Below are 576,716 nucleotides of genomic sequence, written 5' to 3' on the forward strand. Positions count from 1 at the left end.
ATTTGATTGCCAATGCTTCTCTCTCTATTTAGAAGTATCTGGTCTCTGGTGGCATGAGGGCTTTGCTAGTGAACACCATTGGTGGCCATTGTTCTGGCTCCACATTTTGTGTGAGGATCACTCCCAGGCATATGGAGCTGGCATCAACCAGTAGTTCCGTCTGTCTCTTAATTGAAATAGGCCATAGTCGTTTTGCTCAGTAAGGCTTCTTTCACCTTTGGAAATGCATCCTCCTCTTTCTGGCTCCACTGCCAGGGAGCATCCACTTTTGTCAGATAACGTGAAGGCTCAGCAATAGTCGCTAGTTTTGAGATGAACCGATCAAAATCGGTGGCCATGCCCATGAAGATTCAGACTTCAGACCCGTTTTTAGTGCTGGGGCTTGCTTGATGGCATGCAACTTGCGAGGATCAATTTGGACTCCGTCTCTGTTGAAGACATAGCCAAAGAACATAATGGAATTTTGAAAGAAGGAGCACTTCTCCCGGTGGAGAGTGACATTGTGCTCTGACAGTCTCTCCAGGGCTGTTCGGTGGTGTCCATGGTGCTACATGCAGTTTCAGTGTGGATAAGGATGTCATTACTCACAATCATGACCCTTGAAGGCCTGACAGTGTCTCTCTGATAGCATCTTGGAAGACTTCCGCTGTGGACGAGATTAAGAAATTCAGCCTCTTATATCTGCAAAACCCCAGATGCATTGAGAAGGTGATGATGTAGCAGCAGCTAGTGGTATCCTGCATTGAGATCCAGCTTAGAGAACCACTTTGACCCCTCCAGGATCCGCAATGATGTTATCCATTGTCGGAGTGATATGCCGCTCCCATTTAATAGCTTGGTTTGGAAGTTGCTCATAAATGCAGAGCTGTATCTTGCCTGGCTGCTTTGGTTTTTCAGCGACGACCCTCGGGCCCGGGCCAATGAATAGGTGGAATCTGGTGCGCACCCAGGATAGGACCTGCACTCAGCCATCACACTGCGCAGCTGGCCCTCCCAAAATGCAGATGTCCCTTTCTTGAGTAATGTTTGTACATATTGATGTGAAAAGGGCCCACAGTTCCGCGTGTTGTCCTCTGGAGCTCAGCTGCACGCTAAAAGACTAACAAGGGACAATTTATATGGAGGAAATGGGTGCACACCCTGATTGTGGATATTTATAAGTGAAACACATGTCTCCTACGCACTCTTCTTCCACCCCCTTTCTAATGCGCATGTATCCTGAGTGAATCCTATTTGAAAAAAATGCAAGCGAATCAGACCCATGATTCACCATACACTTCAACGCCCCCTTACCCTGCTCTCATAGCTAGGTTTTTAATGCCCGAACCTGGATCTGATTGTCTGGAGTCCAGCTAGTAGCTGAATTCTGTCATTTCCGTTGGGTTAACAAACGATAACTGCTGCTATTGTTACCAAGACAGGCTGTTTTGACTAAAACTTCTTAGAAGTTAGGCCCGGGACAGCCTGTTGACGGCATCCATGTTTGTGTTTACAAAAAGACAAGGGAACCCAGAAGGTATGCCATAGGGACCATGGGCAGTATCATATTATACAGGACAGTGGTCCCTATTTGTGGGCAGAATAATATACAGAAACAATAATCATACACCTGATAAGTATTATGTCTTTTGTCCAGCCGGACAAGAAATGAATTTTTTGCGTTCTAGTTGATTAAGCACGATGCGAGAACAAGTAATAACAAGTGGGCACCGCCATGACCCACAACATTCAAGACAGAACAACGAAAAGAATGCCAAAAGGGCAAAGCAAAAATCTGTCTGTGAACTTGTAGTCAGTGTTACAGACTCAAATTCTTATGAACACACACTTGCATTTTACAATATTACATTATCATATTGCATATGGGGTTTTATGGTCGATGACGTTTCAATGCCTTTTTTACATGTGGGTCATCATCATCAGGACAAGAAATGTCATCATTGTTGTCTTATGCATCGATTTTTTACACTATGCCTTTTATCGCATTACTATACATACAAGGTTTACATGTGAGGAAAGGGGAAGGAAGAACAAGAGATATATATGAATTGAGGCATGTTTTAAAAACTTTGAGAGTCAAGTGAAGTGGTAGAAACGGCGAGTGAAGAAGTATTTGTTTTAAATTGCAAGTGAGGGTAAAGTCGAGTCGATTAAAAACGGCGCGGAGTGCCCGTGAGGTCAAGGAGAACAATGATACATATGAAGTTTGGCAAGTGATTTCCATACTCTGAGAGACAAGTGAAGTGATGCACACGGCGAATGAAAGAGTGTTTGTTTAAAATTCCACTGAAAAGACGGCGCAAAGTGAACAAATATATACATCATCATGCAGGAATTGCTACTGGGGGCAGGCGATCAATACAAATAGACCTACGTGCATGAATTCTTGCGGACTCATCAGTTCTTAAAAATGTGGCTGGATGAGCTTTCTGGAGAGGAAAAATAATTATATTTTAAAAGATGCCGTGGGCGCACAGGGTGGCCGTGGCCAGGAGTGAGAAGTGTTAGGCATAAGTATATTTACCAATCGAGCCGCGTCCAGAGCAAATAGTGTCTGGATCCATTTGAGTACGAGCGTAATAGCTCAATCTAAAAAAAGGGGGGTGAGGTGGAGGTAGATTAGCAGGCTCCGAGGCAGCGTTCGGGGTCGATCACTAAAAAATTATAAGAGAGGGGAGGGTAACTTACTTTAAAAGCCGGAGGCGCTGTGGCAATTGCGGCAGTCAGATTGGTTAATGACAACGTGCCGCTGGAGCAGTGTATCAAGCCACGCGGGCTACGGACAGCGAGGAAGGACTGTGCTACATTCACAATATTTTTGAACTACTTGTGATACCTATTACTTTTTGGCCATGTTTCACATGAAATTGGGTTGAGAGATGCTCATTGTTGCCACTATGTTAATAAAGTGTTCTTTTTGAAGGTGCTTGCCCACAAAAGCAGACCTCCCAATAGTGCAGCATGTGTAATTGCACCAGGGATGGAGGTGTGAGGGGGACAATACATCACCGTTCCGGCTTCTTTTTTTTTAGCAGAACTGTGGGAGGGGTGTCAATTTTTTTTCTTTCCTTTATGGCTATGAACCCCTTGCTATGTATCATTAAATGCCTCTGATGGGACTATTATCTCTGTTGCCATGATGGTGCTACCCAATCAGACTCATGTTGTTCCAAGGTGGTCTATTGCATACAACCTAGGCAGGGTGATGAAGGTATTGCACCAGATTAACTCAGACTTTCTGGCAGTAACAGTCCTGGTAGACACTGAGAAGGTATTTTTATATGTGTTGAGTCACCTTTTCTTTTCTCAATCCCACAACGTAAGGCGTTTGAGCAATACTTAATATCTCTTAAATCCCTTTTGAATTGTGTTCGTAAATGTGATATTATCTTGCTCCAATAAAAGAGTGTACTAAGCAATCAGAGAAATGTGTTCTTCATGTTTAGGTTCTATAATGCACTGTAAAATAACCTTGGCACAAAGACGCATTCCTGTTAATCGTCATTCTGACTTTGCTGCCTTTCATTAAGATATTTAGGTCCTAATTTATAGATTAGCGGATAGGATACTGTGACAGCAATCCAGTCTGCTGTATTACAAGTGCCATAGGCTATAATGAGCTATAACACACTTGACAAGATATCTGTCATGTTTGTGATGGAGTATTCCACCCGGCAAGCTCTAATTCAGGCTTACTAATGGGCCATTACGATTTAGTAGCATTATCCTGTCATACTGTAGCTACTTTAGCTAACCCACATAAAATAAGTATTAGGTTACAAAAGACACTGTTAAAACCATAAACACAAGAAGGACCTCACACCTCAAATCTCACTCATTGAGCATGATTGTCACGGTTTTGAGTGCAATCTGGGGCCATCAGTTTGTTATCAAAATATAAACTTGTGGTCCGAAGATTTCGAATATAATTTTTGTAGACTCCAGAAACGTTCCCAAACTGTACAGCAAATGGATTATTTGGAAATATTGGGGAATTGTAATTTCCCCCACTGACTTACATTAGAGTGGAGAAAGTTCTATGTGGGAGAAAGCCAACAGCACAAAAAGTATAATTTGAAGGTTAAAAAACATTAGCTTCTCCCCTCAATCGGAATAGTTGGCATGTATAGAGTTTTGAAAATGTAAAATGATATGCCTTTCTTCACAAGAGTGTAAAATTGCAGATCTACAAAATACATTAAAAAAGATTGTACACAATTTAACACCAATACAGGACAAAACAGTAGCTATTTAATGAACAGAATAGATCTGCCTATTGCACTTACCTGTTGTCAAAGTCAGGAAATAAATGTTGTGCTTTGTTTTTTTCTTATTGTTTCTAATATGAACGCTGCTTTAGGAAACAAGAACCCTTTCTCGTGTTCCTTATGTTTTCTTCATTTAAAAAAATATTATATTGTATTTAGTCCTGCATACAAATGGACACGAATAGACTCCTCCCAACACTAAGATCAGATGGCATCCTGCTGGCACGGATTTTGCCCTCAAAATGGGTTACAGCCCCTTCCCGCCCCCTGCAAAAAAAAATGATTGGAATCCAGCCCTTAACTTTGTTCCCATAATCCAGCGCTAATGAAACCAGTCGCACGTGCAGTAGCCCGGCCTCAGCCATCAGAAAAAATATGTCAGCTTTTTGGTCCCGCCTTGTAAGCACGGGCCATATGTTGGGAAGGGGGGAGCGGAGGCAGGTAGCCTGCTGGGAGCCAGGCCCACCAAAGTGAGAGCAGGTGCAGACTTTCCATGGCTGTAATAAGCACAAGCTCATTAGATGTCACGGATGAGCCCGGGCCCTAGGTTTTCCAGTTTGCTCAGCTCTTGCTCCACCAAGGGTCTCAGATGGACAGGGGCACACCTGTGCGGAAGAGCATCTGGCTTCACAGTTTTGTGTATCTTCACTGGAGTGGCCTTCAGATGCAGAGGCTTTGGAGCAATTTGGGGAACTCATTTCAGTTTGTCTGCTTGGATAGATACATACACATATGCATGCACATACTACACATACAGATCTAGGCTAGGTATATTTAAGCAAATTACTTAGGGTGCACATTTTAGGAAATATGCAAGTGCTAATGTTGTTATCTGAACTGCTTATGTTTATCTTATTAGCACTATCATAGACATTTATCTACTATTCACTATATTGGTACTTGCAATCTCTTGTGTATGCTTCTATCGCCTGATTGTTTCAGCAAATATGTTTTACACAAGACTGATGCTGGAGTCGGGTTTTGATGGTCTCCTCATATTTATCAAGACGTTTTTTGATGTCTTCCCGCCCTTTATTTATCACCTCCTGTTGTTCCATGGCATTTAATTCGAGGTTAAGCTTCTCAATCTGGGACATAAGTTCGACTCTATCGATTTCGGCGTATTTGATTAGGATGCATACCATGCCCATGGATGCATCAAGGTTATGTTGTGCCCACACCTTCAGCAAGAGGGGATTGGGGTTTTCAAATGATGGTGCTATTAATACTCATAAGCCACGAGGCACCCTTTTAGCTTCCTTGTATTTTTCAAGACTTTTTTGTTCCCACCATTTAGTGAGCTCCGTCCGGAGCAGTTTTTCAAGTTTCTTCAATTTCGACTTAACATCGTCACCTTCAGTGGTTTTCTCCTTAGATTTCCCCCCAAGGGTAGCGACCGCCGGTAAATTTAAAAAAAGAGCATCTGCTGCTTGCTCTCTATCTCTGAAAATGTCAGCTGCCATCGCCATCTTAATTGCGGAAAGTTTGTAGAAATTAGCACAAGTTCAAGAGTTTTTCCACCTGTCTTGTTCACCACGTATTGGAAAAATGAACAAATGAACAAATATCTCCTTAAATCTCGTAAGACCCACGTGTGACCCAAGGGTAGCAACAAACTTCAAACGGCTCACCTTAGAACGCTGCCAGCGTATATATATATCACTGAAAAAACCATAGGTTTCAGGCCTTATATAGTTAGGAATTAGCTTTAAAAAAAACTTTGAAATTCACTCAAATAAAGTTTTAGGGGTGTTAAAGCTTTCTGGACATTTCACTCATACAAAACCATTGAAATTGCTCCAATATATATAACTATATTTCGCGCATCCGCAATGCACTGCTGATGATGTCACATATTAGATCATTCATGACATGGTCAGTGACATCACTGATAACATCTCAAATGACATCACTGATGACATCATCCAGTGAATTTGGTTTGCTTCTTTATTTAAATATGCATTATATATATAGCAATTTGCATTGAAGAATGAGTGGATATATATAAATAAATATTTTGATGGAGGATTTAGTAGCAATGTAATTGACTGTTTACTTGACCAATTTATAGTGTCTCACTAAATATAGTGGATAGGGACTAAACTGTGCGAATATCTGTATCACTTTCTCAGTTGTTGTGTAAACTGGTTCTCCAGTTGCTTACTAGCTATGTGAAAGTCTATATTAGTTATTGATTAGATAACTGAGTATTTGTATGGGAGAGTGAAAGTGTGTGTGGTTCGTTGGGGGGTGTGTGACTGTCCAAAGATGTGTGAATAGTTGATTCAGTAGATATATGAAGTTAAAATTACATGTTATAACAGTTTGGGCGAGTGAATCTCTTTAAGGGTGTGGTGATGAGCAAATATATTTCTCAATGGTACATGTCCAACAAACTGGAAAAATAAAAGGCAGTGTATGGGTCAGTTGTTGTATATAAATAAGTATCCATAAGACTCAATGGTTGTGTGAGTGACTGTATGGATAACTATATACTTGTAATAATGATTTTATAATTCACTAAGTATGACTTACTATCTAAAGGAATAGATGACGTGGTGTTTGTATAAGTGTGTAGCTAAGTAAATATGTAAGTATGATCCATTGTTTGCCTAAGTGAGTAGGATGACTTCATATGTGAATAAGATGTGTGCTGCTGTGTAATGTTGATAAAGGTGTATAAGTATTTTTGATAGTGTTCTATTGTTCATTGACAGCATGTATGAGTGAATCTACAGGTAAGTGATTAGATGTGTGCATACATCTATGAATCACTGAGTGGGTTTTTAGATACTTGTATTGCTGTGACAAAGGATTCAAATATGATACTCTGTATTTTATATTGGGTGATGAAAGATTTTACTAGTGTATGAAAAGGTGTATGTGATTGTCACGTGGATGATGTCATCAGTGATGTCATCAGTGATGTCATTTGAGATGTCATCAGGGATGTCACTGACCATGTCATGAATGATCTAATATGTGACATCATCAGCAGTGCATTGTGGGTGCGCAAAATATAGTTAGTCCAACTAACTATATAGGAGCAATTTTAATGGTTTTGTATGAGTGAAATGTCCAGCAAACTATAACACCCCTAACACTTTTTTTGAGTGAATTTCAAAGGTTTTTTAAAGCTAATTCCTAACTATATAAGGCCTAAAACCTATGGTTTTTTCAGTGAATTTCAAAGGTTTTTTGAATGCTAATTCCTAACTATATAAGGCCTGAAACCTATTGTTTTTTAAGTGAATTTGCAAGGTTTTTTAAAGGCTAATTCCTAACTACATAAGGCCTGAAACCTATGTTTTTTAAGTGAATTTGCAAGGTTTTTTAAATGCTAATTCCTAACTATATAAGGCCTGAAATCTATGTTTTTTTCAGTGAATTTGCAAGGTTTTTTAAATGCTAATTCCTAACTATATCAGGCGTAAACCTATATTTTTTTTCAATAAATTTCAAAGGTTTTGTAAATGCTAATTCTGTTAGCGGATAACGTTTATATATGTTATTATCCTTCTGGGACCACCTGAGCAGCCATCTTGTTTCTCAGGAGAAGTGAGGCACAAGAGAGCACAAAACAAGAGTGGAAAACGCGGAAAGGGGGGCAGGGTAGAGACCCTCTGACCCCCTAGCCCTTCTCAGGTTGTCCCAGAAGGACCCCCAAGGGCAAAATTATTATTATTTTTTTTTATAAAATCGCGTAAGGCCTGAAACCTATGGTTTTTAAAGTGAATTTGCAAGGTTTTTTAAATGCTACTTCCTAACTATATAAGGCCTGAAACCTATGGTTTTTTAAGTGAATTTGCAAGGTTTTTTAAATGCTAATTCCTAACTATATATGGCCTGTAACCTATTTTTTTTTCAAAAAATTCAAAGGTTTTGTAAATGCAAATTCTATTAGCGAATAACGTTTTTATATGTTAATATCCTTCTGGTACCACCTGAGCAGCCATCTCATTTCTCAGTAGAACTGAGGCACAAGAGAGCCCAAAACAAGAGTGGAAAACGCAAAAAGGGGTCAGGGTAGAGACCCCCTGACCCCCTAGCCCTTCTCAGGTTTTTTTTTAATGAAATCGCAGGGTGCGCGCACGGTAGGCGTACGTACACGTACCTGTACGCGTACCGTGCACGCACCCCGTGATTTTTTTTTTGCCATTGGGGGTCCTTCTGGGACCCCCTGAGAAGGGCTAGAGGGTTGGGGGCTTTCTACCCTGCCCCCTTTTCGTGTTTTCCACTCTTGTTTTGGGCTCTCTTGTGCCTCAGTTCACCTGAGTAACAAGATGGTGGCCAACTCTTCCTGGTTTAGACAGTTTGGAATGTTGACAGTCAACTGCCAGCCAATCAGGATCGCGCTTGCGCACGTAAGGGTACGCGCACGTACGCTTACGGTACGTGTACGGTGTGCGGACCCGTAAGCTCATATAGATATATATGTGTTTTTGAACCTAATTTTCATCAAAACCACTGGAGCAATTTTCACCAAACATAGCAAAGGCACATCTGCGTACCAGTCCCTACAATTTTGCCAAGTTTGGCGTAATTCCCTACAGCGGTTCGGGCTGTAGACTTGTCCGACCGTCCTATGGAAATGAACATAGGGAAAACACGTTTTGGGACCCCGCTTTTTTCTCAGCCCCCACTTCACGAATCCCCCCGAAACTTTCAGGGAAGGAGCGGAGATCAGCGAGACTATTTTAAGGAAAATTACAGGCAGATCCCTCAATCGGTGCCAAAGTTATTCCCAATAGAATGTTCGGATTTCCTATGGTAGCCAATCCTAACTATATATACCTACTGGCTATCGCCAGTAGGTAATATATATATATATATTCACTGAAAAAAACATAGGTTTTACACACGTTATAGTTGGGAAGTAGCATTTGAAAAACCTATGAAATTCACTGAAAAAACCATAGGTTTGACACCAGTTATAGTTAGCTGGAAATTTTACTGACATAAAACCAATGAAATTCCACGTTATAGTTAGTTGGACTCACTATAACTTGCGCGTGTAATGCACTGCTGATGACATTACATATTACATCACTCATGACATGGTCAGTGACATCACTTATGACACCATCCAGTGAATGTGTGTCTTTCTAAAAAATAAATATGTTTTATATATGTATATGTAAAGATCGAGGAAAGAATAAATGTTTAAATTATTGTCTTAATGAATGTTTTTTTCAAAAAGAAATGATTGGATAACTGGCTTATTAAGTGTACCTTAGTGAATACATATATTAGCGAGTAATGTTTAAATATTTAAATATATGTATCAGTGTTTCATTTTGTGAATAACTGGCTGCATGGGTTGATGAGTACCTACATGTGTAGGTATTTGGGTTCTTAGATGTTTTTTTAGTATCAGTATGAGTGTTTCTATGGTTTCATGGGGTATTACTAATCACATAGATGCATGAATGACTAACTCTCTCTTTGTATGTGTTTAGAAGACACCATATGTGCAGGACTGTATGGGTGGTTGAGTGTGTATAGTTTTATATGCAAATAAATGGATGTTCAATAGTTTATTTGCATGTGTGAGTATGTGTGTGAGTAACTTTTGGATGATTGTCGGTGTGTAACAGGATGTATAGGTGTATCACTACATATGATGAGTGAGTGTATGTATGAGTGACTATATAGAACTGTTGGTGAATGAGAGAATGTGTATATAGATGGTGGAATTACTGAATTGGTTGTTGTAACTGGTATGGGTATGTCCATTTTTTTTAAAATGTTAATTTCTATTTTCCAATATGTGTTGTAAGGGTTACATTACACTTAAAGGAGGTCTGTCATCAGTGATGTCATAAGTGATGTCACTGACCATGTCATGAGTGATGTAATATGTAATGTCATCAGCAGTGCATTACACGCGCAAGTTATAGTGAGTCCAACTAACTATAACGTGGAATTTCATTGGTTTTATGTCAGTAAAATTTCCAGCTAACTATAACTGGTGTCAAACCTATGGTTTTTTCAGTGAATTTCATAGGTTTTTCAAATGCTACTTCCTAACTATAACGTGTGTAAAACCTATGGTTTTTTCAGTGAATTTCATAGTTTTTTGGAATGCTAGTTCCTAAGTATGTAATCACGTTCGTAACTACATAGTGTCACCGCCTACACGTCCTGAGAAGCGCATGTAAAGTCACGTGACTTGAAAACAAAACTTCCAATTGGTTATTAGTAGTTTCTGTTCTGGAATATACACGAAGCACTCCAGCCACTTTCCTCACAATCTTTTCTACTCTCAAGAGACAACAACGTCGAGCATCTTCCGGAAGTCTTTGCTGAAATGGCTTCCCTACCAGATTCATCTTCCGAATCTGAAGGAAATGAGCGACCACCGTTAAGAAGAAAAAAGGAATCTTTCATTTGGCAATTTTTCACTTATCCTGAAGATCAAAAGAAAGTGAATGCGCCAAAAGTAACCTGCACGATATGCAATTCGGAGCTCTCAAGGGGAAATCCAAATAAAAAATATTCCTTTTCTGCACACACCATGCAGCGGCATGTTAAACAAAGGCATCCTGAGCATTATGCAAAAGCATCGACAAGAGCCCTGGCCACGCTATTACCATCAGAGGTGGCCAGCACATCTTCTGGTGGACGACCTGTATCTCCATCGAGTGCTGAGATGGACTTGAGACCATATCTTGCGAAGGTGCATATGAAATGCAACGAGTGTGGAGAAATTCTTTTGTATGGAGAGCAGAGCCTCGTTCTTATTAAACTGAAAATTGAAAGTCACAAATGCCCCAAGAAAAGATAAATTTCTTCACTTCATTTTCAAACTATTACATACTGAAAAATGTAGTAGCAACTTTAAGAAATCGAAAGCATTATAACACTTCTTTCCCCAAAAAAAAGAAAAAAAAAAAAAAGTTCTTTTCAGAACTAACTCTTTCCACCAAAACATGCTCGAAGAGCATATTATAAGATGTTTTTTCGCCGCTTTATTTTAGTGCGAGACCGGGTGCGCGCACCCTTCTATCGCGTACAGGACCTGACACTCCCAAGTGAAGTCATGTGATTTCTAAACAACACTTCTAATTGGTTCTTGGTAGTTTCTATTCTGCAATTTACACGCAGCACTCCACCCACTACCATCACTTTCTTTTCTACTCTCAAGAGACAACAACGTCGAACATCTTCCCGAAGACTTCGGTACAATGGCTACCGTTCCGCATTCATCTTCCGAATCTGATGAAAATGAGCGACCACTTTTCACAAGAAAAACGGAGGCCACGCTATTACCATCAGAAGTAACCAGCACATCTTCCGGTGGACGACCTGTATCTCCATCGAGTGCTGAGATGGACTTGAGACCATATCTGGCGAACGTGCACATGAAATGCACGAACTGTGGAGAACTTCTTGTATACGGAGAGCAAAGCTTTACTCTAATTAAACAAATAATTGAGAGTCATAAATGCTCCAAGAAAAGTTAAATTTCTTCACTTTATTTGGATAGTATGACATACTGAAAAATGTCGTCGCAACTTTAAGAAATAAAAAGCATCATAACACTTGTTTCCAAAAAAAAAAAAAGTTCTTTTCAGAACTAACTCTTTGTACCAAAACAAGCTTGAAGAGCATATTAGCTGATATTTTCTCGCCGCTTTCTTAGAGTGCGCGACCGGGTGCGCGCACCCACCTATCGTGTCGAGACACGCATGTGCAGTCATGTGACTTTAAAACAACACTTCCAATTGGTTCTTACTAGTTTCTATTCTGCAATTTACACGGAACACTCCACCCACTTCCCTAGAAAACCAGTTTATCATAAATCTTTTAAAGCCTCCTCTTATGAAATATTCGACATCAATCACATAGCAGAGTACTAAATAGCACTATATACACTCCGTCCCTTAATTATAAGAGACTTATTGCTATGTAAAATCAACTTTTGCTCTCCAAGATAATGTAAAATGCTGAGCCTATTACATAATTGTATTACACATATATGTTACTAGTCTCCTTCGAGTACTAACACCGTAGAAAATACCACCAATAGCGGTGATATTTTTTACACCGAGAACGGGCGATTTCTATCGCTTGCAGCCCTTACAATTATAAAGTTTTATTTCCTAAGTCTCTGATCGCCAACTGTGCAACGTAAATCCCCTGTGTGTCGCAATAAGGTCCATAAACAAAAACTACAGAACCAGCATTATAAACATACACAAAACAACAAAACGACAAGAGCCACCATGCTAATATATATCCTTAATATAATAAACCTCTGAGAATAAATACATATTTCCGTGGCAGCCCATAACACAAATGTGGCGTCCTCTGACTCTGCTCCATTACCAAACACCGTAACTCCCCGCCCCCCTCACTTTTCACTAAACTCCGCACTCCACCCCAGCCAAACCCCCTATTACAAACCCCCAACCTACCCTCCCTGCCCAAACCCACCATGAACCTCAAACCGCCCCTAGAAAACTTATAAGACACATGATTACTAAAACTCAAAGAATACGCAACAGGCACATAATGTAAATAGTACATAAAGACACATATTTTTTCCAAAATACTATTTAAAAACATGTTCTATTTTTAATAAATCTATCATGCATCTGACCCTCTAGAAGTACTTTCAAAACGTGAACTATAAACCTCTACTTTTCATTTTCAAACCATACACTTTCTTCTGACCCTCTAGAACTGCTTTCAAAACATGAACTATAAACCTCTACTTTTCATTTTCAAACCATACACTTTCAATTACATTATTTTTTTTCCACAATTCATGTAATGTTACAAACCTTTTCTAAAATACACCAGTCCGTATCATTTATAAGGATTTATTTTCAGTCTTCATCAGTGACACTTTCTTCACATACAATAGAAATCACTATAACTTTTTAAACGACAATGCTAACGCGGTAAAAATAACCCTTCATTTACTTTCCTTTAAGAATGCACACTATGTACCCCACGCATGCGTTTCTTAATCTTTGTATTTGGCAGCGAATACCGACCTTGAATCGGAAGACATGAACAAGAGCGCCATTGTCACATTTAAAACTGAACGTTGCATCTGCTCACACACATATCTTTCACTAAGCTAACATTCACAGAAAACAGCATTGATGTAAAAAAAATTGCCCTTGCTTTACAACTCCCTCAAATCACTCCCTTATTTTTTAACGCATCCTCCAGTTCAAAAAAAGCTACTTTTTTAATAACGACTAAGCAATATATAAGTGACTAGACTCCTAGAAAATGTATCAAGACATTCTGCTCCTGTCCACTGCATAGCCGGCGACCTAATTCTGTGGAGTTGCTATACAACCAGCGGTGCTGCGCCGTTTCCTGTACCATCTTGGGAAATTCAAAATGAATGTCCCTCCTGCCTTCGCAAACGAGCTGGGCCACTTAGAACTATTTCGCCAGAGGATGCTTGACTACTACGGCATCTTACCACTCTCGACTTTGAATACTTCATATCGATTATCATTTCGATATTCGCATTTCACCTGTGTGCAGCCTGTATTTCATTGCCTGAGCTGTGATTTCACGTGGGCCCTGGATTTATGTCTCTGCAATTTGGTACCTCCTGAACCAAATTACAATCACCTCATGAATCCGTTACTTGATCATGAACAGCTTTGTTACAACGGAGGGTTTATGGCCTTTGCAGCGATACAAGGAGTTCTGGGTCATTGGAATATATTCGCAGCGGCGCAAGATTTCCTAACAGAGAGCTACATCGAAATCCCACCGAGCTGCCCAATGATGGTAAAAGACACTCCAATAATGACAGATCATGAATGCTCCTTTCATCTTCTCAATTGGATGGCTGACATGTTTTCAGAGGATAACAATGATTTCATGTTAGAGGCACTTGCTGCATACTTTGCCTACACAATGGACACTTAACTCTTTCCTAACAGCGAGCTACATCGAAAACCCACCGAGCTCCCTCTGATGGTAAAAGACGCTCCGATTATAACAGATCATCAGTACTGCTTTACTCTTTTCCATTGGATAGCTGACATACTTTCCGGAGGGTTTATGGCCTTTGCGGCGATACAAGGAGTTCTGGGTCATTGGAATATATTCGCAGCGGCGCAAGATTTCCTAACAGAGAGCTACATCGAAAACCCACTGAGCTGCCCTATCATGGTAAAAGACGCTCCAATAATGACAGATCATGAATGCTCCTTTCATCTTCTAAATTGGATGGCTGACATGTTTTCAAATAATAAAACTGATTTCCTGTTACAAGCAGAAGCTACCTATTTTCCCTAAACAATGCTTCAATAACTCTCAAACAAGCCATTGACGTCCTCATTTCCTTTTGGTTTTCTGTATTCTTCACGTTCTTTTCCATATTTTCTTTTGAAGAACAGACCTATTTGCTTTACTAACAGTGGACATTATAATTTCGTGTTGTTTGACAGCTGATTCATAAACTAATGATGTATAACCACTTGCATTTTCATATATCGTTCCCAAACTGAAAGGCCAGAGACCTTCTTCCATTTATTAAAATATAATATACTTCCTTATAAGAGTGTACAATGTTTTTTTCCAACTATATTCATTTTTCTTCAACTATAGCGTTTGTATTCCATGTACTACTGACAATACCAATTACTGTGTTTTTTGCAATTTCTGTACTCATATTACATAATGATTTGCCTTTAAAACAGTACATTTCTAAATAAACATTTCAAATATTCACGGTTTCTCTTTTAATCCATAATCTCAACTGAAATGATTTCATATTGAAAAACTATTCATGGATTCCACATAACCTTAACTGTAGTCACTGAGGACCTTATTTATGAAGACCTTCCGCCGCCGGTGCCTCATTTCTTAAAATGGGAAAAAAAGTAACGCACCGGTGGCGCAAGGCCTTCATAAATAAAGTCCTGAATGTTTTCTTTTCTCGACCTCACTTACTGATACTAGAACCTGCAAACCAATTACGGCCCGTGAACTCTTTCTTAGTAGGTCGCGCACCGTAAAGACAGTTATACCACTGTTAACATTTTTTTTTACTGTTACTAAGCACCGACACAGTTCCGCTTCACTCAGAGTTAATCACTGCTCCCACGCTTCTACAGGCCAGACGCTATGTCGTATTTCTCTCCTTATCACCCTTTCATCTCCACAATAACAAACAGTTGTCCGCCAGCCACCAGAGAACAGACTCAGATGCAAAGGCACCAAAGAGTGAACCCATCACCAACTGCCATCTCCGGCTGTTTCCATGGTTACACCTCATTCTGCACCTTCCTGAAGGCACAGGTCAAAAGTTCATGTCTCAACGTTCTACAACAAACTAAGAACACTATTTTCCCTCCAGAAACACCTGCCAATCCACAACTCTGTTACATGTCTTGTTTTTTCACACCCAATAGTACTTTTCGTTTAACATAAACATTGATCTGTTCACTCTCCACTTGTTACAATCAACCAATCATTTTTATTTTTTTAACCACACCCAGCCTCTTCCTTTTTCTTTATTTAAAATTTCAACTTCTAACTACCATTCCACTTCCAGAACCGATCGGAGGACGACAACAAATCCCTTGAAAATGAAGGTCTGGCTAATAGGACACAGTTATATTCACTGGAGTGAAAAATATGCAGTAAGCAGACGAATTTCCAACCTCAGCTTACCAAATGTACACATAACATGGATTTCCAAAAGAGGATTGAAATGTCACCAATTGATTCCATTGGTGAAAACTTTTATGCATCTCCCAGAACCAGACCTTATAATTGTGCACTGTGGTGGGAACGATCTAGGCACAATCACTGGGGTAGGTCTGGAAATGCTTCTAAAAGACACCTTTCGACAATTGATGACACTTTTTCCTCGATCTGCCTTGGTATATTCCAATATATGCCAAAGACAGAAATGGAATTGGTCCAATCACCATTGTGCACAATTTGAGAAAGCAAGGAGACATGTAAATAAATCTCTTTCTGCGTTCCTCAGAGATTATAGCATGGGTTCTATTTACCACAACAACTTGCGCTACCACATGCAAGACGTCTATAGGAGAGACGGTGTTCATTTCACAAATGAGGGAAACAGAATCTTCCTCTGCAACATCAGGCTCTGCATCGGTACTTACTTATAAATGCAGAAAACACTCAATTAACACAAGGGCTCTTTTCAGCGCCACCTTATATCAAAGCACTCAAACTTCTGATTTACCTCCTTTTCCACACTCTTGTAAATAGGTGTGCGCGACCGAGTGCGCGCACCCCGAATTTTTTTTCCGGGGAAACATTATATCTTTTTGCGTTTAAGGGCCTTACTGCACACCCCGAGAAAACCTACGCAGGAAGACAATCTCTACCTTCTCCCCTTTCCATGTTTCAACGCTTTGAAATGAACAATATATTTACTCGCAGTGACAAAATGGCGGACAAAACTTCCTGATTTCCTTCGAATCGAACGTTAACAGACGTCCCGCAGCAAAATTCCGCTCGCGCGCGCAGCCGCTTGGGTGCGCGCACGTGTGCGCGCCTATAGATATATAATTGACTTTAACTTTAATTTTCTCAACAACTACTGAACGGATTTACACCATTCCAAAAAAAGCGTAATCTGCGAACAAGACTCTACAGTTTTGGCAAATTTCTTATAAATTCATTCACCCGTTCGAACTGTAGCCGAGTCTAAAGGTCCTATGGAAAATAACATTGAGAAAACACGTTTTGGGACCCCCCTTATATCTCAGCCCCCACTTGACCAATCCCCCCCAAACTTTCAGGGAAGGAGTGCAGCGAACCTAGCCATCTTCTTTGAGAAATTCGCAAAGACTCATCCACCAGGGCCAAAGTTATTCTAAATAGAATGTTGAGGATTTCCTATGGAAAACAATCCTAACTATAACTACCTACTGGCGACCGCCAGTAGGTAATATATACATATATATACATATATATATATATATATATATATATATATATATATATATATATATATATATATATATAACGGCTCCAATTTCCTCTAAGATACCCAGCCGGGTTCGAAGAAAAACAGCACTCTTGGATTTATTGCAGCATTCAGCAAAGGAATTTATTACAGAACAAACGCGTTTCGGGAATGAGATCCCTTCGTCGGTGTTCACATCGGAGAACGCTGCGCGGCACCATTATCTGTGTTTGTTAGAAGCATTGAAACAAACAATGGACTTCAACGGTCATTCAATTTAACGCGCCATCTTTGAGTATGTTACACTTTACAATTTGTCATTAGAAAGTTTCAGAATAGGCTGTTACACCATCAATTAATGCCGTGTATCGGCAAAAACACAGACTCTAATAAAGATTCATTCACTATAAGCTAATGGACATAATTCATCCAAATCCTGAGAAACAAATAACGTTGTGGAACCACAACGTCATCATCATTACGTGTATCGTACAATTCAATAACAATTCAATACGTGAAAAGGTCAACTACTTGGACCTTCAAGTTAGTGTGAGAGACGGACAAATTTGCACAAAACTATATCGTAAACCCACGGCTGGCAATAGCGTATTGCACGCATCCACGCTATATATATATATATTAAGAAATTGGGTTGTTGATTGAATGGGGTATGACTCCTGGTCAAGCAGCAACCACAGTCCTTGCCAAGGTAAGGCACAAGCATCCCCAAATTAACCTGTGGTCAACCCCCTAGTAGCTTGGCACAGAGCAGTCAGGCAATGTATTAAGTATTTGTGCAACACTTTAAACAGTAAAACAGTGACAACGCAACCAAAAAGGATCCCACAGAAGGTTGAAAAAATAGAGCAACATTTTTATAAATGAAACAGGACCAAAACAACAAAAATCCAATGAGTAGAATTGGAGATATTCAATATTAAAGATCTCAGTAAAAGGAGCAGCAAAAGGTGTAAAGTGCCAACTGTGGATATATAGTTGCGCTGGACTGGTACAAAGTCACAAGTTCAGGGCAACTGCTAAGGAGTGTGGGACAACTACTGGGCCCCCGTTAGGTCCACTGAACACAGTACTTTAATACTGGTTTGAAGAGCATTGCAAGGATCCACATCAAAGATGTATCACGCAGCTGAACGGATGCGTTGGTTCCGAAATGAGGCAAGGCTGTGGTGAGAAGGCCTACGTCATGATTGAGGGTCCCCGTCAACAGAGCTTGCGATGCAAAATCTGGGGTTCAGGATGCAGCACAAGTCTGGTTCATTGTTGAGGTTACCGATGGCAAGAGATGCGAGGGCCTGCGCCAAGGATGCATCACACACTGATTGTTCTCGTGCGGCAATGGGTTCCAGTGCAGGTCTTTGCGATAGATCCAATCCATACAGAACAATGCATCGGTTCTGCCTGGGTTTTCAACCATGCAGCAGAGGACAGGCGTCAGTTCTGCTGGATCCACAGGCTGGCAGAGCACCTTAGACCCACTTCCAAGGGTCCAGCACTGGGGTGGCACCACTTGGCCAGGTAGACTCATTCATTACAGAGTACGTATGCAAGAGCAAAGTTGTTGGGACCCTGTTACATTCCTGAGACATAAGATCAGGCAGCAAGCCAACTAGCCCTTAGAGTCACTCTGGGTTCTGGGTTTAAAAGATGCAGGTCCAGTACTCACCCAGGGTAGAGGTCAGCAGGTCAGTACACCAAAGCAGGAGTCCAGTAGAGTGCAGTACATCAGTCTATCTTAACCCTCCCACTATCCAACACTTTCCCTACTGTTGCACTTTCTGGAGTGGGAATGGTAATTGTTACCCCTACGCTATCCAATGCTTTCTCTACTGTTGCACTCTTTGGAGTGGGAATAGTAATCGTAACCCCTACGCTATCCAACGCTTTCCCTACTGTTGCAATCACTGGAGTGGGAAAAGTAACTTTTACCCCTACGCTATCCAACGCTTTCCCTACTGTTGCACTCTCTGGAGTGGGAATAGGAATTTTAACCCTCTTGCTATCCAACGCTTTTCCTACTGTTGCACTTACTGGAGTGGGAATCGTAATCTTTACCCCTACGCTATCCAATGCTTTCTCTACTGTTGCACTCTTTGGAGTGGGAATAGTAAATTTAACCCCTACGCTATCCAAAGCTTTCCCTACTGTTGCACTCTCTGGAGTGGGATTAGTAATTTTTACCCTTCTGCTATCCAAAACTTTCCCTACTGTTGCACTTTCTGGAGTGGGAATAGTAATTTTTACCCCTACGCTATCCAATGCTTCCCTACTGTTGCACTCTTTGGAGTGGGAATAGTAATTTTAACCCTCCCGCTATCCAACGCTTTCTCTACTGTTGCACTCTTTGGAGTGGGAATAGTAATTTTTACCCCTACACTATCCAACGCTTTCCCTACTGTTGCACTTTCTGGAGTGGGAATAGTGATTTTTACCCCTACGCTATCCAACGCTTTCCCTACTCTTGCACTCTCTGGAGTGGGAATAATAATTTTAACCCTCCCGCTATCCAACGCTTTCCCTACTGTTGCATTCTTTGGAGTGGGAATAGTAATTTTTACCCCTACGCTATCCAATGCTTTCCCTACTGTTGTACTCTCTGGAGTGGGAATAGTAATTTTTACCCCTACGCTATCCAACGCTTTCCCTACTGTTGCACTCTCTGGAGTGGGAATAGTAATTTTTACCCCTAGGCTATCCAACGCTTTCTATATTGTTGCACTCTCTGGAGTGGGAATAGTAATTTTTACCCCTACGCCAGCCAACGCTTTCCCTACTGTTGCACTCTCTGGAGTGGGAATAGTAATTTTAACCCTCCCGCTATCCAACACTTTCCCTACTGTTGCACTTTCTGGAGTGGGAATAGTAATTGTTACCCCTACACTATCCAATGCTTTCTCTACTGTTGCACTCTTTGGAATGGTAATAGTAATTTTTACCCCTACGCTATCCAACGCTTTCCCTACTGTTGCACTCACTGGAGTGGGAAAAGTAACTTTTACCCCTACGCTATCCAACGCTTTCCCTACTGTTGCACTCTCTGGAGTGGGAATAGGAATTTTAACCCTCTTGCTATCCAACGCTTTTCCTACTGTTGCACTTACTGGAGTGGGAATAGTAATCTTTACCCCTACGCTATCCAATGCTTTCTCTACTGTTGCACTCTTTGGAGTGGGAATAGTAATTTTTACCCCTACGGTATTAAATGCTTTCTCTTCTGGTGCACTCTTTGGAGTGGGAATAGTAATTTTAACCCCTACGCTATCCAAAGCTTTCTCTACTGTTGCACTCTCTGGAGTGGGATTAGTAATTTTTACCCTTCTGCTATCCAACGCTTTCCCTACTGTTGCACTTTCTGGAGTGGGAATAATAATTTTTACCCCTACGCTATCCAATGCTTCCCTACTGTTGCACTCTTTGGAGTGGGAATAGTAATTTTAACCCTCCCGCTATCCAACACTTTCCCTACTGTTGCACTTTCTGGAGTGGGAATAGTAATTGTTACCCCTACGCTATCCAATGCTTTCTCTACTGTTGCACTCTTTGGAGTGGGAATAGTAATTTTAACCCCTACGCTATCCAAAGCTTTCCCTAATGTTGCACTCACTGAAGTGGGAATAGTCATTTTTACCCCTTCGCTATCCAAAGCTTTCCCTACTGTTGCACTCTCTGGAGTGGGAATAGTAATTTTTACCCTTCTGCTATCCAACGCTTTCCCTACTGTTGCACTTTCTGGAGTGGAAATAGTAATTTTTACCCCTGCGCTATCCAATGCTTTCCCTACTGTTGCACTCTTTGGAGTGGGAATAGTAATTTTTACCCCTACGCTATCCAACGCTTTCCCTACTGTTGCACTCTGTGGAGTGGGAATAGTAATTTTTACCGCTACGCTATCCAATGCTTTCTATACTGTTGCACTCTTTGGAGTGGGAATAGTAATTTTTAGCCCTACGCTATCCAACGCTTTCCCTACTGTTGCACTCCCTGGAGTTGGAATAGTAATTTTTACCCCTACGCTATCCAACGCTTTCTCTACTGTTGCACTTAATGGAGTGATTATAGTAAATTTTACACTTTAAACTATCCTACAGTAAAAATATTGTACATATTTTATTAATATTACGTTTATATATATATATGTATTAACAAAATAATTTGTAAAAAAAAATGTTGTACTTACATTAATTATTTATTAATTTTCAGGTTATTTAAGTAGTTTAAGTATGTTTAAGTTAATTATATTTATAATGTCATTAATTATTAATTAATATAAAGCATTTTCTAAAATCCGATAATTTGACTAACTATATTTTTTACATTGATATTTTTGATTCGATTATTTTGTACTTACCTGTTCGGAGATAGGAGGTCGATATTTTGGTATTCTATATTTTTACCTCAATATTTTTGTAACTCGATATTCTTTACATCGATATTGTTTCAGTGATCCCTCGGTCGAATGTGCAGGCCTGAAACCTGCCTGATGGGGGTCCGGGTGGAATGACTCCTCGACAAAGGAGCTCATGCAGCCAGCCACATGTGCCTCCAAGATCTTGCTCAAATAGGGCAGGAGAGAAATCGGGCGATAGTTACTCAACACTTATGGGTTGGCACCTGTTTTTTTAAGATGACAAGAATCCCCGCATTTTTAAAAGAGTCGTGAACAGTGCCACTGCTGATGGAAGTGTTGAGAAGAGATATAGGGGAGTTGGGGCAAGCGCTGAAGGCTTCGGGTAGAATGTGGGGGGTCACTATCAAGGGGGAAGCCAGATTTGACTTTATTCATCAAATTAAGAAACGATTCTGTGGTAATGAAAGGAAAGTGGTTAAGTAGGGCTTTCAGCGGTCCTGGAGCAGAGCGGTGGTATGCCCCCTGCTTTAGGACCATCAAAACTTGTAATAAGTCTGTGAAGACTGCCGAAGGGATTCAGGTGCAAATTATTAGAGTGCAAATTTTCTACCCCTTGGATTTGTTAAAGGGTGTACTTAATACCAAAAACTTGCTTACAACGGTAATCTGTGAGATTTTATGGAACAAAATACCTATCTGCAGGCTTCTCTCAGTGCAATTACGAATCACCCATAAAGAATCATGGGCTTTAACAGATGTGCATCGAGATAAATCATTTTGGCAAACTGCTTCTGTCACAACTTTTCATAATAAACAAACCAGTCCTATCACCTCTGAATTAGCTTTTACCAACGGACTAATCAAGCATATAGCTTTTGTGATTGGCTTTCCCGGTAACCAGCTCAGACCCACTGTATTGTGCATAACTGAACTGTAAAATTTACAAATATGTACAAAATTATAGTTTTCAAGCCAAAATAAAAGGATTAACTCAGTGCAAATGTTCTGTCCCCTCTGTTTGCTTGAGTGGGTCATCAGCATCATAACGACCGACTACTATCTCTCTGTGATAGTACATCTAACAGAAATACCTGCTTACAGGCTTAGCATAGTGGAAGTCTAATAGGTCTAATAGGTGTAATGCCGTTAGCACATGATTTTCATAGTACGTGATGCATCCTTAATAATAAAAAGATCAAACCTATGAAATCTAGCATAACAAAATTATCACTGTAACTGGGGACTTCTATATTGAGCGTATGATTTCCCACAAGGTAATCATGAGGCCTGCAGTGATACAATTAATGTATACAAAATTACATTTGACAAAGTACAAAACTAACATCCCAAGGGGGTCTTACAAGGATTGTGAAATTGCAAGTCTGGCAGTTCCTTGGCTTATCAGAGGGGGTATCCAACACCAAACCCCTTGCCTCCTATGTTAGGTAGTTTGTAAGGTTTCATGTAACAAAATATCTCTAAACAGAGTAATTACAATCCATCCTTAAAAGCATATTGTTTTTTTCACAATTAATGCATCTGGTCTAATGCCTTTATCATAGTGTGTCTTAATAAACAGACTAGGCCTACAGACTTGGTCATTGACTTGCCTGCAAAACCAACGTAGGCCCTACTGATTTGAAAATAAGCTTTACCACCAGTCAACAAATGCAATGCATGCCATCCTTTTTAGTGGATGCACAAAACTTTTGCCCAATCGAATGAGATGCTCTCAAAAACCAACCTGCGGGTGGAGCCTAAACCCCTATCTTTGCCCTTAGAAATCTCTTCTGCTTCTAAAATAATATCAGTTGAAAGCTGTGCTGTCAACCTAAACTGAGCTATGTGATAAGATAAGACTTCCTAAAAAGGCCAGAAATAATGACAGGAATAAACAAGTGCCATACAGAGTAACACAGAAATGGCACAGCACGCCAGAAAGTAAGTCAGACATGTTAAAAGGATGATGAGTGATGCAAGCAGACCTATGCCTTGGTAAATTACTGCTTGCATATAACATGGTGGCTCCTGATTGTTTTAAAAAATACTTTTGTTTAAAGTATGTTTATAAAATAACATCATTTCAGCTCTCATTGATACACTTAGACCTAAAGAAAAGCCCAATATAGAAGAAGTTTCAGAAAAGCTAAATATTAGTCTCCCATTCCTTAAAATACTTCACAGAGAAAACGGGTCCGGCCAACAAGGAGAGTCATTCTCATTTTTCTGGAATATAGAACCACCAGCCTGGGTCCATTTTAAGGCTGCTCTTTTTTATGGTTAATGGAAAAGGAAAACCGGTAGGAAAAGAAAAATGCATTTAATATTTTTCTCTACAGTGTGCTTGTACCCTATTGGTAAGAATGATATTTATCGATAAAGGCTGTTTCTTGTATAGATCTGGATTCTCTTGTAAGCCCAAGCCACCCCCTCAGGCCTTACGTTTTTGACTATGAGTTGTTTTTTTGTTAATCTTTGTAATCTTATTTCTGTACATATTTCCTCTCCTACCTTGCTCTCAACTTCGCTGTATCTTTTTGCGTTGACCTGATCTCCTTGTGTATTGTGTTGTTTTCTTTCTTTTGTACTGATAGTTCCCAATTCATGGAATTTACTGTTCGCGAACGCAGAGGTAAAGCATCTTTTTTGCCTCCGTTTTCTGCCAAGTGTTTCCCACTCATTTGAAGATCGCTAGTTAAGCACAATCCTGAGGTGTATGATTTTCTTGAAGAGCATCAGCACAATGTAGTCTGGCTCACTGAGGACTCCTCCCCTGGTTTAATATAAGCCATCCCCCAAGGTTTTGCTTTTGTGACTCTTGACAGGCAAACCGGGAGAGGAAGAGGGATTGCTGTTATCTACAAGCAAACCCTACACTGCACCTTCTCTGAGCTTCCTATTGATGGGTGTGAATCTGCTCTTCTTTCTCTATCCCTCACTTGCAATTTTACGGTATCCGGAACTCCGATTTGTTGCCCCCAGTCCAGTTTCTAAATGTGTTACCTCTCTAGCTGATGTTCTGTCTCCACTAATTCTTTGCTACTCTAAAATCATAGTTGTTGGGGATCTTAACTTGCACTTTGACGACACCACCTGCACAGTGGATACTGCTCTGGTTTCAAACTTGGAGGGCTTAGAGTTCTCTCAATATGTTTCTATCCCCACTCATAGACTTGGGCACATCCTTGATCCTATTTTTTCCAATCTTGCCCTCTTAGTGACTGGCCCACTCATCTGGTCTGATCATTTTGCCAGCCCCTTTTTGTTCCTCACAATCAGCCGCCCATCAGTCATGTTTCTGCTCATGTTGTACGAACACATCAGTGGGCCAAAGTTACTCCCTCTAAATTTAGCCAGCACCAGTCACCAGCTGACCCACTTAGGATATCTGTGCCGATAGGGCCAACTTAAAACTGGACAACTGGACCAGTGGAGCATTGGATCAGAGAGCCCCCTTAGTTAATAAGACTTTTAGCTGCAAAGACAATTGGCTAACTGGTTTAGCGATGAACCTTTAGTATTAAAAAAGGAACTGTACGCGTCTTGAGTGCATGTGGTGCAGAGTCTATGATCCAGCTTGAAAAGCTGACTATATTGCAGCTATTACATTTTACCACAGTCTTATCAAGCAATCTCGTCATGACTGCTATACTAATAAAGTTCAATCTGCCCAGAATTTTTACTGTGAAATTGTAGCCATTGTTAAGTCACTATTCTTGCTGTCTCTAGTCTCAGCTGCTACCTCAACATCAGAGTAGGGCTGTAATGCCCTAGCTGATTTTTTTTCTAAAAAGATGTCACATATTTATGCCTCCCTCCTGTGATGGCCAGAGACGGTCCTTGTTTAATCACCTGGTATGATTCCTCTGATGACAGCTCATGGCTGCTGAACTTCAATTCTTTCGAAACTGAGGATCTGACCCTACTCAACACCTTGGTTAAGTCTGGCTCTCCAAATGACCAAACATCCCTCTCCATTTTGGAGCAGGGCCTGGAGGTTGTCCACACTGTACTACGTGAACTGCTTACCAGCTCTCTGGCCTAGGGCCGAGTTCCCCAGTGGTGGTAGCATACCATAGTGGCCTTTGCTGGACCCCACCAGCCTAAAAACGATCATCCCATTTTGCTGCTTCCAAATTTCTTGAAGATCACCGAGATGCATGTACATTAGCCTATTTCCAACTTCCTTGAGACCCGTGACATGCTTCACAGGACTCGGTTGGGTTTAGCCAAGCCAGTCTTTCTGTTTGCTACAGAATCAATCAATAACATTTTGGATGGTGGTGATTCTGTAACATTACTAATGGGTCGCCTCTTTCCTGCAGGAGTGCACCTTTCAGGTGTCTCAAAACCTTTTCAGTCAAAAATTCTCCCTTTGCAACAAGGAGAGTTGCAGGGTACTTCCCTGAGCTCAACACTCTTTTATATTTACTTGTACCCCTAGGATGAGGCCATCGAATGCTATTGACCATCATCTCATTTGCAGATGACAATCAGCTTAACATCACTCTTCCATAGAACTCCCCCCATATGGCATCCTCTCCTTACCTATGTCTTGCAGAGGCTGCCATGTGATGGACTCAAACTGTCTAATTTAAATGCTGGGAAGACTGCAGTATTGATCTTACGAAATCAACCTGACATCTGGCCAACAGCGTGGGCCCACTTCCTAAGCCTCAGGTCAAGAATTTGACAGGAAGCTTTCATTTGACAACCAAAGTACCGAACTTGCTGAAAAATGTTTCAGGCTGCTCAAGACTCTAAAGAAAATCTTTTGTTTCTTGCCAGAGAGAGCAAAAAAAACAGTAGTACAAGCTTTGATTATGTCCAGGCTGTATTGTTCTGTACCTCGGGGTGTCACAGTTGTATGTAAATAAATTCCAGCGAGTGCAGAACACTGTTGCAGCACTCACAAAGTTGCGCTGGGTCCCGCTAGAGCAGATATTTTCCTTTAGAGCACTATGCTACTGCTATAAGACATTTGCCAACAAAGGCCCACAGTACTCCTAGTCCTTTACCAAACCCTAAGTGGCATCTAAGAACCTAAGATCCACAGGTGCTATGCTGGCGAGTATTCCCAAAGTGACGAGAGCTCGCTTTGGTGGCAGCTCTTTCAACTACTTGACGCCCAAATATGAAATTCTCTTCACCTCTTAGTCCATCAGGTCCTTTCAAAATCCATTTTTTGAAAAACATAAAACTTGGCTATTTAGATCTGGCTGACCCTGAGATAACTGCTGCATTCATGGATTGTGAGAGTCTGGACCTTAGCACTGGGATACTTTACCTGAAGTAGCTGTGTGCTTTACAAACTCCATTATTATTTTTACTTCCGGTCACTGTAGGATCAGTTTAACAACTCTAAAGTAAACACTTTGGGCCCGAGTACAAAGTTGACTGTCCAACCCTGGGACTGCCATTGTGGTTGGGCATCCTGCCCACCATATTATGAGAACACTGATGGGCTGGTTGTGTTGTGTCAATTGTGCCATGGTGGCCGTGGTGCTTCAGCTCATAGGAAGAGCCTGTAGCATATGCCAGCTTCGTGGCTGCGCCGCCTGCATGTCGGTGCACTGTGCTCCATGCACCATGTTATAGTGCATGCGCAACAGTTCATGTAGATGGAGACACAACGCCCTATGGGCAAATTTGCCCTGGGGCCCTGTTTGTGGCACCTTCCCTGCCTTTCCGCCAAACTTTTCATGACAGGGTCCCTGCCATGAACAGGTCGGTGAAAAGGCAGGTTGTGATCAATTGGCATCGGCACCACCGCCATGGATCACCACTTTCCCCAATGTCACCTGTCGGGATCCAGGAGTTGGCGGCAGACTTGTGGCGGTCCGACTGCCAGCCTAGTAATTGGGCGGTCAGACCGAGGAGAATGCGGAGATCGAACCACCACCACAGGTACAGTGGTCTTGGGACCACCATACTCGTAATCAGGCCCTTTGTGTCACAATGTATTAGGATTGATCCTTTATCACTTATTATGTATCCATCCGTGTGTATATTGTTCTCTTCATCTTCTGTCAAGCACTTTAGATAAAAACGCTATAGTAATTAAATAAAGAAATAAACCAGTTCAGGGGCAGGGTCATGTCCTGGCCCAGTTTTCCAGTGTACTATAGGACCGTACAGTATTATCACACAAGACTATGATTAGTGCCTCCATCTTGTAAGTATCTAAGGAAACGCTTCATGATGTGAATCTCACACTGAGGAAAAGATCTCACACAGATGACATATACACTAACTAAGGACAACATATAGGCATATATTGTACCTCACACTCTCAAGTCGTTGCTAATCTTACACATACATTGCTTGTGTGAATGAATGATATACACAATCGAACGCCTCCCATTCCCATGAACCTGCCCTCCTTGCCACTTTTCACACTTATTGCGTTTGCATATTTCAAAAATACACTCTGTAAATGCAGGCGTGATATGGGAAATATGGGATTTTTCAAATCGGCCACCTGATTTTGTTTTTATTACTAATTGTTAAGAACTGATATTGTCAAGTCACAATGGAGAGATTCGATATGCATGTCCTTGTGTGTGCATCATCCATTATGTCAACACAGATGTGCCTCTGCGTCAAGGACATAAATAACAAATCACAGCCCTAAAACGACCTCGATAAAAAAAATACTTGTTCCTACCTTTATATTGTCAATAATCTTACGATCTTCAGGTAAGGCTGGATTAATTGCAATGACCAGATTTTCATAGCCATTGTTTTTCAGCTCCACCATGGAACACGTGGCCATGCAGAACACATGAATGGCCAAAAGAAAGGCAACGATCCAGGGGGAAAAGGACATCTTAAGCCTCTCTTGCAGCACAATGAAAACTGATAATATGATATGTACTGAAACTGTATTTATACTATAATTCTCTTGTTAGTCAGAAAAAAAGATACTTCCTGGTTGGACTTTGACTGAACTATGTTGTAAAATCCAAAATCATCCACATGACAATTGCCTGCAATTGGAATGCAGGTCTTCAAGTATACCTTTGCAGGTAGGGGGGAGCCACCTGTATTTAAAAATACTTCCTTACCTGTCTAATTTTAGTTTTGTGACTTCATATAACTTTTATTTAATGGACTTACAGTATCCCTCATTAGAATAGGTACTGACCCTTTGAAACAATTCCTATAAAGGGAGAGGTTTATAGTGAATAGAAAAAAATGCAGCCAAATATTTGAATTAAAAATAAATGGCTTGATATAGAAGGAAAGGTGAGTTTTCACAGCATCTTAGAAAGTATGAATAAAGAAAATCTCAATAGACACATCAGGTTTTAAACATATGCTCTTCCACGAAGACAATCTGTATAGAGATTTAGCTCAAATCTATTATTGGTTGGGAGAACGAGCCTGGGAGTCATCATCTAAAGTTGAACGTTGTGTGTTTGGGGGGAGTGGAAGGGCTGTGAACCAACAGCTGGACTCAGTGACAATATTCGCCTGTTTTAATATGCGTCACAGTAGCTTATTTCTCTTAAATGGCACATCAGCAGTAAAATTCCTTTCTCACATCTCATCTCCAGGCCTATTGTGGACAATGCCGGTAACATACCCATGCTTACTATTGGCTTTCAGTCAGTTCAATGCTTACCATTCGTTGACTTTCTTGACAACCTAATTTCCTTTCTTCTTTTAATTTCTTTCCTTCTTCTTGTTTTTGTCCGATGCCTGGAGCATACGTCTTTAACATTCAGGCAACCACTTTTTTTTATTTTATTTCAGCACTTCATGGGATGGGCATGGATGTGTTTTCTTGCTCTGGCCCCTGTGTGCTGTTGCCCACCTCAAATCCCACCTGCTGAATGTTCCACTTTGCTTTCCTACTCCCTGAAACACATCAATTACTCACTCGGCCCCTTATTTCCCAATTGCCCCTGATTCCCAAATGCACCACTCGAGCTGTCCCCCACTCATGTCTCCTTTGCCCTCCTCCCCATATCCGATTTGGTATTTATTTTTTTATAATGTCTTATTTTATAGCTAGCCCCTAAGCTGCAACGTGATACCAGGAGTCTCTTATCTTTAAGGCGCTTTTGAGTTTTTATTTGTTAATTACTACTCTGAGATTAGTGTTAACCATCTGTGAACAAGAAATTAAAATGGCTACCGCTGCACTACACATATGTACATGTATGGTGATGCATGGAATGTAAGGGCCATAATGCTGCCCTGCCCTTTTTTTTCACGGAAGCTATTTTCCATCTGCAAAAAACCTTTTTTTTTCTTTTCTTTTTGCTGGCTTGTTTGCTGATGTTGAACAGTATCAGGAAAAAGCATTGGCAAAGCCAAAAGGTTGGGATGTGTAATTGAAAGGAAGACTTTCTGGCTTTGCCAATGCTTGTTAGGTTGCAAATGTAAAGGAACTTGCACCACTAATGGCAAACATTTTTTATTTTTTGCGTACTCTATGGGGTTTTGGGGGTGGGGGGGGTCTAATTCAGCCATTGAATTATTCGTTACTGGATCCTTCAAGAATTAGCTGGGAATTTTGCCAATCAAATCTTGGAACCGCCCATAGAAGTATTTTAATCTCACAGTCTTTCCATTGGTGGTTTGGGTATGTAAGTTTGCCTCCATTGTTATGCATGGGGGACTCATTTACATATAAAAACGCCACCGTTAATAATTGTTCCTACAAGTCATGTTTCAAGATGTTCATGCTCATCTTTTCTACTGTGTCTGAATCACAGAGTAAGTTATATCTTTTGTGTATCATTTTCCTTTCTAAATGTTTGAGGGATTATTAAACATCTGTTTACGCTCCCACTTATCGCTATTTATGCAAATAGTTATTCATGGTAATAGATTTTGACAGTATCTTGTAGCTGAGCAACACCTACTGCCTCACTTGTAAGTACCTCCATCGCTCACTGTTCCCAATCACTTATTCCTCTGTAATCTGGGTAAATGGTTTATTTGCTCCCTTTTCAAAGACATTCTCAACCATTATAATACCACTCCTTTCGAGGCCTGCAATGCCATCTGGGCTATCCCGGTAAGAAGTTGTTTCCAAGGAGCGGGTGAAGGGAAACAGATATGGGGTGAATCCTCTGTTAACACCTAACTCACCCCATACTCTTAGTAGGCTTTAGGGAGCTGTACCTCATCCAACGAGGATCTGCCAATAGAGTATGGATAAAATAACACAATTTCTTCTCTGTGCCTACATGGTACCATTCCAGCAGAAATCATATGGTGATGCATTGAATTAATAAATGCCCCTTTTTGCGTTATTACTCCAATTATTTTGGGTAGTTTATTGCTGGTTTTTAAACTCTGTACTCTGGAGCACTGATTTCCAGACAGCTAAAACATGGCTAAATTGGCTTTGTCCTAATTGGTATATTAAACTTTCCTTTAAGGCCATTGTATATGTCCCTAAAATATAACTACATTGTAGGGAAGGATAAATGTCACCTATGGACTACAGCACTACTGTGCCATCCACTAGTATGACCAGGCAACCCTGATGCCAGGCCTGCCTTTTGGCTTTGGGGCTTGTGCTGTGGCCCTTTTCTGGGTTACAGCACAAGTCTCAATGCTAAGAAGATTATTTTCGACCGCCTCCATGGCGGTCGGATCATAATTTGGTGGGCTGAACCGCTGACTATCAGTCGGCCGGTTCCGTTCCCGCAAAAATGGTGGTCAGACGCTCATCTGACCATCATCATACCCAGCCCCTAACTTACTATTTTTTATAATATTTAAAAGCCTAACTCATTGGTGAAGTTAGATTTTTAATAAATATTAAGAAAAAGTAGCTTTTAGAAGGATACCTTTTAACTGTCTAAAGATCCTGGAGTCTAAATTGCATTAACTTTCCAACAATATCTTAATCAGTGATTAGCACTGGTGAGGTGTGAAAATTAATCCCAGAGCAGAGACATTGGCTTGGGTGTGAGGAGGTGTTTTTTTTTTACCTCTGTCAGGAAGACAAGTGAAGTGGCTCTAGAAACGTCTATAGGAACCATTACTTCAAATGATTCCTATAAACTTATATAGGATCTGCACGTTTAGATAACATAAACCATGGGATTGGTGTCCGGACTGATTCCAGACACCCCAACCGGATATGTTTGCCTGTATACCAGCTAGCTCACAGTGCCTCTAGAAACAACTCTTACCAAGGAGAGAATAGTTCTTGGCAACTATCGAACATGACAACTCTGTCCCATCAGAAGTATAACAAGTCAAAGGTGAAAAAATGGGGTATAGAGATCAAGGAACAACAGGACTTAGAAGAGTAATAGGGAGGAAATAAAGTGAATGTGGTAGTAGTGGTGTCGTTTGAAGGTCATGAGGAAAGCGGGGGAGGGGAAATGTCAAAAAACGAACTAAGGTGAAAAAGAAGTTTCAGACAAAGGTATGGGAAAGGTAAAAAAAGGGCCTAGAGAAGAAACACAAGTGGGTATATTGGAAAAAATTAAAAGAGAAAAGAGGAAAATCAGAAAATACACAGGATCTGTGTGTACATTCAGACGAATAGATATTGAGTACATTCCATATATAAATGCAGGCTAAAGAGGCAGAGAAACCAACATATGTGGTCAGCAGAGTTCAAAATACATGTTAAAGGAAGCTGCTAAATTCCAAACGCTCATTGAGTCCTTTTGGATGAGCGGTGCCAAGTTTTACAACCATCATGACGTTAAGAAATAATTCTTCGTGCATTTGAAACCATTGTGTGAAATTATTTTCAACCTTCATTTCTTCAAAACGTATACCTTTTGGATTGAAGAATTATTTGCACCATGCTACAAAGTGAATAAAACTTTGAACATTTAAATACGTTTGGATACATTTGCTTTCTTAGCACATAGGAGTGCTCAGGTTATCCACCTTACGCCTGTAAGGTCTATTGCATTCTATATCTCCTGCCCCTTTTGGACAGTAGGGGCTTAATCCTGATCACCCTAAAAGACTGAACTTTCTCCGATTACCTATTTGAACAAATCATTTACCTTCGGAGTGCAGCGGACTTCCAGTGTCTTCTTGTTGTTTGAACAAGGGCCATAAAAAATTGTTCAAAGTGTTCTACAGAAGAAATTGGATTAAAGGAAAGCGTTGCATTGTGCACTTCACCCAAATGCTTCATTCAATAAAACTCTTTTAAGGTATTATTTTCTTTGATATTAATAAACGCGTTTATTTTTTTCTAAAATTAATAAAGGAGTTAGGCTCGTCAGTCCTGTGATTTTCAAATACTTTCTAGTCTTTGCCTCACTGAGCCCGGGGCCCTCAATGTATGATTGTCTTGAGGAGTAAAAACAGTGCTGGATGTGACGAAGGTGAATATCCATGATGATTGAACGATGAATATTTGCATTTAGTGAAGAGTGATATTACCATATCAGAGTATAAAGTAACACCACATATCTGCACAGAAAAGGTGTGCCTGTTAGCACTGCAAACTGCCCTACAGACTTTAAGGGAGGGCCTGGCTGGAGACTAGGCAACAGCGCAGCTTGAGGCGGAGACAGTGCTGCGTTTAGTCCTGTGAGAGTGTGAGAGGCAACACGATTCTGGGTCCTCTGGGAATCCTTCCTGTGGGGCCAAAAACGTGGGCTCTGCTGCTGTGCAGCGCGCCTGCCAAGGCTCCCGCCTTCAGCAGACGGCTGTGAGAAAACGAGTGCTCTGTGCATACTTGCGTGACCAAAATATTCGCATTATGTAACACATTTATTTTGAGTTATCTCCCTCTTCGGCCTTTACCGCTCTCTTTTTCAAGAAGGTAAACTCGCATCGACTGTTTTTCTGTTCGAACCACCGCTGTACTATGATTCAAGCAGATACAACACTAATGTAAGGAAAGAAAAAAACCGGTAGGATTCCTTATTTGTTTTATTACGAAACCTGCTTCAGCGTTAATAACACGGCCCTACTACCATAGGACATTAGTAATGCAGCACAAGCTGCACCTTGTTGGACATGTTCCTTTTCAGTGCTTCAACGCTACTATTCGTGCAAATGAGAAGTTGGGCTACAGAACATTTCCAAGATTATGCAGTGCGCCAAATTTCAAACGGGACTTCACTTCACAGGTCCTAACTAAGCTCTGTGGGACAGAAGGGTGCAGGTGCACGGATTTTAATATTTAAGCCACCGCTGTGCTATTTGATTGTGCATGCTATCAGTCACGGCCGGCATGCTATGGGAGAGAGAGGGGGGGTGGGGCAGGTGTTTGCAGGTGCTGGGTAGATAATATAATTAAAACTTTACCACCTACCTTACTCCCGGATTCTTGGTTACCGCAAGGCCTCCTCTCTTGGATGGTGTGTAAGAGGTGTGGATGTTATGAAGTGCCACCACCCTCGCAGGCACCCAAGCCAATACGCAGTTATTCCTGGACCTGCCCTCAGGCTCAGGCTAGCGGTGTCTCAACCAATCCTGGCGCTGTTTGCCGAGCAAGGATTGGTTAAGAGCAGGGTGAGTCACCGCCCATTATGGGACCTGGGGGCTGCTGTAAGAAGCACCCTTGGGTCCCTCCTTTGCCAGTCACTCTGCAGGAAGGTGGTGTGCTGCGCATGTTCGGGATGGTCATAAAATGACAAGCCCAAATACAGACATGCTCACTAGCGGTGCGGCGCTGAGGCGCTAAATCTGTCACTCAAGCTGCCACAGCCCCCCCCCTCAGCCGTCCGCCTCTGACTGCTTGCCTCGAGTCGGGCATCAATCACGAGACTTAGTTTTTAATTTATATTTACTTAAGGATGTTGGTGGTGGTGACGGTGAAGGTCGGTGAGGCCGCGCCCCAATGCCCCCAATGGACGAACTGCCACTGCTGTTGGCGTTCCTTCTGTGGAGCTACAGGCGCACAACAAGTTGTGAAAGACAGTGAGATATTTGTTTGTTTGTTGTTTGAGGGGGGCCTGATCCCTTCTCAAGCAACAACCAGAATCCTTGTCAGGGTGAACTACAAAAAGTTACTAAATTAACCTCTGCTTAACTCTCTAGTAGCTTGGCACAAAAACAGTAGGGCTTAACTTAGATGCAATGTGCAAAGAATTTATGCAGCATACAAACATGACTACAGTGAAAACACAACAGAAGAAAAAGCCAACACCAATCTTGAAAAATAGAATACACTGTATTTCATTATTTTCCACGAAGTCATGTTGAAGATTTCTATGTTTGGACTTAGGGCCTGATTTAGATCTCGGCAGAACGGTTACTCAGTTACAATGGTGGTGTATTCCTGTTAGGTGAAATATAAATCCCTCAGGATATATTGGGATTATATTTCGTCAGATAGGATATCCGTCACCATTTTGATGGAGTATCCCATCTGTCTAGATCCAAATCAGGGTTGAGTCTCATTTTTGGTAGTCGAAAATATCCAGCAGGATGAAGATGCATGCTACAGCAGAAGAGGGCTCCACGAAACCGGACACCCTCTCTGTGAGAAGCAGATGAACAGGATTTTTTGCTGCAGAAGAGAACGTAACAGGAGCTACTGAGTCAGGCTGACCAGCGATGATCCTTAACCCCTTCCATGCTCATGACGAGCTCAGCTCGTCATGAGGCACAGTTGAGCTGTGCTTATGACGAGCTGAGCTCGTCATGAATAGAGAGATTCAAGGAATGTCAGCGCAGGAAGGGAAAACCACTAGCAGCCAAGGTGTTAAGTGGATCAGTGAACAGGTAGATCCTGGGCTCTTCTCGGTTTGCAGGGCACTTTTTGACTTAAAAGTGCCAAGTTTTGGATTTTGGCTATCAGGGTACCTTTAGCACCACTTCCAATGGTCCAAGGCTGGAGACCCATCACTTGGAGTGTCAGGACTCACTCAACCTGGGAGCAGGTGCATGTGTGGGTTCAAGAAAGTTAGAGATGGTTGGATCCTTTTCTGTCCCTGAGGCTCTGATTAGGAGGCCGGTCAACTGGCCTATGGAATAACTCTGGTACTCATGGGTTCAGGCAGAAAAGCAGGTCTCAGGCAGCAGGGAAGTCCTCTGGGGACACATGCCATACTTCACCCAGCAGGACAGTCCTCTTGTAGCAGTAGAAGAGTTCTCAGAAGTACTCAACATGCCAAAGGCAGCAAGGCAGTCCTCTTGCGATTCCTGCGCAAGTCCAGAAGTGAAATGAAGAGTGTGTCTGAGTGTCCTAATTTTATTCCTGGTGCCAGCCTTGTAGTGGAAGAATCTTCTAGAGTTTTCCCCCAAAGATGGTGTTGGAATTTCCTTCATCCCTGCCTTGATCCCAGCATGTCTAGGGACACAAAAGGCTAGCCTAAAATTCTTTGTGCGTGGGCTGAGGCAACTGTTTTGAAGTGCAAGTGGGGATGTGCATAGTTCTGCCCCTCCCCTTCTGTCAGGATGGGTCATCCTGCAAACACCAAAAAACCCCTACTGTGCGACTGTATAGAAGCAATACACAAAGGGCAACTGCTGACTACACCTAGTCATGTGACCCAGAAAACAGTCTGCAGACAACAAATAGTTAGGATACGAAAATGCCAACTTTCTAAAAGTGTATTTTCAGAATTGTGGCTTAAAACCCAACATTACCATTTGAAAGGATTTTAAACTACAATTCCTTATGCAACAAACATGACATTTCTACCTGTTCCCAAACAAAATATATCACCTATTAAATATAAAAAGGTAACCCAATGTTATCCTGTGGGAGAGGTATGCTTCACAGCAATGAAAAGTTGATTTGTTTGTTCCTTACAACCATATAACATTTAAAAGTACATGTCTAACTTTTTAAATACAATATACCCGGCCCGATGGGTGGTTTAGGGTCTACCCTAGGGGTGACTTATGGTCAAGATGTATAATGCATTTTACCGGTTGCACCTATTCTGTGAGTTGGTAACCTATTAATGAAGCGCAAAATAGGGTTTCCACGTTGCTATTAGGAAGTGTGTTGCTGAGGGCATTCTTTCCAAATAGCGAGTTGCAGGGGGATGTATGATGGTTTTGCGACTGGAATGCGGTTGCAAAACAATCCCAGTTTATTACCTACTTCAAGAGGAGTTGGAATTGGAAATTCAACCCTTTAGTGCCGAACACCTTCTCCAAATTGGTTCAGATGGGAATGAGAATAGTGAATGTTGCCCTTTTAGTGTCCAACCCCTACCCCAAATTGTTTTAGATTGGAATATGAATTGTAAATGTCTCTCTTTATTGCTCAACTCTTTCCTCTAAATGGTTTTCATTGGAGTGTGACTATTTAATTTATACCTTTTAGTAAAAAATTCCTTACTTAAATTATATTTCAATAAAGTAGGAGTATGCAGTTGTGAAAAAAAATAAAGTAGGAGTATACTTCATTTAAATAGCATTGCTAGTGTTTAGAAAAACAGATTAAAAGGAGATACTTGTATATTTATTATAAATAAAATACAATTATTAGTTACATATTTGTAGATTAAAGTTTATTTAATGTATCATTTTCATTTTGAAACAGAAATTTTCAAGTTAAAATCATTTACATATTGATAAATAAAACTATTTGTATACCCTTTTATTATTAAATAAACAATGTAAATCATGAAAATGATATTGTATGTTGCACAGTTTCAACTTTTTTTCTCCATTGTTTATAATTTTTGTTAACTTTTACTAAATTGTTTCATATACATATTGTTAACATAATTTTAACATTTGTTTTTTACAGTATATAATAAATATTTGTATATTTTTATACTATCATTTAATGTATAGTTTACATGTTTTACAATATATTTGACATGTTTTCAATGATTAGTAATTTTTAGCATTTTTGAAAACATTTATTCAACCTTTTTAACTTATTTTCCCATTCCTTTCTAAAGGAAGAAAGTCATTTTTTCCCACTACCTTCTATTTTGTAGTCTAATTTTTAGTCTGTTTTCTGGAATCCAGGTAGTGCTAAGGTGTTGTTTTTCTTGTCTAAACAGGTAAGTCTTTTTTTTAAGGTTTTTTATCTCTTTAGAGTGAGGGGTTGTTGGGGGCCAGGGCAATAAGTTATTCCCGGTTTGTACATTTATATTATTAATCTTTTTTTTTTTTACTTGTGTGCTAGTTTAACCCCTTCGCTCCTCATGACGGAGTGGTTCCGTATGAGTATTGGCTGGGCTGTGCTCATGACGGAACTGCTCCGTCATGACACCCACCCATGGAGGAAGCGCTGGCGCACCCCCATGGGTAGCCATGTGCACCCCCAGGCAGGGATGGCAGCGGAAGAGTTTTCGGTGCCACCCCGACCCCCACTCTGCGATCCTGTGATGTCAGCACACACTGCGTGCACCAACGTAATCAGGAAGTGCTGGGACGCCTGGAAGCCATTTGCTTCCATGGATCTGGAGGAGTGAGGTACGTTTTCTCTGCTACGGTGGGGTGGGGGGGCATTTGGCGATGCATTGAGGCTTCAGAGGAGAGGAAAGAGTTTTTCCCCTACCCTGATGTCTCAATACGGGACATTCCTGCTGAACGATCGCACACAGCGTCGTGATCGTGCAGCAGGAATCAATCAATCAATCAATCAATCAATCAATCAATCAGAGTACTTGTACATTGAGCTATTTACCCTTGAGGGTCTCAAGGCACTGAGGGGAGGGGGTGCCGCTACTGCTCGAAGAGCCATGTCTTGAGGAGTCTTCTGAAGGCGAGTAGGTCTTGGGTCAGCCGTAAGTGGGTAGGGAGGGTGTTTCAGGTCTTGACGGTGAGGTAGGAGAAGGATCTGCCACCAAAGGTTCTTCATTGGATGCGAGGGACAGCGGCGAGGGCGAGGCTGGCAGAGCGAAGCTGGCGGGTGGGGGGGCTGTTCAGGTAGGCTGGGCCGGTGTTGTGGAGTGATTTGTGTGCGTGGGTGAGGAGCTTGAAGGTGATCCTCTGGTCCATGGGAAGCCAGTGTAGGTCTCTCAGGTGGGGCGGTGTGGCTGCAGTGGGGTCAGTGACGATCAGTCAGGCGGAGGCGTTTTGGATGCGTTGTAGTCATTGTAGGTGTTTGGCTGGGATTCCTGCATAGAGTGCATTGCCGTAATCCAGCCTGCTGCTGACGAGGGCCTGTGTCACCATTCTTCTTGTGTCGGTCAGGATCCACTTGTAGATCCTGCGGAGCATGTTGGGTGTTGTAGAAGGAGGAGGAGACGGTGTTGACCTGTTTAGTCATGGAGAGGGAGGAGTCGAGGATGAATCCTAAGTTGCGTGCATGGTCGGTGGGTGTCAGTGCTGTTCCCAGTGTGGTCGGCCACCAGGAGTCGTCCCAGGCTGAGGGGGTGGGTCCGAGGATGAGTACCTCCGTCTTGTCCGAGTTCAGTGTCAGACGGCTGTTCCTCATCCATTCGGCGACGACCTTCATTCTCTCATGGAGGTTGGTTTTGGCAGTGTGCAGGTCCTTTGTGAGGGAGAGGATGAGCTGGGTGCCGTTGGATATGATGTTGAGGTCGTGTTGGCGGGCCACTTGGGCGAGTGGGCCATGTAGACGTTGAACAGCATCGGGCTGATCAGATCGGAAGGGCGGGAGGCAGACGCTCTGGGTTGTGCCGGAGAGGAAGGACCTGGTCCAGTCAAGGGCTTTCTCTTGGATTCCGACTTCTAGGAGGCGTGTCTTTAGAGTGCGATGGCAGACCATGTCGAAGGCGGCTGACAGGTCCAGGAGAATGAGAGCTGAAGTTTCGCCGTTGTCTGGTTGGCGCCTGATGTCTTCTGTGGTGGTGATGAGGGCTGTATCAGTGCTGTGGTTTCGTCTGAACCCGGACCAGTTGCATGTTTACGATTTTCTTGTTGACCTTCACCGGGAACGGGAGCAGGGAGATGGGCCGGTAGTTCTTGAGGTCCTTGGTGTCCGCCTTGGGCTTCTTAAGGAGGGCGTTGATTTTGGCGTGTTTCCAGCTTCCCGGGAATGTCGATGTTTTGAAGGAGATGTTGATGACCTTCCGTAATTGGGGTGCAATGGCAGCGTCTGCTTTGTTGCATACGTGGTGTGGGCATGGGTCTGCCGGAGATCCTGAGTGGATGGAGTTCATGACCTTGCGTGTCTCGCCGTCATTGACGTTGGACCAGGAGGTCAGGCGGTTGGTGCTGGTGGTGTTCACAGGGGAGGTGGGGTCTGGTGTAGTCGGGGTGGTCATTGTGTTGAAGCTGTCATGGAAGTCAGCAATCTTGCGGTGGAAGAAGATGGCTAGGGAGTCGCACAGTTCTTGTGAGGGCTTTATGTCGCTGGCGTTGGCGCTGGGGTTGGAGAGTTCCTTTACGATGCTGAAGAGCTCTTTGCTGTCGTGTGCGTTCTTATCCAGGCGGTCTTTGAAGGAGGATCTCTTGGCTAATCTGATGAGGTGGTGATGTCTGCAGGTGGTGTCCTTGTGGGCTGCGTGGTTGTCTGGAGTGCATTGGTGTAGCCATATCTTCTCCAGTTTCCGGCATGCACGTTTGGAGGTCTGCAGCTCGTCGGTGAACCAGGTGGCTCTCTTGCTGGCGTGGTTGTTGGAGGGTTTCTTGAGTGGGGCAAGGGTGTTGGGGAAGCCATCGATCCACTGTCTGAGGTTGCGGGCTGTGGTGTCTGGGTTGGTGGGGTCGGTGGGTGGGTTTTGGGTGAGGGTGGTGATAAGCTGGTCTTCGGTGACTTTGCTCCAGCAGCGGCGAGGTAGCTGTTGGGTGCGGTGGTGCATGGTTGGTTTATTGAAGGTGAAATGGATGCAGCGGTGGTCGGTCCAGTGGAGTTTGGTGGTGTGGTCGAAGGCGACATGGGTGCCTGTAGAGAAGACGGGGTCCCCAATAGACACCAGGGTTGTCTTTTCTCTAGAAAGGAAGCAACCCCTTGGGCAAGGGTCGCTTCCTCTGGGGGCAAATTTGTTTTGAAGACTTTTCTGCCCACGCTCGTGGAGACAGATCACCCAGAATTCTGGCGCTTCTGGCCGCAGGGGGGATGGGGAGGGCAGAAAATCCCCTAGAGCCAGGGATTTGTTTTTTATTTAAAATGGAAGCGACCCCTTGGCCAAGGTCTGCTTCCATGGGGCCAAATATTTTCGTATGTGTTCTCTGCCCCCCGTGGGGGCAGATCGTCTGTGTTTTTGGCCTTTCTGTCCCGGGGGGGGGGCAGAAAAACCCACTAGACATGAGGGATGTTTTTTAAAATTTAAATGGAAGTGACCCCTTGGGCAAGGGTCGCTTCCTTTAGGGGCACAATTATTTTAAGACTTTTCTGGCCAGATCGCCCTAATTTGTTGGTGTTTCAAGCCCCAGGCGGGGCAGAAAAGCCAGAGGATCCAGAGATTTCCTTAAAATCAAAAAGGAAGCGACCCCTTGGCCAAGGGTTGCTTCCATGGGGCCAATTTATTTTTTAATGGGAATTCTGCCCCCCTGGGGCAGATCGGCCCATTTTTTGGCCTTTATGATGCCACCAGGGGGGAGGGGAGGGGCATAAAAGCCCACTTGAGCTAAGGATTTCAATAAAATTTCAAATGAGGCGACCCCTTGGGCAAGGGTCACTCCCAGGGACCAATCTTTTTTAAATGTGTATACTGCCCCCCCCCCCCCCTGGGGGCAGAGCCCATTTTTTGGCCTTTCTGCCCAGGGGGGGGGGGTGAAAACCCCACTAGGCACCAGGAATTTTGTATCGTAAGTAATGGAAGCGATATGATAGCTCCCCAGGGGGTACAATTTCGTTAATGTTTTTTCTGACCCTTTTTTTGGCCTTTATTGCCCAAGGCGGGAGGGGGAGGCAGACAACTCTACTAGGCACCATGGAGTTATTTCTTTTGCCAGGGGGCACATTCTGTCTGCTGTTTCTGCCCCTCCAGGGGGACAGATCGGCCTGGCTGACAACCTCACCCGATCCCTTGGGCAAGATCACCCCCCATTTTTCTCAGACCTATTTGAAGGCCCATCTGGCAAATTGACAATTTGGGTAGTGACATAGTGTGTTATAATGTTTAATTTTTTTTCTGCAGACTATCAATTGTAATGCTTTATTTCTCCCTTTTTGTTCTAGTTCAAGTCGTTAGACTGTTCCAGGTTGCGGTTTATTTACTGGTGGTTCTGCTGTTTGTGTAGTTGCATGGGTTTGGTAAGTGACTATTTTTTGTACAATGTACATGTGCTTCATTTCCCTGCATGAATGTGTTTTTTGCAAATGGTGTAATATTAGCAATATGTTTGGCTTCTGTTTTTTGAGTGTCAAAAACATTTTACATTTGTGCTCGATGTGTGTTTTGTTGTCTTAGGAGTAATTGGTTTTGTTTTTTTCTTTCTAGTGGGATATCATTGGTTTTTGCTGTGTCTCTGGAGAGTAGGTGCTTATGAGTGTAGCTGTTTCTTGCAAGGGAATTGTATAGTTTTGAGCATATAGATCTTTGTGTTAAAGGCACACATTTGTTTTTACTTACTTATTTGGCACAGGGCTGGTTGTTGTTGACTTATTTGTGCAGTCTCCTTTCTTAGTAGGGATAATGGCTAGCCGCAGGATTACTGCTCAGCAGGTTATTGGTATGCTTTTTTTAGTCTTCCTCTGACCATGGTTCGAGGACTGACTCTGCATCTGAGGCAGAGGAGGCAGAGGAGGGAGGGGAAGGTTCAGGCAATGAGTTGTCTCTCCACATGGAATCATCAGATGATGAAGCTACTCTCAGTGCGGATGAAGCTATTCGTAGTGCAGATGAAGTGCCTGTTTTAGAGGAGGACATTGGTGTGCCGATAGTGCAGCAAGAGGCATCTGGGTTGCAGCATGGAGCTGCAAGGAATCCGGTTGGAAGTGATGACCTCTGGGTTGCCCCAGGCATGGTGCAACCGGCATTGCGTGTTCCAGGGTGTAGAGTGATTACAGAAAACTTTTTGCCAATGCATTTTTTTTCAGTTGTTTATGGATGATGTGTTTTTGGCAGAGATTGTTGAGCAGACTAATTTGTAGGCCGAACAGTTTTTGAGGGACAGCAGTGCCAGCCTTAAGCCCCATTCTAGAGCTACCTGGTGGACTCCCACAGATCTTGGGTTCAAGTTTTTTGATGGGCTTGCTAAGGAAGACATCTGTGTCTTCATATTGGTCTACTAGTCCCTTAATGGCATCGGCTATATTTTTGGCAGTCATGAGTCGTGGTAGGTATTTGCTTCTGCTTCGGATGCTGCATTTTGTCGATAATGGTTTAGCGTTGCCACAAGAGTGTGGCCGTTTTTTTTAGATTCTCCCTGTCATTTATCACTTTGTAGATCGATTTTCTGAGATCTATGCTCCAGGGAAAGAAATAGCAGTGTATTTGGTCTTGTTCATGGGCCGCTTGTTTTTTAGACAATACATTCCTAGTAAGAGAGCACGCTATTGAATTAAGTTGTATATGCTGTGTGACAGTAGGACTGGATATGTCTCTAATTTCAGGGTGTACACCAGTAAGGGTTCCAGGATTAACCCCCCTGGTTGTCCGTCAATTTTGGAGTGACTGAGAAAATTGTGTGGGAACTTGGTAGAGGACTTTTTAACAAAGTTCCTCATTTAGATGTAGATAACTTCTACACTGGTGTGCGGTTGTTCAGGGAACTGGCCAAAGTGGACACTGTTGCTTGTGACACAATCCGCTTTAACCGTAAAGGTTTCCCTAAAGAACTAGCTTGTCAAAAGCTTGGGCGGGGACAGTGCAGTGCAGTGCATTGCAAGGAACTTCTAGCTGTGAAGTTTTCAGTCAGGAGAGATGTCTACATGCTGACTTCCATCCATGATGAAAGCACTTCACCTGTGACTGTTTGGGGTCAGGTTGCTGAGGCGTAAAAACCTGTGTGCATTTTAGATTATAATAGGCACATGGGTGGTGTTGACAGAGTAGATCAGAGGTTGGAACCTTACGCTGCTCTTCGTGAGGCTTACATTTGGTATAAGAAGTTGGCTATCCGTCTTTTCCACTTGAAAACCTTTAATGGTTTTGTTGTATTCAAGGATTCTTGTCCTTAGTCAAAGATGACTTTTTCTAAGTTTCAGGAGTCTGTAATAGGCAGCCTTGTTTTAGTGGAACATGCAAGTGTTCCTAGAGTTGGATTGGTGGAGGATGTGACTAGATTGAAAGAGCGACACTTTCCTGAACACATTCCTCCCACACCCTCAAAAGACTTTCCTAGTAGAAGATGTAGAGTCTATTGGAACAGAGGTATGCGGAAGGAGACTCGTATGTACTTCCCGAGTGTCTTTCTAACACTGGGCTGTGTGTGCCTGCTTGTTTTAGAGTGTACCACACGCAAAATAATTTTTGGGAACATCCATGAGTGGTAAAGTGAACTGCCTGGTGTCTATTGTTTAATATTTTTTGTTCAGTTTCAAGGTTGGCATTTGTGTAGTGTATTTAGTTTCAGATTTTGTGTTAGTAGATTTGTATCTATTTGAAATTTGCTTGTATTTTCTTATTTGTATAAAAAAAAAATGTGATGGCGATGTGCATGGAGTGGCGCTTGGCTGGTGGTGTGCGTGGACTGGCACTTGGCTGCCGGTGTGTGTGGACTGGTGCTTGACTGGCTGTGTGAGTGGACTGGCGCTTGGCTGGCGGTGTGCATGGACTGGTGCTTGGCTGGGGGTGTGCATGGACTTGCGCTTGGCTGGCAGTGTGTGTGGACTGGCACTTGGCTGGCGGTGTGCATGGACTGGTGCTCGGCTGGCAGTGTACGTGAACTGGCGCTTGCCTGGCAGTGTGTGAGTAGTGACTAGCTGCTGGTCACTACACACACTGCTAGCCAAACGCCACTCCATGCAATCCCATGAGCTGGTGTGGTTGCTGTGTCAGGAATGTGGGTGGTGAAAATTATGGGCCCTTGAATGGCGCTGTCTGCTGGTGTGAGTGTTGTAATGTGCTGGCTCCGCGGCTGGTGGTGTGAATGGTTTTGTATGTGTCACACGTATGAAACGTGTATGAATGGCCTGTAAAGAGGTTGGTGCTTTGTTGTGGCCTTACAGCTCATGAGCTGTGAGTCAATGGTTCAGTTTCTCATTCTTTCAATTCTTAACAGTGCATTTCATTTTTGTGAAATCTCTGGTTAATACAACTGTATTTACTGAACCATCACTCATCCTTGTGCCAAATCCTACAAGTATGTGTGCTTGAGGAATAGGTGGTTGTGCAGAAATATTTGTCTTTTCTGTTTTTGTCAAGCAGGGTGTACCTTGTCCCTTTTTGTGAATGTTGTAATTTGTTGGTTTGGTGCCTAGTCGTGTAATGGTCTTGTGTGTATCATATATGAAAGGTGTGTAAATAGCCTGTAAAGCGGTTGGTGCCTTGACGTGGCTTTACAGCTCACGAGCAGTGAGTCACTGGTTCAGTTTTTTGTCTTTTCAATTATTGACTGTGCATTTCATTTTTGTGAAATTTCTTGTTAATAAAATTGTATATACTGAACCATCACTCGACCTCGTGCTAAATCCAACCAGTATGTGTGTGTGCTTGAGGAATAGAAGGCTGTGCAGTAATCTTTGTCTTTTTTGTCTCCCTGCCAAGGTGTACATTTCATCTAAGAATAACATACCAACTGTAGATTTTGTCATTAACTAAACACCCATGGGAGTACATGGTGATGTCTCTCTTATGGATCCCAACAAGTTTTCTTACCCACAATGTCCTTCAAACCTCAAAATGTGATTGTGACATTTCTCTTTCATTATTGTGCTCAAACTTTAACGCTGCAGAAATTAACAACACATTTCCAACTCCCCAGCATTTCTCCAAGTATCCTAATAGAATTGGTACCTCACTTGTATGGGTAACCACGGCAGGGAAGGGCCCAAAACCTATTGATGCAACACCAAAATTACCTATTACAAACCAACCTGGTTTTGCAATGGGGGTTTTTCACCTGTGGCTCGGCGGCCATCTAGGGAAACCTACCAAACCAACAAATTTTTGGAAACTAAACACTCTGGGGAGTCCAGCGAGGTATCGCTTGCATGGGTCCTACAACATTCTTATACCCAGAATTCCCTGCAAACTGTAAATTACCTATCACAAACCAACATGGTTTTGCAAGTGGGGTCCCATGAGTTTTTGGCCCGGGGCTCAGCGTCCATCTAGGGAAATCTACCAAACCCACACATTTCTGGAAACTAAACACCAGGGGGACTCCAGCGAGGTATGGCTTGTGTTGGTCCCCCAACATTCTCCTACCAAGAGTCCCCTGCAAACCGCAAATTATGCTTGAAAAATCACTTTTTTGTCAAATTTTATGTGGAAAAGTTCTGGAAACTGTGTGGATCCACAAATTTCCTCCCACCCAGCGTCCCCTCACATCTTCCGATAAAAATGGCACCTCACTTGTGTGGGTAGGCATAGTGGCTGCAACAGGAAATGGCCCATATCTTACCGTGGAGACTTCAAAATTACCTATAGCAAAACTACTTGATTTTGGGGGGGGCACCTGAGATTTTGGCCCCGGGCTCAGCGGCCATCTTGGCAAAGTACTAAACCCAAACATTTCTGAAAACTAGACACCCGGTAGAGTCTAATGAGGTATGGCTTGTGTGGATCCCTCAACGTTTTCCTACTCAGAATGCCATGCAAACCTCAAATCTAGCTGAAAAAAATATTTTCCACATATTTTAGTGTGGAATCACCATGCCGACACAAATGTCCTATCCTACAGCGTTCTCCTTAGTGTCTTGAGTAAAATGACACCTCACTAGTGTGGCTGTCCAATTCAGAATTGGCAAAAAACGTATTTTTAAAAAAAATTTGCACTTAGAATTCTCCGTGCTCTACCCTTATTCCCTATGTTTTGGGCTCTTCCCAGTCACAGGCTCTTGCCACACCCACACAAGTGAGTTATCATTTTACTCAAGAGACTCAGGAGAATGCTGTGGGGTAGGACATTTGTACCAGCATGGTGATTACACACAAAAATATGTGGAATTTTCTTTTTTTTAGATAAATTTGAGGTATGCCTGACATTCTGGGTAGGAAAACGTTGGGGAATCCACACAAGCCATACCTCATTGGACTCCACCCGGTGTCTAGTTTTCAGAAATTTTGGGTTTGGTACTTTGCAAAGATGGCCGCCGATCCCAGGGCCAAAATCGCATGTCCCCCCGAACCAGGTAGTTTTGCTATTGGTAATTTTGAAGTCTCCACAGTATGATTTTGGGCATTTCCTGTTGCAGCCAATATGCCTATCTACACAAGTAAGGTACCATTGTCATTGAGAGACCGGGGGAACCCTGGGTGGGAGGAAATATGTGGATCCACGCAGATTCCAGAACTTTTCCAAACAAAAATTTGAGAAAAATGTGATTTTTCAGCTGAATGTGCGGATTGCAGGGGATTCCGGGTAGGGGAATGTTGGGGACCCACGCAAGCCATACGTCCTGGACTCCCCCGGGTGTCTAGTTTCCAGGAATGTGTGGGTTTAGTAGGTTTACCTAGATGGCCGCCGTCCCCGGGACTAAAACTCAAGGGACCTCCCCTTGCAAAACCAGGTTGGTTTGTGATAGGTTATTTTGATGTCGCCTCAATGAGTTTTGGGCCCTTGCCGGTCGCGGGTCCTTCACCCGCCCACGCAAGTGAGGTTCCATTTTTATCATGAGACCTGGGGGAACGCTCGATGGGAGGAAATTTGTGGATCCACACAGATTCCAGAACTTTCCCACACAGAAATTTGAGAAAAAGTGAGTTTTTCAGTGAAATTTGAGGTTTGCAGGGGATTCTGGGTAGGAGAATGTTGGGGGACCCATGCAAGCCATACCTCCCTGGACTCCCCCGAGTGTCTAGATTTCAGAAATGTGTGGATTTGGTAGGTTTCCCTAGATGGTCGCCGACCCCCGGACCAAAAACCAGGTTGGTTTGTGATAAGTATTTGATGTCGCCCCAATAGGTTTTGGGCCCTTACCTGTCGCGGGTCCTTGACCCACCCATGCAAGTGAGGTACCATTTTTATCAGGAGACCTGGAGGAATACTGTCTTGGAGGAAATTTGTGGATCCGCTCAGATTCCAGAACCTTCCCACACAGAAAGTTGAGAAAAAAGTGATTTTTTTCAGCAGAATTTGCAGTTTGCAGAGAATTCTGGGTAGGAGAAGAATGGGGGACCCACACATGCCATACCTCGCTGGACTCCTTAGGCTGTCTAGTTTCTACAAATGTATGGGTTTGGTAGGTTTCCCTAGATGGCCGTCGAGTGCCGGACCAAAACCTCATGGGACTCCCCTTGCAAAACCAGGTTGGTTTGTGATAGGTAATTTTGATGTCGCCTCAATAGCTTTTGGGCCCTGGCTGTCGCGGGTCCTTGACCCACTCAGGCAAGTGAAGTACCATTTTTCTGGGAAGACTTTGGGGAACAATGGGTGAGTGGAAATTTGTGGATGCACGCAGATTCCAGAACTTTCCACCACAGAAATGTGAGGAACATGTGTTTTTTTGGACTAGTCTTAGGTTTGCAAGGGATTCTGAGTAACAGAACCTGGTAAGAGGCATTCAAGACACCCCATTCTGGATTCCCCTGTGTATTTAGTTTAAAAAAATGTTTAGGATTTCTAGGTTCCCTAGGTGCCGGCAGAGCTGGGGTTAAAAAACTACAGCTAGGCACTTTGCAGAAAAAGGGTAATTTTTCACTGTGAAATTGTGGTGTGTTCACGTTGCGTTTTGCGCCATTTCCTGTTGCAGGCACTAGGCCTACCCACACAAGTGAGGTACAGTTTTTCTCAGAAGACTTTGGGGAACCCAGGGTGCATTGAAATTTGTGAATCCACACAGATTCCAGAACTTTCCACCACAGAAATGTGAGGAAATTGCGTTTTTTGGGATAATTCTTTAGGTTTGCAAGGGAGTTTGGGTAACAGAACCTGATGAGAGGCAGTTCAGTCACCCCATACTGGATTTCCCTGGGTGTCCAGTTTACAAAAATGTATAGGTTTGCTAGGCTCCCTAGGTGCCGGCAGAGTTAGGGTTAAAATACTACAGCTAGGCAATTGGCCAAAAAAGGGTAATTTTTCACTGTGAAATTGTGGTGTGTCCACGTTGCGTTTTGCGCCATTTCCTGTTGCGGGCACTAGTCCTACCCACACAAGTGAGGTACTGTTTTTCTCAGAAGACTTTGGGAAACACAGGGTGGGTAGAAATCTGTGAATCCACACTGATTCCAGAACTTCCTATCATAGAAATGTGAGGACAATGTGTTTTTTGGATAATTCTTTAGGTATGCAAGGGATTCTGGGTAACAGAACCTGGTGAGAGGCAGTCAAGTCACCCAAAACTGGATTTCCATGGGTGTCCAGTTTTAAAAAATGTATAGGTGTGCCTCGTTCCCTAGGTGCCAGCAGAGCTAGGGTTAAAAAACCACAGATAGGCACTTTGCCAAAAAAGGTGAAATTGTGGTGTGTCCATGTTGCGTTTTGCACCATTTCCTGTTGCGGGCACTAGTCCTACCCACACAAGTGAGGTACTGTTTTTCTCAGAAGACTTTGGGAAACTCGGCGTGGGTGGAAATGTGTGGATCCACACAGATTCCAGAACTTTCCACCACAGAAATGTGAGGAAAATGTGTTTTTTTGGACAATTGTTTAGGTCTGCAAGGGATTCTGTGTAACAGAACCTGGTGAGAGGCATTCAAGTCACCCCATCCTGGATTTTCCTCCGTGTCTAGTTTAAAAAAATTTATAGGTTTGCTATGTTTCCCGAGGTGTCGGCAGAGCAAAGGGTTAAAAACCTACAGCTCTGCACTTTGCCAAGAATGGGTCATTTTTCACTGTGAAATTGTGATGTGTCCACCTTGTGTTTTGCGCCATTTCCTGTCGTGGGTACTAGGCCTACCCACACAAGTGAGATGCCGTTTTTCTCGGGAGACTTTGGGGAACGCAGGGTGGGTGGAAATTGGTGGATCTACGCAGATTCCAGAATTTTTCAACAGAAGAAATATGAGGAGATATTTTAGGTTTGCAAGGGATTCTGGGTAACAGAACCTGGTGAGAGACAGTCAAGTCGCCCCATCCTGAATTCCCCTGCATGTCTAGTTTTTAGAAATGTATAGGGTTGCTAGGTTTCCCTAGGTGCCGGCAGAGATAGGGTTAAAAAACTACAGCTAGTCACTTTGCAAAAAAAGGGTAATTTTTCATTGTGAAATTGTGGTGTGTTCACTTTGTGTTTTGAGCCGTTTTCTGTTGTGGGCACTATGTCAGCCCACACAAGTGAGGTACCGACTTAGGGTAATTCAGATTTGTAAGGTAACTGTTATTACCTATTGACTTTTGATGCATTTCTGCCTTCCAAATGAAAGACAATGTGTAAAAAAGAAGTCATTTTGAAAAATGACGTAATTCTCATGCTAGTATGAGTATTCCCAACTTCGGAAATGTGCAAATATCTACTGTTTCTAAAATCTATATTTTGTTCCCTTTTCAGAAATACATAGATATCTTTCATACCGATTTTTCCATGTATACAATTTCCCAGAATAATACCCGGTAGATAATAGAAAACTATTGCAAGTCGCTGCGAGTTCATCGGGTTCTTGGTGATCCTACAAGTCCTATATATCCCACAGCCAGTAAGGTCCAGTGGATGTAATGGTATATTGCTTTCAAAGAGCTGTCATAATTAGAAGAAGTTACAGGTGAAAACGTTGTCACAAAAGGCTGTTTCCAATTTTTCCTATATTTGTACTATATTTAAGTGTTAGTTTCTATAAAGAAACCTTGAAGGATCTACACAAATGACCCCTTGCTGAATTCGTAATTTTGTCTTCTTTTAAAAAACGTTTAGATTTCCAGGATCCATTATTGCTTTCATACCCATGTCTACCATTAACTGGAAGGAGTTTGGAAGCACAAAAAACAGCAAAAATAGTCTATGTCCCAGAAAAATGCCAAAAAGATGTAAAAAAAATTCTGGTTTTCTGACAAAAGTCTGTCATTCTCTAAAAACTGGGAAAATGTTGATTTCAGCCCCACAAACCCTTTTTTGATATCATTTACACAGAAAAATCCAGATGCTTTCATTTGCAGCACTTTTTCCCATTTTCAAAATGTAACTGTATTTTGGCTAATTTCTGGGTCCCCTCCAGGGGAATCCACAAACCCTGGTTCCCTTTACAATCACCAGGATGTTGGAAGAAAAGGATGAAAATTTGGCGTGGATACCTTATGTGGTCAAAAAGTTACGGGGGCTTAAGCCCAAACTCCCACCAATAGCCATAATAAGGCTTAACACGAGGGGAAAGGCCAAGCAGCGAAGGGGTTACGTTTTCGTACATTGTTTAGTAATGTTTAGATATGTTATGTAAAATTGTGTTATGTTGCTAGTTTTTGATGATTAAAGGCCTGATTACGAGTTTGGAGGTCCGTGGACTGCGGTACCCCGCGGTCCAAACACTGCTAGCTTGGCGGTCTGTCAGCTGTATTATGATGAGTTGTGCGGAATTCATTTGGAAAAATGCAGCTGAACTGTTGATAAGTCAGTACTCCGCAGACAGTCAGGATAGTGGTCTGGGAAAAGCCGCTGCCATAGGGCGGTACAGGGGAGTTAAACCACCATCCGTATTATGAGTTGGCATTTCCATGAGCTGATTGCAGTAGTGAGACTGCCAGCTTGAAGTTGGAGAAAACTTACCCCTTTCTTGTACTTTTGGCCAGAGTTTGACATGGATCTCTTTCTTCAGGTACCCTCTTCACAGCATCATCTTTACCCCGGGGATCATGATCCTGTTTATGGCGATATACAGGTGAGTCCTTTTTGTACCATATATGTATTGCCTGGACTGCCCACATATGGGACTGACTCCAAAAATGTATAGATGGCATTATTCCACAAGTTTCATGCATATGTATTCATTCAAAACATGTGCAGTAGAAATGCGCACACATATGGAAAAGCAATCACCACAGTTGCAATATCTCCGCAGCCACACCGTGGGCAATGCAATCAACTCGCAATATGGCATTCGGAAGACTGCTGGTGCCGGGTTCTCCTGCCAGCCATGGTGTTTGGGTGGTGGGACTGCCAAATTTGTATTAAGGCCCACAAGCATAAGTGTAATGTATATGTACTTTTAGGAATGTAAATTTTTTTGTGGGTGATATTTAGTTTATTTGCAGGCTTTCTTTAAAAATGTATCCTTTGAGCATTTGTATTTACTGTTTTCTTTTTTTAAATTAAATCTCTTTTGGTTTCAATTAACCAATATTCTTTAAATTGATTTCTTTTTTTTTGTTTTTCCAGGTGCGTTTCTTTTTTAAACCGTTTTTAGGTTTCTTTAATGGCTCCTAGATACTTTGGATTGCTTTGATGAATCTCTACTGAATTGGTTTTATTTTTTACTTTTTGGGGGGGCTTTTTGGAAAATATTTTTCCCGTTTTTGGTGTATTATACTTTTTGACTACATGGATGCAGAGGATGATCTGCAGCTACAAAACAGTAAGTCACAATTATTTATTTGTTTTAGATGGGAAATGTTATATTTGATCAGTTATGCAAATGTTATGTGTTATTTTGAATTGTTTATTTTATGTGTTGTAATAATTTTATGTAGAAATTGAGTTTGTTCTTTGAGCTTTTTGAGTGGTTAGGTTTCGATTTTTTAAATAAATAATGTATATATTATTTTATTATATCAGTCTGATTTATGATTGGAGTTTTATTTAACGTTTTTACTGGTGTTATCAAATATTATGTTTATTATTTATTTTAAATGATTTGTAATGTTAGTTAATAAGATGTTAATGTTTTTTTGGGCGTTTTGTAGGTTAGTATTTGTTTTACAACATGCTTTTGGCCATTATTTCCCAGTAATCACTCTTTTGTTGTTTATGAATGGTTTCTCTTTAAGTTCTAACATGTCGTACACTCTTTTGGTTCATTTTCTAAGTTTAGGTTCAGTTGCGTAAATTTTGAACCATTCATAGTTGTTGGTAGATTTGCTTTTTTGTAATGCTTCTATAAATTTACAGAGTGTAGGATAGTTTCTGCCTAGTGTGAATTGGAAGGCATTGTGTCATCCATCGTTGTTTGTTTTGGCTTCCCATGCCAAGATGCTGTCATAGACATTCCACAGTGGTATTTGGAATTTGGTTTGGCGGGAGTGATGTAGGCTACCAATTCGAGTATCGTCAAAATAGTCTATCAGAGGGCTTCGTTTATTTTCATTTTGTCGATAGAACAGGCTTTGTATTGGTAAAGTGTAGTGGAAAGCTACCTCTGTGATAGGGACATAGGTTAGTGCTATCATTTTGTTTTTAAATTCAAAGGCCAATTGACAGTTTGCAGAATATTCCAAACGTAGTGCCCTATTACTAGTTTGGCGGTCCTTCAGTCGGGCCACCACCGCTGCACTGACAAGAGAGATACCAAGCCCGCTGTGTGTAATCCAGGGTTGGCAGGCAGTGCTGCAGCTGTCTCACGGTGGTGGCTGTGTAAGACTCATAGAAGAGCCTTAAAAGCAGGCCCCTGCCATCACAGGAACGGGGGTGCAGATTGATCGCAACATGTGCCCCACGCTTGCTCCCCTAGGCTCAGAAACGGCAGGGGGCCCTGTTAGCATCCCTTTATTTGCCTCTCTTCCAACTTTTCCATGGCGGAATCACCACATTGAAACGGGCGGTGAAAGCCAACTCATAATATGCTTGGTGGTGCTGGCATCAGCACTGCCATCATATTAAGGCCTCTTGCACACCGTTGGTGCAATGCGATCCTTGGTTATGGCAGAGCCGCTGCTCTCTGGGCGGTCAGACTGCTACACTCAGAATACTGCAGGTGGACCTGCAGTGGTGGCGGCAGTCGGACCGCCACCTTGATTAGAACAGTCCTGATGACCACCGCCTTATTTGTAATAATGCCTAAGTGCAGATTGTTGAAGGTGTCTCCCTATACTTTGGTTGAAATGGTAAAAACTGACTTGTATGGCTGTGTATGGGTAACATTTTAAAATGGTTTGAATCATGGCTTTTTCAAAGTCTATGATTATTGAACTGCCGAGCCATGTCTTTCCTGGACCGGAAGCAGATAACTGGCTAAAACTAAGAAATTGGGCCTTAACCGGGGTGGTGTGGAGTGCAAAAAAACTATGGATTTAGGCCCAGATCTCTGTACTGGGGTGAATGTATGACATTGTTCTGCATTCTGTCCATCAATTGTTGTTTTTGCATTTGTCACCCCGAGTGGGATGGGTATGCTCAGACATGAGTTCCATGCTTTCCACACCACTGGAGTCAAGCTATCCTGGTTGAAGACAGCTGATAGCCAGAAACCGGTCCTAAGATGCTTGATTCCGGTCCAGGAAAGACATGGCTTGGCTGTTTGGGCTGGACTGTTCCCATGAGGCACTGGGTCAAGTCTGATTTGCATATGGCCATGTCTGAACTGGGGTGGTGTGGAGTGCAAAAACGAAGGATTTAGGCCCAGATCTCTGTACTGGGGTGAATGTATGACATTGTTCTGCATTCTGTCCATCAACTGTTGTTTTTGCATTCGTCACCCTGAGTGGGATGGGTATGCTCAGATGTGAGTCCCATGCTCTCCACACCACTGGAGTTAAGCTATCCTGGCTGAAGATGGCTGATAGCCAGAAACCGGTCCTAGGATGTTCGATTCCGGCCCAGGAAAGACATGGCTTGGCAGTTCGGGCTGGACTGTTCCCATGAGGCACAGGGTCAAGGATGATTTGCATATGGCCATGTCTGAACTGGGGTGGTGTGGAGTGCAAAAAAATGATAGATTTAGGCCCAGATCTCTGTACTAGGGTGAATGTATGACATTGTTCTGCATTCTGTCCATCAACTGTTGTATTTGCATTTGAATTGTGATTTGGCATAAACAAAAAACACATTTTTGTTTTTGTGGCACCTCGATGTACAATAACGTTTGGAGTCTGTCTATTTTATTTGACCCAGAAACTCCTAATCAATCAATCAATCAATCAATCACAGAAATTTGTATAGCGCACTACTCACCCGTGAGGGTCTCAAGGTGCTGGGGGTAGGGGGGAACGCTATTGCTCGAATAGCCAGGTCTTGAGTTGTTTCCTGAAGGAGAGGTGATCCAGGGTCAGCCGTAGGTGAGCGGGGAGGGAGTTCCATGTCTTGGCTGCCAGGTAGGAGAAGGATCTTCCTCTGACAGTGGACTTCCGAATTCGTGGGACGGAGGCCAGGGCGAGGTTGGCGGATCGGAGCTGGCGGGTGGGTGTGTAGAAAGAGAGGCGGCTGTTGAAGTACTTCGGGCCCATGTCGTGGAGAGCCTTGTGTTCGTGGGTGAGGAGTCTAAACGTGATCCTCTTGTTGACAGGGAGCCAGTGCAGGTCTTTCAGGTGGGTCGTGATGTGGTTTCGGCGAGGGATGTCCAGGATGAGTCATGCTGAGGCGCTTTGAATGCGCTGGAGTCTTTTCTGGAGTTTGGCTGTGGTTCCTGCGTAGAGGGTGTTCCCGTAGTCCAGACGGCTGGTGATGAGGGCCTGGGTGACCGTCTTCCTGGTTTCTGTGGGGATCCATCGGAAGATCTTTCGGAGCAGGCACAGGGTGTTGAAGCAGGATGATGAGACTGCGTTTACTTGCTTGGTCACAGTGAGTGAGGAGTCCAGGATGAAGCCCAGGTTACATGCGTGGTCCGTTGGTTTGGGTGTGCTGCCCAGGGCCACCAGGAGTCATTCCACGCAGAGGGGGATGGTCCGAGGATGAGGACTTCCGTCTTGTCTGAGTTCAGTTTCAGACGGCTGATCTTCATCCATTCTGCGACGTCTCGCATTCCTTCTGGAGGTTGGTTTTGGCGATGTCAGGGTCGTTGGTGAGGGAAAGGATCAGCTGGGTGTCATCGGCATAGGAGATGATGTTGGGGTTTTGTCGGTGGGCGTTGGCAGCGAGAGGGCTCATGTAGATGTTAAAGAGGGTAGGGCTGAGTGAGGAGCCTTGCGGGACGCCGCAGATGACTTCGGTGGCCGCGGAACAAAATGGGGGAAGGCGGACTCTCTGGGTTCTTCCGGCGAGGAATGAGATGATCCACTCCAGGGCCGCTCCTTTTATTTCTGTGTTGCTGAGGCGCTGTATCAGGGTGCGGTGGCAGACGGTGTTGAAGGCTGCTGAGAGGTCCAGGAGGATGAGAGCAGCCGTTTCTCCATTGTCGAGCAGGGACCTGATGTCGTCGGTGGCTGCGATGAGGGCGGTCTCGGTGCTATCGTTTGCTCGGAAGCCAGACTGTGAGGGGTCGAGGGCTCCGTTGGTCTCGAGGAAGGCGGAGAGTTGTCTGTTGATGGCCTTCTCGATAAATTTGGCTGGAAAAGGGAGGAGCAAGATGGGGCGGAAGTTCTTCAGGTCCGTGGGGTCCGCGGTGGGTTTCTTGAGGAGGGCGCTCAGCTCGGCATGTTTCCAGCTCTCCGGGAAGGTGGCGGATGCGAAGGAGCTGTTGATGATGTTCCGGAGTTGGGGTGCGATGATGGAGTCGGCTTTGTTGAAGATGTGGTGAGGGCAGGGGTCGGAGGGGGATCCGGAGTGGATGGTGTTCATCAGGCGGGTGGTGTCCTCGGTGTTGACAGGGGTCCAGGTGCAGAGGGTGGTGGTTGGGGGCGTTGGTTCCGTGGTCGGGTGCGTGGTATGTGCGTCGAAGCTGTTGTGAATGTCGGTGATCTTGCCGTGAAAGAACGAGGCGAGAGCATCGCAGAGGTCTTGCGAGGGAATGATGTCATTGTTGCAGACGCTGGGATTGGAGAGCTCTTTGACGATGCTGAAGAGCTCCTTGCTGTTGTGGGTGTTGTTGTCCAGTCTTTCTTTGAATGCTGTCTTCTTGGTGGATCGGATCAGCTGATGGTGTTTGCGGGTGGCGTTCTTGAGGGCTGTCATGTTCTCCGTTGTCTGGTCGTGGCGTCAGGCTTTCTCGAGGGTGCGGCAGGTTTTCTTGGAGTTTATTGAGGTCGATGGTGAACCACGAGGCTTTCCTGCTGCCGGGTCTGCTGGGAGGGTTCTTCAGTGGTGTGAGTTCATCGGCGCAGTCGGTGAGTCACAGTGTGAGGTTGCGGGCTGCTTCGTTGGGGTCTGTTGTGTTGGCAGGAGGTTTCTGGCTGAGGGAGGTGGTGAGCTGGTCGGCGGTGATCTTGCTCCAGCTTCTGCAGGGTACTTGATGCGGGTGGTGGTGGGTCGTGGTTCTCCTGAAGTCGAAGTGGACGCAGCTGTGGTCTGTCCAGTGTAGTCCTGTTGAGTGGTTGAAGGAGATGTACTTGCTGGAGGAGAAGATGGGGTCAAGCGTGTGGCCGGCGTAGTGGTTGGGGGTGTTCACCAGTTGCTTGATTTCAAGGTTGGCGAGGTTGTCCAGCAGGGTGGTGGTGTTGCTGTCATTGTTGTTCTCCGGGTGAAAGTTGAGGTCCTCTAGGAGGATGTAGTCTGAGGAGGTGAGGGCGTGCGGGCTGACGAAGTCTGCGATGGCTTCGATGAATTGTGTGCGTGGTCCCGGGGGTCTGTAGATGAGAGTGCCTCTGAGGGTGGTCTTGGGGTCGGTGTGGATCTGGAAGTGGAGGTGCTCGGCGGTGGTGAGGGTGTCATTGGAGTTGGTCTTGATGCGGATGGTGTTCCTGTGGACGATGGAAATGCCTCCTCCGGTTTGGTTGACGCGGTCCTTCCGGGTGATTTTGTAGCCGTCCGGGATGGCTGTGGCGATGTTGGGCGCTGAGGATGTGTTCATCCAGGTTTCCGTGAGGAAGGCGACGTCTGGTGATGTTGTGTCTAGGAGGTTCCAGAGTTCGACGGCGTGTCTGTGGATGGAGCGAGAGTTGAGCAGGATGCACTTAAGGTGGTTGTTGCTGGTGCCTGGCCTTTCGGGTGGGGTGCAGGTCCGAAGGCAGGCGAACTTGCAGGTTTGGCAGGTGAAGGGTCCGTGGGTGCGTTTCGGGGTGGCTCGGTAGCAGGCGGGGTTCTGGTCGGGTTTGAGTGCGTTGAGGGTGGCGGCGTTGTAAGTCTGTCGTGTTGGCTGGCATCATCGGGGCCAGGGGTCGTGGCGCTGGGCGCGGTCCGGATGGGCGCGCCTTTGGCACACAATAGGTGCGCCGACTGCTCGTGAACGCTGCACTGCGTTTACCGGATATAATTGTGTTACACGCAATGCACTCTGTAAAACAGTCGAAAAAAGCGTGCAAGCCGAAACGCGTCCTGTGAGGAATTTTCGGTGAATAAATTTAACCGAACACCTTGAAAGTGTGAAGTCACTTCATTTGCGTGGCGAAATAGAGTCTTGAGCCGAACACGTTACGCGGAGCCACTGCCATGATCTAGGGCCTGCACCCGCCCCAGAGTGCTCACCGTGACCTGCTGGTGGACTTTAAGCATTGAAAATTTGTAGCTATCGAGCACCACTGCATTTTTGAGGAAGCTGGCAATTCTAGCAGACATCGCGACCTGGTGAGTGAATCCGTGCGCCAGTCCGTGTTTTGTATCGAACCACTAAAGACTACGTGAAAGTATCAGTAGATCAGCTGGGCAGCAGGGTGTTGATCTCAACAGTACAGGACAGAGTGCAGTAACAAAAGACATTATGTTTTTTGATGCATATCGGCAGGAGGAGGCAGCTGAAGTTTTCAAATGCTCTCCTATACAGCGCAGTGAGCGAGAACGCGATAATGGTGTCCCAAGTTCTCTAAGTATGCAATTTGCCAAATTAGAACGGCTGCTCGAACGCGAAACACGGAAATTGTGGGAAGCCACTTCTTGCAGAACTACATCAAGGTTAAACGGTATCCACGGGGGTTACAGATTTATACCATCCTGTCAAATGATAATCCTGACCCGTCCCTCTTGGAGGAATGAACAGAATATACTACAGAATCCTCTGGGGGAATGCTAAAAATATTAATTAAGTTTGCGTGGAGCAATCGAGCTAAATGCCTGAAAGAGATTGAAGAATTGGAAGCTCTTATTGCAGAGCAACCCGGACACCAAAACAAAAGATGAATTAAGACAAAGCATGAAGCAACGCCTCATCGGAGATCAAGAAAAAATTAAAGCAAAGAAACACACTAATTTTAATAGAGGAGCCAGAGACTACACCCAGGGGAGAATACTCATTTTTTAACCCAAATTTGATGGACCGCGAAAGGCATTAAAGAATGCAGCCCCCCGGAATACAGAATTAAGGAATACTTCAGAGTCAAACGCCAGTACAGGTGCTCAACAGTTGGGCGATGATGGAGCAGTTATGTCAGCATCCTCCTCTGCAAGGAATAATTTTTTAGAGGAATTTAAACTGATACGGGACTCACGACAATGAGGGGGGCAGGGCTGAACCCAAGGAACGAGAAAACAAGACGCCGCAGAAAGACGAGAAGGGGCGGCCGGAACAAGTCAAGATCAAGGTCAAGGGATTGAAGGACAAACCCGCAGCAAGAGAGGATCCAAAAAAGAACTTCTAATCAATATTTAATCATCATTAATCTAACCATGAAGAAACTAACGATGGACCAACAAACTGTATTAAAGAAAGGACTCAACTTTTGTCCAACAAAGAGGTTAGAGTATAGGCAAACACGGATTGACCTTTATCTGTTCACAAGAAAGCTAAAATTACATACATTTTTCAAGTGAAAGGGTCTGCAACATCCATCTGCTGGACAATCAATTGTATCCAATACAGATATTGCACAGACAAGTCCAACGGATTTCCTTAAGGGCAAAGACCTTAGGATAATACAAACCTTGACTAGCCAGAGAGAAGACGATTCGCAAAGCATGACTCAATGCCTCTCTAATATAATGAGTTTTGGCATAGAACAGGAAACACTAAAAATGCATTTTAAACCAAAATCCACTTACATGCCAATAATTCCTTTTGACAAAATAGACACATTTGAAGAGTCTGTGAAGAAAGACTTGCTGAAACTTAGATCCACAACACCAAGGAATCTAGAGAACAATCTCACCAGAGGGATATACCATGGGAACCTGACATGTGGATGATTTTCCTGAACATAACAAGTCTATATACCTGTATCGAACATACCAAGGGTGTTAATGTTGTAAAGTATTTTCTGAAGGGTAGATCTTTATAATTCTCAGAACACAGTGTGATGTTGATTGAATTTATTGTATTCTGTTTGACGAATAACATCTTTCTGTTTAAAAAGCAGCACTTTCGGCAGATACAAGGTACAGCGATAGACACGTGCTTCACCCCCAGCTATGCAAACTTGTTCGTTGGTTGGTGGGAGAAGCAGGTGGCCTGGGCCAATCAGTACAATCATTGGGTCATATGTATCACTGCATGGTATAGATACATTGATGATTTTTTTATTTTGTGGAAGGGTTCTAAACATGAAGCAGATAATTACATTGCTGAATTGAACAGTAACACCCTGAACTTGCATTTTAGTGGACACATCAGTTCTACAGAAGTATCTTTCCTAGAAATGAGAGTGTTCATGGGGGATAAAATACATTGTACAACCCTCTATAGGAAAGAAACACCTGGCAAATCAGTACTTGAAGCATGCAGTAACCATAAAAAATCGCTGAAAAATAGCATACCCTATGTCGTATTACTACGTCCTAAACAAAACTGTTCCCTAGATATTGATTTTCAAAATGAGAATTCACTAGCAATTGAATGATTCAAATCACGGGCCACTGCCTGGAATTGTTGGCTAAAACCTTAATCAAAGTAAACAGAATCCCAAGATAATGCCTACTATGGAATAAAGAGAATCCTAACAAGGAAGACAGGGAAGCCTTTAGATTCCTTACAAGTTTTTCGAATGAAAGAGGCACATTGAGAAAAATGTTATGCCAGAATTGGCTCATATTGAGAGCTGACGGGGTATTAGGAAATTCACTTCCTGATCATCCACAAGTGACCTTTAGAATGAGTAAATCCCCAAAAGACACATTGGTGAGAAGTCACTACGAACCCATCCCATTTTTTCCACGCATCAACACACTCACAGGCTTCTTTCCATGCCTTGAATGTAAGGTGTGTAAACAGAGTGAAAAGGTTCTCACATATAGAATTCTAGGCATGCCTAATCCTAGAGTCATCAATACGGTTTTGACTTGCAACACGCCCTTTTGTGTGTGCTTGCTACGTCCCTGTTGCAAGCAGTACATTGGTAGTACGATTCATCCGACAAAGCACTGTATTTTGGAGCATGCACTAGCCATTGAGAATTTGGATTTTACTTATCCCATAGCTAGGCATTTTGCCAAGTTCCAAAACAGTGACAGGAATTTATTGACTTTTTTTGTCTGGATGATGTACCAACCAGCGACCGGGGTGACAACCGAGAGCTAAGATTAAGGCGATTAGAATCTAGGTTCATAATTGGTTTGCAAACCACCTTCCCTAATGGCCTGAATACAGGAGAATAATTAGCCTGCCATTTAGATTAAGTTTGGTGCCTGCCTCTGGTAAACTCACAGTGCTGTAGGAAGTCAAATGTCATTGATACCCTAATATAGACTTAAGTAAATTGGCAAAGCAATGCCATGTCTGTCGCCACTCCTATAGACACCTCCTTGTTTCTAATAAAAAATAAAATAGTGTTGTCCTTAGGGGGGGTAATAGTTTTAATTTTACTTTTCTGCAAGACAAAGTCACTCATTGCAATGACCCATAGGGGAGCAACATATAGCCCATCCAGGGCTCAATTTCCTTGAGGCTAGATTTATGTAGCTCTTGTCTATGAAATGGGTTGACAGAATCACAATAATGTGGAATGATTATGAAATGTTTTTCTTTTGTTTATCATTATTGGGTTGCTCCTTTATTTCATTTTAACACCAATGCTGCTGCTGACATCCCCCTCCTGTGCTGGGCCATAATGTTAATGGGTGTGGTCATGACGAACTCAGCTCATCATGAGCACCCTAGAGGTATACCTCATGACGAGCTGAGCTCGTCATGAGTATGGAAGGGGTTAAACTATATGGGTCTGCAATATAGAATTGATTGGCTTGTGTCCCCCAATTGGCTGCCATGACATTTAATGCACTTATGCCCATTCAGGGCACAATTATGAAGTGTTTCTTCTGCGTCTGTATATATGCGTTTTTGATTAATTAAAGGGATGGCTTAAAATAAATGTTGAAATAATTATACAATGTATTGCTTACATGAGGATGAACATAATGAATTGCTTTGAATTGTAATTTGGCATAAACAAAAACTATATATATATTTTTTTGTGGCACCTCGATGTACGATAACATTTGGAGTCTGTCTATTGTGTCTATTTGGTTTGACCCGGAAACTCCTAATTTGTACCAGATATAATTGTGTTACATGCAATGCACTCTGTAAAACAGTTGAAAAAGGCGTGCAAGCCGAAATGGGTCCTGTGAGGAATTCTAGGTGAATACATTTAACCGACTCCCTTAAAAGTGTGCAGCCCCTTCATTTGCGCGGCGAAATTGAGTCTTGAGCCGTATATATATATATATATATATATGTATATATATATATATATATATATATATATATATGTTTATATGTATATATAGGGCTTTTTAAATGTCTTGAATTGAATGGATTGCAACGCACGACTTACTTAAGGAAATGAGTTTGTTTGGAACAAAGACTACAGCTCCCAGGAATCATCACAAGCACTAAGCTCTGGCCACTATGGGTGGTACTTAAAGGGATTCAAAAACTCCCTGCGCTGCATGCATTCTCACAGATGACCTTCGAAAAAGAGAAATACTCGAAACGCATCAGGTCAAATAAAATGTTACCAAGGAATGCTGATGCAAGTTTCCTGCTTTGTTAATGAACCTCTGGGTTCCATCTGCTGTTGAGTGCGCTTCTAAAAGCTCTTGGGCCTTTGTTTGAAGAATATATATATATATATATATATATATATATATATATATATATATATATATATATATATATATATGGTTGAAAGGGCTCCCGACCAGAGTTTCTTCCTCCCAGGAACCACACAAACGACTCGCACTCCAGGGTCTGTATTTGAATTGCGTTTAATGGTGACGCGTTTCGACCAAACGGTCTTCTTCCAAAGACAGTTTGGTATATATATATATATATATATATATATATATATATATATATATATATATATTTTTTTTTTATTTTTTTTTCACAGAAAAAAACATAGGTTTCAGGTGCGTTATAGTTGGCTGGACATTTCACTTGTACAAAACCAAAGAAATTCCCCCGTTAACTATAACTCGAGCGCCCACAATGCACTACTGATGATGATACATATTACATCACTCATGACATGGTCAGTGACATCTCAAACGACATCACTCATGACATCATCCAGTGAATGTGTGCTTTTCTCAAAATTAAATGTTTTATATATGTACACCTCAAGGTCGATGGAAGAATAAAAGGGTATATAAGTTTATAAATGGATGATATTTTTTTGTAAAATTTCTTGCATAGCTGACTAAGTGTATCTTAGTGAATACATGGGTTAGTGAGTAATGTTTAAATATGAAAATATCTGTATCAGTCTCTCATTTTGTTTATAAGTGGCTGCATGAGTTGGTGAGTAGATACATGAGTGTCTATATGAGTTATTAGTTGGTTTTTTGAGTATCAGTATGAGTGTCTGAGTGTCTGTGTGGTTCGGCGGGGGTATTACATAGTGCATAGATGCATGAATGAGTGACTCACTGTTTGTATGTGTTGAAGACATCATGTGTGCAGGACTTTATGGGTGGATGAGTGTGTGTATGGGTGTGTTAGTGAGTGAATGACTGTCTCAAAAGTGTCTTTATGAGTGACTACATATTTTTTAAACTAGTATATGTGAGTATTGGTGTATATAAATGAGTATATGTGAGAATGAGAGATTGGAAGAGATTCTGTATAAATTAGAATGTGTTTCTATAAGTGATTGCTTAAGAGATTAAGTATTTGTATGTTTCTGTATCAGTAAGAGTGGTGGTGTGTGCATAACTGTATATGCAAGTAAATGGATGTTTGATACTTTGTTTGCACGTGTGACTATGTGTCTGAGTAACTCTATGGATGAGTGTCATTGTGTAACAGGATGTATAGGTGTATGAGTACATATGATGAGTGAGTACATGTATGAGTGACTGTATAGGACTGTTGGTGAATGAGTGGATGTGTATGTAGATGCTGGAATGGCATCTGGACAACAGCAGCAGATGGAAGACTCTTCAGAAGAAGAATTCTTGCACAAAGAACCAAAGAAACAGAGACCACTATAGTCTGGAAGTTTTTTACATTTCCTCAAGGCCAAAAGAAAGTCAGTGCTACTAAGGTGACTTTCAACATTTGTCAAAAAGTGCTGTCTAGGGGCAGGGAAAAGAAGTATTCATGTGGCACTGCCAGTATGTTCAAACACCTTCGTACACTCAATCCGCTAAATATTGCTTGGGAAGAGATGTGAAGAGCTGCTTTCAATTCACCAGCAGCAGGAGCAAGTACTTCAACAGCATCAACATCTCAGCCACCATTAGATATAAGGGCTGAATTTGTCTTTCTAGAGCAGCACTGCATTAAATGTAAGAAAGTAGTTTGCTACGAAGAGCAATCTGTGGATGCTATTTGTGCTGCTCAACACAATCACAAATGTTAATTTTTTTCACATTTTCTTTTTTCTTTTTGGAATGATATTTAATTCTGAAAGTTACCTGTTTATTTTTATCGTTTTATTGTTCAGTTTTTAGAAAAAAACACCCCAAGAAATACAAAATCGTTGAAAAAATGCAAAAAAAATATAAAACAAAAAAAGAAGAAAGAAAAAGTTCTTATCAGAACTACCTGGTTAAAAAAAACTATAATTGCATGGTAATATGTAAAAGTTTGGTTGAATATATGTTTAGAGCATGAATGACTGAAAGAATGCATTAGTAGTCTATGGTGAATGTATAATTGCAGATGTATAAGGAAGTGCTGCAGTGTGACATTATAAGCTCTTTAGCTGCACTGAGCTGTGGTAATTCCGAAGCTCAGGGATGTGACATATGTACATGAATATATTGCAACTATGTGCTTCCCTCTGCATTGGTGCACAAACTGAGGACATGCAGTGACACTGGCATCCTTATACTATGGTGCAAAGATGTTTGTGTCGTTGAGAAATTGTTTTTCTGCAGGAAGGAACACCTTCCTGCACAAAAACAATCAGAAAATGCATTTTACTCTTTCAATGTATGCTGTGGAATGCGGCATACATTGAAAGAGAAAAAATGAGTAGGAATGAAATCAATTCTCCTCGTTGTGCATTGCTACACCAACTCTAGCATGGTGCAGCATTTACACACATCTCCAGATTTATGATTCCTCATAAATCTGGAGATGTGTCTTGTTCTCTGAGTGTTGCTTCAATGCAAAGTGCTGTGTATGAAGGGGTCGTATTTACAATGAGAAGAAAAGTCTTTTAGGGTGTCTTTTCCTCTCCTTGTAAATATGAAGGAGTGCCTGGCACCATCCCTACATTAGAAAAAGTGACGTACTGGTGGTGCAGGTTGCTTGTAAACCTGCCCCATAAGTGCTTAGTTATTGTCAGACTGATGCAATATGAGCATAGTGCTGGATCGGTGATTGAAGAATTGCATAAGAGTGATAAGAGGTATCCTATGCTGCAAGGGTACTACTTCAGTATTTAACTGAGTGGACTAATAGTATGTATCTGCTTAGAGATTTATAGGGATTATGCACAGAATATTGTATGTGTACTTCTGTTAGGGCCTAGGTCATTTTATAAGAATACCATTACTAACTGAAATTATGAAAGTTCTGCAAACAGAGTGAACACTTAATTTATAACTACACAGCTATATTTTCTGGTGCAAAAGGTATGCTAAAGGAGAGGTATTGACAAACACCTAGCTTTGCAAAATGTAGACATTACATGGATTGGACAGAGAGGATTAAAGTGGCACCGATTGATGCTATTGATTAAATCCTTTTTACTTTTTCAACACCCTTACCTCATAATTGTGCATTGTGGTGGAAATTACCTAGGCACATTGACTGGAGTAGGTCTGGAAATGCTAATGAAGGACACCTTTGCAGAATTGATGTTACTTTTCTCCCCAAACTGCCTTTGTCTATTCTAACATACAGGATTCTCAAAGATTGCGAAGGAATCATATCTAAAATTGAGGATGGGTGTTTTACCGGTCAACCAGCACCTCTCCGCTTGGCAATGGTCAGACACAGCCACAACCTGCAAAATCTGTGGCAAATTAAAAAGCCATATCCTCCATTTATTGTGCAGCTGCAGAGGCTTAGACAAAGAGCACAAACTGCTATTAAAACCAGCCTGGAACATGAGAGGAATCTGAACCCGCAGGCAAGCACTAAAAGCATGCTTTGATGGAAGTGACATCAATCTAGCATGCAGATTGGTAAAATTTGTTAATTTGCAAAAGCTATGTCAAATTTAACTGTAATATAACAGATTATGCACAGAGATCTGGTTTCAAATGGAAGAAGCTGCAACTTGTAAACTGTGGTTCTAACTGGAAACCATAATCAGAGACTAAATGGAGCACAATGCAGGGCACTGAATCACGGACATTGACAAAATTTATAATAGCTATATCAAGAGTTTCTTTTTAACCTGTTTTTACCCCAGTTGATTTGATAAAACATATAACTAACTGTTCTTACTGTGACGTATATGGAAGCTCTTTTAACAAAAGTATTAGTATGTGTGACCTAATTTTTAATGTACGATTTTGCAAAGATTTTAATTAATCATGCAATAAAGATTACTTACTTACTCACTTATATACTTACTCTAACATATGCCAATGTCAGAAATGGAACTGGTCCAATCAATTTTGTCCACAGATTGAGAAAGCTAGGAAATAAAGCTGTTCCTGCTTATCTCAGAGATTATAGGATGGGGTTTATTTACAACAACAATCTTTTTTTTAATATGGATGGCATCTACAGGAGAGATGGTGTATATTTCACAGATGAGGGTAACAGGCTCTTTCTCAACAACTTTGGACTCTGCATAGGTACTTACTTGTAGGTACCAACATCTCCCAATGAAGGGATCTTTTTAGAGCTACCCAAGATCTAAACACATAAGCAAAATTTATATTGAAATTTGTTTAAAAAAAATTGTTAGTACGTTTTGGAGCCGCGCACCCAGCGCATACACACCAGGGGGGCCGCGCTGGGAGTCGTGCACCCAGCGCGTTCACACCAGTGGCCGTGTTGAGAATCGAGCTGGAAAAAATTGGCTTCTTCCACTTATTTCTATTCGCCCCGGGGACCCCATCGCCCAGGGCCTACACACAACAATGGGGACCATGGGGTGAGCCCCAATGCCCCCACGGTCCCGCCGGTTCCCCCGTCCTGCAAGAGCCGGCATTGCTTTTCCAAATGGGGAGCTGCTAACATGCAGCTCCCCTTGTGGAAAAGAAATTCTGCTTTGCATTTTGGAAGAGAGAGCAGCAAACAGAGTTTGCTAAGATATGGCGGGAGACATGCTCCCACCCTACCATAGCAAACAGCAGTGTCCCGGGGGTGGGCACCCCGGAACACTGCCGTAGCTGGCGCTGGGGGGTTGGCGGCCCCCCATCGAAGGCTCTTGGAGAGTGTCCCCGCGGCCCCCTTCACAACAATTCAAAATAAAGCTCTGGGGTGTGCTATCACCGGGGCTGTGGGAAGCCTGTGAGCCCCCCACAAATATTTTAGAAAATCCCCAGGAGTGGTGGTCCCCAAGGCTTGGGGGGGACTGTGTCCACCCCCCCACAATATTTTTAGAAAGTCCGGGGGTGGAGGTCCCCAGGGCTGCGGGGGTCCCCCTGGGTCCATGCACATATATTTATTAAATGCCCCCGGGACTTGGCCCACCCAGGGGCTAATTAATAACGAAGTGCAGGAGTCAGCGCTTCGTTTTTTTTATTTTCGTGGCTGAGATCAGCGACCCAGCGCGTATTTTGGCGTTTTAAAAAAAATGCTTTTTTTAGCCTGAAGGTCCATGTAGGACACCCTAAGCAGGCTTAGGGGGTCAGGGCATTTCAACCCTGCCCCCTATTCTTGTTTTCTGCCTTCATTTTACTGTTTTCTTGTGCCTCGATTCTACGGAGGCACAAGATGGCTGCCAACAGTAGCTGGTTTGAAGTGTTCACAGCCAATTGGAATGCAGATCGTGATCGGCAGGGTGTGCGGATCCTGCGCGCCTCTAGATATCGATATTTTTTTAATTTTTATTTTCTCAGCACTACTGAACGGATTTACACCATTTAAAAAAAGGTCTCTTTCTGAACCAAGGGCTACCTTTTTGCTAAATTTGGTGTAATTCCATTCAACAGTTCGGCCTGTAGCCATGTCTAAAGTGTCCTATGGAAATATACATGGGGAAAACACGTTTAGGGACCCCCTTTTTTCTCGGCCCACTTGCCAAATCACCCCGAAAATTTCAAGATCGGAGTGGACCGGAGCACCCCACGAGTTTAGAAAATTTCGCAAAGATTCGTCAACCAGCGCCAAAGTTATTAGGAATAGAATGCTGCGATTTTCCTAGTAACTAGGTCCTAACTATAACTACCTACTGGCGACCGCCAGTAGGTAATGTATATATATATATGTATGTATATATATATATATGTATGTATATATATATATATATATATATATATATATATATATATATATATATATATATTCACTAAAAAAAACATAGGTTTTAGGCCTTATATAGTTAGGAATTAACATATAAAAAACCATTGAAATTCCTCCTATATAGTTAGCTGGACATTTTATTGACATAAAACCCAATGAAATTCCATATATAGTTAGTTGCAATAACTATATATCGCGCACCCGCAATCCACTGCTGATGATGTCACATATTACATCATTCATGACATGGTCAGTGACATCACTGATGACATCACTGATGACATCATCCAGTGACTGTGTGTTTCTGTAAAGTTTAAATATGTTTTACATATTGAAGAATGAGTGGATGTATAAGTGTGTGGATGAAGGATTTAGTAGGTGCGTGACTGACTGAGCGAGTGAATGAATGTGTCTTTCTGAATGCATGGGTTAATGACTAAACTGTCTGAAAGTGTGCATCAATATGTCTGTTGTTGTGCAAGCTGCTGCATGTATTGATCAGTAGCTATATGAGTGGCTATATAGCTTATTGATTGGTTGCCCAAGTATTTGTATGGAAGACTGAGTGTGTGTGTAACTGGCTGGGAGGCGAGTGACTATGTGCAGATCAATGTGTACTTGTATCAGTAATTGCATAAGAGAGTAAGTATGTGTTAGTATATGTTTGGAAAAGTAAGGTGTTCTGTGTTTAACTGTATAGATGAGGAAATCGAAGTGTGATTGATTCTTTACAGGACTGACTAGGTGTGTGAGTAACTCCATGGATGAGTGGCAGTGTGTGAGTGTCTGCATAGGTGTATGAGTGCATATGACAGTGTTGTAAAAATGAGTGACTGTATGTACGAGTGATTGTATGGGTGAATGAGTGAATGTGTGCGTAGACGTAGGAATCAGTGAGTGCATATGTAGTAACTGGTATTGGTGTGTCATGATGTCATCAGTGATGTCATTTGAGATGTCATCAGTGATGTCATTTGAGATGTCATCAGTGATGTCATCAGTGATGTCACTGACCATGTCATGAATGATGTAATATGTGACATCATCAGCAGTGGATTGCGGGTGCGCGATATATAGTTATTGCAACTAACTATATATGGAATTTCATTGGGTTTTATGTCAATAAAATGTCCATCTAACTATATAGGAGGAATTTCAATGGTTTTTTATATGTTAATTCCTAACTATATAAGGCCTAAAACCTATGGTTTTTTTAGTGAATTTCATTGGTTTTTTTAAAGGCTAATTCCTAACTATATAAAGTGTATAACCTTTGGTTTTTTCAGTGAATTTCATTGGTTTTTTAAATGCTAATATATATATATATATATATATGTATATATATATATATATATATATATATATATATATATATATAGGAGGAATTTCAATGGTTTTTTATATGTTAATTCCTAACTATATAAGGCCTAAAACCTATGGTTTTTGACGAATCCCCCCCAAACTTTCAGGGAAGGAGCGGAGCGGAGCGAGCCATCTTCTTTGAGAAATTTGCGAAGATTCATCAACCAGGGCCAAAGTTATTCCCAATAGAATGTTGGGGATTTCCTATGGTAAACCGTCCTAACTATATATACCTACTGGTGACCGCCAGTAGGTAATAAATATATATACACATATATATATATATATATATATATATATTCACTGAAAAAACCATAGGTTTCACACCAGTTATAGTTAGGAATTAGCATTTAAAAAACCTATTAAATTCACTGAAAAAACCATAGGTTTCACACCAGTTATAGTTAGCTGGAAATTTTACTGATATAAAACCATTGAAATTCCCACGTTATAGTTAGATGGACTCACTATAACTTGCGCGTGCAATGCACTGCTGATGATGTCTTATTAAGCCAGTTAACCAATCAATTTTTAAAAACCATCCATTTAGACACTTATTTAAACATTTATTCTTCCATCAACTTTTACATATACATATATAAAATATATTTATTTTTCAGAAAGACACACATTCACTGGATGGTGTCATCAGTGATGTCATGAGTGATGTCACTCACCATGTCATGAGTGATGTAATATGTGATGTCATCAGCAGTGCAGTTATAGTCCATCTAACTATAACGTGGGAATTTCAATGGTTTTATATCAGTAAAATTTCCAGCTAACTATAACTGGTGTGAAACCTATGGTTTTTTCAGTGAATTTAATAGGTTTTTTAAATGCTAATTCCTAACTATAACTGGTGTGAAACCTATGGTTTTTTCAGTGAATTTCATAGGTTTTTTAAATGCTAATTCCTAACTATAACTGGTGTGAAACCTATGGTTTTTTCAGTGAATTTCATAGGTTTTTTAAATGCTAATTCCTTTTTATATCGAGTTTCTAACCTTTTTTTTTTTTACAATTTGCTGTTTTTTTTAAGTATTCATTTTTTTTATATAATTTTTTTCTTTTGCGCTCTGGGTGCGCGCTCCGGGAAGCTTTCAGCTAAGCTCTCCTGTAAGCTTCTCTGAGAGCTCATCTGAAAGCGCGCCCAGAGCGCAACTGTCGTTCGTGAAAAAAAAATATGAATGAAAAGTTAATAATAATGCAAAACATTTCGTACCATACAAATAAAATTAGTTTTTTTTAATATGGAAAATGATTATGCATTTCTATAAAAGATTGATGACGTCACTTCGGCGCGCAACGTAAGTGCCCTCGGAAGCGCCTACGTGCGCGGCGCCTAAACGCACGCAAAAGCGCCTACGATCGCGCCACGTTTGCGCCCCGGAAGCGCCTACGATCGCGCTGCGTAAACGCACCGGAAGTGCTCCGGAGCGCGCAGCGTAAACGCGTCGGGTCATGTGACCCTAAAATAACACTTTTCATTGGTTGCTAACAGTTTTTTTTTACAATGAATGAAATCCCCACCCATTTCCTTCACTTCTTCTTTCACTTTTGTGACTGAAAGACCTGCCTTTTTTGCTGCTCCATATTCCTGGATTCATCATGGCTGCCAGACCATCCAGCAGTGAAGATGACTCCAATGATTTCATTGATGAAGAGCCTCCTCAGCCGAAGGTCAAAGAACATTTCATCTGGAAATTTTTTAAGTTTCCAGCAGACCAGAAGAAGGTGAATGCACCAAAAGTAGAGTGCAGGATCTGCAAACAGGTCCTGTCACGGGGTAACCCCCAAAAAAAATACTCTTTTGGCAACTTCACCATGATTCGCCATGTGGAGAGGAGGCACCCCCAGAATTTTGCCCGGGAAAGTGTCAGGGCTCTGGCACAAGAGGTTCCCAGAGATGGGGCCTCTACATCAACAGGAGGAGCAACTTCTTCTGGAAGAGAACAATCACAGGGGCAGGTAGCAAACATTCAACCTGCATTCAACCATGGGGTCGTCAGATGCAGATACTGCAATCAACTCCTCACCTATGGGGAGCAAAGTGTCCTGCTCATGGTTCGGGCATTGGAGAACCATCACTGCCCTTCCCACCCCTAATTTTTTTCTTTTCTTTTTGCTCCTGTTGAGCAGTTTCTATTCCCTGTTTTTGTTCCTGTTCAGTTAAAAGAAGAAAACCAAAAGTTCTTTTCAGAACTACCTCCAATTCTCATCAAAGAGCTATAATCTTAAAAAATGAAGAGTAAGTGAAATATAGTGCATTGATAATTGAAAGGAGAATGAGTAAGAAAGAACAGAAAGGTATGAGAGGTGAAAGGAAGTGAAGTAGGAGGAATGAAAGAAGGTGAGTGTTAGAAAAGAAAGTTATGACACAGTGAATAAACTGGAGGCCTCATTTCTGAAAAGTGACGCATCGCTACGTGAAAACAGCGATGCGTCACTTTTCTGGACGCACTTCTTATGACATTCCAGATATGTCATATTTAATATATGACTAATCAATTCGCAAGGAGTTACAGATATGTCAGTATTTCTGACATATCTGTAAACACAAAAGTAACGCATTGCAGGAGTGCGTCACAAAAGTGACGCAACTCCAGTAATGTGTCCTTTCACATGGAAAAAGCACCATGTGAAAGGTTTGCTGTGAAGCAGGCGCAAGATTTTGACGCAACTGCATCCTAAAAGTGACGCACTGCGTCATTATTACCAAGCTTTTTGCAAGGAACACCCCCTCTGCATGCATTATACCTGACACTATTTTTTAAAAAGTGACGCATCTAGGTACATGGGTCACTTTTTAAAACTCTGCGCCATATTGTATCTGCATCAGGTATAATGTATGCAGAGGGGGCAATCCCTCGCAAAAAGCTTGGTAATAACGACGTACTGAAATCTATGAGATTTCTCTGCGTCACTTTTAGGATGCTGTTGCGTCAAAATCTTGCGCCGGCCTCGCATCACTTTTATGTTTACAGATATGTCAGAAATACTGACGTATCTGTAACTCCTTGCAACATGATTCGTCATACATTAAATATGACACATCTGGAATGTCATAAGGACTGTGGACAGAAAAGTGACGCATCACACCAGCAGTGTAATAAAATGTGCCTCGTTGCACTATATTTAAAGGATGCAACAGCATCCTAAAAGTGACGCAGTGAAATCTCAAACATTTCACTGCGTCGCTATTACAAAGCTTTTAGTGGGGGAACACCCCCTCTGCATGCATTATACCTCACGCAGATATAATGTGGCGCTTGATTTTAAAAAGTGACCCATCTACCTAGATACCTCACTTTTTAAATATAACGCAACGAGGCACATTTTTTTACACTACTGGTGCGATGCGTCACTTTTCTGTGCGCACTCCTTATGACATTCCAAGTAACGCATTGCTGGAGTGCGTCACAAAAGTGACGCAACTCCAGTAATGTGTCCTTTCAAATGTGGAAAGCAGCATGTGAAAGGTCTTGCCTCAGTCTAATACCTGCTGTAAAGCAGGCACAAGATTTTGACGCAACAGCATCCTAAAACTGACGCAGTGAAATCTCAAAGATTTCACTGCGTCGCTATTACAAAGCTTTTTGCGGGAGAACACCCCCTCTGCATGCATTATACCTGACGCTATTTTTAAAAAGTGACGCATCTAGGTACATGGGTCACTTTTTAAAACTCTGCGCCACATTATATCTGCGTCAGGTATAATGTATGCAAAGGGGGCATTCCCCCGCAAAAAGCTTGGTAATAACGACGTACTGAAATCTATAAGATTTCTCTGCGTCACTTTTAGGATGCTGTTGCGTCAAAATCTTGCACCTGCCTCGCATCACTTTTATGTTTACAGATATGTCAGAAATACTGACGTATCTGTAACTCCTTGCAACATGATTCGTCATACATTAAATATGACACATCTGGAATGTCATAAGGAGTGCGCACAGAAAAGTGACGCATAACACCAGCAGTGTAATAAAATGTACCTCGTTGCACTATATTTAAAAAGTGACGCATCTAGATAGATGCGTCACTTTTTAAATATTGCATAACAATGCGCATTTTTTTACACCGCTGGTGCGTCACAAAAATTGACGCACAAGAAGCGCAAAACTAACAGCGCAAGGCCTTCATAAATATGGTCCTGGATTTTCCCCGTGCTTCGCCGGTGCGCGTACCATGCGCTTCCCCCGCGCAAAACGAAATTTTTTTTTTAATGCCCTGCAGGACCCTATTTTAGTCCCTACATCAAACCTAGGGGGTCAGAGGGGGTCTACTCTTCCCCCTTATGGTCATTTGCCCCTTTTTTTTTTCAAACCCCTTGTGTCTCGATTTTACCGAGACACAAGATGGCGGCCGCTCCGGACTGTTTAGAATGTTTACAGACAACTGAGAGCCAATCAGCTTCCTGCGCGCAAGTCGCGTGTCGCGCCTGGAGCGCACTCCGGTGCGCGCACGGGAGAGCGCCTATAGATATATATATTTTTTTGAACCTAAATTACTCAAAATCCACTGGAGCACATATCTTGAGACATAGCAAAGGCACATCGGGCTACCAGTCCCTACAATTTTGCCAAGTTTCGTGGAAATCCATTCAGCCGTTCGGGCTAAAAGTGAAATCGACCGCCCTATGGAAATTAACATGGGGAAAACGCGTTTTGGGACCCCCCTTTTATCTCGGCCCCCGCTTGACGTATCCCCCCCAAACTTTCAGGGAAGGACCGGAACCCCGGGAGGCCATTTTCAGGAAATTTTCAGGCAGATTCGTCAACCGGCGCTAAAGTTATTCCAAATAGAATTTTGAGATTTAACATTGAAAAAAATCCTAACTATAACTACCTACTGGCGACCGCCAGTAGGTAATATATATATATATATATATATATATATATATATATATATATATATATATATATATATATATATATATATATATATATCACAGCAGAAAACGGCGTACCAACGAGCACTTAGAGGAACAAAACACGGGAGTCAGGTCAAGGTTCCAAAGCAAAGGGTTTATTAATCCATAAACCTCGTGACGCGTTTCGCGCTTAGAAAGCGCTTGTTCACACAAAGTCTGCACCATTACAGTCACGCTATATGGGCATTCTCACTTCCGTGTCATGGACAACAACAAAGGACTTAGTTATGGTCGCCATCTTTGAGTGGTGAAACAATCAATCTTGTCAACACGTAAAACAAATAGCAAGAGCATGTATATAAAATAAAGTATACAAGTACAATCGGCGACATAATATCATCATTGCAGGTGCAACGTGCAAGAAGACAATTTACCCAAAATGTGGACAACTAGCTAGTTCGCTTGTTAGTGCGATTGTCAGCCTAAATTACCATTGGTAAAGGAAAAAACTGTTCTTAAATAGGTACGAAAGGTCATAAGTGTCTTTACAAAATTGGTCATGAAATAAAATGGTATGATACAGTTAAATCCTGTCCTATCCACAAGAGAGACATGAGGATAACAGGTCTCCTAGTAGGTATGCAGAGATACTGGGGTTGAAATACACAATTTACTCTCCATATAATACAAAAATAATGTATATACATGAATCAAGCGCTTGTTAGTGCGCAAAAAACTAAATGTCATGAAAATCATTTCTATGTCATGCACGAAGAAAAATCAAAAGTTCAAGTTGTAAACTTTCATCATTCAGCTGTATTAAGTCCATGAGTGCTATCCATAGCCCATATGTATAGAAGCACGGTGCAAACCCTTAAATGGAATGAGTGAAATTCACCTTATGAAAGTGTCCAAATATCACACGTGTTAATCAAAAATTTCCAAATTATCGTGAAAGTCAAAAATGAAAATTAAAATGCATCCATGGATGGGAGGGAGGAGGAAAAAGGGTCATGACGGTAGGCAGGGACATCGCCACACACAAGCCTGTGGTGGGGACCCTCACCTTCATCCTGTATAATGTAAAAAGAGAGAAAGGGGACATCAGTTCATGCACATTAAACTATAGATGAGTACAGAATATTAATCATACAGATGTCTACTCATTTCTTCATCCATATTATGGCCTTTAGGAGATTTGGTGCATAAATTAATAATGTACTTCGACTCCCTCTGTCTGAGATGTAATTCTCTGTTGCCACCTCTGGGACCCAGATTGACCTGTTCCAATATGAAATAGGACAATTTGGTGGCATCAGAGAAGTGACAGGCTTCAAAGTGTCGGGCCACCGGGTATTGTTTGTCATTTTTTGTGATGGCCCGAAGATGTTCCAAAATTCTTTTTTTGGCCATATGTTTCGTACTGCCCACGTAAAGAAGATTACATGGACAGACGAGAACATAGACTACAAAAGTAGTTGTACATGTCAGGAATTGTTTAATTTGTACAGTTTTGCAAGAGCTGGGACACCAGTAATCCTTCTTCATTTGACTGTTGTTGCAGGCCTTGCAATGGCCACATGGATAGAATCCACATAGCTCCACACCTCTCTTGGATTTAACACTGCTGATCTCATCATGTACAAGGAGGTCTCTGAGTGTTTGACCTCGTCTGTATGTGATACTTGGTCTAGCTGGTAAGCTGGCACCTATAATCGGATCAGCTTTAACGATGTTCCAATTCTTTGCAATGATCTTACGAACATTGTCAGCATTGCCATTGTAATTCATGATGATCCTAGTGGTGTTGTCTTGCTCTTCAGTGTCATTGGGGGAAGTTGTAATTTTGGTGAGAAGGCTATCTCGGTTAACAAGTTTAACTCTGTCTTTAGCTCTTTGTATCACCCAATTGGGGTAGCCTCTCTCCCTGAAACGCTTGGACATGATAAGTTCTTCTTTCTGGTAATCAATGTCAAGACTACAGTTGCGTTTGGCTCTTAAGAGCTCGCCATAGGGGATATTCCATTTAAGATTATCTGGATGGCTACTCATACCATGTAACAGGCTATTGCCTGCCGTGGTTTTCCTGTAGAGGGATGTTTGAATACAGTTGTCTCTAATCTGAACCTTAATGTCCAGGTAGTCAACTTCTACATTGCTTATATTACATGATAAGACAATGTTCTTGGTATTCATATTCAATTTATCTACAAACGTGAGAGCCTCTGTTTTGGTCCCATTCCAGACAACAAAAATGTCGTCTATGTAGCGTAGCCAAATAATTGTTTTGCCAAGTTCGTCAGTCAGATTTGTGTCATTGTGTAAATCATTTTCCCATGCCCCCATGAACAAATTAGCAAAACTAGGGGCAAAACATGTCCCCATCGCAGTACCATGCAGTTGGAGAAAGATTTCATCATTGAAAAGAAAAAAATTGTTAGTTAAGCAATGTAACATCATATCAATTATCATGCTGGTATGCAATAAATAACCAATGTTTCTTTTTTTGAGAAACCTCGCACATGCCTCAACCCCTTGTTGGTGTTCGATAGAGGTGTAGAGGGAATTTACATCCATCGTAATCAACAGATAGTTGGTGTCCCACTCGATGTTTTTGAGTTTCTGTAGGAAATCTTTAGTGTCCCTTACATATGATGGTAAGTCCACTACAAAGTCTCTTAAAAAGTGATCAACGTAACGTGAGACATTCTCTAATACACTCCCCCGTGAGGAAATTATAGGTCTTCCGGGGGGGTCAGTTGGACATTTGTGTATTTTCGGAAGGAGATAGAGAATGGGAAGTATGGGGTTATCTTTCTTGAGAAAACAGTACTCTTCCCATTCTAAAAGTCCTCTGTCTTTCCATTCTCTAAGTTTATCCCAGATGATCCCAACACTTGAATTGTATTCGGCTTTAGATGATGTTTTGTAAGTTTTAGTGCAGTTCAATTGCCTCTTTGCTTCTTTGATGTACAGGTCTCTAGTCATGATGACAATATTACCACCCTTATCTGCTGGTCTAACAAGGATGGTATCATCAGAGGCTAGGTCAATTAGGGCTTGCTTTTCGGTAAGGGTGAGGTTGTGTTTAAATTTCCTCATCTTACGGGACCAATTGTTGCTTCTGAAATCAAGTAGCTCACTCCCAATTACATCTTGAAACGTATCGATGTTGTCATGATTAAGTTTGGGGACAAAGGTGGACTTGTTGCGGAATTCTGTGCTTTCTGTAAGGTCTTGTCTAATTTCCATAGTATCAAGCAACATAAGAGTTTCAACAGAGTCAATCGGTACATCACTATCATTTTCTAAAGCATTCAGGGCTACCAAGGTATCAATGTCACCAATGACCAAATCATCTCTGGCTTCAATCCTAGTTTGAGTCATAGGAGGTTTGTGTTTAGTAGGTTTGAGTTTATGCCATTTTTTTAGCTTCAACTTTCGACAAAATTTAAAGATGTCAATTTTACATTCAGCATAGTTCATAGGAGTACTGGGACAGAAGGAAAGTCCTAAACATAGGGTTCTTTTCACCTTATTGCTTAGTGTTTTAGAGGAAAGGTTGATAATGGTTTTGTTTACCTGGTCTTCATCCATGGTTAGTTCTTCTTGTATTGAGCCTTTTTGAATCCCACTGGCTCTGTTCCTCTTCCTCTGTAATTTCCTCCTCCTCTGTTTGCGTTTCTTCCTCCTCTTGTGTTGGTACCCCTTGGTCTGCCTCTGCGAACATTGCTGTTCATCTCCTGTTGTTCCTTTATCCTCGTCGATGATCTCGTGGCTTGCCTGTTCTCTTTGAGCATGCGATACTCGTCTAAAAAAGTCGTGCGTCTTCTGGGTGCTGTACCATCAACTGGTATATTACTCCCTTCTATTTCGGTTGCGTCTGATTCAAAGGAAGTGGCATCACTGTATTCGTCACTTTCTTCATCTTCTGTGACATTCTGTGCGGCTGTGGCAGCACCTGCTTTTTTAGACTCATCAAACAGCTGGAACCAGACTTTAAAGACATATTTAAATCTTTACCACTGTTTGCCTACACCAGGGGTAACAACATAGGTGAAATTCTGAAACAACCTAAAAAACTTGATCTTCAACATCGTGGAACAAAACCTTGCAACAACTGCAACAGCTGCAACAACATAATACCTGGCACTGATATAACACATCCTATGAAAGGTTACAAAATCCATTTGCAAGTAACAGCTACCTGTGACACCAACAACTGTATTTATCTTCTCAAATGCCCTTGTGGCAAAACTTATGTTGGGAAGACCGAGAGGAAGATAAAAATTCGTCTAAATGAACACAAGTCTAACATTCGCACAGTTAATCAAAAATCCACCATTGCGACTCATTTTCATGAAATGAAACACACTGTTTCCCAACTGAAATACATGATTCTTGAAGTTGTGAAAAAAACAGAAGGCAAAGATAACAACAAACAATTGCTTCAAAGGGAAAACCACTGGATATATAGACTTCAGTCCATGAGACCGTTCGGTCTTAATGAACGCATTGAATTTTCATGTTATCTGTAGACTCAATGATTGCTATTCCCTTTTGGGAAATTCAGTTCTGGATATTCTCCTTGTTGTTTTATCTCAGTAACCTGTGTTTCAACCTTTTCCTATTTTCTTGTTACACATTTCACCTCAATTTATTCTTCCTGATGTTACTTTATTTTTATTGTTATTTACGGTTCTGTCTGGGTTTATATTTTATTTTATTTTATTCTTTTCGTTCACGTACTCCATGCACACTGTGACGCTTTCTTCCAAGAGTCTCCCCGCTAGTCTTTTCTCGCTATCCATATCACGTGGTCTCATTTGAACTTTCTCTTTTAATCACTTCCGCGTCTCCCGCGGTAACCACTTCACGGAGTTTCCTAACCTGGCGTGTATCCTTTCGTATTTTCACCCGGTAAGCTTTCTTAAGCATGAGTCTTTGTTTCAACCAACCTTCGGAATGCATGCGCTATTCAAGGATGCCGATTGAACTTTTGTCATTTTAACTGGACCCACACCGACCAGCTTTTCACTCGATATTTATTTTTAATTTACGTGTCACTTAGTCACTAATTTCACACGCGGTAATTCTTATTTATTTTTGCCACCACATGACTTTTTAGTCATTTTTTCCCACAGCACGGTTTACTAAATTATGTCGTTCTCTTTGTAGATGCTCCCCGACGAAGGACTAAGGTCCGAAATGCATTTGAGCTAAATGGGATTACACTTACCGTATTCAATATGTGATGTAAACATGTTTGAAATTGAATCTCATACCATGGATTAAAAAAAACTTTCTTGGATTTTGAACATTTGACCTTAATTCTTTGAACAGTGAAGGCAAGAATCGCCTATGAGTGTGCCCTAAGGGATGTTACCAGTTTCTTGGTAACACTTTACATTTTTTTTGATTTACTCGTCCACTGGGCAGAGGACGACACCTGGGAGCACCTACCTTAACTTACAAACTTAAGTTCTCTAAAAGACCCTCAACCCTAGCTGTGCACTGGTCTTCAAATTTTGATTAAATTCAAGACACCCCACAGAAACACTTGGTACATGCACCACTCACTACCCCTGGGCCTACTGGCTAGTGAGGCTTAACAGTCATCCCAAAATAAAAAAATAAAAAATCCACATATAACAGTGAGCTAAAATTCCATGACATAAATGAGATTTAAGTTAAAAAAACTCACAGAAACAGTTTAATCATGCACCCATGACTAACCCTGGGCCCACTGGATACTGTGGCTACCCACAATATATTTTTCTTAAAGTTGTGAAAAAGTTTTAAAATTGTAGTTGCAGCAACTGCAATGCCCCAAACAAACAACACCAACTTACTTGTAAAATCTCAAATCCAAAAGTGATCCAAACTCCAAAGTCCAAAAAGTCCTCAAATACAAATATCCAGCAGCAGCCACAAAAAGTAATCCTTCCAGCTCCAGATCCAAATCAAAAGTGACCAGGACATGGACAAAGCACTGGGAGGAGCCTGCTAGACAGGAACAGGAAGTTGGAGACTCTGGGGCACTTTCTTCCTCCCACCCCCCCTCAAAAATGGACTCCTTGCACAAAAAAGTGCAGCCAAATGTCAATCTGAGGAGTTATTCTGATAAAAATCCTCATTTTCAGAAGGTTTATGCTGCCTGCGGTAGATTTCTTGTGCAGAATTGCAATGTTTGCTATTTCGGGAAAGCGAGCTGTTCAAATCACCCGGCGGAAGTCAGCTGCTCGCCGCATTGACGTGTTAGCAATTGTTTACTCCCGCGATGCGTGATCGCGGGCCCTTATGACGTACTCACGTTGTCAAACTCTCGCTGTGCAAGATGGTGGGCCGCAATGACGTAATCCCGGTCGAAAAACTCTCGCGCGATCACGCAGCAAGCTCCAAAATGGCGCAGCACACGCAAGATGGGATGAAAAACAACATGGCAAACTCAGAATCAAGGTAATTCAATGCCGCGCGCGCGATATTGTATTTTTCAAGCGCGACCAAGCAAAAAAATCCACCGGCTTGCAAAGTGCGGATTTCTTGGCAAATTCGCGGGATTCGCGAAATTGCCAAAAATCTGCAAATTCCGCGAATGGAGCGGATTTTGCGCCCACGCTTAATGTTTAGTTCCCGAAGCCTCCGCTTGGCTGCGGTAAAGCATAGTCTTTGTTGCTCTACGATGCGGGTAAAGTCAGGAAAAATCATGATGGGCCTAGAATCAAAAACAAATTTGTCCTTGTTGAGGTGGGCATATTGCAGCACAGCATCTCTGTTGGCAGAGTTCAATAATGTGGCTATTGCCGGACGTGAAACACAGCCCGGGGGCGGTTTCTTTGTAAGAGCCGCATGAGCCCTCTCAACCACAAAACGTGCGGATAATTTGTCAGCCGGCAGCAGGTCCCTAAGCCAGGACATAATGAAGTAGTTCATTGAGCTACCCTGGCAGCCCTCCGGAAAGCCAGCAAAACTGAGGTTGTTGCGCAGAGCGCAGTCCTCCGCATCTTTGGCCCTGGCGGCCAACTCTTGTGATATCACCATCAGTTTATTGACTTGCCACTGAAAGGATTGCACATTATCCTCTACGGTTGACACCTGTGTCTCTGCCTCCCTTTTGCGGTCAACCCTTTGCATAGATCTTGCTGCAAAAAGAAGACTTCAGTGCCCACTGCACCAATTTTGGCCTCCAGCATGTTCCTCGGTTTCAGTAATTGCTGCCAACAAAGCTGCATTATCCGGGAAGGAACCAGGGGGAGGCCCACTGCCCGCCGATGATGCATAATTGTCCACGGTACTCTTCTTCGGGACAGCAGCACCAGGCTTATCGTTTCCCGTGGCAAGACAACAACCTCTTTGGAAGAGGGACAGATCTAGGCGGAGGGTGAGGATGACAAGGAGACAGAGGTTTCCCCCATGGAAGGCCCTCAGGAGAGGGGATACCCCACGGTCGGCCCTCAAGGATTTTGCCTGCAGCTAGGCCACAAGTGGCACTGGAGCTACTGTAGTCGCCACAGACAGCCAAGCCAGCCCCTCTAGTGGAACCTAACTCGCCCGACCACCAACATGCAGGGCATCCCCAAAATGTAAATACCTCTAGTCCATTCCCCCCTCAGCAGCAGATGTTTTCGGGCCCCGGGAATCACAGTCGACCAACAGGTCCCCCACGCAAGGCGCCCCCTCTCAAGCGCCAACCGGGGATCCAGGACCACAGGCCTGAGAGAGTACTGGGCCAATGACAGCAGCACAGTCCAGTAGATGGCCCGTAATGAAGCAAGATGGCGGCTGATGCGGCTGGCCACACCCAAGGCCTGACCCAAGCCGCCAAGGTCCTCAGGCTCCAGCAGGAGACCACTTGCACCGCACAGCCGCTCCCTCCAGTGCCAAATGCAGCCTCTGAAATGCCATCCGCAGTGGGTCCAGTGCCCAACTGCTGCACAGGGTGGTAGCGCTGGCGAGCCCTAAGCTCCACAACCCACAACCACTCCAAATCAGGCCCTTCAGAAGACCAGGAGCCATACTGCAGCCACCAGTTCCCCCCAGCCAGGAGCCTGGGAGAGTGCCTGGGAGGCCCCGGAGCACGGCCCAAGGTGCCCCCCCCCAGCCTTCAAGCAAACAACCCCCACACCACTCAGCACCCAGGCCAGGGCAGGCCCCAAGCCCTGGCCAAAGAGACCAGGATCATGGCCCCTCTCAACCGGGCCTCAACCGGCGACCAAGCTGCCCACCAAGGAGGCCCAAGGACTAGGACATGCTACCACCAGTCTCCCCCACTGAGCCCCCCAGCACACCCGCTTACCACCACCGGCACAGCCCAACAGCGTCCTCGCAGGATCAAAAGGGCACGTGGGTGTCGGTCCGCTCCAGCCACGGCCCTCCCGGCCCAAGCTTCGCTCTCACTCGCTGCCAGGTTGGCAGGATATCGATTTTGGGCTCTGTCAGGACTCCGATGCCTCCTCAGTCCTGTGGGGCAAGAATGTGCTGCACATGGGGTGTATTAATCAGGATAAATGCAGGATTTGAGTGGTGGGCGCGCGGAGCTTGATCAAGCTGAGACCGCCAGGCTTGCTCGCCAGGCCACGCCCTTTTTTTAAAATCTTTTTTTTTAAATGTATTCCCTAACCTTCCCCCTCTCAAAGAGTTGCCATGGGTCCTACATCTGGTTGGTCACTCACCAGCAATTATTTAATGTAATTTTGCTCTGCATCTCCTGCCTCCTCCAGGGTACCACTTCCCACCATGGCTCTGTAGGAACACAAACCAATGTTATTTATGTAATTTTGTGAGGTAAAAAAATCACTTATGCATTTTTTGGGTACACTAATGTTCTTCAGACTTTGACACGACAAGAAAACTCTCCTACTCAGTTTGAGTCTTCTTTACAATTAGCCCACATAAGGGCAACATTGCAATATGCTTGGTTTGCCTTCTAAAAGTTTGTTGTGATAAGCCATGTCATCACTGTGGTGCTTCATTTGAAAAAGTAACATAAATTCATGTGGGAAGAGCAACTTAAAAACATAGCTGCTGGTCGTAAGCAAGAACAAGTAGCTGAAGTGATGGAAGAGGGTATTCAGGAAGAGGAGAAGGAAGAAGAAGATGGCAGCAGGAGCATCATGCAGAGCCTCCCACATTGTATACAATCCTCACTCGCAGAACCTTTTGCATTGCAGGGTGTGCAGCGAGATACAGCAACTCCTACCCCAAAGTGCCCAGGTAGCCTGCCTGTTGTTGGTGCCCATAGGTCACTTTTGACAGTAGAACCACTAGAAAAACAACTGCTATTAAGGCTATGTGTTAGACCTGTCAGCCTTAGGGTGGTCTTCCCCACCTAACCTTTTAGCATTCCTCCTCCATTTTTGCTGATCTCGTTTTGTTGGCCTTCGGACTCTGTGTAGTTTACTGCTGCTAATCAGCGCTAAAGTACATGTGCTCCCTCCTTAAAACATGGTAACATAAGCTTATACCCAATTGGCTTATTTATTTTTACTTATAAGTCCTTAATAAAGAGGAACTACAAGTACCCAGTGCCTGTAAATGAAATGCTACTTCTGGGACTGCAGCCCTGATTGTGCAACCCACTTAAGTAGCTTTATAAATCCTGTATCAAGCCTGTCTTTGCAGGCTGTTTGTGCAGTATTAAACTGCCATTGCAAAATACATCTTTTACCAGACCTAAACCTTCCTTTTAATGCACAGAGGTCACCCCTAGGGTAAGCCCTGGACAGCCCTGAGGGTGAGGTGCAGTGCATTTAAAATGTTGGAGTATCAAAACGGAAAGGGAACCTGCCCTGTAGTTTAAACGGTTGGCCTACAATAGGTCCAAAAAAATACATATCACTCTGAACCCTGAAAAGGATATCTCATAAATACATCACAACATATATTTTATCAAAACAGTTTATTATAAAGTATTATGGTTCGTTTTTTCATCATTTTCATTTAGTATTTCATAGCTATCGACAGACATGTTCAAGGGTAACAAATATAAATATATAATAAAAAGTTGAGTAGGAGGGTTATTTCCTAAACACAGCCCATATTCCCACAATTCAGATCACCAACACACACACACACAATCATTCACAGTCATTCACACTTCGCTTCACACAGTTGCCACAGATGTATATGATGGATATGGGACAGATGGCATAGAGTCCCAAAAGGTTTAGTAAGTTCCAAGGGTGGAACAAACGCCGACGCGCGTTTCGGTGTATAGCCCGGGGCGGGCTACACCTTCATCAGGGCGGAGGTGAAGAGGAGGGAAACGAGGGCCACAGGTGGGAGATGTTCTCTGTAAGGATGATATATTAAAATAACATTTGTTTAGAGAATATCCAGAGAGGGGTTCAGAGTAACAGAGTTTCAAAAGGTAACATTTCAAGAATAGATACAAAAAACATAGCAACGACATCCAGGGGTTCCAGTGATCGGTGTGGCCAACACACACATTACAACATAACATTTACATAAGAAACTCGCACATTCAGGACAAAATAGGGACCAATTTTAGCAAGGATTATACCCTAATGAAGAGGTGGAAGGCAGAGCAAGCTGTGATCCCCTGCTCGCTAGGAGGTCTGATTCACAGGAGAGTTGGGCTAGAAAGTGTAGGATAGATACCTAAAGGTTAGAAATGGAGTCCCATTTAGATTATTATAACTTATGAACATAGGGAACATATTCATACCATGACAAGCCTGGCGAGATTTCAGAAGGTTGAATATCCACGAGGTAAGTTCAAGTTCAGTGTCCAAATTTTAGGAAGTAGATGGATGGTGCTAAAAATAACATAAAAGGACAATGGATCAGTTTAAACAGTGGGGTGGATAGAATGGGGGAATCCATGTGTCCACTGGGGGCTTTTCACGGGTTAAAGTTGGTGAGGAGGGGGCCATCATCCAACGAACGGCATCGTGAGGCTGGCTAGCAAGGAGAGCGGCTCGGCTAGATAGGGAGTCTAGCGGATAGGGCGTCTAGCGTTGGATAGTTTAAAAGGCGCTTTTCCCCCCTCCCCCGTTAATGAGTTGTCGGATTGAAAAGAGAATGAGTGGGGTAATTTAAGGTATGTTTCAGAACTTACCAGTTTAAAGAACAGTGCTGGGCTCTGCGTGGACTTTCTTTTATGGTCGACGTCAGAGGGGTCAAAGGCGGAGATAACGAGGTTGGTGGAGTTGACGGGAGATATGCCCGTTCCCCCCAGCGGGGATCGGTAAGTGCGGGAGTAGTGTCTCATAAACAGATAAAAAAAAATTTGGGGAAAGAATGGGGCCGGGGAAAGCTCTCAGGGTTCCTGACGCCTAATAGTGGATACTGCGATCAAAGGTCGTAATATGCAGGGGTAGGCGTAGGGGGCGTCTCTCTTACCTGTTCACAATGTGTGGACCCGTTTCTCCAGTATGCCGTGCAGACCGCACACTTCAGGCCGGGACAGGTAGCTGAGATTGTTTTCGGGGATCTATAAATACGGTCACCGGAAGTGTGATCTGAGTGAAACATCGAGAGATTACAGAGCGGTCATGAAGGGCAGATCAGCGCCACTAAGGGGGATTCGTAGTAGCGCGGCCATATTGGAAAGTAGTGATGAATGGTATAACTGCTCCCGATGGGAAAATCACACGGAAACTATTCTATACTTAGCCAAAAAAAGACTGGGAGTATAGGACTTTAGAAAAAGCGGGAGAGATACCAGCAAAAGGTAATTTAAAACAGAGAGCAGAACACAGAAATCAGAGAGGTCGTGGGCTCAGTCAATCTAGGGAGCCTCGACCAGCTCATAAGGACGGGAGAATTCGAGTCCTCATGGTAGGAGGAGTTTAGATCAGTCGAAGATTACAGTAACTAGATATGTAACAAGGGGGCTCAGGGCCCTTGTATGGAACAGAACGGGGGATTCCAGTGGGCAGGTTATACATGAACATCAAGGCTCACCAAGGGAAGGGGCAAATAAGGCCTGATGTCTAAATGAGGGCATTAGTCCAAGGGCATTCCTCATTAAGACCCTTGGTTACACTATCAAGATAAAAAATCCAGAATGCCTCTCTCTTTTTCCTTTGGGAAGTAGGATTGACCCCGGGATCGGCTTGTATTCTCTCCAGGACAGACCACCTTAGGTCTTTTTCCAGATGGATATTGGTGAACCAATGTTCCACCAGCGGGGCACACCTCCTTCCAGTTCTAATATTGGACTTATGCTCCCCAATGCGAAGTCGGATCTCCCTACCTGTCTCTCCAACATAAGGAAGGTTGCAGGGGCAGAAAATAATGTACACTAGATTGGAGGAGCGATGGTTTGTCATTTTAGTGAGATTGATAGTACGGGGTGGAATGGCGATGGTGGGGCCTATCATGGCATTGGGGCAAGCTTGGCAGGAACCGCATTGATGGTTGCCAATCACCGGATTAGGTCCTGTTGAGGAACTTTGGATGGAGGATCCTTTCTCAGGCAGTTTACCTTGGACCAGATGATTTTTAAGATTTCTATTCCTTCTAAACGCAAAAATGGGTTTAGGTAAAGGGTTCTGTTGTTGCTTCAAGTTGAGTAAGAACCAACTGAAGTTAATGGCCTGGCGCAGTTTGTTGTTAAGGCTGGAATGTTTGGTAATGCAGACAATGTTTTCCTTGGAGTTGTTCTCCTTCGGTTGGAACATAGATTCTCGATTATAGTAATGGGCTCGTTTGAAGGCATCCTTAACCAGCCGGTAAGGGTATCCCCGTAATATCAATTTGTCCTTCAGAATATCTCCCTGGGTAAGGAAGTCTCGCATTTCAGTACAATTCCTCCTGATGCGGAGGAATTGGCTGAAGGGGATGCTGTCCCTTTGACAGCGCCGGTGGTAGCTGCTGTATTGGAGGAGAGTGTTTCGGGTGGTGGGTTTCGTGAACAAGGAAACAAGGATTTCATTATTGAGATGTTGAAGTAGTGTGGCTCACTGGTTAGAGGCGGCAGACCCGAGAGCAGAGGACGGCCCGGGACCAGGGTTCGATTCCCGGCGCGGCAGGTTTCTGGACCAGGGTCAGCGGACTCGATAATTCTCTCGCCTCGGTGCCCACTCTGATCAGCGATCACACTCGGCAACTCTGGGCATTAGCTTGCCTCATCTTCACTAACGGCCCCACCAGACCGCCGGGGATGCCTGGTCTCACCCTGGAGATACCCATTAAGGGACCATCTCTCAGGGAAGCCAGGAAGGGTTTCGCAGCGGTCGAAGCGCCTTGGGACCCTACGGGTAAGTAGTGCGCTATATAAATGCCTATACATTTACATTTACATTTACAGATGTTCCACCCAAATGTCCAAAAATGCAATTTTGTCATTGCTGTAGTGGCTGGTGAATCTAAGATTGGGATCCGCTGCATTGAGCCAAGCTACATATTCCACCAATGTGATAGGTCCTCCTCCCAGATGAAAAAAACGTCATCAATGAAGCGAGACCAAGCTCGCACATTTTCATGGAAGGGGGCCATTTCATTATAGATATGGGTTCGCTCAAATGCACCCATATAAAGGCAGGCAATGCTGGGGGCACAGGCCGCACCCATACTGACTCCGCCAACCTGGTGGAAAAACTCGTGGTTGAACTCAAAATAGTTCTCATTTAAAATGTTGGGCATGGTCCTATATGCTTTTCATGCCCTCATTGTGAAAAACTCTTACATTCGCTTTTCGCTGCTGCAAGGCCTACTTCTCCCATAGGGTAACACTGGAATTGCATGATTACATTTAATAAACTGCAACTTCCAAATCGGAATTGGCAATCAGTTAATGTTTGGTGTCTTTGGAAATATAATGAAAAAGCCTCTCTTATGGCAAAGTAGGATTTTAAATTACAATTTTGAAAAGGCCACTTTTAGAAACTCAAAAGAACAGATGAACGGACGGAAGGCAGAATAATGCAAACATTCACCCCCAGTCACTAATTTGGGTTTGATCTATCATTTATTTGCTCACCTCACCAGCTCAATTTAGACCCTGCCATTTGCAAATCAGTCTTGACCCTGCTCCTCATGGAAACAGTCTGGCTCAAACTGCCAGTCCAGGCCCTCCCAGGACTGAAAACAAGTATCATGGGACTGGTTTTGGGGTATCACCAGTATAGGCCAACTTTAATCCAGGGGCACAGTGATCATTGAAAATTGGCATTCTGTCTTTGTGCTTATAGCCTGTCTCTGGGACATGTAACTGGGTGTAGTTGACAGTTGGACTTTTTGCATTCCACCTTAACAGTCACACAAAGTAGAGAGAGTAGGTATGCCTGACTGGCCCACCACTGGCAGGATGGTAGGGAGGAGCTGGGCACAGCCCTACTAACACTTGAATATGCTGTGTCTTGCATACACACTAAGGGCTGCAGTCCCCCAGTAGTTATTATGGAGCCAGCGCCAGGAAGGTAGAGCTTCTGTGCACTTCAAAGGGAAACCTCTGGAAGCTTCTCCAACTACAAAAAAAGGCCCAGGTATAAATATTGGACTTCAGACACCATTTCTTCAGTATACTTCTAGGCCTGTGGATATCCTGACAGGAAGAAGGACTGCCACTCTGCTGAACTACTGCCCTGAAGGGCTGCTGCCTTGTGCTGACGTGCTGCCTGCTGCCCTCCTACCTGGGTGAGAAGGACTGGACCTTCATCTGTTAAACCAAGGACCACTATAGTGACTCCAAAGGCTAGTTGGCCGGCCTCCCGACTAGAACCTCATGGGCAGAAGACTCCAACAGCCATGAACCCAGCACCTGGACAGTTCACATCTGTGAGCCCTACCATGCCAAGTGGTACCGCCCAGTCCTGGACCTTTGGAAGTGAGCCCAAAGGTGCTATGGCACCACATCTGTGGTACCATCAAAACCAATGTATCTCTTCTCCAGCACAGTGCACCCCTGAGGAAAACTGATGCATTGTCTTTACTGCCTGGATCTTTCCAGTGCAAGGACACCCATTGTTGCCAACATTTGAAAAACAATTCCCATCAAACTTTGCAGCACAAAGGGCGTCTGCAGATAGAAAGTTCTTGTTTGTGTACCTGTGTGTGATAGAGAAACAGTTTCTGCAACAATAGTACCTGGGACAGTCTCCAACTTGTCGGGACTGTCCCTGCAAAAACAAGCCAGTTGGCGACTATGGAGAGCATATCGCCTTCTCAGCCTTCAACTTCACCAGAGCTGCCACAGCCCAACACACCCTCGATGCAGGCCCTCATTGACCACAGCCTCAAGAATGATGCCGGAGTCTGCATGGCAGCTCCTCAGAACCAACTCATCACCCCACCTGTGTGACATATCCTCAACGCTTGACTTTCCAACTCAAGCCTCTCATTGATGGGATCGTCGATGATCGCCACCTCACAGCGCCTCGAAACCGACACATTGTATTGGCTGTTAATCGCATTTCAACATGTGACCTCACAATGCTTCACAACCATGATTCAGGGTACTCTTGTTGAGCAGGTATAACTGGGTCCACTTTGTCAGCCAGCCTTCCATAGTGGTTGGACCGAATTTGTGACTTTGTGCCAGTCTGGCATGACCAGATATCCACTGTTGGTGCTTTACCTTTTTTGGCACTATTTTCACTCAAATTTTCAAAACTGCACATCTCTGGTTATGCTGTTTGAAGTGTTTCACAAATACTTTGCAAGTTGCCTCTAAGTTAAGCTTAACTGCTCTGCCTCAGGCTACCAGAGGGTTGAGCATAGGTTAGTTTAGGGTTGGCTTGTGCCTCACTCTGGCAAGGATTGTGGTTTCTGCTTGAGCAGGGTTTCACCCCCACTCAACAGTAACCCAATTTCTTACACTATATTTGCCAAGGAGGCACTGTACCACCAGAACCATGAAAATGCCTGTTTCTACATTGGGAAGCTGGCTAACATATAAGCGATTTTTCCCTCCCTTTTTCCTTTGTGGAATTTGTGGATGCACTCTGGCAAAATAGCTACAGCTGGGAACTTTCAACTTTTGCTAGAGTGGCTGGGCCAGCACTGCGTCATGAAGTGCTGCAAATAAATGTAGACTAGTTGTCAAGCGACATATTACATGTGTATTACTGCACACTAGGTTTCTTTCAGGAAGTTCGGTAATGGTTAGCTGCTGGTCTCACATCAGATGATTCGGTAGCATGCAACAACGGCATTGTTTGCCATGGAGAAATTGCATAAGGAAACCAACATTTTGGAAGGTTTGAAACTGGGGTCTATGAATGGCTTAAACCAGAGGCTTCACAAGTGGTTTTGTTGCCACTGACAAAGGCAGTAATATAGTTAAAGTCATGGCTGGTAGTGGATATGTCAGAGTCCAGTGTTTTGTATATTGCATCAATCTAACTGTGCAGGACTTTCTCAAAAAAGAAGAGATAGTCAGCCTCATGCTGGTCACCTTCTAAATAATATGTACTCTTTTCAGTCATTCATCCAAGGCCTAGAAGCACGAGGATCCTTTAGTGTACTGTGAAAATACCTGTAAAAGGCCTTATTCAGGAGCTGCTAATACGTTGGAGCTCACCCTACTGCATGCTGAAATGCTTGCTTGAGCAGTACAAATATATCAAAGAATATGTGATTCAAAGGAGAAGAGATACAACTGCCAAAGCCGTTGACAATGGAGGTGAATACTTGGGGGCTACTGGTGCGCATGTTTCAAATGCTACTACCTTTCAAGTTTATGACATAGGAAGTCAGCAAAGAAGATATGACCATGAGCCAAGCAACTGCTTTGCTGCATCTGGTGCAGGAGCAGTTTAGAAAGGTGGAACACACCTTCACCAGTCTCAATGAAGAAGCATCTTCTTTGGTGGATAGCTTAATCCTTTGCCTAAACACTAATCAGAGGCTGCAAAAATAGAAGACTACTTCTGTGCCAGTATACTGGATCCACGATACAAAAAAGTACAGCTCACTTTCATTCGTTTTACTGAAATGGTTGTCAGAATTTATAAGACATGGATTATCAGTAATCTGATCTAGAAGAACTGATCTAGAAGAAGAACAACAGTAAATAGGAGGCGGAAGGAGATGTTCAGAAGTGCAGCCTCCAACCTTCAAACAGGATGGCGCTGTTGCCTGGCTGTCTCAGCAGCAGCGCCAGCACCATCACAACTGCTCCAAAACCCACAGAAACTAGTTTCCAGCCAACGAGTGCAGAGGCACTGGTGCAACACATGGCGGCACTAATGACAATTCAGAAGATGGAACAGGACTGCATGGATGACCCAACAGAGGTGTACCTGAACCAAACCCATCGATCCATTGGCATGGCAACAGAGCATAGTAGCCAGAGCCCATTGGTCTTGCAATAAAGTGTCTTGCGTGTCTGGTAGCAAGTTGTTATAAATAATATTGCATTTATTCCCTTTCCTGTTTAACCTAAGAAAGGAGAAATGTTGTAAATAAATTGGCAGTGATTTATTTTCGCTCCTATATTTCCACCCGTAGGTTAGTTGCTGGAACATGTCTAGATCTGGAGGCTGATTTAAAATGTTTTGGGGTAATAGAGCATGAGAGATAAGGGTAGTTGAGAATGAACTGTTGCAAAACATAATTGGGTGTGTTTTAACATATGAATAAACTTCTTGTTACCTGTGTGAAGGAGTGTAATCCTCAGCGATTCCCTTTTAGGACTGGAGAGAGGCACCTCCTATGCAGTGAGAGACTGCCATGAGAGGTAGGTGAGAAAAGTAGAGTCCAGTAGAAGTAGGTGGCATGGAATTCTGTTTCCTCATTGAGAAAACTGGGAAATGTGGAATTATAGTGCTTTCTTGGATCACCAATGGTGCTGAATACCCTCATTACCCTATGTAGTATTCTAACGCTTTCCTGGATTGCCTACATTACTGATTACCCTGATTACCCTGTCAGATTTCTGAATAAGCTGACCATGATACTTATTCCTGAGGTTAAGTCATTCAACTTCTAACTAATCTCTCAGTCATTAACTTGGAGTTAGATACTTACCTCCTTTGATAGTGACAAATTGAGAGTTTACCAGTGGAGTTGCAGGTTACTCAAGTGAATGCACAAGTTATTTAAATTATAATATTATTTTCATGTCACGTGAGGCTTAGTGTTTTAAAAGTTAACAGTGGTTTTTATGTTAAATTGCTTTAGAGTATTTCATACCATATAAAACATTATAAGTGAATCACCTTTATTGTAATACCTACTATTAGCAAGCCTATTCATTTCAGTAAGGTTGATTGAAAAAGTATCATTCACTTCCTTTAAATGTACATTCTCAAGTAATTACACCTGTTCTTTCATATTGTATGTATCAAGTAGCATATAGTGTTTTGTGTAATTGTATAGTTCTAGAACACGTGTCATGGCTGCTTCAACCATGCCTCAACCACTTCACTTCCTTAATGACACAGGTAAACCAATTCTACTGTGGAAGCAATGGGTGAAAAGGTTTGAGTCATATCTGATAGCTAGAACAAGCAATTGAACAGAGGGCAGAGGCTACTAGAATCCGCACGGACAAATGAATAGTGTCTCCTAACATATTGGATGGTGCACAAAACCAGGGAGTACTTCCCCCTATACTCCCCTCAATGTAGGAACTAATCCAACAAATTCAATGCAACAACAAAGTAGGTTTCAGCACTCTATAGACAAGTTGATGATGCTCTTTATTACAATCAAATTCAAACCGGTATTTCATAAAGGCAATTCCACATAAGGAAAAGAAGTATCCAGATCCAGTAGACGTGTTTCTTGTTTCAAAGTTCACTTTATTATTCATAGAACAAAACTTCTTCCATAAATGATTTCACCATAGCCAACGCGTTTTGTCTCCTTAAGAGACTTCTTCAGGGCTTTAAATGTATGATATATATTGTGTTCCACAGGCAACGGGTAGCATTCCTTAAATGTCAGTTAGTATGACACTCGGTCAAATTTTCAAAACAGGCTCACAGCAGCATAGTAACCGCACGTAATCCAGTCAGTATTTAGGTTTACTCGAATGAATGCACAAGTTATTTAAATTATAATAATATTTTCATGTCACGTGGGGCTCAGTGTTTTATAAGTTAACAGTGCTTTTTATGTTAAATTGCTTTAGAGTATTTCATACTATATAAAACATTATAAGCAAATCATCTGTATTGTAATACCTACTATTAGCAAGCCTATCCATTTCAGTAAGGTTGATTGAAAAAGTATAATTCACTTCCTTTAAATGTACATTCTCTAGTAATTACTCCTGTTCTTTCATATTGTATGCCTCAAGTAGCATATAGTGTTTTGTGTAATTGTATAGTTCTTGAACAAGTCTCATGGCTGCTTCAAGCATGCTTCAACCACTTCACTTCCTTAATGAAACAGGTAAACCAATTCTACTGTGGACACAATGGGTGAAAAGGTTTGAGTCATATCTTATGGCTATTGGCGTTGATAGATTTTCAGCTTTACATAAACAACAGATCCTATTACATAACTTAGGATTACATGGTAAAAATGTGGTATGAAGACTTCTCTAATTCTGTAGATACTAATGAGAAAAGAGAGGGGTGAGAAGGGGCTGGACATGTAGACAAATAGCAATCCACATTAATGAAATTAGAAGAATAGTTTAGTGCTAAGATTAACAGTGTACTGGAAAGGCACATGTTTATTTCAAGAACTGAGGGATAAAATGTGAAAGTAATTCATTACATAGATGTTATAAGGGGTATGTCTTCTGCAGATGAATTTGGGAATTTATGACTCACTCATTAGAGACCAAGTTGTAAGGTCCCCTAACGACACAAAAATGCAAGAAAGGTTGTTGCAGAGAACCCTGATTTGCCTGAATCCATTAAAATTGCCAAAAGCATCAAACTCACAGCAATATGTATTAAAGAAGTAGGAGAATTACATAAGTTACTCCAAATAATTATGGTTGACAACAGTGTGAATTCCAATGAAGACATTTTAACTTAAAAGGTGGGGATTCAAACAGAAATAGTGGAGATGTTCAGAAACAAACTGCCCAATTAGGATATCTGAATTGTTTCAGATGCGATTAAGCCAAACACATGGCCAACAACTCAAGTTGTCCTGCACGTAATGTAACCTGTAGAACAATGCAACAAGAAAGACCATTTTGCCAAAGTTTGTATGAATTCAAAATCATGAAACATGAAATTGATCACAACGGATGAAGTTGAAAAACATAAATTTATATTCTATGCAAATGAAGGAAAAAGTAAGGACTTGAGCTCTCCGACATGTGAGATAAGTTTGGATGGTATAGTTTTAATGGTATATGCAGATTCATGTTCTCCTTACTCCTTAATAGATATAAAGTGAACAGTTGAGGAGAGGTTTGCTGGGAAAACATATTAGCTAGAGGAACCTAACATAAAATCTGGGGGCTACAACAGAGATCCCACACCTCTGGTTGGAATAATAAAAATGCATATAAAATTCAAAGGGAGAATCACAGTGAGGAAAGTCTATTTATCTAGAGAACAAAAAGATCTAGAAATCAAACTTGACCCCAATGGTAATTAACTGGCAAAGTTAGTGGACAGGTCAATCAAAGGGATGGGAATTTATGAAGAATTCTGAGATGTGTTCAAGGATTTTATGCACAAGATCAAAATCATATCTGGGGCTGTCCCTGTGGTTCCAAATCTTGCACTGTTCCCCTGATGTTCACCAATGAATTAAATAAACTAGAACCACAAGGTGTCATAGAAAAGATTGAATGCTCAGACTGGTTGGCCCCATCAGTGAGAGCTGTCAAAGATGGTGGCAGGAAAATACATATTTGTATAGATTTGAGAGACTTAAAAGCTTTCATATGGGTTATGGGAAGATAGGCATCTCTTACCCAAGATAAATGAAGTATTGAATCTCATACATGATGGTAAAGTGTTCAGTTTTCTTGACCTGTCTTCTGCTTATTACCACATTACAATACAGCCAGAATCTAAACTACTAACATCCTTCAAAATTGCTTTCAGAGCTTGCAGGACTTGCCACATTCTTTTTGGATAAGCTTCTGCTGCAGCAGTTTTCCAGAGAATCATGAATTAAATTATACAAAATGTAAGGAATTGCCTATGTTTCCAAGAGTCTTAAATAAAACCTCCAACGGGTCAAAACTGATTAGTGTATCAGACTGATGCTCCATTATGGTCAGTCTGAAATAGCGCCTAGGTCCCGGTATATCCAGTGCCTAATTTGAGTGGGTGGTTTCCGGTGCACTTAATTCTCAACACAGTCACTCCGGCACTTATGCCAGTGTGTTAGATTGTGGCGCTGTCTGTATAATTTTGAGGTAAGAACAACAAAAGCTGTTTAGTAATTGAATATACATTAGAAATGAATAATACCTGCTGCTCACACCATTTTTATAGCTTTGGATGGCCTGTAAAAGTCTGAATTGTCACACTTGTAGGAGTGAGATGGCTAGGAGTTCTGCCATTGGCAGCACTATCAGGAGCAATGCAAATTAAGTACAGGGTCTACAGCGACCATAGACTGTTATTGATGATTTGCGCTTCTTGGTACCATTTTTACATAAATCTTCTAAAATTCATATCTCTAGTTCCTAGTATTGTATTTTTACCATACTAGTGTAATTTTGCTAGGTAAAATATGCTCTAGTGTTATAAATCAGAGCAGGATTTTTATTGGTTTGTGTTTCTCTAAGTAATGTCTGTCTGCTCTGTGGCATAGCTACATGAAGTTGAGGTCAGGTTTAAATTACTGAAACCTTTGACTGGAGACAAGTTAGTTTCTTTATTACTTGTAGAGGACTTCCACCAACCTCAATAAATAATTGAATTTTTCATACCTGGTTCTAGTAGAGAAAAGTGAGATACCTAGCACCCAATCCCAGTTGATTTTCACGTTCCCTTTTTCCCAATAAATGTCATTTTTCCAGCCATATGTAATGTGAACATCACTGGATTGAGTGGGAGCGCATGGCTGAGGTAGAAAAGTCTAGACAATTTCATCTCTTTCACTACAACTATGCTCCTCACCCAGAAAATAATGTTTGCATGAGTTTCAAAGATCCGATTTAACTGCCCATTTTTCCTCAAAGTGTCAAAAAGTATTCTTGTTATAACTATCCCAAGTATTCTGTCTCATTGCCAACCAATCAAAACTGGGCTAAGATATTGAGGGCCTCATTTATGAGGCCTTACCAGTACTATTGAGCTAGCAGAATGGCACTTTTTTGAAGTTTCAGGGGCGCACTGCGCCACTGGCATATTTATAAGGCCACATAAACCCATGTTATGTGGCTTTTCATGGCCTTATAAATATGTGCTCCTTTCACACAGTAAACTGCCTGAAAGGGGCATTACATGGGTGTTGCTGGAGGCGTTCCCAGCAACATCGACTGCATTTTGACACTACCCAAGATTTGCGAGAAATTATTAACCCTGGGCGGGCAGCTACGCTCCGTGCACGGAGTGCGCGTACTGCTGGTTCCTACGCATTTTGCGTAGCATGCGTATCTGCCAGCACTACGCACGCTCCGCAGACGGTGCGTAGCTGGCCGCCACCCGCCTCCCTCCCGCGTCCCGGGGCTCCCTCTTCTGTTTTGCTGCACGTCGTCAATCCCAATGCGCATGCGCGGCCGCCCGCGCATGCGCATTTCTCGTGACAAATGCGCATGCGCGGGCTGCCGCGCATGCGCATTGGGATTGATGACTTGCAGCAAAATAGAAAAGGGAGCCCCGGGACTCGCCGCGGACCAGGTAAGTGATTTAAAATTACTTTTATGCCATTTTACACTTTAAGGGGGGATTTAGAGAGGGCGGGAGGGAGGCGGGTGGCTCGTAGTGGGGCTACGCGGAGTGTGCAGGTGGGCGTAGCTTTGTGCCCACTTTGCGTAGCTCCACGTAGCCCCACTACGCGAACTACGCCCAGGCTTAGAAATTATAAACCTGAGGCAGCGCCAAAAACTTACGCATCACAGGGGAGGCGTAAGGGAGGCACAACGAGGAGAAATTATTGTGATTGTTTTAGTGCAGGAAGGTTTTGGAACAAAGGGTGAATCGGAGGGGGAATTGGGGATAAGGGACAATGCTTAAACCTGTAAAAAGAAAGCAACACCTCTTCAGAGTATAGAACACTCCCTCAATTTTCTCCTGAATCCATGACTACCTCTTAGAGAATTTAGGCTTGATCTGCAAAGTTTTCAGTGAAATGGAAAGTGTCCAATGGCTCTAATATGATTCTGGGTTGAAAACTGTGCCTTCATCTTTCTCGAATATTCATGAAATTAAAAATTCAAAATTACAGTGTTAAATATTCTTGCTTTCTGCCCAATTTTCGAGATGCACAGTGATTTACAGAAGTCATAGCCCCTTTCACTAGAGCAATTTTAAGAGTATAGCTAATGTTCACACACAGGGTTCAAACATATTGGATAAATGAATCACATGCTAATTTGTTCAAGCCGCACTTTTCTAATAAATGAACTGTGCATCATCCGGCTCCCAGATCTTGGTAGCTTTATTAATCATGTGGTGCAGTTAATTGCCATTGAATTTCCGATGCGGTTACCTTTAGATAGATCAACTGTGTATGAGCAAACCATGGATTTTTCACTGAAATTAGCACTTCTTCCAGGAAACTGCACCACTATGTAATTTATTGGCTTCTAACTCGGCTAAGTCCATATAAACCCAACCTGTTCATCTGTTCAACAATTACTTAGGTACAAACACTGCTTCTTAGATTTTTGTGCATTCGCTCAAAGCACTCAATGTACTGCTGTGGTCCGAGCAGGTAAAAGCGGTGGCGTGTATTTCAACATACGACCACGAGGGAAAACTAAATAAATAATTAATTTTCCCTTGTGGTTGTATGTCAAAATCAACCCCCCCCCCCCCCCACCGCTTTTACCTGCACGGACCACTAGTTCCAGAGCTGGATATGCCTGAGTCTTATGAGAAAACCCTTAGGCCCTGATTATGAGAGTAGGCTTTATTTATTTTGGGGTGCGTTATTTATGGGTGTAATAGAGAGCACCTATTACAAGTTTGTGGAAAATAACATGCATATTTTGGTGTTTATTGCACCAAAATCTACATTGTATGGTAAATACCGTACAGATTATCTCTGTTAAAGTTCCGCAGGTTTGACCTGCCGAAATGTAATAATGCTTGAGGTATTTAATTATTAGCCGATGTGTTAAATACCTTTTAACTCCACTGGTGGATCCTGGAGGGTGTGCTGCAGGGCGGTTGGGGGGAGGGACAGGGTGGGGGTAGGAAACTCCGACATACGGCTGAACAGAGGTAAGTAAATAAATAAACAAAAAAAACGAATTACAATTGCGCTGCAGCATGCACAATGTAATTTGTTTTATTTATTTATTTATTTACTTACCTCTGGGTGTACTTAACCATTTAATCCACCTCCCATGCGCAGAATGCCTAAGTCAAGTTCAAACAGGTGTTACATTCCTGAGATAAATGCGCTTAGCGCGAGTTTTCCTATTGCTTCGCGGGTCCGGGTCGGCATTGTTATTAGGGCGAAGTCGTGTTTGGGACAGTTGCCATGAAGTTTAGGTGAGGAATGCCTACTTTGCATGTCATTAGCAATAAATATTGCCCCTTGTCTCACCCTTACGCCTGCCCCAAGCTCTGGTGACTGCCTGCCTGGGATAGACTGCACCAGTGGACTCACCTGTTGATGTAGCTGTTTTAGCCCGCTGAATGATTCAGGTTGCTTCGCTCTCTGGCAGGTGGAGAAGTGTGGAGGTGATCGGTAGCAGTTGGAGTAAGTGCTCAATCGACCCGGAGTATGCCAACCGTTGACCGCTGGAACGCCGGGTTGTGAACCGCGAGCTCAATGCGGGGAGTGATGCTTCGGCTGGTGAATGCACGTCGGCTCTGCTAGCACACCTGAGGCTACTACAGCTGAAGCTGTAGCTCAATATTGCAGGATTCTTTGGCTGCTGGAGAAGTGTGGACGTCCGCGGTAATAGTGCGAGAAAACATTCGATGGATTGTGGAAAACGCTGACCGCTGACCGTTGAAAACGCTGAATTCGGTACCGCGAGCCTAACGCGGGGAGTGACGCTTTTTGGCGGGTGACTGAGCGCTGGCACCTGAGGCTACTGCAAGCAGGGAGTAACTTGAAAGTAACTTTTGGTGCTGGGAACGACGTTGGCAGCAAGATTTATTTAAAGTTTACTCATTGATTGCAATAATGCTTCTGAAGAAGGCTCAGCTGTATTCATCAATGCCTGGTTGTTGCAGTTGAAGGCAATAAATGTCGAAGCTGTAGCTTAATATCGCTGCGGGACAGGTGAGGTATGTATCTGTCTGCATGCATTTAGAGAACTGCGGTGTTACCAGCGGGGGTCTTACTCAGTGAAACATTAGAAACGCTAGAAAATCCTCTAAATTTGGCAATATAGCACAAGCTCCATTAGTGACCTTCAGGTGAACCCTGGAAACCTTGTTTGGGGCATTATTCATTTACCTGCTGACTCCCTGCTGCCTGTACCTTCGCCCAGCGCATCCTCTCGCTGCCGCATTTCACCGCTGCCGCCGAGAGGAGGACGAGGAGAGGACTCCATTTCCCAGGCTTACTTGCGGCGAAAGCCGCCAACGACAATTGCGCGCCAGGCGGCGCTTTAAATTACGTTTGTTTGTTTGTAATGCGAAGGCATAGCATTTCTTTTAATCATGTCTGTACCTTCTACTAAGAGTAAAACTTCAAAATCTGGTAAGCTCTTCAATCAATCAATCAATCAGTGACACTTGTAAAGTGCGCTACATACCCGTAGGGTCTCAAGGTGCTGGGGCGGGGGGGGTGCCGCTACTGCTCGAACAGCCAGGTCTTCAGCTTCTTCCTGAAGGAGAGGTGGTCTTGGGTCAGGCGCAGGTCGGTCGGGAGGGAGTTCCAGGTCTTGGCGGCCAGGTAGGAGAAGGACCTTCCTCCTGTAGTCGCTCTTCGGATGCGGGGGACGGCGGCGAGGGCGTGGTTGGCTGATCGGAGGTGGCGTTTGGGAGCGTAGAAGTTGACTCGGCTGTTGAGGTAGCTCGGGCCTTGGTCGTGTAGGGCCTTGTGTGCGTGGGTGAGGAGGCGGAAGGTGAAGGTGATTCTTTTGTTGACGGGGAGCCAGTGAAGGTCTCTCAGATGTCCGGAGATGTGGCTGGTTCGTGGGATGTTGAGGATGAGTCTGGCTGAGGCGTTCTGGATCCTCTGGAGTCTCTTCTGGAGCTTGGCGGTGGTACCGGCGTAGAGGGCGTTGCCGTAGTCCAGTCGGCTGGTGACGAGGGCCTGGGTGACGGTCTTCCTGGACTCGGTGGGGATCCACCAGAAGATCTTCCGTAGCATGCGTAGGATGTTGAAGCACGCCGAGGAGACGTTGTTGACTTGCCTGGTCATGGAGAGGGAGGAGTCCAGGATGAAGCCCAGGTTTCGTGCATGGTCTGTCGGTTTGGGTGCGGTGCCCAGGGCGGGAGGCCACCAGGAGTCGTCCCAGGCGGAGGGTGAGGAGCCCAGGATGAGGACCTCCGTCTTGTCCGAGTTCAATTTCAGGCGGCTGGTTGTCATCCACTCGGCTACCTCTTTCATCCCTTCGTGCAGGTTGGCTCTGGCGGCGGCGGGGTCGTTGATCAGGGAGAGGATCAGCTGGGTGTCGTCGGCGTAGGAGATTATGCTGAGGTTGTGTTTGCGTACGATGGCCGCGAGGGGGCTCATGTAGACGTTGAAGAGGGTGGGGCTCAGAGATGATCCTTGGGGGACGCCGCAGATGACTTCGGAGGCCTCTGACTTGTACGGTGGAAGGCGGACTCTCTGTGTTCTTCCGTCGAGGAAGGAGATGATCCATTCCAGCGCCTTGTCCTGGATGCCGATGTTGCTGAGGCGCCGTACTAGGGTGCGGTGGCAGACCGTGTCGAATGCCGCGGAGAGGTCTAGGAGGATGAGGGCCGCTGTTTCTCCCTTGTCCATCAGGGCTCGGATGTCATCGGTGGCGGCGATGAGGGCGGTCTCGGTGCTGTGGTTGGCTCGGAAGCCGGACTGTGAGGGGTCGAGGGATCTGTTCGTCTCTGCTTGTTGACGGTCTTCTCGATGACTTTGGCTGGAAACGGGAGGAGCGAGATGGGGCGGTAGTTCTTGAGTTCGGTGGGGTCCGCTGTGGGTTTCTTGAGTAGAGCGCTGAGTTTGGCGTGCTTCCAGCTCTCAGGGAAGGTGGCGGTGTCGAAGGATGTGTTGATGATGTCTCGCAGGTGGGGTGCGATGACAGCGTCGGCCTTGTTGAAGACGTGGTGAGGGCAGGGGTCGGTCGGTGATCCGGAGTGGATGGAGTTCATCGTGCGGATGGTGTCTTCGGTGCTGATCGGGGTCCAGGCGTGGAGGGTGGTGGTGGGGGGCGGTTGTTCGGTCATGGTGTGCGTTGGTTGGTTGTTGAAGCTGCTGTGTATGTGCGCGATCTTGTTGTGGAAGTATGAAGCGAGGGAGTTGCAGAGGTCTTGCGATGGGGTGATGTCGTTGTTTTCTGCGCTGGGGTTGGAAAGCTCTTTCACGATGTTGAAGAGTTCCTTGCAGTTGTGTGCGTTGTTGTTCAACTGGTCCTTGAATGCTGTTTTCTTGGCGGCGTGGATCAGCTGGTGGTGCTTCCGGGTGGCGAGTTTGAAGGAGGTCCTGTTGTCCGGTGTCGGTTCCCTTCTCCAGACTTTCTCGAGGGCTCGGCAGTTCTTCTTGGAGCTCTTGAGTTCGTCGGTGAACCATGGGGCCTTCTTGCTGCCGGGTCTGCTAGGCGGGGTCCTCAGTGGGGCGAGTTCGTCCGCGCAGTTGCTGATCCACTTCGTGAGGTTGTCGGCGGCCTGGCTGGGGTTCGCTGAGCTGGCAGGAGGGTGCTGGCTCAGGGAGGTGGCGAGCTGGTCTGCTGTGATCTTGTTCCAGCTTCTGCGGGCGGCCTGTTGCTGGTGGTGGTGGGTCGTCGTTCTCTTGAAGGTGAAGTGGACGCAGCTGTGGTCCGTCCATTGAAGCTCAGTGGCGTGGCTGAAGTCGATGTCTGTGCTGGAAGAGAAGACTGTGTCGAGTGTGTGTCCGGCGAGGTGGGTGGGGGTGGACACCAGTTGCTTGAGTCCCAGGTTGGCGAGGTTGTCGAGCAGGGTGCTGGTGTTGCGGTCGTTGTTGTTCTCCAGGTGGAAGTTGAGGTCCCCCAGGAGGATGTAGTCAGCGGAGGGGAGGGCATGCGGGCTGACGAAGTCGGCGATGTCCTCGCTGAATTGTGTGCGTGGTCCAGGGGGTCGGTAGATCAGGGTGCCTCTGAGGGTGGTCTTCGGGTTGGTGTGGATCTGGAAATGCAGGTGTTCGGCGCTGGTCAGGGTGTTGTCGGTGCTGGTCGTGAGACGGATGGTGCTCCTGTGGACGATGGCGATGCCTCCTCCCATCTGGTTGGCGTTTCGGTTGCTCCGGACGATCTTGTAGCCCTCTGGGATAGCGATGGCGATGTCGGGAGCTGAAGAGGCGTTCATCCAGGTCTCTGTGAGGAAGGCAACGTCTGGGGCTGTGGCGTCTAGGAGGTTCCAGAGTTCGATGGCGTGTCTGTGGACGGAGCGGGTGTTGAGCAGGATGCACTTGAGGTGGGTGCTGCTGGTGTTTGACTTGGCGGGTGTTGGTGCGAGGCAGGTCCGGATACAGGAGAACTTGCAGGCGTGGCAGCTGAAGGGTCCGTGGGTGTGACGTGGTGTGGCTTGGTGGCACTCTGGGCGTCGGCCGGTGTTGAGTGCGTTGAGGGTGGCGGCTGAGTACGTCCTGCGGGTCGGTCGGGGTCTTCGAGGACCAGGGGTCCTGGCGCTGGTCGCGATCCGGTCGCGGACGGGCGCAGACGGGCTTACCTTTGGCGCGCCTTCGGCGCACAATCGGCGCGCCCGCTGCGCGTTCGCACGGTCGCCATTTAAGGCGAAGTGCGCGGGTGGGCGGAGCAGCTGGGAGGCGGGAGCGGGGAGGGTTACAGAAGAGAAAAAGGGGCGGGGACAAGCGGCGGTGGCGGGAAGGGAGGGCGGAGGGCGGCGAGGTAGGCGGACAACAAGGAAGGAGAGCCTAAAACACGGGCAAAAAGAAAAATGCTAACCAGGCACAAATAAACGACAAAACAAGGAAAAAAAGAGGTTAAACGAAGTAAAACAAAAACAGGCACAAATGATCGTCAAAACCAGGCAAAACAATCCCCGCAGCGGAGGCAGCCGGCAACCGGCAAACGAGGCGGCAGCGAGTCAGAGGGCTGGCGGGGGGCACACGCAGCAGCTGGTGGCCGTGCGGCGCGGGGGTGTCCCACAAGTGGGTCACACTCACCTGCGTCGCACGGTCGCCATTTAAGGCCAAGTGCGCGGGTGGGCGGAGCAGCTGGGAGGCGGGAGCGGGGAGGGTTACAGAAGAGAAAAAGGGGCGGGGACAAGCGGCGGTGGCGGGAAGGGAGGGCGGAGGGCGGCGAGGTAGGCGGACAACAAGGAAGGAGAGCCTAAAACACGGGCAAAAAGAAAAATGCTAACCAGGCACAAATAAACGACAAAACAAGGAAAAAAAGAGGTTAAACGAAGTAAAACAAAAACAGGCACAAATGATCGTCAAAACCAGGCAAAACAATCCCCGCAGCGGAGGCAGCCGGCAACCGGCAAACGAGGCGGCAGCGAGTCAGAGGGCTGGCGGGGGGCACACGCAGCAGCTGGTGGCCGTGCGGCGCGGGGGTGTCCCACAAGTGGGTCACACTCACCTGCGTCGCACGGTCGCCATTTAAGGCCAAGTGCGCGGGTGGGCGGAGCAGCTGGGAGGCGGGAGCGGGGAGGGTTACAGAAGAGAAAAAGGGGCGGGGACAAGCGGCGGTGGTGGGAAGGGAGGGCGGAGGGCGGCGAGGTAGGCGGACAACAAGGAAGGAGAGCCTAAAACACGGGCAAAAAGAAAAATGCTAAACAGGCACAAATAAACGACAAAACAAGGAAAAAAAGAGGTTAAACGAAGTAAAACAAAAACAGGCACAAATGATCGTCAAAACCAGGCAAAACAATCCCCGCAGCGGAGGCAGCCGGCAACCGGCAAACGAGGCGGCAGCGAGTCAGAGGGCAGGCGGGGGGCACACGCAGCAGCTGGTGGCCGTGCGGCGCGGGGGTGTCCCCCAAGTGGGTCACACTCACCTGCGTCGCACGGTCGCCATTTAAGGCCAAGTGCGCGGGTGGGCGGAGCAGCTGGGAGGCGGGAGCGGGGAGGGTTACAGAAGAGAAAAAGGGGCGGGGACAAGCGGCGGTGGCGGGAAGGGAGGGCGGAGGGCGGCGAGGTAGGCGGACAACAAGGAAGGAGAGCCTAAAACACGGGCAAAAAGAAAAATGCTAAACAGGCACAAATAAACGACAAAACAAGGAAAAAAAGAGGTTAAACGAAGTAAAACAAAAACAGGCACAAATGATCGTCAAAACCAGGCAAAACAATCCCCGTAGCGGAGGCAGCCGGCAACCGGCAAACGAGGCGGCAGCGAGTCAGAGGGCAGGCGGGGGTCACACGCAGCAGCTGGTGGCCGTGCGGCGCGGGGGTGTCCCACAAGTGGGATGGTACCCTTGACTCCCTGCTCCCACGTAAGTCCATTGCTGGTGATTGCATAGTAGTGTCCTTCACGGATTCCCACACAGCTCAGCACCTTTGTTCATGGGTCTCACGTGGAGATAATCCATCCATTGTCGTCAGACCCCTTACATTTTTCTACCCTCCACGGCAGAAGGTTGAGATAGAGGGGACCTGGTCAACAGTCCAAAGCATCAGACGGAAAGGACGAAGGGATGGTTGGCATGGTCAAAACAACTGGTGGGAAGGGGCTCCTACTTCCAACATGTTCGGTTGTTTGGATGAGGTTGATTGACTTGGGGGGATTGACGCCTCAATACACCCCATGGAACCTAATTCCTTTCAGGTGACTGCTCCCCCAATCCCCCCTGTAGCTCGCATGGTTTCTTCTACTTTCCCCGAAGGCCCTAGCCCAGTCCTTGATCATGTTACCATTTCCACTGAGATCAGGGCAGGCGACCTGGGCTCATCGCAGACTACACCATCTAGTAGCCCAGTAGGAACAATCAGGGTGGCGTCTTGGAATATTGCAGGGCTAAGGGGTCGCCTGGATAACGACGATTGGGTCGATTTTATAGACACGTATGACATCGTCGTTTTCCAGGAAACCTGGGCAATTGTCCCTCTATTTAGAGTAGGCTACCTGAACTATTATAAACCCGCCATGAAGGGCCTTAGGGGTAGGGCCTCTTGAGGACTCGTGGTGTGGATCAGAAACACCTTGGGATTCAGAGCTAAGGAAATCTTGGTAGAGAATGCCGACCTCCTTTGTATCAGCCTTAGAAAGGATAACAGCAAGGACATTCTCCTATTTATTATTTACGCCAGAGGCTGCCAGGGTGGTAGGAAGCAACCGGTTCTGAACGATCTAGATAGACTACTGATGAAGCACAGTGGTGATCATTCTGTCCTAGTAGCAGGTGACCTGAACTGCTCTTACGAACCCATCCTTAGTCTGGCTGAAGATGTGGGAATTGATGAAGATACTGCCTGGAATATTCCCCCACTTACCATAAACAAGGGCGTCAGGGGTACAGAGGCGGCTCTCCACTGGCTGGGATTCTGTCTGGAGTGGGGGCTTCGGGGCAGTGAATGGCCGCACTCCGTCTGACAATCTTCTGAAACCAACTTTTGATAATGGGACCAGCGCAAGTCGTATTGACTATATATTGGTCAATGTAGAATTTTGGTCACACGTAATAGATATGGTGGTAGAACCTAGGCCAGAGAGTGACCATAACCCTCTCTCTTTGGGTCTTAGGGTTCCCGGACTGGATGACCGTCAATTGGAAACAACTTGCCTAACGTCTGACATAGTATTGTGTGACAACAGGAGATGAGTCAAATGGTCCAGGGTCATAGCTGACCCAGAGCTCACTCGTGAAATAGAGGAGTTGGTCTTAGATACAAGGGATAGGATGACAGCTTTATCCCCCTCTGGCAGGGCCGACTCCTCAATTATTAATCTCCATGAGAAGTGTTTTACGGATCTTAAAAGTCTCCTTACTAAGCCATCAAAAAATAAGACAGTTAAGGCACACAAAAGATGGTATAACAAGAGCTGCAGGGAAGCCCACAGTAAATTAATAGCAACTGTTAAATCTAGGATCTCTCATGACATCAGGATAGCTAGGCAGTCGTACAAACAGGTCCTTTGGTCAGCTAAGAGGGATTGGGATGATTCTTACTGGTCAGACCTCCTTATAGCGTGCAAGTCATCCAATCAAGTGAAATTTTGGGAGACTGTTAGGTGGGGTAGGGATCCTGATTCCCAAACACCGGTTAACCATGTTTCGGCTCTGGACTGGGTGGAATTTTTTTCAGCCCAATTTAAAGACACGAGCTCCGAGCGAGAGCTGGAAACCGAACCTGCTGTGGGGGCACTATCAGTAAACCCTGGGGTCCGACTCACTTTTACCGCCTCAGATACGGTGCATGCCCTAGGTTCTGTCCAGTCAGGTAAAGCCCCGGGCCTAGATGCTATCCCAGCGGACCTTTTTAAACTTAACTTTGATCTATGGGTCCCATACATCACCCTATTGGCAAATACTATCGCAGCAGGGGCAAGGATTCCACAATCCTGGAAAGGGGCTGAGATATTGCCAATATATAAAAAAGGGGATTGATCATTGCCAAACAACTATCGCCCCATAAGCTTGATCGATTCACTCCAAAAAATAGTTTCAAGAATGGCCCTAGCAAGAATCCAGGGGTGGATCGAACAGAACAACATACTTTCCCCTATGCAGGCAGGGTTTAGATTAGGCACCAGCACCATAGACCAGGTGTTCCGACTCACAATGCTCTACTGGAAGGTGGTCTTCTTGGGTGGAGGGGTTATCTATGCCGCATTCGTAGACCTTAAGTCGGCTTTCGACTTAGTTCCAAGGGTGAAACTATGGGAAGCTCTTAGACATATGGGCTTTCCTGTCGAACTCCTGGACCTAGTCATGCGATTGCATGAGTTTAATTTCGCCCGAGTAAGGTGGGGGAAGCAGGGCCAGGTGACCAACAGTTTCCCAGTCCAACGAGGGGTGCGCCAGGGCTGCGTGTTGGCTCCCACCCTGTTTCTCCTCTTCATAAACCAGGTAGTCCAATTCTTTAACAATACTCAGACTGATGCACCATCCCTGGGCGGATCAAAATATCCGATGCTAATCTTTGCCGACGACACCCTGCTCCTTTCTAAAACCCGGAGCGGGTTACAGTCAGCCCTGAACAGGTTTGCAGAGTTCTGCAAGAATAATGACTTGCAGATCAACGTAGATAAAACCAAATTTGTGGTTTTCAGCAAGAGAACCCCAATCAAAAGTTCAGTTAGCTTGAATGGTGTCTCAATTGAACAGGTCAAGGTCATGACGTATTTGGGTGTGACTCTCGATTACCAACTTAGCTGGAACCCCCTTCTAAATCTTAAATTTGTCCGCCTCACGGGTTGTTTATTGCATGAACAGAAAAAATCCTTGACTAAACGTATCACTCCAGCATTAAAAATCTATGAAGCCAAGGTCAACGCAGCAACCCTTTTCGGAGCTGACATATGGGGCCATAAGGATTTGTCAGTTTCTCCAAAGCTCAGAACAGGTTCCTACGGAACTTGGTAGGGCTTCCACAATCCTCACCCATCAAACCATTGCTATTAGACCTAGGTTGCAGACCCTTAGACGAGATGGCACAGTTTCGATTAGTGGCACTCTGGCGTCAGCTTTGGATGACTCCAGAGCTCAGCCTCTTCGCCCATGAATTGGATGAGGTTAAATCATTGTGGGGTGCTCATAGCATCCCGTGGCTCAGGGAAGTCAAACACATACTGTACACAATGGGCCTCCCCGAGCTGTGGATAAACCCCGGGCGATCCAGTTTCCCCCCAAAACAAGATTTCAAGGACCTTTTTTGGGCTACGAAAAAATCTATCCTGGTCATCCATTCTTCGTATAATAACCTAACGGGGTTTTTCTTAACACACAAGGTGTCTCCTTCCCTCGAGCCCTACTGGGACTTGATATGTAAAACCCTGGATCGTAAACTGTATCATCAGTTTCGTGTAGGCACATTACCTATTAACTCTTGCACTACAAAGTGGGCGATGAATGTAAGCAACAAATGTTTCTGGTGTCCGATCAGGTAGAAAGCATTGGTCATATGTTTTTTGCTTGCCCAGCATATCGAGCCCCTCGATTCAAATGGTTGAAACCTTTATGTAGAATATTGGACTGTGGGGGATATCTTGAAGCCCTACAGAAATTTCGTAATATCAGATCTGAGATTTCTGTGATTTGTGTGGCTAAATTTCAGGGTTGGGCGTGGCTGATCCGTGCCAAGAAATTGAAAACTTTTTTAAATTAATTGCCTTGATATGAATTACATGTCGTATGCTTGCAATTTTTTTAGATATTTGGGGTCAAGTTGTAGTAGTTTTTATATATTTTTTATGTACTGTATGTTGTCTTTTATGAATTTTACTTCGAAATAAAGACATAATGAATTGAATTGGTACCCTTGATAATTTCTTAACTAATGCTAACATCGCAATAGATCAAGGGATAATCCTCATGGAACGCCGGGTGTCCCAGGACCTAGCCATGGCAAAAAGATCCTCTATGGGTCATTTTGCGACTGCCCGCACGCCAGAACACTCACTTAGAGCAAATAACAACTTTGATGTTGAAGCCCAGATACACAACACCCCAATACACGAACAGTTACACCCAATATCAATCTATGAGTCCCAAGTTATGGCAGATTTAAATTCTACCCATAACTCAACTATAAATAGTGAAATGGCGAGTCTCCCGGACATACAAAACACCAGACAACTACGAGAACGTAGAGGGGGTGCAATACCTAAAAGAAAACGGGCCAAAATCAGCATAATAGGAGGCAGAAACCCAAAGGTCCCAAAGGCCCAGGGCAAGAGCGATATATCGACCAGGCAACAGGCGCTTTCGGTTACAAATCCCCCGTATAGTCACATAAACCAACCGCCGACGGCACCGAGCAAAGATTTGGCGACTGGAGGGGGGGCAAGCATAGATTTAACCATTAAAGAGATAGATGATCCTTTAATGGAGAAGTTAGGGACGCTGTTAAAATCCCTTCTTAAACCATTAGAATCCAGACTATTAAATATAGAGAAACTACTTTTTCAGCTCTTACTGGCTAATAAGGAAGGTCCAATGATAGGGAAAGATGCAACAAGCAAACAATTTACACCCACTGTGCAGAAATTGACCCCAACTAACCCTAATACCCAGGGGACCAAAATATCGGTAGTACCTGCCCTACCCGGGCCTCCAGGAAATGAGACCTTACAATCTAAACCAGGCCCCAAAGAGACTGGAGTGGCCCTGGCCAAGGGAGTAAGACAGGAGGCCCAAAGATTAAATCTTCCCCCAGAAACGAGTCCATATTTAGTGGTATTAACAGGTGTCCCTGAGCAAAGTGATCCCACACAGGAAACATTTAAATCTCTGAAGAATAAAGCTGTACACTGGTTGAATACAAACCGTCCCCTACCACATCAGTTTACGAGTGAAATTCTAATGGTGCATAGAACACCATGGGTGGGTAATGGCACAAAAACTATTCCAGGAGACTGTATATTAGTGAACTTCAGGGACCCCCTTACGGTGACACACATTTGTAACTGGAGTCACCATAATGCTTCGACAAAGATAGAAGCCCGACCGCTCTCTTATTTCTATCCTTCACCCTTCTTAGATGAGCGGAGGGGATAATGGACTAGGGTCTCAAACCGCACAATGAGGATGTGTCCACTGATCACAGGAAAAGATCTGAGCGGAAGGGGAGCCTCCCCTTCCGCTCAGATTCAGACGCGAGGTACCGACGGATAGAGCGGGGCCTCAATTTCCCGAGCAGTTGCCGGGCGAGGTGAGGTTTTCACCCACACAAAGCTGGGAAGAAGATCTTTTCCTGTGATCAGTGGACACTGGGGTTCCAAGTTGTGAGGGGGAGACATGACTTTCTTGAGTATATTACATGTTATTGTTACAACTTATTTTCTTTCACATGTGTATACACCCCCTTAACTGTGTTGCAGTAGCTTATCATATACAATTTTTCAAGGCCCTGATGAAAGCTGGAGCAATACTCCTGTTAGCTGAAACTAGTCGACCACTTGCACAGCACCAAAATGTAGTCTTACTCACCCACTACTAGGCGTGCTTTTAATCTTGACACCTAGACTAATAACTGTTAGCAATTTCTCCAATCTAGGTAGCCAATTTTAGTTAGCACATTTTCAACAGCACTGCACTATCTTCTAAAAATTTTTTATTTTATATTATTATTTTTTTAGCACTACTGTGGCTATATTTGCAGCTCTCCACTTATGCACCGCCATGAGATGGTTCAGGCGATGCTTGGAGCGACTACTAATCCCCATATGATGAAATGCCGCCATAAGGGTGGTCTGATGGGACTTTTATAGCCCAGTAAGACTCTTTACTCTTTTTCACATATGTGCCCGTGTAATTGCCGCACACTATTCAGGACAGGACACCACCTTTGACCTGGTCTTCTCTCTTTGTGTTTTTCAAGATAATGATATACCTCCTTGTGAAAGGGAAGCGCTGGTAAATAAGAGTTCAAATATACTAAGCTTCTTAAACTGGAATGTAGCGGGACTTACGAATAAATTTAGCGGCCCAGCATTTCTCCCCTTTATAGATAACTTCTCCGTTTTCTGTTGCCAGGAGAGTTGGGAGTTAAATCCTATACATATAAACCGTTTTCGAACCTTTCACACTCCTGCAAAGCCATCTGTGAGTGGGAGAAACTCAGGAGGTCTTTGCACCTACATATCTAATACGGTAAATATAAAAATTTTGGAACATAATCTGGGGTCTGCCTATTATCAGTCTTTGACATTTAAAATGGGAAACAATCAAACCATTAGGCTGATTAATTTGTATAACAATGTAACAAACGAAGATTCCGCTCATGTTTTTAATGAACTTTCACAAAGCCTGTTAAATGCAGACGATGATAGTCAGTCGGGGATATGCATTTTATAAGTGGGGGACTTTAACTGTCACATATGCCCCCATAGTTGCTCTAGGATTTGTGGGATAGAAAATGTTAAGGGAGATCTATGTACCCATTTCTCTCATTCAATCCATGAAAACTTCTTTAATACTTTTCTATTTCAACATGACCTGGGCTATATTAATGAATTGTGCAACCCACAGGTGGACTTTAGCCCAACATTTAATGGTAGGGGGTGCAACTCAGTACTAGACTTTGCTCTGGCATCAAATTGTTATTTGTGCAATGTCTCAAATTTTAAAGTAGGGGACCTGGCAATAAGTGACCACTTCCCCATTAGTTTCCTTTTTACTGTTATAGCAACAAAAGACAACAAGAACAGGGCTGTTGTTGAAAACCTTTATAACTATGGACTGACCCTAACAAAATTAAATGGATATTCCATTGGCTGGAACAAAGTAGAGCCCACAGACTTTCTTACATGCCTTCTAAAAAACAATTTTGAGGACTTTATGATTTGCCTCTCAGAGAGCAAAGAAAACACCCTAGTTACTGCAGCTTTTCATAGGATCTCGGAAGATATCAGGAAACTTCTCACAAGAACAAAAAGAAAAAACATAAAAACTAGAGGGGAGGGATGGTTTAATACAGAGTGTAGTAAAGCTCATGCGGTACTAATTAAGAGCCTTAAAGCTAATCCAAAAAAAATCTCTGAGATAAAAACAGCAAGGGCCAACTATTATGGTATTATTAAAAATAGAAAGAACCAATTAAAACAGGAAGCATGGCATGCTTTACACCAAGCATGCATCCTAAAAGATAACATCGGCTTTTGGAAAGCGGTGAAAGCCCCTTTTTTTCAGGCCAGGAGAACGGATACCATTGAGGTGGCCATAGAGGAGGACACCTGGGTAAAACATTACTCAGAGTTGTATAAAAAAGACGATACCCTAGGTATTGACCACAATGCTTTTCGTGGTTTAGAAGTAACTAACCTTCAGGCACTCCAAGGTAGAGGCAGCAATAAGGGAAAGTGCCGCTGGTAAAGCCCCGGGCCCTGATGGGGTCCCTGTGGATATTTATAAAACCAAGATAGAACTATGGGCCCCCCTCCCAACCAATGTTTTAAATAGTAGTAATGACACAGCTTTTATAACTACCTCGCAAGAGGCAATTTTGGTCCCTATCTTCAAAAAAGGGGATAGAAATGACCAGATATGTTACAGGCCAATTTTCCCTGCTTGACTCTTTGATGAAAGTAGCGGGGAGAATAATTTTAAATAGACTACAGTTGTGGGCAGAGGACACCGGTGCACTATCGAAGTTCCAATATGGATTCAAAGCGGGGCTAGGTACCGTTGAGCAGGGGCTAAATTTGGCATTAATTATAGGGAAATTGCAAAAAAGTGAAACTTATTCCTTACTTTTGTCGACTTAAGTTCAGAATTCGACTGTCTGAGCCACGAAATCCTATGGGAAACCCTACAAAAACTGGATATTGATACTAAAATACTTAACTTTATAAAAGAGCTATACCGAGGGGCCAGTGCCAAAGTAAGATATGGGAATGATGGAGAATGTACAGCAACTTTTCCCATAAAAAAAGGGGTCAGGCAAGGTTGTACACTTGCGCCTTTTCTGTTTAATCTTTATATTAACAGTATTGCAAATTATCTTATTAGTTTTAACCTGGATTATCCTCGTAGTAATGGTTGCGCCGTCCGGATACTATTGTACACGGACAACGCGGTCATTATGGCAAGGACCCAGATTGGACTCCAGAGAGCGCTAACACTTTTTGCAAGTTATATGTTTAATAGAGGTTTAAAAATAAATATAGGTAAAACCTTTAGCATGTGTTGCGCTCAAAAAAGAAATGTGCAATGTAACATTTTTATAGATCACTCAAAGATAGAACTAACAAACACCTTTTCATATTTGGGCATTAATTTTAATAGAAATGGGTTATGGTCCTCTGCTGTTAATACAAGGAAACTGGCCTTTTCCCGGGCTATTGGTGCAGTACGCAATTTTGCATCTAGGTTGGGGGGACGACCAGTCCACATTTTGAAGGATATTTATGTCTCTAAATGTATATCCACAGCAGTATATGGAGCCGGAGTATGGGGGATTGCTGATACCAGGGAAATTCAATACAGGAAAATATCTTTCTCAGATACTTACTAGGTGTACCGAGATCTACTTCGACATTTGCCTGTCATAAGGAGCTAGGTTTGGCCTACATTACCGATCTTATAAAGCTGAGCCCTATCTTGTTATGGCACAAGATATAGTCTTCTGCAGAAACCTCTTTTTATAGGGATGTTGTAATGGACTGTTTGAAACTACAGGGGGTAAGCAAAATTGACTAGTTAACATATGTTAGGGTTTTTTTAACTGAGATAGGACACCCGGAATTCTTTGACTCCCCAAACACCATGGTCACTATCTCAAGGAAAAACCTGAAGAAAAGCTGTCTTATTTTCCTGGATAATAAATGCTGGAAAGCTGAAAGTAAAAAGGTTTCTGTCCAGGAAAATCATTTGATGTTACAGGGATCAGGCATTCAGCAGTACCTGCTCCTTATAACGAGCAGCTACGCGCGGATGCTCCTAACACGTTTTAGGTCAGGCAATTTCTTTAGATTAATTACTTTCCCTGAACCTAACAGCTGGACAAAATATCTAATTGTATGCCCATGTGATGGTATATCTCAACAGTCGACACTTCATTCCATCTTGTGCTGTAAATTTTATTAGTTGGCCAGGAAAAAATATATTGGCGTGCTACTGAAGAGATGGGGTCTGAGGCAATGCCGACCAGCCATACTGAAACTTCAGTTGCTAGAAGACGAAATGTCTATTTACCTCGTGTCTATGTTTTTAAAAAAACGTAATTAGATGTAGACTAACTATGAACTGAGGTTTTTGATTCTGTTCCTCCTGAAACAAAAATGTTTTAGCTATCAGAAGAGGAAATGTCTTTTTAACTTTGGGTTTATGTTCTCTTTATAAAAGAATGTACTTAGCTACAGCCTAAAAGTGAACTGGGACTGTGGTCCCTCTTTCCCCTCCTTTTTTAAAAGAATATTTTTTAGAAATTGTTAAAATGTCTCATTATGTATTATTTGTGCTTTTATGGTTTTTAAAAATGAAATCGACATGCAAAGTAGAAAAAAAAACGAAAGGGCTCCAAAGGAAGCAAACTCATGTTAGTGAGTCCTTGTAAATAGTGCGATGGAAAATTTGCTGCTTTTTCGGCGAATATCACCGAAAAGCGATGAAGAATCTCTTGATAATATGCTCCTGAGTCTTCAGTTTTTTGTAAGTTTTTTTCTTGTAAATTTTGTTCAACAAGATTCATACATTTACCAAATCCTGACTTTAAGGGGTATGTTTGAATATTTATCTGATATAGAGGTTTTTTGGATCAGCTTCCTGTGTTAATTCAGAGGTGTCAGCCATGGACAAGATGTGCAAGATAGATTCATGCGTGCAATTGCTGAGATTATTAACATTGTATCACACATGGATGTACAACTTGGTGCCATCCTTGTCACTTAATTTAGTCCAGACGTGTTCATAGGCATTTTCTGGACAAAACCAGGGAATCTGGTCACCCCCAGGGAAACTAGAATGTCATCAGTGGTGTGAATGCCCCTACGCTCAACTTCTCACCTGTAGTGACTTACCTCACCTGAAGGCTGGTTTCGACATGTGGGCTATTTTCATGAGTTTCTCTCCTGCAGAGCACCACTGGGATGATGTTAGAGGGATGCAGGAGGTCGGGAGCCCGGAGTTACTTCTCTAACTACCATCCTGAATTTCATTCATGTTATCAAATGCACTTTGAGCAACAATTTTTTAATGCAGTAACAAATAAATATTGACTAGCAGGTGTATTATTCCTGATGAAGACAGCATTTATTTTGCCTTTCGCACCAAGTTACGAGACAGGAAATGTTGGGTAGAAGTGACAAATTGGGAATATTTACTCCGTTTATACTCAATTTTGGTGGATTTCTAATAGAGAGGTTCAAGTAGAAGAAAGTTATTGGCATATGGTAATTCATGAAGCGTCTTAGTGGGATTACATTTATTTGTCTGCAGGACTTTGGGGTGGTGGGCTTAGGCACACATACAGTTAGTCCGGAAGGTGGTTGGATACTGCATTTGGTATATTTAGATATCATAGGGCCGTATTGGGTGGAGTAAATATCACCTAACTACGATTAGGGCCAACAAATGAGGCATATAATGGGGATTACATGTAGTATTATGCACCAGGTATCTTTGCAATGTACATTTCGGTAAGTTTTATCTGCCTAGATGTACCAGATGAAAATGTTGAGATTGCGGTATTAATCACACAAATCATAATGGCGATAAATGTGGTGACAGGATTTACTGCGTACATCACATTTAATGGGGCCGACCTTCATCGGGCCCAAGTAGCATAGAGCGGGTCAAGCACAAAGACAAAGCTTAAGTGAACCCATTGATTGACATCAAGGTAAAGTCAAGAAGATGGGGGAGTGATGTTGACCGGCTGAGAGAGGCTGTTACCAGGCCCCTCCGCTTCCTCCTCCGCAACGGCAGATGCCGCGGACAGCTGAGCGGTGTTCTGGGATGCCGGTGAGAAACTCCAGGAGAAGCCGCCCACATGCCGACAACTACACTGAGTAGTTTAAGCAGCGTTTAACCCCTTCGATGCTGATGACGGCCCCCAGCCGTCATGCACTACAGTGGGTGTGTGCTGATGACGGCTGGGGGCTGCATAAACTTGCCCACTTGCGATTCTGCCGCATAGGCGCAGAATCGCGCCAGCGCCCAATGGGTTAAACTGCGGAGGGCTGCAAGAATATTTTCGTGAAATATCTTTCACCCCTGCCAGCAGCCACAGTGACAGGAATGGGAAAACTGAAGAGCTGAATAACCGGCTAGCTGCGGGGAGCTGAGCACGGAGTAGCAAACTAAGAAAAGTGAGACTGGTCTAAGACGGGGGAAAAAGCTGTTGGAGATCGGGTCTCATGAACATGAGTTTTGAAGCCTGGAGATCTGCTGTCAGGATTATTGCATTGGGCGCCCAGGCTAGGCTTTTTTTCAAACTCTGGTTTTTGTAACTGGGCCATCTCAGGACCACCAGGTTTCTATCCAAGTGGGGGTAAGTGGTGCTGATCCATCCCTTTTTTTTCTTCCTTAAATACTTCAATAAGTCCAAATGGAGGTTGAGAAGTTTATTGTGAGAGACAGCTTAAACAACCACCTTCAGCATAATACCAGTAGAGACTGATCAGGTAACCACACAGAGAATATTACAGTAAGAATGTACAATAACAATTCTAACATGGAATACTACACTTATCCTCTGGTATATGGGGGCTCCCACACACCACTTGGTTGAGGGGCGCTGGGGAGATTCCAAGGGGCAGTTTTTTGGGACAATTGATCATGGAGGAACAATTCAATTAATACACTATGCAAAATTTTACTAAAGGAGCTAAAGGTTTTGCTCAATCTGAGTCTGCAAATCTGGGTCAAAAAGGAAAAAAGCGCTCCGGCCAGGCAGCAGCCCGTTCTAATCGCGCTGCAGCCTTCAGGAAAGATTTGTCCCTCCATACTGAAATTACAGACATGGCAAGCACTGAGGTTGCCAAACAAGGCGAACAGGGAGCAGAACTTGATTTGACAATTAGCCCGACGGGGGGTGCCTCCGCTAGTGCTGACGTATTTGCTTCTTCGGATTCAATAAGATTGTCAAATTCTATTTTGGATGGAGTAGTAGGGGAAACCAAAGACCTTAGAAAGTACCCTCTATTCTTTAAAGCTAAGCCTGGTGTGCTATTGGGTGGACTGGTGCAGGAGATGGCATGCAATGATCGCCTAGCAGTGGCTAATGCATTAGACTCACATCTGGAGACTCTAAACTAAACTCAGCAACCGCTTGTCACTCTTTAGCGTCGGGCTTTAAAAGAGATGAAGAGGAGTCTGTGGATTCCGTTGATCAACCCACCCCGGTGGTTTCAGTGGCATCGCCCAGGTTTACACCTATGGAGTCAATTCCACCAGACCCAGATGCCTCACAGCCAGAGGATTGGCCTAATTTGAGTTTGGTTACTCCCTCACAAGATACAAGGTCTTTTTCTATGCAATGGGATGCCAAAAGTCTTCTGAATTTAATTCTGGAAGAAACTCGTAATTTGAAGACCTCCCAATCTGCGAAAATGTCGGCTATTCATGCCTTCCTAAGCAAAATTGAGGCTCAGATTCCGGCACGGCTACAGGAGGCGGAAACCAGGATTTTGCATTTAGAGGATCAAGTGTCATGCGCTGGAATATAAGCTTAAAAAGCTAGGAAATTACTCCAGGTGCTCTAATCTTTGCATTTTGGTATTCCGGAGGGCATTGAGGGCCAGCAGACTCTTCAAGGGGTTGACTCTTTTATAAAGATAAATGTCCTCCAAGAATTTAATGGCGATCTGACCATAATGCGAGCTCATCGTGTCCCAGCACACCTTCTCCCCAATTACTATTTTGGTCAACTTTGGGGATTTCAGAGTTGAGGAACAGATTCTAACAAGGGCCATCAAACAACGATAATTCCCTTCAGCAGAAGTTCCACTATGTCGTATCTTTTCGGACATGTCTGCCTCCGCAGCCAAGAGAAGGAAAGAATCACCTCTTTAAAGAACAGTGAGCACAGGATTATTGCCCAACAGAATAAGCTGAAGGTGCGAATCAAGGGCAGATTCCACATCTTTTGCAGTGTTCCAGAAGCACAGGAACTCTCAAATCAAATCTTCTCGGAGAAATTCTAATGATGTTCTGCTCATGTTTTTCCTGTCTTTCTTCTATCTTGTCGGGGTTTTGAGTTGACCGTATGTGGAGTTCTGCTGTTTTTGCCTTTTTTCCTTTCATTGTTCTATTTTCTATTTTTCTCTCTTCATGGAGAATTTTCTCTTTTTTTTCACTTTTCAGTCTATGTTAAGGTGCTTAATGGTAAGGAGGGGAAGTGAGCGGGGGCGTGGGTTGCCGGGCAGCATCTGGCACTAAGTCATAGTGCCAGTAGTAGGTCGGGTGGGATAGCTTGTCAGTGTTGAGCAGGTATAGCCAGCTGCTCATGTCGACATTGGTTGGAAGTTGGGTCACAGGGGTGGGAAGGGAGCATGGGAGAAAAAATGAAATCCATATTTTAAATTCATATTCATCTGCTTATTGTTATGTGCAAGCAAAGAAGGACAGTCTGTTACTTCTGCTAGATTCGGCTTGGAGGTTTTTTCAGAGTTAGTAAAAAGTATATTTTCAGAGCATGGGGACATTCAGAAATTTGTTCTGTCTACGTAATGGAAAATAAGGAAATATTGAAAGTAGTTTCGTTAATGTGAATGGTCTTAATAACAAAAGGAAAATGCAGGCCATTGAGGCTTGGATTAAAACAGAGAAACCCTAGGCCATTCTAATACAAGAGACCCATATACCAGCGGGGAAAATCTCAGATTTTGCAATATTTAGATTTTGGGTAGCCTATCGGGGTTTCTCTTCATCCTCAGCAGCACATAGGGGGAGGGTGTCCTTTCTTAATAAACAATTTCAGGCTGAGTTTGTTAATTCTGCACGTGGTAGATGGTGCTGGATCACCTGTAACGTAAATCATCGGCCTTTGACGTTTGCTAGTATATATGCCCCAGTTGAGGATAATCCCTTCCCATATGAGGAACTCTTTCAATTATTAATCCAAGTACCGGTAGAGTTGATTGTGGGGGGAGGGGTTTAATTTGCTAATGAGTCCCAAGATCGATACCTCATCTAACTCAAAAAGACAGTTAAAACGAAAAACTCTTAAAACGGTACATAGTTATAGTTCAATGCTTGATATTATTGACCCTTGGCGAACTGCATTTCCTACGAAAATTGCATACACTTGCTTCTCAGGGAGATTTCACACTTTTTCACGTGTCGATTCTTTTCTTATATCCAGGAAATTGGTCTTTTTAGAGCAGAAAATTCTTCAAAATGGATTTTCAGGTCATGCACTAGTGGTTTTAGAGTTAGCATTGGGAGAAGGCAGTATATTCTCCAAAAAGTGATAGTTAAACTGACAATACTCGCTAGAAGAAAACTGCGTCTCTTCTAGTAAAATACAAATCTTAGAGTTTTTTGAGTAAAACCATGGCTCCGCTCCATCCCACGTTGTATGGGATTCGTTCAAATCTTTCTGTCGAGGCCTAGTATTAGGCAAAGATGCAGAGAATTCAAGGAAAAGGAAGGGAGAAAAACAGATACCACAGCAAAAAGTGTAAGGATCTTTTGATAGATTTCTTTGTAACCCCTTGGCCTTAAATAAACGTCATAAGGATCAGGCTAAGCAGAACTTGACTGAAGTATATAATGCTAAAAGTGACACCCTTTTCCAGCAGGTTAGGCAAAAGATCTATGAAGAAAGCAATTACACTGGGAGATTTTTGGCATGGCAGGTTAGGGAACTGGCTGCAAGGAATCAAACATTGGCATTGAGATTCCCCAACTCCAGTTCTCGTACTGAGGATTCAGGAGAAATTGGAGATACAATGGTCCAACATTACAGGAATATCTATGGCCAGCAATTACCAGTTGATATATCGTCTTTGGAAGATTTTCTTCAGGAATATTAATTACCTGGGCTATCTTAAGAGGATAAAGGGTACATGATGAGTTCTTTTGCAAAACATGAGTTAGGGGAGGTCATTTAAAATCTTCCAAATGGTAAAGCCTGCAGACAGGATGGTCTGCTGCTGAATTTTTTGAAAACATTTTTTTAGGTGTGATTGGGGACTATCTATTATTAGTAATAAATTCAATTTTTGAGGGTGGGACTATTCCTCTGTCATTTAGAGAAGGAAGTGTTGTCAGCTTTTTAAAAAAAGGTAAAAATAGTGAAGATCCTAACTCATATCACCCCTTTACACTTTTAAACTCTGACTACAAAATAATGATTACAATTTTAGCTAATCGTTTTAATGGAATTGCTTCATATTTAATTCATCATGATCAAAATGCTTTTATTGCTGGAAGTCAACTTGGCACGAACATGCACTTTTTAGTGGAGGCACTTGAATATTTTGATACACAGAAGATACCAGAATTAGTGCTTTTTTAGACAACAAAAAGGCATTTGATCTGGCAATATGGGAACCTTTAATTCTGTATCTTGGGTAAATCTGGTATTCCCTTACACGCAAATGCTAAGGCCAACATTATTATTAATGCAGTTAAGGCTGGCCAAGTAAAAGTCAAAAGCGGAACCTGACCCTTGGATAGCTATTAGGAATGATATGGATATTTGCCCTCCACTTTCAAATCTGGATAAAATAAAATGATATGCTGATGACATTATGCTCATTATAAAGCCAGAGAAGGAAGTGCAGGCAAAGGCCTTCCAGATTTTTCAACGGTATGAGGCATTTGGAGGGTATAAAATTAACTTAAGAAAAGCAGAATTATTACTTTGCGGCGGTGGGGCATCTAGGGATTTGCACCCTGATATTATCTCATGTTTAAACACAAATCCAAAAGATATTTAGGGGTTTACTTCGCACCATTGATTTTAGAATTATATGATTTAAATTTTGTTTTATTATTACAAAATTTCAAGATCTGTTTACCCGATGGCATTCTCTCCCATTATCTTCTCTAGGCAGAGTGGCTTTGATCAAAATGTCAGTGCTTCCATTTTTTTTACTTTCTCTTTTCAGCAATTCCATGTGTTTTAGTTGATTCCTTTTTTACGAAACTAGACTCTATGTTTACATCATTTCTCTGCGGCAAAAAGGTTCCCCGAATCGCTCTGAGCATTTTATATGAGGGAGCGGGCAGATGGGGGGTTAGCTCTCTCTAATTTGAAGGAATATTACTATGCATACTTTGCACAATATATGTCTGGATTTAAGCAGGAATAACATTCGGGTTTTTTTTGTCAAATTGTTTATGAATTTAATTTGTAAAGAAAACCAGATCCATTGCCCACTATCAATTTTTAGATCTCCTAAATTAGTATAATATAAGTGTCTACATTGGTGTTATCATAAACGTCAGGCTTTCTATAGAAGATACTCTATTTTAGCAATTATTAGTTCAAGTTCAACTCCTATAGCGGGTATTATTTCCTCTGCAGGAATTAAAGATTCATCTACAATTATTCAAAATTGGATTAAGGCAGGGTCCTGGAAACTTTTGGATTTCCTGCTGAATGATAGATGGTTGTTAATAAATTATATGTCCCATCTAATTCTGCATCATTTTCTTCTCATGGGGTCATATAACGCTCTTAGGAAGTTTTTTAGCAATCTGGACTTGGCCCAGATTATCAATCAGAAAAGTTTAGTTTATGACTTATTAGAAGATATGGTTTTAAAAAAATTGAGAAATGGAAAAAACGTCTAGCCTCAATTAAGGGGAAAGATCTAGAGGCTAAGGCTGTAATTACATGGGAAAAATATGAGGAGTTGGAAATCACTACAAATGTTTGCAAAATTTCAGTACGGTCAGAGGGGATAATTAGCGAAGGATGCTATTCTTCAGTAAGTGGGTACTGTATAGAACTCCTAGCTTTATAGCTAAGGCCTATCCAAACCAATTGAGGTAGTGTTTTTGGTGCCACAATCACCCATCTGCCAATTGGACGCATATAATATTACAGTGCGCCCTGATCCAGAAATTTTGAATCGACATTTTTGATGAATTAACGACAGAATGTATAATAATGAATGGGCCCAATGCTTTGCTGATAGTGCTTGGGTATGATCCAGATCTCAGCCTACCAGACAAAACGATCAATCTCCTAAATATTGGAATATCTGTTGCCAAATCAATTCTTCTCCAAAGATGGCGATCGTATTTAATACCGTCAAAATATGAATGGGTTTGGAAAATGGCACAGGTGAAAAGAAGTGAACAAGCGTATGTCCTAATGGGTGGGCTGAAGAAGTTTGATAAGATTTTGGCTGAGTTTTTTAATGATGATGCTTAATATGTAGAATTGATACTGAAATTTTTATCGGTCACATCCTGACTTTTATAATCCTTAGGAAAAAAGTAGTAGCACTATATTTCACTTAGAAAAGTTCTTGTGATCTGAGTAAACCATATAGGATCAAGTTATACTTTTGATATATGTTTTCACTTGGTTCATATTTTAGGAATGAAAGATCTGAGTATCTGTTTAAAATTGATGGTAATATGTGGCAATGGATGTTTTTTTAAGACAATATGTGTTTGATCTTGTTGGATCTAAAATTCAGTTTCTGATGTGTCAGCTTGTTGAATTTTTGATCAGGTATTTTATGTTAAACCATATGTCCTGCTACTGCTAATCTGACATTATTAATGAATTTTGATGTATGAATATTAAGATGCTAATTTATGTAATATATGGATTTCAATTTAAAAAAAGGTAAAGTCAAGAAGAGAACTGGGCAGAATTTTCGCTGAAGGGATCATTTAGGCATAGGGAAGAACAAATCCCCCCAGACTCATGGATTTCCTAAGTGATCACAGGGCAATCCAGCACGACTGACCACAAGTCTGCTTTTCTACTGCCCTGCAGTCTTTTAGTTGCTTCTTCTCCTATCACTGAGCCCTTGGTGACTTTTTGGCAGCAATAATGCAGATCCAACCTTCTCCTTATCAAATCCAACTTTCCAAACAAGAGTCCTCAGTTCTCTCGTCCCAATAACTCTCTCCTCCACCAATTAAATAAGAAAGTCCCACGCATCACTTACAAGGAGTTTACAACATGATTTTCATTTTCCCAATAACAAGGACCACTTGCAGATAAATGCTAGATTTTTTGCAAGGGACTTCACATGCCATCGCCAAGAATTATAGCGCTCTTGAATTGCGGGGAGGTACAGTAAGCCAAAATAAATTGTCTTGTGTCCCTGCAGGCCGCTTTGGAAGCAGGTACTTGTTCCTGGCAGCACCATTAAAACAAAGTCGTACATTTTGCCATCACTTTCAATATACAGAAAACAACAGGCTCATCGTGAGCTACTGTTTTTGTGGGCTCGCAAAACAACAGGTGGCTGTTAGGGGAGTGGTATTTTACCTATGCCAGGTGTTATATTCCACTTCTCAGCATTCACAATTGGAATGTAGATTAAAAGGGAATTGCAGACATAGCGCACAGTGAAAGAGCAAGTTTTGCCATTACTGGCCCGTTTGCCCCCACAAAACCCTGGGGGATACACCTGTAGGGATTTCAGCATTTCGAATCTGAGTTAGGGCACACAACCACTTCCCCCCGAGTTGAGAGTTACGACCAGTCTCAGTCAGGGTCGGACTGACCTTCAGGACAACCTGGCAGTGCCTGAAGGGCTGGTCTAACAAGCTAGTGTAAGGGCCGGGTTTATGGCTGTTCCTGGGCCTGTTTTATAGTCCTTAGGGCCATTTTATATTTTTGATTCCCTTGATAGCAAAAAAAAGAATTGTGTGCAGCAAGCTCAAATCCATCATTCTTCCATACCTCATAAACACTTTATACAGCGTCTCTCAGAACTGCCCCAATTTGCAAACACGGGCCACTTTTATAGCAGACCTTAAAGGAAACTTAAAAGCACATGTTGCTGCTTTGTCATACTTTATGACAAGGGCACGTACCATGAGTGGGACATGGGTCTTCCCATGCTACTCCCCAAGTCCTTCCTAGTAATATTGGTAGAGAGGGCTTTTCATCAAAAAATGTTTCCTGCTTGAGGCAGGCAGGAATAAGGAGAAATTATATTATGTCTCCTAAACTTCTGACACTGCATGTGTGCTGCTCTGTACAGCATTCAAAAATATGTGAACAGTTTTAAAGTTAGTCTAAGCTTATAATTTTGTACTGGAAGTGGACATCACACTCACACATTCGAATTATGGTGCAAAGGTCTGTTTGTGGTGCTAGGGAGCCTGTTTGTGTACCACTGCTGGGGGAAACACAGCATTATTTTAGCCTGGTAGCTGAGGATCTGCCCCGCCCTCTCTTCTTAGAGCAAGAAAATGCAACAACTCTATTTTCAGCGCTAATCTTTTTTTTTACTTATTGCACCACTAAGTCCTATAGAGTATGGCGGCCACTAGACAGCCTACAGGATCGGTGAAGGCTCTCACCTCTGCCATGCCACAGCAGGAGATAACTGGACGGTCAAAGTGGGAGTTTTTTTATTGATTTAATAGTTGTTGTATAAAATATCCACTTCCAGTGAAGTTTCATCAAATCAGTGAGAAATGTTTGGCTGAAAACGTTAGCAGCTGTGTCATGTGTCTGTTAAGAAAGTTTACTATCAGATTTAACTTTATAAGATTATTTTTTTCAACTTCTACAGTAATGTCAGTTCATGTTTTGAGAAATGTACTCCCAAAATAAAAATCTAGTCCTTTTTATAATCAAATTTAAAATTATTGTATATTTTACAGTTTAACATACTTATGACAATAGATTGATGTATTTAAAAAAAAAAACATTAAGAGCTGAATTCCAGTTTTAAGTTTCAAGCTGTGTTTTGGTATCTTAAAAATCAGTATAATCTGATATAGAGATCTTTTGTTAGTTCTTCAGTACTTAAATATTCTTTTACATTAATCTCTCTACACAATAAATATCCACTTTCAAAGTTATGTATTTTTTAAACATGTAATTAACTCGCAAACTTTACTTTGGGAAATGGCCTGCAAAGTAACTACGGGCATTCAATAAAATTTCAGTCTTTTCCTTGTGAGACGTCACATCACAAGTAAAGACATCAGGACGGATGTTCCACTTCAGTAATTTCATCGCAAGAATGTTCTTTCAAGTATTTTATTTCATAGGGCTTTAAATCACTGAAAATGTCATTATTTATGTGTATAAGTATGTTTATGTTAGTATGCTATGTAAATAAAAGGTAAGACAAGTACATTTATGTTTTGCATGTGCTGGCAGTGACAAACAACCTACTTCATTTTTCACTACTGAGAGGTCTATTCCTATCATAGGTTAGCATTGGGAATTCCTTAAATTCCCTTTTTAGCTGCAATTCCTGATCAGACAGGAGTAACCTTTTCATGTTTCATATGTTTGAAATGGTATTGATAAATCCCACTTAGTGGTCAATTCGGAGTTACCATTAATATTTTAGAAATGCCACCTTTAGAAAGAGGTAATTTCCCTGATCTTACAGTTCTGGGTGGCTGACAGTCTGACTCCAGAACACCTCTGGAGTTGGTGACAGCTACACTTTGTGCATTCCTTCTAGACAGCCACAGCACAGGAAGGATAGGTGTGTCTGACTACCCTTTTACATACATCTGTACTCTGTTGGCCTTGCCTGGGCAGGATGGAGAGGAGGGGCTAACACTTCACTTGAATAGGTAGTGTCTTTTGCCCACACAAAGGGCTGCTTTGATAGATATCCTGGTAGACATGACTGTGGACTTCACAAAGCTTCTTTGAAGTCACCCCCACATAAAAGGAACTTTTGGGTATACGCACTGGGTCTCTGACCTCTAAAATCAGACACTACTGGATCTTGAACTGATCCTCTGTCAGAAGGATGGCTGCTTAAGGGACTCATCTATGGACTGCAGACTTGGAAGGTCTGATTTTCTCTTGAGTTGCTCTGCTGACTGCTTCTCTCTGACTCTGCTGAAGGAGAGCTGGACACTGCCTTCTCTACACATGATCTCCAAGGGCTTGTTTTGCTGGCTTGCCTTTTGTTTTTTGAGACCCACAGAAATCCAAGTCTCTACCCCTGCTCCTATGCCTGACTCCCTGAAGTGGCTTGCAACATGGATTTCAATGCATCTCCTGTCTAGTGGTAGCAGAACTGGTGCATCAACCCGGATGCCGAAGTAACATCAGTACATCATATCGGAACCAGGGCTTGGCCTCCCAAGAATGCCTCATTGGACAACGCATCGCCACAGTTGCAGCTTGGTGAGATCCACGCATCCCGTCAACTGCATGGCAGAAACCAGTGAATCGCTTGACGTCCGTCAACTCTGACACCCGTCTTTGGAACTGATGCCTCACTGTGAGTAGAAGAACATCACATCTTGTTGCTTATAACCAGGAGAGGTACTTTCACTGGGACCTGGGTCCCGTATTCAGCCAGTGCTTCCATGAGGCCGGCCTGAAGTTAGATTTTGCCCCGTCCAATGCGACCTAAAGTAACCATTTTAGCACTACTTGTTTCTAGGCGCTTTATTGCATTTATTCTTTTAAAATTCAATAGCACAACTTTTATACAATGGATTTTTGTTGTTTTAATCTGGTTTCTTTTTATAATAAAAGAATCTATTTTTCTAAACATGTGTGGAAGGTGTTTTGTGGTATATTCAATGTGTTACTGCATGTGTGTTGCACAAATACTTAACACATTGCCTCTTTAGAATAGCCTGACTGCTCTGTGCTACTGGAAGGTGAGGGCAGGTACACATTTATAGTGTATCTTACTTACCCTGACAAAGATTGTGGCTTCTGCTAGGACAGGATGCATACCTTTGCCAACCAGAAACCGAATCTCTAACATTGGTAATCAGCAGTGAGGATACAGCTTGTGTTTGTGGAATACCTTATAGTAATACATTGTTCACTGCAACTCTATACTAAAAACATTTCAATTTTTTCTCAAAACTCCCTGATTGGACTTTTGATTTTTCTTGATAAATAATGTCTCAGTTTGAAGAAGCTACACTTGCAACTGCAACTGCACCTGCACCTGCACCTGACGTTTTGGAGTTTGATCTGGTCAGGTTAGTCTTACACTGTGACTCAAACGGAGATTTTTTGAAAAGATTGTCAGGTCTCCATGAGAGGCTTCACCTGGAAGGTGGGGCTGCAGAATGCTGGCACTTGCTAAGGTGGAGAAGATCAGGTTCTGGATGACACAAGGTTAGCTCTGGAGGAGAGTACCTCAAAGAGTGGGATGTAGGAGCCCTGGTCCAGCAACAGTAATGGTTGCAGCATAACAGTGGTGTCTACACATGAGTCAAGGGTCAAAATATACAAGGATTAGGTGCCTAGCTATGTGGTGGGAGATGATGTGGACAAGTGGTTTGCAGCGTAGAAGTGAGTCTTGAAGTGCACAACGTCCAAGATGAGTTCTTGGGTGGGTGTCTATGGAGGTACATGTTCAAAGTGGGGAGGGACACTCCTCTTACACTAGAGGTGAGGGACCAGACATGCTACACTGCTATGAAGGCCATCTTTACCAGTAAGTTTGAGCTGACACCCGAGAAAGATTGACAGAGGAAAATGGCTATTCACATAGCACTGGATTGACTGCTTTAGACTGCTGGTAAGTCGTCGTAATTAAGTTTCAGTTTACCCATGTACATTTGTTTTGGACATTTTTGGATTGAAACATTTATTTCATGTGCGATTATTTTCTATGTAATCACACTGAGATATTTTTATTACGATAAAAATCGTTTTCCTCACTCAATATGGCGATAACTGTAGTTTGCGGCGATTTGTCAACATGGCCTCTAGCCAACGAGCCGATCAAGCTACTAGTTCCGGGTCATCACCTTTCCCCGATTACTTTGAGCCTCTAGCCAATTAGCCGGCTACGCCACTACTTTTGGGTCACCGAGTTTAAATAACCACCTCCCGGTTACTCTATGTTTTTGACGACCCTACGGACGGACTTAGGACGTTATCCCCGTAATCGCCTACAACTAAGTGAACCTGACCAACCTCTCTTCCCTGCCCAATTTAGTTAAGTGATAACTTGGGCCACACAAAATCATGTTCCCTGCACGTCTTTCTTATAGAGCGTGTCACCATCGTCTGCTTCCTGATAATATAATTTAATGTTCTGCGATATACTACTGTTTCTCGATGTATTCGCATACATCGCATACATCGCATACATCGCAGGTATGAGTGGTTCCACTCATACCTGCGAGATAGGAAACAGGCTGTGTCCCTCCCTCCTTTCCAATCCGCCTTTTCCTCAGTACCTCACGGGGTGCCCCAGGGCTCCTCCATCAGCCCGATCCTTTTTAACGTTTATTTGAAACCACCAGTCACTCTGATTAAATCCCACAGACTGAAAACTATAAACTACGCGGACGACACCCAGCTTATCCTCTCCTGGGAGGGGGAAGACTCAATTCCCATGGAATCATTCCACGACTGCTTAAGAGACACAGCCGGCTGGCTGCACAAAAACTCCCTGCAATTCAATTCCTCTAAGACCGAGGTATTGTTCTGCGCTGGGAGCCGGATTCCTCGCCTATTTCCCTTGGAATTCTGGCCCCCGGAAACCCCTGAAAAACCACAGCTGGCCACTAGTGTCCGCAATCTTGGTGTTATGCTAAACAACAAACTCAGCATGGAAATGCAGGTACCCCAAAACAGTCTCCACCTGCTCGGCCCTACTGCGTTCTTTACGCAAAATCATGCCACTACTTCCCGCACAGGCTCGAGCACTAATAGTCAGGTGCACTATCCTTAGTCGCCTTGACTATTGCAATGCACTTCTGCTTGAGTCCCCAGCTGTTCTACTGGACAGACTCCAAAGAGTCCAGTCGGCCGCAGCCAAACTAGCCCTCGGATGGACCAGGAGATCCTCGGCCACAGCAGCCTTAGCCGAGCTACACTGGCTCCCTCTGAAGCAGCGAATAGCTTTTAAAGCACTGTGCCTTGTCTTCAAAGCACTACACGGAACTGGCCCCAGATCCCTACAAAAAATGTTTTCCTGGTACACCCCCACCAGAACTCTCCGATCCGCCTCAGCCTGCCTTGTGATGGTACCCAGGTTCAACAAGGTAAGGACGGGGGGAAGATCCTTCAGAGTGGCTGCCGCTAAACTCTGGAAAAGTTTGCCGGTCGACATCCGCCAAATATCACAACTCCTTCCATTCAGAAAGCGGATTAAAACTTGGCTCTTCCCCTAAATCCCTCACCTATAACCCCTCCCCAGTCTCCCGATACTTATCATCTTAGGAGTAATCTCTCAGCGCCAGGATACCTGCCAGGTGACAGATGCGCTATACAACTGTTTTAAATAAATAAATAAATAATTATTTTAACATTTCCCGAGGCATTCCTTGCGATAACATCGCCATAGATGCCATTTATTTTAACTGTAAAGGTCTAGTTTAGTTGTAATGACCGATCTGAACTAATAGACTAGCTGTATAAACACTATGTCTAATTTCTACAGAACGAGTGCATCACGTCGCTTTCACCAAGTGCTTCTCGAGATTCGGTCAACGGAAGTGGCCCTATTTCTTTTAACTATTGGTAGGCATTAGATTCTTTATATAAACCTTTGGCCCTCAATTCTAAGTACGGTTCATTAATTAATAATTTGCACTTTTCAGATTTCATTTCAATACTGTGCCTCACGTTAATCCATCAACCCATGTGGTCACATTTCTTCTAAACCCAAGGTAGGCACTTCACGATAACAACAAATCCAGGGTATTCATTCGATTTTAGCAATCATGCCTCAATTAAGGTTTTATATTCTTCCAGATTTTGCACTGTGATATTGTGTTCTGCGCCAACCCACTGTCCAAGGCCACAATGCTAAAGCACCTATATTTCAGGTGACATATCAGCTGTGTTATTTCCTGTAATTACTAAGACCTAAATTCTGAGTATTTAAGATGTTTTTCTTGTTCCGATGGTACCTAATTGTTAAGACTGTTATGTCTGTTAGCTAGGTTTTCAGAGATAAAATGTACAACATGACATATGTCTGTTAGCTAGGTTTTCAGAGATAAAATGTACAACATGACATAACCTAGGTTTTTCTCTCTGCTATGAGGTATGCATCCATGTCTTCTCTCCTTTGAAGGTGCCCAACTTTTAAGACTTCATGCTTTGCTAGACAATCTCTCAGAGATAAATTATATAACAAGATATGCACTATGTTTCTTGAGGGATGTTTTCATTCCTGTTTCTATGTCGTCAAAATGTCAATCTTTCTTGTTCTGCAAGTCAAGTGTTCAGAAACAAGATATATGATATATGATGAATTATGCTTTGTTTATTCTTTTAACACTTTGAACATTTGTTGATTAACTTGATCAGTTTTTAAAGTAAATTCTTGGAATGAACTGTCTAATGATTTTTGCAAAACATTACCAGGAAGGGGTATTTTGTTTTGTATAGCTTAGACGTTTAATATTAATTTGACACACGAGTTTTTAGCTGTATGTTTCTATAATCTTGTACATACTATATTATTAATTTACATTCATTGTTTCAATATAGGGAGTATTTTTAATAAAGAAATATTCTGTCCTGATTATGGCATACATGACAACTGCCCCTTAGACCGAAACGTCGACACTCCCATCACCTCCATTCACGTTGCTTTGGCACTAATATACGACCATTCTTTATCAATTAATTTTGGTTGTTCATTTAATCCACCAGGAGTTGATGTTCTTAGTTGTGAATTTGCTGATTAATTATTATTCGTCTATGTTCATAACTATTTGCTTGATTTAATTTTCTGTATTTGTCTCCCCAATATTATGTTTTTTGAGTAAATATAAATTTCTCCGAATTTCCATCTCTGTGTGTTCCATTGTTCATCCTTCCATTGATTTATTTCGACTGCATTTTTAGTATGATATCCTATGGATTCCGTTGAGTGTGTTACATCAGTACAACTCACAACTAAGTTCCATTGTTGCCTGAATCAAATCCCTTGTAGCACATTTTGACTTTAACTAAAGTGGGAAGGGACACTCTTCTTACACTAGAGGTGAGGGACCAGACATGATACACTGCTATGAAGGCCATCTTTACCAGTAAGTTTGGGCTGACACCCGAGAAAGATTGACAGAGGAAAATGGCTATTCACATAGCACTGGGTTGACTGCTTTAGACTGCTGGTAAGTCGCTGAGGGGCTGGGTGAAGGGTAGCAAAGTAGATAATTCAGGGATGTACAACTTAATTTTAAAGGAGCACATGGTTGACATTTGTTTTGTAGATCTGTGCCAGCACCTAGTGAACAAAACAGGTGATGGACCGAATGTGGATCAATGTCACACACTCACCCCAGTCCGAAGATCTGGGCCCAAATCCATCGTTTTTTTGCACTCCACACCACCCTGGGTTAGACAATGGCAATATGCAAATCAGCTCTGACCCTGTGCCCCAGGGGAACAGTCCAGTCCGAACTACAAAAGCCATGTCCTTCCCAGAACGGAATCAAGCATCCGAGGACCGGACCGGTTTCGAGGTAACACCTCTCATCAGCCCGGCTAGCTTGACTCCAGTGGTGTGGAGTGCCTGGGACCCACGTCTGGGCATCCCCAGCGCACTTAGGGCGGAATATGCAAACAAAACAGGTGATGGACCGAATGTGGATCAATGTCACACACTCACCCCAGTCCAAAGATCTGGGCCCAAATCCATCGTTTTTTTGCACTCCACACCACCCTGGGTTAGACAATGGCGATATGCAAATCAGCTCTGACCCTGTGCCCCATGGGAACAGTCCAGTCAGAACTACAAAAGCCATGTCCTTCCCAGAACGGAATCAAGCATCCGAGGACCGGACCGGTTTCGAGGTAACACCTCTCATCAGCCCGGCTAGCTTGACTCCAGTGGTGTGGAGTGCCTGGGACCCACGTCTGGGCATCCCCAGCGCACTTAGGGCGGAATATGCAAACAAAACAGGTGATGGACCGAATGTGGATCAATGTCACACACTCACCCCAGTCCGAAGATCTGGGCCCAAATCCATCGTTTTTTTGCACTCCACACCACCCTGGGTTAGACAATGGCGATATGCAAATCAGCTCTGACCCTGTGCCCCATGGGAACAGTCCAGTCCGAACTACAAAAGCCATGTCCTTCCCAGGACGGAATCAAGCATCCGAGGACCGGACCGGTTTCGAGGTAACACCTCTCATCAGCCCGGCTAGCTTGACTCCAGTGGTGTGGAGTGCCTGGGACCCACGTCTGGGCATCCCCAGCGCACTTAGGGCGGAATATGCAAACAAAACAGGTGATGGACCGAATGTGGATCAATGTCACACACTCACCCCAGTCCGAAGATCTGGGCCCAAATCCATCGTTTTTTTGCACTCCACACCACCCTGGGTTAGACAATGGCGATATGCAAATCAGCTCTGACCCTGTGCCCCATGGGAACAGTCCAGTCCGAACTACAAAAGCCATGTCCTTCCCAGAACGGAATCAAGCATCCGAGGACCGGACCGGTTTCGAGGTAACACCTCTCATCAGCCCGGCTAGCTTGACTCCAGTGGTGTGGAGTGCCTGGGACCCACGTCTGGGCATCCCCAGCGCACTTAGGGCGGAATATGCAAACAAAACAGGTGATGGACCGAATGTGGATCAATGTCACACACTCACCCCAGTCCGAAGATCTGGGCCCAAATCCATCGTTTTTTTGCACTCTACACCACCCTGGGTTAGACAATGGCGATATGCAAATAAGCTATGACCCTGTGCCCCATGGGAACAGTCCAGTCCGAACTACAAAAGCCATGTCCTTCCCAGAACGGAATCAAGCATCCGAGGACCGGACCGGTTTCGAGGTAACACCTCTCATCAGCCCGGCTAGCTTGACTCCAGTGGTGTGGAGAGCCTGGGACCCATGTCTGGGCATCCCCAGCGCACTTAGGGCGGAATATGCAAACAAAACAGGTGATGGACCGAATGTGGATCAATGTCACACACTCACCCCAGTCTGAAGATCTGGGCCCAAATCCATCGTTTTTTTGCACTCCACACCACCCTGGGTTAGACAATGGCGATATGCAAATCAGCTCTGACCCTGTGCCCCATGGGAACAGTCCAGTCCGAACTACAAAAGCCATGTCCTTCCCAGAACGGAATCAAGCATCCGAGGACCGGACCGGTTTCGAGGTAACACCTCTCATCAGCCCGGCTAGCTTGACTCCAGTGGTGTGGAGTGCCTGGGACCCACGTCTGGGCATCCCCAGCGCACTTAGGGCGGAATATGCAAACAAAACAGGTGATGGACCGAATGTGGATCAATGTCACACACTCACCCCAGTCCGAAGATCTGGGCCCAAATCCATCGTTTTTTTGCACTCCACACCACCCTGGGTTAGACAATGGCGATATGCAAATCAGCTCTGACCCTGTGCCCCATGGGAACAGTCCAGTCCGAACTACAAAAGCCATGTCCTTCCCAGAACGGAATCAAGCATCCGAGGACCGGACCGGTTTCGAGGTAACACCTCTCATCAGCCCGGCTAGCTTGACTCCAGTGGTGTGGAGTGCCTGGGACCCACGTCTGGGCATCCCCAGCGCACTTAGGGCGGAATATGCAAACAAAACAGGTGATGGACCGAATGTGGATCAATGTCACACACTCACCCCAGTCCGAAGATCTGGGCCCAAATCCATCGTTTTTTTGCACTCCACACCACCCTGGGTTAGACAATGGCGATATGCAAATCAGCTCTGACCCTGTGCCCCATGGGAACAGTCCAGTCCGAACTACAAAAGCCATGTCCTTCCCAGGACGGAATCAAGCATCCGAGGACCGGACCGGTTTCGAGGTAACACCTCTCATCAGCCCGGCTAGCTTGACTCCAGTGGTGTGGAGTGCCTGGGACCCACGTCTGGGCATCCCCAGAGCACTTAGGGCGGAATATGCAAACAAAACAGGTGATGGACCGAATGTGGATCAATGTCACACACTCACCCCAGTCCGAAGATCTGGGCCCAAATCCATCGTTTTTTTGCACTCCACACCACCCTGGGTTAGACAATGGCGATATGCAAATCAGCTCTGACCCTGTGCCCCATGGGAACAGTCCAGTCCGAACTACAAAAGCCATGTCCTTCCCAGAACGGAATCAAGCATCCGAGGACCGGACCGGTTTCGAGGTAACACCTCTCATCAGCCCGGCTAGCTTGACTCCAGTGGTGTGGAGTGCCTGGGACCCACGTCTGGGCATCCCCAGCGCACTTAGGGCGGAATATGCAAACAAAACAGGTGATGGACCGAATGTGGATCAATGTCACACACTCACCCCAGTCCGAAGATCTGGGCCCAAATCCATCGTTTTTTTGCACTCTACACCACCCTGGGTTAGACAATGGCGATATGCAAATAAGCTATGACCCTGTGCCCCATGGGAACAGTCCAGTCCGAACTACAAAAGCCATGTCCTTCCCAGAACGGAATCAAGCATCCGAGGACCGGACCGGTTTCGAGGTAACACCTCTCATCAGCCCGGCTAGCTTGACTCCAGTGGTGTGGAGAGCCTGGGACCCATGTCTGGGCATCCCCAGCGCACTTAGGGCGGAATATGCAAACAAAACAGGTGATGGACCGAATGTGGATCAATGTCACACACTCACCCCAGTCTGAAGATCTGGGCCCAAATCCATCGTTTTTTTGCACTCCACACCACCCTGGGTTAGACAATGGCGATATGCAAATCAGCTCTGACCCTGTGCCCCATGGGAACAGTCCAGTCCGAACTACAAAAGCCATGTCCTTCCCAGAACGGAATCAAGCATCCGAGGACCGGACCGGTTTCGAGGTAACACCTCTCATCAGCCCGGCTAGCTTGACTCCAGTGGTGTGGAGTGCCTGGGACCCACGTCTGGGCATCCCCAGCGCACTTAGGGCGGAATATGCAAACAAAACAGGTGATGGACCGAATGTGGATCAATGTCACACACTCACCCCAGTCCGAAGATCTGGGCCCAAATCCATCGTTTGTTTGCACTCCACACCACCCTGGGTTAGACAATGGCGATATGCAAATCAGCTCTGACCCTGTGCCCCATGGGAACAGTCCAGTCCGAACTACAAAAGCCATATCCTTCCCAGAACGGAATCAAGCATCCGAGGACCGGACCGGTTTCGAGGTAACACCTCTCATCAGCCCGGCTAGCTTGACTCCAGTGGTGTGGAGTGCCTGGGACCCACGTCTGGGCATCCCCAGCGCACTTAGGGCGTAATATGCAAACAAAACAGGTGATGGACCGAATATGGATCAATGTCACACACTCACCCCAGTCCGAAGATCTGGGCCCAAATCCATCGTTTCTTTGCACTCCACACCACCCTGGGTTAGACAATGGCGATATGCAAATCAGCTCTGACCCTGTGCCCCATGGGAACAGTCTAGTCCGAACTACAAAAGCCATGTCCTTCCCAGAACGGAATCAAGCATCCGAGGACCGGACCGGTTTCAAGGTAACACCTCTCATCAGCCCGGCTAGCTTGACTCCAGTGGTGTGGAGTGCCTGGGACCCACGTCTGGGCATCCCCAGCGCACTTAGGGCGGAATATGCAAACAAAACAGGTGATGGACCGAATGTGGATCAATGTCACACACTCACCCCAGTCCGAAGATCTGGGCCCAAATCCATCGTTTTTTTGCACTCCACACCACCCTGGGTTAGACAATGGCGATATGCAAATCAGCTCTGACCCTGTGCCCCATGGGAACAGTCCAGTCCGAACTACAAAAGCCATGTCCTTCCCAGAACGGAATCAAGCATCCGAGGACCGGACCGGTTTTGAGGTAACACCTCTCATAAGCCCGGCCAGCTTGACTCCAGTGGTGTGGAGTGCCTGGGACCCACGTCTGGGCATCCCCAGTGCACTTAGGGCGGAATATGCAAACAAAACAGGTGATGGACCGAATGTGGATCAATGTCACACACTCACCCCAGTCCGAAGATCTGGGCGCAAATCCATCGTTTTTTTGCACTCCACACCACCCTGGGTTAGACAATGGCGATATGCAAATCAGCTCTGACCCTGTGCCCCATGGGAACAGTCCAGTCCGAACTACAAAAGCCTTGTCCTTCCCAGAACGGAATCAAGCATCCGAGGACCGGACCGGTTTCGAGGTAACACCTCTCATCAGCCCGGCTAGCTTGACTCCAGTGGTGTGGAGTGCCTGGGACCCACTTCTGGGCATCCCCAGCGCACTTAGGGCGGAATATGCAAACAAAACAGGTGATGGACCGAATGTGGATCAATGTCACACACTCACCCCAGTCCGAAGATCTGGGCCCAAATGCATCGTTTTTTTGCACTCCACACCACCCTGGGTTAGACAATGGCGATATGCAAATCAGCTCTGACCCGGTCCGGTCCTCGGATGCTTGATTCCGTTCTGGCAAGGACATGGCTTTTGTAGTTCGGACTGGACTGTTCCCATGGGGCACAGGGTCAGAGCTGATTTGCATATTGCCATTGTCCAACCCAGGGTGGTGTGGAGTGCAAAAAAAACGATGGATTTGGGCCCAGATCTTTGGACTGGGGTGAGTGTGTGACATTGATCCACATTCGGTCCATCACCTGTTGTGTTTGCAGCACCTAGTGAACAGCAAGCTTACTGATCCCAGGAAGCTTGTTGAGGAGGCAGACATCTGGGTCAGCAGCAGAGTCTCCAAGTAAGCATCTAGGTTAGGGGGATGGGCTCCTAAAAGGGTGGTCAGGGTTCCCATTAGGAGAAAGAGTGGAGGGGAGACCAAAAGAAGAAGTTCTCTTTAGGCCGCCAAAACAACTCACAGGGTAAAAGGTCTGGTTCTCATTCCCAAGCTCGCCACCAGAAGAACAACTATCCTGACAAAAGTCAGCAACCCAAGCCTGTTAAGGGCTAAAAGTGCTATGAGTATGGACAATACAAGGGGGACCCCAAGTTTCCAGAAAGAGAACAACCTCCAACTGGAGGAAAGGTTGCATGGATGGTGAGTAAGTGCTGGGGAAGGAGTTTGTTCTAGTTAATGGTGGGAGTTTAGTGAGGTTACCCTAGTGTGCCTGGGTGATAGCGAGATGGTTCCTAAGATCAATGTTCTCTCTAATACTGCAAAGTATAGGCAATGGGTCACCTTCAATCGGCAAGGTCTGGAGGCTCTGACGGATACAGGAGCCAGTATGACTATAGTAAAGAGTCATCTGATTTCTCCACAGCAGGTAATTCCAAATGATTTCACCAGATTGTGATGGCTGACAACAAAGATGGTCACAAGCCTGTGGCCCTGGTTCCATTTGAGTGGTGGGAAGGAGGTTCAGGTTTTCTGAAAGTTTCTCTCAGCACTGCCATGCCTGTGGAGTGTTTGTTAGGTAATGACATGTGGAGATGTTAGAATTACCAGATTTGATCTGTGCTACAGCAAGGTCCATTGCTGCCCAGGATGGGAGACAAAAGGGGCTAGGAAATAGAAAAATGGTCCAGCCAGATGCTAAAATAGTGAAAAGCAAGGGGTGTGGGAAACCAGCCTTTAAATGTAATCCCAGTGAGATGGATGGGGCACCTGTGATAGCTGCCTGAAACCCACTGAGGAGGGTACTGCTACCCTTGGTGACCTGCCTGTCATTGCTGAACGGCATGTAGGAGGGCCCACCAAAGAGGAGTTGTTTAGGGCGTAGAGACAATGCCCAATCAGCAGGTGATGCCCCTAGTAGTCACCATATTTACTGGGAGGACAGTCTCCTTTACAGGCAGCCTAAGGGTCCTTTGGTGGGATTACAAGGGCCCTGGTGGTAACTGTGGGCAATGAACTCCGCTCCGCTTGCAGAGGTTGCAGAGATTTAGTAACTACGTATTTCATTGAAAACATGGAATTCATGCAATAATTCCTACTCGGCTACGTAGTGAATTTAACTGATGAACCCACAACCCTTTGATAAAACAACTTTACATGCCTAAAAAGCTTATAATCAATTCACAAAAGTGAACGTAAAAGAATAGCAGGCAATGAGAGAGGTGATGATTTTGGGGTCACCCCTAACCTAGGGGGAGGGCAAGCAGATGCCTTGAACACAAAGAGCACATCACGCTAAACGATTTGGTGGTGGTCCCATCCGCCTAGGACCATCCCAAGCAAAGTTAAGGGCAAAATTACAATGCCAACCAAAGGAATTCCCATAGAAGTCCATGTTCACACCAGAACATGGGCTTCTATAGGATTTCACAAGGTGCATATTATCAAGCCCATTATCGCCAGTTCAGCATCAGTTTCCTGCCACTAAAGCGGCAATACATTTAACGACGTTTGTTGATAATGTGTCCCTTTGTAAGTTAGGACCCCAAAATTTATTTCCTATACTTCACCTTTGTACTTCTTTAAGAGATATAGGAAACAGTTGTTTTACACCCTTTAATAGTGAAATTTGATATGTCAATGTGCTATGAATTGAAGCAATTTATTACACATCCTTCATCAGCACAGATCTACTACGTGGTGTTTACATTTTTTAGAAAGCTTTCTTCCAATTAATTCTAAATTTTCTTGTATATTTTAAAATGATGAATTGTTTCTTGTTTAGCTGCTAGAATGTGTTTGCATTTTATATGTACTTTGAATTACTTTTTAGTGTATTGTTGATCTGTGCAGAGATCTAAATGAATTTGAATAAATAATGATGACCTGTAAAATAAACAGCTGCTGCATCAATAGAAGCTACGCCCCTCGCTGAAAACAACTGCATTGTATTTTAATTTGATAGCATCACAGCAGGCCACCAGGCAGAAATCAGCAGGCTTCTACAAATTGAAGCTTTCCTCTTCTCTTTTGGTTACATTTTTACTTTATGCCTGGGCACACCAGGCAAACTAGTCACGGTAAGGGGTAGGGTAAGTCCCAGTCCACAAAAATGAGTACCCTTGGGGCCCACCAGCACTCAACTGCTCAAATTAACTACTGGACCTTGTTAGACCAGGCCCTTTATACAGGTTTAGGCCCAAACTTTCTGCTTTTTGCCTCCTATTTTTCTGACCCTGCTTTCGTTGGCTATAGGATTCTGGACACTTTACCACTGCTGATCAGTGCTAAAGTGCATATGCTCTCTGTGTAAATTATGATTTGATTGGTTATCAATGATTGGCATATTTGATTTACGTAAGTCTCTAGGAAAATGTACAGTGTGTGCCAGGTCCCGTAAATCAAATGCTACTAGTGTCTTGCAGCAAACCCCATTATATCTTCCACCACCCTCTCACCCCTCCCTGAATTGACCACCATCTTCCCTCTCTCCCTTTCGTCCTCCACTGCACTGTTTCATGCAGAAAAGGTAGTGATCTCCTGTTTTAAACCATGAGCACCATCTTGTGGCCTAAATTAGTATCTGAGGGCTAGTCAGTTTTTTAGATTCCAGGTGATTGGTCCTACATTGCATCTCTGGCTGTACACAATATTTCCCCACTGCATTCTTTTGTCCACGTTCCTTGATGCCTACCTTGATGGACATAACTTGAACCTGCTGGGGGCGAGCTGGAGTTTGAGGCGGGCAGCGCTTCCCACTAACACCGGGACTGCTGTGGCCAATGGAACTGTGACAATGCCCCTTGGTTGGAAACCGCAAATGTTGTACTGACCATGGAGCCCAAGCTAGCATGGCCGACGCCCGGTGGAGCTGTTTAGGTAGCTATAGAGGAGATTGGCTCTGGTTTCACCCCCCTCGGGCCGTCATCTACCGAGCCGGATATTGGACATAGTTTTTCCTCGTCTCTCTGCTGTGTTTCCTTCCATCCCCTGCCTCCTCCCTCTGTGATCCTATGGCTGCCTCCCCCTTCCTGCCCAGCGTGGAGCCATGGAGTCAGTTACCTTATGGTTTTTGCATTGGATTTTTTCATATCCCACCATTTTGACATAACTGCTCTCAGCTCCCATGACCTGGGTCCTCCTTCTTGGGGATTTCGACCGATTCTCATTTCTGCTGGTCCGCTCCTTTGTTCTTATGTCTGACCTTTTTCCTCTAGTCGACCCCCCCCTTTTAGGTCTCTAACACCCCTCCCTTCCTATACTTTCACTGATACTGGACGTTTTTTGGATTGTTTGTCCCCAGCCCATGTGTTTGTTCTTTCACTTTGACTGTCTTGTCCCCCTAAAGTACTTTCCCCCATTGTCGGACTGCCTAATTTGGTATGCATTCCTTTACCCCTTTTTATCATTTCCCCTCTACCTTCCATGCCCCATTGGACATGTGTCTTGACTAGGGGTGGGCGTAATTTGCGTAATCGTGTTACGCAAATCTCTGTGAAACGGTAAAAAATGTCTGCGAACACGCAGAAATTCCACGAACATGCGGAATTGCTTGTTTGCAATGCTTCTTTACTGTTCGCAATCACTGTTTGCATGCTCGGGTGGAAATATCTTGCAAACACGCATTTGAGAACTCGAAAAAATGTTGCGGATGCAGAATTTTGGGCAATTTCGCGCTCTCCGCGGAACGCGAAGTTACCCAAATTCAGTAAATTCCGCGAGTGGAACGAAATTTACTGCCCAGGTCTAGTCTTGACTATGATAGGCGCTAATAAATCATGTTCTTGTTTAATCACTGTTTTTCTCCTATCTTATACTTTGCTCCTGTAACTGATGTTATTTGTTTTGTAACTTGTTACTCACTGATCCTCATGTAAAGTGTTCTGATACCTCTGGGTCTAGCCAGTGACTGACTGACTGACTGAGGTTTTTATTAAGCGCTCGAATGCCGCAGCGTCTTGGCGCTGTAGAATAGAAGGTGATGTGAGACAGATCAGGGCAGGGAGAACAGCCATGTTTTCAGGGATTTTCTGAATCTCAGTTTGGAGGCTTGTGAGCGAAGTTCGACAGGCAATGAGTTCCAGAGTTTGGAGGCCTGATTAGAAAATGATTTTCCACCCCAACGCACTTTCCGAATTCTAGGCACGCAGACCAGGCCAGTGCTCTATTAAACTCTTCAAGAAATAAAATAAATAAATAAATGGTTGGACCACTCACATGAGTAGGCCTGTAAATGTGTCTCAGCCCTACCATAATAGTGTCTGCGATTGCAGTGTAAACTGCCATTTTGTCCTAGCAAGTGCACTCACTTGCCACGCCCAAACCTTCTCTTTTCTTGCATGTATGGCACCCCTGAAGTAGACACAATGTACCCCCCTGGGCAGGGTTCAGTGTATGTGAAAGGTAGGACCTGTATCAGTGTGTGTGACATGTCCTGATGGTGAAATACTGTGTATTTCATTTTTGAAAGACTATCTGCCCCATAGGCTTACTATTGGGGTTGTACTGTACAAAATTTACATTTGTAACTTTCCATAGGGACAAGATAGGAAAATGAAGTTTGGACTCTCTGAACTCAGAATGTATTAGCACACTTGTTGGCAAAGGTGTTTTTTAAATCCAGTATTTGAAAAATCCACTTTTAGAAAGTGAGAATTTCTTACTTTACCATTCTGTGTGCCTCTGGCTGTTTGTGTACTCAGAGTCTGGTCTGTGAGTAACAGGACCTGAGATGTGCATTCACTGTAGACAGTCACTGGGCAAGTTGAGGTGTGCCCTGCTTTCCATGGATGACTCATCACAGGGATGAATAGACCTGGTGTGCATTTAGAGAGGTGGGAGGAGTGTTGTTTACACCTGAATAGGCTGTGTCTCCTTTTGCACAATGCTGTCTCCACCCCTTGTGGTCATGCTGCAACAGCGAGGGAAGAACTGTTTAAACTGAGTTCAGAGAACCTTGCCACAAAGAGAACAAAGACATTTTGGGGTATAGGCATTAAAACTAGAACCCCAGGAATAGGGATTACTTCAAGGAACAAGAGGACCCTGCCAAGAAGAAGAATGGAAGGACTGTGTGAGGATAGCTGCCTTTTCTGAGTGAGGGGTGGGTTGGCCTGCAGTTGCTTTTTCTGTCTATGGTAAAAGAAAAGGACTGTCTCTTTTTGCCCTGCTGTGGTATCCTGAATGTGAAGAATCTCCAAGGGCTTGTATGTGCTAGCCTCCCGTTGAAAGTCTCAGGAAAATCAAAGACTTCATGAAAAGATACTTTCTGGATGCAACAAGAACCTGCCAAAAGCAGGAGAAAGACTGGACTGTGCTTCCCATGTTTAAGCAAGGTAAAAAACTGCATGAGCACTTTTAATTGCGCTTTTCCTCTACAGGTGCGTGTGAGCGCTTATTGCTCTTAGCCCTAAATTGACAGGTGAGTGTTGGGTACTACTTCTAATCAAGCATGTGGTGAGCACTTTACTGATGTTGCTCTGGAGTACCAGGTGGGCATTTTTGCCGAGAGAAGTCGTGCAGCTGTCCTGCCTTTCCCCGTGGTGGCAGGTGTGCAGACAATTTAGAAAATCAGTTTCAATACATAGATTAAATATGGCACGGCCACAATTAACACACTTAAACACCTCCCTGTTCCTTGCTCAGGCTCTCTGATTGCAAATAAACACAGACCGCCACATTTCATAATCCTTCTCATAGCTTCCTAAATTTCATATATGACCTGGATCTTAAAGCATAACAGCGCTCTAGGCCCCTAATCTTTTCCATTTTCACACACCAATGAAAAAAAGTTTGGGGAACCTCAGACGTCATATTTTGAAGGAGTAGGCATCTAGCTACCAGTGTGGCCAGAAATAGCTACGTTTTATCAGCCTTCTGCATTCTAGGATTCATGGACACCCCCAGTGTGATGTCTTGAAAGTCATTGGCAAAGTCAATGTTGAGCGTGTGATTACAGTGTTAGTTAATGGAGGCCCAGTATCTAACTATTTATGTACAATCACAAATAATTTGGCACCAGTTTCCTTCGCTCTCCTTAAAACACCTAAAGCATTTATCTTGTATCTGGGGGTTAATATTATGTTGAAATTCAGGTTTTCTATGTAGGAGCCACTTTGTGTAGTATTACATCCGGCACAAGTAAACCCCTCTTAACCCAGACCGATTAAATCTATTGCCGTATTCCAGACCTCGCTCACAATTTATACTCACTCCCATTTTTATTGAACGTGGTTGATACTCCCGAAGTACAGACAGGGCCGGACTGGGAACAGAAACAGGCCCTGGCAAACTACTCGGCTGGCCCCCCCTTGGAGGCTAAGGGGTGCAGCTGAGCGGTTTGCTAGGGCCGGTTTCGGTTGATTTTGTTACAGGGGGCTGATATTGCTGACCCCGGTAACAAAAATGGCCCCCTGGGGTCCGAAACCTTGCCCCCACCCTGGTGGCCTACGGGGAAACGCCCGGTGACTGCTACGGCCAGTCCAGCCCTGAGTACAGACATTCAGGACCTAACAGGCCTAACATTCTATCAGTCTACGACTAGTGCTGAACTTGCTTTATTCTTGATCAGATCAAGTGCTTGAAAAAAGTGTCTAATATGGACAAAAGACCAGTGAAGGGGCATCTTCCCATGTCGAATGTTGGATTCTATGTCTGGCCACTCTTCTAATCCCAAAAAATCCCCAACCTTTAAATAGTCATTGAATCCCCATTTATGAGTGATACCTCTCTCAACCTAGGTCTGTGTTCCTCCGGTGATGTCAGTAAGGCGAGTGAAGCTATTATTAGCAGGTATATTAAAATATTTTTAAAGTTGTTACTTACGTTTAAAAAGCCATAGTATTTTTTTGTAACAAACTTTTTTCGGTGCATTTGTAAAACATAGGAAATCCTTCATTTATATTCCTGTGCAATCAAATACCAAGCAGCTGATTTAACCAACCCTGGTGGGAGCTAAAATCTAAATAAGGATTGGGCAAAGCTAGCAAAATAATATTCCTTTTAATTTGGCATTTCCAGGCCACCTTCAGTAGTTGACATATAAAATGCTTAGGGCCTCATTAACGAGGTTTTGGAGCAGGGCAGCGCAAAGTTCACCACTGTAGCCATAGTGGAAGGCTGGAGGGTTGTCCTCTTACCTCTAATATATGGTTAGTGAGCTGTGTTATATTAGGCGCTAGCGAAGAGAGACATTTGTAAAAAAATTCAACAGGCAGATCTTCTTTCCGACAAGCCTTCCCGTTGGGTAGAGACTAGGGGGCCTTATTACCAAGGGCTTTATCTCCGCGTTTTGGCTTTAAAAGCCAAAGAATCTGAGATAAAAATATGGCCCTATCAACAACAGGGAGCTAACATGCAAAATTGCATGTTAGCACCCTTTTTAACTACGCTTCCCTGTGGGCGTTCCAGAGCAAAATAATAGGAGAAATGTCGCTAAGCGACATTTCTCCTATTATCAAGCTTCACAATAACCCGGTTAGACACAAAAAAAGCAGCGCTATCCACGGTTAGCACAGCTTTTTTACGTCTGCTAATTTTCAGACTTAGCCATGTAATCCAATGGGAGGTGGGTTACATGGCTAAGTGCACCATGGGCTATGCATATGGAGTTCCCTATCCTTGTAGTTTTATTAATGCATTACCAGTGATAATCTCCCAAAATGACGCTATTGCTGGATTTTTTGTCGCCTAGACGGTTAGCGTTGTTAATAACGCGATAACCAGGCGATATTATCCAGCGAGAACGGGCGTTAAAACAATTAACGCTAAGCGCCCTTAGAGTTAATTATCCCTGCTCCTTGTTAATATGCCTCTGAATGACCTCAACCACCTTCTCCATAGTGAATACTACTGTAAACCCCCACGTCTGCGTTATTTAAACCCAGGGATAGGAAGATTTCCCACAAAGTGTGTAAGACGTTCTACATTAATCTTATGCATAGTGCTATGAATCTGCTTATAATGTTCCAAGAACTCGGCCTTGATGTGTCCTGGGTCAATAATCAGTGTCTTAGTCTCCTCAAGGTAGAGTTCTGTTATTGCATTCTGAGCCCCTTATTCTCCGGCCTGCCAGGCCAGAAACTTCCCTCTGTATACACTCTCTTCGCAAATTTTTTGTTGGTAAGTGTTATTGGCAGTGTAGGCTCTCTCAGAGTAGTATTCGTACCGAAGCTCTAGCTGGTTAGCGATCATGTTTTGACACCACACTTTTGCACTGGCTTTCTTTAGGCCCTACTCTAACTCAATCCTCCTTCTTGCTAAGCACTTACTTTCCGCAAAGCATTTTGTGGTGATGTGGACAGTTCGGTCCCTTTAAAAGCATCCTATACCATTTCAAGACTGACTGTTTGCTGAATAACCTCAGTAGTCAATTTCTGTCTGAACCTGTTTGACCCAATCCTCATCTTTTAGCTTGACCCTGCTGAAAGACCATCAGGTGGTTTTTTATCTGACCTCTTCCGAAAACTGATATCATGACTGGAGAGTGATCTGAAAACCCACTTGATGTATGTATATAATGCCTCAAATACACACATCGAGAGTGCATGAAAAAATCCATCCTGACAGCAGATTTCAAGCGTTCAAAAACACATGTAAATTCATGCCTTGCTGGATATTTGTGTCGCCAACCATCCTCCAACTGCAGGGTTTTCATATAGTCAAATAGAAGTTTGGCGGACTGTGGCTTGTTCTGCTTTGAGTGCTTGAGGATTAATCTTGTGACAGAAGATGCATACAGGGAATATGAGTAATTCAACTCTACTACCGGGCAATCATGGGGTGAGTTCATGTTTAGGGGTATGTACCTCAGAGATACTTCAAACTTCTCTCCTTTTCCACGTAAGGGGAGAAAGGATGTGGATTGATGCACTTTATGTCATTTATACTCTAGACATAGCACTTTTTTCCGAAGAGCACTTTACTTTCTGATGTGAACAACTGTGCGTGGTTGAAAGAATGGCTTTTAAATACAGGTGTACACTTGCACAAGGCACACTGCACCTTGCACTGAGCGCTTTACTGTATAAAGATGCTGGCCGTACGGGCAACTTTAGACTTCTTAAGCGACAGCCAGTTATGGCATCCAAGGAATAACAGATCGCCCCTTCGCTACTTAAAAATATTGTGAAATGACGACCCAGAAAGAGGCCTTGCAAGTAATCACCTACAATGCTAATGGGCTAAACAATAGGCGAAAGAGGAGGGTAGTCAAAGACTGAAGCCGAAGTCCTTCCCCTGATATTGTCTTACTCCAGACTCCATGAGACCCATTTTAGGCACGGGGTACCCATGTCCTGTACTGTTCTGAAATTGGGCTGGTTATGTAAGCGTATCCAATGCTAACGTGGCACATAGGGGAGTGGCCAGAAATGTTAATACATTTCTAAAATGCCATATAGACGTCTCTCAGACAGACAGTGAGGGAGGTGGGCTCTGATAAGCAGAACCTTGAATAATGCTAGAGTCACAGTCTCCACAATCTAGGCCCCAATAGTCGATGACCTAGCTCCAATGTCGGATCTCTTCCAAGCTTTGTCTGCGATCCCAGGCAACTTTTTTCTGTAGTCTCGATTTGTCTTTCACCTAGAAAGTATGTTAAAAATTCTTTAAATAAAGATGCTTTGGAACATTTTTGGGTAGGCAGACTAAGGGTTGGTACTAATAGTCGTTTTATACAATTTTTGTTGTTGTTATAAATATAAACACTTACTAGCTTCAACAAAAGAAAAGTTCTGTGATGCTGTTAAATAATACGTCTAAAGATATATTTAGTATTTTTACATACTTATAGAAAATTAGGCATGAGATGCATAAAAGCAGTTTGCCTCCCTGTTAGTACTTAATGTCCACGTGACCACTGATGCTGGCAACCACATCACATTCCTAAGTCACGTGCAAGAGATTGTGATCTAGCCTACTTAGTGAGGTTTCAAGGGGGCAGCTTAAACCCTGCTGTTTTTTAAAATGTTTCTATATATTCCCTTGTCCCCGTTCTTATGGCTCAACATTCTACTGTGTTGTTTGTTAGAAACCAGGTTTCTGGTTGGCAGGCGTATACACCCTGCCCAAGCAGGAATCACCACTCTTGTCAGGGTAAGCTATATACACACTAAAAGATAACCTGTGCTCACCCTCTGGTAGCTTGGCATAGAGCAAGCAGGCATATCTAAAGAGGCAATGTGCAAATTATTTGTGCAACACACACAGTAACACAATGAAAATATCATAAAAATACTCAAAACAGGGTTAGAAGAATAGATAATAATTGTCTGAGTAAAACACAACCAAAAAAAAAATCACAAATAAATAGAACAGTAGTTATTCATTTTTAAAGAATAAATGAAAATATAGTGCTTAGAGCCTCACAGCCCCAACCTGGGATATGTGTATATGCTAGACCGGGGTAAATTCAAAGTTCAGGCCGGCCGTGATAGAGTGCAGGTAGGCTACAGGACTCACACTGGTTATGCCAAAAAAGTACATTGGATGGAGGAAGAGTTGATGTTGAAGACCCAATGCACGGAACAGAGGAGGTTATGTGTCATCTTTAAATACCTTGGGCCTTATTTATGAAGGCCTTGCGCCACCGGTGCGTCACTTTTTCCCATGTTAAAAGTGACGCACCGGCGGCGCAAGGCCTTCATAAATAAGGCCCCTTGGATGTAGGTGATCCGTCTGTTCTGATCTGCACAGTTGGCGAAGCCTCATTGACAAAACCCTTTGTGACGCAGGCAATGCGTCGTCCCCATGCTGCGGTTTGTCGTCAGCGAACCCACAGTGCATCGAAGTGAAGACCTTTGTAGCTTTGAAGTTGGCTCACAAAATTCACCTGTCAGGATACTTAGGCCAAGACAAGACCTTTGCAAGACTTGTTCCCCACTTGTATTGTCCTAGGATTAAGACATCCACAGGTGCATTCTGTAGAACGTGTGTGTCCTGCCAGGCCAGTTGGAAGACAGGGCAGAAGCTTAAAGCCCCTCTTAATCCCTCACCTGTCTTGGCACACCCTTTTAAAGGGGGCGCATGGTGCCTATGGGGCCTATGGATCCCTAGACTGCTCCAGGCATAAGGTTCATCCTGGTTCTAGTGGATCATGCCACTAGGTACCCAGAGGCAATGTCCTTGGGCAGTAACTGTATCAAAGGAGATGCATCAGTTACGATTGGCACCAAGTCATTGATGTTCCTGAGACTTCAGAACAGGGGGCAAACCAGCAAGCAATTGAACTCACTCTGGATTCAGTGAGATTGGTCCAGTCCTTTCCTCAGCAGGGCAGAGGTTAGCAAGTAGCAGGTAACAGGCAGCAAATCAGAGCAAAAAAGCAGTTATGCCCGGGGGAGCTGTCCAGCAGAGTGGCATTCCTTGTAGCAGATAAAAAACCCTCATTCTCGTACCAATGCTCGAATGGCGGTGTATCTTGATTCTCCGCCTTATTGATAGCATCGTGACAGCATCATTATAGGGTTTGATTGTACGCTTCCTCCACCCGGAGGTAGACCACTGGTTAGTACAGTAGTGATTAGTGATCAAAGAAAGATTGGGTAGGCGTTGTTCAATTAAATAGGCTTCTGTGACCAGTTTTGACAAATTTTAATTGGTGCTGGAGAGAAGGCCTGGTTAAAAAGATTTGGCGTGCACAGGAAGCTTGATTAGGGGGCTTCCGCACTGTGTAATGTCCATAAAAAGGTCGATATGTTTCAGCCACAAGTTCCTCGTAAGTGGTCTACCTCTGGATGGAGGAAGCGTACAATCAAACCCTATAATGATGCTGTCACGCTGCTAACAATAAGGCAGAGAATTAAGATACACCGCCATTCGAGCCTTTGTACGTGAATGAGGGTTTTTTATCGGCACCGGGAATGAATAGAGAGTAAACCCTGGTTACTCAGGAAAAGTGATCCCTTCCCCCATTGATTTTTTGATATCGAAACTAAGGAAGCTGAAAGGATCACAGACTCTTCCTTCTCCCCCCTTACTGATATAAAGTAGTCCTTGTAGCAGCACAGTATTTCTTCTTCTTAGAAGAGTTCTTCACAGGTCCAGAAGTGTACTGTCTTTGTAGGGTCAGAGCACCAGTTGTCCCTTTGAGGTGGGTGTGTCCTCAAAGAAGTGTCTTTAAAGTGCACAGAGGTCCTTTATTCCCAGCCCAGGAAACTGACTATCAGAAGGGGGTAATCAGCCCTTTGTGTTGGAAGAGGACATTGCCTATTTAGGTGGACGTAGCAGCTCCCCCACTCTTCTTGCCCAGGAAAAGCTAGCAAAATGAAGATGAGTTCTCTGCTACACCTAACTTTCATGTCTTTGTGACTGGCTTGAGGGAATGCACAAAGTATAGCTCTTACCCACTCCATACGTGTATTGGAGACTGCTGCAGGCACACCGAACAGTAAGAACAGAGAAATGTCCACTTTCTAAAAGTTGCATTTCTAATATAGCAATGTCAAATCCAACTTTACCAGTAAAGAGGATTTATCAATGCCATTCCAAATAAGTAAAACATGGAGCAAAACATGACACTGCTCCTCCTTTCTTAGCAGGAATTACAACTTAAAAGGGTATTCAGGAATTCCCAAGGTTACCCTATGAGAGAAGTAGGCCTCACAGTAGTGAAAAACAAATGTAGCTGTGTGTCACTACCTGGACATGCAAAACATAAGAGTGCATGTCCTACCCTTTACTTACACAGCACCCTGCCCTATGGGCTACCTAGGGCCTACCTTAGGGGTGACATGTGTAATTAAAGGGGAGTCTAAGGCTTGGCAAAGGGTTTTAAATGCCAAGGCGAGGAAGCAATAAACTGCACACACAGTCCTTGCAGTGGTAGGCCTGAGACAAGTTTGATAGGTTACTTATGTGAGGGGCACTATCAGTGCTGAAGGCCCTCTATTAGCATTTAGGTTACAGGTCCTGTGTGTATGGTATACCACTTTACAAGGGACTTATAAGTAAACTAAATATGCCAATTGTGTACACACTAATGTTACCACATTTAAGGGAGGACCGCATGCACTTTAGCACTGGTCAGATGATGTAAAGTGCTCAGAGCCCTAAGGCCAACAAAAGAATCAGTAAAAAGAGGAGTTACGCAGGCAAAAGGTTTGAGTGAAGACCACCCTAAGAATGACAGGTCTAAGAATGTTAATAATATCCGGGTAATTCTGAGGCATTAAGACTCGGATCATAACAGACAGATTTATGCTGTACTGATAAGTAAACACTAGTGGCTGACCAACAACCACCTTGAACTGAATTGCAGGAAGCCTGAGAAGATTGTGCTCAGCCTTATTATCCATCCTTGGTCCCATGATTTCTGCCCATTTTCTATGGTCAATTTCCATGTCCATATGGTGCTGAATCTTGAAGTCATGATTTACAAAAATCTTTCTTTCATGCTGCAAAGAAGTGAAGTAGCCCCGTTGTTGCTGATACCAACAAGGATTCAATATCTTCTTTCAAGGTATATGTTTCACGTTGGAGGTAATAATATATAGAGCAGTACCACAAATTGTGTGCAACTTGCTAGTGCTTAATATGTTAAAAAAATAAGTGCAAGGGCTTTTTTCAGGTGATCATTGCAGCTCTACAGCATATACCACCCACTGCCCCTGCCAGTGCTGCCAATGACTGTACCAACACCACTAGTAATCATCAAACTCCTACAAATGAGACTATTCAGACTATTGAGGGCCACCTAAAGCTGTACAAATGGAGTGGGTAGCACCTAATGTTTGTGGAATTATTAAATTCTCTATTGTGCTCTTCTTAAAATCAGACAAGCAGTGACACCGTGTGGTGGACTTTCTTAAGTGGCAGCATTGACATTTAAGTCCTGGTGCAGAGAGCACAGGAAACCACCGACTCAAATTAAGCACTGCATCTTGCCCTTCATAATCCACCTTAGTCAGAATTAAAATAGCTGTTGTCTGCTTTTTGGTGCTCAATCATCCCAAGCTGTGGTTTGTTACAGGCTCTGTTGGCTACTGTTGTTGCACAGGGTTCAGTTGACATTTATCTGACTTGTTTATCAGCATTGTTTCTGTGCAAGGATAAACAGTTCTTTCTTGCTTGAAGGTTTCACAAGGCACACTCTATCGGGCATGCACTTTGTAATTACAAAATCAAGAAGGAATGACATAGAGGTAGCCTGTGAAACCTGCTCCATGCTGGCATTAGAATTTTCCCTCGCCATCAAGGCATGAGAAACCAGCTCCAGTGCCTTATCTTCAGTCATCGGGAACTATGTTTGCATTGTCATAATATGTATTATCATCCTTACATCCAGGTTAGCTTTCATTGGAGGGAATGATGCGCTTACTAAGCATTACATTACCTTAACATAACACATCATATCAAAATATGACCAAACACAAAAGTAACAGAACACATGCTATTTGATAGAAATCAAGCTTTATTTCTTATATTTATCTAGCTGAGCAATATTAGACTTTCTGGCAATTAACTCAGGTAAACCCAAAATAACACGGGATGAACAGAATCCAATGTAAACTCTATTATCTTTGGCGATTTGAGAGAGCCTTTGGCTTATGAGAGTTCAAATTCAAAGCATGTGTTTAAGCCTTTCTTACATCCACTTAGGTATCAGGCATTAGAAACACTACAATCGAGATGGAGAAAGACGCAATAATTGGGTGCCATATTATAACGACATGCATATTCGGGTCGTCATTTGCCTACCCAACTGAATAACATAAGTAATTCAATTATTATACTTGACAGAGGCAGTCCTAATAGGTGGGACTCAGAAGCGCTGTATATTTTGATGTCCTATATCATGTGCACTGCATGGAAATTGTGTGGTTAAGGTTGTTTATGCTTTACATGTTTTTGACTTGCTCGCCCTCCATTAGCATAGGTTTCAGTTCACTTTATTTCTCACCAAACAATTGACTGGAAAAATAAAACAGCTGTTTTGGTGAAGCAGCTGCCTTCTTCGTTCTGCAAAAATTATTTATTTAGATAAACGAAAACATACACGATACAATGCCTGTAAGCTTGGATTATCTATTGACGTGACATACCACAATGAGACAAGATTCACACAATAAACAACCATTGACATCTCCTACCAACAGTACCGGGAAGAAGGCATAACTAAATCTTCAGGCAAATAAGTAATGTTTAACCTCAAAAAGAAATTTAGAATCCAATGGGAAAGCAAGGAAGGGTAGAATAAAGTGAAGAAGCGTATAATATGGTGAAGGAGAAGACCAATTTGGTTTCAAACCTGTCATGGTTGGTGCATAGGGCCAGATGTACCAAGATACACTTTTGCGATTCTCAAATAGCGATCTTTAAGGAATCGCTATTTGAGAATTGCAAAATGGTATGTATGTAAAGATTTGCTATTTTTTAGCGATTTCTTAAAATTCCTTAATTACGATTAGCAAATTGCTAATCGCAATTAAGGAATAATTTCCCATTCATTTCTATGGGCCAGAAGGCCCATAGGAATGAATGTGAAATTATTCTCAATTTGCGATTCGCTATTTGTTAATCGCAAATTGAGAATAATTTCAAGGGTGCAGGGGTGTCTCAAGGACATCCTGCTGCACCCCTGAAAATGACATGTGTGCGCATATGGCGCACATACATGCCCTAAGGGCATGTATGAGCGTCACATGGCACCTTTACAAATTGCAAAAACTGCATTTGTAAAAGAATTCGCAAATTACCACCAACTACAAGTTGGTGGTAATTTGCGATTTCTTAGCCAAAATTCACAAAAAAGAAATGCTTCATACATAGCATTTAAGAAATCGCAATTTGCGATTTCTTAAATGCTTAAGCAATATTAAGGAATTGCAAAATTTGCGATTCCTTAATATTGCGAGGCTTTTTGCATGATACATACCATTTACCTATTTTTTTGTCGCAAACGCTGATTTTTAGCGATTCGCAGCGTTTGCGACTAAAAAATAGCTTGATACATCTGGCCCTAAATTACAAACTGCAATCCATGAACTTCTATGCATGAAGATCATCGATCAATAAGCAACACACTGTATAGTCCGTACATTAGGAATGCAAACACAAAGGCATAGTAATTGGAGTGTGGGCAAGGGGAGTGTAGTTAGTGGGTCCCCGACCATCACCAATAAAAGTTAAGAAACCTCACTATCTGTCAGCAGATATACCATAAAATAAGGGCCTCGATAATGTATGTTAAATGTGAGTTAGGCTATAGTGGTCAGGTTCATGCAGGGAATTGTCTGTCTTCTCAACAGACCTCAGGGGAAACATAATATGAATTATGGTAGGAAATAGAATGGATTTAAATATTAAAAAAGGTTAGTGGCTTACAGCAGAAGGCACCAGAATAGCTCGATCTCTCTACACATGGTCATTTATCACAACACAATGGACCCCACACTAGGCCAATAGCTGACATCTGATTGTGGATCCCAATGATGATCCGCTCCCGGCGGAGTAATGGCTCTAACTATGTCAGCCATCTCTCAGGAATGGGAGCAGAACATTGTCTCCAGGGGCATGGGGTGCATCTCGTGGCTGGCTCTAGAAATGCCACAGTCAACTTTTGAGTGTGGTCGGAAAAACCATTAACATCATAAATATCATGTAATATGGCAAAATGGGTAGAGGGCGGTATATGGAGTGTGCTGGTAAGGATTAATCTGCCTCAAATATCCCACTAGTAAGAACGTAAAAAAAAGGGCAATTACATACCACATGTAAGTAAGTAGATCACACCCATCTTGGTAACATCTCTAACAGCTTGAAGGACTGAGTAAGCCAATGTTGTGCAGTCTCAGTTCCAATATTCATAACGTTAACACATAGAGGCTTAAACCTTACCTCTCGGACAAATTAATTATTGGACAATAACAGGGGGCATTGCCTCAGGGGTGCACTCCTTTTCCAATAGCTTCTGCCAAATGCTGCCGAGCCGCTTTGTTCTAGCGTACAACTGACTGATGACAGCTCTCCATATTTCAGAAATCACACAATGAACTGGAGTCATTCTGGTAAACGCACTAAATATGACACTCCATTTGAGGTTATACCTTATTTGGGGACAGACCTTTATCACCAAGCAATGATTTGAATGTCAGTACTTTATTCGCTCAGAGCCATGACCAGCATTTATCTCTGGAGGAAAAGATCTGCTAATAAGTCAGGGAACATGAACCAAAAATAGGAACTAACTCTATCTCCGACACAATACTCTTTTATTTAAACTGCATTAAAACTCAGTTAATATGGCCCAAAGCTCCTAGGATCCGTTGGTGGCACCAGTTGACACGGTTCTTGAGAATACGACTGTACCATTAAGGAGAAATCGGCCTTACACTATTATGAAAGTAATAATTTACCCAATTCATTAAACCTTTTCTTTCCCCGAGGGACAGGTGAAAATATTTTCAATCACAAGTCAAGTTACTTCATTTCCTATAAAATGTTCCTCATTTTCCCGTCTTCCTACTTAAAGGCCTGTTTGAGGTCTTCTATTTTTCCTGTTGCAGCTTAGGATACACAGGGTTATACTTATGATAAGGGAGATGATGACGACAGCTGCGCAGACTATTATTACCACCACTACAACATCATAGGCGGGAGAGCTGGGTATAGTTGATGAGGTGGTGGTAGTGGTGGTGGTAGGACTAAGAGTGGTCGTGGGTGGAGCTGTGGGTGACGGTACAGCTGAAGGAATAAGCAGAGCTGCTTGGGCTGTATTGGATATATCAGACTTGAGGGCACTTCCGTCAATGGCGCGCACTGCGAAGTAGATGATGGTGCCATTTACCAGGGCTAGGTTCTCTGGAACGAAAGAGAATGTTTCTACAGACCCGGCAAGCTGAGGGGTCAGAGCGGAGACGTTCACAGCGGTCGCCTTCTCAAAGTTGTCTCTTAGTTCCCGGGAACTGGGACTCATTCTGACATCATATGAAGCAGCTAAAACCAGAAAAAAAATGTAAAACATATATATATATATATATTTAGAAGCATCTTGCTGTCCTGAAACATGTTTTACTGATAAAACAACGTTCTACTTCCAAAAGGGCTATTATTCAGGGAACATGGCTTAATTTGTGCCTGTGGTGGCCGGTATGGGCACCTTCATTCATTTTTGGAGCCTTGTTCTGGTTTGTTTTTTAAGACTATACCCAGAGCAAGAGGAAGAAAGTCGGAAAAGTTAGAAAGAAGGAGGGAGAGAAAATAGGACACAGTGAGAAGGCATTGATGGAAAACAGTCTGCAGGAGTGAGATGAAGAAGGAAGACGTCTGGTCGTGGAAGAATGAGGTCCAAGGTGAATAAAAGGTATGCAGCCTTGGTATTCAGTAATCCGACATTTGGCCATGACAGCAATGAGCCACTAAGAGCAACGTTATGCCATGGCATTGTTTGTTTTCTAACTAACAGCCTGATTCATCAATCTCCCGTTTTGCGAGGCCCTAATAGCGAATTATAGCGATTCGCTATTAAGGACTCGCAAAACGGGATTCATGTAGGATTAGCAAAATTTATTGCGATTCCTACTGATTCCTTATTTGCGATTAGCAAATTGCTAATCGCAAATAAGGAAAAACTCCCCATTCATTCCTATGGGCCAAAAGGCCCATAGGAATGAATGGGTAGTATTCCTTATTTGCGATTAGCAATTTGCTAATCGCAAATAAGATTGTGATTTGAAGGGTGCCAGGGGTGTCCAAAGGACACCCTGTAGCACCCCTCAAATGCACATTTGAACAGGTGTTGCGCACACACATGTCCAGAGGACATGTGTGTGTGTGTAACATGCAAAAGAAAAAAATGCACTAAAGTGCTTTTTACTCTTTTTTCTCAATTTACCACCAAGTCAGACTTGGTGGTAAATTGCGACCAAATATTGCGAATTCGCAATTTCCAATTGGTTGATGAATTGGATTTAAGGAATCTCTATTAGAGATTCCTTAAGTCCAATTCCTCGCAAATATGCGATTTCGGTAATAGCGATTTTTGCATTTGGGATGATGAATCCCAAATGCAAAAATCGCACTCGCAAACGGCCAGATTCTCAGAATCTGGCCATTTGCGAGCGCAATTCATGTTGATGAATATGGCTGTAAGCACTGGGAATGATAGCAATGCTTCTTCTTTATGGCCGCTGTGGACTGGTTTGATATGGCTCTCACTACTGGTCTTTGGAAAGTGGCTACATTCACACTCAACATTGTCCACAACAATTTCGAAGACAAAACACTCACAAATGCTGGTGGTGTTCCTCTCAGTTTCAATTACATTTTAGTGCAATCATTTGGTAATGCATTTGCAGTATCATTGTGATTCAGCCAAACTGACTATTGGTCCTTTAAATGTGAGATCTACTTTTTCTTGCGATAGTTTTATTGTTCGTTATTATACCATTGATCAATCCCTGTTTAAGGTTACGTGACAGCACTTCCCGTGTTAACATCTAGAATGCAAAGGGCGTGAGGTGACGCTTTGTTATCCCTCGGTATATTGCAAAATAATGCAGCTGAGCACTGAAAGCAGTCATAAACACACTGTAGGCCAGGAGTCTCCAAAAAGTAGCTCATTAGCTTCTGTAACTCTCCAGCTAACTCTGAGTAGCTTACGTCTGTGGAGCCCAGCTTATCACATTAAAACGTTTTTGCTTGTTTGAAATAAAATACATATGATACAACACTAATATTATTACCTCTCAATACGTTTTGTTGAACATAAGTAGCTCTCACTACATAAAAGGTTGGAGACCCCTGCTTTAGGCACAGAGCAATGGATAACTGACGTCAGCCACTCCTCTGCTGCATCACTGACCCTTTATACAGGTCTAATGAAGATGAAGAATGTACTACCAATTTGTGTCATGGGTGCACCGCTTTTGTAGTGCAGTTGCAACCCAAAACATTTATCAAGATTTACAAAGCTATGCAGTGCTTGGTAGGAATTGCCATGCGTCCACTCATGTATTTTGATGCCAACCCAGATTTGCTTAAGGCAATATACCCGGGTTTGCATCAAGGTGGTGAGCCGACCCACAGGAGTGTAACAAGTAGAAATATCTTCATTTTTCTGTGTTACTTTCTCTTTCCATGTATGCTGCTTTCTGCAACACACATAGAAAGGGAAATATGCCATGGTGCAAGGGTGCCTGCACTGGCGCTAGAAAACCTGAAGTGCAACAGCGCAAAAAAAGTGCAAAAATGTGCATTTTCATTTTAGATAGGGTGCATTCCATGCAATGCAGGGCAGCAAGTTCTGTTGCTGAGTTGCGTTTCATGAAAGGTTGGTAAATATGCCCTGTACTGAACAAACTCAAAATAACAGGTAAGCCTGTAAACTATCTGTACACGCCTCCTAAATCAGTCTCCTGTTTAATCGCATATCCTGCTTCAGTAGGCTGACAGAAGGATTTATTTTGCTCCACTTATCCATGCAAGTCCTCGTTTCTATGATGTATAGATGCTTGCATGTATGGGGCCATTTAGACCTATGAGGTAGTGTAAGTGATAAAATGGATACAAATAGTTTAACAAACATTTGTTCACTAGTGGCAATTTGTGGTTAGCACAAATTGTACTCACTCCCGTTTGGACACACATATGCCATCAGCTTTTGAGCTGATGGTATCTGATGGTATCTGCCAACGCAAATCTTACTAGTATGATAAAAATGAGGTCAAATCGGACACAAAACCCATTGTGCTAGTTTTGCTGCATTTTTAACAGAGAAGTGTATACTAGGTATCGAAAGACCTAATGCAGATTTTTCATGTGCGGATGTTTTAGCACCCTCAATTTTCACTGTGCTGTACAAAGTCTCATGAGATGTGTGAGGCAAATTCACAAAATTACCTCTACATGAGTCATAATAAACCTCATAACACTGAAAATATTTCTCTTTGCTGCGCATCCCTACTCCTCCCCTGGAGAGGCGTAGTATTCTGACTCATTCCCAGGTTTACAAAAGGTTGTAAATCTGCTGCGTGAAAGGGGTCATATTTACAAGGACATGAAAAAGCCATGCACAGTGGCTTTAGGTGTCCGTGTAAATATGGGGCAGCAAACTGTGCTGCCAATGCGTCACAAAAAGTGACATAACAGCGGCGCAAGAGGCTTATAAATAAGCCACTACGTGTAATTCGACACACTTGTGTAACGTTTCTGATCTGTGCTTGTGCAGAAAACCTTGTTCTGCACATAAACATTTTAGAACCGAGCTCACCATATGTTGGTTTATTTTCTACCTAAATCAACATTCTTGCAATGAAACAAAACAGTAACTATACCTTGCCCATTGTCCAGATCACCTCCTGGGGCCGTCCATGACAAATCAATTTTATTTTCAACAATTTGTGCCTCCAGGTCAGTAATTTTCGATGGAGGAAATAGATCTGGTATGGGCCCAACAGTAGGGACTCCAGACACTACAAATGAGCCTCCAGACGTGGTTCTGCTGAAGCTTTCCAGATTCGCCTGAATGTCCTCATCAGGAACTGTAGGCCTTGGTGGATTCATTTTGACGACACCTGGAAAATAATGATTCTCGTCTTCACTCTTGACCCATCAATACTGTCTTTATCTTCAGTTTTGCTCAAATATGTTCTTGAACTAACTTTTAGTGGAGAAATGCAAATCTATTTTGGAATATGGGCTTACATGCACAATGACATTCATCTTTACAAAACAGATTATGGTGGAGGATTCTCTATAGCATGTGCAATTTAAGAGAGATGGACCTCCATCACATTGTCTCCACATAATGAATATTTTGAGGGAATAAACTGCTGTTATAATCTAAATGCTTACATTCTTCCAAAGCTAAGGGGCCATAAAGATGGAAGACCAACTGGGACAATATCCAGTAAAGGTTATCATTAGAAATAACAAAATAAAAATAAAACATAACAGCAACAGAGTTGACTAAGGGGCATTTACTGGATGAAGGGGTTTACTGGTTGTCTGCCAATTGCAAATAAAATAGTGTAAAATAGTGTAAGGGATGAAGTGAAAAGAGGGATCAGGATGTCCCTTGATAAGACAAAATAAAACTAAAAACACAAGTTTTGGAAAAGCCAAATAGATCTAGCTTAAAGATACTAACACAGAGAAATTAAAGATACTAGCACAGGAGAAACAGTTGTACACACTTGTATTTACTTGAATGAGTTCATTAAAGCCAGCCTGAACTATTGGCTTTGGCAAAGCTTTTTACACATTAAAACAGATAAGCGGAAGTACAATGGGGTAAAAAAGGTAGACAAAGAAAACAACCAGAACATTCATGCAGGGAGAAAGATCAGGATAAAAAAAGAGTCAAAATTCAATAGGACAGACACAGAGGGGAAAAATAACAGTGAAGAGAAAAAGGAGAAACACGCATTGACTAAACCATTAAAAGAAGCCAGCTACAATTAATAGGAATACAATATTAAAGGATAGCTTTCTGTACACACTGCATGCATGAGACCCTTAATTTAATGTGTGGTGGGTTGAGGGACATTCAAAGTGTAAAATAGTCCCTTATGCAATGTAGTGCAATCACTCCATAGGTGGCATAATTATATATACTACATAGTCAATACTATGAGGTGAGTGAAAAGTACTCTTTTTTTATATAAAATTTTTATTGAGGTACTTTGGAATCAAAATAAATAATAGCATGTATAAGGTCAGTCAACAGAAAAGAAACAAAATAATATCAAGAATACTATCAAGAATGCTAAATAACAAATACAGGGAGAAAATCATAATATACTTTTTAGATACCAAACATAAAAGTACACCTAGTCAAAAACTGAATTCCATATTTTGTCGAACTTTCTAATCCCTCCGATTCGTTGTGTATATAGCAGTTCAGTCTTTCTTACTCTTTTCATTTTATCTAACCAATCCTGGAACAGGGGAACATGTATTGACTGCCAGTTTTGAAGTATCAGGGATCTTGCTGCAGCTGAGACTATATACAACAGTTTAACCAAATGATCTGCCAAACCAAGAACCGGGTCGTAGCCATCTAGTGTTATTTGAAGAGTTTGAGCAATCCTGATATTGTAATTAGAGCCAAGGAAATCAAAAATTTTGTTCCAAAATGTCAGGATTTTCGGACACAGTGCAATAATGTGGGACCAATTGGCAGGAGCAAAATGCCTACATCTAAAGCAAGTAGCAGACGTGTTAGCATACATTTTAGCGATTAGAGCAGGAGTGCGATATAGTAACCATTTATTAAAGAAGAGCATTCTGCTCCACTAACATTTTATTTATTTAAGGCTTTCCAAGTATTAAGAGATATATTATGATTCTCATGTTCCTGTCATTTTTTGATTGCTTTTATACTAAGGTCTTTCTCAATACTTTGAGCAAGGCAGCGTTTCCATTCCCCCGGCTTTCTAACCAGTGAAGTTGCAAAGAGGTCATTCCATATCTGATTAGGGTTACTAATATGTTCAAAGTCTAGTAGATTCAGCGGTTTGTAAAACCTAATATAAAAGTCACTTAGCAGGAAATTTTCTTGAGTCAGTTGTGACATCTGTACCGGAGTTAGCCACCTGCCATCTCTACAGAAGTCTGCTAATTTATGGAACCCTGCACGGTGACAGTTATCTACGATTTCCGAACTGATTTTTATCTCGGTATGTACAAAAACATGTCTTAAAGGAGTCATAAGGTTAAAATGTGGAAGGGAGTATCTTTTAAACATACCATCTCTTCTTTTGAGGAACCAATTCATAGTCTTATATCTGACGAGTTTCGGAGATCTAGGCACTAGTAACGGAGAGGGAATTTGAGCTTCAAGACAAATTAAATTCATGAAGAAATTAATAAATAAATCTGGACCTTGTGTTTCGGGCTTAAATCTATTTAGGGCTTCAAATTCTTCGAAAATCTGTAAAACTTGGGTCTGAGATTGCAGGTTGGGTTGGATTGATAACATGATGTCATCAGCATACAATTTAATTTTAGACATAGAGGTAATCGGAGACGTAATAGTCAAGGAATTCCTCATTGCAGTGGCCAGTGGTTCGATAAAAAATGCAAAAAGAATATGTGATAAGGGACACCCTTGTCTAGTCCCACGTTGCACCACAACTGATCCCACCATAACAGAATTAATAATAACGTTGGCTTTGGCACCAGTGTATACATTTTTAATTAAAGTGATAATCTGTGAAGGAATTCTAAAGTGTGTTAAAATAGAAAAAAGAGTGTCCCAAACTACCAAATCAAAAGCATTTTCTGCATCTAAAAACAAAATCAGTGCAGGAATACTCCTTACCTGAAAAAAATCTAATGCCTCGATTAAAAAGTGTGTGTTAGTAATTAATTGAGGACCTGCTATAAAACCGTTTTGATCAGAGTGTATTAAATCAGCAGCAATGGTGTTAAAACGAATAGATATTAGTTTGGTGGTAATTTTGTAATCGGAGTATAATAGAGTGATCGGTCTATATGAACTCGGATCTTTAGAATCTTTCCCCTTCTTCAAGAAGCTCACTACCATGCCTTCATGAAAAGAATCTGGAACTTGACCTCCATTTAGCATAGAATTTAATAATTTTAACAACAAATCGGAATAAGAATTAAAGAAGACTTTAAAGAATTCTGAAGTCAGCCCATCCGGGCCGCAAGCCTTACAGAGTGGTAAGTCCTTAATTACTGATTCTAATTCAATTTTAGTGAATGGGCTAAACATTTTCTCCTGCTCAATATTTGAAAGGAAGGGAATTGGGTATCTACCAAGAAAGTTTGAGAGCTTTTGAGAGTCAATGGCTTGATGTTTACTATAGATCTGTTGGTAGTGTGAAAGCATTATGGAACTGATTGTCACCGGCTGTGATATCTCAATATTTTGGACGGGACATTTTAAACAACGTATCTGATTTGCGGCAGCTTGTTCTTTCGCCTGCCAGGCTAAAAGTTTGCCTGTGAAATTGCTTTCCTCATAAATTTTTTGATTCTGTCTAAGGAAAATTGCTTCACTCTGCGAGAATAGATTAGAACAAAGTTCACGTTTTAGCTTCATTCAATTGGTTCTGAACCTGACTAGAAAAATCAGCTTGTCGTTTTAGGTTTAAAATCTGAATTTTTTCCTGTAGTAAGTTTCTATTTTGCTTAATATTCGACCATTCAGCTGCGTCCTTACTTATAGCAATACCACGGATAAACGCTTTCAGGGAGTCCCAAATTATATGTAGGGGGGGCGGTATCAGAATTACGGACTATAAAATCTGCGATTTCTATTTTAAGGAAATTACCCCAATCGTTATCTTGTAGGTATAGTTTATTAAATATCCATCGCTTCGGAGTACTAGAATCTTCTCCCAAGACAAACTCGGCTATAAGCATTGCATGGTCTGAAAAACCATTATGCATAATTCTTTGATGAGAAAATTTTAATTGCCGGGAAGCCAGGAAGAAATCAATCCGTGAGGAAGATTTGAACCTGCCTGACCAGCAGGTAAATTCATTTTTCTGTGGGTTCTGTATTCGCCAAGGATCACATAAATCAAGAATAGACATATTGTTATTAATTGATCGACGTGACTTAGGTTTGAGCTGTTTCTTAGAGGATGTAGTAGAATCCAGCTTTGTGTCCATCAGAATATTAAAATCTCCTCCAATAACAATATCCCTTCTGCCATAAGCAGTGATCGAAACAAATCTTCATAGTCTTGTGATTTATCGTCCACCAGTGCATGAAAAGTAACAAAGGTAATTGGCCTTCGTCTATGCATAACTGAACATGTAGCCCAACACCATCTGCCTCCACTACCCTCCTTAGAATGCATAACTTCTGCATTCAGATTCCTATTCAAGAAAAGGGCAACACCTCGTTGAGATACTGTAGTGGACGAAAATCCACGAAATGTGGCCCATGTCTTAAACATAGTAAAAGCATCATTTTTTGCAGCGGAGATATGGGTCTCTTGTAGCATAATGACCGCAGGATTTTCTGTTTTAATCCACAATTCGATGGCTCTCATTTTTTTCTTATTATTTAGGCCATTGACATTAAATGAGATTATTTGAAGCCCTCTATTGATAGACATTTGGATCTAATTTATACAAGATTCCAGTAACCATTTCAACCAAATATATTTTTTCAATTCAATTAATTCACTCCCTATGCATGATATGTAACAGAAAAAGTCTTCGACCAACAATGCAAAAAACATCCAAAATACGTCAAAATTGTTTCTTTTTTTTCCACCCCCAGCACCAGTGGTCCCCCCATACTACCCCCACCGCTTTGGCCCTGTCTCCACACTGGCCATACAGGAAAACCCCTCTTCATTAAGGCGCCTTGCTGTTGCGCCCCTTATCCTCTCTAGGAGTCCTATCCTGGTCCCCCACCCCCTGCCCTGAGAACCAAAAGAGAATAAAAGTACAGTGCGACATTATATTGGAAATCCCTAAATCAAAAAAGAAATCCCTCGACAAAGCATAAGGCTGAATCAGAAAAGTTAATCGGAACAGAACAGATCAGAGACCACATCGAGTTTCACTAGTAGCGCTAGTCTTGTGAGATCTTACGAAGCAATGCTTGTGCTTCATCGATATCGGTCAGCATGTAAAATTTGCCTTTAACAAGAACTTTTAACTTTGATTGCTGGGCAATCATGGCTTGAGCACCCTTATCTTTAAATAGTTGAAGAATTTTTACAAATTCGTTTCTCCTCCTGGCTGCCGCAGCGGACATGTCTGAGAAAATCCTACATTTCGTGGTAGCATTTGCTGCAAATTGCCTTTGTTTAAAGGCCTCGGAGAGGATTATCTCTTTGACACGAACATCCGCGAAATTCACCAGAATAGTTTGAGGAAGTGTAGAGTTTGTAAGGGGCTGCGCAGGAATTCGATGGGCATGAGTAATCGTAAGATCTCCTTTATATTCCGGTATAACCTCATGAAGGAAAAAAGAAGTGATCCATTGTTTCATATCTGATACCTCAATTTTCTCAGGAACTAAAACAATTCTGAGATTTGATCTCCTATTATAATTTTCCAAGTCATCAAGCTTGGATTCAAGTGATTTTGAGTTTATAGAAAAGCTTTTGACCTCCTTTCTCACTTCAGTCATGTGATCTTCCAGGCCTGATATCCTGGTTTCGGCTTCTTGTAATCGAACGGGGAGGGAAGACATAGATTCTTCAATTTTATCTAAGCGTTGAGTGATAACAGCGAGTTCGGTCCCTTTGAAATTGCTTCATTTCCCTCACCTCACCAAGTATCATATTTAGCATGTCTTTGACTGAAATCTGAAACTCTCCCGTGGTCTCAGTCCCCATCTCTAAAATTGGGCTGTGAGAGTCAGTGAAAGGAGGGGATACATGATCAATATGTGACATTGCAGTCACTTGTTTTCCTTTACTCTTTTCCAATTCGACCAAATCAACAGAACTGGGTATCAAACCCAAAGTTTTAGAGGCAGGTGTAGGAGCTCCCGTAGCACCCATGGCTCCAGTAGCACCTACGGCAGAAGTTTCAGATAAGGGGCGAGATATCACTCCTGAGACAGGTGGTATAGGAGTAAAAGATGTCGAAACAATGGATTTCCTATCAAATAAGGGAAATTGTTTAGGAGTTTTGGTAGTTTTAGGGACTACCGGAGTCATCCCGTCTTTAAATACCTGTGCGCCATTTTGAGGAGAAGGTGGTAGTACAATCAACTCTATTGATGTAGTTCCAAGGTTGTTGATAGCCACCGCAGATGGCCGTAGCGCTGAATTGTTCCCTGAATCAGGCTGAGTCAAAGGGATAGGAAAAGTTTCTGGAGACTCCTCTTCTTCTTCCCCAGAGTTTTCTGAGATATCGGCTCCTACATCTGCATCTGCATTTTTAGCGATATCAGCGTCGTCTTTCATTTGCTGGTGACGAATTTGTGCCTTCGCGCGTGCGGTTAGTTGTTTCCCCATCTTCCAACTGTTTCTGAGGAAGAAAAAAAAAAAAGCCAAACTTTATACTCTCCACCTGCTACCCTCTCTGCGCCTGTCCACTGCTAATGCTGCAAGGTATGCTGGAACCTGTAGTTGGCCCAAAACTGCGGCCGCTGCCTAATTAAATGCAGCTTCAGCGGCAGAGGAACTCTCAGCACGGCATTAGAGTTGACCCCAAGGGTAATATGCAGACAGTATGGGGAATAAAGACGTATAAAGGCGTATAAAGGCGTAGAGGCGTAGAGGCGTAAAAGAGCAAGGAGGAGAGGCAAGTAGGAAGCACCCTGCAAGCTTTATCCGCATTACCAGCAGTAGGAATAGCAACGATAATTTCTTCAGCTCTGCGCTGATATGGTGTAACCAAGATCCGTTATAATGCAGCACAAGACCGTTGAAATAGAAGACCGCACAACTGATCACTAATCAACAGCTGTGCTCAGAGCTCTCTCTAAGTTCTCCACGAGGTACATGTTTGCTTAGAAATGTTTATCTGCTGTGCACTTCAGAAACCGGAAAAGCTAGCAAAGCCAAAAATATTACGAGAGCTTAAGGTTCATCCAGTCTGCGGATTTGCAGAATTGCAGAATTGCGAGTTTCTTTACGATATTGTATGAGGCAGCAGGGTAACTCTCAATACGCCAATAATAGAAGTTCAGGCGTCACAGTGAAGAAAAGTGTGCAGCTGGCAGATGAACACACGAGAGGTCAGCAAAAGTCAATGGGAACGGGAGCTACCAGTGCGCTCATTCTCAACATCTTTGACGGAGATGAAAAAAAAAGTATTTATTCAATCATGCCTTATACAATTTATCCCATGCATCCAAAGTCCGTCTCAAAAAGTACAGAGCTGCTCCCCTCACCTCACATCCCCAGTGAGACAGGCTCAGATTCAGGCTCGGACCCCTGTAACAATTGATCTCCACGGCCACAGGTAGCGAAAATGACAGGAATTCAACACCGCCTCAGAAGCGCCACACCCAGTAGCGAGCAGCACGCCAAACAACGACGGTCGCTATCAGACTTGTGGTCAGGGGGAGGAGCCAGGAACAGGAAACCTTAGGCTACGTGGAGGCGTGGAACTCCACCGTAGCTGCCCCAAGTGAAAAGTACTCTTCTTGGCAAAGTTATAGCCCACTTTTTCTATAGTTTAAACTATTGGCAACAGAAGGTTTTGTAGACAGGGAAGATCAAACTTAGTCAACAGGATCGTGAGAGGGAAGATGCAACATGGACATGGTGGGGTGGGGCAGTAGGAAAGAAGCCTCAAGAATCAACTCAATGGGAAGAAGAAACTAACGACTAAAAGAAGATGCAACATGGAAAATAGTACCTGAAACACAGCACTAACAGCGGAAGGATACTAATCAACTTTAGACTATCTTTACTTAGCCCATGCTCCCAAGGAAAGAAGAGGAAATGAAGCAGGCATTTGCTGCCCAATTAGGAGGCAGAAAATAAGAGTGATAATGAAGCCAACTAATGGTAAGCATTGGGTGGGCTCCAAGTCCCTTGTTGTGTACAATATGTTTCGTAAGTGAAAGAATATGCAGTGCATTTACTGTTTCATGCAAGATCTAAAAAGGGCTTCATATTGTGAATTTAGAGTGCAGCGTAATGCAACACTGTCATTTATCATTGCACAATCAGCTGACCCATTGCATTGTGAGGCACACAACCAATGAAGCTTCTCTCACTCAAACAAAAGTGGTGATTGTGTGTGTCCATAGACAACTCTAAACAGAATTTCAGGTGCAAGAGTGACTGTCCCTTTACCCCCCACATTTACCTTGATAGATAATCACAGAAAGTAGTACTCTAAAACAGTGCAATTCCCAAAATGATCAAAGACAGAAGAGACTGCTGATTCAGCCATTCCTAGACCACAGAAATAACTAAGGTTGCAGACACCACCCTCAACCATTTCTGTCCACTGAGCAGTTGTGGCCCATGCAGGTAAGAGTGGTGGGGCCAAGAGGGAAAATTAAATAAACAATTAATTTTCCCTTGTCTTCGTCTACTGAAATCCCGCCCACCTGGCCCCACCGCTCTTACCTTCACGGGCCACTAATGCCACTGAGGCAAATCTCTAGAAGTGATTTATTGACTATAGGACCTATGATTGTCAAATGTTATCATCAATTCTAATCCAGATAGAGATCTACCTCCACGGTGGCACTGTTCCCATGCATCAGGAAACGTATCCGTGAGTCAAAGCCGCGAAAAAGCCTCAGATCTGTGTGTAAAGATAAGGCAAAACACGCATTGGCTGTTTTGTTGTTCGCTCTTCAAAGGAACAGGCACCAAAAGAAAATAAAAAACTAAAGGAACAGAAGAAATCCTTCAAATGGAATAACCTGGAATCCCTTTTGTATTAATGTGTGTTAACATAATAAAACAGTGACAAAACTATCACAGATGTGCCACATCATGCCGGATAATTTGCATTATCTATCTTTATAATTATGATTAGCAGGTGAAAACCGATAAAATCTTGGGTCTCCGAAATTGGGTGTACCATGGGCAGCTTACAGGAGTGCTCATGTCAATGACGCTTTTGAATTGGAATCTTTAGGAGATTGCATATGCACGTAGGTGCTAGAATTAAAACGTGCGAGCCTGAGATTAGAATTGTGGTGGACGTGTGGTCATATGTGCCCTTCTCTGTCTTCGATATCTGTAGACCCTCCATGAATCAAGAACTAAGGGCCAGATGTAGGTAGGCTTTTACCGGTCGGTAATGGCCGAAATCGTCTGTTACCGACCGGTATTAGTCTTTTCCTATGTAGGTGGTATATTTACCGATTCGGTAAATAATGAATCGGTATTTACCGATTCGGTATTTACCGTATCATCATTTACCGATTCGGTATTTACCGAATCAGTAAATGAGATGTAGGAAGCACTGTAAAAAGTGCTTTTGTGCTTTAAGGATTCGTTATTTACCACCAAATATTGGTTGGTGGTAAATAAGGAATTCCGATGTAAATGCAAATCTGTGCATTTACACCTGTGCCATGTGACAGACATACATGCCCTTAGGGCATGTATGTATGCCACATGTCACACCAGCACTATTCAGGGGTGCAACAGGGTGTCAAAGTGACACCCTTCCACCCTTGACTATTTTCCTATTTTACTGAATCAGTATTTACCGATTCGGTAATTGACATTCATTCCTATGGGCCTCCAGGCCCATAGGAATGAATGGCAATTACTGAATCGGTAAATACCGATTAGGTAATTACCGAATCTTAACGATTAGGTATTTTTTACCGAAATATTACCTACACAGGATTTATCGATTCTAAAATACCGAATCGGTAAAATTCGGTATTTTAGAATCAATAAATCCTATTTACCTACATCTAGCCCTATATTCTACCTGGATTTTTAGGTTGATTAGTGTGAGACCAAGTCTTTTTGCTTGGTTGGCTCCAATTTGTAAGGAACTCATTTGCTGGTGTTCTGCTATTGCTTTGTATGTAGTGAGGGTTGGGTATACTGCTTTTTCAATTCTTGCAAATATATGTTTCTAATTAGCATAATGTAGAAGTTGTGCTCAACCATTGTGCGTTTGCCATCTATGCTCTGACATGCAGGGCTGCAACTTTTAGCTGCCTTTAAATTTGGTTGCATTGTTGCCATGTGCATAGTGACAAATGTTTTGTGTTTGTGTGTGGGTGTATGTGTGTTGTGTGTAACAAAGCAGAATCCCTTGCACCTTAGTGCAAGGGTGCCTGCATTGAAGGGTAAGATTGTTTATGTGCAGAAAGGTGTCCCTTCCTGCACATAAACAGTCTTTAGATATAGTTTTGAAACTTCTATGTGTGCCGCTTAATGCAGCACACATAGAAGTTGCAAAACCTCATTTTTTTAAATTGCTTGTTTATGTGCAGAAAGAACACCTTTCTGCACATAAACAATCAATGGTCTTTTGCTGTTTCTGTGTGTGCTGCACAACACAGCACACATAGAAGCAGCAAAAATGAAGAGAAATTAAACATTTTTAAGACCACTAAAAGTGACGTTCCTGTGGCGATAGGGGCTTGTAAATATGCTTCTGTGTTTGTCATCAATTCCAGTCTCTTTCATTTACAGAAGTGGTCATGTCTGTACATCTCTCCTCACATGTGGTGGTGAGGTATGAATATTCCATTTAAAGGTCAGTCATGTACTTACGGGTGTGCCTTTGGGCTGTAATCACCGGAACTTTGATGTGTTTTTAGAATGTTCGCTTGCACTTGGCCTGGGCTTTGTTGTGACAGTGTTTGTTGTGCAACAAATATCTGCTTTGTCCTAATTAGGCTCGGACAAAATTTCCATTATGCAGCATAAACTTGCGTAATTTCAGGAATTTCATGTAATGTTTGTCGCGTGAAACTCCTAAAATTACATTATTATGTCACAAAGTTTAATTACCTTCCCTTAATTGCAAAAAGTTGACACCGGTGCATTGGAATAATACAAACAACCAGAATGTAAGTGGCTATTATTTGAGGGGCTTTTGTTTTTTGCATCCATAATGTACATGAGGAAGCACTTTGCACTAAAATATAGCGCCAAATGTCGGTTTTGCATTTCCTGTAATTACTTGTATTTTTCCATTGTTTTTCCAAAATTTCGTGTAATTATGCATATGCAAATGAACCGAATTTCGAACACTAGTCCTCATGTCATTGTTTGCAGAGGTTCGTCTCCATGACTTTCTAATAGACTAATAAACGTTAAATGGCTTCACTCCATCAGGTTCTACATCAGATCTCAATCGTAATCAATTTAATTCAGTTTTATTGTTGATTAAATTATATCATGCAATTAGTACAAAATGTAAAAAATCATTAAACAAAGTCAAACAATTGAGATATAAATCTAAGGCTTGCAACTCATTTAGGGGTGACCAGGGATCGCAAATTGCGACCCCTGGGTTGCCTCTTGTGACTTCCTGACTTTGCATACTTCGAGACCAGAGTTAATAAGGGTAAAGGCAGCAGCAAAAACAGAGGTACTCAGATGTAGTTTTGTTTAAAAATGAAAAAAGGGCTTCTTTAAATGTAACTGCCAGTAACCAAGCTTTTGTGATGCACTAAAACAATTGTAAATCAGTACAAGGTTAATGTACCATCAGCCAGGCCAGATGCGACCTAGCAACCGACTTTTATGACCTCTCTAGCAGGGAGTGACTGCCCCACCTCCAGTGAATTTACTTTCAATTTCTTTCTGCTATTGCTATGGAAGGAGGTAGAAGTGCAGAAAAATTCTGAGTCCTATCAAAGGTCTCTCTCTCTCTCTCTCTCTGTTTTATTATTTTTAGCTTTAATAAACTTGATCTCTGGGAGTTGGCTACACTATTCATGGTGTCTGGTCCAGTAACATTGCTTCCCTTAAGTCCCCGGTGTGTTTTTTTTGCTGCTAACTGTAAGCATTTTGCTTAAGTATAAAGAGTTGCAGAATTGGATAGGCAAGTATCACAACATATGGGTTAAGAGCCTCAGCTGAAAGATTACAGCATAAAACGTAAATGTCCTTGAAAATGAACCTATTGAATATGCAGGTCGCTAATAAGCTTTTATGTTAAAGCTCACATCAAAAAGCTCCATTGCTGATCTAGAAACGTATTTTCAATACCAAAATCAAACGTTACTTAGGTTTGCCACCTGACCAGCATTTTACCCGCATGGCTGGCATTTTCATGTTAAGGCCAGCCAAAATATGTGGACAATTCCACAAAATATGCTATTTTCTCTTCTTTAAAATGTGAAATTATAGCAGCAAGTACACAAAGAAATGAATTCAAAAGTAATTTAGAACTGTATAATCTATCCCCAGGGGCGGCCTTAGGCATGTGCAAGCTGTGCACCTGCACAGGGCCGCCAAACGCAAATATTTATCCTTAATATAATAATCCTCTGAGGATGGATACATATTAGCGTGGTGGCCCCTGGCAGGGATTTGGTGGGCTCCGGGTCTGTTCCACTTCCAAACACCCTGACCCCCCCTCTTCACTGGCCTCCGCGCCTGTGTTCCTCCAGGGGGGGCCCTACCTACGCTCCCTGCCCAGGGCCGCCATGAGCCTAGAACCGCCTCTGCTATCCCTAAACTATTCCTAAAGCAAACAGAAGCAGTTTTGCCATGTTTAAACAGGGAGGGGAAACCTGGTCTTAACAGGGCGCAATGAGGAGAAATTCTTTATTTCTCTTCGTTTTTGCTATTTCTATGTGTGCTGTGTGCTGCCTTACAACGCAGCACACATAGAAACAGAAAAATGCCATGAATGATAGTTTATGTGCAGGAAAGTGTTTCCTTCCTGCACATAAACAATTATTACAAAAATGACAATTTTCAACTTCATTGTGTGCTGCACAATGAAGCACACACAGGGGCAGATTTACAAGTCTCTTGCTCCTCCTTGCGCCACCATTGCATCATTTGTGCAAACAATGTGGCCCATTTACAACTTGACGCATCTAGGGAGATCTGTCACGTTGTGAAGCACTGCATCACACCATACCTGCACCAAGTATAATGTATGCAGGGTGGGCATTCCCACACAAAAAGCCATGTAGAACTGACACAGTGAAATTTACAACATTTTACTGCGTCACTCTACGCCTTCACTGCGCCAAAATCTCTATGCCTTCTCAGACCAGGCGTAAGGAATAATAAAGGGTTTTTGTATGGGACTCAACTATCTGTTGCGGCACATTGGTGGAATTGTGTCACTTTCATGAGAAACTCCAACAATGCGTCACTTTTGTGCCAACAGATGCGTCAGTATTTAAGACGCATCTGTTATTCTTTGCTCCATGGAGCACTGTATTGTAAATAGAGCACATCCATGGTGGCGCAAGGACATTTGGCACTGGCGCAAGGAAACTGACGCATCTATGCAGATGCATCAATTCCTTGTAAATCTGCCCCATAGAAGTTACAAAGCGCCATTTGTGATTGTATATGTGGAGGAAGGGAAACCTTCCTGCACAGAAACAATAATTCCCTCAACCTAGGCACCCTTGCACTATGGTGCAAGGGTGACTGTGTTGGCACTAGGCAGCTTACTTTAGCGCCAGCGCTAGGTAAAATGCAGGTGTGCACCATATCTTTGTAAATTGTGCAAATCTCTGCGCTTTTGTAATGGCGGAGCATAGCATTAGCATTTTGTACTTAATGCAATGCTCTGCCATTCCCTTGTAAATATGCTCCTCAGTTTGTCCAATTAAATTTGAGTAGATGGGCGTGGCTCAGTGCAAACCAATGTCAGAGGCTAGCTGCAATATGTGGGAGCAAACAAGGAACACAGGTAACAAGTACGTACATATAGGTGAAGGAAATCTATATGCACATCAGTGAGTGGTATCAGGTGATATAAATAGTTGTTCATAGTTGTACACAGTTAATACCTTTGTACATAGCTGTGCACAGTTTATAAGGATAAGCTATACACGAGAAGGATAATGGCACACACAGGTGAAATGTGTCTAGGTGCACACAGGTGAGAGAATGACATAGAGTGGGTCTCTTAAAATGGGGGCAGTACATGTACAGAGAGCAGAAGCTGCTTTGTGAACGTAGGTACCAGCAGGCCAGGTTTTCATAAGCGAGGGGTGTCTGGGTGCATACATGTGAGAGTAAGTTCAGTGTGCACTTAGTTCACACAAGCAAGCAATTGAACATGAACCATTAGGCAATTCAGTTTGTGGCATGTGTTATGTATGTGGCTAACGTGATTAGTATACCTCGTCCAACAAAGGTTCAGGAACGCTGGAACCGTACAAGAGCTGTACCAGATTTTTATGAAAGCCAAATAAAAATATATATTTAATATGATTCTAAATGCAACTTGTTTACCGAGTCGGTCCTTAGTCTGAAAATCTGGCACATATGATGGCTTCCTGGAGCTATGATGGATATTCCTGATGAATATAAAATCAAGTAGTATACATTATTAACATTCACATTGTAAATATATGCCACACAAATCAATTAATAAACTATACATTCTCCCATACCAGGCACACGAGTTTCCTTGACATACAGGTAGTGATAACAGGAGAAATAAAAAGAATTGAGAATTGTGTGCGAGATGAGTATATTCATATTTTGTTGGACTATTTGTACTTGGGTCTGTAGAGTCTGTAAGCAGTGATAAGGTGGTCCTTCACATACGTTCCATCTGTTTATAAGGCTGTTCTGAGTCATCATTTAACCTGGGGATGTGGGTAGATATGTATTGGCGTGTGGGCATTCTGCCTGGGAGTTTGAGGCAGTATTTTGGAATTTGAAGCTATGTTTCGGAATATGATGACTGTAGTGACCTGTGATGTCTTTTCCCCTTGCACATAAAACTGTGCTCCTCGCTTTTTGTGTCTGCACCACTGGCATATCATGACATCTGAAATGCATTTTAGCTAATTTACTATCATTCTTTGATTATCATTTATTGTGCGTTCTTTAAACTTCAGCGATATACTTTGCTGCAACACAAACAGGTTTAACATTCACATAACATCGCTTATTTTGGTGTGTCTAGGGTCAAAGGTTATATGATGTCACTTTCTGTGATGTCATTGGGGGAGGGTCAAATGACATGTGATGGCACTTCCACTATCCCAAGCTGTTGGTGAATCGACGTCCATGACTTCAAATAATTTTCTTAACAGACGCAAAGTGGTTTAGAGCCAGCAGTGTCCATTTTTCAAGATAACCTGTCATTTTAGAGCTCATCCCACTAAGTCATGACAATTTGGCCTCCCATCATATGTGGATGTCATTCACATTGAAAGCTTCTCAGCTGGGAGTGACGCAATTACATAATTATCTAAAACAAAATCCATCCAGTCTTAAGCTGTAGGGTATGTTTTAACAAGAAACCTCGCTTCTGATTTGAAACCATTTGCGGATAATAATGACTGATGCAGTATGTATGGGCAATACCCACAAGCACCGTACACACAGACTAGGTTGCCCTTTCTGCATGCATGTACATCGCTTTTGAAATTGTTCTCTATGAGACCCTCGGAACCCGTGTACTGAGCGTTAAAAACAGAGCCAGCATACTCCTCTCTCCGATCTCCAATATCCCTTAGCAACCAGACTTGGCCCACACAGTATACAATATGTTAAACAGCTCGAAAAAGAAAATCAAGCTAGCCTGGCTGATAAGGGTGGTGCCCCGAATCCTGTCTCAGAATGCTAGTTTCTGGTCCAGGGAGGACCTGGCTTGGCAGTTTGGGCTGGACTGTTTTCATTACGGGCAGGGTTAGGACTGGTTTCCATATGGCTGGGTCTGAACTGGGGCGTTGTGGTGAGCAAAATAACAATGGATTAAACCCAGATCTTTGTGACTGGGGGTGAATGTTTGCATTGCTCAGCATTCCATCCATCATTTGTTCCTTTTGCTTCTGTCACCCTAACTCGGAAGGGCATGCCCAGACTTGGGTTCCTTGCTCACTGCACCACTTGATTCAAGCTAGCCTGACTGATATGGGGTGAGACCCTCGGAACCCGTGTACTGAGCATTAAAAACAGAGCCAGCATACTCCTCTCTCCGATCTCCAATATCCCTTAGCAAACAGACTTGGCCGACACAGTACACAATATGTTAAACAGCTTGAAAAAGAAAATCAAGCTAGCCTGGCTGATAAGGGTGGTGCCCCGAAACCTGTCCCAGAATGCTTGTTTTTGGTCTGGGGAGGACCTGGCTTGGCAGTTCGGGCTAGACTGTTCCCATGAGTGGCAGGGTCAAGATTGATTTGCTTGTGGCTGGGTCCAAACTGGAGTGGTGTGGTGAGTAAAAGAACAATGGATTACACCTAGATCTTTGTGTATGGGAGTAAATGTTTGCATTGTTCAGCATTCTGCCCATCATTTGTTCCTTTTGCTCCAGTCAAGACTCCAACTTCCATGGTGACTGTGTCCACCCAAAAAGGGTAAAACTGCTGTGTGAAATATTGTCGGTCCTCAAGGGGCTGCAAAAACAGTGGGGACTGCATGGACAAAGTGGTTGCATCAGCCCAATCTGGGTTACAACTACTGTGGTCACTTTTTAGAAACACATGTACTGATCACACATTTTACATTTGGGGTACTGGAACCTGTTCCTGAGCCTGATTCAAGCTTCATCCATAATTGCTGGGGGGACAATCATACTAAAGCCCACGTCAGTGGGAGTAGCACAAGGAAAATCAGTGGGTACATGGCAGAAAGAGAGAATAATAACTAGGATATCTGTCCTATGTACTGGATTAAATTCTATAGTATTGTTTTTCAACTGTGGTTCACGAACCCATTTTTGGTGGTTCAAAGAAAGTCTAAGAAATAAATATTGACACTTTAAAATGATGTATTTATCTTGTCATATTTGCTCTGCTTTAAAGGCATAGGTTAAATTCCATGCTATGTCTTCTGACAAAATACTGCGTTTTTAATATGGGGATTGGTCAATAAAAACTACTCTCATTTTGCAGTTAGAAAAAAATGTAAAGTGAATTATAAGACAATCTTGCTGGGGTATAGGTGTTGAATGTAATGTTTTTTAACAAACAACAACATGTAAATACCTGTAAATGAACTGTGCACATTCAGCAGTTAGAAAAGCAAACATGAAACCTATTTATTGTAATACTGAAGTGTAATGGAAACAAAGATTTTAACAGGCTCAGAACAAATTAAGACACTTTACTTGGTGGTGCACAAATGATAAATATTGACTGAAACACAATGTTGTGTGCAGTCTAGTTTTATCCTGGGCAAATGTGTTGCCCATTTCAATGGTAAATGTGTTGTAAATGACAGTGTGCTACCACGCAAAGCTTTTTTTACATAAAAAAATCACCAGCCTCATTTCCATTTGTTAGACACGGGTAGCGTGGTGTAGTGTGGGCGGGCCAAACTGCCAGGCAACACGCGCTGCAGGGCCCACGCTCCTCACCTCCTCTGGGTCACGAAGTATAGCGCTTAACAGGCATCAGGCAGCACCACCAACTTCAGGGGCAAAAGACAGTGCTCCTCTTCTCCGGGGCAATCAGTATATAGCGCTGCCCTCACCAAGCGCTAGATAGCAGGCAGGATACAGTCAATGAAAGTATAGCGCCCACCAGATATCGCAGTCAGGGTCCCTCGAGGCGCTAGGGTGCAGGCAGGGAGTGCAGGCACTTCAACTATGGAACATGTAGCGCTCTCGCAGTCCAGCGCTGCAGGTGTCAACTCCTCACCCCCTGGGCAGGAAGATACAGTGCTCCTTTCTTCTCCAGGGCAACACAGATCCAGTGCTCCCCTTTTCCAGGCACTAGGTAGCAGAGCAGCAGGCAATACTGGGCAAGAGCATCAGTCAGTGGACACTCATCAGAACAGGGCTGCATGTCCTAGGAACCATCATCCTCTGTAACGTGGTACTCCTCCTGATACAGCAGCCTTTACTCCAGCAGCGGGGCACTAGCCCTGTGGACAGCAGAGGGGCACAGTGGGGCACAGGGGTCAGCACACAGGCCCATGTGGCAGTACCTCCTGGCAGTAGGTCCCCTCCCATTCAAGTCCACGCTCTGTCTGAGCACATGGTGGCACAGCCCCCCTATTTATATGCCCCTCACCCCACCTACCAGACAGTGCCAGAAGCTTCTAGAAGTGTCTTGGGAAACCGGTCCTGACTGGCTCAAGGGAAGGAGTAGAGCACCCCGGCTCCCAGGTTTCCCTCCAAAAGCTGGGGTGGCTGGGAAATAAACAACTAGACTGGTAACCCACCTCAGTCAGGCGGCACAACACATAGCCATGTCATCCATTTTAAAAGTAGCATTTCTTCACCACAGCGCAAATAAATCTGCGTACGCTATTGCGCAGGATGTGTTATGGCATCTCAAACCACACATGGACTCTACATTCCTCTACCATGGGGGAGATATCCTCTAACGGGGGAAGGGGGGGAAGCGAAAAAAATCAGGAAAAAGGGCCAAGTCCAACACCATTAAACCTAGGTGTGTCATCTTCACGTCCATTAAAGCTAGGTGTGTCGTGAAAGTTTGATGTTCTAAACATTGGGTTGTGGTTCTAAAAACTTACGAACCATCAGAGTAGCGTTTGGTACTCCTTTGAGATAAAATAAATACTTAATTTTTTTTAAAGACACTGGGCACTTGGCTGGACATTAGAGTTATTATGTCTGTTGAATGATTGTTGAGTTCTGAGCTCAAGGGCCCTAGGCTGCTTCAATGAGAAGCATGTGACAGCCAACCCTCACTACCCTGAGAGTCAAGTGTGGAAAGGGTTGTACTTGGCTCAGTTTGCAGAGCCATAGCAGGATAGATTCCTGGAACACCAGTGGCAGACAACCTCAACTGTAGAAGTTTGAGGGCGCAGAAGCCCCTGTGTGCCCTGTGGGCCTCCAAATAGTGCATTTTCTTTACGCATGCTAACTATCCAACCAGCAGCAGCAAAAAACATTTGCTAAACAAAAAGGCTAGATCGATTAGCTTTGTGAATGTTTGTATTTTTTGTCTGAGCCAATCTGCCAAAACTGAGAAAAATATAAAGTCAACTTCATAAAGGCATTAATAGAATATAATGTTTAGTAGTCAACAAGATTGTTATCTTGTGTATTGATTAAGAGAATGTTGAATAGGCTGTAACAGTACATTTCATTAATTGGTAGCTCCTCTGCAAGAGCATGTCAGGCTGCGATGTTTTTACTATGATATAATCATTTTCTTAATGTAGTTTATTTGTGTGTCAAGCTGCACTGCTGCTGATGACCAGGTAGGGACAATCAGGCAGGATAATAGCTCCCAGTAATATCGAACTACTGAAGCTGAGACACCTAAAGGGATATGTGTGGATTGTTAAATTGTTTGCAGTCATATACCATCACTGGAAACCTTGTCTTCCCCTTCCTACCAGAATACACGGGAACATCGTCAACTAGTAGACAGAGGTTAACCTCTAGTACAGAGAAACATCTTGTGAAGAAAGTAATTTCCATACGAATGTGAAATACTGGTGTTAAACAGGAATCTAAAATGTATATAAATATAATATTTCGGTATTTATGCTCTATATTGATTTCGCTTCTTACCATTTTCGACATATCCTGGTATATACAAAGCAGGGCTTCTGTGCACTCTAAGTCCAAGTTTAGTGATCTTATCCTTCCCGCGAACACTCACTTTTAAGCTGTATCTACCATTTCCACGGACAGCTGTGAAATACCTGGAATAAATCCCATCATTCTTTGCAATATCAGCACCTACAAGGAAAAATAATGCATCTAATGAATACCTTCATACAATCTTCATGAGTTATCGTTGTTATAAAAACATACATATAACAAGCTTATAGGAAGGCTAGATATGGATCAATAATTATTATTTTCCATTCTTTTGGATGACTGATTGAAACATGTTTCTTGTACCGATCGTGCAGGTTTCAGGGTGTACAAACTGCTGAATCAAAGAAGCTTCCCAGTGGAATGCACATCAACACATCAAGCAGTTTTGATTGCCTTTGTCTTTTGTATATAAATGATGTTGTGGAAGTACACTTCATGAGCAATGCCCTCATTAGTTACCTGACATGTTTTCTAGCGAGGGACGCTGAGTTTCATTTCCTGGTGAACTTTGTCTTCTAAGAGATAGGCACTAACAAACACCACCTTCAGAGTTACTGCAAACTGAACTCTGACTGGCTCAAACCAATGCTGCATGTAGACACACCTAATAGGGAAAAGCTGATTTTTGTTACTAACAGATAAATGTTTTCAAAATGATATTCTCCGTCAGATGTCTCTATTTATTTAATGGCGTAGGTGCTTAAATCAAACATTTAGATATATATACAACTCTGAAGAGCGCTGTGTTGGGCACTGCTAGCAGAAATTGTACTGTAATAAACAAGATTTCAACAAGCAAATTGAATATTGGATTTTAAAACATAACGGAGACATATCATACCGTTAGTTCTCTGAACACAAACATCTTTCTTCCTTAGAGCAATGTAATTCGTAAATGGGTGAACATGTAAATCCTTACTTACAGAATGTAGCCACATATGCTGTGAAAATGCCAGAGCAACGTCTGGCCAATTGTTGAAGAAGTATGGCTCCCAACTTCAGTTTTAGAAACCAACAACCCAGCGGATAATCTGGAGGAATCCCTAAAGAGTAAACTAATCTTCTGGTTACAATGGCTTAACCCAGTTAAACAAATCTGAATCGCATAGTCCCTGAGTCACAAACACTTTTGTGTGGGAAAGAGTGTGTTATGCATGGATATTCAGGAGTAAGTCACACCCATGTCTTGATTAAAACAAACTTTTGATTGAAAAACTTTGCAAATCTGCTCCAAAGTGATTAACTTTTTGGAACTTCAACAGATTTTAATCCTCTATTTGGAAACCGATTGCAATGTTTGAAATGGTCTCAAACACGTTTCCAAATCTCATACCAAAATGACCCTGGAGATGCAGGATTGACACTAAATATCAACTCTTTCTTGACTGACCCTGTGTACTTGCTTCTGCGATTACTTTGAGTGGTACCTGGTATGGGTACTTTATGATTGTGTGCCTTTTGCAAGATGATTTCTTGCCACTAAAGGGAGTTGCATCTCTAACAGTTATTAAACTCACCCAATAATGACATGAATTTTGCTTCAGATTTTCTCACGTCTGCGTCACATTTTGAGCCCTCTCTATGTACTATAACATGATGTGGGTTTAAACGTTAATGAGACAGAATATCAAGGGCAAAAAATGTGAACTACCATAATATTGAGTTAAAAATATTGTGGAATGGAAATACTGAGTGCAAGAATATCTGTGTCAAGAATATCGATTACAAATATAGAAGTTATTAATATTGTTTGCAAACATATAGTTGTTTAACACCTTAGGTGCGTGTAAACATCCCTCCCCAGTGCTGCGCTGTCCATTGGAACCAGTGCTGAATGGACGTCCAATGGTCGTGCGCAGCACTGGGGAGGTAGCGCTGCTGACGACCGTTGGCCGTCAGCAGCACTTAAGGGGTTAAAATATCGATGTTTTTATTAGTGTTATGTATTTAGTATATATTTTAAATGTATGTGATGTATGTTTTGTATAAGTATTGTTTATGTTTTTAATATGTGTTAAATGCTAAGCAGTTATTAATTTTATTTTAATTAAGTTTTGCATTGTTTAGTTCCGTAGCGTGTTGTGGGTTTATAGGGGAATAGGGTGGAAAGTAATTTAATTATAATAAACTAATGAAGATTTTTTATTTATTAATATTTATTTAATTCAGATGTTATAATGTTAATTGTATATATATATTTTTTTAGTACATTTCAGGTGTGGGTTGTGAGTTTTATAGGTGCAAAGGGTGGGAAGTAATTTATTTTTAATTAATTCATAGTTAGTTGTTAATTAACATTAATTAATTAATTGCCAAATTAATATGGAAGTTGTGTAACTAATTTTAGTTGCAGGTTTTGGGTTTTTTAAGGGTAAAAGGTGGGAAGTAATTTATTTTTAATGAATCAATAGTTTGTGATAATTCATATTAATTAATTAATTGATTGATTAGGGTAATTGTTTAATAATTTTTTGTTTGTGGGTTTTGGGTTTATAGGAGTGAAGGTTGGGGAGTAAATTAATTTTAGTTACTATACAATTAGTTGGTAAATACTATTAGTTATTTAATTGAATTTTATTTTTATATTGTAATGATATTTTTTACAGTTTAATTTTAGGTATGGGTTGTGGGGATTATAGGGGTAAATGCTGGGAAGTTAATTACATTTTAATGTATTTTTATTTGTTTTTCATTAATATTATTTGATTAATTGAAAATTAATTATGTTAATTGATTTTTTTTTCAATATGGGCTGTGAGTTGTGTGGTGTTATAGGGTAGGGAGTAAATAGATTAAAAGTATGTAATAATTAATGTTTTTTTAATCAATAACTTCTAATTAAAAATATTTATTTGTTTGAAAATTACTATTTTATTCTATTTAATATAATATTTGTAGGTATTTGTGATATGTATTTCACATTATAATATGTTTTTATTTTTTATTTTTATCTTAAATATATTTTCATTTTTAACACATGTAAAAAAAAATTTATTTACTTTAAATGTTTTATTATGTTGATGATATTTTGCTTGTTTTTAATTTTGAACTGACTGGAATGAGAATAGTACATTTTATCCCTCTGCAATCCACCACTTTCCCTGTTGATGCACTGACTGTTGTGGGAATAGTAAATGTTGTCCCTCCGCTCTCTAACACTTTCACTAATGTTGCACTCACTGGAGCGGGAATTGTAAATGACTTCTCCAGGACACATCTTTAAATGTGCTATGTGTGTAGGACGATGTAAAAGAAATCTAATTACATTTCTTGCTTCTGTCAGTTAAAAATGCTTTATCCCCAGGAAGGTGTGTAACAAATCAGAGATATCATGACAAATGGTGGTTACACAGCCAACGTATGAGGTCCTCATTCGCCTTACACTGTGTCTGATTTATCGGTGGTAGTAGGATTACTCAACTTAGTTCAGTTATACATGATATTCCAAGTATCATTGATATAATGACCTCTTTGACATGTGCCTCAGTCTGCTCTGATCTTCTGCACTCCATGAGACAGAAATGTTACACTAATGATGTTCTCAGGATCTGTAAGGTATATTCCTCCAGCTCGTGGAACAGACCTAAAATGTTAAACTATGTTCCAATACTATCTACATAGGTGGTATTTAGCAGAAGAGAACACACTTGTGTAAATTTTAGGCTGCAATTACATTTGACACAAGCAACATTGAAAGACGTCCTGGCTGGGGCATTTTACCCAAACCCCTGTGAGTCCCAAGGTTCCCTTACGTGTAAATCGGATGGATGGAAGCGAGCTTCATCCTTCTAAAGTTCATAAAAACATTAGATGTAGAAAGGACTGTGATGACTGTGATGACTCTACGTCTTTATGAAGATTGATCTAACAAGAAAGAGAACTGTAACTAGTGTGCTGAAGGGTTAACTATAAAAACTATAATTCCTACAAGTATCTTAGTTCCCATTGTTGAAATCAATCAATAAATAAAAGACTCTGTTTAGATCTAAAACTTTTTGATGGGTATTTACCTGCCCCATTGTCCAGAAGATCCAGGGTCTCTGTTTGCCCATTCTGTGGGTCAATAGTGGCAGTGACGTTTGCCCCAAGAACTGGTAGAAACCCTTGGCTGACTTCTGCATACACAACCATTGGATTTGGAAACACAGGCTCGTCTTTATTCATGTGAGCCTTGACCGTCACAGGGGGAATGTTGCTGTTGGCGGCCCTAGAGGTCACTGTTATACCTACAACCTGATCAGCATTTGCTGTGTTGCAAAGATTGTACGTCCAGTTACCAGCCTGCAAAGGAAGGAAAAAGATGCGTTTTATCATAAATGAATTTTGTGTTTAATGTTATCGTGTAGCTGAATAACAGAAATCCTGTTTTGACAGTGGGTTGTGGACTCTGAGCATGAGCAATAAAAGCAATGTAAGAATATAACAAGGTCCGAAGAAGACAAAACAAACGCCACTGGGGTATTGCAGAACTGCTGTTATTGAACTGCCTATGGATTGTATCTCACAGCTCACTTAATTATCTGGCACAGAGCACATAAAGAACAGCATGAGAGAACACATGGAGATATTATCCCTGAGAAGAAGGAGAATGAGAGCAGCCCTGGCGCAATCATGTGATAATACATTATTGGACTGGGCCTATAGCTAGTGCTGACTGGTTGCATGGTCAATCATTCTATGCCAGCACATACTTTGGAATATGAGAGTGTGACAGGCAATCTGATTTATGAAAATACAGTCAATAGCTAATGTCATTGATCTGCTGTGACATCTCTTCCAGAACAGCTCATTTCAAGCTCTAGCAATGAGCAGAAGAAACCTTATTGACAGGAGGAAGAGGTTTTAATGAACAGAGAGAGTATTGGGGTCAACAGACTGAAGTCCGCGAAACTTTTTTCAACCTAGCCTTGATCACTGGTTCCAGATGTTGTACATTACCTTTGTTAAAAATGGTCCAAACCTAATTTTATTATTAGTCCCACAGTCAATATTACTTTAATATTTTTAATGTAATCAGTATAAACAGTTGGAATTATACTGCTATAATTATGTATTCTTCTGAGAAAATCGGTTAATATAACTATAAAAAGTTTTTTTGGGGCGTCCTGGTACTCCCTTTCTCATCTTTTCTCTCAGCACTTCTCCTTCCTAGAAGTTTAAAGCTAAGCCTTAGCCATTAGGAACATTCTACTAGTTAGGGAGAAGACTGGTTAAATGCTATGCACATTTGGAAGATAGATTACAGTGTCAACTCCCTTCAAGATCTGGACCCCCGTGATATCACTGGATTATGGAATGCCAAGTCATCTGTAGTTGCATAATCTCAATCAAACCTATTTGTAACTTTGGGAGAATTTTGTTGTTAGTTACTCCAATCAGAGAACTCTCCGTCAGACGGAATCCTGCCGTCGCATGGCCTATATTCGAAGGGAGAGGAGTGTATGGGGGGGGAGGTGGTACCACAGAGACCAAGGAATGCTTTTGATAATATCTGGATAGGTATCTTGGAGTTTGTAAGACCTTACCTTCTTGGACTTCTGGTCTATTTTTCCTTTTTTTCCGTCTTCAAATCCTTACCTTCTCTAATCTATGTTGGGCAATCCTTCATACATAGACAACTAGTGAGACCTGATGCACAGGAACACCTGAAAATATTGCTTAGACTTGTTACTAGACCTGTTACTATGTTCATGGAAAACACAATGTAACCTTTCCCCTCTGGGGAGCTTTTGCTGGGCAGTAGGGTCACATCTTTCCTCCTAGTACCAATTAGCACTCCTATGTGGTTATACTCTATGCATATACTACATAACCTCTCACCTGATGGCCATAACAACGCATTAATTCTAGCAAAAGACCTTAATATAGTGTCCCTGAATTTCAAAGGTCTTAACCATCCAGTTAAAAGTCGGAAAATTCTGGATTATCTTAACAAAACTAAAGGGGATGTCATCTTATTGCAAGAGGCAAAGTTGTCTGTGGACGATGCTAAACTAATTAAAGGTAACTGGATATCTCAAATGGCCTACTCCCCTGCTGATAAATAGAAACGGGAAAGTAATAACATTGATATAAAAAAAAAATCGAATATCTTGCAGGTAGGCCAGTCTCATGATAATGATGGCAGACTTTTGGTTATCCATCTGAGAAAAGGAAAAGATCTAATTAATGTAGTAAATATATATGGCCCCAACTCTGACTATCCGAAATTCTGGGCTGAGGTATCTAATACTCTGGAAGGTTTTCCCCAGGATCCCCTCATTGTAGTGGCAGGAGACTTTAACATGCCATTAGACCCTATAACGGACAGACAGTCGACCTGCCCCTATCACCCTACGAACTCACATGCCATACTCCAAACCATCTGCTCCAAATATAACCTTAAGGACGCCTGACGCCTGCAAAACCCAGATACTAGAGACTACACCTTTTACTCCACCCCTCTACAACTCCTACACCAGGATAGACTATATTCTCATCTCCGGATCCCATACACGGTTCATTGACCACTCAGATATAGCCCCAAGACTAGTATCAGACCACTCCTGTATTAATCTAAAACTGGCAGGGTGCCACAACGACTCCATACCTAAGAGTTGGCGCTTCAACAAAGATGTACTTACAGACCCTGCAGACAAAAAGAAAATCAAGGAAGCTATCTCAGACTACCTTAAACACAATGATAACACTGCGACCAGCACAAACACTCTCTGGGACGCACTAAAAGCCACCATTAGGGTATACAGTAATTGAAATCAAGACAAAAATAAACAAAAGCACGAATCTGAGACTAAAATAGCTTGAACAGGAGATCAAAAACTTAGAAATAACTCATGCTACCTCATTACATGATAAGATCCTTACCCTACCTAACGGAAAAGAAATACGAGTACAATAAAATACTAAGTGAAAGAGCAGGGATTTGGGTTAACAAATACAAAGCTCTTAATTTATGTGAATCAAACAAGGCAGGAAAATTACTCGCCTCCTACCTCAAACACAAACAGAACCAGAATGCCATCTCATCCATTAAAGACTCTAACAACCAAACCCATACCAAACATAAAGATATCCTTAGGATCTTTAAGACTTCTATCAAGATCTCTATAAATATTATCAGAACCTTAACATAGAGGACTGCACCAAATATCTTAATAGACTCAACCTGCCTCAACTAACCACAGAAGACACAATAAGGTTAGGACAGTAAATCAACTTTATGGTAATTGAAAAGGCAGTTAAAACATTAAAAGACAACAAAGCCCCTGTGCCGGATGGCTTTACAGCTTTGTTCTGTAAGACTTTCCTAGACCAACTACAACCAACCTTGAAACAAGTCTTTAACCACATTTCATCTAAAGGGATCACGTCAAACACAATGTCAGAAGCTAACAGAATAGTCATTTCAAAGGAAGGGAAGGATCATCTATCACCAAAAAATTATAGACCTATCTCCCTGATCAACGTGGACTGTAAAATATATGCTAAGATCTTAGAAGGTAGACTCAACGCCGTTCTTCCGAAAATAATAAGTAGCTCTCAGGTTGGTTTCCTCCGTACACGTATGTCCAACGATAACACCTGCCTGGTGCGCCATGTGCTAGAGAATGCTGCTACTAAATCAGAGCCATCAGTAGCTATCATACTAGACGCAGAGAAGGCCTTAGATAGGGTATCCTGGGCTTTTTTGGAACGGTGCATGCACTGCTTCAACCTGGGTGAGGACTACATCCGCATGGTGATGGCTCTCTATGGAAAACCATCAGCCTGGATTGTTGTCAATGGTTCACTCTCTGAACCCTTCCCATTACAATAGGGGATTAATCAGGGATTCCCGCTATCTCCATCCTTTTTCTTACTGGCATTAGAAACCCTCATCCAGGATATTGAACTACATTCGAACATCTAGGGGATAGATATCAATGGCACCCAGGTAAAATTTGTTGCTTATTCAGATGACATATTATTAATAACAGAACAACCGAAAACATCAATTGCAGCTTTGATGGCCACAATCATGGTATACTCCGGTTACTCAGGTTATAAACTTAACAGAGAGAAATCTGAACTCAAACCATTGAACATCCATTGTACAAGAGGTATTTTGGGAGGATCTGGACTCACATGGCAAACAGGCTATATCAAATATCTGGGCATCGAATTTGGTAGTAACTTAATGGATATTCTCCACCAGAATGAGAAAACTTTATTAGGGAAAATAAAAAAGCTCCTAGACTCATGGTCACCGAAATGTATCATGTGGTGGGGCAGAATTGAAGCAATCAAAATGATGATCACTCCTATGGTAATTTTCTGATCATTATGCTTGCCCACCTACTGTCAGATGAATTCCACCACAAACTAGATGTCCTCATCACCAAATTCCTTTGGTACAGTAAAAAAGCACAGTTTAGTATAAAAAATTGAGACTGGATAAAGCCTTGGGTGGTGTAAACCTAGCCGATTTCAGACTATACCAGCTAGCCTTCCTCTCAAAGCAAGGTTCATACTGGATCTCTCCACCAGCTGGCTACACCCCGGTTTGGTTAGATGTGTAGAGAGCTATCTTTGATAACCTAAGTCCCCTCGCTCTCCTCACATTGAGAAGGCTCTACCCACATACCTCTAAGCCCATTTTTAAAAATACAAAAATTGCACTCCTTAGAGTAGATAAGAAACTGGAGAATAGTATTAAAGGCTCCAAAATGGAATCAATCTGGTTCAGCAACAAAGTTTTGTATAAGGTCAAAAGTTTATCCCTAGACTCATGGTTTGAAAAAGGTATCCTTTTCCCGTACCAACTAGAAAATGCCTCATACCCAGTCACATGCTCTGACCTCCAATCGAGATATAACCTAGCTTACATTGAGTTTTACAATTTTTTGAAAATCAGAACGGTCCTCTCTAAAGCCAAGCTAACCTCCGTTCAACCATCAATCCCACTGTTTGTTGCAAATATTAATAAAATGGGCCACCAGGTCTCCCAAATCTAGAAACTTCTCCGCCCAAAGACCTCCAAACTTAACCATAAGACTATTGCCTAATGGGAACAACAAGCTCCGGTTCCATTAAACTAACCGAATTGGCCCACACTGTGGAACTCGGTCTCAAGCAATAAGATCTCCCCGGTCCTCTCCTAAACCAAATACTGGCTACTACACAAAGCATATGGGACTCCGGCCCGGTTATTCTTCTTAGTCCTCCGTAGTGACTCATCATGTTGTAACTGCAATAAAGAAGTGGGGGATATAGCCCATCTTATCTTTCAGTAAGCATCTGTAAAACCATTTTGGGGGAAAGTTTTTGCCTTCCTAACTGACATGTTTATTTGTACCTTGACCCATGAATTTCCCACCCTACCAATAGCCTTCTTGAACGCGGACTTAAGATCTGACGCTGATAAATCTCTACTTGACCTTTTCAGTCAGTCAGTCAAATACTTTATTCGATAAATCAATATCCTAAAAAGACATTGGTACAATTAAAAATATAATATATACAACAATATTATACAAAAATATGACAAATATGTGGCCATTAAAATTTGATAAAATGAGAGTAAAAATGGCAATCTGCTATTTTGGTTTACATTGCTACATCACTGTCGATGTCTAAAATCAGTTCATTCTAATTAGGATGAACCAAATTCATTGAGATACGATTCATCTTGTTCCTGATACGGACAGCGGCTACTAAAAAGCTAGCAACATGGAAAATTACACGGTGGGTGTTTAATAATTGTAAATACAGGAGAGCTGGTTTTACTTGTAGAAACCATGCCTCCCTCAGTATAGGAAGCAGGAACTTCTTCCTACCGTCCGCGTAGTGTTCACAGAACATTAAAAAATATGTTGTGTCCTGTGTGGAAAAATTGTCACAGTTACATGGGCTAGCCTTTTCCGGATTACACCATTTGGGAAAGCAGCCTAAGGTCAAATGAATCAAATTAAAACGAAAACGGGTTAAAAGATGCCTATGGTAGGGACGGTTAACCAGAGTGAGATAGAGTTCGGGTCCAGGTGAGTTAACTAAGATGAGATTAGCTCTAACAGCTGGTATCCTTAATTCTACCTCCTCTCTCTCTAATGACAACAACTGCAACATAGCATTTTTAGTTAGTAAGATGTCCTTAGATTTAATGGACTCAGGAGATGAGAAGGGCTCAGGTCGCCCTATTTTATGAAGACTTGTTTTATTATATGTCAGCCAAGGGATTTTGCTAACATTTTCCAGCAGGAGACAATCTTTCAGGATGATGTGGTTCAGGGAAATTTCCTGATTTAGCCAGGTCTTCAACCATCAGGTTAGAGGGGCTGTTTTTATTATGTCAGAAACGTGCCTCACCCCCAACTCAGTATGGATAGTATAGGTTGGTGTGGACTGCGGCACTGTTAAAATTGATCTCAGGAATTTATTTTCAGCCACCTGAATTCTGTCTTGGGGCAGTAACCCCATATTGAACTACCAAAAGTGGCAACTGCAAGACATTTAGCTGTGTACACCTTCAATATTGCTTTTACTGGTCAAGCCCCTATTTTGTTGGTAATACCCAAGAAAGCAGAGGTTGTTCTTGCAAATGCAATATTTCTATTTTTTTGTTGCTGGTTTACTTGACCTTTTATTAACATCCGCGGGGAAAATAGTTCTTGCCAACTGGAAGGATACAAGCAAGGCATCCTATAAGGGATGGATAAACTGGAACCCTCATCCAGGTTGTTGTGGAACTCTATGGACACTCATCTCAACTCCTACAAACCTTCATAAACAGTACTGTATGTTGCTGTACCACACCTTGTGAGTTAATGTACCACCCCTTGTACCCTTTTATCTAATTGTTATTACTGGTACTAGGCTGTTATGTGTTAGGTCTATTAATACAGAACTGCTCTTATGCCCACAACTGCATTGAAGCCAGCATGTATAGTATATTGCTAGTCTAATCGTTGTTTCCCTTTTCCTTCTCCTCTTTCTTCTTTCCTTTTTCTTCTTTCGGTTTCTCTTCTTCTCTCTCTATTGATCACTTGGGTTAGTATCTTGATACCCTCATAGGAATAATAACCTTGTGTATGCTTTTGGACACGCTATACTTTTGCCTTATATATATATGCTAACCCTGAAACAGTATAACTCTATGTATCTTTCTTATGGAAAATCAATGCAGTACCTTGAAATGAAAAAAAAAAAGATCTGGACCCCACAAGCCCCAAATTATTACGTGTGTATATAAATTGTGAATTTTTGGGGCAAATCTTTTTGTAGTGTGTTGAAATTTCAATTTTGTTTGTTTGAGTACCTCATAACAAGCATCTTCAATGCTATCATCCTAATTGATGTAATGAAACATAATCAAAACTGCCTTTTCCCCAAAAAAGTAATTAATATGTTAGGAATATAAAACAAGTTACCACACTCTACCTTGACATGGAAAAGCAAAGCACCTGAAATCATCCTCAAAATGACTGCTCTTGTTTTAGAGAAGGATTCTAAGATATAAATTGAAGTTTTCTGCAGCATGCACAAAACCTTGGGACTATAAGGCCCAAGATTACCGCCACCCAGCTGCACAGGTAGTACATCACTGGATCTCCGATCATGCACCTGCACATGAAGTGATTTCGCTGAATTTCCCGTCATCCATCTGGAAACGAAGTGATATTACTGTTTTCCCTGTCGAAACCGTAATTAAAAGAAGAAGCCATGCAAGAGGACTTCATTTTCCACCACCCATCAGCACAGGAAGTGACATAATTGGATGTCCTTCATCCACTTGCATAAGGAAGTGACATCACTGAATTTCCTATCATCCTTCTGGAAAGGAGTGACATTACTGTATTTCCCACCAAAACCATCTTTAAAAGAAGACGCTAACAGGAGAATTTTATTTCCCACCACCCATCATTACAGGAAGTGACATCATTGAATCTTCCATCATCCAACTGATCAGGAAATGATATCACTGAATTTTCCATCATGCATCTGGTCAGCATCTGACATTACTGGTTTTACAACCATTAACATCTTTAACAGAAGAAGTCAAGCAAGCTGATTACACTTCCCATCACCCATCAGCACAGGAAATGAGATGATGACACATGGACTCCTTCTGCACAGAAAGTGATATCACTCAACATCGTTATTGGTTTTCCTGCCATAACCATCTATAAAAGGAGAAGCCAAGCAAGAGGACTTACTTTTCCATCACCCATCAGTATAGGAAGTGCCATCACTGGATCACCCGTCCTCCACCTGGACAGGAAGTGACGTTACTGGTTTTACCGCCATTAACGTCTTTCACAGAAGACGTTAAGCAAGCTGATTACATTTCCCATCACCCATCAGCACAGGAAATGAGATCAAGACACATGGACTCCTTCCACCTTCCAGGATCTACTTAATGACAGATGCACTACAGACGTGCAGCTTATGAGATTCCCTGACCTACCCCCAAAACTGGTACTGGTCAGTTCTTTCCATTTTCCTGGTCCTAGTTCCACACTATTAAGGGGGACAAAAGCACAAGGGCAGGCCTGGTGTCAGGTTCCTATGTACGTGTTGTACGCAGGTTCCATTGAAATGAAATCAGGGCAGGGTACAGATCCTCCCTAGCCATCCTTCTAAAAAGACACAGTTTTAGCTACACCCAGGTCCCCCTACTCACTGTCTGAGCACATGACACATTTTTTAATGGAGGAGCCGTCAACCTTCCCTGGCAACTGGAAACTCCTAGACAAGGCCTCAGAAACTATAGGCAGGAAAAGGCCAACTTTTTAAAAGTGTTATTTTCAAAATTGTAATCTAAAATGCGACTCTACCATTATAGAGGATTTAAAATTCATTTGAGTATCACCAGTATTTTATTATCTACCCCCAAAGTGAAGTTAGCACTTATTCATTGAAATAAGGTAACCCTGTGTTAGTCTGTGGGAGAGACAGCCTTATAGCAATAAATAACGACTTTGGGAGATTTTCACTCCAATGACATGAAGAACTTAAACCTGGGGGCACCACAGTATCTGCCGCTCCCTCACCTGCTGCTCCAGGCCATGAACTACTGCCTCGTAACTCTCCCTGCTCCACTCGGGAGCCAGCGACAATGCTGCCATCCACCTCATGGACACTGCACTTCCCAGCAACGTCCGGGAGGCGGCCCTAGCTCGTTTTTGCACTTCCTGGACCCAACTTATTCCTTCTGCAGCTCCTGGCTCCCAGGACACCGCATTATCTGCTGCTCTCTCAGCTGCTCTTCCAGACCTCGGACTCCTGCCTCGCAATTCTTCAAGATCCACTTGGAAGCCAGCACCGCCATCAGCCTCAGGAAAACTACATTTCCCAACAAACTCTGGGAGGCGGGCGTAGCTAATTTTTTCACCTCCCGGGGGTGATTTATGCCTGCTGCATGCTCACGCTTCGGTGGACATGCACGGGCGACACCTGGGTAAAGCCTGACCAAGGGTCGGCCAATCTGCGCCCGTCAGAGACTGGAGGAGGCTGGGCTGGGCCACCCCTATTAAACAGTTTCAGGTAAAGTGCTCCACAGTATTACCCCCTTGGCACCGTGCTCTGCGCTCTCACCCCTGCCCAACCTGCACCTGACTACCAGTAGTTACTGCTCCGCAACGACCACCTTGATCCTGGTAGCCTGGGCCAGCTGTACCTGTCCTTGCAGTCTAGCTTCTTCCCCTTACCTCTCTCCCTGCCTCCCCTGACCTAGGTCTTGCCCCTATCTTCACTGTGTCCTCCCTTCTGCTATCTGCAGGCCTGCGGCTCCCTGCACATCTCCTCTCGCATCACTCCCTGTCATGCCTGCTGTCTTCCCCTGTGGACTCCACTGCCACCCCCCTCCTAGTGAATCTCGTCTGGATTCACAATCGCGCACTGAGACCGGACTAATAGAATCAGTGGCGTCATCGCCATAATCTAGAAAGAGACCCTCAAGTGGGCAACCACCACAGACAACACCAGCCCGTTCATGGACCACCTCAACTTCCAACTCCAAACGAACAGCAAAACCACTATCCAAGCCCCTGTCACCTCCAGGACCCCACCCTCTCTTGAGCAACGCCATCCCCGAATTCATTGCTCCTATCGCCATCAACTCAAATCTGTACATCTTCCTTGGATACCTCAACTTTCCCCTTGAGAACACTGATGACATCAACACGGATGACCTCTTACAAAGTATGGCCAACCTCGGACTCTGGTTACCAACAAAACCCACATTGCAGTACACATGCCGGAGCCTATCTTTGTAGCCAGCATCAGAGTAAAATATACCCACACTCAAGAGCTCACCTGGACTGACCACCTCAACACCCCAACCTCCACAACTAGTGAAAAAAGGCACAGCTGGTCCAAGGAATCAAAACAAAGTTGAACCAACGCCCTCAACTCCCACCTACCCACCACCACGAGGACACAGAACATGCAGTGGACAACTTCACAAACTGGAATCTACAAACCTCAAGAAAGGAATGTGACATCTCAACTGATTCACGGAAGAACTAAAAACCCAGAAATGCAAAGTGCAGGCAGACGGAAAGGAGATAGCTCACCAGGAAGACCCTTGAGTGCTGAAGATTTGGCAAGATGCACTCAACCGCTACCCTCACCTCCTGAAAAACACCAAGAAGACCGCCCTAGCCACCCCATATAATACCAGCTCCAATAACTGGAAGGAACCTTTCAACACAGTCAAGGAATTCACAACCCTTCAGCAACCGAAAACAATATCACACCCTTGCAAGATCTCTGCGACACCCTTGCAGACTTTTTCCACAACAACATTGGCACCATCTACCAAGACTTTGCACCTTCTTCCGCAGACAGCATCAACTTCCTCACTCTGACTGACGCTCACCCACACCAGCTCACCTCGTGGTACCCCCCGAGAAGGAAACTGCGACCATCAGGAGATCCATCCACTTCGGGGCCCCTGCAGACCACTGCCCCATCAGACTTTCAACCTTGGCAATCAACTCACCAAGGCCCTCTACTCCTCAATCACCACACCCAACTTCCCCCAGAATTGGAAACACGCTACAGTGAAGCCTCTGATGAAGAAGCCATCCACAGACCCAGGAGAACTGAATAACTACCGTCCCATCTGTTTGCTCCCCTTCCTTGCCAGGCTCATTGAGAAGGCAATCAACATCCAGCTCGCCAGACATCTGGAGAACCACAACCTCCTGGACCCCTCCTAATCCAGCTTCCAAAAAAACCAAAGCACAGAGACATCTCTAGTGGCAGCCACAGATGACATCCAAATGCTGCTAGACCAGGGAGAAACAGTGACCCTCATTCTCCTTGAACTCTCAGCAGCTTTGGACACCATATCCCACCACAAACTGATCAACAGGCTCCATGAGGTCAGAATCCAAGAAGCAGCCCTCAAATGGATAACACAATACATCACCGGAAGAATGCAGAATACTGTCCTCCCTCCCTACACCTCGCACCCTAAGAACATCACCTGTGGTGTACCTCAGAGCTCATCCCTCAGCCCAATCCTCTTCAACAAATACATGACCCCTTGGATGACATGGTCAAAAGCCACGGACACCACATCATCTCCTACACCCATGACACTCAACTCATCCCCTCTCTGACTACCAATTCAAGAACCATCAAAGACAAGTTCCAAAGATGTATGAGAGATGTTGCCGACTGGATGAACAACAACTGTCTTAAACTCAACACTCACAAGACAGAAGCACTCATCTGCGGAAAAGGCAAGGTCACACACTGCAACAATGAATGGTGGCCTCCAGAGCTGGGTCTTACACCAGCGACCACCGAACACGCCCGCAACCTCAGCATCATTCTTAACAACCAGATATCCATGAAGAAGCAAGTCGGCGCCATCTCCACCACCTGCTTCCTCACACTCTATGCTCAGGAAGGTTTTCAGATGGCTCCCAACCAACACCAGGGGAACTGCCATGCAGGCTCTCATCACCAGCAGACTCAACTACAGCAACTCCCTCTAGGTAGGAATAACTGCTCTACTCATTAAAAAAAACTCCAGACGATTCAGAACACAGCAGCCAGGCTCATCCTTGACCTCCCCAGATGGACTCACATAACCCCTCACCTCAGGAAACTCCACTGGCTACCAGCCATGAAGAGATGTCAGTACAAGCTACTCGCCCACGCATACAAAACATTACACAACAAAGGAACTGCTAACCTCAACCAATGGGTGACCTTTCACCAGCCCATCTGGAAATGCAGATCCGGATTGCTCGCCCTTGCTGCCACCCGTCACATCCGCCAGACCAAAAGCAGTGACCGCTTGTTCTCCCATTTGGCAGTCAAGACCTAGAATGACCTCCACATGCACCTCAGGCCTCCCCATTGCGCCAGCAATTCAGGAAGGACCTTAAAACGTGGATGTTCATCCAATAGGAGAACTAGCAGCAGCATCTGACAGAGCCTCAAGACCCTCACAGGTGAAGAAACCATGCTCTGCAAATCCTGATTGATGGATTGACGTAGCCTATTTTTTAAATACCTTGCACCCTGCCCATTGAGCCGGTAGAACCTACCTTAGGAGTGCCTTAGAAGTATTAAAAAAGGGAAAGTTTAGGCCTAGCAAAATGTTTATTTGCCACATCAAAATGGCAGTTTAAAACTCCACTACAGTCTCCAGCAGTAGCCCTGAGACATGTTCAAAAAGGCTACTGTAGTGGGCGGCAGAAGCGGTGCTGCAGCCCACTAGTAGCATTTAATGTACAGGCCCTGGGTACAGGTAGCACCATTTACTAGGGATTTTTAAGTAAATGAAACATGCCAATGTGGTGTAGTCTAGTTTCACCATGTTTTAGAGAGTGAGCACAAGCTCTTTAGCACCAGTGGTGGGAGGAACTTCACGAGATTCTGCATCATTTTGCCAAAGAGTGGAAAATATGCATATTTGCGCTACTAGCACTGCTACTTAGCAACAGTATCATGAGCAGTGCTGAAAGATCAGCACTAACAGCACCATGTGGTGTGCAAGAGCATGTGGCCATTCAAGTTTATTTCGCTGCCGCTCGAGAACAAAATCTACTCGAGTGGCAGAAAATCTATTTGAGGAGCAGCTCTCTGAACGTGAGCACTTGTGACAGCCCACGACCACCCATGCCACAAAATTGTGGTAGGAGACACCCAAATCTCGCTCTCATTTCTGGAGTCTTGAAGGATAGAAATTTCGCCATGCGGTCATTGGCAGAATTTTGCAGGAACTCTGTGTTACCAGAGTAATGCAGAGTCACCAAATTCTGCTAATTCTGTGAGTGGAATGAAACATTCTTCCCACCCCTGTTCAGCACTGCTTAGCAGGGTTCAAATGCCAAACAATGAGTTCATCAAACTAAGGGAGTGAAGGAAATAGTGTGGGAGAATACAAATTATTCATCATGCAATTTTTAATGAGAATGACCTCTTTAAAAGACTGCCTCATTAATAGACTTAGGAGTAGATACCGATCTCGTAGGGAAGGCCCCCAAACGAGATTCGTAAAGAGCAAATCCGATTCAGAGCCTATCTTTCCATACAAATTGTCCCCCTTTACAAATAACCAAGTACGAGGAGAAAATCCCGTCCGCGCTGACCGAATCGTTTGTGAACCCAAATCTATCCATCTGACTCGTACAGAGCCAAATCGTGCCGCTCAATGGAGCCGGATTCCGAACTTGCGAGTACGATGCACAATTCAGACAGCTGTATGGACTCGGTCTCAGCGAGTGTAAGCAACAGTCGGAATCGGATTTCAGGGGGCCAGTGCAGGCCACCCTTCACCTGGAGGACTCCGAATAGGTCACGATGGTAATGAACATGGGTCCCCCCAGATCCAAGCATACACAATGTGGCGGGCAAAATGGTGCCTGCCACGGTGTGTATACTTTTCCCCACCCAACCCTTTTTTGCTATGGGAGCCTGTGTACGCGTCCGTATACAAGCTCCCATAGAGTGCTATGGGAGTCAAGCCGAACTGATCTCAAAACCATGTTGTTGCATCATACTCGCTCGGTTGGACTTGCACAACACATATCGCTTGGAAAGCCCTCCAGGTCTGATTCGTATGGAGGGCTTACCAAGTGAGATTGGAATCAGCTCCTTAGACTGATTATTTATCTAAAGATCTCTGCCACTGTGCAGATAATGTATATGCTTAGTATTATTCCCACCTGTGCAGTGCCCGGGATCTGAAGACGAGCTGTTCCGGAGGCTGTATCCAAGGTGAAGGCATCATTAGCATAGGAGTCTCCATTAGGGGAAACAACTGTGATGGCTGGAGTGACAGTCTTCCAAGTCACTACGAAGAATGTGTCATTCCCCACAGTACTATCAATAGCCAGTATTTTGTTCAAACACTGGTTCTTCATCAGGTTTAATCCATTACTTTCAAGCTGTTTCAGAAAGAAAAGAAGACACTTCTTTAGTATGTAATAAGGACTTCAAAAAGCATTGATTTGTACAGTTAGTGTAAATATATAAGGACCAATTCACAGTGGTGTACATTGACAGTTAATGTAAACATTTACGGGCCGATTACATCTAGGTTACTCATAGGTGTAGCTCTACCCTTTCAGCTATTCACCATGTGATTACTGTAGATTTATATCTAGCTGTTGAGTTACAAGTTCCCACCCTCTCTGTAAAGTTAATTCTAGAAATCTTGCACTTGCAGGCAGAGATCCCCCGGTGGGAAAGAATTGGGAAAATGATTAAAGTTCATCATTCCTTAAAAAACATAAAAAATATTGTAATGTATAATATAAAGGAAAGTAAATTGTATCTATTTATTTCAAGCTAGAGCTAATAATATAATGTTATAGCACATTAACACAAATTAAATGTATTTTGCCTAATACATTTACTTAAATATATTAATTTAATTAGGAACTAATCATTTTTAAACAAGGTTTATTTTCATTTAATACTTTCTGTTAAATGTATTTTATTTAATTTTGAAAGAAAAATGTAAAAGTGTATTATTCATTTGTTTAAAGATAGACAATTATCCAAAAAATGTTATCACTATATAATGTAAATGTCAAACTAATGCACTTTATGTAACATTATTTGCTTTGGAATGTTATTTCAATCTCTACCTCCATTGTTTTCTATGGGAGTGTGTTGCAGTATCTGTCAGTGGCTCTGTGTGGCTTCGCTCTCTCTAAGGATGGGCTTGAGTACATTTGAGATCATTTTGACACTTGAGGATTGAATTGATTCAAGAAGTGTATTTTGTGAACGGGAATGGTGTTACTCTTTTGCGAGTGTACCCTTTTTATTAGCATGGTTTTTCCAAACCCCTCCTTAAATTTCTCTAAGCAATTCCCATTTAATTATTCCTTATCTTTCCACCACTCTCACTGGTCCCTCTCACATTTACTACAAAAGTGTATGTGTGCAGAGACCTCCATTACCATGGCAGGGATCTTGGACAGAAAAGGTTGGAGAGGTCTCTTAGTATAGGTTAGTGAATTGCATTTTTCAGTATGTAAGTGCACTGCCGTAGTACTACTCTAGCTATTACAAAATGCAGTTTATTAGGCACATTGTGCTTGCTTTATCACACAGTTTTTCAATTTCTAAGTTTAATGGCACAAATTCTTCCATAAATAGCACAGCTTCTTGTCACCTGGTTTTATTTTGTCTTCCGTTCACTGACTGACTAATAAATGACTCTGCTTAACACATTTAGGGCCTTATTCACAAAGGTAAACAAACACTTTTGTGTAAGTTTAGGATTGTTTGCTTTCACAAAAGTTTTGTACTAGTACTATCTTTACAACTGCGGAGTCTCAGGAAATACAAAGTTAGAAGAAAATACAACAAAAAGAAACTATGTATTATTAGAATATTGGAATGTTGAGCACTCTATTAATAACAATGGAGTGCTCTGGGCTTTCTAGTGGCTGGCAGAAGCCCGGAGCATCGGCATTCCAAAGTTTAATAAAGGCCTCATCGAGCCCAAGGGATCCATGAGGCCTTTGTTTTACAAATTAGAACATTCTGCCTGCTAAGGGCGTAATGTTAAAATCTCCTTAGAGGCCTCCGTAGCGGTCTCTACTGGCCATTAAAGGCTCGCCTTCAACTCAGGCCTTTAACGCTGGAGCAGGCCTTTAATGGCTGGTAGAGCCGGCACTAGGGCTATATTGGCTTGATAGAGTGACATCTGTTCAACCAAAAACATAGTTTGATAAAATATGATGCGAAAAGGGGAATGACTTGAGAGTCAGTTAAATTAAGGGTCTTATCAAACCTGCACTAATTTTACTATAATGGTTTCCCAGTATGCATTCACTATAAAGCAACACTTTACGGTGATACTAACTGTAGAAAATCTGCCTTTTCTATGTGGTCTCCTGAGATTTTTCACCTTTTGCTGGACCCTATTTTTTGCTGGCTTTAGCCCTGTGCACGTTGTCTCTGCTAAACAGTAGTAAAGTACATCTTTAAACATAATTAAATTGGCTTATTACTAATTCGAAACTTTGACATACCATTAAGTCCTGAGTAAATGTTGTCTAAAGTACACCCAGGGCCAGGAAGTTAGAAGGCCACTTGTGGACTGCCGCACTTCCTCTGCCATCCAATACGTGGCATTGTAAGCACGGCCTCAGACCTACCTTGCATAGCCTGACTGCTGCAATGTAAATCTGTATTGCGACGTGACAAAATAAACAATTTTGACAGACAAACACCTTCCTTTTAAACATTAACATTTCACCCATATGTAGGCCACAAAGCAGGGTTCATGGCAGTTAAAAGAAGAACATGTTTGTATTTAAAGTTAAAATATCCTCCTAGTGGCTAGCAATCAAAAGCTGTTTTCACTGTAGGAAGGCTGACTAAGCCATAGAGATACACTGGGAAGTAATACTAAATACTAATACTGCTGAGAAAGAAACTAGCTCGAAAAATAATTAAATAATTATTTTTAATAGTTAATAACAATCCAATTCAATGGTGAAGCCAGATTGGTAATAAATATTACTGAAAAGTAACTTTTAGAAATATACAATTTTCCTGTCTGAAATATCTGAACGCTAGTTAGCGTAAGTCACCTCCAACTTCCAGCCAGTAATTAGCATTCAATAGGTGTGAAAAAGGTGTGAAATGTATCTCCGATGCAAATGGGCTGACCTGAATAGGCAAAGATGACTCTTGTGAATTCAACAGAATATGCAGGGGTTGAGCCAGGATCTCCCTTTTGATAGCATAGTGTCAGATACTGCTTGACGGGTCTTTTGAGCTACATGTAAAACTTAGGGTGCAATTGAAAGGGAGAGAACAGGATGCCAATACAATTATTGTATATTGACTGCCTGGTTGCTGAAAGACCCTGCTTTTGTCCTAACAAAATTCTGTCTCTGGGTTTGTTATGGGCGTAGTGCCTGTTTAAAACTGGATTTTAGTGTTAGGTGTGGGAGGATAATAGGATTACCATAGTACACTCCCCAGTCACAACCCCAGCCTCAAAGCCCGATGAATTTAATGTGGCCAAAGACATTGGTCATCTTAAATTTGCATTTGCCGCTTATTTGTAGTAGGGCAAATAGAAACTACTACAAAATTGGGTAGATCTGGGCCTACGTTGGTCAGAGAGGGACCAGGAGTAACCCTCCACCTACTAGCTAGGGCCAGGCATAAAAGTGTCACCTCCAGGCATCCACAACAGAACACTTACTGGTTCTGCTGAAAATACGAATAGGAGTGGACCTGCTGTCTGTGACATGAGAGGAGACGTGAACACTTGGACCTCCTCCTTCTTGTACCCACGACAAAGATGTGGACTCAAATGGTCATATAGAGAAACCTCCAGTCCATGCTACAGTGATACAAGAAGCTGCAAGAAGCCTTTACGGTAACTGCCCTGCTGAGCTGTGCCAATTGGACCTGGTATGCAACCTGCTGTTAGCCTCTGCCTGACACCCTATGAGTCTCTAAATGCCTACCCTAAGTTTCTGGTGGCCTTAGAAGTGTCATCCTGTGGCTAGTTGGGACTTAAAATAATAAGCGCCTGATTTATACTTGGCAGAGAACGAACTGCATCACAACAATGATGTACCCTCTCCGTCAAGACTATGGTCTGCCAGCCTGATTAAATGTGGGCAGACCATAGTTTGATGGCAGTGGAGAGTGGAGACTACTTTGTCTCCACAGTGGTAAAACGTCTCTGACAGCCCTTACTCAACTGGACCATCAGAGATTTGACTATGTCCTCCTACCAAATGTACAAGTAAGGACATATAGCCATATGTTAATTCCTATCACCAGCACTGTTCCCAATAACCTGCGCGCCCGGGCGCGCGCCCATTGATGGCTCCCCAAGCGCGCAGTGCTCATTATTTAGCACGCACATCCTGAGACTGTTCTCGCTGCCGCTTTTAAAATGCGAGCGGCGCGAAAACCCGGCATTTTCTGTTTGCTGGAGACAAGAAGATCACAACGGAGTGGCAGATAAATGGGTTTTGGGAGGGCGTGCGTTCATGTGCAAATGGCCCTTGTAATTGCTGCATTCCTTTCCTTACAGTGCACCGCTGCGGGGCTGATTGTCGGCCATTGAGTTAATATTCAATGTTAATTGCAGCCCGTGTGCGCTGCAATTAACATTGAATACTAACTCAAAGGCCCACAATCAGCCCCGCAGCTGTGCACTGTTAAGAAAAGAAAAAAGATTTTTAAAAACGACGTGTGCTTTAGCACAGGCCGTGTTTGACACTGTGCTTTTCTTTTCTTAATTGTGCACAGTTGTGGGGCTCATTGTGGGCCATTGAGTTAGTATTCAATGTTAATTGCAGCGCACACGGGCTGCAATTAACATTGAATATTAACTCAATGGCCACAATCAGCCCCGCAGCGGTGCACTGTTGAGAAAGCTCCATTTTTAAAAAAAATTTTTTAAATAAGCCAAATTGCACACTATTGAACTTCACAACTTTGCACAGCTCCACTTTCACATTGTTAGATTACATTATACTTTTATGTTACCATGATTGCACTCAGTAAGACTTCTATGGGTGGAGCACATTACAGTTTGTGAGAAGTTGGCCTGGTATATAATGCTCACTAATTCTAGGGATCACTTAGTACCATGCCAAGCAACCCTTATGATGATTGGTTGTAAGTCAACCTTATAGACCAGTTATCCTAGTGGTAATGTGGACAAAGCAGTCTTAGGCTAAACTCTGAAAGGCATGTGAAGCCAGCTGTAATACCATACACAACCCCCTTGAATACCAAATGAAAGGGACACCACACAGATATATATATTGAAAATATATATAGATTTATTAAACACAAAATATCCCCTGGACTCTTTATGAGCACAGAAGCACAAGCGTTAAACACAAGACAGTTTAAAATACACAAAAGTTGCACATTATGGATGAGCCCTAGGGGCCACCTAAACCATATACTAAGAAAGTGGTATAAGAGATACCAATCAGAAAGGAAACAGGCCTAGGGCCTTGGAAATCGCTGGAGCTATTCGAGACTAGCAGTGACTAAGTTGGGAAAGGCCCGCGGGACTCGGGTGCAGTATTTAAAGTGCACGCACTCACCAATGGAAAGTCTATGGTGCGTAAAAAGTACAAAGTTAGTTAGTTCGGAACCTTCCAAGTGACCTAGAACGCTGAAACTTAAGACACAGGCCCTTGAGATGTGTACCAGTGTAGGAACACCGGCGGAGCTGAGTTACCTCACCCACAGGAAGCGGGTGCACAGGGTCGAAGTAGTGTCGGGGTTTCGTCACGCTGGTCGATGGTGCTTGGAGCTGAAGATGCTGCAGGCGGCTCGATGTGAAGAGTTCCGGTGGATCCAAGGGTGGATCTGATGATGTGAAGACCTGAAAGCAGAGGGGACAATGTTCAAAGTCACTAGCCAGTGACTACCGTGGAACCAGATTGGAACCAGGCGATGTCGGGTGCAAACAGGCGTTGAGGTGTAGCTTCTCTCTGCAGCCACGTAGACACCGGGGGATGAGGACAGCCAGGAGTCGGTCACAAGCTGTCCCACGCAGGCTTCTCGCTGTTGGCGGTGTCGGCAACTTGATCGGAGCAAACAGGCCTTGGCTAATGCAAGCCACGCAGGAATCAAAAAATGCTTACCACTCGGACCAGCAAGGTCAGAGCGGGTGCTCCTTTTTACAGGAGCGAGGGCAAGTCTGGAGAAACCAGACCCGTAGTGTAGTTCTTCGGTTTCGTCGCCAAGATGGCCGCTGACCACGTGGCTAGTGGCCGGGATGGCGCGTCGAGTGGGACAATGCAAAAGGGCCCCACGCAGATCGTGGAGATGCTGGGGGGCTGATCTTCGGTGCAAGGGCTGCTCGGTGGTGGGGGTTCTCAGTTCCCAAAGCACAACGTCGAGGATCCCTCGGTTGCTGCGCAGTCAGCTTTTCGAGTGTCTTCCAAGAGGTACGGTCCCACGTCACTCGGTGCCTCCACGGGTCCCTTCTTTGTAGGGACTGTGGATCGGGCTCTGAGAAGTCTGGGAGTCTGGGTCTTGTCAGGCTCTGGGCTCGGGCTCCGGCGGGAGGCGGCGGCAAAGCAGACATCGAGTTGCTGGTTGGTGCCTGTGTTCACAGGGTGACCACTCCTAGGCCACAAGGGAGATTCTCTTCAGTCTTCTGAGCAGCAGAATGTCGAAGTCCAGTCTTCTTCTTTGTTTAAAGTTGATTCAGGATGATCTGCTGTGCAATGGCACTGCTCCCACTCTTATTCCCAATCTGAGGGGTGGATCACCTACTAGGTCCCTCCTCTGGGAGGAACCAGGAAGGGGGGCGGTTACACCCCCTTTCCTTTGTCCAGCTCCTCGCCAGGCCTGGGTCTGGAAAGTCCCAGGACCGGTTTGGACTGGCTTATGCACGGGGACACCTTATGTGCCCCGGGCATGTCTGTTTCTATTCAGCCCTGTCCTACCCAATACACAAAACCCTGTCTGGGGTGGTGCTCGCACCTCCCAAGGCAGGAAACCCTTTTTCCAAGCCTCCTTTGCTGGAAGGACTCCCAGCAGCAGGAGGTCAGACTCGTGTCTGTGGTGGCAGCATCCATTTTGTGATGCTGAGGCTCTGGTTAACTTTAACCGGGGTTAAGGCTACACACATGTTGTGTCCCTCTAGAAGGGTGGAATGCTATCCCCGTCGACAGAACTGTCGAGGGGATAGTATTCCAATTCGTATGACACCTTACTCAACATGTTTTGATAAAGCCAAACCAAAGATAGCATATAACCGCGAGGATTATAATGCACTTAAGAGTATATGGTATGGCAATATCCCGGAACAGCTTAGGGAGTGGTTCCCGACAGCTGCAGACAGGCTCAGCTCATGCTAGAGCACCATCTCACATATTTCCAAGCACTCTGCCTCCAGGATTGATGAGGCCTTCCAGGAGTGGCTGATAGGAACATATGTGTCCAGTTTAGGGTTAGATATAGGGATACTATATCTAAGTAAGAGGTGGTTACACCAACTTACCCCAGCTGAGTGATCAGCCAGTTGTGTCAAATATGGAGGCCAGGTCAGGGGTGGCACAATACATGCTGCAGCCCCTGGTAGGCCTTGGAAACACCTATGCCCTGGGTACCTATGGTACTCTGTTACAGGGGCCAATAAGGTGAACCAGTTTCAATTGTGTATGCACCTAAGGTACATGGAGTCCATTTTAAGGAGAGAGCAATCAGCCTGGGGCCCTGACCAACTATGTCAAAAACCAGCTAAACACCAGGCAAAAAGTTTGGGGGTAAGCATAGTCAGATATCCACCTTCCTACACAGTTGCCCAGAAACTACTTGAGGAAATGTGGGGGCCGAAATTAACAATTACAGTCGGTATCTCTCCATCAATGTCAGTAAATTGTTATATTTAGTCTGTGGATTTGAGAATAAACTAGAGGGCATGCAACTATCTGATCAAAGCTGCAGGTTTTCCCCAATATTGAGCACTATTAGTAAATGCGAGCGAGGAAGTGCAAAGTCAGGAGAGTAGGGACAGGCTCAAGGGCTGCTAGAGTGAGCGTTTTATACACCCCATACCCTCTAACCTTAGGCTCCATTCTGAACAGCCAGTGATTTCACAAGGTGCATTCCCGCACACAATAGAATCGGCCTCGGTATTCTCACACCTGGGCATTTGGGGTGCACTGAATACTGGGCCATGTGAAGTCAGTCAAAGCCATACTCCACATGTTTTTAGTTTTAACTAGAGACATTTGACACTATATTTTGTAGCATGTCCACAACAGTGCGTCTATCAGAGCACATACACCAAGTCATAAGATTATAAACGTGTATGTACATGCCAGTACAGATGCATGTGCCATTCGTACACATCTCAAGGATCAATATGTTAGATCATGAAATGGAAAGGCAATAATATTAACTCTTAACTCAGGGAGCCCATTAAATCTAAACACGTATCTGATAATACTTTTTATAATGTTATGCAATGGCACAGTATCTCCGGTGTTCAGGCATGCAGAGGAACACACATGACCACTCAAGAACAGTAGAAGTAAACTTACAGATAACCCTGAGACAGAAAAAAGATAAGCTAACAAGTGAATAAAGACTAACATTCAACAGACTTTCGCTATCCTGTTATCCTGTACTTTGGAATCATCAGTTCATTAATGGACTCACCCTTAGCTGCTCAGGCCCTGGCAGACACCCTTGACACCCTGTCTAACCGACTGCAGCTGGATTTGCCCTAGAAGCATTGCAGCAGCAACGGGGTGATGTGTGGCCTTACAGACTGAAGGTCGACGCGGACAGGGAACAGCAGTGGGGAGAACAGCTGAGGTGCTCCAGCCCTGAAGGCTGTGGCAGAGGCTCGAGTGGTGCGGATAACGGAGTGGACCTGCAGTGGGGTGGTTCTGCCACCAGAAGGTGCGCCGCCTTCCCTACCTTCCCCACCTGAAGCTGGTGGAGACGCCTGGGGGGGTGACTTGGAGGCGTGATGGGGCACCAGAGAGCCCCTGCCGAGAGGTGAGCGTGGGCTAGCAATAAGCCAAGCCGGAACCTACATAATGTTTGAGCTGCCCCTGGGCCGTTATTTCGTGGCCGATGGAGGGCCGGGCTGAAGACCGGAGCAGAGGGGGGCGGCCCGGTCGCGGGGGTTGCTGGGCCCTTGATGGAGGCACTGACCTGCCTGACTCTGCCGGTGGTGCATACTTCGATGGGCAAGTGAATGGCGGCGCTACTCCGGTGGCTGTGGACAGTTCCCTCACCTGCCTTGTGAGGTCGGGAGCTGCGGGGTGTGTCTGCAGTGTCTTCTCCCTCTGGGCTACAGCCACTTAAGGGGAATAAGGCTTGTTCCTACAGGACAATCCCTGGTCTGGGTTGCCCAGAGACTTGGAGACAGCGCTCTTGGGGATCCGGGAGTGGCAGAGAGCTAGCCATTTGTAAAACCAGCGCACAGCTGTAAGGAGAGCTGATTAAAAAAAGAGAAAAAGCCCGTGAGTGGTGCACGCGCCACTGCGAGCCATGGCCTATTGAAGCGCGTAATAGACACCAATAGGCCATGGGCGGAGCAATGCGCCCTCTTGTGGCCTATTGCATGTAGTCTTCCATTAAAAGACGCACACAAAGGCCAATAGCTGCCCAGAAAAGGAAAAGCACACACACAAGCGTGTGCGATTCTTAGGGCAGCTATCCAAACCCCGTTTTTTCCCCCCTTACTAGAGGTCACTCGACCTGCGCGAGCACTGCTGCGCAGTACAACGCAGGTCACGAGACCTAAAAAAGGGGTATGTGAGAAGCCAGTAAGAGAAGGCACTTACAAAGATAACATTTTGGAGGGTTACTTGGTGCTGCACACACACGCGGTCTGGTTTCTGGCGCACATAGCCATGGCTGCAGCTCACAGAGACCCTAAACTGCCGCACACAGTGGAAAAAAATTAGAGGGAACATTGATCACCAGCAGGAAAAAATGGTAGTAAGGGACACTGAAAAGTGCTAAACGCCCCACTCACCATTGAAGAAAATTCCCTTGGTGAGGGAATGTTGTTTCTTTTATTTTCAAAAAGAAAATTCCACTTTGAGATTGTCTTTTTCAAAATAAAAGTAAACTCAGTAAATTTGTTGATGGATCTGTATCACTAAATTACAATGCATTAACAGGAACCACTGTGATAGAGGTTCCTGACAAAGCCAGAACTATTCACTTGGCCGGCGGACATTTCTAAATCTAGCAATCTGCATCGCAATCAGGGCAATTGTGGAGTAATGGTGGAGGGCGGGCTGACTGCCAAAAAATAAATCAGATCCTCCGTCACAAGTTGAAATCTTTGGCCAGGATCAACCTGGTTGGAGTATCCGACCCATGTTCAGCATCAATTCGTATCTAGATGCCATTCTACCATGTCCATTGATTATCATTGGAGCTTTGTGGTATTCTCTTTACTGAAAGTGTTAAAAATTCATAACATCAGTTCCCCCTATAGCAAATTGGTTTAATTTTGTTTATGAAATTTTACTCTATTTTTCTGATTCAGTTTGTGATTACTGTGTTGGTTCTGCATTATTACTTTCCACATTGTCCTGAGTTAAGCATGTCTCCTCTGTGCCATAGTTATCAGTGTGTTGAGCTCAGTTAATTTAGTGAGTTTGAAGGCTCACTCTGACTAAGCATGGGCTGAAAATTCGCTCCGCTCGCGGAATTTGCAGATTTTCCGCGATTTCCCAATCCGCGAATCTCACGAAATCGCGGTAAAATCCGCGAATCAACGGGACAAATTTTCAGCCAAACACTTACAGGGTTACAGCAGCAGGTGCATAAGTTGAAGCTAATTTTTTGTAACCTTTTACAAAAGGGTTTCAAAGAAATTAACTTCAACTTGGGCACCTGCTGCTGTAAGCCTGTAAGTGCTTCCTGGCGCCTCGTTATCTACTTGCAACTATCCTCTGACCCTGCTCTGACCCTTGAAGCAGGGTCAGAGAATAGTTACAAGTAGGCAATGAGGCGCCTGTCACGAAAATTAAACCTCAACAGGAAGCACTGACAGATATAAAAACAAGCATTTGCAATGCAATAGGTCTCGCATTAGGAAAGTTAGAGCTATTGGTCTTGTAAATGACAATTTTTTTTATTTATGTGTTGGTTTTGAAAATAGCTAAATTAATAGCTTTGTCATTTACAATGCCAATAGTTATAACGTTCGCAAATGTTACACCTATAGCATTTGTAATTCAACATGTTTTGTATTTACGTGACTTAGATGTATTGATTTTACAAATTACAATGGCTTTTAATTTTTAAAAATAATTAATACTTAAATAAAAGTGATTTTAATTTATATTGCCAATAGCTTAAACTTTTGTAAATAACTTTTGTGAAGATTATGTTCAGTGTATTTTATTGTGACGAAAATCCAAGAACAGAAGTGAAATATTAACATCTTTTTGTGACATTTGTAATAAAGCTTGAAACATTGAGAGAACATATTTGAACCAGTTGTTGTTGAATGGTTGCGCAGATTGATGCTGGGGTGGTGCCGAGTGGTGCTGTGGTGGTGCTGAGTGGTGCTGTGGTGATGCTGGGTGGTGCTATGGTGGTGCTGAGTGATACTGGGATGGTGCTGAGTGATGCTGGGATGGTGCTGAGTGATGCTGGGGTGGTGCTGAGTGGTGCTGTGGTGGTGCTGAGTGATGCTGTGGTGGTGCTGAGTGATGCTGTGGTGCTGCCGAGTGGTGCTGTGGTGGTGCTGAGTGATAATGTCATGGTGCTGAGTGATGCTGTGGTGGTGCTGAGTGATGCTGTGGTGGCGCTGAGGGGTGCAGTGGTGGTGCTGAGTTGTGCTGTGGTGGTGCTGAGTGATGCTGTGGTGGTGCTGAGTGGTGCTCTGGTGGTGCTGAGTGGTGCTGTTGTGGTGGTGAGTGATAATGTGGTGGCGCTGAGTGATGCTGTGGTGGCGCTGAGTGATGCTGTGGTGGTGCTGAGTGGTGCTGTGGTGGTGCTGAGTTACAGGCACACATGGTCACTGGAGACACATCTTCTGGCCCTTTACGCAGCTGCAGTGTAGTAAAAGCACTATACATTTACCCAATGAGGGAGCACTTCCTGGATTAGCCAGTAGAAAGTACTCCAGAGCAAATTGCTAAAAAACCCGCAATTTCACGGGAACATTTGCGAATTCCCAGATTTTTTTGCGATTTCGCGGGGAAAAATTTTGCACATGGTTTTTGATTATTCTTTGAAGTAGGCAGTTACCCACCCCAAATAATAATCCAACTTCTTACAATAAGGCAGATCACTTGAGCTGGATAAAATGAACTGGAAGCTCAACGTTGTGTTTGGGATGCAATGTACATTTTAATGTTTTAAAAGTCATGTAGTGGCTCAAAGATTATTTGCTGCAGTTGAATGTGCATAAAATACTTGAAGTAACCTTACTCTGAAGAGATACACAAATGGGCTTGGCATTTAGAGGATACGGTCTGAAGGGACAGGCGCTGTGCACAAAAAGATACCATTAGCTCCCTTTTTAGGTCTCGGACTAGGCAGCGCATACGCTGTCTTGTCAGAGAGATGCTGTATACAGTATAGTGGGGAAAGCTCCCCCCACTTTCTGCCTATCTTTTTGATTAGCAAAATTCCTAAATGCTGCAATCTGATTGGTTTTTCTCAGTTTAATCCCGCCTCCTGATGGCCATGTCGTCATTTTTCGCCTTCCATAGCTATCAGCCCTTTACTTTTAAAAGTGTTTTGTTCCCCTGCTTCCCCCTATTCCCTCCTGCAGTCCTTCACTTCTCTGCCTACGACAACCCCTCCACCCACTCCTGTTCCTGCATTCTGGGACGCCCATAGTTTTATTTGCAACGTAATAAGACTCATGTAAATACGAGTCCTATTGCATTTGTAAATCCTTTTTTTTCCTCTGATTGGCTGGCTTCATAGCACTCTATTTTGCCTGACCTGTCCCTCTTGTATGCGTGCGATGCAATACATCTTACACATGTACGCCAAAAGTCTGCTTCAACCTCTTGTTACTTTCTGTTTCCCAAGTGCTACTGGGCGGTCGCTGCCTACAGCAGTCTGCCAGGCTTACTCTCGCCCTGGGTCACTGAATGGGAGGCAGCTCTGCCTTCAAGATGAGACATAACCCTGCAGCAAGACCCAATGCGCCCTTCCACACACCCACAGGTGGCAGGGTAACCCCTGCCCATCGCCCCTCTCGGCTCCATGATAGTGACGTTGTTTAGAATCTCTTCCCAGGCTTTGGTACCCAGTGTCTACACACAAGGGAAGAGATGTAACGCAACTCACTTTCCCAGGAGTGGCAGAGGGCGGTGATTAAAACTAAAAGACAATTCAATTCGAAGCCTTCCAGCTTTTGACATGGCAGCTTTTCTGCAGACATTTGGTTGCAATGCCTGCAACACCCCTGCTTTTCGTTCACCATTTCTCAATTAAGATCTAAAGTTTTAAGGTATAGAATATGCTGTCAGCGGAGCACTGATCCATTACACTGTGTAGGACTTCATTAAGCTGACTGAGAGAACTGCACTGTCAAATTTCCTGTTAGGAAGGTAATGTGTTTCTTATTTACAAGGCATAAGAAAAAAATACAGTGAACGCACAGTAAAACGTGTACGTCAGTTCTACCAACAGGCTATTTGTTTTGTTTGGTATGCAAAGGTTTTTACAGGTCGAATTCCTCAACGACAGTTGGTGAAAATGTGCGTAAACAAATGAATAAGCCACAGGTAGCAGATGTTGGAACCCTATATTTCTCAATTTAGAAATGACTGATTTTGTTACATCTGTCGCTAGCTAAGACTTTTAGATTTTACTTAAATGTGTGCACTACAGCATAAAGCATTGAAAGGTGAATCAGCCCACTTCCACCATTGGCTAACCTCAGTGTAACTGTCTGCCGCCTTTCCACAAGCGGCATACCCTCACACAAGCTGGTTTCATCTGATGCCAGGGACTACTATACTAACGTGTGCATTTTTTCAGAACAAAATATTTTTGCTTTTAGATAATATATGTATATATTCTTTGATAAGAGACCAGCAGTTTCCCAATCATAAAGTTTTGCAAACACGCGACAAACCAAGCATTGACAAAGCCAAATAAGTAGAGATCAATACCATAATTTTAGCATTACAATGGGGGTGAGGGAGTTAGGAAGTCTAGAGGGTGCGGGGTTGAGGGCACTTACCCCCAGATGCTGGGCTTGGGGCTGTAACAGCAGGGAGATCGCTCCCACCACCTTTGAAGCCGGACAGGGCTGGAGGAAGTGACAGGCCTTCTTAAATGGAAAGAGAAAGAGCTGCGTGGAGGGCAGAGCAGCATCGTCCCGGGATCTCACGGGCCCCCGGGACAGAACAGCAGCTGTGGGAACCTGCACACCAGTGACCGCTAGCCTCCAGGGTTTTTACACTGCTTGGGAGGATGCTCGCGTTAGCAACGCATCCGAGCAAACAGATGCCTCAGTGGGATGCCTCTTCTGTGGACTGCTCCATCAGGATTCAAGCAAGCCGGGCCGAAGAGGCTGAAATGCCAGAAACCGGTCCCCGGTAGCTTGTCTCCTTTCTGGTAAAGAATTGGCTTGGTAGTTTAGTCTGCCCTGTTCCCATGATGCACTGGGCCAGGGACAGACTGATTTGCATATAGCCATGTTCTGAGCTGGGATGGGGCAGTGAGATAAATAACGGTGATGGATCAAGCCCTGATCTTTGGACTGGGTAAGAGTGGTCTGCTCAATTCAGACACTCTGTTCATCACCACCCCCTTTTGTAAATCGGTTTTGGCCACTATAGGTGTGGCAGGGTATACTCAGACATGAGTCCCTTTCTCACTGCTCCATCAGGATTCAAGCAAGCCGGGCCGAAGAGGCTGAAATGCCAGAAACCGGTCCCCGGTAGCTTGTCTCCTTTCTGGTAAAGAATTGGCTTGGTAGTTTAGTCTGCCCTGTTCCCATGATGCACTGGGCCAGGGACAGACTGATTTGCATATAGCCATGTTCTGAGCTGGGATGGGGCAGTGAGATAAATAACGGTGATGGATCAAGCCCTGATCTTTGGACTGGGTAAGAGTGGTCTGCTCAATTCAGACACTCTGTTCATCACCACCCCCTTTTGTAAATCGATTTTGGCCACTATAGGTGTGGCAGGGTATACTCAGACATGAGTCCCTTTCTCACTGCTCCATCAGGATTCAAGCAAGCCGGGCCGAAGAGGCTGAAATGCCAGAAACCGGTCCCCGGTAGCTTGTCTCCTTTCTGGTAAAGAATTGGCTTGGTAGTTTAGTCTGCCCTGTTCCCATGATGCACTGGGCCAGGGACAGACTGATTTGCATATAGCCATGTTCTGAGCTGGGATGGGGCAGTGAGATAAATAACGGTGATGGATCAAGCCCTGATCTTTGGACTGGGTAAGAGTGGTCTGCTCAATTCAGACACTCTGTTCATCACCACCCCCTTTTGTAAATCGATTTTGGCCACTATAGGTGTGGCAGGGTATACTCAGACATGAGTCCCTTTCTCACTGCTCCATCAGGATTCAAGCAAGCCGGGCCGAAGAGGCTGAAATGCCAGAAACCGGTCCCCGGTAGCTTGTCTCCTTTCTGGTAAAGAATTGGCTTGGTAGTTTAGTCTGCCCTGTTCCCATGATGCACTGGGCCAGGGACAGACTGATTTGCATATAGCCATGTTCTGAGCTGGGATGGGGCAGTGAGATAAATAACGGTGATGGATCAAGCCCTGATCTTTGGACTGGGTAAGAGTGGTCTGCTCAATTCAGACACTCTGTTCATCACCACCCCCTTTTGTAAATCGATTTTGGCCACTATAGGTGTGGCAGGGTATACTCAGACATGAGTCCCTTTCTCACTGCTCCATCAGGATTCAAGCAAGCCGGGCCGAAGAGGCTGAAATGCCAGAAACCGGTCCCCGGTAGCTTGTCTCCTTTCTGGTAAAGAATTGGCTTGGTAGTTTAGTCTGCCCTGTTCCCATGATGCACTGGGCCAGGGACAGACTGATTTGCATATAGCCATGTTCTGAGCTGGGATGGGGCAGTGAGATAAATAACGGTGATGGATCAAGCCCTGATCTTTGGACTGGGTAAGAGTGGTCTGCTCAATTCAGACACTCTGTTCATCACCACCCCCTTTTGTAAATCGATTTTGGCCACTATAGGTGTGGCAGGGTATACTCAGACATGAGTCCCTTTCTCACTGCTCCATCAGGATTCAAGCAAGCCGGGCCGAAGAGGCTGAAATGCCAGAAACCGGTCCCCGGTAGCTTGTCTCCTTTCTGGTAAAGAATTGGCTTGGTAGTTTAGTCTGCCCTGTTCCCATGATGCACTGGGCCAGGGACAGACTGATTTGCATATAGCCATGTTCTGAGCTGGGATGGGGCAGTGAGATAAATAACGGTGATGGATCAAGCCCTGATCTTTGGACTGGGTAAGAGTGGTCTGCTCAATTCAGACACTCTGTTCATCACCACCCCCTTTTGTAAATCGATTTTGGCCACTATAGGTGTGGCAGGGTATACTCAGACATGAGTCCCTTTCTCACTGCTCCATCAGGATTCAAGCAAGCCGGGCCGAAGAGGCTGAAATGCCAGAAACCGGTCCCCGGTAGCTTGTCTCCTTTCTGGTAAAGAATTGGCTTGGTAGTTTAGTCTGCCCTGTTCCCATGATGCACTGGGCCAGGGACAGACTGATTTGCATATAGCCATGTTCTGAGCTGGGATGGGGCAGTGAGATAAATAACGGTGATGGATCAAGCCCTGATCTTTGGACTGGGTAAGAGTGGTCTGCTCAATTCAGACACTCTGTTCATCACCACCCCCTTTTGTAAATCGATTTTGGCCACTATAGGTGTGGCAGGGTATACTCAGACATGAGTCCCTTTCTCACTGCTCCATCAGGATTCAAGCAAGCCGGGCCGAAGAGGCTGAAATGCCAGAAACCGGTCCCCGGTAGCTTGTCTCCTTTCTGGTAAAGAATTGGCTTGGTAGTTTAGTCTGCCCTGTTCCCATGATGCACTGGGCCAGGGACAGACTGATTTGCATATAGCCATGTTCTGAGCTGGGATGGGGCAGTGAGATAAATAACGGTGATGGATCAAGCCCTGATCTTTGGACTGGGTAAGAGTGGTCTGCTCAATTCAGACACTCTGTTCATCACCACCCCCTTTTGTAAATCGATTTTGGCCACTATAGGTGTGGCAGGGTATACTCAGACATGAGTCCCTTTCTCACTGCTCCATCAGGATGCAAGCAAGCCGGGCCGAAGAGGCTGAAATGCCAGAAACCGGTCCCCGGTAGCTTGTCTCCTTTCTGGTAAAGAATTGGCTTGGTAGTTTAGTCTGCCCTGTTCCCATGATGCACTGGGCCAGGGACAGACTGATTTGCATATAGCCATGTTCTGAGCTGGGATGGGGCAGTGAGATAAATAACGGTGATGGATCAAGCCCTGATCTTTGGACTGGGTAAGAGTGGTCTGCTCAATTCAGACACTCTGTTCATCACCACCCCCTTTTGTAAATCGATTTTGGCCACTATAGGTGTGGCAGGGTATACTCAGACATGAGTCCCTTTCTCACTGCTCCATCAGGATTCAAGCAAGCCGGGCCGAAGAGGCTGAAATGCCAGAAACCGGTCCCCGGTAGCTTGTCTCCTTTCTGGTAAAGAATTGGCTTGGTAGTTTAGTCTGCCCTGTTCCCATGATGCACTGGGCCAGGGACAGACTGATTTGCATATAGCCATGTTCTGAGCTGGGATGGGGCAGTGAGATAAATAACGGTGATGGATCAAGCCCTGATCTTTGGACTGGGTAAGAGTGGTCTGCTCAATTCAGACACTCTGTTCATCACCACCCCCTTTTGTAAATCGTCTTCTGTGGACTGAGCACACTCAGTGAGCAATCCTTTCACTTTCGCGCAGCACTGTATGACGCTTGCTCAAGTGTAGTCAATTTATATATTTTTTCAATATTTATTTGCATTTGGTCAACTCCCACCTAGGGGGCACATTCGGATCGCGGACGGACGCAAGTCCGTCCGCGACCCCAGAGTAGAAGGGAACCTCCGCATGGCCTGCAGAGTTCCCTCCTGTGCAATTAAGATGTGACCGCCACCCTGGCGGTCACATCCTCTATTTTTACCATTGCGGCGGGTGCAGCTTCAAGCTGCACCCGCCGCAATGGCAAAAATGCATACATTGCATTTGTATGCAGAAAGCGGCAGGCACCGTGCGGTGCCTGCCGAATTCTGCGTACAAATGCAGGAGGGTACCATAGGTACCCCCCATGTGCACCCCCACCCCCCCTTCACCCAGGGGCCCCGCAACGGGCCCCTGCAGTGAAGTTCCACATGCTTTTCCACTGCAGAAAACCCGCCGCGGAAAAGCATGTTTTGAAACCCATCCTAATATGGCTAGCGGTGTCTGAGAGACACCGCCTCCATATCAGAGATTTTCCGCCGCGGTTGTAAGCCAACCGCGGCGGAAAAGCAACGGATTGAAACCAGGACCCACCAGCCATCCTAATGTGGCGGTGGGTCTTTGGTGGGTCCGCAGCGGTTTTTCCGCATCCTCCGGGCCGGCGGTGGCTTCCGCCGGCCCAGAGGATGCGGAAAATCCGCTATCCTAATAAGCCCTTTAGTGTGAACTTTAAATGATAATATGAGTACCTAAAATATACCAGAAGAAGGTAGCAGAAAGCTTGTGAGTCTGGAGGGAGAGAACTTTAGATGAACGATAGATTTCACTGGCAAGAAAGGGCATTAAAGTGAAGGGGCAAGCATGCAAGAAAGGAAAAACTTACAATTTGCCCCAAAATGCGTGTGTGCGGACTCTTAGGTGTTAATGATGGGCTCGGATGTTAGCTAATATTGTGCTTGACACGTGACTGACTTGGCATAAAGTCTGCTGCCTTTTTGAGGCACTTTGTATAATAGTCTCCCAATGGTCTTGCAGACCTTACACATCTGATAACCCCTGTTCACAATGGGTTCAAATCCAGACTGGGTCACTCTGCCTTTCATCCTTCAAATGTTGATGAAATAAGTGTCATTGCTTTTGGGTATTAATAACATATTTCATTAGTCAGCAGCAGGAGAGATCTCCTCGTGTGAACACATCCTCTCTCCAAAGACTCTCGTTAAGCTACAGACCAGCCCTCCTCGGCTCTGCATAAACAATCTTACATATTATGGTCTAGCTTCATTTACCTCAGGTTCCTCCTTTCATCTTACCCGTGAAGAAGAAGGAACTCTAGGATATGAATGAAGGGCTCTTTCTTTAGGTAATCCCACAAAATGCCTCCCCACTGTAAACCAAGCTATACCTCCCCTCAGAGTGCGGGACATTAAAGGGTTACACATCAGGTTCTTAAAACACCTAAAAACACTAGGAGACCTCATCAGATTAATGCTCTTGCTGCAGAGATTTCAGTGTACCCTGAGGTCACACGTTGAGTTTGCTGGGGCCTCCTGAGTGTGTTTGCGTTTGTTCAGGTGAATCCGTTGATTCGTGTATAATATATCTGTTAATATGTGCACAATCACAGAGCACTTTGAGGTATCGGCTTCATAGGAGGCCCTCGCTCCCACTTGGCTCTGTTCTTTCACTGTTTATTACCAAGAATTACTGTGTTTTGGTCTGTCAGAGCTGCAGCAGCTTCTGTTTTTAATCGCATCCCCTGTCCATAATATGTGCACTGTCTTTCCAAAATAGATTTGCCATCTAACGAGGTTCTTTTATTCACTATTTTCTTTTGTTTTCGCAGTTCAACGCACTGACTCACTACCTCTCCCTTCTTTATTGTCCCGTCTCTGTCCTTCACTTTCCCCATTTAGCTTTTAATTTCTTTCTTCACAAACCACGTCTCCTCCTAACTCTCCTGTTTGTTCGTTGTTCTATTCTGCTCTGCTCTCTGCTGGCCTTCACTGTACTTCCCTGTTCTGCTCAGCCCTGTTCCCTTCTGCCCTATTGTGTTGTGCACTATTCTGTTCTGCCCTGTTCTATTTTCCAATGTTCTGTTCAGTTATATGTCGCCCTATTCTATTATTCACTGTTCTGTGCTGTCCAGCTGTATTTTGCATTGTTCTGTGCTGCCCTGTTCTGCCCACTTCTCTGCTGGCTTTTTAGGTCTCTCTGGCGTTGCAGCACAAAGCGCTGCCGCCAACGAGACTTATTGTTGCTGTGCTGCCTCCCAAGGGAGACAGACCGGGGCACGCGCAGATTCTGGTCTGTGAACGCGCAGATTCTGTCAGCGTGCGCGTGCTTCCTTCCTGCCTCTGAACGCGTGCTGCTGCTGCCGCAGGGGCTCGCGCGAGAGAGTCAGGTGAAGGGTGCAAACGACCCCATCCCGCTCCCCTTTGTTTATAAACAGAGACCACCGTGTTAGTAATGTGCAGTGTACAGATGAATAAAAAGTTGGCAAACCAAAAATATAGCGATAGAAATGCACCGACCATACAATATTTAGGATTTTATTTCCTAAATACATGCAGAATATTACTACATAATTAAATATGCAATTATTTTATCTGCAAAATAATGGATCGCTCAACTACACAGAATTTATTATTTCACAGCGTATTGAAAAAATTGTTTTTTGCGAATCCGCTCTTCGTTCCTTGGAAACTACGGAGTTTATTCACATGACCCTTGCGCCACCCGTCACTTTTTATGTGAGAAAAAGTGACTCACCGGTGGCGCAAAGAGCTTGTAAATAAGCCCCTAATATGTCAAAGGATGCGTGTAGTAACACTTACTAGGCTTTCAGTTGCAGTAGCAGATCTCGCTGGAGTCAATCCACGGAATTGAGGAATTCTGGAATAACGGAAGTGATGTCAAAGGAGGCGTGTCCGAGATCGCGGCTGAAGCAGAAGGAGTGGAGTCTACATTACCGCAGTAATGCCTGGTGAGGAGATGCATTGCCATGGGAGCCTCTCCCCTTATTACCTGCTCCTGTGGGGTGCACCCACTCTACCGCGCTACAGACCCGGTTCATAGGTACCCGAGTACCTTGGCTTTCCATACGACTACCGAGACTCATAGTTGCCTCATCCTTCCAATGAGATTATATGCGATTAGTGAGAAGGCTCCCAGAATGCCCCTCCCGTAATATTAGAATACACGCTAGTGCATAAATACTAGGGCATATATATTCTTCAACAAGTGTGTCCCCGCGCCATCCTTATAATTTAGAGGCACGCCTGGCTTGCCCGTTTTTACAGTGCAAAGAGGGAAGTCTTGATGCCTTCTGTGCAGGGCCCCTGGAATTATACGATTCCACTGCTGTTTTTTCCCCGGACATTTTTGGGTTTGTAACATTTGCCATGTAATCCAACATCTGCTAAATAATCTTGAGATTTTAGCTGAAAATGTTGTTTGTAGCTCAAACGGATCGAAAGTTACTCAAAACATTACGATGTATGTTTGCACGCTGTGAAAGGTCCTTTAAAAATCATCTTGTTTTGTCTTGGGCCGCTTCTGGCCCTCTCTGCACAACAGTCTTCCGTCACACTGCTGCCTTTATTGTGTGTTCACAGTTCGTGGTGTCCTAGGAACGCACTCACCTTTGCCAAGTGTGCACCCTATTGCACCTGTGTCTTTGTAATGTCGCAAACGCCTCACCCTGGAAACAGCCAAGCCAAGCCTCTGTCTATCAAAGCGGATTGTGCCACATCATGATCACGGCCAATATTTCCAGACCGTCCCTGGCGGTGGGGTTGCCTAAAGCCAACCTAAGCCTGGTGTTTGGGTTTTGTTTATAAGTCCACGGGCACGAGCCCTTTAACACCATTGATGCTGATGATATTCTCCTCCTAAGCTGATAATGGTGAACTCCCATTGCTCATGACGAGCTCAGCTCGCCATGAGCACACGAGAGGTGTACCTCATGACGAGCTGAGCTCGTCATGAGCATCGAAGGGGTTAAAGCAGAGCATGTGTCTGTCTTGTCTGCACAGTCCCTTGTCTGTGGTGTGAGACGAGAGTCATCTATTTTGTGAGACTGACTTTCAGCCGGGCCAGTAAGAGAGAGTCTGGATGTTAAGCGTGACTTTACGGTGAGTTTCAGAAATATGGTGGGGCAAATACACGTGTTTAGTGTGGGGTTATATAAAGGCAATCTGATTGCTGGCGGACTGGAGCAAGGTACTGTGGTGGGCTACTCGATTGCTGGGTTGCAGGAAGGGGCATATCTTGGACCTATTTCACACCATTCGTTGCACACTTTAGTTCATTTGGATTGGGCTCTTCTTGATGTATTTTGCTACAATAGTCAGAATATCTATTTCTCTATAGCTTTTCATTTCACGCTTCTGTTTCTGTGTGCTGCAAATATGTGTTTTATATCGCCCTTTTTTGTACTCTATTTTATCGACCTCTTACACGGCTATAAGGCTAAACCAGCCTCCAATTTCCAGACGGGGATGCAATGTCTCCTTGTCTATTGAAGGCTGGGAAGTCTGAATTTCTTGGACTTGATTTTTGCTGCCCCTTCTCGATTCCAGCATCCCGATCTGCGATGTATTGGGACCTAGAATACCAACTGACGTGTGTTGGACCTGGCCTCGTGGCGTGGTCCCACTCCTCCCGCATGGCGGATCCCAGACTACATCGACCTCTGTTCCCCGGCCAAGAACGGTACCTTCCACCTGCCACGAGTGCCGCCCCTCCGGGCCGCCCCCCGTTCTCCCCCGACGGAACTCGACCTCATCTCCTTAACCCTCTCGGCTGGTCCGGACCCTTTCCCGGATCCTCATCTCCGGCCCAGCCGCCATCTTGGACCCTCCACGACCAGGCCTCGTGGCCTCGGCCCGACCCCAGCTGCAGGCCCAGCAAAACCCCGACATCGAGGCACCACAAGCCAACCAGGGGGTAAAGAGGCCGCTTGACAAAGTCAATGGGGGGAGACGTTTCGATGGACCCCCATCAGCCTGGTTTCGATCGCCCCCAGCCTCCCTGGGCGCTGGCTCCACCCCCCTGCTGGGTGTCTGGACTCGCACATCCCGGACCCTCCGACCTCCAAGTGCGAGGGTCTGGACATCAAAGGGCCCCAGCCCTATAACTGGGGCAACTCCAGAGCAGGAAGGTAGTTGTATCCTGGAGTCGAGAGACACCGAGACAAACTCTTCTTCTTGCACCCATTCCTGGAGTCCTGCTGGCGCTGCCGCGGCTCATCTTCGCGAACCATCCTTGGAGTCCTGCTGGCACTGCCGCGGCTCATCTTCGTGAACCATCCTTGGAGTCCTGCTGGCGCTGCCGCGGCTCATCTTCGTGAACCATCCTTGGAGTCCTGCTGGCACTGCCGCGGCTCATCTTCGTGAACTATCCTTGGAGTCCTGCTGGCGCTGCCGCTGCTCATGTTCGTGAACCATCCTTGGAATCCTGCTGGCACTGCCGCGGCTCATCTTCATGAACCATCCTTGGAGTCCTGCTGGCGCTGCCGCGGCTCATCTTCGTGAACCATCCTTGGGGTCCTGCTGGCGCTGCCGCGGCCCATACCAGAGAACCCTCCAGCTCGAGAATTGAGAGCTGTGCGTCAGGCATCCCTGTACCAGACCGGTACTAAGACTGTCCCGCTACCCCCTTCCCACAAGGACTAAACCTAAGAGGGATCCCCGTATCCCATTCCTTCTGTATTGCGGCCATAACCTGCTTAAGAATACCAATAAAAGTGCTAAAAACCTATTCTTGTGTGGCGTCTATCTGTAGGGGGGTGGTTGCTCGTCCGTATGATCCGAGGAGAGGGCCCTCGCCAGGAGGCCTCTCCCCCTTGCTCGGCCGACCCTCAGGTTTCCCGTCTAACATTGGTGGCCAGCGGCTCGATTCGAGCCGACGCAAATCGTACGGAGAGTAGCTCGCCCCACTACAGACGAAAAACACGCAGCGACCATGACGACAAAAGAAGCCGGAACAACCGCGAAATTCCAGATGGAACGGCTGGAAGATTACAGTCACAAGGAATTAAAGCAATTCTGCATAGACTTGGGTATCGCTACCACAGGACTAAGTACCAAAGACGACCTCAAACAGGCCCTGCAGACTTGGGTGGAAACGGGAGCGTCGCCTCCACAAAACGAAAACATGGCAATCACCGAGAACCTTGCAACCCCCGAGGAAGAGAGGAACCCGGGCCTCTCTCACGAGGAGGCCCGAGAACGAGAGAGGAGCCGGCTCCACGAGTTGGAACTGGCTAGACTACGCTTAGATGGGGAACTGAAACTAGCAGAAAAAAAGATAGCCCTTGAACACCTATGATTACAGGGAGAACGGGAAGAGAAAAAAAAACAGAGGGAGTTGGAGGAGAAGAAACTCGCGTACGAACACGAGCGCGGTTTGAAGGAACTAGAAATTAGGAAACAAAACAAGGACCTCGGCATCTCCGAAAACCAAAGCTCCACTTCCTCTGCGGACACTAAGGTCCACATCCCCAAAGATGTAGTCCGAGAGTACTACAAGAACGACGACATCCAGCAATGGTTTAAGGCCTACGAAGTAGCTATGACCTCCCACCGGGTCCCGCGAAAAGACTGGGGGGCCGGGTTGTGGGGGAGATTCGTCAATGAGGGGAGAGATGCCCTGCTACAGCTCCCCGACGCTGAGATGACCTCATACGAACATATGAAAGCCGCCCTCCTCACTCGCTATGGGCTCACCCCAGAGATGTACCGGCAGCGATTCAGAGACTGTAAAAAGATCCCCGGTACCACCTGGGTAGAGTACGTGAACTTTTTTAGCAGAGCCCTAGAAGGGTGGATCAAGGGCAGCCAGGTCACCGACTACGAGCAATTGTTCGATCTCATCGAATGGGAACAACTCTCCAATAACTGTTTCATCGAACTAAGGCAGCACCTCCTCAACAGCAAACTGACGAGCCCCGGAAACTCGCCATTGAAGCGGATCGGTGGGAGAGCACCCGGGTCCCCCGAAACTGGGCGGGAGATCAAGGCCGAGGATCACAGGGGTCCCACCGTCCGCGAGGAGGAGGAGGAGGCCAGGGCCAGGGACGAGACACCACAATGGGGCCTCTCCCTAGCACTCCCCCGTCCCTGGCCGGGAGAGGAAGCCCCCCAGTATGGCCGGGATCCCGCTCCAACGTTACCTGCCACAAATGCCAGCGACCCGGTCATTACACCAATGACCCCAACTGTCCGAGAAACCAACCATCCAACCCCACGGGTCCGCTATACCGCCAGATCAACGCCGTCTCCCTAGGGGAGGAACAAGGCGAAGAAGAAGTCGAAGACTGTGAACAGTACCAGCCTGAATGGGAACCCGCAGCCATGTCCCTGGTATGTCTGGGCGAAAGAGACATGGTCCCACGGGCCCCCATCCCGGCCAATACGCAGAAGTACAGCCAGTGGGTCACCATTAATGGACACCGGGCCGAAGCCCTCCGCGATACGGGAGCCAGCATAACGGCCACCCGTTGCCATATGGTGACCCCGGATCAAATCCTGCCCAAGGTGCTATGCCCAGTACGATCTGCGGATAACTCCGAAAGCCTGTGCCCGATGGCCCGCGTCCCCTTTGAATGGGGGGAGTGTCGGGCATGCTGAAGGTGACCGTCCGAGACGATGCCCCCGTAGACTGCCTCCTCGGGAACGACCTCGAGAGCTCCCCCTGGGCTACCGTTGAACGGAGGGAGCACCTGGGAATGCTTGGCCTCCCTGAATGGGTCTGCGCGACGACCCGATCCATGGCCGCCCGCGCCATCCCCACCACCGAAGAACCTGAGTGGCCCGAACCTCCGCCACCCGTAACCACTGAAGACACCGACCCGGAACCCGGTCCACCGGGGCCCAAAGACGAAGAACCTGACCCGCTCCGCAACCTCCCGGAGTTTGCCCAGTGGCGCCAAGAAGGTGGCCCCACTCAAGAACAGTTCCGCCAGGAACAAAAAACGTGTCCCTCACTCGAGGGGATCCGACAGCAAGCCGCAGCCCAGAGCGCAGGGGATGCCTCAGGGGCCCACTGGATCTATTGGGACAATGAGCTTCTCTACAGTGAGCAGAAGATTGCCAAGCTAGGGGCCAGCCGGGTGCTGGTAGTCCCCCTCCGATTCCGAAACTTCCTCCTGAACCTGGCTCATGATGTGCCTCTCGCCGGGCACCTGGGGCAGGACAAAACTTACAGCCGCCTGGTGACCCACTTCTACTGGCCCAAGATGCGGAACGATGTAATCAACCACTGCCGAGCCTGTCCCACCTGCCAGGCCAGCGGGAAGAGCGGCAGAAAACTGAAAGTCCCCCTGCAACCTTTTCCAGTCGTCAACACTCCCTTTGAGCGGGTAGGGATTGACATTGTGGGGCCCCTGGAGCCCCGGACATCACAAGGTCACCGGTTCATACTCGTCCTGGTGGACCATGCCACCCGTTATCCCGAAGCCATCCATCTCCGGACCGTGACAGCGGCCGTGGTGGGCCGAGCCCTGATGGGGATCTTCTCGCGGGTGGGCTTCCCCCGAGAAGTCGTCAGTGATCGGGGCACGAACTTCATCTCCAGATACATGAAGTCCCTCTGGCAACAGTGCGGGGTCACATACAAGTTCACGACCCCCTACCACCCGCAAGGGAACGGACTGGTTGAACGCTTCAATCGAACCCTCAAGGGGATGATCATGGGTCTGGAAGAACCCTTACGACGCCAATGGGACGTGTTGCTACCCTGCTTCCTATTTGCCTACCGGAAGGTCCCACAGAAGTCCCTGGGATTCAGCCCTTTCGAACTATTGTATGGGCACCCCGTCCGGGGTCCCCTAAGTCTGGTCAAAGAAGGATGGGGGGTGACCCCCCAGAGTGCTCCTCCTGATGTGTACCGGTACCTCCTGACCCTCCGGAACCAGACTCAGTGGTTCAGGGAACTTGCCAAAGCCAACCTTGAAGCCAGCCAAGAAGACATGAAACGGTGGTATGATCAAAACGCCTCATCCATCGAGTTCGAGCCGGGACAACAGGTCTGGGTCATGTCCCCGGTCGAACCCTGCGCCCTCCAAGACAAGTGGTCGGGGCCCTTTAAAGTGGTGGAGTGCAAGGGCCCTGTCACCTACCTGGTGGACATGGAGTCCCCCAGGAACCCCCTCCGGGTCCTCCATGCCAATCGACTCAAGCCCCACTTTGTTCGCTCAGAACTTAGTCTCCTGATGGCTACCGACAGTGGGGCTGAAGAGGACTCCGAGCCCCTACCCGACCTCCTGAAGACCCTCGAAAAAGACGGCTTTGTGGAAGGAGTCAACCTCTCCTCCACCCTGACCCCAGCACAACGCCAAGGCTGCCAAGACTTATTACAGCAATTTGCCGATCTATTCTCGCTCACCCCCGGGGTCACCCCATGGTGTCTCAATGATGTCGACACCGGGGATAGCCCCCCTATCAGGCACCGGGCCTACCGAGTCCCCGATCGGGTGCGTGCCTGCATCCAGTCGGAAGTATCCAAGTTGCTGGCTCTGGGAGTGATCGAGCCCTCCGACAGCCCCTAGGCCAGCCCGGTCGTGCTGGTCCCCAAGGCCGCCGCCCCTGGTGTCGCTCCCGAACTCAGATTTTGTGTGGACTACTGGGGCTTGAACGCCGTCAGCCGGACAGACGCTCACCCCATCCCTCGGGCTGATGGGCTGATCGACCGCCTGGGGGCCGCCCGCTACCTGAGCACCTTCGACCTAACTGCAGGCTACTGGCAGATCGGCCTCACCCCGGGCGCCCAGGAGCGATCCGCCTTCTCCACCCCGGATGGCCACTACCACTTCAAGGTGATGCCCTTCGGGATGAAAAACGCCCCCGCCACGTTCCAGAGACTAGTGACTAAGGTGCTGGCGGGGCTCGAGGGGTTCAGCGCTGCCTACCTAGACGATATTGCGGTGTACAGTCTCCACTGGGCCGAACACCTCCAACACCTCCATGAAGTCTTGGCCGCCTCCGACATGCAGGGCTAACAATAAAAGCCAGCAAGTGCCAAATCGGCCAAGGGTCCGTGACCTACCTGGGGCACCAGGTGGGAAGTGGCCAGGTGGCCCCCCCTCCAACCCAAGATCCACGCCATCCGGGCCTGGGAACCCCGGTCACCCAAACAGAGGTCCGAGCCTTCCTGGGGGTCACAGGATATTACCGGCGCTTCGTGAAGGACTACGGCAGCATTGTGGGGCCCCTCACAGAACTCACGTCGAAGAAACACCCACCGAAGGTACACTGGACACCGGAGTGTCAGGCCGCCTTTGAGACGCTCAAGACAGCAATGTGCACCGCCCTCGTGCTCCAAGCCCCCGACTACAGCCGGGAATTCATAGTACAGACCGATGCCTCCGATCACGGCGTCGGAGAAGTCCTCTCCCAAATCAATGCAGAGGGAGTTGACCAGCCAGTGGCCTTCATTAGCCGACGTCTGCTGGCCCGAGAACAACGCTGGAGCACCATTGAGCGGGAGGCCTTCGCCGTGGTGTGGGCCCTCAAGAAGCTCCGGCCCTACCTCTTCGGCACCCACTTCCGGGTACAAACTGACCACCGACCTCTGCAATGGCTGATGCAGATGCAAGGAGAAAATCCGAAACTGTTGCATTGGTCCATATCCCTGCAAGGGATGGACTTCACTGTGGAGCATCGCCCTGGCAACGACCACGCCAACGCAGACGGCCTGTCCCGCTTCTTCCGCCTCGGCGAGGAGAATACCCAAGACGATGGGTGACTCTCCCTGCCTTCAGCTGAGGGGACGCATGTTGGACCTGGCCTCGTGGCGTGGTCCTACTCCTCCCGCATGGCGGGTCCCGGACTACCTCGACCTCTGTTCCCCGGCCAAGAACGGCACCTTCCACCTGCCACGAGTGCCACCCCTCCGGGCCGCCCCCCAGTTCTCCCCCGACAGAACTCGACCTCATCTCCTTAACCCTCTCGGCTGGTCCGGACCCTTTCCCGGATCCTCATTTCCGGCCCAGCCGCCATCTTGGACCCTCCACGACCAGGCCTCGTGGCCTCGGCCCGACCCCAGCTGCAGGCCCAGCAAAACCCCGAGATCGAGGCACCACAAGCCAACCAGGGGGTAAAGAGGCCGCTTGACAAAGTCAATGGGGGGAGACGTTTCGATGGACCCCCATCAGCCTGGTTTCGATCGCCCCCAGCCTCCCTGGGCGCTGGCTCTACCCCCCTGCTGGGTGTCTGGACTCGCACATCCCGGACCCTCCGACCTCCAAGTGCGAGGGTCCGGACATCAAAGGGCCCCAGCCCTATACCTGGGGCAACTCCAGAGCAGGAAGGTAGTTGTATCCTGGAGTCGAGAGACACCGAGACAAACTCATCTTCTTGCACCCATTCCTGGAGTCCTGCTGGCGCGGCTCATCTTCGTGAACCATCCTTGGAGTCCTGCTGGCGCTGCCGCGGCTCATCTTCGTGAACCATCCTTGGAGTCCTGCTGGCGCTGCCGCGGCTCATCTTCGTGAACCATCCTTGGAGTCCTGCTGGCGCTGCCGCGGCTCATCTTCGTGAACCATCCTTGGAGTACTGCTGGCGCTGCTGCGGCTCATCTTCATGAACCATCCTTGGAGTCCTGCTGGCCCTGCCGCGGCTCATCTTCGTGAACCATCCTTGGAGTCCTGCTGGCGCTGCCGCGGCTCATCTTCGTGAACCATCCTTGGAGTCCTGCTGGCGCTGCCGCGGCTCATCTTCGTGAACCATCCTTGGAGTCCTGCTGGCGCTGCCGCGGCTCATCTTCGTGAACCATCCTTGGAGTACTGCTGGCGCTGCTGCGGCTCATCTTCATGAACCATCCTTGGAGTCCTGCTGGCCCTGCCGCGGCTCATCTTCGTGAACCATCCTTGGGGTCCTGCTGGCGCTGCCGCGGCCCATACCAGAGAACCCTCCAGCTCGAGGATTGAGAGCAGTGCGTCAGGCATCCCTGTACCAGACCGGTACTAAGACTGTCCCGCTACCCCCTTCCCACAAGGACTAAACCTAAGAGGGATCCCCGTATCCCGTTCCTTCTGTATTGCGGCCATAACCTGCTTAAGAATACCGATAAAAGTGCTAAGAACCTATTCTTGTGTGGCGTCTATCTGTAGGGGGGTGGTTGCTCGTCCGTACGATCCGAGGAGAGGGCCCTCGCCAGGAGGCCTCTCCCCCTTGCTCGGCCGACCCTCAGGTTTCCCGTCTAACAGCGTGTAACTCTCAGTAGATTTTTTATTTTATTTTTTTAAATCCATCGGAAGAGTTTGAGTTTGGGTGTATTTCTTAGTTCTTTTGCAAGGTAATGGGCAATCAGTAGTGATGATTATTTTATTGTAAGCATGGAAGCCTTTTTATTGTGTAACTAACTGCATTTTTTAGGTCTCACTGTATACAGTTGTCGTTTAAATTGATCATGTTTTCAGTTCTTCAAATAGTACAATAGGCAATACAGAGAAAGTGGGTGTAAGGTCAGCCCCTGTCTTTTTCGTGCTTTGTCATTGCCTGGAGGATTTTTGCATCAAACCCAGGGCTTTTTGAAGATGGTTACGTTGTCCAACCTGAGTTACCTTTAGGTTTTCGAGATGTGATATCGATACATTTTTTTTTTTGTTTGACTTAAGTTAGTAAATGAGTGCAAGTTAGTGCTTTAGTGCTTGCTGTTTAGGCATATTTAACCTCACTGTGATATGCACTAATCGACCTTGCACATTCATTCGTTTTGATGTTGCTGTTATAAATTCTTGGGTGTGTTGCTTTGTTGTTCAGAAGTATGTATGTGCATGCACGTGGACATGCTTAAAGATGCAGAAAAAATTCTCTTGCCAAAAGTAGCTCCTATGCAATATTTTGCTGCGTTTGCCTATTATGTTAACCAGTTCAAACACATGCTTAATCTTGTGACTGATTTTTATGACACTCGTTTTTGAGGGTACACCGTACTCTACTAATGAGTTTGATCAGCAAAGAAGCACTACTCCTGACATCAATACAACCTTTGCCTGGATGATGCAGAATTGTGGGGGTTAATTCCTAGGACAGCATTGGATAGCACACACCGTTACCAAAATATTTCTCCTAACAAAATGCCAGTCCTAGACCTATTGGCTTTGGCAATGCTTTGTGTTATTTCTTAAGGCTCATTGCGACGTTTGTAAGCTTCTTAGAGTACCACTAGGGCAAAGAAACAGAGGATAAGGAGAGGACAACACGAAGGGGATAGATAAGTGATTTACTGGGTGCTTTCCCAGAGTTGGTTGTGTGAAGTGTGTAAGATAAAACAAGACATAGAGGCTCCCTTGAGGCTTGAAAGCTGCCGTACTTGTTAGAACTGCCGGTGCTGAGCACTGGCAGGAACCGGCCCACTTAACTCTGGTTCCACCGAATAGGTCCGTAAGGTCCTTTTGGGAATGAGTGGGGAGGCGTAGCAAGATCGTGATTGAATGCGTCATGTTAACCATACAACGGAAAAGGCAGACCACCATATTTACACTTGTGTTCTGCAAGTGTTGCTTTCAATATTTTATTTTTTGGGCTATTCAATCTGATGTGGCTGGCTGCTCGGCCCTCCTGGCATATTAGATTCATCAACCTGTTTTAGGTCTACAACCTCCATACAGACAATTTATATCATAGAGCACTTCCTGCTATTCTGTCACTCAAAGGCATCATGGTGCTAAGCACTTGAATGTTAAAAATATAAACCATGGCAAAGCAAATAGGTCTTGCATTTGGGACCTGTTGGCTATGCCTATAGTTTTTTAGCCATGCTGTATAACAATTTAAAAAGCCTTCGATGTGGCCATTTTCTTTCCTTTTTTTTCTTTGTAGTTACTGATCAGTTGGAGCGATAAGGGAAAAAAGCTCAATATGTATGTATATTTTTGTTGTTCTTTTTTACATTTTAATTTGTTTTAATCACTGGTAAGGGGGAACAAAAGGGTTTAAGCAACATCAAGCCAGTGATGTGCAACCTAGAACAGACAGGGAGAAGCATATGGTCGACAGGGCAGCAGGGAGTGCAGGTGGAGAGGCCATACATGAGGGAGACAGCTGGAAAACACATGTACTCCTTTGGAGAGTTAGATCTAAAAAAAAAATTGTTTTAAAAGCAATCAGTGGAAGCATAGAAATCAGCCACTCAAAACAGATCTTAAAAGGCATTGCTGCTTGGGATGGGCAAACACAAGATTGACAACCTGAAACCCGAATGAGAAGCAGGCAAATGAGTAACAGGAAAGCCAACCAATGATAAGCAATGGGCTGGCACCAGGCACCTGTATGTTTTTGGTAACCTCATACTATCTCGCAATAGTGCTCACATTGGTTTGTAGGCTCAACCTAAAAATAACCAACCACAGAGGAGAAAGTAGAAGTGATTTAAATTAGCGACAAGTGCTTTTTAGTGCCTTCCTGAAGGCAGAGATGTAATTAATATGGTTCAGAGTTGTGGCCCAGAAATCTAAAAGTTCACCCCACAAAGTGTGTTTTCTTGAAAAGATAGTTGGTGGCAAGGCAGAGAACCTCATAGATTGGGTCCACGGTTGTCAAGCTCTACATCTCCGGTAAAGCCAAGAGGAGTCAATATTCTTTTTTCGAAGTTTACTGACCTGCTTTCTATTCTGTCAGCAACTAGAGCCAAACAATAAATCTCTTGGCTTGGTCAGAGAGTGTACATTTGTCAAGACGTTTCCAATGCAACAGCAACAAGAAGAAAGGAGTTCCTTAATCTTCAAGCCCCTCTACATGCTCTCGGCGCTCTATATGGTCTTTTCCATCCCTGCATTTTCACAGTGACATTCCAAAATCAGACTCGGTCCTTTCAAGATCCTGCGGAACTTCAGAAATGTATTCACTCTCATACTGCAAGTGCCATGGATACTACTGGTCTTCCCAATGGCTGACTCTTCTATGTTCCTCAATCATGTTCTAACTTCTTAGGCATTTTTACAGGTATAAAATAGTCTTATTCTTAGTTGTTTCTACTTTTGACTCAGAAATGTTTTGTAGGTGGTTTTTTTCTTTATTCTAAAAAGTTATTTATTCTAAACAGCACAAGTGATCCATATTTTTCATTTTTATAGGTATATGTTTGCCAATTGTTCACCTTTCTTTGTATCATTTCACTGCTAATTATCTCCTTTGTATCGCCCTACAGGTTTGTTTTTGTCTTATCAACCCGTATGCCCTTATCCATTTCCTCCCCCACCCTGATGCGACCCGGATGTCTTCGTTTTGGACAGCTCGTCTTGTCATGTGTCATCCTTGCCCCATTGTATCTCCCTTTGTTCCCCTCAGGTATGTTTTTTCAGTCATCCTTTTTGGATATGAACTGTCTCTGCTTGTCTTTCCTCTATCTTTCCCTTTCCCTCCTCTTCCTTTTTCTTTCTATTCTTTATTAAAAGCATACTTCTCTTCCATGCTTTTACTTGATCCTCTCTATTTCATCTCTTATCCTCACTTTCTTTACTGCTTTCTATTCCTTTTTCTACAACTATTACAGGATGTTGCTATTTTCTTAACTTTTCTTTACCCTATACTCATCTTCTTTTTTATATTCATTCTATATTATATCATTGTATTCATTACGTTTATTCTTCTTGAATTTCTGAATGCTTGTTTATTCTTCTATATCTATATCCCTTTTTTCTCAAAATAAAAATGCTGTCCACCTAATATGAATTACTTCCGTTCAGAGTAATCACATGGAATGTAAAAGGTTTCAATAATCCTATAAAGAGGCAGAGAATACTCTCGCATCTAGCCTCATATAGACCGGATTTAGCTTTGTTACAAGAAACCCATTTATCAGAGACGGAAGCTCTCTAACTTAAACAAAGGTTGTTTGGTTCAGTACTGGTTTCACCTACTAATACAAAGAAGAATGGGGTTGTCATTTTATGTCATAAGAAATTAAAATGTACTGTTGTTACGCAAGATATTGACCCAGATGGTAGGTGGATTCTGGTTAAACTTTTAGTTAACAATTTTCCTCTCACTGTGTTTAACCTCTATGGTCTAACTTTGCCAGATTCTTCTTTTTGGCCTACTTGTTACAGACAAGTGTTTTCAAAATAAAGATGAGTTTTTCATACTTGGAGGTGATTGTAATCAAGTTTTAGACCCTTTTGTTGATCCTAAATCCCAGGTACGTTTTATTCCCCACAAAACACACAAACAATTTATCAACACGATTACACAGACTCAATTGTTTGATGCTTGGAGATTATGCAATCCAGACATTTTAGAATTTTCCTTTTTCTCTCCACCTCACGCAACCGTATCTCGGATTGATTATATATTGCTTTCCAAACCATTAGCTCAAAATCTGGTTACCTCCTCGATTGTACCCATTTTGATTTCCGATCATGCTCCAGTAGTTGTAGGCTTTGACTTACTTCCCCCCACTCTAAAATGTCTGGATGGAGATTTAATAATGATCTTTTACAAGACCCAGTCTTTTCCTCCAGTAAACATAAAACTCTTTTATCTTCCATTAAGCACTTAGAACATCAATTTTACACTTAATCTTCTGAAGCTACCCTATAGCAATTAATCAAAGCTAAGATGGAATTTAAATAAATTTCTACGATAAGCCCTCCTTCACTATGCTTTGCAGTAGTGCCAGATATTATGGTTGTCTCAATAAGACTGGCTCACTTCTTGCTAATTATTTAAAATCTAGAAAAGAAAAAAAACATTCATTGAATCCATTCAATCTAACGATGGCAAGCACCTCTTCAAAGATAAAGATATACTAGCTGAATTATTTTTATAGTACTCTATATACTCCTGAATCACCTCCTACCGACTCACTTATAAATAATCTCTATTCCCCCCCTTCCGCTCCTGATTTAGATTTTGCCTCTTTGGACAAAGATCTCACATTACAGGAAATCTCCTCCTCCTTAAATTCTTTAAGGAAAAATAAATCCCCAGGCCCTGATGGCTTTTCTGTAGAATTGTATCTTCATTTTTCCAATTTATTACTTCCAAAACTTTTTAATCTTTTCCGACATTTCTGCTCTACCTGCGCAGCGAGTGGTACCTTTCTAGAAGCTTCTATTTGTCTCATTCATAAGGAAGGCAAAGATCCCAAATTCTGCAAAAACTACCGTCCGATATCATTGGTAAATGTGGATTATAAGATTTTTGCCAAACTTTTAGCTATGCGTCTAGAATCCTTCCTCCCTCATTTAATAGCTCCCAAGCAATGTGGATTTGTAAAGGGTAGACTGACTTCTGATAATTCACGTCTATTTTGTAATTTTCCTAATAAACCTCCTTCTTTATCTTTTTCTCTTGCCGCAATTTCCATTGACGCAGAAAAGGCCTTTGATTGGGTAGATTGGTCATTTTTATTTAAATCTCTTCGATTGGCATGGTTTTGGTACTAAATTAATTTCCCTTATCTCTCTTCTTTATTCTACTCCCTCTGTTTATACCATTGTAAACGGCCAAACCTTGCAGTATTTTTCACTTAATCGAGGAGTTAGACAGGGTTGCCCATTATCCCACCTTTTGTTTGTTCTTTCACTTGAACGTTTTCTCTCCTGTATCCGTCAAAATTGTTCTATTTCTGGAATCCTATATGGGGATCATCAGCTTAAACTGTCTGCATATGGAGATGATATTTTGCTTTTCATTTCAAACCCAGACTCTTCCATTCCTTCATTACTACAAGAAATTGACGATTTCTCAGTGATATAAGGTTATAAGATCAATTCTAATAAAACTGAAGTTCTTCCAATAACAAAATGTTGTCTCAAACAACAATTTGATTCTACTGGCTTTCACTGGAACAGTTCTAAAATTAAATACCTTGGTGTTTGGTTCTCCAACTCTATCTCTAATTTGGTTACATTAAACATGAATATAGCCTTAGATCGTATCTCCAAGCTTTTCTCATCCTTGAATCCTCTCTTTTTTTCCTGGTGGGGTCGTCTCGAATCCATAAAGATGATGATTACTCCTATTTTATTATATTATTTCTCAATGATTCCTTTACATATCCCTGTCACTTTTTTCAGAAGACTTGATTCCCTTCTTTCCAAATTTCTTTGGAAAAATAAAAAATCCAGAATTTCTTTATTTCATCTTAGGAAACCAAAACTTGCTGGAGGGGTAAATTTCCCAGACTTTTGTCTATATCATAAAGCTTTTACCTTAAAGCAAGCATCTCATTGGCTTCACACGGAGCCCTCTACCTTTACTCTTTTATGGTTCAACATCGAACTGTGCTTGTTTACTCCTTTCTCAACTAAGGAAGTTCTTTCTTTCACTGCCAAAAATGCCCTCAAATCCCTCTCATTATTTAACCACACTTGTTCTTTGCTTAGACCTTATTTTCAGCCAAAACATATAACTAGGACCACCTTTTTGCATTCTCCCTTACGGCATAATAGTCTCATCACTATAAAAAATAGACCTCTGTATTGGGCTTCATGGAGAGCTGAAGGAATCACTTGGGTCACTGATCTGGTCATCTTCCTTTCCTGATTTTCAGACTAAATTTAATCGTCCTCGTTCCTTCCTGCATACATTTTCCATACTTAATGGAGCTGCTTTTGAATATGTTTTACTCCCTCCCTTCAGATGAAACTCCTCTTATTCAAGATTCAATCCTTAAGATACTAGTTTTAATTCCGAAAGCCTCACTAATTTATAAATTCTTTTACGTTACAAACCCAGAACGAGACAAAACTAAGGTAGAACTCGCTTGGGAATCAGATTTTGGTTTTCAATGGAGCATTGATGTATGGAATAGGATTTGGGATTGATTGCTTAGGATCACAAGATCCGCTTCCACCACTCAATCTATGTTCTTTTTATACCATAGATGATATCTCACTCCCATGTCCATAGCTACATTTACACACATAGATAATAAGAAATGCTGCTCCTGTGACTTTCCACCAGCAGATCTCCCACATCTCTTCTTCTCATATTATTTCTTTTTGGATGCAAATTTGGAACCGTCTATCTAGTATTTTTCAGATACACACAACTATGTCCAATGAAATTCTATTTATGGGAAGCTTGTCTGAATCCATCACTATGCCTGTCCATCAACAAGGATTGTTTGATCTTATGTTGGCTCTAGCGTTTCAGCAAATTATGATTAATTGGAAACGCTTAACTAAACTCTCACTTAAGCGATGGTGGAATACTGTATGTCAATATCATAGGTTAGATGTTGCTTATGCATCTCAATGCATTGCAAAGGTAAATAGAGATGTTTTTGGTTACCATTAACTACATATTTACATAAGATTTCAATTAATAATGTTTCTCACTGTCGTTCTGAAAATGTTCAACCCCCTTGAATCAATTCCCTTCCTCTTTGTTCTTTATTCAATTGTTCCTATTCTTCTAAATTTGTAGTGAAAGTTTACTCAACAGTTACTTATTTTCTTTTTATTTTCTTTTTTCATGTTACAAGTTTAAGAAAATGGCATTGACATTTATTTCGTAGATGGTATTATGATTATATGCATATTTTATCTTTTTCCCTTCCCCTCCCTCTCCTTCCCCTTATTCCCCCCCCCCAAAAAAAAGTAAACAGCTTTCTGCTATGAATTTTTGCCTGTTATATTTTGTTTAAAACATTCTTTATGCATTGTTGTTCATTAGGCCTTTATTGTATGTTATTGTTTTCTTTATGACTTAATAAACCTTATTAAACTTAAAAAAAAACCTGTAAAATAAAAGTAGACAGTACTGGTTTGCGGTGGGTTATATCCTGCCCTCTGCGTTGTAACCAAAAGGTATAAGGGCATCTGTGCGAGTCACAAAACAGGTAGAATGCTGTTTTGATGCTTGCTTCCCTTTGTAGATAACAATCACTTGCAATGAGTAGACAGTTGTGAATCAAAATACATAAGCCTTTTACACTGTCTATTAACTATATGGTAGCGAAAGTCTTGTAGTTTCTGTAGGCATGTTTATAATTACATGCAATACAAGCCTGATTCGGAGCTAAGGTTGTCACTGTGCTATGTTGATTAGCCTAAGTTGTTTTAGTGCATTTAATAAAATGTGTGCTTAGACTGCCATGTAGTTCCTAAACATTTATGTTAAAGTAGAAAAGGATAATTTAAATTCTTTGATACATACAGTGCTAATGAGCATGGCATCTGAGATATGGCTGTAATGAAAAGTGACTTGTATTAATTAAATTAAAAATAAGGTAATAAGCGCAATCAGCTAAACAAATACCCTTTACAAAATTTTTAAAAGTTCTTTTATTTCCATAGCTTACTAGGGAGAGCTATCCACAAATTGGGGGCCAAGTAGAGAAATGTGTCCTCGGTCTCATAAGAAAAACAAACAAAAGTAGCAGAGGTTCTATGTATATCTTCAACATGAAGCATTATTCAAATATTCTGCATAATGATGTGAGGTGAGCATGAGCAGTCCCCTCTTCGCTTCATAAAACTCCACGCATATGAACGCCAGTGTCCACCTTTTAATATGAGGCTGCTGCTGTGCTGAGAGGGTAAAAGGGAATGGGTTACATGTGAACACATTGGCACAAAATTTTGCAGGCTTGTGTGGATGCATGTTTGAGACTCTTGCACAGCTTGGTATGTGCGCCGTTAGCCTGTCAAAGAAGGCACTCTTCAAGGATTGGAACTGACCTGGAGTTGGCCTTGTAATCTGAGTCAGCATTCATAGTGTAACTCTGTAGTGCTCACTGAAGGTCTGTGGTTCTTAAAATGTATTATAGATTATAGGGGAAATCTGCACTAAGGTAAGTTTTACCCGACTTAGGCCTACAGGGTCCAGTGGGATATCAATCTATGGAAAACATGCACCCCAGTGTATATCTACCATCCCTGGTATTTGACCTACACCACATTATTGCACTTTAAGAATTGTCATACTTCCCTGTTTCAGCACATAATTAGATTTCAGACTATCCCCCTCCTCCCACTAGGCCAGGTTAATTTCTCTAGTTACCAGCATGAGGATCAAAGGCCGCTGTACAAAATAGAGTAATTAACACCTTGCTTGGGGTTAGGAAGAAGGGATGCGAAAGTCCACATGAATGTTGCCACCTTCCCATTTACTTGAGACCATTTGAGGGTGCTCCTCTGATGCCCTACCCCTAGAGAATTAAAGTATGTAGCTATCCAATGACCTTGGGAAGGTGGTCAATTATTCATTTTGACTTACAGGGGAATCAAAACATAAACAGAACCTGTCTGATGGGACGCACTGTTCACATGCCTATATCGGTGCTAAATTTTTCAAAAAGATAATTACAAATGAATTACTTATTGCGAATATGGACTACCCGTCAAAGTTATACCTGGTGTTCAACAATGTCTTTAACATAAATCTTAATGTTCATAAAATGTGCTGATCCATAAACAAATCAAAAGCTTGAGACTCTTCAATTCTTCTTGTTAATATCTTGAACTCATGGATGTTCACATGGTTTCACAGAATATAATCAATTCATGTCAATCATAAAGTAATGGTGTTTCCCTAATGCATTTTGGTGTCTACCTTCGTCAGGGGTATACTGTAAGTAACAGAAACAATTCTATGTAATAACAAACCAAACAATCTTACTGTACTGGGTTAATTAATGTAGTTATGCCCAAGGGATAGACCCGGCTAATCCTGGCTTACTAGTGAGCTGTTAGTGTTGATCGTGCTCATACAGCGTGGAACTCATCACGTGTTCATGTATATTCCTAGCTTTGTGCGCGTTCGGATATATCAGTAAATAAGCTACAGAATCATAAGAAACCAAAAAAGACCCACATCAACTACCCTGTGCAATATTATTCATGCTCGTTATACTAAACACTCACCTACACGGAATCTCCGTGATTGTAACCAACCAAATCGTAAATACTTCCTAAAAAGATAAAACATGACCATATAATACCTTCATGGTGATGAACTTATGTGAATGAATGTAGTAGTTGTTGTCTACACCTACTTGTATTTACTGTAGATACCTGTCACTGAGGTTCACGCCCAAATATCCAAATTCCAATCTCCTTGCTGCCAAGGTCTCTTCCAATATAAAAAACTCTGTAAACATTCCACTCTCTCCCTCTACATTCTCGAAAATCCATATAGTTACCTCCGACTTACTGAAACGCCATACCTTCGCTCTCTTGTGTAACCGCCTTACTGTATGTGTAAACTAGCCGCGGCCATAGCGTATTGGTCCTCTTGTGGCGTGTGGGCGTCACTATATGAAAGCTACATATGTCACTAGCTGTTCGTGAAAGCTAAACATAAAAGAAAGTCTCACCACATCACTGCTTTCTGCTCTATGATACTGACGGTTTACACAACAAATGAATTTGATGTCTACAAAGGCAAAAAACGTAATTGACTGATGCAAATGAGGTGCTAAGCGCTTGAGCCTTATACTCCTTAATGTGCCACATTCCCGACTATTATACACTCCATAATCAATGCACTTTTAACCTGATTCTCAATACCGAATTGAATAGAATAAAATAAATAAAATAAAATAAACGATTGCGAATGTAAACCCTATGCCCTAATAAGTCTGCCACTATCTTCCGGGCTCAAAAACCAAAGCCAAATGCATTAATAATGTAGAAATATTTTAAAAAATGAGATTGTCTGTGTATGCATGCTAATTTCATAGTAAACACATGTAGAATTAAACGCTGCATGAACCCAAGGAACACAAATGCTCAAAATTATTGCAATGAGACCATCATATCAATATAAGATCATCACAGAAAACATAACATTTCAATTTTAGCATTCAGTCCATGGGGTACTAATCTTTGCAAAAAACGTTTCCAAAAGGTTTCTCTATGGGATAGATATCGGTCAACATCAGCATGTTGGGACTCCAACACCCTTTCTAAAACAATACATCTTAGCTGTGGTATAGTATGATGATTCTCCTTCCAGTGTACTGCTAGACAGGATTTCACATTTGCAGTTTTTATCATACTCTTGTGCTCTGTCATACGCACTTTCACTTTTCTAGTGGTGCGTCCTCCATATACTAGTCAGCACAAACATTTGATTGCATAAATTAACATGCTGGAGTTACAATCTGACGTATGTTTCAACTTGATGACTTTTCCCGTGTGAGGATGTGTGAAACAGTTACCCAACAAAACATTACCACAGTGTCCACAATTTTGACATTTCATCATATCCTTGTTACCAGTCTCTACATAGCTGAGTTGTCCTCTCTTGAGGATTTCCTTGAGATTCCTAGATCTAGAGTATGCAAATATTGGTTTCTCCATGAACACTTGTCTGAAATCACTTTCTTGTTCTATGATCTCCCATCGGTTCAAAACGCACTTTTTTATCGCTGGAGCACCGGTAGAGAATTTTAGTTCAAAAACCTCCCTACATGATACTGATTTAGCCGCTTTTTTTAAAATCTCGATGCGTGGTTTCTGACTCGCTCTGTGTTTAGAATTCTCAAGTATTACACTAGGATATCCCCTCTGTCTGTAATTCTGACTCATGATCTCAACTTCTCTATCACACTGGATTTCATCAGAGCATATCCTGCGTAATCTAATAAACGTAGAAAATGGTAAGTGATTTTTCAAGGTCTGGGCGTGAAAGCTGTCATAATGTAGTGCGTTATTCCTGTCTGTTGGTTTTTTGAATAACCTTGTGGTTAACAACAGGCCCTTCCTTTCAATGAGAATATCTAGATAATTAATCTCATTGGAACTCATTGAGTATGTGAATTTAATCTGATCATGACTGTTGTTCAATGTGAATAAAGCCTTCTGCAATAGTTCTTGTGTGCCTTTCCACACAACCAGAATAGCGTCTATGTACCTCAAGTATAGCAAAAGACTATCAGTCCATTTTTTATTATTCAAAATGTGTACCTCTTCAAATCTGGGCATAAACATATTGGCGTATGTGGGCGCCCCTGTAAAACCCATGGAGGTACCCGTCTTTTGGAGATACAAATTATTCTGCCAACTGAAATAATCATGATACAAACAGAAATGCAAATGTTCTAACAAAAAAATGTTGCGACCCTCCTCATAATTGTGTTTCAAGAGCATCCACTCCCCCGCCTCTAATCCCTCATCATGGGGGATGGACGTATAGAGTGCTGATATGTCTATTGTACATAACCAAACTTCTTTGTCAATCGGGCGGGATGCGGGTCCATACATGAACCTTTGGGTAAATTCTGGGATTATTTCTTGCAGCCATTAGTTCAGCAATGGTCCACTTGTGTACAAGACACAACGGATTGCCTACAGAAATTGCAAAATATCACCATTCCAACTGACATATAAGTTTGGTTATGTACAATAAAGTTTCCTTAGGATACCCAAATAATGATTGGCTCCCTTGGTGGCATTGTAGATTTGCGTCTGTATATTTAAATGTTTGTCCAACTGTCTCCCAGGGATTTTGCGATGATCTATGGGGCGCAATCAAAGCAAGCTAGATACTTAAGCCATATGTCTATCTTGGGTGCGTGATTGGGAGGGGAGTTGAGGAGAAATTCAGTTTTCTTGGTGTTGAGCATGAGGGGGTTGCCATTGAGCCAACTTTGGGTATTATGAAGAATGGCGGTGAGGGAGATGAAGTCATCTGGTGAGGAGATTTTCATATATAGTTGTGTGTTGTCCATGTATAGGTGTTATAGAATGTTTTCAGAATTCAGCGCATTAGCAAGGGGTTCCATGAGTAGATTAAAAAGGATTGGTGATAGTGCTGATCCCTGTGGAACTCCTAGGGCGACCATGGATAGTTGAGAGAATGATTGCTTTATCTTAATTCTTTGCGTTCTGTTGCTTAGGAAGGCGGTGAACCATTGTAACACTGGACCGGTTAGTAAGCATGTGCCGAAAATCCGTTCAGCTCACGGATTTTGCGGATTTTCGGTAAATTCCCAATCCGCGAGATTCGCGAATTTCCCGCAAAATCCGCGAGCAGAACGGATTGGGTCAAAAGTTCAAGCTGACTTTTTGTAACTATTTTAGAATGGCGCCGGCAAGCTGCCAGAGCCTCTAGAATAGTTACAAAAGTCAGCTTCAACAGGAAGCACTAATAGATAAAGTAAAGCAGGTGCTAGAGTTGAAGCTCAAATTCAGTTACAGAATCATTAATCACCTGCTTTACTTTATCTATTAGTGCTTCCTGTTGAAGCTGACTTATGGCTGAGGGCAGAAGGGCACAAAGTGGGACAGAGGGCATGAGTTAGGCAGAGGGCAGAAGGGCATAGAAACCAGTGGGGCAGAGAGCAAAAGGGCACAAACAAGAGTGGGGCAGAGGGCAGAAAGGCACAAAAACAAGTGGTACAGAGGGCAGAAGGGCATAAAAAACGAGAGGGTGGCAGTGATGAACCAGGCAAAAAAAAACTCGAACACGCAAAGCGCCCCGCAAACACGCAAAGCTCCCCACGAACACGCAAAAATAAAAAATCCGCAAATTCGCACGAACTCACAAATTTGGCAGATTGCAAATTTGCAAATCCGCAAATTCGCGGATCGTGAATTCGCAAAATTCGCCCATACTTACCGGTTAGGCCCATCCTTCGTTCAAGTAGGGACAGTAGATTGTCATGTAACTGTCTCGAAAGGTGAAGATAGTCAAGAAGTATCAATAGACACAATTCGTTATGATGTAACATTTTTAGAATGTCATCCATTATGTGGGTGAGTGCTGATTCATTACTGTGGCCTTGATGGAAGCCGGATTGGTATTTATCTAGAAGGTTGAAGTTCTCGATGTGGTTGCAAAGTTGAATTTGTACACATTTTTCCAATAGTTTCGCCGGAGTGGGTATGTTGGGTATAGGGCGATAGTTGTTGAGGTCTGTGTAGAGGGAATTGGCTTTCTTTAGTATAGGTGTGACCTTCCCTATTTTAAGGCAGTCAGGTATGGAGCCTTGCCTCAGAGAGGCGTTAACAATTTTTGCCCATAGGGGTAGAATAGAGGTCTTCATCATTTTGAATATTGATGGGGTAGGGGATCAGAGAAATGATTGGCAAGGTTGATCGCTAGTAGGGTGCTATAGATTTTGTGTTCCGGGATGGGTGAGAAGGAGTGCCAGTTGGCATTGTTTTTTGGGGCTTTGATCAGAAAGCTATAAAGGTCCTTGATCTGTGTGTAAAGAATAGACACATGGTCAGTAGTTTGTTGGAGGTCTTTCTTGGATTGAATGTCATTGTCAATGGTTCTTGTCTTTTCTGGGAAGAATTTGACAAGCTCATCGCAGTTAGGGGTAGCCGAGTTGCTTAGCTCCACCAGGTTTTGAGAGTTACGTGATTGTTGTTTTTTATGATTTTTAATAGTTTTTTGGGACGGTTAATGGCTTGGCTTAGCTGTGTTTTGAAGAAGTCTTCTTTTAAGATTTTTCTGTTGTAAGTATTTCTCAGCGCTCTAAGTTGGTATAGGTGATCAGTGGAGGGTGCTGATTTCCATGTTCGCTCAGCTAGTCTTAACTTGCTCCGATCCAAATTTCGGTTCTCATTGAACAATGGTTTGGAGATTTTGGTGGAGAAGTTTTTTTCTTGAGGGGTGCTGTGGTATCAAGGATTTCAAGCATAGTGGCATTGTAAAAGTCTGTGAGATAATGGACGTTAGCCATGTCTGTTGGGGGGATCAGGGCAGAATTGCATTTGGGTACCAAAGCGTTGGGATTAATATTTTGGATAGTCCTTTTCCATGGTTTTGTTTTTGTAGGTTTGCTTCATTTTGGGGTTACCTCACTGTTGATGGAGAAGAAGATGCTGTAGTGATCAGTCCAGTCACATAGGGTGATGGGTTCTAGTGATATAGTATTTGTTTTTGCTATGATGATGTCTAATGTCTCCCCCTTGTTGTGGGTAGGGCTGTCACCCAATTGGGACAGATCCTGCTCTGACAGAAAGGATTTGAGACTGCTTACATCATGATCCCCAGTGTTATCCTATGGAGATTGAAGTTTTCCAGAAAAATCTGCGGCATTTGTGAGTTGTCGTTGGCTGTAATGACTTCCATTAGTTCATCAATGAACTTCAGGTTGTCACACAGGGGGTGGTATATTATGTGAAGTTTGCAGATGATGCCCTTGTCATCAGAAATGTTGGTGCAGAGATATTCACAGGAGGATAAGGAGATGGAGTCTGCTTGATAAACTGTGATTGTGTTTCGATAGAGGCAGGCTAACCCACCTCCATGGTTCACTGTTCTATCCAGGCGAAATATATCATGACTAGGGGGGACCAGTAGGTCAAGGATATTGAATTAAGAACCCGCACACCCTTGGGCCTCAACAGAGAGGAAGAATTATGGTCCTGTATAGGATAAATGTCAATCTTCTTTTTCTACTTCCAGATTCCTTGAATATGTACATGCGTTGAACACATTGTGGTTTATGTCTAGATGATAAAATTGCACAAACAGGGTGTGATTTTTTTTAAATGTACATGCTTTGAACACATCATGGCTTATGTCTAGATGGTGAAATTGCACATACAGGGCGTGATTGTTTAAATGGGTCAATTACCAAATTGAACAAACACACAAAAAAATGGTATATGGCACACTATGAATAGTTTTAACCGGATATAGTAATGGGCCAATTTGGGCTATATTTCTGCTCAGTGAAAAATACATGTAGAAACAAATTTATAAAGATTCACAACCGGTTAATAATTGAAGAATTAAATATTACATGATGATTGTATACGGTATTCAGTGTAACTATACCAAGTCCTATTGATGTTTTTAATTTAATTTTGTTCACTTATAAATAAGTATAATTCACGTCACAGACTCTCCAATATCGGCAAAATTTAATTTGCATGTATGGTTAAATCTTTTGTCCTTCTATTATTTTGATTGTTTAGACGGCTACCGCGATCCAATGAAATCAAATGTTGTTAAAAGGCCAAATGTGGCGAGTAGTTACTGACACAGACGAAGGCCAAGCGGCTGAAACGCATGTGTCAGTTTTTCTTTTTTCTGGTGGTGATGGAAAAATAGCTCTTTGAACATATAAAAGAGCCCGAGTGCACAGCATTGTTCTTCGAACTGCTGGTATCATTGTTACATAGGATCGTCCCCATGGGCTGCGACACCCACCGTGCAGAGAGCGGCAACCTTTGGGCGGTAAACGAGCTTTGGGATGTAAATATATATTTACTGAAAAAACTAAAGGTTTCAGGGTCGCTATAGTTAGTTGGACATTTCACTCATACAAAACCAGAGAAATTAGTTAGTTATGGTTAGTAGACCTAACTATAACTCACTCCCCCGCAATGCACTGCTGATGATGTCACATATTACATCACTCTTGACATGGTCAGTGACATCACTGATGACCTCATCCAGTGACTGAGCGTTTCTAAAAAGTTCAATGTCACGCGACCAGCAGTGTTTGAGCATTCTAATAAACACCCGGGTACGGTAGAGACAAAACGCCAAAATCAACTGGAAATTTGTAATAGCTGTTGTGATGTCGGCAGACACGTTGAGAGATCGGGAGGCCAAAGCGGTGGAGATGTTTGATGAGGCAGTAACACCGCGAGTAAACAACAAATCCCAGAATGCATCTGGGACATCAAACACAAGATGTGATACACTTAAGGACAAATTTCGGGCACTTGAGAAGGTGTGCAGACAAGAGCAAAGTAAATGGTGGGAGGGGAGATCGTTGCAGAGATATCTGGATGTGAACCGGGTGCCGAGGGGCTTGCGTATCCTCCTGGCACCTAGCTACGAGACACCCGACCCAAACATGCTCATGGAATGGGCGGAAACAAATCTGGAGTCATCACGGAAGTTGATGATAATTTTGGTAAAGTACGCGGAAACGGACCGCGCAAAATTACAAACAAAAGATAGATGAAATGAATGAGGAAATAAAAACTATGGGACAAGCAGAAGAAGAAGCTAAATTAAGACAAGAAATGACAAACAGGCTTCAAAAAGAAGAAGAAAAAATAAGAGAACGTAAAACTTACAAGTATCACCGAGATAAAAATGACTATGAATGTGGTAGAATTTTTGCTTTTGCCAAAAAATATGAGAACATGAAAATCTCAAAATTCAGTGGTATAAAAGATGCAAATAAGGACAGTCGACAAAATATTCAGGGAGGATCCTCCACTTCCAGCTTAAGCTCTGCAATAGAAAGTGAATCGGAAGACACAAGAGCTGGGCGAGTACCGACAACTATCTCGCTAGTTGAGGAGCTGGATTTTTTAGTAGAGGAACAGAAACAAACTCTCCGACCAAAACGCCAAACAACGAAGGCACCGGCAAAATCAAAAACCCTACCCGCAAACGCAGAGAAAGGACACAGCAAGGAAAAGGAGAGCCAGGAAGGAGATATCAAACCCGCAAGTGGAATCGGAAGTAAAATCTACTGATACAAATGAAGTGGCAAATATGAACAACATAACTGTAACAAATCTTTCAGACATAACGCTAAATACAGCGGAGTTGCAGCTCTTATCCCTGGAACTATCCTTTGCCCCTGAAAGCACCTTTGATTATGCATCAAAGCGAATGGATATTTACAAAGGAATCAGAAAATTAAAACTGAGAAAACACCATTTGCTGAAAGGTGAAAAAGAGAAACCAAATTCAGATATACCATTGACAAATAGTCAAGAGGAAGTGGATCAAATATTCAATACTCAAGAAAGAATATTCATTGATGAATTGGCAGAAATGGAATCAACGCAAACACAGAGTAGTGAACTACAATATGAGACGGAAATAACACCAAGAGTTGAAAATAATGGAATATGCACTACCAACTTCAAACCTCGGTCAAAATTTGTCCCAATTATGCCAAGAGATGAAATAGACATCTACCATGAACAGATCACGAAAGAACTCAAAGAACTCAACATGGCTATAAATAAACCAAAAAACAGAAAGAAAAGAAAAATGGAGATAAGATACAAACAACTGATGAGCAAGTTATCAAAAAATAGACAAGTGGTGATACGAAATGCTGATAAGGGGGGCAATTTAGTAATTTGGAAAAAATCAGACTATTTACTAGAAGCCCAAAAACAACTAATGGACAAAGACTGTTACTGCAGATGTGATCAGAGCATACTGAAAATGACAAATGAGAAACTATATGCAAAATTATTAGCCTGGAAGAGCAACGGTCTCATAAATAAGGAAGAATTTTTATTCTTGAAAAACAACACACCAACAACACCAGTGCTGTATTTCATACCTAAGCTCCACAAGAATCCACAGAACCCGCCCGGGCGACCAATCATCTCCGCAATTAACAGTCTAACGGAACATATGTCCCAATATATCGACCACTTTCTACAAGAACATGTCCAGAGATTGCCCTCATATCTGAGGGATACAGGGGACTTTTTGGGTAAAATAAAGGCCCTAAAATGGCAACCAGATTACTTGTTGATGACTATGGATATTACCTCATTATATACGAGCATTAGCCACAGAGATGGCATGCGGGCAACAGAATTCTACCTTAAACAAAGAGATGCAGTCTATGTTGAACACAGTAGAATGCTTTTAGATATGATGGATTTATGTTTATATAACAATATTTTTCTTTTCCAGCACATGTTATACCAACAAATACGAGGTGTAGCTATGGGGGCCAGTTTCTCCCCCAGCTACACCTGTCTTCATATGGGGTGGTGGGAGGAACTGGTCCTCCATAGAAATTTTAACAACACACTAAATGACCATGTGAAATGTTGGTGGAGGTATATCGATGATTTGTTTGTTATATGGAGGGGCACAAAAATAAAAGCTGAAATATTCATTGATAAACTTAACCAAAATGACATCAACCTACATTTTACTGCAGATATCAGCCCTACCAAGGTGACATTTTTAGATGTTGAGATATATATAGAAAATGGCAACTTGGAGACAAAAATGCATAGAAAGCCGACAGCGGTGAACTCCATTTTACATGCGAATAGCCATCATCCAAAACATCTAATACAAAGCATCCTGTATGGGGAAATGCTACGGATAAAACGCATATGTAGCACACCACAAGAACTAATGAAAGCACAAGAATCAAGTAAAATCAGATTCTTACAACGTGGGTATTCTAGATCATGTATTGAAACAGCAATAAAGAAAAGCAACGAGGTAGACAGAACTTCACTCTTAAAAACAGCGTTAGCAAAAGTAAATACTGAAGTACCAGAAACATCTACACAAATAGAAGAAGATTTCAGAATGATTGTAAGGTACAACAAACAGCATAGAGAAATCAGACGCATCATTCAAAAGAATTGGCCATTGGTAAAAAATGACCCAGTATTGGGTCCACATTTACCAAAGAAACCAACGGTCACCCATAGACGAGCACCAAATATGAGGGATCGTCTGGTAGTAAATAACCCTGTAGAAATCCCCAGAAAAAACTGGTTTAACCAGAGGAAAGGATTCTATAAGTGTCAAATTTGCAAAGCCTGTTTAAATGGAGTGAATAAAAAAAGCTTTGCCTTAGCGTTTGGGAAAGGAGACCAACAGATCAAACAAATGCTAACGTGCAAAACTGAATACGTAGTCTATATCCTCGAATGCCCCTGTAAGTTAAAATATGTGGGAAGTACGAAACTACAGGGGCACAAAAGAATATTGCAACACATACGTGCGATCAAGAATAAAGTTCCAACCTACCCAGTTGCCCGTCATTTTAACGAGAAACACCAAGGAGATGTCAGATTACTCAAATATTACTTAATTGACACCATACCCCCAAGTAAGAGAGGGGGGGGATAGGGATGAAAAACTGAGAAAATTGGAAACTAGTTATATATTGAAGCTAGATTCCAAACATCCTTATGTTCCTAAACTTAATGGAAGATTTATATACCGGCCTATGAAAACAGTCAAAGATCATATGGCAACATAAAAACTTGGATGATGAGAGAATCTGAAATGACCGATGAGAATTACTGACACACTCACAGTATAGAAGTAAAAAATATTGGCGTAGTCTCGTTAAACGAAAGTGTAAGAATTTAGAAATGGCCTCAATAATAACAAAAAATGGAAAAATAACAAAAAAATATTTTTTAAATGCAACTTTTTTAACATAGGTACAATCATAGTATATGATACTTTGGTTGTTGGTTGTAACGTTATAAATAAGTTTCCTTTTTTCACCAATCAGGTTTTGCACAACAACAATGTAAGTTCACTTTTCTTTTCTTTTTTTCTAAACACTTATCCTTACCAGAGGCTTCTGAGTAGGATTATGAATTTCGCTACAAATTGTCAGAGACAAATATCTGGGCTTAATATATAAAGATACCGAAAATATGTAACAAATCGAAATAGAACTGCTTAATTTTGCACATGCAATTTTGCACTGCCGGTATTGATACCGATAAGAAATACATGTAAAATAGAGCATGAGAAAGAAAAATGGTTTTTAAATAAATTTGTATTTATTTATTTATATATTTATAACATTCAAATCTAGGGGATACATACAAATAGAATAATCCCTTAGATGCTCTATGGTATTCATACCGAGACAAACTGCACTGTATTGCGAAATTTGCACATCAATATATGTAAATTTGCACAGAACTGTACATATTTTACTTTGATGGTATCCTTATGGTATTTATACCGAGATAAAATGCATTGAATTGCACATTTTGCACATCAACATATGCGGATTTGCACAAAAATGCTTGTACTTATTTGCACAATATGATAATGTACATACAAGTGAATTACAATCTGATATAGATCCAGATTAAGTTGAATATGTCAAAATTGTAGCATTATTTGCATAGTTTAAAACAAGCACTGTCACTTTAAATTGCATCACAGAAAAAAAGAAAAAAATGTCAATGTTGGTATATAAGAAACCAGGTGACCATTTACTGTGTCATGTGATCAAGGTACGTCAGTACCGAAACGCATAATGGCCGACTGAATTGCAGCTCAATAAACCAGCAAATTTTAAAACTTACCTGGGTCTATGCTCCACGTTTCTTTTCGAGAGGAGAGAGCGCCTGCATCTTGCTCGTGGAGTGGAGCGGTGAAGATATATATATATATATATATATATATATATATATATATATATATATATATATATATATATATATATATATATATATATATATATATATATATATATATATATATATATATATATATATATATATATATATATATATATTACCTACTGGCGGTCGCCAGTAGGTAGTTATAGTTAGGATTATTTTCAATACAAAATCTCAACATTCTATTGTGAATAACTTTGGCGCCGGTTGAGGAATCTGCCTGAAAATTTCCTCAAATTTGCCTCGCGGCGCCCGGCCCTTCCCTGAAAGTTTGGGGGGATTCATCAAGCGGGGGCTGAGAAAAAAGTGGGGTCCCAAAACGTGTTTTCCCCATGTTAATTTCCATCGGGCGGTCAACCTCACTTTTAGCCTGAACGGCTGAATGGATTTCCACCAAACTTGGCAAAATTGTAGGGACTGGTAGCCCGATGAGCCTTTGCTATGTCTCACGATATGTGTTCCAGTGGATTTTGAGTAACTTAGGTTAAAAAAACTATATATATATCTATATGCGCTCCCCGGTATGCGCATTGGGGCGCTAACCAGCGCGCTACGCGAGTTCGCGCGCGGAAAGCTGATTGGCTCTCGGGTGTCTTTTTTAGCTCACTGCACCATCCCAGCTCAGAACCTGGCTACATGCAAATTAGTCTGTCCCTGTCCCAGTGCATCATGGGAACAGGGCAAACCAAACTACCAAGCGAATTCTTTCACTGGGAAGGAAACAAGCTTCCGGGGACCGGTTTCTGGCATTACAGCCGTCATCGGCCCGGCTTGCTTGAATCCTGATGGTGCAATGAGCAAGGGACTCACATCTGAGTATACCCTTCCACGCTTATGGTGGACAAAACGATTCAGAAAAGGGGGTGGTGATGGACAGAGTTTCTGAATTAAGCAGAATACTCCTACCCAGTCAACAGATCAGGGCTTGATCCATCACCGTTTTTTAGCTCACTGCACCATCCCAACTCAAAACCTGGCTACATGCAAATTAGTCTGTCCCTGTCCCAGTGCATCATGGGAACAGGGCAAACCAAACTACCAAGCCAATTCTTTCACTGGAAGGAAACAAGCTTCCGGGGACCGGTTTCTGGCATTACAGCCGTCATCGGCCCGGCTTGCTTGAATCCTGATGGTGCAATGAGCAAGGGACTCACATCTGAGTATACCCTTCCACGCTTATGGTGGACAAAACGATTCAGAAAAGGGGGTGGTGATGGACAGAGTTTCTGAATTAAGCAGAATACTCCTACCCAGTCAACAGATCAGGGCTTGATCCATCACCGTTTTTTAGCTCACTGCACCATCCCAGCTCAGAACCTGGCTGCATGCAAATTAGTCTGTCCCTGTCCCAGTGCATCATGGGAACAGGGCAAACCAAACTACCAAGCCAATTCTTTCACTGGGAAGGAAACAAGCTTCCGGGGACCGGTTTCTGGCATTACAGCCGTCATCGGCCCGGCTTGCTTGAATCCTGATGGTGCAATGAGCAAGGGACTCACATCTGAGTATACCCTTCCACGCTTATGGTGGACAAAACGATTCAGAAAAGGAAGTGGTGATGGACAGAGTTTCTGAATTAAGCAGAATACTCCTACCCAGTCAACAGATCAGGGCTTGATCCATCACCGTTTTTTAGCTCACTGCACCATCCCAGCTCAGAACCTGGCTACATGCAAATTAGTCTGTCACTGTCCCAGTGCATCATGGAAACAGGGCAAACCAAACTACCAAGCCAATTCTTTCACTGGGAAGGAAACAAGCTTCCGGGGACCGGTTTTTGGCATTACAGCCGTCATCGGCCCGGCTTGCTTGAATCCTGATGGTGCAATGAGCAAGGGACTCACATCTGAGTATACCCTTCCACGCTTATTGTGGACAAAACGATTCAGAAAAGGGGGTGGTGATGGAGAGAGTTTCTGAATTAAGCAGAATACTCCTACCCAGTCAACAGATCAGGGCTTGATCCATCACCGTTTTTTAGCTCACTGCACCATCCCAGCTCAGAACCTGGCGTACCCTGGAGAAAAAAGAATGACAGAGTTTTTTAAAAATGTAGGTTTTTTAATAAATTGGAGGTAGTTCTAAAAAGAACTGTTGTTTTTATTCTTTTTGTTGTTTTATATTTTTTAATTGTTTTTTTGAACATTTTTTACTTTTTTGGGCTTTTCTGAACAGTTTTATATTTTTTTGTATTTTTTATGGGAAGAAACAAAAAACAGGGAATTATAAACGGCTCAACTGGAGCAAAAAAAAACAGGAAAAAAATTAGGGTTTCTTCGGGCACTTGTGGTTATCACCAGCAATGTTGATGAGGGTAATACTCTTCTCACCATAAGTAATTGTTTTGCCACAATATATGCAAACGAATTTGTAATCACCAAACTTAGTTTGTATGTTTGGAACCATCTGACTTGCCTCTGGACCCGATGGAGTGGGTTCTTTGGTTGTTGAGGTGCTGGCAGACGATTGTGAAAGGTTTCTGCACAGTTCTTTCACCTCTGCTGCAGATTAGTTATTGGGGTGCAATCGTTGCATGTGCCGAATCATTGTGTGATTCCCAAATGAATATTTTTTGCAGGGTTCCCCCTGGATAGAACAGCGCCACAGATGAGACAAGTCACCTTTGCAGCGTTTACCTTCTTTGCACCCCTTGGGATTCCAAAAAACTCCCATATAAAATGCTCCTTAGGTTTATATGGGGCATTGTCTTCAGGCAGGAAATGCCTTCTCTCCTCCTCCTCCTCCTCCTCCTCTTCTTCTTGACCACCAATGTGATGTTGTGGTGGTCCTTGTGTTGGTGGTGGTGGTGGTGATGGTGCAGAGGCTCCAGCTGCTGCTGCTACTGTAGCCATTTCTCTAACAATAGAAGCAGGTCTTCCTCACTCAAACAACAAAGTGAGAATGAGGAAAAAAGGTGGGGGCTTTCATCATTTGGAAAACAAAACTGTTCTGAACCAATGAAAAGTGTTATTTTCAGGTTACATGACCCGGGCTTTCATCATTTGGAAACCAAAAGTGTTCTGAATCATTGAAAAGTGTTATTTTCAGGTCACATGACCTGACGCGCTTTCGCTACGCGCCCCGGGGCACGCCTGGGGGCGCGTAGCGTAAGCGCGTCAGGGCTCGCCCTGGGGCGCTTACGTAGCGCGATCGAATGTGCTCCGGCGCTTCCGGTTGTGCTTGTTTTTTCAGTGAATATATATATATATATATATATATATATATATATATATATATATATATATATATATATATATATATATATATATATTCACTGAAAAACCATAGGTTTCAGTTATAGTTAGGAATTAGCATTTAAAAAACCTATTAAATTCACTGAAAAAACCATAGGTTTCACACCAGTTATAGTTAGCTGGAAATTTTACTGACATAAAACCATAGAAATTCCAACGTTATAGTTAGTTGGACTCACTATAACAAGCGCGCCTGCAATGCACTGCTGATGATTTCACATATTACATCACTCATGACATCGTCAGTGACATCACTCATGACATCACTGATGACCCCAGCCAGTGAATGTGTGTCTTTCTTTAAAATTAATATGTTTAATATTTGTATTTGTAAAGGTTGATGGAAGAATAAATGGTTAAATAAGTGTGTAAAGGGATGTTTTTTTTTAAAAAAAATGATTGGTTAACTGCTTTATTAAGTGTATTTTATTGAATACATATATTAGCGAGTAACTTTTAAATATTGAAATATATGTATCAGTGTTTCACTTTGTGTATAAGTAGCTGCATGGGTTGCTGACTGACTCACTGTTTGTATGTGTTTTGAAGACAGCATATGTGCTGGACTGTATGAGTGGATGAGTGTGTATATGTGTGTGTTAGTGAGTGAATGACTGTCTCACTATTGTGTTTTTTAGTAACGACATATATTTTATTCTAGTGTATGTGAGTTTTGATGTATATAAGTGAGTATATGTGAGAGTAAGAGATTGTAAGAGTTCCTGTTTAAATAAGTATATGTTTATATAAATGATTGTTTAAGAGAGTGTGTATGTGTAAGTTTCCTTAGAAGTAAAGAGGTAGTGTGTGTATAGTTTTATATGCAAATAAATGAATGTTCAATAATTTATTTGCATGTGTGAGTATGTGTGTGAGTAACTTTTGGATGACTGTCGGTGTATAACAGGATGTATAGATGTATCACTACATATGATGAGTGAGTATATGTATGAGTGACTATATAGAACTGTTGGTAAATGAGTGGATGTGTATATAGATGGTGGAATTACTGAATTGGTTGTTGTAACTGGTATGGGTATCTCCATTTTTTTGAAAATGTTAGTTTCTATTTTTGAATATCTATTTCAAGGGTTACATTACACTAAAAGGAGGTCTGTCACTCTGTCACAAGGATGGTATCATAAGTGATGTCATGAGTGATGTCACTGACGATGTCATAAGTGATGTAATATGTGACGTCATCAGCAGTGCATTGCAGTCGCGCTTGTTATAGTGAGTCCAACTAACTATAACGTTGGAATTTCTATGGTTTTTGTCAGTAAAATTTCCAGCTAACTATAACTGGTGTGAAACCAATGGTGGGGGCGCGTCGCGTAAGCGCGTCGGGTCATGTGACCTGAAAATAACACTTTTATTGCTGCAGAACAGTTTTGGTTTCCAAATGATGAAAGCCCGGGTCATGTGACCTGAAAATAACACTTTTCATTTTCCAAATGATGAAAGCCCCCACCTTTTTCCTTATTCTGACTTTGTCCTTTGACTGAGGAAGACCTGTTTGGAGATCTAAGAGAAATATTTTGTACTTTAAAATGGCTACAGTAGCAGCAGCAGCTGGAGCATCTGCACCACCACCACCACCACCAAGAGGACCACCACAACATCACATTGGTGGTCAAGAAGAAGAGGAGGAGGAGGAGGAGGAGGAGGAGGAGGGGAGCAGGTGGCTGCCAGAAGACAATACCCCATACAGGCCAAGGCAGCACATTGTATGGGAGTTTTTTTCTATCCCAGAGGGCAAGAAGAAAGTCAATGCGCCAAAGGTGACTTGCCAAATCTGTGGCATTGAACTTTCAAGGGGGAACCCTAACAAAAAATATTAATTTGGTAATAACACCATGATTAGGCACATGCAGCGCAAGCATCCCAACAACTATGCTGCCGCAGAGGTGAGAGAACTGGCCAGTAACCCTCCCCAATCTTCACCCAGTACCTCCAAAAGAAAGCAACCCACTCCATCGGGACCAGAGACAAGGGAGACGATCCCTTGCATACAACCACGGTTTGGTGAATTCAGGATCACATGTATTTTTTGTGGTAAGACCATCTCCTATGGTGAGCAGAGCATAAACTCATCCTCCTTGCTGGTGACAACCACAATTGCCCCAAAAATCCCTAATTTTTTTTTGCTCCAGTTGAGGAATTTTCAATTCCCTGTTTTTTGTTTCTCCCCATAAAAATAACAAAAAAAATATAAAATAGTTCATAAAAGCCAAAAAAAGTACAAAATGTTCAAAAAACATAAAAAAAATATAAAACAACAAAAAGAAGAAAAAAAACAGTTCTTTTTAGAACTACCTCCAAATTATAAAAAAAGACTACATTTTTTTAAAACTCTATCATTCTTTTTTCCCCATGGAACGCTCCCCGGTACGCTCCGCGGTGCGCGTACCGGGCGCTCCCCCCGCGCAAATAAAAAAAAAATATTTTTTTCTTTTGCCCCGCGGGGCCCTTTTATAGCCCCCACATCAAACCTAGGGGGTCAGGGGGGGTCTACACTGCCCCCTTATGGTCATTTCCTCCTTTGTTTTTGCCACCTCTTGTGTCTCGATCCTACCGAGACACAAGATGGCGGCCGCTCCGGACTGTTTGGAATGTTGACAGACACCCGAGAGCCAATCAGCTTTCCGCGCGCGAACTCGCGTAGCGCGCTGGTTAGCACCCCGGTGCGCGTACCGGGGAGCGCTTATAGATATATATATTTTTTTTAACCTAAATTACTCAAAATCCACTGGAGCACATATCTTGAGACATAGAAAAGGCACATCGGGCTACCAGTCCCTACAATTTTGCCAAGTTTGGTGGAAATACATTCAGCCGTTCGGGCTAAAAGTGAGGTTGACCGCCCTATGGAAATTAACATGGGGAAAACACGTTTTTGGACCCCCCTTTTATCTCAGCCCCGCTTGACAAATCCCCCCCAAACTTTCAGGGAAGTCCCGGGGCGCGCGAGGCAAATTTGAGGAAATTTTCAGGCAGATTCCTGAACCGGCGCCAAAGTTATTCACAATAGAATGTTGAGATTTTGTATTGAAAATAATCCTAACTATAACTACCTACTGGCGACCGCCAGTAGGTAATATATATGTATATATATATATATATATTACCTACTGGCTATCGCCAGTAGGTATATATAGTTAGGATTTTTTCCCTATGGGATTTTTGAAAATTCTATGTCTAATAACTTTGGCGTTTGTGGACGGAATCGGCTGAAATTTTCAGGAAAATGGCACATTTTGTTTCTGAGCAGCCCTTGAAAATTTGGGGGGGTTTTGTCGAGGGGGGGCCGAGGAAAAAGGGGGGTCCCAAAACGCGTTTTTCCCATGTAAATTTCCATAGGGCCTTTGGCCTCACTTTTAGCTCGAACGGCTGAATGGATTTGCACGAAACTTGGCAAAATTGTAGGGACTGTTAGCCCAATGTGCCTTTGCTAGGTCTCAATATATGTGCTCCAGTAGTTTTTGAGAAATTAACATTTAAAACAAGATATATATCTGTAACAGCGCTCCAGGCTGCGCTCCGGTTCGCTTACTTTTCGCGAAACGGAACTTTGAGCGCAGAAAGCTGATTGGCTCTCCGGTGTCTGTCAACATTCTAAACAGTCCGGAGCGGCCACCATCTTATCTCTCGGTAGGATCGAGAGAGAAGAAGACGTGAAAAACGAAGGGGGAATTTAATGAAAGGGGGCAAGGTAGACCCCTCTTGACCCCCTAGGAATGATGTTGGGGTTATTAAAGGGTCCCGTGGGGAAAATAAAAAAAAAATGATTTTTCACGGTAGAAGCGCTTCACGGGCCGCGAACTGGGCCGCAAACTGGTAGCGAAACGAGAATTCGCCATTTTGTGCTTCGTTTTAATTAAATTACTAGGTATAAGGGGGTGCGGGAGACGTATCCTAATCCCCTATGTTTCATGAGGGTGGCTGAGGAGGCTCATATATGTTGATACATCTCTTCCAGCGGCTGTGCGTGAGCTTTTTATTTTTTTTGCTGCGTGATGTCTGTTAACGTTCGATTCGATGGAAATCAGGAAGTGTTGACCGCCAATTTGTCACTGCGATAAAATATTTTGTTATAAATGAATCCTTATTGATAAACATTGTCTGCGCCATCTTGCCTTTTTTCCAATGCCACAATTTTGTTGTGCACGGCAGCCATTTTAGATGCCAGGCTGGTCCCAGGCTATCACCTACCCCTGCGGATGTAGTTTATGGCCCCAGCTGTAGAGAATCCAGACATGCCAACCCTCCCGATTCAGGCGTGAGACTACTGATTTCAGTGCTAGTCTCCCGCCTCCCGATTTCTGCAAGCAAAAACCCGGAGGCATATTACCAACAACTAGCGATAATTTTTGTCTCTAACTTGTTTAGAGACAAAAATTATCGCCGCACATCGGCGATTTTTATCGCAGATAAACCTTGCTATTAGCAAGGTTTATAGCAAATGCGATAAAAAACGGCCGCAATGCATGAATATCGCAGAAAAGTCAGCGATATTCATGTATTATCGAGCAAATGCTCTTAGCCATGTTATCCACCTCCCATTGGATAACATGGCTAAGAACTGCTCAGGGCACTATCACTGACATGCAAAGCGGGGCCCACGATGGTCGCTATCTCCTTTTAGCTGTCACTAACTGATGTTAGCGACAGCTTGGTAATAGGGAGATAATTTTATCTCCGCTTTCTTGGCTTTTAAAGCCAAAAAAGCGGAGATAAACCCCCTTGATAATATGCCCCATGATTCCTCAGGGGTTTCAGCTGACAGGGCTTGGTATTGTGTTACGTGGTAATTCTTCCAGGAAACGTCAGAGGGTCGATGCAGGGGTTCTAGAAGGGGTGATAAACCATTTAAGCCTCATAAACAAGCGCATGGTCTTTTAAAGTTCTGTGAAGTACTCGGGGCAGCGGTGTGTGTGTGTCCTCTTTCAGGAGCGGGCGGGGCGGGGGGGCACTGCCAGCAACTTCCAGGCTAGGCAGTGTTCAACACTTGCATCACCCTTTCTCTGCCTGCTATTGCGCTCCATGCTTCGGAAAGGTAAGAAAAAGAACGTGCATTTGAGTTTGAAATGTCCGATCCTGTAGCAGTACACTTGCAAAGCCCACACATGACAATAACCCGATTCAAGGCCCCATTCACCCGTTTTTAAAAAAATATATAACACTCCAACAAAGTAAGATTATAAAACTTTATTAACTTTTAAATATAATGAACGGAACAAAAACTGTAAAAACATTTAAACATTTTTCACCAAAAAAAGCAACAATTGTCAGAAGCTGTCTTTTGTGCGAATAGTCCCAAGGCAGCACAACGTGCTGAGTTCTGGACGGCACCCAGGTGATGTCGCCTGGGTGCCGCACTGGTTTTGGTATCCTACAATGCTGCTCCGAAAATTGGCGTGGGGCGTCCCGGGTGGTGCGGGGGGAGGCCTCGTCAGTAGCGGTCTGTTGTGCGAATAGTCCCAAGGCAGCAGAACGCGCTGAGATGTTGATGGCACCCAGGTGATGTCCAGTAAACTGCCGCACTGGTTTTGGTATCCTACAATGCTGCTCCGAAAATTGGCGTGGGGCGACCCGGGGGGGGGGGGGCGTGGGGGAGGCGGCATGAACGGGCCTCCCCAGGTGGCGGCCATCCAGCTGAGTTGCGCCCGCTCTTGCGGCTACAGCGTCTCGCTCACCATGTTGTTGAGTTGCTCCCACTCTTGCAGTGCAGCGATAGGCGGCTGCCACATGACTCTTAAAATGGCGGACGGCTCTTCGGTTTTGGGCCTGGTCCACTGAAATGGCCCTGGGACACCTTGGAACTCGGACGCTTGCCTGCTAGGGCTTGGGCTCCATTCTCGAAAAGCGTCCCCTCAGCCGTGAAGATTCTACAAAAGTCTTGGGGGCCCCCGACTCCCGCAGGCTTCCGGTGGGGAGCGGCTGCCATGATTGCTCGCGGAATGACCACGACGGAGCTACGAGATGGTGGTGCTCTCATGCTGACGCCAGCTTTAGTCTGAAACATCCAGAAACAAGGTGGGGCTTTCATCGTTTGGGAAAAAAAAATGTTCTAAACCAATGAAAAGTGTTATTTTTAGGTCATATGACCAAGCCTTCCATCTTTAGGAAACCAAAAGTAAAATGAACCAATGAAAAGTTTTATAAACAAGTCACATGACCTGTTATGCGGCATAGGGCTACAAAAAGCGTAGAAAATCCGTTGGCACGTGAGGCGGCGTCAGTAGCGGACCGATGTGCGAATAGGCCGAAGGCAGCACAACGCGCTGAGATCCGGATGGCACCGAGGTGATGTCCAGCAAATTGCCGCACTGGTGTGGCCATCCTACAATGCTGCGCCGAAAGTCGGCGTGGGGCGCCCCGTTGGCCTGTGAGGTCGCGTCAGTCAGTGGGGGCTGTGCGTCTCCCCCAAGATGGAGGCTCCTCGGCTGCAGTGTGGCGCCCCTTAGCGTTTCACTCGCCGTCCAACTGAGTTGCGTCCGCACTTGCGGCTACAGTAGGCCGAAGGCAGCACAACGCACCGAGATCCGGATGGCACCGAGGTGGTGTCCAGCAAATTGCCGCACTGGTGTGGCCATCCTACAATGCTGCGCCGAAAGACGGCGTGTTCAGCTGAGTTCCGGTCACTCTTCCGGCACAGTGACTCGAACGCGCCGAGATCCGGATGGCACCGAGGTGGTGTCCAGCAAGTTGCCGCACTGGTGTGGCCATCCTACAATGCTGCACCGAAAGTCGGCGTGGGGTGTCCCGTTGGCTTATGAGGTGATGTCAGTAGTGGACCGATGTGTGAATAGGTCGGAACCAGCACAAGGCGCCAAGATCCGAATGGCAAGTCCTGGATGTTGAGTGCCATAGTTGAGAGTTCTGAGCAGTGCTTGGAAGACTGTCTGAAGCTTATTTGCACCTGCTGCAGCTTCACTATTGCCCTGGTGTGGCCAAAGGTCGCACATGACATAGGCGGCCGGCTCCCGAGGTCCGGCGGAACTTTTTTCCTTTTCTTTTCTGCTTCTTGTCCTACAATCCGTTTCATCTGAAAACACGACCAGGTCCCTGAATGTCTGCAGGGGGACGCTATTGAGTGAATGAAAATGGCGGCTTGACACAAAGCTGACTCAAGCGTTGCTGTTGATGCTATACAGACAAAAATTGGTTTTCAGTTTGTACATTCTTCAGGATTTTTTTTCCCATCCAAGGCTGATTGAGAGTTTGTAGAAAAATGGCTTCAGATTTTCCACATACTACTCTTCAATATTCTTCCTAAATGTAACAATGTGAAACTCACTAGGAGAACGGCTGTTTATTTTTCCTTTCAAAATGCTGCCAATAATATTTTCTGAATGGAAGACACCATCTTGTAGCATAAAGGGCCGAAAGGGGTTCTGGTCTGGCCGATGGTTGGTGGAGACATTTTGACTATATCTAGGACCTGCCCGGCCTCGCCCAAAATGGCGCCGGTATAAATGGGACTCGTAACTCATTGTTGTGTACTAGTTGAACAACCTTGATATCACGAGATATGAATGCAGTTTTGATGCTCATGGCGGGCGGGGACGAGAATTGATTGAATATTTCGACATCCCTATTGATATTAAGTTCTGATGTGTTATTGATTACTGTACTATTGAAAGTTCGAATTAACGTCACCCATGGTACTTGCACGCAAATGTATATCTAGATAACTTTTTTGTAAGTGGCCCTGTCGTATTTTAATTACAAAATGTACGTCCACCGATTCCGCAATTGTTAGACACCTTAGTTCTTGCAACCTAATGGCTCGTTCGTTACGTTCCTCCATAATGTAAATGTCTCCTCATCATATACGATTCCAGTTTGCTCCGTGGCCGGCCCACGTGGTTATAGGCCCGTATTTGTATACTGACATTTTCACAATAAAGCTTTTTAAAACAAAACATGGTAGTAGTATTTACATTGGTAAAGTTTTTACTTTTAGTCACTGTTTTCGAATCAGTAAAAGGCAAGTGAAATAAAGTAGTCCAATTACATGACGGATAAAAGGTATAATATGTAGGAACGCAGTAAAGATAAATGGTCAAGGGCAGTTGTGTTTTTCATTTCTGCAACATAAAGTGATCGATAAGAATCTGATAATCAGGCGTATCGGCGACTAAGACAGCAGGCCGAGTCTCTTTTACTCAACAGCTCCGTCATGGAACGAAGAAACGCCCTTTTTCTCGAAAAAGGAATATATTTTACTTGCAGGACAGTTGTAAATTTTCCGGGAAAGTACATTAGCCTGGAATATTATAACATATGTTTAAAAAAAAATAATGTTCGAAAACAATAAAAAGCGTAATTTTTAGGTCATATGACCAAGCTTTACATCATTAAAATAACAAAAGTAAAATGAACCAATGAAAAGTTTTATTAACAAGTCACATGACCTGTTATGCTTATGTTACGCGCTGCGCGCCGCGCCTCGGATCACTTCCGGGTGCGCTAACGCGGCGTGTCATATAACGCATTACGCGACAACGTAGGTCAAGAATATAGTCAAAATGTCTCCACCAACCAGCGTTCGGAACACAACCCCTTTCAGCAGTCCAAAAAGTTCTGTTAAATGACAACAGAGGGGACAGGCAACAAGAACCATCAGTCAAAGAGGGGAGGGCAAGTTCTTCTCTTCCGGGTCATGTTGGGGTGCTACCGGAACTGATCGAATTGGTAGTCTACAGTGTTTCTGGATGTTTCAGACTAAAGCTGGCGTCAGCATGAGAGCACTACCATCTCGTAGCTCCGTCGTGGCCATTCCACGAGCAGACATGGCAGCCGCTCCCCACCAGAAGCCTGCGGGAGTCGGGGGCCCCCAAGACTTTTGTAGAATCTTCACGGCTGAGGGGACGCTTTCGAGAATGGGACCCAAGCCCTATCAGGGAAGCGTCCGAGTTCAAAGGTGTCCCAGGGCCATTTTAGTGGACCAGGCCCAAAACCAAAGAGCCGGCCGCCATTTTGAGAGTCCTGTGGCAGCCGCCTATCGCTGCACCGCAAGAGCGGGAGCAACTCAACTACATGGTGAGCGAGACGCTGTAGTCGCAAGAGCGGGCGGTAAACAGCTGAATGGCGGAAGAGGCACAGTGTAGCAAAAGCGGGCGGAATGGCAACTGAAACGGTAAAGGGGCGCCCCACTACAGCGTGTCTTCAGGTCAAACGGATTGTGGGACAAGGTCCAGAATAGAAGAGTCATCAAAAGGCAAAAAGTTCCGCCGGACCCCGGGAGCCGGCCGCCTATGTCGGGGGCGATCTCAGGCTACACCAGTGCTATAAGACTTGGGGAGGGGGTCGGAGCCAAGCGTCTTCTCCGAGTCCATGGCCATCACACCGCCCCTCGGGGGCCTCCGTCAAGCTGTTTAGGAAGGTAACATATCACATTGTTTTCAAATGCAATCAGGTCCACAAACGACACTCACTTACTTTGAGAATAGTGAAGCTGCAGTAGGTGGAAATAAGCTTCAGACAGTGTTACAAGCGCTGCTCAGAACTCTGAACTATGGCACCCAACATCCAGAACTTATGCCATTTGAGAATGGCAGTGACATTGAAGCAACTCAGGGACCAAAACCATTAACGTACTTTCACGTATGAAAATCTTACTTGGGGAGGGGGCAGGAGCGAAGCGCCCCCTCCCAGTCCGCGCCACCACACCGTATGTTGAAAATCTGAAGCCATCGTTCTACAAAGTCAACCAACCTTGGATTGAAAAATCTAGAAAAATGTACAAACTGAAAACCAGTTTTGGTCTGCATAGCATCAGTAGCAACGCTTGCTATCAGAGTGCATGAGTTTCATGATCGATCGATTGAGCTAGCCGGATCGGGCAATAAAAAGTATAAAATAGTTATGTAAATAGTTATTTAATAAAATGTTTTACCCTGTTTCTTTGCTGGTGTGTTGTCTATATTTTTAATATTTGCATAGGGTTTGTCGTTATTTTGGGCGGGGTGGGTGACGGAGTCGAGCTGTCTTGCAGCCCTCATGGTGTGGAGCTCAGTTCATCTCACTATTTTCGTATTTCTCATGAAGGGTTGTTCCTAATATTTCTATTTTAGCGAGGTCAAAAAGAGATCCAATTAGTGGCCTACTGATTTTGCTCGATTACTTTTATTTTTTTACACGATTTTTCACTATCTGCAAAGACTAAACAGAGTATTGCGACTTTGTGCTTGTTTGTAAATAGAGAATGATCCAAAGAGAACCAATTCTAAAACAGTAAATGCTTGGATAACAATCAATCAAATGGAGAGACAAGCAGGCACGACGGATTACAACGGGGGCAAAGGCCTGCGTTAACTACCATTCACTATCTGCAAAGAGAGAGTACTACTAAGAGAAAAGAGGGGAGGGGGGGGTGCAGCGTTCAAAGCACATCAGCGTGCATAAATACGAAAATGTTTTTATCTATCACGTACTTGACATTTTAAAGCTTTTCATATTTGCTATTAAAAAACCATTGAAATTCACTGAAAAAACCATAGGTTATAGTCGATATATAGTTAGGAATTTGCATTTACAAAACCTTGAAAATTCAATGAAAAAACCATTGGTTTTAGGCCATATATAGTTAGGGATTTGCATTTACAAAACCTTATTTTACTCGCATAAAACCATTGAAATTCCATATATAGTTAGATGCGCTAACTATATATCGCGCACCCGCAATCCACTGCTGATGATGTCACATATTACATCATTCATGACATGGTCAGTGACATCACTGATGACATCACTGATGACAACTCAAATGACATCACTGATGACATCTCAAATGACATCACTGATGACAACTCAAATGACAACTCAAATGACATCACTGACAACATCACAGATGACATCATTCATGTGTTAATACGATGAACCTCTACAGACTCTGATATATCCTTAGATACACTCAGTGAAAACAGACACTCACAGACTGTCACTCATCCATGGAGTTACTCATACACCTAGACAGTCATGCAAAGAATCAAACACACCTCCAATTCCTCAACTATACAGTTATACACACCTTACTTATTGAAACATATTCTAACACATTTTTACTCTCTTATACAATCCTTGATACATGTTCACAATGATCTATACAGCCACTCACACATTCACTGGCTCTTATGCACAGTTATTTATATATGTTAACTCTCACATGTACTGTGTTTTACATATGTACTTACTTTGACATGTAGCACTGAGATATCCATTCACTCACCAATACACTCATGCACACAGTCAACCGCCCATATAGCTGTTTCCACATGCACTCTTGAACTCATACACCTAGTGAATCAACTGCTTACACATCTATGCACAGAGTCACACACCTCTGTGTCGGTTGTTAAACACCAGAGTCACACACCTCCCAGCCACCCACACACATACTCAGTCTCCCATACAAATACTTGAGCAACCAATCAATAACCCATATAGTTATTCATATAGCTACTGATCAACACATGCAGCAGTTTACAGAACAACAGATATAATGATGCACAAATTAATACAGTTTAATCACTAACCCATGCACTCAGTGAGACACGTTTAATCACTCCCTCATACAATCAGTCATGCACCTACTAAATCCTTCATCCAGACACTTATACATCCACTCATTCTTCAATATGTAAGACATATTTTAACTTTACAGAAACATACAGTCACTGGATGATGTCATCAGTGATGTCATCAGTGATGTCACTGACCATGTCATGAATGATGTAATATGTGACATCATCAGCAGTGGATTGCGGGTGCGCGATATATAGTTAGCGCATCTAACTATATATGGAATTTCAATGGTTTTATGCGAGTAAAATAAGGTTTTGTAAATGCAAATCCCTAACTATATATGGCCTAAAACCAATGGTTTTTTCATTGAATTTTCAAGGTTTTGTAAATGCAAATTCCTAACTATATATCGACTATCGACTATATTTTCAGTGAATATATATATATATATATATATATATATATATATATATATATATATATGCTAGACACTAGACGCTTCTGGGATACAATAAGAGTTAGACATAGACCAGATAGCGACCTCATCGCGTGCAATATTACTAGCCAAGCATGGTTTGACCACTTCTCAAAACTGTATACCTGCCAGCATGGGACTAGCGTTTTAGGTACATCTAATTTTTATGTTTTAGAGAATGCTTCTAACGAGTTTCCTTTAACAACTAAGGAAGTGGAGTATGCTATTAGCATTATTGTGCCACAAAAAGCAGCCGGCCCTGATGGCATCCCTGGGGACTTGCTTCGATCAGATAAGCAGAAATGGGGGAAGCTCATACACTCTTTGCTTATGGCCATTGACAGGGGCGTTGCCATCCCTGAGTCCTGGAAAGGGGCTGAGGTTGTGCCCATTTTTAAAAAGGGGCTGAGGGATGACCCTTCCAATTATCGGCCTATAAGCTTGTTAGATTCAACTCAGAAGGTTGTTGGCAAGGTGCTGCTGGGGGGAATATTACAATGTATTGACGAAAATGAGATTCTCTCTGATTTCCAAGCGGGTTTAGGGCTGATATGGGCACAATAGAGCAGGCTTTTAGATTAATGCTAATCTACTGGAAGGTGGTGGACTTAGGCAAAGGCAGTCTTTATCTCGCGTTGATCGACTTAAAGACTGCCTTTGACCTTGTGCCTAGGGAGACTCTTTGGGGTGTACTCTCTGATATGGGGCTCCCACGTTACATCCTATCTATCTTGGTGAGGCTCCATGAAGGCAACTTTGCCCAAATAAGATGGGGCACAGAAGGCAAGAAAACAAACAGAATCCCGGTAGAGAGAGGGGTTCGCCAGGGATGTGTTCTTGCTCCCACACTTTTCTCACTATACGTGAATGGTGTGGTTGAGCATCTGCTAAAAGATCCTTCAGATGAACCATCCCTGGCGGGCGAGCAAATTCCTACCCTCCTATTTGCAGATGATACGCTCCTAATATCTAAGACCCCAATGGGCCTCCAAAACCTCCTCAATAACTTCCAGGTTTTTTGCATGCAGCGGGTTTAGTAATCAATACTAATAAAACAAAGTATTTGGTGATGAATCCCCTGACAAAACTTGGCCACCCCCCTACACTGAATCTTGTGCCATTGGAAAGGGTCACTGTGTTAGATTATTTAGGCATACGTATCTCGCATACCATGCAGTGGACCCCGCACCTCTGTAAAATGCTGCTAACTCATAAAAGGGTAGCCGGGGCACTGCTCAAGGAACAGCGTTCCTGTTCGATAAGGCCAATAGCACCTGTGATTGGCATCTATAAAGCCAAGGGAGTTAGCTCTGCTCTTTACGGGGCAGAGCTATGGGGCACCACTGGTATAGACAAACTGACAAGGTCCGAAAATAAATTCTATAGGGATCTTATGTCACTTCCCCAGAGTACCCCAGTGATACCTTTATTGCTTGACTTAGGCTGTTGCCCTATTAGCGATCTGGCAAAGCTCCGGCCATTGCTCCTTTGGGCCCGGTTGTGGAGAGTACCTGAATTGGCCAAATATGCTAAAGGGCTATCCGAAGTAATGACATTGCCTGGATGGCATAAAGTAAAGTGGTTAAAAGATGTAAAAGCATTGCTTGGTGACTTGTGCCTTAGTGAGGCATGGGCTAGTGGGTCCTCTCCCCCGAAGGCAACCCTAAAGAGCCTCTATTGGAACTGGGTTGCATCTAGAATTAGCACTGATCATGCTCTGGGCAGGCTCACGGATGACTTTTTAAAGTTTAAGGATCTACCGATCCGGCAACCTTATTTGGATATCATCTGGAAACCATTCGATAGGGCCCTCTACGTCAGGTTTAGGGTCGGGGTTCTCCCAGTGCGCGCCTTAACAGCTCGCTGGAAACACCCGGCTCAAACGAAAGTATTCTGCCCTATCTGTCTAACCAGACCAGAAACAATAGCACACTTCATGTTTGAATGCCCGGCGTATACGCACCAAAGAAATAGGTGGCTCAAACCTCTGTGTCGGTTGTTAAACACCAGGTCTCATATTGAGGCACTGCGCATATTAATGGCATATTCATGGCCATCGTATGCCTGTGGCCTCTCTAAATTCCTATCATGGGCATGGCATGTTAGAAGCAAAAGGCTTAAATGAAATGTTTAATCTGATTCTTAATTGATTGCTTAAAATGTTGCTTTTTAACTTGTAAATATGGTTGTAAAAATGTGGTGTGAATAGATCAGTTCTTGTTTTTAATTCCTAATGTGATTTTTAAAATTGTAAAGCTTTTATGATATGTTTTTATCGAAATAAAGCCTTTTTGACTCTATATATATATATATATATATAAATATGCCAAGGTGTATTGAAGAATGAGTGGGTGTATGAGTGTCTGAATAGATGATTTAGTGGTTTGTGTAACTGCCTGTATAAGTGAGTGATTAAGCCTGTCTTAGTGAATGAATCGGTGAATGATTAATCTGTGTGAATGTCTGTATCAGTCTTTCAGTTGATGTGGAAGTGGCTGCATGGGTTGGTGAGTAGCTAATTCAGTGTCTACATGGGTTAATGATTGGTTGTCGGAGTACCTGTATGGGTGCCTGAGTGCCTGTGTGGGTGGGTAGAGGTGTGTGACTGCACGGATTTGTGAGTGGGTGATTCACTGGTTTTATGATTGCATTTGTCAGGGACTGTATGAGTGAGTATACGTATAGCTGTGTTGGTGAGTGAATGGATATCTTAGTGGTATATGTGTAAGTAGCTACACATGTGAATGACTGCGTGTATGAGTGATTGTATGGGTTAGTGAGTGGATGTGTATTTAGACGTATGAATCACTGAGCGGGAATGTACTAACTGCTACTGGTCTGTCTATGGTTCCGATATAGGTAGTCTGTATTTTAGAGTGCGTGTATCAAAGGTTATATTCGGGTGTGAAGAGGTGCATCAGATGATAATGTGGCTGATAACATCAGTGATGTCATCAGTGATGTCACTGACCATGTCATGGAATGGAGCTGGCGGTTGGGGATGTAGAAGAAGAGTCGTCTGTTGAGGTAGGCTGGGCCGGTCTTGTGGAGTATTTTGTGTGTCGTGGATGAGGAGCTTGAAGGAAATCCTCTTGTTGACGGGGAGTCAGTGCAGGTTTCTCAGGTGGGGGGTGATGTGGCTGTGGGGTGGTATGTCGAGGATCAGGCGTGCAAAGGCGTTTTGAATGCGTTGCAGTCGTTTGATGAGCTTGGCCGAGGCTCCCACGTAGAGGGCGTTTCGATAGTCGAGTCAGCTACTGATGAGGGCCTGGGTGACTGTTCTTCTTGTATCTGTCGGAATCCACCTGTAGATCTTGAGGAGCATGCGGAGGGTGTTGAAGCAGGAGGAGGAGACTGCGTTGACTTCCTTGGTCATGGAGAGTGTTGAGTCGAGGATGACTCCCAGGTTGCATGCGTGGTCGGTGGGTGTCGGGCTGCTCCCAGTGCCGTAGGCCATGAGGAGTCATTCCAGTCTTGTCCGAGTTCATCTTCAGTCGGCTGATCTTCATCCAGTCTGCGACGGCCTTTATTCCTTCGTGGAGGTTGGATTTGGTGGTGAGGGGATCCTTAGTGAGGGAGAGGATCAGTTGAGTGTCGTCGGCGTAGGAGATTATGTTGAGGTTGTGCTGTCGGGCGACTTTTGCGAGCGGGGCCATGTAGATGTTGAACAGTGTCGGGCTGAAGGATGATCCCTGGGGTACGCCGCAGATGATCTTGCAGGCTTCGGATCGGAAAGAGGGGAGGCGGACTCTCTGGGTTCTGCCGGAGAGGAAGGAGGTGGTCCATTCCAGGTCTTATCTCGGATCCCTGTGTTGTGGAGGTGTGTGCATAGTGTGTGGTGGCAGACGGTGTTGAAGGGGCGGAGAGGTCCAGGAGCATGATGGCCGCGGTCTCACAGTTGTCCAGCAGGGACCTGATGTCATCAGTGGCGGCGATGAGGGCAGTCTCGGTGCTGTGGTTGCTGCGGAACCCTGACTGGGATTGGTCCAGGATGCTGTTTTCTTCGAGGTATCGGGTTAGCTGTCTGTTGACGATCTTCTCGATGACCTTGGCTGGGAACGGAAGCAGGGAGATGGGCCGGAAGTTCTTGAGGTCTCTCTGGTCCACCTTGGGTTTTTTGAGTAGGGGGTTGATCTCGGCATGTTTCCAGTTCTCTTGGAAGGTCGCGGTCTCGAAGGAGAGATTGATGACGTTATGCAGGTGGGGTGCGATGGAGCTGCTGGCTTTGTTGAAGATGTGGTGCAGGAGTGGGTCTGATGGAGAGCTGGAGTGGATTGTGCTCATGGTCTTGATGGTGTCATCTATGTTCACGTTGGCCCAGGCTGGCAGGGGGTCGTGGTCGATGGTGTGCGGAGGGTCTGTTGTGTTGCCATGAATTTGCCTGTAGAGTTTCGCATCGTAAAATAAGTCCAGCAATCTGCGAATATCCTTGCGTGAAATTGCAAATCCTGTATCGCAATTTGCGATTTTTGCTAAAACCCATGTTGCAAAAAGCGAATTTGCAAACCTATTTAACAGAAAATCGCAAATTGCGAATCTACAAAATTTGCAATTTTGCACCGGATTTTTACCGCCAACTCAAAGCAGGTGGTAACCAGGTGGAACCTATTTAAACAGGCCCACAATGCCACAGGGACTTCAACAATGCCAGTGCTGTATGTGATAACCAGGAGGGTGTGGATTCAAGCAGCAGCACAGAGAAGGAGGCGACAGGAACATGTATTCAGAGTGCGCATCACTCTGTAACAGCAGATAGAGGAAGAGAAACATGAGAAGTATAGGCTGGACTCAGCTATCATATTGGACTTAATTGCTGAGCTAAAACCCATGCTTGAACACTGAACCCGCAGGACCCACACCAATCCACCACTTGTGCAGATCCTGTGTTCACTGCACTTACTGGCACCAGGGAGCATCCAGAGAGTGTTAGTGACAGGAGGAGGGGTCTCCCAGAGTTGCCTGTCACGCTTCTTCCATGCATTCCTGGATGCAATGGTACAGAGGCTGCATCATCACATCACATTACCCGCTACACAACCGGCATTGCAGCAAACCAAACTGGACTTCTACCAGATTGCTCAATTTCCCCATGTCATTGGTTGCATAGATGGTACCCATGTAGCCCTCTCACCCCCTTCAAACAATGAATATGTATTCAGAAATCGCAAATCATTCCATTCACTCAACATACAGGCCATCTGCAATGCAAAATATATAATAACTGATATAGTGGCAAAATACCCTGGCAATACACACAATTCCTTCTTTTTCAGACACAGTGGAATATACACACGTCTCACTGGGGGCGAATTTGGCGAGGGCTACCTACTAGGTAAATGCATGTCAAACACTCTGACATACAGTCAAGGGCTGAGGTGAGTGGGCAGTGATTAACCGTATGTCTTTAATTCTGTAGGGGACAGTGCATATGCAGTGCTTGAATTCGTCCTCACACTGTACCTCAATCCGGCTAATCCAAGAGAGCGAAGATACAATCGGGCACACAAGTCAATGCGCTGTGTAATTGAGTGGATAGTTGGTATACTGAAGAGCAGGTTCTGCTGCCTGCACAAAAGTGAAGGAGCACACCAATATGGCCCAGAGACCTGTTGCAAGATTGTGGCTACTAGTGCCATGCTCCACAACATTGCAACAAGAAAAGGCTTACCAGTGGAACTCAGACACTGAATCAGATGAGGATGAGGTACCAGATCCCCTTTGCAGACCAGCAGGTGGTGTGTGGGGCAGCTGAGGGCCGACAGAGACATGATGAAATAACACACAACTATTTCTAGGTGAGTAATGATGACACAATGCAAATAATGATTTGAGAATGACTGTGTTTTAATGTACCTTAGCATCAGGTAAATTGCATTCACACAGCCTACAAACACACTTTATGTGTGGCACTTGCTGTTGCACATGTCATGTACACAGTGCATGGGTAATGGATTTACAAATGTCCATATGCCATGGGTTACTTAGCCCATAGCATTCAGCTGCGGTAAGTCAGTTCATTTTTTCCGTGCACGTCCTGAAGTTGCACGTTCAGGGTGCTGACTGCTCTCCCTTGAGGCATCTGATGGTGTTCCCTGCCGACCACTACGCCATCTGGGTTCTGTAATTGGTGGGGTGATGCTGCTTCAGCTGGAGAGCTCCTCACTGTCCCCTGAGCCCAGGAGACCTATGCCACCTATGTTAGCTGTCTGCAGCTGGTCAACTGCATTGGTGACCTGCACCAAACCTTTGGCAACATCCTGGCTGCAGTGTGCCATTTCTACATGCATGGTCACTGTGCGTCGTGGCAGTACTGATGTGGCATTTGACAAGCGGTTGACTGCCTTGCTATATATGTCCAGACGGGTGAACAGACGTTCTTTTCCCCTACGTCTGGATGCCTGGTCCATTTTCATTGTGGCACAGAGTTCTTTTATTGCACCAGTCATTTCCCTGATGCTGTCTGAACAGACCTTATGTGCCTCGTCAACTTTGTGATTGAGCTCTCTGACACCCTCCTTCATGTCTGTAAGATTATTATTAACAGACACCAGCTGCCTGTGTATTCATTTCATGCTTTTGGCTTGCAGGTGCTGGACCTTCACCATTGTGTCTTCTAGGCCGGAAAATACGGAAGGATCCTCTCCTGCGTCTGTGCTGGTTTGTGCCCTTGGCTGCGTCTCCTGCAATTCTCGTCCGTACAGTGCATAGGGGGCTGATCATGTACCTGCTGTGCATACTGTTCTTGCTCTGGATGAGCCTCATCCTCTATGGATTCAGGTTCTCCCTCCAACTCCGGGAGTGGAGGCACAATGTGACGGTGTAGTCATGAAACAGGTGTTGGCAGTGTTGTCTGGTCTGGATCCTCTTTCCTTGCCTGGTCCTGTGTCTGTGCTGCCTCGTCGGCTTCAGTGTTGTCACCCTGTGTTTCGGGTTCAACTGTAAATACAAAAGCACTTTTTATTGTGTGTTCTGCTTTCCATTGTTCACTGAATAAAGTGTTCTGCATTTTGGTTACCTAAATACTGTCTTGCCTTTTTGGCTTTACTATTTTGTGTCAACTGCTTATACATTGCTGTGTATCATTGCTCAACTGTATTATAATCCCATGATGCATTGCTGGGTGGGCTGGAAAATGTGGAATAGAGTTGCTTTGCTACTTTGTAATTGGTGCATTTCTGAGTTTGTCATTAAGTTGGTGTCAGGGCAGATTTAGCATGCTTCTTACCTTTTCTGGTGTTTGGCGTGTTGGAGCTATCGATATCTGCCACCCCGCTGATGCTTTCAGGATGTAGGGTAGACTGCACCAACTCCTCAAGGGGTGTGGATTCTGGCTCTGTAGATGTACCCCCACCAGTCTTCTATAACACCATAAGCCTGGTGGCAACCTTATCCTTACACCTGGAGTGCATGTCATACCAGTGCTTGCGAAGGTTACCAATGGAGGGCAGTGTTACACCTATGGGAATCATCTTCGCCTGTATGTCCAGCCATATTTTGTGCTTTTGTGATTCAGGGACTTGAAGGGATTGTTTGCCAAACAGCAATTCATGGCTATAGACAATCTCCTCAATGAGTACCTCCTGCTCCATCTCTTTGAATTTGTGTTTTCTTTTCCTCCAAACTGCCTCCTTATCCTTCCCCTGTGGATCCATTGTGTATTGGTGGTGTTGCGGTTTAGAATGGTATGGTTCTCCTCCCAGCCTCTGACAGAGCTTCAGGCAATCAGGAACAGCATGGGCAGTCACACTTCCTGGGTTTGATGTCATCAAGCTGCACCTGAATTGCAGATTTGCAAATTTTGCAATTTCTTATTAGTGATTTTGCTAATAAGGAAATGCTATTTTGGAGTTCGCTATATGATTTGGCGATTTTTGTTTTTGAAAACATATTTTATTGAAGATTGTACACAATATGCAGGTCTCTTGCACTCCAGAGATAACTGCAGGACTTTTAAGCTTCAAGCAATGAAACACAATCCTATTTTAACCCCTTCCATGCTCATGACGAGCTCAGCTCGTCATGAGGCACACTGGAGCTGTGCTTATGACGAGCTGACCTTGTCATGAAATAATGCCTTTCGAGCTTTTCCAGCACAGGAGGTGAAAAGCCATAGCACCCAAGGTGTTAAATGAAATGATAAAGCAACAATTACTGGAGCAGGAAATAGACATTACCCCCCCCACCCCCTCCATATACCAACACCCCATCCCCCTTCCCCCCTTGCCCCCCTCCCCCCCATTGCATGGTCAACCTTCTTTGTTTTCACTTCTGTACAGCACAACCAAACCCAAGACGCGGAACTGTCTGTAGTGTCTCAGCCCACATCAACCAGGGGATCTTGGTCCACCGGAGGCTCAAGCCATAGGCCCCTATATTCAGCCCACCGTTTCCAAATTTTTAAGTGTTTCCGAGGGCAGCCCCTGGCAACAAACACTGGCTCCTCCAGACCCATGCAAAAGTCAAGCCCCCTCTACCATGCTACGGCCGTAGGGACTTGAGTATCCTTCCAGGCTCTAGCCACATCCCGCTTAGCCAGGGTGAGGCCCAACAACAGCAGATGCCTTTTGTAGATGTTCCCTCCCACCCCTTCCAGTACATGAAGGAGGCCCAGCTGTGGTGTACAGGGGAGTTCCCACCCAAGCACTTCAGAGAGACAGTCCCAGACCCCTTTCCAAAGGCCAATGCAGGCCAGCTCCAAACCGTATGTAGGAACGTCCCAGCCTCCCTCCCGCATCTCAGACAATCCGGGGAGCCTATCAGACCTGCCCGTCACAGCCGATGCCTAGTGAAGTACACCCTATGAAGGTACTTGTATTGTATAAGCCGGAGACGCATGGATATAGCTGCACCCCGGGGCCCGGCCAATGCCTCCCGCCATTCCTCCTCTTCCAGGGTACCTACATCTGCCTCCCAGGAATCCCGTAGCTTCTGCAGCGAGGGGGAACAATGCGTGACCAGGGATTGATATATACAGGATATCTTTTTAGGCCCCAAATCTCCCATAAATACCTTTGCTTCTAGGGGACTAAACTCGGGGAGCGGCTCCAATCCCACCAAATAGGGTGAAAGCGCATGAAGGTATTTGAAAAACTGGGTTCGGGGCGTAGCAAATTCCCGGCTTAAATCCTGAAAGGACTTCAGTGTCACCCGGCCAGTACGTTCCCCAGCGTGGAAATACCAATGCTATCCCACCCCCTCAAAGCCCTGAAGCGCAGCCAAGCCGGGGAGTCTACCTTTGCGCCAAAGGGGCGCTTCGCCCGTCAGAGTATTCCACCATCCCATACGCCGCAGGGACTGCCTCCAAATTTGAAACACTAACTGGGTGCCAGGTGGTAGGGTCTGCCGTATCCGCGCCGTATGGAGGATAGTATGAAGCGAGTGAGCTCCCATCAACAGACGTTCCAGTGCATACGCCGGGTCCCTCCTATCCCCGTACCACCAGTCATTGAGGACAAGGAGATGAGACGCCTGATAGTAGGAGAGGATATCCAACGTCGCCAGACCCCCACAGTAGGTGGAGAGAAAGCATGTACGCACTGCAACCCGTACAGCCCCCCGGCCCAGAGGAACTGTCCCACAGCCGCATTGACCTGCTGAAACCATGAAGTGGGGATGGGATACAGATGATTTTGTATCTGATAAAGTAATCTGGGGAGGGCCACTATTTTAAAAATCGCAGACCTGCCATAAATGGTAAGCGACATACGGGACCACGTTTTGATATCAGCTCTGGCTCGCTCCCACCCCGGCACAACATTCCGCTCCCAGGCAATCGAGGGAACCTTGGCGACGAATACTCCCAGGTATTTAAGGCCCCCTGTCGCCACTTGTAATGCAGAGGCCCAGGCTCCTGCCCGCGGTCGGCCTCCTAGCTCCCATAAGGTGGATTTGCCAGGGTTCAAATAGAGCTCTGAGGTTTTGCCAAAAATTTGCAGGATTTCGAGGATCCGCGGCCCTGATCGATTAATATCTGTTCGGAAAAAGAGGACATCATCCGCAAATATAGCACAATTCTGTCAGAGAGGTTCTGAATCCATTCGAATCCACGTAACTATGCGACCATGCGGACCCACACGGCCAGCGGCTCCATGGCCTGGGCAAAAAGATAGGGTGAGAGAGGGCACCCCAGTCGGGTGCCCCTCCCAATGTTGAATTTAGCAGAGGTAACCCCTGCTATCCGGACCGAAGCCGTCAGGTCAGTGTAGAGCAGCCGCAGATACGACAAAAAGCTGGGACCCAGATTTAGACGGGGTAATAAGGCGAAAAGGTAGACCCAACTCAGGGAATCGAATGCCCTGTCCATATCAGCCAACAGGAGTGCTGCAGGCACTCTGGTGTTCCGGACCGCTGCCACCGCCACATGCACCCACCGTATGTTGTGCCTGATCGCCCTCTGGGGCATAAAACCAGCCTGGTCGGGGTAAACCAACTCGGTTATATAAGGTAGGAGGCGGTTGGCCAGCGCTTTGGCCAGGATCTTCGCCTCCACATTCAACAGAGAGATCGGGCGGTAAGAAGCATGCTGCTCAGGGGGACGGCCAGGTTTGTGAAAGACCACCACCTCCTCGTGCCTCCAATCTGGTGGAAGGCAACCCCGCTCCCTTGCGTCCTCTACTGTCTCCCGATAGAGCGCTCCCAACTGTAGGTGGTGTTTATTAAAGAATTCCCTAGGAAACCCGTTGGGCCCGGGCGCTTTGCCTGTATTAAGCTCGCCGAGAGCCGTGCCGAGTTCCTCCCCTGTTAAGGGGAGGTCCAATCTGTCCCGTACCTCGTCTGAAACCGCGCGCAGTGGCATATCTGCCAGGAATTTGTCCCCCACCTCAGCGGGGAGACATTCATTCGGGGCATATAATCTGGCATAATAGGGGGCTAACCCCTCGGCCAGTGCCACGGGGTCCGTAATCAACAAATCCTCCTGGTACGTTATCCGAGGCAACATCTGGGCCTGAAACGTGCCCTGACAGAGCCGGTGGAGCATCGTCCCTGACTTGTCCCCCCATTGATAGATCCGGCTGCGTGTGGCTAGCCAGATCTGCTTGGCTTCATCCTTCAACATGGATGCATACGACTGTTGTGCGAGAAGGAGTTGTCCCGCGGCGGTTGCTCCCTCCTCTGTGCTCCCCAATAGCTCTAGGGCTGCTATGTTGACCTCTGCCCGAACCAGGCTCTCCCTGCTCTTCTTTGCTGCCACACTCCATGCTATGCCCACCCCTCTGAGTGTCGGCTTCATGGACTCCCACACTGTACTGACATCTGCCACCGACCCCACATTTTCAGTGAGAAAGTGGGCCACAGCCTCGCCCAGATGTTTCTGATAGTCCGGCTGTTGAAGATGCCACACAGACAGGCGCCACCTGAATGGCTGCCGCTCCCTATCAAGGCCAATGTCCACCGTTAACGGGGAGTGGTCCGACAATCCGCGGGGAAGAATGCCCGCCGTCCCCTACTCACCTCACCAGGGACAAACAGATAGTCCAACCTAGAGAAGGATTTGTGAACTGCGGAAATATACGTGTTGCCCCTCGTACTGCCATGTAAGTGTCTCCATGTGTCAACCCAATTGAGACCGCGTGCCATACCCTGAAGCTTAGTAGCTGAGACCACCCCCCCACCCCACCCGGGGCGATACCGGTCTATCTGGCCGTCCATGATGTCGTTCCAGTCACCCCCTATGATCTGTAAGGTATCTGAAATAGTGGCCCATACACCAAACAGTTTCTCAACTAGGGACAACTGCAGAGGGGGGGGGGGGGGCATAGACACTTCCAAACACTATTGGCTCCTCACCCAACGTGCCCTTAACAATAGCATAGCGACCTTGTGTATCTGTCAACTGAGTGGAATGGACATATGGGACCCTGCGATGTATAAGGATAGCGACCCCCCTAGAGCCTCTCGTAAAGCCAGCATGAAACACCTGATGGTAACCGTACTGCTGTAAACAGGGCGCCTTTGTACCTAGCAGGTGAGTTTCTTGGAGCAGCAGTACATCCGCACAAGCCGTCTTTGCCTGTCGTAGTAGCGCCCCCCTCTTAATCTTATCTAGGCAGCCCCGCACATTCCAGCTCATGACCCGGAGAGAGCCATCAGAGAACATCAAAGGAAAAAGTCCCGCCATTGGGCCCAATCTGCACCCACACATTCATATTCCGAACACCCGTGCGACCATGCGACCCCTGCCCCCTCCAACAACCCCCCAAACCCCATCAACTCCATTCCCGCCCCACCCCCACTCCCCACCCCATACCTCAAAAACAGTGAAGTACCTTTTATGGAATAGTGGTCGCCCGACCCCCAACGGGAGGCCGGAGACCCCCACCCCAATGGATACCCATAAGCTCTCCCAAACCCCTCAGTCCCCGCAACTAACCCACTCCCCTGAATACCTCCCACTCAAGGTTTCCCCCCACCCCACATCTCAGGGCCCCTGCATTCCATGTGCATGGCGGAAATCCGCTCCTAGTGAACTACCCACCAACCTGACTAAAGCAAAATCGAAGAACACAACAAGAGAACCAGTTAGATTCTAACACATAGCTGAGTGTTCAAAGTCGCCGTGGACTACACTCCCAAAGTATCACCGGCATCAGTTCAAGTTCCATCAGTATGACCGTCCCGGGCTTCCTTCCCTCTCTCCGACGCCGAGTGCCGCCGGGACCTGGACCTCCAACTGCCTTTACGACGAGTCCCCTGGGAGGCCTGCGGCTGCGGCCTACCCTGAGAGGAGTCCATCCAACCCCGGGGGCGTGTGAACTCCGAGCGGTACAGTCTCATCAGTCCAGCGGAACACCTCCTCCGGAGTATCAAAGAAGTGAATGTGGGACTGGTACACCACCCTCAGGCGGGCCGGAAACAGCAGGGCATATAGAAGCTTTAGTTCGCGCAGGCGGGCCTTTGCCACCGTGAATGATTGCCGCTGCTGCTGCACCATGCGCATATAGTCCGGGAATATCATGATTCGGTGGTTCTCATAAAGCAGAGGTTCCTTTTCCCATGCAAGTTTGAGGATAGTGTCCCGATCATAAGAATTCAAAAGTTTAGCAATCACTGGCCGTGGCCTTGCCACCTCCGGCGGTTTCTGCATAAGGGCCCTGTGCGTGCGTTCAATGACAAAACAGCGGGAGAGAGAGTTTGGGAAAGCCAGCCCTCCAGCCACTGTGACAGGACTCCCTCCATATTGCCCTTTTCACAGCCCTCCGGTAGGCCCACAAAACGCAGGTTGTTCCGCCTAGCGCGCCCTTCCGCATCTGCCACTCGAAGCGCTAGGCCTTTCTGAACGGATTCCATGCTCGGCGGAGTTCCACAATGGCTGCAGCCCGATCTGACCACCGAGAAGTCAGGCCACTGGTCCGGTCGTCCCACCCGGCTGCGCCAGCTCAACGATTGGCCCTTGGGGACAATGGTTGCATCCCCGCCGCCGCCGCTTGGCCACTGCCTCACCAGGAGACCCACAGCCCCGCAAAGCGTGCTCCCTCGGACCACCCGGAGTAGGCAGAGAGGGTCCAAAGCGACCGGATCGTCACTCTGTAGCCTCCTCACATCCAAGGGCCACTGGACCCAATATATGTCTGGAAAGAGGGGGGAGCACCCCCGGACTGCCTCCCGTCGCTGCCGCCGCGGCCCGAACAGGCCGCCGGAATAGCTGCCCCCGGCACACCCGAGCCGGCATTCCTCCTTACCCTCCGCCCCGTTGGGCTAGCTGTGGCCAGGAATGATCGCTGCGCAGGCCGACGCTCTGGCCGGTTCCCCGGAGGCACACCAAAAGCAAGTCCCCGGCGTCCCAGGGCAGGCCAGGCCGCACCACCTCCTCTCCGCCCAGGGCTGATCACACGGCTGTCAGCTGCGGTGACTCCCGGCTGCCCGCTGGTGTGGGAGGGCCAGTCCGTGCCGCTGGAGCACCGATCGCGCCAAGCTGGAATCAGCGCCACTCGCCTCCTGCCTTCCGTGCTGGGTCGCAACCACCACCGGGACCCGCCAAACTCAAGGTCCCCGGCTTCTCAGCCTGACACAGGCCTCACCGCCCTAAGTCAGGATCTCCGGTCTCCGGTGCACTTCAGAAGCCGGGATTGCACACGGAGCCTACCACTGGCGCCCGTAACAGGAGCTGCTCCTCAGGGACACCGCAGGGTGGGGGAATTAGGATAAGTCTACGGATAATCTATCAGTGGGACGGAGCTCTCCTAGGCTGCGTCCGCCATGTTGGCTCTCTTGGCCACGCCCCCTCTGATTTGTCGATTTTTAGGGAATAGCTCAATATTTGCGAATAATTATTGGCATCGCGTTTCGCGATTCTTAATTAGCGGTTCGCTAATAATCGCTATTTGAGATTCGCAATTCACTTTTTTGGTACATATGCCCCTTAAGGACCAAGTTCATGTCTCTTTCCTGAAATGGCTGAATCTCTGACTCTAGTAATCCCATGTAAATAATCTGTCTATATAATGAGATGATGGTGTTAATGCTGTACCAGAGGCGATCGATTGCCAGATTGATGACTAGCAGATGGTATCAGTTTCTTTACCTTAAATGCCGAACTTAAAACTAAAGCTGGCATAATCATGACCTTCCTTTGGAGATAAGTGTTACCACCACCTAAATATAAGTGAGGCACCACTGCTTGAAACAGAGAGAAATGAGTTATTGAAAAGAGTGCTTGTGAATTGTATCAGATATTAGGAGTGATAGATAGGCAGACTTAGGCCAGCAAGGACATTCTGGTAGTTAAAAGTTCAACACTGCCATATTCTGTGATGTGCAGCTCATGGATTGGAGGCCTGGCTATCCAAATTTCTCCATCTCTCTAACGGTTGGAAGTAGATTACTCTTACTTTTGGTAATAGTAACAACTGATATTCAGAGGACTATAAATGACAAAAGAAGACTAGAAGTGGCGCTATATAAACTTATTAGATCTGGCCTTCCATTGGTCACTTATCAGTGCCTTCATGAACAGTGACAGCTTGTACCTCATTCGCTAATACATATTCAAATTCTGCGGGAAATCATGAAGTTTTGTCATTCTAAAGACTGGATTCACGTCACTAGTTACAGGTCATGTGTTCAGGTCATGTGTTCATCACCAGTTGTTTTACTAAAACAGCACTTCCATAGGAACAGTCAAACAACTTTTTTTTCTTTCTTTCTTGAGTAACCTCATTAGATGTAGGATAACCCAAAATGAATATGCAATCTTAAAGAGCATAGGTGATTATTTAACCAACACACCTGAATGGACTGTTGTGAAATATTTCCACTTCCTGATGAAATTCCGCTGAATGCATCAATTAGGCCAGTGGAATCCAGTTTATCTGAAGCAGAAAATTTAAGACCCCCTGTAATAGAAAAGGATAATATTTTAGAAAAATAGATTGTTGCACTATATCATATGCAGTTTTTGTCGTAGGAGGGCAGTGACTGAAAAGGCGATAAATATATTCCCTCATGCCATCCCTAGAGAAGGATTGCGCACATGCTCACCTTCTAAATCTTAGCCCGAGTCAGTCAGCAGAATCCTTAAACAAAGATTTTACATTTTGCAATGTGAATTACTGTGGTACAAGAAATCACTGCCTTTCACATTTTCCGTTGCTTTAGAGGCATCCTCAATATGTGGTTCTATATTTCCAAGTTCTCCATCAACACAGCCCTTGTGCATAAGTAACACCTAGTGAACAGTTAGGAAATGTAGCTTGACTCATGGTGCCGCTCATAGCCCTGCTAACCCATAGCCCAGCTACCAACCTAATCACATTAACATAACTGGAAGAAAGAATGATATTGTTAAAGATTGCAGGGATCTGTTAGCATGAGCTGAAAGACATTTTGTACTTGGCAGCCATTTTAGTTAGCCATGTGCTTTCTCCCTCTTCAAGAGCCTTGCTCATGCTCAGAGGGGCCTAGCTGATAGAATGCACCTACTCCTAGAATACAACTGTCAGGCTATTCTTGCTGATGTAAAGAGAAATATTTCTCCTCCCACTTTGTTAAGCAAGCAAATATTGTATACCCATATTAGTCATTTTGCATGCTGGTACATGCCAGGAGGACCTCCCCTTGGTTTTATGCGGACTATGTAAACCTATGCATATATAAGGCTCCTGTTCTCTGTACTCTTCAGAATGCCTCCAACAGTTGCCTGAGGTTACTGTGTGGCGTAGTCTCCCTCATGTGAGGTTAATAAATATGTCTTTTAATATTACAGCTTCTGTGCCAATCTCTTCTTTCTTGGTTTAAAAGTTTCAGGTGTATCAGTGAGACGACTGAGAAGGTTTCTATTTCTTCAATATAGCATAAAATGTATGCAGACCAAATAAAATAGAGTCAAGGCACACTAAATTTGGATGAAAATTATGAGGCAGGTTTATTAAACAAGGGATGGGTTAACTTAATGGAGATTATCAGAACCCTTTTCAGAGGGCCACGGGGTAAGCAGGAGTTACTGGGCTCAACCGTGGTGACTGAGGGCTTTTACTCCCGATGTACCAGGTACGCTTTACTATGGATCCTGCTCAATTGGGCCAAGCACCCCTTCCGCACTTGACTCTCATTTAGGTTGTGTGTAACGAGCAGTCAAGGCTCCTTTGGGACAGAGCGTAAATACAGATCAGTAAATGCAACTCGTAACTCAACGTGCAAGCTGAGGAACAATAAATGAATGTCCAGGCAAAAACTGGAATATTTTACTTCTACTTCAACACATACAAAGGTAAAACGACATCCACAAGCAATAACACAGTCTCCATGAGGTTAGGGGCTGTAGTAGTTGTAAGGCCACTCCCTCTACAATTAACTTCAGTGCAACAGATCAAATATTATTCCCATTCACTGCTAGCCACATCCAGGGAATATAAACAATTAGGCCATACTCAAAAGTTCTCCCCTCTGACTTCTTTCAGAAGTTTAGTCATAAGAGTCTATGAGGTCACAGTGCCAATCACGGTATGTCACCCAGGGCCACAAAGGCCCAGTTCATGGCTAAGCTGCTCCGGTGGTATGGAACCCCTCAACGGCACAGCAAAGCCTTGCTCTTAGTCTACAATGTCAGGCTGCATCCTGTCACAACCGGCAGTACCAGGCAGGCTCTCCCTTTTGAGCCAGGCTACCAGCTGGTCACACTTTCTTTCGTGGGCAGGTGATCCAACGGGGCTCCAGCAATGTCCTTTGATCCTCTGGCATTCTTCTGTGCCATTTGCACCTTGGTCCTGGGCTCCAGCCTGAACTCTTGGCCTCAATTTTTCCAGGGGCTCCTCACAGGGTAGTTGTGACGACAATCACAAGTCCGGATATGCTGACCTCGTTTTGATGTTTATGAGGGCCCCTTCATTGGCACACTGGGTCACACACCTTGAGGTCCTGCAGGCCTGGCGCTCTCCAAACAACACTCGCTCCTGGGCTCAGTGCACGGTGGCCCCTCTGGTATAGAGGGATCGCTGAATCAATCCAGCACATGGGCTACGGTACATTCGGTGCAAGAGGGATTCCTCAGACCTGACACAGGGAGTCCTCATGATAGAGATCACCTCTTCTAACAGGGCACACTGGTCTTGGCCTTCAGGCAGGCTCTAGTGCTTCAGGCTCCAGGGCAGGAAGTTTTGGTTTCCCTGGGTGATTTCCCCCGACCCAACAGGAAGACTAGCAGGTTTACACCCCCAGTCATGGTCACAGGCATAAGTCTTGCTGAGCTTCTACCCTCCTCACATAATCTGTCTCGCTGCTCAGCAGATGCAACATTTGGGGACTCAAACTCCCATACTTATATTCCTTTTCCAGACCAAAATGCTTCTTTGAAATGAACAACTTTTCCCTTTCTTCTTCTCCTGAAGGATGTCTTTCACAGCCGGCAGGACTCCGAAGCTGATTAATCCAACAAGATTCATGGAAGTGACCAGAGTTCCCACCTGGATGTCAGCCAAAGTGATATGTGCATCAAAATGTTAATTCAGGGCTGCCGGCCCTACTCTATATGATTCGGATCACTGAAATAATATCGAGGGACAGAATATCGACCATCAAGAATATCGTTGACAAAATATCAACAGACAAAATATTGAGTTTCTATCTACAAACAGGTAAGTACAAAAATATCGAGTTAAAAATATTGTTTACTAAAATATAGTTTTTAAAAATATCGACTTTACTAAAAACAATGTAAAATTAAATTAATATTAAAAATTAATTACTAAAATATAATTAAAAATACTTAAATTAACTTATAATAATTAAATAATTAATGAAAGTTAAAAAAAAAATGTAATTCATATTTGTTAAAACATATATATATATATAGTAACAAAATATAATTAAATAATAGCCAATATTATTAACGTACAATAACAAAAGTGTAAAAATTACTATTCCCACTCCAAAGAGTGCAAGCGTAGGGGGAAGCGTTGGATAGCGTAGGGGTTAAATTACTATTCCCACTCCAGTGAGTGCAACAGTAGGGAAAGGGTTGGATAGCGTAGGGGTTTAAATTACTATTCCCACTCCAGTGGGTGCAACAATAGGGAAAACGTTGGATAGCGTAGAGGTGAAATTTACTATTCTCACTCCAGTGAGTGCAACAGTAGGGAAAGCGTTGGATAGCGTAGGGGTTAAAATTACTATTCCCACTCCAGTGGGTGCAACAGTAGGGAAGACGTTGGATAGCGTAGAGGTAAAATTTACTATTCCCACTCCAGTGGGTGCAACAGTAGGGAAAGCGTTGGATAGCGTAGGAGTAAAAATTACTATTCCCACTCCAGTGGGTGCAACAGTAGGGAAAGCGTTGGATAGCGTAAGGGTAAAAATTACTATTCCCACGCCAAAGAGTGCAACAGTAGGGAAAGCGTTGGATAGCGTAAGGGTAAAAATTACTATTCCCACTCCAGTGGGTGCAACAGTAGGGAAAGCGTTGGATAGCTTAGGGGTTAAAATTACTATTCCCACTCCAAAGAGTGCAACAGTAGGGAAAGCGTTGGATAGCGTAGGGGTTAAAATTACTATTCCCACTCCAGTGGGTGCAACAGTAGGGAAAGCGTTGGATAGCGTAGGGGTAAAAATTACTATTCCCACTCCAGAGAATACAACATTAGGGAAAGTAAATACTTCACATATTATTTAAAAATTTAAAAAGGAATATATATTAATAATTAATTAAAAATAAATAAAAAATGTATATAATATAATAATTAATATATTAAAATTACTAATTAACAATAATTATTTCAATTGATCACCTATTAATTCAAATTAATTACAAATTAACAATTAATTATTTAATAATTAAAAATTATTTAACAATTATTTCCAATTAAATACATTTAAATACATTTAATTATTTAATTAATTATTAATAAATTACTTCCCACCCTATTCCCCTATAAACCCACAACACGCTACAGAAAATAAATTATTCAAATTAACATAATTAACAAATAATCAATTAAATTAAATTAATTGGCAAATAAAATTGTTATAATTACCCATAAATACTTAATTAATAATTAATTCTAAATAAATACCAATAAATAATTTTACATATTTAATTAATTATAATTTAATTACTTCCCACCCAATTCCCCTATAAACCCACAACCCGCTAAAGAAAATAAATTAGTAAAATTTACATAATTACCAATTAATCAATTAATTAAAATGAATTACCAATTAAAATTTAATTAATTAACAAATATAAATAATTAACAATTAATTGAAAATTACTATCAATAAATACATTTACATATTTAATTAATTATAATTAAATTACTTCCCACCCTATTCCCCTATAAACCCACAACCCGCTACAGAATTAAATTACGCAATAATTATAAAAACAAAATTCTTTAATTAAAATTAATTATAACATAAATACACACTTTTCACACATATTATAACATAAAAATACACTAAAAAAATTAGATATTATTAATTATTACATCACTTACCTTAAAAACGATATTTTGGAAGTCGATATTCTGTCCTGTTGATATTTTGTCCAGTCTATATTTAAAACTCAATATTATGTCCAATCGATATTTTGGACTCGATATTATGTCTGTGCACCATATGATTCCCTTATCAGCTCCATCTCCCCTTTTTATGATATATTTCCAGTCCGCTTCCTTGTGATCTATCTGGCTTTCCCATTCTCTAGTGCATGGCTCTCCCAGCATACAGGAATTCAGCAATACACAAATCTTTCAGGGGGGGATTCCTCTACTCCTCATGTTTTTTATTAGGTATGCCTTTGGCTTCCCATCATGGAACCCAAGGGCCATCATGTAATGTACCAGTGCAGGCACGCTTGAACTCAGTGTACAGCCACAGCACACTTTCTGCACAGCAGTGTTAACCTCATGTCTTAGGCCACAACAAGCAAAACAACATGCAGTAAGTGCTTTCAGGCTTTGCAAACTGTTTAGCACTGTAGCCATTCTATATTGTACCAGAGTGTGTCTTTTAAACAACACACACTGCCAGCACACATTTAACATGTGTGTACTGTATCACATTTCACCCCTTGTATAGTGTACTTCTTGATAGAAGACATTCACTCAGCACGTTTCCATCACACACGCTCTTCCACATCTACATGATGTAGACCAGGGGTGAGTTAAGCACACAGCAGCAGAACCTTTAAAAAGGGGAGTGAGCCTGTAGGCCTCACTCCAGGGAAACATGGTAAAAAGGTCCTGTTCAATATTACTGATCACTACACAGTATACTGCCACCACCTCGCTTGTTCTGCTTAACTCCTGGTGAAAGTGGTAGCCTTCCACCACTATGAGGACAGCAGTTAAGGCACCCTTCCAATTTAACAAGACAGTAATCCATGAGACAGGCTTATTTCATGCTGTACGCATGCTCCATGTTTACCAATGACAAAAACATCAGCATTAGGGATCCAGACAACAGTACAGTGGGGCACTCAGGGCAAGGTACATGTATTGTACCATGCAGAGAACATTTACATCCCAACAGAGATCCAACAGCAACCAACGATGATATTACCTAAGATGACTGCCAGCCTGATTAACCAACACACATCATGACAGGTTCCAACTGTTGCAGTACCCTAAACAGTTTCAAATGGCTTTACTTAACCGTGAAAGCCCACAGACCTGTAAAAGGGGAGCAATGACAGTGCACTGTTCAAGTTTGCAACTTTACCTGGGCACCATCGTATTCAATGGCCCTGACAAAAGATAGCAGGGGTATTGTCACTAATTCACCTCTTCTGTTCACGTTTCCTTGGTCTTGGTTAATTTCAAGCACCAAGACATTTGATTGCTCTCTCATTCCACAAACCCTCTGCGGACACCTTTTACCAACACCCCCCCAGCCAAACCAAATACCCAGCAAGCTTTCAATAAGGATCTTTGGCTTTACCTACATAACTGTCCGTAACTGACCATCCTTCACAAGCACTAGTCACAATGATAATGCATCCTGCTACAATCCCCCGCTAACATGGCTTATGTTAATGGCATCTTTCACTCTATAAATGAAAGAAGGTCCTCAGTCACATTGCAACAAAATCCCTTTGCATTGGTCTTGTTCAAGAAATACACCAATGTCTCTGGTAGACCAGGTATCCTTGGCTTGGTTCCTCTGACATTTTGCTTTTTCACCTCCTGGTTTGCCGACTTCTGCTTTGCTGTCTTTAGGAATCTGGGTACTTTACCAGTGCTATGAAGTGCTCAAGTGCATATGCTCTATACTCAAAACATGGTAACATTGACTTGTTCACAATTGCCATATTTAATTTACTTCTAAGTTCGTAGTAAAGATCACTAAGGGTGCCCAGGTCTTGTAAATTAAATGCTACTAGTGGTCCTGCTGCACAGATTGTGCCACCCTTTTAACATGTCTCAGCCCTGCCACTGCAAAGCCTGTGTGTTCAGTTTAAACTGCCATTTTGGCCTGGCAAGTCAACTTACTTGCAAGGCCCAAACCTTATCTTTTATTACATGTAAGTCACCCCTACGGTAGGCCCTAAGCAGCCTTATGGGCAGGGTGTAGTGTATTTAACAGGTAGGACATATACTTTTGAGTTCTTCATGTGTTGCTAGTTAAAAACGATACAATTTGTTTTTTACTACTCAAAAGATAGAGAGCTTGAGTTTAGTGTCTCTGGACAAACAATTTAAAATCATAACTTATGGTGAAGTTGAATTTGTCACTTTTAGAAAGTTGGCATTTTCTTACTTTAATCACTCTGTGCCTCTGCCTGACTCTGATTACACGTCTCGGTTGGGTGACAGCTGGGTTTTGTGCATTCACTCTACACAGTCACACAAAGAGAGGGGTGTGACATTTGCACCCTGATGGCCCATCACCAGGCTGAAGGTTCCTCCTGAGGTAGATTGGAAGAGAGGAGCTGACCCTTGCACCTGAATAGGGATATGCCTGTCCCCACACATAGAGCGGCATACCCCCCTGTAATGAGTCTGGAGCCAAGGCAAGAAAGGCAGAAACCTTGTGATCTTCAAAGGCCTCTTTGAAGTCTCCCCCACTTAAAAGGCACCTTTGGGTATAAATACTGGAACCCCTGTCACAACCAAATCAGAACTTGCAGGAACCAAGGACATTCTGTCCAGAAGAAGAGCTGCTGTGCTTCAGGAGGGACTGTCACTTGCCTATCTGCTTTGATTTGCTGGCCTGCTGCCTGCTGATTGCTGTCCTGTAGGAGGGACTGCAACTTTGCTACCTGCACTGCTTTGTTAGCCTGCTGATTCTTGCTTGGGAGTGAGAACCACTAGGCCTGCTCTCTACATCATTGAACCCAAGTTACTCCAAATGCTTGCTGGCTTGTCCACTGTTCTTGAAGTCTCAGGGCCATCAAACACTTCCTTCAAATCTGCTTCAGCTGATGAACTCAGAAGTGGGTTCTGTAGCTGTTTTTCTGCAAAAATCAGCGTAGTGATGCCTTTGTGCTGACCGGAAGCGACGCAGTGCCATCCGACGCCGACACAGTGCTGATTCGATAACGATGAGGGTACCGACTGCAGGGTTTGACAACATGCAGTGGCAATCCGCTGCGAGGCTCAATGAAGATGCAACTGCATCGTAAGAGGTTCGAAAATGGTGCAGAACCCGACTTTGAGGCTCTACTTCGGCACATCGCCTCAACTGTGTGAATCAGAACCGACGCATCGAGTCTTCAACACCGACACTTTATCTATCCAAGTTATTTTTTCACTGGGCCCTTCATGGGACCTGTAGCCAGATTGCCCTCCATTGCAACCAGCCTGAACTTTGGATTTACCCCGGTCTAACGTGACCTCTAGTAACCTTTCAGCGCTACTGACCACTAAGAACTGTTTATGGATTTAATGTTTAAAAATTGATATCTTGAGTTCCACTAATTGGATTTTTGTCGATTTTCTCTATTTTTCTAAACTAGTTTGAAGCCTTTTTGTCGTGTTTTCACTGTGTTACTGTAATTTTAGTGTTGTAAAAACACTTTGCACATTGCCTCTTAAGTTAAGTCTGACTGCTCTGTGCCAAGCTACCAGGCGGTGAGCACAGGTTAATTGAGGGTATGTATCTGACTTACTGTCACTAGGATTGTCACCCCTACTTGATTGGAGTGTAAACCTTTGCCAACTAGAGTCACAGTCTCTAACAGTCACCTACTTAATGGATACTGAGAAAGAGCCAAAAGCAGCAGCTGAAATCTCAGATCTTCTAAATCATCAAGATCCTCCTACTCCAGCACATGGAAATGTGGGTGATCCTACTTTTAAAATAAACCTTCCCTATAAGATCATAAAGATGTGGCTAGGCCCTGGGTATTTGAAATTGAAAGAATTGACACCCTGAATCCCACAGTGGCTGTGCAATTTGTTTACGTCCTGAACTGAGCTACAGCCTTCATCTTTTTCTCAAGTACAAAACTGTTGGCAGCATTTAACATGGCTCATGCATTGCTGGGGGTGACTGATACAGTGCCTTAAATATGACACTTGATGGGACAGCTCAGCCAATGACTAATGTGAATAAGTAAGCAATACTAGCTCATATTATGGCATGCTAGGGCTCTTTTGTCCATGTGTATCATGAGCTCCGTGGGGTCTTACTCAGAAAATTAAATTTGACAGTAAACATGAGATTATGACAGAATGTATTTTACTTATGCCTGTCAGGTATTCGCAAAGGTATTCCTGGCAGTAGAAGCCCTTTGACAGGTGTGGACATTTCTACCATGAGTGCAGAGTTCTTTGCATCTGAAATGTATACTTAACAAGTGGGATTGATGGTGTACTGAGGTTAGAAACTGGTAGGCGTATCATCCTTGGGGTGGTTCTCCCCCAACGTTTTTCCTTCAGACCTCCTGTTTTGCTGACTTCATTTTTGCCGGCTTTCTGCATACTATACAACTGATCACCAGTGGTAAAGTGCCCATGCTCTCTCCTGAAAACATGGTGAAATTGGCTTACACTCAATTGGCATACTTTATTTACCAGTACATCCTTATTAATGTGGTAATGCCTACGCCCATGGCCTGTAAATTAAATACTACTAGTGAGCATGCAGTACTGATTGTGCCACCCACTTAAGTAGCTCTTTAAATATGTAGCAGGCCTGCCATTGCAGCCTGTGTGCAGTTTTAAGAGCCATTTTGACCTGGCAAATAAACCTTTTGCTAGGCCCAAGCTTTCCTTTCATTAATACATATATGTCACCTCAAGGGTAGGCCCTGGATAGCCTAGAGGGCAGGGTGCAGTCTATTTCAAAAGTAGGACATGTACTTTTAAGTTTTACATGTTCTGGTAGTGAAAAACTCACAAATTCATTTTTCACTACTGCAAGGCCCACCTCTCCCTTAGGATAACATTGGAGTTACCTTATTATATTTAATAAGCTGCAACTTCCAATTGGGTACAGTCAGACAGGTAAAGGTTGGTGTCTAAAGAATAGTAATTAAAAGCTATCTTTCAGGGAGCATGTCCAAGATGGTGACCAGCTAAGTCACACATTCTGAAGCTCCCCCGGACGTCGTAGGCCCTGCAGGCCGAGAGCTGCACCGGCTTCACTCACAGCCAGAAATTAGACGGTCCTAGGCGGGGGACATCATCGGGACACATCCCATGAATTCAGGGACTGTTTGGAGGCTTGGGGCTATGTAGGGACGCGGACAGGCACGACATTGCCCAGACCATGCGGCGCAGAGCCCAGGTCTCACAGAGACAGCCTTGGCGGCATACCAAGAGAGGGCTCCACCCGCTCTTGCTCAAACCCTAGCATCTGGGGACCTTGAGAATTGACCTTTCTCGACCAGTGACAGCGGATGGTGTAGCTGGTGGTTGGTCAGATACAGAAGCCCTGAGCCTGCAACAACTTACCAGCTCCACACTGGATGAATCCCCTGCTTCTTTTGCCTACTGAAGTGAGTACGTGCGAGCCAGGGGGCTGAGAGGTGCCGGGTAAAGGGACAGAACAAGCACTGCACTGGGGGCTACTGGGGCCGGAGACAGACTGCCTGTGGGACATCAGATCACCCCCTTCTGTGGGATAGGCTGCCTCCAGGCAGAGCATTGCCACCAGTGGAGGCAGGACGGAGCACCATCGTACAGTCTGTGGTGCCTTGACCTGCGGATCCCAGAGCCCTCCGAAGGGGACTGATAAAGTGACACACCTCACGCCCTTATCTCCACTGCCGTGCTCAGGAGCCCTGTGGCCCTACTGTGGCCACCCTCTTGGAGCTGCAGGGGCGGACCCATCAAAGACCCAGCATCTGCCTTGGGGCGCATGGCCTCCGGCGGTTGCAGCACAGTTAGCCTAGGCCTGCTGCTCCTCCCGGGCACCTCTTTTAAGGGAAACCCCCACTGTCCTGACCTGCAGAGTGGGGTAGCACACTGGCCCATGGCCCAAGAAGCGGTGGATGAGCAGCAGCTATAGTCCGTGAAGGAGACTGGATGCAGCACTTATACAAGTCCAGCCGGACCCCCAAACCCATGTGGCCCTTTGGTCTGAGTCCCTCTTGGTTTGGACTTGACTGTGTGTGCTGTTCTCTCCTTCCTCCTCGAGCGATGGCCTCATCGGCTTTGCCTGGCAACCGACATTCGGCTCGGTCTGGGACGCTTGGAACTGCGGACCCCACCGCTTTGGGACCAAGTGATTCTATGTTAACACTCCTGAGCAACAAGCCTTACACTATGGATTGGCCCAGGGACCTCCCGAGTTTTTTGAAGGCAAGGTTCGCACAAGTGACCTTGTGCGATGCACAAGGGGGGAGATGGCCGACCTTTAAGTCATAGTGCCCCCACCCGCCACTCCCGGATGGCGCTGGCACTGGAAGCAAACCCATTGTATTCAGCGGATACCCCCTCTGTCTCCTGAGTGGGGCAACTACAGTTGGTCTTCACAGCGTGACCCAAGTGTCACAGGTAATCGATCAGTACATTTGCACAATTTAATTCCTACTGGTTGCATCCTTGCCCATGACCTGGCTTCGTTGGTGGTGGTGGTGCGACAGTGGTGGAGTCCTTCCATTGTACAACACGGAGCTCCCAAAGGTCCTGTTCTCAACGGTCTCTTCTGGCGGGTGGTGGCAGTCGTGGGTGGTGCACCGCTCCTCCGCAACAGATTGCCTTCTCTTCAGAATTCAAAGAAGGAGCCCTCAGTGAAGGACATCTTCGCTAAATCTGCTCTTAAGAAGTGCAAAGGAGCGAGTGGCCAGGTACACTCAGAGCAGCAAACTGATGCTACCGGTGTCAGTGGTACAGAAGGCGATGACTCACATTTCACCAAAACCTTTCTGGAATATCTCCATGGAAAACTATGGAAAGATTTTGCTAGTCTTAAGTGGGAACTCACCACTGACATCAAAGAACTGCGAAAAGATGTCGAAACAGTGGTTTCGAGAGTGGCCGCACTGGAGGAGGGCCAGGACATACGTGAAGAGGAGATTGAGGGTCAATGACAGAAATTGTTGGCCCCCAGTAACTCCAACTTGGAACTCGGCTACTGCCTCGAGGATCTGGAAAATAGATCTCGCCGCTCCAACATACGGATCAGGGGCATTCCACTCTAAGCAGTCTCGGGTACCCTGGGCGAATTCCTCTTTTGCCTTTTCAAGCAGGTTGCCCCCTCACTCCAGGGTGAGGAGATAGTCTTGGATCAGGCGCACCATACCGGCCCGCCGTCCATCCGCTGCGCAAAGGAAGCCACAAGACATACTGACCTGCCTTCATTCCTACCGCCAGAAAGAAACGATCATGTCTGCAGTACAAGATCAATCCTCCATCACCTTTGAGGTTCACCCCCTGTGGCTTTACCAGGGCCTCTCCCCACTGACATTGCAGCGCAGAAGGGAGCTTAGACCCATCACAGACCTTCTTTGTGATAAGAATATTAATTTCAAGTGGGATCACCCATTCCGACTCCAATGTGGCAGGAGGAGACCCGTACTGTACGGTTCCTGAAGGAGGCATGGGCACTTCCTGGATTGCTGGACCTAAGCCCTTCCTCGAAGGCTGCCTCCACACGACAGGATCTTGCGGCGGTGGAACCGGCCTCAAGGCGATCCAGGCGATGACTAGTGAAGGTCCTGATCAAGCCAACCAAAGCAGACAGTCACGAAGCACGCAACAAAAAAATCCAGCAGCTTCAGAGAGATGGCGAATCCGACCAAACAGATGGAGGCAATTGACTTTCTTTCTCTGTTTCACCCTTGCACCACCCTCTCCCAACACTTTCGCAATGCCGCGATTGCTGAGGGATGTGTGTCAATATCTGTGTTGGCCCTCAGCTGTAGACTTTATCTTCCGGTAGGGCTCCCCCTTCAACTGCTATTTCGTTTGTGATCAATCCGACAACATGGACCCTACACATTGTTTATGTTAATGTCTCTTCACCTCTTGTAATGGTATATCCTCTGCCTTCTGTGATCCTTTTTCTCTATTCTTCCTCTCTTGTTGCCCTACTATACTGTCTTCTCAGATGGTGGCGCTTATCTCTGGGGGTTGTGCTCTGTCACAACCACTCTCAAATAAGGGTGTGGCACTAAGCATCCTTATCCTCAATGTGCAAGGCTTTAATGCACCGTCTAAATGCCTGCCACTCCTTTCCTACCTAAGAGACCCCAAGTGTGACATATGCAAGTTACAGGAAACGCATCTACTGCAAAGTGACTGGTGAAGGCAGGGGTGGCTGTCCTGTTGCCCACACACTTCACAGGGAGGGTCAAGAACACTTTATTAGACATCCCAGATGGACTGTTAGCATTGGAAGATTCTCGTTGAGGGTACCACCTACACAATTGCCACAATCTATGCCCCAAATGACAGCCAGGAAGCCTTTATTAGAGACTCCCGGAGCCAACTTTTGTTGAAGGCAGAAAAAGGGATACTAGTAGGGGAAGACTTCAGTACTGTAATGGACACACACAGAGATAGTACTACACCCAGAGCAGGGCAATCCCGGGGACTCTCTATGGCCACAAGGCTCTGGTTGGAGGAGGTGGGTCGGACATTACGTTTGGCGACCCAGGAATCCTACAGCACAGGAATACACCTTTTTCGCGGCAGCTTATAAAACATATGCTCGCATTGATTATTTTCTCACAACACCTATACTCATGCACAATACTGTCTCAGTTGGTATTGGGGCAGCAGCCCTCTCTAACCATTTGCCCATCCTCCTACACCTTGATGTACTGGGAGAGGCAGGAGCCGCATCATACTGGCTCCTTAACTCGAGACTTCTCTCATATGACCAGACACGGCGAGAAATACTGACCGTGTTAACCACCTTTTTGGACAGAAACGATACACCAATGACTAAACCAAGCACATTGTGGGAAACACCTAAAGTAGTGATTAGTGGACATTTTTTCACTATACCTACGGCCCATAAAATAGAGAGGCTGACTAAACGTGGTCAACTAGAGGCACAAGTTAAAGAACTTGAAGCTAAACACGGGCGCTCTGGTTCAGTGGCAACAAGTAGGCAGCTGACTGCAGCTCATAAACAACTCCGGGAGTTAGACATGAGTAGGGTGGAGTACGCCCTGCTGTGCATCTGCCAAAAATATAATGCTGGGGCCAACAGAGCAGGGCAGATGCTAGCACACCGCCTCTGCACGCAGGCCATGGAGCGAAGTGTTTACGAGATAATGGGAGCAGATGGGGTTCTCCTCCATTGAGACGTAAAGATCGCTGAAGCTTTCCATGCATTCTAAGAGTCTCTAGAAACAGCAGTCCCTTTACTCATGCTCGTGCCTCAAGCCAACATAGGGACACCAGTGTTTTTCGCCATGGACACAGAAATCACCAATCAAGATGTTTTAGCTTCCATCCAACACTTACAGCCTGGTAAGACACCAGGCTCGGATGGCTACAGCACTGGGTTCTGCAAGATCTTTGCTCTGTAACTCACCCCCCTCTTGGCTTATTTATTTAATACCCTTAGTGACACCGGCGAACTGCCTGACTTAATGTGTATGGCCACAATTATGGCAATTCCCAAAATTGGCGTGGCGCCCTAAATACTGTGCCTCCTACCGCCCAATATCCCTCTTGAATGTCGATGCAAAACTCTTTACCAGTGTCTGGCCCACAGGCTAGCTCCCTACATGCAGGGCCTAGTAGATCCTGAACAGGCCGGGTTCATCCCGGAACAGGGGTGCAGTGACACCACCAAATGTTTGTGCTACTTGGTGGACAAAGTACAATGCACCTAGACACCCGCAGTCCTCCTATCAATTGATGCCGAAAAGGCCTTTGATAGGCTGCACTGGTCCTACCTGCATACAGTGCTGCAGAGGGTGGATTTGGGCACCCGGTTCTGCGAGTGGGTCCAACCATGCTATCAGGTCCCCAGGGCTAGGGTACAGGTTAATGGAATGAAATTGAACACCTTCCCATTGCACATGGGGACGCGGCATGGTTGCCCCATGTCATCCCTGCTCTTCGTGCTTTATATGGAGCCCCCGGCATACGAAATAACCCTGACATTGCTGGTGCCTGGATGGCTGGAACAGGGCTCAATATTGTGATCTATGCCAACGATGTCCTTTTGACCCTTACCGATCCAGAACAATCTTTAAAGGCGGTCATGACTGAGTTAGCAGATTTCACTGCCATTGTAGGCTTTAAAACCAACTTGCAAAAGTCACTGGCGCTTGGTATCGCTATCCTTGCAATGGAGAGGGCCCGTTTGGCACACCTCATACCTTTCCAATGGTCTGAGGGTGGGATTCCGTATCTGGGACTCCAGATCTACGCCACACTTCCATCCATAGCTACCCAAAACTATGATCTTCTCCTTACCACCACGAGCTCAAACTTCACCGCTTGGAAAGCTCATAACCAGTCCTGGCTTGGGCACATAGCAGCCGCTAAACTGACACTATTACCTAAGATTTTTTATTTGATGCAGACTCTCCCACTTCAGCATCCCCCAACTCTCATAGATAAACGTCAGACACTTATCTGGGACTTCATCTGGGCAGGCAAGTACTTGAGAATGACCAAGACTCGTGCCTATTTGCCTGTACAAGTGGGTGGCTGCGAATTCCGAACTTATGCTGCAATTACCAAGCTGCGCAGCTGCGCTAAATGGTGGAGTGATCCTGCACCTTAATGGAAAGTCACTGGTGTTTTATAGACCAGGGTATTGTAGGCATGCATATCTGGAAGATACCTTGGCTTCCGAAACCCAGAGGCCGACAAGTGTCTATGTTTCGCCAGTGACTCGCGCCACTGTTGATATGTGGGACCGTGTCCAACTACAGCGTGGGCCCTCAATACTCATATCACCCCAAACCCTCTGATAGGCAACCCTGATTTTCTGCCAGCAGCATCTGGGGGAGCATTTCAAGCCTGTCAAGATGCCAAATACAAAAGTATCTGGAACCTGTTCGACCCGGGGAGTCTAATGGGCTTTCCTATGCTCCAGGTCTCCTATGGTCTGTATGAGACCGCGAAATAGAAATATTGGCAGCAGCGCATGGGTGATGCAACTGTTGATTCGACCGCATGCTAGCAGAACACTGACGCCCTTTGAGAAATGGCTTCTCATGAGGCATTCCGACAAGAAAATACTCTCTGACCTTTACACATTTTTAAATATAATGCACTCGTTGCTGCTATCACCAGGTGGGACAGATGGAAAAGGGAATGTGAGAGGCCCTTTACAGACAGAGAATGGACTGACATGCTACACCGAGCCTGAACATCCGCTTTAAGTACCACCAGCAAGGAAATGTTCCTGAAAATCGCCCACTACTGGTATCTGACACCAGCTAAAATGGCAGTTTAGAACCAGAAAGGGAGCAACCATTACTGGCGGGGCTGTGAACAGCAGGGCACAATCATCCACATGCTTTGGCATTGCCCCAAGCTTCAGTCATTCTGGGAGGCAGAGCTAGAAGACAAACGTCATCTGCAAGACGGACATTCCGAGGTTCCCTAGCTATATATTACTCAGGCTCCCAAATCCTCTCCCTTAGTCAGAGGTAGAGCCATCACCCTTGTGCTTGGAGCGTCTAAACACCTCCTTCTTAGCAAATGGAACACAACAACCATCCTGTCACACCTGGATTGGTTACACAAACTGTGGAACATAATAAGCATGGAGAAATTAACGGCAGTAGCAATGCAGCGCCTCCCCCTCTTTGACAAAATGTGGCAACCAGCCATGACATACCTCTATATTGAATTCCAGAAATTATCCTGTTCCCGCTATCTCAGTGTCCGGCATTTAGTACCGGCAGAGCCGCCTGCAGAACACCAGACCACCTGAACACACCCCACAGACCTCTCTACTATTGGGCAAATTTATATCTTCCCCAATTCCATGTTCCTCCTATTTTATTCCCCATGTTCACTGCACACTATGCTGTACCTCGGCGCATTCAGGAAATGCCTCCCTCATTATTTGATCACCACCGGCCGAGCGGATGTAGGTGGGTAGTGCTGTCCTGAACTTTATGGTTAAATCTATACTACTATTATAAAGGAAGAACTTTGAACTGTTGAGGGGGGTAAACTCTGGAACCACAGCGCCAATCCACACACTCGATACATCGTTGTAATCGTCAGGGTGTGCAGATGGACATAGGCTTTATAAAGTTAATAAATATACGTTATTTAAAAAATTTACCCAAAAAAAAAAGTAGTCCTTGGACGAAGCGCCGGCCCCGATGTGCATGCCCGACATGAGGAGCGCGGGGAGGAGCGGCGTCCAGGACCGCGAGGAGGACCGGGGGACATAGCGCAGGGAAGAGCGGTGAGGAGCGGCGGACAGGCGGTGAGGAGTGGCGGACAGGCGGTGAGGAGCAGCGGACAGGCGGGGAGGAGCGGTGAGCGGCGGATGAGGTAGGTTATTTATTTATTTATTTAGGAGCGGTGAGCGGCTGAAAAATAAAGCAAAAATGAAAATCGTGAGCAAGAGGAAGCAAATGGAGCATTACAAAAGTGAGCCAAACGGTGCATTACAGGAGGAAAAAGTTACGTGTGCAGGTTACAAAAGCGTACATCGTGAGCAAGAGGAAGCAAACGGAGCATTACAAAAGTGAGCCAAACGGTGCATTACAGGAGGAAAAAGTTACGTGTGCAGGTTACAAAAGCTCAGAAAGTAAACATAGAAGTATAGGAGGAAAAAGTGACGTGTGCAGGTAGCAAGAGGAAGCAAATTGAGCATTAAAAAAGTGAGCCAAACGGTGCATTACAGGAGGAAAAAGTTACGTGTGCAGGTTACAAAGCGTAGAAAGTAAACATAGAGGAATAGGAGGAAAAAAGTGACGTGTGCAGGTAGTAAGAGGAAGCAAACGGAGCATTAAAAAAGTGAGCCAAACGGTGCATTACAGGAGGAAAAATGTACGTGTGCAGGTTACAAAAGCGTACAAAGTAAACATACAGGTATAATACTGCAATATATGGAGGAAGGCTCCAGGGGACCCACGGACAATGTCGGGGCGGGCGCGGGCCCTGAAGTCTAATTGCTCCTGGACAACATCGGGACAGGCTGCTAGTAAATAAATAAAAACAGATTTAAATTTAAAAGCCCTCTTTAATGGTAATCACAGTTCTGAAAATGCTACTTTTGAAAGTTGGAATTTTCTTGTACTAATCATTTGGTGTCTGCAGCCTGATCCTGGGTCACATGACTAGGTGTACCTGACAGTTTGTCTTTGAGTAGTGCTCCGAGACACTGAGACAAAGGGAAGATAGGTGCCATATCATGCCATATTGTTCAATGGCAGACCACACCTTACAATACCATTCCATGCTATACAATGACATGCCATACAATACTATACTATACTATACCAAGCGATGACAGGTCGTACCATACCATACCATGCTGTACATTGCCAAGGCATTCAACACTATACTATACAAAGTTTGCCATACAATTATATTATAATATTATTCATTCAACCTCACCTGTTACAACTGTGTAGAGCTAAACCATTTTTTTAAAATGGATGGCCCGAACACATCAACAATTCAAAATGTGATGACTATTTTTGTGAATAAAACAGTGGTGGCAGCATACTGTGTTTTGTAAGGGTCAATGCCAGAACTTTTTATCTGTGTCACTGAGCTTGAGACCTACTGGCCCGCTCATGTAAAGTTCACTGTGTGTGTGTGTGCACAGAACAATGTATTGACATGTATTGACACTGTTTTCTGGACTCCCCTACCTGCTGCCACCGTGATAAACTCTGGGGCTTTGTCCTTCTGCTTTTCCCCTTGCTGCTGACGCCTCCCGCTGCCCATCTCCCTCCCGCCGCCGCATTTTACATCTCATTGCGGCCGCATTGCGGAGGGGAACACTGGGCTACTCCTCCCAGCCTGCCTTGCGGCGGAAGAGGGCAACTTCACAATCGCGCCTGGAGGCGCATAAATTGAGCGCAGCCCCGGCAGAGTGGGCGACACTGTTTTCTGGACTCCCCTACCTGCTTCCACTGTGATAAACTCTGGGGCTTAGTCCTTCTGCTTTTCCCCTTGCTGCTGACACTCCCTCTGGCAGTCTCCCTCCCGCCGCCGCATTTTACATCTCATTGCGGAGGGGGACACTGGACTACTCCTCCCAGCCTGCCTAGCGGTGGAAGAGGGCAACATCACCATCGCGCCTGGAGGCGCATAAATTGAGCGCAGCCCCGGCAGAGCGGGCGACACTGTTTTCTGGACTCCCCTACCTGCTGCCACCGTGATAAACTCTGGGGCTTTGTCCTTCTGCTTTTCCCCTTGCTGCTGGCACTCCCGCTGGCCGTCTCCCTCCCGCCGCCGCATTTTACATCTCATTGCGGCCGCAGTGCGGAGGAGGACACTGGACTACTCCTCCCAGCCTGCCTAGCAGCGGAAGAGGGCAACGTCACCATCGCTCCTGGAGGCGCATAAATTGAGCGCAGCCCCGGCAGAGCGGGCGACACTGTTTTCTGGACTCCCCTACCTGCTGCCACTGTGATAAACTCTGGGGCTTTGTCCTTTTGCTTTTCCCCTTGCTGCTGACACTCCCTCTTGCAGTCTCCCTCCCGCCGCCGCATTTTACATCTCATTGCGGCCGCAGTGTGGAGGGGGCCACTGGACTACTCCTCCGAGCCTGCCTAGCGGCGGAAGAGGGCAACGTCACCATCGTGCCTGCACAGTCCTTCTTGGGTATTGGCTTTGCTGATAGAAACAAAACCGTAGGTCTGGTATGGTCAGTAGTTATTAATTAAAATATGGGTAAAAGTACACCAATGCATACCCGGTCTAAATCGAAGCAGAAAGCACAAACTACCACACCACCTCCTACCCTGACCGCAATAGAAAGAATGCTTCAGAGAACGATAGGGGTTGTTGGACAGCAATTGAGAACACTGAGAGACGTCTCTCATTGCCACCAAATATGTGCCTTGCCAGTCAAAAAATAAACACATCCATAACCACAGCATATGACTCCATACTTAAGGACTCATATGCTGATTTCCCAGGGTTAGTCAGAGGCTGTGACCTGGGGTTACAGCAAAAGGCCACTACTGAGCATTCACTCCCAGCTACCAGGCTATCACTGACACCAAATGTGCAACCGCTATCGCCAAATGAGGACCCCCCGCCCATTATTAATGTTTCTGATACTGTGGAGGGGTTGGATCCCCACTCTAATCCTAACACCGATGCTGAATCAACAAGTAAAGGGGAAAATGAGAGTCCCCCCCAAAAAACTAGAGGGCATAAAACTAAACGTAGACAAGCATGCAGCAGAGGCAAGCAGCCTGTCTCTGGAGTAAGGGGAAAAAGTAAAGGTAGTCGAAGAAGAAAGGTTCAAACCTCAGTTAGGCAAGAGGGTTTTATGAGTTCAGACCAGCCAATTGAGGCTAATACTTTACAAAATAAAGAGAGAAATAGAGCCCAGTCAGAAAAAATATGTATAAATTATGAGGGCCTTATGATACATATGAAGCAATTAATGAAATCACTCATCCTACCAGTGTTAGTAAGAATTAAGACCCTTACTGCTAAATTTGGCAGCTTAGAAAATATGATTATAGCTAATTCTGAGGTTCTGAAACAACTGGACTTGCATGGAAAAAGTGTAATCACGCACAATCCTAGTTTGCCCTCAAGTACTACTAGCAGTGTCTACGTTAAAACAACTGTATCAGAGACAAAGGAGGCTAATCATTTGGAGCAGCATAGTCTGCCCCAAAGTAACAGAGCACAGGCTCAAAAAAATAAGAATAGAATGGGATCTACGAGGGAGCGGGAAAATGTACGGTTAGGTAGTGAGCAGATTAGGGGCCCCAGAAATAGTGATTCAGAAAAGAATAAAAGCAATTTTGGGAGGACATGCCATCCGCGTATTGATCTACCACCTCAGTCCCTGCCCTATACTGTAGTATTAATGGGGGTGCCAGAGTTAAAAAATGAAAGGGAATACATCCCACTCTGAGCTAAAGAATATAGTAGTTTTTTGGCTAAATGCCAACAGGCCACTACCTGGGTATGTACAGGCTGAAATTATACATGTCCGCAGGGTAGGCTGAATAGGGCATAGATAGAAAAATCTCCCTGGGGATTGCAAAATCATTAATTTCAGAGATAGGCGCGCAGTGAGATTTATTCTTGGTTGGAATAATGAGAGAAGGAACGGAGAAATCCAAACCATGGACCTGACCTATTTCTATCCAACTATGAATCTCACAGCAAACATATCCAAATAATGGCAACAATGGGAATTAGGGGTACAAAAGAAAACTGAGTACAATTTACCTACTTCCAATCATTATTGTATACTGCAGGGCCTAGAGGATATCGACTGACTTGCCAGTGATTTAAGGGATAATGCATCCCAAACGAGTAAAAAAAACCCTGGCCAAAAGTCAGCACTCGACGACCATGGTATACCCATGATCCGTGATAATGATAAGGGTAAGGTTGGTGCAATGGCCTATAAGCGCATAGTACAGGGTCCTAAGAATGTAAGTTCCCCATACGAGAGATCACCTATTGGGTCTCTTGCGGAACCTACTATTAGTACAAATGCTTCGGATAAAATGCAAAACAAGGAATCATGGTCCTTTTTAAGCTGGAACATTGCAGGGATAAGTTCCAAATTGGAAAATGAAAACTGGGTAAATCTTGTAAATAAGTATGATGGTGTCAGTTTTCAAGAAACTTGGACCACGGTCCCTGTCCACTTAAATGGCTTTAGGACTTATTGTACGCCAGCCATTATCTCTGCTCGTGGCAGGGCTAAAGGAGGTTTGTGCACCTATGTCTCAAATATGTGGGATTGCGCTAAAGTAGAAATGGTTTGTAATAACCTTTATTATCAGATTATAAGGTTTACAATTGATAGTGATTTTTCCTTAGTTTTGGTGAATTTTTATAATAACGTTCCAGCTGAAGACATAGACAATGTTTTTAAATCTTTGGGTAGCAACATTAAATCCATACTGGAAGAACATAAAAGTGAAGTCTGTGTTATATGGGTAGGGGACTTTAATTGTCCTCTATGTAGTAGAGGAGAGGGAGGAAATTGTGGAGTGATGTTGGACAAGGACATTAGCTTTAGTCACTTTGAGCACACCAAATGTGGGGAATACTTAAATGAAGTTATTTTGGGATGTAATATGAGCTTTGTTAATAGGCTGATTGGTCACGAGATCCCATTTCTCCCCACTTTTAATGGTAGAGGGGCAAATAAAACAATCGACTTTATAATCATGACTGTAAGACACGGGGAAATGATCCAGAATTACAACACACTTGATAACTCACTGAGTGACCATTTCCCCCTTAGTCTAGTCTTAAAAGCCAGAGTAAAAGCTACACATAGAAAAGCCATACCCGAAATGTGTGTAGAAAACATTTCTATGGCCAGGAAAAATGGATACTCTTTAAAATGGACAAAAATCGTCCCTGAAGATTTCCTATACAAATTTATTAACACCATTGCTGCTAATGGTTTTCCCCTCCTGTGCTGATTGATGTGTAAATCCCATTGTTCATGACAAGCTCAGCTCGTCATCAGCACAGCTCAACCGTGCCTCATGACGAGCTGAGCTCGTCATGAGCATCGAAGGGCTTAAGAGTACATATACCTCAAACTTATGCCTGTACAGATATAAATACCACCGACCATGACATTATTAAAAATTTCTTAATTATCACTAAGCAAATTGAGAACTTGTTATGGGTTGAACTTAAAGGCATTAAAAAAGTAAAGCAGGGATGGTTTGACACGGCCTGTACTAAGGCCTACTCGCAATTGAAACGTGCCCTACACACTAGAGTAAAGGATTGTTCCTTAATCCGTGCCTGCAGAAATTCTTATAAGCAGGCACAGAAAAGAAGACAAGAGGCCTCAAAAAAGGAAGCATGGGACTCATTGTGTGAAGCTTCTTTGACTAAAGATTCCTTAGCTTTTTGGAAAGTTGTTAATGCCCAATTCCTGCAACATAATAGCACAGCAAAAATTGAAATAGCGATACCCGGGAGGGAGTGGGTAAATCATGTTTCACAATTATATTCTGCTGAGTTGCAAGAGGATGTCGATGCAAAACTCTTTACCAGTGTCTGGCCCACAGGCTAGCTCCCTACATGCAGGGCCTAGTAGATCCTGAACAGACCGGGTTCATCACGGAACAGGGGTACAGTGACACCACCAAATGTTTGTGCTACTTGGTGGACAAAGTGCAATGCACCTAGACACCCACAGTCCTCCTATCAATTGATGCCGAAAAGGCCTTTGATAGGCTGCATTGGTCCTACCTGCATGCAGTGCTGCAGAGGGTGGATTTGGGCACCCGGTTCAGCGAGTGGGTCCAACCATGCTATCAGGTCCCCAGGGCTAGGGTACAGGTTAATGGAATGAAATTGAACACCTTCCCCATTGCACATGGGGACGCGGCATGGTTGCCCCATATCTCCCCTGCTCTTCGTGCTTTATATGAAGCCCCCGGCGAAGTGCATACGAAATAACCCTGACAATGCTGGTGCCTGGATAGCTGGAACAGAGCTCAATATTGTGCTCTATGCCGACGATGTCCTTTTGACCCTTACCGATCCAGAACAATCTTTAAAGGCGGTCATGACTGAGTTAGCAGACTTCACTGCCATCGTAGGCTTTAAAACCAACTTGCAAAAGTCACTGGCGCTTGGTATCTCTATCCTTGCAATGGAGAGGGCCCGTTTGGCACACCTCATACCTTTCCAATGGTCTGAGGGTGGGATTCCGTATCTGGGACTCCAGATCTACGCCACACTTCCATCCATAGCTACCCAAAACTATGATCTTCTCCTCACCACCACGAGCTCGAACTTCACTGCTTGGAAAGCTCATAACCAGTCCTGGCTTGGGCACATAGCAGCCGCTAAACTGACACTATTACCTAAGATTTTTTGTGTGATGAAGACTCTCCCACTTCAGCATCCCCCAACTCTCATAGATAAACTTCAGACACTTATCTGGGACTTCATCTGGGCAGGCAAGTGCTTGAGAATGACCAAGACTCGTGCCTATTTGCCTGTACAAGTGGGTGGCTGCGAATTCCGAACTTATGCTGCAATTACCAAGCTGCGCAGCTGCGCTAAATGGTGGAGTGATCCTGCACCTTAATGGAAAGTCACTGGTGTTTTATAGACCAGGGTATTGTAGGCATGCATATCTGGAAGATACCTTGGCTTCCGAAACCCAGAGGCCGACAAGTGTCTATGTTTCGCCAGTGACTTGCGCCACTGTTGATATGTGGGACCGTGTCCAACTACAGCGTGGGCCCTCAATACCAATATCACCCCAAAGCCCCTGATAGGCAACCCTGACTTTCTGCCATCAGCATCTGGGGGAGCATTTCAAGCCTGTCAAGATGCCAAATACAAACGTATCTGGAACCTGTTCGACCCGGGGAGTCTAATGGGCTTTCCTACGCTCCAGGTCTCCTTTGATCTGCATGAGACCGCGAAATAGAAATATTGGCAGCAAAGCATGGGTGAGGCAACTGTGGATTCGACCGCTTGCTAGCAGAATACTGACGCCCTTTGAGAAATGGCTTCTCATGAGGCATTCCGACAAGAAAATACTCTCTGACCTTTACACATTTTTAAATACAATGCACTTGTTGCTGCTATCACCAAGTGGGACAGATGGAAAAGGGAATGTGAGAGGCCCTTTACAGACAGAGAATGGAGTGACATGCTACACTGAGCCTGAACATCCGCTTTAAATACCGCCAGCAAGGAAATGTTCCTGAAAATCGCCGACTACTGGTATCTGACACCAGCTAAAATGACAGTTTAGAACCAGAAAGGCCCAATGTCCGATGCACATTGACCTGAGTCACACGTGACAATTCCGGTCACACACAACGAGGAGTTGCAAAATCCATACCTCCCTGGAAATCAGACTCATTCCAGGTATGCATTGATACAGGTTGCACAAGACAATGCCGGTCACATACAGAGGCACAAGTTCAGCAGTACTGCATGAGGTAGAATGAGGTACTACTACGGGTACGCCCTAGCCTTCTAGGGTCGCAACCTGTGAATTGGACACCAAACGCAATGAGCATGCAGTTGGTGTGTTGCATGTTAGAGATGCAGCTTTCTAAACAAAGCGGGCCACGCGGGGTCCCACAACCGGTAAACCCGCTCACCACCAACAAGACTCTTTATGCATGTTGATGTCCCATGATGTAGGGGCTACTCTACTTAGATGCATGCAGTACTTTGGGGGCTGCACACAAGTTATTCTGGTCTCCAGGCACAATACTTAATTCCAAGCTCACACAGTGCCACCAGTTGGGAATCAACAGACTATGTGGGCACTTGAGAGGGCACCGCTCTCCAGGTGTCACAAGTAGATGGTGAAGGTCACTAGCATGAGGTTTTTGATATCCCTAATACCTTCATAAGAGAACATGGGGCAAGCCAACAAGCCCTTGGAGACACACTTCAAGATGCTGCACAGCAGGGGATAGCCAGCTCAGGCCAGCCACTATTCATGAAGGGTGCAGTTTCCGTTCCAATGGCAATAACACTTTTTGTGTACAACAGATTCCTCTGGCACTGGGCACTAGGCAGTTCCAGGATCTCCAGTCCCATGTCCCCACAAGAGTATCTGTACCCTGCTGAAGTATTGTACTAGTAGTTATTCTGTAGTGTGCCTTTGAAGTTGGAGATGGTTCAGAGAGTTTCCCTTCGAACCACAGATGTCTCCCCTAAATGTCAGTCCTGTCTGTAATGGGGTCACAGAATGTAGATCTTAATCATTAATGGGACCATAATCTGGCTTCCAGAGGTCAAGTGTCAAAACCTCTTCCACTAATCTATCCAGCCAGGTCCTCAAATGGCAGAGGGCTGTTTTTCCAGGTGCATGCCCAATGTTTATAGCTGTCTTTTGGGGAAAACATGTATGTGGTCCTCCAGCCTCCAGTGTGGACTGGAGTCAAACTAAAAGGCACACAGAGAGTTTGAGAGCAGAGAAATGCCCACTTGCTAGCAGTGGCACTTCTAAGCTATTAATGACAAATCCCTCTTTACTACAAGAGAGGGTTTGTCATTGTGATTCCAACGATAGGAAACATTACGAGGTCGCTCCACTGTAAGCCACTATTGGAGCTTGAAGTAATCTCAATCAATCTTCCATGTTAACCTACAGGAAAAGCAAACCTCATAGGTAGTGAAAACACACATAGGTATTCTTCACTACCAGGGTGGGGAACACACGCGTATACATGCCCTGCCTTTCACCTATCACTTGCTCCACCCCTTAAGACTTAGCCCAGGGGTGCTCTAATCATCAAAAATGCTGCTGCAAGGCTTCTTTTCCATCTTCACCCAAGGGAACATGACTCCATTCCTGCAATCGCCCCACTGGCTACATATAGCTAGAAGGGCAATGTTAAAGGCACTCTGCATTCTTCATAGAGCCTCCCAAAGAAAAGGACTGCAATAACTAGAAGTTCAATTCAAGAAATACAAACAAAACAGAACACACCGTGCCAGGCTTAAGCCACTTATCACTACAGCTCCTTACCATAAAAAATCTAAAGGAGCCCAGCTTTCTGGAATTCACTACCATCAGCAGTAGAAGCACGCAGGAGCATATACACTTCAGAAGACAGTTGAATACATGGCTATTTCCTAGATAACTGCACCACCCCACATTTAGGAAAAAGACCAAAAAACAGTCACACCCTCAAGTGCAATCCTAAGCTTACAGCACACAGAATAGAAGCAACCCAACCAGCAAACTGTATTCCACATATATATATGCTAAGAAGGGCTGACTTGTTGTCCGCCATGGCATTTTATAGTCACGTTTGATGTAACAATTGAGGTCATGAGAAATGCATGATGATGCACAAGTTATAGTTAGTTTACAGGACTATAACTGGCTAATTTCAGTGGTTTTTAAATCGAGCCTATAGCGGCAGCGAGCATACAAGGCATGCAGTTTTCAGCATGGAGTGGAAGCTTCGTGGAAGCAACACCCACTCTCTGTCCATAGACTTGTGTCTTTGTCCTCCGTAAATGCTGTCTCCTGATTCATTTTGAGGCTTGTTAGTCCCTCCTCATGACGGCTATGTCGTCATTTGCCACCTCCCATGGCTACTGGCCCTTTTACTTAGACTGTGAACACTCCTTTGTACGCCCTTCACTCCCGTTGTCCGTGCCCGTGCACCCACCCTCCCGCCCATTGTCCGTGATGCATTATGTAATAGGTCTTGCATATATGCCAGTCCTTTTGCATTGCAAATGCTTGTGTTATTTGCTTGCATCTGTTGTTGGCTGGATATTTTCACAAAAATATTGTGCTAAATGAGATTTGTTTTCTCTTACACGCCCGCCTTTGACAGAGCAACAGATACACTTAACTTTAATCTATTCATCCTAGAATCCGACATGTTCTAGAGAGATTTTCACACACTAGTTTATTGAAACGTTAATAGAATGCCAAGCGTGCATTGGCACAGTCAACACTAGCTGCTGACATCTGGTGAGATCTGCAAGTTAAGGGTTCAGATCTCAGGTGGGGGAACTCCGCCTTTCATCTCTCGGAAGTGGATAAAATGAGAACCTTGCGACTATTTTGAATAACAGGCCACCTGTTAATTATAGATCTCGGAGCGGGCAACATTTCGGGTCAGGCGCTATATATAAATAGAGTTGTTCGCATACATAATTAGGTCACTTGGATACAATGTTGCCTTTTTATATTTGAAAGTGTTATCCGGAAGAGAATAGTATTTAAAAAAATGGAGCGAATGCCTAATGTTTATTTAGCTGGCTGGAGGGCTGTTGAAGATGCACTCATGTCAGGAAGGCCTGACATGTGACTACTCCCTCTGCACCCTGCCCTCGTTAGAGCCAGCTGTTTCTCAAGCATTATCTCAGTTTCCCGACAGGCAGTCCATTTCTGGTCTTATCCTCTTATTTGTTTCAGACATCGTTCGGACGTGGCTGATCTTGTCTCCCAATTTGATTCTAATTGTTTTCAAGCAAAATCCTTTGGGGCACGGACAAGTTGTCCTGCGTCATACTGAATGGTAGTTTGTACAGGAGCGCGCTGTGTCCCATTGATTCTTCCCTTGCCTGCTTGTCTGGTGTGTCTGCTGCATTGTTAGTTGCCTCACTTCTCCAGAGTCAGATAGTGCCAGGGCATTATGCAGGAGGGAGGATACGCGATATCTAGCTATCCATCCATCCATCCATCCATCCATCTATTATGTTCCTGATTACAATGCTTCAATTTCTAAAGTCACCATTCATCCAGGCTGACTGTGTGCACTCCATTCAGACGTCTTTCAGCCCTAGTGCTTTTCATGCACCTGATTCTGAAAAAAGTACACAGAAGGCAAACATTGCGGAATGGAAATACGTGCAGTAATGTAAACTATTAGCAAGTATTTGTGCGCATTCCATTCCAGTGTGTTATAGCTTGCAAATGCAATTACATACACCTGTCAAGAATAAGCAGATTATTCTTTTCCACAACGCCAAACGGAAAGACAGACACTGCTGAGCCACACCCCTTCTGAACGAAACCCAAGAAATCCACAGAAACTTGTGTTCCTTATTGTGCCTCAACAGCGAGGTTCAAGGTCTCCATAGACATTGTCAGAAAATAACACTATATCTCATGCATTGACAAACAGGCCAATATGTTGGTTTTGGCAATGTGGACCTATTGGCGTTGCCACTGCTTTTTTGCTGGTGCTGTTCAGATCAGCAAAAACAAAAAAGCGCAATGATGCATATGCACTTTGCTTAATCCTGCATGTGAGCGTCATTACACCAGGCCGGCTCCAACTTACCATGCATGCAGAGATAAGGGAACCACAGCCAATTTGTGTTTTGTTTTCATTTACTTTTCCACGAAGGCGGACACCCATCTTGGACGGGCGTCAAATTGGAGTTGCTGGACTCTCTAAAAAAATCCCCCCCCCCCCCCAAAAATAATAATAATACGAGATGTGGAGTAGCACTAATGTGGAGCAGGTGGAGGATGGAGTGAACGGCTGCAACTGCAGGGGATGAAGTACTGGGGAGCAACAAAAGAGCTAGCTGGGGAATTAAAACATAAAAAAAGGCAAAAAACACGACTGAGATGAGTAGTGCATGAGAAGCACATGAGAAAATGGGAAATGAAGGAGTGGAGCAAGATGGAGAGTGCGGGGTCGAAGGTGAACAAGGGGTGGGAAAAGCAGATGTGAGAGCGTGGAGTGAGGATGTCAGTGGAAAGCAGAACATGATGGAGGGAGCGAGCAAGAAAACACATGCACACACAGGGAAAGCTGAAGGAAAGAAAGCAGTTCCATTAATCTATGCAGTGCAAAGGTTAAAGTAGTCCAGTCAAAACGATGGTAAAGATTTGCTTCTTGTGAGTTAGAGAAACAAGAAGAGGAGGGAAAGCCACCAGGTAAGAGGCAAGCAAATTAGATTTATTGACAAAGCCAATCAACAGTGAACAGTGGGCTGACCCAGATCCCACAGAAAGTATTGTGAGAGTCCACTGTATGTTTTATGTGTTGTATGTTGGGGAGCAGCTGCGCTGTTGTGTTTCTGCCTGACTGCCTTGAACCGGCCAGACCTGCGGAGGGACTCCAGGTCCCCGGGGGCACTCGGGACACGCCACACCTGCCCTGCATTGATCACAGCAGTCTTTAAACAGCTTGCCACTCCGGCTTTGCGGGAGCCGCTGCGCTGTTGTGTTTCTGCCTGACTGCCTTGAACCAGCCAGACCTGCGGAGGGACTCCAGGTCCCAGGGGGCAACGGGACACGCCACACCTGCCCTGCATCCGTCACAGCAGCCTTTAAACAGCTGCGCTGTTGTGTTTCTGCCTGACTGCCTTGAACCAGCCAGACCTGCGGAAGGACTTTAGGTCCCAGGGGGCAACGGGACACACCACACCTGCCCTGTATTGTCCGTTGGCTACTTAAGAACATCGTCACCTCCGCTGCACCCAGACGCATGCCGGGCGAAGCCCGGGCCAAGGGCGGGCCCGTCTGAGCCCGTCAGAGACTGACTAAGGCTGGGCCGGGCCACCCCTCTAACTTTGCCGCTACAGTAAGACTATTTACTCATTGGACTTGGATTGTTTCTTTTATTGTGCCATAGCCGTACTACCTGAATATTACACATTTACTTAATCTTTGTGCATATTATAGTTTGGGAAAGGTGACACATTACAACATCTAGGAATAATGGCGTTACATTCTGGGAAGGGGAGAAAGGCAGCATCAGGTGCTATTGGGGGGAATGTTACCGGGACCTTCGATCAATTTATAACCAGGGCTGCAATAGTTTTGGAGCATGAAATCGCCCTTCCTGAGAGGCGTCTATCATTAGAACCTTTATATACTAAACAATCATCATTGGGTCCCATTATGTCAGCTATTACACCGGAACAGCCATGTATCCAGACATGTAACGATGACATTCTGGCGGGAGTGTGTATTGGGTCTGCTGACTGTGCTTCGTTGAACACATCTAAAGAAAGCACCCCACCGGCCAAAAATAGGTCCGTAGATATGAACATCTCTAATTCTCTGGCCAATCTACAAGCTAAAAAACAACTACTAGGCCCAGGCCCAATCGGTAGAAGGAAACGTGGGGGGGGCTCACAGAAGGGAAGGTGCCCAAAAGTAATTAAAACATCCAAAAAAGTAGGGAACCCAGTAACACCGACTCAGCCAATAATACCTAGCGTGCCATCACGGTTACTTACCCCAGCCCCAAGTACTCTCGCTGTACAGCCACCCAGCCTCGGGTTTTATGGAGCAAGTAGAACAGATAATGAAATCCCTAATGTTACCCTTATTGCAGAGAATTTAAGTTTTAACGGAGAAACTAGGGAAGTTAGAACAGGTAGCTACAGCTAACTCACATATATTGGAAAAACTTGCTGTTAGCATACAGAATCAAGGCCCTGAAGTATAAACCACAATAGGTCAATCTACTAATAATACTATACCAGTAATAGCTTCTTCAACACCTAACACATTGACTAGGCTACAAAATGAGAATAGCCATACTATTTACTGGGAAAAGATCAAAGGCTACTGTAGAGGAAGGAAGGAAAGAGGGGGAGGCTGCAAAGGATTTTGTAGCAGTGGAGCGGGATGGAAAAACGACACATATAGAAAAGGGAATTTCAAGTGCTGATAAACAGAAGATCATTCACCCATGCATTGATTTACCGCCTGACTCCGCCCCATATACTGTGGTGCTGACTGGGGTGCCCGAGATGTACAGTGATAAAGTAAAAACCCATTGTGAATTAAAAAATAAGGTCACCTTTTGGTTGAATAATAATAGACCACTCCCGGGTAACATCCATGCCGAAATTTTATTAGTGGGAGGGTTGAGCTGGGTCGGCCATAGAACAAAAGATTTAACAGGTGACTGTATCATTGTGAACTTTAGAGACAGACGGGTGGTAAGGCATATCTGTGACTGGCAACATCAAAGAGGTGATGGGGGTATACAAAGACTTCATTTGAGTTATTTTTATCCGTCCTCACTTTTTGCTCCGTCAAATGTCATAGAAACGCAGCGAAGAGGGTTTACTGCTGCATACAAAGACAAGTTTAGTATTCCTACATTTAATCGTTTTGACATGCTTCAAGGGTTGGAGGGGGTTGATTGACTGGGATCCAGTCATTCTACTGCTAAATCGGTCCCTTCAGCTGTAAATATAAGATCGAGGCGGGGGAATGCCCATGAAGGAGCAAATTGTAAATGGGTAGACCAAGGGTTAAGGTCCGGGGAAATTAATAGAGAAAGTGCTGGTGCATTGAAGGAGAGTGGCATTGATGTGAATATACTGTCAGTAGATAATCAGGAAAGTCCCGGTCCTATTGGCATAGAGGATGTTCCGACCAATACGGGTACATGGTCAGTAATGCTTTAGAACATTGCAGGTTTAAAAGCAAAAATGCCTAACCAAAACTGGGTTAATCTTGTGAATGAGCATGATATAGTGAGTTTACAAGAAACATGAACTATAGAGGCTCATCATTTATGTGGTTTTAAAAGCTTTCATTCACCCGCAATTAGTTCACTACATGGCAGGGCCAAAGGGGGGCTGTGTACCTATGTGTCGAACCTGTTTAAATGTTATAAGATTGAGATAGCCTTCAATAATAGGTACTACCACATAATTAGGATGCATATTGATAAAGTCTCTTGCATGATTATTGTTAACTTTTACAATAACGTTTTGGTGGAGGCCGTGGAAGAAACGTTGAAAACCCTGGGTTAGGATGTCAAATGTTTGTTGGCCGGGAGAACTAAAGCAGTCTGTGTCATCTGGGGTGGGAACATTAATTGCTCCTTGTGTAAATGAGGGGAAAAAGGTACATGTGGTATAATGCTAGAAAATGAGATCAGTTTAAGCCATTTCACACATACCACATGTGGGGACTACCTAAACGAAATTATTTTTACCTGTGATATGGGCTTCGCAAACAGAATCTGTCGCAGTGATGTCCCTTTTTGCCCCACGTTCAATGGCAGAGGTGCATACTCAACAATCGATTTTGTATTGATATCAGCCAGATATGGGGGAGAGTTTCAAACGTTTAAAACCTTGGATAACCCATTAAGTGACCACTTTCCCTTAAGTCGGGAGATGTCAAACTTATGCAATGATCATGTTAAAAATCGTACCCCCAGACAATATGTAGGAAACATTGCCCTGAATGGCAGAACGGTTATTCCTTAAAGTGGTCCTTGAGGATTTTCTTTTTAATTTAATAAAGACATGCAATTTTAGTATTAATGCTTGTCTGGACGAAAATGCTGGTGATTTTGTAGTTATTAAAAATTTTATGATTATTGCCCGCACATTAAAAATAGCCTTTGGGTGGAGACGAAAAATCATAAGGAGAATACTTCGAGCTGATTTGATACAGCTTGTAACAAGGCTTATACTAAACTCAAACATGCCCTAAATGCCCCTGTTAAAGATCGTAACTTAATTAAGGAGCTAAGGAAGGATTATAAGAAGATCCTGAAAAACAGAAAGGATATCCTTAAAAAGGAAGCTTGGGATAAATTGTGTGAGGCATCCTTGAGTAGAGATACAGCAGCTTTTTAGAAAGCAGTAAATGCCCCTTTTTTAACAGACAAAACAAAGGCCAGGGTAGAAATAGCCATTTCCGAGACTGAGTGGGTTAAGCATTATGTAGAATTGTACAGTGCTGTGAGTCAATGGGATCAATTCCAAACCCAGAATATTATGATGGAGGACACTATACATACTATTAAATTGGATTTGGGTATTTCCTTGAATGAAGTAAACACAAGTATAGAAGAAAGCGCAGGAGGAAAAGCCCCAGGCCCCGATGGGGTCCCGGTTGACCTATATAAGAACAATATGTATCTGTGGGGCCCGCTTCTTACCCAAATTTTTAATGAATCCTGTTCTAATGGCTTAAATATGGGCTGACGAACACTCAATAATTAGTGATCTGCAGTATGGTTTTAGAAAAGGCCTCGGCACTATTGATCAATGCCTTAATTTGCACGTTCTTTTAGAAAAATACACCAAAGCCAAGGGTGGTCGCATGTTTTTAACTTTTATTGACTTAACGTCAGCTTTCGATTGCGTCACCCACTCTAAACTATGGCTGATCCTTGAAAAACTAGGGTTAGAGAAAAATATAATTAGTTTTCTCAGGGAACGTTATTAGGGGGCTTCAGCCCGAGTTAGGTACGGGAAAAATGGAGAGTGTACTGGACCGTTCACCATTGCAAGAGGAGTGCGGCAAGGCTACGTCCTTGCGCCATTTCTTTTTACAATTTATTTTAATGATGTAGAAAGAATACTGTTACAGGAATGCAGGGACATGCCGCTGGTTGGAAAAAGATCTGTCCCAGTGCTCTTATCTGCTGACGATGCGGTTCTGATGGCCGGGACGCCCCTGGCCATGCAAAAGATGGTTAACACTTTTTCAGAATTTATGACTAACCTGGACCTGAGAATCAATTGTGCTAAAACTTTCTGTATGACTTATGGCCCCGGGCCAAACAGAAAGAAAAAAGTAATATACATTGATTCAAGACCACTCGATTACACCCCAACCTTCCCATACCTTGGTGTATTATTTGACTAATCTGGTGTATGGAACAGTGCAATAAAGTCTAGGAGATTATTGTTTTGCAAATCGATAATGGCCTTGAAAACTTTTAGTAAAAGGATGGGCAAAAAACCAATTGGGGAGCTTTTAACTGTGTACAGAGCAACCTGTGTGGCAATTGCCACATATGGCGCAGGAATATGGGGATATGCAAACGCGAAATCATTGCAGGTGGTGGAAAACAACTTTATGAAATTCCTTCTAGCAGTCCCAGACAGTGTCTCTACATACGCTTGCCACGCTGAACTAGGGGAGCAATATCTAGAAGATATTATTAAGGTTGCACCGGTTCTTCTGTGGCATAGGTTCTGGACCACCGTGGAGTGTACCTTCAACCTCTCTATTTTAAGGGACATGATGAGGTTAGAGAATGGTGGTAAGGTAGGATGGCTAAGTTACGTAATGACATTTTTCTCAAACTTAGGCCATCTGGAATACTATGATGATCCCGCACGTTTGAGCGTTGTCCCCAGAAAAGTCCTTAAGGGTATATGCATGAGGTATCTGGAAGAGCGAAGAACTAATATAGAAATGTAAAAATAAACTATGGTCGCGCATCAATTAATAATGATCTGAGACCAAATGCAACCGTACATTAGATTAAAAATGAGTGATTTTGAAAGGTTTTTATTAACGCGTTTTATGCTAAAATTGTTATTCAGATCCCTCAGTTTCCCCAATATGAACAATTGGTCAAAACAACTTATTAAGTGCCCTTGTGATGATTTGTCTCAGCACTCAGACATTCATATCCTCTTTTTTTGTAGATTTTACACAATCCCTAGGAGAAGATGGATTGTGCCCATATTGAAGATCATGGAATTTAATCAATGTCACCCTGCTTTTTTAGCAATTCAAAGATTAGACAACATATAAACTGTTGCATCTCTCTCTATGTATTTTAAAAATGTTTTTAGATTTCGAAAATCGATCACCTAATGAAATACGATGAGCATATTGAGGTGACACGGGGAGCCAATATGATTGAAGTAGTTGGAGGTATTTAATAAACAACCTCAGCCATCACGGTCACAGCAGCAACTGTCAATACTTAGAACCACCATGTACAAGGTTCCATGTAGAAACAACAGAATTAGAACCCAGATTCATCACACATATTTTATTTTTTGTCCTTATTAACATTGTTTTTATGAATATTTTGAAATGTAATGTATTAACTGTACTTTTATGGTTGTTTTTATCTAATAACTGAATAAAGTTTAAAATAAAATAAATGTGTTGTATGTGATGTCGTTTGGAAAAAAGATAATAAAAAATGTGTTGAAATTAAAAATAGGTCTTTGATAAGAGATAGCTAAAAGAGGTCTATAGATGTCACATAACAATAATGCACTATTACTGTGCATCACCACCATGCCTGAAAGGGTAATTCGCAGAGGAAGAATGATCTGTGCATCTCCGTTTATTAGCCCAAGTTCAGGCCACCTCTTTGGCAATTAGAAGTTTTACTCAAGGACTAAGCAAAGCACAGTTTGAAGCTAGGAAAAACTGGGTTGTGGAAACGACTCTTCTGGTCAGGGGAAACCTCATGCCCATCTTTGTACGATTGTGGGTGCGGAGGGGCACTTCATTTATTTAGGTAACTTGATATTTTATGGACCGTGAAGCAAGAAGGCATAGTGTCTAATTTAAGATGAGGCGCAAGGAGTAATAGTGTGATTACTGTGTTTGCATGGCTGGTCAAGACGTTTAACACATGATTCATGAAAACGTGTGTTAGTGATACAGGCAGGAAGACAACAATACTGCTATTTTTCTCCTTTCTAGACAATTTTATGCATTTTGAAGAATGGCCTTGAGGTGCTCTCGTGTGCCAGTAACATGTCACAAGCATATGTTTTTTTCAGAAATCCCACAAAATCGTTAAATTGTTACTTGGATATTCCAGGTGTCTTGAGAAATTTTCAGTGGAAATGGTTCCGATCTGGAACATAAGGGGTCAAGCAATTGTACATTCATTGTTTTATATTTTTATTCTCAATGCAGAGTACATTTTGGATGTGGAGAAATCCTTATACCTACACCCTATGAAAATATAGGAGTTTGGGGTGTTCTCCCACTCTATAGCACCACCTGCTTGATGTAGATACCTTTAGCATTGTAGTGAGCATTTTATTGGGCCTTGCGAATGTTTGTGAATATCCATGAAAAAAAGACTATGGACCCAATGTAGGAAGCCCTATACCGGTTGGTAACGGCCGAAATTACCGAATTATGGCCGTTACCTACCGGTATTAGGCTTTTTAGATGTAGGAGGACACATTTCAGAATTCGGTAATTTACAGAATCAGTAATTTAGGAAATCGGTAAATTACCGAATTCTTAAAATACAGATTCGGTGAATTACCGAATCTGTAATGTAGGGAGCACTCAAGTGAGTGCTTCTTACATTTAAGGATTCGTTATTTACCACCAACTATTGGTTGGAAGTAAATATGAATTCCTTTTAAAAAGCAATTTTTTGCTTTTTATTCAGTGCCATGTGGCAGACATACATGCCCTTAGGGCATGTATGTGTGCCACATGTGCACCCATGCACTATTCAGGGGTGTAACAGGGTGTCAATGTGAAACCCTGCCACCCTTGAAAGGGTTTTTCTTATTACCGATTCGGTATTTACCGACTCGGTATTTACCGAATCAGTCAGAAGTCAGTCAGTCAGAATATCTTTATTCGACTTATTACAAGTCATACAAAGAACATAAAAGAAAAAATAATTACTTTGCAATGCAATGCCTACTATACATCTATTTACATTTCCCACACAAAAAAAAAAAACCCAATAAACAAACAGAAGAAAATGTTTAGACATGGATCAAATATTTCTATACAAATCTTTCACGTAAACATGCTCAGACAACAAGAGAAGTTTTAAAGTAAGCTATGGCTAACAGGTTTCGCCCGCATTGCGGCTACCAGAAAGTTTGCCATACAAAAAGTAACATGTATGTTAGGTAGTAGTTGTAGAAAGAGCAGGGCTGGTCTTACTTGGACAAAACCAGCTTTTTTCAAAATAGGCAGCAAATATTTCTTTCTCTGCTCATGGTATATACTACAAAACATAACAAAGTGCAGAGTATCCTGCACCGAAAAGTTGTCGCAGCAGCACGGTGGGGCCTGCTCAGGCTTCTGCCAGGTCTTAAATGAACCTAGATAAAAATGTATCAAATTAAATCGGAACTTTGATAATAAAAACCTGTGATATGGGAATGTGACAAAGTTCAAGTAGGGGGCGAGTGAGGGTGTACAAACCAGGAGGTTATGTGCCCTTACTGCAGGTTTCAACAATTCGAGGTCCTCCCTCCGTGCTTCCTGCCTATCCCTAAATAACTCTTTGATGGTTACTATGTCCTGTCTCCTAATATTTTCCGGAGATGAAAAAAGATCTGGGCGACCCAGATCTGCAAGGGTTTTAGCTACGTATGCCAACCAAGGGATACTGGTGTATTTATCCAAGGATAAGACATCGTGCAAAATCTTGTGGTTCAGAGGTAGATCATCATTTGTCCACAATTTCAGCCACAAAGTTAGCGGAGCAAGGCTCAGGGTATCAGACAGATAGGGCAGACCCACCTCCTTATGGATGGAATACGTTGGGGTGGATTGCGGGACTGAGAGCAAGGATCTAATGAATCTATTTTCTGCTCTCTGAATTGGATCCAGGTTTACGTAACCCCACAGTTGGGAACCATAGGCCGCTATGGCCACTGGTTTGCTCTTGTAGATTTTCAGAAGAGCTTGCATGGGCCTAGCCCCTAGCTTCCCAGCAAAGCCCAAAACCGCTGAGGAGGATCTTATTACCGCCAAACTTTTTGCTCTTATCTGAGGGCCCCAAGTTCCTTTCTGGTCAAATATTACCCCCAAATATGGAAATGTGGACAAGTTGGTGACAGGGACTCCCCTCCAAAAAAATGTTTTGTGTCTTTTTTTGTTGCATTCACGCCCCATGACCATCGTGTGTGATTTAGAAGCATTGACCTTAAGGTCCAGCGTCTCCATGAAGCTACCAAAAGCGTCCAGGAGATGCTGTAGGCCTACCCCAGTGCGGGCTATCAGCACTGCATCGTCCGCATACAGGAGCGCTGGAATTTTGACATCTCCTGCATGCGGAACGTCGGCTGCCTGTCCCTGCAGATGACTGCCCAGCCTGTTGATGTAGATGGTGAATAATACAGGGGCTAGAATACAGCCTTGCCACACCCCCTTAAGGGATTTAAACAGGGGGGTACGTCTGCCATCATTTGTGACTCGGACAGCTGCAAAAAGCTCCTGGTGCAGTTTAGCCATAAACACAACCAAAGACTCATCAATGCCCATCTCCAACAATAACTGCCACAATTTCGACCTATTCACCAGATCAAAGGCAGAGGAGAGGTCCATAAATGCAAGGAACATGGAGCCCTCCTTTGCCACTGTATATTTAGAAATTAATAGATGTAAGTTTATACATTGTTCGATCGTCCCCTTTTTTTCTCTGAATCCATATTGTAGTTCAGGCAGCCCTCCACGGCTCTCAACGTTGTCATTAAGTCTGGCTAGAAGAACTCTGCCCAATATTTTTACCGTTGAGTCCAAAAGAGATATGGGCCTATAGGAGGCAGGATCATCTCGCTGGCCTTTATTTTTATAGATAGGGACTATGGTGGATGTGGCCCAAGAACTGGGTACATGGTTGTTGGCTGCGTTAAACACTTTCAACAATACCGCCAACCACAATTTGGGAGAGTACATGAAAAAATCAGCGGGAACACCGTCAGGGCCGGGAGCTTTATGTCTTGTTGTGGCCATCAGGGCTTTTTCTACTTCTTCGGGGTTGAAGACCAACGGGTCTGCCACTATAGCAGGTACTGAAACATCTGCAGTTCCTTTGGACCCACCCTCATATACATTTTTGAAGTGGTTTAGCCATTTGTCGTCGGTGATCACACAGTCCATAAGAGCATTATTGGCTTCAGAAAATAAAGGTTGTCTAATGATCTCCCAGAATCTTTTACTGTCCTTCAGTACTGCAGCTGAGAGGAGATTTTCCCATGCTTCGCGTTTAAGGGATTCTTTGCGGTTCTTAATGGCAACCTTGTAGCGTTTCCTTAATCTAACAATATCCTCCCCAGCCCTGGGAGAGGTTTTTAACGCTGTCAACAATGCTCTGTGCGCTTTTGAACAAGCAGAATCAAACCAACGTTTTGTTCCAGAAAATCCTTTTTTTGGTTTGACTAAAAGATCCTTAGCCACCTGGCCACAAATTTCCTCAAAAGCCTCTATAATTTCTTTACCTTGCGCCCCCGATTTTTGACAGATGGCCACTTTGTCCTTTATTTTTGGAAAATGTATTTCATAGAAATTATCCGGGATCACTTTGGCCCATTTCAGTCGTCTGTCTTGGTCGCAGGGTTTCAGGGGGTGTGCTGGTTTAAGTGCTTTTGGCGGTGCTCCCATCTGGCTACCCCAGGCCACTTCAAGTAGTACAGGGTTGTGGTCACTGTAGGGTATTATGACTGTACAATAGACCATAGACCGGTTTAAAATACCTTGTGAAACAAAGATGTAGTCTATCACTGAGCCATGGTGACTGCCAATGTAGGTTGGCGCCCTAACGCCCTTATCGGGTTCATAGAGGTCATGGTTTGCTAATAATTCTTCTAACTCAAGCCCCTCTGTAGAGTGTTCAAAGTGGGGGCCCCGAGGGGCCTCCTCGCCCCCCTCAGTTACATTGTCACCTCTTCCCATACAACCCAAATTACATAGATGAATATTAAAATCTCCTAATAGGATAAACTCATAAACTAAATAGATATTCTGAGACACTTTATTTAAGATATTATCTAGGTTAGCGACATTACTCCCACTGTGTTCGCTGTTCCTAGAGTTGTAAAAATTAATATATATCGTCCTGCAATTGTTACTAGTCATCCTTTCAACCATTAGGATGTTTACGGAATCTGTATTTATCTGCCTATAGGTGCCCTTCAGATCTAGAGAAAACATAATGGCCAAACCTCCTTTAGCTCTGCCCATGCGGCTAGGGACTGCAGGGATAGAGAAGCAGGTGAATCCATCCCACCAGAAATTAGCCGATATGTCCCACGTTTCTTGCAGGGCAATTATATGTTTCTTAGAAATAAAGCTCACACATGCTTTGTCCTGTCGTTTTGCAGATGAGCCAGCTATGTTCCATGTTATAATTTTACAGGCGTTGGTAGGTAACCTCAGCTCTTTTTCCCCCAACAAACACCCCTCAGCTAAGCTTAAGGATCTGACCGCCTTATTCTGAGCTACCTCAGGTGCGTTCTGTGTTGGAACGATGTTCAGGGTTGAGGCTATGCAACCCTCCCCCTGGTATGATAGCCCAGGGTTGTCCAACGGGACATAACTCTCAGGTGTATCATAAAATGTAAGCAGGCGGGGATCAGCATTGGTGTAACACTGGCTAAGGTTTATTTCGGGTCTAGCTATGGACTCACTTGCTCGGACATTGCAAGGTTTAAGTCAATCGCAGTTGTTTAGATCCGCTAAGGGAGCATACCTATTCCCCAATCCGCCCCCCCAATCAAAAGGGGTAGCTGCCTGACCTTGACCCATAGCTGCGATGTTCCACATAGGTAAAGGGGTATTTGGGCGTATCGGAAAGTAATCGTTTCTCGCCCATGGAACGAACCTATTGATTCGCCCAATGGGATCTTGGCCCATCCAACCTGGGCCCCAACCATTGACGGCAGGGTCTGGTGGCATGGTCGGCCACAAATTTGACTCATGCGCGTGGTTAGATCTTCCGTGCTCAAAGTTAAATATAGGCCCAGGGCGCTCGTTGGGGAATCTATGTCTAAAACCGCCTTCCCAGTTTGGGGCGTTATTCGCTCTCCTAACTCTAGTAGGGTTAGAAAAAGTAGGGAGCTGAGCCTCACTATAGAAGAATTTTAGGGTGAGCGGGACTATAGAGCCGCTCCGCCTTTGGGGTGGGAAGATGTTATTCAACATTTTTGGGAGGACTTCTGTGTTGGCAAAGTTTATAATCACACAGTCCCCCTTAAATTTTTTGGGATTGGACCCAATCCAAGGTACCCTCCTGGTCATAACAATATCCCTTGCTAAACTATCCATCCCTTGGGAGGCCATGGTCATGTTTGTAGTAAGCCAATGAAGAGCTTTATCCTTCAAGTCCTGTTTCGATTCTATTTTGTTTTGTGCTAAGACTGGGACATTTGCTAGTACTAGCACAACTGGGGAGGCTTCCAAAATGAATTGGGCTGATACATCCTCATGTATTGTCCCAATTATGTCCCCTGATGATGATGTCGGCGCGGCTCCGCCTGCTAGGTCCTGAATGGGAGCCGTTAATAGAGTTGAAGCTACTGCTAAGGGCCCCTCTGGCAGTATAGGCTGTGGGACACTCTCATTTGGTAGAGCCTCTACGGCTCCCGATGCCAATTTTGTGACAAGAGCAGATAGATTGGCCACCTCTACCACCAGATTACTTTGTGCACCCCCGCCTTCTTAACCTCCGAAGTTAATTTATCCAGTTTACCAATCAAGGGCTTGATGATTGTCCTAATTTTTATATCAATCATATCTTGGATCCGATTAAAGAGTTCATCGTCAATAATACGTCTGGATTCTGCTTCGGCATCGAAGTCAATTTGTTGCCCTTCACGTCTTGGGGGTGGTGTAGCTGCCTTTCTCCTGCCTTGTTGTTTCCCCCCTCTCTTTGAGTGAGATTTTCTACAGGTTCTCACTGGCCGTGGAACGGGCTGCCCCGGTGACGGTACTTCCTCGATGGAAAATGACTGGTGATTATGCTCTGAGGTATTGCCGTTATTGGCCAACGAGTTAACCAAAACATGAGGATCTTCTGCATCGCTGGCCAAGTCTTGTGGGATATGAACTAGGCTATTCGACTGGGGAAAATCTGGCAGTGTGGTCAGTAACTCTGGAGCAGATGCCCTTGCGGGCGGGCTTTCTAACGGAAGAACTGGCGATTGGCTCAAGCCTAGCGATTGCCTCCTCTCATTGTTGATCTTATTGACTTTTTGAACCACATATGAGAGCATTGTGTTGAGGGGCTCCGTCGCAGCAGATGCGGGCTTTTTCCTTACCATAATGCCTACCTCTTACAAACGACCGAGCCAATTGACCAAGGTATGTGTCAGGATCCACAGGCAGATGGCAGAAGACCTGGGGGTAATGAGGGTTAATAGAGTTCTGTACCTTCCTGATCCCAGACGGCGAACCTTAGGGGGGTGGCCTCGCCTCGCCTTCTCGTGCCTCTGAGGGCCACAGAGGGCCCGCCCTTTGCCCGGGCTTCGCCCCGGGCACTCCCGCGCAGCGAGGCACGTCACTTCTTGTAGGCGTTGGTTGGGAGGAACATGAGGGGCGGGGCGGTCAGGGAGAGCGGGCCAGGTGACTTGGCCTCGGGATCGCCGGGGCTCCTGGGAGAGTGAGTCCCGGTTCCCAGCGCTCGCAGCCCTGTCACTCGCGCACACACCCTGCAGGTAACAACACTCGGCTGGGCGACCTTGGCGATGCGGGACCCGCGAAGCGGGTTCCGCGAGGTGTTGACTGGGTCCTCCCTTCTGCAGCAGCGATTCCTCCTTCCAGGTAACAGCACAGCAAACTGTAGAACTTCCCGGTTTCCCGCTTGGGCGGGCTCTTATTCAGCTGATTTGCAGGGCGGGGCGGTCAGGGAGAGCGGGCCAGGTGACTTGGCCTCGGGATCGCCGGGGATCCTGGGAGAGTGAGTCCCGGTTCCCAGCGCTCGCAGCCCTGTCACTCGCGCACACACCCTGCAGGTAACAACACTCGGCTGGGCGACCTTGGCGATGCAGGACCCGCGAAGCGGGTTCCGCGAGGTGTTGACTGGGTCCTCCCTTCTGCAGCAGCGATTCCTCCTTCCAGGTAACAGCACAGCAAACTGTAGAACTTCCCCGAACTTACCGAATCAGTAATTCCCATTCATTCCCATGGGCCTCCAGGCCCATAGAAATGAATGGGAATTGCTGAATTGGTATTTACCAATTCTGTAAATACCGAATCGGTAAATACCGATTCTTAATTACCGAATCTTACTGATTCAGTAATTTTTATCGAAAAAGTATCTACATCCCATTTACCTATTCTTAAATACCAAATCGGTAAAATTCGGTATTTAAGAATAGGTAAATTGAGATTACCTACATATGGCCCCTATGTGTATTAACTACTTTTGCAATGCTAACTTCGATGGCTCTCCCTGAGAGAGCAATCATATTCCTACTTCGCCTTCCACTAAAAATGGCAAATATTCACAAACTGCCATCATAAATGCTCTTTTAATCCAGAATATTGAAGAGATCCCTATTCCGTGAATCAGGCTCTGGAGTGACAGATTATAGATGCCACTTTATGAGTAAACTATGAGTCCACTACACTGATTCCACAGCCCAACATGAACAGAGAAGGCATATTTACACTAAGGGCCCAATACCGATGTGGTTTGGAAATCTCCCTGACAGAATGGGTTTGGTGAGGGTGTCCGACCGACTCGGATCGGGAGAGTCTGACCGACCTAGTAACATGCATCCGGAAGCTTCCCGATACAATACGGTTGGAATCCTATTGACTTCAATGAGAGCCTATGTTCCAACCGAATGCATAGGTTCCCATTGATGGAAGGGAAGGCTGGGGAAAATTGGGCTCCCTGTAACAGGATCCCCCTGGTGCCTGCAAACTGTGCGTTGCTGGTAATGGGGAACCCATGGGTATCCCTACGGGTCCGATTGGGAAGGCTCCGTGTGCTGGGGGGCCTGCTACGGGTTCCCAAAGTCTGATTCCGACTGCTGATTCTAGTCGGACGGCACAATTCATTAAGGCTGTCCGAATCCAGCATCGTACTCGGTCGTTCGGAAACGCGGCCCGTAGAGATGTTCGATTCTGTTCTGTACGGCTCACATCATTTCAAATGCCATCGGGTTCGGATTGGGACATTCCTAACGCCTAACTCACATCATACTTGGTCGGTCGGAAACCTTTCTGAGTCGGTCGGAAAGACACTTTCCAGATCTGATTCGGATGGAACACATGCCGTTAGCTGGCCTTCCTACCCGCATCATAATCAGGCCATGAGTTGGGTAGGTACATACTGAAAGAGGTATTTCTTTCCTAAAAATTGCATTGTATGCAACTTAGTGTACAGCACAGAGAGGTCCAGTTTTTGGGTGAATGTCCAAATTAGTTGTAGAAAATGCTAGTCACTTTTAGCATGGCAATGTCCTCTTTATACTGTAAGCTCTTACTTTGCTGGGATTCAGAAGGCATTGAATGTATTTTGCCTATATTTAAAAGTCACCATATAATTGCATCTATGATTTGAATACATTTTCAACTTATTGAGAATTGACAGAAATTCCCTAGAGTATGCATCAAAATCTCAGCAATTAATGGTTTCCATATCCATCCCTGCTGCCCTAAACTAAAGTGTTTCATGTGTGAAAAATACATGTGGTAGCACCCTAAATTCATTTTCCTTTTTTTCTACATCGGAAAGGTATTGCTCATGGTGAAGTCACATCAGTGCCTGTAGTAAGAGACAGCTGCTCATAGAAAATTCTATATAAATCTAGCTTTGAAATTAAGAAATAAATCACACCAAAGGCAGAAGTAAAACACAGCTACTCTGAGAAAAATATTGGGCTCTCCCTCGGTTTCTAAAGTGATCAGAATTTACTCCAAAGGTAAGAGCAAGTTTTTAGGACCAAATTTAGGATTATTGCAGGCACCTTTTGTTGATTGGGCCCACCATTTCTTATGACAAAATATGGATGTAAAGGTGTTTATCTCATGTTTCTGCTCCTCTACAGCAACACATTCAGCATTAGTTACTTTACATTCTTGTTGTCTTGATGTTTTGTCTTAATGCTGTTACTCGCTTTGCAGAGGCAATGTTTTGCACGATACCTGACTGTTTTGTATTGAGTTACTTATAGGTCTGTATTAAAGTGTGGCTGCACCGTTTTCACCTAACCCGGGTTATTAACTGCCTTGGAAGTTCAACAGGCATATGCATCCACTTTCGGCACCATCAGGGCATGTTCTTATTAAAGAAGGGGACACAGATGCTTGCCCAGTTACTGCTGTAATACAGATTGTGGGTGCACTGCATGCATGATGGTGCTATCTGAATGGTCTGTTTCATCATTTGGTGGTGTAGCCTAGGGCAAAGGGGGGAATTCTTTGCCTATTTACTTTCTTCATATTACAGGTGCAGAGACAAAGAGCCTGTCAGGCTGTGCAGTGACTGTGCGCTACAGAAACAGGGCCGGAGTGGGAGCCCAAAGCAGGTCTGGCAATTTTGTCTGACCAGCCTTCGAGTGGGGGAGGGGCTGTGCAAGAGTGAGGCACTGTTGTTTTTAGGTCGAGCATTCAAGTACACTTGTATATACTTTAGTATATACTTCTATGTGTATGTACTTTGTGGGTTCTGGAGATCAGCCCTAGGGCTTGTATGCTTCCACTTAGGGACTTTTTTCTGTTCAATTGCCTTTATCTAACTGTCTTGAAAGAAAACGACCACTAGAAGTTAGTAAAATACCAGAATTGCTTTCAACTTGTTTAACTGCCTCTATTTAGCTGTCTTGATAGAAAACGACCAGTAGAGGTCAGTAAAATACGAGAATTGCTTTCTGCTGAGGGACTTTTCTTTTTCTATTTTTTCCGGCACCTGCCTCTATTTAACTTTCTTGATAGAAAACGACCAGCAGAGGCCAGTAAAATACCAGAATGACTTTAGCATTCTCTATATACCAGTCCATAAAAATTGTCTTCCATGAGAACCCGTAGATAATAATATAATAATAATATTTTCAAATCTTGTATTTTGAGTGATATGACCACCGAAGACCCTGATTTTATGTTAAAAACAGAGCTGTGGACTATAGCATTTCCCGCAGAAAGGCAATATTTCTCTCAATGTGTTCCCACACCTGGCGTGTCACACAGTTTGGTACTCACTTTCCCTCCATTTTAAAGAACAGTAGATGTTTCAGCACCCAGGCTAATATGCTGCATTGCTAAATACATATAAGGCCCAAGAGGTGAGACTAATTGCATTGCAAATGCTTGTTAGGTTTTGTGTGTAACCATGACTGGATTTTAACTGTGGATTTTCAGTGAATTTCTGATTTTTTGTTTAACTTATTTTAAGATCTTATTGCCAAATCTTACTACAATGTCACTTTAGACTCAGTGTTTTTTAGTGATTATATTATATATGACATTGCAAATATACAATGTGTGTTTGCAGGAACATTAACCCTATGCTGCCAAAACAAATACTACACCTTCCATGTCTTGTTCCTACCCCAATAACCTTCCTCTTCTTTAGTGCCTATGGCCCAGATTTACTAACAGTTGATGCAACACAAGAAGAGAGCTTGCTTTTCCGCTCTGTGCAAAATGGAGAGAGCAGGAATGTGCCATTTTTACTATGGGCCATTCTTGCTCTCTCTCTACATTGGCGCACTGGCTACCTAGCGCCAAATGCAGGTACTTTGGTGTCATGGTGCAGGGTAGCCAGCGGGACACCTTCCTGTTCAAAAACAATCCTCAGAGGAATTTTCCTCTTTCTATGTATGCTGCAGGTGTAGTGTTAGACCTGGTATCATGGGTGTGAGTCTCCCTTCCATTTTTTCTGATTGCCTCCTCTGTTTTTTATCTGTTTGCTGGTTTTAGATGCTTTGGGCGCTGTGCCACTGCTATTCAGTGCCACAGTGCAAGTGCTTCCTATGTAACATTGTTGTACTAATTAGTGACTCCATGATTGGATTATTTGATTTACTTGTTATACCCTAGTAAAGTGCACCATGTGTGCCGAGGGCTTGTAAATCAAATGCTGCTGGTGGGCTTGCAGCACTGGTTGTGCCACCCACAGAAGCAGCTGGTAAACTGTGTCTCAGGCCTGCCATTGAAGAGCCTGTGTGCAGTCTGTGACTGCCATGTTGACTTGGCAAGTGCACCCACTTGCCAGTCCCTAAACCTTCCCTTTTCTTCATATCAGACACCCCTAAGGTAGGCCCAAGGGCAGGGTGCATTGTAAGTATAAGGTAAGACATGCCCTGGTATGTGTGGCATGTCCTAATAGTGAATTACAGCCATTTTTGTTTTTCACTATTGCAAGGCTACCTGTTCCCCATAGGCCAGAATGGGCAGTTTGATTATAACACCTTAAAATCCTAACTGACTCAGGGAACTAGTACATATTTTAGTGAAGATGGTTTTAACAATCTGTGTTTGAAAATACCCCTTTTAGAAAGCAAGTATTTTCTTGCCTAACTATCCAAGCCTGCCTCTGCTAGGTTGTGTATTCCTTGTCTGGAGTTTGAGTGACAGGGGTTGGGGGATTCCAGGAGACAGAATGAGTCAGCACAGGACTGAATAGAGAGATCTGCGTGTGGATGGGTGGGAGGAGTTGCACCTGAGACCTGAATAGGGCTGTGCCTTCCCTCCACAATGCTGGCTCCACCTCCTCCTGTGGTGTGCCTGATGTCCCTGGCCTACACTGTGAAAGGGCTCCAGGACTGACCAGAACTAGTTTGTACTAGGCAAAGGCCTCTCTGCCTTCAGAGAACAAAGAGAATATGAGTATAAATATGGGGACCCAGACCCCAAGACTTTAGATCACTTCTGGGAATAAGACGAACCTTTTGCCAAGGAGAAGAACCAAGCTGCAGGAGTTTGGACTGCCCCTCCGCTAATGTGCTGTTTGCTCTTCATTGCCAAGGAGAAGGAACTTTTAAAGAACTTTCATCATCTTGCAGAATATTTCTCCAAGGGCTTGAACTAGTGTTTGCCTCCTGCTGAAGTCTCAGGGTTACAAGACTTCACCACCAGCTCCCCTCTGAATTTCCTTGCTGGGAATTCTGCAGAAGCCGGCATGTCGCTGGGAGCTGGAAGCGCGACTCAATCAAGAAGCGTGTTGCCACTGCAGCTGTTATTGTCGCATCGCCGGAGAAGCGTGTCTTCGTCGCAGCTGTTTTCACGTCGCATTAGCCGAGAAGCGTGTCGCCACCGCCAGGGTTGCCGTTGCATCACCGGAGGAAAGTGTCACAGTGCCTGTCGTGGCTCCAAAGTACAGAGGTTGCCGTACGGCCGTCGGGCCGTTGGGCGTGCACGCATCATCTTCACGTTGTCGCATTAAGGGCGCCAACCTATCGCACCGGATCGTCGCGTCACTTCGAGGCGCCATCTTGTCGCAACCGGAATACATCACGAGAATCTACGCATCAACTCCTCTCTGGTAAGGGCCATGACGCATCCCCTATAATGCGCAAGCATTTAGGCGTGACGCATCGTCTCCCCGAAGCAAGGAACTGATGCATCTCCATTCCTGCAAACATTTTGTCTGTTTTGCGTTACGCATCCAGGTACTTTTGTGAGAGCTTTGTCGCATTCATCATCAACTTGAATTAAGTAACTTCTACCATCTTTAAGTCTATTTTAAGTACAGTATTGTGGATCTTTGTTGTTTGTGGTCTTGTGTTAAGTCTATATAAAGAATACTCATTTTTATAAAAAAAACTATAAAAAACCCATGTCCAGCTGTAGTGTTTTCACTGTATTACTGTATGTATTCACAAATGCTTTTCACACTGCCTCAGAGATAAGCCTGTCTGCTCGTGCCAAGCTACCAAGGGGGTGAGCAGGGGTTATCCAGTAGTGTAATCCCCTTTCCCTGATTTAGAAGCAAGGGTTCTATCTGCAGAAGCCTGCATGTCGCTGGGAGCTGGAAGCGCGACTCATTGAGAAGAAGCATGTCGCCGCTGCAGCTGTTATCGTTGCATCCCGGAGAAGCTTGCCGCCACCGCATTCCCAGAGAAGCGTGTCTTCGTCGCAGCTGTTTGCCGTCGCATTAGCCGAGAAGCGTGTCACCACCGCAAAGGTCGCCGTTGCATCACCGGAGAAGCGTGTCACAGGGCCTGTCGTGGCTCCAAAGGACAGAGGTTGTTATACGGCCGTCAGGCGTGCACGCATCATCTTCATGCCGTCGCATTAAGGGCGTCATCCTATCGCATCGCAACGGATCGTCGCATCACATCGAGGCGCCATCTTGTCTCATCGCAACCGGAATGCATCACGAGAATCTACGCATCACTTCCTCTCTGGTAAGGACCATGATGCATCCCGTACTATGCGCAAGCATTGAGGTGTGACACATCGTCCCCCCCGAAGCAAGGAACTGATGCACTTTGTTGCATTCATCATCAACTTGAATTAAGTAACTTCTTCCATCTTTAAGTCTATTTTGAGTACAATATTGTGGATATTTGTCATTTATGGTCTTGTGTTAGGTTTTTATAAAAAGTAGTATTCTTTATATATGTGGTGTCCATCTGTAGTGTTTTCACTGTATTACTGTATGTATTTCACAAATGCTTAACACACTGCCTCTGAGATAAGCCTGTCTGCTCGTTCCAAGCTACCAAGGGGTGAGCAGGGGTTATCCAGTAGTGTAATCCCCTTTCCCTGATTTAGAAGCAAGGGTCCCTATTGGTCAAAGGTGTATAACATTGCCAACAAGAAACCCCAGTTCTAGCATGTAGCAAGAGGAAATAACGAAGAGAAATGAAGATATTTCTTCTTGTTACGCCTCTTTTGGGATGGCGTAGCATGTTGACACATTCTCAGGTTTTTTACCCTTAGAAAATCTGTGAAATCACCAAAATCCATTGATGGATGCGTGGGAACATCCACACTTCACCCCTAGAATGCCTTCCCAATGCAGAGTAAGCAAGACAGAGGTTTGTTCTGCCTTCAGTTACTCTTTATTTTACAAAGTCACGCAACATGGTTTGCATGGCTTAGTAAATATCACTGAAGCCCTTGTCTTCCCTTGTGTCACTTTGTGTTGTGCGATGGGAAAGCAACGACTTGGTAGCTCTGGGCCTATATGTGCATGTGCGAACGCTGAAATGTTTCTGATACAGAAACCAACTGGCTTTTTCACAGTTTATTGACCAGGAAGAGTAATGAACACATGTGATGTAGCAGGATTTCTCAGAACGAGGCCTGATCGGATGAACACCCCATAATACATACTGTTAGAAATTGGATTTTTGGCAGGCTAGGGCAGGTGCCAAAGTCAGGCAGAAACCACCACTCTAGTCAGGATAAGGGAGATACACTCCTAAAATAACCCCTGCTCACCTCCTTGGTAGCTTGGCACGAGCACTCAGGCTTATCTTAGAGGCAGTGTGTAAAGCATTTGTGAATACATATATTAGTACAGTGAAAACACTACAGTTGGGCACAACGCAGGTTTTATAAAAATGAGTATTCTTTATATAGACTTAAAACAAGACCACAAAGTGCGTAAATCATTTCCACATAACCCACAGTAATACAGTGAAAGCACTACAAACGGACACCACACCAGTTTAGAAATATATCCAATATTTTTATATACTTAAGACAAGACCAAAAACGATAAAAATCCACAATACAGTACTTAACACTCCACAGTTATCATAATACACTTTAAAAACAGTCCCTTGATGTCAATAGCTCCAGGGGTGTGGAATTTTCAAAATAATCTACTTGTCCAAGGGACAAAATGCCACTGAGATCTACATGTCCTGTGAAATCCACCTGTCCCACCTACTCTCGTCCATACATCAAATATAAGGGCTGACAGAGAAATGTAATATATTTTTTTGTTTTATTTAAAGTTAGTAAACCATTAAATGCTTTGCAATAATGATCCTAAAAAAAACTTGACAAGCAATATTATTTCATTTATCCAAACATAGAAATTGTATAGAAATACATTTACAACAATAAATGATCTTGCATGGCAGGCTGCTCAAAGACTCATATTAGCAATACTTCAGTAGTTATGATAGATGTGGCCTTTTATGTCCGCACACATGCTTTGTACCTCCTGTTGTAAGACAGAGATAAATAGCTCTGCTGGTGTCATAATCCTCAAAGTTGGGTCCTTCTACCTTAAGAAGCATTAGGTCTTGAAGAACATCTTGATTTAACCGTGTTCTTAGTGGGTTCTTAATGATATTCATTGCAGAAAACACACGTTCAGCTTCTGCTGTAGATACGCTGAATGTGAACATCATCTCCACAAGCTTTAATTAAGCATGAGCGAATTTTGCGGATCTCGCGTTCGCGAATTTTGCGGATTTGCGGATTCGCAATCCGCAAAATCCGCGAATTCCCGCGAATTTGCGGATTTTTTTTTTTTGTGTTCGCCCGTGTTTCTGCCAGTTCGCGAGGGTTTTGTACACTTTCGCAAATTGCGAACTTACCTGTCGGGTCGCAAGTTTCGCGAACTTGTTGTTTCTACGTGTCCAGCCTGTTTGGGACACTCTTCTTCATCACTGCCACTCTCTGTCACCACTGCCACTCTCTGACTACTCATGCCACCCTCTGGCCCACCCATGCCACCCTCTGTTTCATCACCACACCCTCTGGTTGTCCAGTGTACATTATTTTCGGCAAAGCAAAGCACACCTTCCCTGCCTCAAGTGACCTGAATTAATTTGGGGCTGATTCATGTGTCACAGAATATTTTTTTAGCTGGCACCTGCTTCCTTAGTGCGCCCTGATTAGTGATCTTTTGCACTTGCTAAGTGCTTTCATTGTTGCAAAATTAGTTACAACACCTGCCCTGCCCCAACTGACAATAATGAATTAGGGGCTGATTAATGGATTTTAACTTCCAGCCTGGCTCCTGCTTGTCCCCCTTAGCTGTAATTCAGGACCTTTGTGGCATATGTGTAACTATTCTGAGGTTCAGAGCAGGGTCACATAATAGTTTCAACTGGCAACTGAACTCTGGAGGGGCCCCTCAGGAAGCACTCCAGGAAATGGCTACTAATGATGAGCCTGAACTTTTGAACCTGGTAAGTAGTTACTTTCAGTTTTGCTAAGATCGTATTTCTGCAATTTTGCACTTATTCGCGGGGCGCGAACTCACGCGAACAGTGCGAGCAGTGCGAGCAAAATCCGCTGCTCGCGGATTTGCGGATTTTGCGGGAAATTCGCAAATCTCGCGGATTGCGGATTTCCCGAAAATCCGCAAAATCCGCGAGCGGAACGGATTTTCCGCCCACGCCTAGCTTTAATACATTAGTCAACGAGGACGGTTTGATTGCTAGCAGGGTGGAGTATGCAGACAATACAGGAATGCCATTGGCCTGAAAGCTCTTCATATGGGTTTTAAGTCCACAAAACCCCTCTACAATTGCCAACCTCTCGTCTGTAGTGAAAAGTACCTCAAAATGTTGTACAATTGCCTCAATATCAGAGAGTCCTTATATATAGAGTTCCGCTCTACTTTCTGGCCACAGTATATAATCAAATGCCTGAAAACCTTCAACCTGTATGCAATTAACATTTTCAAACCGCTTATCAATGTACTTAACCACACTGTCAATGAGCTCACTGTCACTTTTGGTTGTTGCTGCTGGTGGGCAGTGTCCTGATAACTTTATTTCCCAGCCATCAGTAGAAATGTGTCCAAACTTCTTTTCTACAGGGTGGTACAGTTTTTTAAACTGCTGAAAATATAATAACCCAACTCACTTTGTAGGCCTACTAGGGTTGACGCACACCTCTCTACAGTAGGTGGAACATGCAATAAAAGCAGTTCATTAGACTGAAAGAATTCTGGAAGCTGAGACACTGGCTTCAGGATATCTCTCAGACTGTAAAGTTTTTTATAAATGTAAAACTAGTTACAACCGAGAGGTACTTTTTTCCCTCAGCAGCAAAATCATCACTACCAGCTGTAACCTGTCCCAAGTGTAGAACCACAGTCTGCAGGTTTTGTTGCATGGCTGCCAAAGCCCTGGTTTTGCTGGATACCCATCTAACCTGTTTAATATCGGTGAAATGTGCAAAGTTTTCACCAATTATTCTTGAAATTTCTTTGGCAACTCTTCGCCTCTTAAGACTATACCAATACAAATTGAAAATCCATTTCAATGTTTGTTCAAATTCACAAATAGAAGGATGGGATTTTACAGCATCTAAATCCCAATGAAGCTTGTGGGCTACACAGTAGAACAGCAGAAGAAAAGGAATGTCTTTCTTTAGGAGTGCTGCAACCCCTCCCTTAGATCCCATCATAACTGCAGCACCATCAAAATTGACAGCTATTAGTGATGGGCCTGAATGTTCTGTAGACCTCATATCTACTAAATCCACGATAACCTTTTGATTCCTTTAACTATACTGTCCCGAACTCCTTGAGCATGTGCATGTTCAAATGGAACAAGATCTGCAAATAAAGTGTAGGGTTTCCCACCATTGACTACTCTCACTAGCACAGTTTCCTGTTCAGTAATAGCACTATCTGTGCTACCGTCAGCAATAATGCAGATGAAGCGAGAATTTGAAACTATTTTTTTGATGTCCTGTCGAAGTATATCCGCCTCACATCTTATGAACTCTGATGCTTTTTCGTTGTTTGCATAATTTTCTCCTATATCCACACCTGCTTTCTTCAAAGCCCTACATAAGATGTCCATGTCTGAGAGTGGCGTACCTTGTTTTGCAATTAGGTAAGCATTGTTAAACAAGATGGTGAGTTTCTTTCTCTCTGTCTCCTTCATTTTCTGCAGTGCTTGCATGATATGGGGCTGCTCTTTAGGGACACTGGAATTTGAGGTACCAGCTATAGGAGTCTAAGACTGCAAGGCAGTTTCTTTCATTTCCTGGCGGTGCCATGAAACACATCATATGTGCCTTATAGTTTCATGAGCTCTGATTGCGCAACTGGTCGCATCCACTTAAACATTCATTTCTACCTGAATATGAATGGATGACTGCTATAGTAGGATATTTCTCATAAATAGTGCAGTGCATTTTTGGTCCTCTTCTATACGGAATTTCCTTCAGGGTTAGCCATGGCCAGGGTTCTACCCAGTGTGACTGAAAAACTTGTTTTCTTTTTTCAGCTTCATACTCTTTGTTCTTAGTTATGTTAGGATTCTGTACAGTGGTACAAGGCCCAATCTCAGTTGGTTTTCCCTTCTCCTTGGTTTTCTTTATCACTGCCTTTACTTTTTTTATCTAACGCTGAATAGACTTTGTTGGGACATATTTGCCTATCAACTGGACAAAGTGATCAAGTCTGAGACTATACTTAATTCAGTTTTAAACTCACTGTCCGGAAATGTTGAGCAATTTATGGCAACAGACATTTCACATAAGAGATTGCACTAAATCTTGAATGATACAGGTTTCCTCCTAAACTTTCCAAACTCTTTGAGAACCAAGGGTTGAGGCTGTCTCCTGCAATGAACCTCTATGCTGCTAGTACGGTTCGTAGTGATTCTGTTTCATGACAAGTTGTGAACGCACTGAAGTCTACTCCGGTGCTACACTGGCTGCACGCTAGACCTAGAAGTCAAGAAAAGATTTGCACTAAGTAAGAAAAAAGATTTAGGCTTTGGAAAAGTACAAGTTTACATAAAGGGGATTCAAATCTACCATCCATGTTACTATAAAAAAAAATGAAAAACAGAAATAACGTGCAAAATTGACAGCTTAAAAAAGAGTATGGATGAAATAAAGGAAAAAATGAACAGAAAGAATAAAGGAAAGGTAAAAGGAAATAAGGCAAAAAAGAAAGGAAAGAAAAATTATAAAGACTGAATGAAGGTAATTAAGAAAGGGAAAACAGAAAAGAAAGAAGGTAGTCAAAACGGAAAGAAATAAAATGGAAGCAAAGAGGGTGCACATAGAAGTATAAATTAATATTGGATACAAAAAGCCAAATTACACGACACCCCACCTATATTTCAATACAACTGCTGCAGATCAACCACCATAAAAAATGACTTTTCCCTGGCCTGTGCAGTTTATCAAAGAACCATTGGTGAATGAGAGTCCCGAAATGCCATGACATAGCAACAGTCGACTTCAAACGGAATTTACAACAGCATTGTAAGAAGATAGGAACTGCTCAAAGTGAAATATGACATGGGCTCACGTCAAATGTGTCTTACAATCACATCGGGCAACATTGGTACTAAGGGAACTCCTTGTGTGCAGATGTGGGCACTTTGTGAAAGACAAAAAGGCACTGCCGCCACGCAAAGCGACTTTAACCAGAGGCTTTAATTATGCTGATCCATTGCCCGTGGTATATGCTGTTGAGGCCAGAAGCAAAATGGGAATGACAACAACAGACCAATGGGTGAAAAGAGGTGGCCGAAACCCTATAAGTAATATTATAAATATTATTTTAGTAAAATCCAAAGGTCTTGGCTAAAGTCAGACCTTAAAAGCTGTGATGGCACAATCACATGTCACTCATACCACTTACACATGCATGCGTGATGATCATGTACATGCATCAGAAGGCATACGAGCAGAATGACTCCAGTGCCATGTTTTTTTAAAATTTACTGATCAGAGAAAGATCATGCTTTTCTGAACTATTGGTTTTGCCAGTGCTTTTGCCCATGCAGTGCATCATGCGCAAAGCGCTTTTGGCTGATGCCATGTGGCATCGTAAAAATAAGAGGAAAAGCAAACAACGTTAATGATGACTGGACCCATTTCCTAGGCTCACACAATGTATGAGAATGTGTACAAGTGTATGCATCGCTATAAATGCATGTGCCCATGAAATGAGGGGGTATATGTTTTGAAAATATTTATTTACTGATTAAAAATGAACACCCTTTGGCTTGCCTACAGGCAGACACAAGCATGTTTCGTGCCCTGCCAAGGATCTAGAATCTCACTAAAGTATGTATCTGTCTGTAGAAGGAGAAAATGGAACCCTCGTGATTGAGATGCCCACGCCATCAGTCTTGACATTCTTGAAGAATGGACTATGTACCGCACTGATGACAGTGAAGTTGAAATGAAAGGCCAAAAGTGCAATATATTAATATTTAAAACCCTACAAACAGGGACAGCGTAGTGCTGGGAGGATTTGGTAAAAGGTCACAAGCCGTAGTAAACACGCAGTGACTGGGCCCCAATAATAGGGACTCAGTGGGTTCTTGGTCAGGCCAGGCTTGAAACCCGACAACCTTTGAAGTGCAATATACACCCTGCTACCTCGCCCCCCTCCCTTACATTAACCAAACGCATCAGGTTCATTTAGCTTCAGGCTAGACACACTCCTCCCCCGCATCCCCGCTTGCTTTTGGGTGTTGCTCTAGTGCAGTGACTTGCTCTTTAGAATATAGGTGATGGCCCCACCTCACCCCCTGGCGTGCACACAACCATGGAGGCGTTAGCTAGCTGCAGTCAACATGTGGTTTTTGGACAGGCTTGTGCGTCCCATCCTCATCTTCTTACAGGTCAGTAACGGGAAGGTAGGTGGAAGAGGGGGTTGGCGGGACAGGGGGTAGGGCTGCCGCCTCAAACCACACAGATGGAACAGTCCTTCCCTAACCGATAAGACTGGGGCAGCAGCGTGAAGAGCTGTTGGCTGGTAAGGCTGATCCGACTCCCCACCTTACCGTGGTTGATGCAAATGTAGCGGTATCCGGATCCTTTGGCGGGCTTCTCTGGAAGTAGAAACCAGTGATGTTTATAATGGTCTGCTAGCGCCACAGACCCTCCAAAACCCTGCAGTCGGCTCTCGCTCACTCAACCCCGAAGCAATGAGGCTAGGAAGCCGGCGGTAGCAGTGATCTCCGGGGGCCCTTGGGACAGGAGGACTAGGTAGAGGCGGCGGCTGGGTCCTGCGGCATAACAGGGCCTCATGTAAACAAGTAGGGGCAGAATGTCATCTGATTTGCGGATCCCTTGGATGGTAAGGGGCGCTTGATAGTGCCACAGTGTGTGGAGTAAGTTGAAGTTAGTGTGGCTGTGGCAAAGGGACAGTGACTTCTCTTGGACAGTGGGATACAGCCTCCGAGCTAATTCGGTCTGCAGCTTGTTTGCAATACTCTGTGGTCTCCGGCCCGATTGATCGGCAGTCTCTCCCAGGCCCACAGGTCCTTGGTCAGGCCGGGTCGAGTTACCTCTTTTTTCGGATCCCCTGGTACTGCGGCGCCGCTTTACTGGGCCCTCTGCTTCAGCGCTCCCATGTATTATGCAGTCTCACGCTCCAATAGCATTGATGAGAGCCCGCGCTTTCTGGAACCACAAGGTTACACATGGCCTCTCACAGCAGGCGCATCAGTTATATTTTAATAACAGCGTTATTTGCAAGCTGAGCAAAATATAACCCTTTTGAACACTCTACAAGTGCTATGGGGGGCATTATGGCAGTGCTTATTTTACCTTAATGTATTGCCTCGCGGTGGTCAAGAACTCCTGCTTGCTGAGACTGAGTGACATTTCACTCCCTCAGCCAAACACTGTCTAGAGCCCAGTTATGGGCTGCTAGCCAATCAGAAGCCTCCAAAGGTTCTGGCACGCTTCTCTGATTGGCTGTGAGCCCCAGAGTGCCCACAGCCTGTTTAATTTACGTGATTTAATGTCTACTTGTCCGTCAGACAAAATAGACATTAAATCTTCTTGCCGACCAATAAAAACAACTTGATTCGGGCATCTGGCGATATGATTCCCCCACCCCTGAACTCCGTCCGGGGCTATCACGGTGTTGTGAGCAAACAAATCCAAACAGTTCTGGCTGACCGCACCATCGCGGGCCAGCTACGGTGTCGGGAAGACCAACAAACCATTTTAGAAATGCAGGGTGTTAGCGACCTCTTGTTAAGCTTCCGAAAACACGGCGTCCTCAGGAGTTGGTTCCGGAGGTCGGTGCAGGAGTCGTCGGGGGCCCTCAAAATCACACGCTTTGCAGGTCGATCTCCTCTCTGTTGGAGTCTGGAACGCTGCTGTCGGCCGGCGTCGGGTGCTGCGGTACGAAGTGCAGCGGTGAGGAGTGCGGTGCCCTCAGGTCATGGTGCGAGCAGCTGTGAGGTGGCGGTGTCAGATTGCAATGTTGGTGAAACCAGGGTTGCGGTGCAAGATGAAGGCGGTGCTCGCCACGGTGCTAGCAGGTCACGGTACAAGCAGCGTCGTCGTCATTGCTGAAGCGCTGTCGTCGGGCTGACAAACTGGAGTCAATGGCCCCGGCATCGGTAGGCCAAGGCTGCGGTGCGGGAAGAGGGCAGTTTGTCATGTAACTTTACGAGCGGTGCCCACGAACCACGGTGCAAGCAGCGGCATTGATTTTGGCGTGGAGTGGCGGTGTCGGGGAGGCCAAGGCGTCGTCGTGAAGTGAGGCAGTGCGGAGTGCGGTGCCCACAGGTCCCAGTGAGAGCAGGGGCTCGGTGGCGGCGTCAGCAGGAATAGTTGGTGAGACCAGGGTTGCGGTGCGACATTGCGGTGCTGCCCTCTGTGGTGCCTTCAGGACACGGAGCCAGCAGCGGCGTCATAGAGTTGCTTTTCTTTTGCTGCAGCACAAACACACAGTCCCCAATGCTGAGGGCAGAAGAGCTTGAAGTCTTTGCTGTTCCTGAGACTTCTTGAACAGGGGGCAAGCTCTACCTCAAGCCCTTGGAGAAACTCACAAAAGTAGATTGCAGAAAGTTCAGTCCAGTCCTTTCAACGCCAAAGACAGGAGCAGCCACTTCAGGGATGGGGCAGTGAATTAAATAACGGTGATGGATCAAGCCCTGATCTTTGGACTGGGTAAGAGTGGTCTGCTTAATTCAGACACTCTGTTCATCACCACCCCCTTTTCTGAATCGTTTTTGGCCACTATAGGTGTGGCAGAGTATACTCAGACATGAGTCCCTTACTCACTGCTCCATCAGGATTCAAGCAAGCCGGGCCGACGACGGCTGAAATGCCAGAAACCGGTCCCCGGAAGCTTGTCTCCTTTCTGGTGAAGAATTGGCTTGGTAGTTTGGTCTGCCCTGTCCCCATGATGCACTGGGCCAGGGACAGACTGATTTGCATATAGCCAGGTTCTGAGCTGGGATGGGGCAGTGAGTTAAATAACGGTGATGGATCAAGCCCTGATCTTTGGACTGGGTAAGAGTGGTCTGCTTAATTCAGACACTCTGTTCATCACCACCCCCTTTTCTGAATCGTTTTTGGCCACTATAGGTGTGGCAGGGTATACTCAGACATGAGTCCCTTACTCACTGCTCCATCAGGAGTCAAGCAAGCCGGGCCGACGACGGCTGAAATGCCAGAAACCGGTCCCCGGAAGCTTGTCTCCTTTCTGGTGAAGAATTAATTGGCTTGGTAGTTTGGTCTGCCCTGTTCCCATGATGCACTGGGCCAGGGACAGACTGATTTGCATATAGCCAGGTTCTGAGCTGGGATGGGGCAGTGAGTTAAATAACGGTGATGGATCAAGCCCTGATCTTTGGACTGGGTAAGAGTGGTCTGCTTAATTTAGACACTCTGTTCATCACCACCCCCTTTTCGGAATCGTTTTTGGCCACTATAGGTGTGGCAGGGTATACTCAGACATGAGTCCCTTACTCACTGCTCCATCAGGATTCAAGCAAGCCGGGCCGACGACGGCTGAAATGCCAGAAACCGGTCCCCGGAAGCTTGTCTCCTTTCTGGTGAAGAATTGGCTTGGCAGTTTGGTCTGCCCTGTTCCCATGATGCACTGGGCCAGGGACAGACTGCTTTGCATATAGCCAGGTTCTGAGCTGGGATGGGGCAGTGAGTTAAATAACAGTGATGGATCAAGCCCTGATCTGTGGACTGGGTAAGAGTGGTCTGCTTAATTCAGACACTCTATTCATCACCACCCCCTTTTCTGAATTGTTTTTGGCCACTATAGGTGTGGCAGGGTGTACTCAGACATGAGTCCCTTACTCACTGCTCCATCAGGATTCAAGCAAGCCGGGCCGACGACGGCTGAAATGCCAGAAACCGGTCCCCGGAAGCTTGTCTCCTTTCTGGTGAAGAATTGGCTTGGTAGTTTGGTCTGCCCCGTTCCCATGATGCACTGGGCCAGGGACAGACTGATTTGCATATAGCCAGGTTCTGAGCTGGGATGGGGCAGTGAGTTAAATAACGGTGATGGATCAAGCCCTGATCTTTGGACTGGGTAAGAGTGGTCTGCTTAATTCAGTCACTCTGTTCATCACCACCCCCTTTTCTGAATCACTTCAGGCTAACACAGCAAAGTGGTGGTCCCTACCCACAGCTTCTCCAGCTCTTCTTCTTGGCAATCTTCTTGATCTAAGAGAGTTCTAAAGTTCAGGGGTCTGGTCCCCAGTATTTGTATCCAAAAATCCTTTGATCCTCTAGGCAGAGGGTGTCTGTGCCCAGACAGAACCAGTTTGGTCTTCTCTGGTGTGATTTCCTCGCAGGGGGTGAAGACAGCATTGTCAGAGGCAGACCAGTCCCTTTGAGGTGCAAGGAAATCTCCTCCCCTTTCCCCCATCGCAGCCAAGCTCTATTCAGCCCTTTCGTGACCCACCTAGACTATCTGGAGCCCTTCCTGCTCCCCCGCCTTCTGTCTCCCAAAACCCAGACAGGCAATCCACATTCCAGCAGAGGCAGACAGGATGACTGAGCAAAAAAAAAAAACTTTCTAAAAGTGGTGTTTTGAAACACGGAATGTAAAAATCCCCTTCACTAAAAGACGTATTTTAACATTCTGAGTTAAGGCATAATAAACTCGAATTTCTACCTTGTTCCCTGGGTCAGTTTAGCATTATAAGATGTTATAATCAAACTGTCCTTTCTGGCCTATGAGAACAGGTAGCCTTGCAATAGTGAAACACAAAATGGGCTGTAATTCACTATCAGGACATGCCACAGACACCAGGGCATGTCCTACATTTCACATACACTAGGGACTGGCAAGTGTGTGCATTGGCCAAGTCGACATGGCAGTTACCAACGGCGCGCAGACTCTACAATGGCAGGTCTGAGTTACCTTTTTAAGGCTACTCACGTGGGTGGCACAATCAGTGCTGCAGGCCCACTAGTAGCATTTGATTCACAGGCCCTGGCACACTCAGTGCACTTGACTGGGGACTAACAAGTAAATCATATATCCAATCATGGAAACACCAATCCATAACACAATTTACACAGAGAGCATATGCACTTTAGCACTGATTAGCAGTGGTAAAGTGCCTAGAGTCCTAAAACCAACACAAACAAGTCAGGAAAAAATAGGGGGAAGAAGGAAAAAGTTTGGGAATAACCTTGCAAAAAGGGCCATTTCCAACACATACTAACTAAGTAATAGAAAACTAACGTGCACCTTACATAAACACAAGGGAACCCGTTTTGTGTGTGCATGCACTAAGGTAAACGCATGAATGAACTAAAACCTGTATTACTTTGCGTTATGAAAGAAACGAGAAATAAAAGCATGGATAGGCTGAATTGTGCATGTGGCTTTAAATCTAATAAATAATGCTGCTTTGCTTCTGCTTCGGCTTCTGCTAGGTAAACATTTAACAGTGAAAACAGTGCAAAGGTGTTAATGAATTACCAATGAATTTTGATATGTTTCTAATTTGTGCGTTTTGACATGCTTTTGTCTTTTCGGCCAGCTCCCTGAGTGAATGTATATTAGCGACTTATAGCACATGTTAAGTATTGCCGTAGAGAAATGTTGTTTTGAGTAGCTTGCCTATTCCCCCTGATTTTTTCTGCCCTATTTGCCTCAGGGGCCCCCTCTGACTGAGTGACCGGCGCATCAGGGATCTGGGTGAATGTTTATGGGCCATTGTTCTGAAATATTATTGATGTATTGATCCCTGATCAGGTTTTGGCTTTGCACTGGATCACATGTCACTCTTAGGACAGTGCGCACGTGCTGCAGTATTGCATTTTGTGGAATAACCTTCCCTCCTACTCACCCCTTTCCATCCCCAGTAAATGTGCCTTGCTTGCTTTAGCTAAGCAGCCTTCCTACTGGGATCGTAATCACCAGGCCATTAACTATGAACCATTAACCACATACGTTTCAGTCTAAGTGCATAGACCTGCCTGCAGCAGTCCGATAAGCCACGGGTGAGCTTCCCTTGCGATGGCCCTGGTCTTGTACTGCGGAATCCCCAGGCACCGATTTAACTGAAGTCAGGTAGATGGCCATAGGACCTTTAAACTGTTATGTCATATAAACTAGTACCACTGCTGGAGGATAGTGGCATTTATCAATGTTCACTTTGTCCGTGCTAATAATACAAGATCTTATCAAGCCCATGTCCCTAGATTTAACATAGATATCTGTTTATTGCCTCAGGATTAAAACTGTCAAAGGCAATTTTCAGGCGCGTGCTTGGGGCTGGTAACATTTTGAAATGAACGTACCTGTCATGTCTGCTATTTGTTCCAGGGCTTTTTCTGCACTTGGGCCTAGCGCAATGATGTGCACTATTGCACCACTGTTCCGCACATCCTGAAGGCAGCGGGTGGTGTCATAACCGTCTTCACCATCTGTAAGAAGTACGATTTCGGTACCATACGTGTCCTTACTTTGTGTCTGTTTGTTTACCTAGAAGAAGAACGATGAGCATTTTATAGAAGATGTAATCCGTGACTGTTATCTGGGAAAAGGTATTTACTCTGGCATCATTCATGTTTAAGTTGTTCTTAAAGGTGCACGACATGTTTGACTCAAGTAAAAAACTTTGAGCATAGACAACGCCCCCTGAACACTATTTGCATAACTGAGGCACATGATGGTACAAAAGTGGAGATTCAACAAAATACCATTTTAAAAATAGCATGTACTGTCAATATTTCAAATCTTGTGCTAATCAAATAAAACCGTTATATGATAGCATTCGTAACAGATCACTTCATGCTTTTGGTGTGAAAGACATAAACACAGGTTTTTTGCAGCACGCAGACATAGCAGCACAAAACATTTCACAGGTGTATGCTTTCAGTAGGATTTCTTCGGTAAGGCCCTAGAGCATTGTGATATATGTAGTCCCTGCATCTTTCATTTCTTTTTTCAGTATTAATTTAATGGTAGAAAACTGATCAATTTTCAATGAGATAATCTTTCATGCAAATAGTAGAGTTTAGGTTTCAGGGAGGTGATCTCCTGACATTACGCTGTTTTGCTTTCATGTATGTTCTTTAAATCTAAAAATACCGAAATACCCATTCCAGCGAGGAAGCTCCCCTCAGCACGTTTTGTGTGTTTTACAAATATTAGCCAGTGGCGGCTCCTCTGTCGCCCCACTGCTTTGAAGAAGTGCAAGAAAGAAAACAGAAAATGATAATGTAATGTTATAAAAAAAAATATTTTGTCCCTCTGCGGCAGCTTTGTATGAGGGGGCAGGGCGGGCTGCTCTGCGTGCAAGGCAGGAGTGGTAGCACCCTCCTTGGTGCGCAATGACTGTTTGGCCAGCCCTCTCTTTGCGCACTTCGCATGTTCTCCATGCAGGTTGCACTACAGCCTGTGTGGAAAACATGCCAAGGCTTCCCAGTCCCTGGCTGAGTGCCCGAAACACAATGCTCAGGCCACTCACAATGCTGCAAGGTAATTAAAAAAAGAATTAATAGATGTACAGTGATGCTTACAGAAATCATACCTAGACACATAGAGAGACCATAGTGGTTGCTTTGTCCCCTTTCATATGGTAAGTATGTTACTGATGTCAATACCCAAACAGAAAGTGTTCATGGTTTACGTGCCATATTGTGGTGTAACTATTTTGTTTGGCTTGGTATTGATGCTGGTAATCCTTCAGGACAGAGCTCTAGCATTCATAATATGAATTTATCTTAGACCAGTTGGCTAAAGTCTTAGGCAGTTTTTCCTGGTATCTAAATAACTAATTAAATTGACTGGATTAGTTAATGTTCTTTTGCACTTGAACATCATTCAAAATTGGTTATCAATGATGGGTTTAATTCTGTCTCCAGACAGACCTCTTATTCATCAAGGTGAGAAGTGTTTAATGAAAACAAAAGCTGCGAAGAAAGTCAAAGAGATGTTTGAGATAACTTGCAAAGTGTTGGCTAGCTTACAGATTATGTGACCACACATGTAACACGGAAGTTCTGATTACTATGAATGATGGTGAAATATTCAATCCCTTTTGTGCAGGCTTCAGGATTCCCTGTTGTGTGGTAATTACCATACAGAGTATCTACCTTATGGGGTGATATGTACTCCATGTGGATATTAAGGCACCCCACGAATTTCCCCAGACATATTTTGACACAAAAACCTGATGAAATGGCAAGACAAATTGTCCAAAGCTTGAGTTTTTAGTGTGGTAAACTATGCTGCCTACAACAAATAGAATAGGAGAGATTTATCACACCGAGCAAACATCCCACTACAGGGTAATGTTATTTACCTGGTGTAATAAAGACCTCCTTAAATTATGACTGATTAGTAATCATGGCTTGGATGCCCGAATAAAAACAAAAGAGCACCAACAAATGAAACATGAAAAAAATGAACCAAGATGGATATTGCTGCATTCAAGTTTGTGCTACGTTGTAAGTAGGGAGGCATAGTTTCATCAAATGAAATGTGTCTGGCTTGTTTCTAGCAGCTGACGTTCACATTTCTTCTGAATGGGCTGAACTGTTTAAAACATATTAACAGCACATGACTGAGCATTTGCCTAAAGAATAGTTAACGAGGATAGGATATGAGTGACACCATTCATCACTAGGACACTCCTCATCATGTATAAGCAGGTACTGACTTTAACCCCTTCGCTGCTAGGCCTTTCCCCCCGTTCTAAGCCTTATTTTGGCTATTAGAGGTAGTTTGCGCTTAGGCTCCTTTAACCTTTTGACCACATAAGGTATCCATGCCAAATTTGCATCCTTTTCTTCCAACATCATGGGGATTCTAAAGGTACCCAGGGTTTGTGGATTCCCCTAAAGGAGACCCAGAAATTTGCCAAAGTACAGCAATTCTTCGGAAAAAAAGGGGAAAAAAGTGCCCCAAATGAAAGCGTCTGGTTTTTTCCCTGCAAATTGTATCAACAAATGGCTGAAATCAGATTTGTCCCAGCTTTCAGGGACTGACAGACTTTTTTTAGAAAACCAACATTTTTACACATTTTTGGCATTTTACTGGGACATAGCCTATTTTTTCTATTTTTTGTGTTTTCAACCTTTTTTCAGTTAATGGTAGGAATGAGTGTGAAAGCAATAATGGATCCTGGAAAGCTATACATTTTCGAAAAGTAGACAGAATTCTGAATTCAGCAAGGGGTCATTTGTGTAGTTCCTTCAAGGTTACTTTATAGAAATTAACAGTTGAAAATAGGAGAAAATGATTTGAAAAAAACAGCCATTTGTGCCTATGTTTACACCTGTAACTTCTTCTAATTATTAGAGATATTTGAATGCAATATACCGTTACATCTGCTGGACCTTTCTTATTGTTTGGATATATAGTACTTGTAGGTTCACCAAGAACCAGACGAACCCAGAGACAATAACTGAGAAGCATTTTGCAATGGTTTTCTATTATATGCGTGGTATATAGCAATTAATTTGGGAAAAAGTATATGGTGATAAATCAGGATGAAAGACACTTATGTATTTCTGAAATTGAAACAAAGTATAGAGTTTAGAAACAGTAGCTATTTGCACATTTCCAAAACTGTGAGTGGCCATACTAGCATGAGTATCATGGAAAATATTTCAAAGTTACTTCTTTTTTACATATTATCTTTCATTTGGATGGCAGACATGCATCAAAAGTCAATAGATAATAACAGTTGCTCTACAATTCTGTGTTATCCTAACTCTACCAATAAAAGTGGCACCTCACTTCTGTTGGTAAGCCAAGTGCCCGCGACAGTAAACGGCTTAAAATGCAATGTGGATACATGTTGTATTCTCTCTACTTGTATTTTGCTGTATCACTTTAAGACTTACATTCTATGTTCCTGATGTCATATTCTGCTTTGCTTTGTCTGAAGACTTTTGCTTTTGCCTCAAGAACCCTCACAACAGCAGAGAGGAATTACACTATACTCGAGCGGGAGGCTCTAGCTGCAGCGTGGGGTTGCGAGTATTATAGAATGTATCTGTGGGGGTTCAAGTTTACATTGTTGACGGATCACAAACCTTTGATTAAAATCCTATCACCTGGTGGGGCTGGCAAGGGATCAGCGAGGTTAGCTAGGCTGGCTGCGAGAATTCAGGAATACTTGTACACTATAGAGTATATTCCAGGTTGGAGGAACAGCCAAGCTGATGGTCTTTCCAGACTTCCACTTCCTTGGGAGATGGTGGACAAGTCGGGAGTGGAATCACTCAATTCAGAAGGGTCTGTGGCAGCTGTGGATGAGGTGTTGGACATGTGTGCTGGGGCAGTTAGCAAGAGTTGGTGGAATACTTCTATGGCTAAGGATGAGGTGTTGAGAGAGGTGAAAGATCTAATTGTGAAGGGTTCAAGGAGAGAGAGTTGTTTATCTCCTGCTCTTCGCCCTTATCTAAAGGTTTTGGAGCATTTGTCTATCTTGGACAATGAAGGGCTAATTATTTTGAAGGAGGATAAGTTCATTCCCCCACAAGAGGTGAGGTTCACTTTATTCAAGTTAGCTCACGAGGGTCATCTAGGACAGTCTCTCACCAAGAGGAGAGTGAGGGAGCATTTTTGGTGGCCAGGTATGGACACGGAGATTTTTCAGTGGGTGGAAAGATGCACGGATTGTGTGGAGAGTGAGAAGAGGCTTAAGGTTGGCGGTCAGACTTGATGTGGCACAATAGAAGACCCAGGGTGTCCGTGGCACACTATATGTCTTGATTTTATTGGTCCTTTTTACCAGTTGAGTCAGGATATGAGGTTTGGTTTGGTGGTTGTGGATGTTTCATCGAAGTGGTTGGTAGTTAAGTTCATGAAGGAAATCACTACGTGTAGCACGATTACCATGTTGAGGGATATTTTCAGGGAGGAAGGTTTTCCCATGAGGATTATCACTGATAATGGAACACAATTAACTTCTATGGAAATGGCCAGTTTTTTGGAAAAATGTGGTATCGTACATTCAAGGACCTCACTTTACAACCCACAGGGTAATGGTTTAGTTGAGAGGGCGAACCGAATGGTTAAAGGAGCGATCCAGATGGCCCTCCCATCTAGGGCGAATGTGAGAGAGTTAGTTAATGATCTGGTTTGGGCCTATAGAACTACTGAGAATGGTGTGACTGGGAAAATTCCCTTTTGTATGATGAGAGGCCGTTCAGCTGGTACCAAACTTGTCGCTGCATGGATGAAGGAGTGTTTGAGTACGGATGCCTTTGAGAAGCGCAAAAGTGGTAATGAGCCTACTAGTAAGTGTCATTTTGCAGTGAATGATTGGGTGAAAGTGAAACCTGGACGAGTTGGTGTTGGGTTGACCAAGTTCAGGGGTCCGTTTAAGGTCAAGTCCGTCCATAAGAGGTTTGTCACTTTATTTAATGGAGAGAGTTGGAATTTGAGGCGAGTGGCGTTGTATAAGAAGGCTGAGCGAGTGGTTGATTCACCTCAGTCCAACCGTATGTTAGAAACAAACAATAGTAATTGTAATGGTGCTAGTAGAAGCCAGAGAGGAAGGAGACCCCCGAGTTATTTACAAGATTTTGTTTGTGAGTGACCTTGGTTCGTGTAGTGAAGAGCATGTGCTTATTATCCTGTTTTTCTTTTGTTATTTTCACCATTCATTTTTTTTTTAATGCGAAGGGAAGAGGATATGTTGTATTCTCTCTACTTGTATTTTGCTGTATCACTTTAAGACTTACATTCTATGTTCCTGATGTCATATTCTGCTTTGCTTTGTCTGGATTCTTCCTTGTCAGTTAGCTCCCTGGCTTTCTGATGGGAACACCAGTTATTCTCTGTAGTGCTTAATAAATACTCATTAAGCTTTTATCTGCCTCTCAACTTCATTTACAACAATACACTTCATTTTTACAGTGAAAACTGACCTTTTTTGCAAATTGCCTAGCTGTAGATTCTGAACCCTAGCTCTGCCGGTGTTCTGAGAACCATTGTATCCCCGTGAGTGGCTGCACCCCCTATGTCAGGGGGCGGAGAAGGGCAGACAGCGCCCGCGGGGTCCTTGTGCCAACATTGTTCACAGCCTCGAGCCGCCAGCAGCCCGAGGCGGTGTACGAGGCTGGGACACTTCAAAATTCATTTTAATTAATGCCAATTTAATCACCATCTATCTGATGGAGATTTGATTGCAGCAGGAAAGGGAGAGGGGTCTGAGAAGAAGTCAGAGTGAGGCCGATTAGATGGACATAGCAAGGAAAGGCTAAAGAATTGAGGACACTTACTGAGGATACGCTGAGAGCTGTCAGAAATGGAATGTGTTTAACATGTACATTTTAAATAAATATGTAGCAGCTTTAATGCGGGTCAATACCGGCTTGCAGGTGGGGGGTACGGAGACCGGCTGTGTATAGAGGTCGGCACAAGGACCCCGCGGGCGTTTTCTGCCCGAGACGCGAGCCATGTTCGAATAGAGCATGCGCAATGATGATGTCACGGAATGATGGTGGGCGTGGTACTACGTCATCGGCCGTAATATGCGCATGGGTACGCATGCGCAAAACAGGGGGGGGCACTGGCTCACGGGGGGCAGCGGATTATGGAACACCGGCACCTAGGAAAACCTACCAAACCTATACGTTTTTGAAAACTAGACACCCAGGGGAAACCAGGATGGGGTGACTGGTCTCGCTGTTACCCAGAATCCCTTGCAACCCTCAAACGTTGTCAAAAAACCCAAATTTTCCTCACATTTCTGTGGTGGAAAGTTCTGGAATCTGCTTGGATCCAAAAAATTCCACCCACCTCGCATTCCCTAAAGTCATCCAAGAAATTGTTTACCTCACATGTATGGGTAGGCCTAGTTGCCATGACAGGAAACTGCCCAAAACGCAATGTGGACACACCACATTTTCACAGTGAAAACTGACCCTTTTTCTACAAAGTGCCCAGCTGTAGATTTTGAACCCTAGCTCTGCCGGGAAACCTAACAAACCTATACATTTTTAAAAACTACACAACCATGGGGAATACAGGATGGGATGACTTGTCTGGCTCTCACCAGGTTCTGTTACCCAGAATCCCTTGCAACCCTCAAACTTTGTAAAAAAAAAAACACATTTTCCTCACATTTCTTTGGTGGTAAGTTCTGAAATCTGGTGGATCCATAAATATTTATGCACCCTGCATTCCCCCAAGTCTCCTGAGAAAAATGGTTCCTCACTTGTGTGGGTAGGCCTAGTGCCTGGGACAGGAAACGGCCCAAAACATCCAAAATGCAATGTGGACACATCACATTTTCACAGTGAAAACTGACCCTTTTTTTGCAAAGTGCATACCTCTAGATTTTGAACCCTAGCTCTCAAAGAACCTAGCAAAAATTAGGAAACCTATACATTTTTAAAAACTAGACACCAAGGGGAATCCAGGATGGGGCGACTTGTCTGGCTCTCACCAGGTTCTGTTACCCAGAATCCCTAGCAAACCTCAAACTTTGTCAAAATAATTCCTCACATTTCTGTGACAGAAAGTTCTGGAATCTGCTTAGATCCACAAATTTCCTACCTCCCAGCATTCCCCAAGGCATCCAGATAAAAATGGTACCTCACTTGTGTGGGTGGATCAAGTACCCTCGACAGCCAAGGGCCCAAAACAAATTGAGGAGACATCAAAATTACCTCTCACAAAACAACCTGGTTTTGCAAGGGGGGTCACCTGGGTTTTGTCCCAGGGCTTGGCGGCCATCTTGGGAAACCTACCAAACCTACACATTTCTGAAAACTAGACACCCAGTGGAGTTTAGCGAGGTATGGCGACGTTTTCCTGCCCAGAATCCCCTGCAAACCTCAAATTTAGCTGAAGAAATACATTTTTTCTCAAAACGTCTCTGTGGGAAAGTTCAGGACTCCGCATGGATCCATAAATTTCCTACCACCCAGAGTTCACCCAGGGCTCTCGATAAAAATGGTTCCTCACTTGCTTGGGTTGGTCAAATAAAACCAGGTTGTTTTGTGATAGGTAATTCTGATATCTCCTCAATACGTGTTGGGCCCTTGCCTGTCTGGGGTACTTGACCGACCCACGTGAGTGATGTTCATTTTTATTGGGATACCTAGGGGTAACACTGGGTGGTAGAAAAATATGTAGATTCACGCAGATTCCAGAACTTTACATCACAGAAATGTGAGGAAAATGTGTTGTTTTTTTACAAAGTTTGAGGTTTGCAGGGATTCAGGATACAGAACCTTCTGAGAGCCAGACAAGTCACCCCATCCTGGGTTTCCCTGGGTGTCTAGTTTTCAAAAATGTATAGGTTTCCTAGGTTTTGCTAGGTGCTGACAGAGCTAGGGTTCAAAATCTACAGCTAGGCACTTTGCAAAAAAAGGGTAAGGTTTCACTTTTAAAATGTGGTGTGGGGCGCCTGGCCAAGATGACGGCATGGTAGGATGTGGGTTTTTGTCCCTATGGCTGCTCCGTTATATCACCTTGTAATTGCCCCATACCCGGTCCCCAAACAGCTGTACAGGGACCGAAATTGAGCAGAGCTTCCTCAGGTGCTGGTGTGTGGGCAATTGCCGGCTGCATCAGTGCTCTTTGCACCGGTTCCTGCTCAGCCCAGAAGGGCCCTGATGCGGTGAGGAAGTAGCGGCTGTCGCGCGCCCAAACAGACCTGAGACCACGCTACTGGTGTGGGACCCTGAACCCCTGCGCAGCTGTTGTGTGGCTCGCGGGGTGAGAGAGGTCCCGTAGCTGGCATACATCACCCAACACATGGACACAGCGCTCCCCTGGTTGGGCCTCTGTCGGGTACCCACCATCTTGTCTCCTGCTCTGCCCAGGCCAGAGCTGCACACCCATGAGCGCCAAACTCAGGCCCTGTCATCGTCCCCCCCTCCCCGCTGAGGCCTGGAAATTTAGGCAGACCTGGAGAACACTTACCCGGCACAATACTCTGCCCTCACCACGATTGGGGATCCGCAGTGGGGTGTTGCGGCCCTTCCGGACTCCCGCCAACTTCTCTCCCCTCTGGCATGGCTTGAACCCGGGATACGGGAGCCACTGGGCTTAGGAACTGACGAGTGCGCTCCCCAGAGAGCAATGGAGAGGCTGGGCCCAAGGACTGTCAGTCCCAGTGCTGGAGCGGGTACCTGCGGCTGGGGCTGTTCTCCGGGTGAGTGCTGCTTTGACCTTCGCCATTACCAGTGGGGGAAGACCTGTCGGCCATTCTCAAGGCTGGCCTCGACAGCGGGTGGTTGACATCATGCACCTGGCATTGACTGTGAGGGGAAACCCAGCTGGTACTCGAGCAACCCCACGGGTCCCTAGTGACTGTTAGTATTCACCATCTGGGAAACTGTTCCTTTGGACAGAGGAAGGGCTATCCTACTGCCAGAAAGGGGGCTGGGAATGGCATCTGGACACTGCACCAGCCACTTGCTTGCCTGTGACACCACAGGCCCTTCATTTGCCTCCAGACTGGAATGAACCTTGGTTCATTTACTCGCTGCCCTGCCCAGCAGGGGCTGGGATCCGTGGACCAGGAGCATCGCGCCGGACACCCAAAGCACAACTGGAAACAACTGGTGAGTCTGGGAGTATATCCACTGCTTGCCAACGACCTACAGCAACGTTCGATGGCCCGGTGGTCCCTAGGCGTGGACTCCAGCCTGTCCCCCGACACTCTCGCTCCCCCAAGCTTGGAGGTCTTCTGGGTACCACCCTAGTGGATCCCTCGTAGCCCTCCCCGCGCAACCAGCACAGCATCATGGTGTCAGCCAGAGCAAAGGCGGAGAATAACCTACAGGAATTGCTACTGAAGTAGACATCTGGCCCAGACATAGCAACCGCTCCGGGATATGGGGCCTCCGAAGCAAATAGAAGGAGCGGACGGACCAGCCACAAAAGCATTCATGATGGAGCTATTCTCGACCATTAAAGAGGACATATCAGATTTGAAGGATCAACTCTCAGCTTATCTCAAAGAAGTCTGGCGAGATGTAGATGATGTAGGAGAGAGAGTGGCCGCTCTCGAAGACCATGAGCTAAACCATGAAGAAGACCTGCACCAGCTGCAACAAGCAGTGCTCCGACTGCGAGGCCAACATTTAGACCTCCAGGCCCACACAGAGGATCTGGAGGATCGCTCAAAAAGAAACAATATCCGCATTCGAGCAATCCCATGGTGCGCAGAGGGAGATGACCTGCGATCCTATGTCCTGGCTCTCTTCTGCAGATCTTAGGTGATGCCGGCCCATAAGAAACCCAGCTTCTCCAGTTCCCGGGGCATTCCCTGGCCCTCTTTCAGGATCTCGTAGCGTCCATGCTAGCCAAACAGAGAAACTTCCAAGTGGTCACCTCCGACCTTCGCAACAATGGAATTCCCTACTCGTGGGGCCATTCCTTTCGCATCATATTGAAGCATCAAGGGAAATTGATCCACATCCACTCTCTTACTGAGGCTCTTGATCTGCTAGGACTCGACAGCATGGCGGACGCCGAATGGAGGGGGAGCCCCAAAGGCTGGGCTTCATGTAGACTTTGACAATTGCACACTGTTGGGAATCCGGTCTCTGCAAAACCAGACCTGTTCGTGTTCCCCTTGAGCACCCCAGTTACACATACAGGAATGCTTGTCATGGTATGAGGCTGGAGGGGCTCATGGAACGATCATCCTTCCTCGCTCAGTGGAATGCCCTTCTACAGTTCTTAGTTCTCCAGATACTCTGTTCGATGGTCCGCCGCCAAGGGCCCGCCCCTTTGAGTTTGCCTTGCAGACTGACTTATGTCTCATGTCCCCTCATGGGGTTGAATTATTTGGATTGCTTTTTTATGCCTACATGTTGAAGTTGCCCATATTCTTTCTTCCTGTGCTGGCCCTTTTAGGGCTGGTATTCTTATGTTTAAGATGATTACCACTTGGCTGCTTTTGGGGTTGCTTTTTTCTTCTGGGTTAGGGAGGGATCGCTCTCCAGTGAGCTTTTTTTTCCTTTGCACCTACTCTTGTCCAGCGAGGTCTGTCTCCCTCCTTCCCGGGGCCTCTCTCCCAGCCCTGCCCTCCAATGCATCACCCAGTGCCTTAACGTTGCACTAGTCGGCTTGTCCCCTATAGATGGAACTCAAGATTGTTAGCTTCAATGCCCGGGGTCTTAATAACCCCTGTCAAATGGAAAGAGGTTCTTTCCCTGCTTGAGCCCTCGGGTGACCATGTTTGCCTTCTTCAAGAAACCCATTTGCTTCATAGTGACACACATTGCAGGCGCCATAGCCACTTTCCCTTACAATTTTGGTTGTCTGGGAATAGTTAGCGGATGGGGTAGCCATCCTACTCTCCAAACGCTTCAGGGGTACTGTGGTGGGTCCAATCGCCGACATCAAAGGTCGACTGTTAGCGCTGCGCTTCCATATGGGGCATTTTTACTTCACTGTAGCATCAATCTACTCACCAAATGAAAGACCGTAGAAATTCCTATTAGATGCCTATGCTGAGGTTCTGCCCATGCCCGACCCTGTGGTGGTGGTGGGGGGCGACCTCAACCTGGTGATGGATGCTGGGCTGGACCGTTCAGTCTCTCAAACCGGGGGTGCGGGAGCCCTGTCGGCGGGAAGGGGTGACTGGCTGCGCGATGCAGGGATTTGAGACGCTTGTCGCTGCTTACACCCTGGCGAGCGGGACATTTCATACCACTCAGCGTCCCACAAGTCCTATGCCCGCCTTGATCACGTCCTTGTTACCCCAGCTGCTTGGACCTGCATTACAGACTCCACCATTGAGGCCCGCTCCCTGTCTGATCGCGCACACATTACTTTGGCATTGCGTTTTCCCTCTGTATGTTCTTCCGCCACCTCACACTGGCGCTTGCGAGATTCACTGCTCCGATCCTCGGCTGTGGTGGATGACAACAGACATTGCCTGATTGACTATTTAGCTATTAATGACGTGGGCTCAATGCCACTATCCTCGGTGTGTGAAAAGCACTTAACTTGGTAGCGAGGGGGGTGCTCATAGCCAAAGCAGCTAATGAGAACAAGACCAGACAGTCCAAGCATGAGGCCTTAGAAGCTACTGTTAGGGAACTGGAAGCTATTCACAAACGCACTGGTTTTCCCAGAATTTGGCGGCAGTTAGAAAAAGACCGCCTTCAGCTTTGGCGCCTAGACCTTGACCGAGCTAAGCATGCTGTGGTTCGACTGAAGCACAAATACTATGAGGGCTCTAATAAAGGGTGATGTATGCTGGCTCATTGCTTGCGTGGCCAGAGTGCGGCGCAGGCTATCACAGCGATACAAGGAGAGATCGGGTCGGTGATCACGGATGATGCTGGAATAGTAGCGGCCTTCTGCTCTTTTTTACAAAACTCTCTGTGCTGCTGACCCTTCCTTGCTGACTGATTCCACTGAGTTCCTTTAAGAGGCAGCGGCCACTCCTCTTCCTCCTAGCGAGGCGGAGGCCCTGGAGGCCCCTATTTGTATTGAGGAGGTGTTCTCTACTATCACTCGGCTGAAGACCATGAAGGCTCCGGGCCCCGATGGCTTTAGCGCTCTGTTTTATGAAACTTTGTGTGTCAAACTAGCCCCGCTGCTTACCCGCTTGTTCAACTCCTTTGCTGATATGGGGTCAATGTACAGCCTCAATGTTTAAGGCTTCTATCTTGGTCATCCCCAAGCCAGGGAGAGACCTGGAGCTTTGCAGTTCCTACAGTCCATTCTCCCTATTGAATCTAGACGCGAAGCTGTTCTCTAGCATTCTGGCATACCGGTTGAACTGTCACATGCCGGGTTTAGTTGACCCGGACCAATCCGGCTTCATCCCGGGGCGCCAATGTGGGGACAATACCAAACGGCTTTGCCACTTAATTGACAAGATGCAACGGTCCAAAGAAGAAGCCCTACTGCTAGCAGTTGACGCAGAAAAGGCTTTCAATCGTGTGCATTGGCCGTGATTTATTTGCTACTCTTGAGCATTTTGGGCTGGGACCTAGGTTTCGACAGTGGATTGCGAGCATTTCTAGTGCTCCAAGAGCAGCTGTTCAGTTCAATGGCTTGCTTTCAAACGGCTTCGCGGTGGAGAGGGGATGCGGCAAGGTTGCCCCCTCTCCCTTTTGCGCTTCTCCCTTTATATGGAGCCCTTTGCCCAACGGCTTTAGGACAACATCATGGTGCAAGGTATCCTATTTGGCTCAGACCACAATCTCATCAGTCTCTACGCAGATGACATCATCTTTTCAGTGGCTCATCCCTTGAGCTCCCTGCCGGCTATTTTAGATGACCTATGGACCTTCAGCCAGGTCTCTGGCTGTAAAATTAATATGCAGAAGTCTCAAATTCTCAACCTCACCGTAGCCCAGCCAACGGCTGACGCCTTACTGGCCAACTTCGACTTCGACTGGGTGTCGGACTGAATTACATTTCTTGGATTGGTCCTCCACAAAATTCTCACGAAAACAGCGGACGTGAACGACTCGACCCTTCTATCACGCATCCATGCAGACCTGGCCCGCTGGTGGCGCCTTCCTCTGTTATGGTTTAGTAGGCTGTCTGCTGTTATAATGAGCGTATTACCACGGGCCCTGTATTTGTTTCAAACCCTCCCCTTGGAGCCCCCGCAGCATTCGCTTCACCATATTCAGACCCCAATCAAGCGCTTTGTGTGGGGTCCGATCTCCCCTCGTTTGCAAAGGACTTTACTACAACGCCCAAAGAAAGAGGGCAGCCTCGCCTTACCTAACATTACCAGTTACTTCCAAGCCACACTGCTACGGTACCTTGTGGAATGGAATCGTCCTATGAGAGAGAAATATTGGGTCTTCATGGACCAGAGGGTGGCTGGCCACCACATCTGGCTTGATGACTGGCTACCAAGACCTGCTTGTGCCTGGGGGCTCTACTCCTCGCCGGTCACCCGCCCCTCACTGCTAGTCTGGGACAGGGTCTCTCTGTGGGCTAACTTGACAACGTCTCCCTCGCCAATGACCCCGATTTTCTCAAATCCTGCCATCCCACCTGGGATGGGCAAAAAGGTCACAGCATGCTGATTAGAGGGTGGTTGCAAGCACAGTTAGAGTGGGCTTGGAGACGTGCTTACGATACTGAACCTAAAAATGAATATCGTAAGTCAATTAAGACTTATCATAAAATTGTCAGGAGAGCCAGAGCAGAGTATATTGCCAATAAAATCTTGGAGAGCAATAATTCCCCAAAACAATCTTCTCCCTTCTTAAGGTCATGAAAGGCTCCAACTTGAAAGTTGACTCCTCTATCACCTCTAATACTCAATGTGAGGAATTGGCTAGGCATTTTGTGCATAAGGTGGAAAAAATCTATAAAAACTTTGCCCCACTGTCAACTGTGACAGGGGGGATTGTTATGAAGATAAAGGACCTAACACGGAAAATAACACACCGTGTTTCCATTCTCCATTACCCCCTCATGGGTCCTCCCCGTCCCAGTCCTTACTACGTGAGGCAGTCCTGCCTCCACCCAGCCAATCAAAACGCCAGAAATCCAAAGGTTGAAGGTTACATAAGCCCCTCCCACCCACCACCATGCCTGTTTTTTTTTCTGCTCCGACGGCTGTCGGAACGCTGGTGCTCCCGGTTCCTGTCTCTGTTCCTGGTTTCTTCTGGAGGGTTTGGCGGTGCCGTGAGTGTTTCTTTTCCATTTAAATTGCTTCTGGTGTGGTCTTTTCACATTTCCTTGCGTGGCCACTCCGGTCCTCCGGTTGGCCTCGCTCCTGTTCTGGGGTCAGGATGCTCCCCGTTCATGTGCTGGGCTGGGGCGGGGAGCCCTCCTGGTGTTCTGGCCCCAGGTCGTTCCGGCGCTGGTGCTTTAGTGCAGCGTCCGGCCCCTGCTGCCATGTTCTTCTTATGTGGCTGTGGGTGGAGACTGCAGGGCTGCCTTTTTTGCATCTTCTTCGGTCTCGCATGCGAGATTGTTGTTTGGGGGCAGTGTTTCCTGGAGGTTGCTGGGCACTTCCTTTGTTGGTGTGTTGGGAGTTTCCTGTGGGGTTTACTCCTTTGCTCGCCATGTTTGAGGGGGCTTCCTCTCCGGCGCATCCAGGGAGCTGTTGCTCAATGGTATGTCATATGCCTCTGGCGTCACTGGCTCTCATTTGCCAAGGGTTCAAGTCCTGCCTATGCTGTCAATGTGTCTTGGGATGTTCATTTTCATGCTGTGCTTTGGAAATTTGCATTCTCTTTGTCCACGTGGCATCTTTTGCAGTTTTTTCTTGGCCTGTTTTGCGCTGTCTGCGCTGCTGGTGCATGCGGCTATGCCATCATCTACTGTTGATGGGGGTGTGGACATTTTCCCCTGTTGGGGTATACGTTCGGGGATGGTCCATGTGATTTCTAGCGTTTTAATGCTGGGTCTTTCTCCCTGATTCATTTGCTCCTGCGGGGTTTATTCCCGGTTTAATTTTACCGGCCATTTCGTGCTGTCCTGTTGGCTGTACTGGCTGCGGTGTGGCCTGGCGTTGCCTTGCGGGGTGTTCCTCTCTTTCTGGGGACACGATTTCGCCTGGCGGTCTTTGTCACCTGGTATCCACCATTTTCTTCTTTTTGCGCCTTCTTCCTCTGTCTTCGGAGGTGTCTTCCCTGGAGGACCAAGTTGGGAGGTTGGTGTATTCCGCTCTCAGGAGTTCGTATGCGGCTTCTCCTTTTGGGATGTATGCTTGCTCTTTTTCGGTCTGTGCTTCTCAGGTTCTTTTCTTGGGGGTCCCTCTTTCTAGTACCGGATGGTTGGGCCTTGTCCTCGGCTACAGGGGCGGCGGGGGCTTGTGAGGTTTCTCTCTGGCCTGCGTTTTGGTGCTTTGCCATTCCCCTGGCGCCTTGGTCCGCTGCCTGCATTTTTTGCACTCCGTTTGATTCCCTGCCTCTGCGGCGCCTGCTGCTGCCCCCTGGGTAACAGTCGGATATGTTGTGCCCAGGAGGAGTCTCTGTGGCCTGGTGGTTGAGTCTCTTCCTCTTCAGGTTCTGTGTTCCGCTCCTGGTGTTTACCTGCTTGTGGGTCACCTGTCTCCTTTGTTGACATTGTTTCGATTTGGGGGCTCGGCTCCGTTGTTCCTGACTAGTTGGTCCGGTCTGCTTTCCGAATGGTGTGTCCTGTTGGTCATCGTTCTTGGTTGCCGGTTTCCATTCCGGGGTCGTCCCTCTTTTGGGCTGTTTTCACGGTTGCTTCGTTGTCCGTTGGCACTGTGATGCGTTCTGCCATCTTCTTTGGCGTCGGCCTGTTTTTTGTCACTGCACTCTGTGGTGCTGGTTTCTGTGACGGAGTGGGGCCGGGGGTCCTCTTTCTCTCTGTTCCTGGTCCTGGCTCCTGTTGGTCTTTCTGTTCGGTTCTGCTTCCCGGAGCTTTGATCGGGCTGGTGCGGCTGTGTCCCTTTCGGTTGTGCCCCTTGCTGCCCGGTTTTTCCCCTCTTCTTGGTGGATGATTTTGGCTTCCCTAGGTCTGGGAGTCCCCTGTTTTTCTCGTTCCCTACCATCCGGCTGCTCAGAGGTTTGCGGTGGTTGTGTTCCGTTTCCTGTTTTCAGGTATTTCCTTTCGGCCTCTCTCCTGCTCCCCTGGTTTTTTCCACAGCGCTGGCCCCAGCTGTGGGGGTTTGCTGGCCTGGTTCCAGTTTCTGGGGGCATATTGGGTCGGGCCATTCCTCGCCTGGTTCCTGTTCGGGGGCTTCGGTTCCTCGGGACCGGTTTGGCGCTTTGCTGGGAGCTGTTTCTCAGTGCTGGCTTTGGCGGCTCGTATGCTTTTCTGTTGAGCGTTAATGGTGGGGGTTGGCATGGCCCCTGCGCTAGGTTGACACTCATTTCGTGACGCGCTCCATATGTCCGGATCTGTTTTCTGCCCTGTTGGATCTTCTGCGGGTCCTACTGGGTCTCCCTCCTGCCCCGGCTCGGGATTGGTCGTGTGTCCGGCGGATGGGGGTTGCCTCCTCGGCAGTGGTTCCTTGGGCTCTCATGCACCTCGTGTCCTTGGTGTTTTTTCTGTTGACTCGCTGGGTCCTTTTTCATGCTGGTTTCGGGGCTTTGGTTCCTCTTTCCCCATGTCTGGTGGCTTTGCTCTCCCGGCCTGGTGTGGGGGGGGTGCTTTCTGCTTCCCTCTCTCCTCTTGTTGTCCTCAGATGCCTGTCCTTCGGTTGGGGGCCCCATTGGGGTCCTTGGTGGCCGGCTTGTCGGTTGTTCGGACTGGCGCTCCGGTGGCTTGTTGTTGTTTGGGCCTTCCTGGGGGGTCCCGGTACGTGTCTCTGTTCCTGCTGGCTTCCCTGTTTTGTGTCTGGGCGGCGTTTTCTCTGTTGGCTTTCGGGGGGTCTTGAGAAACATCCCTGTTACGGCGGTTGGTTTCTCTGATGGTATGGTACTCTGATTGTGCCTTCCTTTGGTGGCTTGGGCCGCTTCCCCCCCCGTCCTCTGTTTGGTGCTGTCTAGTGCTCGTTTCAGCGGGACATGTCCTTTTATTGGGACTATGCACGGGTGCTTGGGACTGTGCGCTGGTGCTTGGAATGGCCCTGCGCTGGGATGTCTTGCTGCTACGTGTAGCATTCCCTCTCTGTTCCTCTGTTCCAGGTCCTTTTGTCTTTGGTTTGGGACTCTGGTTCGGTCGTGTTTGCTTCCCCTCCTGTTGCTCTTCTCCCCCGGTTTTTGTTCCGGGTTGGTCTCTCCTCGGGGGTTGCTTTCTCGTTTCCTTGGCCTGCGGGTTTTCTGTATGCCTTCGCTCCCGTTTTCTCCTCCCGGGGGTTCTGCGGAGGTTTGGGGGGTGTCGGTGTTGTTGGGTTGGCCTCGCTGTTTTTGGTTTCTGCTCCTGCTGTTGCTGGTGGGTGTCGGTTTTGGCCAGCCTCCCTTGCCTCCGGCTCTGTTTCTGGGTCCGCAGCTGTCTTTGCCCTATCTTTGGCGCTTGCTTCTGACTGCCTGGCTCTTGAGCGGCTGTCTTTGGCGTCTTTGGGCTGTTCTTCTGTGGTGGCCGGTGGCATGTGTTGGTCGCGTTGGCCTTCCGCTCTTTGGAGCTGTGATGCACTTTGGGGCTCTTTTGTTTCCTGGTGCTCTTCTCTTGGTCGGAATCCGTGCTGGGGTTCCTGTTTCTGTGCTGGTTTCTCCGGCTTGGGTTTGTTGTTGGGATTTTTCCCCTTCCCCTTTGTCTGCTCGTTGACGGCGGTTTGTGCTTGTCGGGGCCTTGGGGCTTCCTCGGTGGTTGTTGCCCTTTGGTGAGTCGGCTTCTTCGGGGCTTTTGCTTCATTGTCAGGCTCTCCTATGCTCGTTTATCTTTGGGCCTTGCCTGCTGTTTTGCATGGTCTGCGGTTGCCCCTTTCGTGCTCTTGTTAGTGGCGGTCTTGTTGTGGTTCTCCACTGCGGTGGCTTTTTTGCTGGCCTTCACTTCCGCTTGTCGGTTGGGTGAGTTGGGTGCCTTGCTCGTTTTGGTTCCTTCTTTGCAGTTTCTGCTGGTTTGAGTTGTTTTTCGGCTTAGATCGGGCTTTTCTGCCCGTTTCTTCGTGTTTCCTTTTGCGGCTAGAGGTGTTCCTTCCTGTTTTGCCTGCTGAGGGGGTTTCTCCTGTTTCCCTTCTTTGGGTGTTCGCAGGGCTCTTCTGTTTTGCCTCCTATGTTCACTACAGTCTCGGGTTTCTCCTTGCCTGTTTGTCTCCTGTGGGTTCTGTGTCTGCTTCCTGTGCTGGGCGGCGGATCTCTATCTGGGTGCTTTGTGGGGCGGCTATTTGGCGGTCCCGTCGCACGTTTGTGCGACTTTCTCGGCTTGATGTTTTCTTGCCTCTTTTGACGATTTCTGTTGGCGTCTTGTACGCTGCTGTTCGTTGATACTTTGTTGTTTATAGTTTTGTGCTTTTGCATGGATCCCTGGTGTCCTGCAGTTTTTCTTCTTGGTTCTCTGCTTGTGAGTTCCTCACGTAGTAAGGACTGGGACGGGGAGGACCCATGAGGGGGTAATGTCTTATTACTTACCGGTAATCTTCATTACCCCGATTAGGGTCCTCCCCGTCCCAGTCCTCTTCCCTCCCTCCCTCCCGCTGTGTTTGTGTCTGAGTCTTGTTGATAACAGGCATGGTGGTGGGTGGGAGGGGCTTATGTAACCTTCAACCTTTGGATTTCTGGCGTTTTGATTGGCTGGGTGGAGGCAGGACTGCCTCACGTAGTAAGGACTGGGACGGGGAGGACCCTAATCGGGGTAATGAAGATTACCGGTAAGTAATAAGACATTATCCCTCACTGAGACGGAATCTTTATGTTGGAAGATCAAATCCGGCTCCTCAGTTGACCCTCTGAGACCAGCTCAGTTCTGCCAATTTCACAATGTTATCTTACCAGTAGCCTGGTAATTGATTAATCTATCTCTGTCTTCAGCGTCTCTACCATCAGCCTGGAAACATGCTAAAGTAATCCCTCTTTTAAAGAAACCATCTTTAGATCCATCCGAACAAGGTAAATATTACCCCATTTCTCAGCTCCTTTTTCTTGTGAGGTTCTGTGAATTCCGAACCCTTGGGTTCCATTTTGTGCATGGCAGCCATTTTGTGGTTGCCCTCACATAGGCCGATGACTTTAGCTGACTTCTGGATAACCTGAGTGAACTGACCCTGTTGCCTGAAGCTGACCTTGTTAGACCAGTTCCTTGCCCAGTAGATTGTAAAGTTTGGTATGCACATACACACCCCTTATCCAACTTCTCATCTGTTTCTGTTCCTTCCTTTTATGGCTTGTTTACGATATGGGTTGTGGTCTTTTATTAAGAGTTTGTCCAGCTTGTGTAAGAAGGAATGTTTTTTTTTTTGCATGCTTGCAAAAGCTAGGACTGCCCCTTACATTTATGCTGAGTTTTGTAACCCTAAGCACATAAAAGGCCTCTGATATCTGTATTCCTCAGATTACCTCATTCATTTGCTACGGCTTCTGTGTGACGTGGGCTCACTTAATTAAGTTTAATAAAGATGTCTTTTTCATATTTCAGCTTCTGTGCCAAGTTCTTTATTGATATTAGTAAGACCCCTGAGAATGAAGATTTTCCATTTCCTCAAATGGCGCAGCCAACGCGGGGCTCATCAGAGAAGTGACTTTCTGAGGGAGTGATCTTGTCAGGAGACTGAAATCTACTGAGGAGGACAAAACAGGATTCTACTAAGAAGGTACTCTGTGCACAGGGATTCTGGAGATTCTTTGTTTCTGAAGCCCAGTATATTTCTGATGTTCCTGATTTTGATCCTCCACATGATGTCACTCCTGACTGAGAACCTTTTTGGCGTGAGTATTATAAAAAGACCGTTAGGTCATGTAGAACTTGACAGTTAGAATTTGGATAACCTTTTGATTAGTAAAAGTAAGAGTTAAGTATAAGTGGGTCGCTCCCAGTCCTTAGTTTTTGGTTCTTTGGGTCTTTGATTTGGTTATTGCAATTACCAAAGCCGAGGGGTTGGTTCCTTGGTTTTTGATTTGGTTATTGCAATTACCATAGCCGAGGGTCTCATATATTTGCGAGTGTATTGGTAGAGATAACCCCTTGACGTTTGAAGCTAGATTAGTGAGCTATAAGATGCCTGATCTTAGCAAATTTGGAAATGTAGCTTTGGAACTTTGGAATTTGTGTTGGCCAACTTTTGGTTTGTATAGGTTTGGATATGCGAATTGCAATTTGTGTAGAACAGGTAGGGAGGAGAATTTTCTCTATTTGGTCCTTAGGAACGGTGCACGTACGAAAAGTACCTTAAGCACTACTTTGATTATAATACTTGCGTATTCCGGAGTATTTTTGGCATGCCTATTTTAAGCTCACATGAACAATGTGTTGCTTTTTTGAAAGGTGCCATAGTATGATGTGAAGTAAATTAGCCAGCTTCCCCTAATGGGAATATCTAAATAGGTTAGATTTAAAAACATATTTCTTCCTTGGTGATTTTGTATCCCCAGGGATTTAAAATATGACATAATACAAAACAAGGATCCTTTGTTCTGCGCAGTTTTATCAATGAAGATATACAGAACGATTTTGTTTGGTGTTCTGCTAGCCAAAGCTAGTGAATTGAGTGTATTTTCGCTTTTTGGACATACATCAGTCTGTTGGGCTGTTTTTGCAGTCTTTTAGAACACTATTGAGAAGCATTTCTTGTAAATATGACTTACAACTAGTATTTGCAAATGGTTTGGTTCAAGTACAGTCTGTGGGCTGTTCTTTGTTTTTGTTCTGAGTATTGATTTGTGGGTCAAATGTGTGTTTAAATGTCTATGTGGTTTTCCCATTAGTGCAACTTCTGTACGTGAATAGCGATGGCGCAATTCACGAAATGCATGGCTAAAGCGCGCTGTATTGTATGTCCTGAGTGTTTTGACCCCTTTTTTGTTTATGTCTGAAATGAGCTCAAATGTGTGTTTGTGTTTTTTTATGTTTTCAGTCTATTAAGCAAAATTTTGTAAGCATATTCTTGGGTCTGTTGCTAATTAAAAATTGTCCTTTTAAAGTGGCGCAAACATTTTGTCATGTTATAAGTTAGGCTTCTGTGCTTAGGCTTATAAATGAATGTGCCTAAAATGATAGGCAAGGGATGCAGCTCGCTTTTATATGTGGAATTATCAAAAATGATTGGGTTTATTAAAAATAATTAATACATTTTGAAAAATAATTATCAAAAATAAGTGCTACAAAATTCGTTTTTTACTATTCATGAAGCTTAATGCTCATACTGTGACCTCCTAGCATTATAATTTAATTTAAGTTGTGCCATCCTGCATAATGAGGACATTACCATATAGAATTTTTACTTAGCGCAGGCGTTTAAAACTCATTTTTATAAGGATTTATATGGGATATGTCTAATGCCCAATATCTGCACTTTGTAAAGAACTTTCTGAGGATGATTAATATGTAACACAATTATAGAATATTTATTTTTAAGTGCCCCTAATAGCAAAGTCGAATTTGGGTAAAATAGACCATTTAAAACAGCATTCTTGCCATTTTTAATAGCTTTAAAGTGCTTTAGGCTTCAGTAAATGCATACATTTAGGTATAATACAAATTTGCAGGTTGCCCCCATTTGGGTTTACTTTTAAATAGCCCAGTGAGATCCATTTAATGAGTACCATTGCAACAAGCATTTGTTCTAAAAACTGGTATGTGTGTTATTAGGTTTTGTGAATTATTCACAGTAAATGTAGTTTAATAATCTGGGAGGCTAGAAAAGCTGCAGAGGCTCAAGTTGCGCTGAGATGCTATCTTTAGTTTTCCTGTAAACAATGGAAGGAGGCTCTCATGTTGACATTTGTGACCTTTTAAATTAGGGCCTTGTCTCTGTGGAATGCAGAATGACCTTGCTAAACAGGCCTCTAAAAGGTGGGGTTTCTGGTTTCTCCATGAGAACATCAATAAAATTAAAGAACTTAGGGCTAGATGTAGGTAACTCCAATTTACCGATTCATAAATACCGAATTTTACCGATTCGGTATTTATGAATCGGTAAATTAGAAGGAGGGAGATGTAGGTAAATCAAAAATCTGATTTACCGAATCTGTAACATTCGGTATTTACCGATTCGGTAAATACCGAATCGGTATTGCCCATTGATTCCTATGGTCCTTGAAGCCCATAGGAATCAATGGGCAATACCGATTCGGTATTTACCGAATCGGTAAATACCGAATGTTGCAAGGATGCAGGGGGTGTCACTTTGACACCCTCTAGCACCCCAAGTACAGGCTTGTGTGCCATGTGGCACACATACATGCCCTAAGGGCATGTTTGTGTGTCACATTGCACAGGTGTGCACCTGAATTCGGTATTTTACCACCCAATAGGATTGGGTGGTAAAATACCGACTCTTAAGGGCCTGTGGCACTCTTAGGAGTGCCAGCTATAAATGGATTTACCGAATCGGTAAATATACCGATTCAGTATTTTACCGATTCTGTTTACCGATTCAGTAAATTTACAGAATCGGTAAAATATAGGCCCCCTACATCAGAAAACCCTAATACCGGTCGGTAACGGCCGAATTCGGCCGTTACCGACCGGTATTAGGGCTCTTACATCTGGCCCTAGATTCCAAAGGGAAATATAAAAAAGGTTTCTTTGATAGTCCCAACATCATGTTAAATGCTCTGCAGAACTGAAACATTTGTGTCTCTGCTCTGAAAAAAAATTATGTTTGCTTGATGCTTTTATTTGACAGAAAACGAAGTGTTGCATTAAGTCTTAGACAAAAAAATAAAATGCAGGCCTTTACTAAAATTTTGAAGGCTACATGCCTAAGTGAGAACGATTTGCCAATTAAGAATTATTTTTTACAGTGGGAAATTGTAGGTACCAAATTAATCTGGGGTGTCAGTGTAACAATTTTACTTTTAAAAAGGCAAAACTAAGGTGACTTGATGTTGCAAGCTGACTGACAAGATGGTAACAGTTAAGTAATGGAAATGTATTTTTGTGTTTGTTAATGTGTATCAGGTTTTGCCTTCTGATTAAAAGTTATAATTGATATTTGTTTGTTATGAGAAATGTCTCTCTTTTGTGTGTTGTGTATGTTTTTTTTGTTTCTGCCTACAGATCATTCTTGGATTGTTCTGGGTGTTTTTAAGGAAGTCAAGACACGTGAGTTTGGTTGGTTGAAAGGAGTTGTGTTTTTGCGTAACTCCTTTGGAAAGAAATGTTCATGTGTCTTTTATGTTTGTGTATTTGGTCCTATCATGAATTGTTCTTGCTGGTCCTGTATGTTAGAAAGTTGTATTTGACAGCAGACATCCACTAACTGGTGATGGTATTGTGCGTCACCGCTCATTTACATATGTTATTGTTTTGTCTATGCTTTTCGTGCTTGATATACAGCAAGTATATCTGATGGCTTGACATGTGCGTTATGCATGTTTTTGTTTTATGTTGCTGCTTTTGATACTATTACAAGTTTACCTGTGTTGTGAAGGGACATACATGACGATGTGTATCGCTACACTACAGTTGGGTTGATTTGCTAAATTTCACAAATATGATATTTTCATTTTTGTGAACACAACACAGAAAACACTTCACCAGTGTATGTCAATATTGGCTATGAATAGTATTCAAGAAAAATAAAAAAAGATATACAGGATCAAAGTGTGTCACAGTCACTTACCACCTCTTCCCTTAAAGGAACAGGCAGCCCTAAATTTATGTATCCTGATTGGATGTAAGGATAAATTATAGATTTGTGACTCTTGTACATGGTGACCTAATTTCTATATTACATTAGTCAGTTTTGTTCTGCTTCCTAAGTAGTGTATGGCTTTGTACCATAAAGGAAACCAGGTTTCATTTTTTTCGCTGAAGAAAACATTAGCTGAGGTTACCGTATATGGTGTAGCGGCCAGCGGTAGAGTTACATTTTTAAACTATTGTGATTTTTTTTGTGTATCACCCACACTCTTGGTATTGTGTCACATGCTTTACTATTACCCAAGTAATTTCTTGTTCTTCCTATACATTTTTCTTTTGTCACTTCTCCCCCGATGTCGCATCATGCCTAGTTATTTGGGATTTTAGCTGTAGTCCCATTTCTCTTTTCCATATTTCTTTCACTAGTCAGCTTTTAATATTGTTGATGTATTGTTCAGGTTCACACTTCCAGATTACAGTAATGTACCAGAGACCCCCATATTAAGTATAATTCCCTTTTGTATGACCAGACTGTTTTTTAAGAATTTTCTTTAGACTCAATCATGTCGCTATCTACCCTTAGATGATGAAGGATATGCTCTCACACGGAAACCCAATTGAAAAAGCCTAGAGGCACTGTTTTGCCTACTGCTTTTTTATTTATATTGCTTTTTTGAAAATGACTGCGTATTCTAGACCAGAATTGTCCCATGGCGAGTGGCCACTCCTTTGAAGATCGCAGGCCACCTTTTTGCAGTACCCTTGTTATACAATGAACTGTTTAAAGCATCGCACTTGCTCCATCAGACGGCATTGGACATCACAGAACCAGAATTTCAGTGCAAAAGAGCGCCTGTCATGTGCTGGTAACCTCTGACAGTGTGCAGTCCCTTGAGCCCCTTGGCCTGAGTTTTGGCCACACGCACCCCCCTTTTCCTTTGCTCCAACGGAAGTGCAGTGCACCGGAGGATCCAAGATTGGCAAAAGGCACTACATTCTGGTGCCCATGAAAGAGCAGCCTGAGCGTCCTCTGACACTGAATGATGAGTGTTGGAGCCTGAGAATGGTCCCGGGTCTGCACGAGATGATCTGTGCCCATGACAAATGAAGAGCACAATATCTGTAGTGTCTGCCGCAGAGGAGAGATACTGGTGCACTGCATTGAGACATTGAGACTTTTAAGTGAGCTATGAGTGTTTGCCAGGAGGGCACTCCAACGGATACTAAGAAGCATTTTTTCCATGGGAGGCCTGAATCAAGAGGCCCATGTAACAACAGGAGCAGATTTGATGGACAATAGAAGCCTGCCAGAGAGGCTTTTTGAACGGACTCTGGGCATAATTGGTTTCACAAGAGGTTTCCGTGTGATTATATAGACTAGGTGTTAGGAGACTGATTGTTTTGCTGGCATTATTTTAAAGTACTATTCTGTTTAGTAAAAGCAGAATAAAGTCCATTCTCTGTGGAAGAATATCCCCCTTTTCACCTCAGAGCATTGATGAGGATCACCACTGTTTCACCTGAACATGTGGTGGGTTACTGAAATGCATAGGAGCCATAAAAATTTTACTAGATAATTTTAGGATTTGCTTTTTGCTTAGGGTTGTGAAAAATTATAATTTCGTTTGTAATAGTGGTCACTACTTTCTCCTGTTGTCTATATGTTCTTAATAATGTGCTTTCTAGTGTTTTTTTAAACATGACTTTGTCTTCTATGGGTGGGATTGTTTTTTTCTACTCAATTGACTTCTGCACCCACCTCCCAACCTATGTCTCTTCCTACTACTACTTCTTTGCATTCTTTCCATACTTTACCTAAACATGAACTGGTTAGGAGGTCAGAGTTCACAAATAATTCCTTTGAACAGCTTCTGCATCAACACCAGTTAGTAGTGAACAACACTAATTGTTGGGTGTGTGGTCTTAAGCCACATACTACAGATAGAGGTATTCCCTATTTGGTCCTGCCATATGTGGCCTTTGTGCTACTACGTGTGTAAGGAGACCTGTCCTGAGAGAGTTACTAGGTAATAGGATTATGCTCCAGCAACATCTTGATGATCTGATGAATATAGACATGGATTCAGATTGACGTGAGTTTAGGTTATTGCCTATGTAAGGGCAAAAGGATGGTCTGAGGTTCTGTGAATTCTGAACCCTTGGGTTCCATTTTGTGCATGGCAGCCATTTTGTGGTTGCCCTCACATAGGCCGATGACTTTAGCTGACTTCCGGATAACCTGAGTGAACTGACCCTGTTGCCTGAAGCTGACCTTGTTAGACCAGTTCCTTGCCCAGTAGCTGATCAAGATTAAGGATCAGAGCACAGGAGATTGTAAAGTTTGGTATGCACATACACACCCCTTATCCTACTTCTCATCTGTTTCTGTTCCTTCCTTTTATGGCTTGTTTACGATATGGGTTGTGGTCTTTTATTATGGGTTTGTCCGGCTTGTGTAAGAGGGAATGTTGGTTTTTTTGCATGCTTGCAAAAGCTAGGAGTGTCCCTTACATTTATGCTGAGTTTTGTAACCCTAAGCATATAAAAGGCCTCTGTTCTCTGTATTCCTCAGACTACCTCATTCATTTGCTACAGCTTCTGTGTGACGTGGCCTCACTTAATTAAGTTTAATAAAGATGTATTTTTCATATTTCAGCTTCTGTGCCAAGTTCTTTATTGATATTAGTAAGACCCCTGAGAATGAAGATTTTCCATTTCCTCACAAACTAAAAAGACGGAATCTCATTTAAATACCATTCTTACAGAGTTTGTAGAACAAAATGATATACTGGATGCCTCTCAAAATGGTTTTAGGTCCCGCCACAGTACTGAATCTGCTTTAATGGCGGTGACCAAAGAAATCAGTGGTAGTCTTGATGAGGGAAACTCTGTGGCGCTGATTCTTCTTGATTTGAGTGCCGCATTTGATGCAGTATCACATGAGATATTATTGCGTAGGCTACAGGAGATTGGGATTGGGGGGCCAGCCTTACCATGGTTTCGATCCTTTCTGGAGGGAAGAACCTTCCAGGTCACTATGCCACCTTTTCACTCTCAGGAGCATGCTATCAAACACAGGGTGCCTCAGGGCTCGATCCTGAGCTCTTTGCTCTTCAATATCTATGTACAGCTGTTGGCATTGGTAGCCAGGATTAGAGGGCTGTCACAGGTGTCTTATGCCAATGACACCCAATTAGTCATCGCCTTCTCTAAGAACCGTGAATCAAACCGCATTAAATTTAAGGATGACATGACATGCTGTCAATTGCTGATTGGATGACCGCAAATTGCTTGTAGCTTAATGCAAGCAAGCCAGAAATACGTCTGCTCGGGAGAGACAGCGATACGTGGTCAGAGCAGTGGTGGCCAGATAAATTCAAACCTGCACCCATATCTAAGGAGGCGATGAAGAACATCTCGCATCAGGCATCTGGATTGATAGAAGTCTCTCCTTTGGTATTCAATCTAAGGCAGTTGCAGGTAACTGCTTTGGGCTAATGAGTGGACTGAAACCTCTATTGTGTTTCTTTGATCCCTCTGTTCGTCAGACCATCCTACAGGCCACAATTCTGTCTAGGCTGGGCTACGGAAATTCTTTATACTTAGGGGCCAGCAAATCGTGTACTCTGTGTCTTCAAAGAATACAAAACGCAGCAGCCTGGATTTTGCTTGCACTTCCTAAATCATGCTCATTGTCTAAGTCCCTATCCAAACTACACTGGTTGCCAGTAAAGGGAAGAATTCAGTTCAAAACTCTCTGCGTAGCTCATAAAATGTTGTCTCATCAAGCTCCAACTGTCTAGCCGTATATTCAAAGCTGACTCTTTGCTCCTCGGATCAAAGGCTGGTCTGTATTCCCCATGTTCGCAGAGTCTGAGCCTGTGGCCGGTCTTTTAAGGTGCTGGCGGCCAAACTTTGTAACTCTCTCCCCTCTGTAATTAGAGGACTCCAGAATCATTTAGAGTTCCGCAAAGCCATAAAGACATGGCTTTTCCCGGGGTAACTCGGAAACTCTTTTCAGATCTGCTTCTAACTATGTATACCTGGGTAGCACTGGGACTGCCCGTTGCTGGGGCATCTATGCGCTGTATAAAATCTGTAAAATAAAATATTTGACATCCAGGGTCTCATCCCCTTTAGGGACCTGCAGGAGGCCTATGACCTCCACAGCTCTGATCTCATCCTCCATTCCCAAATGACACATTGGATCTCAGGAGCCAAAACACGCCCCTTGGCACACTGACCAATGAGACTGTTCGAGAAATGGCTCATTCGTAAAAAAGAACGATCATAGGCTTATTTCTGAAATATACTCCTTCCTCACTCAAGGCATCCAGAAAGTCTGCACAGCAGGACTGAGATGCTGGGAGGCGGAACTGGGTCGCCCAATGTCCGATAAGGAATTGGAAGATATCTTCTATAGGTCCCACCACACAACATACTCCATTGATCACGCCGAGACAGCCTTTAAGATTGTGTCCTATTGGTACTATACCCCAGCCAGCCTAGCTAAGTGGCACTCTCGTTGTGACAGCCTCTGCTGGCCAGGTTGTGGTAGCACTGGTACCCTCCTCTATCTGTTGTGGCACTGCCCAAAGCCCAAGCTTTACTTGTAGAGAATATTGGACGACATTGATAAGGCCTTCCACACCATGATCCCCAGGCTTTTAGGTATGGTGAGACTCTTGATGGCTACTTTGGGAAACTGTGCAGACTATGCCAAGATTTGGGCCCCGTCATAGCTATCCTCTTCACTGAATTCCGGGAACTGACCTGCCCTAACTATCTCCCGATCCTGAAACTGATCCCTGAGGACAATACCCGCCTAATATGGTAGCTCCCCGCTGGACCTACTAACCCTTAGGACTAGTAAGGTTCTGCATTCTACAGTACCTACAGGCTGGACTCTGTCTTTTTTCTTTGCTTCTTGCTCACTGGGTTGGCGGGAGGGGGAGGGAAGGGGAATTGACTTTTTCCTTTTGTTGTTCTTTGTCTTTTGTTAAAAGCAGTACCACTATTAGTCTTTGATCGGTCACAGACTGTTGGCTACTACTGCTCACACTGGATCATATGGCTATCCATTTGTTGGGGATTTGATTGCCAACTCCCACCTCCTTTTTTACACGTGGCTGGCCCTCTATGGGTTGTTGGCGACATGCTGTGTTAACTAAAGGTCTGTATGCTTTTGTTCATTGTCTTGTTGTCAAGACCAGACGTCAGCCAGCCCGCTGGGTTGAAGGCACCATTGTCCTATTTTGCTTTGCCTTGGGGTCTGTCAATAAAAATTGATTTAATACTAAAATGTGGTGGGTCCACGTTTAATTTTGGGCCGTTTCCTGTCGCAGGCACAAGGCCTACCCACACAAAATGTGAGCAAAATTTGGGTTTGCGGTTTGCAAGGGATTCTCAGTAACAGATCCTGGTCAGAGGCACACAAGTCACCCCATCTTGGATTCCCCTTGGTGTCTAGTTTTTAAAAAATGTACAGGTTTGCTGGTTTCCCTATGTGCCGGCTGTGCTAGGGCTCAAAATCAACAGGTAGGCATATTGCTAAAAACAAGTCCAAACCTAGTGAGCTTTCTGCTGCCATGGGAGGGAAATCAGGGGTGGGGGGTGCCCAGATAGGCCCCCACGTGGGGCAGAAAGACTGTGACTATTTGTTTGGGGTGTGGGGGAATTAGTATGCCATTCTGGGCAGCCCCCACCCCATGCTTAAAAATAAGCCAGTGTAATCGCTGGCACCTAGTGGGCTCTCTAACGCCCCCTTGGGGGCAGATCAGGGGCTAATGCTCCTATCTATCTCCTGGGGGGCACAAACAGACTGTCATCTTTTGAGGGGTGTTGATGGCATTGGCAATTCTGGGCAGCCCACACCCCTAAATTAAAAAATATATATTCCCTAATGCCTTTTGGGCTTTCTGCCACCCCCGAGAGGTACAAGAAAAATTGTGGGGCTTTACCAGCACACCTAATATCATGTTAAGTCATATATATTTACATTACGTCCATGTATTAGTGCAATCTCATTGATTCAGCTATAGTGACATTCTCAACATCACTGTTCCAAAGTAGAGAATCCAGAACAAGTAATGATCTTGCTGTTCATTATCCTTTATTCCAAAATCAGTTTCTCCATAATAAAACACCCAGCACATGACTTGTCGACATGTGTTTCGTCTTACAAAAGACTTTTTCAAGGCAAGAAAATAGCGCGTATCACAAAATTCAGGACCAAATGACGTACTACAGAAATCAGAAACCAGGTGAAGACCAAATCTGGTCGCACCACAATCAGAATTTAAGTTCACTGATCTTCCAAAATAGATGGCCCAATATTAGTATCCAGTTAGGAGACAAAAGAATAGTCCCACTGCCCAGGCAAAATAGATGGCCCAATATTAGTATCCAGTTAGGAGACAAAAGAATAGTCCCACTGCCCAGGTTATCGAAACATTAAGTTATTAACAAAGTTGGCAGTAATGAATATCCAATAACAATATTATCGCTCTTATCCTTCAAGTCCAACGATGGAATTAACCAATATGAGAGGCTGGCCACACCTATTTTGATGCACAGTCGCAGATCATTCTACAGAAGATAATGATCAATCACTTCTATCCTTCAAATCCAATCAGTAAATTATACCAGTGTAAGTTGCTGGCTACTCCTGTTACAATGCTATCACAGATGTGAAACAACCAAATATCAATGATGCTGTTCGCGATTATACCCCGGTCCCACCATGTTAAGCAGTAACCTATTGGGCAGCGTCTCCCGCAGTGAAATTCCGTGCCTCCGGTACCAAGTGCCCCCGAGAAGTAGATAGGGGTCTTTTGACCCTATCAACCTCCCGGAAGGGCAGAAAGACAGTGACAGTTTTTTTGGGGTGGAGGCATTACCATGCCCACTCTGGACAGCCCCCACCCCTACGTATATCAAAAAAAAACGGTGCCTTGTAGGCTTTCTGCCCCCCTTGGGCAGATCAGGGGCTACTGTCCCCATCTGCCTCCTGGGGGGCAGAAAGACTGTGGCATTTTTGTGTGGGGGAGGGGGCATTCTGGGCAATTGGGAATTAAATCCTTGGTGCATAGGGGGCTTTCTGCCCCCTAGGAGGGAGGGCAGAAAAGGGGCTATTGCCCCATATGCTTATATGCCTATCAGGATGGGCAAAAAGACTCTAGTATTTTTTGGGAGGATGGGGGATTTGGCATGCCAATTCTGGGCAGCCTCCACCCCTAAATATATGAAAAAAAATCCCTGGTGCCTTCTGGCCTTTTTGCCCCCCAAGGGGTAGATCAGCTGCTACTACCCCCATCTGTCTCTGGGCGGGACAGAAAGGCTGTGGCATTTTTGGGGTGGGGGGGGCATTGGCATTGGAATTGGCCCATTCTGGGCTGCCCCAGTTCCAAACGTTGGCAAAAAAAATCTATGGTGCCTAGTAGGCTTACTACCCCACCCCCCGGGGGCAGATAAGAGGCTATTGCCCCATCGGCCTTCCCGGTGGGAAGAGAGAACTGTAGCATTTTGTTTTTGGTGGAGGCATTGGTATGTCCATTCTGGGCAGCCCCCACCCCTACATATATATAAATTAAAATAAATCCCTGGGGCCTAGTGGGCTTTCTGCCCCCCAGGGACCAGATTAGAGGCTATTGACCCATATGTCTCCTGGATTGGGCAGAACATCTGATGCCTCACTTGGGAGGGGGTAGGGTGGGGGCATTTATATGCCCATTCTGGGCAGCCCCCACCCCTGGCATATACAAATAAATTCCTGGTGCCTAGGGTGCTTTCTGCCCCCTGGGGGGGGAAGGCTGTCTAGCATAATTTTATAGGGGGAAGCAAAGGCCATTTCCCAAGGGGCCTATCCCCTTTCCCTGGTGGATAGTGGGTTGATCCCTGCTTGGGGATTGCCCTCCTGGGGCAATCCCCAATCAGGGATCCACTAGGGAAGGGTACATTAGAAAGGGGAGATTCTCCCCTTTCCAACGATACCTCTCCCATGTTTAGTGGTTCTTGGGGGTCACAAGCAAAAAAACTGTGAAAGTGAAACCAAGTTTCAGTTTTGTTTTCACTGTAATGACGACAGTGTGCCATGCACACGATCGTCATTACAATAAAAACACAAAACATGCTTTGGGAGGTTGGGAAAGCTCTTACCGAACTCACAAAGCAAAACAAATGTCAATTCCTCTGCTGTGAACTGCAGAGGGATTTTTTTAAAGTGTGCTCATGACAGAATGGTTCCGTCATGATCACACTGGCACTTATGTTCATGACAGAACCATTCCGTCATGAGCATAGAAGGGGTTAAAGAAGAAAAGAGGTAGGTATACAAAATGGGGGGATGAGCAATACATGGGTTGTTAGACCTGTCATCCTTAGAGTGGAATTCCCCTCAATGTATTGCCTACGTACCTCCACTTTTTGCTGTATCTTTTTGTTTTTAGACTGAGCACTTTACCATTGCTAACCAGCGCTAAAGTGCATGTGCTCTGCCCCTAAAACATTGTCTAACACATACCCAGGGCCTCTAATCTATGTGCTACTAGTGGGCCTGCAGCCACCCACACAAATAGCCTTTCAAACCTGTCTCAGGCCTGCCATTGTATGGCCTGTGTGTGAAGTTGACTGCCACTTCGCCTTGGTACTTAAAACCAGTTGTCAACCCTTGAACACCCCTTTTGTTACATATAGGTCACCCCTCAGGTAGACCCTAGGTAGCCCTATGGGCAGGGTGCTGTGTAACTAAAAGGCAGGACTATGTTTTTTACATATCCTGCTAGTGACAAACAGCTAAATTAATTTTCTTTCATTGCTGTGAGACCTACTTCTCTTATAGGCTTGCACTTGGAATTCTTTAAAATACGTTTAAGCTGTAATTTCTGATTAGAAAGGAGTAGCTAAATCATGTTTTATATCTTTGGAATGGTAATGACAAATTACACAGGAAGGGTGGGAGAGACCGAGAACTCATCAGCATTCGTCTGCATTCTGATAGCCTTCCTTGGCAGGAAGGGGGAGGACCTCACACTTGCATCTGAATAGGCTGTGTCCTGTCCTGACACAAAGGACTAATTACCCCCCACAGATAGCCTGGCAGACAGGGCTGGGATGAAAGGGGCCCTGCGCACTTCGAGGAGCTGATTTGTAGTCATCCCCCACTTCAAAGGCACATTTGAGTATAAGTACTGGGACTCTGACCCTACCAAATTAGTACACTACTGGACCTGGAAGAACTCTGCTTTGGTAAAAGCTGTTGTGCTATAAGGATTGCAACATTACCTTGACTGGCAGGTCTGAGTAACTGTTTCTCTGCTTTGCTGGGATGCCCCGCTGCCTGCTGATCTCTGCACTGCTGAAGCCAAGGACTGGACCCATTTCATTTGAAACCAGAGTGACTACAAGGGCTTGCTGGCTTGCCTCATGTTTTCTAAGGTCTCAAGAACATAAAAGACTTTCTGCAATCCTGCTGGGCTCTGCCATCTGAGCCCTATCCTTCCCTGGGGTGACCCCCCAGCCCTGGGTCTCAGAAGTGGGTTGTGCTGCTGTTTTGCTAAAAAAACAACACATCATCAGCACTGCGCCGGTCTGCACTGATGCATCACCTTCAGATGCAGAGGTTGTTTGACAACAGCGGTTCCTCAGCCTGCACGGCCTGACAACAATGCTCTGGCTGTCTCAAAAATGACTCATTGTCTTCACCTCTACAGAGCTTGAAAGTGATGCTGGGACCCACTGCATGATTCAGAACTGTTGGATCATGATATCAACATCGATGCTTTGCTCCATCCAAGCTAATTTTTCAGCATGACCTGTGTGAGTCTCGTAGCTGGCCGGCCCTCCATTGTGGTCGGTCTAAACTTTGGATTTGTACAAGTCCCTTGTGACCTCAAGTAACCTTTTGACTGCTAGTGACTTCTAAGCACTATTTTTGCATTTATTCTTTAAAAATTAATATCTCAACTTCTCTTGATTGGAGTTTTGTTGTTTTGTTCTTGTTTAACTCAGATAAATATTCTCTGTTATTCTAAACCTGTGTTGAGTATTTTGTGCTGATTTCCTTGTGTTACTGTGTCGGTGTGTTGCACAAATACTTTACATATTGCCTTTTAAGTTGAGCCTGCCTGCTCTGTGCCTAGCTATCAGAGGGTGAGCACAGGTTAATTGAAATTGTGTATCCAGCTTACCCTTGACTAGAATTGTGGTCCCTACTTGGCAGGGAGGAAACCTCTGCCAACGACAGATCCAGTTTCTAACATGGGTGTACAACTAAGCCAGCCTTCTTTTTATAGAAAGTATGTTGGACAGTCATAAAGTGTTAAGTCATGAAAAAATAGCATTAATACAGTGATTCGTTCATTCGGTTTTCAACACAACCCTTCAACCATGGAATATGTGAGAGTTGACCAGACATCTGAAGATTAGAGGCTTTGTCCTCCACCAAAGATTTCTTTCACGCCCCTTGTTCCTGCTTTCACATATCTAATTGACCTACTTTATAACAACATAAGCAAGGTCCTGTATTTAAAGGTGTCTAGAATACTACCACTTCCTAATGCACATAAGTATGGATAAAGTGGTGCAGCACTAGTGCAGGCTCACCTATTTCGGGTAAACCATGTCACACTGTTAGTGAGAAGCCAGCATTTACCCATATGAAAAAAGCATATTAAATGCAATGTTTTATCATTGGGCCTATCATAAACCTGCCACCAATGTCCAACTCTACAAATTGATTTGAAAGCACTTTTTTGCCCCTTGCCCTCCATATATAAATTAGGGTCTTCACAGTCTCAGTGGTTACAACAATGCAACATGGAATGATGCTTTTTTCAGGCAGGACACCATTATCAGAAAGAAAATATCTAGCTATCAAGTATCCTTAGGGACATACCATTTGGAAAATCATTCAAGTATAGATTTTCCCTCAGTACATATATGTGTCTCTTACTCAAACGTAGTCTTCAATCTCTATCAGCACCACGGATACATCACAAGGCCAATGAATACTGGATAAATTAAATGAACACAATTATCATAATCCAGAAGTCAATTTCTTGAGTTACTCTTTTTTTAAAAATGCAGAGAAAGCTCATTTGTAGTTGCTTTAATACATTTCCTGTGCTAATGATCTACATATTCACTAAAAAACAAAGTCCAAAGCGGTATTATAGTTAGGTAAAAATGTTGGTTAAACCATAACAATTTAATCTATAGAAACACTGAAATTCAACAGTTATAATTATCTCAAAGTAACTATAACTCGCTCTCTACATTAACTATAACTCACACCCTATCCATGCACAGTATTGTCATCAATGATGACATTTTCAGTTGTCATCGGTGATGCTATCAATGATGTGACAGAAAATGTAATGAGTGATGTCATATGTGAGGTCATAAGCAGTGCATGATGAGGGTGTGAGTTATAGTTATACTTGAGATAAATATGAATACTGAATTTCAGTGCTTTTGTTAGTTTAAAAGAATATGTTATAAGTGACATTATCACCTACCTATAATGTCCCTTTAACCTTTGTTTCTAAGATTTTTTTATGTAAAGTAAGACATTATTACACTTTCTAACTATAACGTTAGTTTAACCTTTGTTATTTTAAGTGAATTTCAATGGTTTTTTTTAAACGTAAGGTAAGATGTCCATCGCCATAGGCGGGGTAAGGATTGGGTGCATGGCTTGACCTGGAGCAAGGCCCTTGGACATACCCCTCATGGAGGTCCCAACCACCCACTGGGCAGTCCCAACTGTCCCTAAGCAATATAAGGGGTGGTATTTTAAGGTAGAACCGCTAGCTATGTCAAAATGTTGGACAACAAAAGATAAAAAGTGGGCCTATTGGCTTTGTTAATGGGACAGCACATCAACTTATATGATACCAACATTAGATTTGTCAAGAAAACAATACAAAAATGTCTCAATAACTATAACCCAATGTAACTATTTGTATATATATATGTCAATGATTTATAAAAATCACTGTCACATATTCATTTTGATTCAAAACAACTGTAATCATGTTTAGTCTTTCTCTAACATTCTTCAAGCCAGAAAATGCAGCAATCAAACTAACCACAAGGAGTCACCATACTCCACCTACCTGAAAAACATGCAGCTCCAGCTCAGAGTTCTTTACAAAAAATGTAATAAAGCCTCCTGAGGTCATGAATTCAATGACTTACTGCAACTTTTCAACAAATTGTTTCGGGAGGGGAGCTGCTGTGCCCTTGCAGGGCTGCAGGGCATTATTCATTGCTCCACATCAGAAGCATTAGATACGAAATGAGCAGCTACTCTGCTCGTTTCACAGTCACTGCTTTACATTTTTGTAATTTTGGGAGTGGGGTGTGCATCCCCCTCCCCTGAACCTTTTGAAGGCCCCGGGTACCCCTTCCCCCAGGGCTGATATCTTTTTAAAGGGGAGGATAGCAATTGTAGTCCCCCTCCCCGATCCTTTCGAAGTCCTTGAGGACCCCATTCTCCTGGCTGGATATCTTTTTTTAAATGAGAATCAGAGCATGCTCCTCCTCTCCCCGAGCCTTTTTAAGTCTTCTGCGACCCTCTACCCAACCAGGTCAAGGGTGTTAGGGTATCCCTACCCTGCACACCACATGTTTTCTTTTACCTTTTTTCAGGACAGGAGACTGAGTCCCCGAATCCTAAAATTGGTGATGCTGTGGCAGCAAATCAGATCTTATCTTTTGATCTGTTCAGTATGCAGATTCTTCACAGATTGAAATATACATATATTTTGAACCGTAGTTTCTCAAAAACTACTCAACTGATTTATACCAAATCACAAGAAGCCATTTTCTGGATCAACATTTGGCTTTCTGCAAAAATGTGCTGTAATTCAATTCAGCAGTTTTTGCAATATCACTGTTTGATTTTCCCATGAAAAGTTAAATGGGAAAGAGTGTTTTGGGACCCCACTTTTTTCTCGGCTCCCGCTTGATGGATCATCCCAAAACTTTTCTGGAAGAAGGTGAGGTAAATGAGACTTTTATTGGAAGGTTTCATGAGGATTTGTCAAACAGCGCTGATTGGAAACCAATCAATTTTCTATGTAAATGTGATGCTAACTATCGCAATTACCACTGGGTAATATATTTAATGTACATGACACAAACACAATTGTCAACAGAAGTGTCCCAGAGGTCAGTGGAAATGTTGGAAAAAGCATTTAGAAAGAGAGCTTCACAGACCCAGAGACATGTGAAGAGTTAAGATATAATTTACAAGGGCAAACCCACCTTTCATGAAATGTGAGTGTGCTCAACTCTACACAATACCCAATAGAGTATCACAACCAATCCTTACAAAAGCTGCTACAATAGTTGCAATAAAAAGAGAATTAGTACATAATCTAAATCCGTGAACTATCTCTCTGGCCTGGATATATCAGGAAGATTTCTGGAGCCGCTGCTACTGGCTCTAGAAATGTCCTATTTACTCAGCATTAATCTTGACTCGCACAAACTAATCTCCACAGTGAACAAAAATTGTTTTTACTATCTTCGTCCGTTGGGATGGAGCTTCTATTTTCTTTGTGTTTCGCATAGGGTCACTACGGCAAACGCCTATGTTTAATCATGATTGGACTGAAGAAATTCAATATACTTACATCCCACAAATAGAAGAATTAAACAAACACCCAAAATGCTACACTGACATTCATTTTTATTTTACATTTGTTTAAAGCATTTCAGCACATCGAGAACAAACTCTTTGACTCCTGGAGAGCGAATGCAGTGTGATCAATACAGCCCTCATGGCCCATAGAAGATACTGCCCGCCTGCCACCCCTTTTCCCTCACCCCCTTCCCCCGGTCACTAAGCAAAAAACCTCTAAGTACATTCCTGTACCTAGGCTCAGCACACACTCGATGGCCTTATTTGTAGTACCGTAGTCAAGGAACAATAGGTGGTGGTGAGAGGGGGAGCCTTAGAATGGAATAGTATTCCTTGCAAACTTTCACTCTTTAAATTTCAGAGAAAATCCAAAAAGTGGTACTCTCACAACTGCGTGCATGAACCATCTGAACCCACTTCATGTAAGGTAAAGTATTTCTCTGTAGTTCCCAGGAACTTTTGCGCTTTATAACTGCACTCTATAAACAGGGCCACTGGAAGTACGCATTAGGAAAGGACCAAATTATATAGCAGGCTTGACTAAATTAAACATGAAGAAAAGGCAAATTATGCAGCCTAATGTGTCACATTTTGTGACAGTTTTACTGCCTTATTTTGCCTTTCTTACACAAGTTAGCACTCTCTGGGCGAAGGTACCACCTCATTAGTAACAGTTTAATACTCAAATGCAGGCATAGGCAATTGAAAGGTGACCAAACAACTTTAGTGAAGGGCCTTTGACTGCGAGGCAATACTTGTCAACACATTTTTAGTAGCATATTATCCGTTTGAGCTAAAAAAAAAAAATTATGGGGGTAACATCTGCAAAGTATGCAACAGATGATGCATTATGTGGCAAATGTGACAACTCCATAATTATGTGGGAAATGCTGTGGCCGCAGAATCACATAATTCTTTTGGCCCTGTCTATAAATAACCATTTCTTTATACTAGCAATAAAAGCAAGGAAATAATTAAACTGATTTCAAACAAAACGTAAGTAACAGATTGAATCAAGTCTGTGGTCAGCAAGAAGATTATCTTCAATTTTGAGGGCAGAATAAGTTGACCTAGATTTGTGCAAAACTGTTAATATATTTCATAAAACTTCTTTGTCTAGACGTTGCCAATCTGTTTTAAGAACATGTTCTGGCTCTTCCATGTATTATTTCTTCAACTGTTGTTTTACTTGCTCGTTAAATTTTGAATAAGGCTAATTAATTTAAGAACCTCATGATATACACAATCTGCTACTGACAGAAGCTAGAGCAATCAAATTTTGTGATAAAAGTCGCTTTACATACCTCAAATCCCTTCAGTATTCCTGCACATATATTTGTTCCTCCTGAGGCTGCTTTTGGAAGGTATGACACCAAAGTCTGCCGGGTATTATCATTGACTATTTGTCGCAGGTAAGATTTAATGTGTGCAGATGATTCAAATGTGACGATGCCCACAAATGAACCTTCTTCAATAATCTGCAGCAGGAACAGCTCCGCGGCTTGGTACAGTCGGTTGATTCGATTAGACTGCGAAAGAGGATAGATAAAACGGAGAACAGTTATGAGAAGGGCTTCCTTACAGCACAGAATGCTTTTACATACTCTCTCACAAAATGTTGACAATGACTGTTATGTCTGTCCTTCAGAAGCAGTACCTTCATTTTATAAGGATTAAAGTGTTCTAAAATTCAAATAGTTGATAACAATTGAGAAGTCCATTGCTATTGTTAAAAATGCAAATACAGTAGAGGTCTGAGTTTGCCAGTTAAGCATCAACTTAGTTCTGCTTGCATTAATCTCTGGCTGTACGCTTTTTCAGATGCCACTGTCTCTTGCTCTCGCACACGAGTGAGACACGTTGTTTAGTTTGTGCCAAGCGGTGGGACTTCTGAAACCCTGGCTTTTTTCGAAGGCATTTGACTACCTAGATCCGACCATTGTGCTTTTTGGGCACTATTTTCCTCACTTGAACTTTAGATTTTTCGCACCTTACAGCATTTCAAAAATAAGTAAACCAGTGTAATAACTATTTACACAGTGACATGAGGAGAAATGATTGTTTCTTCAATGCTCATTGACATAGGTTCTCAAGAACTATGCTCCGTCCTGTTCGGACATGCTTTGAAGTTAATAAACTTGAGAATGGTGTGGTTTCCAGTGTGCTAAGGGACCATTCTGGTTACAATCATTTCTCGTCATGCATGCTATTCAGTTACAGTTTTCCTTGAGTAAGCGTGCTTGGTATGAGTGTAAACTGTCATTGCATTTACAGATCATTAATTACTTCAGCCATTCGTTCCGGTAAACTGAAAGTAACTGGGTACCTTTCAAACCTTCCAACAGCACTAAACGGCTCAAACTTCTTCACTTTCCCTTTGGCGATTTACTTTACACTTTGGACTTTATTTTCCATTCTTTATACCCAAATAACTGTACATGCGCGAGCTGCCAAGTGTTGCATGCTTCTGGGGTCTTGCTTTCTTCTTAAAGAATCGGAACTCACTCTTTGGAACGTCTGCCTCGCTATGCCAGACTGTGCCAGTGCTGTACCATTCTGTCCTGATCTGCTTTCTGGCCCCCCATGGAGTTAGTTCTCTATTGCAATTCTCATTCCTTTGACACGATCCTGCATAGTTTCTCAGTTCCACGTGTATGTTATGTATGTGACTCCTCGTGAGTGCTCTTATTAGTGGCACTAGGAGTAGTCTGTGTGCAATTTCAAGTTCGAATTTGTATTTTTTCTGTGTTATCACGGGCAGTACCTTGACAGACAGCAATTTCTTGCCAAGACAACTCACTCCGGCCCAGAAGACATATCACACAAACCTGTTGAAACCTATGGTTTTGCCTTCATACACAATCAGCTAATTTGCCGCAAGATCATGGTAGCATGAGAGGAAGTTTAACAACATTATTTATTACGATCTTGTGTGGCAATGGTATTGGTCAAGTGCACGCTGCTCTTTCTGCATGGTAACATGGTGTCTCATACGAGGCACAACTTTCTCTTACACAGAACTAGTTCAGGCACAAAATGTGATATACTTGAACTTAACATGTATGCTCTTTACAATGTAGAAAATGAACGTGGAGCTTAGTTCATGCTAACTACATCTTTGTGCAGCTGGCACTTTTTCTTGCCTCATTCATTTAAAAGAAATGTGTTACACATTTCCGGAATACATTTATAGAAAATATAAATCGTGTTGTAGCTGTTTTCACCATTCAAAACTAAACACATTTACATGTGTGCACGTTTCACCTGGATCACCTACTGCCGATGCCACTTTAGCAAGCAGATTCTTTTCATTTTTAGCAAGGACCTACTCCATTGAAACACAATGTAAGTCTATTCAAAATCTAAACAAAACAACGTGTTAAGGACCCTCATCATAATATGCCTGACAACTAAAGGGGGATGTCGGGGAGGAGTTACTAGTATCGGCCATACCTCCCCTACCAGCATTTATGAGCTTCTGGTTCCGAAACCAAGGAACGCATGCCCGCCCAGGATTTCCGGAGCCATTCCCACATGCAGCTCACTAACTCCTGGCCGTTTACAGTGCATATTGTGTATTTACTTTGAACAAGTGAAAAATGTGTGCAGTAATGCAATGCATTTAACAGGATGCTTGACATGTAACGAGGGTCCTAACGCACATTTTGGACACTTACCGAAGCCATACTTCCGGAAGTATCGAGGACTAAGCAGACCACTCGGTCCCTGCTCTTTAGGAGTGAAAATGTTGGAGCAGGTGGGGAGGCGGTACCAGTCATGGGCAGAGTGCCATTGAAATCACTGGAGCTCATGATGACGTCCCATGTGCTGTTAGAGTCGCACATTCTGTTCTGCAGGCTTGGAGCGTCAGCGTTATGGGTACTGGAGTCACAGAATTCAACAACCTGGAAGACATTGAAAAGCATAACATATTTTACATTTGTCGATCTAACAAACTTAGGTGCTTGGAGTATGTAAAATAGCATATAACAAATATAAAATCAAAGGCCTTCCCTTTTCTACCAAGCAATCATAGAATTGTAAGTGTTGTTTATTACACATTTGAGATATTCTGATGTATTAAGCTTTAACTGGAGCCCGTCCGTCTTAGGGTCTCCAGTTACCGACAATTTTAGCCATGTGTTGGCAAGATCTTGTGTTCTTTTGTTTCCAATACATTAGAATAGGCTTTGGGTCAGCTTGTTGCTCCTGGTTGGCTTTCTTGTTGTCTATTTCACTTTCCTACTCCCGATTCGATGGCTTTCCTCTCTAGTTCTTGCATTTGTCCCTTTTGATTTCACAGTGATCTGAAGGTATTATGTATCCTTCCCACCCCTGATGTCAGAGATTGCTTTTCCGAGCTTGCGGTGGGGTGGGGTGGGGCGCTATTTTATTTCTCTCCGGTCCCCCCCTTCACTTCTCTTCTCCCATACTTTCCTCACACCCAGTGTTCTCTAGCCCACCCAGCTATCTTTTTTAATTAAACTTTATTTTTCCTGTGTTTGCCACCTGCCAAACTTTGGTGGCCGACCATCTTAAATTGGTTAACTCTCTGTATGTGCTTCTGCTAAAAAATGATGGAACGATGGCCATTTTGGGTCCTTGTTCATCCAGAGTATCTGTCAATTAATGCATTTTAGTTTGTTTAAAAACTGTTTCAAGAGTCTACTGGAGATGTGCATTCATTTGCGGCTGCTAACTGAGGCATAAAAGCACCTGCAAAGCCAATACGTTCACTGCCAAGACCTATTGACTTTGCCAATGCTTTTTTTGTATACATATTTATAGATATAGCAATGTTGACGTCATCACCTCATGTGAATGACCTCCTCATGACTCTTGCCTACTACAGCCCTTATATATGAGGTTAACCTTCCCTAAAACAGGCATCTCGTGAGCAAACCCTTGTTAGTTCTGGCTACAGGCAGCTTTAGTGTTTACCAGTCAACACAATATACAGACAAGGTGTTAGAAATTGGGGGTCTCTGGTTGTCAGAGGTAGGTATCTTTGTCCAAGTAGGGGCCCTTGCTTCTAGTCAGGGTAAAGGGGGATACACACTATAAATAACCCCTGCTCACCCCATTGGTAGCTGGGCATGAGCACACAGGGTTATCCCAAATGCAATGTGTAAAGTATTTGTATTCAAATCACACAGTAATACAGTGAAAACACAACAAATGGACATCACACCAGTTTGGAAAAATAAGGTTTCTCTATCTAAACCAAACAAGACCAAAATAACAAAAATCCAACATACAGGTAGTAAACTACAACTTTAGAACAGTTATTTAAAAAAAGAGAACTTGTATAAAAAAAATAGCTCCACCTGGGGCTATTATGACATTGTGACAGGCAATAATCCAAAGTACGGCAACAACCGCGAGGTGCGCAGCCCCAAACAACAGTGCCTTGGAACAAAATGTTTGGGAAATGCATGGCATTGTGGAGATGAGGCGTTGGTGCTGAGGTCGAGGCTGTCTCTCTTGCCGCAACCGGGGAGGAGAAGTGTCAATACCTGGACGAGGCGACGTGTTGAGTCCAGGACAGGAAAAGTCAGTTGCGCTGGCTTGGAGGCGTTGGTTCCGGTGAGGTGTTGCGAAGTCAGAGACTCATTGATTTATCCTTGTTGTTTATCATCTCCGCGATAACGGGATGTAGGCACTGGCAGTGACAGCATTGGTGTGAGCGCTGGCATCTGGCAGATTACTGCAGGCATCGGCAGGCATCTAAGGGTGTTGGAGCTGCGTTGCAGGAGTGGCAGTGCATCAGCACTTCACGAGCGGTGCCCCTGGCCTCAGTGCAGGTTGCTGCATCACTGATTCTTTTAGGTTTCTTCCAGTTCTCAATAGCAGGAACAACCTCGAGAGGCCCAAAACTGGAAAATGAACCCCCTAGCATGTTATAACTCCCAACAATGGAGTTCGGGGAAGGTGGGGGTGAAGTCTTTGTGTCCCTGATGCTCCAGAGCAGGAGACCGGCATACACAAGCCATTGGAGATTCTTCTTCAAGCAGGTTTCTCAGCAAAGTTTTGGTCTTTGTCCTTTCCTTGGCAGAAGCAGCAACTGCAGGCCAATCCCACACAGCACACAGAAAAGGGGCAGTAGTCCTCCTCACAGCTCTTCAGCTCTTCTCCATGGCAAAGGTTCCTCTTGAGTCCAGAATTGAACTAAAGTTCTGGGGTCTGGGCCCCAATATTTATGCCACCTTTTCCTTTGTTCTCTTGTGGCAGAAATTCTCTTAGCTCAGTCCAAACCAGGTATGTCCTCTCTGGACCAGCTTCTTGGCAGGAGATGGAGACCGCAATGTGCACAGGAGATAGTTTCTATTCAGGTGCATGGGAAACTCCTCCCACCACTCTATATGCAGCCCATATCTATTCAGCTCAGCTTAGTGTCACCTAGGAAAGAAAGGGGAACACCTCAACCCCCCCCCTTTGATGGCTGCCAACAGTAAATGCATATCTCCAGCCCCTGTCACTCCAAAGCCAGACAATCAATACACAAAATAGCAGAGGCACACGGAATGGTTAGATAGGAAATTGCCTATTTTCTAAAAGTCATTATAATAGGGGGGTAACCCAATAATAGTCCATGGACTTGGGTATCGATTGGTACAGGAAACAATGGTCCTAGACCTTTCATTTACACAATTTATTTTTTCTAGGGAATTGTCATTCAATTAAATTTATGAGCATGAACATAGAATTTATTTATTGGGGACAAAGCAGGGAAAATGCTGGCCTGGCTGGACAAAAAAGGGGAAGTAAGCGTGGAATACAGCAAATGTATATTAAGGATGGCATTGCACAGACACGTCCTGAGGAGATAGTCCGCATACTGGCAGACCACTTCCAAATGGTTTACAGCCCAGATAGAATTGTAACCGAGGAGGAAGCACACGTCTCCCTCAGACATTCCGAGATCCGTACATTGTCACCGGAAGCAGTTGATGAACTAGAGGCCGACATCTCTAGCGACGAAATACACCGGGCCATACACGCGGTGCAATCTGGGAAGGCTCTGGGACCCAAGGGGATCCCTATAGAGTGGTATAAAATTATGTCTGACACAATTAGTGGGCCCCTATAAGCGATGTACCTCGAGTGTCTCTCGACAGTCACACTCCCACCGGATCAGCGGAATGCAATGATAATAGCAATCCTGAAACCCGGTAAGCCACCGACGGAATGCACCTCATACTGCCCAATATCCCTCTTAAACGCAGAAACAAAAATCTTAGCAAAACTCCTAGCAAATAGACTGATATCCCACCTCCCGAATCTGATCCACCCCGATCAATCCGGCTTCATGCCTCACAGAAACACTGCACTTAATCACAGGCGGCTCCAGGGAGTGTTGGCACGGGCCAAGCTAATGTCGTCGTCAGCGGTGCTACTTTCGCTGGACGCAAAGATGGCGTTCGACATGGTGGAATGGCAATACTTATTTGCAGATGGGGTTTGGTCCAAAATTCATGGCATGGGTACGACTCCTGTACACTAACCCAATGGCCCAAATTACAGCTAACGGACACATCTCCCATACTATACCGCTGGCAAGAGGAACTCGGCAGGGTTGCCCATTGTCGCCCTTGTTGTTCGCGATTGAACTTGAACCCTTGGCTACACTGATCAGAACGACGCCGTTGCTGAAAGGCATCAGTTGTCGGGAGGGATGGGCGGACCGTCACTCGCTATACGTGGACGATATGCTAATATACCTAACAGAACCGGAACACTGTATACAGACATTGCTGACACTATGTGACACGCATGGGAAGATCTCGGGATACACAATAAACTGGGCAAAATTGGTATTATTTGTCACTGGGTGACACTGCCCCTGACTATCCTAGGCAGGGCGGCCTTATATAAAATGATGGCCTTGCCAAGATTTCTATATGCCTTAGACAACACCCCATTTCCGGTACCACCGAGATACTTCTGGCAGGTAACAGCACTGGTGTCCACCTTGTTATGGAACAATCGTCCGGCACGAATAGCACATGCCAAATTAAACAGAAGCTGGTATGACAGGGGGATTGCACTGCCAAATCTACAGGCATATTACTGGGCAACTCACCTTAAAACCATTATTCACTGGCTTCACACATCCCAAGACGACCCAGCATATAAGGCAGACAGGGAACAAATGAACGTGGACAATATGTTAGCGATGCTCTACGTCAGAAGACTGGCAGGGAAACTAGTGGGACCCACAAAACACATGACCACACCATGGTACACAGCTCAAACGAAATTGGGATGGAAAGACAAAATCACAAAATTAACCCCATTATGGGACACTAGGGTGTTCGGACATCTGAGGTGCTGTAAGGGCTTTACACAGTGGGACAACATCGGTATCTCAACAGTGGGTGACGTATGGGATAAGGGAACTGTGATTCCATTCACACAACTCCAGCAACAGTATGAGTTAGGACCGACTGAGACCTATAGATACCTACAAATTCGTCATGCATTATTGACGGCAATACCACCAGACACAGAAGTCCCGGAGGCCTCCCCACTAGAGGACCGACTGCTTACAGACTACATGCAATGCAGCGCTACCTCACTAACATATCGAAAGCTGGTAAACAACTTACCAGACCCGACACTAAGACTACAAGTAACATGGGTGGAAGAATTGGGCGACATGGACGACTCAGAATGGAACGAAGCATTGGCATCCCCAAAAGAAGTGGGTATCTCGGCCAGATTTCGCCTAGTGTAACTTAAAATACTCCACAAGGTATACTATACAAGAACCACACTTCATAAAATACATCGAGCACAGTCCCCCTACTGCCTCCGCCGCTGTGGGGAGGAGGGTACATTTCTACATACTATATGGGACTGCCCACTTATAGCTGACTACTGGAAACAAATCATGCGTACCATATCACAGACATTAGGAACATCTCTAGTACCTGAGCCACGCAAATGTTTACTGAATGTATGGGACCCCAATGACTTGTCCAGACATGGGTTGAAATGGACCATGGTGGGTATGGTAAACGCAAAGGGAGATATCGCACAGAAATGGGGGGCAGCTGAAACCCCCACCCTCACACAATGGAGTAGAAATATGGACATGGTGATGTTTACTGAACGCGCAGTGTACACAACTAGGGCCAGTCCGCGTAGGTGGAATAAGATATGGACTCCATGGAATGTATACAGCGGGGAGATCTGTGACCCTCTGCGGGAAGACGAGACTGTAACCTCAGATGATGAATCTGACGAAGATATCTAGGGGAGGAATAGGAGATCACTTTGACCGCTGTGCATATATGGAAAACTACCTACAGAAATACCTGGGGAGACTGGTTCTGCGCTACCTACAGAAATGAGTTGTTGCTTTGTTCATGCTGATGTGGTTGCCTATAGAAGTGCCCTCCATATGTGTATTTTAACTACTACAGTTGTTTCATTCAGTTTAAAAGTTCTAAGACTAAAGCAACTTTAGGCCCGAGACTTATCCGAGACACACCCTGATTGAAGGATAAGCATTTTGCTAAACCACGCTGCCGGACCCCAGGGTTGTCGGCTGAATGGCTGTCTTAAATTGTTCGCTACTTGACAAACTTTCTCGATGACGTGGCCGGCCCATGGGGATGTAGGCTAAACGTGGTGTAATGAGAATCTTGTGCAATAAAAGTCTTTTAAATAATAATAATAATAATTTATGAGCATGCGTAACGTCAGCTCGTGGTTACGTAGATCCATTAACAGTTAAAGTATGATGTGCAACAAACAAGAGATTTCAAAACAGCATGTATTTATTAATAATAAATTAAGTCCACTAACAGTCAATATCCTACTAGATCATTGCTAAAAAAATGAAAAAAGGAAAGGAAAGAAGGTTGCTCCAAGGGAACTTTCAAAAAGGAGGTGCTCTAATGGAGAGCGAATGAGGTAGGGAAAAGGAAAATGTTCCCAATAGTAGCCCTAGCGCAATGATTGCAGTAAATGAAGACGGACTGATAACATATATCAATCTGAATTGGCCTAGCCAGGGATAATCAATTGTACAATAACTCTGTTCAGCATATTTCATTCAATATTTAAGAGATGTATCATCATTTGCACAATGGGGTGGGGGGCTTATGGTCCAGGCCTGCTGGGGGTGGGCGTCGACATTTTGACCCGACTTGGGGCACAGAGGGAAAGTTGGGGCCTCAGCTTGTGGGTCTTCTTCAGGACAGGGGTAAGCAATGTAGTGGGATGAAGGGTGGCATGTTATAATGTTGCCCAATTAAATAACAGAAACCTATTTGATAGGTGAACAAGCTTGTAGACCAACCTGTTCATGGTGTATGTTTCTCCTGTTATGATCACCTGGGTGAAGTTGGGAGAATGTAGAGGTAGTGCACATGAGAAGGTGGTCTGTAAACCTGGATACACTCAATGTAATGGTTTAAATATTAAAAAAGACTCACCCGCTGGGGTTTGCGGTGCGATACTGGTATGGCTTCTCAATGGTCCATATTCTTGAAGGGAGCATATATTCTTATCTGAAAGCAACCATGGGCCTATCAGCACTAATAACTAATAGCAAATTAAAAGCTAAAGTGATAATGATGCTCGTGACACTTACACGTATTTGAAGGGCAGTGTAGACTGAATCGGTAAGAAGCGATCAAATCAGCAACTGAAGTAACAAAAATTACAAAAACAAGGGGATGAGTGTTGTATCATACATTAGGTAACCAAGGTTGGATGCATAGGACACTCCCAGCGCAATTGATTTACCTTGAACAACCGTGAAGTATCCTCACTTGGCCGAGTTACCGTGAGAGTGAGCCGGTGAGGCGGGAAAGATTAAAAGGGCTCCAAGGCGCGGGGACGTTCAATGGAACATACCGCTTGCATGAGTGTCACGCTGGTGGAGCGATCCGTGTTTATGCCTCTAGGGGTGCAAGAAAAACTCGCTCCCCAGTGTGATGGGGGAGTGAGTGTTGTGCAATGTCCCAATCTATCCTGGGGTGTTCAAATTTTATTTTGGGGATGTGTTATTAAAAACGGGCTAACTCGAGGTAAAAGTCTGCCTCATTGGATTAAAAAAAATCATATTCATACACAAAATGATTGTGGTTGTGCCTAAAAACAGAATACAAACAAGCACATAATTTTAACGAACAGTTTCAATGGACATTGACAGGGATACATATAACAATTGTTAAGATTCTGCAGATAATGGTACATAATTAGGTATCACATACAAGCTGATAAATATACATGAAAGTGAATTTGAAAGAGCGAGTACACATTCAAAGCAGCAATTGTGAGAATTCAACATCAAAACCAGGTAAAGTCCATTCCCTATTGGGAGATGGACCACCTTAACAGTTTTGGGTTCTCACCCCTCATTTGCATCAAACATCTGAAGGGCCTATGATCTGTCTGAACCCGGAAGTAAACCCCAAAGAAGTAGGATTTTTTTTTTTACTTTAGTTTTCATTTTGTGTGAGTGAAGTAACCAACATTACAGCATGCAATAGTTCGTAGGTACTTTAAACACAACTGCTATGACACCGAGCCCAGCCTGAGAAGTCCTGGAATCGATAATATAGTTAACAATGACGGATACATCATACAATTCATCATAGAGGACAGTAAGCATTAAGAATAACATTCATTCCATCAATCCACCCTCGCCCTCACCCCCCGTTTTTGACTTAGCATGTTTCACTCCAGCTGGACATGGTACAGCTCAGCTCACACCCCCCTTCCCTGTTGTGAGAGCAGAGTTGCACAGCTCTTGCCATTTGAGGAGGTCTGCCTGTAACCCATCATCTTTGCATGGTAATTTCATGAGTGTTTCTTCGGCAAGTGCCCATTCCCTAACATTTCTAAGTCATGTTGCTATACCTGGGCTTCTCTGCCCCATCCAATGTATGGCCACTCTGCGTCTAGCCAGGAGCAGCATTAGCTAAAGGAGTTTATATGCTATTTTCCATTTTTTAGGTTTGCGTACATGGGCTAACAGGCATTGAAGAGGCTTTTCTCTTATAGGGAGACCTGTACTTGTATGCACCATTTGTACCACCACCGCCCTTAACTGTCGCAGTTCAGGGCACGCCCATGCCAATTGTCGAAAATCTGCTTCCTCTATGGCACACCGGGGCCACCTGCCATCTTCATTATGTGAAATATATTGCAGCTTCGCTGGTTTGAGGTAGGTACGGTGTAGGAAGTTTTAGTGGATAGATTTAACCCTTGTGTTGCAGGAGACTGTGTGTGTGAGCTCACAAATGTATTTCCAAGTCCTCTCTTCAAATTGGATGTTGAGGTCCCTCTCCCATGCAGCCCATGAGCCCAGTGACTAGGAAGTCGAGTCCTTCGAGTCCTGCCTCATGGCTGTATACAGGAGTGATATCCAGTGCCCGTATCGGCATGTGAGCAGTATGTGTCGGTTGGGGAATATCTGGGTAATAGGGCCAGGTAACTTTGGCTATCTCTTGAATTCCCCTGTACTGTAAGTAGTGGCCCAGTCCGTGAGTGAAACTGCCCCTTGCTTGTACGTATGTCATAAACATCTTGTTCGGATAGAGGTCCGCGAGGACCTCGCATTCGCCATCCCTCCAGGCCTGAAAAGACATGTGTGCTCCCATGTCTATGATAGGGGCCAGTATCCATATGGGAATCTCTTTGTGGAATGGTGCATGTCGCAGGAACTTTTCCACATACTGTTTCCATATGCTCATGGTTTGGCGTACTAGATATGGGAGTACCCCTTCAGCTCCCCTCCCATTCATCAGCGCTATTGGGAGGGCTTCTGGTTATGCCCGTCCAGCCAGTAGCCGCTTTTCTCAATTTCCCCTTCTTTCATCCAGCGAGATGCATGATGCAACTGGGCAGCAAAGTAGTACAGGTCAAAGCGTGGGGCTTCCAGCCCCCCTCTTCATATCTACATGGCAGAGTAGTAAGGGCCACTCTACTGTGTCTCCCTGCCCCACAGCAGTGAGATGAGTATTGTGTTCAGCCGCTTGACTATTCATGTCGGAATAGGGCAGAGTGAACTTTTAAGTGTGTAAAGGCACCTAGGAAGCATTACCTTCTTGGATACACTGAGCCTGTCCATTATGTACAGCAGTAAGGTGTTTCAGAAGGTCACAGAAAGCTGCAGAGCCTCCAGGACCCTTTCTAAGTTTAGGGCTATTAACTTAGCACTGTCTAGCAAAATCTTAACACCAAGGTATCGGAGATGTGCTCTTTCCCATCTAAGTTCCAAGTCTGGAAGGCCCTCCAAAGGTGTGGCGCTCATCCGCGCCAAAGGGAAGACCAGTGATTTATTTCTGTTGAGTCGCGGGCCAGAGACCTCACCAAATCTCTCAAGGTGGTGCAAAAGATTGGGTATGGCCACTTGGGGACATGCTAGGTAAAAGAGAGCATCGTCCGCTTATAGAGAAATCATGTGGGTCATGAGTCCTACCTGGATACCCCACTGATCCAGCACTGCTCTCATCTGCACAGCCAAAAGTTTGATGGCCAGGTCAAAAAGGAGGGGCGAGAGCGGGCATCCGTGTTGGGTGCTTCGCCCCAGGACCCACTTCTTAGCCCCTCCCAGTCTCACACGAGCTTGTCTCTCAGTATATAATATTTTGAGCCACCGGCGGGAGCTGGGTCCAAGCCCCTGGCTCTGAGGACCTCTAGAAGGTAGCCCCAGTCGAACACGTCAAACGTCTTGGCTAGGTCACTAGACATGAGTACCATCTCCACTTCCTGATATTTCACTTCCTGCATAATGTGGGTTAGGTGGCGCAGGTTCATCGCAGTGTTGCAGTCCAGTATTAGCATATGGGGTCCAAGGCGGGAGGCTCGGAGTTTGCATAGTGTTTTCGTATCAGCGCTGAACATGATGATTGGGCAATAGGAAGAAGGTTCACAGCTGTCCCTACCTGGCTTCAGGTTCATACTTATGTCACCCTGTCTCATAGTAGGAGGGATGATTCCCTTGTCAAAGGCCTCTTCATATACCTGCAAGAGGGCCCGGGTCAATGTATCAGAGTAAGCCAGATAGAACTCAGTTAGGAATCCATCGCTACCTGGGGACTTCACACCTGGAAGCAGTAGTAATGCAGACTGTACTTCCTCAGCGGTGAGTGGAGGCTCTAGTTCTTCCCTAGCCTGCTCAGGAAGTCTCATCAGGGTCTGCAAGTAGGGAAGGTAAGCGTCTTCCCCCACTGTCAAGTCTGCCGTAAAAAGGGTTTGGAGGTGACACTGGAGCATCACCAGTGTTGCGGCCCTGGTGTGTGCCACTTCACCCAAGGGCATACGTAGCACCCCTATTGGGGCAGAGGTTTGTTCCCTGTAGGGGATCCTGGCCAGTAAACACCCTGACTTATCCCCCTGCCTATGTAGACACTGTTGATATTGACTACGGGTGTACTTATCAAGCCTGTCCCATATATCGCTAATGCGTGTCTGTATATCCTATTCCCTGGCATCCACTGATGGGTCCGTCCAGTCCCGGGTTTGTACCTACACCACACTGTCTCCTATGCCCCCGGTTCCCACTGCAACTGCTTGGGGACCTCACATGTCAGACTCAGACATGCCCCTCTCCCCACTGTTTTTAAGACCTCCCATTTTGTGGCCCTAGATTTATCTGCACCCTCCAAGTTGATTGTCATGTAGTCAGGCAGTGCTCCCTTTAAGAGTTGTCTCCCCACTGGGTCCTCCAATACATCTGACTGCATCCACCAGGCCTTTGGAAGGCAGGCGGGTAGTTCTCAACAGACCATACACATGACCGGGGATTGGTTGGAGAGGAAACGGGCCTGATGGGTCACATCAACTGTCAGGTCGGGATTTGAGTTAGCTACCAACACTCTATCTAGCCTGCTGTGGGTGTTGTGAGTGTGGTAGTAGCAAGTGTATATCTTCTAGGTGGGGTGTCTCGGCCGCCACATATCCTGTGCTCCTACGTTCCCCATTAACTCTCGGGTTTTCTCAGTCATTCAGGGTTTTGTACCTATTTCATGAGAGCACCTGTCCAACTCAGGGTCCAACACGCAATTGAAATCACCCACCCGTATAATCGGCACCTCCAGGTCCGAAACTAAGACCTCCTGCAGGGAGTGATAGAAGTCAGGGTCGTCGACATTTGGGAGATATGTGTTCAGTATTACTAGTTCCCTGCCATCTATCTTCACCCTTAAAAGGATGCATCTGCCATTGATGTCCACTTCCATATATAGCAGAGCAAATGGTGTTCCGGGGCAACCCACACGAGTACGCCTTTGGCATAGGTGGAATATGATGAGTCAAAAACCTGCCCCCGCACTTTCTCACCAGTCTCTGGGCTCCTGTCTCACCCAGGCAGGTTTCCTATAGGCATGCCACTGATACGTGGTGCCTCCGAAGGAAAAAAAGGACCTTATAGCGCTTGGTGCATGTGCCTATCCCTCTTGCATTTCCGCTCATGAACTTAGTTCCCGTTGCCATGGTAGTGTACTGTCCTTTCGTACCCTGACCCCTTATTGTGACTATTCGTCCTACCCATCATATGCTGCATACAGAAATGTGAACGTAAAATATGAACATACCCCGAGAACTCCCCCTCCCACGGGTAAATGACCTCCCCTGCTTGGTCCAGAACATGCACAGCCTCCCCTCCAGCACAAAATGGGCTGTGAAACTTCCACCAAACATTTTGGCTTTCCAGCCTAGCCCAACTAATGGAGCAAGAGAACAAATCCTGCAGGTGTCCCCTGAAAGAGGCCTACACGCCTCGGGTCTGTAGTGCCCTGGTGCATATATGTTTATATGTGCTTATATATATGTTCATATATGCTTATATGTTTTCTAGCAGGTTGGCCACTCAACCGCAGGACAACTCCCACACCTTCATGCTTCAAGCAGTCCCCACCCCGCTAGACCAGTTAGGTGACCCTTAGGGTGTCTGTATGTGCCAGCCTCCCGACATGGGACCGTGCTTTCATTAAGGCAATCTTTTCACCCAGAGTCTTGTAGAGGCAAGGTTAAGTCTGCGATGGTCTCTGGGATCACTTTGTCTGTCTGGAGAAGTGTTGCAGGTATCAATCAATCAATCAATCATCGCATTTATATAGCGCACTACTTACCCAGTGGGTCTCAAGGCGCTGGGGGAGGGGGATCTGCTACTGCTCGAACAGCCAGGTCTTGAGTTGCTTCCTGAAGGCGAGGTGGTCCTGGGTCAGGCGGAGGTGGGTGGGGAGGGAGTTCCATGTCTTGGCGGCGAGGTAGGAGAAGGACCGTCCCCCTGTGGTGGCTCTTCGGATGCGGGGGACGGCGGCAAGGGCGTGGACGGTCGATCAAAGCTGGCGTTTGGGAGCGTAGAAGTTGAGGCGGCTGTTGAGGTATCCTGGGCCTTGGCTGTGTAGGGCTTTGTGTGCGTGGGTGAGGAGACGGAAGGTGATTCTCTTGTTGACCGGGAGCCAGTGCAGGTCTTTCAGGTGTCCGGAGATGTGGCTGCGGCGGGGGATGTCTAGGATGAGTCGTGCTGAGGTATAGGCTCTGACATTGAGCTCTGCTATGTCACCTGTGGAGAGGAGACACCCCATAGTTCCATCACCACCTTCAACTTGGCTAGGTAGAGCAGCATATAGTGTAAGTGCAATTCCCAGAGCTTCTGCTTTACTCCCAGGAACGTTTTTCTTTGCTCTGGTATAGTCTGGATATATTAGCATAGGTCCGGGTCCTGCCTTGACGCACGCAGGGTACAGTCCCTTTCCCGGTAGTTTAGAATTTTGGCGATTATTGCCCTTGGGGTAACCCCTGGTGGCGGGGGGGGGGGACCAAGGCCTGATGAGCCATCTCTACTACAAACATATCCGACAGTCCCCTGGGACATACCTTAATATGTATCCAGCGTTCTAAAAACAGTTTGGTCTTGCCCTTCTTAGCTCGTTCCGGTATCCCCAGGACTCTGATATTACTGCGACGCACCCGGCCTTCCGCCTCTTCAGCCCGGCGCTCCAACATACCTTTAGAGTTGGTCAAGTCTGTCACTTGCTGTTTTAGTGCGGATACCTCACCTTTGAGCTATTGAATGTCTCTCTCCGCCGTTGACACTTTGCCTGCCACTTTGTGTAGATCTACTCTGAGCAACTTCACATCTATTGATACTATCTCTACCTGCTTCTCTAAAGCGGTGCAGGACCCCTGAATGACTGCCAATATATCTGCTCGGGAGGGCTTGCCAGCACTTTTGCTGTCCCTGCCGGGACTCGTCTGTCTAGCGATATGCTGCATGGGAAGGAGCTGGGTAGTGTAGTGGGAGATCGTATTAGGAGAGGAAGAGCGAACAGTTTTATCTTTTCCCATCTACCAGGTCGTTCCATGGCCAATTACCGTGGGGTGACCCCAGTAATCTGGATCACCAGCGCCAACTTTCCAAGCGCCCGGGAGATAGAGCAGTCCACATCCCCCTAACTAGACTGGGTCTCCTCAGTACTCCAGAGTCCCCTTGATCAGTCGTAGGGCAGGAGAACACCAACCCAGAGGATCTGGTGAGAAGATCAGTGACCGGGGAGAGGCCCCCGGCAGTACACAGCAGGCCGACTGCCCCACTTTGATCCCCCCATGCCCAGCGCACCCACCTCTGCTCTGTACACGTCGGGTTCACCACTCTTCAGAGTTAGGGTCTTCAGCTGTCCGTTGGGGCTTCGCCTCCCGACTACACAGGTTTTCTCCCCCTTGATACATGCCTCCAATGTCACACAATCCCCCTAGAGACCGGACCACCCCCACACAGAAGCACCTCAGCCCTCAGATGCGATGGCACTAAGGATGCCCGAGTGGTTGATTTAACACAGCAGATGTGAGGGGATATCCGGCGGTGATTGACCCACATGGCCCTCCGGCAGGCCTTGCTCACAGTGTCACTCTCCCAGGCCCATCAGAGGCCTGCAGCTAAAGGGGTACCTGAACCTCCTCTCTGCCCTCTGCCTCAATGTGCCTACAGTGTTACACAAAATCCAGTGGGCCACCTCTCCCAAGTCACCAAGCCCCGGTGCATAAGGGAAGATGGTGGGCCAGTGCTCCCCCTGCAGGCCGTGCCCCAGCTGTGTCACTCTTCAGGGCTCTTCAGAGACTCGTAGCAAGAGGTGTCCTTGCACCTTCTCTCTCCGCGGCAGTGTGCCTTCAGGTGTTATGCTACCCCAGCAGGGACCTCCTCACCCGAATCATCAGGCCCTGGGTCAGCAGGGTGGGTGGCGAGCACCTGTGAATCATGCCGGGTTCAGGTGCATCGAGGAGTCAGGCACATTTGTGAGGGGCCAAGAGGATCTCCCTTCTCCTCCCAGCGTGACCGTCTCTCCATACAAGGGGCTACCCCTTGTCCGGCTGCCACCGTGCTGCCACCTCACCTCAGAGTGGGGCTCCCCTTCATCGATCCGCCCGCAGACAGGAATCTCCAGCAGTCACGACCCAGAGCTCTCAAGACCAAGTCAGGCCCCTCTGGTCTGACCGGACCACAGCCGTCCTCTCATGTGATTGCAGGCCTCGTTGGATCCCGGGTCAGGCGGCGATCCGGCCTCGAGTCTGGCGAACCTCGGGAGCGGCCGAGCCCGGCCCTGACATCCAGCTGCCCACTCCCACGCACTGCGAAGCAGGCCAGCCACTGTACAAGGTGGGGGTAAGGATCCCTGGCCTCCAGTCTGGCAAACGCTCACAGCCTCCAGCCGACTCCTCAGTGCCTCCGGTCTATCCTCATGCACCGGACGGCACCGGAAGGCACCGGCTGCTCAGGTAAGGGTCCCCTTCAGCTAGTACCCCCACAGTCAGGGGTCATTGGTGGGTCCCGGCAGGGTCTCTTGGGCCACACGTCTGCCGACTCGGGTCAAGCAGGCCTTGAGCCAGACTTTTGCCATCCGCACGGTGTCCCCAGGCCACCAGCTCCCCAGGCAGAGACTTCAGTGGAGGGGGAACCCGTCCAACTGGCGGATGGCACCCAGGGGTGCCTATTTGCAGGAGATTTGCAGGAATATTTGGTGGGACAGCCAGGAGCCTAAGGGGCTTACGTCCTGTCAGCCATGTTGCGTGACCATGCCCTGCCAAACAAGTAGGGTCTTAGCTTCTTCAGCGCCCAGACCACTGCAAAACCATATCTCTCAATTGCACTCCACCTCTGTTCCCTGGGCAGTGGCCTCCTACTAATGAAAGTTACATGTTGGTCCATGCCCTCATTGTTCAATTGAAAGAGAATTGCTCACGTACCATGCTCTGAAGCATCTGACTGCACAACAAATCCTTTAGAGGAATTGGGTGCCTTGAGCATGGGCATTGTGCACATGGCAGATATCTGGGCATCAATAGCTGTCTGACAAGCATCAGTCCAGATCACTTTCCTTGGCTGCTTCCTTGAAGTCAGTTCTGTCAAGGGGGCAACAAAGATGCCATTCCCCTTGACAAACCATTGTGTACCCGGTGAGACCTAAGAAGGCTCTCACCTCTGTCTGGGTCTTGGGGGACTCCCAAGCTAGAATGGTGTAAATCTTAGGTTGTAGGGGTGCCACTTGGCGGCTTCCTACCTAGTGCCCTAAGTACAACACATATCCCTGCCCTATCTGGGACTACTGTCCTTTGCAATAAAACCTGCCTTATGCAGAATCTTCAACATTTCACAGAGGTGTTGCATGTGTTCCACCCTGCTGGAGCTGAACACAACAATGTGATCCAAGTAGGTACCTCTTGCTCTGAATTCCTCCAGGCCAGACAGAACCTGGTTGACCAGTCTCTGGAGGTGGCAGGGGCGTTCATCAACCCAAAGAGCATGACACAGAACAGGTAGGGCCCCTCTGGCATCGAGAACACATTGCTCTCTTTTGCCCCATTAGTTAAGGCACTCTGTCAGTACTCAGGCGTTAAATCAGACATGCTGAGATTCTGGACAGCTCCCCACTGATCAATGAGCTCAACAGCTTTGGGAATGGGGCGCGCGTCAGTCCTTGTGACGGCATTGAGCCCATGGTAGTCCACACAGAACTGCAGTTCAGGAATGGCACAGGTTGCAGCAGTTTTCGGAACCAAGACCACTGGACTAGCCCAGGTGCTGCTGGGTGAGTTTATCATCCCTAACACCAGCATCTTGGAAACTTCTTCCTTGATGCAAGCAATGACCCTGTCAGCCAACCTGTAAATCTTGTGTTTTACAGATAAACTTCTCAAGTGTTAACATCATGGACACACAAATTAGTGATTCCTGTGCTCAGGGAGAACAGGGAGGTGAACTGTCCCAGCACCTGGTGACAATCCCTCTGTTGCTCTGGGGTCAGGGTGGGAGAGAGGTTCCTACCATCCACTGACCTATCATTTTCCTTGGCAGACAGGAGGTCAGGAAGAGGTCCACTCTCTTCTTCCATTCCATCATCGGTAGCCAGGAGCAGTCATTTCAGACCTCTCAAAGTGAGGTTTGAGGTGGCTCACGTGCAGGACCTTCAAAGGGTTCCTAGAAGTCTGCAAGTTCGCCAGGTAGGTGACTTCCCTCTTGTGCTCCACCACCACGAATGGGCCAGTCCATTTGTCTTGGAGTACACAAGGCTCCACTGGTGCCATCACCAACACATTTTGGCCAGGCCGAAACTACCAAAGTGGTATTCTGTTTGTACCATCATTTCATCTCCTTCAAGCTGGCTTCCAGGTTTGACTGACTGAGCTTCCTGAAGCACTAAGTCTGGTTCCAGAAGGTCAGCATGTAGCTGAACAAATCCTGGGGGGGACTTATTGGGAGTTTCTCCCAGCCCTCCTTCACCAGACTGAAAGCCCCTCTCACAGGGTGCACATACGGTAATTCAAAGGGACTGAACGCTAAGGAATTCTGCAGTACTTCCCTGTAGGCAAAAAATAGGCATGGTAGGAAGACATTCCACTTATGTCTCATGGGTTCAGTAAGACCCTTCATCATATTTTTCAGGGTTTGGTTGAATCTCTCAACCAACCCATTTCCTTCTGGATGGTAAGGAGTGGTGAATTTCTATATTATACCACACTACTCCCATAAAGTCCTCAGATACCTAGATATGAAGTTTGTACATCTGTCAGATGCCACCTCTCTGGGGAACCCCCACTCGGGAAAAGAACCCCATCAATGCACGGCTCACCACAGGGGCTGTGATTGTCCTGAGAGGGACAGCATCTGGGTGCCGGGTGGCATGGTCCACCAAGACCAAGATATACTTGTTGCCTAAGGCTGTCTTGGGGTCCAGAATATCAATGCCCACCCGCTCGAAAGGGGTGCTCACCACAGAAAAAGTCTGGAGAGGAGCCGTATACTTTCCTTCACTCTTGCCGCTTGCCTGGCAAGTCTGGCAAGACCTGCATTAAGTATCAGTTTGCCTTCGCATTTGGGGCCAAAAGAAGTGGGTGGAAAGCCTGCTAAAGGTCTGGTTGTGCTCCAAATGTCCTGCAAAAGGCACATCATGAGCTAGACCCAGTAGGAATGTGCTGAAGCGCTAGGGTACCACTAGCACATGGGCTGACCCTGGTGCAGCTTCCTTAAACTCACTATATTGGAGACCATTCCCCCAGTAAATCTAATGTGATCCAGTCTGATCACCTGCTGCAGTAGGGCACTCCACTTGTGCTTTTCATAATTCCTCCCTGGCAGGACCCCATTCCCGCTACCGATGGGTCAGCTCAGGCAGGTCTCTCAGTTCAGCCACTTGCTCCCCTGTAGGTTCCAGGGCATCCCCCTCAAGTTTGCCTCCTCCTGGACCGTGGGAACTTGCCATGCACCCTGCTCCTCCTCTTTCTGGATGGCAGCTGGGCCACTGTTTCAGGCTTCAGGTCCTCTTGATTACTCCCACTGGCTGCCATGGACTGCATGGTCGCACATGACCAGTCAGCCAGACCCAGCATCTCCAAATGAGCCTGGTGCTCCACCTTCTTCCAAGTGGAACTCTCCAGATCATTGCCAAGCAGACATGGATGGACTCACAATGACCTTCAAAGGACCTGAGCCCCCCCCACTCAAAGGGACCCTGCACCACCTTACACTTGTCTGCAGCAACTACAGGGTGAAGTACATTGGGGACTACTGCTCCTCAGATACCCACTGACATTGCAAAGATATCACACTAGTGTCTGTGCCTCTCAGAGCTTCCACCCTCCTCCCAATGATGGTCCCCCATTGCAGGTACTTGTTAGTGTTATCCGTCCGGCAGGTTTCCTGGACCATCTATCTATCTCCTAATGAGATATGGGTCATCACAGCTGGCTCCCCCATTCACTAGAACCCAACTCTTCCCTCAGCACTAAACTAACGAACCCACTGACGGTACACCAGTGGGTGCCAGTGTTGCTTCTGGGTACTTTGGATCCCACGCATGTGACCCTCCTGACCACATATATGACACGTGTTGTCTGGCTTCCCTTTAGGAGGTCATGGCTTCTGACCACTAGGGGGATGAGAATCTTTACCCTGGGCGCTATTGTGGGGCCCTTTAGAGAACTCGTTTTGGTTACCCTTGTCCCAACCACTCTTGTGCTGGGGACCATGCCCACCTTTGGCAGATTTTTCTACATACCCCTTGTGGACCCTGGTGCTTGTATAGCAGTCCCCCTCCTGAGCAAGCTTCCTAAAGTAAGTCAGCTTACTGTCCATCAGATGCTGCCACAGCTCTAGAGCACAAAGACTACTCAAATGCTCCCAAATATATAAGATTGTACAATCCCTTGGTAATCAGTTAACCTGCTGCCCCTTATCCAACCGTCCAGTGCTCTGCAATAAAGATTCACAAATTCCACCCATGTATTGGATTCAAGCTTCTTAAAAGATCTAAACCTTTCCCTGTACTGCTCAGGTTTGAGTCCACACCGAAGGCATAAAGCCCCGTTCATATTGGGATAGGCCAGAGCACCCGCCTCCTTCAAACTTGTCAGGGTGTTCCTCCCAGTGGCTTCAAAGTGTTTCCACAGGCCTGCCCTCCAATGTTTCTCAGGGACATCATTCATACGCAATGCTGCAACTTAAGATGCAAACCAAGCATAAATATCATTCTGGAAATTCTGTACTAGATATTTAGGAATGTAGACCTTACCCCCAGATTGCGCTGGCTGTATGTTGCAACCATCTGTGCCTGTTTTGCCTTGAGGTTAAGCTCTCTCATGCCCAACTCATGTTCCAAAAGCAACTTCTTTGCTTCCAGGGTACAAGCTTTCTCATTCTCCACTGCCATTTTCTGATTATCCATGGCAACATTTTGGTCCTCCATCTCCATTTCCTTCATTTGGAGCCTCATAACCTCCAATTCATGATCTCTAACCCTGTGCCTCATCTATATCTCCTCTGGAGACAAATTTCTGGAAGACACTGGGGCTGCTCTTCCTACAAGCAAATCCTGGTACCTAAAGACCCCTTCTGGAAAATCCAGATCCACAACTGCATCTCCTGTCTCCCCAGCTTCTCTAGCCTCCCACCAGGCACTCAAGGCCTTCTGCAGCTTCTCTTTCCTAGAGGCGCTCCTCGTGGGGCAAACAAAGCTTTTGCAAAATTGTGTGAGTTGATCCATTTTGTATATATGAAAATTTAAGACATCTTAGCGGTTAGGGTAAAGCACCTGGGTGCACTCCTTGATTATACTGATGTGTAGAAAGATTATTATAATGAACACTGGAGCTTACTCTGCGTGGTCCACCGCTTCAGTACCACAAATAACTACAACAATAAATGCGAATCAGAGGAGAGCCAAACAATTTCAAAACATTTTTCAACCATCCAAAATTTTTGAGAGTCTTCCAATAATAAGTCCCTAGGCAGTATGTTGAATTCAAGAAGATTCTTTCTTTTTTATTTTGTTCCTTTTTTTTTCAATGGTCACATTTATTTAAATTGTTTGGCGCTCCTCTGATTCACATTTATTCACTTTGTATGTATGCAACTTTCCAATATCAAACTCCTATTATTGCTGGTTTATCATTTAGAGACATGTTGCATGGATACTTTAAAAAGTCAGATCAAAAATAGAACCAAAAGCATAGTATGTGGTTGCGTAGTGGTCTGCACTAAGCTTTTGATGTACACTAATCATTGTGGGTCAAGTGCAAATACAAGTTCAATCCTCACCGCTGACCACCAATGTTAGAAATGGTGGTTTCTAGTTGGTAGAGGTAGTTACCTTTATCCAAGTAGGGACCCTTGCTTCTAGTCAGAGTAAGAGGGCACACACTTTAAATAAACCCTTCTCAGCCCCTTGGTATCTTGGCACGAGCAAGCATGCTTATCCCAAAGGCAATGTGTAAAGTATTTCTAGTCAAAACACACAGTAATACAGTGAAAACACCATAAATGGGCACCACATCAGTTTAGAAAAATAAGGTATCTTTATCTAAACCAAACAAGACAAAAACAACATAAATCCAACATACAGGTAAAAAAATACAACTTCAGAACAGTTATTTCAAAATTAGAACTTGTATCAAATAAATAGCTCCACCTGGGGCTATTATGACGTTCTGACAGGCAATAATCCAAAGTATGGTGCCGACCGTGAGGTGCGCGGCATCGGGCACGGAGTCACGTGGACCCCCGAACTACAGTCCTTGGAGCAAAGTCTTTGGATGATGCACGGAGTCTTGGAGATGCGGCATCAGTGCCGAGGTTGAGGCCAGCTCCTTTGCTGCCATGGGGGAGGTAAAGTGTCATGTCTGCGAGGAGGCGATGTGACGAGTCCAGGACAGGGAAAGTCTGTCATGTGGGGGGTGAGGCGTTGGTTCCAGTGAGGCGATGCCAAGTCGGAGACTTGTGGTGTCACCCTTGTCGGTAATTTTGCTCCTCGATAACGGGATGTAGGCGCTAACAATGATGGCGTTGGTGTGAGCAGTGGCTTTGGTTGGGAAGGCCAATAACTGCAGGAATTGGCAGGCGTCGAAGGGCATCAGGGCAGCTGTGCAGGCGAAGTAGTGCATCATGCACTTCACTGGTGGTGCCTCAGGCCTCTGTGCATATTGCAACATCACAGCGGCATCGCTGACGGGGTAGGAGATTGTTTACCTTGCTTCTTTTAGGTTTCCTCCAGCTCCTAACAGCAGGAACAACCTCCAGAGGCCTACAACTAAAATATGCACTCCTGGAAGGTCAGAACTCCCAACAATGGAGTCCAGGGGAGCTGGGGATTAAGTCATTGTGTCCCTGAGACTTCCGAAGAGGAGGCCAGCGCACACAAGCCCTCGGAGATTCTTCTTCAAGCAGATTTCTCAGCAAAGTTCCAGCCTATGTCCTTTACTTGGGCCAAGCAGCAATTGCAAGCCAACACCACACAGGAGCCAGCAAAGGGGCAGTACTCATCCTCACAGTTCTCCAGCTCTTCTCCTTGGCAAAGGTCCCTCTTGAGTCCAGAATCGATCAAAAGTTCTTTGGTCTGGGCCCCAATAATTATACCACATTTTCATTTGTTGTCTTGTGGCAGAAAATCTCTTAGCTCAGTCCAAACCAATTCTGTTCTCTCTGGTCCAGCGACTTGGCAGGAGATGGAGACCGCATTGTGCACAGGAGACAGGGCCTATTCAGGTGCATGGGAAACTCCTCCCACTACTCCAAATGGAGCTCAGGTCTATTCAGCTCAGCGCTGAGTCACCCAGGAAAGGCAGGGCACATTCAACCTCTCCCTCCCCCCGGTGGCTGCCTACAGGGAATGCACATCCCCAGTCCCTGTCACTTCAATACCAGATAGTCAATACACAAAACAGCAGAGGCACACAGAATAGTTAGATAAGAAAATGTCTCAGTGGCATTTTCAAACACACACTTTAAAAACCATCTTTACTAAAAGATATTATACAATTCTGAGTTCAGAGAGCCTAAACTCCCTTTCTCTTTATGTTTTTCCAATGGAAGTTTGTACTTGTAAGGTGTTCCAAAGTAACTCCCATGTTAGCCTATGGGACAGATGGGCTTTAAAAAGTGAGAAACTATACTGGTGGTATATTACTATCAGGACCTGTCACGCAAACCAGTATGTGTCCTATATTTGATATACACTGCACCCTGCCCATGGGGGTATCCTGTGCTTACCTGAGAGGAGTTTTACATGTAAGAAAAGGGAAGTTTAGGGCCTGGCCAGTGGGTGCAGTTGCAACACACAGAAAAGAACTAAGTTTCCTATAGTCACAACATTTCTTTAGTCACAATCTACAATAAAGGTGTAGCAAAGCAAATCACTTTGTAAAAAAGGCCCTCGCCCACAACGTAATGTGGCATGCTTTATCATAAGGCTGCCGCAATGCCTCTGCACATCGCAATGCTTGAAGCAGAGCAATAGTAGGGAGACAATACAAACAAATAGAAAAGGAAAAGAACAATCCAAGAAAAAGTGCAGATAATAAGTCTAAAACTAACTAAGGGATATGACAATAATATTGTTATTCTTGGATTCCCTTGTCAGGATATAAAAGGTAATTGATACCCTGGGATGGTGTTAAAATGAGTGCATTATGCACCCTTCACCCTTCCGTACTGCATAATGGTCGAGATGTTTCAGCCAGAATCCATGTCTCTACGGGCTTTCAACAGGAATGTCGGATCCCTATGCTAGATTCCCTTCCTGCCAATCAACCTCTAGTATTTCAATATTAAATATATTGATATTTTTGTATTCACAAACAATATAAGGGCAGTGTTCCCTCACTAGCTGTGGTGTTTTAATAAAGTATACAACCGCATCGCACTAAAAAGGTTTATAAATAATAAAGGTAGCATATATAGCACTTAGTCACTTTTCATCACTGTTTTATTTGTTTGTTTATTTGTACACAAACCCTCTTCACTTGTATTTTTTTCTCACCATTTACATATCCTAAATGGGAGTGTGTACTGGACCAATACCACATTATACAGGTGGATTAACCTTAAGTATATTGATATACTAGGGGTTGATTGGCAGAAAGGGAATCTAGCATAGGGATCGAACAGTCCTGATGAAAGCCGGTAGAGACAGGGATTCCGGCTGAAACATGTCGACTATTGCGCAGAACGGAGGGGTGAAGAGTGCATAATACGCTCATTTCACCACCATCCCAGGGTATCAATTACCAATTTAATCCTGACAAGGGACTCCAAGAATAAAAACATTATTGGGATATCCCTTAGTTAGTTTCAGACTCATTATGTGCACCTTTTCTTAGATCCTTATTTTCCTTTTCTGTTTGTTTGTATTGTCTCCTCCACCCTATTGCTCTACCTCAAGCATTGGTCTGCGATGAGGAACCACAGCAGCCCTATGATCAAGCATTTCACAATTCGTTGTGGATGAGGGCAGTTTTTACAAAGTGATGTGTTTTGCTACACCTTTATTAGAGATTGTGACTAAAGAAATATTGCGACTATAGGAACCTTACTTCTTTTCTGTGGGTTGCTACTTACTTTGAGGGGGTTGAAGTAAGGTGCTATCCTCTTCCCCCTTTCTTTTGTGTAGAGTTCAGTGGGTGCACCTGCCAGGTCGAAATGGCGGTAAAAGCTGTAGTGGTAGGTCTGAGGTACATTTATAAGGCTATCTGTGTGGGTGGCACAATCAGTGCTGCAGGCCCACTATTCACTAGTAGCATTTGACTTACAAGCCCTGGGCACACTCATTGCACTTTACTAGGGGCTTACCAGTAAATCAAATATGCCAAACATGGATAACCAATCATGATAACAATTTACACAGGGAGCACTTGCACTGTCTGTGACGCTGATCAGCAGTTGGAAAGTGCCCAAAGCATCTAAGCCAGCAAAACGAAATCCAGCACAGCATCAAAAATACAGGAGGAAGAGGCAAAAAGTCAGGAGAAACCATGCCAAGAATGCCAATTCTAACACAAGAAATTTGGTACAGCCTGTTTCCATCACAGGCTTATTTGGATGAGCTCTCTTCAATAACTGGCTTTATGGGCTGTCTACCGCATTTTGGATTTAACTCTTAACATTTTTAGATTGTTTATATTTTCTGAAAAGTCATTCCCTTTTTGTCTCTGTTGCTAGACGCTTAGCCAGTGTATTGACAGCTTCTTGTTTCATATTCAGAGCAATGTCAAGGTGAACGTTTAACAGTGCCACTGAGAGATAGTTGTGTCTGAGAGAAGAGGATGGAGGCCATACAGTGTTCTGTCCAAGGTATGCCTCTTTTTTTCCCTCCTCCTGTGGTGTGCTGATGCAGGATCCGGAGGGCCAGGAGGGTCACACTGACTAGGAGCAATTGTGCATATGGGCTCACATTGATCATAATCCCCGTAGGGCTTCCTACACCATCCATGTCAGCGTCTTCCTAAACATGGCTGTGTGTGTGAGCCTGCACACACTGGCAGTGTTCTTGCCCCCTTCATGGGTGAGGAGGGTAGCTGTGTTTTTCGCCCTATGCAGTGGCCATTGCAACAGAGCCTCTACTAATGTCACTGTTCTCAGCACATCATTGATCTAGAGACACTGGTGTCCTGCAGTGGAATTGGGTGGCAGTACCATGAAAATAGAAACCATGGTCCAAGGATTCTACCTGCTCCGGAAGCCCTTTCAGTATGGATGAGGACCATGAGGTCGTTTCAGTTTGCATATCCATAATGTCTAATTTGAATGTGCTAACACATATAAGTACGGTAATGGATAAGTGCATAATTGTGTGTGCCTTTGCCGATATGCATTTGCACATTTAATACAAATTTGTTTGCTTTGCCAATGTTCATTTTTTTTATTTCCTACCTCCCATACACATACCAACAGGGGGAAAACACAGAAGAGGAACTGACATACAGGAACATGTCCTATTTATGTCCTATTCCTTTTCAGGTTAGACCTGGCAGGATATGCGGGTAAGTGATGTAGAAAATGCGTAAATACATTTCAATCGAGTCACATCTAAATTCATGTTATTTTTCTCACCGTCACCTCAGTTTGTAAATCAGTCTTTACCCTGCTCCAACGGGAGTAGTCCAGCCTGAATGATAGGCCAGGTCTTCCCTAAGGATATGCGGTTAGTGTACCGCATTTGGTTTTCTGTTTCTCTACTTCAGATGCTCCCCAGATAATGATGGGTTGCTGGGTCTGCATTTTGCAGGATTGTGTGGTGGGCTGTTCCTTGGGTCATTGACTCATAGCAGTTGGGGTTGTTGCCATTTGTCACTGTGCAGAGTTTGGGCTGCTGCCTTCACCCTCCTGAACATCTTTTCCTAGCTTTCACTGGCCATGCACAACATCCAGTTCGCTGCCTGAATCCCTTGGCTTCGGGTTGTCTAGCACATATTCACTTTTTGAAGCAGGGACCATATCACTTACAAATAGCTATTACAAGCTGGAAGGCATCATGGGGCTGCTGATCTCGTGGATGGAGTATGAGCTTCGGTTGCTTTGGATCTGCTATTACTAGTATGGAGGGGTGTAAACATTTTGAGATTCCTGATCTCTGGAAAGGAGGGGAACAGGTGCCTTTTGGGGGTCACACATCAGAGGTGATGTCTTCAATGTATGCTGTTTACCCATATAACTACAGAACGGTTAAAGAGCCTAATTGGGTGCATTGCTCAGACTGCATTAGTTAAGCATCTGTTGACTCCTCCTGCCCCTACATTTTCTAGAGGTAATGGTAATAAGGTACTGGTGCTTCAGGATAATGAAGATAGGTGCATTGACATGGCTATATCAGCAACATATGTGCATTCAGAGGTGCTGGCAGAAGTGTTGGTACATATTCAGGATAACTTTGGGCTGAAAAGGCATTCTACAATGTTTGCACTCTTCAGTTCATCTAAAGAAGTTTAGGCTGTCTGAACTCAGAATTGAATAACACATCTTTTAGTAAAGATGGTTTTTAAATTGTGGGCAGTTCATACTTCTGCCCTCACACACATGAAGCTTGGTGTCGTCCAACCTTAGAGGGAATACTTCCCCGGGATCACACTGGATATTGTGGCATTCTGATATTTTGGACCTCGAATGAGTCACGTTTTCTGATCTATTGACCTCCTTTGCAGGAATACACCATTAGGAGTTCTGACTGCCGAAATTGCCACAGACCACACCTGATATGAAACACGTGTTGACTACAAGAAGGTCATCTGGAGGAAATAAATCTACATTGAAAAAAGTAACAAAAACCTCCTATGTTCATCAGTAATTTTGTTTGTCATACAACGCAACTGTAATTGAACTGAATGGTGTGTGCTTCAAAAGCTATAGTATATGTTTATCAATCTTGGGATCGTACTAGGGTAGCAGGCTGCTTCTCCTCCACCATTGAATGTACTGTGGGCGCAAACCCTGTTATATGAATATGCATGTAATACTCACAAACACCTGGCTCTGTCATTTTAAGTGTTCACTTATACGACTTTTAATCAAGGTTGTCTCTTGCCCTTTTGCATTGTATAGGCAACCTTTGTTACAGATTCTTGAAAGTTGCCAGTGAAATGAGAAGTCCTCAGGTTCTCGGCCATGTACCAGACTCAGTTTTGCATCTGACTTTCAGGACATTCAATCCCCATGAGAGGTGTGCACCGCAACAAGGAAAAGAAGCTCTCTTACCAAAGAGTATTATTGTGCTAGTGCCTCTTTTGCAGTTGGGTTCAAGGGTGTTCTCTATCCTCTTTCTCGGCCCAAGCCTGGGGGTGCCTTCTGCCCCATCAGTAGTCTGAAGGGTGTAAATGTGTCATTGCTGGGATGGTTCCAGTGGTGGTGCCAGAGTGCATTCTACCATCCCCAGACCTGGACCTGCAGGTGCAGCTGCTCTGGAGGAGGGTGTTATCATGAGAGCAGCATTCAAGTACTTCCTGAACTTGATGACTGGTTGAAGCATGTGTAATTTCTTGTGCTGCTTCAGCCTTTGGGTGGAGCCTGAATCAGACGAAATCCTGTCTGAGTACTTGTCAGCACATGAAGTCTATTGGTGCTTTAATGAATGCCTCTTGGGACATTGTGTTTCTACTTTTTACCAGGGCTGTGAAGTTGTGGTCTTCCACATTAAGGATCTACTCAGTTAGGAGGTACCTTCAACATTTCTAAAATCCCATGGGAAAAGGCAACATATGTGTTCATGGAACCTTGAGCAAGGCTCTATTTAAAACTTCTCTCTGACATATGTTGGATTGCTGCAAACAGTACTCGTGATATTATTACCTTCTCATTCTAATCCTGTCCCAGTCTGAGAAATTCTCTCCAGTGGTGTTTATTGGAGCAAGACATCAGCAGGGTTTATTGAGCTACACCTGCTGCAGGAAATGGTCCTGATTACAGATGACAGAAGCAGTGATTGGAGTGCAAGATAGGACACGGCCTCTGCCGTAAGCATGTGGTTGTGCAGGTAGACTGTTATGCTTTTGAACAAAAGAGAGTTGGTAGATGTTTGGACAGAAGCACAGTGCTTTTCTGTGTTGCTCCAGGTCCAGGAGATATCTCTTTAGGTCAGGATGGACAACCAGATGAACAAGTGTTATATCATTAGACATTTGGCACTACATTTAAAGTGTGTTTCTGCTGGTTAAAGCTCTGCTGTATTTGCCAGAGATTCAGCTACATTCAAAACCAGTCAAATTCCTTTTAGACAAGGAGAATGTCCAGGCCCCAAGCCATGTGTTTCCCCTTCTTGATAACGTCTCTTTCTTTAGCCCAAGATCTTCCAGGAGATTGGCTCTGCTCTGAACCTTCAATGGCTGGGCCTATTCATATCCAGTCCTAAAAGTATGTCGCCTTCATTCTGCTTGAAGCTAAAAGGTGATGTGAGTGTGGGGAATGGATGCTTTGCCATAGTAATGGCCCCAGGAGCTGATGTTTCCTTCCTTCCTTTCATTTCTGTTACAAGGTGCTTCACAAGAACAACAGAGTGTGGGATCAGTGTATGTCTGGGAGATCCTTTTGACTTTGCAGGCCGTGATTCTCCCCCACTGCTGTTCCTCCTGGTGTTCCAGCTGGGATGGTCCTTTCCTCCTCTCCAGTCATTGTTTCACTAGTTGCTTTTCTCCTGTTGTCAGTTGCCCAGGTTGATTTTAACTGACAGAAAGCCGAACATATTGCCATTCTGCATTTGACGGTGATCTTGGAAGTTGCAGGGACCATGAAGTAGTATAGGCATCATTCTATACTTCAAGTTCATTCAAAACTTTAAAGACACCTTTGTGTACAGTGTTAGGCTGCTCATCCTAATCCTTTGACTTGTGACCATATCCATATTCTTGATTTGCTACATGATGTGTCTGAGTTGGGTCTCACTTCTTTATTTCTGTATAGCCCATAGGCTGGCATCCAAGTGCTCCAGTAAACACCAGATGAGGTGTATTTTAGGGATGTGTATATCTAAAAGCTTAGCAGTGTGTGCTTCTCCATTCTCAAGTGTGACATTCAATTCTCCATTGGATCTGAGTCTTGTTCTGAGGGTCTCCTGGTGTCTTCTTTGAGCCCATGGATTTTTAACAATACATTTGGCATTTCTAGTTGCTATTAAAGCTAAGCAAATAAGGTATTTAGGGGCCTTCTGCTGGTAACCCTGTATTAAATTCCTTTCTGAAGGTCTGATTTTGTGGCCTTCTCCTGATTTCAAGGCAAAGGCTTTGCCATATTTCCACATTTTCAAAGATGTAGTGCTTCTTAACCCTGGTTCTGTTGTCTTGCATCTGGCTGGGTTAGGTTCCAATTCTTTGATGTGGAATAGGCAGCAATGGTTTATTGGGCTTATACTCAGACTTCCTTCAAATTGGTTACCTTGTTTGTTTCAGGTGGGTAAGAACGTTCGGAGACTAACATTTCTGTCTCTCCTATTGTGGCTGTGTTCACCTAGCCATTAGCGTGGGCTATGCAGGTTCTAGTGTGACACTTCCTTATGAGTCCAAGACAGGTTCACTAGGGTGATTGCTGCCTCCTGAGCCAAATGTAAAGTGGTTTCACTGTTCAGTAGTTGCAGGGCTACTTCATGGGCTTCTCCTAAGGCCTATGTTTCCAAAGACCAGTTGGATGTATCAGCTGCTTACAAGAATTACTGCTGTTTGGCATCTTCTGCTACTAGTTTATGACTTGGATTCTGTGCTTGTACACTAACCAAAAAAAGCATTGGCAAAGCTAATTTGTCCTATTGTGGCAGGCTGGTGAGATGAAGATTTTTTTTCATTTAAATTGCAGCCCGTATGTCACAAAATTAAAATGAGGGAAAAAATCAAGCCATCTCTTTAATATGATGGCCATATGTTTGCTAAACAAATGCTGAACTAAAAAAACAACCACTACATACCATTTTAATAAACAGTATGGGTAGGAAGGTCTACCTAGGACATGTACATCGAAAGGAAGCATGATTATTGGCACAAAGAAAATACACTATTGGCTTTCAATTACAGAATGTTGAAGGCACAAACAAAACATCTAATGGATGACTATAAAATGAAAAGTATAAAGGATTGATAGTACCAAGCATTAGCAAAGGAAAGAATTTGCACACCAGCCTTATCCCTGAAGTGCACATCTTCTTAGGGAAATGTGCACAAAGTTTGTCACAGTGCAAGAACCCCATTGGCTGTAGTGGGCTGATCCATTGCCTCATCTTGTTTGCTCTTGTGACCATAAGGAAAATGTAAATTACATTTGAACAGGCTTATGGATGAAGAGGACTAAGCCAAAGCCCCTCTATGTTTTTTTTAATTAATGGTTTTTTTTATAACATGAGAGAGCATGTGCTAGCTTCCTGAATATTACATGTGTAAGAATAATTGAGCAAGGGCTACATCGTCTATATTAGCACTACGCAGATGCCAATAAAGGCTGATCACTTAACATTTGAAAGGGGCATGAACATTTGTAGAGCTTCTGTAAAATAATGTATTTGCTGGAGGCGTGGCAATAGCATTGCTCACTAACTTGTCTTAATTCGAAGTCCACCTTTTTGTAATGGGGAAGAGACGAGCTAATGGAACAAGTGTGGGCATAACAGCACAATATGTAATGTTCTTATTCTGTTTTTTTATTATATTAATTGTCAACATCCCTTTCCATGAGCAGTTCAGAGCCCCATCCTTCATCTCACTTTGATCATAAAAGGTCAGCCTTCAATCCTTATTAGCATTTAACGAGATTTATAGAAAGCAGGTGTCCACCGCAGGACAAGAAGGATTTGATTAATGCCAGAATTTCAGGACATTGCAAACAATTCTTCCTTGGTGTGTTACAAACAACATTTCTAATCCATCCGACGTGTGTGGGAAGTGATTCCGTCATCTAGTGAAGGGCTATCTCTCTTTTTGCAAATACTAAAAAGTATTGACACCAATTACAATGAATGCTTCGGTATTAGGTGACCTAACCCTGCACTGCATCATTAGGTGTGATTGAGATGTCCCATTTGGAGATGGAAGATATCTCACGTCAATAGTGGGGCACTACCATGACAAATGAAAGAAGGTAGCCTGGTGCAAGAGAAAAAGAGGGCACTCACGTGGCCTGTGCAACCTAGCATGGGTATCAGAGTCTATGCAAACATTTAAGTTGTATCAGCAAAATGAGCATTTATGGATATCCAATAGGCCACCTAGATCCATCTCCAACAATTCCATGGCAGCTACACAGCTTTTTAAATGTTCTCCCTGTGTTAGTCTATGGATCAGTGAGACCCAGCCCCTGCAATACTCAAGACCAAGTTGTTTTTTTGAGGAATGTAAATTTGCCAGGTTCTTGGGGGAACTCTGGGAAGTAATGCTTTACAGCGTGTCACCATCTGCTATCTATAAATATGTCAAGTGTAGTTGAAAAAACTTTACCACAAAATTGTTCAACTGTCATAAATTCTCCCTCTTGTAACACATGTCCAAGGTCTGTCATATTGTGTTTTAGAAGAGCTGTCGTCACCATACCTCAGTAGTGATGGTTATCGCAGGGTTGTCTAGTACTGGAGGCCTTGGTGAGTACAGCAGCTAGTACCCAGAAATAATACACATTCTGTGCCAACCATTGTTGTCTACCGGAACGCTGCAGAGATGCTGCAACCTCCGATCCCCTTCACTGCTTTGCGAATGTCAAAGCTGCCTTGGGATCAGTGAAATGTTTCGTTTTACCCCTAAGTCCACCTCGAACTTCTACTGGATATGATAATACTTTCATTGTGCAGCATCTTTTTGATTCAGTGAACTCTTTCCTGGCTATTTGTACTGTGATTGTGTAGGTGGGGAATATTGCAATATCTGAACCCTGATAGTGCAGTGGACCATGTTCTCTAGGAAAGCTCAACATTTTGCCTCTGTCGCGGGGACAGAGATCGATGGACACGCTCAACAATAAACATACCAGAGAAATTATCTCTCCCAAATACCTCCAACAACATTGTTTCCACAATGAGCTTTGTGAGTGTAGCAATAGGCAAAAACGACCCTTTGTTTCCGAGCTCTGCTGTCTGCAAAGCATGCATTAGTTTGCAGATATTTTGAATTAAGGTCTGCGCAGAAGAACCCAAAAAGCAGCACCTTCTTTGCTGGTGCTACCAAGAAAACACCATTTTGATACATCCTCGTGCTCCCTCCCCTGAAGTTATGTTATGTTAATAGTATGTTAAGTTAATTTCATTTAAAATGCACATGAATCACCCCAGTGAACCATAGGAAAGATGCACTAATATCAGAATAACTCAGATTTGAGAAGCTTCCTGAAATGTGGGTGGTCAATGCACTTTCGTAGGTGGGAGGGTAGTGAATTCTAGTAGAAGTGGGCTAGGCAAGAGAAAGCTCTACCCCCGGGGCGTGTTTTCCTAATGCGGGGCATATTGAGAAGTGATCGCAAAAGTCTGCTTGCCTGGTATGGCATACGTTTCTGTGCTAGGTATCTCGGTCCTCTGCCATTCAGTGATTTTTGCACTGTGCAACAGATCTTGAATATAATGATCTTACATATGGGAAGCCAGTGGAGTTACAGAAGAAGAGGAGTGAGGCTGTTCTCGTTGGCATCCTATGAATGAGGCGGCCTGCTGTGTTTTGAACCACTTGGAGTTTGTTAAGTAAAGGCTCATTGGTAGCGGCTAAATGAGCATTGCAATAGTCCAGGCGGCTGATCACTAGTGCCTGTACTAGGGTTTTCCGCACCGAAAGTGGGAGTAATGGAAAGACTCTGTGCAGCAGACTCATCATATGTGACCAGAAGTCTTTCTAGTTAGGGAAGGAAGTTCAGTACTCTTCGCCCAGGCACCCAGGCTTTGGAACAGCATGCCTTATCAGCCCTGACTCATGGATAAGCAAGCATCTTGTTCTTGTAATGAGTGTGAAGGACAAGTATATTCTGCAGAAAGTGTTTGAATGCCCACGATCTGGAGTGCCATATAAACATACTTCATGATGCACTAAAGTTTGTTCCACATGATATGTACATGACATTTGACCTAAAAGTAAGTGTACATTTGATGAAGTTGAGCTGGTTAAAAAGTACTTACAGTAGGAGGCACGCGGTGGCGGCGAAACAAAATTGCCACTCATTAAGGCAGCTCTATGATATCTGGTAATGTTCAGAGCTGAAGGGCGCCTTTAAAATCAAAGGTGCAGAAGTAATTCGATGGATATCATCGTTGGAAGCGGTGAGGAACCATGAGGCAAGCTTTTCTGACCTGAAACAGCCTATTTGGACACTTTTCCCCTTATCTCTGTTTGGCCTCGGTGGCTCCTCGCAGTGAAGACACCATTTTGTGCATTTGCCTCATGAACCATTTTCTGGAGACAGCGCAGCAAAATGCCCCTGTGGTCTGTGTTTTTTGCCCTTTTGGGCTGTTTTCCTCAAACTAACGTCACTGTACACCAAATGGTGTTTCTTTAGCAAATGTGTTTTCTTTACCTCATTTAATGCCTTTATCTCTACCTTACAGGGAACTAATGCTATTTGTGCTGACTTTTTTTAGTCAGGTCCTCATCTGAATTGTATTGGTAGTGCAATTTCTTTGCTATATCGTTTTGAGGATTCGGTTACCTGTGCCTGGAGAGAGATCTTTATTTGCTCTTGTGGATATATATTGTTGTTAACATGGATACCATGCATACTAACAAGCCCCAAGGGGCTGCTGGTTCCAATATTAGTGGTCGCAAAGATTTGGTCAGCAACACTAATAAGCTAGTGAAAAAAGATCTGTCCACCCCAACAAAATCTCCTTTCCCCCCGACTTTGGAGGATATAATGGATGAACTACACAACATTTGACCTTTTATGACAGATACCACTACCACACTTCAAAGAATTGAGGAGAAAAGGTCTGGTTTAGACTTAAAGGCTCTTGGATGTAGAACAAAAGATTAGTGATGCACAGGACTTTGTTGCCAAAGTGGACACTCTTTCCCGTGAAGTAGCGCAATTGAAGAAAACTAAAGAGTATTTCAAGATCTTCACAGGGGCAACAACCTTTGAGTTTATGGTTTTCCGGAAGACTCTGAAGGTTCGGATAGGATCTCCTTTCTGAAGATTCACATCCCCCAGATAGTTGTGCCGAAATCTACTGATCTCAATTTTCAAAGGGCTCACAGGATAGGCCCTCAGAAGGCATCATCCTAAAAAAACACGCAGGGAATCATCAATATTTATTAATATACTCGTATCTCATGGTGACTCTCAACGCAGTCAAGCAATACAAACAGATGCTATAGTCTGGCCAAAGAATCTTCTTCTTCATGATGTCTCTAAATCTACTGCTACTCGCTGGAAAGAGTTTCTAGACCTTTAGCTGATGCTGAAATCTATGAATGCCCGCTATGGCCTCAATCATCCATGTTTCTTCAAAGTAACCTACAAGGACATAACTTTTACTTTTGAGGATCCAGCTGAGCTTAGGAAATGTATTCACATGCATAAATGAGAAGCTATGGAACTGAGCAAAACTTGAATGTTTTCTTACATGTCCTCTATTTTATTCCACAGGTTTCCCCTCCGTACCTCGTTTGTCACGGATGTTCTTATTCTAGTTATCCATCTATTTTGTGGTGTGTGCTTCATCCATTGTGTTGATTCTGTTTATGTTTCATGATTACAGCGTTTCGAATTTTTGTTGTCACTAATTCTGTTCTTTCCTCCTCCCCCCCCCCCGCCTACATCAATGCTCTTCTTGTTTTGGGATATTATGACGAAAGTCTTTTGGCTTTTTGTCAAAAGTTTTAAATGCTTAGGCCTCCTCTACACCAATAGTATCAAAGAAACCGTTAAAATCAACCTTGCAGATATACTTAAAAAACGTTCAGCACTCATTGACAGTTGGTCCCCACTTTTTTTGTCTTGGTGGGGTAGACTAGTTACAATTCAAATGATGTTGCTTCCAATCATCAGTTTTTATCTCTCCATGTTCCCGATCACTCTCCCACTTTCTTTGTTCAAAATCATTCACCACTCCTTGATTAAATTTCTATGGAATAACCGCAGGGCTAGGATTTTGCTTATCGGACCACAACAGTCCAAAGAACAAGGAGGAGTACATTTTCCTAACCTTAGATGTTATCACTCTGCATTTACCCTTAAACAAGTTTGGACCTTTCTATCAGGCTCCCCACAAATACCATCAATGGCCTGGAGCTCATTAGAACAATTGCATATGCACCCCTAGGTGCTTTTTATCTCCTACTTTCACGCACTCCACTGCAGTGGCTACTTCCTTGTTTAAAGTTAATTTCTCTCACTCGGATAACTTTGCACACACTACTGTTTGGTATAAAACACTTAAAGATTTTGGAAGGAATGGATTGATCAAGGCATGATTACATTTGAGCACTTGATAACTGCTGAATCTCCTATGTACTTCACTGAGATTGAAAAGAAGTATGACATAGCACTTTTACATGCTCCCCACTATTATCACCTTAGACCCTCTATAGTTGAACTCCTGACCCAGAATTCTTCCTAAGTCTCTCATACTCAGACACACACTTCTTCACCACATTGCTCTACTCAGCTTAGGGCACCCACTACTTATAAGATAGTGTCTCATCCTATTGACCCCGGAATCAAATCCAGTATAGAACTTCTATGGGAAAAAGACGTAGCACAAAAACTCTTGTTTCAGACTTGGAGCTCCATCTGGGCAAAAATCCATACCTCCTCACGACCAGCAAGTACAACACAGACTCTATATTATTTTTACAATGGGCTGTCTTACCCCTTTGGATCTCCATAAGTTCAAGTTATTGGGGGTTGTGAAATGCAGGTCCTGCCATCATGAGAAGAGTGATTTACTTCATATGTTCTTTCAGTGCCCTCTAGTTAAGAGCTTCTGGGTACTCAATTGGGGGAAATTAAATGAAATTGGATCTACCAATGTTCCTTTTGATATTGCTCAGGTCTTTCTGGGTGGCTCTTTTCCTATATGGAGTACCCAGGTAGGTGTGGGTAAATTTGTTGACTTGTTTATAGCTATTACCTTTCAGATTATTACTACCAATTCGAAAGACACTGCTAAAATCTTGTTTCAAGCTTGGTGGAACCTGTTATGTCATCATCACAGACCAGACCGCGCATATGCCACCTCTACACCCCTATTGATTAAAAAAGGATTTACTTTGGTTACCATTCACAACATTCCTTTCCAGGTTGACTTTTTGATCCACTTCGTATGTACATTGGCATACTCCTTCTTAATGATATGCTCAGTTACCTCCTATTGTTATTGTTGCATTAATTGTTTAGCTGTTTCCTATTTTTCCCCCTTTCCCTCCCTTCCTCCCCCCTAATGTTCATCTTTATTTAAAAACCTTAAATTGCATTTGCCTATGTGCAGTTTTAAACCGTTCAGATTGGTTTTGTTCACTTCATTTTGCTTATATGCAGCTGTGGTTCAATTCATTTCTTCCTTTCATATTCTATATTTCAATTTGGGTGATGGAACTGTTTTGAACTCTGTTTGTAAAAAAGTATACTGATGTTTTACTTTGTGTATTATCTCGATAAAGCATTATAATCTAAAAAAAAGAAAGTACTTACAGTGGGCAGAGCTTGCATGTACATGATTGATGCTCTTGTATTTTGGCTTGCATCCGGTATAAATGTACATCCATCTGTATAAAGACCATTGGAAGTGTCAGGCGTGCATGCTTTGGATGAGCAGGAGTCGCCATGACATTCAAAAACACCTCGAAAATCACTTGAACACCTAAATAAGAAGCACAACATCAGGTAAAATCCATTTATAAATTGATACCACTATGTCTATCTTAGCAGAATGAACAAAAAAATCTGCAGCTGGGTTGCAAAATGTATCTAAATTGTCCAACAGAAACCATAACAAGCATTGTCGTAGCTGAAATGCATGGCCTTAGCAAGCTGGCATGAGGGATATTCTTTATTATTGCAAGCATATGCAATAAACATAAAAAAGGGAAACATGAAATTGAAAATATTGCTGCATTAATACGGCAACTATACGCTTACAATAAAAAATAAATTTTAAAAAACTAACCATCACATATAATGCTAATAGAACAATATTGATGTACTCTAGCAAGCTGTTGCACTAGGAAGAGATAAAGAAAGCCTTTTAAGTGTTACTGCACATCACTGTAATAGATGATTTTCATTGACATAAAGAAAAGGTACTAGTGACTACTGTTGACTGTTTAAGCACACAATGTGGGATGACCCACCCCCCCAAGCATTATGCCATTTTGAACTAAAGCAAAATGTGAATGACAGATGAACCGACCACTGTGTAAGATGGCTGACCTAAAACCCCTTGTTGTATGCATATATGTATGCAGTTTTATTTATTTTCTTTTAGGAGTGGGCGTAATTTGCAAAGCCGCGTTATGCAAAGCTCCGTGAAATGGTAAAAAATCTCCGCAAGCACGCAAAAGCTCCACGAACATGTGGAATTGCTTGTTCTGCCCGTTCGTGATGCTTTTTTCCTGTTCCCGAATGCGGTTTCCTTGCTCGGGAGAAATATCTCACAAACACGCATTTTAAAATCTCAAACAAGCGAAAAATTCAGCAGAGCGGCTGATCGCAGAATTTTTGGCAATTTCGCATTCTCTGCATAATGCAAAATTACCCAAATTCCACGAGCGGAACAGAATTTTCCGCCCAGCTTTACTTTTTTTATTGCATGATATGTTTTTATACAGCTCAACCTGTCTCTAGGCAAGGCCTAGAAGGGCAACTCTGAGAAGGTTTCGAATATAATGCTTCCCTAACTCGTCCCTACATTTCTGACTAATGCATTTCAAATTCTCTACCCACAGGGCCAGCCTATTAAACTAATATTGGAAATAGTGATTGGAGGAAAACAGTACCAAAATTAATTAACTCAAGGGGCAGATTTGAAACTGGTGTTAATGTATAATTATTGCATCTGCTGCTTTATCGCAAGAGGCTTGTAAATAAGCCCCCTGGTTAAAACCATCACCCCAGGTTCATATATCCAAGTTTGAGTTTTTAAACAGCAAATGGGCTAGAACATGCAGATATGCTTTTAACACACAAAACCCTGCATATTTTGCCTTTTTCCGGTCTTTTGCCCCAAAAAATATTGGCTTGTTAGACCTGCCAGAAATTATCAGAAGAAAATTATGAGGATGTAATAATTACTGTACAACTCGTAATTCAGATCCCTTGTGCAAACACTTTTGCACATGGATTAGAATTTAGCCCTTCACTCATAGTGAGGGCAATCATCTTCATTACACTCAGACCTATTCATCCTTGCCTAGTCTTTTTCTCTCAGTAGTAAGATATCCACCTCTAAAGATTAGCCACCTAAAACCCCTAACGTTTTTTAACTCCTCCCAAGAGAGATAGGATAATAAGGTTACTCTCTCATAAAACATCCTGCAATATCAAGCTAGAATAGAGCCACCACGACCAAAAGGCTCATGAGTGGAGGTAGGATTGCAAAACTGAGACGCAGAAGAATAGGACTCTGTGTATTTAAGACTACTAGTAGGTAATCGAAACACTACCAATTCATCCATTCTTTCCTGGTCCTTATCTGTGAGGAGCTTGCAAGATGGACCAGCTTGGAGTAGCACAAATAACATTGAGTAATACAGCAAATATGAAATTGTAATATAGATAGCTACATAACAGAGTTACAGCACCCAGAATATTTTACCAAAACCAGCTCCCTTGGTGAACACCTAAAGTATGTAGTGGTTCACAAACATCCCAGGAGATTGCCTAGGTGACTGCATGCCAAACTACAATAATGGAGACTTCCCAAGTCTCAACCCATGAGGAAACTAACCCTGTTCCTGAATAGAGACAGAAGGTGGAACCACTGACTGTGTATAAGCCATACAAATGGCAGAATGTAACCATCTGCTGAGAGCTGTACCAGAAGGTGTGTGGTCTCGTTGAACACCCCAAAAGTGACAAAAAGAAAATACGAGTCCCGCTGTGAAGCAGTTAAACCTGCAACCTAAAACACCTTTTCTACAGCCAAGGTAATAAGAGTCTCTTCCTTATCCAAGGAAAGTGAAGGAAAAGCAACAGAAGGGTAGGCACACATTCCGTTGGGAGCAAAATGATGAAAACGAGCATCTCAGAGTTTGCCAAATCTATGGGCAGAGATAGTAGCCTACTATAAAAATTGTGTGTGAGAGAACCTTCAGACCTACCTCTTCTAATGTCCTGGATGGGGCAGTTGAAGAGCTTAGATGATCAAGAGAAAATCCCAAATTAGATCAGGAGAGAAAACTGAGGGACAGCTTAGTTAGCTCAAACCTTATAAGTAAATCAGAAATCAAATTATTCAGCTGAGTTCGATATTCCTCTGGAGATCAGAAAGCACTGAAGGCTGCTAAATGACAACCTAAGGAGGAAACCAAACACCTCACTAGATTCAAGGAGAAATGACCCAAACTCTTGGAGCAACACAGGGAAAAGAAACCCCAATAATGGTAACATGAGTGGGTAGCCTATGAGACCCTTTGATGTAGATAGACATACCTGAGGATGCCCCTAAACCACACAAACTCCTGGTTTCAATCGCCATACCATCAGAGGTAATAGTTAGTAGGAGGGTTGAAGCAGAACTGGACATCTGAGGTAAGGAGTAGATGGGGAATCCATGTTTTCTGCGTGGTCACCATGTATTTTTCACCTTTTTATGGACCTTATTTAGCTACTGGTTTTAGAGCTTTGTGAACTTTACCCTTGATAATTAGTAGTAAAGTGCCTATGCTCCCCTTCAAACATGATAACATTTTCATATTCCTAACTGGTACATTTGACATGCCTATTCACCCCTAGAATATGGTACAAAGCGTACCCGGGGCTTGGAAGTTAAGTGCCATCGGAGGACTGCAGCACATATTGAGCCATCCCCTACAGTGCAAGTTCAAATATTGCTTTAGGCCAACCAGTGTAGCCTGGCTGTAGCAGTGTACAAACTACAATTGGACCTGTCAAAACCTCCCTTTTCAATATTAATATGTCACCCCTAAGTAGACATGTAGAAATGTATAGTTAACATATCCTTATAGTGACTAAAGCTGAAAATCTATTTTTCACTTTGGTATGCGTACAGCTAAAAACTCCTAATACTGTATCTCAGTAATGAGACTAAATAATTAAGTAAATATTTTTAATGGTTTTTAAAAATCCAATTCAATAGTGTATTTGATTTTCTAACAAATATTACTTAAGGATGTATAACCTTTTCAAAAGTTATCTTTTCCCAGCCTGAAGTTCCTGTAAGTTAGATTTGCATTTTCTCCCCCACTTCTGCCACCATTAATTGGTATTTGAAAAGTTGTTATAACGGCTCCCAGACCAGATAGCAAAGTCCTGGGCATAGATAGGTGTTGTTGATCCCTTGACCAGGGGAATGGAGCACAGGAACTGGATTAATTTCAATCAGAGCTCCCCTATCACATGCAAATGTTAGCCGATATCTTGGCAGGCCCCATCGTTTGTCCCCCCAGATGGCAAACTCCAATTACAGCGTGCCTCTTTTTGACATTGTGTTGTCCAATCCTGCTGAAGTGGCAAATCCAGTTTGACAGGAAAGCTGGGGTTTACATATAACACCGGGGGCACACTTGAAAGGCAGGTAAACAGGATGCCAAAACAATTCTTATGTATAAATTATCTTATTGATGGAAAACTCCTCTTTGTTTTACAGACTTCTGTCTCTGGCTTTATTGGGGGCACAGTGACTGCCTGAATGTAGTAGGACAGTTGGATTGCCATAGTGCACACCCCACACACCCCTGATATATAGATATATTTAGCCTGTATGCTGTGTTAAGTTAGCATGAGCTGTTTAGGAGTTTAAACGCCATTTTACCTTTCTGATGCTTTTGCACATGACACATATCTGCTGCTATAGCTTTGAGACTAGTAGAATGTTTTCGATTCATACGAGAATAATATGTTGTTACACTGATATCAGCCTTGCTTGGCGAGCTGTGTCTGTACAGTGAGTGCTGAAACCCTCAAGGATATCTCAACACAGTAGTTGTTATGAGCACTGATCTTCGCAAGATCCTAGACATAACATACATGCAGCTGCAGCCAAGTTCTGGCTTTAGGCACGTTTTATATCGCTTTGCACAAGAGCATACAAACACACTTGATGGTGCTTCGCATGCAGATGAGCTGGTTGCTGATGATGTGATACCTCGCCACTAGGATCTTGAGGTATGGGGCCGCTCTGCTAAAACCCACAAGAGACCTTCTTAGATATAATATGATATACTAGCTAGGAAGGGTGAAAATTAGGTTTTGTTAAACCCTATTCATTTTAGCATAATACTATGTTGCACCGTTTGTGTTCTATGGACTAGTGACTATGCTGATTACTTTGTTTCTTATAATATGTTTGCTTGTATTAGCTAAGATACTGTGCTTGAGAGCACTGAATTCATGAATAAACATTTCAAATATGCACGTGTCCTCTTTACTCCTTGTTCTGGATTGAAATGATTGTATAACAAAAGAGTGTTCATGTGTTCCACGTTACCTGAGGTGTACTAAGTTCATGTTCTGGTTTGTCTAAGCATTCGGAGCTGTGTGATAACCAATGAGACACTGTAGCTAGTCTGGTAGGGGATTTTGGGGTACTAAGGTGAGTTTTGGCACACCCTAATTCACTGAGGTTCCAAGCCTCTATGCACAGTTCTGTATGAGCACGGAATCCCTGCGACATGGCTCCCAATCGTTGGTGGTCTTATTACATGACACTCAAGTAGTGCAATATTCAGTTCTTAACGCCTTCACTATTGTTTCCGGTTAACGGTGGTGTCGGACAAACCTACCTATATTAGTATAGGTCTTTTCAAGCTTGAATCTTTCTAAACGGTTTCCTTGAATTACTACCCAGTTGTGCTACAGAGTTGACTTTGTACCTTTTTCTTTCTGTGTCACTATGGCCGCGGTGGACATTCCGCAGCATAGTCGCATTGCGGTGCGCAATAATTTGGAAAATTATAATGTTCCTGTGGATGGCATGGCAGTAATATTGGTGGTGAGTGCAGAGGTGGTTTACCCTTATGAAATATTTTCGTGGGTGACCTTCCCAGCTGTGGACGGAACTTCTGGTGTGTTCCATGCGTACACTACCACTGCTGTGCCAAATGAGTATACTCCGTATAGGGCACAGGAAATTCCTATTGATACTTGGCAGCACCGCGTTTGGTTTAATTGCGCCCTACCCCATTCATTATCAGCTCCGAGGTTAGGTCCTTTGTCCATTCCAGGTGCAACTTGGCCTGTCTTGGCTGGATTTACGCCTCATCCTCAGCACGGAGCATGTGCCGTGGCTGAAATCAGACAACTACATGTAGTCGCAATTAGCGTGATTAGGTCGTTAGTGCAATACATCACCCGCAATCTCCTGGGCGGGGCCCCGGGTGGTGCGGCGCTTCCTGCCGGACAGGGCGGAATGAAGCTCAGTCCCGTTATGGTCAACGCTGTGATGGGCAAGCGTCCCCAAGAACAGGATGACTTTCCTTTCTGGCTTGCCGAGAAGTTTGATCAGCTGGAAACTGTATTTCCTAACACGTCTCCTGGTGAAAAGCACAGGATTCTGACAATTAGCTTACCGAAGGACTTGACCCCCAAAATCAGTGACTGTGAGACCTGGGGAAAGACATTTGCGGCGGTCTACGCGAGGTGTTACGGCACTCCTTCTATGACTGTCCTGCCGACAGTCCTTAAACGTGTTCCGGATGACCACGGACCGGAGGCTGCGGTTGAATTGGGTATGCGTCTCTGTGGCGCCTTTGATATGGTTTCCGATCTCATACTTGCGAATGTCAAGGGGGATGCGGTGAACTTTCAGGTTGCCAATGCTTTGCAGTACAAAAGGGGGGTGGTGATGGATGGAGCATCTGAATCAATCAAACACTCACACCCAGTCAAAAGATCTGGGTTTAATCCATCACCGTTTTTTAGCCCACTCTGCCACCCCAGTTCAGACATGGCCATATGCAAATCAGTCTGACCCTGTGCCTCATGGGAACAGTCCAGCCCGAACTACCAAGCCATGTCTTCCCTGGACTGGAAACAAGCTTCCGAGACCGGTTTCTGGCATTCCAGCCGTCTTCAGCCCGGCTTGCTTGAAACCAGTGGCAAAGTGAGCAAGGGACTCACGTCTGAGCATACCCTGCCACACTTATGGTGGCCAAAAGCAGCACAAAAGGGGGTGGTGATGGACGGAGAGGCGTGACTATGTCCTTCAATGTGACATTTGCCAGCAGATTAAGCCTTCAACTGCTACGTGTCCGCCCCAAACACAGTTGTTCATTTCTAATAAACCGTTTGGTTGTGTTTATTTAGATCACTGCGGTCCTTTTTCATCTGATACTGCGTATAAGTACATCTTAGTTGCAGTTGATTCATGCACACGCTTTGTTTGGGTCTGGCCTCATCGCAGCGCTGATTCACGGACTGTCATCAGGGATTTGCGTGTCTTTGTAGTTATTTTTGCCTGTGGTACCTTCCATTCAGATCAGGGTCCTGCTTTCACCTCTAAGGCGTATAAGGATGCCATGACTTCGATGGGGGTCCAAGTCAAGTTTTCGTCTCCATACCGACCTGAGGGTAATAGTGTTGTGGAACGAATGAAACGTGAATTAAAGCAATCACTGACAGCTCGAGTTATAGGCACTGGCAGAAACTGGCTGGCCCATCTCAATGGCGTGCAGCGTGCTCTTAATAATCTCCCTAGAAGGTCTCTGGGTGGGCGGACGCCATACGAAATGCTCTTTGCTATCAAGATGTATGTCCCGGACCTTGACCGTCTAGACGCGGTCGGTTCGGATGTTTCCTTTGACGTAGATGAACATTGCAATGTTTTACAGACTCTACAAGAGACCAGAGACAGTCTTGCAAAGGAACACTTGCCCTCCACCTCGGAAGATGCGTTGCAGATCCCGGTAGTTGGCTGGCTACCCCAAGTTGGAGAACTGGTTCGGGAGAAGATCGATAACAAAAAGGAATTTGGTCCCTCATACCGTCCTCCGGTTCCCGTGCTTGGAGTGAAGGGCACAAGAACAGTAATTTTACCACCACTTCCAGGTCGTAAAGAGAACAGGTATATCTCCATTGACAATGTCAAAATACACAGAGTGGACGATTCTTCTTAGCATGACACCGGCAGTCTCATGTCCTTCGATAGTGAGAAATTCTGTTTTGACCACTGCTTCAGATATTTTACCGGAGGTGGCCCTCGAGATGCCTGTTTTCAGTCCTTTATTGAGTGCTTTGCCTGGTACTCGCTTTGATGATACAGACTACACCCACCCAACTGACTTATCGATGCCTGATTTGCAAACTCGTTTAGCCACAGAATCCAGATTTTCATTTGACACTGTTTCACATACGTCGGGGAAGCCTACAAGGCTAAGAGCCTACGCGACATTGTTTATAAAACATTTTTTAATACCCCCTTGGACTTACATTTGGCTGGGGCTTTTTGCTCTCTATCTTTTTATGTCAATTGGTTTTGTGTTTTATTTTTTTCAATTTATAAATGGACATTATGTCGAGGAGAGAACATGCATTAGACATCTAAATGGAACATTGGCTCCCCACTCCTCTTCACATTCAACCCACAGATTGAAAAGAGACTTGGCTTTTGTTAACATCACCTAATGGCCTGTCCTGAGTGGAATAGTCTGGGATGCAGTTAAATTTCAAATCCATGGTCCGACTGAAGTAATTAATGTTCCTAATGTGCTTAGAGTTAACATGGGGGATGTGGTTCAACAAAACATTCGTTCTGATGATTGGGATGTTCAGGCCGTAGAGACTTTGTTTGCTGATTTAAAGTATTATACTGCCTTTGATGCTGAAGATTTATATTTAGAATCTGCTAATTATGGTGATTTGTTTTGTTTCCAACATTTTGGCAATCATTACTTACACAAAACTAATTCTAGGAGAGGTACTGTGAATTATACCCTGTGGGAACATTGCCCAGCTCCTTTAAGAGGCAGCTCAAACACGTTTTTGAAAAAGTACACGTATTTTACTGACTTTAATCAGTCCATTCCCGCCTCCTTTTATTTTAAAATTATAGACAAATCCATGTCCACAGTTAGACTTACCGATACTAAGTTACTGTATTCGAAGTCCTTTCTATACCAACTAGCTGTTGGCGGGAACGAGTTGTGGAAGGGTACTATTGACCTTAAATCGGTTTGGGGTTGTAAGAGTTGGCAGGTACAAGGCACTGAGGCTTTGCACCGTGCATGTCTCTTCCCAAATCATATGTTGTTTTTGAATTCTACTATCTCACAGACAACATTCTTTGGATTGTCTACTTCTAAAAAATAAAATTCTCCTTCCTCCCAGATTTGGAAGAATATTCAGGTTGGGAAAATTCTACTAAATTTTCAATCAGAGAGTTGCAAACCCTTCTGCTAAATGCTTCCTTTAACATATCCAGTTTGGATCCCAAGAGTTGGTTGATGTGGCACCGAAGTGCAGAGTCGTGCCAGCATTGTTTTTTGGGCCTAGCTGAGGGTTTTACACAAGTCAGAGTACATCCCCGTTTTGAGAGTGGCCATTCTGTTACCACTTATTCTGCAGGCAAATTATGGAAGAATTGGCTAAAGCACTCTACATTGGAGTCAGTAAAATTGCATTTATCTAAACTGACCAACGAGGTTAACTTGAATGATTTCATAAAGGGCCCGGCTAAAGGTAGATCTAAAAGATGGCTCTATGCCGTTCATAATGAACTGTGGAAAACATCACAGATTGAAGCGGCTACCCGCCTTAGGGCTATTGATCAAGATAATATGCAAAAAGTGCTTGTAGTAGTGGATAACAGAATTAATACCTTTTCCTCCTGAATTTACACATTGGATAATATTGTGTCATCTGTTGTTGAAATTGTACAGGATGAAGTGTCTGTTTTGTACCATAGTCAAAATCAATTGCGTTCTGTTATGCAGTTTGCGTGGACCTTGCAGACACTAAAAAATGGAAAAGTGCCTTGGAATTACATTAATGCCACATCTCTGTTTGCACCTTTTAATTTAACTGAAAAACAACGTTTGATTTCCAAGAGAGATGCTTCTTTTTCAATGTTACATATTGAACGCTTAGAGTCGTTGCCCTTTTCAGTGGCAGAGGCCACGGCTGCAACGTGGCTAATCCACGGGTTAATAACTTTACCTTTTGCACTTTTCCAGTTTACAAATTGCATAAAGTATTTTGCGATTGGCAGATACGAGCGGCTCGGTACCTCATTCTTACATGAAACCTGGTCTCTCCCTTTCACTTATAAATGCCTTAGGGACGGGACAGAGGTCTATCTGAAAGGAGATGTGTGTACAGAAACACCAGATCACTCATTGATATGTAGACACATCCAATTGCATGGTTCCTGTAACCAAGACCGCCCTAATTTAGCATGTGTTTTAAAAGGAAGACCGGTGCTTGCTATTATCCCGACTTTTACTTTGTTAGCAAACGGGAGTTATTTACTTTTCAATAATAAAGATTGCTGTGGGTTATTGAAAGGCATAGCTTATGTTGTAACAGTCAGTGAGCGTGTGGTTTCCTGTAAAAATGTGTGTATCCACCCCCGCATGGGAACCTGGATGTTTCCATCTGGCCGAGAATTCTGGCCTTGAAGTCAGAGTACAATAAGATGAGCAGAATAAGAAGTTGCCCTGACATCTGCTCGCGATACATTTGTCCTTTACGTAGCTAACACCCGCACAGAAGTGCATCCCTTATTAAATACTGACCTTCCTTTACATTTTGGTCAGGTGATTCATACAATCTTTAACGCGTCCTCCACTTCGGGCCTGGCTCATTTTTTTAAAGTAGTGAGCAGCAGTCTAGTGAATTCTTTCCAAAACATATTTAGAGTCATTCCTGCTTTCTTCCACTCGATATTCTCCAGCCTATTTGGTGGACTTCCTGTTTTGCTGGCGCTGGCTGCTGTTTTTTTGTTCCTATTTTGTTTAATTCAAAATGGATGCCTGTTCTGTGTTCGCAAACGAGCGGGAGCAGTTAGCACTGTTTCGCAACAGGATGCTTGAATACTATGGTGTGCTGCCACTTGCCACCTTGAGTGCATCATATGGATTATCGTTTCGATTTTCCTATTTCACCTGTGTCCAGCCTGTATTTCATTGCCTGAGCTGTGATTTCATTTGGGCCCTGGATTTGTGTCTCTGCAATTTGGTGTCTCCTGAAGTGGATTATGATCATCTCATGAGTCCCTTAGTTACTCATGAATTGCTTTGTTCTGACTGAGGGATTATGGCCTTTGCAGCGATGCATGGAGTTCTGGGTCATTGGAATATATTCGCAGCGGCGCAAGATTTCTTGGCACACAGCTTCATTGAAAACCCACCGAGTTGTCCTCTGATGGTACTAGAGGCTCCGGTAATTGAAGAGCATGTATGTTCTTTCTCACTATTAAATTGTTTTCGGATGATAACAGTGACTTCCTTTTGGAAGCGGTTGCTGCTTATTTCGCATACTCAGTTTTAGGCTGACTCCTATTGAGGCCTTTGATGTCATGATTTTTTTCTTTCTCTCGAAATGTTTTCCGAATTATGATGGACGTTGTTTTTCATTTTGATTAATCAGACCTTTTGGCTTTACTAACAGTGGACATTACAATGTCATGCTGGTGAGATTTTGGATTTTTGGGCAGACAATTTTTTTTTTCCTCACCTACTCGATTTCGAACTGAACGTTTTATTGAACTCTGCTTTCTACAATTGAGCCCCTTTTCTTATCTTATCTTATCTGATACGTGCTCGGATCAAGGGAGGGTGATATATGGATATATATAGCCTGTATGCTGTGTTAAGATAGCATGAGCTTTTTAGGAGTTTAAACGCCATTTTACCTTTCTGCTGCTTCTGCACACAACACATATCTGCTGCTTTAGCTTTGAGCCTAGTAGAATGTTTTCAATCCATACGAGAATAATATGTTGTTACACTGATATCATCCTTGCTTGGCGAGCTGTGTCTGTACAGTGAGTGCTGAAACCTTCAAGGATATCTCAACACAGTAGTTGTTATGAGCACTGATCTTCGCACGTTCCTAGACATAACATACATGCAGCTGCAGCCAAGTTCTGGCTTTAGGCACGTTTTATATTGCTTTGCACAAGAGCATATGAACACACTTGATGGTTCTTCGCATGCAGAAAAGCTGGTTGCTGATGATGTGATCCCTTACCACTAGGATCTTGAGGTATGGGGCCGCTCTGCTAAAACCCACAAGAGACCTTTTTAGATATAATATGATATACCAGCTAGGGAGGGTGAGAATTAGGTTTTGTTAAACCCTATTCATTTTAGCATAATACTATGCTTGCACCGTTTGTGTTCTATGGACTAGTGACTATGTTGATTACTTTGTTTCTTATAATATGTTTGCTTGTATTAGCTAAGATACTGTGAATAAACATTTCAAATATGCACGTGTCCTCTTTTACTCCTTGTCTGGATTGAAATGATTGTATAACGAAAGAGTGTTCATGTGTTCCACGTTACCTGAGGTGTACTAAGTTCATGTTCTGGTTTGTCTAAGCATTCGGAGCTTTGTGATAACCAATGAGACACTGTAGCTAGTCTGGTAGGGGATTTTGGGGTACTAAGGTGAGTTTTGGCACACCCTAATTCACTGAGGTTCCAAGCCTCTATGCACAGTTCTGTCTGAGCACTGAATCCCTGCGACACCCCCAACACTCACAGCGGAAGTTTAATGTGGCCGAAGACTTCCATCATCTTGAAAATGCACAAAGTGGGTAGGGTTTGCCTGAGACCCTTTACCCTATTGCTTAGGGTGTACACAGGAGTCATTCTCACCCACTGGCTTGCCAGGCATACATGTGGCATCTCCATGCACCCACAGCATAACACTCCTGCACCTGTGGAAGATCAAAAGAAGACTGAACCTGCTGTCTGCGACCTGAGTAGAGTCTTGACAGGGCTTGACCTGCTCTCTCTTGTGCCCAGGACAAAGAAATGGACTCAAATGGTCATACGGCTGACCTCCTGTTCATATAACAGGAAGACAGCAAGCTACAAGAGGCCTTTCCTGCAACTACCCAGCTAATCTGTGGCAAATGATAATGATTGGATCCTGCTGTTTGTCCTCTACCAGGACAAGTCTCAAAGTGCCTCCCCTGAGATCCTGTAGCACTGAGTAACCAAAGAGCAATGAGCAGAACCTCTCTTTGAAGATCCAGACGTCTCATATGAGGTTTACCTATGAAAGTTCGACCACTAGTAGCTGGCAGTCTGTGGGGAAAGCCCTTAGGTGGCGGTCGCTGTCATGCTGGAGTGGAAGGTTGTGGATTAAAAGGAATCAACAGTTTATGGTCTTATGCCAAGCCTTTGACTAGTTTCTCCAGTTGTGGTCCTAAAAAGCACTGTCCCAATAATGGACGCTTTAGCAAAAGGGATATTTGGACCAGACCCCGCTTTCAAGTACAAAGCCAAAAATTATGTGTCTCTCTCTGGCTGCTATGGATGAAATTGCCACCAGAGAGGAGGGCTTTAATTTGTCTGTGGCAATGTCTGAGTCAAATTGCATTTTTTTTTACTATGATGACAATTGAACCAGCACAATTTGAAGAACCATCCACTAATGCAGAATATTTATATGCCTGTGGTTGGCTGTTCTCCTTGCATTGCAGGGCAATGCTGCATGTTATATATGCACACAGATCATAAAAACACTAGAACATGATCAGAGTTGCACCATAATTTCGGCGTGCGGAAGCAAGACAAAATGGGCACCTGGTAGCTCTCTTTCCAAGGAGCAGAGGAATCTCGCACAAGGAGGAAAGGCTTTAAGGACCTGAACTCCTCTCCACACATCACAAATGTTTTTTTGCCCATCGCTCCTGTCATGCAATAAACACAGCTTCCATTTTGCAATGCTCACACAACATTTTCTTTGCCTCAAAAACAGACTTCAGACATTTAAGCACTAAAGAATGGGCATCCTGAGATTAATACCGGCCATAAAGATTAGCAAGACACCTTTTTTTTTCTTAAAGCTGACCCATATTTTTGCAGCTCTCAAAACTTAAGGAAATGGGAATTTTGTGCGCTAATGTATACCTGCATAGTTCACTGACACTTAATTTCATCTCTTTGTGCAGCTTGCCTCTCCTTGGTCTGCCTATTTTGAGTCAACACTCTAAAAATGGTAATGTATCCTGAGCCCTTCTAACATATTTCTCCAAAATGGATTAATATCCCCAATTTTGCTGGCTTCTTTTTCTCTGTTTTGTGCTCAAATATACACCTAACTTGTTAGCAGGTTCAATCGCTTTCCTCAGCAGGGATCCCGTCACGTTATTGCAGTATATTTCCATTCAGCGAAATGTAAACTGCGTACTCTTCCAAAGCCTTTATCTCTGCTATTTCTAATTCTAATGGTCACAAAGAATCTGGTGGAAATGCAAATGAAATGATCAAGAACGATCCTTCTTCCCCTATGAAATCATCATTAACCTTAACACTGGAAGTCGTTATGGAGCAACTTAGGTATTTGAGACGCTTGATGGGATGAGAGCAGCTCTTCATAGAATTGAGCATACATGGTCCCTTCTGGATTCAAGGCTTAATGAGGTCGGACACTGAGTCAGTAATGCACAGGATGTTGTAGTCAAAGTAGATTTCTTGACCAAGGAAGTAACCCAATTGAAAAAACTGACAGAAGCTCTAGGAGATTGCAATAAACTCAACAATTTGCACATATGGCATACCGAAGGTTTCTGAAGGTCCCAACATGATTACATTTCTGAAGCTTCAGATTCCAAAGATTGTAGGCCTGCAACTATCAGCCTAATGCAAAGTCCAGAGGACACATCAAATTGGTCCCTCACAACCTTTCAATTCAAACAGACTGAGAGGGGTTATTGCCCTATTTTTACAATACTCTGGCCTCCTGGAAGTACAAAATGTGGCTAAACAATGTAAACAAATGTTCTGCTGAGGACAGAAGATTTTATTTACCTTAGATGTATCTAGAGCAACTGCCACTCAACGGAAATAATTCTTAGATTTTAAGACTAACTCTAAAATCTATTAATGCTAGAAATGCTTATCCATCCTTGTTTCTTCAAGGTCACATACATGGACAAAATTACTACATTTAATGAGCCAACAGATTTAAGAAAGTTCATACGCACTCACAAGGGAGAAGATAGGGAACTAAGTAAAACTTGATATTGTTTCTATGTAATTTCTTAACCTTTACTTAATTTTTTGCAGGTATCCAGTTACCCCCAGCCAATGGATCACAATGCTGTGTCCTCCAAAGTTTCCTTGTTCTTGTGCTCACGTTCTGTCAACAGTATCCCATATCTTTTTGTGTCTTGTAAGTCTGATTCATTACATGTTGGTTTGAATTCTCTATTTTTGCTTTGTTCCGCGACTTTTTTTTCCCTTCAATAAATGCTCTTATCATATTTCATTTCTCGGACGGCCTTGTTCTGGCCCGGCCTCTTCTTTCTCATTCCCCTCCTTTTACTCAATAATACTTTCTCTTTTCATGATGCTTATGACTAAAGTAATTTAGCCTTTTGCCATCCTTTTTTTATTTCGTACATTGGGGAGCTCTCTTAACTCCCTACTCCCCTTTCTCTCTTCTCTTTTTTCTTCCCATCGTATTCTTTTTTCCACTTTTTAATGCAGCTTCTCTCTTACCATGCAGCCATGTTTTAAATTGCTTCCACTAGTTCTTGTCCCATCAAATCTCCTCTGTTTTATGTTGTTTACAAAATAGGTTCACGTATGTCTTGTTGTTTAATGGTCTTTGTATTCATTTTTTGATTAATAATTTCCATATTGTTTCCTGGAATGTTAAAGGCCTATGCCATCCAATTAAGAAACAAAGAGTGCTGACTCGCCTCCCAAAACTGAACTGTCAAATTGCCTTTTTACATGAAAAGCATCTTAAAGAGCAGGACATTGCTTGTGTATGTAGACAATGGGTTGGAAATGTTTTAGTTCTCCTGCTAATAACAAAAATTGTGTAACAATCCTGGTTCATAAATCCATACATGTTTAATTGTTGAAGGAAGTCAAAGATGATGCGGAAGGATGACTATTACTGAGTATTAAGATTAATGACACCCAATTTCTCTTTGTAATGTTTATGACTCTACAGGGGTAGAGCCAAATTTCTGGGATTGCTTTTTCTCCCTATTATCATTGTGTCTATCATATAAGCTTATAGTGGGTGGCAACTGTAACCAATTATTGGGCCCCTTTCGAGACTATGCTCTCTAGATTTGTCCCCAACAATACTCACAAATCTTTCAAGAAAGCTCTAACTTCCAGAGGGTTGATCGATGATTGGAAAACTTCTCATCCTGATTTGTTGGAATTCACTTGTGTTTCCTAATATCCCTCATAAGCCAGCCTAGTTTGAATCCAGTGGCCAAGTGAGAAAGGAACCCACATCTGGGGGTACCCTGCCAACTTAGGGTAAACAAATCAAACACACTCACTTTGCCACTGGATTCAAGCTAGCCTGGCTGATGAAGGGTGTTTCCAAACTGGTCCTAGTATGCTTGTTTCCGGTTCAGGGAAGACCTGGCTTGGCAGTTCGGGCTGGACTGTTTCCATGAGGCACAGGGTCAAGATTGATTTGCATATAGCTGGGTCTGAACTGAGGTGGCAAAGTGAGCTAAAGAATGCTGATGGATTCAACCCAGATCTGTGACTGGGGGTGAGTGTCTGAAAAGTTTCAGCGCTCTGTCCAACATCTCCTTGTGTTTGCTTTGCTTGCCCTAAGTTGGCAGGGAATGCCCAGATGTGCGTCCCTTGCCACTGGATTCAAGCCAGCCTGGCTGATGATGGGTGTTACCCAGAAACCGGTCCCAGGATGCTTCTTTCTGGTTCAGGGAAGACCTGGCTTGGCAGTTTGGGCTGGACTGTTTCCATGAGGCGCAGGGTCAAGATTGATTTGCATATAGGTGGGTCTGAACTGAGGTGGGAAAGTGAGCCAAAGAATGATGATGCCTTTAACACAGATCTGTGACTGGGGGTGGGTGTCTGAAAAGTTTCAGCGCTCCGTCCATCATCTCCTTGTGTTTGCTTCAGTGCTTTTAAATGTCACAGTGTCAGTCCCCACGTTCTTAAATATATTTGTTTATTACACTCTGAACCCTCTTCTTCTCTTTTTATTAATGGCAAACAATCACTGTATTTTCCTCTGCAAGGAGGAAACAGACATGTTTGCCCATTATCGCACCCTTTATTTATTTTGTCCTTAGAAACCGTTTTTGAAGGAAAAGCATAGATCTTCAGCTTTTTCTAGTCTTAAATGCAAGCACAGGGAGATAAAATTCATGGCATACGCAGACGATATTGTGCTATACATATCCAATCCACAAACCAAGTTCACAAAATGTTTCCCTTTACTAAATAAATATTCCGCAATATCAGGATACAAACTTAATATAGAAAAATCAGAGGTTACGCCATTAAATAAATATTGTCTGCCCAATATACATGGAATTCTAAAAATATCAAATTTTTAGGTATTCTATACTCAAATACCATGAAGAAAACTAATAAAATAAATCTCAATGAGGTCAAATCAAACATTTTGAGTATGTCTGATAGGTGGTCCCCCCTTTATATTTGTTCTGGTGGGGAAGATTAGTCATGATCAAAATGTTAATGCTACCGATAAGGAGTGCAGGCACCACCGCTCACGGCGTCGGCCTCATGACGGGGTGAGAGGCACCGCCTTTGGCAAACACGTTGGCCCTTCCAGAAGAATACCATGCCCAGGGCTACATGCTTTTTATTCACACCCCTACGCTAGCCTGGCATACGCCGGGCCAGCCCACTCCACACACTCTTCACAGAGTGGACGTAACAAGCTACATTTCCGCGATCTTCCCCACTGGCTGGGGTGACATGGTTGCGTGCACTGTCCACTACACTACCACCACCAGCAATATATGTTGACATGGATATATCTTTGGGCTGCCTACTGCAGTTTGTACAGCACATCCACGCCATACTTGGCATTCTGTACTTTCTCATTCATGGGTCACTTGCCTGCTCTGCACATGCTTGGTTCCCACCTCTCCTCACATTCTACTCTTGTGTGGCTGAGGTGCCATGCCATTGATGGCTCATGTACATGGCTAGCCCAGGTTACCGCAGTAAGTTGTGCTGTCGTGTCTGGTAGGTGGGCATGTTGTTTGGCATGTTGTATGTGAGTTTGTAACGTGTGCATTCCCACAGTTGTGAGTTGCATGATTGTGGAGTTGAGGTGTGTGGTGTGTTCATTTGACACTTACCAACGAGCAGTGCATTTCCATAGGTGCCATTCTAGAAGCACTGGTTGATGATGGACTGTCGGAAGATGTAGGAATCAAGCACACTGCCTGGGTAGTTGGCAACGACATTGGTGAAGAGTCCCCGGTGGTCCACTATTGCCTACACATTGATGGAATGTGTGTGCTTTCTGTTGCGGTAATTATGTGCAGTTTCGGCAGGGGGCACAATTAGGACATGTTATGTTATGTTATGTTATTTGCACTTATAGAGCGCACAATTACCCTGGGGCAGTCAATTACCCCCAATATGTGCGGGAAGCCAGCTATGGTGTAGAAGCCTTGCTTGGTCTCAAATTCTTCCTGCGCAGTGTGGGGGAAGTATAGGTACTGGGGTACCAAGGTGATGATGACAGGTGTGAGGAACTTGGATAGGGCTGGCTGTAAAACTTCTCTGACTCTGGGGGTTGTTGGTTTGAAGGTACCATCGGCCAACAGATGCAGCACAGCCAGCAGCTTTGTCTGCGGAGGGATGTTGGTTGTCTGCTGTGTTGGTACCGTCTGCTTATGGGCAATGATGTTCAGGATGCGTTGCCTTTGTGGTGGCCCAGAGGTGGGAGGGAGGGAATACGGGGCACAGGGTGGTGGGCCTGTTGGAGCTGCGAGCTGCATGATCGGTAGCTCCATGGCATCTGTTGTTCTTCAGGTGTGGCTCTGGGCTGGGCTTCCTTTTCTGGTGCAGGTTGTCCTCCAAATTTACACCAGGTCAGAGCAGGTGTTAAATTCTTGCTGCTAACGCACCTTATCGCCTGTGTTGTGGTCTTATCGCTGAACTGGCTGGTCGTTGAGAATGTTGTGGAGTGGTGTTGTTGTGCCTTTTTGCACGGAAACGCCTACTCTGCATCTCATTAGCAGGGTCATCTGTGGCGATGTTTTTTGCAGCTGTTATTGCAGGTAAACTGTTTATATCGGCTGTTAGCACCACCTTGTGAATGGGGAGATAAACTCGGTGAAAAATCCTTGAGAATATGCCCCATTTTTTTTTCTGGAGGGCTGTTCCTTTTCTGGAGTATCTCTCCGATATTCAGCACCCAACTCGTGAGGTCAAGCAGGTGAAGGCAAAAGTGATACAACCGGAGTTGAATGAAGTGAAGGCTTAAAGGATTATTCTACTGAGAGACACTCAAGAAGTGGTGAGACAAACAGGTGTACATGGATGCCTTGAGTGGTCAAGAAAGGCATGTCCCTCAAACAGCCCTGAATATTGTTAACAAGTGCAGTGCAGTGCAAAGGTGTTTTTGGGGAAGCAGCTGTCATTTACAAGGGGGTGGGTGAGCTGTAGAGGAGGTACATGAGTGCCGGCAGTGAAGTCACCCTAAATCAGCAGGGGACTATCAGTAATCAAGCCAGGACCAGCCCTAATGTCTTCAGTGGATCCAAACAATCCGTCATGATTTAGGCTGAATTAATGAATAGTCCTCTATTGGTGGCAAAAATTGACTAATTTCTTGTTAAGCAGAGTAATGAGTTGGAATAATTTTGCTGATTGTAAAGAGGAGAATGCAGCTTTTTAATCTTTGGAATCTATCCCTCAACACACTGGGATTATGAAAGATGATTTTGTAAAATATTTTTATTGGAATCATAATGACAACGTGACACTAAACAGTGTGTAATTGTGTTACCTCAGTCAGGGAAATTGGCGGACCTACTAGTCACTATATGTCAACGATACCAATTTAGCCATGCTCCCAGTGCCCAATGTGCATGGCTACAGGTTATGCGCAATGGATTCAGGGGCAGGAGGACAGAGCGCAGGGCCTAGGCCATGCCTTCTGTCCAATCGCTCTTCTGCATAGCTAAAGGCTTGAACACTCTAGTCGGTGCATGAAGACTTAGTACAGGTTGTGACCAGAGGGCTTGGCCATGCTCAGATTGTGCTAAGTGTGCCAATGATCACGCCCCCCACAGTGGAATGAGACATGAGTAAATAACACATGTCGTTATCAAACTCTTGCCCCACAGGCATATCCTAGCTCATGGAAGTGTGCAGTTGGTTCTAGAGGTAAATCATTTATAAAAAAATCAAATTCAATGAAAAAACCTAGCAAAGTACAGGTAAGGTTGTATTAGAAACAGTTAAATGTAAACAGACCATCTTACTGAACAAGCTGTGCATGGCTTTTGTCTATGCTCAGGAAAAGGTGCAGGGAACCAATTCCCCCAATGCAGCTGCACTCAACCTGGACATACAGCCAGGCACTGTGCCCATGGTCCATCCCATCCACCCCAGCTACACCTAACCTATGGACATGAGTAGGTCCTCTGGCTGAAGTTCTTATTCCAGACCAAGCCCTAGAGTGTAGTACTGTTCCACCAAACTAGATGCACAAGCCCTTTTGCATGTGTTCTGTGACATATGGGTAGAGGTCCCAACTAGGGCCGTGTGCCAGCACCTGTCCTACCCAGCCAAGTGTCCCAAAGCCTTAAGCCATTCACAGCAGATTCTGCACACGTTGACCAATCTACTACAAGGGTCTGCAACTGCCCTGCTCTACCAGAAACAACTTTGAAAATATTTGGGCCACGTGTGGTGCGGTTAGGGTGCTGAGGCAGCCTCCAGCCAGGCAAATGTCAGCAAAAACTACAGGGCACAACATGGCTGCGGTTGACAGTGTCTGTGGACAAAAGATGAGACAGAACTAGGAATATGTAAGTGGGCACACAGGCAAAGGGCTCAGCTTGTGAGAACGACACTGTGACAAAGCAATTAAAACGTTTTGAAAGGCATCACTATCAGCAATATAGCCTCCCCTACATCAGTAATTCCTATCATGTGTTTCCGAAAGGGAAGATGGTTTCTTAGTTTTGTGACAACTAATAAATGCATACAATTACCTTCTAGCAAACTTAACTAGTTCTTTTTCTCCTGACTAGGCATCCAGATCCAACCCAACCAAAATAGTTGTGCACGACCCATTGCTCTACCTTGCACAGTAACCTCTGGAGAAAGGGCCTGGACTACAAGTAGGTCCAATCACCAGGGGCAACCCACCTACAACCCAGCTACGCAATATAAGAGGGCATTGAAGCAGGCAATACATGTATGGTCTGGCCTATGGCCAGGCCCCGCAGCCAGGCTTTAATGAGCAGCCACATCCTACCCAATTCAAATGTTTTGATTTTTTTAGGATTGATGGCCAAATCAAAAATTGAATTCACCCATGGATATGGATCCTCAGATTATAAACTGGGAATACAATACAACATGTCAGATCACTGTATTTCTAGGCAGATCTGTAAATCGTGCAAGAAAACTTTTTTTTCTCTTTTTTTAAGGGACCAGGATCAGAATATTCCGGTATTCCGCACATTCACTCAGTGGTGACCTCTTTCACAGCTCACATGTTTTCATTCTGCAGGGTTCAGTACCTGGCATTCAGTAATGGCTGCCACAAAAAATTAGATCAGATACCCTCTGAGAATCAGCATATCCACATTGGACCAAGGAAATATATTTTTCCTGGCCAATCGTAATAATTTCCATAAAAATTTCGGTTGACAGACCACATCCAAATTGACAGCCAAACTGTCAAGATAGCTATAACTGTTTAAACTTAATTTGATCCCTTCTTTTGCTTTTTGACAAAGAATTTCTGCACGGATTGCAAGCTGGACCAGGCAGCTCATGCGCATTTATGATTCAAGAAAATCACTTCTGCTGTAGGTGTGACAGAAACTCTGCTATAGGAATTAACATGAGATTCACGCCAGGTTTTTGGGACAGATACATATGGTACATGTACATACTATGGGTCAAATTCTCCATCAAACTGCAAGTGAGCACTTCTATGTTTACTTACTTATTTATGAGCATATCTACACTTTTTTCGAATTTGTAAGGTTTCCTGGTGTATGCCTTGGAATATGCAATAGTTGCAGGCTCCCAGGAGCACTCCAGAAAAAAATATTGTGAATTCCCAATTATGTGCACACAAAGACAGATCTGCATGTGCTATTTTATGTGTAAATGTGCATATGTGTAAACTGACTTTGTTTCTCAACAGGAAAATATGTATTCCCACTGCAGAACACCCCCTCAAAACCCCAGACCATTTCCATTCTCACTTTGGAAGCCTTGGCATAAGCTAAGCCCCTATTTCTACAGTGAGAGTGGGCCATAGACATTTTGTGAATTCCCTTATACTCACCTATTTGGGGTGTTACCAAACTGTCCAGGGCTTCACTTCCTTGTAATGTCCATTCCCCACTATCGAAAGAGAATTATCTATGTCCAGTATTACATCATTCCAGGGGTTAGTATTCGGCTTGAGGAAGTGATCTTACTTGTGCAAATTTGAGTTTTCAAAATGGCAAAATTAAATTTGCGCTTGTAAATAAATCTATTCTCACTTGTAAGCTGACAAGGGCATATTGAAACTTTAGTTTGTAGCACTTTTTTACAACTTTGACATAAACTCCAACATTGTTTCTATTATCTACAGCAGCTCACTTATTAACAAATGTAAATGTTGGAAGCTTGAGCCAAGGATCATAGGTAAAGATGTACAAACATTAGTAATACCGATTTCCCAATTGCGATTCTGTCTGTTTTGCAATTAGGGAATTGATATTCCTAATGCATGATTTTCTTAATTTTTCATTAGCGATGCATAGTGGGTTCCAAATAGACCTACCTCATGCATATTAATGAGATAGGTCGCAATTTGTGTCCCAGTAGGAATCGCAGCCATCACAAGAATGGTGCCCTGTGAGGTCAACAGACCACAATGTCTCTGATTGCTTTTTAATAAAGCACTTTAATTGCAACACGTTTTCCTTGAAGGTAAATAGTATGCGTTGAAAAATAAAAAAAAATAAACTTTGCAGTTTAATTTTTTAAGAGTAGGAAGTGGTCTATGTGACTCCTGCATGCTCTTAAAAAATATTTTTTAAACATTCACAAAGAGGAAGGGGTCCCTCTTTCCGAACGAATTACAATCAGTTTTAAACGGGTTGTAAAGTATTACTATTTTGGGGCTGGAATTTGGTGGCAAAACATTAATGCATACAATTCTATGGCAGGACCGGAGGCGAGGATTATGCTGTACTTTCTTTTGTTCCTACAGCCAGCAGCATTCAACATAAACATTTTTTTTTTTACAAAAACTAGCATTCCCAAGATGCCTTAGGCAGTCCACAATGTCCACCAATCAGCTCCTTCCACTAGTCCTGAAGGCGTGTGCTTCCCGATTTAACCTCTTCTTTCTTTCCTGCTGCCAGCAAGTTAAGTAGCTTTTCCCTTTGTCTCTCATGTTTTTTCATAAGAAGTTCTCTGAGTATACGTATTTTATTATATATTGAAAGGTGCACTGTTGTATATTAGGCGCTGTTTAGCTGCGTTGATTGGTGGTGTTTGGGCTGAGTTTATGTAGGCAGTTACCATAGCAGCAAACGCGGTTCGCACATTAGCTTATTTCCCTTTCTTTTGTGGCGTTCTATCGCCACCCGCATCTGTTTCATTTGGTTGCGCATTTGTTTGTTTATCTCAGTGGGGCCGCAGGAGCAACGTCGGATAAGCTCCGCTCGCGGGCCCGGTCTTGGTGCAGTGCTCGTCGGCTCGCGGGGGGCACAGGTGTAAACTTGACGATCCGTGCCGCTCCTGAGTCGGGGATCATCGAGTTTTGTTTAGGCCTGTGAGTTCCTTGCGGTTTTCGTGCTCCTGCACCGGGAACGGTCTGTGGAACCCGGACACCTGCTAGCAGGTCAGACTTTTCTGTGGCCACAGCCTGACACCCGTTTGGGTTAGGATAATTGCCGTGAGGCAGTTTTTGCAAGCGCCTCAGTTGATTTATCGATTGCTTGCTGTGGTGGGGGCGGGCCCAGACGTTTTTGGCACCCAGTGAGGTGAGGGTGAGTCACCCCCATCATTTTGACCTACCGCTGGGCGGGATAAAACTTGGCGCTTTGTGTCTGCTAACATTGACTATCGTTGCTGCGCGCCTATATACATATACATATACATATATATATATAGTTGCACGCTCTGTGCTTGAAAGGGCCATTATACTTCGATGGAGGCGGAAGATCAGGAAGAGGAAACCCTCCAAGTCATCACCCTGGATGATGAATTCTGCGATGCGGTGGATACATCTATTCACCAGGCAGTTGAGGCAGCGATGAGGCCCTTTGAACGGCGCATAGTGAAGTATGCATACGCTATTCACGCTGAACAGGCCGAGAAGACCCAACGCGCTGGAAAGCGCAAGTCATCCACGGGGCCTGCGCCTGATACGTTTGAACGCTTGAAATCAGCGTTCTTGGCGAAGTCTCAGCAGCTGGAACAGGAATTTGCCCCTGACGTGCTAGAGGAACCGCAGTTCACCCATGAGGATGATGAAGATGACTCGGCAGGGGTTTCTCTGGACAAGGCAAGCCCATCTGCTCCCTGGTGTCCTCCTGCTCCCCTTTTGGAGCTTTCTTCTCAACCCGAAGTGCCTTCAGATATGTTGGTACCGGAGGACTTGGTCCACCCCAGGTCCTCAACCTGAACCCCCTCTGCGAAGGTGTTGGCGTTTGTGCCCAGTAGACTGCACAAGCCTCTTGAGAAGGAAGTCAGGGCCTGCCTAAGGGCAGCCCTGACTTCCAGCCATCCCTGGCCAGCCATCCAGCCATCCCTGGCCATTCCAGCCATCCCCTGCAACGCAGCCACGATACCTGAGGTCGATTCTAAAATGGCACCTTCTTGCAAAAGTACGTCCGAGAGCCGAAAAAAGGCATCAATCGTTCCTGGAAGAATGGCCAGGATAAGCTCCTGGATATCACCGGGCCTCTAACAAAGATATTGAAGCTGGCTGAAGAGGCAAAAATGTCCGGTTCGACCTTGTCCCTGGATCGGATATCCAACTGGGCCCAACGGGCTATAGTCTTTTTGGACAATGCAAATTGCGCCCTCTCTACGGAGAGGCGCCGCTCATTTTTGCTGAAGGTCGATCCTAAGCTCGGGGATTCGGCCTCTTCAGAGGCGGGCTTGGTGGCCCCAGGCGGCTTATTTGGGGATTCTTTCATTAAGGAATTGATTAAATTCGTCTCAACGTTCACCTCTCTCGACAAGGCTTAATCCTCTATCAAGAGGGTTTTCAACCCACGTGTTTTTGTCAGTGCCGGTCGTGGCAGAGGGCGCTCTGCTGGCAAGTTCTTCACCCAAGGCCCTCAGAGAGGTGTAAGAAGTCCACGGACTCAGGACGACAGGAGTTCTTCCAATCTAGATGGCCGCAGCAGGTGAGTGTCTCCTCTTCACGTTTACCCAGGGTGGGAGGCAGGCTGGCTCTTTTCGAGGGCAACTGGAGAACCATTACTTCAGACACCTGGGTGTGACAGACTGTTCGAGGTTTTCAGATCGGATTTTATGGGATGCCCTCCCAGACGGTTCGGCCCAGGCCACTGGTTTTCGCTCGGGACACGGCCGCCCTCATAGACAAGGAGGTGGACGATCTCTTGCGGAAAGGAGCGGTAGTTCCGACCTCTCTACACCCAAGGGGTTTTATAAGCAATATTTTCATGGTGGACAAGGCAGATGGCGGCCAACGCCCGTCATAAATCCGAGAGAATTCAACCAATGGCTGGTTTACTGGAACTTCAAGATGGAGGGTATCCATCTTCTCCGCAATCTATTGCAACCCGGCAACTGGATGGTGCGTTTGGACCTGAAGGACGCGTACCTGACAGTGCTAGTCTATCTCCTACACAGACGGTTTCTGCAGTTTCTTTGGAGAGGTCAGGTTTACGAGTTCGGGACTCTGCCTTTCGGACTCTCCTCCGCCCCGTGGTGCTTCACGAAAGTACTCAAACCAGTTGTGGAAGTGCTTTGGGCGAGGGGCCTTCGGTTCATCATTTACTTAGACGATATCCTGCTTCTGGGGCAGTGCCCCTTACAGTTGCCAGACCGTCTCAAGGAGGTGTCCGATTTGCTGCAACACCTGGGATTTGTCATCAACGACAAATAGTCTCTCTTGGTTCCCTACAGACAGGTAACCTTTCTGGGTTTCACGATCGATTTGGTGGCATGTACCTTGAGCCTTACCCCAGGAAAATTGTCACAATTTGCAGAGAGCTCAGACGCACCCTGGCTCGTACCTCCACCTCGCTTCGGCAGATAGCGAGAGTTGTGGGCCTCCTGTCCTCGTCGATACAAGCCATATTCCCGGGGCCGCTCCACTACAGGGCATTAAAGCGCCTAAAGGCCGCCCATCTCCGCAAAGGTCTCCAATATGCGGATCAGGTTCCCCTCACGGAAGAGGTGCGCAGGGAGATGCAGTGGTGGCTTGACCATATGGAGGCCTGGAACGGCAGAGACAGATTTGATCATAGAGTCGGATGCAAGCAAACTCGGCTGGGGTGCTCGCTGCGGGGACTCCTTTTCCGGAGGAAAGTGGTCTGCCGCGAAAAGTCAATTGCACATCAATTGTCTGGAATTGATGGCGGGTTCCTTCGCCATCCGATGTTGGACCAAGGACAAAGTCTTGTCCAATGTCCTTCTCAAGATGGACAACGTCTCTGCAGTGCGTTATATCAACCACCTAGGGGGCATGAAGTCCAAAGCTTTGGCGGATTTAGTCAAGGATTTATGGACCTTTTGTCTTGCCCACAATATCTCGGTGACAGCGGAATACCTCCCGGGGATGGCCAATGTAGTGACGGACAGACATTTTAAGACTAGGACGGACATGAGTTTGTGGCCGCTTCAACCATGATTTTTCCAGCAGTTGAACGACGAATGGTGGCCGTTCTCCATGGACCTTTTTGCGTCAAGACTGGACCACCAGCTCCCAAAGTTTTACAGTTGGAAGCCGGACCCTCGATCAGCAGCAACGGATGTGTTTATGTAGGACTGGTCAGTGGATTTAGGGTATGCCTTTCCCCCCTTCGCAATGATCATGCGGCTCACGACTCAGGTCCGCAGACAGAAAGCGCGGGTGGTCCTGATAACTCTGTTTTGGAGGTCTCAAGAGTAGTTTACAGTTTTTCTGGAACTTTCCTGGGATTCTCCAATCCTACCCCACGACCCTTTTCTCCTGATTGATCCTCAAGGTCTCCCTCACCCCCTCCTCCAGCAAAGTCGAATGCCCCTTGTGGCCTGGCGGATTTCAGGCATAGCTGGAGAGTCGGTGGCCTATCGCAAGATGCTCAACGACTGCTGGGAGCAGCGTGAGCAAATAGCACTCACAAGCGGTTCAGGTCAGCCTGGGCTAGATGGGTTGGTTGGTGTGTACGGAACAAACTCGATCCCGTGGAATGTGAAGTGATAGCTATCCTCAATTTTTTGGCTTCTCTGGCAACCCAGGGATTGGCTTATAGGACGATTAATTCACACTTTTGTAAAAATTGCGGTCTTTTTACAAAAGTGCCCGCGAAATCCAGATAGTATATAATTTATTTAGGGGGCACATGTCTCTGAATCTTAGTGTAAGAAAGGGAGACGCGGTTGATTCAACACGGATACTGCTGCCATTATGCCTTGGAGTTCTTGTTCTCTCCCATGACCTTCAAAATTATCAACAGTGCAGTGATAGTATTGTGCGCTGGCTGGCTCAGCATACTGTACTACATATGAATCAATAAATTATTTTTAATCCACAAAAATGAAAGAGAAGTTCCATGTGGGGCTGTATGTAGATATGACGCAAAGGATTGTGGGGAATGTGGGTGTTGCTCATGGCCGGGGATGCTGCTGAGCTGCCTTCAGACTGGTCTCCGGGTCTCAGACAAGGCCACGTGATTGGACCCCGGGTGCTGCTGCTGGCTTTTACTGCAGGCCTGGTCATGCATGGGAGGGGAGACTGCCCGGGGTACCAGGCGCGTGGGTTCCTCTCTCCTGGAGCCACTGCAGAGCAGTGCTTGTCCCGGTTGCCTCCTATGCTTCCCACCCCAGTTAAATAGTGAGGAAGCAATTTGTTTAAGGTTTTTTCCCTCTTCTTTGCAGGGAAAGAGTATGCTGGGCCACGGCCTGTCATTTTAGGTTCGAGCCTCGATGCGGCTCCTGTGATCCTGGGCAGATCACATGCCTGTGGTGAAGGATGAGGCTTTCTGAGCATAGCTGACAAGGTTTTAGTTTGCTATGTGTGACATTTTCATATTTTCAATGTAATTATGAGTGACAATTCAACGACTAGGAGTGACAGTTTCTTCAGATGAAAAAAATCAAGCAATGAAGATCAGGGAAACAAAAATTTCAGAAACAAGGCCCATTTGAGTAACGAAGAAACTCTAAAAGACTGATGCAAACGAATGTGGTGATATTACAAAACTGTCACATATATCAATCTGAAAAACCTTGGCAGCTATGCCACTACAGACTGTGATTCAATAAGTAGCAGGATAAAATACAGCTCACAGTAAAGTTCTAAAATGAAAACAAAAGTGGGGCACGCAGCGAATGAATGCAAGAACCAACAATGAATCAGCGCGGGTACACAGAGAAGAAAGAGCAGACTTGGCCTGCACAAAACAGTACATCCAGCAGCCGAAGTCCAAGACTCAAGAAAACGTCAACAATAAGCATACATTCCTGATTTTGGACTATTTAATTTCAATATTAAATTGCATCCATTCCTGATTTTGGACTATTTAATTTCATTATTAAATTGCATCCATTCCTGATTTTGGTGCGTGTTTTTGCTGTGATAAGTTGTGGGATCTTGATGTTGGTTTTAGAACAAGAGAGGGAGGCGCCAATCATTTTGACAGACTAGTGAGTATAAAATCGACTTAATAAACAAAAGTGATGTGCAATATGCACACAACATTTTTTTTATTGGCCACATCTTATCCGTCAGGACCTATTTTAGGTCCTCCTTTAGTAAACTGCATAAACTCACTTTGGTGGATCGGATCACCTGCCAACCAGGTCTCCTGGAAGCAAATTATCTCATTTTCCTAAATCTTTTGCGTGGCAAGACGTGCCTCAATCTCGTTGGGCCGCATCTGCAACCAGGGACTTTCTCAAATGCTGTGGGGCCTAAGTCTTCCGCGCCCAGAACTGCAGCCTCGGCAAACCGCCGCCGGACACCCGGCCTTACTGGAACCCCTGTCCGCAGGTGTGAGGGCGACGGCAGAATATGCCTGATATGGCGGGCTCCATTGTCGGCTAGACACCTGCTGCATGTTATATCACGACTCAATGGAGCCTGGAAGGGGTGAGCGGTGAACGGCAATGAATGGGCAGCAAGGCACGGGGCAGGGCGGCGTGAGGTTGGCGTTTTCAGTAGCTTTGGCAGCTCCTGCAGCTCTTATGCATGTAGCTCCTCCTCCTAAGCTGTGTGTCTTTCCATCCAACTGGTAAGGCTTCGGTTTGCAAATAACATAAGGTACTCATTCCATTCCAATTATTATCAACAGGAGCTAGTTCCTCCTTCTGCAACACAAAGATAATCCCTGATGCATACTCTCAATTCGATGTATGTTTCTCTTTCTTTACAGTGTGCAATGTTTTAGTTGTTTACTTTCACATTCAGAAGTTGCTTTAACATATGAAAGTATGGGTTTTCTCAACGCATCAAGATATATTTTAAATACAGGCACATTGGACATGGAAGGTGAGGGGGTAACATGGCCAACTAGAGCATGGGCGTTATTTCACTAAAATGCTAGGAGTAGTGGAAGGGAAATCACATGAAATGTCATCACATCAGGGCCTAATTCAAGGTGGAACACTCTGCTAAAACAGTTTCCATTGTTTTAAAGCTGAAAATGAATGATTATGAGTAAAATATTGTGCCGCAAAAATGCCGCTAAATTTCCATATTTGTGCCGCTAAATTTGCTAATCCATGCCGCGATATCCTGGGGGGTCTAGAGATCAGGTAGAGCCACCAAGACAACATTGCTTATCACCACGTTCACCCTCTACAAAGGACAGGCAGAAGCTAAGAGGCGCACTACATACAGCAACGTGGGAGTGCCAAATTTGAGATTAACTAGTTGCCACGCGACTACCAATCTCAATGAAAACTGGACCGGGCAGGCTCAGAAGCACAGCCATAAAAATAACCAGGATAACCATTTAAAATGACCAACAAAACACATAAATAAACAAGTACCACCAAGGCAGTCACAGGCTACGCTGCAGGCCACGGATGCCCCATGTGGTCTTGCATGACCTGCGTACTAGCATGGCCACTAAAAACAAAAACAGACCGCTACAGCAGGTCTGCAATAACAAAAGAAACATACCTGTAGCCAAGACGGTATTAGGCTGCAGAAAAATGAAACTAATCAGCAGAAGTACAAAGAAACAGGAAGTCCTTCCGAGGAAGTGAGATATTTATACTCCTTTGGTTTTGGGCCATCTTGGATTGGGAAGGAAACGTCAAGTTTAGCAATTAGGTTCTGCATGAATAGAGATAAACTCATACGTATGGACTGTAACGATTAAGACATGGAGTAATGAAAATTACTGGTAGGTAACCGTGAATTTTCGGCACCACATGCTGTGAAATCTATGGGACAGGACCTTCCTTCTCCAGTCGAGTCACAAATTGTGCAATTAAGATAGAAATTACAGATCCAAATTTCTGATAACTGATTTTGCTTACTCTGTTTCATCTGGTGATGAGTTTAATTATAGGCTGTTAATGGAAATCATATGGGCGAGCATCAATTGTGGTCTTGTGGGGTAAGATATGGAGCATTACGCTATGTAAAAACTGACAGCTACACTGAAAAACAAAATGGAATAGATTGAAAAGACATGAACTTCTTTATTTAGTTGTTAAGAATAGCAAGAGAGCTAAGTCTTTTGTAAGCCTCAAAACTTTGCTTGTAATAGCTAGGATATATCGTCCTCATATGAAAATTGGATTTGGTTGCTTCCCGAAAAGTATGTCTTTACCCTTATCACAATTATGGTATGCTACAGTTCAATACATGCCATCCAATGCACTCCTTACTCTGCTGAACAGCCCATTAAAAGATTGTATTTACCTTATTGATTACTATCTCACTTGTTACTAACATTAAAAAATAAAGTTGTTGTTGGGGGCGTGGCTTAGTGCCCAATCAGGATGGCGGCACTGGCGTGAGTGCTCAGTCCCAGTCGGAGGTTACAAGCGGTTCGCATCTCCCCTTAGACCCGTGGACAGAGGATTTTGCCGTCGGAAGTCTTCAAGAATGCCGTGAGTCCCTTTTGCGGCTCTCTGTGGCTTGCTCTGCTGTTTTTTTTTGCTTCAGGACCTCTCGGTCGCGGCTCCATGACGGCCGCGACCGCCATTTTGTTCTCCAGTGCCGATTTTGAATGCGCATCACACTCCTGCCTCTGGTGCCCTCCCACTATGTTCAACGCTCCTCTTTTTGCTCAGAATGGACCATAATTTCTCAACTATTGACTCTCCCTGCTTGCCATGTTGTATTCCTCCTCCTTTCATGGATGTTGCCTCCACTTTCCTCAGTTTCTCAGTGATGGCGGCCATTTTATTTTCCTGAATTTATCGCTTTTGGCAGTTGCTTCCACCAACCTTCCTCGCTTTATGAGAGACTCTCATTCATCGTTTTATTTATTTATTTATTTATTTATTTTTTACCTCCTGCTGTCATTTACATATTTTGGAGGTTGCAAAGGTCCTACAAGTGTGTTGTCTGGTGCTCTCATCAGTGGTGGCTACAATTTCATGAGCAAGCTCACGCCGGACTGCGCCACTAAGGCTTCAAAGCACGTCTTCATCAAGAATTCTAAGGTGTTCTCAGCATTAGCTCATTTAGAAGCTTCTTAATCACCTCCCACCTCTACATTGTGTCTCACAATGGAGCACCCCGCGCAGACCTCGGGGAAAGGCACTACCAAAAGGTTGAAAAAGGACCCTCCTTCACCAACTAATACTGCCTCCACCATATCCATGGAGCTGTTGTTGGAAGAGATAAGAGCACTTCGCCCCTATATGGAGTCAACCAACGCCAAGCTCCAGGTTCTGACTGATAACTGGTCACAAATGGACGCAAGAGTCACATCAGTGGAGCGCAGCGTTTCTTCTCTTCAGGAGTCGTCTACTAAAGTATCTCACATGCATTCGCAGATTTCCTCTCTCCAAAAACAGGTCGAGGACCTTGAAAATCGTAACAGGCGTAATAATTTACGCATTTACGGCCTGGTGGAGGGTTGTGAGGGGAATGACCCCATTGCTTTCTTCAAATCTTTTCTACCTAAAGTTTTGCACATGCCGGAAGACACTGTACTCAACATACAGCGGGCCCACAGACTTGACCATTCTCCTAATGTTATCCTCATGTTTCCATAGATTATACATCGCGTTCCGAGTTGTCCCTCCGGCTGGGCGGCTCGCTGACCCTGGACGCCCTGCCTCCTCCAGTTGGCTCTACCCTTCGCCCTTTTCACGTTCGGCTTTCTTCCTGATTGTGCTCCTTCACCTACCCTCCCTGTAAGTACATTTTCCCTTTCAGTTCAACATGTCTGTTTTTTTCCTCGTTTCCTCTTTTCCGACCTCCTCCCCATTTTTATCCCATTTAAAGGTGTCTCTTCTTATCTACTGGCTTCTACTTTTTTACTCCTTCTTCTTTCATTTTCTGTCATTCAATCTTTGGGACCGTCTACCCTACTCTTCTGTTTTAGCACGTATCTCTCTAGCACTCTTTGTCTTCCCTATTTCCTTCTCTGCTTATTCCTCTTTTCTTTATTTGTCTCTTCTTTTTCCTGCCTTCCCCTTCATTGCTTCATTTCTTTGCATTCTCCTTGTGTATCGGTTCATGGACATTATTAGATTTTGCTCCAATTCTGCTCATGCTTTCTTGTTTACGTCTCTACCTTCTTTTTCATTTCCTAACATATACATGCTTTCTCTCACCTCTCCCTTCTCTTTTACTTACTATTTCTTCTTCTTCCTTTTTCTTGTACTTTCTTCTCTTTTCCTATTCTTTTTTCTCCTTTGTTTTTGTCATTCGTGATTATCTATTTCTCTTTCGCTTGTCTTTTCTCATGGGCTCTCTCTTTCAATTTGCTCACCTCGTCTATCTCACTCTGTTTTATATATTATGTCATTGAAAATAGTTACATGGAATGTTAAGGGTATTAATTCTCCAATCAAACGACAAAGAATCTTATCTCACCTAGCCAGATTAAACGTTGATGTTGCATTTTTGCAAGAGACTCATCTCTCTGATGTAGAATCTGCAAAACTTAAGAGAGGCTGGGTGGGTGAGGTTTATTACTCCCAGGGAGATGGTAAACGAAACGGAGTAGCTATTTTATGTCGTAAATCCCTATCCCACTCCTTGATTAATCAGGAGTCGGATGCTGATGGTCGATGGCTACATGTTAAACTGTCTTTTAGAGGTGTTCTAATTTCTTTTCTCAATGTTTACGTCCCCACTGGCGGTGACCCTACATTTTGGCATGCGCTATCTCAACACATCACTCAATTTGTTGATGATAACTTCATCTTGGCAGGGGATTGTAACCAACCCCTTGATCCCTTCCTTAACAGAAACTCTAAAGCCTCATATGTCCCAAATAAATCTCACAAACTTTTTGCTCAAGCTGTCTCCCAACACAAACTCATTGATACTTGGCGCCTTTGCAATCCGACGGCAAGAGAATTTACTTTTTACTCTCCTTGCCATCATTCCCAGTCTCAGATTGATTATATTTTTGTTACTCACAATATTGCCCAAACTTTTACTAATGCCGAAATTGGTCCAATTTTACTTTCGGATCATGCCCCTGTCTTAGTTCATCTTGATATACTCCCCAAGCCTGGTGGACCTAAAAGGTGGAGTTTTAATAACGCCCTTCTTTTGGATCCCAAGTTCTCTGCCTCCTTCACTGAATTTTTGGATGAATTATTTCTGTTCAATGATACCCTTTCTATCCCTAAGCACACCATTTGGGATACTTTTAAAGCTTCGGCGAGAGATTTTATAATTGGATATATGTCAAAAAAACAGAAAATTGCCCGCAAATTTACTGGGGATATCCTCCAAGATATTAAGAAATTGGAACACGCCTATTTCACTTCACGCTCACAAGACAGTTTAACAGCTCTTGTTAATGCCAAAATGAAGTTCAACAAAAATTCTACAGAAGATGCCTCCTTGTATTTATTGAGATCAAAAGCAAAGTTCTATGGGGGCAGGAATAAAGCAGGGAAAATTTTAGCCATCTATTTGAAAGTCAAACACAATAAGTTGAAAACTTGAGTCCATCTATGACACTCATTCCGACCTTAAACACAAAGACGCTGATATTCTTACTGAGTTTTCCCTTTTCTACAAAACCCTCCATTCTTCTGAAACCCAGCCCTCCCCTCAATCTTTAGATCATTTTTTTTCTACCATACACAAACCCGAACATTTCCCTCTTGATCTCTCTCACTTAGAATTGGATATTTCTCAGCGAGAATTACTTACAGCACTCCAACTTCTCAAAAAAGACAAAGCCCCCGGTCCAGATGGTCTCACTGTTGAATTTTTCCTTCATTTCTCAAAGTTACTCATCCCAAAATGAAATTCTCTTATTGACACATTTGTTGTTTTAGGTGCCTCCTCAGGTTCTTTCTCTGAAGCCCACATTTTCCTAATATCCAAGGAAGGAAAAGATGCTCAGTATTGCAAAAATTACAGGCCCATTTCTCTGGTCAATATCGACTATAAAATATTCGCTAAGTCACTTGCAGCACGTCTTGACCTTCTGCTCCCGGAACTCCTGGGTGAAGAACAGTCCGGCTTCGTCAAGGGTCGATTTATCACCGATAACACTAGACTTCTGTTTAATGTCTTATCAAAATCCCAACACCTGCCCCATTCCCTCGCAGCGATTGCCCTAGATGCTGAGAAAGCATTTGATAGGGTTGAATGGTCCTATCTTTTCCATACCCTTAAGTGGTTTGGTTTTGGTCCTAAATTCATTTCTTTGATTTCTTTATTGTATTTCAATCCACGTGCGGCAGTATGCGCTAATGGCTTGATCTCCTCCTTTTTTGATCTGGGTAGAGGTGTCCGTCAGGGATGTCCCTTGTCCCCTTTTCTTTTTAACCTGGCTTTGGAGCCTTTCTTATCCAAGCTCTGTCAAAACCCTAACGTCCATGGATTTCAAACCTTGGATTCTCAAGTCAAGCTTGCCGCATTTGCTGACGATATTTTACTTTTTATATCCAACCCCATTGAATCAATTCCTGCTTTCCTTGATGAAGTGAACGATTAATCCCGGATATCTGGCTATAAGCTTAATAATGATAAGTGTGAGATTTTACCCTTGACGAAGTCTACTTTCAAGCCTGATTTTAGTGCCTCCAACTTTACATGGAGTTCTTCGCACATCAAATACCTTGGCCTACATGTTACCCCCTCCATTTCAGAAACAGTTTCACTTTGTTTAAATAAATGTATTCAAAAAGTATCTGACTTAACGACTAGATGGCATCCCCTTTACTTATCTTGGTGGGGTCGTCTCGACACCATCAAGATGATGTTATCTCCTATAATCCTTTACACTATTTCTAACATCCCAGTATACATCCCCTCCAAGTTTTTTAAGAAGATTAACTCAGTCTTGATATCTTTTCTCTTCTCTGGAACAACAAAAAACCTAGAATGTCCCTTGCTAGGCTTATGCGCCCCAAGCCAGAAGGTGGAGTCAATTTCCCAGATTTCCCAGTTTACCATAAGGCGTTTTTGTTACGAAAGGCTTCTTTTTGGCTGCAAGACCCTACCTCTCCTTGCCCCCTATGGGCTAAAGTTGAACGCCTCTTTCTTTTCCCATTCACTTTTGCTGAGTTTATTTCCTTTTCACGTAAACCTTCCTCTATTCCCACTATCATTCATAAATTTACCACCAAACTACTTCTATCCTCTTCACCCACTCCTCCTGCAATAGTTGCTGATTTCCTCGCTTCCACTATTTGGCACAACATATCCCTCTTGATTCGTGGCAAACCTTTTTACTGGAAATCTTGGAGACAAAAGGGGTTAATTTGGGTTTCCCAATTATTCTCACACTCTATTTTCATACCCTTCCCGACTCTTCGCTCCACTTATGGTCTGCCTGCTTCTTTTGCCCACAAATATCTCCTACTTAAAGAGACAGTAATGGTAACTCACACCCGCCTTTTACAAACACATGCCTCTCCTACTTCCCTCACCCCCACTTCACAACTTCACTCCTTTCTGCGCACCACCCCCAAAGCCTCCTCTATCTACAAGAACCTTCATACTAAAGACTCCATTAGACCCAAATCTAAAGTGGAAGAACTTTGGGAACATGACCTTGCTACATCCTGGTCCATTCCTTTATGGTACAAGATTTGGACTAAGATCCGCAAATCCTCCAGAGTGGCAACCTTGACACAGTCCCTGTTCTTCATTTACAATAGGCTCCTTTTTACACCATTTGACCTTAATAAGCGTTTTCCAACAACTCCACACATTTGTTGGTCTTGTTCTTCCCCACAAGCAACTTTATTTCACATGTTGTTCCTTTGCAAATCTGTTCATGATTTTTGGTTACAGGTTTGGGCTCAAATCAATGTAATTTTTCACACTGGTATTCCTTTTTCTTAAATTAACGTTTTCTTGGGAAGTCTTTCTCCCTGTTGGGAAGGTGTTGAACTTAATACTCAGATCATTGATTTACTGTTAGCTGTTGCATTTCAGCAGATCACAATCAACTGGAAGCATTTCTCTAACATCTCCTTTAAAGCATGGTGGTAAACGTCTGGATCTGATCCTAAGAGGTCGCTCCCCCCACGCTCCCTGGCCACAGAATCTGCCTGCAATCCTCGTTCCTGAAGCGCCTCTGCTGATTTCACCATGGTATCGTAGGCACAGCGCTCTGGTCGCGATTGTAATAGACATTTAATCATAGCGCATTGACTGGAATACAGCGCCGAACCTCACATGTTAATTAACATTTAAGCGCAACGTTGTCTGTTTGTATTGTAACTGCTGCCGCCATTGACTCACTGTATTTTTGTGCTGCTTTACTGTGTGCATTACTTTGAGCAATTAAGCCTTATAGTAACCTGCCCCCGTTTCACGTGCCATCCTCCATTTTGTCATCTGGTTTGTTTGTTGTGGACCCCCTTGGCCCGCCTACCCTCCCCTGCTACCGCCTCCCAGCTGACCCTCCCACCCACGAATACAGCGCTCACCTCCTCCTTCTCGCAGCTGTGACCGTCTGGATCTGATCCTAAGAGGTCTCTCCCCCCACGCTCCCTGGCCACAGAATCTGCCTGAAATCCTCGTTCCTGAAGCGCCTCTGCTGATTTCACCATGGTATCGTAGGCACAGCGCTCTGGTCGCGATTGTAATAGACATTTAATCATAGCGCATTGACTGGAATACAGCGCCGAACCTCACATGTTAATTAACATTTAAGCGCAACGTTGCCTGTTTGTATTGTAACTGCTGCCGCCATTGACTCACTGTATTTTTGTGCTGCTTTACTGTGTGTATTACTTTGAGCAATTAAGCCTTATAGTAACCTGCCCCCGTTTCACTTGCCATCCTCCATTTTGTCATCTGGTTTGTTTGTTGTGGACCCCCTTGGCCCGCCTACCCTCCCCTGCTACCACCTCCCAGCTGACCCTCCCACGCTCCGCCCCCCCACTCTCCATTTAGATAGATGGTTTTACGCGCAGCATCCACGCCGAAGGTGCGCCAAAGGTAAGCCTGTCTGCGCCCGTCCGCGCCAAGCCCGCGCCCAGCGCCAGAGCACCTGGCCCCCGTTCCACCCACCCCACCCGCATTACATACGACGCCTCCACCCTCTCAGCCCTTAACCCCGGTCGACTCCTCAACTGCGCCCAAGCCGCTCCTGGACACACCCATGGACCCTTCACATGCAACTCCTGCAAGTATGACGGTACCAAGACCAACTCCTCCTCCACTAACACCAAACAAAGACCTGACACCAACCACCTAAAATGCATCCTGCTCAACACCCGCTGGGTCCACAGACACGCCATCGACCTCTGGAATCTACTAGACACCATCTCTCCGGACGTCGCCTTCCTAACAGAAACATGGATGAACGCCTCCTCTGCCCCAGACATCACCATTGCCATCCCGGAAGGCTACAAGATCATCCGAAAAGACCGCACCAAGCAAACAGGAGGAGGCATCGCTATCATCCATAACGAATTCCATCCGCATCTCAACCAGCTCAGACGACAACCTCGCTAGCGCCGAACACCTTCACTTCCAGATCCACACCGACCCCAAGACCACACTCAGAGGCACCCTCCTCTACAGGCCACCAGGACCCCGTGCACAATTCTGTGAAGACATCACTGACTTTATCACCCCACACGCCCTCCCCTCCGAGGACTACATTCTATTGGGAGACCTCAATTTTCACCTGGAAAAAAGCAACAACAGCAACACCACCACCCTTCTGGACAATCTCGCCAACCTCGGACTCAAACAACTTGTTAATACCCCCACTCACTACGCAGGTCTCACACTCGACCCTATCTTCACCTCCAGCAAACATATCTCCTTCAGTCACACCACAGCTCTCCATTGGACGGACCACAGCTGCATTCACTTTATCTACAAAAAGACCACAACCCACAACCACCCTCAACCTACTCTGCGAAGAAACTGGAACAAAATCACCATCGACCAGATCTCCTCATCGCTTCTTCAAAACCCCCCTGTCCACTCTTTGAACCCCAACCAAGCAGCCATTAACCGCACACAATGGCTAACCAACAGCGCCGACAACCTAGCACCCCTGAAAAAACGTCAAATCAAACTAGGCAACAAAAACGCCCCCTGGTTTAACGATGATCTTAAGAAATCCAAGAAACTCTGTCGCTCCCTTGAGAAGGCATGGATGGAAAAAAGACCCAAACACCAGCACCAGGGACGCCTTCAAAAACGCCACCCGCATACACCACCACAACTGATCCGGACTGCCAAGAAAGCCGCATTCAAAAACCGACTAGACAACAACGCCCACAACAGCAAGGAATTATTCAACACCGTCAAAGAGTTTACCAACCCCACTGCCAACTCCAACGACATCACTCCCTCTCAAGCCCTCTGCGACTCCCTAGCTTCGTTCTTCCACGACAAAATCGCAGACATCCACAACAGCTTCGTCAACCAACCTGGAGACCAACCCACCCAACCTTCTGCCGTACCTTCACCCCCCTTGAACATCCTTAATGACTGGAACCCAATCTCCACTGAGGACACCATCCGCCTGATGAACTCCATCCACTCAGGATCCCCCACAGACCCATGCCCTCACCACATCTTCAACAAAGCAGATTCCATCATAGCACCACATCTCCGAGACGTCATCAACTGCTCCCTCAACTCCGCCACCTTCCCGGAAAGCTGGAAACACGCCGAACTCAGCGCCCTTCTGAAAAAGCCCACAGCGGACCCCACCAAACTCAAAAACTACCGCCCCATCTCGCTCCTTCCATTCCCGGCCAAAGTCATCGAGAAAGCTGTCAACAACCAGCTCGCCGCCTTCCTCGAAACCAACAAATCCCTCGACTCCTCACAGTCCGGCTTCCGAGCGAAACACAGCACTGAGACCGCAATCATCGCAGCAACAGACGACATTCGAACTCTACTGGACAATGGAGACACAGTCGCCCTCATCCTTCTCGACCTCTCCGCAGCCTTCGACAAAGTCTGTCATAGCACCCTGTTACAACGCCTCAGAAACATCGGAATCCAAGGAAAAGCACTGGATTGGATCACCTCGTTCCTTGCCGGAAGAACCCAGAGAGTCCGCCTCCCACCATTCAAGTCAGAGGCCTCTGAAGTCATTTGCGGAGAGCCACAAGGATCCGCACTCAATCCCACCCTCTTCAACGTATACATGAGCCCCCTCGCGGCCATCGCACGCCAACACAACCTCAACATCATCTCCTACGCTGATGACACTCAACTGATCCTCTCACTCACCAAAGACCCTAACACCGCCAAAACCAACCTGCATGAAGGAATGAAAGAAGTAGCCGAGTGGATGAAGCACAGCCGTCTGAAACTGAATTCCGACAAAACAGAAGTCCTTATCTTAGGTACCTCCCCCTCTGCCTGGGACGACTCTTGGTGGCCAGAGTCCCTTGGAAAAGCACCCATTCCGACTGACCACGCACGGAACCTGGGCGTCATTCTGGACTCCTCACTCTCGATGACCAGACAAGTCAACGTTGTTTCTTCATCTTGCTTCAACATTCTTCGCATGCTCAAAAAAACATTTCGCTGGATCCCCACCGAAACTAGAAAAACGGTCACCCACGCACTGGTTACAAGCCGACTGGACTACGGAAACACCCTATACGCCGGTACCACCGCAAAACTTCAGAAAAAACTCCAACGCATCCAGAACGCTTCAGCCAGACTCATACTAGACATCCCGCGTAATGACCACATTTCTGGTCACCTGAAAAACCTCCACTGGCTCCCCGTCAATAAGAGGATAACATTCCGCCTCCTAACTCACGCACACAAAGCACTTTACGAACTTGGACCCGAATGCCTCAACACACGACTCTCCGTCTACACCCCCTCCCGCCAGCTACACTCCTCCAACCAAGCCCTTGCTGCTGTACCTTGCATCAACAAAACCACCATGGGAGGAATATCCTTCTCCTACCTGGCGGCTAAAACCTGGAACTCACTTCCCATTCACCTTCGCCTCACTCAGAACCACCTAGCATTCAGAAAGCAACTTAAAACCTGGATATTCGACAAGTAATTCACCACCCTTCTCCAAGCGCCTTGAGACCCTCTGGGTATGTAGCGCGCTATATAAATTAATTGAATTGAATTGAATTGAATAGGCTAGATACTGCTTTTGTTTTTCCTGCTCACATGGCGGCAAAGCGTATGGACTTATGGCTTCCTATCACACTTTACCTTGATGTATGTGCTACTCGCTCATTTCATCCACAACCTTCCCAGCAAGAGGTCTCAAACCCCCTTACATGCCCTTCGCATTCCTTCTTTCTTTCATTACCACTTGTATGTATTCACTTTTGCATAGTCATATTTTCGGCATTATTACCTTTCCTTTATTTAGTTCTAATGCCCATGACCAGTTTTTACTGTTGTTTGTAACTACAATGCTCCTACTGCCTACTTTTGTTTCTTACGTGTTATGCCATTTTTATACTCTGTATTGACACCTTATTATTTTTTCCTTTTATCAAATAAAATTCTTTATTGAATTGAAAAAAAAAAAAAGTTGTTAAAAAAAGATAGAGGACTGCGAGGTGACCTTAATGAAAGTGAATTCTTCCTAAGTCCGTTTTTACACAGTGCAGTAGGGTGACAGAATGTTACCTTGTGGCTTCTACTTGATCTCCAGATATGTAGAATGGTCTGTCATTGTTATATTCATCGAAAACACCCCATCTAAGGTGAGCCCACTCATGGACAAAGACTCTCCCTGTGGAAGAAAAGAATGAATATTTATGACTAAACGCATGCCAGTGTCCATTCAAGTATGTAACTGACAAAGAAGGCAACAGAGTACGAATGATTTCTAAAGGGCATGGTGTATCTAAGTGACAAGGGGTGAGTTAATTTTACATATTTAAATAGTTTACACTACGTAATAACTAATGGCATGAGTCTGGCGGATGGGTTACTCTGTCACAAATCTGACAAATGTCACAAGTATAACAAGTGCTACATATACAATGCACTAATAGTAAGGAGGACAGGATATTCACCATGTTTTTGATGGAGTATCCCAATTGCCACACTTTATTCAGACCCCCTGCCTTTGAATGGGGGGTGTAGCTTGTTTCTTCTCCTTACTACACACTAAATACCCCCTCCGTCGCTCTGTGAAAATATGTGCATATTCCTCTACAGGTGTGCTTCCTTTCAACTCTAAATGGTAAATGTAGAAGAAGGTCTCTACAGCTGTACTACATGCATCCTCGGCTTACTGGATGGGACTGCTTCCCCTGCTCAGACATTAATAGAGGAAGCAGGGATCTCAGTGAGACAAATCAAGATTGTGCGGTTTTGTATATTTCTAACAAAATTGTTGCACCTGATACATCTGCTCACTAAAAATGAAGACTTAAGTAGAATTTTAAATATATTGCCAATAGAAATCCAATAACAAAATATAATCCTCTCTAGACGCTGCTCATTCATGGTTCCCCAACCACTCAAACATTCTTCCGTACAGAGCAAAGGTGTATGAACTTTATCTTTTAGAGAAAAACTACAATGTTCTACTCCACACCAAACCCTCACCATTCATTATGCAAGTGTGCCAAATAGATCTGCATATTATCACATCACCATTTCTACATTTATTTAAGACCCTCATCATTCTGAGATGTTACCCGAAAACCTACTTGAAGTACTTTGTATTGCATCTGTTAAACTATGTACAGAGCACTGGAGCTACAGGTGCCAATAGCAATGCACAACAAGCAAATAAATACATTTGCACATTTCCAGGATTGATTGCATATGAGTTAAAAGTGAATGTTCATTTATGCAATAACGAGCATAATGTAATGTGCTTCATTCAGAGGACAATGCACCCACCTCATTCACAGTAACTGGGACGTTCGCCGCTGCAGTGGGTTGTAGGGAACCCTGCCCAGTATGTGCAGGGCAGATTTCAGAAGGGAATACAGCAGGAGAGTCTCATAGTTGTGTTTGGCAGAGTGCCAGTGGTCTTTAAATATCGTCTTCACAGAAGATCTGGGTAGGCATGAGTGAGTTTAGGAACTTTTCTCTGATTTGCAAATGCTCTGTGCAGACATGGGACTGGGTCTGTTGAAGACGCAGTGAGCGGTGTAAGGCTAACAACACTATTGTGATGAAGTAAGTGTGTGAAAGGGGGGCAGCCGAGCCGATCTTCACCTCGGTTGCAGCGGAGATGTCCCGAGCCCGCCCCCAGCCCGGCTCCTCACCGCCTCCGCCTCTCAGGCTTCTCGTCCGTCGCCATCCTGAGCTGTGCAGCCGCCGAGTACTGCCGCGCTCTGACCGGCCACACAGGAAGGAGCTCCCTCAGTGCCTCCAGCAATTATCTACCGGGCTTGCGCAGCTGGCGGTTGATCTTGTCAGCGGCTCCCGGTATTAATGCCCTCTTCGCTTCCGCCATGACCGGAGGCTCGATGCAGGATCCCCAGTCCTCCCAGACATCGGAGCTCAGGTCCGGAGGCCCGATGCAGGACCCCTAGCTCTCTCAGACATCAGCAGAGGAGGCTCTCAGCTCCGGCTACGAACCGGGCAAAGTGGGACAGCAGTGGATGCAAGAGACAACTTCTCTCCTCCACCACCAACTGCTCAGCACCCGTGTGCACGCCATTTTCTACGGAGAAGCTCCGGGGCTCACCGGGTCAGTTAGGGGGCAGACTGCGGGTCTGTCGGAACACCGAGAGCCTGCTTTTGGCTGCCGCTAAGTCCCCCACGCACAACGCCACCACCCACAGCGTGTTTAACTGGGCTCTGGTTAGAGGCCCCTTCCTCCTTCCCTTTAAACTTTGTTTTAGACTTTGCTGCCTCCCGCTCTGCGATCAGCTGCCTTGGCGCCTATGGTCTTTCTTCCCTGACCCCTGGTCTCCAGATTGAACTTCTCTGCCCCAGCTCCTCATAGACGATGAGGCTGTGATTTTGCTATGGACTGCCTTTCTCCCCCGGAGGTGCTGGCTATGGCAGCCCTCTCCCTGGACTTTCGGACTTGGACCTTTATGCTCCCCGTCATTTTCTTTTTATGACTCGCTTCTTCTTCTACCTTTCTCCTCCGCCATTTTAGCGATCTCTGACCTCCCCCTCTGTCCCAGCGACCTTTCTTTTGTCTCTCCTGTTGCCTCTGACACACTCCTCACTGTCTTACTCATTACTATCTGCTTCCCTCTCTCGTTTGTCTCACTTTCCTGCCAGTCTCTGTCCCTCCCTTGGTGCTGTGACTGCATCCCCCCTCCGACCCCACTTAACGGAACTCTACTATTCTATGTATAGAGATAACTCTAATCACCAGTATATGCAGTAGACCTTTGTATTCTCTACCATTCCTATGTGACTCTTAGAGTATATCCATTCGTATCCCTTCCCTATGTATACAGAGATAACTCTAATCACTAGTATATGCAGTAGATCTTTGTAATATCTACCATTCCTATGTGACTCTTAGAGTATATCCATTCGTATCCCTTCCCTATGTATATAGAGATAACTCTAATTACTAGTATATGCAGTAGACCTTTGTACTCTCTACCATTCCTATGTGACTCTTAGAGTATATCCATTCGTATCGGATGTACGTCACTACCACGCACACTTTTACAACACGTACCATTACAACGCGGTTGTAACAACGCAAGTCGTTACAACGATTTGCGTTGGGGGGGCGCAAATTAAAAAAATGTAATTTACTATTCCAACACCAGTCCCCGTGGATAGTAGGGAAGGTGTTGGGATAGTAAATTAAATGATTTACTATCCTTGAGTGCCACCCAGCGCAATTCGTTGTAACAACTTTCGTTGTTATAACCGCGTGGTAATGGTACGTCGTTGTAACGCTCGCGTTGTAAACGTTGCATACCTTCGTATCCCTTCCCTATGTATATAGAGATAACTCTAATCACTAGTATATGCAGTAGACCTTTGTACTCTCTACCATTCCTATGTGACTCTTAGAGTATATCCATTCGTATCCCTTCCCTATGTATATAGAGATAACTCTAATCACTAGTATATGCAGTAGACCTTTGTACTCTCTACCATTCCTATGTGACTCTTAGAGTATATCCATTCATATCCCTTCCCTATGTATATAGAGATAACTCTAATCACTAGTATATGCAGTAGACCTTTGTATTCTCTACCATTCCTATGTGACTCTTGGAGTATATCCATTCGTATCCCTTCTCTATGTATATAGAGATAACTCTAATCACTAGTATATGCAGTAGACCTTTGTACTCTCTACCATTCATATGTGACTCTTAGAGTATATCCATTCGTATCCCTTCCCTACGTATATAGAGATAATTATAATCACCAGTCTCTTCTTTGTGTGACTTTACATCTAGTACATTTGCAATTTTTTTCTGTGTGTATCTTTTATGTAACACATGTTATCTTAAGTCCTTATGCTTTGCAACTGGTTCTTATGTAAAGCGCTCTGACACCTTCGGGTAAAGTTTGCGCTATATAAAATCGCATTAAATAAAAAAATATATATATATCCATACAGAGAATACAACTGGCAGGTTGAAGTGAAAAAGAAGTGACAGTCTTGATGTAGGGTGTGGATGACCTCTTGCACCGCTTACATAAATGGACACACAACGATAAACCTTGGCTCTCCTTTGGTAGCTTAGCCTGAACAGTAATAGGATCCACAGAGATACGTGTTCTGTGGAACAAACGTCTAAAGAATGATACAGTCACATAAAAGATATATAGACACAAACAATATTTAGTTTTAAAAAAAAGAAACATTAGTTTTGGACTTGGCCCTCTCTGCAGGATCATCCCTGATATGTTTGCTTTCACCCCTCCTGTTTTCTGAACCCGTGTTTGTTGGCATTAGGACTCACCAGTGCTAAACAGTGCTAAAGTGCTTGTGCTCTCCGCTTAAACATGGTGAAATTGTAAAGTGGTATTGCATGTACTCAGGGCCTGTAAATAAAATGCTACTAGTGGGTCTGGAGCATGTGTTGTGCCACCCAGCTAAGTACCCTTTCTGAAGATGTCTAAGACCTGCCAGTGCAACCTGTGCGTGCAGTTTTAAACTGCCATTTCAACCTAAAAAAAAAACTTTTGCTGTGCCTAAACCTTTCTTTCTAATATATATCTCAGTACTTAGGGCACTCCCACCATGGCCTGGCCTTCACGACCGGAATAGTTCTTGTCTCTATGTATGCAGATGATATCACCTTGTATGTCAAACACCCCAATGACAATTTGGACCCATTCATTAGGGAATTCACCAGATTCGGTGGACATCTGGAATTTTCGTCAATTGGACTGTCAGTGAATTTACCCTCAGTGTGGTAACCCATGAGGTAACCTCAGACTTCCCCCTACGGTGGGAGACTGAGCCGATTAAGCATCCTGGAGTCTGGCTATGCTGTGATCCACTCTATGGCACTCCAACTATGGCCACCTGATAGACTGGCTGGAGGTATGGGTAGATGCCAGGAAGAAGCTCCCACTCTTGATGGCCGGAAGACTGGCCCTGACAAAGATGGTGGTCCAACCCAAATTTCTCTACCTGTTTATTACTCTCCCACTTCCTCTGCCACTATACTTTAGTTGCTGTCTCTGTTTACTCCTGGTGGCATTAGCATGGGCTGGGAAACAATCCAGAATTGCTAGGGAGGTCCTCACACTTCCATTTGATATGGTGGGCTGGCTGCACCCAATATGAACCTTTACTACTTCAGCACACAAGCCACCTTCACATATTATTGGCTGTACTCTGTCCAATTTATGACCCACGGCAGCCGAACACGATCATGCAGCTCCAAGCCTCCTGTGTATGGCTCTGTTCAAGACCAAAAGGTGTCCCAAGGTTTGGTTCGACACTGTGAGATGTTTCGTACAGGTGTGGGACAAGCTGAGAAAGAGAGCACACATGGATGTCCTTTTTTGCCCTTCCTCCCATTCATAGGCCACCCTGCATTCCCTGTCACACATGATTCTGGGACAGGCATCCGATTGTGCAAGCTACACCTTACAAGCATGAGTGACATTTACCCAGAGAGCTCCTTTGTCACACCACATCAGGCCCTACAGGGACAAGATGTTTGTATTTTAGACATGCTCACATACTTCCAGCTGAGAGCAGTTATTTGTGGGTTTCATAGCTCATTTCCTGCAGCGTCATCTACTTTTTGAGCCCTTGAAGCCTTCCTGATGAATCCATTTCTGTGCAGGCTCATCACTAGACTATATGCTGATATGCAAGCAACACCCCAGGTGCGTACACCTAGAGATCAGCAGGGGTGGTCTGATGCACTTGACATCTTCATCTCAGATGAGCAGTGGCGCTTCTGCTGCACTCAAGTGCTGGCTCTGTTGTGCTGTATCGCACCCCAGAACGCCTACATAAGACAGGTCTCATAGACAACATGCACTGCATTCAATGCTCAGCACCATGCGCCTATTTTCTACACTCAGCCTGGGACTTTCCGGGAGAGGGCAGGTTCTGGCAAGTTATTTTTGGTACTATTGACGAGATCTTTGACCTGGATCTGGGATGTGTGGCCCTAGTTGCACTGCTGGGATATATTAAGGAGATTCTCTCAAAGTGGCTGAAGCTGACTGTGCTCCTGCTGTTGCTAGCTAAGAGGTGGGTGGTAATCCATTGGGGCTGTTGCCCTGTCCCAGGGAAGTATGCCTGGCTTAAAGATTTTAGCACACTGTCAAGTCAATCTAACTGCTTTCTGGGAGTTCATGCCGGTGATATCGCACCTTAGGGGCATTTGCCCCCCCTGGAGCTATACTTGGCTATGCGGGCTGTGGGGAATGGGTCGCACAGTTGACAGACTAGGAGAGACTGTGGCAAACGTCTGTGCTTCCTTGGGAGGTTGCTGCTCACGGTAACCACATACTGTACATTACTAAGATGCTCCTAACAGCACTGATCTACTGATGGTACCACAATTGTAGGCTCTTGGCCCATTATATGTGCTAAATGGCCCTATTCCCCTCTTTTCCGACTTCCTCTTTTACCCTGCTGTGTTTTATTTTGCCTTGTTGGGAGTGAAATTGGGCATGGTATGGCACTTGGTTACAAGATCTATTGTCATATCGGAACCCTGTTGATAAATGTAATCACCTCTTAATGCAATGCCTATTCTTCTCCTGTTTTGTAATTGTCTTTAAAATGTCAATAAAGAGATTTTTCTTTAAAACAGCCCCTAGGGCACAGATTATTGTGTGTAAAAAGTTGGACATTTGCTTTCAAGTTTTAAATGTCCTGGTAGTTAACAACTCATAAATTAATTTCACTAGTGCAAGGCCTACCTCTCTCATAGGACAACAGTGAGTTACCTTATTACACTTAGTTAGTGATAACATTTCATTGGGAACAGGTAGGGATGTCATGTTTGGAGCCTGAAAAATTCTAATTTAAAACCCTCTTTAATGGCAAAGTCTGATTTTAAGTCACAATCTTAAAAATGCCACTTTTAGAAAGTTTGCATTTTCTTGTCCTAACTATTTGGCGTCTGCAGTCTGTTCCTGGGTGGCATGACTAGGTGTAGTTGGCAGTTGGACTTTGTGTATTCATCCTAGACAGTATCACAAAGGAGGGTCTAAAAGGATAGGCCATCTCTGACTTAATAGGGTGGCAGAGCTGTCACCTACCACTCTGCACTTAAAAGACACTGGCTTCGCTCACACACAAAGGACTTCACACCAGCCTATTGTGCCCCCAGACATACTGGGACCAGGGCAGGTATGACGGAAATTATAGACACCTCTATAGGGGGAAACTTCAGAAGCTTCTTCAAATCAATTCAAAATGGACCTCAGGTATAAAAACAGGGCCCCCAGATCCACACTTCTGTACAGTACTGAGCCTCTGGATACCACAAAAGAAGGACACTTCACTGCCCTGCTTGCTGAGAAGGTAGACTGGGCCTGCACCCTTCATCCCAGGCTGAAATGACTCCAAGGGTCAGCTGACTGACCTCCTGTTCTGAGCTACAGAGAAACACCACGTTCCAGAGGATCACCACAACAGCCCAGCTGCCCTGTTGCACTGGATCTGCCTGAACCTGCAGCAGGGCCTGCCTGAACCCACCAGGCCTCTGCTGGAGTCAGTTTCTGATCCCCAAAAGATGTGTCCCAGGACCTGGACCATTGGTGTGGCATCAGTTAACCTCTTCCTTGAAGAAAAGGACAAATCCATAAGAACAAGACAAAAAGACAGCATTAAAAAGCCAGGTTTTCAGGCTTTGTTTGAAATAGCTGTCATCCCTAGAGGCACTGAGATAGAATGTAAATTAATTCCAGCTAGCCACCGCCAGCGCTGAAAAGGAAGTATCACCACATTTCTCCCTCCGTGTCTTAGGCACCACAGTTATCAGTGCACCAGCCGAGCATACAGTCCTAGAGGGAAGATAGTGATGAAGTCGCTTAGATAAATATTTGGAACCCAGCCTATATAAAGCTCTATGGGCTAGCACCAGTTCCTTGAATTTTCATATTGCCTGTATGGGAAGCAAGTATAACTCCTTCAGATGGACTTGACCAGAGACATTCCTCTGGATTTTTAACTGGAGCCTGGCTGCAGCATTCTGCACCAATTGATGTCTCTTACGTGGATACAAAGGGAGGCCCCAGTAGAGTACATTGGCATAGTCCAGCCGTGATGTTATACAGGCATGGACTACTGTCTCCTGACAAGGAACCGGAAGAGAGAACAACAAGTTCTTATAAAGACGGTGGAGGCTAAATCATGTCCCAACTGTGCTCTCCACTTGTGGGTTAAAAGACAGATTACTATCCATCTTCACGCCGTGACTTTTTACCACCCAAGATGGAGCATAGTTCGGCCAGACCTCACTACCTCATAACGGGGTGCTCGCATTACATGGTAAATTGTTCTGGCACATGCAATGGAACACCTCTGACAGACATGCCTCAAATCTGCATTGGGCACTAGAGGTATTCCCAACCCAAGTCGCGATGGGGAGAGGAAGTGGCATAATGGCTAGGGCAGTCGACCTAAAAAAAAATCTGGGGAACTGAGTTCGAGTCTCGGGAAGGACACGGAACATCCTGTGATTCTGGGCAAAGCACGTAATCTCCCTGTGCCTATCAAAAATGAATGTGTCCTCATGTAATGCAACTGGTCCTCATGTAAAAGCGCTCTGATAGCAGATACCCTCGGTTCAAGTTCCCGCTATATAAAAGGCCATGAAAAAAATATGATCTGCGTGTCGTCAGGGTACGAGATAACCTGCAATCCAAAGGATTCCACTAGGGTTGCCTGACGGGACATGTAGATATTAAACTATTTCGGTCTCGAAGCGGAGTCCTGGGAAACCTAAACTCCGTGGATTTCGCATCAGAACCAAAGGGCGGCATCCACACAGACTGGGATCTGTTTAAAAGGAAGGAATGCCTCCTGGATAGCGCAATCCTACCTATCCCAATGTCTTGCAACCGTTGCATCAAGATAGGATAGGAGACAGTATCAAATACTGCTGAAATATCAAGAAGCAACAAAGCCTGCTATCCACGGCCAATTTAATAACGTCTGAGATCTCGACCAGCATGGACTCAGTACTAAGTCTGGGGCAAAAGGCTGATTGTGATGGATGCAGCAACTGGTTGGCATCAAGAAATCTGGAAAGTTGGATGTTAATAGATATTTTGAGGATTTTAGAAAAGGCTGGTAGCAGAGAGATCACTCTAAAATTGGCCAGAACAGTCTTATCTGCCGAAGGATTTTTAAGCAGAGAGATCAGTTTAGCGTACTTCCAGTAAATAGGAAGAGTGATCTGGCGCAGCGAGTGATTTAACAACACATTCAAGGTGGGATTTATGGCCTCTGCCTTAGTGCTCATATTTGAGAAGGATAGGGGTCCTCAGGGGAGCCAAACTTACATACTCTGAGCGCTTGCTCAGAATCCTCCAGTGAAATGCTGGAAAACTCTGTAAGCAAAGCAAGCACAAAGTGGAAGAGAAATTGTCAAAGGCTGATCTACTGACCAAATGGGCTCACTGCTATTAGTAGCAATCAATGTATTTTGGCCATCAGACCCAAAGGAGACAGTGTTTGTTAGACTTGACATCCTTGCCGTAGTTTCCCTTGACTTTTTTGCCTCTACCTCCTGTATTTCTGAATGTATGCTGCATTTCGTTTTAGCTGGCTTAGAAGCTTTGGGCACTTTGCCACTGCTGATCAGTGTCAAAGTGCAAGTGCTTCCTATATAAAGTGTTATTGTGAGTGGTTACCCATGATAAGCTATTTGATTTACTAGATAAGTCCCTGGTACAATGCACTATGTGTGCCCAGAACTTCTAAATTAAAGGCTACTAGTGGGCCTGCTGTACTGATTGTGCAACCCACACACGCAGCCTTTTCAATTGTGACCCAGGCCTGCCACTGCAGTGTCTGTGAGTGCAGTTTTTAACTGCCATGTCGACCTGGCAAGCACACCCACTGGCCAGGCCCCCACCTTCCCTTTTCTTATATGTAAGGAATACCTTAGGTAGGTCCAAGATACCCCCATGGGCAGGGTGCAGTCTATGGAAAAGGTAGGACATGTGCTGGTATTTACCACTCTGTGTGCCTTTGCTGGTTTGTGTATTGACCGCCTGGTTTTAGATTGACAGGAGCTGGGGATGTACATTCACTGTAGATAGCCACGATGGGGGGTTGAGGTGTGTTCTGCCTTTCCTGAATGACTCATAGCTGAACTGAATAGACTGTGACTGCATTTCGAGTGGTGGGAGGAGTTTTTACTAGCACCTGAATGGGCAGAAGGCGCGCCAAAGGAAAGTCCGTCTGCGCCCGTCCGCGCCAAATCCGCGACAGGCGCAGAAAGGGCTGGGCAATCTCATCCTACCCTAATGTACCAGGTGAGCGACCTTCGAAACCTCAACACGGGAATTGGCTGTCCCTGCAGGATTGATATGAATAAGCTAAGGGGGCCATTCTCATGTAGGCTTTGTAATTGGAACTCGCCTTGGTCCTCAGTCAAGACAAAAGTTCCCCCAATCAATACTGTTGCCAGCATTGTCAATTTTAAAGGGGGACTGATTAATGCATGGTCCATGGGTTGCCATAGTCAAGATATAAATGATCTTATCCTGGATTTGGAATTAGATTGCCTTTTTATAACTGAGACATGGCTAACCGATAATAGTAACCCAGATTTAGCAATAGCTCTTCCATCTGGCTATACTATTTTCAGGCAGGACAGATTGAAGGGGAGAGGAGGAGGAGTGGCTGTGGTGCTGAGAAACCACATGAAATGCCACACTTTTAATTTAGATTCCCTCAAAGGAGTAGAGGGACTTGGCTTTTCTATTAAGTTAAATGATACCTCCTCCTTCTCTGGAGGCTTGATTTATCGCCCCCCAGGCAGTGCAACAATGTTTTTAGAATCATTAAGTGACTCTTTAGGGCAGCTCCTTCTTCGCTACCCACACTTCACACTACTGGGAGATTTTAATTTGCAGCTTGAGTCCAAATCTGACATGCAAGCACTTAATTTTCATCAGACCGTAGAGATCTTTAATCTGCAGCAAAGCGTAACACAGCCCACACATCAAGCAGGACACACTCTTGACGGAATATGTACTAATTTTCCCCCTCTGGAGACTCAGATACCCGTCCCACAAATCTGGACAGACCATAGCCTAATTCCTTTCTGTATCCAGGTACCACATCCTCAGCTCCTAGCAAAACCCAGTCATCATCCAGCGAACTATGTCAACTGGACATTGGTTGAGGATAACTTTAAGCTCAGACCAATCACTCAGGCACAGATCCCCGGCATGTCCGGAGATGTAGTACAGGACTCTAAATGTTTTCACATTTGGTTGCAACAGGATATTAAAGAACGTGCACCAGCCAAACGCCCCCGGGGAAGGGGGAAAAGAGGGAAGATAAATGCCCCATGGTTTACACCAGAGCTAGCCAAATCCCATCTATTATGTAAAAAAAGAGAACGTAATTGGCGCAAAACATATGATCCTACAGAAAGAAGCCTCTACATCCTGCAGAGGAAATCCTATCCTCTCGCTATCAAAACCGCCAAGAAGGACTTTTACATTAACGCCATCAAAGAAGCTAAGCAAAAACAAAAAACGGTGTTCTCCATTGTCAAGGCCTTTACACATCCAAGAGCCTTACAGCCGAAAATCCCATCATCCTCAGAATTCTGCAACCAGATTGCGGACTTCTTTGAGAAAAACATTGTCTTAATACAAAAGGATTTTCCGCCACCTCGACCATCGCAGATACCCGTCCTACTTGATTGTGGAGAGAATACGATTGGTTGTATCAGAGTCTTTACTCCGGTTACACTATACCAAACTCGGGAAGTAATCTTGGCATGTAATCTGACTCATGCCCTGCTAGAATTCTCCATCAATTAATTGATGTTGTCAATCCCATTATTAACAGGATTGTAAATGCTTCCCTTAGTACTGGGGTTGTGCCAGGAGAATGGAAACAAGCGATCGTGAAACCCCTCATGAAAAAACGTAATAAATCTACAACAGACCTTGCAAATTTACACCCAATCTCACTTCTTCCGGTTCTGGGTAAGATAACCGAACAGATGGTCTATAAAGAACTAAAAAGCTATGTAGAAACCCACAATATCCTCCATCCCCAGCAATCGGGTTTCCGTCCTCACCATTCTACGGAAACGGCCTTGATTGAACTTACCGACTCTAAAAAACTACTACAGGATGAAGGGAAGAATGCCGTCCTGAACTTATTAAATCTCACGGCGGCGTTCGATACCATCTCCCACTCAATACTGATAGGTAGACTTAGAGATATTGGAATTGCAGATGTAGTACCGGATTGGATAATCGCTATCCTGACAGACAGATCCCAAACCATTGCTTTGGGTCCTTTCCTCTCCAAGGAAAAAAGGAGCAGTCTGGAGTCCCTCAGGGCTCTATTTTGAGCCCATTATTGTTTAATATCTATATGGTCCCCCTCATCTCCTTAATTGAGTCATACGGCATATTTGTGACATCGTATGCCGATGATACTCAACTCATTGTCCCCCTTGATAATAACTCCACCAATGCCGAGCAAAATTTAAAGAACTGCCTCAAGGATGTCTTCCTTTGGATGGAAAATAACCATCTTAAATGCAATGCCAATAAGACAGAAATTCTTCCCATGGGAAAAAATCCCGAATTCTGTCCTAGCAAATGGTGGCCAGAGGATTCCCTTACGCCTCCACAAGCTATGGTGTCAGCCAGAAATTTGGGCTTCCTATTTGACGCCGAATTATCATTTGACCAGCATGTGAGGAATGTGGCAGGAAGTTGTTTTAATATTATTAAATCTTTAAAAAAGTTTTTCGACTTCCTTCCCACTGACTCAAGAAAGGCGGTGGCAGTGGCTTTAATCCTCGCACGCCTTGACTACTGTAATGGGCTGATGGTAGGCGTAAAAAAGGCCACACTGAAAAAACTCCAACACGTTCAACATACAGCTGCCAGACTGGTACTAAAATTACCGAGGAGATCGTCAGCTTCGGCCGCCCTGAAGATTCTCCATTGGCTACCTCTGCATAAGAGGATACTGTTTAAAATCCTAGTCATAGCCTTTTGTGCATTCAATTGCACAGGCCCAAAGCACCTCATCAGGCGATACCCTCATTACTTTCCCTCTAGGACGCTCAGATCTTCAGGCCAAAATCTGATTAAGTTGCCTAAATTTACCTACAAAACCAAGGGAGGCAAGACCATATCCTTCCTATCTTCCAAAGCTTGGAATGCAATACCCAAGACTCTCAGATCCCTTAATCAGTAAAGCCAGTTTAGGAAGCAACTTAAAACCTGGATTTATACTCTCCCAGATGATTATGTAATGGCCGTTATCTAGTTTGTAACCATAACTCTTGCACACTGTTTATCTAGCGCCAGGATACTCCTTTCGGAGCGACAGTTGCGCTCTACAAATACATAATGCAAAATACAAATACAAAAACAGTGTCTCTTCTGCACAATGCTGTCTCCACCTCTTGTACTGATGCTGCACTAGAGGGGACTGAACTGGTTTGGACATGGCTCAGAGACCCTGGCCACGAATAGAACAAAGAGAAAATGAGGTATAAGTATTGGACCTTAAACCCCAGAGAATTAGATCACTTCTGGAAGCAAGAGGGACCTCTGTCGAGGAGTACTGCCCCTTTGCTGTGTGTGCTTTGCTGTGTTGTCCTGCAGTTGCTGCTTTTGCCAAGGAGAGAACAAAGACTGGAACTTTGATGTTAACCTGCTTGAAGAAATATCTGAGCCTGTGTGTGCTGGCCTCCTTCTCGGAACTATCAGGGCCACAAAGACCTCATCTGCAACCCACTGACCAGCACCTGGACTCCTCTGGTACTCATGCATTCACAAGGGTGCCAATTCCAGCTCCAGCACCCTGAGTAATGTGTAGTTGGTGCTGTAAAGCAAGAAAAACAAATGCCAAAGCTGTCAGCGACGCCACCAGTGACACCGCAACCTGCACCGAGGCTAGGGGCACCACTCGTGAAGCGCATGACGTACCAACCCACCTGCACTGCAGCTCCGACGCCCTTCGACACCTGCCAATGCATGCAATTATCAGCCATTCCTGACGCCAGCGATCGCACCAATGCTGTCACTGCCAGTGCCTGCATCCCATTATTGCAAAGCTGATAACTGACAAGGGTGACTACATGAACTCGTTGGCTTCGCATTGCCTCTCCGGAACTGACGCCTCATCACCGATGCCCCATAACTTCTCTTGGGTTGGATTCAACACCTCGTCTACTCATGGACTCAACACCTCGCCTCTCCCATGACAACCAGGGTACCGGCTTCGACCTCAGCACCAATGCCTCATCTCCATGATGCTGTGCATTATCCAAAGACTTCTTTTTCCAAGGTACTGTTGTTTGGGGGTCCTTGTGACTCCATGTCCAATGACGCGTATCTTGTGGTTGGCGCCGTGCTGTGGATTTATGCCTGTCACAATGTTATAATAGCCCCAGTTGGAGCTATTTCATTTCTTCAAGTTCTATTTTTTGAATAACTGTTCTAAAGTCATAATTTGATACATGTTTGTTGGATTTTTGTTGTTTTGATTTTCCTTTGTTTAGATAAAGATACTTTATTTTTCTACACTGGTGTGGTGTCCATTTGTGGTATTTTCTCTGTGTTACTGTGTGTTTTGATTACAAATACTTTACACATTGCCTTTGGGAAAAGCCTGTCCGCTCGTGCCAAGCTGAGGTGAGCAGTGGTTATCTAATGTGTGTAATCCCTTTACCATGACTAGTTGCAGGGGTCCCTACTTGGAAAAAGGTGCATACCTCTGCTTCTAGAGACCCCCATTTCTAACAGTGTATTAGCCAAGCTCGCCATTTTTAAAGTCCCTACAATCTCCAAGATCTTGTTCTGAAAAACAAACCAAGATTTGAGAGCAGATTGCTGGCGATGCTTCCAGGGGCAGAGCCAGAGCAGAGGGACTGGTAAACTTCTTTACAATTTTGAAAAACAATCTAGGGTTATTATTTGACTCTGCAATTCCGCAAGCTAAATACTTTACTTGGGAGGCTTTTATGCCACTGTGGTAAATAGACAGCTTCTTTTGATATCACTCATCATGTTTGGGACGATAAAACCTGCTCCTAACTATTTCATGCATTTTACATTGCTGATGTAAAGATTTGAGTTCTTAATTGAACGAAGGAGCTGCTGGGCGTCTCACACCACCAGAACTTGATCCAATGGGTGCCACCTGGTCAGCCATATTACTTAACCAGGCATTCACTGCTAGTGCATCTACTTCAATGTTACCAACAAGCGCCAGAGCACTGCTATTGAGGATAGGGATAATTTCTTCAGTCCTAGCCTTAGCCCAATTAGGATGAGTTGTGCAGAGTTTTAACCTCTGCATCTGGGGCCGTGCTCCCATAACCAGGAGAATTACACTGTAGAGTGGCATGACCAGATGTTGCACAGAACCTCAGTGATTTTGATACAGCCAATAGAAAAAAATGGATAGAGCAAATGTCCTACAGAATGTGTAGGCTTGTTCACAAATTGCTTCATATTCTAGGTGGACGTAATGTACAAAATATGCGAAGCATAGTGATTTTCTAACTTATCCAAATGGATGTTCAAGTCACCCAGAAATAATATGTTTAATATTTTAAGAAAGACTGGATACACAGTCGTCCAATGAGGACAAAAAATTAGTGGCCTGACAGGGAGGAAAACAGATTAATATTCCCACCATAGTCTAATGAGCTGAAGTAGAAAAATAAAATCCCAACGATTTAGCTTCACAAAGTATGAAAATCACAATGGAGGTGAATTTACGGAATGTTTAAAAACAATAGTGAGGCCCCCAACGCTCTTACAGACTCTTTCACAGTGGGAGATCAAATACCTCGCAGGAATGGCCTATGCAATGTCCGGGCAGAGCCATCACCCATCCATGTTTCAGTGAGTCCGTAAGACCATTCACGATGCTCTCCCTGCTCCCTGCAGCCTCCTCCACTTCAAACTGGACTCTTCACGCTAGGATTTAGAAGGTAACATTTTCAGCATGGCTAATCGGACAATTGCTCCATCTCAGTCGGCCTGAACTTGTGACTTTCACCTAGCCTCACACGACCAGATTACCTTAAATCTTTAAAATTGCAAAGTGTTCGATTTCTACTGATTTAATTTTTGTTGTTTGGTGTCAAATAATTTAATACATTTTATTTTATCTTTCCAAATTGGTGTGGGATTTTTCTTGTGTTGCGTTTTCACTTCATTACTGTTTGAGTGCTGCATACATACTTTACCCATTGCCTCTAAGTTAAGCCTGACTCATTTTGAGCCAAGATACCAGAGTATTATACACAGGATAATTTAGCAACTTTTTGTGTTACATCGTGACCGGGATTGTGGCTGTTGTTTGAAAAGGGGTAACACTCCCCCTCCCCCTCAAACAACAACCCAATTTCTCACAGTTAGTCTTTACAGATGCCAGTGAGGTTGGTTAATTCTTCCAACTCAACAGTAGCTGCCTAAGGCACAGGGCTTTTCAGCACATTAGACTGCTAGGGGCCATGTTGCAAGTAGGTGTTTGTTAGAATATGGTGTACTAACATATTGCCCCACAAAAATAAGTTGGCAGAATTATCGACTACCAACTTATCATGATGGTAAGTATATGTGGGCAAGTATGAAATTACTTACTGTTCTTAACATCATTTTTACAAAGCTCAGAAGAAATATATTTCACCAAATTACATAGATATGGAGTCAAGAATAGTTGGTCTAATAACCGATATAGATTTTATTTGACAAAATAGTTCTCTCTGTATCATGAAATCAGACATTTTGCAGGACAGTCTCTGCTCGATATTGTGGCACATCACCAATATATTTCGTTTTACTTATTTTTCAATTTTGAGTTTGGGTTGTAAGCAACTGGCCAAACTCATTGTACTAAAGTAACCAGCAATAATTCATTGGACTTAATGCCATATATAATAGTCAATCGGGTTTACCTCGAGGCCCATACATCGGGAGCAGGGAGTCATCTGTTATAAAGTTGGGAGTGAAATGAATGTATTTTCCGGGTTCACCGCACCCTCCGTACTGCAAGGTGTATGGATCATCGCCATATTTTAGGAACGGGTCGGCAATAATAACATCAGCCTGTAATGATATAGGATGTGTATAAGAGGCCAGGTACACTGTTAAGGTCGGCATACATAAACAACATGAAACGTGATAAATATCTGCGAAATGCATTCAAGTCTCACCTTATCATAGGATTCAGTCTTGGCTTGTAAGTAACCGGCTTTTGGCTGCCACGTTAAAGGGATTAATATTTTTACGTTTTTGAAATACGCTCTTCTCCGAGTTGCTTGGAAGAGGTACGTGGACGCCGCCGTCACCATTTCCTAATACAAGAACAGAAGAATAGTGTTTCAAATAGAGGCTCGAATATAAAATATTAAAATTAAGCCTAATTCTAAATGCAATTATAAATGTGCAATAATGTGGAAATCTGAAGGTGCAGAAAATGAAAGCACAGCTATTTCTTTACAATTTAATTCATGTTTATTGTAAGAATTATTTGCCAGGATGTATATTATTATACTTTTCGACGAACTTTTTACTTTTGGGCACAATTCACAAACAAGCATTGGCAAAGTCTGTGGGCCTTATTTATGAGGCCTTGCAAAACTTTTTGACCTCCATTGCGTCACTTTACGTGAGGCACTGGCACCATAAAAAATTTACCTCGTGGCACCTTGTTTACAAAGAGACGCATCTAAGCAGATGCGGCACTTTGTAAAGCCCTGAGCTACATTATATCTGCATCAGAAACAATGTATGCATGGTGGGCGATCCCCCGCAAAAAGCCTCTTAGAAGTGGCTTTGGCCACGGCTAAGATGGCCGCTTAACCGGGAGACTCTGACGCATCGGGACGTTTCTTTTGTCTCCGATGTGTTTCCCACATCGCTAACGCAATGGACTTCAGCTGCTATGAAACTGGAATCTTGCCGCATCATGGTGAGCTGTTTGTTTCAGAACAACGCGTCCCGCTACTTCAATTATTGCATATAAGATCTCCTCCGAGCGCCCGCCAATTTGCCTTGTATTTTGCGTCACATTTTCACAAAGTTCACAAACCTCAGTTGCCATATGTTGGTCTGCCTATTTCATATTCCTGCAATTTTTTCCTGCAATTTTCTTTTTTAATGGAACTTTTTATGGCATTCTTCAACTTGAGCAACCCTTCCATTACCCTCACTAATATGAATGGAAATACTTACTCTTGCAACCTAGCCAATTCTGGACAATTTACTGCTATTTTATGTCAATTGACCTGGCTTCACTGTCTTTTGCTGATGGATGTATCCCGCAGGTTCCTCTACTATAACTCCATCTTTGATGCCGTCACAGTTGTTTGAATAATGCTATTATTACTGTGCCCTCTTTTCCATCTTCATATGCAGCTCACAAGGTCCTCATTGCCTAGCTTATTTTTTATGGGTAGATTACGCAAGCCACAATTTATTTTTGTTCCTAAAGGACGCAAACCACAGACTACCACATCTTCTCCACCAGCAACGGCTCCATCTCCTGCTGAGGAAATGGCTGGAGTATCTTCCAATCATACTCACTCATTGCAATCTATACCCCACAAGTCTTCTCCACCTGCATCAACCTCCAATCGTTCAAAGCAAGACCCTACCTCTCTCGATAAGGCGCCATCTACCATCTCCATGGAGATATTGCTGGAGGAGATTTGCGCTTTACGCCCGTTTGTGGAGGAGACTAATAGCAAAATGCAACTCTTGGAGGAAAAATGGTCTTCAATGGAGGACAGAGTATCTACTATGGAGCAAACTTTTGGTTGTCCAAGGGGACTCCCAACGGCTCTCCTCTCTGGAAAAGGAGGTTGGTAGACTCTAACAACATACAGAAGATTTGGAAAATCAAAATAGGAGGAACAACCTATGTATTTATGTCTACCTGAAGCTTTGGAAGGTGACAACCCTGTGTCCTTCTTCTCCTCTTTCATACCGAAATTGTTGAATATGCCTCCTTCAATGACCCTTTATCCAGTCTCACACTTCAAGCAATATGGGCACCACTGGTCCATCTGTTGGTTAACATGCTTTGCATTTTGCTGTATTTCTTTCCGTTCTTCAAAGTTGTTACTATGTGATTCAATTGTGTAAATCTGTATTTGTTGCTCCTTAAATGCGTTTATCTTTTTTATCTTTATTATTATAAGTTGTAATTGTTTTATCTACTCTTGCTCATCCTTTTGCTCTTCTTTCCTTTAGATTGTTCGTGGTAATTTTCCTAATTCTCCTAATTTCTTCCTGTCTGTCATGATATTTTATGAATTGTTCTTGCATTTTTTCACAGGTTTTGTCTGTTATTATGACTTGTTTGATCTGTCTCTGTGGTTCTATTTTTCCCAGTGTGCTTGGATTTCCCAAGTTCGAGTGTTCCATTTTTCCGCACGTCGTCATTGCCTCAGTGTTTTCTCATTTTTGTCCCCCTCAGGTATGTTTTTTCAGTCGTCCTTTTTGAATATGTACTATCTCCTCTTGTTCTTTATTTCTTTCTCCTGATTCCCTTCTTTACCTTTTCTCCTCCCTATTCTCTCTCCCACTCCTCCCATGTCTCAGTTTTTTACTATTGCATATTTTGCTCTATATGTTTCTTTAATGTCGTCACGTTCAGAGTTATCTCCTGGAATGTGAAAGGTTTTATTAATCCAATTAAAAGACAGCGAATTCTTTCCCATCTTGCCTCTTAAAACCCTGATTTAATCCTCCTTCAAAATACATATCTCACAGAAAATGAGGCTTTGAAATTAAAAAGATGCTGGGTGGGTACAGTTTTATTCTCTCCTTCTGCCAATTAAAAAAATTGTGTTATAATTTTATGTCATAAAAAATTAAATTGTAAAGTTATACCACAAGAGATTGCTTCAGAAGGTAGATGGTTGTTAGCTAAGTTGTTAATTAACAATGTTTCTTTAACTGTTTTTAATATTTATGGGCCTACACATCCGGATAGTTCCTTTTGGCCCCTAAATACTCTGAAATTTATTAAATTTAGGGATGATCTCTTCATATTAGGAGGCAATTGCAATCAAGTTATATACCTATTTCTTGACCAAAAATCTCATGTCCGCTTCACCCCTAACAAAACCCATAAACACTTTCTCAACACTGTCTCTCAAGCTCACCTTAAAGATTCAAGGAGACTTTCTCATCCTGACACCCTTGACTTTTCTTTCTTCTCTCCTCATCATGCTTCTCTTTCTTGACTGGACTATATCTTTCACTCTCAGTCTTTATCTCAAAATCTACTTTCCTCCTCATTGAACCTATAGTTATTTCTAATCATGTCCCAAGTGTTACAGATCTTGATTTACTCCCTCCACATCCCAGGTCATCCTGATGGCGCTTTAATAATTCTCTTCTGCTTGGCCCCCTTTTTTCCACTTCTTTTTCGTCTTTTGCGAATGAATTCTTTGATCTTACTATTGATCCTGATTCCTCCCCTCACATCATTGGGACTCCTTTAAGGCTACTACAAGAGGCTTTCTGATAGATTTTGTTTTAAAAAAAAAGAAACATTTCCTTCAACAACGAAACACTACTTTAGCCAATATTAACACCTTGGGTGCTCATGACGAACTCAGCTCGTCATGAAGCACAGTGGCGCTGTGCTCATGACGAGCTCAGCTCGTCATGACTGCCATGGACTGCCCACACAGGGATAATTCCCCTGGTGTGCTGAGCATTCCATGGAAATGGGCGGGGTCATGATGAGCTCAGCTCATCATGAGCACAGCGCCACCATGCAGCGTGATGAGCCGAGCTTGTCACAAATACCGTGGCGCAGCGCGCCGCCCCCCTCCCCCGCACCACGGGGGAATTACCGTCACTGCGAAGGGGTTAAGCTCTTAGAACATACATTCTATACCTGTTAAATGGATTCAGTTTCATCAGAATTGATACATGCTAAATTAGCTTTTACCAAATCCACCACTGACAATGCTTCTGCAATTCTTCGTAGCAGTGCTCGCTATTATGGTGGCCGTAATAAAGCGGGTAAGCTCTTGGCAAATTACCTCAAAACACGGAAAGATCGCACTCTAATTGACTCTATTTATTCTTCAAATGGTTCTCTCTTACATAAAGATCAAGATATTCTCACTGAATTTAAACTCTTCTATATTGATAAACATCCTCCTCCTTCTAACTTTCATCTCAATCTTTTCGATCTAGAATCAGACTTAACCCTTAACCACATGGATGCTGCCCCGATTTCCCTCTCGTGCTGGGCCCCTATGTAAATGGTGTGGTTGTGACGGAACCATTCCGTCATCAGCACAGCTCAACCGTGACTGATGACGGAATGGTTTCGTCACAAGCATCGAAGGGGTTAATGAATTAAACACTGACTTAAACTCATTGACTAAAGGGAAAACACCCAGCCCAGATGGATTCTCCGTTGAATTCTATTTACACTTCTCTAACTTACTACTCCCCAAACTTTTAACTCTCTTCCACTCCTTCTTTTTGGCTGGTAAGAAAGAGGGCACGTTTCAAGAAGCCACTATTTGCCTCATTCCTAAAGAGGGTCGTGATACCATGTTTTGTAAGAATTACAGTCCGATTTCTCTGGTCAATGTCGGCTATAAATTATTTGCTGAAACACTTGCTCTACGACTAGACCCTCTTATGCCCCAATTGATTGGCAAAGAGCAATGTAGTTTTGTCAAGGGACGACTCACTTCCGATATTTCTTGTTTATTCCTTAATGTTCTTAACAAAATCCCTTCCCTCTCCACATCCTTGGCAGCTATTTCTGTTGATGCTGAGAAGGCCTTTGACAGAGTAGTCTGGTCCTTCTTGTTCGCTTCATTAAAATGGCACGGTTTTGGTCTCAAATTGATTTCATTTATCTCTCTACTTTACTCTGCCCCCCAGAGCTTCAGTATCAATTAATAGTCCCATCTAACCCTATTTTCATATCCTATGTGGAGTTCGCTAGGCTTGACCTCTTTCTCCTCTTCTCTTTATTTTAGCTCTTGAACCCTTTCTCTTCTCTATTCGCAATAATGACTCCATCTCCGGATTTTCTTATGGTGTTCAACAACTTAAAATCTCTGCTTATGCAGATGATATCCTACTCTTTATCTCTGCTCCCAAAACCTCTGTTCCTCCGTTACTACAGTAATTTGCTTCCTTCTTCCATGTTTTCAGCTATAAAATGAATTCAGACACAACAGAAATTCTTCCTCTTACAAAATGTTGTCTCCCCCACTCCTTGTCTTCCACTGGCTTTACCTGAAATAAAAAATTAAATATCTTGGTATATGGTTTTCCAACTCCATTGACTCGTCCATTAAATTGAACATGTCCGTTGCCCTATCTCGTATTGATAAACCATTCTCCTCTTGGAACCCCTTGTTCCTCCCTTGGTGGGGTTGGCTAGATTCAATAAAAATGATGATTGCCCCCATTTTGATTTATACATTCTCTATGCTCCTTATTCATATTCCTGCCTACTATTTTAAACATATTGACTCTTGCCTTTCTAAATTCCTTTGGAAAAACAAGAAACCTAGGGGGCATATTATCAAGGACCGGTGTTAAAATTATCGCCGTTTACAGCGATAATGGGCTTGATAATACGCCCTTGTTAATTCCCATAGAAGCCCATGTTCTTGTGTTAAAACGGTGATAATTTTAACACCGGTCCTTGATAATAAGCCCCCTAGAATTTCCCTATCTTCCCTTCACAGGACGAAGTCTAATGGAGATGTGAACTTCCCTGATTTTCGTCTCTATCATAAATCCTTTTCCCTTCGGCAGGCTGCAAAATGGCTCTCTGCTGCTCCCTCCCCCTTCACTCCGGTTTGGCTTTCCATTGAACAAGCTTTACTCTTACCTTTCTCTTTAAAGGAAGTTGAGGCTTTCTCTGCCAACATCTTGCGCACCTCACCTCTTCTCTTTAAACACACATGTTCACTTTTGAAGCCTTTGGTACATTCTTGTCCTACTTCTAGAGAGTCCTTCTAGGATTCTCCAATCTGGCATAACTCCCTTATTCTCCTTAATAACGGACCCATCTATTGGAAATCTTGGAGATTGAAAGGCATAATTTGGGTTAAACATCTTTTTGACGGCCCATCTCCCTGTACATTCCTCCAATTTCAAACCTTATTCCATTGCCCTGTTCCTTTATACAAAAATGTACCACTCTCATTTCAATCATCCTTGATACTTATTACTCTCTTCCCCTTCATCGTTTCCTATTGTCCAACACTCCCTTATTAAGATACTTATTTCCTTGCCCAAAGCTTCCCTCATTTACAAATATTTCTTAGCCCCCAAATCAGATCATGCAAAATCCAAATTGGAACTCTTGTGGGGATCTGATTTGGGATGCGAATGGAATATCATTTTCTGCAATAAACTCTGGTCTCAATCTTTAAAGATTTCTCGATCTGTATCTCTCACCTAATGTATGTTTTTTCATTACCATAGGCTCTATCTTACCCCTGCCTCTATTGCTCGTTTCTCTCACTCTATTAATTCTAACTGTTGGGCTTGTGGCTCTTCTAATGTTAATCTTATGCATCTTCTGATCCTTTGCCCTTCGGTCTCTACCTTTTGGACGAAAGTCTGGTCTGTTTCTTTCCTTTTCTCTGGAAGCCTTTCTGATACCTTAGACCTTCTCCCCCACACCCATGGCCACTTTTACCATATGCTTGCTTTAGCTTTCCAGCAGATTTCTCTCAATTGGAAATCCCTTACAAAACTTTCCATACAACATTGGTGGAACAGTCTTTGCCACTTTCACCGACTTGACACTGCTTTCGCCTTCTCCTGTAAGCCATTCATTAACAGAGATCTTTTTTGATTACTCCTTACTAGCTATTTAAACCATTCTGTTTCAACAAGCAAATCTAGTTTAAATGCTGAAAATTTTAAACCTCCTTGAATACTTATTTTCTCTGTTCTCTACTTTTTTACCCTGGTTGGCTTATTATATGTCATCAATTAATCTATAAATGTTCTTACATTCCTTTTCTAATATGCTTTACTCTATTATATCATTGTGTAAGAATTGTTTCCCTTCACCTACCCCTTCTCCCTTCTTCCCTTTCTTTCCCTCTTCCCCCCTATAAAATTTAAAATAGCTTTTGTTGTCCCAAATAGTACTGGTCATATTTTCATCTACGTTACATTTTTCTCATATTAACTCTGTATCGCTAGTCTTTCGTATATCCTGTTAATTTTCAAAGAAAGCTTTTTAAACTGAAAAAAAAGAAGTGTTGGAGGTAAATAAATCAGATTTAACTGCGCCACTTCTAGGACGCCACTGTGTCAAACCCCTACGCCTTCCTGACAGCAAGCGTAAGACCGATGTATGCCCTTTCACATGGGGCTTGCCCCATGTGAAAGGACACATTGCAGTAGTTGCGTCTGTTTTCAGACACACCCCAGCAATGCGTCACTTTTGTGCCTACAGATACCTCAGAAATAATGACGTATCTGTAACTCCATGCGACATGGAGCGCCGTCCATTAAATACGGCACATCCATTCTTGTCGCAAGGAGGGCGCAGTGAAAGCGGTTGCATTGCTGTTTTCACACAGCGATGCAACAGTTTTCATAAATGAGGACCTGTGTATCTGGCTTTGCTGCCAATCTATGGGGCTTCTGTACAAAGCCATTATGCTGCCCGTACGTCACTTTTTTTTTACGCACCTGCGGCACAATGGGCTTGCCCATATTTTCAAGGGCAAGTAAAGTCACCCTGCATGCATTTTGATGGCCTTGTAAATATGGGCCCCTTTCACAAATTATTCTGCATGAAAGGGGTGTTCCGCAGGTGTTCCTGTGGGTGTTCCCACGCAACACCCATAGAACCTGACGCATGCCCAGATTTATAATGTTTTGTAAAACTGGGAAAGCGCCAAAAGGCTAGGCCCCCATAGGAAAGTCATACGAATGACGCAACAAGGATAAATAATTTTATTTGTCCTCATTTGTTCCCCCTTCTCTGCATGCTGCAGTCTGCAAAACTCATAGAAAGAGAAAAATGCCACAAATAATTGTTTTCCTGCACAAAAACAATCATCCCCGCAGTGCAGGCACCCTTGCAAAATGTCACAAGGGTTCCCGCGGTGGCGCATGGCAGCCAATTGTGTGCCAGCGCAGGGGAAAGCACAGGGATGCGTTGTATTGTTGGTAATACAACGCATCCCTGTGCTTTGAAAATGACAAGGCACGGCGCAGCTAATTGGCTTGCAGCGCCTTGAATTTTGATTTTGTTAAGTATAACAAAAACCACTTAAAAATGTTCACCTGTATGTGCCCACACATGATAGTAATCTTGGAATGGTTTTTGCAATAAAGTGCTATAAAAAAACATTCTAATACTGCCACCAATGCATGCACACTCAGGAGTGACCATTTGGAACACCTTTTGTTGTACTTTACATAAAAAATTCAAAGATGGCTATCCAATTATATTCTCATATGACTGCTATCTTGGAATGGTTTTTATAAATCTTTATTACAAAAAGCCAATGCAAGATAATGCGCACACATGTGAAGGCCTCTTGGAATGCTTTTTTATGGGATTTCTAAAGAACATTTCAAACATAGTCACTGATGCATGCAGATACATGCGCATGCAGGCTCATCCAAGGGTGGCCAGTTTAGAATGTTTTGGAAACATTTGGAAAGTTTAAGTATGTCCGTGGTGTGCATTTATCAAGAAATCCAGGCGCCCCAATGGCAGTGTGCGGGGAGCTGCCAGGCATTTGCCAAAATGAAATTTAAAATATTAATAATAATACAAATGTTGAGCCCTGCTATTGAAGTGCACTATTTTCTATGTAGATGATTTGGCAAAATGCCATAAGTCACACAGGAGATAGACAGGTCCAAAGTAGGCTGCCCATTGCAAATATGAATGACACTGACAAACTGAGAGCAATATATCTGGCAGAAACTGCATATATATGTAAACATATATATTACCTACTTCCAGTAGGTAGTTATAGTCAGGACCAAAGTTTCCCATAAATACATTTTTGTTTTACTAATATCTTTGCCACTGTTTGACAAATCTTCTTGTAATTTCATAACTAGTTTACCACTCACGTCAGCTGCTATATTGAGAGTTTCTGAGTGATTCGTCAAGCGAGGGCAGAGAAAAAGGGGAGTCCCAAAGCACATATTCCCCATGCAATTTCCCATAAATGTAAATGTAAATGTACAGGAATTTATATAGCGCAAATCACCGAGCGGTTTCTAAGCGCTTGCTTAGGGAACCCGTCCTGGTATTCCCCTGTGAGATAACCCGGCAGGGTATCCGCAAGGTGAAAGCCAGGCATCCCGCTGCGAGGGGCCGTTGTGGAGATTAAGCAAGCTATTGCCCAGAGTCGCAGAGTGTGAACCCGTGAATCGAGTAGGCACCGGAGCGAGAATTGTCGAGTCCATGGACATTTTTAGGACTCAAGACCCCGACGAGCTGGGAATTGAACCCTGGTCCCGGGCTGACCTCTGCTTCCAGGTCTGCCTCCTCTAACAAGTGAGCCACACTTCTCCACCCATAGGGATTGTGAACACAAATACAGCCGAACTGCTGAACAGAATTACACCAAAGTTAGCAGAGAGCTAGGTCTTTGTCCAGAAAGATCTCTTTTTGTTATTTGGTGTGAAACCCTTTAGTAGTTTTTAAGTTATTAAAGGAAAAACCAATATTGATATTTAAGGATGCAGATCTATCATACATCTACATGCAGGGTATCTGTGGATCTGGAGGAAAAGCAAGGACCTCATTTTTCGGCTGCATCCTGACAGGAACGTTGCAGCCACCATTTTATATCTCGGGGAACAATCCCAGGATGTGAAAATGTAAATGAAATGTAATGGACATACTCTGACCCTTTGGGTGCAATATAGGGGTCAAGGAGGGATCTCTGAGGGCCAAGAAAATGCCCCCAAATGATATTTGTTGACACGTGCATGGCGCCGTCGCAGTGCTCAGTGTGCCCCCTTGTGTAAAATCAGGCCAGATCTGCAAATCTGGCCAAAAATAAAAACAAGATGTATCCATTCACATACCAACTCGGGCACTTACACACCTACTCACAGACCCACACAGACATTCACACCCCACTCACAAGCCCACACAGACACTCACTTACCCACTCACAGGCCCATGCGGACATCACATACCCACTCATATATACATAAAGATACTCACACACACAGACCAATTCACTCACATACCCACTTGCACACCAACATACCCACTCACTGACCCATTCAAATGTAGCTCACTCACTCACAGACCCACGCACGCTCAAACACCCACTCACAAAATCCACTGACAATCACCAACCCACTCACAGACCCACACACATACCTGCCCAAACACCCACTCACAGACCCACCCAGGCACTCTCATTCCTACTCACAGATCCATGCACACACTTATTCACAGACCCATTCACACACCAACTCACAGACATATGCACATATCAATACACAGACTCACTCACACACCTACTCACCGACCCACTCCCATACCTACAAATCTAAACAGCATATTATATAATGTAATATCATTAGCAAAGCACCCTTTTGAAATATGGAATATGATCACTTCCCACTCCCCTGAAATATGTGTCTTTACAGAAACATGGTTAAATCCATCAAACCATCCTTTGATAAATTTGGCTATCCCAGAGAGCTATAAATTCTTACACTTGGAAAAGGAAGGGAAAACAGGAGGTGACATAGCCATATCTTTTAAAAATCATCTCACTGTGAATTGGGTCTTCACCTTAAGTAACAATTGTTTAGAATAGGGAATTTTTAAGATCATCCTGTCCCCTACAGATAGCTGGTATGGAGCACTAATATATCGTCCCCCAGGATCTAGAGCCAATTTCACGGACCAATTGGTGTAACAAATAGCCTTGAATGTGCTTGCATCAAATACATTTATTCTGTTGGAGGAATCCAACTTTCATGGTGAAAATCTTACAAACCCTGATGTTAATAAACTCCTCTCTTCCCTTGACTTGATTGGACTCACTCAAAGAGTTAAATGCCCAACACATGGCCACTCGCTAGACCTATTTTTTTCAAACACAGACCAGTTACGTTGTAACCCTCCTGACCCCCTCACATGGACAGATCACTCCATGGTCAAGTTCTCTATTCATCAGCCGGGTCTGATGAGTTTAGATAAAAATGCAGGACAAAAACAAGAGTCACGCAGACCATGATGAAATCTCTCTTTAGGCTTTTTCCACCATGGAACCAGCAAAGAACGATATGGAGGTATCAAAGAAGTTGGAGGACTTCAATTCTGCTTTTGGAACAGCTTTAGACTTTGTTGTGATCCTATTAAAAAAGTATGGTTCTCTTCAACGGCGGCCTTCAATCCCCTAGTTAACTGTGGAGTTAAAGATTGAAAAATCTAAATGTAGGAGACTGGAAATACTCTGGCAAGGACCCGGAAAATAGACTACAGCATAGACAGTCTTTGTCCAGGTACCACCTGAATTTAAAAGTAGCGAGACATTAGTTTATTATCAACCAAATTGAACACGCCAGCAATTCCCCTAAAGCCCTTTTTATTATAGTAAGGGACCTTGTATCCCCAAAAGTCTGTAGACAGTCCCCAATGGAATCTCAGGAGTTTTGCAACTCTTTAGCAACATACTTTCAAGAAACCTACTTTCAAAATATCTATACGAACTTTCCATCTACAGTTCCCCTTAACCCTGAATCTCTCACTAAACCTGAGGGCTCAGAAAAGATAGCATGAAGTACCTTAGATCGTTTCAAATGAACCTCGATAGAAAAGGTTTCTAAAGGTCTGTCTACTGCTAAATCTAGTTCACCTGAAGATCTTTGTCCGCCAAAGACAATCGCTCTCCTAGCCACGAGTTGTACTCCTGCAATCTGAGATATCTATAGCTATTCAATACAATCAGGTACTACCCTGATGACATGGAAGGAAGCGTTTGTTCGCTCAGTATTGAAAAAACCAACAGCTGACCCTCTAATACTCAGCAACTACCGCCCTATTTTTATTTTTACTACCGCTACTGGGCAAGCAGCTGGAAAGTATTATGAACAGACAGCTAAGTTCATACCTGGAATTCAATCAAATTATGGATCCATCGCAAACTGGCTTCCGACCAGGCTTCAGTACTGAGACCGCCATTCTGGCTGTGACTGATTCTCTTAGGCAGACAACAGACGCGGGAGGATCAGTAGTACTGATACTCTTAGATCTCTCCGCAGCATTCGATACCATCTCGCACTCAAAGCTGGCGGAGAGATTACTCTCCTGTGGTATCCAAGGGACAGCCTTGAAATGGCTGCGACATTTCATGTCAGATGGAATGCAAACCATCATGTTAGGGCCCTTCATGTCAGAAAAAATGCGTCTTGATAGGGGTGTACCTCAGGGCCCTTGCCTAAGCCTGACTTTATTTAATATATATATGGCTCCTCTGGCAAAAGTAGTCGAACAGCTAGGATTTTACATATGCTGATGATACTCAGCTTATGTTTACTATCGGCCCGAATCAAGAAATTGAAAAAACTCAATTCGCCACTGGAATGCTTGCAATCTCCAGCTGGATGACAGAGAACTGCCTTCAACTGAACCCGGGAAAAACTGAGGTCATGCTAATGGGGAAAGCTTCGGATAACTAGTCAAACAAATGGTGGCCCTCACAATTGGGAGCAGCCCCTGTTCCTAAACAATGTGTTAAAAACCTAGGTCTAAAGCTGGACCAGGCGCTGACTATGAAGGACCATATTGTTGCCACTACCAGCTCCTGTAACTATAGTTTACGTCTGCTCCAAAAAATCCTTCCTTATATGCCTACTACCCATCGTAGAACTCTAGTTCAGGCTATGGTAATCAGCCGTTTTGACTATGGAAATGCATTGTTGGCCGAAGTGGGAGAGACCCTGCTTGGTAAATTACAAGTGATACAGAACACTGCAGCCAGAATGATTCTAAATCGCTCAGCAGGCTCAGCAGGCTCCCCCACGGCCCCTTTGCTCAGAGAGCTGCACTGGTTACCAGTAAGAAATAGATCCTTTTTTTAAATCTGTTGTCTTACCTAAAATGCCTTGAAAGTTAGAGGTCCCTATTATCTGCAAAAGAAACTCTTAAAATACTCACCATGCAGAAATCTCTGATCTACAGGTACCCCGTATTCACTTGATTCGTACAGGGGGTATAGCGTTTTCATATCTTGCCCCAAGATACTAGAATAAACTACCTATGGCCTTGCGTAAAATCACCATTTACAGTACTTTCAGGAAACAATTAAAAGCTTTTCTGTCCTAATCTTTCTCCTGGTCCGTTTTTTTGGCTTCCTCAGACTCAGGCACTATTTCTAGGCAGCGCTGAGATGCCCCAGGGTGAGTCGTGTTGTATAGAAATTAAGTTAACATAACATAACAATTCTACTCACACATCCACTCACTGACTATTACTCACACACCCACTCAATCACACACACACTCACATACACACATACTCACAGACCCACACAGACACTAGCACACCCACTTGCAGACCCATTGAAACACTCATACACCCACTCACAGACCCACACAGACACACACATTCTCACTCACATACCCAATCACTGACCCCACAGACATTCACAAAGCCACTCAAAGACCCACTCATATACCACACATGTACTGAAAGACACACATCGACTTGCACACCTACTTACAGACCCCTAACACATCCACTCACAGACACATCACAAACCCAATCACAGACCCACTCACACACTTACATACCCACTCAAAGACCCACACACAAACACTCAGACACTTACATACACACTCACCTATACATCTACTCACAGACCCACACACACAGGCACTAACACACCTACTCACAGACCCATTCAAAGACTTGCAGACCCACTCACAGTCCCACACAGACACTCACACACCTACTCACAGCCCCACTTAGATACTCACAGACCCACAGACCCTCACAGACTCACTCAGACACACATAACCACTCACACACCCACTCTCACATAGTCACAGATTCTCCAAAACACAGATATACCCACTCACAGATCAACTCAGACACTAACTCAAAGCCTCACTCAAACACTCACACACCCACTCACAGATCAACACAGACACTCATCCAACCTCTTACAGACCTACACAGATAACCACCCACTCACATACCCACTCACACACCCCCTCAAAGACTTACTCATATACCCACTCTGAGACCCACTCACACACTAACACACACATCCACTCACAGACACATATGTACAGGCCCACTCGAACATTCACACACCTACACACATATAAACACTGATACACCCACTCACAGACCCATCCACAAACCCACTCAGACACTCACACATCCACTCATAAGTCTACTCTGACTCTCACATACCCACTCACAGACCCACACAGACAGTCATACACCCATTCACAAACCTACACAGACATTCATGCGCATACTCACAGACCTACTCAGACATTCACTGTCATGACCCACAAATCTCCTTCAACATATATGAAAGCTACAAGCATCTCACCTAGCATTCCCTTAGCAAGGCATTCCATACATGCATTAAATTTATTGTGGTGATTATGGCTATTCGTTTTGTGGTCAGGGGCTGGTCTAAAGGGGCATGTGTTCTTCTGTTTACTTTCTATGTTGTATTTTTCAGTTGGGGTTTAGAGAGACTACATTTTCCTGCAGTCAGTTAGGTCACTGACTCATAGCACTAACAGTTTCCAGCCATTGCTATCGATAACTAATAGTAAGTCACACTGTGATTTCCACAGTGATTGATGTCTCATAGGAAGTTACACTGTGATGCCCCGGTGATTGATGACTCATAGGAAGTTACACTGTGATTGCCTAGGTCAGTGTTTCCCAAACTGTGGTCCGCGGACCCCCAGGGGTCCCTGACACATTCCCAGGGGGTTCGCAGGCAGCAGTTTTAAAAGCACTGCAAAGTGTCTTGTTTAATTAGCAGTTTTCAAAGAACAATGAAAGTGTCAAGATAACACCAGTGATTAATGTCCCTGCTGGAGAGAGATGAGTTTTGTCTGGTAGCAGCTTTGACTTATCCAATGTAGCACAGAGGGTTAATATGCCTACTGCAAGGAAGTGTACCATGAATTTTAAGAAACAGTATTTTATTTGCGTGCAAGAAACAGTATTTTATTTGCGTAGGTCAGTGGGTTACTGCTTTTGTCACAGGGATTCTTTTGTTACTCCGCAGTTCATAAGTGACAGTCGTAATCTAGCAAATAGACCCATAAACTGTCATCAAAGAGCTGCTTGCAAACTGTAGGGTACAAGTTAGTAACATGTTGTTCCCCAGTCTTTCATTATCCTGATGCTGCTAAAAAGGTTTATTTGGGTGGAAATACATTTTTATTGTTAAAGTCAATGCTAAACCACTGTGTTATTTTCTGAATCCTGGGTTTGTGCTTCTCCAGAACAAACACTCTTTAAAAATGCCTACCAGTATGAATCACATGTGAATTCTACACGTTGCAGTCCCCTTTGCCTTATGTAACATTTTCTATACACTTATTTACATGTATGATTCACTGTCTCTATATGTGTGTGATGTAAAGTACTCTGACATCCAACAATGGTATGAGCGATGCTATAAAAACTGAAATACACGTGACAGAGCGGGACTATGGAGAAATGAGATGCACTGTTGTAGGGTGATAGTGGGGGAATCATTGGAGAACCCCCAGAAAGATTGTCGTATTCTGGTGCATTGTCAGGTCTTCATTTACTATTCTTTAAAAGCTACTACAATTCAATATATAATGATATGCGTATTAGACTGCACCATTGTTTCCTAAATTGTTTGGGGTGAGAGCCACCCAAAGTCCCCTTTGTAGTGGTCAGGCTCACTCACTGCACTCGTGTGCACCGTATGGGGACTGGTCTGAAATCATTTGATAAGGGCTGCTTTGGGTTTCCAGTCTGGCCCTGGCAGGAGCTGCATTCTGCGAAATAAAGCCAACCATTGAAAAGTTGGTCAGGAGATGCAGCACCAACCTTCCCATTAATTTTTTTGGTTTTCTTGCAAATTCTTTCAATATAAAATACAACAGAAGTGGTGAAGAGTGTTGTTAGCCTCCTTGGCTTAACAACACACTCTGCCCCTTCAGAAACGCAGGGCTGCACCATATTTACAAGAATATGGTGCAGCCCTTCGTTTCCCGTGCTCTGGTGCTACACTTAACAAGGGAAGATTGTTTATGTACAGGAAGGTCCCCCTTCCTGCACATAAACAATCTTGAAGTGTTGTTTTGTCACTTCTATGTGTGCTGCTTAATGCAGCACACATGAAAGTTATAAAATAACATTTTATTTTAAAGATTGTTGAGGTGCAGGAATGGTCACCTTCCTGAAGATAAACAATCCAAGGGGTTATGCAAAAACAAGTAGAAAATAAGCATTTCTCCTTGTTTCGCCAAGTTAAGACCCGGTCTCAATTTTGGCGCTGCCTCCCATTTATGCTGCCCTTGTAAATAAGGGGCAGCGTCAAAATCAATGGGTGTTGCACCGCAACACCCACTGCCCACTCCTTTAACACTAAGCATTGGATGAAAGGGGGTCTTATTTACAAGGCTGCGTTAAGCCACGTTCAATGGCTTACACAGCCTTGTAAATAAGGCGAAGCCCTTATCGCCATGGGAACGTTGCAAAAAGTGGTTTTCCATGGTGATGGGGCTTGTAAATATTCCCCTAAAATCATTAGTAATTTGAGTATTTGTTTTGTGTGCATATGTGTGCATTTTTTTCAAATTACTGTTTTAATGTTTGAAATTTAAATCCTGCAAATTGCTTGGGGGTCCCCGGCTTCCAGTGGTGACTCAATGGGGGTCCTTAGGAGTCAAAAGTTTGGGAACCACTAGCCTAGGTGATTGGTTACACAGTGTTTGCCACAGAGATTGATGACTCACAGCAAGTTATACCAAGATTGCTGTGGTTGCTGATTCACAGGAGGTTCAACATTAGGTAAGACTGCTCTTTAAATATGACTGTGCCTTATCTTCCTTGCTTGTTATTCTCCAAAGTCAGTAGGACAAGTCAAAGTCCTCAGGAAATTGCAAATCCTGCGATAATCACAAGACCGAGTGAACAGGATCCCATCAGCACTTTTGAGGATTTGCAGAACAAGAACAGTGAGTGATCAGGAAGCTGCAGCATCAGAAGTGATGGAGAACTTCAATGCAGCTCCAACATTCTACCAAGAACGTTATTTTAGTCGGAGCGGTGGAAGAGTCTTCACCCAGTTGAGCCTGTGCAGTTGGTGACAATTCGAACAGCAACAACCCGCCTTGGCACAACAAACAAAATGCAAGTGAGGGTCAGTTTAGAACATGGGTGGGCCTTGCTTTTTAACCAATCTTGTTGCCAAAAGCGTGGGTGGACTCTGCTAAAGATTTGCTTAGCAATGTTTTGTACAACTAACCAAAGGATTAGTGTAGAGTGAGGAAACTTTGCTTTAACCAAAGATTGAATAATCCTGTAGACCGCACAAATAACAGTAATACGGAGTGAGAAAACTATACTATTTGGAATAAAGAATAATACTTCTTATCAAAACACTTGCCTTTTGTCGCTAAATAGAAAACTGGGGAGTAAAAGACGTTTCCTGTGCGACTAAGAATCAAGAGGGGAATCCATCCATTAAAGGTTCCTAGAACAGGTTCAGCTGAGCTCATTTTCTTTTTAGGTAAGGTGGTATTGATCACTAGTCTAAGTACATATATGGTAATTGCAGTGATTTATACAGTGACTTTGTTGTGTCTTCCATATCTCCCTCCCAGCTGTCCCCTTGCTTTCTTTCCCTTGTTTGATCTTTCCAAATGTCTGTGCTTTAATAGCATGCAACTTGGGAAGATTGGAAGGGGGACCCACTTGAGCATCGCCTTGATCTTGAGGAGTTCGTCTGACTGACACACACACACTCCTACTCATAGACCCACACAGAGACTCACACATCTACTCACAGACCCACATAGATACTCTCATACACCTACTCACAGACCCACAGAGACACTCCCACATTCCCTCACAGACGCATTCTGACATTAAAAACATACCCACTCATAAACCTGCTCAGATTCTCAAAGACTGACTCACAGACCCACACAGAAATTCATACACATACTCTCAGACCTACTCAGACACTCACACACCCACTCACAGATCCATAGAGGTTTCTGACATCTACTCACAGACCCACAGATATAATCACATACCCACTTACAGATCAACTAAGACACCCACACCCGCTCACATGCTCACTCACAGACCCAATCACACACCCTCTCATAGACTCACATACACTCACACCCACTTAAAGACACACACACATGTTCACATAGCTACTCACAGACTCAGCCACATACCCACTCACACCTTCATACACCTACTCACAGACCCACACAAATACTGACATACCTACTCACAGACCCACTGAGACACTCACACACCCACTCAAAGACCCACATGCTACTCTCACATACTCTCATGCATAAACTCACTCACATGCTAATACTGACACTCATACACCCACTCAGACCCTCACACATCTACTCAAAGACCCGCACAGACACTCATACACCGAATCACAGACACTTATATACTCACAGACCCACTGATACACTAACATATCCACTCACAGACCCACTTGTAGACCCATTGAGACACTCACTCACACACTGAGACATTCACAGACCATTCACACACTTACTCTCAGACCCACACAGATACTCCCATATCCACTGAGACAGACTCAGACATTGACACATTCACTCACAGACCAACTCATGGACCCACTCACGCACCCACTAACAGACCCACACACACACCCACACACCAGACTCACTCAGACACTGACATATCCACCCAGAGACCCACTCACACACTAACACACCCATTGACAAACCTACTCAGCTACTCATGCACTTACTCAGAGACCCACTGAGATACTCACATACCCACACACGTACCCTCTTACACATTAACACACTCATACATCTAATCACTCTCTGGATTTTGTCGGCTCTGTCCCTTACCGAACGTAGGATAGTGAGGGCGGAGTCACAGCCCCCATCAATTTAGCCGCATTCGAGGATCCGATGCTTCGCGTTCCAGTTGCTTTCTCTCTGCCTCCTCTAACGGGTCATTCCTGTCTCTTCTGGGGCGTCAGAGTGACGTGTCTTCCGGGTTAAGGCTTCTCGCGCTAGAGCAACGCGTCCTGGAAGGCTGCCGTGTTCCTTCTCCTGTTGCTGCTCCGCCATTCATTGAAGTTGCTCGGAAGCTTGCTTGGCTCTACGACCAACCAGATCTCTCCTAAGTTGACAAGGGGGTAACGCACTAGCGCTGGTTGGCGTCCCCGCACCCTGGGTGTCCTTTTGCATTTATTCTCAGGGGCCCTGGATTATGGGCGCCTTGGGTCCTCCTGCGTTTCCCTCATGGACTCTGGTTACGGACGCCTTGAGTCATTGCCATACCTTCTCAGAGGCACTGCTTTGTGCAAGCTCTGAGCTATTTGCACCTTCCTTATGTTTTTGCCATTATTTTGACAATTCATGTCCATGCTTTTTCTTATTCGTGTTCAACTCTTGGAATCAGGTCTATGACCTCGGCTCCTGCTGTAAGGGGCCTTTAGTTGATAGCCATAGGTCAATGTGTTTAGGAGTTGTCAGCTACCTATGATATTTCCCATGAATGGCATAACACAAACCTGTGGACCCAACATACTTGGAGGCTGATATTACCTCGTGTTTATTTTTACGGCTGTGCTTTCAAACAACCTATGTCACATACCTTTTTTGTTGTTTGTGCCTCCTTATATTACTATTCCTCACCTGGATGGGGGGGTAGGCACAGCTCCTGAAATCATTATATGAGTATTGATTAGAACCATATTTGACAGATATTAATACTATTTATGTTTATATGTAGGAGTTATTGCATCAAGTTTCATTCTTATTTTGGACACAAGTGGAAGAGGGGAGATTGCCAGGTATATACATATACTGTAGAAATACATGTTATAAATTTATGTTCCCAGTGTATGTGATTATTGATTCCGCCTTCTGTTTCCAGGAAATCTCTTGATCCCTGTAGAGCCTCTGTGGTGTTGGACGAGTGCGGGACCTGCTCTACCTCTACGTCTCTTTCCCTTGTCTCCTCTCTTCCCCCTACTTCACTGGTGCCGCCTTGACTTTGTCGGGTTGGTTAGTGGTGGAGGGAGGTTGGGAATTGTCATCAGGCTCCTGCCTCCTGTCCCTGCGGAGACCTCAGGTGAGCTTGATACTCACAGCCCCACTCACACACACACACAAATACACTCACAGACCCACACAGACTTGCACATACCTACTCATATACCCACTCTGACTCTCATATATCTATTCACAGACCAACACAGACACTCACTCAGCAACTCACGGACCCATAGATACTCTTGTCCACTCACAGCAGCACTCAGGTACTAACACACTCACGCACCCGTTGACAGGCCAACTCACACACCCACTGAGAACCCACACAGACACTCACACACCCACTCACAGACCCACCTATAGATCCACAAAGACAATACCACTCACAGACCCTCTAAGACACACACACACATTCACACAGACCCACACAGATAATCACACATCCACTTACAGATCTACACCACTACTAACACACCCACTCAGATACTCATGAAACCCCTCACACATTCACTGACACATTCATAAGTATTGCTGCTGCATATTGGATGTTTGCTTTTGGTTTGTCAATCTGTGTCAGATCTGCAGATTCAAATGAGATTTTAAAGAAGGAATTAGGAATTTAAAAAAGCAGTGTTTGGAAAAAGAATTGGCTCAGATATGAGCCTTTGAGTTTATGATGTATAGATGAGACTAACACATAAAACAGGATGCAGCCTTTCAAGATGTTGAGGAAGATCCTGTTGCCTTTCTCTGTGAAATAAACTACATCGTTTCTATATATTCCATTCATTGCAAAGCAGAAATTGTTGTGATAAATGGATCCCATGTTGTGGTCTCTGAGGAATGCAAGAAACTGTTTTATTGACATGTGTCCTGGATTTGTCTATTTGTAGACAGAATTAGTTTGACCACTTAGATGTCTGCCTCTGGCAAATGTTAGAGAACACCAAGGCAGTCTGTGGGAAAACTACAATTAATTTACCAAAGGTAGCCGTCATTCTAATTTTCAGTCCAATGCCAGTAATTGTGCCTCAGTCATTGCCACCACAATGCACAATCTTAAGATCTGGATGTTGGCAATTCACAATACTTTCAACCAAAGACAGCAATTGATTTGATTTGATTTGATTTGATTTTAGACTTATAGAGCGCATGGCTGCCCTGAAGCGTCCCAGCGCTAGTCCTAATCTGAACCCAATGAACTCAAGCGAAGGCAAAGTTAAGGAATGATAGGGAAGAGAAAGGTTTTGAGTGCTTTTCTGAATCTCAAGTGATCCGATTCCATTCGAAGTTCTCTCGGGAGGGCATTCCATTTGTTTGATACATTCAATGAGAACCGGCGGCCTCCTGTGCGGGCCTTCCTCACTCTCGGAATGATGGCCAGATTTTCTCTATCTGAGCGAAGGGCCCTGGTCGACTTGTAGGGGCGGATCAGTTCTCTCAAGGCCGGAGGGCCTTTGCCCTGCAGAGTTTTATGGGCGATGCAGAGTGACTTAAAAGTGATCCGCTCTTTGATGGGGAGCCAGTGCAGGGCTCTCAGCAGTGGTTTGGCTGAGGCCCGTCTCGGCGCCCCCATCAGCAGCCTAGCTGCAGCGTTCTGGGCTCGCTGAAGAGTATTAATAGTGGCAAGGGGGGCAGCGAGAAAAAGGGAGTTGCCGTAATCCAGTTTGGACAGGATCAGGCCCTGAATCAGCAGCTTTCTGGATTGGAACGGAAGGAGGGGGAGGACCTTCCGGGCTGCCCGTAACAGGCCAAAGCACCCTCCTGCCACCTTCTGCGCATGGGTCTTGAAGGTTAGTTGGGGTTCAAACCAGATCCCCTCTAATCCTCTCTAGCCAAGCCTAGTAATGGCTACATTAGGTAAACCCAAGTCCCTGTCAATGCACACTCTCCGGCCCAAAACACAAAACTATGGCCCACAATTCACACTATGACCATTTTGGAGGCAAACAGGAGTAGCACACAGGGGAAGTCTGCAGCTGAATGAGACAGATTTCAGAATGAAAGGTGGTTCAGATGGAGGACAACACCTAAATTAAAAACTAACATATTTGATTGGATGGTGCAAATATGCAGGTAGCTAAATTTAGGTAATGATTTTGAGAAAATGGTAACTACATCTGTCACTGGCTTTGGGGAGAAAGAGTATGCTGTTTGGTATATGCTTATAATTACAAACAGTCAACCACACCTGCTACAGTTCAATTTTAAGCTACTATGCTGCTCACAGAAAGTGTTGAACTTTTGAGCTAGTGCTAGCAGTGAGCATTCCAAACATGGTTACTATGGAAACAGAGCTAAAAGAGAGTAGGGGGAAGAGACCACAAAAAACTAGACTGTTGATCTGATAAGCAAAGTGGTATGGAAATAGTGCTCATTAGGAAGTGTTTGGGTTGAAATTCAGTACTTTTTACAAAGTAAACTATAAATGCCATGGGTTAACAGTAGATTGTTAAGTGGTATCATGGGATCCTGTGTGAATTTGTGGCTTGGCCGTTACTTAACGCAGGGGGTCGTACTGAGTGCTGCAGCAGATCCATGAATCCTCTCAAAACCACTACAAAATTGGGCTTCCTAACAGGAGTATTCCATAGGGTTGAAAACAGGGATCATTTAGATGTGGTATATCAAACGTAAAATATACAATTAAGGTTGTGATTTGCTTACTACATCAGTATCATTAAAAGCAGGGTGGAAAAAGTTGCCATTAATAGTTCCATTGTACTGAGAGTGGTGTACCATTCCTATACTTCAGACTTCAGATCTTCACTGACAAGAGATTCTAACTGATACTGAGTTAAAAAGTGGAGGACAGCAAAGACATATCACAGGTGCCAAGTGGGGTGAACTTTTAAAAAGTATGTGTATATAAAATGGCATGAGTGTATATAAGGTGAAATAAAATATGTAGGTTATACACATCAGTCAATAGGAAAATAAGAGGGTGGGTAGATGATGATATTAAGGAAAACTATAGTTAACAGCGAAGGAGGAATAAACGTGTCTGGAGACAAAATATAGTTGTTTTATTAAGCTGCAATGAATTAATGTGTTTGGAAGTAGATGTGGGTGATTGATTGCACTATATAATTTGATAGCATAGATACCTTATAATCTCACACACAGTGAGGCAGGCACTCATGCACTCAGTTACAGTGCCAAAAAGGCACTTATGAATGCCCCACCAATATAGGGACTGGTGCACTGAGACATCAATTAAATAATTTACACACCCATGTATTCACCTATACATCTACTTATATACCTATTCTCACAGGTATGCAGGCCCGGGCCTATCCTCTCAGACACATATACAACTTTTCCTGTACCCAGTACTCACTCAGTTACAGAGACATGTACAAAGACATACACCCCGTTATATACAGACACCCACCCACACAACCAGTCATATACCATTTTACAGTACCATAAAGCCATTCACATACTAATCAGAGAGTGACAGAGGCACTCATACATCCACTCGAACAACCAGGCAGGATTTATGCACTGAACTTCTCATAGTATGATTCACCCACCGTACAAGCACTCATATAACTGATATGTGTATTTTTATTGCACATGCTTACCCAGAAGACTATATTGGCACAGAATAATAGATGTTTATTCTCACCCAACTGAATGTAACTGATTTTAAATTCCTCGAAAGGATAAAAGGCAAAGTAGATGATTGGAGATTTAAAACTGCAACCTTGAGATGAAACACAGGACCTAAGAGTGTCCTGAATTATATGGTAACCAAGCAGACCCAGGATACTCATTTATATATGTATAATCACAAACTTACATCAGGCTCTCATACACTCACGTATACAGTTACGTAAAGACTCACTTGCTTATACATAGTAATACAGTGACATGTACACCCAGTTACATTAACAGAAAATCACTATGTACCCATTACTAATATAGGTAGACAGTCACTTAGCTACTTGGATAAGCACCAATTAAAGCATTCACTTATTTATTTATTTTTATTTTGGAGTTTTATAAAGCGCCTGGCATTACGCGCACCGGCGTGTCCCCGCGCTGAGAGAGAGAGTGAGGAGGCAAAACAGGGAGATTACATCAGAACTAGGCGAAAAAGATGTGTTTTAAGAGCTCTGCGGAACTTTGCTTCAGAAGGTTCGAGGCGCATCTCCATCGGAAGCGTATTCCAGCTCGTGGCCGCCAGTAGCCTGAAGGATCTAACACCCATTCAGGCTTTATGAATTTTGGGGACTACTAGTAGCCCGGTACCATAGGATCTAAGCCTACATCCTGGACTATAGGGAGTGATAAGGCATTGTAGGGGTTTAGATGCCTTGCCATTGATAATATGATGACAGACGCATAGTGCTTTAAAAGTAATCCTCTCCTTTACCGGAAGCCAGTGGAGGGATTTCAAAGTGACTCTCAAGGCAGTTCTTCTTGGGAGCCTCAGCACCAGACGGCCTGTGGCATTTTGAAGTACCTGGAGGCGATTGAGGCTTTTTTGCTGTTATTCCCAGATAGAGGAGGTTGGAGTAATCTAGTCTTGATGTAACCAAGGCGTGCACAAGAGTCTGTCTGGCACCGACAGGGAGTAGGTCCAGGATCTTTCGTAGACTCTTGAGTATACCGAAGCACACCCCGACTACACGATCTATCTGGGGAGCAAATGTCAAGGCGGAATCAAACATTACCTCAAGATTTTTCGCCTGTTGGCAAGGCACTGGAGTGGAGCCCAGGCAAGCAGGCCACCATGCCGAGGACCACACATCCGGACCACCCCCTACCACGAGCACTTCAGTTTTGGACCCATTCAGCTTCAGGCAGTTGCCAGACATCCAGGATGCAAGCTCCTGCATGCAAGCACTGAAGCTGACTGCCGCAACATCCGGTGCCCGTGACAGTGAGATGACCAGTTGTGTGTCATCGGCATATGACACTAGTTGGATTCCATAGCTTTCCACAATGGTAGCCACCGGGGAGACACAACGGTTAAATTGGGTGGGACTCAGGGCAGAGCAACCCAAGATTGAACAAACGGGAGTAATGTTCACCTTGTCTGACCTGAAAGCCTCGGTCGGTGAGGAAAGATTGAATCCATCTCAACGCTGACCCCGTGACTCTACCTTTGTTTAGACACTGTAGCAGAGTATAATGTGCTACAGTGTCGAACGCTGCACTTAGGTCAAGTAGAATGAGGGCCATAGTTTGACCCTCATCTACCCTTGCCTGATGGTCTCAGTGGCCATAAGCAGTGCAGATTCCGTGGAATGGCAGGACCGGAAGCCAAACTGAGTAGGATGAAGCAGGTTAGCTTGCTCAACAAATGCCATAAGCTGGAGATTTGCCACCTTTTCTGCCACTTTGGCCAGGTACGGGAGGAGGGAAACGCACACAACTGCAAGGAACTCTTCAACATCGTGAAAGAGCTTTCCAACCCCAGCGCAGGAAACAACGACATCACCCCGTCGCAAGACCTCTGCAACTCCCTCGCCTCATACTTCCACAACAAGATCGCGGACATACACAACAGCTTCAACAACCAACCAACGCACACCAAGACCGAACAACCACCCCCCACCACCACCCTCCACGCCTGGACTCCGATCAGCACCGAAGACACCATCCGCACGATGAACTCCATCCACTCCGGATCGCCGACCGACCCCTGCCCTCACCACGTCTTCAACAAGGCCGACGTTGTCATCGCACCCCACCTGCGAGACATCATCAACACATCCTTCGACACCGCCACCTTCCCTGAGAGCTGGAAGCACGCCGAACTCAGCGCTCTACTCAAGAAAACCCACAGCGGACCCCACCGAACTCAAGAATTACCGCCCCATCTCGCTCCTCCCGTTTCCAGCCAAAGTCATCGAGAAGACCGTCAACAAGCAGCTGGCCGCCTTCCTTGAGACAAATGGATCCCTCGACCCCTCACAGTCTGGCTTCCGAGCCAACCACAGCACCGAGACCGCCCTCATCGCCACCACCGATGACATCCGAGCCCTGATGGACAAGGGAGAAACAGCGGCCCTCATCCTCCTAGACCTCTCCGCGGCATTCGACACTGTCTGCCACCGCACCCTAGTACAGCGCCTCAGCAATGTCGGAATCCAGGAGAAGGCTCTGGAATGGATCATCTCCTTCCTCGACGGAAGAACACAGAGAGTCCGCCTACCACCGTACAAGTCAGAGGCCACCGAAGTCATCTGCGGCGTCCCTCAAGGATCCTCGCTGAGCCCCACCCTGTTCAACGTCTACATGAGCCCCCTCGCGGCCATCGCACGACAACACAACCTCAGCATAATCTCCTACGCCGATGACACCCAGCTGATCCTCTCCCTGACCAACGACCCCGCCGCCGCCAGAGCCAACCTGCACGAAGGGATGAAAGAGGTAGCCGAGTGGATGATGACCAGCCGCCTGAAACTGAACTCAGACAAGACGGAGGTCCTCATCCTGGGCTCCTCACCCTCCGCCTGGGACGACTCCTGGTGGCCTCCCGCCCTGGACACCGCACCCAAACTGACAGACCACGCACGAAACCTGGGCTTCATCCTGGACTCCTCCCTCTCCATGACCAGACAAGTCAACAACGTCTCCTCGGCGTGCTTCAACATCCTACGCATGCTACGGAAGATCTTCCGGTGGATCCCCACCGAGACCAGGAAGACCGTCACCCAGGCCCTCGTCACTAGTCGACTGGACTACGGCAACGCCCTCTACGCCGGTACCACCGCCAAGCTCCAGAAGAGACTCCAGCGGATCCAGAACGCCTCAGCCAGACTCATCCTCGACATTCCACGAACCAGCCACATCTCCGGACATCTGAGAGACCTACATTGGCTCCCCGTCAACAAAAGAATCACCTTCCGCCTCCTCACCCACGCACACAAAGCCCTACACGACCAAGGCCCGAGCTACCTCAACAACCGAATCAACTTCTACGCTCCCAAACGCCACCTCCGATCAGCCAACCACGCCCTCGCCGCCGTCCCCCGCATCCGAAGAGCGACTACAGGAGGAAGGTCCTTCTCCTACCTAGCCGCCAAGACCTGGAACTCCCTCCCGACCGACCTGCGCCTGACCCAAGACCACCTCTCCTTCAGGAAGAAGCTGAAGACATGGCTGTTCGAGCAGTAGCGGCACCCCCCTCCCCCCAGCGCCTTGAGACCCTACGGGTAAGTAGTGCGCTCTATAAATGTCTTTGATTGATTGATTGATTGAAATGGGGCGTAGATTATCTAGCCTATCCCAACTGAGATTGGGTTTTTTTTGAAGAGGGAGGACTACCGCCTGCTTCCAGTTTTTAGGTACAGTTTTGGATTTAAAGGAAAGATCCAGAACATCCCTAATATAGGGTTTAAGGGTCTCAATACTTTCTCCAAGAAGTTTAGGTGATGCCGGATCACGAGGGGACCCTGACTTAATGGAGCAGCATATCTGCTGGAGCCTGTCGGGGATGGAGTGGAAAAATGGTCCAACCTGTTGACCCCCCAACCTCCATTGTGGTTTCTCTGAACTCAATTCCCTTTTTCTTTCCCCCCGAGAAAGTAGAATAGATGGTAGCCACTTTGTAAGAGAAGAAAGCAGCGATGCGGTTGCAGGATTCCTCCGAGACCAAGGACGGGTCAGCAGATGAGCCGCAGAAAGAGATCTCTTTATAAATTTTAAACAGCTCTTTGGTTGAGTTCTTGGCTTCTCCTATCCTACCTGAGAAATAAGTTGTTTTAGCATGCCTGATGGAGTTATGATATTCTCTGCGTTTGTCTAAGTACCTCTGTTTAGATTGATCGAGGTATGCCATCCGCCACTTTCTTTCTAACTTCTTACATTGCGATTTCGCTAAGCGAAGCTCATCACTAAACCAAGGGGCAGCTTTCTGGGGTCTGCTGCCGAGGTTTTTCTGACAGAGAGGGGCTATTTCATCTAAGGCATTGTTAATGCGGTCTTCAAGTCTATCTGACGCCGTGTCAGCATCCTCACCTCCTGGTCTGCCGCCTTTAGTCAGTGCAATCTGGAACTTCGCTTTGGAAAAAGCCGACCATTTACGGCTCATATATTTAGAGTTAGTGCGTTTTTGACTATTGCCAGCAGAAATATTTATAGTGAAGGGTACTAGCAAGTGGTCAGACCAAGGAATAGGGACAGGAGCCTTAACTTCAATGCCTTCCCAATTGGCAAAAATAGGGTCCAATAAATGGCCCTTTTGGTGGGTGGGGGCATTAGATCTAATTTGTAATAGGAGGGATAGTAGTTGCTGACAAACGTCGGTAGCTCCTTTGTCGAGTTGGTCATCCAAGTGGATGTTTAAGTCACCTAGAAGCATAAACTAGTCCCTGCGTAGAGCAGCTTCTGTTAAGCCTTCAGTGAGGCTGATAGTGAAGTTAGTAAAAGGGCCAGGGGGGCGATGACCAGGAAGCCCTTCAGTGTTTTGCTAGCGTTGACCTTATTGGAGAAGGCTCCTGTCTCACTGTCATCGATAGCAAGAGGTTCAAGTTGACAGCAAAGTGGCTGTTTAGAAATTATGGCTACCCCGCCACCTCTGCCCTCAGTTCTGTCTAATCTTACCATGGAATAGCCAACAGGGAGAGAAGCGACTATATCCGGTTCTGAGCTGGCATCCAGCCATGTCTCAGTAAGGAAAAGGAGGTCAAGTTTCAAGTATATAAGCAGGTCATAGATATCGAGACTATGCTTTCGCATGGATCGGGTGTTAAGTAGTCCGCATGTAAGGCTAATAGTCTCATCCTTAGGCATGGGTGTGCTATGCCAGTTATACTGACATTCCTTACAGTTACTGGAGCCTTCCACATTAAGGCTGTGGAAGCAGGCTTCTGCAAATACCGGACATAGGGCGCGGAGTTATTGTGCGCTCCAGTGTATTGCAGACCCATTTCGACCAGGGGTAGGGGCTAAGCATGGGCGAATTTTGCGAATCTCGCGTTCGCGAATTTTGCGGATTTGCGAACTCGCAATTCGCAAAATCCACGAAATCTCGCGAATTTGCGGATTTTTTTTTTTTGAGTTCGCGCGGGTTTCTGCCAGTTCGCGAGGGTTTTGTACAATTTCGCAAACGCGAACTTACCTGTCGGGTCGCAAGTTTTGCGAACTTGTTGTTTCTACGTGTCCAGCCTGTTTGGGACACTCTTCTTCATCACTGCCACTCTCTGTCACCACTGCCACTCTCTGACTACTCATGCCACCCTCTGGCCCACCCATGCCACCCTCTGTTTCATCACAGCACCCTCTGGTTGTCCAGTCAGTGTACATTATTGTGGCAAAGCAAAGCACACCTTCCCTGCCTCAAGTGACCTGAATTAATTTGGGGCTGATTAATGTGTCACAGAATATTTTTTTAGCTGGCACCTGCTTCCTTAGTGCTTCCTGATTAGTGATCTTTTGCACTTGCTAAGTGCTTTCATTGCTGCAAAATTAGTTACAACACCTGCCCTGCCCCAACTGACAATAATGAATTAGGGGCTGATTAATGGATTTGAACTTCCAGCCTGGCTCCTGCTTGTCTCCCTTAGCTGTAATTCAGGACCTTTGTGGCATATGTGTAACTATTCTGAGGTTCAGAGCAGGGTCACATAATAGTTGCAAGTAGGCAACTGAACTCTGGAGGGGCCCCTCAGGAAGCACTACAGGAAATGGCTACTAATGATGAGCCTGAACTTTTGAACCTGGTAAGTAGTTTCAGTTTTGCTAAGATCGTATTTCTGCAATTCAGCGCTTATTCACGGGGCGCGAAGTTGTACTGGGAAGCCGCGAACTCACGCGAACAGTGCGAGCAAAATCCGCTGCTCGCGGATTTGCGGATTTTGCGGGAGATTTGCGAATCTCGCGGATTGCGAATTTACCGAAAATCCGCAAAATCCGCGAGCGAAACGGATTTTCCGCCCATGCTTAGTATGGGCCCCTGTCCCCGGCCGGCCGCGGACAGGCGCAGACGGGCTTGCCTTAGGCGCGCCCGCTGCGCTCGCCCGCTGCGCGGACGAGTGATCATTGCCTAATATAGGAAGGTAAGGGAAGTGACGCAGCAGGGGGAGGAGTCGCGTCCCTCCGTTCAATCGGCACACAATCGCCATGACGGACCGGGGACTGAATAAGGTGGGTGCTAGGTGCAAAGCAGAGATATAATCAGCACACAATTCACCCCCCAATTGAAGATTTTTGGTTTTTAAAAATAAAGTGCACCAAGGCGCTACACAAAAGAAAGGAAATTGCGCTGGACGGTTTGCAATCAACCGCACCAGTGCCAGACACTCGATAAAAATGATCCTCAGGCTGTCAGCGACAGCTCACACTGCTCTCACCAGCGTGGCAGAAGTTACATGCAGCTATGTAGGCAGCAGGGGGAGGAGTCGCGTCCCTCCGTTCAATCGGCACAAAATCGCCGTGACGGACCGGGGACTGAATCAGGTGGGTGCTAGGTGCAAAGTAGAGATGTAATCAGCACACAATTCACCCCCCAATTGAAGATTTTTAGTTTTTAAAAATAAAGTGCACCAAGGTGCTACACAAAAGAAAGGAAATTGCGCTGGACGGTTTGCAATCAACCGCACCAGTGCCAGACACTCGATAAAAATGATCCTCACGCTGTCAGCGCCAGCTCACACTGCTCTCACCCTTATGAATTTACTTACCTATAGATCCACACAGGCAATGCTATATGAACTGATACACCTATAGAGGCAATAATATACTCAGCATTCAGACAGTTAGGTAAACAGACACACATTTTCTGAGTCATACACTCAAACACATACACAAATATGCACTCATATACTTATTTACAAAACCAAACAGTTACTTATACTCCCAGTGACACAGCAAGAGGCAATTCCACATCCACTTGCACACTTACTAAGCTGTTATGTATGTAACACAAACATAATCAGCACTACTCACAGTTACGCATCCAAAGATGGACTAAAACAGACAGTTACATATCCACACAAGTTGTTACATTTTCATTTACATGCTCATACAGTCAATAACACTGCCACCGAGACACCTAAACAGTTACTTACATATCCAATGAAACACACAGAGGCACTGATAAAGTTACTGAGATAGCCATTGGACCAGTAACACACCTAGATGCCTATTTGTTAAACAACTTATGCACTTATAGATAGAGAGACTGTTATGAACTGAGATAAACGTTTTAATATGTATTCATTTACTTATAGTATGTAATGAAGTGGTATTTAATATAAAGTTACATGTATTTAATGTTTGCTTTTCAGATATTTTCTTGTGTTTATAGGTAAAGATTTATAATGCCAAGATAGGAAGGAGAACAAAACATAGGAAAGAATACTATTTACTTGAAACTGCTAATAAAAAAAACATAAGAGTGGGAGAATTTACTCAGAAAAAAAGAGCTGTTGGTAGGAGAACTAAGGAGTTTGTTGAAACAGTATTTAGGAAAATGCAAAATGTGGAAAAGGTTTCATAGAAAAGGCCAGCATTTACAATCAAGTAACAATGGAGAAGGAGTAAGTTAGACTGAAAGTAGGAAATGGTCTAAAAAAATCCTAGTTTGATCAGAAGACAGAAACAATTTAAGGAAATACGAGTGAGAATGTTTAGAAGTAGGGTAATACAGAATTTGAGATGAAATATTAGAAAGAGAAAGACAAGAAAGACAGCATCGAAGCAGAAGCAGCATATCGAAAGAGTGGTTTATAAAGAGTTTGCCCTGAAGCGAAAACTATTTATCTTGATACTGAGCAGGAGGAGAACACTGAAAAAAACCAGTGTTGTGTATAAACAGAAAAAAGTCAAAAAGAAAAGGATTATCAATAAAAGTAATTTTTGCAAACTTTTCAAAGGAGAATGAAAGCATACATCTAGTACTGAGGGTATCTTCAATGAAGAAGCTTCTTACAAGGGAACCCATTAGTACATGCAGTTGAAACAACTGGCTGTTGCTATGAGGCAGAAGATGGTATTCCCATTCCAAAAGAGGTGGGCCATAGAAATGTAGGACGAGATAGGTGAAGAGATACATGGAAGATGCAAACATGCCCCTATGTATAAATAGGACTGCAGTCGTATTTGTTGTGTTTGGCAGGAATCAATTGATGGTCTAAGAAATTTCCCACATCAATTTTCAAATAGAAATGTGAAGTGGAAAAAAAGCAACCTTGCAAGGTTTACATCTACGCAAAGTGAGGAAATACACAAATGTACAAAGTTCCCGACTCCTGGAGAGGTGCAATCATCCTTCCCATTTACAAGAGTGGGAAGAAAAACAACCCCAGTAACTATCGAATGATTGCCCTCCTGGACGTGGAGTCCAAATACCACACCAGTATTATATTAGAAGATCTCCTGACCTGGGCCAACGAAACAAAGTGCCTCCCATTCAATCAAACAGGTTTCTTGGCTAAATCCGGAACAACAACCAACCTACCGACATTATCTGTCCTAATAGAAAAAGCTACTGTCCAACAAACTCAACTACACTGTTGCTTTGTGGACTTCAAAGCAGTCTTCGACCATGTGCCCCGGGACCTATTGTGGCAAAAACTAAAAGGCTGGGGAGTCTCTCAATCCTTTCTACAAGCTATAGATTAACACCACTCCAAAAGGTGGATAAGAATCAAGCTGGGTAAAGGCTCACACGTTTCCAGGAAGATTGCGACCAGCAGTGGAGTAAAAGAAGGTTGCTTGCTGGCTCCACTCCTTTTTAACCTGTTCATATAGGACCTTTCACCAATCCTTGATGCCGTCAAATGTCATCCCCCTCAATTAGATGGAGTACGAATCAGTAACCTCCTATACGCCGATGACTTGGTGCTGCTCAGCTACACGAAGGTGGGCTTACAGAGGGTATTTGATAACCTGCTTTCCTACACCGAAAACAACCTCTTAGAGCTAAACCTATCAAAAACAAAAACAATCACCTTTGGGAAACCCAAGAAGTCACGAGGAGGGTGGCACTTCAACAACGTAAAAATTGATTCAACACCTCACTATAAGTATCTGGGAATATTTTTAGACTCCAGAAGCTCATTTGCTAGGCAAAAAGAAGCACTGAGGACCAAAGCTCTGGCTTTAGAGACTGCAGCAATGATTTGTCAAAAAAACTATTAGGTCCCAGCTTTATCCCCCTGCTAACAGTGATAAAGGCAAAAACAACAAATTCCCTGACGTACGGCCAAGAGATCATGAAGGGAACCACAAACATTCTTCTAAATAGACTGACAAATAAAATCTTTAAACGTGCATTCCATCTTCCGAATTCAGCATCACCGGCACAAGTCCCCCTGGAATTTGGCTTAATTGACCACCATGGCGTAGAGTTTGGGGCGTTTATAAAGTTTTGCAACAGACTGCGTCGAATCCAGTAAGACTCACTGGAGGCCAGATTCTGGCAAGTAATCCAGAAAAGTCAGGCCAGCCACAAATATCGACTCAACCTGGAGCACAGCCTACAATTACTTGGTATAAAGGATTTTTTGGGACAAAACCCCCCCAGTCTGCATTAAAGCTAGCTATCAAGAAGAGTGCCAGGTTGTGGTCCTTTCACTCAGACAGGGCAACGCTGTCAAAAAGGAAACAAGCCTGGGCAGTAATCACTATTTTTAACCCAGGAGTAGAATCCCTTCATCTATCAAGCACCATGGCACTTTACCTGAAATGAAAGTTCCTGGCGCTGAGGTTGGGTGAAGGGTCTTTCTTGAAAAATCTTCCAGAATGGCGCCAGAAACTCAGCCACACCCAATGCAGGATGTGTAGTTACCACACTGAGGGGGTGGAACACATAGTCAGCTTATGCCCAACAATGCTTACTTCTAGACGCTTATTATTGCGAGAAGAATGGATAAGACTTGGAACTCGATCTTGCTGTCAAGCCATAATAGTAGCCATCAACCCAGTAACACAGCTGAATATCGGGTTAACAAAATTTATAACTAAAGTATTAAGCCAGCTGGAAGTTATCGGGGCCACCAACCCTGTCCCATTGGAGCCGGGGGAAAATACATCATTGGAGATACCAACGCCTTGTCAGCTACTAATAAATTGTTGATTCAAACCTGGTCCGCAAGACTTATAACAGCAGTTAAGCAGCCAAGTACAGTTTTAACCAAAATGTTATCCCAACAATTTTAAGAAATGTATCCATTTTATTAACACGATGTGTGCTTTTAAATTGTAAGGTTTTTAATTTACCAACAATAAAGTTTTTTACAAGTCACAAATGTACAAGGACGCTCATTGGCATGTCTATCCATGAAAATTCACCTTTCATCATTGTAGAATAATAGCTGTTCATCATTAAAAAATGGAAATTCAATTAGAAGACTGCTTATTTAAAAGTCCTGCATTGTGCTTAGGAGAAATTAACAAAACACTGTTGTATTTTACAATATGACATGCTGAAAATGTTTGTGAAGATATTCAGTTACGTTTCTTTGGTCCTGATGAGGAGACTAGGCAAAATGAGTGGTCGGTATGTTCAGGTGTAGAGGAAGAGAACACAGATATTAGTACTGATAAATTTGCATGAGAAAAAGCTAAGTTAATGCAGTTTCTACTGAGAAAGCAAACTATGGGCCTGATTGGGTGGTGGGCGCACCCTAACGGAGATGGGGACCATCTGACAGTGTTGGGGGTCCCACAGGCTAAATTGCAATGCGACCACCACCGTGGCGGTTGCATTGTTCATGTTTTCCATTGCGGTGGTTGCTGCTGGCTGCATCACCCGCAGCAATGGAAAAAAGGGATGAGTAATACATCCTTGTACTATGTGACAGGCACCATGCAGTGCCTGTCACTTGGTACAGGGATAAGTTGGGGGGTACCATAGGTGCCCCCCACACCCAAAGAAAAGGGCTCTGGGTGAAGGGGGGCCCACTACGGGCCCTAATGTCCATCCCCGCCAGGCTTTCCATGGCGGTTGAACTGCCATGGAAAGGCTGGTGGGGAGGGAACATCCTAATCCCTACATCAGTGCCTGGTAGGCACCACCACTATTTTAGGGATAGGAAGGCCTCCAATGCACCGGTGGGCTCTAGGAGCCCGTTGAATGCCTGGCAGTCTGAGTTTCTGACCACCACAGAACTGCCGGACATTCTAATTTGGCGGGCAGAAAATGTCCTCACGATGGTGGTGAAACCGCAACTGTCAGCCTGTTGGTGGTGGTCTCACAGGGATCGTAATGAAGCCCTATGTTTGTATTGGTAGGGGCACTTACTGCAAAGGCCAAATTAGAAAAGATGATTTGTTATTGAAAACTAAATAGAGATAAGTGGCTAGAATTTGAAGTGTACTTATTTGTGAAAGAAGGTTCTGATTCGTCTGTATGCCAGATTATGTGTAAGTATTGATATGACAATTTAGAGGACAACAAACTGCCTGCCAGAGCAATACATAGCAAGTTAGAGTTGGTTCAAATTCAAGAGGAACATCGACATCTAAGTGTTTATGAAATAATACTCATACAATCTATACATCCTTTTCAAGCTATAGTTGATATGGAACCGAAGACTGGGAAACTACCACCAACTGAGTTACAGAAAGGCCTTAAAGGTACAGTTGTGTACTTACCTTTAGATTCTAAGCACAATATTGAAACTGTAGGTGTAGAGAGATATTTGGAAGAGTCACGTAGCCACGTGTTATTTTAATGAATGTTGTAGCTACAGAAAAAAAAAATCTGGCAGGAACTAGTGGATGTGAATTAAGTGAATAATATATATTACAAAAATATAGATGTTCTAACACATGGAAATTGTAGGGAGGAAGAAATATTGCATTCAAGGGGACAGTTGTAAAATTGGATAAAACCAGATGTGAAGAAATTTATGAGCACTACTGTATCCATCCACTCCATGTAAAAGGGATTATGCCATTGAACGGTATCAGATCAAACAAGCTAAAGGATCACCATTGAGTATGTGAGAGAAATGTTTAGAGGCTCACTGTTTTCCACAACTGTTTCCAACTAGAGTTGGTGGATCATATAATGACCACCCAGTGCAAATACTAGGAGCTGGTATAGGTCGGCAAGATTAGACTCAGAGGACCCTAGATTTCGACAAAGAATTTCATATATAGTCAGTATGTTATTTGACAGGGTTTAGTGAGGACTATACTACACTCTTAACCATATTCTTGAAACAGGAGTTACTCTTAAAACTATGTCCCCAAAACACTTTGTTGACAGAATTCATGGGAAATATGAGAAGTTGGAGTAAAATTTGATACATGTAATGGCATGTCAACATGGGACCAATGAGCATTGGTATTGCTATCATGGTGAACTGAAATGTATTTTGCTAAAATGTAGTTGCACAAACATGGTATTTAAACCTTAGTTGTGCATAGTATGCATGAGATGAATTACATGACTTTTATGAGAGAAGCAAACTTTAACATTAAGGCTATCAATTTGAAGACACCTTGAAAACTTTGCTCTTTGGATCCTGCAAATATTTGTAGGTATTTTAACCAAAGATTTAAAGCCATGCTCTCCTTCATCTGTAACAAACAAAAGAAAATCCACCTCTTAGAGAAGTTACTGATTCCTTTTGGCATAAAGAGCACCAAGCAAGAGGTGCTTCTCATATTCATTTGCTGTTGTGGATAAAAGATGCACCAACATTTGGAATAGACACAGATGAGTCTGTACTTTCTTTCATAGAACAGTATGTTATATGTAGCATCCCAAAACACAGTGAAGAAAGAGGCCTAAAACAGCAAGTTCTGCATGTTCAATCCGATAGATGTCGGCAGACATACAAAGCAAAAAGACAATTTCACACAAAATTTTGTTTTGGATTTCCAAGACCTGTTATTTCTAAAGTCAGCAGTATTTATCTGCAGTGAGAAATACCCCTACTCAAAAATCACCTGAAAACACATACAACCTGAGAAGCACAGAGGCTTCAAAATATATTAATGACTACAATACTGTCAGTCTGAAAATGTGGAATGCCAATATGGATATTGAATGTATGTACCTTCCTGCATGACAGCATTTGAGTAGATGGAGATGAAAGCTATGTGGGAAGAGATTTCTGCTGAAAAGGCTTTTCATGTTGGGCTTTCCAACAGGTCCGTAGTATCCATAAAGGAGGCGACATCTTGAAAATGTATAACTTTATGAAATACTTCAAACTGAAGATGTAGAAAACATGTCACAGAAAATGTAGATGAAGGTACATATGCAGTAGTTGGTTGTGATGGTTCCTTGGTAAGACACAGGAAAGGCCGTTTAATTAACCATAGAAAACTGAGTTGCCTGACTGCTTAAAAAATAGAGTTGTTCTATTTGGTACTTTTGCAGTTATTTAAGCCTTGGTGTGCTGGCTCGGAATTACTAAAAGAGTCTGATTGCTATGAAGACTCTTTCAATTCTGCAAAGGCTACTATTAAGTGTTCAGTATTTCCTAGCTATCTAGAAATGTTAAATGATGAAAATGAATAGGAGGAAACAATTGCTGCTAAGGTAATTAAGGAAAATTTACGAAGCAGCCAAAGTTCAGGTCCTCAAATTCAAGATCCACTTGGAATAGTTGAAAATGAAGATGCTATTGCAGTGAATGAGGTGGAGACTGGAATGGAACAATCAAGACAGGAAACAATTGATTTGGGAGATTTAGTTGCACAACTAAATGACGATCAAAAGGAAATATATATGGAGGTGAAAGCCTGAGTTGGGCATGGATTTCCCCATGAGAAGAAAGAGTTTGCATGCACATCATTTAAGCCTATACTGTTGTATGTCTGGCAAAAGGTACTGGCAAAAGCTTCTTAATACAAGTACTCACTGCTTTCCTACAGAAGACTACAGATTATATTCTGTCACGTGTAAATGCTGCACCCACTGGATTCGCTGCACACAATATCAAAAGAATGACTACATTGACTTTTGATGTTGCCTGTGTTGGGCATGAAAACAAACTAGTATACCAATATTATCTGGTGAATCTTGCCATGAAGTCTCAAGAGTCCTAAAAAAGCCAAAGCTTTTAATCATTGATGAGGTGAGCATGATCTCATATGTAATGCTTGCCTTTGTACATTTGACAGTTTAACATATTCTAAGAACAGACTAGGAAGTCCTATTTGGAGGAAAACATTTGATTGCTTTTGGAGATCTACTTCACTATTTGGAGGAAAACTTTTGATTGTTTTTGGAGATATACTTCAACTTACACCTCTCAAAGGACAGCCTGTGTTCAAAACATTACTCCACAATGAAACTTGGAATTCTTCGGGAAGCATTTGAAATGTCAATATTTGGTTAAACTTCCAATATAAAGGATTACTTCTGTGCTGCGGGCGCTGATACTTGTAATTTTTAAAATAACTGTTTTATTTTGTTTTTACCTTTGACCCCACAGTCTGCTGCTATATTTGTTCTTTGTATCACACTAGGCACTTTTGAATCGTGCTCGTGTGCTCTGGCGCCGGTCCACCACAGTTGACGCTGCTTGAGTGGAGGGCGGACACAAACGGCTCGACACACCCTCCTGGCACGTCAGATGCTAGACGGAAGGCAACTTAGTATTTAAACGGCATGAGACAGACACATAGCGTACTTCTGTAAGTGCTGCTGGTGCCGATACTTGTAATTTTTAAAACAACTGTTTTATTCTGTTTTTACCTTTGACCCCACATTCTGCTGCTATATATGTTCTTTGCTTCACACTAGGCACTTTTAAATCGTGCTTGTATGCTCCGGCCCCGGTCCACCACAGCTGATGCTGCATGAGTGGAGGGCGGACACACACGAGTCGACACCCCCCCCCCTGGCATGTCAGACGCTAGTCGCTAGATGGCAGGCGGAGATATTTAAACGGCATGAGACGGACGCGCAGCGGACCTCTGTAAGTGCTGCTGGCGCAGATACTTGTAATTCTTAAAACTACTGTTTTATTCAGTTTTTACCTTTGACCCCACATTCTGCTGCTATATTTGTTCTTTGCTTCGCACTAGTCACTTTTAAATCATGCTCGTGTGCTCCGGCCCCAGTCCACCACAGTTGACGCGGCTTGAGTGGATGGCGGACATACACGGCTCGACAGCCCCCCCTTGCACGTCAGAAGCTACTCACTAGACGGCAGGCGTATTAGTATTTAAACGGCATGAGATGGACGCGCAGCGGACTTCTGTAAGTGCTGCTGGCGCCGATACTTGTAATTTTTAAAATAACTATTTTATTCTGTTTTTACCTTTGACCCCACATTCTGCTGTTGTATTTGTTCTTTGCTTCGCACTAGGCACTTTTGAATCGTGCTCGTGTGCTCCAGCCCCGGTCCACCACAGCTGACGCTGCTTGAGTTGGAGGGCGAACACACACATCTCGACAATCCCCCCTGGCATGTCAGACGCTAATTGCTAGATGGCAGGCGGATTAGTATTTAAACGGCATGAGATGGATGTGCAGCGGACGTGCCAATGGCGCGCCAAAGGCAAGCCCGTCTGCGCCTGTCTGCGCCTGACTAGGACCAGGGGCCATTCCCCTTGGTTCTCTTGAGGAAGCACCCCGTTTATACACAGCTTCACAGTTGACCTGCCTCAGGGGAACACAGGTGTGCCACCATAGCCTTGGGCCTCCTTTTTTAAATGACAAATGCCCGTACTGCCCCTTAGTTCTTGACTCTGGGCACCAAGGTGATAAGACCCCTTCATCCTACTTGGATTTTAGGATGTATTTGCTTAATTGTCGATCAATGACCAAACATGCCATAAAGATTAGGCTAATTTTGGAAGAGCCCAGATGTAATGTTTTTGACGAAACGTGGGCTTAATAACTGGTCAGACCCAGTGGTAGTCCAGGCACTTCCACCAGGCTATGCTATCCAAAGGCAAGATCACATACTCAGCAGAGGACGGGGCCTTGCAATCATATATAGGGATACGTTTAGCTGCCAAATGAATGCGGGGACGATTTGTGACTGTGAAAGTATTTCTTTCGCGATAGGCTTTTCGCAGACATGCACTTTTTCCGGGATCCTAATCTATCGACCCCCAAGAGCCACTGGAAATTTTAATATTGATCTTCCTGAAAACATAGCTAACTTAGTAAGCTCCCTGTCCAATTTTCCGGTACTGGGAGATCTGAACATTCATTTTGGTGATGCCTCTTCATCCAATGTAGAGGAACTGGTTGACAACCTAGGGGCCTTATCCCTTAAACTGAAAGTGAATGACCCGACTCATCTTAAAGGTCATTTACTTAACCCTATTTTCACTAATACCAATTTATTAGTAGATAGACCCATCCCATTATCCTGGAGTGACCACTATTTGATACCTTTTACTTGGTGGTCACCGACCAGTCATCTGCCAGAGGATTCCCTAAAGAAACTTAGTCGGAATTGGTCTAGGATCGCTGTTGAGTCATGGGCAGATATCCTCAATAACACTCGACCAACTCCAAAAGGGGACCCAGAATTAGCGAACTTTGAATTTAATGGATGGATTGAAGCCTCCTTGGACTTGGTGGCCCATAGGAAGCTTAGGGACAATAAAAAGGGCCTGAAAAAGATAGCGAACTGAAACTAAAGTGTAAACAATTAGAGAGACAGTGGAGGAAATATTTCTTAGAGGACAAAAAGCAAATTTACAGAGAAGCCGTAAAATTGTATACATTGGAAATCTGCAAAGCACAAGCCAAGTATTACGAAACTAAAATCTCCTCAGCCTCTAATGCCCCGCAAGAAATGTTTAGGATTTTTAAAAACGTACTACCCCTCCATCGCCATCACCACCTGTAGCTGATACATTAAGAAGCTGCAAGGACATAGCAGAATTCTTCCATACAAAGATTCAATCCATTTACTTAGCATCCCCCTCAGCAACCACCCGCCATAATCTCCTTCAGATTGAGAACAGGGGGAGCCGGCTAACAACCAAACTGGAGGTCTATCCGCCCCTGGATTTGGAATCTCTTAAAATCTACTTGAATACATTAAAATCAGGCTCGCCGAGAGACATGGCCCCGTCTACTGATCTGAGTCAAGTTTCTCAAACAGTTGCCCCTACTATTCTCAAATTTATTAATCTATCTTTGAGTTCAGGGATGGCTCTATCCTCATGGAAGCAAGCCATGGTGGGAGCACTAATTATTGCCCTATTTCACTGCTTCCAAGGAATGCAAAAATTGCTGAGAAACACGTAAATCCCATCCTGTCCACATACCTGGAAGATAATGACTGTTTTCCCTCAATGCAAACAGGATTTAGACCACATCAGGGCACAGAGACAGCTTTGATTGCTGTCACTGAGGAAATAAGAAAAATTATGGACTCTGGAGGTTCTGCAGCAATCGTCCTCCTAGACCTGAGTGCAGCCTTCAACACTGTGAACCATCAACTGCTGATCTCTAGGATTAGAGAGGCAGGGATATCAGGAGCTGCCCTTAGGTGGTTGAAGTCTTATTTAGACTGCCGCTCATTTCAGGTTTTCGAGGGCAACTCCATCTCCAAAAGCATGCCATTGAGGTGTGGGGTGCCACAGGGCTTTTCTTTAAGCCCCACCCTTTTTAACATTTATATGAGCCCTCTGGCTAAAATCATTGAGCCCTTAGGCATACAAATCGTTACATATGCTGGCGAAACCCACTTGATAGTATCCTTTAATCAACCTGGAAACAGTTCAAATAATCTAGCTAACTGCCTTGAAACAATTTCAGCCTGGATGGAGCGCTCCTTTCTTCAACTAAATGGAGCAAAATCAGAACTGATGTATCTGGGTAAACCTCTTCCAGTTCGCTCCACTACATTCTGGCCTAGTTGCTTGGGCAGCGTACCAACGCCCAAAGACCAAGTAAAAAGCCTGGGAATCTGGCTGGACAATAAACTAAACATGAAGGTCCAAGCTCAGAAGGTAGCAGGATGCTGCTTTGGATTATTAAGGATGATGAGGAAAGTTCTTCCTCTATTGTCCTTGGATGCTAAGAAATTAATTGTCCGAGGCCTAATTCTCTCCCGCTTGGACTACGCAAATGCCCTGTATGTTGGATCCCCACGATCCCCAATAAGGAGGCTCCAGACAGTTCAGAACTGTGCAGCCAGACTGCTTTTACATATTCCCCGCAGAGAATCAGCCCAAGCAGCTATAGCTTCTCTGAACTGGCTGCCAGTTGCAGAGAAGAGACAGTTCAAAGCCCTCTGTGTCACCCCTAAGATTATGGCTGCCAAAAGTCAACCAATCTTACAGTCACTCATTGTCCCATATCACCCCAGTCGAGCTCTTCGTTCTGGAAACAAACGCTTGGCTACTGTCCCTAGAATTTGCAGGACCAGAAGTGGAGGCAGACAATTCTCTGATATGGCCTCCGGAAGGTGGAACACTCTTCCTGATTATATTCAGTTGGAAGAAGACCATCTGTCTTTTCGCCGACAGTTGAAGACGTTCCTATTTCCAGCTAGTTAAGGCGCGTACCTGCAGGCTCGGTTCCTAGCGCTGGGAGGCCTTATGGTAGCCTTGCGCTTTATAAATGCTATTTTCATTTCATTCATATGTGACAAGCATCTGATGTTGAATATGGAAATATCTGAAGGTTGTTACAGTAGGTGTTCTTTCAAATGAGGGAGAAGTGTCTGCTAGAAAGTCATGTTATTAAACAACAGTTTCCAACGAACAAGACAGCAGCAGAGCTAAAATTCACTTTTATTCAAGAAGGAAACCCAGTTGTGTATCTAATTCCTACACTGGCAAAGTGTATCTCATTCAACAAAGAATTGCTGGAATTGGAGAAATAAGAATTTTGGAACTGATGGCAATAGACAAAATGGAACACCAGGGCTTCACAGTATTACTAAATTAAAAATTACAAACAAAAATGGATTCAATAGAAATATTAGTTTCACGAACTGCAGGATTAGGTAATTGTTTAAGTGTTTGTAAGAACTGTAGAGTAATTTTGTGTCTAAATTTAAATGGTGAGGAAGTATTAGTTAATGAAGCTAAGGGTAAAGTTATTGATTTCATTTGCTTTCCTAATAGGAATTAGGTAGAATACCTACCAATAAAATTTAATCAGGTTGATGGAGTAAAGCAGATTGGAAGGTCCACTGTACACTATTTGCTTGTGAAAGATTTATATGTTAGCTGGAAACAATTTCTCTGGCATACACTGTTACTATTCATAAATCTCAACGTTTAAGTGTAGATGCAGCATTTATTAATAATGGTTGTACAGTGTTTAAGGAAGGTATGTCATATGAAGCCTTATCTTGAGTTAACATTGTCCTGTTAGTATCTGGTTGCATTTGATGACAGCAAAGTAAATGCAGATCAAGATGTGTGAAAGAATACAACTGATTAAGAAGTCTTTATGCTCCTCATTTAAGGCAGACTCCAGTTTTTGAAAAATGCACCATGTTTAAAGCAAAAACTTTCAAAGGAGTGCAGTGATGTTTTCTAAAAGAAGGAAAACAACGAAGTTGATAAGAAAAAAAAGACAATCTGGGGGATATTGTTTTTTACCAGTTGGTTGTCAAACCCCTCTGGTGTCAACTGCAATGCTAATTATGTTCTAAATGAACTGTTTACGTTACCTCATGTTGTTCATGCAATGGACCAGAAACAGAAGATATTTTTTTCTGCACTTTGTGTTTTGCGTGGTGCCAGAACTAAAATACATTGCATCCGAGACCTTGTAGATGTATACACTGGATCTCTACATTTTATATGAAACACTCAAATAGATGCACATGAGTTTTTAATGGTAAAGTTTGCTGTTTTAGAAGAAGAGGTACCCATTAATGAGTTATTTGAGCTTACTTATCATGGAAACATGAGTGTGAGGATTGCTTATCAAGTACAGAAATAGCATCAGAGCGATTTATTTATTAAACACTACCACATTGCAAATCTGTGTCCTGACAGATTGTTCAAATAATTACTCAAAATAATACCTGCCCAAATTGTGCAACAGATCTTATGTCAACAAAATGTGTACGAAGAAGTGGCATGTACCTTAATTTACTTAATTTACTTTACTCATGACATGGTCAGTGACATCATTGATGACATCACTGATGTCATCATCCACTAATGTAAACTTCAATGTACTTATTAAAATACATTTTTAATGTCTTCAAATTAAGAAAAAATGCTGCTCCCAAAAACCCATTTTTTTCTCCAATGCATTTTTTATAGACTTTGTTCTTATGTGTTGCAGCCAAACAGCCAGTTGGATTTCCATGAACTGTGGCAGGATTATAGATTATGGTGTGTAGGTGATCCTTTCTGGTGGTACAGGTGAGTAGGGTAAGGATGTTATAAGTGAATAAAACTTAGTGATTCTCAGACCACAGTATACTGCAGTAGGTTTGCAAAATCCGCATTATTTTGCAAAACTACCACAATACATGCCGATGACAAGGCATTATGTGATTGGCTAATGACTGCCTTTACAAAAGTTAAAGGCAGCCATGTTGTTTTAGGCAGACTTTTGCTGTGTTCTGGGTAAGGGACTTAGATTTAGGTAAGTAATAGATGTTAATCTTTTCCCTACCTATTACCACTTTATTAAATTAGTAATAGGTAGGGAAAATTATTTATAAGTTTATATATATATATATATTTTTTTTTTTTAAAGTCACAGAGAACCACAATACTATCTTAGAAGTACTGTTGAACTTTAAATAACAATGATGGGTAAAAATGTTAAAAATACACTCTACTTCACTACATTTCATAAATATAATGCACTACTGTGTATTTTCAAATTGTTTACATAGCTAATTGGTAAACACAATAAATTAACACAGTGCTGCTGTACTACATAGAAAATACTGCGCTACTTACAAATGTAAAGAAAACTATTTGTACTGTACTGAAGTATTATTGTAATGTACTGAAGTATATTTCACAAATATAGTACACTACATTGTATTTTTTTAAAACATTTATTATTTTAATGTTCCTGTAGCTATTGCAGTACTTCGTAGGTATGAGCACTGTACTGCATAAACCAATAAAAATTATAGAAAAATATTCATTATTTTCCTACCTATTGCCACTCTAAGTGGAAATAGGAAGGGAACAACAACAAAACCTACTATTTAACTACAGCTAAGGCCCTAACCCAGGAAAACAGTCAAAGTGTACTAAAACTACATGGCTGTGCTCTACCTTTATAAACACACTAAGCATGGATGCAAAATCCGTTCCGTTCGCTGAATTTGTGGATTTTTGGCAATTTCGCAGTCCGCGAATCCAGCGAATTCGCCCAAAAATCCGCAAATGGGCAAGCTGCCGGATTTTTTTTGCTTGGTCGCGCTTGAAAAATACAATCTTGCATGCGCGGCGTTGACTTACCGTGATTCTGAGTTCCCCGATTTATTTTCCTCCCGGTTTTTGTGTGCTGCGCCATTTTGGATCTTGCTGCTTGATCGCGTGAGAGTTTTTCGACCGCGAGTATGTCATCGCGGCCTGCCATCTTGCACAGCGGAAGTAAACAATTGCGAACACGTAGATGCGGCGCGCAGCTGACTTCCGGCGGGAGATTTGAACAGCTCACTTTCCCGAACTTGCAAAAATTGCAATTCTGCACAAGAAATCCACCGCAGGCAGCATAAACCTTCTAAAAATTATGATTTTGATCAGAATAACTCCTCAGATTGACATTTGGCTGCACTTTTTTGTGCAAGGAGTCCATTTTTGAGTGGGTGGGAGGAAGGAAGTGCCCCAGAGTCTCCAACTTCCTGTTCCTGTCCACAAGGCTCCTCCCAGTGCTTTGTCCATGTCCTGGTCACTTTTCATTTGGATCTGGAGCTGGAAGGATTACTTTTTGTGGCTTCTGCTGGATATTTGTATTTGAGGACTTTTTGGACTTTGGAGTTTGGATCACTTTTGGATTTGAGATTTTACAAGTAAGTTGGTGTTGTTTGTTTGGGGCATTGCAGTTGCTGCAATGACAATTGTAAAACTTTTTCACAACTTAAAAAAAAATATATTGTTGGGTAGCCACAGTATCCAATAGGCCCAGGGTTAGTCATGGGTGCATGATACAACTGTTTCTGTGAGTTTTGTTGAACTTAAATCTCATTTATGTCATGGAATTTTAACTCACTGTTATATGTGTTTTTTTTATTTTGGGGTTGCCTGTAAAGCCTCACTAGCCAGTAGGCCCAGGAGTAGTGAGTGGTGCATGGAGCAAGTTTTTCTGTGGGGTGTCTTGAATTTAAACATCATTGAAGGCATGGATGGCATTGGATTGTGGTGATTTGTGTGTGTTTTTCGACTGTTTGGGGTGTTCTTGGGGCCTGGCCATGTGGGTGTGGGCCATTTTGAGGCCTGGTCCAGGCAGGGCCTGCCCATGTTGCTGGGGGTCAAGGGGCCATTTTGAAGCCAGGCAGTGGACTCAGGCCTGCACGCAGTTTGCCTTGCTTTCATCCTTAATTCCCAGAGGTACTCTGTGGTGCATGGATCACGTCTTTCTGTGGGGTGTCTTGAATTTAAACATCATTGAGGGCATGGATGACATTAGATTGTGGTGATTGTTGTCTGCTTTTTCACTTTTTGGGGTGTTCTTGGGGCCTGGCCATGTGGGTGGGGGCCTTTTTGAGGCCTGATCCAGGCAGGGCCTGGCCATATGACTGGGGTCAAGGGGCCATTTTGAAGCCAGGCAGTGTGCTCAGACCTTCACCCAGTTTGCCTTGCTTTTATCCATTATACCCAAGGGTACTCAGTGGAGCATGGACCAAGTCTTTCTGTGGGGTGACTTGAATTTAAACATCATTGAGGGCATGGATGGCATTGGATTGTGGTGATTTTTGTGTGTTTTTCAACTTTATGGGCTGTTCTTGGGGCCTGGCCATGTGGGTGGGGACCAATTTGAGGCCTGGTCCAGGCAGGGCCTGGCCATGTGGCTGGGGGTCAAGGGGCCATTTTGAAGCCAGGCAGTGTGCTCAGGCATGCACGCAGCCTTGCTTTCATCCTTAATGCCCAGAGGTACTCAGTGGTGCATGGACCAGGACTTTCTGTGGGGTGTCTTGAATTTAAACATCATTGAGGGCATGGATGGCATTGGATTGTGGTGATTATTGTCTGTTTTTTTAATTTTTGGGGTGTTCTTGGGGCCTGGCCATGTGGGAGGGGGCCATTTTGAGGCCGGGTCCAGGCAGGGCCTGGCAATGTGGCTGGGGGTTAAGGGGCCATTTTGAAGCCAGGCAGTGTGCTCAGGCCTGCACGCAGTTTGCCTTGCTTTCATCCTTAATGCCCAGAGGTACTCAGTGGTGCATGGACAAAGACTTTCTGTGGGGTGTCTTGAATTTAAACATCATTGAGGTCATGGATGGCATTGGATTGTGGTAATTTCCGTCTGTTTATTGACGTTTTGGGGTGTTCTTGGGGCCTGGCAATGTGGGTGGGGGACATTTTGAGGCCTGGTCCAGGCAGGGCCTGGCCATGTGGCTGGGGGTCAAGGGGCCATTTTGAAGCCAGGCAGTGTGCTCAGGCCTTCACCCAGTTTGCCTTGCTTTCATCCATTATGCCCAGCGGTACTCAGTGGAGCATGGACCAAGTCTTTCTGTGGTGTGTCTTGAATTTAAACATCGTTGAGGGAATCGGTGGCATTGGATTGTGGTGATTTCTGTGTGTTTTTTGACTTTTTGGGGTGTTCTTGGGGCCTGGCCATGTGGGTGGGGGCCATTTTGAGGCCTGGTTCAGGCAGGGCCTGGCCATGTGGCTGGGGGTCATGGGGCCATTTTGAAGCCAGACAGTGTGCTCAGGCCTGCACCCAGTTTGCCTTGATTTCATCCATTAGGCCCTGGGGTACTCAGTGGTGCATGGACCAAGTCTTTCTGTGGGGTGTCTTGAATTTAAACATCATTGAGGGAATCGGTGGCATTGGATTGTGGTGATTTTTGTGTGTTTTTCAACTTTTTGGGGTGTTCTTGGGGCCTGACCATGTGGGTGGGGGCCATTTTGAGGCCTGGTCCAGGCGGGGCCTGGCCATGTGGCTGGGGGTCATGTGGCCATTTTGAAGCCAGACAGTGTGCTCAGGCCTGCACCCAGTTTGCCTTGCTTTCATCCATTAGGCCCAGGGGTACTCAATGGCGCATAGACCAAGTCTTTCTATGGGGTGTCTTGAATTTAAACATCATTGAGGGCATGGGTGGCTTTGTATTATGGTGATTTTTGTCAGTTTTTCGACTTTTTGGGCTGTTCTTGGGGCCTGGTCATGTGGGTTGGGGCCATTTTAAGGCCAGGTCCAGACAGGGCCTGGCCATGTGGCTGGGGTTCAAGGGGCCATTTTCAAGCCAGGCAGTGTGCTCAGGCATGCACCCAGTTTGCCTTGCTTTCATCCATTGTTGGGTAGCCACAGTATCCAGTAGGCCCAGGGTTAGTCATGGGTGCATGATACAACTGTTTCTGTGAGTTTTGTTGAACTTAAATCTCATTTATGTCATGGAATTTTAACTCACTGTTATATGTGTTTTTTATTTTTTATTTTGGGGTTGCCTGTAAAGCCTCACTAGCCAGTAGGCCCAGGAGTAGTGAGTGGTGCATGGACCAAGTTTTTCTGTGGGGTGTCTTGAATTTAAACATAATTGAAGGCATGGATGGCATTGGATTGTGGTGATTTTTGTGTGTTTTTCGACTGTTTGGGGTGTTCTTGGGGCCTGGCCATGTGGGTGGGGGCCATCTTGAGGCCTGGTCCAGGCAGGGCCTGGCCATGTGGCTGGGGGTCAAGGGGCCATTTTGAAGCTAGGCAGTGTGCTCAGGCCATCACCCAGTTTGCCTTGCTTTCATCCATTATGCCCAGGGGTACTCAGTGGAGCATGGACCAAGTCTTTCTGTGGGGTGTCTTGGATTTAAACATCATTGAGGGCATGGATGGCATCGGATTGTGGTGATTTTTGTGTGTTTTTCAACTTTTTGGGGTGTTCTTGGGGCTTGGCCATGTGGGTGTGGGCCATTTTGAGGCCTGGTCCAGGCAGGGCCTGGCCATGTGGCTGGGGGTCAAGGGGCCATTTTGAAACCAGGCAGTGGGCTCAGGCCTGCACGCAGTTTGCCTTGCTTTCATCCTTACTTCCCAGAGGTACTCAGTGGTGCATGGATCAAGTCTTTCTGTGGGGTGTCTTGAATTTAAACATCATTGAGGGCATGGATGGCATTGGATTGTGGTGATTGTTGTCTGTTTTTTTACTTTTCGGGGTGTTCTTGGGGCCTGGCCATGTGGGTGGGGGCCTTTTTGAGGCCTGGTCCAGGCAGGGCCTGGCCATATGACTGGGGGTCAAGGGGCCATTTTGAAACCAGGCAGTGTGCTCAGGCCTTCACCCAGTTTGCCTTGCTTTCATCCATTAGGCCCAGGGGTACTCAGTGGCGCATGGACCAAGTCTTTCTGTGGGGTGTCTTGAATTTAAACATCATTGAGGGCATGGATGGCTTTGGATTGTGGTGATTTTTGTCTGGTTTTCGACTCTTTGGGGTGTTCTTGGGGCATGGCCATGTGGGTGGGGGCCATTTTAAGGCCTGGTCCAGGGAGGGCCTGGCCATGTGGCTGGGGCTCAAGGGGCCATTTTCAAGCCAGGCAGTGTGCTCAGGCCTGCACCCAGTTTGCCTTGATTTCATCCATTAGGCCCAGGGGTACTCAGTGGTGCATGGACCAAGTCTTTCTGTGGGGTGTCTTGAATTTAAACATCATTGAGGGCATGGATGGCATTGTACTGTGGTGATTTTGTGTGTTTTTCGACTTGTTGGGGCCTGGCAATGTGGGTGGGGGCAATTTTGAGGCCTGGTCCAGGCAGGGTCTGGCCATGTGCTGGGGGTCCAGGGGCCATTTTGAAGCCAGACAGTGTGCTCAGGCCTGCACCCAGTTTACCTTGCTTTCATCCATTAGGCCCAGGGGTAGTCAGTGTTGCATGGACCAAGTCTTTCTGTGGGGTGTCTTGAATTTAAACATCATTGAGGGCATGGATGGCATTGGATTGTGGTGATTTGTGTGTGCTTTTCGACTTTTTGGGGTGGTGTTGGGGCCTGGCCATGTGGGTGGGGGCCATTTCGAGGACTGGTCCAGGCAGGGCCTGGCCATGTGGCTGGAGGTCAAGGGGCCATTTTGAAGCCAGGCAGTGTGCTCAGGCCTGCACCCAGTTTGCCTTGCTTTCCATTAATCCATTATGCCCAGGGGTACTCAGTGGTTCATGGACCAACTCTCTCTGTGTGGTCTCTCTTCTATTAATTTAAACATCCATTTTGGATTAGAATTGCAATTTTTATATTGTGTCTTTCCGTTTTTGGGTGTGTTGTTGTAATAATATTAAATTCAATGCCTGGATGCAAATATTAATTGAAGCACGACATATGCAACTGTAGCAGGGTTTCCGTTCTCCCACAGAACTGTGCACAGAGATCTAGAACCTGGGTGAGTTAGGATGATCCAAAACTCACCTTAGTTTCAGAAATCCCCTTACCAAGCTAGCTACAGTGTCTCATCGGTAGTAATAACTTCCCAATGACTTAGACAATCCAGAACATGAACTTAGGGTACCTCAGGTATCGTGGAACACATGAACACTCTTTCGTTATATAATCATTACAAACCGAAACTGGGAGGCAAAGAACACACGTGCCAGTTTGAAATGTTTATTTTCAATGCAAAGTTCTCAAACGCAGTATCTTATATAATATCAACATACATATTATAAAAATCAGAGTTAACAGCATAGTCACTAGTCCATAGTAAGCGAACGGTGATAGCATATTATAATGCAAAATCTATAGAAATCTGTATCACCTATATTTCGCGCACCCTAATTAGCATATTATTTTATATCCAAGAAGGTCTCATTTGGGTCTTTAGCTGGGCGGGCCCATACCTCTAATGTTCAGTAGGAGCAGATCACATCAACAGCTACCAGCTCTCTGCATGCGAAGCATCAAGTGTGTTGATTCATTCCCTGTAACTCTATCTTAAACCCGAGTAGAGCCCAATGTTGGCAGCAACATTATTTGTGTTATGTCTAATGTGGTGCGAGGATCAGGCCTTCAGCAACCTTGTGTTAGGTTTATACTTAGAGGGTGCAGTTCTCAGTGTGCAGACATTTGTACCAAGTGTACCAAGCACGACTGATATCACGGCAATAACATATTATTCTCAAATAAATCACATCTTTCGTCTAGGTTGAAAGCTACAATAACAATTAGGTGTCGTGTGCAAACTGAAGCCGAAGGAAAATATGGTGTTTAAACATTTAATAAACTCATGCTAACTTAACACAATATGTAGAAACGCAGTAACCATATGACACCCCCCAAATGATCCGAGGACGGTCAAAAAAGGAAAAAACAAGCCAATACTATAGGAAAGGCAAAACATGAAAGCAGAGTTCAACAATATTGAGCCAAGCTAAATGTATGTAAATGTATATAAAAATCAATAATACAAAATATGTATGAATGCCTATAGTGGCCACACAAAATATATAAAAAACTTGAACTTGAGGCCATTTATAAAATCATAGGCCCAGAACATATCAAAGTCCAATGTTCGTAATAGAAAAGGCACCATTCAGAATTACTAAAAAGTCACGTGCCATAATAGTAAAAGTCTCCAAAGCCACTCATGGGTGGAGAGAATATGCAAAATAGGTAGCCACAGCTTCCAACATGAAATCACTGTCATCATCCGAAAACAGTTCAGCCATCCAATTAAGCAATGGGAAAGAACATACGTGCTCCTCCAGCACTGAATCCTCTAGCAACATCAGAGGACAACTCAGTGGGTTCTCGGGAACGCTATGTGCCAGAAAGTCATGCGCCGCTGCGAATATGACCCATTAGTCCATGCATCGCTGCCACGGCCATAACCCTTTCGCCAGAACAAACCAACTCGTGAGCAACTACGGGGCTCATCAGCTGATCAAAATCGACGTCAGGAGAAGTCGGTAAGCAGAGACACAAATCAAAGGCCCAGTCGAAATCACAGCTCAGGCAATGAAACACAGGCTGGACACATGTGAAATAGGAAAATCGAAACGATAATCCAAAAGCTGTGCTTAAAGTCGCAAGCGGTAAGGAGCCATAGTAATCAAGCATCCGGTTGCGAAACAGCATCAGTAGGGGCTGAGTGTTTTATTGCGCAGGAAGGGCATCCATGTTTTATAAAGCAAAATATCACCAGAACTCCTGCAGCCAAAGCCAGCAAAACAGGGAATCCGCCAAACAAGCTTGCGAATATAGAATGAAAAAACGCAGGGATAATACCAAATACTTTTTCAAACGTAGTCACGAGACCACTGCTAACCAATTTAAAAAAAATGCGCTAGGCCAGTCGTGGAGGAGGCATTAAAGATTTGATGAACCAGCTCGCAGAAATGAAACGGCAAATCAGTATTTAAAAGTGCCTGCACCTCTGTGCGTATGTTAGCTATGTGAAGGACATATGTTTCACAGGCAGAGCTCAGGGCCACTTCTTTTTGAGACAATAGGGCTCTTATTCGGCTCAAACCATTGAACTCCGCTCTCAAGGTTGGTATTCTTGGCCAAATGGAAACATCTGAATTCCCATGCGTGGGCGGATATAACACGTTCTTGCAACACACCACACGTTCTGATACAGTAACCACATATGCGATACCGACCATTAACCCACAACACAGTTCGTTGTTCAAAAGCAAATAACTACCGTTTGACAATAAAGTGAATGTGGGAACTATTGCAGGGACCGGTGTGCCTTTTAAAACACAGGCTAAATTTGGCCTGTCCTGATTACAAGAACCATGCAATTGGATGTGCCTGCATATCAGTGAACGGTCAGGCGACTGTGTGCATTCCTTTCCATTCAGATTCACTTCCTTTCCTTCTTTCAGACATCTGTATGTATATGGTAAAGACCATGTCTTATGCAGGAAAACACTACCTAGTGGTTCATATCATCCTATAGCAATATATCTCATACAATTTGTAAATTTATACAGAGCAAATGGCAAAGTAATAATACCATGGATAAGCTATGTAGCAGCACCCGCCTCAGCCACAGAGAAAGGCAAAGATTCCAACTTCTCAATGTGTAACATAGAAAATGATGCATCTCGCATGGAAAGCATGCGCTGCTTGTCAGTCAAATTAAATGGGGCAAATAGTGATGAAACGTTCATATAACTCCAAGGCACTCGACCAGCCTTCAGAGTCTGTAGTGTCCAAGCAAACTGCATAACAGAACGCAATTGATTTTGACCATGATATAATACGGACACTTCATCATGCACAATGTCAACGACAGAAGAAACAATATTGTTTAACGTGTAAATTCGGGAAGAAAGCGTGTTAATACTGTTATCGACCACTGCAAGTACTTTCTCCAAATTTGCTTGGTCAATTGCCCTCAGGCGCTTAGCAGCCTCAATTTGAGACACTTTCCAAATTTCATTGTAAACAGCATAAATCCACCGTTTAGACCTACCCTTAGCTGGGCCTTTCATAAAATCGTTCAAATCCACATTTTCAGTTAACTGAGATAGATGTAGTTTAACTGCAGCTAACGTGGAATGTTGCAACCAATTCTGACACAGTTTCCCTACAGAGTAAGTTGTGACAGTATAATCGGTATCAAAACGGGGATCTGGTCGCACTTGTGTGAACCCTTCAGCCAACCCTAGAAATCGACGTTGGCAAGAATCAGAACTCTTTTGCCACAACAGCCAACCTTTTGGATCCAAGCTGGATACATTAAAGGACGAATTGTATATTAGAGATTGTATCTCATGAATAGACAATTCGGAAAAATTACCCCAACCTGAATATTCTTCTAATTCGGGGATAGTTGGTGTATTTAATCTTTTAGAAGTAGCCAATCCAAAGCATGTTGTTTGGGAAATAGTAGAATTTAGAAACAACATGTGATTCGGGATGAGACATGCACGGTGCAAAGCCTCAGTGCCTTGTACCTGCCAATCTTTGGTACCCCAAACTGATTTAAGGTCAATTATTCCCTTCCAGAACTCTAGCCATCTACAGCCAACTTTTCTAGAAAGGACTTCGAATACAGCAACTTTGTATCGGTAAGTCTAACTTTGGACATGGACTTTTCTGTCATTCTGAAGTAAAATGACTCAGGATTTGATTGATTAAAATCTGTAAAATAACTGTATTTTTTCTGAAATGTACTGGAGCTTCCTGTTAAAGGAGCTGGGCAGTGTTCCCACTGCGTATAATTCACAGCAACCCTCCTGGAATTCGTCTTATGGAGAAAATGATTACCATAATGTTGGAAGCAAAACAAATCACCATATTTAACTGAATCTAAATATAAGTCCTCAGCATCAAAAGCTGCATAGTATTTCAAATCAGAAAATAATGCTTCTACGGCCTGAATATCCCAATCATCAGAACGTATATTTTGTTTAATCACATCTCCCATGTTTACTCTAAGCACATTCGGAACATTAATTACTTCAGTGGGCCCATGTATTTGAAATCTAACCGCATCCCACACAATCCCATCAAGGACAGGCCAAGCTGTAATGTTGACTGTATTTAAGTTTCGTTTCAGTCTATGCGCTGAATGTGAAGAGGAAAGAGGGGCCAATGTTCCATTAAGGTACCAAATTCCTGTTCTTTCTTTAACGTAGTGACCATCGATCAGGCGGAAAAAATAAAACACAAAACCAATTGACATAAAAAGGTAAAATGAAAATAGGATCAACCAAATGTATGTCCAAGGGGGAATTAAAAAATGTTTTTTAAACAACGTGGCATATTTTGCAATAGTTGAGGGTTTCTTTGAAAGTTCCGAAACGGAGTCAAAAGAGAATCTGGACTGGTCGGCTACACGAGTCCGTAAATCAGGCATCGATAAATCAGCAGGATAGGTGTAGTTCAGCTCATCAATGTTAGTAACAGGAATAGTATTTAATAAAGGACTGGATATGGCAGGCATCTCGAGGGACACCTCCTGTTCTGCACCAGATGTAATAGCCAGCACAGAGTGCCTCACCATGGAAGGACAGGATACAGCCGGTGTCATGCTATGAAGAATCGGCCACCCTGTGTGTCTTGACATTGTCAATAGAAATAAATCTGTTTTCCTTACGACCTGGAAGTGGTGGTAAAATGACTGTTTTTGTGCCCTTCACTCCAAGAACTCGAACCGGTGCACGATATGAGGGACCAAACTCTTTCTTGTTATCGATCTTCTCTCGAACCAGTTCTCCAACTTGGGGTAGCCAGCCAACTACCGGGATCTACAACGCATCATCCGATGTGGAGGGCAAATGTTCCTTTGCTAGACTGTCTCTGGTCTTTTGTAGATCCTGTAAAACATTGCAATGTTCATCTACGTCAAAGGCCGAGGCCTGGGCCTTGCAGTCTAAACCATCGAGGTCAGGGACGTACATCTTGATACCAAAGAGCATTTCGTATGGGGTCCGCCCACCCAGAGACCTTCTAGGGAGATTATTAAGCGCGCGCTGCACGCCATTGAGGTGGGCTAACCAGTTTCTGCCAGTGCCTATAACTCGGGCTGTCAAAGATTGCGTTAAGTCAAGGTTCATTCGTTCCACTACACTGTTACCCTCGGGTCTGTATGGACTTGAAAACTTGACTTGGACCCCCAACGAAACCATAGCATCCTTATACGCCTTAGAGGCGAAAGCCGGACCCTGATCCGAATGGAAGGTACCACAGGCAATAATCCCTATAAAGACTCACAAATCCTTGATGACAGTCCGTGAATCAGCGCTCCGATGTGGCCATACCCACACAAAGCGTGTGCATGAATCCACTGCTACTAAGATGTACTTGTATGCAGTATCAGAAGAAAATGGACCACAGTGATCCAAATAAACGCATCCAAGCGGTTTATTAGAGATGTACAACTGTGTCTGAGGCGGACGCGCAGCAGTTGAAGGTTTATTCTGCTGGCAAATGTCACATTGAAGGACATAATCGCGCGTCTGTTTGTACAGTCCCCGCCACCAGAACCTCTGTTGTAGCTGAGTTACAGTGGCTGAGACGCCCGCATGCGCAGACGCCACACCTTCATGAGCCGCTGTAATCAAAACAGCCCTGCGATCCGAGTTGGGAACTAGACGTTCGCCAACATCAGGAATTTTCACATAAGGAACCTTATCGGGACTTAAGTGGTATGTGTATTTAGAAGGGAATCCCGCAGGATATTTACCTCCCTTCTCTGTCGCAGCAACAGCTGCCAAGATGTCATCATCTATTTTGCTTTTGGACCTCGTGACTGCTGCAACTAAGTATTTTGATACCGCTGACTTCGCTGCTTCATCAGCAAGCGAATTACCAACAGCGTGGACCCCCACGCGCTGATGGCCGAGAGTATGAATCGCAAACACGAGTGGCAACTTCTCTTTAAGTTCCGCCACTAGGACCCAGATCATTTAATGTTTTATTGTGCTACCCTTGGAATCACGAAATTCATTCTAAATCCAAAAGAACAAGTTTTCATTGTAAGACTGGACACAGTAGTAAGAGTCACTTACGATCAAAGTCGTCACACTAGGATCTGCGTACTCCAATGCAAGCATCAGAGCACGAAGCTCTGCTAATTGTGCGGTGCAGTCCCCAAGCGTCTGCGTGTGCACGACACTGGACTTGAACTCATCGTTCACCATGGCACCGACCACAATTGCGCATGCGGAAACGTAGGCATGTTTAGAGCCTTGCGCAACCTGCGCCGAACCATCAGTGCAAATGATGCAATGGAAATCCTCCAACGGCCGCATTGCTAAAGGAGCAGGATGAACAAATTCATACTGTAAATACTCCTGCGACCGTAACGTGGCGTCAAAAATAAACGTGACATCCTGGGACGTCAAGGATGCACCCCACTGAATCCACCTAGGGTGCCAAAGCTTTGGAATTAGGTACACTGGCTTTCGTAACTGCCTCCAAGGCAGGACACGGGGTAACAACCAACATGCGTTTTCCTTGTGACAGGGCATGTTCCTTAAGAATTGCCATCTGTACAGCCGTTAAAACTTTTTCCACAGTGGAAAAACGCAGTTCAGCCGAAGTGTACAAGTGTGACTTGTAAGCAATAGGTACTGTATCTCCTTCATTAAAAGTCAGGTACGTGAAACCCACCACCCCAGGGATAATTCTTATCACCAGGTTGGTCTGGTTATCACGAGTCTGTAAGTATTCAGAAGCGAGCAAATCAGCCTGCAAAGACTGTAGAATGGCTGAATGCTCAGGCAGCCAGCATGATTTGGAAAAAGATGGTTGTATCAAAGCATACAAAGGCTTGATACGCTGGGCATATTCCGGAATGTAAGTCCTCCCGAAATTCAAAAAGCCCAGTAGAGATTGTAATTTTTTCAGTGATGTCGGAGAGCGCAACTGTGCGCACTTCTCCAGGAAGTGGGGTGCTAGACCCTTCCCCTCGTTGTTAAGCTCGTAACCTAGAAACAACACTGTGTACTCTGCAATGTGCGACTTTGCAAAGTTAAACTTGTAACCTATGTCAGCAAAGTTACAAATTATGCTATTTACTCGACACAGATGTTCCCAAAGATCGTCGTCTGTGAGATAAATGTCATCCACATACGAACAAGCAACTGGGCCGATGCCCTCCAGAAGAGAGACAATGCGGGCGGAGAATACTCCAGGACTGTTCTTATAGCCCATTGGGAGACGCCGAAACATTTTTTGCACACCGCCGCATGTAAAACTGGTCCATTGGGAACTTAGACCGTCTAATCTAGGGGCATAAAAACCATTGGAAATGTCAAGCGTGGTTTTGAACCGTTTACGCTCAAGACTATTCACAAACGCAGAGCCATGAGTATTCTGTACTGCGCAGTTACGGCAATGCGAGTTCAAATGCCTATAACCCAAAAACAAACGATATGTGCCGTCCGGCTTGTTTACAGTAAAAAGGGGGTTATTCATCGGTGACACACACGTTTCAATTACACCTTGATATTCCAATTGTTCAAGGTTAGCCGCGACTGAAGCTTTGGCTTCACGCCGTATGGGATATTGAGGTTGAGGCTGCTGGTGGCGGCGGACCCAAGATGGCGGAGTGAGGATCACGCCGGCAGCTCACCCGGAGTCTACCCTCTCCTCGTATGCCTACGAGATGCACTAAGCGCCGAAACGGGACAAAACTTAACACACAGAGCTGAAACCGGCGAGCGGCGAGCGTAAGGGATCTTTTGCTGCACGGTGCTTGCAGCTAGCAGCCCAAAGACTGAACACGGATGCGGACAACGAACGCGAAGCAAGACGCGTTATGCTGAGAACAGAATCGGCAGCAGCAGCGGCAGCCTAACGACTGAACGCGGTCAGCTTTAGACTATAGAGCTGAAACTGACTTCAGTGTGAGTTTAAAGGGGCTTATGACGTGAGGCACTGGTTGCTGGATGCTGGAGGGAGGAAGCAGAGCCGGCTGTTCATCGATGTACCTTTAAATTTATAACGAACGCGTGGCTGAGAGCTGAATCAGCAGTAGCAGCAGCAGACTCCGCTCTGAGGAAAAAGTGCCGCGCTGCACAGAGGAAAAAAGACGGCGATGGCTTGTAGCTATCACTAACCTGAGGAGAACTGTGAGGTGTTGTTAAGAGAGTGATAACTCGGCATAGATGCTCTACTTTGCTGCCACAACCGCGCTCCTTCGGCAGACGATTTTTGGTCTGTTCAAAGGCTCTGGGATCCACTCATCTGGGCTGGCACGCTTGAGCTGCCTGAGCCACCAAGTTTCGAATTTTTTGAAACAGAGAAGAATGTCACCAAAGCACCCTCCTAGAACTACGAGGAACAGCAAAAATACAGTGAGTAAACTGCCACCCTCCCCACTCTCTCCTCAATCACCTATACAACCACAGTTACAGAGCAGCGCGCCTAATCAGTCAACAGTAAAGGTGTTTGTTAACCCTTCGACCCCACAGTCTGTGCCAGATACTACTTCTCGGAAAGTGCTCACCTCTGCAGTCTCAATTATGTCAAATGCCTCAGCTACCAGTAAGGAAGGGGAGAAAAGGAAAAAAACTAAACTTCCCGCACTCACAGAATGCACAGAGACGAATGAAACCTTAGGTATGATGGGAGCTCAACGACAGGAGGACGGTAACATCACAAAACAGGTACTGAAAAAGCCTAACATTTCTAATATTTCTTTGGCAGCAGTTGGGAAAAGAACTGGGCATCTGGGGGAAGTGGCTGTTAAAACTACTGTTAAAAACGATGCTAAAAACGATAATATGACAGAAGCAAGGGCAGACAAGGAAGCTCTAGCGAATATCTCAAATGGGGCCCCAGATTTAGCAATAACCAAAGCAACAGAAATAGTAATAGAAACAGAAACATCAAGTAAGTCAAGCTTTACTTTATGTACAGATATTCAAAACAACATTGGCGGGGCAGATGCTGATTTAACAGGCTCAGTAGCTAGTACTGATCAAGGAAATATGGCCATGGCTCCCATAACAGACTTAGTTGAAGATGGGCTAATGGAAGAACTGATAACAGAACAGACAGACATCATGGAACTAAGCTCCTTTGAAGATTGTGACGCTGAAACAGAAGATGAACTAGGGGAGAAAGAGAACAATGTTGGTAAAACTATAAAGTCAAAAACTAAGAAAGGACGCACACAAAGAAATAAATCTAAGGCAAAGAAAAAAAGTAATAAACCAAGCTTATTGATAAATAGCTCTATGATAAATAACAGCCAGTCCGCGACAAAAACCCTACAAGATAAAAGCCCGCTAATAAGATGGATGGTGACAAAGGGGCTTGTTAAAAATATGACTCAAAGACTGTCGGGAGCAAGTCCTACAGAAATATTATCAAAAGCCGCACAAAGAACTACCAACGATACTATAAATGATGATTCCAATAACGGAAAAAGTGATCCCTCTAACACATCAGATAATAATGCATCAGACACTATCTCTGAACAAATGCCCATATCAACGCTGTTCGAACCGCAAGACTCTATCATAGAAACTCCTGCGATAGGGAGCGAGGTGTGTGAGTCACAAACATGCTCCTCAGATGTAATAAATGCAAATACAATAGAGAATGATGCTCTTTCCATATCCATTCTGAACCCCTCCTATGAACTCTCACTATCTGATAATATTTTGGAGAGCAATAGTCATACAACCGCCCCTGAAGAGGAGCCAAACTCGCGTGACTCAACCGATGCCTCCCCGCTGGATATAATACTTCAGCTATTAAGCAATCAACGGACTGAGGCTCAAGCACATTATTTACAACTGAGAGAAGACAACAACAAAGTACAGATAGCTCTACAAGAACTGACTGGGAAATTTGGGGGAATCTCACAGGATATCGTGGAACTACAACAAAGAGTTGCCGATGTGGAAGAAACAAGCTCTAGAACTGCATCCTCATCCGATAAACACGAAACACAGATAGCGACTCTACAGCAAAAAGTGGAGGATTTGGAGAACAGACAGAGACGCTCGAACTTAAGAATTTTTGGCATACCGGAAGGAACAGAGGGATCTGATCCGAGGGCTTATCTAGTGGGGCTACTTCAGAAAGCTTTTCCTGACTTAGCGGACTGGGACTGGGATTCACAAATCCAGAGAGCACACCGCCTTCCTATAATACAGCGAAACAGAGGGGGCCAGTTTCCTCGCCCCTTCCTGGTTTTTTTTGGTAACTTTCTACTTCGCCAAGCAATCTGGCAGAGAGCTCGTCCTAACACCCCGGTAACTATTGGTGCGATATCGATCTTTGTCCGCTCTGACCTTGGTAAAGAAACCATGGACAGGCGGTGGTCGCTACGCAAACTGATAGATCCAATTAAGTCAAGCGGTGCCCAAGTATTTCTTCAGGAACCTGCACGATTAAAGGTAATAAAAGGGGGCCGCACCCACTTTTTTACGGACATAAAAGAAGCAGAAGCATATTTAGCTGACACCACTGCTGGCTCAAGCAAGACTAACTCTAAAACAAAAAATTAAGCACTATAATAGAGTTATTGTAAAACGAATTTTTTTTTTGTTTGTTTTTTTTTTTTGCTAAGAGCCTTTCTCTAATTTTTTTTTCTGCTTCTCTTCTTCTGGCTTCTAAGCCTATAAATGTGTTTAGGTAGTGCGCTCGCAACACTCAAGATTAATACTAATCTACTCTTTTTTTCGGTGAATGTATGGATTTATGGACTGTTTAAGTATAGAGGGGGGGGGCTCCGGAGATGACCTGTCAACCAGCTGCCCATCCAGCGGCAGCAGATGCTGGGGGACGGCTCTACTCCGGCTGGGGTAAGAGCTAGGGGGGTGGGGGGTGGTGGGAGGGCTTTCTCCGCACTTTGGGGGGTTGAGGGTGGGGGTGGTAAAAATAAAGAAAACAGTTTGCAGGTTGAAGGGGAGGAACTAAACAATGATATTGGAATTTTTTTGTATATCAAACGAATTAGCAGAACACAAAACAGGAGACCAAACCATTGCTTCGATAAACATAAGCTAAACCTCAAGAGCAGAGCCTTAATTTTGTTTCTTTTTTGGGTTAAACTGAGATATAGATGTATGAAATAAAATGTCTAGCCTGGAACGTTGCTGGGCTAAATAGTAAGAATAAACGAATGCTGATAATAGAAGAATTAAAACTACATAACTCACATGTTGCTTTTCTATCTGAGACACATATTACATGGAAGGATAGAAAACTACTCAATCATCTAGGATACGAAGTTATCATCAGCTCATTCTATTGCCAACCTACTAGAGGAGTAGCTATACTTAAAGATAAACGATTCAAGGCCGAGACAATCCAAACATTTTGTGATAAAAATGGCAGATGGGCTATAGCGCAGATACGGTTGGAGAATGCTTATTATGTTTTATGTGTGGTCTATGGAAGCAATGTAGATGAGCCTACTGTCTTTGACGAACTAAACATTAAACTTCTAGATTGGACGGGAGAACTTATTGTTATGGGAGACTTTAATTGCATCATGGATTATAGAATAGACACTACTAAATCTGGGGGACGTCAAAGAATACATAAAACAAGGGCTTCCATATTGGATATTTGCCGTATACATAACTTAAAAGATGCTTGGCGATATTTATATGCCAGCAAGCCAGGATATACGTACTATTCGGCACCCCATAAACTATGTTCAAGGATCGATATGGCATTTATAAGCGACAACTTACTGAATACAAGCTCTATGATCTTATGTCCACGCATCTCCTCCGACCACAATGCCATAATTTTATCATTTAAAACAACAGTGAGCAGAGTTACGCCTAGGCCCTTTTCCTTCCCAAGACACCTTATATCAGACATAGAATACATAACACAGCTAAAACTACATCTTACAGAATTTATGAATATAAATTTAAATACAGCATCACCAGCAATAGTTTGGGATGCTTGCAAAGCTAGCATTAGAGGCTACACTCAAACTTATGTGATTAGACAGAATATAGAATTAAAAAAAAAGAATGAAACTCTGATGTCCAAAATAACTATCCAAGAAGAACTTTTATCATCATCCCTCCAGGCCAACTTGACATCAAGTATAGAAATAGGGCTTAAACTTACGTCACTAAAGAATGAAGCAAAATCCAAATTTATTAAAAAGAGCATTAACAGCCTACATAAATTCAAAATAAATCAATATGAAGGGGGGGATAAAATCGGGAAAATTTTGGCTTATAAAACCGCGGAAGACAGAGCAAGTGCTGCAATCACTAGTATTCGGGGAAGAGGGAACAAAATATATAATAAACCTCAAGACATCTTAGAACAATTTGCTGACTACTATAAGAATCTATATACCCCAGAAGCAACCCCCAGCATAGATGATATACAGAAATATATTGAAAAGCATACTATAGACACTCAAAATATCACTGAAATAGACTCGCTGTCTGATGAGATTACTATGTTAGAACTCCATCAAGCTATTGCCTCATTACCCTCAGGAAAAGCAGCAGGGGAAGATACTATACCATTAGAAATATACAAAATATGCTTAAAAGAGCTGGAACATCCCTTGTTGAAAGTAATTCAAATGGTAGGCCTTGAAGGGAAAAAACCACCGTCTTGGAACAGGGCTAAAATAATATTTTTTTTGAAGAAGGGCAAACCAAAAGAAGAAAGAGGGTCTTATCGCCCTATTTCATTGATAAATACAGATGCCAAAATTTTCGCCAAAATTTTAGCCCTAAGACTGGCCCCCATTATGCCCATGATTATTCATCCACAGCAACATGGCTTTATTATTGGGAGAGATACTACCATACACGTCAACACGGCCATAACAGCATTTGATGTCGCGGAGACTGACTCCATCCCACTCGGTATGATTTTGCTAGATGCTGAGAAAGCTTTCGACCGAGTGGGATGGGAGTTTCTCTGGTGTGTACTATCTAAATTAAGGTTTGGCGGGGAATTCTTGAAATGCATTAAAGCACTATATGACAAACCAACTGCATTCACTAGCTATGGGGGGTTGGCATCTTCAGATTTCAGGATTTTACGAGGAACTAGACAAGGCTGCCCTCTCTCACCTCTTTTATTTGCACTTTCTTTGGAACCTTTTCTGCTAGCTCTTCAATCTCAAACCCAGATCATACCGTTTAAATCAGGACACCAAGAACTAAAAATAACAGCATATGCCGACGACATAGCGGTCTACACGGAAGATGCTGTAGAGGCTCAAAAAGGAATAATCTTAGAAGCTGAGAAATATGGCAAAGTAGCGGGCTATAAATTAAATTTGCAAAAAACACAAATAACAGTTAACTATGCCCCTCCTGTGGTAATGCCTGAGATATGCAAAATAGCTACTTATTTGGGAATAAGAATAACAGCTAATATACAAGACATTAATAAAATAAATTACGATGAACTAATTAAAGCTACTAGGTTACTATTAAAGAAATGGCACAGGCTGCCTCTCAATATAATTGGCAGAATTAATTTGATTAAAATGAAGGTACTACCTAAATTCCTATACCTATTTCGATCTATACCACTAGCACTAAATAATCAATTCTTTAAGAAATTGGATGGAATATTTAGCAGTTTTATATGGGGATATAAAAAGGCAAGAAGATCATTGAACCTTATGAAAAACGACATATCTGAAGGTGGGCTTAACTTTCCTGACTTTAAATTATATTTTTGGTCTGCCTTCACTAATCGGTTACGTTCATTACTTAACGAAGGAGGGGTTTTATTTTTTCATTATTTCATGTTAAAATCTGATTCCAATTTATTCTTATTTAGAACTAATGATCCCAATTACTACAAAAGAGTCAAATTTAAGACAGCTAAAGATATAATAAAGATATGGGGTAACATTCTATCTTTTTGTGACACTAACTTCTATTATTCAAATCTACCACTTTGGGGAAATCCAGGCCTGCCAAATGTTTTTAATGACAATACTGGTCACCGATGGTCTAGACTAGGTATTAATACCTTAGGGGACTTATATAATGCACAGGGCTTCATGGAATTTGATACTCTTAAACAATTATACGGCTTATCCGAAAACATGAGATACAAATTCCTACAGATACATGACTTCCTGATCAATAAAAAACAAATCTTGGATGTTCCAGAACCCCCAGAATCTGATATTTGGACTTGTTTACATTCATCAAAAAACAAATCTGTTATAAGTGAGACTTATAATACTCTTATTGCTGTCAAACCTAATGATTGCAGCAAGCTCGCTGATAAATGGAGCAGATTACTGGGATCAAATATAACTCCTACACAGATAACAAACTCTTTAATGAATATCAATAAACGAGCAAGATCATCCAGTTTAAGGCTCCAACAATTTAGAACAACATGAATGCTGTATTATACCCCCGAAAAAATTTCAAAATGGTCTCATAACAACATCCAGAGCGATCGAACTAAATGCCCTAAATGCTCTACTGAGGCAGCAGACTTGACACACATGCTGTTCTCATGCCCGAACCTGAAAATCTTCTGGTGCGAAGTGGAAAAAATCTTGCATATGAAGCAGATACAGATACCAGCTCTAACAGCTGTATCAGTTCTATTAGACATTTATCCAGATCCACTTCCACATGCCGCCCTGATTACAATATTAATGTCCTGTGCCAAACTAACGGTGGCAAGAGCTTGGATTAGCTCAGAAACACCAAAAATCTGGGACTGGTGGGCACTGGTAACAGAAATACATTCAATGGAGCTAGCTTTAGCAAACATTAGGGGCACAAAAGCAATGAAAAATTATGAAAAAAACTGGGGTACTTTTATAGAACGATGATATCACACTTTTGGAAAAGCTGTTTTATTTGACAACTTTCAAAATGCTTGGAGATTGTTATCATGAAATTACTTTCTCCCCCCTCTTTTTCTCTCCTCTTCCTTCTTGCCTTCCTTTTGCTTTCAACTGCAATACCGAAATAATTGTGTATTTGCTGTGCATGACAGCCATTATATATATGTATTGTGTTTTATGTACTGCTATTATCTTTTTTTTTTTTTTTTTTTTTGTCTATTCTCCTCTTCACGCTTGCAAACAATAAAAATTTATAAAAAAAAAAAAAAGGGATATTGAGGTTGAGGCTGCGGCTGAGACCGTAAAGGAATCTCGTGGCTTGGAGACAATTTATCCCAGCCACACTGATTGCGGTACACAGCCGGCGCAAGCGCCAAAGCCCACTCTTCTGCAAAATGAAGCGCTTGCACTCTCGGTACAGTGTGCGCGAAACAGGGTAGGATGACCAGCTCCCCTTGCGGAGCTGCGAGAACAAAAGGTGGGGGCCAGTCAGCCTCCGAAAGCAAAATGTCATACGTAGACGAAAGATTTTCCCAAAATACCCCTTTTACAGTTCGCTGCATGTCACCTTCTATTAACAGGACAATTTCAAAAAGACGTTCAGGGGGAGCAACATGCGTATCAGCAGTTTCAATTACAACAAAAGAGTTAGTCGCTGTCACCTTCAACAGTGGACGGAGGGCCTCTCTCACTATAGTAATCTCTGCCGCGCTGTCCAGCAAGGTCAGAGCCCACGTCAGATTCTGAAGCCGCGTTCTCACGATCTGGGGCATATCGATGCGCTGTCAGGGTGGCGACTTTCTTCGTGGCAAACTGTGGTCTCTTGGGTGTAGCGCTTTCCTGCTGCTCTCCACCGTTACGCGGGCGGGGCTGACCACGTCCTTGCTGGCCACCCCGGCCCCTGCCGCCCCCTCCACCACCGGTTGACGGAGCCGATGAGTCCTGAAAGGAACGAGGAGAGCGTTGGTCAGAAGCCTGAAACCTTTCAGGTGATTTAATCATCGCGCGGTCGCGCAAATCATAAACACGATCCGACTGCGCAGGCAACGGAGACGCAGGAGCAGAAACCTGTGTTTGTTGTTGTTGTTGCTTACCCTGATTCTGCTTTTTAGGCCAATTCTGTTTCTTGGACTTTTGTTGACCACTAGATTCCGAAAACTGACCCTGGGGCTGCTTTTTCTCTTTATCAGGAAAAGCCTTAAGCCCCTTTGCATTGCGGCCAACCGTTTTATAAGCAGCCACAATAATCCTTGCCAACCGACGGGGTCTCTCGGCCTCGGGAACTAACGCCAATGCGTTAGCAACCTGAAAGTTCACTGCATCCCCCTTGACATTCGCAAGGATCAGATCGCAAACTACATCAAAGGTGCCACACAGGCGCATACCCAATTCAACCGCCGACTTCGGTCCGTGTTCGTCCTGAACACGTTTTAGGACCGCACCCAGATTGGTCACAGACGGGGTGCCATAGCACCTCGAATAGACCGCTGCAAAAGTCTTACCCCAGGTCTCACAGTCAACAAGTTCAGGTGCCAAATCTTTCGGTAAACTTAGTGTAAGAATCCGGTGCTTATCACCCGGACTCGTGTTGGGAAACACAGCTTCCAGCTGGCCGAATTTCTCAGCAAGCCAGAACGGAAAATCATCCTTGTCCTGGGGCTTTTTACCCATCACGGAATTCACCATGATAGGATTGATTTTCAGACCAGCATGTTCTGCACGAAGCTGTGCACCCCTAGGGGCTACGTCCTGAACATTACGGCTAGTGTAATGAACAAGCGCTCTAATAACTTCCACCGCGACTTCATGAAGCCGGCGCAGATCACCCACGTTACAAGTGGCGCGATTAGGGTGAGGAGTGAATCCAGCCAAAGCGGGCCAAGGTGTGCCCGGAATGGACAAAGGACCTAACCTCAGAGCGGTTAAAGCGTGTGGTAGGGCGCCACCAAACCAAACTCCATGCTGCCAAGCATCAATAGGAACTTCCAGTGCCCTGTACGGAGCGTACGCAACCGGTACAGCTGAAGCAGTGTAGGAATGGAACACACCAGAATTAGCGTCCACCGGCGGAAATGTCACCCACGAATAAAACAGTTCGTACGGGTAAGCATGTTCCGCACTCACTACCAGAACGACAGCCAAGCCTTCTACAGGAACATCATAAGCCCGCAAATGGTCACGCACCGCAATGCGACTATGCTGCGGGATGTCCACAGCTTGTGCCATGTCAGCACAGGAAAGTGAAAAAACAAAGATTACTATTTAGCACAACTGGGTAGTAATTCAAGGAAACCGTTTTTAGATAGATTCAAGCTTAAAAAAAAGACCTATTTCAAAAATAGGTAGGTTTTTCCGACACTGCCGTTTTCCGGAAACGGGAATGAAGGGGTTAAGGTTTGAATGATATACTACTCGAGTGTCATGATATAAGGCCAACGACGTATGGGCGCCATGTAGCAGGGTTTCCGTTCTCCCACAGAACTGTGCACAGAGATCTAGAACCTGGGTGAGTTAGGATGATCCAAAACTCACCTTAGTTTCAGAAATCCCCTTACCAAGCTAGCTACAGTGTCTCATCGGTAGTAATAACTTCCCAATTACTTAGACAATCCAGAACATGAACTTAGGGTACCTCAGGTATTGTGGAACACATGAACACTCTTTCGTTATATAATCATTACAAACCGAAACTGGGAGGCAAAGAACACACATGCAAGTTTGAAATGTTTATTTTCAATGCAAAGTTCTCAAACGCAGTATCTTGTATAATATCAACATACATATTATAAAAATCAAAGTTAACAGCATAGTCACTAGTCCATAGTAAGCGAACGGTGATAGCATATTATAATGCAAAATCTATAGAAATCTGTATCACCTATATTTCGCGCACCCTAATTAGCATATTATTTTATATCTAAGAAGGTCTCATTTGGGTTTTTAGCTGGGCGGGCCCATACCTCTAATGCTCAGTAGGAGCAGATCACATCAACAGCTACCAGCTCTCTGCATGCGAAGCATCAAGTGTGTTGATTCATTCCCTGTAACTCTATCTTAAACCCGAGTAGAGCCCAATGTTGGCAGCAACATTATTTGTGTTATGTCTAATGTGGTGCGAGGATCAGGCCTTCAGCAACCTTGTGTTAGGTTTATTCTTAGAGGGTGCAGTTCTCAGTGTGCAGACATTTGTACCAAGTGTACCAAGCACGACTGATATCAGAGCAATAACATATTATTCTCAAATAAATCACATCTTTCGTCTAGGTTGAAAGCTACAATAACAATTAGGTGTCGTGTGCAAACTGAAGCCGAAGGAAAATATGGTGTTTAAACATTTAATAAACTCATGCTAACTTAACACAATATATAGAAACGCAGTAACCATATGACACAACATTTATTTAACTGATGTTCCTCTGGTTTCCTTTGCTTTTAGGTGCACAAGAGAATCACATCAGTCATCATTCATCATCAGTGCCAGGAAGAAGTCCTGCAGCGGTGTGTGCAGCACAACGTCATGTGACGTCATGTGTGGCCACAGACAACTCTGCAACTCGTGCAACTGCAGCCTGCTGTTCTGACATCTGAAGAAGATGGGCCCAAAGAAAGGTGGCCGTAGCGCCTCTACGAAAAAAGTTGCCAGTGCCACTGCCAGTAAGAAGGAGCAGAAGAAGCAAGTGGAATCACCTACCAAGGAGACTGGTGTGCCCACAGACACCTTTTTCGGCAAAACAAAACTACGCCTGCAGCAGCGGTGTCCACCGGGGACCAAGCTGGGAGCAGCAGCTCCGCTTCATTGGGCTCAGTGCCACCACACCGAGTTAGGTCCAAGCCCATGAGTGCTGCAGCGGCAGCCACTTTAATTGCTCATTCAACATTGACCAGTGATGTTGGCTCATCGCAAGAAAGTAGCATCCAATTAATGCAGGGTGTAACTTATCTGACGAGTGTTTAACAACCACAGCCGCAACGACAACCACAGGTGCAACTAGTACAAGCGCAAGTACAAGCGCAAGTACATGCGCAAGAAGAGGCACAAGTAGAGGTGCAAGTAGAGGTGCAAGTAGAGGCGCAAGTAGAGGCGCAAGTAGAGGTGCAAGTAAAGGCGCTACTAGAGGCGCATGGAGCGGCACAACTGCCCACAATGCTTGTTCCTCCAGAAGTAAGGGCAAATCAGGAAATCGAGATTTAAGCGGAGGTATCATCCGAGGAAGCCACTTCTCCTGATGATGATCCATTGTCTTCCAGATCCCCAGCAAGAAAAAGGTCAAGGAGGGCTACTACAAGATCTTCTTCAAGCCCCCTTCCTTCTGATGATCTTGATTTTGATCGGAACCCAGCAATGCAGTCTGAGAGGGAGGCACGCCATGAGCCGACAAAGTTAGCTAAGCCTAAAAGGAAGGTTCCCACAAGGCTTTCAATTATGGGTGATGATGACGACGAACAAGAAGTGGTGTATTTTTCTCCTGCTGATGAACAGTCTGACGACGACCCAGTCATCAAAGTCGTCACTCCTGCCCCAGCAGACATTTTGACCCTATCCCGAATTGATGCTCAGCGGGATGTGGGTGGCTTGGCACTGGTACCACCACCAACGCAGTTAACTACTAAACCAACATTACCTACAGCTTCCATATTTTCTCGTCAGAAGGGCTGGCAGGGACTTCCATCCAGCTCGACCTCCATTACCTCAAGTAGTGGTGCTGTAAGTGCACAACAGAGTCAAATTCAGCCACGCCCATCCTCCACTTCATCTGGCATTGAAACTGAAAGTAGCACCTCCACCACCAGCAGACATCTCCAGTCCCCAGTTTGGGACTTCTTTAGTGTTAGCAAAAAGGCGGAAAACATGGTCGTTTGTTCAATTTGTAAAATAGTAGTTAGTTGGGGTAAGCAGAGAGGTCATCTCCAAAAACACCACACTATCCAGTGGGAGGCGCTCCTAAGGAAGATCCGGGAAGCCAAAAGAAAAACAAATCCAAATGTATCTATTCATATTGCATCTGATGATGACGAGGTGCTGATCGTGCAGGGGGGAAGTGAAGAAGCGACAGACATTTTTTCTGGTATACCCAGTACCCCTGGCAGCAGCACTGCAGTGGTAGCGCCCACACCCTCTACCCCAGTAACATGTATGAGCCACACTAAGAGTCTGGGAGAGACACCAATGTGAAAAAGTACATCAATAAGCCTAACTGGTTTGAAGTCTGCATCATCATCTTCATCATCACATAAAACGGTCCAGACCACCATTAGAAGCATGTTTTGGTCGGAGGCGCCATTTGAACGCAACCACCCAACGGCACGTCTGTATAATGCAAAGCTGGCTAATATGCTAGCGCTGGACCTTCTTTTCTTTCGTGGAAGGGGTGGGTTTTCTAGAATTTGTGGCAACAGTCTGCTCTAAATGGAAGGTTCCTAGCCGGTCCTATTTTGCCAGAGTTGCGGTTCCAGCACTACATCTAGATGTTGCCAAGCCCTTGATTACATGTTCATCACTGCACACTGGGTCTCTTTTGCAGGGGTTAGAGACAAGAAATGCAGATGTTGACCCGGACACAGTTTTTCAAGGTACTCGGAAACATGCAACAGTAGCCATGTTTGCCATGGAGAAATCTCATACTGCACAAAACATTTTGAAGAGTTTAACAGTAAGGTCTTTCAATGGCTGCATCCAAGAAAACGCATGATTGGTTATGTTTCCACAGATAATGGCAGTAATATAGTTAAGGCCATGCATGAGGGTGACTATTTCAGAGTGCCGTCTTTGGCGGACAGTATTAACATTGTTGTGCAAGATTTCTTGAGAAAAGAAAAGACAGTCAGCAAGTTACTGACCACCTGCCGAAGAATCTGCACCCATTTGAGCCATTCTTTTAAGGCCTGGAAGTAGCTGAGGAACATGCAACATGAACGTAGACTGCCAGTCAGAGGACTCATCCAGGAGGTGGTAACACGTTGGAACTCAACCTTCTACATGCTTGAGCGTCTGTCTGAGCAGTGGGTGGTAATTAATCAGTATGTCTTTGAATTGGCTTCTACTATGAAAGACATGTGGCTAGAGTTGGAGGAATGGAAGCTAGTTAAAAGCCTGAAAGACATGCTTCATCCTTTTGAGGTCTTCACGCGTGAAGTGGGCAGGGAGGACTGTACTTTGGGCAAAGCTATCCCATTGTTGAGCATGCTAGAGCACCAACTTAAGGCGGTGTCATCAGCGTTCTAAGATGATGCTGAAAAGCAAGACGCATATCAGTTGGTGGAGAGGTTATTAAGCCGCCTAGTTGACAATGAAAGGCTTAAACAAATACATACAGAACAACATTACATTTGTGCCACTATTCTGGATCCACGGTACAAAAAGGCAGTGGCCAGTAAAGCATTCATTCCTTTTAATTAAGTAGATGTTTCAAAGTACAAACATTGGCTAGCTCTGTCAGCCACTTGGTTCGAAAAAGAGCGGCAGAAAATTGAAGGAACTGGCAGAAGTACTACTGAATCAGCAGGCCATCCGGCGTCAAGGTCCACTTTTGAATGTGTGGCCGAAGGGAGTCACTTTTCCTCACAGCCATTCACGTCACCTGCAACCTTATCATCATCCTCACCTGCACCAGGCCAAGCCATAATATTGTCGGAAGCGGATTAGCTAACTCATCAAGGGTTTGCTCGTTCCAGTGATGCAAGGGTCACAGATGGTACGCAAAGTGGAGCAACCCTGGAGAACCTTGAGTCGATGCTGCAGGCCTATCTGGATGACCGAACAGAGGTCTTTGTTAATCAGAACCAATTGCTGTATTGGTATGGGAAAAGGACTCTATGGCGACTGATCACCAACCTGGCTCTAAATTATTTGTCTTGCACACTCGCAAGCGTGTCTTCTGAACGTGTTTTCAGTGCTGCTGGTGCCATTATAACTTCAAAAAGACCCGCCTCTCGTCCAAAAATGTGGAGAGGTTAACAATGATCAAGATGAATCAGCACTTCATACCACCAGATTACAAAATACGTGAATGCACGCAGGAAGAAGAGAACACCGGCTTAGGTGACAGAAGTTCTTCTCTGTTAGCTGGCCTACTCCCGTCTCAATTCATAGAGTTTGAGGACGAGCTCTACTTCCCTGACACAGAGGCCTGAAAATGACTTCCTTTTTTTCCGTCCTTATTCACTTTTATTCCTGTGTGTCTTTCTTTGTTTTGTAACTTTTACTACAACAAAACTCTTAATACCTAATCACAACAAGTCCATCAGCAGCACTGTCTTCATCTTATTTCCTTATTGATTTGAAGGTGCCACAGTGTGCATTCCTGAGGTTCACAAGTTCACAACTCAATCATGCTCCTCTATCCTCCTCCTTCAGTCTCCCCCTATCCATTTCCCTCAAGGCAGATGGCTGGATCACGCAGAATCAAGAAACTTTGTCTTCGTAGACGAGTCCCCTCAAGTGGGACTGGAATTACTGACTATATGCTGATTGCTGACAGTTACTTCTGAAATTGAAAGGAGAGGCTGCCCTGTGGGCCTTCACTTTCAGAAGAAGATGCGGACAAAAAGTGGAACAGGTAATGATGAATAATGAGACGATGGCATGCAGTGGACAGCAATGGCTGGCTCTGATGAAAGAAATTGCTGTTTGTTTGTTGTGCATGAAATGAATCATATGTCTTCTGTTATTATTTAATCTTTTACACACTAAATGTAACTCAAGTCTACTCTGCTTTTCTTTACCTTGTTTAATTCAAATTGTACTTCAACTGCAGGTGCCCCTACGTTGCATTTTCCAATATGCAAAATGTCCTTGGACTCACTGTTTGCCAATATACCATGATGATTGATGATGAGTGTTGATGATCAAAGTTAAATAATATATCTTTTTTCTTTACAGTCACTCACTGGGATGGATGGATCATCATCGTCCGTTTACAGAAGAACTATGGCCAATTTGTGAGTGGCAAACAGGTAAACCAGTCTACAACAACTACTACAGCAGAACTACATGTCTGTCTAGTCGTGGTATGGAGTGATCGAGGCAGTGTAGTATTGTTTTGCCAGGCAGAGTCCAGATAGCAGTTCATGTAAAATTGGGGCTATGTGGCTTGCTGCATACAATTAGATATGCTTTGTCTGCCTGTGTCAAAGAGCCTAGGTATGCTACATCAGGTTGCTTCACTCAGTGGTGCCTGCCTTGACCGTCTGCATGGCCCTGACGCAAGCATGGGCCAAATATCCATTCCGCTCGCGAAATTTGCGGATTTTCGCTGGCAAATTCGCAATCCGCAAATCTCGTGAAATTGGCGAAAATTCGCGAGCGGGCGGATATATTTTTTTAGGCCAGCTCAGTGTACGGTTGAGGGCTAGGTTTGAGGGAATTTGGGTGTTTTTTAGGGTTTAGGGCTGTTTTGAGGGTTCAGTGCGGTTTACAAGGGTTTTTGGGTTGACTTTGGCAGGGTTACTGGGGTCTAGGGTTCAGGGCCAAAAGCAGCCTCGTTCATAATGATGTTGGCAAGGTGTTAGGGGGGTTTGGGGTTTTTTGGTTCAGAATTGGCCGAATTTTGGCCTTTTTTGTTGTTTTGCGGGCACGTGTGTTTGGGTGAAAAGTCGTACACCTTCCAGTGGATCGATTTTGTTCCGCCTTGATGAGATTCTTGGGAATCGCTGGAACAAGTGTCCTAGTCAGTTTCAAGAGGATCGAAGTAGTGGAAGTGCTGAAAACAGCAATTTTTTGTCAAGGCGCGATTTGCCATGTTATCCAGTAGGCGGTTTGGGGGCGCAAGGAGAAAGTGTGTTTGGGGTGTTCCAGTTGAGCTAGGGGACCGGGGCTTCTGTGAGTGGTAGGGAGGGGGAATTGGTTGTTGTGCAGGACATTTTGGAGGAATCGATTGATGGGAAGAGTGTGTTTATGCTAAGTCGAGGAAGAGAAACCGCTGCCATAGGCGCCCATGTTAATTTTCGATTAATGCATGTTTTTAGGGTGCGATTGGAGTGTGTTGTAGGTGGTTCTTAGTAGATTTTATTAGCTGGGATGAGAGTTGGGAATGTCTAGTTTTGATTGCAAGTGGTTTGAAGAAAATCCATGGTGGAAAAGGGGTGTTTTGGGCAAAGTTTCAGAGTGCATTTTGGCACAATTTTAACTTAGGCCTCTGCAAAGGTAGCAACATTGCATGTTTTTGGGGGGCTATTTGGGGACATTCTAGATTTTTGGGAGTGGGTTTAGGGGTCAGAGCACTGCTAGGAATGTCTAATTTTGATTGCAAGTGGTTTGAAGAAAATCGATGATGGAAAAGGGGTGTTTTGGGCCAAGTTTCGGAGTGCGATTTGGCACGATTTTAACATAGGCCTCTGTGAGGTAGCAGTAATGCATGTTTTTGGGGGGATATTTGGGGGTGTTCTAAATTTTTGGGGATGGGTTTAGGGGTTTGGGAGGCACGGTGGGAAGGTCTAATTTTGATTGCAAGTGGTTTGAAGAAAATCCATGGTGGAAAAGGGGTGTTTTGGGCCTAGTTTCAGAGTGCGTTTTGGCACAAATTTAACTTAGGCCTCTGCGAGGTAGCAGTATTGCATGTTTTTGGGGGGCTATTTGAGGGTGTTCTAGATTTTTGGGGATGGGTTTAGGGGTCTGGGAGGCACGGTGGGAAAGTCTAATTTTGATTGCAAGTGGTTTGAAGAAAATCCATGGTGGAAAAGGGGTGTTTTGGGCCTAGTTTCAGAGTGCACTTTGGCACGATTTTAACTTAGGCCTCTGCGAGGTATCAGTATTGCATGTTTTTGGGGGGCTATTTGGGGGTGTTCTAGATTTTTGGGAGTGGGTTCATGGGTCTGGGAGCACTGCTGGGAAGGTCTAATTTTGATTGCAAATGGTTTGAAGAAAATCCATAGTGGAAAAGGGGTGTTTTGGGCCTAGTTTCAGGGTGCACTTTGGCACGATTTTAACTTAGGCCTCTGCGAGGTGGCAGTATTGCATGTTTTTGGGGGGCTGTTTGGGGATGTTCTAGATTTTTGGGAGTGGGTTTAGGGGTCTCGGAGTACTGCTGGGAAGGTCTAATTTTGATTGCAAGTGGTTTGAAGAAAATCCATGCTGGAAAAGGGGTGTTTTGTGCCTAGTTTCAGGGTGCGTTTTGGCAAGATTTTAACTTAGGCCTCTGCAGGGTAGCAGTATTGCGTGTTTTTGAGGGGCTATTTGGGGGTGTTCTAGATTTTTGGGGATGGGTTTAGGGGTTTGGAAGGCACAGTGGGAAGGTCTAATTTTGATTGCGAAAGGTTTGAAGAAAATCCACGTGGAAAAGGGGTGAGAGGTAGCAGAATTGCATGTTTTTGGGTGTGTTCTAGATTTTTGAGAGAGGGTTTAGGGGTCTGGGAGCACTGCTGGGAAGATCTAAGTTTGATTGCTAGTGGTTTGAAGAAAATCCATGGTGAAAAAGTGGTGTTTTGGGCCTAGTTTCAGAGTGCGTTTTGGCACAATTTTAACATAGGCCTCTGCGAGGTAGAAGTATTGCATGTTTTTGGGGGGATATTTGGGGGTTTCTACATTTTTGGGGATGGGTTTAGGGGTTTGGGAGGCACGGTGGGAAGGTCTAATTTGATTGCAAGTGCTTTGAAGAAAATCCATGGTGGATGCAGGGGTGTTTTGGGCCTAGTTTCAGAGTGCGTTTTAGCACGATTTTAACTTAGGCCTTTGCGAGGTAGCAGTATTGCATGTTTTTGGGGGGCTATTTGGGGGTGTTCTAGATTTTTGGGGATGGGTTTAGGGGTCTGGGAGGCACGGTGGGAAGGTCTAATTTTGATTGCAAGTGGTTTGAAGAAAATCCATGGTGGAAAAGGAGTGTTTTGGGCCTAGTTTCAGAGTGCTATTTGGCACAATTTTAACTTAGGCCTCTGCGAGGTAGCAGTATTGCATGCTTTTGGGGGGCTATTTGAGGGTGTTCAAGATTTTTGGGGATAGGTTTAGGGGTCTGGGAGTACTGCTGGGAAGGTCAAAGTTTGATTGCAAGTGGTTTGAAGAAAATCCATGGTAGAAAAGGGGTGTTTTGGGCCTACTTTCAGAGTGCGTTTTGGCACAATTTTAACTTAGGCCTCTGCGAGGTAGCAGTATTGCATGTTTTTGGGGGGCTATTTGAGGGTGTTCAAGATTTGTGGGGATGGGTTTAGGGGTCTGGGAGGCACGGTGGGAAGGTCTAATTTTGATTGCAAGTGGTTTGAAGAAAATCCATGGTGGAAAAGGCGTGTTTTGGGCCTAGTTTCAGGGTGCATTTTGACACGATTTTAACTTAGGCGTCTGCGAGGTAGCAGTATTGCATGTTTTTGGGGGGCTATTTGGGGGTGTTCTAGATTTTTGGGAGTGGGTTTAGGGGTATGGGAGTACTGCTGGGAAGGTCAAAGTTTGATTGCAAGTGGTTTGAAGAAAATCCATGGTAGAAAAGGGGTGTTTTGGGCCTAGTTTCAGAGTGCGTTTTGGCACGATTTTAACTTAGGCCTCTGCGAGGTAGCAGTATTGCATGTTTTTGGGGGGATATTTGGGGGTGTTCTAGATTTTTAGGGATGGGTTTAGGGATCTGGGAGGCACGGTGGGAAGGTCTAATTTTGATTGCAAGTGGTGTAAAGAAAATCTATCGTGGAAGAGGGGTGTTTTTGGCCTAGTTTCAGAGTGCGTTTTTGCACGATTTTAACTTAGGCCTCTGCGAGGTTGCAGTATTGATGCTTTTGGGGGGCTATTTGGGGGTGTTCTAGATTTTTGGGAGTGGGTTTAGGGGTCTGGGAGCACTGCTGGGAAGGTCTAATTTTGATTGCAAGTGGTTTGAAGAAAATCCATGGTGAAAAAGGGCTGTTTTGGGCCTAGTTTCAGAGTGCGTTTTGGCACGATTTTAACTTAGGCCTCTGCGAGGTAACAGTATTGCATGTTTTTGGGGGGCTATTTGGGGGTGTTCTAGATTTTTGGGAGTGGGTTTGGGGGTCTGGGAGCACTGCTGGGTAGGTCTAATTTTGATTGCAAGTGGTTTGAAGAAATTCCATTGCGGAAAAGGGGTGTTTTGGACCTTGTTTCAGGGTACGTTTTGGCGCGATTTTAACTTATGCCTCTGCGAGGTAGCAGTATTGCATGTTTTTGGGGGGCTATTTGGGGGTGTTCTAGATTTTGGGGGATGGGTTTAGGGGTCTGGGAGGCACCGTGGGAACGTCTAATTTTGATTGCAAATGGTTTGAACAAAATTCATGGTGGAAAAGGGGTGCGAGGTAGCAGTATTGCATGTTTTTGGGAGGCAGAATGGGAAGGTCTCGTTTAGGGGAAAATAGTAGTTTGTCTGTAAGTTGAGGGTAAAGGTGATTTGGCCCTGTTTCTAAGGTGCATTTCGGCCCATAGGCTAACATTGCCGGTAATGCGTTATTGCAGATGTCACTGGAACAACTCTTCTGGCACTTTACGCAGCTGTAGTGTAAGTAAAGCCTTATACATTTACCCAATGAAGCAGCACTTACTGGATTAGCCAGTAGAAATTACTCCAGTAATAGTTATGCAAGTCGCAAAAAAACGGCGAGTTTGCGGGAAAATCCACAAATTTGCGTTTCTTTTTGCGATTTCGCGCAAATTTGCGGACCGCAGATCCGCACTATTCGCCCATACTTACTAATTACTATCCTTGAAAAGGAGAGTCAGAATACGCACTTTCGAAATGATGCTTGTATATAATACTGTCGTCTCTGTGAAACTGAAAGTGTTATTTTTGCACTACACAGTGTACCTTATATTTTTTTCTCTGTGGTGTTTTAATATCACTTCCTGTTTTTCCATCAACAATTACAGGCCGGCTTTTACCCTGTGCGATTGGAAAAACGATTAACTCAGGCTTACCATTAGCGATCCGCAATTCCGCATCCGCCAGGCAGGCAGTGGACAGTGTGTCTGGTCACCAAGATTGATCGACGGAGCGCCAAATGGAATGGAGGAATACCGTGAATAAGAGGAATGGCTGGATGCACGCAACTTCCCAAATTAAACAGGACAACTACAACATACAGTTACAGTATCCTCTTCATTTCTCCTTATCTTTTAAAAAATGTTACTGTTGTGAACTTCTATGGGTGTGACTCTGTGCATTTCCCTTTAGCCATTGTATACGTTTTTCTTTGCTATTTTTAAAACTAATTTCATGTACTAAGTGTTGTTTATTCTCTCTGAGGGCAGATAGGCAAGTGAAATTGCGTAATTACTGCAGCCCTGTACTGTCACATTGTTTCTTCATAGTTAGTAAGCTGTAGAAAGTACTACTTAGTTTAAATAGCCTAACCATCCATTAAGCAATCAACTTCATGCATGCAGTAGTGCATGCACTTCCTTTATGTCCCTTAAAAGATTTATGCATATCTTCGTATCCAAAGACTTGTTTATCTTCATTTGTTGTTTGTATATGCTGTTTTTTTTCCTCTCTCCACACAACATTCCCAAAAAAAACCATTCCCATCCAATTTTCAAACCCTTACCCTCTTCCCCCGGGCTGTGTGGTTTTTATTGAGGTGTGACTAAATGACAACAATAATTCCACACACTTGCTGGGGAGGATAAGGTCAAAGCAACAGAAAATCAATTTCAAGGCTAGTGAAGGAATCCGAGGATACATTCTTACTCAGCTTGACACAGACCCATGACTATTTGCAAATCAAATCTGATTTTCATGGGCGCCATCAACTGGATTGATCATTAAGAACATCCTCCTCCTACACGTGGCGAATGATTACGCTGCTGTGTCCTTCACCTTCAGTACTATTTCTTGTAGTAACCAAAGCCAAACTCCATGCAACAAGTAGTTATACTTTGAATACATTAGGCTAAATTATGGCACTGTTCTCGTGTACTGTGCTATCTATCGTACTGTTCTAATGCTCCGCTCAGGCCACTCAAGGTTTCATTTTCTTTTTTTTCATATGCTGCTACTGCCACTGTGTACCACCACTGCTACCACCATAACGATGCCATTTCATCGGCCCAGGATTTCCAACCTTAATCACATTTGCCATGCAGCCAGCCCTGTGCCTAGCCCTATTTTCAAACCCGAATCACAGGTAAGATAGGCGTTTGGGGGGAGGAAGAATAATGGATTAGGAGGAGAGAGGAGACACTGACGGTAGTACTAGTAAAGTAGTAGGACAATTGAATTCACTAACTCCGTGAGTGGCACTTACTTTTGTAAACATTTGGGCGATTACTTAGACAATTTGAATCAAGCAGCCAGTTAAGTTTCAGGAAAACAAATGTACAGTTAACCCCCCCCCGCCTTCCCCCGCAAAACAGTATAAATGCGTATGCTATGTTTAAGTTGAAAGTAAATAATTATTTTTTATCCCTAACAAAAATAAACTATCCCGCAAGACCCGACCCACCCCCTCCCTAACCCTAAAGAATGTCCGTGAAATAAAAAGTCCCCAAAGCCCAAAAAACCCAACTCCCAATTCCGACCCCCCGAAAAGTCTTTAAAAAAGGGACAATGGACAGTCTCTCCTCCTCTAAGTCCTTTAGCCAGGTGGTCCAGTGGCTCCCTGCGGAGGTTCTTGAGCAGGGTTTTAACTCTCTCCATCTCCTGCTCAAGGTTGGACACACTGAGGGTTAGGCGGTGGATGCGTGCCTTGCACCTGCTGTGGGGACCAGCTGATTTTTTGGCTGCTTGGCAGTGGCGGGTGGCTGTGGTACCACAGCTTCATACCGCTGGAGGTTTGCACTGACTGGCTGACCCTGGGTAAGCGGAGGAGGATGCAGCTGTTGTGGTTGATGTTGTGGACTGAGACTGCGTATCCTCCTCCTCCTGGGCCACCAGCCGCCGATATTCGGTGACAATCTCCTCCAGCTTCCTTTGCCGGGCCCGTCTAGCCAACTCCTTCCAGGTTAGTTTGGAAGGAGCATCTATATGAAGAAAGAGAAACATACTGTAACCAATGCTCTTTAAGATTAACACAAAATAATTCAGCAGAAAGTTGTGTCACAGTAGCACTAGCACAGTACATAACATTTGTGGCCTGTATCTATCTAACCTCCCACTTCGTCGGCCTCTGCTCTAACAGTAGTGGGAGTTTCAGGAATCAATTCTAGTAGCACTATATGGACTCACTACATTAGACTCAGACAGTACACCAGTCTTCTTCTTCTTCTTCTCTCTTGTTTAGCGAAATTGGTACGTAAACTTCTGGAAGCCGGCATAATGCCAGCACAGTCAACTTGCACCCGAGAAAAACAGACGCAAGCCATGATGACACAGACTTGCGTTACTGTACCACTCTAGTACATGCAGGTGGTGAAGCTCTTACTTTTCTATACATGTGGCACTGGCCATACTCTGTTACAAGGCTACTGCTTAATTAATTTAACTTTCACCCTGCAGTGCCAATGACTACTAGAAAAGGAAAATGAAGAAGATAAATAATATGATTATCTATCCCTTCCCAGGATATTTGCTTACATATGGGATGACTTTATGTGCTTTGTTTTTTATTGAGTGAACACTGATAGGCCACACATGAATGACAGAGTTGTAATAAAATTATTAACAGAGGTAGTGAGTGGCCCCCGTAATCGCAGGATATATGATGTGCTTGCAAACTACTGTTATCAGTGATGTCATGAGTGATGTCACTGACCATGTCATGAGTGATGTAATATGTGACGTCATCAGCAGTGCATTGCAGGCGCGCAAGTTATAGTGAGTCCAACTAACTATAACGTGGGAATTTCAATGGTTTTATGTCAGTAAAATTTCCAGCTAACTATAACTGGTGTCAAACCTATGGTTTTTTTCAGTGAATTTAATAGGTTTTTTAAATGCTAATTCCTAACTATAACTGGTGTGAAACCTATGGTTTTTTCTGTGAATTTCATAGGTTTTGTAAATGCTAATTCCGAACTATATATAGTGCCTCAAACCTATGTTTTTTTTCAGTGAATTTCAAAGGTTTTTTAATAGCAAATTTCTATTGCTATCAAATATAATATTTTCTATAATGAATCCTATATTGTATATTTATGTAATACTATTTTTTTATGTATATTCTTATTTTTTTTTTTTTGCCCTGGAGCGCTCCCGGTGCGCGTACTGGTGTGCGCACGGGAAAGCGCAGTCTTGCGGCGCGCCCCGGTGCGCGTACCGGTGAGCGTCCCATTTGCGCTATTGCCGCCAACGAAAACATCATCGTGATGTATCGCGTAGCCGCGTCCGCGTGATACGCACGGCGTAAGCGCACCCGGATGCACCCGAGCGCATACGATATAAGCGCAAAATATAGTTAGTAAAACTAACTATATAGGAGCAATTCCAATGGTTTTGTATGAGTGAAATGTCCAGATAACTATAACACCCCTAAAACGTATAGTTTTTTGAGTGAATTTTAAAGGTTTTTAAAATGCTAATTCCTAACTATATAAGGCCTGAAACCTATGGTTTTTTCAGTGAATTTCAAAGGTTTTTTAAATGCTAGTTCCTAACTATATAAGGCCTGAAACCTATGGTTTTTTCAGTGCATTTCAAAGGTTTTTTTAATACTAATTCCTAACTATATAAGACCTGAAAGCCCACCAGGAATCTCCAGTATGCGCCAGGGGACTGCATTGCAGAGAGGTGTAATGAAGCCACGCCCCTTTTTACACCTCTCTGCAACGCAGCCCCTGTGCATGTTTGAAGAGGGGGAACTAATTCCCCTTGCATACTGGGGGCCCCTGGGGGCCAACTAGCCCACCTAGAACCTCCGGTATGCGCCAGGGGGCTGCATTGCAGAGGTGTAATGAGGCTATGCCCCTTTTTACACCTCTCTGCAACACAGCCCCCTGCCGCGTTTGCAGAGGGGGGACTAATTCCCCTTGCATACTGGGGGTCCCTGGGTCATATCTGCCCAAACACCGATATTCCGAACGATTGAAAATTACTTTTCTTGAGAAACATTTGGATTTGGATTATCATGTCCTATACTTTGGAATTTTTGAAAGACTGACTTTGAGGATGCTGTAAAATACTCAAGTCTGCCCGAATTGTGTGGGTAAAATTGATACCTGGTCACTTTGAATAAGAATGTACTTACGTCTCGTCTAACATTTGGAAGAAATATCTAGTTATATGACAACAGGATACCGACATAACTTGAAGGAAATAAGAACGCCCTGAAGAAGTTCTGTTGTACAGAAAGAAACGTTTGGGCTGGCTATGGTACATAAACTTAACAAAAATAAAAGCATTTGAATATACACCAAGATTCAGCGCTTCAATAAGGACTCTAAGTGATATGATTTGATTGGACTTATTGTGCAAGTGGTGCTGTGCCAAACTTTGGAATATTCTCCACTACTCTCTACTACTTACTCTCTCCTACTCCACTACTCTCAAATACTAACTCTCTACTACTCATTCTCTACTACTCTACTACTCTCTACTACTCTCTCTCTACTACTCACTCCCTACTACTCACTAACTACTACTCTCTACTACTCACTCTCTACTACTCTCTCTCTACTACTCACTCTTTATTACTCATTCTCTACTACTCTCTACTACTGACTCTCTACTTCTCACTCTCTACTACTCTCTACTACTCACTCTCTACTACTCTCTCTCTACTACTCACTCTTTCCTACTCACTCTACTACTCACTCTCTACTACTCTCCACTGCTCTCTCTCTACTAGTCTCTATTACTCACTCTACTACTCACTCTCTACTACTCTCTACTATTCTCTCTCTCTGCTACTCACTCTCTACTACTCTCTACTACTCACTCTCTACTACTCACTCTCTACTACTCTCTACTACTCACTCTTTACTACTCTCTACTACTCACTCTCTACTGCTCTCTACTACTCACTCTACTACTTACTCTCTACTACTCTCTACTACTCATTCTCTACTACTCACTCTCTACTACTCTCTACTACTCACTCTACTATTCACTCTACTACTCTCTACTACTCACTCTCTGCTTCTCTCTCTACTGCTCTCTACTACTCTCTACTACTCACTCTCTACTCTCTTTTACTCACTCTCTACTCTCTACCTCTCTACCTCTCTCTACATCTCTCTCTACTAGTCTCTACCTCTCTACCGCTACCTCTCTACCTCGACCTCTCTACCTCTATACCTCTACCTCTCTACCTCTCTCTACACGCACACATATACACATATATATATGCATATATATGCATATGCATTTATATATATGTATGTGTATGTATATTACCTACTGGCAGTCGCCAGTAGGTATATATAGTTAGGATTTTTTCTCTATGGGATTTTTGAAAATTCTATGTCTAATAACTTTGGCGTTTGTGGACGGAATTGGCTGAAATTTTCAGGAAAATGGAACATTTTGTTTCTGAGCAGCCCCTGACAATTTGGGGGGGTTTCATCAAGGGGGGCCGAGAAAAAAGGGGGTCCCAAAACGCGTTTTTCCCATGGTAATTTCCATAGGGCGGTTGGCCTCACTTTTAGCTCGAACGGCTGAATGGATTTGCACGAAACCTGGCAAAATTGTAGGGACTGTTAGCCCGATGTGCCTTTGCTAGGTCTCAATATATGTGCTCCAGTGGATTTTGAGTAATTTAGGTTCAAAAAAAGATATATATCTGGGCGGAGCCTAACCACACATCTGATCTGATTGGCTGTCAGCACTTCATCCAAGAAGTGTTGGCAGCCATCTTGGGACCAATATATATGATAGCACCTCATTAAAAAGCATTGTAGTTAATAGAGGGTTTTAGGACTTTAGTTACATTATAAATCATGTGTTGATGGTACCATACTCGTTTTAGGAATTGTGGTGGGTTCTAAGGTGATTTTACCATGTGAAAAAACCTTCTGCTGTGATATCATGAATATTGTTTGAAAGAAAACTAATATCTCATGATTTTCCCACAGTGGTTTGGAAGGGGATCTATAAGCTAAACTGAAAGCATATTTTCTGTCAGTTCACATTATCTTTCTCAGTCATGTGAAAATGAAGTCTGACATTCTCAGTAAAACATGTACATCCAACAAAGACAGAGACTGTCAGTTGATTCCTTTGTGTTCTACTGCAGCCTCCTAGAGTGTTCTAAAGAACAACTAGAGCGCTAACAGTCCTACTTATTACAAAGGTATGGCACACCTGAAGCCATCTTGATTGGAATAAAGTGGTAACTCTTAAAACATTTAATTTAAAAAGAAACAACATGAGGGGGTATATTTTGCCATAGAAAGTATGATTAGTGCTGCAGAATGAAAAATTAGGGCACATTTTGAGTGACTTCTCAAATCCTTTTCTATTTCATTAAAACATTCTGACATGCAGTCTCCCAAAATGGCCACCAGAGACAAAAGAGCCCAAATGTAGCCCAAATATCACCCAGATGTAGCCCAAGTATAGCCCAATGACAGAATGTCCCAGAGTGTTCTAAAGAACAACTAGAGCGCTAACAGTCCTACTTATTACAAAGGTATGGCACACCTGAAGCCATCTTGATTGGAATAAAGTGGTAACTCTTAAAACATTTAATTTAAAAAGAAACAACATGAGGGGGTATATTTTGCCATAGAAAGTATGATTAGTGCTGCAGAATGAAAAATTAGGGCACATTTTGAGTGACTTCTCAAATCCTTTTCTATTTATTTAAAACATTCTGACATGCAGTCTCCCAAAATGGCCACCAGAGACAAAAGAGCCCAAATGTAGCCCAAATATCACCCAGATGTAGCCCAAGTATAGCCCAATGACAGAATGTCCCAGAGTGTTCTAAAGAACAACTAGAGCGCTAACAGTCCTACTTATTACAAAGGTATAGCACACCTGGAGCCATCGTGATGGGAATAAAGTGGTAACTCTTAAAACATTTAATTTAAAAAGGAACAAAATGAGGGGGTATATTATGCAATAGAAGGTATTATTAGTGCTGCAGAAAGAAAAATTAGGGCACATTTTGAGTGACTTTTCAAATCCTCTTCTATTTCATTAAAAAATTCTGACATGCAGTCTCCCAAGATGGCCACCAGAGACAAAAGAGCCTAAATGTAGCCCAAATATCACCCAGATGTACCCCAAGTATAGCCCAATGACAGAATGTCCCAGAGTGTTCTAAAGAACAACTAGAGCGCTAACAGTCCTACTTATTACAAAGGTATGGCACACCTGAAGCCATCTTGGTTGGAATAAAGTGGTAACTCTTAAAACATTTAATTTAAAAAGGAACAAAATGAGGGGGTATATTTTGCCATATGAATTATGATTAGTGCTGCAGAAAGAAAAATTAGAGGCAGCACTTACTGGATTAGCCAGTAGAAATTACTCCAGTAATAGTTATGCAAGTCGCAAAAAAACGGCGAGTTTGCGGGAAAATCCACAAATTTGCGTTTCTTTTTGCGATTTCGCGCAAATTTGCGGACCTCAGATCCGCACTATTCGCCCATACTTACTAATTACTATCCTTGAAAAGGAGAGTCAGAATACGCACTTTCGAAATGATGCTTGTATATAATACTGTCGTCTCTGTGAAACTGAAAGTGTTATTTTTGCACTACACAGTGTACCTTATATTTTTTTCTCTGTGGTGTTTTAATATCACTTCCTGTTTTTCCATCAACAATTACAGGCCGGCTTTTACCCTGTGCGATTGGAAAAACGATTAACTCAGGCTTACCATTAGCGATCCGCAATTCCGCATCCGCCAGGCAGGCAGTGGACAGTGTGTCTGGTCACCAAGATTGATCGACGGAGCGCCAAATGGAATGGAGGAATACCGTGAATAAGAGGAATGGCTGGATGCACGCAACTTCCCAAATTAAACAGGACAACTACAACATACAGTTACAGTATCCTCTTCATTTCTCCTTATCTTTTAAAAAATGTTACTGTTGTGAACTTCTATGGGTGTGACTCTGTGCATTTCCCTTTAGCCATTGTATACGTTTTTCTTTGCTATTTTTAAAACTAATTTCATGTACTAAGTGTTGTTTATTCTCTCTGAGGGCAGATAGGCAAGTGAAATTGCGTAATTACTGCAGCCCTGTACTGTCACATTGTTTCTTCATAGTTAGTAAGCTGTAGAAAGTACTACTTAGTTTAAATAGCCTAACCATCCATTAAGCAATCAACTTCATGCATGCAGTAGTGCATGCACTTCCTTTATGTCCCTTAAAAGATTTATGCATATCTTCGTATCCAAAGACTTGTTTATCTTCATTTGTTGTTTGTATATGCTGTTTTTTTTCCTCTCTCCACACAACATTCCCAAAAAAAACCATTCCCATCCAATTTTCAAACCCTTACCCTCTTCCCCCGGGCTGTGTGGTTTTTATTGAGGTGTGACTAAATGACAACAATAATTCCACACACTTGCTGGGGAGGATAAGGTCAAAGCAACAGAAAATCAATTTCAAGGCTAGTGAAGGAATCCGAGGATACATTCTTACTCAGCTTGACACAGACCCATGACTATTTGCAAATCAAATCTGATTTTCATGGGCGCCATCAACTGGATTGATCATTAAGAACATCCTCCTCCTACACGTGGCGAATGATTACGCTGCTGTGTCCTTCACCTTCAGTACTATTTCTTGTAGTAACCAAAGCCAAACTCCATGCAACAAGTAGTTATACTTTGAATACATTAGGCTAAATTATGGCACTGTTCTCGTGTACTGTGCTATCTATCGTACTGTTCTAATGCTCCGCTCAGGCCACTCAAGGTTTCATTTTCTTTTTTTTCATATGCTGCTACTGCCACTGTGTACCACCACTGCTACCACCATAACGATGCCATTTCATCGGCCCAGGATTTCCAACCTTAATCACATTTGCCATGCAGCCAGCCCTGTGCCTAGCCCTATTTTCAAACCCGAATCACAGGTAAGATAGGCGTTTGGGGGGAGGAAGAATAATGGATTAGGAGGAGAGAGGAGACACTGACGGTAGTACTAGTAAAGTAGTAGGACAATTGAATTCACTAACTCCGTGAGTGGCACTTACTTTTGTAAACATTTGGGCGATTACTTAGACAATTTGAATCAAGCAGCCAGTTAAGTTTCAGGAAAACAAATGTACAGTTAACCCCCCCCCGCCTTCCCCCGCAAAACAGTATAAATGCGTATGCTATGTTTAAGTTGAAAGTAAATAATTATTTTTTATCCCTAACAAAAATAAACTATCCCGCAAGACCCGACCCACCCCCTCCCTAACCCTAAAGAATGTCCGTGAAATAAAAAGTCCCCAAAGCCCAAAAAACCCAACTCCCAATTCCGACCCCCCGAAAAGTCTTTAAAAAAGGGACAATGGACAGTCTCTCCTCCTCTAAGTCCTTTAGCCAGGTGGTCCAGTGGCTCCCTGCGGAGGTTCTTGAGCAGGGTTTTAACTCTCTCCATCTCCTGCTCAAGGTTGGACACACTGAGGGTTAGGCGGTGGATGCGTGCCTTGCACCTGCTGTGGGGACCAGCTGATTTTTTGGCTGCTTGGCAGTGGCGGGTGGCTGTGGTACCACAGCTTCATACCGCTGGAGGTTTGCACTGACTGGCTGACCCTGGGTAAGCGGAGGAGGATGCAGCTGTTGTGGTTGATGTTGTGGACTGAGACTGCGTATCCTCCTCCTCCTGGGCCACCAGCCGCCGATATTCGGTGACAATCTCCTCCAGCTTCCTTTGCCGGGCCCGTCTAGCCAACTCCTTCCAGGTTAGTTTGGAAGGAGCATCTATATGAAGAAAGAGAAACATACTGTAACCAATGCTCTTTAAGATTAACACAAAATAATTCAGCAGAAAGTTGTGTCACAGTAGCACTAGCACAGTACATAACATTTGTGGCCTGTATCTATCTAACCTCCCACTTCGTCGGCCTCTGCTCTAACAGTAGTGGGAGTTTCAGGAATCAATTCTAGTAGCACTATATGGACTCACTACATTAGACTCAGACAGTACACCAGTCTTCTTCTTCTTCTTCTCTCTTGTTTAGCGAAATTGGTACGTAAACTTCTGGAAGCCGGCATAATGCCAGCACAGTCAACTTGCACCCGAGAAAAACAGACGCAAGCCATGATGACACAGACTTGCGTTACTGTACCACTCTAGTACATGCAGGTGGTGAAGCTCTTACTTTTCTATACATGTGGCACTGGCCATACTCTGTTACAAGGCTACTGCTTAATTAATTTAACTTTCACCCTGCAGTGCCAATGACTACTAGAAAAGGAAAATGAAGAAGATAAATAATATGATTATCTATCCCTTCCCAGGATATTTGCTTACATATGGGATGACTTTATGTGCTTTGTTTTTTATTGAGTGAACACTGATAGGCCACACATGAATGACAGAGTTGTAATAAAATTATTAACAGAGGTAGTGAGTGGCCCCCGTAATCGCAGGATATATGATGTGCTTGCAAACTACTGTTATCAGTGATGTCATGAGTGATGTCACTGACCATGTCATGAGTGATGTAATATGTGACGTCATCAGCAGTGCATTGCAGGCGCGCAAGTTATAGTGAGTCCAACTAACTATAACGTGGGAATTTCAATGGTTTTATGTCAGTAAAATTTCCAGCTAACTATAACTGGTGTCAAACCTATGGTTTTTTTCAGTGAATTTAATAGGTTTTTTAAATGCTAATTCCTAACTATAACTGGTGTGAAACCTATGGTTTTTTCTGTGAATTTCATAGGTTTTGTAAATGCTAATTCCGAACTATATATAGTGCCTCAAACCTATGTTTTTTTTCAGTGAATTTCAAAGGTTTTTTAATAGCAAATTTCTATTGCTATCAAATATAATATTTTCTATAATGAATCCTATATTGTATATTTATGTAATACTATTTTTTTATGTATATTCTTATTTTTTTTTTTTTGCCCTGGAGCGCTCCCGGTGCGCGTACTGGTGTGCGCACGGGAAAGCGCAGTCTTGCGGCGCGCCCCGGTGCGCGTACCGGTGAGCGTCCCATTTGCGCTATTGCCGCCAACGAAAACATCATCGTGATGTATCGCGTAGCCGCGTCCGCGTGATACGCACGGCGTAAGCGCACCCGGATGCACCCGAGCGCATACGATATAAGCGCAAAATATAGTTAGTAAAACTAACTATATAGGAGCAATTCCAATGGTTTTGTATGAGTGAAATGTCCAGATAACTATAACACCCCTAAAACGTATAGTTTTTTGAGTGAATTTTAAAGGTTTTTAAAATGCTAATTCCTAACTATATAAGGCCTGAAACCTATGGTTTTTTCAGTGAATTTCAAAGGTTTTTTAAATGCTAGTTCCTAACTATATAAGGCCTGAAACCTATGGTTTTTTCAGTGCATTTCAAAGGTTTTTTTAATACTAATTCCTAACTATATAAGACCTGAAAGCCCACCAGGAATCTCCAGTATGCGCCAGGGGACTGCATTGCAGAGAGGTGTAATGAAGCCACGCCCCTTTTTACACCTCTCTGCAACGCAGCCCCTGTGCATGTTTGAAGAGGGGGAACTAATTCCCCTTGCATACTGGGGGCCCCTGGGGGCCAACTAGCCCACCTAGAACCTCCGGTATGCGCCAGGGGGCTGCATTGCAGAGGTGTAATGAGGCTATGCCCCTTTTTACACCTCTCTGCAACACAGCCCCCTGCCGCGTTTGCAGAGGGGGGACTAATTCCCCTTGCATACTGGGGGTCCCTGGGTCATATCTGCCCAAACACCGATATTCCGAACGATTGAAAATTACTTTTCTTGAGAAACATTTGGATTTGGATTATCATGTCCTATACTTTGGAATTTTTGAAAGACTGACTTTGAGGATGCTGTAAAATACTCAAGTCTGCCCGAATTGTGTGGGTAAAATTGATACCTGGTCACTTTGAATAAGAATGTACTTACGTCTCGTCTAACATTTGGAAGAAATATCTAGTTATATGACAACAGGATACCGACATAACTTGAAGGAAATAAGAACGCCCTGAAGAAGTTCTGTTGTACAGAAAGAAACGTTTGGGCTGGCTATGGTACATAAACTTAACAAAAATAAAAGCATTTGAATATACACCAAGATTCAGCGCTTCAATAAGGACTCTAAGTGATATGATTTGATTGGACTTATTGTGCAAGTGGTGCTGTGCCAAACTTTGGAATATTCTCCACTACTCTCTACTACTTACTCTCTCCTACTCCACTACTCTCAAATACTAACTCTCTACTACTCATTCTCTACTACTCTACTACTCTCTACTACTCTCTCTCTACTACTCACTCCCTACTACTCACTAACTACTACTCTCTACTACTCACTCTCTACTACTCTCTCTCTACTACTCACTCTTTATTACTCATTCTCTACTACTCTCTACTACTGACTCTCTACTTCTCACTCTCTACTACTCTCTACTACTCACTCTCTACTACTCTCTCTCTACTACTCACTCTTTCCTACTCACTCTACTACTCACTCTCTACTACTCTCTACTGCTCTCTCTCTACTAGTCTCTATTACTCACTCTACTACTCACTCTCTACTACTCTCTACTATTCTCTCTCTCTGCTACTCACTCTCTACTACTCTCTACTACTCACTCTCTACTACTCACTCTCTACTACTCTCTACTACTCACTCTTTACTACTCTCTACTACTCACTCTCTACTGCTCTCTACTACTCACTCTACTACTTACTCTCTACTACTCTCTACTACTCATTCTCTACTACTCACTCTCTACTACTCTCTACTACTCACTCTACTATTCACTCTACTACTCTCTACTACTCACTCTCTGCTTCTCTCTCTACTGCTCTCTACTACTCTCTACTACTCACTCTCTACTCTCTTTTACTCACTCTCTACTCTCTACCTCTCTACCTCTCTCTACATCTCTCTCTACTAGTCTCTACCTCTCTACCGCTACCTCTCTACCTCGACCTCTCTACCTCTATACCTCTACCTCTCTACCTCTCTCTACACGCACACATATACACATATATATATGCATATATATGCATATGCATTTATATATATGTATGTGTATGTATATTACCTACTGGCGGTCGCCAGTAGGTATATATAGTTAGGATTTTTTCTCTATGGGATTTTTGAAAATTCTATGTCTAATAACTTTGGCGTTTGTGGACGGAATTGGCTGAAATTTTCAGGAAAATGGAACATTTTGTTTCTGAGCAGCCCCTGACAATTTGGGGGGGTTTCATCAAGGGGGGCCGAGAAAAAAGGGGGTCCCAAAACGCGTTTTTCCCATGGTAATTTCCATAGGGCGGTTGGCCTCACTTTTAGCTCGAACGGCTGAATGGATTTGCACGAAACCTGGCAAAATTGTAGGGACTGTTAGCCCGATGTGCCTTTGCTAGGTCTCAATATATGTGCTCCAGTGGATTTTGAGTAATTTAGGTTCAAAAAAAGATATATATCTGGGCGGAGCCTAACCACACATCTGATCTGATTGGCTGTCAGCACTTCATCCAAGAAGTGTTGGCAGCCATCTTGGGACCAATATATATGATAGCACCTCATTAAAAAGCATTGTAGTTAATAGAGGGTTTTAGGACTTTAGTTACATTATAAATCATGTGTTGATGGTACCATACTCGTTTTAGGAATTGTGGTGGGTTCTAAGGTGATTTTACCATGTGAAAAAACCTTCTGCTGTGATATCATGAATATTGTTTGAAAGAAAACTAATATCTCATGATTTTCCCACAGTGGTTTGGAAGGGGATCTATAAGCTAAACTGAAAGCATATTTTCTGTCAGTTCACATTATCTTTCTCAGTCATGTGAAAATGAAGTCTGACATTCTCAGTAAAACATGTACATCCAACAAAGACAGAGACTGTCAGTTGATTCCTTTGTGTTCTACTGCAGCCTCCTAGAGTGTTCTAAAGAACAACTAGAGCGCTAACAGTCCTACTTATTACAAAGGTATGGCACACCTGAAGCCATCTTGATTGGAATAAAGTGGTAACTCTTAAAACATTTAATTTAAAAAGAAACAACATGAGGGGGTATATTTTGCCATAGAAAGTATGATTAGTGCTGCAGAATGAAAAATTAGGGCACATTTTGAGTGACTTCTCAAATCCTTTTCTATTTCATTAAAACATTCTGACATGCAGTCTCCCAAAATGGCCACCAGAGACAAAAGAGCCCAAATGTAGCCCAAATATCACCCAGATGTAGCCCAAGTATAGCCCAATGACAGAATGTCCCAGAGTGTTCTAAAGAACAACTAGAGCGCTAACAGTCCTACTTATTACAAAGGTATGGCACACCTGAAGCCATCTTGATTGGAATAAAGTGGTAACTCTTAAAACATTTAATTTAAAAAGAAACAACATGAGGGGGTATATTTTGCCATAGAAAGTATGATTAGTGCTGCAGAATGAAAAATTAGGGCACATTTTGAGTGACTTCTCAAATCCTTTTCTATTTATTTAAAACATTCTGACATGCAGTCTCCCAAAATGGCCACCAGAGACAAAAGAGCCCAAATGTAGCCCAAATATCACCCAGATGTAGCCCAAGTATAGCCCAATGACAGAATGTCCCAGAGTGTTCTAAAGAACAACTAGAGCGCTAACAGTCCTACTTATTACAAAGGTATAGCACACCTGGAGCCATCGTGATGGGAATAAAGTGGTAACTCTTAAAACATTTAATTTAAAAAGGAACAAAATGAGGGGGTATATTATGCAATAGAAGGTATTATTAGTGCTGCAGAAAGAAAAATTAGGGCACATTTTGAGTGACTTTTCAAATCCTCTTCTATTTCATTAAAAAATTCTGACATGCAGTCTCCCAAGATGGCCACCAGAGACAAAAGAGCCTAAATGTAGCCCAAATATCACCCAGATGTACCCCAAGTATAGCCCAATGACAGAATGTCCCAGAGTGTTCTAAAGAACAACTAGAGCGCTAACAGTCCTACTTATTACAAAGGTATGGCACACCTGAAGCCATCTTGGTTGGAATAAAGTGGTAACTCTTAAAACATTTAATTTAAAAAGGAACAAAATGAGGGGGTATATTTTGCCATATGAATTATGATTAGTGCTGCAGAAAGAAAAATTAGGGCACATTTTGAGTGACTTCTCAAACCCTCTTCAATTTCATTAAAAAATTCTGACATACAGTCTCCCAAGATGGCCACCAGAGACAAAAGAGCCTAAATGTAGGCCAAATATCACCCAGATGTACCCCAAGTATAGCCCAATGACAGAATGTCCCAGAGTGTTCTAAAGAACAACTAGAGCGCTAACAGGCTTACTTATGACAAAAGTATGGCACACCAGAAGCCATCTTGATTGGAATGAAGTGGTAAGTCTGAAAACACTCAATTTAAAAAGGAACAACATGAGGGGGTTAATTTTGCCATAGAAAGTATGATTAGTGCTTCAGAAAGAAAAATTAGGGATCATTTTGAGTGACTTCTCAAATCCTCTTCTATTTCATTAAAAAAATTCTGACATGCAGACTGAAACATGCACTTTGAATACCAGCAGCAGACGTCCCTGGTGAGCAGTAGCTTTACTACAGTGATCTAATGTGCAACTAGAGTGCTAACATTCAGAATTTATGGCAAATGTGTGACACATCTGAATGCCTTCTTGATGGAACCAAAGTAAACAAGCATTGAAAATGCAATAGATCTCGCCCTCGTTTAAGTTAAAGCCATTCTGTTTGTAATGAGGTGGCTTTTTAGCTTTGCTTTTATTAGTGTTTTTTCAACTTTCATGTAAATAACATGCATCTGTATGCATATAAGTATATTTATGCATGCATTTATGTTTGTATTTATATAGATATACAGATGATATATGTTTATATATGTATGTATATATATATATTCACTGAAAAAACCATAGGCTATAGACCATATGTAGTTAGGAATTAGCATTTACAAAACTTTGAAAATTCACTGAAAAAACCATAGGTTATAGACCATATATAGTTAGGAATTAGCATTTACAAAACCTTGAAAATTCACTGAAAAAACCATAGGTTATAGACCATATATAGTTAGGAATTCGCATTTACAAAACATTATTTTACTCACACAAAACCATTGAAATTCCATATAGTTAGTTGCACTAACTATATATCGCGCACCCGCAATCCACTGCTGATGATGTCACATATTACATCATTCATGACATGGTCAGTGACATCACTGATGACATCACTGATGACATCACTACTAGGATATAGTATTGCTGGATTCGTGGACCGTCTACTTGGAAAGTTATGTAACTCACTAAACCAACTACAAAAAGGTTCTACTAGGACTGGCAGGCAGCACTACGCAGCACACAAAGTGACAGACACAGTCGGTAATGATCACCACCACTATCTCTTCTTAGTGTCAGGAGTACAAAGGAAGGACTGGACTTGAGTCTGTAATGTCTAGCATTATGCAGTTCTATAAACAACACTGATACATTATCATCATCCTGGCCAAATGAGCACAAAATTGAAAACAAGTAAGTATAGTAGCACTCCCAGTGAGCAGGCAACCACCTGCAATCACAGAAGCTTTTGAAACATAATTTAATTGCAATCTAATCGGCAGCATTCTTGCTCTTCGGAAAAAACAAATATTTGCAATATCATAATAACACAGAGCAGGAGAAAACAAAGTAGTGATTAAATAGCTACTACTACTCATCAATCCCAGGGATGTCCACGCCAAGCAGGTTGAGCAGGTCGTGTTCCCGGTCTAGGATGTCGGACCACCGGTGCGTCCCCTGGTTGTAGGTGCGCCAGACCCCAGGCTCCCGATACATGGTCCGGCACACCTTCCCCCATAGCTTGCGACTCTCCTGGAGTCCGTACCCGGCACCGAGCCTGCTGCCTGCCGCGACGGTCTGAAAATCTCCCTGGCCACTACATCCTCCCCCCTTAATCGCCCGCAAGGGAGCTGGCTACGGGGTGGGGACCCTTCCCCTTGCTCTTCCCGACTCCCTTTGCCATGGTCCTGGACAGGAAAGTTAAATAAAAAATAGGAAAGAATAGGGAAAAAGTAAATAAAAGAAAAGAGTTAAAAAATGTAGTTTAAAGTAACCAAAAGTAGAAACAAACACAAAATATAGATGTAGAAAAAGAGAGGGATAGATAATCAGTAAAAAAGATTAAAAAAAAGTTCAAAGAAACAATGGATTGCCAACATTAGGGGAGGATTGAAAAAGCATGCCCAGAACCATAGCAATGAATGAAAAACAAGATGGCCGCACCCATTGAGGACCGCGTGGATAAGTTTGTGCGATATTTACCCCGCGAGCACGCAAAAACACACGCGACCACGTAATCGCTCCCTGCCCACAACGCGAGCATGCAACTAGCGCCCGGACACCAAAATACGCAACACGAACAAGATGGCCGTGCCCATGTAAGACTGCATGGGTAATTTTGCAGTCGGTGCACTGCAAGAGGCCTGCGAACACGCAAAGCGCCCCACGAACACTCAAAAAACCTAAATTTGCGCATTTCGCCCATACTTAAAACACACCCACTGTACTACACTTGTCTCTACACCACCATGTGGCACTCCACTATATATCATTACACTCTACACTCTACACCACTTCATTCTATGCCACTTTGCTCTACACTACTATACTCTATGCTATTCCAGTGTCCACATCTCCACTCTACATACACTCCACTGTATGCTACTCCACTGTAGGGTACTAAACTCTATGCCAGCTCACTGTACCTAATTCCACTCCACACTAGTCCACTCCACACCACTTCCCTCTCCAGCACTCCACTCAATGCTCTCCACTCTCCGCGCTATGCCAATCACTGGTACGTATCTTCACTGTACACAACTCCACTGTATGCCACTCTATGCCACTTCACTCCATCCCACTCCACTCCACTCTATTCTACTCTTTGCCACTCCACTCAACGCCACTCCATTCTATGCCACTTCATTCTACACTATCCTGATGTATGCCCTATCCAGTCTAAGCCACTCTACTGTGCACAACTCCACTGTACACCACTGCACTCAATGCCACTCAACTCTGTGTTATTTCAATGTACCACACTCAACTCTACACCATTATATGCCACTCCACTCTACACCATTACAGTCTATGCCACTTGACTCTATACCACTCCACTCTGTGCCACCCTATGCTATGCTATTCCAGGACTGTACTCTATGCCACTCAACTGAACACCAGGTGACTTTACAGCACTCACATCTATGCCACTCCACTGTACCCCACTCAACTCTTCTCCACCCCACTCCATTCTACTCTACTCTATTCTACTCTATGCCACTCCACTCTTTGCCATTTCACTCTACCCTATCCCAATGTATGCCACTCCAGTCTATTCCACTCTACTGTACACCACTGCACTCTGTGCTACTCAGCTCTGCACTATTCCACTCTATGCCACTTCACAATATGCCACTCCACTCTATGCAACACTACACTACGCTATTCCAGCACTGTACTCTACGCCACTCCACTGTACACCAGTCCACTGTAAAGCACTCAACTTTATTCTACTCCACTGTACTCCATTCCACTCTAGCCTATTCCACTGTACATAACTTGACTGTACACCTCTACACTCTATGCCACTTTATTCTACACTCTATGCCACTTCATTTTACACTATCCCAATGTATGCCACTCCAGTCTAAGCCACTCTACTGTGAACCACTCCACTGTACACCACTGCATTCTATGTAACTCCACTCTGCGCTATTCTACGGTACCACCCGCAACTCAACACCATTATCTGCCACACCACTCTACACCATTACACTCTTTGCCGCTTGACTCTATGCCACTTCACTCTATACCGCTCCTCTCTGTGCCACTCTATGCCACGCTATTCCAGCACTGTACTCTATGCCACTCCAGTGTACACCTGTCTACTGTACAGCACTCAACTCCATGCCACTCCTCTGTACCCCACTCCACTTCACTTCACTCCACCCCACTCCGTTCTACTCAACTCTATTTTACTCCGTGCCACTCCACACTTTGCCACTTCACTCTACCCTATTCCAATGTATGCCACTCCATTCTATGCCACTATACTGTATATCACTCCACTGTACACCTTTGCACTCTATGCCACTCAACTCTGCAATATTCTACTCTATACCTTTTCACGCTATGCCACTCGACTCTATGCCACTCTACGCTACGCTATTTTAGCACTGTACTCTATGCCACTCCACTGTACACCATGTCCACTGTAAAGCACTCAACTCTATTCTACTCCACTGTACTCCATTCCACTCTACCCTATTCCACTGACCATAACTTGACTGTACACCACTACACTCTATGCCACTTTATTCTACACTCTATGCCACTTCATTCTACACTATCCCAATGTATGCCACTCCAGTCTAAGCCACTCTACTGTGAACCACTCCACTGTACACCACTGCATTCTATGTAACTCCACTCTGCGCTATGCTACTGTACCCCCCTCAACTCAGCACCATTATCTGCCACACCACTCTACACCATTACACTCTGTGCCGCTTGACTCTATGCCACTTCACTCTATACCACTCCTCTCTGTGCCACTCTATGCTACGCTATTCCAGCACTGTACTCTATGCCACTCCACTGTACACCTGTCTACTGTACAGCACTCAACTCCATGCCACTCCTCTGTACCCCACTCCACTTCACTTCACTCCACCCCACTCCGTTCTACTCAACTCTATTTTACTCCGTGCCACTCCACACTTTGCCACTTCACTCTACCCTATTCCAATGTATGCCACTCCATTCTATACCACTCTACTGTATATCACTCCACTGTACACCTTTGCACACTATGCACTCAACAGTGCACTATTCTACTCTATGCCTCTTCACGCTATGCCACTTGACTCTATGCCACTCTACGCTACGCAATTCTAGCACTGTACTCTATGCCACTCCATTGAATGCCACTCCACTGTACACCAGTCCACTGTACAGTACTCAACTCTATGCCACTCCACTGTACCCCACTCCACTCTAGCCTATTCCACTGTACATCACTCGACTGTACATCACTGTAAGCCACTACACTCTACAGCACTACACTATACACCACTGTACTCTGTACACAACTGTACAGTACCCTAATCCACTGCATGCCATTCCACTCCTTGCCACTCCACCCTACTCTATTGCACTCTATGCAGCTCCACTCTTTGCCACTCCACTCAAGGCTATTCTATTCTGCCCTACTTGATTGTATGTTTCTCTACACCACTTCACTTTATGAAGTTCCACTCTACCCCACTTCACTCTACACCACTCGACTCCCCTCCACTCTATGTTATTCCGCTCTATGCCACTCAACATGTACGCTACCTCACTGTACGCCACTCGACTCTGTACTATTCTACTTTATGCCACCCCATTCTGTTCCAGTGTATGCCACTTGAAGTATTCTCAATAATTCCAGGAGAGAATATGGGGGCATATTACCAACAACTAGCGATAATTTTTGTCTCTAACTTGTTTAGAGACAAAAATTATCGCCGCACATCGGCGATTTTTATCGCAGATAAACCTTGCTATTAACAAGGTTTATCGCAAATGCGATAAAAAACGGCCGAAATGCATGAATATCGCTGAAAAGTCAGCGATATTCATGCATTATCGAGCAAATGCTCTTAGCCATGTTATCCACCTCGCATTGGATAACATGGCTAAGAACTGCTCAGGGCATGTGTTAGCTTTTGGAGATATTCCCCCTTAGCGCGAATATCTCCAAAAGTTGGTAATAGGAGATAGCGATGTTAGCGACTGTTTTCAGTCTCTAACATCTTGGCACGCCCACTTTGCATCTCATTAGTGATAAATATCACTGACATGCAAAGTGGGGCCCAAGATCGTCGCTATCTCCTACTAGCTGTCGCTAACTGGTGTTAGCGACAGCTTGGTAATAGGGAGATAATTTTATCTCCGCTTTCTTGGCTTTTAAAGCCAAAAAAGCGGAGATAAACCCCCTTGATAATATGCCCCATGGTTCATAAAATGAAGTTTAATCCAGGAATAAAAGATCCCATCCACATACAATGCCAGCAGACATCAACTGACAACAAATAGAACATTTCTATGACACGTGCATTGACATGACTAGTGATGTACTTGAGATTCTATTAAAGCTGCAGTGCTAAATATCACACATCCTCCTCCCTCAAAACAAATCAGAATGTAAAAATAAATGAATAAATAAGATATACTAAATACACAATATTAACAAGATGTACATATCATACAAAATCAGTAAGATAACTAGGCCTTTTAGACACACGTGTAGAAGACCTAATATTACCAGAAACATTTGCTCCACTTTTCTCCAAATCCTTTTCCTTGGAATCAAAAATCAGTCCATCTTGCAATTTCCTTCTAACAATAACAACTCTATTTAGGTTCCAAATACGATGATCTTGAGTTTGCACTGCATTGTTGAAAATTGTAATTACTTTGATAGGCTTCATGAATTTGTTTCAGAAGAACCCACCATGCCAGGTCGTCTCACCATGACCATATCTCCAACACAAACAACAGTTTTTTTGACATTTTTTTTAACATCAAAATACGCTTTTCTACGTTCCGCCTTATCCTTCTCATTTTCAAGAATTTCATCATTGTTGCACACACATTCTTTACCCTTGGACACTTCATACTTATTAACCCAGAAGGGTTCAACCTGCGTGTTCGGAATTCTCCCACGAAACAACAAAAATGGAGTCTTACCAGTTGTGGCATGAGGAGTATAACGGTATTCCTCTATTTTTTCCAAAACACATTTCTTCCAGTCAGATGACAAGTTTTTGGCTAAACTAATAGTGTCCTTGATTACTTTATTAAATCTCTCAACCATACCGTTGGCCTCGGGGTGGTAAAGAGAACAGGTCTTGTGTGTAATACCCCTAGAAGATAAGTAATGTTCCATTTCTTTGGAAACAAATTGAACACCATTATCTGACAAAATGGTTGCCGGAAGACCTTCTCTACAGAATAACTCACTCAAACATTGAATAATTTTACTCGAATTGATTCCTGACAAAAAAACACCTCTGGCCATCTTGAGTACATGTCTATAACCACTAGAATGAAAACTTGAGAATCTCTATGTTGTATGGGACCCACAAGATCTAGAGCTATGTCCTGCCAAGGACCATTTGGTCTTCTTCTTAAGCTTAAAAGAAGAGTTTATCCAGTAGTATTGAAAGAATAAATAAAGCGCAAAGCAGGGAGACAAAAGAAATTACTCACAAGTCGATAGAGTTCTTAGTTTTCATTGATCTTGCCAGTAAAATGAGGGTTGACATTAATCCTTGTCAAAAAGAATAAAGATGATTCTTCTCCTCATGAAGATTTGTGTTGGGATCTGTTCCTGAATGAGTTCCAAGCCGACTACGCCAGTGAAGTATTCTCAATAATTCCAGGAGAGAATATGGTTCATAAAATGAAGTTTAATCCAGGAATAAAAGATCCCATCCACATACAATGCCAGCAGACATCAACTGACAACAAATAGAACATTTCTATGACACGTGCATTGACATGACTAGTGATGTACTTGAGATTCTATTAAAGCTGCAGTGCTAAATATCACACCACTCCACTCTACACCAATCTAAACCACTCCATTCTATGCTATTCCACTCTATGTTACTCCATTGTACGCCACTCCACTCTACAACACTCCACTGTCAACGCTACCTTGAAGGGCACTGTCCTCCACTGCACTTTTTAACACTCAGTTGGATGACAGTACACTCTACGATTTTAAACACGTTTTCATTAAAAAATAAAAACCATTAAAATATATTAAAACCACAAAGGTAAACAGTTATAGTTAGGAAAACTTTAGATATTCTTTCTAGACAAGCCAAACTTAAACTACACAAACATTAGGAATTCAAAAGTTATAGTTAGACCTTAAAGTTATAATTTACACACTACCTTCAAATTACTCACGCATCCCTGAACACAGTGTTTTCAATTTGCTACCCACTCGCTAACATTTTATATGCCTTCAGACATGGTCATGTGTTTTTTATAACGTGCTGCAAGATGAAAATGAATGACTGCATAGCTTCCAGAAGAGTAGCACATTGTCTACGGCCTATAGCAATCCATTGTGTTCCACAAAGTGAATATGGACTCCTATAACTAACATAAAGGGACCTCCAGTATCAACCTTACACTTTTGGCCTCTCTCTGGTAGTATTGTCCACTGTTATTAAAGGACGCCTGCACTGTCAGCTGCAACTCTACACATCAGGCTCCTCTCTCTAGTTGTTAACATAGTAAATTCTACCAGTGCCTGAGCAACTATCACTGGCAATGCCTCTAATCACCACTTCCGCGTCATTATTAGCTGGTGTATTTAAAGTGAGTTTCACAATATGGGCTCTTTCATGAGTAACTCATTATTTTGTGAGAAGATACCTGGTGGCTGTAATCTCCGAATGAGGCCATTGCACTAAATATTGAGCATTATGTTATTGACCAGGTGATAAATGTGAATGAGCAAAGTGCTGCAGAAAAGAAGACGATTTCAAAGCACAGCCTGGTAATGCTAGTTATCCATCCTCTGGCACCTGCGATGCAGAAGAGGGTAGACTGGAGCCGGTCCTAGAGTCATCTGCCATTTCACCAGCTGTGGATTTGCATCTGGAAGTATATGGTACGTTGCTTCCTCTGGATCTGACCGCTTATAGATAGTTGCCCCAAATAATATTCCATACCAGCGAATGAGGTACGATGCAACTTTCTCAGTTTCTATCAACACTATCAAA

The 576,716-nt window shown here is 44.1% G+C and overlaps 1 protein-coding gene and 1 pseudogene across 1 annotated transcript; both read right to left on the reverse strand.

The window, feature by feature from the left end:
- Nucleotides 1–151,143: 151,143 nt before the first annotated feature.
- On the reverse strand, nucleotides 151,144–474,861 carry CLCA4 (chloride channel accessory 4). Its single transcript, XM_086953978.1, has 14 exons — nucleotides 474,724–474,861; nucleotides 474,466–474,616; nucleotides 457,580–457,685; nucleotides 416,516–416,684; nucleotides 380,337–380,564; nucleotides 377,964–378,188; nucleotides 339,245–339,428; nucleotides 277,178–277,284; nucleotides 195,932–196,153; nucleotides 181,775–182,045; nucleotides 177,732–177,902; nucleotides 158,024–158,263; nucleotides 152,719–154,685; nucleotides 151,144–152,039 (listed from the first exon to the last, which is right to left on the reverse strand). The coding sequence occupies exons 1-13, from the start codon at nucleotides 474,859–474,861 to the stop codon at nucleotides 154,216–154,218; spliced, it is 2,682 nt and encodes an 893-aa protein (XP_086810104.1). The 3' UTR covers nucleotides 151,144–152,039; nucleotides 152,719–154,215.
- Nucleotides 333,276–333,738, reverse strand: LOC147747510 (protein BTG2 pseudogene; annotated as a pseudogene).
- Nucleotides 474,862–576,716: the final 101,855 nt, after the last annotated feature.

Source organism: Lissotriton vulgaris, chromosome 1_1, assembly GCF_964263255.1.
Source record: "Lissotriton vulgaris chromosome 1_1, aLisVul1.2, whole genome shotgun sequence".
Classification (NCBI taxonomy): domain Eukaryota; kingdom Metazoa; phylum Chordata; class Amphibia; order Caudata; family Salamandridae; genus Lissotriton; species Lissotriton vulgaris.

Coding starts and splice junctions, on each gene's coding strand:
- CLCA4 (XM_086953978.1), bottom strand. CDS start 474,861: ATGGTGACGGCGGCGTCCACGTACCTCTTCCAAGCAACTCGGAGAAGA. Junction 177,903..181,774: donor TCTTCTGGACAATGGGGCAG/GTAAATACCCAT, acceptor TTTTCCTTGTAG/GTGCTGATATTGCAAAGAAT. Junction 154,686..158,023: donor TGATCTGGACAATGGGCAAG/GTATAGTTACTG, acceptor TTCTGGTTTTAG/CTGCTTCATATGATGTCAGA.